This window comes from Chiloscyllium plagiosum, unplaced genomic scaffold (assembly GCF_037043375.1).
Source record: "Chiloscyllium plagiosum isolate Xiang-an unplaced genomic scaffold, Cpla_swu_hap1 HiC_scaffold_4, whole genome shotgun sequence".
NCBI lineage: Eukaryota > Metazoa > Chordata > Chondrichthyes > Orectolobiformes > Hemiscylliidae > Chiloscyllium > Chiloscyllium plagiosum.
The window spans coordinates 134659952-135236667 of NW_028270142.1; the positions used below are offsets into that span (position 1 = coordinate 134659952).

General features: G+C 41.1%; 4 protein-coding genes across 23 annotated transcripts; 1 reads left to right on the plus strand and 3 right to left on the minus strand.

The window, feature by feature from the left end:
• Positions 1-9772: 9772 nt before the first annotated feature.
• On the minus strand, positions 9773-70569 carry cep76 (centrosomal protein 76). 4 transcript variants are annotated; one of them, XM_043687722.2, is made up of 12 exons: positions 70377-70569; positions 58356-58511; positions 56265-56337; positions 55318-55542; positions 51324-51509; positions 48055-48152; positions 35688-35816; positions 29892-30080; positions 27328-27494; positions 19429-19762; positions 11810-12027; positions 9773-10146 (listed from the first exon to the last, which is right to left on the minus strand). In XM_043687722.2, the coding sequence occupies exons 1-12, from the start codon at positions 70476-70478 to the stop codon at positions 10008-10010; spliced, it is 2016 nt and encodes a 671-aa protein (XP_043543657.1). In that variant the 5' UTR covers positions 70479-70569; the 3' UTR covers positions 9773-10007. The 4 variants fall into 4 exon arrangements, with proteins under 4 accessions (XP_043543657.1, XP_043543656.2, XP_087842831.1 ...); XM_043687721.2 differs by lacking the exon at positions 70377-70569 and adding an exon at positions 69891-70022; XM_087986705.1 differs by lacking the exons at positions 58356-58511; positions 70377-70569 and adding an exon at positions 69891-70000.
• On the plus strand, positions 70568-95514 carry psmg2 (proteasome (prosome, macropain) assembly chaperone 2). The gene is made up of 7 exons (XM_043687725.2): positions 70568-70690; positions 72505-72676; positions 76239-76297; positions 78669-78787; positions 84358-84531; positions 87052-87172; positions 94597-95514. The coding sequence occupies exons 1-7, from the start codon at positions 70631-70633 to the stop codon at positions 94687-94689; spliced, it is 798 nt and encodes a 265-aa protein (XP_043543660.2). The 5' UTR covers positions 70568-70630; the 3' UTR covers positions 94690-95514.
• Positions 95515-99112: 3598 nt separating this feature from the next.
• On the minus strand, positions 99113-339614 carry ldlrad4a (low density lipoprotein receptor class A domain containing 4a). 12 transcript variants are annotated; one of them, XM_043687709.2, is made up of 8 exons: positions 339481-339498; positions 281081-281145; positions 280774-280981; positions 245596-245992; positions 221194-221334; positions 121960-122114; positions 107643-107696; positions 99113-104962 (listed from the first exon to the last, which is right to left on the minus strand). In XM_043687709.2, exons 4-8 carry the CDS (start codon positions 245633-245635, stop codon positions 104423-104425), a joined length of 930 nt encoding a protein of 309 aa, XP_043543644.2. In that variant the 5' UTR covers positions 245636-245992; positions 280774-280981; positions 281081-281145; positions 339481-339498; the 3' UTR covers positions 99113-104422. The 12 variants fall into 12 exon arrangements, with proteins under 12 accessions (XP_043543644.2, XP_087842833.1, XP_087842832.1 ...); XM_087986707.1 differs by lacking the exon at positions 281081-281145 and having other exon boundaries at positions 245596-245764; positions 339491-339614; XM_087986706.1 differs by lacking the exon at positions 281081-281145 and having other exon boundaries at positions 339491-339614.
• Positions 339615-372395: 32781 nt separating this feature from the next.
• Positions 372396-566010, minus strand: cep192 (centrosomal protein 192). Of its 6 annotated transcripts, none has more exons than XM_043687706.2 (47): positions 565886-566010; positions 545661-545849; positions 545103-545225; positions 541755-541927; positions 541132-541178; positions 538166-538313; positions 537324-537490; positions 531015-531158; positions 521269-521416; positions 515441-515730; positions 515165-515275; positions 506386-506695; positions 504664-504813; positions 504498-504562; positions 501419-501634; positions 501101-501224; positions 491436-491569; positions 485149-486364; positions 483425-483512; positions 480888-481002; positions 472328-473222; positions 466016-466164; positions 460647-460877; positions 459596-459721; positions 457292-457429; positions 454966-455029; positions 446838-446977; positions 445662-445754; positions 443878-443993; positions 439462-439644; positions 431526-431616; positions 428096-428275; positions 425608-425868; positions 422400-422521; positions 419836-419948; positions 410895-411051; positions 410394-410575; positions 409782-409905; positions 405818-405923; positions 402390-402588; positions 398688-398767; positions 397027-397122; positions 392780-392899; positions 390455-390567; positions 388646-388772; positions 374914-374972; positions 372397-373011 (listed from the first exon to the last, which is right to left on the minus strand). In XM_043687706.2, exons 2-47 carry the CDS (start codon positions 545825-545827, stop codon positions 372873-372875), a joined length of 8340 nt encoding a protein of 2779 aa, XP_043543641.2. In that variant the 5' UTR covers positions 545828-545849; positions 565886-566010; the 3' UTR covers positions 372397-372872. The 6 variants fall into 6 exon arrangements, with proteins under 6 accessions (XP_043543640.2, XP_043543641.2, XP_043543638.2 ...); XM_043687703.2 differs by having other exon boundaries at positions 491436-491566; positions 506290-506695; XM_043687704.2 differs by having other exon boundaries at positions 480888-480999; positions 506290-506695.
• Between the last annotated feature and the right edge of the window lie 10706 nt (positions 566011-576716).

Below are 576716 nucleotides of genomic sequence, written 5' to 3' on the forward strand. Positions count from 1 at the left end.
GTAGGAATATTGTAGAGCGTAATGCATGTGATGTGGTCTACAGAGAGTCATAGAGATTCATAGATATGTACAGCACAGAAACAGACCCTTTGGTCCAACTCATCCATGTTGACCAGATGTCCTAAATTAATCAAATTCCATTTGCCAGCATTTGACCCATATCACTCCATTATGGACCAGGCCAGACTCCCTCATAATATTTTAAGAAGGTAGCCAAGATCCTAATTTTTTTTAATTTTAAAAGTAAATGTGAAGTGGGTGGTCGAGGTGTGATGAGCTAGTCAAACCACTCGGCTTTAAGCAAAACAGAATGTATTTAAACACTATAGATAAAACACGAAAAAAGAAAGCAGAATTTAGAATAACTTAACTTTTGGAAAACGTAACCGAACACTCGATACAGTAACAACTAATTAACTGTTCTAATATAGTAACATCCCATAAGCACACTTCTTGGCTAAAAGATAAATTCACAACAGATTCTTACATGCAGGAAGGAACAATATCCAGAGAGATTTCAGAGAAAGTCAGTTCGGGATCATTTACTGAAGCTTATAACTCTTCTGGACTCAAACATCTTGTGACTGCTACAGCTAAATAAACCCAGAAAGCCTGGACTGGGAGAACTGACCAGTCTCCTTCCATTGTTAAACTGTTTAAAAAAAAACCGGAGGCCTCCTCTGATTGTTGACTTATGCGGTCTCTCATAGCTATTTCATCACCTCTGCCTTTACAACCTCTCTTGGAAAAAATCCCAGGACAAAATAACCTTCAAAACGCCTCACAGCGCCAGAGACCCGGGTTCAATTCCTGCCTCAGGCGACTGACTGTGTGGAGTTTGCACATTCTCCCCGTGTCTGCGTGGGTTTCCTCCGGGTACTCCAGTTTCCTCCCACAGTCCAAAAGTGTGTAGGTTAGGTGAATTGGCCATGTTAAATTGCCTGTAGTGTTAGGTGTAGGGGTAAATGTAGAGGAATGATCTGGGTGGATTGCGCTTCGGCGGGTCAGTGTGGACTTGTTAGGCCAAAGGGCCTGTTTCCACACTGTAAGTAATCTGTAAGTTTTTAAGGTGACAGCATCATCTCACCTCTAAAGCTTTCCTATTCATATACCCATCCAGATGCCTTTTAAATGTTGTAATTGTGCCAACCTCCACCACTTCCTCTGGCAGTTCATTCTATACACATACCATCCACTGCATGAAAAAGCTGCCCCTTGCATCCCTTTCAGATCTTCCCCTCTCACCTTAAACCTATCCCCTGTAGTTCTGGACTCCCCGACTCTGGGGAAAAGACCTAGGCAATTCACCCTATCCATGTCCCTCATGATATTATAAACACCAATAAAGTCATCCTTTCCCACCCTCCCGAAAAAATAGCCCCAGCCTATTCAGCCTCTCCCTATAGCTCAAACCTCCAACCCTAGCAACATTATTGTAAATCTTTATTGAACCCTTTCAAATTTAAGAACATCCTTCCTATAGCAGGGAGACCAGAATTGAATGCAGTATTCCAAAAGTAGCCTAACCAATGTTGCGTACAGCCACAACAGACCTCCCAACACCTATACTCGATGCACTGACCAATAAAGCAAGTGAACCAAATACTTTCTTCACTACCCTACCCTATCTGTGACTCCACTTTCAATGAAGTATGAACCTGCACTCCAAGGACCCCTTATTCGGTAACACTCCCCAGGACCTTACCATTAAATGTTTAAGTCCTGCCCTGATTTGCCCTATCAAAATGTACCACTTCACATTTATCTAGATTAAATTCCTTCTGCCACTGCTCAGCCCATTGACCCATCTGATCAAGATTCCATTGTACTCTAAGATAACCTTCTTCGCTGTCCATTGTTTGCTGTTTGTTGTGTATGTTAATGATCTGGACTTAAATATGGGTATGATCAAAAAAGGTGACAGATGACAAGAAAATTGGTAATGGATAAATACTGAGGAGGATCATGGAAAACTGCAGGAAGTTATCCATTGTCAGGTGGCAGAACAGTGACAAATGGAATTTAATCCAGAAAAGTGTGATGTAATACACTTGTGGAGGGCTAACAAACAAGGGATTACACTATGAGTGTAAGACCCTGGAAAGTATTGAATATCGAAGAAGACTTGATGTGCATACCCACAAATCCCTGAAGGTAGCAGGACAGGTAGATAAGGTGGTAAGAAGGCATATGGGATGTTTACCTTTATTAGCTGGCGCATAAAATACAGGCCCAGGGAGCTGAAACTGTAAAAAATGCTGATTATGTCACAACTGGAGAATTACTTGCTGTTGTGGTCACCAGATTGTAGAAGGATACGATTGCACTGTCGAGGGAGCAGAGGAGATTTACCAAGATGCTGCCTGGGCTGCAGGGGTCTGACCTATGAGGAAACATTGAAGAGGCTGGGGTTGTTATCCTTGAGCAACTACAGTTGAGAGAAGGCTTGATAGAGGTGAAAAGGATTATAAGGACCATAGAAAAGGTGGATAAGAAGACTGGTCAATTATAAAAAGACAAGTTTATTTTCCATAATGTATTTATTTGTCAAAAATAAACTTTTAGGTGAGGGGACAAGTCAGCCACTCCCCTACAAATTTAAAGTAAGATATTAGGGGTAATACATTTAAAACTTTCACATAGTATTTAATGGAAATGAATAGCTAGGAGAGTGGTGGGTACCTGTAACTCACAACCTAAAAAGATGATGGAGGCAGGAAACCTCAAAACACTTAAGAACTATTTAGAAAGCACTTGAGACACTATAACATATAAGACCACACGCTAAGAGCTAGAAAATAGGGTTTTTTTAAAATTCATTCACAGCATATGGATGTTGCTGGCTAGGTCAGCATTCATTTCCCATCCCTAATTACCCTAAGGGGAGTTGCGAGTCAACCAAATTACTGTGGGTCTGGAGTCACATGTGGTCCAGATCAGATAAGGATGACAGATTTGTTTCTCTAAAGGGCATTAATAACCTTAGATGGGTTTTTCCTGAAAATCTCACAGTTCGATGGCCATTATTAGACTCTTAATTCTGGATATTTTATTGAATTCCATCATTTGCCATGGCAGAATTTGAACTGAGGTCCCCGAGTCCCTCACTTAATAGTCTAGCGATAATACCACAAGGCCATCACCTGCCCAGGAGATTTACCCCATTATAATTTACTTGACGATTGACATAGACATGAAGGGCCTCTTTCTGTGCTACAAAAACTCTGACTCTGTGACTCCAATTGTAGTGATTTCACTTTGAAACTCAATGGGAAAATTCAGGGCTAGAATTGATACCCATTAGCTATGATCAGACAGGAATCTAGCACATAGATGTGGCAACAGATTTCTTCCTCTTCTTTGCTTGTCTGTAAATCAATATCAAACCTCGTGAAAACTAGACCGAACAGCAACAGAAATTAATTCATGGGAACATTATAATTTGACACCCAGTCACATAAGACAATAATCAGGCAAATGATCAAATGTATGGTCAAAGGTTTAAATTTTAAGAAGCGTCTTAAAGGAGAAAACAGAGGTAAATCACAGAGAATTAGAGCATAATTTCCAGGGTAGAGTGTTTAGATAGATGATTACATGGCTATTAATGGTCAAGCAATTAAGATTGGAGATATTCAAGAGACCAGTATTTGACAATGTAGATATCTCAAAGAGTTTATGGCTGAAGGAGATTACAGAGGTTGGGAGAGGTGATGCCACGGGAGGATTTGATAACTGGAATCACAGTTCTAAATTCGAGTCATAGAGCCAATGTTGCTCGGTGAGTACATGAGTAACACTGTTGGCTGTGATTAAATCTATACAGAATGAGTGAAATAAAAAAGCGATGCACACTGAGGAGGGAGCTGAATGCAATCTCTATTCTAGCATTGTAGGATAATCCACAAATTACAAAGACCTGGTTACTTATTTACACAAATCTACTTTTTGATTGGAATAATAATTGAATTCAGGACCTCCTGGTACTTTGCGATAAATAGACCAGTCATATGCACAACTATATCTACGTAAAATCAAAACTGCCACATGTTGATGGGAAGCCACTCAGTTGGTGACATTCACATTTTGGTAAAAACTAAAAACACATGAATTCAACATAGAAATGCAAGATAGCCCCCGGGAGACTTTTTAACCTAAATAATGTTCAAGAGACAGTGTCTTGTCAATTCTCTGATAACATTGGGGCATAACTTACAGGCAAGTTGGGAGAGCAACAAGGAGCGAGTAACTTTGGTCATCTAATTCTGCATTATACTAATGTGGTGACCATCATGAACTGCTCCCAGCGTTATGATATACATTCCATTTCATCCAATGGTGGTAACATTCTAAAGTAAATTTTCCTCTCAATGGTGATTCTGTAAGCCTGTTTTTATTTCCATAATATTGCAATCCAGAGCAGTTGTTAGGAGAGTTGCTATGGTTACAGTTCGCGTAAGGAGCCATCTGTCATGTTGTTTCATCATGTACACTTAATAAATTCAATTTTCTACACACATGGGAAAAAGGTGTCATGGACATCACAGGAGATAAAACTTCTGTTTTATTTACATTGATCTTAGATTAAATAAATTTCCCTGCAAAGCAGAACCTCGTAAAATCTGTATTTTTTTCATATCATGCTTTAGATAGCCAATACGCAGTAAATTAAAAACTGTATTTGAATGTATCTTTAAAAGGAGGTCTCTTATATTTGGAATTAGAAACCAATCAATAATCAAAACCTGCTGAGAATATCCACATAAATTGAATGAAGGGACAGATTATGATAAGGATCTTTAGAATTGCTCTCCTCCTCTCCCACTCCCCATTAGAGTATAGCAAGTTATTTTTAAGAAAAGATGTACTTGTTAATTAAAGGAGTGTTTAATTGTTTACATGCTGTGACTGTAAAAGACACAGAAAGATATATTTCCTTGCAAGTTTTTAAATTTTGAAGAGAATTGTATTTATTGTATCTCTCACTTTAAATAAAATGATTAAAACTCACCAACTTAAACTCATATATGTGCTTCAAGATTCATACAAATACACAAGTATTGGCTTCTTGCATGATTCCCCTCTTTTAGCTGACCAGTTATACAAGTATGATCATTGTTGATGGATTACAATGATTTACATAATTATTTTATCTCTGCATTAGTTCCCTTTTTAGCCAGAGTTCTTTGTCTGAGGTGATTACATCTAATGCTTGATTCCCACCTAGTTGAGTGCTTCTCATCCTCTTTTAGGTGCTTTTGGCGAGACAGCAAGATCTTCTTTAAAGAGATAAAATGGAAGGGGGAAGTCAAAGTGAACATATTTCCTGTGGAGAATGAGGCTGGGGAAATAATAAAGGGGAACCAGGAAATGGGAGAGAAGTTGTGTCAGTCTTCACAGTAAAAACCATTAATAACATGCCAACATTTTAAAATAGTTAATGGGCAAAAGGAGGAGTGGGAACAAATATAATAACCATCACTAGGGGAAAAAAAATGCGAGGGAAACTAATGAGACCAAAGACCTATAAGTCCCTCGAACCTGATGGGATGCATCCTGAGCTATTAAAGGAAGTAGTTACAGAGATAATAGATGCATTGGTAGTAATCTTCCAAGAGTTCTTAGATTCTGAAAAGTCCAACAGGATTGGAAAACTGCAAATGTAACATCTTTGTTTTAAAAAGGAAGGAGACAAAAACCTGGTGACAATAGGCCAGTTAGCTTAATATCTGTTTTTGGGGAAATGTTTGAATTTGTTATAAAGAGTACAACAGTAAAACATCTAGAAATGCATGATATGAGTAAGCAGACTCAGAATCATGCCTGACATATTTATTCACATTTTTTAAGGTAACAAGCAGCATAGATGAAAGGGAAGCAGTGGATATGGTTTTAATCAGGCATTGGTGAGGCTGCATCTGAAGTATTGTGTATCATGGGTTTTGGAAAATTAAAACCAACCCATCAACTATCTCACCCTCTTTTGCCTGATTAAAGAAGCATTACCTTCCTATTTGCACTAAATTTCTCTTACAATAGAATAACATTTTATTAACTTTCCTGATTACTTGCTGTACCTGCTTTTTAACCTTCTGTGATTTGTGCAACAGGACATCCAGATCCCTCTGCATCTTGGAGCTCTGCAAGCTCTCACCATTTAGAGGTGTTCTTGATTATTCTTTCATCCACATTCAAATTCTACATAATCTAGATCTATATTACTGCCAGGTTCTTACTGGAAACAAGGTGGTCTTCGTGGCTCAGTGGTTAGCACTGCTGCCTCACAGCACCAGGGACCTGGGTTCGATTCCCACCTGCCTGTGTGGGTTTCCTCCCACAATCCAAAGATGTGCAGGTCAGGTGAATTGGCCACGCTAAACTGCCCAGTGTTAGTTAGGGGTAAATATAGGGTAGGGGAATGGGTTTGGGTGGGTTATTCTTGGGAGGGGTGGTGTGGATTCGTTGGGCCGAAGGGCCTGTTTCCACACTGTAAAGAATCTAATCTTTAAAAAAAAAGACGTCGTTAAGGGAAAGAACAGAATTATAAAATGTAAAACTCTTCAGAAGCATAGGTAAAATATTCACCAGATAATGTCCTCATTCCGTTGTCTTTCCCTTATGGTACTTTCTCTGATGGTACAGAGAACACCGAACGGAGAATTCACCACAAAGGTATACAGGAAAGCCACATACGCAGACCATGTCCTAAACTATGAAAGCAACCACCCAAACACACACAAAAGAAGTTGCATCAAGACACTGTTCAAAAGGGCCACAACACACTGCAGCACACCAGAACTGCAAAAAGAGGAAGAAGAACACCTATACAATGTATTCGCCAAAAACAGATACCCCCACAATTTCATCAACAGAAGCCTAAGGGAAAGGCAAAGGAATGAGGACATGCCACAACCCAAAGGACTAGCCACACTACCATACATCAAAAACATTTCTGAACTGACAGCCTGACTACTGCGACCACTAGGACTCATAACAGCACATAAACCAACAGCCACTCTCAGACAACAACTCACCAGGACAAAGGACCTGATACCCAGCATGAGCAAAACCAATGTAGTGTACAAAATCCCATGCAAGGAGTGCACAAAACACTACATAGGACAAACAGGAAGACAGCTAACGGTCCGCATCCATGAACACCAACTAGCCACTAAACAACATGACCAGCTATCCTTAGTAGCCACACACTCAGATGACAAGCAACATGAGTTCGACTGGGACAACACTACTATTAAAGGACAAGCCAAACAGAGAACAGCCAGGGAATTCCTAGAGGCATGGCACTCATCCACAGATTCAATCAATAAGCACATCGACCTGGACCCAATATACCGGCCACTGCAGCGGACAGCTGGAACTGACAACCGGAAGCGGCAGGTACAAATCACTATAAATGCCGGATGAAACATCACAGAAGCGCTTCACAGGAGGCTCCCAAGCACTGAGGATGTCACCTAGACAGGGGACGAAACGTCTGCAACACAAATTCCCAGCTTGGCAAACAGAACCACAACAACGAGCACCCGCGCTACAAATCTTCTCCCAAACCTCGAGGGTAAAATATTAGCATGGATTCCATAGCTAACAGGAAACCGGATAATTGGTGGTTGACAAGATGTGATGGTGGAGTACCACAGGGATAGGTACTAGCACCTCAACTATTTACAATCTATATCAAAAACTTGGATGAAGAGATTAGAAGTATAATGACTAAATTTTCTGAGGACACAAAGATAGGTAGAAGATTAAATTGCAAAGACGACATAATGTATCCATTTTCTTTGCAAACTGCTTAATTGAGCATTTCACAGATGGAGCATATTGTGGAAAAACGTGGACTTGTCTACTTTGGCAGGACGACTAGAAAAGCAGAATAGTATTTAAGTCAAGATTGCAGTAGTGTGTTTTGGGTGAGTTGCTACGTGAATCATAAGAAAGTTAGTGTATAGCTGCAGCAAGCCGAACATTCATTTTTGCAAGGGGAATCAAATAGAATAGTAGAGGTTTTGCTACAGTTGTTCAGGATATTGGTGAAATCATATTATATATAACTGGTCTCCCTACTTAAGAAAGGACATTATTGTATTAGAAGCTGTTCATTGAAGGTTCACTCAACTAGGAACTTGGGATAAAATTATCTTATGTGGAAAAGTTAGACAGATTGTAATTGGAGTTCAAAAAAATGTTTAGTGAGTGGTTTAAGGGTGAGGTATGGGAGAGGCTGATGGAACAAAGAGGGTATGAGGAGATGTTTTGTTAGGAGGGTGCTTTATGCAGAGTTCCAAAACTGGACTGTTTCTGTGCATGAACAGAGGCCTTCTATTCTAATAGCTTCAGTATCTGTCCATCTCCATTGCTGCTGTTTGTGGCAGACTCGACTTCAGGCCATCCTCACTACCAAAGCTCCACCGATTGGCACCCTAGGTAGGAGGGAGTTGGTGACTCCAAACAATTTCCTGATGTTCGATTCCCATCTCAAAAATATGAACTTGGCCTCACCTCTCTTCCAGCTGAATGGCCTAGATAAAAGGGAATTTTGATTCTACACCATTCACACCAAACGTGCAACTTTTAACATGCTCTAAGGTGGTTATACTACAGAAACCCCCTCAAATATCAACCAACAATGGCAATATGACAATTTGCAGATGTCTAGGTCAATGGAGCATTGAGCTGTTTGGTCGTTAGGAGTCCCACAAAGGACAATGAAGTTACTTACAGCTTAAACATACCAAGTAATGAGTCTACTACTGGTAGGTTCTGGAAAACACTGCATGGAAGTTTGGGGCAATGATTTGTACACCCCACATTCCACTTTACTATATTGACACTTTGCAATTCCAAATGTATTATTGTCCAAACAAACAATAAATTGCTTTGAGAGGACTGAACTTCTTCTGTACCATACGATTCTACAGAGCACGGAGTCTGTACTACCAAAACTCTGCTAAATCTGCACCAGACCCACTTTCCAGAACTTGGCCCATAGCCTTGAACGTTATGACATTTCAAGTGCTCAAACACTTTTTAAAAAGCTGTGAGATTTCCAGCCTCAACTACCCTCTCAGACAGTGCATTCCAGATTCCCTCCAACTCTGGGGTGCTGCAGCGTGCTATGGTTTGTTTGAACAATGTTCTGATGCAGCTCAGTTTGTGGGTGTTGGGATGGTTGCTGTTATAGCTGAGTACTCTGTCTGTGTGGGTGGCCTTCCTGTATATGCTGGTATGGAGGGCGCCATTGGTTTTACATTCAACCATTACATTCAGGAAGGGGAATCTGTCGTAGTCTTCTTCCTTGGTGAAGTTCATGCCGGTAAGGACATTGTTTATGATTTGATGGGTTTCCTAACCAACACTTCACTGGAGGCGCACTGATGATGTCACTTAGAATAGTGACGAAACATCTGCAAACAAACTTAACAGCTCAGTGAGCAAGTCAACAACCTCATCTACAGCCCGAGCTACAAGCTTTCTCAAATACTCTGAATATGCATTTGAATATCCTTCCAAGATATTGACCCTCCTTTCTGCACAACTGACTCATTAAATGATGAAATACCTCCTCTCTTATACTGTTCCCTGTCATTCCTGAAGATCCTACACCCGGAATGATCAGTTGCAAGTCGTGCCCCTCCCTCAGCCACATCTCCAATGGCAACATTGCAATTCCACGTCAATCCATGTCCTTAATTCATCTGTCTTATCTATGATACTAGTATTGAAGTAGACTATGAATAAAACACTCTTACCTAAATTAACAAACTTTATTGTTTAGCAAAATATTTTATACATTTTGTAAAAAAAAACAATTTTTTACAATTTCCAGAGATTATTTTCTTCATTAAATAAACAGTGCACAAACAACAAGATGTATGATAGGTCTATAGCACATCATGTTCTTGGAACATTGAAAAGGTACAGTCCTGCAGGAAGGTCTTTGCGAAGACAGCAACAAGAAACAAGTATCATTTATACACTCAGTTGCATCACAGAACTGAACGGTATTTGCATGCAAACATAATCCACACTGCACAGGCAGATTCAGGGTATGGATACACTCGCACACGTACAGCCAGGCGTACCTGGTCCCCTCGACAGCAAACAATTTCCTCACAGAATGGAGACCTAAAATTTGAGAAGTAGGAAACAAATTAAAGCAAGTGTTGTCAGCTATGTCTGTGAGGCTTGCTGAGTCAGAAAGTCATGAGTTCAAGACCTGTTCCAAAGATGTGCACAAAATTAAGGTTGACACTACATTCATATAAATTAAATAAAATCTGGAATACAAACACTTCATGACCATAAATAAACCAAATCATTGTAAAAACACATCTAGCTCACCAATTATTTTTAAGGAGTGAAATCTGTCACTATTATTGATCTGGCCTACACGTGACTTTAGATGCACAGAAATGTGGTTCATATCAAATCTTTGAAATGGCCCTGCAAGCTGTTCAGTTGTATCATGGCAGCAGGTCACCACACGTTCAAGAGCAATTATGGATGGGAAATCAATTCTGGTTTTAACAGCAAAGCTCCATCCCATGAATTAGTTAAAAAGATAGTAGCATGGGAGGGCTGCATTGTCAGAGCTGCCATCTTTCAGATGAGCTGCTAAAATCAAGTCTCTGTCCTTTCACAAGAATATAAAGTATCCCAGACAAGACAATTACAGGAGTCATAGCCAATATGTACTCCCCAGTCAGCACCATTTATCTGAGATGAAATGGACATAATCTCAATAATGTTTGGAGGAGCTTAACTTACAAAAATTGATCATGAGTGCATAAATGAAAATGATTTTAAAAATCACTTCAGAGTGCAGCCCATCTAAACAACTCTGCTCAAAAATGTTTGTTTATTTACACTTGGTGCTGAAGATGTTCTTATCCCTTGTTCAAGTTTAGAATTTAAACCGCTTAAAATGTTCTGTTGGCATTGACCCCAGGCAGTGAAAGGATCTTTGGACAATGCTGCAACAGTTTGTAAACAGCCTGTGAATCAGAGGCTGTCAGGACAGGTTGACCGAAAAGCTCTGGCAATAATCATGGGAATTACCATCTTTGAAGGTGGGGTGATGAGCTGAGGGGGACAGTTAGATAAATCATGAATAAACCACTGATGCGCTACATCTACATTTGCCTTTTTATAGACTTACATTTTAAACAATAGACTGATTAAAACTTCTGAACTGTTCCAAGGTCAATCTTAGACAACAATTCCAAAACATTTTAAACAAAGACTTGATGCTAAAAAAAATCTGTCAAAGCTTCTCAACCGGGAGAAAGTGAACACTGCAGATACTGGAGATCAGAGTCGAAGAGTGTGCTGCTGGAAAGGCAGCATCTGAGGAGCAGAAGAATCAATGTTGAGGATAAGCTCTTCATCTGGAATTTTTTGACTCAGAGCTTCTCAACCATCAGGATATTTCACAAGAACACCAATTCAAATGGAAAGCTAACATTTATGTGGAGAATGCACCCATTCATGCTTATTGACAGCTAAGAACCTGACAGGTTTCTGGTCATTTGATGATTCTTCCAAGTCAATGGGTAAGCAGTTCCCTTTTATTGAAAAGGGCCAAAAGTTCCAGACTTTTAAATTTCACTGCCTTTTCATCTAACCTTTGTATTCTCATCCACTGTTACTGAAGTGAGGTTACAAAACCATAATGTATTACAATAGGGAGAGAGAGATTGTATGTACATACACGATGAGCTGTATAATCTCTCTTCCCTGCAGACAAAACAAAATCACTGTTGGAGGTGGGGCAGGACTATGTTTTTACCTTAAACATGTTGCAAATGCTCTCCTTGGATTTCGATGGACAAAGTGAATAGGGAAGCCTTTGAAGGTATGTCCATCTGGCACTGCTCTTTTGATAGCATCCTGGAATTCCTCATTACCTGCAGACACTCCTGTTGTGCGCTCAATCTCATATGCAGCCAGTGCTGGTGACAGCAGGTAAGACAGATGGTCATCCCACACAGTGTTCAGACCGAGATCCTATTGAGTTAGAAAGCGTTATGGTTATAGTAACATAGCACTTAGGAGCAGGACGGGGTCTTTAGGCCCTTCAATCCTATTTCAATTAATCAATAAGATAATGGTTGATTTGGTTGGGATCTCAATACTACCCTCCTGTCTGACGCCAATTCTCCTTGACTCCCTTTTCAATCAAATCTACCAACTCTACTTTGAATAAATTCGCTTACATCAGCCCGAAAATCATGAAATGTGTATATTTAATTAAACAATGATATCAAGACATTATGTTATCACAGCACTGAGGTAGTGTGTTTATACAGACAAAAAGCACAGTAATAGTTCAACAAATTATTCCATTAATCTTTCTGGATGCTGCAAATTGCACTTCAACGGTTTACAGCAATGTACAAGTGTAAAACAGCTAATGACAGCAAAATTAGGTGACTCAGGCCCCTGTCCAATGCAAATAAAAGGAGGTTTATCTTCTTTGTCACACCATATTTGCAGAATTTCTCCAATAAATTTCAATCTTTTCTTGATAGAAAAAAAAACAACTCAGCAGTCTGTGTATGCTAATGGAAACATAACTTCAGCCAGAGCATCTTCTAAGCTTACATTTAAAAAAATTTTGCCAACCAATATTCCAATTCCCTCATTTACAAATTGAAACATTACTCAGTTTCGGTAAAGCTCTTTAAAGTTCTATAGATCAATTTTTTTTTACAAAATTCTTCAGGCGGTGTGAAAAAACACTTCCATTATGAATATTAATAATGTTCTCAACTATTTACTTTGTACAACATATTTTAGAAAAATTCCCTGAAGAACACAAATTAGAGTTGGGGTTGAAAAGTAGTGTTTCATTGTTCAATACATTATCTTGATTAGATTAGATTTTCTACAGTGTGGAAACAGGCCCTTTGGCCCAACAAGTCCACACCGACCCTCCAAAGAGCAACCCACCCAGACCCTACATTAACCCCTGACTAATGCACCTAACACTATGGTCAATTTAGCATGGCCACTTCATCTAACCTGCACATCTTTGGACTGTGGGAGGAAACCGGAGCACCTGGAGGAAACCCATGCAGATATGAGGAGAATGTACAAACTCCACACAGACAGTTGCCTGAGGCAGGAATTGAACCCAGGTCCCTGGCACTGAGAGGCAGCAGTGCTAACCACTGAGCCATCATGCTGCCTTATGGAAAAAAAGTTCATCTTATCAGGTTCTTTATTTTGATAAAACACAAACATCAGTTTTGATTGCACTATGGATGTGGATATGGCCCTTACGAGAACAAGGGATTTTAAAACAGATTTGGTAGCGAATGACCTGACTGAGTTTGTTTAAGGGAGATCAAATGAATGGAAAATGAAACGGATCAAATGGAATGTATATGGCAAGCTGCTTGCTCGCTTATTTAATAAAGGGTTTTGGATTTCCTCATGGACTGGAGAAGGCTCGCATGAGGACAATATTTTAAAAATTCAAATGGGAAATTAAAAGCCTATTAGCATAATTCCTGATCAGAAAGTTGCCTGAATGAATCATAGACATTCAGATTGACAGAGGAAACTATCCACCTGAGTTTTAGAAAATAATGTCTCATCAACTCGATTATGTTTTTGAGAAAATTACTAAACTAATAGATGTAGATTGCATTGGGGAAATATAGGAATAATCAGATATATTGATGTGGTCGGATGAAGGATGGGAGGAGGCTCACCATAGATGTAAACATTGGCCTGAGCTTTCACTGTAAACACTTTGGAATACACCAGAAGATAGGTTACTTACTAAAATGGAATCCTGTGAAATCAGCAGCCAGATTTTAGTTGGGATAAGGAAATATTACAGTTTGCTAGAAAAGGTGGTAATTAATGACACTGATTATTAATGAGACCCACACAACAAAGGCATTGGGGAAATTGCCTGTCATGATTGTAACAAGGTCAGCCAGGTGGACCCCAGAATGAGTTCCCAGATTGGGGCTGTTATTCTGGTCTAATCAGGAAGCCCTGATTGATAGATAAACAGGAGTATCAGAGGTGGGCACCGCCGGGTGTGGAGTGTTTTATTTCCCTCTCCCATTCTATTTTGATTTTTTTGATCACTTAGGCAGTGCCCTTCTCAACAAAGGGCAATGCTTGTCACTGGCCACTTGGGTATTTCTGTTCTTCCTGGTGTAGGAATAGGAATAAAAATTTCTGCACTCATTGTTCTTCACTGTGTCCTTCACCTGCACACACATGACATGGGTGCTGGGGAACAGTAAGCACTGGTTGGTGGTATTGTGGGGACTTAGAAAAAGTAGTAAACAGGAGTGTCAGAGGTACTGTTCACAGAGCTGAATCAGAGGAAGCTGGATCAATGTCAAGGACTTTCTATCTGTAAATAAAGGGTGACTTGATGACGGGATACTAGACTCTGTTGAGTTATTTCAGTGGCGATGAGAAATAATGCAGCTCCTGAAGAAATTCACTTGCAACAGTCATCTTTGAGTCGGGGTAAGCATTTCTTGCCCCATGCAGTTATTTGGGAAGCTTGACTCATTCAATCCTGCCATCGAAGACTGAACCAGTATGTGGAAAGAATGTGTTTTTTTCCCCCTGGCAAATGACACTGAGGCAGATGAAAAGGAACAAGTAGTTCTCCCGTCAGCTTGTGGAGCCACAGCTTTTTTAAAATTATTAGGAGCCTAACTTTTCCTGAGGCACCCGATAATAAAATAATTCAAGAGTTAACGGACTTAGTTAAGGAATATACAACCCCATGCTTCCCCTAATTTGGAGACATTATCGGTTTTACTCCACAATTTGAGAACCAGGGGAATTGTACTGGAATTTGAATAGGTTAAGATGACTGGCAGAAACATGTGATTTTGGTTTAAACCTTACTTAGGAGCTGAGAGACTATTTGGTATGCAAGATTAATGATTTACCAATGCAAACGTGCTTACTAGCTCGAGTGCAACTGGATTTCAAACAGGCAATATGATTGACTTTGTCATTAAAAAAATGCAACATGGGAGTACAGGAGTCAGTCTGACTGAACTTGGGGAATACCACTTGATTGTAGTGAAAGGCTTGAGCCCAAGCTTGATGGCGCGAAATTGGTGAAGAAAGATTCACCCAGATTAGCTTAATATTTTGATTAGAAAATGGCTGCCTGAGTGAAGTCCTAATTAAATTCCCGGAAACTTTTCAGGAACGTCTTGGGACTACTTAAAGAAGCCAAGACTACCATGCATGTTGACCAGGAAGCAATTCCACAATTTGGAGAGGCCAACCTAGTGCCATTTGCCTTCTGGGCAAAAGTAGAGGCAGGAGGCAGAAGGCTGGAAAGTGAGGGAATCAAACCAATTCAGTTTGCGGAATGGGCAGCACCAATAGTACCATTGTGAAGCCAAACAGGTCGGTTTGCATTTGTGGGGATTTTAAACAAATGGTAAAGAACTTTTCACAGCTGGATATGTACACAATCCCTCACATAGAGGAATTTATACACAAAGCTGGTGGGGGTGGCTGTCCTTCACGAAACTGAGCACGAGCCAGGAGTACTTGCAATTGCAAATGGAGGAGAATTCCCAGACGAACGCCAAAATAATACCCATAAGGATTTGGACCAATATAAGAGACTACCATCTGGGGTATTGTCAGCCTGTGCAATTTTTCAGTGGGTGATGGAGGACATTTTACAAGGTTGCCATTTATTGAGATGATGCGCTAATAACAGGGAAGACCAATAAAGAGCATTTAGAGGATTGAGACATAGTTCTTAGATGTTTCTCAAGGTAGGTGTACACCTCAGGGACAAATGTGTGTTTCAGACACCCCCAAGTGACCTACTTGGGCTACAAGTTGACGAGATGGAATTACACCCATTGGAAGATAAAGGAAGGGTGATCAAAGGTGCTCTGATTCCCCAGACCATGAGCTTAGGTCTTTTCTTGGGATGGTGAACTATTACAGAAAGTTCATACGTAACCTGGCCTCCATCAATCTTTTCCATCAATGCTTAAAAAAGGGTTAACCTTTGAAACGGTCACAGAGCCAAGCCATAGCTTTCAGGGAAGTGAGTAAACAGCCATCATTCTCTAAAATATTGGCATGCTATGATCCCAAGTGAGATCTCATTAACATTTCTGTATGGCATTGGGGTAGTATTAGCTCATAGGTGGCCCATTGAGAGGCCCAATAGCATATGCATCCAGGACTTTGGCTAATGCAGAATGTAAATACACCCAGATAGAGAAGGAAAGTTTGGCGGTCATATCTGGAGTTGAAAAATGTGGTGCTGGAAAAACACAGCAGCCCAGGCAGCATCCGAGGAGCAGGAGAATCGGCATAAGCCCTTCTTCAGGAATGAGGCTGGTGTGCCAAGCGGGCTGAGATAAAGGGTAGGGGGTAGGGAATTTGGGGGAGGGGCCCTGGGAATACGATAGGTGGAAGGAGGTGAGGGTGAGGGTGATAGGCCAGAAAGGGGGTGGGGGTGGAGTGGTCGGGAAGATGATTGCAGATCAAGAGGGCGGTGCTGAATCCTGGGGTTGGGACTGAGATAAGGTGGGGGGGGGGAGGGGGAGGGGAAATGAGGAAGCTAGAGAAATATACATTCATCCCGTGTGGTTGGAGGGTTCCTAGACGGAAGATGAGGCGCTCTTCCTCCAGGCATTGTGTGGCCAGGGTCTGTCGATGGAGAAGGCCAAGGACCAAGGACCTGCATGTCCTTGGCAGAGTGGGAGGGGGAGTTAAAGTGTTCAGCCACGGGCCGGTTGGGTTGGTTGGTGCGGGTGTCCCAGAGGTGTTCCCTGAAACATTCCGCAAGTAGGCGGCCTGTGTCCCCAATGTAGAGGAGACCACATCGGGTGCAGTGGATACAGTAAATGATGTGTGTGGAGGTGCAGGTGAATTTGCGACAGATATGGAAGGATCCATTGGGGCCTTGGAGGGAGGTGAGGAGGAAGGTGTGGGCGCAAGTTTTGCACTTCTTGCAGTTGCAGGGGAAGGTGCCGGGAGTGGAGGTTGGGTTGGTGGGGGTGTGGACCTGACAAGGGAGTTGCGGAGGGAGGGGTCTCTCCGGAACACTGATAGGGGTGGGGAGGGAAATATACCTGGTGGTGGAGTCTGTTTGGAGGTGGCAGAAATGACGGAGGGTGATACGATGTATCTGGAGGTTGGTAGGATGGAAGGTGAGGATCAGTGGGGTTCTGTCCTGGTGGCGATTGGAGGGGCGGGGTTCAAGGGTGGAGGTGTGGGAAGTTGAGGAGATGTGGTGGAGAGCATCGTTGACCACGTTGGAGGGGAAATTGCGGTCTTTGAAGAAGGAGGCCATTTGGGTTGTTCGGTAGTGGAATTGGTCCTCCTGGGAGCAGATGTGGCGGAGGCTAAGGAATTGGGAATATGGGATGGCGTTTTCACAGGGGGCAGGGTGGGAGGAAGTGTAACCTAGGTAGCTATGGGAGTCGGTCGGTTTGTAGTAAATGTCTGTGTTGAGTCGGTTGCCCGAGATAGAAATGGAGAGGTCTAGGAAGGGGAGCGAGGAGTCTGAGACGGTCCGGGTAAATTTGAGGTCAGGGTAGAAGGTGTTAGTAAAGTGGATGAACTGTTCAACCTCCTCGGGGGAGCACGAGGTAGCGCCAATACAATCAACGATGTAGCGGAGGAAAAGGTGGGGGGTGGCTGCAGTGTAGCTGCAGAAGATGGACTGTTCCACATATCCGATGAAGAGGCAGGCATAGCTGGGCCCATGAGGGTGCCCATGGCTACTCCTTTGGTTTGGAGGAAGTTGGAGGATTGGAAGGAGAAGTTGTTAAGAGTGAGGACAGTTCAGTCAGTCAAAGGAGGGTGTCAGTGGAAGGGTACTGGTTGGGTCGGCGGGACAGGAAGAAGCAGAGGGCTTGGAGCCCTTCGTGATGGGGGATGGAAATGTATAGGGACTGGATGTCCATTGTGAAGATAAGGCGTTGGGGGCCGGGGAAGTGAAAATCATGAAGGAGGTCATATCCGGAGTCAGGAAGTTCCAGCAATACCTTTTACAGAAGTAAATTCATAACAATAATGGACCACGAGACTCCACTAAACAAGAGAGAAACAGTTTACTTCAGGGGATAAACATTGGTGTAGGAACCCAGGAACTGCACTGCATGGGTAAGAGGCATGGTCAATGCAAGGTCAGGTCCAGTGACATATAAAGTTTGACTAGGTGCTATGGTCCTGAACATATAAAAGCTGCAAACTTGCAAACTGTGCAGGAGCAAAACATGCCTAACTCCTTGACTGCCTTTCCAACTGTTTGCCTCTCTATCTAGCATTGAAGGTACTTTGGAATTTTAAGTTGACAAGGCAGATGCCTCCTCTGCTGCCTGAAGAGGAGAATGAATTTCTACCAAGATTCTGGGCAGAAAACGCAAACTACTGTCAGTGACATGCCACCCATATCATAGGCAGAGATGGAGGAACCTGAAACGGTGCACAAATGCCCCAGGATCAGCTACAAAACGAACTGGCCGATGTCCTTGGAGTCAGGTGGCAAGATATAGTGATTGCAATGTCAGTCAGGTGGACCTCAGAATAGGAGCTGCCTGATTGGGGCTGTTGGTTCTATCAAGGAGCCCTGGCTGACAGATATAAACAAGTGTCAGAAATTCTGTTCACTCACGAAACTGGATCGATATCAAAGACTCTTCACATGTAAAAAAAAAACAATGTCTTTGTGACAAGATACTGGCCTCTGTGGTGTTATTTCGTTGCCCACATATTTGCAATGGATAGAAAGATTTAAATAAGTGTTAGGACCTTGAATGAGAAAGTTAAATTATAGATGCAAATTGTAGATGCAAATGAGTAAATGAGTCAGTTTTGGAAAATAATTTAATTTACTTAATTATAGTTTTCTAGCTGTGGACAGCGAGCAATGTTAAACTGCATGTGTGATATTTTATAGCACTGCACCAGTGTGGGACAATATGTCAGCTTGTCTTTTCTTTTTGGTTTGAAGGCTTTCTATAGGTTTACCAACCTACTGAGCTGTTCTGGAGAACACTTAGCAATAGTGAGGCTACGATCAATTTCAGGGCTGCTTCTAACCTCAGAATGCTAAACAATGGGCTAAGATGTTACCCTGTGCTTATTTAAGGTATGATTTGTCTAGATAGCAAGCGATACAATATTTTTCACTATCTCGGTGTGTGACAATAATAAATCAAATTAAAGAAATCTACTTTCCTTTCTTCAATGAAATGAAGGACAGTAATTTTAATTAAAAAATACTTAAAGAAGGAAACTGAGTAAGTTTACATAAAGAATGTTGGTTTGATGATTTAATTTACTGGTTCCACCATATGTTGGAAACATTGACAGTATTTCTCATGTTGCTGGAACCCTACAAATACTCATCACTTCTGACAATACCCTTACCTTCCTATGCTCAGAAATCAGACTCCTCAAAACCAGCTCAATCTCATTGCTCGCAGCTGCACCATCAATTGTGGGAGCACACAAAGGCGGAAATGGCGGCAGTGAAATAGATGATCCAGGAGCGCATACAGATTTTATGGCCTCCATACTCATGGATTTCCACTTCGACTCATCATTTAGGTCAAAGTGACACAGTTCGACAGTGTCAGACGGCTGGCAGTTAGCATGAAAGTTCTGGTGATTGAAAATGCTGCCTATCGAACAATATGGATATGTCCTTTTTGGTTGGTCTACGAGTGGTGGGTCATCAGGATTAACAGGCCTGTGAACATATCTAAAGCAACAGAGACATCAACTTTAAATAGAGATTGCCAATAACATGTATATGATAGATATTTTCGAATCAACCTGCTCAAAGACTTTACTACACACACCAGATAGGACCTGAACCCAGCCTCCGAGGTAGGGACACCCTCTCCGAACCATAAGAGCCCTTAATAGTCATATTTACACAACAGATGCAACTTGATGGGCAGTGCTTTCAGTAGAGAGGGTAGCAAATCAGAGATATGTCAAAGTGAATGTCCTATGCCCAAAGAATCCTCAACAACCCATTGATAAATGTCAGGTAGCATCATCCAAACCCAGGACCACTTCCATCAAGGAGGAAAAGGGAACATCTGCAAGATTCCCTTCACCATCCTGATCTCAAAATATATCAGGTAAGATGGTGGCAGAGTAGGACCCTCCATCAGGAGCTCATCTGCCCCACCCTTCTTTTTTTCTCCCTCCTTCCTCCCTTCTCTCAGCCTCTGATGTGGGGTCGGCGGAGCCACCAGTGGCTGGAGGGGAGACACTGGCGACCAGAATGTCCAAGCAGGGATACTGGTGAAATGCAGCAGAGCATGGCAGTAGACAGTGGTCAGGCCACATGGAGATCCCCTGCACTGGTATGCTGCAGACAGCTTGGAGACAAACTGGGATGTTTGCCTTTTTAAACTTACTTAAGGTTAGGTTTAATTATGTATAGTTGTAATGTAACTTTATTTTCTTCATTTTTCTATTCTACCAGTAAGGATTGTGCCGAAGTACCTTTGTACCTAAGATGTTACTGTAAGAGGCAACTTATCAACCTTTCACTGTACTCCTTTGAGTACATGTAACAATAAAGCTAATTTAATTCAATTATCGCCACTTGTTCAGTATCTCGGTGATAAAATCCTGACACTCCTTCCTAACCAGTACAGACCTGCACCGAATGGACTGCAGTAGTTCTAGAAAGCAATTCACTAGCAACTCCTCAAGGGCAAGAAGAGACTGATTTAGAGATGCCGGTGTTGGACTGGGGTGTACAAAGTTAAAAATCGCAACACCAGGTTATACTCCAATAGGTTTAATTGGAAGCACTAGCTTTCGGAGCCGCTCCTTCATCAGGTGGTTGTGGAGAGAGTGGAAATCAATACTGACACAGCCAGAGGCCACATTTCATGAATGAATACAAATAAAAAAGGATATAGCTTAATGTAAGGGCTGAATGTAACATAGCTCACTCTGAAACTAAAGTCTTAAATATGGAGGAAAAGGAAACTGAGTGTATGAGGAGAACGTTGGCTATGGTAGATTGAGAAAATACACTAAGAGGTTTGATGGTAGCTAGTGTTTAAAGAAATACTGTAAGGTTGCCAACATACATACATTTCTCTAAGGCACAAAGACCCAAAGTGAAAGATAAATCACTCATGGTTAACAGTGTTAAAGATGGCATTAAATCAAGCAAGTGGCTTATAGGAATGCCAGAAATTGTGATATGCCTGAGAACCAGGAGTAAATTTAGGAGCCAGTAAAGAAAGGGCAAAAAAAAGAGAATGAATGCAATCCAAAGGGAAACAAAAGGTAGATTGTAAACGCTTCTATCGATATAGGAAAAAAAAAATTAGAAGGATAAATGTGGGCCCATTAGAAGTGGGATAGGACGATTTATAATGGAAAAGATATAACGTCAGAGAAAATAAAAAAATTACTTTGTGTCCATCTTCAAAGAAGATGGAGTAAATTTCCTGGTCCATAAATTACACTGTAATGTAATCTAATCTAATCTAAATACTAGGTAACCAAAGTGCAGTATTTGAAGAGCGAAAAGAAAATATTAGTAAAGAGGTAACACTTGATAAATAAGCAAGATTGAGGGTTGATCTATCTCCTGGACCAGATGGGCTCCATCCCAGAGTGCCAAAAGTAGAAGCGAGAGAGATAGTGGATGCTTTGGTGGCTATCTTTCGTAATTCTAAATACTCTCGAGGGGTTTCTGCTGACTAAAAGGTAGCAAATATAACCCCAGTATTTAAGAGGAGAGGAAGAGAGAGTGCAGATCAATAGGTCTGCTAGCTTGATATCTCATAGGGAAAATATTAGAATCTATTATAAAGGATATGATAATTGAACATTTTAAAAAAGAATACAAAAATTGGGCAGAGTCAACATGGACTTACAAATGTGAAGCTATATTTGACAAACATGTTGGGAGATTTTAAAGAGGGTGTTACTTGTACCACAGACAGAAAAGAACCAGTGGGTCTGGTATATTTGGTTTTTCAGAAGGTTTTTGATGAAGTCTCACAGGAAGTTAGCAAATAAAATTACAGCACATAGGGTTGGGAGGAACACACTAGAATGGATTGAGAACTGGTCAGTAGGCAAAGTAGAGAATAGGAATAAACCGATCATTCTGAGGAGTTGCTAATAGGACATCACCGGAACATCAATGTTAGGTCCACAAATGTTAAGCCTGGATGACCTGGATGTAGGGACCAATTGTAATATTTCCAAATTTACTGATGACTCCAATCTGGGTAGGAATGTATAAGTTGAGAATGGTACAAAGTGACTTTAAGAGGACTTAGAAAAGAGGAATGAATGGGGAATGGGCTAGAACAATGCAGAGGGAACATAATGGAGGAGAAAGTGAGGTCTGCAGATGCTGGAGATCAAAGTTGAAACTTTATTGCTGGAACAGCACAGCAGGTCAGGCAGCATCCAGGGAACAGGAGATTCGACGTTTCGGAAGAAGGGCCTGTGCCCGAAACGTCGAATCTCCTGTTCCCTGGATGCTGCCTGACCTGCTGTGCTGTTCCAGCAATAAAGTTTCAACCAAGAGGGAACATAATGTAAATAATTGAGAAGTTATTCACTTTGGTAGAAAGAACAGAGGTAGAATTTCTTCAATGTTGAGAGAAAAGGTAAACTGTCATTCTGACCAGTGTTGTTGATTCTGAACTCTCTCAGTAAACTAAATCAGCTCCATCAAAAACCACACCTAAGAACACTGGAGAGGTTCAAGATAGTGGCCAGCCACTACCTTCTCAGGAATGGGAATTTTTACCAGAGATACTCCCAGAGAATTGTGAAAACAATAGGGTAATAATAGGAGATTTCAACTTGCTCAATATTAACTGGGATAGACAAAGTGTGAAAGGCTGAGAAAGAGCAGAATTCTGAAATTATGTCTCGGAGTTTTACAAGCCAGCATGTCCCTTTCCAGCAGAAAGTCCAACAAGAGAGGGGCGATGTTACCTAATTTTAACAAACAAAGGTAGGCTATTGGTAGATATGGCGGTGGGGGAGCAATTCAGTGACAATGACGATCATTTAATAAGATTTAAGTCTATTATGAATAGGGAAAGTTGAATTGGAAATAAGGGCTCTAACTTTAGGAGGGGGTGGGATTTTACGGTGACTGGATCTGACCAAAGTGGACTGGCAGCAGCTACTTGTAAGAAAATCTACGGCAGCTGTGGGAAACTTTCAAAAGGATGAAGGGCAAACATGTTTCTGGTAAGGTGAAGTGTGGAACTAACATGTGACGAGACTTAGATGTCAAGGGGTATGCAAGATTGGAAGACACAGCTGAGGTTTTGAATGAATGCTTTGCATCTGTATTCACAATAAAGGATAATTTTGGCATAGAAATTGGGGTGGGTGACTGTGATATACTTGAATTAATTGGCATTGAGGGGGAGAAGCTATTAGTAGTTTTATCAGGTTTGTTAGAGGATAAATCCCAGTCCCAGATGCTATGTATCCCATGCTGCTTGTGGGAAGCAAAGGAGCAAACTGCAGGAACTCTAACATTAATTTTCAAATCCTCTCTAGCCACAGGAGTGGCAGGGATAAATCAAGAAACTACAGTGCAAACATCTGTGGTTAGGGAACATATTAAAAAATAAAATCTGAGGGGACAGAATTAGAGTCCACTTGGAGAAACATGGTTTTGTGCGAGATAAATAGTATCTCACAAATTTGATTGAATTTTTAAGTTACCAATAAGAATGACTGATGAGGGCAGAGCAGCAGATGTTCTCTACTTGGACTTTAGACAAGTTTCTGCACAGTAGATTAATTGGTCAAGTTAGGTCACATGGGATTCGGAGTGAGCTTACCAATTGTATAGGTAATTTGCTTAACAGCCGAAGACAGAGTGATGGTGGAGGGTTGCTTTTCAGTCTGAAAGCCTGTCACCAGTGGTGTTGCACTGGGATCAGTTCTGGGTCCTCTTTTGTCTGTTATTTATTTAAATAAAGTTTGCAGATGACATCAAAATTGATGGTATAGTAGACAGTGAAGAAGGTTTTCTAAGATTACAAAAGGATCTTGATCAAACAGGTCAACAGGCTGAAAACTGGCAGATGGAGTTCAATTTGGTTAAATGCGGGGTATTGCATTCTCGTACAATCAGTAAGGACAGGGCTTATACAATTAATGGCAGGGTCTTGGATAGTGTAGTAGAACAGAGGGATCTAGTGAATCAGGTACACAGAGTCATAGAGGTGTACAGCATGGATTCAGACCCTCGGTCCAACCCGTCCATGCTGACCAGATATCCCAACCCAATCTAGTCCCACCTGCCAGCACCTGGCCCATATCCCTCAAAACCCTTCCTTCATATACCCATCCAGATGCCTTTTAAATGTTGTAACTGTACCAGCCTCCACCACTTCCTCTGGCAGCTCATTCCATACACATACCACCCTCTGCATGAAAAAGTTGCCCCTCAGGTCTCTTTTGTATCTTTCCCCTCTCACCCTAAACCTATGTCCTCTAGTTCTGGATTCCCTCACCTCAGGGAAAAGACTTTGTCTCTTTATCCTTTCCATGCCCCTCAATTTTGTAAACCTCTATACAGTCACCCCTTACAAGGATGTTGCCAGGGTTGGAGGATTTGAGCTATAGGAAGACGCTGAACAGGGAATGCTTCAGGGAAAACAGTCCCAGCCTGTTCAGCGTCTTCCTATAGCTCAAATCCTCCAACCCTGGCAACATCCTTGTAAATCTTTTCTGAACTCTTTCAAGTTTGAAGTTTGCATCACATAGACAGGGTGGTTAAAAAGGCATTTGGCACGCTTGTCTTCATTGTTCAGTCCTTTGACTACAGGAGTTGGGATGTTATATAGAGATTGTACAGGACATTGGTAAGACCATAAGACGTAGGAGTGGAAGTAAGGCCATTCAGCCCATCAAGTCCACTCTGCTATTCATTTGTGGCTGATGGGCATTTCAACACCACTTGCCCATACTCTCCCTGTATCTCTTAATTCCTTGCGAGATTAAGAATTTATCAATCTCTGCCTTGAAGACATTTAACGTCCCAGCCTCCACTGCGCTCTGAAGTAATGAATTCCACAGGCCCACTACTCTCTGGCTGAAGAAAATGTCTCCTCATTTCAGTTTTAAATCAACCCCCTCTAATTCTAAGGCTGTTCCCACAGGTCCTAGTAGCCCCGCCTGATGGAAACAAATTCCCAGTGTCCACCCTTTCATTATCTTGCATTATCTTGGTGAGGCCTCTTCTGGAATATTGTATCCAGCTCTACCAGGACAGTAGAGCCAGTTATAGGAAGGATATTATTAAGCTGGAGGGGATTCAGAAGAGAGTTACCAGGATGTTGCCAGCCATGAAAGGTTTGAGTTATAAATAAAGGCCAGATAGACTAAGTTTTTTTTTCAGGTTGAGAGATGACATTACAGAAATTTATAAAATAATGAAGGGTATAGAGAGGAGTTAATGGTAGTTGCCTTTTCCCGAGGTAGGGGGATTTTAAAGTGAGAGGACAGATTTAAAAAAGCCATGAGGCAATTTGTTTTTTTTAAAAACACGAGGGTAGTTTGCGTGTGGAATGAATTTCCTAAGGAAGTGGTGAATGTGGATACAATTTCAATGTTTAAAAGACATTTGGATAAATACATGAATAGAAAAGGTTTGTAAGGAAATGGGTAGGAGCAGGTAGGTGGGACTAGTTTAATTTGGCATGGACTGGTTAGACCGAAGAGTGTTTCCATGCTGTATAACTCTACAATTCTACGTTGAATGGTAGGGCTCCAGGAGGTATGGAGGATCAGGGGAATCTTGCTCAGCATGTCAATAGAACCCTAAATGCAGCAGGACAGGTCAATATGGTGGTTAAGAAAGCAAATGGAATACTTCGCTTTATTAGTCCAGACAGTGACTACAAGAGCAAGGATGTTATGATGGTGCTGTTTGTAACACTAGTTTGACTACAGCTTGCACCATGTGCAGAATAACCACCACTGCATAGGAGGGATGTGATTGCACTGTAGAGGGGGCAGAGTAGATTCACCAGGATGTTGCCCAGCCTGGAACAATTTAGTTGTAAAGAGACAATAGATTGGCGACTTTTTCCTTCGAGCAGAGCTGAACGAGGTAACTGGTGTGTACGCAGAGTTTTGAGAGGGCAGATAAGGGAAACGTTTTTCACCCTAATAAATGGGCCAATAATCAGGGGTACAGTTTAAGGTAAGCAGGAGATTTAGAAGAGATTTGAGGAAATCTTTCTTATTCAAGCACAGGGTTGTAGGTATCTGATACGCATTGCTTAAAAGGCTAGTAAAGAAAGAAATGCTTAAGACATTTAACTGCTTAGATAAACACTTCAAACACTGCAGCATACAAGGCTACAGGCTAAGTGCTTGAAAATGGATTAGAATAGGAGTTTGTTTGATGACTAAAGCAGACACAAAGGGCCGAAGGGCCTCTTTCTGCATTGTAAACATTCTGACTCTACTCAAGCTCTGTGGAAATACTAAAAACGAGAAAAGACAGCTGGTGATATTAATTGAAATGCAAGATTCTAGGGAGTATAGATAAACTAATAAAAACGTTGAAAGAACTATAAATTCTGACAATAAAAGCCACATGCATGTACTCAAACAGAGGGTGGTAAATAAGACAGCACAGGTTCAACTACTTCACACAGAATGGTAAGCACATGCATCATCAACACGCAGAACACATCAGCAAATTAAGGGAAAAAAAGTGTTCATTCACAGGCTAAATGGAACTGAAATAAAATAGAATAGAATGAAGATGGCACTCTGAACTACAGATTACTTTTTTGTGCTCTCTACATTCCTAACTTTTTAATTCATGATGGGGGAAATGTCCCATCTCCAATTTTCATTAAAAAAAAAATGCACAGGTACCTGGACAACGTCAGCAGATCATATTCTTATACTAGAAAATAAAAATTGTATTAGCATTGGTAATTACACTGGTTATGTTCAGAAGCCTGAATTGAGGTGAGAGTCAGGAATTTCCCCATGTCTCAGAATGATTAGCTCACTTAGAGCTAGCACATTTCTTATCGTCTTTCTCAACAGACTTCGGCAATCCATGGATCAAAAAGCTGCAAATCCTCCAGTAGAAGGATCCTACAAGTAGGCTGTGTGTGCAATCATCCCCTCAGTCACAGAAAAGGTGTATTAACTGACTAGGAATAGAAAAACACACTGGGGCCGATACCCATTGGTTAAATTATAGAATTGTTGCGTTTAAGAGACTTGACTTATTAATAGATGGTTTTCAGAGCATAAGTACCCCAATTTCACCTGTGTCCAGTTAAACTCTCCCAGAAAACGACCGCTCCATCAGTTCCATAAGTCATCACCCAAGTGTGAGGGATCCTTTTTGCTTTCGTTCCAATGCACACATAGGCATCCAATCCAAAACCCAACAGCAAACTGCACAGTAAGTTGGCATGATCTTCACAGTCTCCCTACAGGTTACCAATAGTTACACTGATTATAGACAATAGAATGATTTTTCATTACATCACAACTATACAGATATATAGCCATGTGTATGACTTTATTTCCCAATCTTGTACGTTTCTGAATTCCACCCACCTCAACTGGTCAACTACTGAAATAATAGAACAATTCCTCAGCATAATGAAAGATGTCTTGCAAAATAAGTCATTAATTGGATGACAGGTGCTTTTATGCAACTTGAGAACATATCAGCTTCAATACAAATACAAGCACTTTTTTCAAAAAGTCTGAAGGAAGCACTGTCTGGAGAATTATTCAAGTATTTAACAGAGTAAGCTATCATCCAAAAATTCTTGATTGATGTTGAGTCAGGCGCACATTGTTGAGTAAAGACAGAACAGAGTTGGAGAAAGGAACACTAGCGTTAGAATTTTTTGAGGGAGGGATTAGGTTCAGAGACACTAAGTAGACAAGAGAGAACATTATATGCAAGAATTCTGTAAAGAACAAAGTAGGAAATTTGAACACCAGTCTAGGTAGGGGTAGGCACTTCAGTGTTCATTAATTAACCACTTAGGACCTCAACTGGCAGCTTGGACCTTTCCACCCAGAACTTAATTCAGGCAGAAGGTGACAGGCTTCGACAATGTCATCATCCAAAAAATTAAGTTACCTTCAATCTGAAGCAAGAGGGTTAAATTTGAATACAGGAAATTATGAAAGCATGAGGCACAAATTGGCTAAGCTGGACTGGGAAAATGCATTAAAACGCCAGATTGTGCATTGCCTACCTACAATCTTTAAGTATTACATGGCTTACAGCAATTTTACACTCCTTCAATAGAGGTCAGTAAATGTGACCGACAAAGCAAGTTAAAGGATTTTATAAGATTAAAGGAAAAGGCTAATAAAGTGGCCAGAAATTGTAATAAATCAGAAATTAGGATGTTTTAGAATATAGCAAAGGAAGCCCAAGAAAGTGATATGGAAAGGAAGAATAGAATATAAATGCAATCCAACAAACAATGATAAATGAAGATTTATGAAAAGATCCCCACATAAACTCAGTTAGCAAAATTCAAGGAAATACAGGAAGTAAGGTGCAGAAAACAGACAGAAAACAGTAGGAATAAATAGGTCATTCACACAATTTCAAACTGTAACTAATGGTGTATCACAAGAATCAATTCTCAGGCCCCAACTATTCAAAATACACATCGATGATTGGAATGAGTACCAAACCTAATATTTCCAGATTTAAAAATGATACAAAGCTAAGCAGGAATGTGTGTTGAGTGGCAGATTTAAAATGATTTCAGAGGATTCAGACGGGCTTGGTGATTGGGTAATGTAGCAGATGGAATAAAACAATGTGAGGTTACCCACTTTGGTAGGCAGAGCAGTTACGTAGAGCTTTTCTTAAATTGTGAAAAGTTGGAAAGTGTAAACATGCAAAGGGACATAGGTAGCCTTGTCAATAAGTCACTATAGGCTAACATGCAGGTACAGCAAGCTATTAGGAATGCAAATGGAATGTAAGGCTTTATTGCAAAAGGATGTGAAAACAGGAGAAGTGAAGTTAAACTTCAATTGTATAAGCGATTGGTTAGTGCGCACCTGGAATGTTGCATGCAGTTTTGGTTTCTTCATCTCGCAAAAGATATTATTGTATTGCCAAAAAGGGAGTTCAACAGAAGCTCACCAGACCAGTTCCTGGGATGGCAGGACTGTGCAATGAAACAAGATTGGGCAAACTGGGCTTGTATTCTCCAGTTTCTAAGAATGAGAAAGGATCTTGTTGAAACCTATTGAATAGTTAAAAGGGATAGACAGGGTAGATGCAGGTAAGATGCTTTTCCTGGCTGGGGAATCTACAATTAAGAAGCACTATTTAAAAATAAGGCCATGCCATTTAGGACTGGGATAAGGAGAAATGTTTTTACTCAAGAGGACTCGGGATGCTTATTGTTTGGGTATACTTGAAGTAGAGGTTGATAAATTTTTGATTATCAACAGCATAAAGAGTTATGGGGATACTGTGGTAAATATTTGATGAGCAATTAATGTATTAAATAGTAGTGCAGGTTTGACAGGCTGAATGAACTAATCCTGTTCCGATGTTCCCAAGAACTCATCTCTGGGCCCAGAAGATTCCAGCCCATGCACTGCTTTGGTGCCATTTGATTCTCAATCTTTCAAAGAACCAGAAGGAAGGATGGACATCTATGGGAATTCAGGTGCTGCAACATTGGGGTAAGGAGAACTAGGACACAGAAATCTGGAGTCAAGAAGCTGCACAAAGATGTTTGATTCAGAAGACATTTCTTAGCTTTGACCAATCACTTGCTGAGGACAGAATTCATTGTTGCCTTTGGAAATACAACTTATTATGAAAGGAATACCTTGCCTCTGCAGAGAAAAGGCAGCAGAGTACACCACTGCTCTTGCTTCGATCCACCTCCAACCCCGACTGCTCTTTCATAACCAAGTACATTGACAAATCGGGCTGCCTGTCTTGGTGTGTCCAGAAGCCTCCCGGCACGCAATGGTCTTACATAGGAGCAAACTGGACGGTTCACCCCATTCTCATCCTGAGGTGGAACAAAGAGAAGAGAAAAATAAAAAAAAGTTAGTTCATTCGGTGTAAAAATAGAATCCATTTATAACATTTCATTCACATGCAAATAAAAGTGAATCAGAATCAGAGGCTGTTAGAAAAAGTTATACATGAATAACTGAACCTACAAACAGTTTCACCTTTCAGGGAGGGTACCCATTCAACTTTATGGACATTATATTGAAACTTGAAGGAATAATCATTAAAAGGCTTTTGAAAGTCAAATGAAAATATTAAATAATTTTGTTAATTAGAGCTTGCACCAAATCTAATTAAATTTGTCTACTCACTGTTACAACAATATTTGCTGAAGGTGTTCCCACAATGAGAGATAATTAATCATAAAATAATACTTTACTAAATTTACAAGTTTAATAAAAGTAGCTCCTTCTGCTGTTTAGACAAAGACAATCACAGGATCAACTCCCGGGCTTTTCACTGAGCTGACTGTAGCTATAGGGTATCAATAGCAAAGGAAAGGTGGAGGAGGAATTCATCTTTGATGGCTTTACAAAAGGATGCAGGTTCCTGAGGACTATCCTGATGACATTGTTCATTAAAGGATGTCAGTAGTTTCAACAAACTGGATTTGTACCGCAATGCCACCTGTTCCCAGCTTAAAGGTTAGGGCTTCAGGCTAAGGGGTACATTACCACAATTCTGGTGGCAGTCCTACAGCAATTTAATGCTGGGTAAAATTTCACTTCAGAAAGCTGCCAGTCTAAATTGGTGGAAGGAGTTAAAAATTCATAACCTAGTGAACATTCCTTTCTTACATAAGAAATCCAAAATTGTTACAGTATTTCAGCTGTCATCAGACAAGCATCTTTTACAGTTTTAGCAAAACCTTCTGATGTTTATACTCTATTCTCTTTGAAATAAAGCCCAACATTCTAGGTGTCTTCTCCATTACCTGTTGAACTTGGATACTGCCCTTTTCTGATTCATTGGAGAGGACTCCCAAATCCCTGGTGAGGCTTTCTGCAACTTTTGTTTTCCTGCCTAAGTGCATAACCTCTCAGTCTCCTCTTTATATCCCTTTGCAGATTGTGTGTGTCATTCTCAGTACTTGCCTTCCCATCTATTTATCTGTGATCCATAAACTTGGGGATAACACAGCCACTTTGCTTACCAAAATCATTTATCGTAAATACTTGTGGCCCCAAAACTGATCCTTATAGCACTCCACCAGTTATGGGTTGCCATTCTGAAAACACCAATGTGTCTCCTATTATATACTACATATACTACATTGACTCTTATTGTGGCACATTATCAAATACCTTCTGAACATCCGAATATATTAGATTGACTGCTTCTCCTTTATTCACCCTGCTTGTTACCTCTTCTGTTTATACATATTATACATTTCTAAATGCTTTGTTACCCCATTCTTTCTAATAAACTAAGATTATCACAGGTGTAAGAACAATAGGGTAGTTATGGTAGGGGATTTTAACTTTCCAAACATAGACTGGGACTGCTATAGCGTTAAGGGTTTAGATGGAGTGGAATTTATTAAGTGTGGACAAGAAAATGTTCTGCTTCAGTATGTGAATGTACCTACTAGAGAAGGTGCAAAACCCGACCTGCTCTTGGGAAATAAGGCAGGGCAGGTGACTGAGGGATCAGTGGGGGAGTACTTTGGGGCCAGCGACCATAATTCTATTAGATTTAAAATAGTGATGGAATAGGATAGACCGGATCTAAAAGTTATAGTTCTAAATTGGAGGAAGGCCAATTTTGACAGTATTAGGCAAGAACTTTCAAAAGCTGATTGGGGGCAGATGTTCGCAGGTAAAAGGACAGCTAGAAAATGGGAAGCCTTCAGAAATGAGATAACGAGAGTCCAGAGACAGTATATTACTGATAGGGTGAAAGGAAAGGCTGGTAGGTGTAGGGAATGTTGGATGATGAGAGAAATTGAGGTTTTGGCTAAGAAAAAGAAGGAAGCATATATGTCAAGTATAGGCAGGAGAGATCAAGAGAATTCTTAGAAGAGTATAAAGGCAGTAGGAGTATACTTAAGAGGGAAATCAGGATGGCAAAAAGAGGATAAGAGATAGCTTTGGCAAGTAGGGTTAAGGAGGGTTTTTACAAATATATTAAAAGAAAAAAAAAAAAAGAGTAATTAGGGAGAGAATAGGGCCCCTCAAGATCAGCAAGGCAACCTATGTATGGAGCCGCAGGAAATGGGGGAAGATACTAAACAAATATTTTGCATCAGTGTTTGCTGTGGAGAACACCATAGAAGATATAGAATGTGGGGAAATAGACGGTGACATCTTGAAAAATGTCCATATTACAGAGGTGGTGGTGCTGGATGCCTTGAAATGCATTAAATTGTACAAATTCCCAGGACCTGATCAGGTGTACCTGAGAACTGTGTCGGAAGCTAGGAAAGCGATTGCTGGGCTCCTTGCTGAGATATTTACATTATCGATAGTCACAGGTGACGTGCCAGGAGGTTGGCTAGGGATCTACAGACTGGTGGGCCTGACATTGATGGTGGGCAAATTGTTGGAGGGAATCCTGAGCAACAGGATTTACATGTATTTGGAAAGGCAAGGACTGATTAGGGATCCAAAAGAGAAAATGCTGGAAAATCTCAGCACATCTGGCAGCATCTGTAAGGAGTGAAAAGAGCTGACGTTTAGAGTCTAACTGACCCTTTGTCAAAGCTAAAAAGACTTGGAACGTCAGCTCTTTTCTCTCCTTACAGATGCTGCCAGACCTGCTGAGATTTTCCAGCATTTTCTCTTTTGGTTTCAGATTCCAGCATCCGCAGTAATTTGCTTTTATCAACTGATTAGGGATAGTCAGCATGGCTTTGTGCATGGAAAATCATGTCTTACAAACTTGGAGGTTTTTTGAAAAAATAACAGAGGATTGACGAGGGCAGAGCAGTGGATGTGATCTACATGGACTTCAGTAAGGCATTCGATAAGGTTTCCCATGGGAGACTGGTTAGCAAAGTTAGATCTCATGGAATACAGGAAGAACTATCCATTTGGATACAGAATTGGCTTGAAGGTAGAAGACAGAGCGTGGTGGTGGAGGGTTGCTTTTCAGACAGGAAGCCAGTGGAATGCCACAAGGATCAGTGCTGGTCCACTACTTTTTGTCATTTATATAAATTATTTGGATGTGATCATAGAAGGTACAGTTAGTAACTTTGCAGATGACACCAAAATTGGAGATGTAGTGGACAGCGAAGGCAGTTACCTTAGATCCAATGGAATCTGGATCAGATGGGCCAATGGGCTGAGAAGTGGCAGATGGAGTTTAATTTAGATAAAAGCAAGTCATAACAGGACTTATGCACTTAATGGTAAGATCCCAGGGAGTGTTGCTGAACAAAGAGACCTTGGGGTGCAGATTCATAATTCCTTGAAAGTAGAGTCACGGGTAGATAACATAGTAAAGGAGACATTTGGTATGCTTTCCTTTATTGGTCAGAATATGGAGTATAGGAATTGAAGGTCATGTTGCAGCTGTATAGGACATTGGTCAGGCCACTGTTGGAATATTGCGTTCAATTCTGGCCTCCTTCCTATTGGAAGGATGTTGTGAAACTTGAAAGGTTTGAGAAAAGATTTACAAGGATGTTGCCAGGGTTGGAGGATTTGAGCTATCGGGAGAGGCTGAATAGGCTGGGGCTGTTTTCCCTGGAGCACTGGGAGGCTGAAGGGTAACCTTACAGAGGTTTATAAAATCATGATGGGCATGGATACGATAAATAGACAAAGTAGTTTTTGTTGAGATGGGGGGAGTCCAGAACTAGAGGTATAGGTTTAGGGTGAGAGGGGAAAGATATAAAAGTCACCTAAGGGGCAACTTTTTCATGCAGAGGGTGGTGCTTGTAAGGAATGAGCTACCAGAGGAAGTGGTGGAGGCTGGCACAATTGCACATTTAAAAGGCAAATGGATAGGAAGGTTTTGGAGGGATATGGGCTAGATGCTGGCAAATGGGACTAGATTAGGTTAGGATATCTGGTTGGCATGGACGAGTTGGACTGAAGGGTCTGTTTCAGTGCTGTACATCTCTATGACTCTACAACAGACATTAAGCTAACTGGTCTATAGTTACCTTTTTTGTTTCTTTTAAACAATGGTGTTAAATTATTGTTTTCCAATCCTCTGGAACTTTTCCAGAATATCAGGATTTCTGAAGATTCTATGCATTCACCATCTCTGTAGATACTTGAATTTCACAGGATGATTATTTCCACTCTTCTTTTGCCCTATGATTTAGCATTCAGTATATGTTATCTGATAGCCAATACAGCAACCTGACTGCAAGATGACAGGCAGTGGATCCAGGATATTGAGGGGCATAGGACTTCAATCAAAACAGGCAGCTAGACAAAGTTGGAAAGGCAATATTGTTAATCAAAGGTGGCATTAATGCTACAGTTAGAGATGACCTTGGTTCAGGAGACAGTGATGTAGAATTGGTTTTCGATGGAAATGGGGAATTGTTAGGGAAAGAAGTCACTAGTGGGAGTGATCGACAGGCTCCTTAATAGTAACCACAATGTAGAATAAAATACACAAGAAAAAATATTGGCTACTCATGATATAGGGACAATGATCATGGTGGATGGCAATCTCTATATAAAATGGAAAAATTAGAGTGGCAATTGTAACCTGGATAAAGAGTTCATAAGGTACTTCTTAAAGTAACACTTTCTGGAACCAGCCAGAGAACAGGTTATATTAAACGTGGTAATGTGATGGGATTTATTAAGAACCTCAGAGAAAAGGTACTTCAAGACATCAGCAATCATGATCTGATTGACTTTTACATCCAGTTTTATAGAGATGAGTGGGTCTAAGACTAACTTTTTAAACTGAAATCTGGGTAATTACGTGGGCATGAAATGAACTGGGATACTAGGTTAGAAGATGGTGCAATAGAGAAGCATTGACAGGGATGAAGAAAAATTCTAAGGGGAGGACCCACCATTTTTAGCTAATTAAAATAGTTTAGGAAAGCATCAAACTCAAGGTAAATCAATATAATTTGCAACAATGAGAGGCAGATCAGATGACTGGCCAGAATAGAAAGAAAAGGTAAAGAATAATTAAAAGATTAATGAACAGAAAGGGGGAAAAAAAAATGAAAAAGTGAGCAAACTAGAAAAATAAGAAAGATGACAAGAATTTCTATATGTAAATACAAGACATACAAGAACCAGAGAATTTTTTCTCCCCCTTCAATGTTTTTCCTTTCCCAAAGTGGTCATGGAGATGCCGATGTTGAATTGAGGTGGACAAAGTCAGAAATCACATGACAGCAGGTTATAGTTCAACAGGTTTATTTGAAATCACAGCTGTTGGAGCGTAGTCCCATCGTCAGGTGAAGTGAGAGGGACATACACAGAAGGCGGAATTTATTAGCAGAGAGATCAAGGGCATGGAGATCAAAAGACCATACAAATAGTATTCGACATTCCCCTCACACTAAGTCTCTGCAGGGGACCAAGGGTGTTAGACGGTGAGAGTAAAGTTGTTGACTACTTTAAAGCACCATCTGCAATATCAATTTACATACGCACCACACAAATTAGATACAAACCTGTGCAAAGATTTTCACAAGTCTGGTGTTGTGTGAAGGTCTGATCTGAAGGTACTCTCTCCACCATTGCTTGGCATATACAAGGAATAAGCGTTCCTTTTCTGCAGTCTTTTTACGCTCTAATGCTAGCTGCAAATTTAAAGTGAAATTAATTTTTAAAAATGTATTTTGGACAAAATGATGAAAGTTCTTACAAAGCACAGGTACCATGCTAGAATATGAAAAAGGGGTGGGTGTCACCAAAGTCTGTTTCTATTTGGCAGATACTAAACCTGACTGTATGGCAAGATCTTACAGAAAGGGATATTTCTTACAGAATGTTTTCCTTTTTCTGAAGGCAATGCTGGAGTAAGACTTCAAGAGGAGGAAATGTTTCTTCACAGAACTGTTAATCCTCTTGTGTTCTCTTAAAAAAATCATAATTTACAAGGGACCATTATATCTATCAAATACATGTCAACTCCCTGCAAAGTAATCCAATCAGATCCAGTCCTTTGTTTGGTCTCTGTAACCCAAGAATTTTATTCCTTTAAATGATTGTTTTAGTTTCAAGGGCTGGGAGTTACAGGTTTTTTTTTTAGATTAGATTACAGTGTGGAAACAGGCCTTTCGGCCCAACAAGTCCACACCGACCCGCCGAAGCGAAACCCACCCATACCCCTACATTTACCCCTTACCTAGCACTACGGGCAATTTAGTATGGCCAATTCACCTGACCCTGCACATCTTTGTGATGTGGGAGGAAACCCACGCAGACACGGGGAGAACGTGCAAACTCCACACAGTCAGTCGCCTGAGGCGGGAATTGAACCCGGGTCTCTGGCGCTGTGAGGCAGCAGTGCTAACCACTGTGCCACCGTGCCGCCCACCACGGTCATGACTACACTTAACCAAAACCTTAAATCTGTGTTTTGATGTCAAGCAGTTTACCTTGACTACTTGGTAGAAGTACACAAGATTATGACAAACTTCAAATCAAATCTTCACTCAATCGCTTTTTCTCAAAGGAGAACAAGTCCACTCTTTCCAATCGAATCCTGTAATTTAATTCTATCTATTCCTGGAAGTTCTTTTCTGTACCCTCTAAAGGATCTTGAGATTTGTCCTAAAGTGTGGCAACCAGAAGAGACAATACTCTAGTTGACACCAGCATTCCCTCTACTTTTCTTCACTATCTGCCCAGGCCTCAAAAGGTTCTTGCAACGACTTCTGGAATTGGAAGTCAATGCCACAAACAACATGCAGATGTTAATCGCTATGCATGGATTATGTAGTTCAGAGGAAATGTTGGTCGATACCTAACCAGAGCTTTATGTAGGTTTAGCATAACTTCCCCTATGGCTTTACTCATTACCTCTATATCAAGCCCAAGGTCTCAGCTACTTTGCTGATTGCTCCTTCATATGTCTTTGCATCTTGAAAGATCAATGCACATGTATTCCCAGGTCCTCCTTTTCCTCCACACTTTGGAATTGTGCCATTAAATCTATACTGTCCCTCTTCATCCATCCTTTCAAATTACAATCACTTCACATGTCCATCTGCCCATTCTGCTGACTTGCCTACATCCAGTCACGGGTAATTCATTTCATTCTCACTGTTCACTACTCCGCAAATTTGTTAAAATTGGCCAATATTGAAATTTTACACTATATTTCAAAATGCAAATCATTTATATACAGTAAGAAAGCGGTGTTCCTAGCAGCAACCTGTGGGGAATATCACTGACTATCCTCCACCTTGGAAAAAACATCCAGCTACCATGACTTGCTGCTTTTTATCATTAACTTAATTTTCTTTTTAATCCAATTGAAGATTCAGAGCTCCTTCTATTTCATGAATATTGTTAATTAATTAATGGAGGCTTATTTCATACTTTGTCAAGCACTTTAAATCCATCCAAGCAATATCTAACACATCTTCATACCTACATTATCAAATAACCAGGGGGAAGGTCAAGCACGATCTGCCTTTTACAAATCCAAACTGGCTCTCCTAAATTAACTTGAGCCTCTTTGAATGTCTGTTGATTCTTTTCCAAAACTTTTCCTACAGTTGATGTTAGACTAACTGATCCGTAATTCGTATGACTCACCTTGTACTTTTTATTTTGAAAAAAACAGTCATGTTTGCCACTTTCCAGTACTTTGGGACCTCCAACAAATCTATAGAAGCTTAAGATTATCTCAAGCCAGGATGCAAGCTATCTGGACCAACAAATCTAAGCATCACCAGCACTCCAGTAGCTTATTCCTCTCAAAACTCATCAAAATCATTTTCGCTGCTATTTCAATTTCTATTGATATTTTCTCAGATTCCTCCTCATGATGCCAAATAGGTAGTAGTGATAGACCAAATAGAGTGCAAGATACGTCGGGTGCTAGGTAAGTAAGATGGCAGCTAGGAAAGGGGTGGGTTTCAGAGGTAGGAAACCAGATGAGTATGGGTAGGGTGCCAAACAGGTAGAGGCTAAGGTGCCGAATGAGTAAAAGTCCGAGTGGATAGGGTGCTAGGTGACAAGGCAAGTGACGCAGTGATTGGGAATACTCAGGGCCAGCGTGGGTAGGTGTTGAGACTAGGGGGCTTGCGTTCGGGTCAGGGTGTGGGGTCAGGATGGTACTCGGAATCTGGGGAGGTGCAGTTGAGGACATAGAAGGTAAATATAGGATCTAATGAATGGTTACTCAGAAATTAGACTAAGTGTTTAATAGTGTAACTTGTCCTAAGCAATTATGTTATGTAATTTCACTGGAATCCAATGATGTATCTGAATAAAAATGGAGACTGTCAGAGGGTTCCAAACAGTCAATTTCTACAGCAGAAAACATGATTTCCTGTGTAATTCCTTCAGTGTGCTATGATGGGGATTCCATAGGGTCCCCCATGTACATCCCCCACCTACATCGGCATAACTGTTCAAGCGTGTAGATCCTTCTTCATCCAAGGGACTATGTTTGATTACCCTAACTTTCACCCTAGTTGGAATGTACCTAGTTTATATCTGAAGCATCTCTTTATTAACTACCACTAATTTTCTCACAATTTTTCCTCAGTCTGGTGTATTCTGACAAGTCCTGACAAAGCTATCCCAACAGTCACTGCATCAGAGGTCAGATCAGTTTTACTTAGTATGAACCCAAGGAAAGCGACGGGACCAGATGGAGTACCAGGCCGTGCACTCAGGGCACGCGCAGATCAACTGGCAGAGATCTTCTTGGACATCTTCAACCTCTCCCTGCAGCAGGCCCCTGTCCCTGCCTGTTCCAAGAGAGCCAACATCATCCCTGTGCCTAAAAGGCTCAAGCAGCATGTTTCAATGACTACTGCCCAGTGGCCCTAACTTCGGTGGTCATGAAGTGCTTTGAAAAGCTGGTCATGGCATTAATCAACTCCAGCCTCCCCACTACTCGTGACCCACTCCAATTTGCCTATCGAACCAACAGATCCACGTCAGATGCAATATCACTTGCCCTTCACTCCTCCCTAGAACATCTTGACACCAAGAACAGCTACTCAAGAATTCTACTCATTGATTACAGTTCAGCCTTCAACACTATTATCCCCTTGAGACAGATTACTAAACTTAGTGATGTCAGACTAAGGCCCACTCTGTGCAACTGGATCCTCAGTTTCCTGATCCACAGGCTACAATCAGTGGAGATTGGGGACAATATTTCATCCTCACTAACACTCAACACTGGAGCCCCCCAGGGGTGCGTACTCAGCCTCTACGGTAACTCACTGCATACCCATGACTGCGTCACTAAATACCAGACTAATGCCATTTACAAGTTCGCTGATGACACCACCATAGTCGGTCAAATCTCAGATGGTGAAGAAACAGACTACAGACGGGAGGTGGAAGACCTGGAAAAATGGTGCCCTCAGTACCAGCAAAACCAAGGAACTAGTTATTGACTTTTGGCAGGATGTTACTCATGCCCTCCTACACATTAGCAGCACAGAGGTGGAATGAGTGGAGAGTGTCAAGCTCCTGGGAGTGGTCATCCACAACAAGCCTTCTTGGTCTCATGTGGATGCACTGTCAAGGAGAGGCTGCCAGCATTCTCAAATGGCAAAGTTTTTCTACAACCTCAATCATTGGGGAAAAGGTACAGAAGCCTGAACACATGCACCAGCCAGTTTCAAAACAGTTTCTACCGTACTGTTGTTAGAATACTGAATGGACTCAAACTCTTAATAGTCGCCCCTACCTGTGTTTTTGTTTGCCACTGTTTACCTATTATTTACTGATCTATGCTACTTAACTCGATCTGCCTGCATTGCTCAAAAGACAAAGCTTTTCACTGTGCCTCAGCACACGTGACAATAAATTCAATTCAATTCAAATTTGTGTAGTAATCCAGGACTTGGTAAAAGATCCAGAGAGACCCATTCAACAAAATAAAACCATATTCAAAAGTATTAGTTAAATGTATTAGCTAAAAGTATTAGTAATGGCAGTCATGAAACCATCTAACTGTTGTTAAAAACTGACCAGCTTCATTAATGCGTTTGAATAGATAGGTAGATGGAATGCACTGTGGCCAAAGTGGAGAATCAGGAAAGAGGACTGGATATTTACAGCATAGAAAATACTGATGCCTCTAATTTTCGAAAAGGAAGGCATTAAGTCAGAAATTCTAGGATTCTGATGCAACCATCATGAAAGAATGGCAACAGATACCCAAGTCAAAATGGAGTGTGGTCAAGAGGAAAACTGGGAGGTGATAGCTTTGTCCTGTATGTTCCTGTCCCTTGAAATGCACTGTAGCCATGGTGGGAAGTCAGGAAGGAGGATCAGATTATGGATAGCAGTGGTTAGCACTTCTGCCTCACAGCGCTAGGGACCCAGGTTAGATTCCAATCTTGGTTGACAGGAGCAGCATCAGGCATACCTAAAAATGAAGTGTCAACCTGGTGAAGCTACCAAACAGGACTACTTGTGTACCAAATGGCATAAACAGTAAGTGATAGACAGAGCTAAGCAATCCCACAACCAACGGACCAGATCGAAGCTCTGCAGTCCTTCCACATCCAGTTGTGAATGGTGATGGACAATTAAACAACTCACTGGAGGAGGCGGCTCCACAAATACCCCCATCCTCAATGATGGAGGAGCCCAGCACATCAGTGCAAAAGATAAGGCTGATGCACTCGCAACAATGTTCAGTCAGAAGTGGCAAGTGGATGATCCATCTCTGGCTCCTCCAGTCGTCCGCAGCATCCCAGATACCACTCTCCAGCCAATTCGATTCACTCCACGTGATATCAAGGAATGGCTGGAGGCACTGGATACTGCAAAGGCAATCGGTCCTTATAATATTGCAGCAAGGTACTGAAGACATATGCTCTGGAACTTGCAGCTCCTCTAGCCAAGTTCTTCCAGTACAGTGACAATCCTGGTATCTACCTGACAATGTGGAAAACTGCTCAAGTATGTCCTGTACACAAAAAGCAGGACAAATCCAATCTGGCCAATTACCTCCCAATCAGTCCGCTCTCTATCATCAGTAAAGTGAAGGAAGGCATCATCAGCACAGCTATCAAGCAACACCTGCTCTCAAGCACCACACTCTCGACCCTGCTCTACAACAACCCTGCTTGGTGACACCCAGTTTAGGTTTTGCCAGGGTCACTCAGCTCCTGATCTCATTACAGCCTTGGTTCAAACATGTACAAAAGAGCTGAATTCCAGAGGTGAGATGAGAGTGACAGCTCTTAACATCAAGGCTGCAGTTGATCACGTATGGCATCAAGGAGCCCTGACAAAACTGGAAGCAATGGGTATCAGGGGGTAAATACTCCGCTGGTTAGAGTCAAACCTGGCACAAAAGAAAATGGTCGTAGTTGTAGAGGGTCAGTCATCTCTGCAGGAATCCCACAGGAGTCCTACAGAGTAGTGTCCTAGGCCCAACAATCTTCAGCTGCTTCATCACTGACCTTCCCTCTGTCATAAGGTCATAAGTGAGGATGTTCACCAATGACTACACAGTGATCAGCACCATTCGCAACTCCTCAGATACTGAAGCAGTCCGTTCTCAAATGCAATAAGATCTGGACAATATCCAGGCTTGGGCAGACAAGTGGCAAGTAACAATTGTACCACATAATGACCATCACCAGTAAGAGACACTCTAACCACGCCCCTTAACATTCAACGGTATTACCATCACTGAATCCCCCACTGTCAAAATCCTTGGGGTTACCATCGACCAGAAACTCGACAGGAGCAGGTCAGAGACTAGGGATATAGTGGCAAGTAACTCACCTCCTCACACCCTAAAGTCTATCCACTATCTACAAGGCACAAGACAGAGGTGTGATGGAATACTCCCCACTTGCCTGAATGGATGCAGCTCCAACAACACTCAAGAAGCTTGACACCATCCAGGACAAAGGAACCCACTTGACTGGCACCACATCTACCCTCCATCACCAGCACTCAGTAGCAGCAATGTGTACTTTCTACAAGATGCAGTGCACAAATTCACCAAAGATCCTTCGACAGCATCTTCCAAACCCAAGACCACTTCCATCTAGAAGGACAAGGGCAGCATGTACTTGGGAACACAACCCTGCAAGTTCCCCTCCAAGCCACTCACCACCCTGACTTGGAAATATACCGCCATTCCTTCACAATTGTTGGGACAAAATCCTGGAATTCCTTCGCTGCTGCCATTGTGGGCCAACCCACAGCAAGTGGACTGCAGCGATTCAAGAAAGCAGCTCACCACCATCTTCTCAATAGAGATTGGCGATCAATGCTGGCCAGCCAGCGACACCCAAGTCCTGCAAATCAATTTTTTAAAAAAAGTCTATGTGGAGTTTGCACTTTCTTTCTGTGTCTGTGTTAGTTTCTGCCACTGCTCTGTTTATATTCCCACAGTCCAAGTTAGATGGATTAGTCATGCTAAATTGCCCCCTCATGTGTCCAGGGATCTGCAGGTGGGTGGATTAGACATGCAAGATTATGGGGATTTGGGAGGGGGGGGGGCTAAGTGGGTCTGGGTGGGATGTTCTTCAGAGCGTTGGTGCAGGTTCAATGGGCCAGAAGGCCTCTTTCTGCACTGTAGGCATTTTATGAGTCTATGTTTCCAGGTTTACTATAGGAAGGGGATCAGTCAAAATTAGCACTTTAACTAGTTCAGCAAATAGTACTAATGTTAGAATTGAGAAATGGGTGAAGTCAGCCTCCCTCTCTCTCTCACTCAATGGAGAAAGAAGTCTATGCAATTCTGAGACAGCAAGAACCACAGTCTTGGTTTTTAATCTGCGAGGAGCCTGAGATATTCCAAGTGAAGCTATGAATCTAGGGGGCCATGAACATTGAGTTCAGACTATAATTGAAATGGGGTGGCCTGTTTTGCTGTTTGATGTGAGGAATGACAAGAAATAGAGGTAATTCACTAGAAAATTGCAGTCTATTCAATCACATGAAATACAAACCAATTAGTGGTTTACTATCAGCTGAGTTCATGAGAAAGCTACTGACTCCACCTTCAGGAAAAGTGGGAGAACATACAAGGTAACATTCCCCAGATTGCAATATCAAGTATATGTGACAACTGATTCATTGTCATGCCTTAGTCACGTAGTATATTTGGTAATTAAAAGTTGCTTACTATATCCTAGAGAACAATGACTTCCAGGGTTCACTACGGATCTGTGTGATTATACATCATTGGAGAAATGAACTGACCACATTAAAAGACACGGATAAAGTCAGAAAGAAAACTGAATTCACAGTTTGAACTTAAAGATAAGCATAACCAGGAGTTATGGTAAGTACCTGACAAGGTTGAGAAGCCATTTTATATTACACCTTATTCAGAATGAGTATATTTATCAGCTATTATGGGAGTGACGTTGAGCGAAATAAAAACCTATTGCAGCTATATGAATTTTTAAATAACTGGAAAGTGGAAGGATTTGGAGACCCCAGTGTTGGACTGGGGTGTACAAAGTTAAAAATTACAATACCAGGTTATAGTCCAACAGGTTTATTTGGAAGCACTAGCTTTAAGAGGGCTGCTCCTTCATCAGATAGTTCGCTATATATCGGGTGCACCACAACCACCTGAAGGAGTAGCACTCCGAAAGCTAGTGCTTCCAAATAAACCTGCTGGACTATAACCTGGCCTTGTGCGATTTTTAACCTTGGAAAGTGGAAACATCTGTTTGACCAAGTTAAGTAGAACCAAGAACAGCATTTTCAGTTGGGTCAAGTGACGCTTGTACTCAGGTAGAACTAGAAGTATATCAAAAGAGAACTAATGTCTCTGGCTGGGTGTACGAGTCTTGTATAGAGGTCTCATCATCCTTCAACAAAGCGATTTGTCCAAAACAATGAACGGTTTAGCACAATACCAACAACTTCCTAACTGCTCATTTAAAAAAAAATCACATGAGATTCAGGGAAAGCTTGCCAATTGGATACAAAATTGGCTTCACGACAGGAGACAGAGGGTGGTGGTGGAGGCCTGTGACCAGCAATGTTCTGCAAGGATCAGTGCTGGGTCCACTGTGGTTTGTCATTTATATAAATAATTTGGATGAGAATTTAATGAAGCATGGTTAGTAAATTTACAAATGACACCAAAATTGGTGAAGAAGGTTATCTAAGATTACAAAAGGATCTTGCTCAATTGGGCCAATGGGCTGAAGAGTTGCAGATGGACTTTAATTTAGATAAATGCCGGTATTGCATTTTGGTAAAATGAACAAGGGCAGGATTTATATAGTTAATGGTAAGGGCAGAAGTCAAGGTGTCGAACAGAGACCTGGTGGTTCAAGTACATAGTTCTTTGAAAGTTGCACCACAGGTAGACAAAAGGCATTTAACACGTTTCTCTTCATTACTCGTGGGCGGCACGGTGGCACAGTGGTTAGCACTGCTGCCTCACAGCGCCAGAGACCCGGGTTCAATTCCTGACTCAGGCGACTGACTGTGTGGAGTTTGCACGTTCTCCCCGTGTCTGCGTGGGTTTCCTCCGGGTGCTCCGGTTTCCTCCCACAATCCAAAAATGTGCGGGTCAGGTGAATTGGCCATGCTAAATTGCCCGTAGTGTTAGGTTAAAGGAGTAAATGTAGGGGTATGGGTGGGTTGCGCTTCGGCGGGTCGGTGTGGACTTGTTGGGCCGAAGGGCCTGTTTCCACACTAAGTAATCTAATCTAATCTAATCTAATCTAATCTAATCTAATCTAATCTAATCACTCAGACAATTGATTACAGGAATGGGGAGATTCAGGTTGTACAGGATGCTGGTGAAGCCACTTTTGGTCACCCTGCTCTGGGAAGGATATTATTAAATTGGAGAGGATTCAGAAAAGATTTACCAGGATGCTGTTGGGACTGGAGGATCTGAGTTTTAGGGAGACGCTGAATAGAGTCAGAGATGTACAACATGGAAACAGACTTCAGTCCAACCCGTTCATGCAGACCAGATATCCCAACCCAATCTAGTCTCACCTGCCAGCACCCGGCCCATATCCCTCCAAACCCTTCCTATTCATATACCCATCCAAATGTCTCTTAAATGTTGCAATTGTACCAGCCTCCACCACATCCTCTGGCAGCTCATTCCATACACGTACCACCCTCTGCGTGAAAAAGTTGCCCCTTCGGTCTCTTTTATATCTTTCCCCTCTCACCCTAAACCTATGCCCTGTAGTTCTGGACTCCTCAACCCCAGGGAAAAGACTTTGCCTATTTATCCTATCCATGCCCCTCATAATTTTGTAAACATCTATAAGGTCACCCCTCAGCCTCTGATGCTCCAAGGAAAACAGCCCCAGCCTGTTCAGTCTCTCCCTATAGCTCAGATCCTCCAACCCTGGCAACATCCTTGTAAATCTTTTCTGAACCCTTAAGTTTCACAACATCTTTCTGATAGGAAGGAGACCAGAATTGCACGCAATATTCCAACAGTGGCCTAACCAATGTCCTGTACAGCCGCAACATGACCGCCCAACTCCTGTACTCAGTACTCTAACCAATCAAGGAAAGCATACCAAACACCTTCTTCACTATCCTATCTACCTGCGACTCCATTTTCAAGGAGCTATGAACCTGCACTCCAAGGTCTCTTTGTTCAGCAACACTCCCTGGGACCTTACCATTAGGTGTATAAGTCCTGCTAAGATTTGCTTTCCCAAAATGCAGCACCTCGCATTTACCTGAATTAAACCATCTGCCATTTCTCAGCCCATTGGCCCATCTGGTCAAGATACTGTTGTAATCTGAAGTAACCCTCTTCGCAGTCCATTACACCTCCAATTTTGGTGTCATCTGCAAACTTACTAACTGTACCTCTTAGGCTTGCATCCAAATCATTTATGTAAATGACAAAAAGTAGAGGACCCAGCACCGATCCTTGTGGCACTCCACTGGTCATAGGCCTTCAGTCTGAAAAACAACCATCCATCACCACCCCGTGTCTTCTACCTTTGAGCCAGTTCTGTATCCAAAGGCTAGTTCTCCCTGTATTCTATGAGATCTAACCTTGCTAATCAGTCTCCCATGGGGAACCTTGTCAAACGCCTTACTGAAGTCCATATAGATCACATCTACTGCTCTGCCCTCATCAATCTTCTTTATCACTTCTTCAAAAAACTCAATCAAGTTTGTGAGACATGATTTCCCACACACAAAGCCATGTTGACTATCCCTAATCAGTCCTTGCCTTTCCAAATACATGTACATCCTGTCCCTCAGGTTCCCTCCAACAGCTTGCCCACCAGTGAGGTCAGGCTCACCGGTCTATAGTTTCCTGGCTGGTCCTTACCGCCCTTCTTAAACAGTGGCACCACGTTTGCCAACCTCCAGTCTTCCGGCACCTCACCTGCGATTATCGATGATACAAATATCTCAGCAAGAGGCCCAGCAATCACTTCTCTAGTTTCCGACAGAGTTCTCGGGTACACCTAATCAGGTCCTGGGGATTTATCCACCTTTAACCGTTTCAAGACATCCAGCACTTCCTCCTCTGGTTTCTGGACATTTTGCAAGGTGTCACCATCTATTTCCCTACAGTCTATATCTTCCATATCCTTTTCCACAGTAAATACTGATGCAAAATATTCATTTAGTATCTCCCCCATTTTCTGTGGCTTCACACAAAGGCTGCCTTGCTGATCTTTGAGGGGCCCTATTCTCTCTCCAGTTACCCTTTTGTCCTTAATATATTTGTAAAACCCCTTTGGATTCTCCTTAATTCTATTTGCCGAAGCTATCTCATGTCCCCGTTTTGCCCTCCTGATTCCCTCTTAAGTATACTCCTACTTTCTTTATACTCTAAGGATTCACTCGATCTATCCTGTCTGTACCTGACATATGCTTCCTTCTTTTTCTTAACCAAACACTCAATTTGTTTAGTCATCCAGCATTCCCTATAGTTACCAGCCTTCCCTTTCACCCTGACAGGAATATACTTTCTCTGGATTCTTGTTATCTCATTTCTGAAGGCGTCCCATTTTCCAGTCGTCCCTTTACCTGTGAACATCTGCCTCCAATCAGCTTTTGAAAGTTCTTGCCTAATACCGTCAAAATTGCCCTTTCTCCAATTTAGAACTTCAACTTTTAGATCTGGTCTATCCTTTTCCATCACTATTTTAAAACTAATAGAATTATGGTCACTAGCCCCAAAGTGCTCCCCCACTGACATCTCAGTCACCTGCCCTGCCTTATTTCCCAAGAGTCAGGTTTTGCACCTTCTCTAGTAGGTATATCCATATACTGAATCAGAAAATTGTCTTATACACACTTAAGAAATTCCTCTCCATCTAAACCTTTAACACTATGGCAGTCCCAGTTGATGTTTGGAAAGTTAAAATCCTCTACCATAACCACCCTGTTATTCTTACAGATAGCTGGAGCCTCAGAAGTTAAGGTTATAGAAGTTTATAAAATCTGAGGTGCATAAATAAACAGCAAAGGTCTTATCTTTAGGGGGCATTTTTTAATAGTGAGAGGCCCCTTTAAATTTGGGGGCAACTTTTCCCACACAGTGGTTCCTATGTGGAATGGACAACTAGAGGAAGTGGTAGATGTAGGTACAGTTACAACATTGAAGAGACATTTGGATAGGCACATGGATAGGAAAGGTTTAGAGGGATATGGGCCAAATGCTTTCAAGTGGGACCAACTTAGTCAGCATGGATGAGTTGGACTGAAGGGTCTATTTTCTGTGCTATATGCCTCTATGAAATATAGTTAGTAGGAATGTACAGAAATGGACATTAGTTTAATTCAACATGAATGGTATTGGAAACGGTTTTCTCTCATAATAATCATAATTCACTGATCTCTGTCTGTCAGTACAAAAAGAAAAACTGCCTCCATGACAATAAACTTGACATACTATACCTGAGTATTTACTATTTCTTGATTTAATGGTTGCACCAGCCGGGGATATATTTCAAGTTTTATATTCAAAATTCCAACAGGAACTTTAGACTCTGTGCCTGAAAGTAGAAGAATTTGTTTGAGCAAATGTTCAGTGTCAAGTGAATTCTAAAAAATATTACAATAAAAAAAATGAAATTGCTAGAAACACATAGCACGTTAGCTAGTGTGTGTAAATACAACAGCTTTTAACTTTTGAGTCATGCTAATTATTAAATCATTAAAAGACATATTTACCCTAATTTGTGGATTTTTGTTACAGCAGCTTAATTGATTACAGACATCTAGCATCTATACAAAGCCAGAACTGAGCTCTTTGTACAGTTGTTTGGTTATGCTGCTGGGGAGAGCAGTGTAAGAATATTAGAAAGGAATACCAGTGTGCTCAAAAATGCTGGGAGAGGTAGATAACTTCTTAAACTCTATTTTAATGGTAATAGGTGGAGTTGGGAGGAAGGGAAAATAAAAAAGGGAATACCCAGAATATAGTTACTAAAATTGCAAATTTATAAACACAGATTATCATGCAAAATTATGAGGAATGAGGGCACAACTGGCTGGGATTGGCAGGTCAAGAAGTTTAACAGAAAAAGTGGCTGAGGAACAATGGCAAACGTTGAAGAAAATGGCTCATGGCAAACAGCAACACGATATCCCAGCAAAAATAAAAAAGGAGAATTCTAGGAAGGGATATGCAAACTGTGGCTAGTTAGGTAAGTTAAGCATAGCATCAAATTGAAAAGGAAAAAAAGTGTTGCAAAGATTAGTGGTAGTTTTTGTTCAGAGTTTTAAAAACCAACAGAAGATTACCAAAAGAAAGGGAGAAGATAAACTTTGAGACTAAACTTACAAATAGTATCAAGACAGACAGCAAATGCTTCTTTAAAATGTATAAAAAAAGGTGACAGAAGTTAAAGTGAATGCAGCCTCCTTAGAGAATGAGGATGGCAAAATAATAATGCCAAAACTAGGAAATGGCAGAGGCAGTGAATAAATATTTTGCACCAGTCTTCACAGTAGAAAACATTATTAATGTATCAAGGGGCGGGGGAAAGAGAGGAGGGGGGTGGGGGGGGGGGGGGGGTGAAGAACAAAAAAAAGTGATGGTGAAACTAACAGAACTAAAGGCAGAGTAATCAGATGGACCTGATAATGCATCCTAGGATATTTATGGACATATCTACAGAAATAATGGATTCACTGGTAGTAATCCCCCAGGAATCCTTTGGTTCTGCAAAAGTCCTAGAGGATTGGAAAACTGCCAAATTAAAAAACTTTAAAAAAACTGAAAGTGACAAAAACAGTCCAATTAACCTAACATCTCTTATTGGGAAAATGTTACCATGAAGGATATAAATGGTAGAGCATTTAGAAATACGTATGATCAAGCATGGTTTAATGAAGGAGAAATCATGCCTGACAAAATTTACTAGAATTTTTTTTGCGGTGGTAATACTGGGTGAATATATTTTACAGTAACTCCAGAAAAAAATATTTGGTTCAGCGATGTTACTTGTCCTAATGGATTAAATGTTCTTCACATGGATCTCATTTTTGTCTCGTCTCTACTACAGTACAATCATACAGCAGAACAAAAACTCAATATGTTACTGTTTTGCACATAACAAAATTGCCTCATCACAGCCATTCACTGAAAATTGTTCTTCTTTTCAGATACTTTTGAATTGATGATGAATAATGAGTATAACCTTGTGGCTTGGTTAAAAATGGTGAGTAGCGAATAGCAGGATAAGTTATAACTCATTTAATATGCAAGTAAATTTTATGGCTGACTAACTTAACTGAGTTATAATTTATTTGCTACTCACCATTTTTAACCAAACCAGAAGGTCAATGCTTCTTTCAACACTACTAGTTTTAGAGTAAGATTGAGCTAGGAGACTAAATTCTAACGTAAATGGTGGTTGTTACCATGGAGGTTTGGAGAACTTTGCAGTAGGAGTGTAAAACTGATTTTATGGCCTTCTTGTTTAGACCTGAAAAATATATAATGTGCAAGTGTACCAAGAATGCTTGTTCTGTTTGTATGAAAATCAGTCCCCTATGTTTTCTTGATAATTATAATTTCCTGAATGAAAGATTTACAAGAATGTTGCCAGGGTTGGAGAGTTTGAGCTATAGAGAGAGGCTGAATAGGCTGGGGCTATCTTCCCCGGATCGTTGGAGGTTAAGGGGTGACCTTCTGGGGTTTATAAAACCATGAGGGGCAAAGGAAGGGTGAATAGACAAAACTGGAGGGCAAAGGTTTAAAAGGTGAGAGGGGAAAGATACCAAAGGGACCTAAGGGGCAACTTTTTCACACGGAGGGTGGTGTGTGTATATATGGAATGAGCTGCCAGAGGAAGTGATGGAGGCTGGTACAATTACAACATTTTAAAGGCATCAGCATGGGTGTATGAACAGGAAAGGATTAGAGAGATATGGGCCAAATGCTGGCAAAAGGTACTAGGAAATCTGGTCAGCATGGACAAGTTGGACCAAACATCTGTTTCTGAGCTGTACATCTGACTCTAATAAGATAGATGAAGGCAAAGCATTGGACTGAAAAGTAGCAAATAACATTCGCGCCACACAAATGCTAGGCGATGACCATCAATCTAACCACCACCAAATTCAATAACATTATGATCATTGAATACCCCACAGTCAACTTCCCATGGGCTAACATTGACCAGAAACTAGAGTGCACTTGCCACTGTTGTGGCTAAATCACCTGATGTTACTTTTAATTCGGCAACTTAAGAAAATTCTCAAAATCAAGTACTGAAACAACAATTTAAACTTTATTGCCTGTAGCAATCAAAATAAGACCCCTCAAGCAAGCAAATTAAGCCTCACAACTCAATTTGGAATTATCAACTTCAGAACTTTAATACCACATAATACAGTGGCTATAAGAGCAGGTCAGAGGTAGGAATACTGCAATGAGTAACTCACCTCCCAACTCCTCAAAACTGACCAACAGCTACAAGACAAGTCCATTGTGGCTGGATCAAAATTCTGGAATTCCCTCCCTAATGGCATTATGGGCGTACTTAAAGAACAGGTTTACAGTGGTTCAAGGTGACAGTTCACCTCCACCTTCGCAGGGGCAACTAGGGACAGGCAATAAATGCTGACTCAGCAGGCAATTTCATGCCCCATGAGTGAATATGAAACTAATCTCGAAATTGAAATGTTAGATTGAGATAATGCAATGGAATTCTTACCCACACCCAATAGCTCTAAAGACATGTTCATTTTTCCATCTGGTGAGCTCAGCAAAGACCGCCATTCCAAGTAGTGTGAAGCCATTAAAGTTGTTTCTCCAGATGTATCTGTTTTTATAAGAACCATGTGCACAGGATCACAGATTGATAATAAAGTTGTTGCATCAGCCATCTTACTGCCATCACCTATACATAACCAATTAAAAAAAATTAGCATCACATCACATGGCCTACAGGCCAATTTTTCATTAGCATAGTTATCCAGTAAGCAGCTCGGTGTTCGGATTGGATAATACTACATTTTGTGTCTATGTAGATAAAGAAGTCTACAGTTAGTTTTAATTCTTGCATGGGATCTGAACGTCGCTGGCAAATCAACCCAATGTTAATTGTCCTCGAACAGGAGATGGTGATATATCTCAACAATGTTCCCTTCTGTTTTTGATTAATCCTGTGATTATCTTCAGGCCATCTACAGGTTCACTGTAGAAATGCCCGTTATAAGACCATAAGACATAGGAGTAGAAGTAAGGCCATTCGGCACATCGAGTCCACTCCACCATTCAATCCACGATTGATGGGCATTTCAACACCACTTACTCGAACTCTCCCCAGATCCCTTAATTCCTTGTGAGATTAAGAATTTAATCAATCTCTGCCTTGAAGACATTTAACGTCCCGGCCTCCACTGCGCTCCATGTCAATGAATTCCACAGGCCCACCTCTCTCTGGCTGAAGAAATGCCTCATTTTCATTTTAAATTGACCCCCATCTAATTCTAAGGCTGTGCCCATGGTCCTGGTATCCCTACCTGGGAAATAAATTCCCAGCATCCATCCTTTCTAAGCCATGCATTATCTTGTAAGTTTCTATTAGATCTCCCCTCAACCTGCTAAACTCTAATGAATACAATCCCAGGATCCTCAGCCGTTCGTCGTATGTTAGGCCTACCATTCCAGGGGTCATCCGTGTGAATCTCTGCTGGACATGCTCCAGTGCCAGTATGCCCTTCCTGAGGCATGGGGCCCAAGACTGGACACAGTATTTCTAAATGGGACCTAACCAGAGCTTTATAAAGTCTCAGTAACACATCGCTGCTTTTATATTCCAACCCTAGAGATAAATGATAACACTATCTTTGCTTTCTTAACCTGCAAGTCAACCTGCAAGTCAACCTCAAGAGAATCCTGGACTAGCACTCCTAAATCCCTTTGTACTTTGGCTTTAGGAATTTTCTCACCATTTAGAAAATAGTCTGTCCCTGTATCTTTTTTCCAAAGTGCAAGACCTTGCATTTGCTCACATTGAATTTCATCAGCCATTTCTTGGACGACTCTCCTAAACTGTCTAAATTTTTCTGCAGCCTCCCCACCTCCTCAGAACTACTTACCTACCTGCCTGACTTTGTATCATTGCCAAACTTGGCCAAAATGTCCCCAGGCCCTTTATCCAGATCATTAATAAATAAGAAAAATGAGTGAACAGTTGCAAGCTCCAGTACTGAACTCTGCAGGACACCACTTGTCATTAGCTGCCATTCTGAAAAAGAACCTTTTATCCCAACTCTTTGCCTTCTGTCAGACAGCCAATCCTCAATCCATGCCAATAGCTCACCTCGAACACCATGGACCCTCACCTTACTCAGCAGCCTCCCGTGAGGCACCTTACTAAAGGCCTTTTGGAAGTCGAGGTAGATAAAATACACTGGGTTTGCCTCTTCAAAGAATTCAGGCACGACCTCCCTTTACTAAATCCATGCTGACTTGTTCTAATCCGACACTGCACTTGCAAGAATTTAGAAATCTCGTCCTTCATGTTGGATTCTAGAATTTTACCTATAACTGAGGTTAAGCTAATCCGCCTATAATTTTCCATCTTTTGTCTTGATCCTTTCTTGAACAAGGGGGTTACAACAGTAATTTTCCAATTATCTGGGACTTTCCCTGACTCCAGTGATTTTTGAAAGATTACAACCAACACCTCTGCTACTTCCTAAGCCACCTCCCTCAGAACTCTAGGATGTGGCCCATTGGGGCCAGGAGATTTGATCAACTTTTAGACCTTTCAGCTTTTCTAGCACTTTCTCTTTTGTAATGGCTACCATACTCAACTCTGTCCCTTTACTCTCCTTAACTTTTGGGATATTACTCATATCTTCCACTGTGAAGACTGACACAAAGTATTTATTAAGTTCAACAGCTATTTCCTTATCTCCCATCACTAGCCTTCCTGCATCAATTTGGAGCGTCCGATTTTCTACTTTTGTTTGTTTCTTATGAATTGAAAGAAACATTTACTATTATTATTTCTAATATTACTGGCTAGCTTACCTTCATATTTGATCCTCTACTTCCCTTTTTCTCTCTCGGTTATCCTCTGTTTGTTTTTGCAGTCTTCCCAATCTTCTGATTTCCCAGTGTTCTTGGCCACTTTATAGGCTCTCTTTTTCTAATGATACATTTCCCAATTTCCTTTGTCAGCCATGGCTGTCTACATTCCCCTCTTCCCCTCCCCCCCGATATGCTCTCTTTTTTTGGGGGGATGAACGTCTCTACTGTGTCCTCAATTACACCCAGAAACTCCTGCCATTGTTGCTCTACTGTCTTCCCCACTAGGCTCTGTTTCCAGTTGATTTTCGTCAGTTCCTCTCTCCTGCCCCTGTAATTACCTTTATTTAACTGGAACACCATTACATCCAATTTTGCCTTCTCTCTTTCAAACTGCAGTCTGAACTCGATCATATTTTGATCGCAACCACCAAGTGTTCCCTTATTGGGATATCCAAAGTTATGGTAGTGGAGTTTGAGAAATCTCAAGAAAAATCCCAGATTTGGTCACTGGACCTAATTTCAAGTTAAAAATGTTGTATTTATTCTAATTGAAAGTTGAAAGTTAGTGGATAGTATGATATGGGTTCTTGTGGATTTCCCATTTTAAATCTGTTTTTTGAGACAATCTCAGAAGTAGCAATGTAACTTTCTTTTGGCTGCTGCACCCCTAATTCATTCCCCTTCCCTCAATGATTTGCTTTCTTTCAAAAAAGATATTTTAAACATTGCATTCAGGTTGACTCATAACTCTGGGGTACAAACTTTATAAATCATTCATAAATATTACAACAAAGCTGAATCCCTTTATTTCCTGTAACCTTTCCTAGATCCTCCAGAGTATGATATGCTCTATGGCTCAAATATAGTTGGAGACATTTGAGCAAACAGATTAAAACCAGAGGGTAACCTCTCAAACTTTCCAAGTCCCTTTAGTCAATGCTTCTAAAGTCACTTATTATTCCTTGGAACTAAGAATCTAATACAATAGAGTATCCTGAAGCAAGATAATCTCTGGTAAATGTAGGAAAAACATATTTGATATTGAATTTCTCTTTATCCCTCCAAATATGGCCTCTTCATAGTGAGTGATGACTAAGGTTTCCTCGGTAGCTACAGTTCTCTAGTGTTGTGACTGAAGACTATAACTCACATTTTCCTCTCAACCAACATAGGCAACTGAAGCCATTTGTTTCCCAAACAATTGTAGCCATGATGTGGAGGTGCTGGTATTGGACTGGGGTGGATAAAGTCAGAAGTCATATGACAACAAGTCATAGGTCAACACGTTTATTTGAAATCACAAGCTTTTGGAGCATTGCTCCTTCATCAGGTGAAGTGGAAGGAAGCACACAGGCTATATTGTGCCTGTGCGCTTCCTTCCACTTCACCCGATGAAGGAGCAGTGCTCCGAAAGCTGGTGATTTCAAATAAGCGTGTTAGACTATAACCTGGTGTCATGTGACTTCTAACATTATCTCAGTTGACACCATTGTACTCTATACAGTCGCTGCATGGAGCCTAGCATGTTCAACGTATGAATGGTTCAGTACCATAGGAGCATTCACTTGTCAGTTAAGGCACTGCTTGAAGCCAGTTACCGCTTTTAAGATGGATTCAATGAGTTGACTTTACAAACAAATTTTATTACTTTGACCATTGCTCACCTAAACTGTCTTTGTGAACTTCCAGCAGAAACCCATCCTGCAGATCAGGCTCACAGGCACAAGGTACTGGCTTGGAGCGGAAGCGCTGATTTCGGAAATGTAAGAAGAGTGTAAACGTAGAGCATGTTTGCCCTGGTAATGGCTGTGGTTCCTGTAAATGCTCCAGAAAAGCTTTGCCGCCCAAAACCTGAAGGTATATGTTTCTTCTGGTGGGATCAATGCTTGCTGAAATGTGAATGGGAACACATGAATGGCCATACTTTACTAAAAGTTACCATTTATATAGCATCTTTCACAGCCTTTGAACCTAACTCTGTACAGCAAATGAATTACTCCTCAAGTGTAGACACAAATTTAATGCAGGAAACTGCAGCAACCAACTTGCCCATCCCAGGTTCCTTCATATGTGCAGTATTCTCAATTGGTTTAATCCTCATTGTTAGTAACAATTAAGAAAAATATTGTAATCAGCAGCTAAATAACTGATGGAAAATCTGCGCCTTCAACACAGATTCTTGATGGAATTACATTTAACCAATAAATGTTATCCTCAATATTTAGTCCACAGAGGCCGGTGGTGGTCACGGATTCCCTAACCTGAAAAGTAGCAGCTTGGTTCTAAAAGATCACTTGCTCCTTTGCCGTCCCAGTGGAGACCAATAAAGTGAAACCAGAATATGAATCAAATTAAGAACCGACAGTTACTACAAGATCTTCTTTATCTTTACCCAAGGGTCCAAGTGCCACACTGTATAAGTAGGAAACACTGTACGCTCACTACTTATCTTCATCAAGTGCTGCTGATGGATTATATGCAAATCTTCTGAACAATAATTCATTCAAGAAAACAAGACAAATACCAACAAAACACATTTTAAACAAGTAGAACTTACAGAAGCAAATAAAGTGTTAGTAGACTGAAATGAGCAAAACACCATAACACTCACTTTTCTTTAATTCAGCTGGCTCCTTGTCAATAAAGTGTGCGGCTGGTTTTGAACTGGATGTATCTTCTTTGACCTGCACTTCCCGGAAATGAAAAGCATCTTAATCCATTCTTTAAAAATGTAGGAAACAACACTGGTCACATGAAAATATAGAATCACAGTTTTCCAAAATGAAATATAACATTTCAATTGCAATAAATCTTTGCAATAATAAGCTGCTGATATATCTCATGTACAACTATCCTTAGTTTCCCCAATACTTAAGGTTTCTCTGTAATAGAGAGGCAAGGGTGTAGTGGTAATGTCACTGAATTCATAATCCAAACTCCTAAACTAATGCTCTGGCTAATGCTATGGATTTGAATCGCCATTCGTCAATCTGGAATTAGAGGTAGAATTAAAAGCTTAATAGCAACTACAAATAACTAATAAAGGGCTTTATGGTTACTACTGGTTATCTAAATAATTTTCATTTTATATTTTAGGTATAATATTTGAAGACATTAAAATGTATGCTCTGCACAGGGACATCATAAGTGTAATTGGCATCATTAGATCCTTCCTGAAGAAGGGCTTATGCCCTTTGATGCTGCCTGACCTGCTGCACTTTTCCAGCAGCATTTTTAAGCATCATTAGATCCAGGCAAGCGGTCACATGAGTGATAACTTGTTACAAGCTCTGGAAAAAGAAACTATGCAGACATCATGAACAATTTTGGAACTGTTCGTCTAGTAGCACTCCCTATACGAAATGGATTGCAGTGATTCAAGGAAGCCACTCACCACTTTTTCAAGAACACATTATTGCTGGCCCAGCCAGCCATGCACACATCCCAAGAATGAATAACAAAAAAACTTGGCTGAGTGACAGGAAAGAGCACACTGAATGCTTTTTTTTCCCCCCCAGAATGGAGGACCAGAGATTCTGCAATCTGAAGAATTGGTTTTGCAGAAGTCAATACTAGGAAAACGGTTTTTCTTCATTTACATTAATGACAAAGACTTGGCAACAATTTCAAAATTTGCAGATGACAAAACTTGTAAGCAATCCAAAACATTGTTGGAATAGACAGAAACATGGCAGATTAATTTTAATGCAGAAAATTGAGTGGTAACATTTCATAAGAACGGAAAGTGGCAATATAATCCAAGCTTCTGAGGGGGGGGGGGTGGTCCTAAGAACATACTTACACTGACTGAAGACAACAACAAGCAATATGGAGAAAACGCTTAACAAGGCATACAGAATGTTGGTCTTTATAAATACAGGAATGGAGTATAAAAGTAAGAAGGCTACAGTGAACTTTTATAAAACATTAGTTCACCCTAGTTTGGAATATTCTGTCCAACTCTGGACACCATACTTTAGGAAGGTTGTGAAGGCATTATAGAAGATGCAGTTAAGAGTCATATGAATGGTTCCACCTAAAAGCTTTACTGACATTGGTAAATTGAAGAAGTTGGGGCTCTTCTCCTTAGAAGTGAGAAAATCAGATAAAAGGTCCAAAATCACAAGGAATCTGAACTGAGTAGACAAACTATGCCCATTTGTGGAAAGAATAAGAACCAAAGGACATCAATTTAAGATGAACAGCAAACGAACAAAATGTGACATGAAAACAAACGTTATGGAGCAAATGGCCTGAATTTGGAATGTGTTGTCAGGGTGTGATGGAGACAGATTCAATTGTGGCTTTCAAAACAAAACTGGATAAATATCAGAAGACACCAAATTTTCTGGGCTACTGGGAGAAAGTGGGCTATTGGATTGGAGTTGCTATTTCACACAGCCAGCATGAACATGATGGCCCAAATGGACTCCTTATGTACGGTAACCATTCCAAGTTTCTCTAGTGCAACCTGTGCACAGAAGGGAACTTGGGGAACCTTGTTGGAACTTTGCACCTGCCTGCTTTCTAACCCGAAATGTGTATTTGTTTTAATGGAGCTACTGGGATTCATATTACTTTAGAACAACCTCGTCAGTAATTATTAAATATAAAAGCAATAACTCTTTATAAATGAGCTTTTGATGCTCTGATTTTAGAGAAATTTTAGGTAATATCCTATTCAATGCAATGAAAAACTTACTGTTAAAAATTTGAGTTCCTTCATGACATCATCCACAATGCCTCGTCGTTGTAATGCTTTTATGAGATCAGCCTCAGATAAAGTTTGTGAAGAAACCCCTAGTTCTTCCTGAACTGATTCTCCTAAGATTTCTCTGATCGTTTCATGGATGTTCATCTGTTCACAAATGATCAGCAAGTTATTAATGTTATCCAGGTGCAAATTTGCTTCACAAGTTTAAACTTTAAAAGGAACAGGCAAAATACACTTTGCATTTTCCAAAAGATCTGTTTTGATCTTGCCAGTCACTGGATTGTAAATTCAGAGACCCAGGCTAACATTGGCGACAGAGTTCAAATCCACCACTGCAGTTGATAGGATCCAAATTCAGTTAATAACCCTAACATTTACAGTTAGCTTCATGGTCATCATTACAAAAACTATCAGCAATTCTAAAATAATAAAATTAGATTTTCAAAACCAGCCAGGATATTGAACAATTACAAAGTTATTATACCGGTAAAAAACCTAGGTTATATCTCAATAAACGAGGTGAAAATTCTTAAAGGTTTTTCACAGCGAGATAAGTGAAATCTCAGCATTTCAACTGATTAGAGACTAGGGGAACCTCAATATTGGATGGTGGTAGCTTCACTGTCATTATAATCATTATCCTCAGATTCTTTGGGAAGCCAGGGAGGAGACTGGCGAGCCTTTGGCTTTGATCTTTAGGTCATCATTTTCAACAGGAGTTGTGCCAGAAGACTGGAGGATAGCAAATGTTGTTTCCTTGTTTAAGAAGGGGAGTCTGGACAGCCCGGGTAATTATAGGTCAACGAGCCTTACATCGGTTGTGAGTAAGGTGTTGGAAAAGGTTATAATATTTATAATCATCTGGAAAGGAATAATTTGATTAGGGATAGTCAACACAGTTTTGTGAAGGTAGGTAGTACCTCACTAACCTTATTGAGTTCTGAGAGAAGGTGACAAAACAAGTAGATGAAGATAAAACGGATGATGTGGTGTATATGGATTTCAGTAAGGCATTTGATCAGGCTCCACACAGCAGACTATTACACAAAATATGGAGTTTCGGGATTGAAGATGGTCTAGCGGTTTGGATCAGAAATTAGCTTGCTGAAAGAAGACAGAGGATGGTGATTGATGGGAAGTGTTCACCCTGGAGCTCAGTTACCAGTGGTGTGCTACAAGGATCTGTTTTGGGCCACTGCTGTTTGTCATTTTTATAAATTATCTGGAGGTGGATGTAGAAGGATGGGTTAATAAATTTGCAGATGACACTAAGGTAGGCAGAGTTGTGGATTGTGCCAGAGGATGTTGTGGGTTACAGAGGGACACAGATGCAGAGCTGGGATGAGAAGTAGAAATTGGAGTTTAATGCGGAAAAGCATGATGCACTTCACTTTGGAAGAAGTAACAAGAATGATAAAATTCTTGGCAGTGTAGATGAACTCTGTGTCCAGGTGCACAAATCCCTAAAGGTTGCCACCCAGAATGATAGGGTTATTAAGAAGGCATATGGTGTGTTGGCGTTTATTGGTAGGGGGATTGAGTTTCAGAACCACAAGGTTTTGTACAGCGGAAACATGACACCAGTAAGGCCATACCTGGAGTACTGCGTGCAGTCATGGTCACTGTTTTTAGGAAGGATGTGGAAGCTTTGGAAAGGGTGCAGAGGAGATTTACTAGGATGTTGCTGGTATGGAAGGAAGGTCTTACGAGGAAAGGCTGAGGGAACTGAGGTTGTTTTCATTAGAGAGAAGAAGATTGAGAGGTGACTTAATCAAGACCTGTAAGATAATCAGAGGGTTAGATAGGGTGGACAGTGAGAGCCTTTTTCCTCGGATGGCGAAGGCTAACATGAGGGGACATAGTTTTGAATTGAAGGGTGATGGGTATAGGACAGATATTGCGGTAGTTTCTTTACTCAGAAGTAGGGGGTGCCTGCAACAATAGTAGACTCGTAACATCAAGGACATTTAAATGGGCATTGGACATATGGATAATAATGGAATGGTGTAGGTTAGATGGCCATCAGATTAATTTCACAGGTTGGTGCAACATCGAAGGCCAAAAGGCCTGTACTACGCTGTAACATTCTATGTTCCAATTAACAGAAGAAATTCAGAGCAAAGAAAATAAGGCAGGAAATCTTAAACAAGTTACTGAAAATGACAACATTATGCTTTGAGATCACAAGTCTCATCTCCTTTTAATACAGCAACTTGAATCATTGATACCTTGCACTTGACCCTTTATTATTTTCTTCAACTGAGACATTCAGACTTTAGCATTACCTTACAGAATAAGTGACATTTGGCCCAGGAGACTTAATTGGATGAAAATGATTGAAATTGGATTCTGGTTATAGTCTTCTGAATTGCCATTAGGATTAGGTTTAAATTGCCTTTGACAGCATTCTTACATCTGAATCAGTGTCGTAGATTCAAGTCCCATTGAACAGATAATACAGATCCACTGACAACCCAGTCAGGGGGTGGTCCATGGTTGAAGGTGCTACCTTTCAGATGCAGCAACTGAGGGAAAGATCCTAAAGATATTTTTAAAAATCTGAAGTGCTGGCCAATATTTGCCACTCATCTAACATCACAAAAAAAACTTGTCATTTACTGTGGTTTGTGGGAGCTTGCTGTGGGCGATTTGGTTGCTGCAGCTTCCTCATTTATAACAGCAACTACACTTCAATAAGTGCTTCATTGGCTGTGAAGCGTTTGACACATCCTACAGTTACGAAATATAAATGCAAGCCCTTTCTTTCATATTTAATATAAATTGCATTTCATTTGTGCAGCAAGCAACCACAAACAGCAATGTGACAATGACAAGAAAGTCTGTTTTAGCGATCTTTATTAACTGGTACAAAAAAATGATTGGAACTCTGCTTTTCTTTGCAATAGTGCCTCTTGAGGGGCATCCAAAAAATGGTTCCTCCCACTGTGTGCCACTCCCTCAGCACTGCATAGCATGAGGAACACAAATATCTGCAGTACACAAACATTGTGACTGAAAGGCAATTATGTCACATCCAGATCTGGCACAACTGACAATACCAACCCCACCTTACCAGAGGTTCAAGTAAATAAAAATCCCTACAGCTGTAGTGAGATAAGAATCTTTGGTCTATTTTTATAGCCTGGATGAGTCAGTGTTTCATCATTATAAAAAACATGAGGTATTGCAGCTCACTCTATTTGAAGGAGGTTGCCGCTTTATTTCTGGCAGTGTTTTAGTCCCATGTTCCTGAGCTTTGTCTAGTCAATGTACAAGGAATCAGCAAGTTAGAAACTTCATGCTGCTCTGGTTTGTCAAAAGTGACCACTGACAAGTCTAGCAGAGCAGAATCTTTGCAGCTATCCAGATTTCTTCCACAGTTAAGACCACATTCAGGTTCCCAAGGAAGAAGAGACTCAGTGTCAGTTGTCTCTCAAGACTTTTCACAATCAATAGGCAGAGTGGACACAGAACAAAATCATAATTTTAAAAACAGACAATGTTGGAAATACTCAACAGGAATATCATGTATCAGTGGAAACAGAAACAAAGTTAACATTCCAGGTCAATGACCTTTTCTTTGCTCCAATTGAGCAAATTGTTTGAGCTGCATGCTGGCAAATACCTTGGTCCTGATTCACATCAGCCTAGAATCTAAAAAGTAGCCAGTGAAAAAAAAGTGATGTGTTAGTTTAGGTTGCCTGGCTTCAAAAGAGCATGCTTAGATTATAAAATATCAAATAAAACACAGTTATATGAAAATTTAGTGGGGGCACAGTGGCGTAGCTATCACTGCTGCCTCACAGCGCCAGAGACCTTAGCTCGATTCCAGCCTCGGGCAACTGCCTATGTGGAGTTTGCACATTCTCCCAGTGCCTGTGTTGGTTTCCTCTGGTGCTCCGGTTTCCTCCCACATTCCAAAAGACTTGCAGGTTAGGTGAATTGGCAGTGTTAAATTGCCCCTGGTGTTAGGTACATTAAGTCAGGAGTAAATTTAGGAGAATGGGTCTGGGTGGGTTACTCTTCGGAGGTTCAGTGTGGACTTGTTGGGCCGAAGGGCCTGTTTCCAAAAAGTGTACATAGAACATAGAAGAATACAGCGCAGTACAGGCCCTTCGGCCCTCGATGTTGCGCCGATCCAAGCCCACCTAACCTACACTAGCCCACTATCCTCCATATTCCTATCCAATGCCCGCTTAAATGCCCATGAGGGAGAGTCCACCACTGCTACTGGCAGGGCATTCCATGAATTCACGACTCACTGAGTAAAGAACCTACCCCTAACATCTGTCCTATACCTACCCCCCCTTAATTTAAAGCTATGCCCCCTTGTAATAGCTGACTCCATACGTGGAAAAAGATTCTCACTGTCGATCCTATCTAAACCCCTAATCATCTTATACACCTCTATCAAGTCACCCCTAAACCTTCTTTTCTCCAATGAAAACAACCCTAAGTGCCTCAGCCTTTCCTCATACAATCTTTCTACCATACCAGGCAACATCCTGGTAAACCTCCTCTGCACCCGTTCCAGTGCCTCCACATCCTTCCTATAGTATGACGACCAAATCTGCACACAATACTCCAGATGCGGCCGCACCAGAGTCTTATACAACTGCAACATGACCTCAGTACTCCGGAACTCAATTCCTCTACCAATAAAAGCCAGTACGCCATATGCCTTCTTCACCGCACTATTTACCTGGGTGGCAACTTTCAAAGATCTGTGTACATGGACACCAAGATCCCTCTGCTCATCCACACTACCAAGTATCCGACCATTAGCCCAGTACCCCATCTTTTTGTTACTCTTACCAAAGTGAATCACCTCACACTTAGCTACATTGAACTCCATTTGCCACCTTTCTGCCCAGTTCTGCAGCTTATCTATATCCCGCTGTAACCTGCCGCATCCTTCCTCACTGTCTACAACTCCTCCGACTTTCGTATCATCCGCAAACGTGCTCACCCAACCTTCTAACCCCTCCTCCAGGTCATTTATAAAAATGACAAACAGCAATGGTCCCAAAACAGATCCTTGTGGAACACCGCTAGTGACGGCACTCCAAGATGAACCTTTGCCACCAACTACTATCCTCCGTCTTCTTCCAGCCAGCCAACTCCTAATCCAAATCTCCAACTCACCCTCAATGCCATACCTCCGTATTTTTTGCAGTAGTCTACCATGGGGAACCTTATCAAACGCCTTACTAAAATCCATATACACCACATCTACCGCTTTCCCCTCGTCTACCTCCTTAGTCACCTTCTCAAAGAATTCAATAAGGTTTGTGAGGCACGACCTACCCTTCACAAAACCATGCCGACTATCCTTGATCACATTATTCCTATCCAGATGTTCATAAATCCTATCCCTTACAATTCTCTCTAAGATTTTGCCCACAACAGAAGTGAGACTCACCGGCCTATAGTTACTAGGGTTATCCCTACTCTCCTTCTTGAACAAGGGAACCACATTTGCTATCCTCCAATCTTCTGGCACTACTCCTGTAGACAATGAGGACATAAAAAATCAAGGCCAATGGCTCTGCAATCTCCTTCCTTGCTTCCCAGAGAATCCTAGGATAAATGCCATCAGGCCCAGGGGACTTATCTATTTTCACCCTTTCCAGAATTTCCAACACCTCTTCTCTACATACCTCAAAGCCATCCATTCTACTTAATTGTGACTCAGTATTCACATTAACAACAATGTCCTGTTCCTGATTGAATACTGACGAAAAGTATTCATTCAGTGTCTCCCCAATCTCTTCAGCCTCCACACTCAACTTCCCCCTACTATCCTTGACTGGACCTATTCCTACCCTAGTCATTCTTTTATTCCTGACATACCTATAGAAAGCCTTAGGGTTTTCCCTAATCCTACCAACTAAGGACCTTTCATGTCCCCTCCTTGCTGTTCTTAGCTCTCTCTTCAGGTCCTTCCTGGCTACCTTATAACTCTCAATCGCCCCAATTGAACCTTCACGCCTCATCTTTACATAGGCCGCCCTCTTCCATTTAACAAGGGATTCCAATTCCTTATTAAACCACGGCTCCCTCACACGACCCTTTCCTCCCTGCCTAACGGGTACATACTTATCAAGGACACTCAATAGTTGCTCCTTGAACAAGCTCCACATATCAATTACGCCCTTGCCTTGAAGCTTACTTTTCCAAGCCACACATCCTAAGTCATGCCTCACCGCATCATAATTTCCCTGCCCCCAGCTATAACTCTTGCCCTGTAGTGCACACTTATCCCTCTCCATCACTAGAGTGAAAGTCACCGAATTGTGGTTACTGTCCCCAAAGTGCTCACCTACCTCTAATTCTAACACCTGGCCTGGTTCATTACCCAGAACCAAATCCAGTGTAGGGAATCTAATCTTTAAAAAAGAGAGGGGAAGGAGACAAAGCAGGAAACTACATGTCAGTTAGTTTAACATCTGTCATAGGAAGCAGAAGCTAATTATTACAGCACAATAGGAGAGCACTAAGAAAAGGGCAAGGTAATCAGGCAGAATCAACATGATTTTGATTCACACTTAACTAAATTATTGGATTATTTGAGCAAGTAACATGCTTAGATAAAGGGGAACTGATCAATGTAAAGTGAATATAAATAGGTTAAGCGATTAGGCAAATGAATGATAAATTGGGAAAATGAGAAATTGTTTTAGCAGAAAGAATAAAAAAGAATTGCATCTAAATGACACGAGATTGCAGAGCTCTGGAATGCAGAGGCATCTGGGTGTTCTAGTTCATGAACTGCAAAAAGTTAGTAAGCAAGTATAATTATTAGGAAAGCCGATATAGAATATATATATATATATATATATATATTCTATCTTTGAAGCAAGAGGCATTGAAAAGTAGTGAGGTTATACTTCAATTATACAGGATATTGACAAAACCACATCTGGAGCATTGGTCTCCTTAATCAAGCAACCTGATTAAAACATATGAAGTGCAAGCCACTTCAAGCTTGCGCTACCATTCAAGATTATATTTGGATTTGATTTTAACTTCAACTCTATTTTCTTGCATACTCAAATAGTCTTTCAGCCCCGTGGTAATCAAGAAGCTATCTACCTATTTTTCAAAAGATATTTGAAGATTCTGTCGACTGCCATTTGAGGAATGAAATTTCAAAAGACTCCTCATCCTGATTTTTTCCTCCCCCGTCCCTCTGTGTCCCTAAATGGGCAATTCCTTATTTTTAAATTACGATCCCTAGTTCCAGATTCGCACATGAAAAAACATGCCTTAACAGCCACTGGTCAAGTTCCTTTAGGATCATATAAATTTCAATTCAAGTCCCACTTCTAAATTCAAGATACAGACTGAACTTGTCTAGCCTTTCCTCATAAAAGCAATTGGCTTATTCCAAGCACCGGTCTAGTCTGAACTGCTTCCAATGCATTATCATCCTTTCATATGAACTGTACACAGTTCTCCAGATATGGTTTCACCAATGTGCTGCATAACCTCTCTACTCTTACATACAATTCCCCTTGCAATAAAACAACATTCTATCAGCTTTCCTGATTACTTGCTGTACCTGCACATTGACCGCCTGAGAATCATGCACCACTCTCTACGTATCAGATATCTGCAACCTCTCACTATTTAGTGGATGTGCTTCTTTTATCTTTCTGCCAAAATTTCTCATACTGTATGCGAGAACAGAGGACTGATAAGTAGCTAATGTTGCTCCTCTGTTTAAGAAGGGAAATAGCGATAATCCAGAAAACTATAGACTGGTGAGTCTCATCAGCGGTTTGGAGGCTATTGGAGAGAATTCTTAGGGATAGGATTTACATGTATTTGGAAAAGCATAGCCTAATTAGGGACAGTCAGCATGGCTTTGTGTGGGTCAGGTTATAGCTTACTAACGTAATTGAATTTTTCAAGGTGACAACTGAAATGATTGATGAGGGTAGAGCATGGGAGTGAACTTCTTGGATTTTGTCAAGGTTCTTCTTGGGATTCATCCAGAAGGTTAAGATGAACGGAACCCAAGATGAATTGGCTTGCCCATAGAAGGCAGAGGGTAGTGACAGAAGGGTAATTTTCTGGCTGGAGGTCAGTGACTAGTGGTGTTCAACAGGGATCAGTTTATACATGACTTGGATCAAAATATAGATAGGTGGGTTATTAATTTTTCAGAATATACAAAGATCAGTGGAGTTATGGATAGTGTAAAAGATTGATTTATATCCTGCTGTATCCTTTGACAGTTACGGATATGGGCAGAGAAATGGTAGGTGAAGTTTAATCTAGGTTAAGTGTGACGTGCGGCATTTTGGAAGATTAAAGGTTAAGAAAAAGTATAGATAATAGCAGGACCCTGAACAGCATTGAGGTACAGAGACAACTTGGGGTTTAAGTCCATAGCTCCCTGAAAGTAGCCATGTAAGTAGATGGGCTCATTAACGCACCAAAAGGCATGCTTGACTTTATTGGTCAGGGAACGGAGTACAAGAGTCAAGAACGTCATGTTGCTGCTTTAAGACTTTGTACCCGTTGCACCCAGTGTGGTTTCCTCTACATCGGGGAGACAGGACGCCTTCTTGCAGATAATTTCAGAGAATATCTCTGGGACACCCGCATCCACCAACTTCACTGCTTGGTGACTGAACACTTCAACTCCCCCCTCAGTCAAGAACATGCAGGTCCTAGGCTGCCTCCACTACCAAACCGTTACCGCCCAACACCTGGAGGAGGAATGCCTCATATTCTGCCTTGGGACCCTGCAACCACACAGGATAGATGTGGATTTCAACAGCTTCCTCATTTCCCCCCCACCCGCCCCCAACATTATCCCAGTCCCAAGCCTCCAATCCGATACCACCCTCTGGACCTGTCCATCACCTTCCCCCCCACCCATCACCTTCTCCCTCACCTTCGTCCACCTATCGCTTTCTCAGCTACCTTCCCCAAACCCCACCCCCTCCTATTTATCTCTCAGCCCCAACACACAAGCCTCATCCTAAATGAAGGGCTTATGCCCGAAATATTGATTGCCCTGCCTGACCTGCTGTGCTTTTCCAGCACAACACTCTAGACTCTGATCTCCAGCATCTGTAGTCCTCACTTTCTCCTCCTTCCATGATGCAGAGACCATTTTCTCCGTGACTCCCTTGTTAGGTCTACGCTCCCCACCAACCCACATTCCGTACCCAGGGAGCCACCGCAAGAAGTGCAAAACCTGTGGCCACACCTCCCTCCCAACCGTCATCCAAGACCCCAAAGGATCTTTTTACATCCAGAGATTTACTTGTGCTTCCGCACACGTCATCTGCTGTGTCCATTGCTCTTGATGTGGTCTCCTCTACATTGGGAAGACAGGACACCAACTTGCAGAATGTTTCAGAGAACATCTCTGGGACACACACACCAATCAACCCGACTGCCCTGTGGCCAAAACTTCAACTCCCCCTCCCACTCTGCCAAGGACATGCAAGTCCTTGGCCTCCTCCACTGCTAAACTCTAGCCACCTGACACCTGGACGAAGAACATCCCATCTTCTGCCTTGGGACACTAACCACTTGAGATCAATGTTGATTTCACTAGTTTTGTCATTTCCCTTGCCCTTATCTTATCCCAGATCCAACCCTCTAACTCTGCACTGCCCTCTTGAACCGTTCAATCTGTCCATCTCCCTTCCCATCTATCCACTCCACCCTCCTCTCTGACCTATCACCATCATTCCCACCTTCATGTACCCATCGTGATCCCAGCTACCTTTCCCCCCCCAGCCCCACCCCCCGTCCCATTTATCTCTCAGCCCCCTTTGGCACCCCCTCATTCCCAATGAAGAGCTTATGCTTGAAACGTCAATTCTCCTGCTCCTCGGATATTGCCTGACCAGCTGCGCTTTTCCAGTACCACACATTTCAACTGATCTCCAGCATCTGCAGCCCTCACTTTCTCCCTTCCATGATAGTCTGAGCTGTGCACACCATGTTATGTTTCTTCCAGTCCTGAGCACAGCAGTTGCCATATCAGGCTGTTATGTACCAGACAGTGTGCTTTCAATGGTGCTTTTGTAGAAGTTGGTGAGAGTCCTTATGGACATGCAAGGTTTCCTGAGTTGCTGGAGGAAGAGAAGGCATTGTTGTGCCTTGTTGACCATCACATCTATGTGGGAAGTTTGTTATTGTCACTAAGGAACTTGATGCTGCCCACCCTCTCAACCTCAGTTCCATTCATGACGATGATAGAGTGTTCTCCTTTCTTTCTGAAGTCAATGATCAGTTTTTTTAGTTTTACCAACATTGAGAGAGACATTGTTCTCATTGCACCACATCACCAAGCCCTCTCTCTGCCTTCTGTATTTTGACTCATTGTTGTTAGATATCCATTCTACTACAGTTGTGTCAGTGAACTTGGAGATGGCATTCATTCAGGATTTGGCAACTATCATGGGTGCATAAGGAATACAGTCAGGGGCTGAGGTCACATCCGGGGGGAGCTCCAGTGTGGAGTGTTATTGTGGAGGAGGATTTGTTATCTATCTCCACTAATCATGGTCCATGGGTCAGAAAGCTGAGGATCTAGTTGCAGAGGGCAGGTAAAAAGGGATAATTTTACTTTAGCTTCATGTTCCACACAACATAATGGGGCAAAGGCCCTGTTCCTGTGGTATACTGTTCTACCTATTTCATTTGTCAGATGATATTATCCCATTCACTTAACCTATCTATATCCCTTTGAAGCTCTTAATATCTTAGTTACAACTCACTTTCCTACCAGCTCTGTCTTATCAGCAAATTTAGCTATCATACATAATGCTCAGGGCTCTTGAAATATCAGAGTCATAGATTTACAGCACAGAAACAGGCTCATCAGTCCATCATGTCTGTGCTGATTAAACAGCCATCTATTCTAGTCCCACTTTCCAGTACTTGACCCATAGACTTTGGATGTTTCAAGTATATGTGGAAACAATCTAGAACTAGAGATCACTATTTAAAAACACAGGGTTATCCATTTAAAACAGATAAGTAGAGACACTTTCTCACAGGGAGACATGAATCTGTAATATTGTCTTCATCATAAGGCAGTGGAAGCAGTCTCCTTGAATGTTTACAGGGCAGTGGTAGATCGATTCTTAACAAGAGAGAGAATAAGTCACAGAGGAGATTATTCCAAGTAATTGGAATAATCAGAGGAATCATGACCTTGTTGAAGCAGCCAGAACAGGCTCAAGGGCTGAATGGTCCACAACTGCTCATAGTTTGTATATTAAATTTTCAAAGAGAGTAACATTTAACTGTTTCTATGTTGACACAGATGTTGCCCCATTAAGTATTTCTCGCATTTTCTCTAATAGTTTCAGATTCAAATTATTACTAGACAGATTAAGTTGTACTATATCATGCAACCCGTAAAAATAGGTCAAGAGTTAAGGGCTAACGATCAACATGCTCACTGATTAAACAGAAATCAGAGCTCTGGGACTAGGGGTACGTGGATGTTAACCTCACACATCTTGGGCAACACTAGGAGCTCACCTGGGTCAGCTGGTTGCGAATGATTTGTTTGAGTTCCAGAGCCTTCTCGGGCGGCAGCGACATGACGCTTGGAATTACCAACATGCACAATCGAAATCCCAACACAGCAACATCACCCCTCTCCCCCCTTACCATTTGGCAGCCATCTCTCCGGTCAACCGCCACCAAATCCCGCCCGCCATCATCCTCCAATCAGCATCTAGCCCCGCCCTTATCTCCAGGAGCAACCACGGCCCGCCCCCAAACTTGTCTTCCATTGTCCAACAGCTGCAAGGCTCCACCCTCTTTTCTAACGAACGCCGAACCGCGCCCACCTCCAAATCCCACCTCGGACCCAGAGACGTCAAACGGCGCATGAGCCCACGTCAAACCCCCGCCCGCCCTCATCTGTCCCCGCCCCCACACCAGTTGCATTCAAGCCCGCCCCCTCACAGCCAACTTTGTTTGAAATTCAAGTCTCAAAATTAAGCGGGAATTTTCTCTCACATCTCTCCGTTTCAACCGATCAGCGCCAATTGGAAAATTCGTAACAGTTGGATTTGCTCGGTGACGTTTGCAAATTACCGCTGTGGTAGTTGTTTCTTTCATAAGTGCGGTTTTTAAGAAAAACAACGCAGGCGGACATGCGCCTCATAATTCTGCGACGCTGTCCGTGTGTGGCCCCAGGGTCGGGAGAGGTACACGTCATCAGAAGGCGCCAGGCAAGTGGCGGTTGAAGGAATTCAGACGGTGGAGTCGAGATGGTTTTCATCCCGAGTGGGGATGGCTCCGTAAGCCTGAAAGGCTACACTCTTATCATGGTTTGTACTATCATAAGAAATAGAAATAGAAACAGGAGTCTGCTCCGCGATTCGGTGGGGTCATCACTGATCTGCCATTTCTCCAGTCCGCTCTCCTGCCCTTGTCCCAGCTGATCTATCTATCTCTCTCAGCCTTAACTATACACAAAGACTCTTTCTTCCTCCTCCTCCCCCCCTCCCCCCCCCCCTCCCCCCCCCCCCCTCAACTCTCTGTGGCAAAGACTCTCAACCCACTGGGAAAATAAATCCCTCCTCATCTCAGTCTTACATTGGATCCCATTTATTCTGAGTGTGTGCTCTCTGATTTTAGACACCCCCACGAGGGTAAACATCCTCCAGGCATTTGCCCTTTGATCTGGTGGATGAGCGTCTAGCTGTCTTCCATGCCTTCTGCAGTTTTTCATTTTTTGATTCTTCCAGAGCCTATTAAAGACATGGCCATGGGCTGCGAGGAGCCGTTCACCAATATAACCAATTGGGCCAAATGGCCTGTTGCAATGCTGCTAAGTTCAATGATATGTTGTGGAGGAAATTATATAAAGATAAAGACAGAATTGGGGTAACAGTAGAGGTGATGTATATGTTGACACAGAAAACGTGGCGGCAATTCTCATTGAATATTTAGCCAAGACTTCACAATGGAAAAAGACCATGCAGATAATGACATAACGGTGGAGGTCTGTGTAATATTATATGAAACTAATATACACTTGTGATAGAGGTAGATATTGATGGGTTAAGTAGCCATAAACATGCGTAAATGCACAGACTCAGTGGATGTGAGGTGAGAGGCAAGGTAGAATCTATTGGGGGTCCTATGTCAGTCAATCTAACCTTGGTGATAGGTATGTTATTAAAGCATACTTTGTGGGGTGTGGAGTATATGTCTGTACTTGGACAGACAATGATCAATAGGGAATAATTGGCATTGAGGGATTAATACTAGAGAGCATAGATTTAAGGTAAGGAGTAGAACGCTAACAGGATATTTGATTAAACGGTATTCATTAAGATGGAGGTGGGTGTCTTGAACTAACTACCTGAAGGGATCGTTGAGTCCAAAACTTTTGTAACATTTAAGCAGTGTTTACATATTCACTGGTGTTACCATAGCTTCCAGGGCAATGGCCTGAAAGCTGGAAAATGGGAAAGTGGGATCAGATCTTTGTTGATTGTAGACATGATGGTGCCAAATATCTTCCTTGTGTCTGAGGCTGCAGACTGCTTGAGAGGGATAGGAAACAATTATGCAGTACAGTCGCAGATATATAATTTCTCTTTGTTACTTTGAAGATGTTCTGAATGTGTAGTTGGGAACTGACAACACTTTAGCAGATTAAAGGGATCTTGGAAGTTGGTATCTGCAAGGACAGAATGGCCAATGTAGATATTTGCTATTCAGCACAACTAGCACAGGATTATAGAATATAATCATAATGCAAATTATGCCTCACCTGTTCTCAATATCAAGTCTATTATCAGTCGATGAAAATGAGGGGAAAGATGCCATGAATACCAGATAGATATGTAACGTTTTGTATTCTAACACATGTAAAATAAGGTATGGCTAAGCTCTCACTGTTGCTGCCTTTGCGTCCATGTACATTATTATATTAGTAAATGCCTGTATATTGAACATACCTCCTCATGGCTGTAATGACTGTGTGTCATATGGTGACTATGAATGGATTTTGTCTAATAATGAGGAGTAATTGCAAAGTGAGGAATGCATATGGACCCATAAAGGATCAAGTTATGTGGCAGAACGCAATGAACGTACAATTTTCAATTAACTCAAATTTTCAATCTTCCAGCCAGTTGTGTCTGTGGGTAATGTTGGTCAGCTAACGGTGGACCTGATCATTTCTACCCTCGCTTTGCCTCGGGTTGGTTATATCCACAGCGACTGCCTACTTCCAGTGGTGGGGAACAATCCATATGCAACAACTTTGGAAAACTCAATGGACATGTGTGTCAGCTCTGAGGGTAAGTGGTAGGAGAACATGGGTGAAGAACTCTGACATAATATATTTAGAAATTTACATGTAGAAAACAAAAATCCAAGGTTCAATCTTCGAGGAATTCTGGTGATGCTGGGGGTTGTGTCCTAGATATGATTAGAAAAGTTCCACCGAACTAGGCAACGTCGTGGTCAGTTGCATGAAAGGCTGTAGGCTGCTTGAAGGATGACAAGGGATTGTACAATGTGATCATGAATATATAATTTGTCCTTTGCAACTTTGATGAAGTAATTTTAGTGCTGTGCAGGGGACGAAACCATGTACTATGAAGGACCTTTGAAGATTATGAAAGGGACAAATGAAACTAATTTGAGACAAATTGTTCAGTGTCAGAAGTTAAAACACTAGGTAATACAAGTTTAAATGAAATTAGTTCTTTACATAGCAAAATTGAACACGATATGTAATGGCACAAGTCTTTGAGAAGCAGTTGGATTTATTTGCAATTGCACATTAATGAATATGGTTGTCTACTGAAGATGTGTTGTATGATGAAAGATTACTTTTATTTTTAAAAAAATTCAATACCCTTCCGACTTTTGTTTAATATTGTTAATGTAATTTTATTTTCTTAACTATCTTTGAAGTCTGGCAAAGATCTTTTTCTATTTGCTTTTGGGATCTGAGTATCACTAGCAAGGCTAGCATTTATTTCTCATCCCACATTGTTCAAGACTAAATCATTTCAGAGCCAAGCACGTTGCTGTGGATGTAGAGTCATATGTAAGTCACATTGGATAAGGATGGCAGATTGTTTCACTGCAGGACATGGACATCAGACCCTCCTGGTTCAGTAACCTTGTAGTTTCAAGAGTATTATTAATGAGACTAATATTATCCTGGAGTTATTAATTGAATTTAAATTCTGGCTAACAATGATTTTACTACTATACCTTTGTCCCCCTTTTAAGTTCTTCTGCATGATGTGTCAGGTCTTTGATAATTATGTAGAGAAAATGAGGTCTGCAGATGCTGGAGATCAGAGATGGAAATGTGTTGCTGGAGAAGCGCAGCAGGTCAGGCAGCATCTACGTCAGGAGAATCGACGTTTCGGGCATTAGCCCTTCTTCAGGAATGAGGAAAGTTTGTCCAGCAGGTTAAGATAAAAGATAGGGAGGAGGGACTTGGGGGAGGGGCGTCGGAAATGTGATAGGTGGAAAAAGGTCAAGGTGAGGGTGATAGGACAGATTGGGGTGGGGGCGGAGAGGTCGGAAGAAGATTGCAGGTTAGGGAGGCGGTGCTGAATTTGATGGATTTGACAGACAGGCTGGGGGGAGGGGAAATGAGGAAACTGGTGAAATCCGAGTTCAACTGGTGAACTCTGATTTCACCAGTTTCCTCATTTCCCCTCCCCCCAGCCTGTCTCAGTCAAATCCATCAAATTCAGCACCGCCTCCCTAACCTGCAATCTTCTTCCCGACCTCTCCGCCCCCACCCCAATCTGTCCTATCACCCTCACCTTGACCTTTTTCCACCTATCACATTTCCGACGCCCCTCCCCCAAGTCCCTCCTCCCCATCTTTTATCTTAGCCTGCTGGACAAACTTTCCTCATTCCTGAAGAAGGGCTAATGCCCGAAACGTCGATTCTCCTGTTCCCTAGATGCTGCCTGACCTGCTGCGCTTCTCCAGCAACACATTTCCATCTTTGATAATTATGTACCAACTACAAGGAGGCTGATGATAGTAGTTTGTTATGAACCTGTACTTGAGGACTAGAATAGCTGAGTAATTTCATGAAGATTGATATCTGATGCTTTAATAGATATAAATTCTGAAACCCCTTAATAAACTTCACTATTTATTACATCTTTGCTGCTGTGGTTGGAAAATTCATTGAGGATTGAGATTTGAATTGATAGGCATTATGGGTCTGCTCCACAAGTTTAGCGCTATACTTTGAACTAAAATATTACCTGGTCAAATTATAATAGCAGGTTGCATTCATGCATTAGATTGCATTAACAGAGTGATTAATGGATGATATACAGTAACTGAAATCTTTGTTTCACTGAATTGATAGGGTAGATATTTAGGGCTACTGGGGTAAAATCAAGTCTCACTATTCCCAGAATCATCACAAAAGTTAAAGATTTTATCAAAGTCCTCAATATGCAACTGTCTTGTATTTTTATAACCAAATTATCATAAAGTAGAGACCAGATTTCTGTATTACTATTTATTACAAGCAAATATTTTCTAGTTACTGTCAAACAATTATGAACTGTCAACATACAACTCTACTAGTTACAATTTCCCCCTACAGACACACACACAGACGTTTAAAAAGAAAATAGCATTATGGGGAAGAGGAATAAACTGGGAAGGCAGTTCGATCGCCTCCTTTTGATAGCATTTGCTTAGATAATCCATTTTGCTTGCCATAAGTTATTGGTCTTCAGTCTGTCTTCTCCAAGCACTTTTCCCATTCTTTCAGGAGGCATTGAGTGACTGGGTTCACAATTTGCAAAGTCTTTTAGCTACTGGTTAAAAGCAGTAGCTTATAGCAACTGGTGAGGGAAAATAAACTGGTTTTCTAGGCTTTAAGTTTATTTTAAACTGCAGAAAGAGAGAAAGGCAACCTCCCCTTTTAGAGGTTCTGGCCATATTGTTCACACCTGCAAGCTGTTCGGCTACCTTGGAGCCAATCACATGGTTGTTGACAGGCAGAGTTTTTGGCATCAGTAAATGGGCTTCAGATTGATGACCAATCAGCTATGTGGTGCTGGTCATAACTCGATTTATATATAAGTTGAGTTGTGGCCAGCACCACATAGTAGACTGATGCTAGCCTGTCTGCATAAACCTCCCCCATCCCACTTTTGAAAAGTGCAGCAATCGGTTCCACAGTTCTAGATGTTAAAGCAGTCCTTTTCCAATTTCAGTCTTTTAAAACAAAAATGCAGAAAAAATAAATTTTTCAATAGAAAGAAATCCGTTCTTCTGCGGAGCGACCCAGAACAAGGGATGCAACCTTAAAATTAGAAGTTGTCGTCTCATGTGTGACACAAGCTACTCTCTCAAACGTTCATAGAAATTTCAAATTTTCTTTCTTTCCCTTGCTATAACAATAGCTGTTGCAACTAGATCAGTTAATGTTAAAACTGAGATTGTCTTGCAAAATTGTATCACTGTTATTCAAGGATATAGAATGAAAGTGGATGATGGAGTTAACCTACAGTTCAGCTGTGATCCAACTGACTGAATAGGCTCGCGTGGCTGACTGATTCTGTGGTCCTACTTCTATTCCTGTGCTCCTGTATAAATGCAAGTCTTTCTTTGTCTGTAGCCCTGCCTTCCTAACATTACTGTTTATATTAGCTGGCATTGGAAAACATACAATTAATTGGTATATAATAATTGTAATTCCTTCCGGTAAGAATTCTGTTTTTGTTATTATTCTGTTATTAAAATAAAAGTTGATATTCTGGTAAGATATTTTTCCTTCTTGAAGTAGTCTATTAATCGATTCATATAATAGCGAAACGTAAATGTGATAATCACTTTTGTGTTACGTATTTAATACAGTTTATGCATCAGCAGACCGGAAATTGGCAGTCCTGCAGATTAGATCTCCAATTGTTCAGGTATTCTATATAACAAAATCAGACAGTTTTGGCTATTATGAATTGTGTTATACATGCCATATATTGAGATGTAGAGTTTTTACAACATAGGAAAAGGCCCATTGAGTCCACATCAGTCATAAAACATCCATCTATTCTAATCCTGTTTTTCAACACTTAGTCCATAGTCCTATGGCTGTGATATTTCAAGCACTCTTCTAAATAGCTTTAAGTGTAGAGGGTTAGGTGGATTGGACATGCTGAACAAAATTGCCCTGTAATGTCCAGAAATGTCCATGTTTGGTCGGTGAGCCATGGTAACAACCCCATACTGGGATACGGATAGGGTCGGGACGTTCTTCAGAGGGTCATTGCAGACTCAGTGGGCTGAATGTCCTCTTTCTGCATTGTAGGGATTCTGTGGTTCTTGCTTTTACCATCTTTTTTGCAGCGAGTTCAAAATACCCACAACTTGCTGGGTGAAAAGGTTTTACCTTGGATCCCTTCTAACCTCCTAATCCTTACCTTAATATAGTTCCCTTCTGGTTCTTGACCCCTCTATTCCAAGGAAAAATTTCTCCGTATTTGCCCTCTCTGTGACCCTCAGCCTTCTTCTCTAAGGAAAACAACCCTATCATATCTAGTCTCTTCATGGCTGAATCATTCCAGCCCAAATGACATTCTGATAATTCTGTTCTGCACCCTCTCTTGCACAATTCTGTGGTGTGGTGACCAGAACTGCATGTAGTACTCCAGCTGTGGTTTAACTCATGTCTCATACAGCTCCATTCATAATCTTGTGGCTCTTTCAGTACCTTGACTAGCAAATGGAAGTATCCCATATGTTACCTTAACTACTTTATCTACCTTCCCTGTTACCTTCAAGGATCTGTGGACATGGGTCTGTCTGTTCCTCTATATTTCCTAGGGCGCTATTAATAAGCGTGTGATCCTTTGTCTTGTTAGTCCTCCCAAAATGAATTGTTTCTCTCTTTTCAGAATAAGTGACTGGGGACTGAGTTGTTTACAATGAGTTGATTAATAATTAATTCACAGGTGCTTTTAGTATGCACTGAATTTTGCGTTACACTGAGACATTCAGAATGTCTGAATGTCTTAGTCAACATCATTGCGGCTAACGTATGTTGATTAATGATATGGCTTTCTATGGTCTTTGAGCTGTTTAAAGTGCTGGAGAATTGTCTCCTGTTTTACTGCTAGAAATCTAAACTCTTATGTACAATATTGTATGGTGGAACTGCACAAACGTTTGTTTCATTCCGAAATCCTTCCACTTATCAAAAAGTGAAATATATCTTTAAGAAAAGTCTCATAATATCATACAGTACAGAAGAGGCCATTCAGCCCATCAAGTCTGTACTGCAAAAAAATACATTTGCACATTCACTAGTCCCACTTTCTGAGCTAGCCTCGTAACCTTGAATTTCTAGCATTTCGAGTGCTCATGTAAGTACTTTTTAATCATTGTGAGGTTTTCATTTCAACTATCTTTCCAAGGCCATGCATTCCAAACCCCCACCACTTTTTGGATGAACAAGTATTTCCTCCGATTTCCCCTCTCAACCTTTCACCTTAAAATGTTGTCTCTTTGTTAGTAACTCTTTGACTAAAGGGAATATTTTCTATTCATCTTATGCCCTCATAAGCTTTCCTCCCCCCTCCAAATCTCCCAAGATTAATTTTCTTTTCAAAGTTGTGGTACCTTTTTTTTTTATTTTAACAGATTTGCATTTGTGCCTTGCACATGAATAAGGAGGTATCTGGTTATTATCCAGTCAGTTCAGCAATTGGCTACGTATCAATTTTAGTATTGCTGAAAAAGACATTTTGTTGAAACTTTTTGTCATGCACTCTTCAGGATAATTTGTAAGAAAAACCAAGTCAAGGGGAAAACCAGCATCATACTGCATCAGTGGCGAGTGCTGATTAGTTGGCATGTAGATTTTGGTAGTGGTGTTACCATAAAGAATGCATGAAAAGATAATTGTCTTGTGACTTGTAACTTTGGTGGAGGGAAATTTCCATTTGATTTAGTTGAGCACCGGGCTGCTGTCTGTCTGCTTTGATTCAATTGAAATAGTCAGGGTGTTAAGTGCCCTGAAACCTCTCTGTCCAAAGAGAGCAAAGTCTGAATGTTAAACTTGCTGCCATGGGATATGGTTGACACAAGCAGGGTAGCTACATTTAAGAAAAGCTAATCAACATAGAACCTAGATAGAGATGGAAGGATTAGCCGACGAAGAGTGATGAAGTGGGGGGTAAGAAGGAAACGTGTATGGAACAGTAACATCAGCATTGACCCGTTGGGCTGAATTGTTTTTTTAGAGATTTAATTCTCTTCTAATAATTAGAATGTCATCCAACCATTTAGGGTAAACACCGCTCATTTCGACAACAGCTGCTTTCTTGGATTAAAGAAAGTGAATTCAGCAAAGTTGTGGTCCTGTCCAGCAGTTATGCCTATCATCGTGTTGACCAACAGCTCATTGGGTAGGTACAGTGTCACCATTATGATTAGCATTGAAAGATGGCTTGATGAGATTTTGCATGTTATGAGAGAGAACTTTTCAGTAATGGCCCATAGAAACCAGTTCTAACCTATACTCTGGCTGGGTTTTCTGATATTGTTGAGGGCTTGGGGGCCACTGCGACTGTCCTGTGTCCAGATTACGTAAGAGGAATTACTTCAACAATGATTCTGCTTCTAAACAAAAATAAAAACTGCTGGAGAAATTAGAGGTCTGGCTTCATCTGTGGAGAGAGAAACAGAGTTATACTGGACTTGAAATGTTCTCTCTGTTTCTCTATCCACAAGTACTGTTGGACCTGCTGAGATTTTCCAGCTTCAGATTTCCAGCATCTGCAGTATTTAGTTTTTATTTGAATGGTCCTGCTCTTGATATTTAGCTCTCAAGAGGCTAAATAAAAGGCTCAGTTATGATATTCCCATGGTTGAATTGTCTCCTGGCTCTTACTTAAACTCATCCGAAAAGCCACTTGGTGAGGTCCTGTAAAACTGCAGCTTGGCAAATGTCACTGTCTTCAGGAGAAGACAATGGCTCGGTACGTAATATCTTTGAACAAAGCTTTTCACAATTCTGAGAGATATCCAGCACTGGAATTCAAAAAGCCAAACAATCTCTAAAACCACAAGTTTCCGATTTTTAAAAAAATTGTCAAGGTTGTTTGTGTACTAACTGCTACTGAGGAGAAAGTGAGGTCTGCAGATGCTGGAGATCAGAGATGGAAATGTGTTGCTGGAAAAGCGCAGCAGGTCAGGCAGCATCTAGGGAACAGGAGAATCGACGTTTCGGGCATTAGCTGTTGTCATTCCTGAAGAAGGGCTAATGCCCGAAACGTCGATTCTCCTGTTCCCAAGATGCTGCCTGACCTGCTGCGCTTTTCCAGCAACACATTTCCATCTACTAACTGCTACTGAAAGCTGTGGAGGCCAGGTCATTGCGTATATTTAAGACCGAGATAGATAGGTTCTTGAGGATCATGGGTTACAGGGAGAAAGCAGAGAATGGGGTTGAGAAACTTATCAGCCATGGTGGAGCAGACTCGATGGGCTAAATGACCTAATTTCTGTTCCTATACACCAGATATGTATTAATGTGTGATGTGTAATGAAGCTGAAAAATGTGTTGTTGGAAAAGCGCAGCAGGTCAGGCAGCATCCAAGGAGCAGGAGAATGATGTGCAATGAAGCAGACTTGATTAGGGAGTTTAAGGTGAAGGAACCTGTAGGGAGCAGTAATCATAATATGATAGCATTCACTCAGCAGTTTGAGAGGGTGAAGTGTGAATCAGATATAACTATTATAATTTAGTAAAGGTAACTACAAAGACATGAGGGAGAAGTTGGCCAGAGGTGATTGGAAGGGAAGCCTAACAGGAAAGACAGTGGGGCAGCAATGGCAGGGGATTCTTGGAGTAATTTGGGAATTTATCCCGAGGGAGAAGAAGCTTATGAAGGAGAGGATGAGACTACCATGACTGACAAGGGAAGTTAGGGACCATATAAAAGCAAAAGGAAAAGCATAGAATGTGGTGAAGATTAGTGGGAAGCCAGAGGATTAGGAAGCCTTTTAAAAACCAGTAGGGATAACTAAAAAAGCAATAAGGAGGGGAGAAAATGAAATATGTGAGTAAGCCAATCAGTAATATAAAATAAGATATCTAAGTGGTAAGAAAAAGGCAAGTTTGGTGTGGACATTGGATACTAGAAAATGAGGCTGGAACAGTAGTAATGTTGTACAAAGAAGTAGCAGAGGAACTGAACAGTTACTTAGTAATAGAGTTATTCAGCACCCTTAGGTTCAACTTGTTCACGCCGAACAGGTATCCTAAACTGATCTAGTTCCATTTGTCAGCATTTCACCCATAATCCTCTTCCTATTCACGGACCATCTCGATGCCTTTTAAATGTTATAATTATACCCACCTCCAACCATCACATCTTGCAGCTTGTTCCGTACACACATCACCCTCTGTGTGAGAAAGTTGCCCCTCAGGTCCCTTTTAAATCTTTCCCCTTTCACCTTAAACCTTACCTCCTGCCGTTGGAAAATGGTCTTGGCTGTTCACCTTATCCATGCCCCTCATGATTTTATAAACCTCTATAAGGTCATAAGACCATAAAACATAGGAGCAGAAATTAGGCCATTTCACCCATCAAATCTGCTCCACCATTCAATCATGGCTGATACGTTTCTCAACCCCATTCTCGTGCTTTCTCCTCATAACCCTTGTTCCTCTTGATACTCAAGAACCTATCTATCTCTGTCTTAAATAAACTCGGTGACCTGGCCTCCACAGCCTTCAGTAGCAATGAATTCCATAGATTCACCACTCTGTGGCTGAAGAAGTTTCTCCATTTCTCTGTTCTAAAAGGTCTTACCTTTACTCTAAGATCACCCTTCAACATCTGACACTCCAGGGAAAAAAGCCCCAGCCTATTCAACATCTTGAATAGCTCAAGCCTTCCAATCCTAGCAGCATTCTTGTGAATCTGTTTAGCACTCTTTTCAAGTTTCAGAGTTGAATGCAGTGTTCTAAAAGTGGCCTCACCAATGTCCTGAACAGCTGTAACGTGACATCCCAACTCCTATACTCTCTGCACTGACCAATGACGGCAAGCGTACCAAACACCATCTTCAATACCCGTCTACCTTGCATCAGTTTTCACAGTGGAAGACACAAGCAGCCTACCAGACCTTGAAGAGAGTTGGGAGAAGAAATAAGTGTGGTGGCCATCACAAAGGAGAAGGTGCTGGGGGAAGCTGAAAAGTTTGAATATTAATAAATCATCCAGAATGGGTGGACTACAGCCCACTGTTCTGAAGCTGGGGAGATTGTAGAGGCATTGATTGTGATCTTTCAGGAATCACTGGAACCAAGAATGATCAGAGAGGATTGAAATGTGGCTAATATACCACCCCTGTTAAAGAAGGGCAGGAGGCAGAAGACACAAAACTGTCAGCTGGTTAGAGTGACCTTGGTCGTTTGTAAGATTTTAGAGCCCATCATTAAGGATAAGGTTGTAGAGTACTTAGAAGTACGTGGTGAATAGGACAGAGTCAGCATTGCTTCAGCAAGGAGAGTCAAGTCTGACCAATCTGTTAGAATTCTTTGAGGACGTAATGAGCAAGTTAGACAAAGGAGAGCCACTGGATGTGATCTAGTAATTTTGCAGATGACACAAAAATTGGGGTGGCGCAGTAAACAGAGAAGAAGGTTATCAAAGAGTACACGGGGATCTTGGTCAATTGGGCCAATGGACAGAGGTACTCTGTCCAAATGGAGTTTAATTTATCTGCAACATGTTGCATTTTGGGAAGACCAGCAAAGGCAGGACCTACACAGTTAATGGTTGGACTTTGGAGAATGTTGTAGAACAGAGGGACCTAGGGGTTCAGGTACATCATTCCTTGAAAGTTGTGTCACAGGTAGACAGGTTGGTTAAGAAGGCATTTGGCAACATGCCTTCATTACTTAGACCATAGGAGTTGAGATGTCATGTTGTGATTGTACAGGTGAAGCTGTGGAATACTGTGAACAGTTCTAGTTGCCCTACTGTAGGAAGGATATTATTAAATTGGAGGGCGTACAGAAATGATTTACAAAGATATCAATGTCAAAAGATTTACAAGGGGTGGCATGTTGACTCAGTGATTACCGCTGCTGCCTCACAGCACCATAGACCCTGGTTTTGATTCTACTCTTGGGCAACTGTATGCAGTTTGCACATTCTCTCTGTGTTTGCATGGGTTTCCTTCGGGTGCTCTGGTTCCCTCCCACAATCCAAAAATGTTCAGGTTTGGTGAATTGTCGATTCTAAACTGCCTTTAGTATTCAGGAATATGCAGGCTAGGTGGATTAGCCATTGGAAATGCAGGGTTACAGGAATAGTGTAGGGGTTGGGTCTGGATGGGATGCTCTTCGGAGGGTTGTGTGGACTTGATGGGCCAAATGGCCTGCTGCCATCACTGTAGGGATTCCATGATTCTATGTTACTGTGACTAGAGCATTTGAGTTATAAGGAGAAACTGGATAGGCAGGCACTTTCTTCACTGGAGTGTAGGAGGCTGAGAGATTACCTTATATAGGTTTATAAAATCGTGACGGGCATAGATAAGTTGATTAGCTAAGGTCTTTTCCTGAGGGTAGCAAAGTTCAAAACTAGAGGGCATATTTTTAAGGTGAGAGGAGAGAGTTTTAAAAGGGACCTGAGGGGCAATGTTTTCACACAGGGTGGTTCTTTTGCTGAATGAACTGCCAGAGGAAGTGGTAGATGCAGGTACAGTTACAACATTTAAAAGACATTTTACAGATACATGAATAGTAAAGGTTCAGAGTGAAATGGGCCAAACACAGCCAAATGGGACTCGTTTAGTTTGGGAAACTTGGTTGGCATGGATGAGTTGAACTGAAGAGTTTCAGTGCTGTATGACTCTGACTCTGCTGTACGGGAGGCTGTAAATATGATAAGAACCCATGATGTTAGGGGCAAGGTACTGGTATGGGTAGAGGATTGGCTGACTGCCAGAAGGCAGAGAGTAGGGATAAGGGGATCTTTATCAGGATGTTTGCTGGTAACTAGTGTAGTTCTGCAGAGGTCAGTTTTGGGACCACAACTATTCGTGTTATACATTGATGCTTTGGACGAAGGAACCGAGGCCATTGTTGCTAGGTTTGCAAATGACCTAAAGATAAGTGGAGGGACAAATAGTGTTGAGGAAGAGGGGTGGCTGCAGAAGGACTTGGACATGCTAGGTGAGTAGGTAAAGAAGTGGCAGATGTAATACAATGTAGCAAAGTGTGAGGTTAGACATTTTTGCAGGAAGAATTCAGGTGCAGACTATTTTCTAAATGGGGCAAGGTTTCAAATGTGAGGCACAAAAGGAGGTGGGATTCTAGTTCAGGCTTCTCTTAAGGTTAACATGCAGGTTTATTTGACAGTTAGGAAGGCAAATGCAATGTTTATTTCAAGAGAGCTAGAATCCAAGAGCTAAGGCTGTATAACTCTATGGTCAGACTGCGTTTAGAATATTGTGAGCAGTTTTGGGTCCTGTATCTAAGGGAAGATGTGCTGGCATTGGAGGAAGCTGACAGGAATGATCCGTGAGATGAAGGCCTGGTGGCTCTGACCTCGATAGAGTTTAGAAGGATAAGTGAGCGAGAAACCTTACATTTAACTGCTTATGGGTAGTTATTCTATGACACATTGGTTGCGTTCTTGTGCAACCCTGTCTTCTAGAAAAATCACACTTTAGAAACAGCACTTAAAGCATTGGCAATGTAATCACGTTACAGGTTACACGCATTTTAAAAGTTTGCCCATTAGGAACAGTGTCCCCAGTTCATCAGTCACATTACAATTAATTTGTGTTAATGAAACGTATGTTATAGCGGAACGACCTGTACTCTAACATTACTGTAAATTGAGAGAGCCCGCGACTTAATTACTTGTAAGCTTTCAATAAAGAAATATTTGCGTCGAAAACTAAATTTAGGTTATGGAACACAATTCCTAAAAAATCTTAACTATTATTACAGCACTCCACTGCGATTTTTGGCAACACCTGCTCTGCAAACCATTGTGGGAGACAAATTCCAGACCCTCAGATGGAAAGAACTTGAACGGGTAGCAGCGTTTCCTGGGATTAGTGAGGTGGAAGAGGAGATTTCCATCCCTGGAGGTGGCATCACAAAATCATTGTACCATAATAGGTACGAATTTTAGTATGTTTAATGTTAGACCTGGATCCTAGTAATGTGCTGAGACTGAGAATGACTTTACAGAGGACAAGTCAGCATAGGTTGTACTGAGCTCTCTGATTCCTGTGGAGTTGGAGAGACCGAATTCAATTGCAATTCAGTTCCAAACATGCTGCCTCATCAAAAGGGAAGTGTGCTGCAGAAGCACAACTAATCTGGCAGCTTCTGTGGAGAGAAAGTAGAGTTTTGAGTCCAGTGACCCTTCATTGGAACTGAAGGTATCTGGGGAAAGTTGGAATGTAGCTGATGATGGGATGGGGTTGAGGTTGAGGTGGGCGGAAAGACAAGAGAGAGTACATTGACATGATATCCAGACAGAAAAAAAGGATAGGCAAACAGATTGCTGATGATGAACTGAGAGAGAGGTGTAAAAACTAGGTGGTGCATAAATATTTGCAAATGGGTTGGTTGTGCTGTAACAGGATTTACAGGACTGTACATTGGGCTGTGGGTAGGAGGGTACAAGCAAGGGAGAGTATATTCATGTTCTGAAATTGTTAAATGTCATGTTGAGTCCTGAAGACCTAGGTGAAGATAAGGTGTTGTTCCTCTAGCTTGTATTGAATCTCACTCATTCATTTCCATACTGCACCTGCTCACTTCCAGTGATTAGTGTGCAAGAACATCCAGATCTCATTGCACATTGCCTATCCCAACCTGTCTCCCTCCAGATAATAATTTGCTTTTCTGACTGACTTCTGTCCTATTTAGCTACATTGTTATTTCATCCACCATACATTTCCCCACACACACAATCTGTCTCAATTACCTAGAAGCCTCTTTACATCCTCCTCACCACTCTCAATCCCATCTAGTTTAGTGTCATCAGCAAATTTGAAAATATTACACTTGCTTCCCTCATCCAAATCATTGATATGTATCGTGAATAACTGGGATCAAGCACTGTGGTATCCCAATTGTCACTGCTTTCCGTTTCAAAAAGTCCCATTCGTTCTTACAGTTTAACAAATTTTCAATCTTGTAGTATATTACCATCAATGTGATGTGCTTTGATTTTGGACATGAATCTCTTAGGTGGGACTTTATCAAACCCTTTCTGAAAATCCAAATACACTGGTTCTTCTTCCTCATTTAATGGACTAGTTACATTCTCAAAAAAAGCTGTATGCTTGTCAGTATGATTTCACTTTCATTAAACCATCTTAACTTTGTGTAAAGCAGTTGAAAATTTCCAACTGTCCTGTTATCACATCCTTTATCATCACATCACAACCCAGCACTTTTGCTACTACTAATGTTACGCTAGCCAGTTTAAAAGTTCCCATCTTTATTTAAGTGTTGGGGTTATATTTGCCATTCTTCATTATGTCAGTACTGGGTCGGTTAGCTCAATTGGTTGGATGGCTGGTTGCTGCCAACAATGTGGGTTGATTTACCGCACCAGCTGAGGTTACTGTGAAGGACTCTGCTCATGTGAGGTGTGATGATCCTCCAGTTAAAATATCGCTAGTCATCTCTAATGTGTGTGTGTGAGAGAGAGAGCAGTTCTGTGGTCTGACATAAATTTGGAAACTTTATCTTTACTGTACGGAAGTTTCGAAGATGAAAACCAACACATCCACTATTTCCATCTTATTTAGTTTCCTGGAATGTAGGTTACCAGGCCTTGGAGAATAGCTTCCAGTCTATTAATTTCTCCACATTTTTTAACTAATACTAATTTCCATCAATTCCTCCTTTCTAAAAGAGTTTGCATTTCGCATGCATTATTGGGAAGTTTTTTTGTATCTTTTATAAAGACTGAACAAAAGTAATTGATTGTTCTCCCATTTCATTGTTCCCCATTAATAATTCTCTTGTTGTAGTCTGTAAGGGCCCATATTTGTCTTCACTATTTTTTTTTGTGTGCTTGTAGAAGTGTGTTTTCTGTTCCTTGCAAATTTACTCATTCTGTTTTACTTCTCTTAGTCAACATCTTAAGTCTCCTTTGAGTTCTAAATTGCCAAACGTCGATGTGATACAATCCTTTTTGTTTGTTTCTACAAGTGTTAGGGTATCCCAACAATTACTCCTAGATATTTGGAATCTATATAAATGGAAAGAACTGGTGGATGCGGGTTCTGAGGAAGGGTCACTCGAGTTGAAGCGTTGACTGTGATTTCTCTCCACGGTGCCAGACCTCTTGAGCTTTTTTAGCAATTTCTGTTTTTCTATTTAGAATCTGTGTTGTGGTAGAGTTCTGATTGCACTCATCTGCCATTCTCAGATAAGCCACAAGAGGGGGCTGTTGTAGTAAAGCTGTATCAGTCAACTTCAAGTTATTTAAAAGCTGACTCAGTATAAGATAAAATACTAGAAAACATTTACTGGAGCTCTGGTCAAGAACTGCTTAACAAGTCAACAGTGATGGATTAAAGAACTTTTTTTTGCATAGATGCTCTTCAGTTTTATCAAAGAGAGAAATGTTACTGTATCTGTTTGTGTGCTAACTCCTGTACTAATTTTGTACAGTTGTACTGAAGGAATCCCATTGGCAGTGCTCCTCATTTTCTGTTCCGAAGGAGATAATATCCCTGATGCATTCAACCTTCTGAACTTCCTGAATGAGTGGATGGAGTTGAAAGAAAAGCCAGTAAGTTTACTCTTCAGTTCTTGTTTGCCCCTTCTCTTCTTGTGTGACTGCTTAGATTGTTTGTGCAAATCCAGCAGCAGTTTCAAAGATTGGCTGGATTTGCACCTACTTCACCATTTCCCTCTTTCGATCTCTGAGAACATTATAGCGCAGTACAAGCCCTTCGCCCCTCGATGTTGCACCGACCTGTCATACCAATCTGAAGCCCATCTAACCAACACTATTCCATGTATTTCCAGTCGTCCAATGACGAGTTAAATGTACTTAAACTTGGCGAATCTACTACCATTGCAGGCAAAGCATTCATACCCTTACTCTCTGAGTAAAGAAACTATCTCTCACATCTGTCCTATATCTATCACCCCTCAATTTAAAGCTATGCTTCTTTATGCTTGCCGTCACCACTTGCTCTCCCTGTCCACTTTATCTAACCCTCTGATTATCTTATATGTCTCTATTAAGTCACCTCTCAACCTTCTTCTCTCCAATGAAAACAGCCTTAAGTCCCTCAGCCTTTCATTGTAACACACCTTCCCTCCATACCAGACAACACCCTCGTAAATCTCCTCTGCACCCTTTCCAAAGCTTCCACATCCTCCTTATAATGCGGTGACCAGAACTGTACACAATACACCAAGTGCGGCCGCACCAGAGTTTTGTACACCTGCAGCATAACCTCATGGTTCCGGAACTTGATCCCTCTATTAATAAAAGCTAAAACACTGTATGCCTTCTTAGTAACCCTGTCAACCTGGGTGGCAACTTTCAAGGATCTGTGTACATGGACACCGAGATCTCTCTGCTCATCTACACTACCAAGAATCTTACCATTAGCCCAGTACTTTGCATTCCGGTTACTCTGACCAAAGTGAATCACCTCATACTTGTCCACATTAAACTCCATTTGACACCTCTCAGCCCAGCTCTGCAGCTTATCTATGTCTCTCTGTAACCTACAACATCCTTCGTCACTATCCACAATTCCACCGACCTTAGTGTCTGCAAACTTACTAACCCACCCTTCTACGCCCTCATCCAGGTGGTTTATAAAAGTGATAAACAGCAGTGGACCCAACACTGACCCTTATGGTACACTACTAGTAACTGGACTCCAGGATGAACATTTCCCATCAACCACCACCCTCTGTCTTCTTTCAGCAAGCCAATTACTGATCCAAACTGCTATATCTCCCACAATCCCATTTCTCCACATTTTGTACAATAGCCTACTGTGGGGAACCTTATTGAACGCCTTGCTGAAATCCATATACACCACATCAACCGGTTTACTCTCATCTATCTGTTTGGTCACCTTCTCAAAGAACTCAATAAGATTTGTGAGGCACGACCTACCCTTCACAAAACCGTGTTGACTATCCCTAATCAAATTATTCTTTTCTAGATGATTATAAATCCTATCTCTTATAACCTTTTCCAACACTTTCCCAACAACTGAAGTAAGGCTCACTGGTCTATAATTACCAGGGTTGTCTCTACTCCCCTTCTTGAACAGGGGAACCACATTTGCTATCCTCCAGTCTTCTGGCACTATTCCTGTAGACAATGACGATTTAAAGATCAATGCCAAAGGCTTTGCAGTCTGCTCCCTGGCTTCCCAGAGGATCCTAGGATAAATCCCATCTGGCCCAGTGGACTTATCTATTTTCACACTCTGCAGGATTTCTAATACCTCTTCCTTGTGAACCTCAAGTCTAATAGCCTCTTGAATTTAACTTCCTTGGTATTTTTAAGAACTTGCTGAATTTTCAGATTAATTACTCACCAAACATGCTATAGAAAGTTGGAGCGCAATTGATACAATATTTGTTAATTAAATGTCAAGCTGTTTCTTAAAAAGTAACTTACAGCACAGAAAGAGACTATTCAGCCTGTCAATTCACTGCTGGCTCTCCACTGAACAATCAAGTCAGACTATTCCCTGGCCTGTTCCCTAAAGCCCTGAAACTTAGTGTTTTTCAAATATCCATTATTTTCCTTTTGAAATCATTGTTTTTAACTCCTGTACCCTCGAAGGATATAGGTTCTCGGCCATTACTACTCACTCCATGAAAATATTTTTGCTCACATTCCTTCTACATCTCTCTTCCAAACTCTTCAATCTGTGTCCCCAATTCCTTGCATCATCAACGAATGAGAAGAGGGTTTATTTGTCTGTCTTACCTAAGCCTGTCAAAACCTTGATATATCTCAAGAAGGGCAACCCCAGACATTTCAAATTAACTTTGTCATTTAATTCTCTATCGACCTTCGCCCCCAGCCTTCTCAACATGACTGTCAATTAAAGGGTTCAGAGAAGAGTTAACATTCTCCCTCAACTGGGTTACAGTACCAGATATGATACTGTCGTTGAGATAACCAGGTTCAGCAAAACTCCCCCACTTCAGTACTGATTGCCTCTACTTATAAAGCCAAAGGTCCCATTTGTTTTGCTAATTGCTCTCTGAATACATCCTTCCACTTTCAAAGATCAAGCCACAGTAATCCCATACCCCTCCCTTCCTGCAGACTTCAGACTGTATGTCGTCTTTCCTTATTCCTTCTGCTAAGATGCTAGATCTTTCACTTCTCTATTGAATTCCATCTGCCTGGCTGCCTGTTTAGCCAACCTGTCTGTCGTAGGAAATTATCACTAGGCTGTCACCTCCCCTGAAGGATCACTCCGATCCAAACATTCCCCCTTTGACACTCGTCCACCTTATTTCTCAGCACCAGATTCAGCAATGTTTCCTTTCTAAATAAAAACTAAGTGCTGGAAGAACTCAGCAGGTCTGGCAGTGTCTATGTAGAGACAGCCGGTGTTAATATTTTAAGTGCAATGTGCTTCCTTTCTAGTTAGGCCAAGAACATCACGATCAAGGAAGTTCTCCTGAACACAGTTCATGAATTCAAATTAATCTTTCTCCTTTGCTCTAACATTATTGTAATCCAACTGATAGATGTGTAAACTATTAATACTCTGAAGTTGCAAATTCAAATCTCGCCTACTGGAATTTAAATTCAGTTTAAAAATATTTGCATTGGCAAGTCTACCATTGCATCTCATAAAAATCCAGATTTAATCCTTTTGGGATTAAATCTGACACCTTTACCTGCTCTAACCTACACGTGACTGTCTACAGCAATGTAGTTGACATCTAACTGTTTACAAGCCAGTGAGGAATGGGTGACGAATGTTGACTTTGCCTATGGAAGAATTTAAAGAAAAATAGAGACCCCAGAATCAGATTGATTTGCTGCTCTCTTTGTCTCACGCTCTTGCTGTCTCTCTCTCTCTCTCTCTTTTTACCCCCTCACTATTTGGCGGCCTACAGAAAACTACTGAAAGTATGTGACTTTGCTGTAACCAAATGGATTGTGCCCTTCCCTTTAGAAGATATCTCCTTTCCAACACTAGTGTCTTCCATAATGATTCTGGAATAGTGGTGCTGGAAGAGCACAGCAGTTCAGGCAGCATCCGAGGAGCAGTAAAATCGATGTTTCAGGCAAAAGCCTTTCATCAGGAATAAAGGCAGAGAGCCTGAAGGGTGGAGAGATAAGCTAGAGGAAGGTGGGGTTGGGGAGAAAGTAGTATGTACTACAATAGGTGAGTGGAGGAGGGGATGAAGGTGATAGGTCAGGGAGGAGGGTGGAGTGGATAGGTGGAAAAGAAGATAGGCAGTAGGACAAGTCATGGGGACGGTGCTGAGCTGGAAGTTTTGAACTAGGGTGAGGTGGGGGAAGGGGAAATGAAGAAACTGTTGAAGTCCACATTGATGCCCTGGGGTTGAAGTGTTCCAAGGCAGAAGATGAGGCGTTCTTCCTCCAGGCATCTGGTGGCGAGGGAGCAGCGGTGAAGGAGGCCCAGGACCTCCATGTCCTCGGCAGAGTGGGAGGGAGAGTTGAAATGTTGGGCCACATGGCGGTGGGGTTGATTGGTGCAGGTGTCCCAGAGATGTTCTCTAAAGCGCTCTGCTAGGAGGCGTCCAGTCTCCCCAATGTAGAGGAGACCGCATCGGGAGCAACAGATACAATAAATGATATTAGTGGATGTGCAGGTAAAACTTTGGATGTGGAAGGCTCCTTTAGGGCCTTGGATGGAGGTGAGGGAGGAGGTGTGGGCGCAGGTTTTGCAGTTCCTGTGGTGGCAGGGGAAGTTGCCAGGATGGGAGGATGGGTTGTAGGGGAGCGTGGACCTGACCAGGTAGTCACGGAGGGAACGGTCTTTGCGGAAGGTGGAAAGGGGTGGGGAGGGAAATATATCCCTGGTGGTGGGGTCTTTTTGGAGGTGGCGGAAATGTCAGCAGATGAATTGGTTTATGTGAAGGTTGGTAGGGTGGAAGGTGAGCACCAGGGGCGTTCTGTCCTTGTTACGGTTGGAGGGGTGGGGTCTGAGGGCAGAGGTGCAGGATGTGGGCGAGATGCGTTGGAGGGCATCTTTAACCACGTGGGAAGGGAAATTGTGGTCTCTAAAGAAGTAGGCCATCTGGTGTGTTCTGTGGTGGAACTGGTCCTCCTGGGAGCAGATACGGCGGAGGCGGAGGAATTGGGAATACGGGATGGCATTTTTGCAGGAGGTAGGGTGGTCACTCTACTTCCCCTTTTCTCTATCTTTTCTTAACACTTGATAGTTTTATACATTTAAGCACTTGGTGTTAAGAGCAATAGATTTAGGTTATAGGGGTGTGTTAGGAAAAGGGCTGAAAATGTGTTGCTGGAAAAGCACAGCAGGTCAGGCAGCATCCAAGGAGCAGGAGAATTGACGTTTCGGGCATGAGGTTTCTTGCTGCGATTCTAGTGGTCTGTATTGTTTGCATGCATTTTATTTACCAGTTCAAAGTGAGGAGTTAGAATTGAATAGTTCAGTGAATTAAAATTTGGAAGTGTTTTTAAAAAAGTGCCATTGGGGGGGATCCAGTGATAGAGAAAGACAGAACAATCCAGAGGTTAAGTTAGGTGCCAGAGAGTGGAGGCAAGTCTGCTGGACTGAGAGTTTGTGGTGTTTGCTTTGATGTTAAATACTTAGAAGTTTAATTTGCAGCTTGCTTTGGGTGTCTTGGGGAGAGATTCCAGCTGAAAAGAAAATGACATCTAGTGACTGCATAGAAATTTACCAAAAGGAAAACAATTGCAGAAGGCATTTAGCATCTTCATTACACAGACTTCTGAGGATAGGAGTTAGAAAGTCATGTTATACAGGGTGGTGGTGAGGCCATTTTTGGAGTGCGAAACTAGGGGCAGTTTTAAGGTGAGAGGAGAAAGTTTCAAAAAGATGATGGTGGGCAACTTCTTTTTGTATACTGTGTGATTAGTGTGTGGAATGAACTGCCAGAGAAAGTAATGGATGGAAGTATAGTTATAATATTTAGAAGATATTTTGATAAGTACATGAAGAGGAAAGATTTGGAAGGATATAGGTGAAATGCAGGCAAGTGGGACTGGTTTATTTTGTAAACATGGTTGGCATGGACTAGTTGGATGAAGGGCCTGTTTCCATGCTGTATGACGACTGATTCTTGTGAATGTGTTCGGTTATTGACCTGCATGGTTCTAGAACAAAGCAAAAGTGCACTTCGTGCATTTCTATACATACATCCTTTTAGTCTTTCCAGTCTGCTCCAATCTTGTAGTGCCTAGTACATTCATGTTAGATACCTTATTCTACTTCTATATGCTGATGGTGCCCATTTTCAAACACTCCCCAAATACACTAGCGAACCTTGCCAAGTGAACGTCAATCCTAGTCTTATTGAGGGACAATCTGTCCCATTTGAATAGGTGATTTCTGGTGGTCCCAATGCTTCAAGAATTTAAAGCCCTTTTTTCCTGGTCTTCAAGCCACACACCGATCCTCCTCATTTTCCAATTTCAACACTGACTAGTGTGTGGCATTGGCAGTCATCCACATTATTTTTCTTTTAAGGTGCTACCTTTTAACTTCCTCCCTAACTCCTGAAAGCCTGACTGTGGGGCTTCATTACTGCCCTCTGTTTGCACCATGTACTGAAACTTTTGACTCTCTTTCCCAGAAGTCTGCACTCATCGCAAAAAAAATTTAAACTGTTGGATTTAATTCCTGTAGATAGTTTCAAAGTTAAATTTGTTGAACTTTATTTGTTTTTTTTCTCTTTGTGTTTGTTTGTTGATCTGTACATGATTTGACTTGTTATGGACCAGGCCAGACCCCCTCAAAACATTTAGGAAGGTATCCCCGACCCTAATGTTTCTAGTTGTTTCAGATAAATGTAGGGTGGATATTCTGGGAGTGATGCAGCTGGTCAAACTACTTAGTTTCACGTAAAACAGAATTTATTTACACATCACCGAGAAAACACAACTAAAAGAAAACAGCATTTAGAATAACAAGATTTGAAAACCCAATTGATAGGGTATGCCCTGCAATTTAACAAAGAGCTGATCCGATTTCCTGCAATATCTTATAAATATACACCTTGGCAAAAAGGTAAATTCAAACACTGGTCCTAATAGGAGAGAGAGATGGCAAAGAGAATCGGCTAAGCAATCATTTGCTGAAGCATGGAACCTCTTTTCACTCCAGCAGCTTCTCTGGGTAGCCAGCTAAAACTAAACCTAACTAGAAAAAATCCCTAAATTGGGAGAACTGGCCACTTCGCTTTCATTATCTAATTTTTGAAAAGAACGGCCACAAGCAAAACCCCAAATTCCAGACACATTGGAACCTCTGTCTTTTACAACCCATTTTTAAAAAAATTAAGGACAACAAGCTTGTTAAAGGAGCAGCATCATCACAGACTAATTTGCCTTCTTTCCTGTTTCTTTCTCAATCCTTAATCTTATTATTAGGGGAGTTGCAACTACGTTTGTTGAAATCAAATCTTGGAATCCTTCTGGTAAATCCTTAGATTCTGTTAAATCCTGTGTTATGTCCCCTCCAAAACCAATTTCGCCTTCCATTTGGAATAGGGAAAGTCTCAACTTCCTTCAGCTGAGCTATTCAGCTCCTGTCAAAACATACATCCTGAGGCCATTTGTTTTGGCTGCTCATTGTACAGCTGAATCTCTGTGTTTTTCTTTATGCTGAGCTTCAAAGTTCTATCCTATCTAACACACTGCTGTTAATGCAGAAGTTTTCTGCTTGTCTGTTGTCACTCAATCTGGGATTTCTTTTTATGCAAAGAATTTTGTTCAATCTGCAAATGCTATTCAGTAATAGATTTGAAGATATGTCCAAGTATGATACGGTGTTTAAGGCAAGCACAGCAAATTGGGCTTCCCTACTAGTTGCTGTCATAGAGCTAACACGGAGTTCCTATTTCCAGCCATTTTCAAGTAAACTGAAACTTTCACAATTTTTGTTAGTTTGTCGGATTATGTTCTTTGAAATTAATCCTTTGAAAAATAATAGATGTGAACAGTTTGATTAATGAGATGTGTTTCCTTCTCAGAGTGATCAACATGGTGTAACACAAGCTCAGTGGAAGATCCCTAGTTCTTGGAGGTTACTGTTTGGCAGTGGCATTCCACCAGCTCTCTTCTAACTCAGTTGGTCCAAACTCATTTTACTTTACAGTAAATGGATTGAAGCTATGTTTACACTGTTGGTCACCCATGTAATGACATAGCTTTTTAAAAGAAATCAGTCTTGGAAGTCTAAATTATGTACTGTTACCTCACATCTGTTGAATTCATGTTGAATATCAATTCTTAAATCTCTAATGCAATGTTCACTTCCAGATAAGTGAGTAGTTAAATGTAAAGTGGCTTGAATAAGAACTCAATTGTAAAATTGTCCTCATGTTGGTGTGTTTACAAGGAGGAAGTGATATCTTTAAATTCTAAATTAGTGTATATGCAGTGACTGAAGTATGAACAGTTTTTGAGAAAGAGAATGTTTTGTGGGGCAGACCAATACCAAAAGACATCAATATAAGATAGTCAAGAAGAAATCTAATAGAGAATTTAGAAGAAATGTCTGCTTGAGTTTTGAGAATGTGAAACTTGCTGCTGTAAGGTGCGACTTAAGTGAGTAGTGTTACTGGATTGTGAAGAGAAGGTAGAGAACCACAAGAGGGAGAAGGGAATAGAGGGTTATGATGATAGATTAAAATTAAATGCAGGAATGGGCTAAAATGGAACATAAACACCAATTAGGTCGAATTACCTTTTTTTTTTATATTAATCCTAGGTGCTGTATATGGTTTTGTGGGAGAATCTTCATTTCAGAAGTATGCTGAGAAGCAGTGTATTGTATAAATCTGTTTTATTGTCTACTATATGGTCTAAAAATGTATTAAAGTTTCACTTGAACCAGATAAGTTTAATATTTGGTTACTTTTTTAAAAAAATAAAACATTTTCCCTATTTTTTGGCATCATGCTTTTTGTGTTTTAAGTGCTGTTTAGAATTATCCCTAGACACATCTGCCTCTACATCTGCTGTGCTATAGAGGCTGAGACCATACTCTGTTTAGATGTCTGCTCAAAAAGCTCACCTATGACCTAGTTCTAGGTTTTTGGAATTAGAATGTCACACTCCCTCGAAATCAGTTAAGTATTTAGAAGGACATAAGTGTATAAAATTCTAAATATATTTTCTACATTAGAGTATGTTGGCATGGGCTACAATTTGCTGTGCTGTGATGTCCTAAAAAGAGTGACATGTGATCTCAGCATTTCTGTACTCAAATATTTTGGCAATGATCTTTCTTTATAAATTTTTTGCTAATATCCAGCAGCATGTTAGGAACATATGAACAGGAGTAGGCTATTCACCCCCATCAAGATTGTTCATATACCTGCTTTTGGACATATCCCTTAATACATTTGCTTAACAAAACTGTATCTCAGACTGATCTAGTATCAACTGCCATTTGCAGAAGAGAAACCTCTGCCACCCTTTGTGCTTCCCAACATCTCTCTTGAATGGTCTAACCCTAATTTTTAGACTATGCTCCTTAGTTCTAGAATACCCCCGTACAGAACAAGAATATTCTACTTGAATTTGTTTCCTGTGTGAAATGAACTGTGCCATTCAATTAGTTTAATATTCAGTGCTGGTTAGACAGACAGCTAACGTGGATTAGATTAATGCCAACAGCACATGATTCAATTCTAATTCCAAATGTAGAAGACTTTCTACGCCTGCTTCCTTGATCTGCCTGGATTAAAGTATCAAACTTTGCCATGGTTAGATGAATAACCACATGACTATTCTTATCCCATTTCTTAGCACTTGGCCCACAGCTTTGTATGCCTTAGCATACTTAAAACATTGAAAGTTTCTGCCTCTATCCTCAGTGCGTTCCAGATTCCCACCACCCTCTGGGTGAAAAAATATTTTCCTCACTTCTCTCAACCTTTTGCCCTAACCTTAAATCTATTCTCTTTGATGGAGGAATCAATGACCAGGAGGCAAAGTTTCTTCCTTTCTATCTATGTCCCTCCATAATTTTATACACTTAATTCATGTCCCCACATAATCTCCTCTGATATATAAAACCAACCCAGTCTATCCAATCTTCCTTCACACCTAACTTTTCAGCCCACGCAACATCCTGGTAAATCACTGCACCCTCTTTAGTACAATCACATCCCTCCTACAATGTGCATTTCAGAACTGCACAGAATATTCTAGCTGTGACCTAACCAACATTCTACACAATTCCAGCATAGCCTCCCTGCTTTTTAACCTATATGCTTTGACTAATAAAGGCGTGCCCCATATACGTTCTTAACCATTTTATCTACCTATCCCATTATTTTAAGGGACTAGTGCTTTCCCAAGGTTTTATTCATGTATCCCTTTGCCTATTTATGCTGCTCAAGAACCTAACTTCATGTTTATCCAGATTGAATTGCATTTACTCCTGCTCAGCCCATTTATATCCTCTTGTATATTTACTATCCCACCAATTTTTGTATCATCTGTGAACTTACTGATCAAACCTCTGACATCCAAGTTGAAATCATTTGCATAAACCACAAACAGCAAGGGCCCGTCAGCCAATTGTGAATCCAATTTGCAAGATTTCTTTGGAACCCATGGGCCTTTTGTTAAATCCCATTCTGGAGATTTATAGCAAAGCTTTGCTGAAATCCAAGCAGACTACATCATTGCTCTCATCTACACACCTTGCCACCTCTTCAAAAAAACTTCAATCAAGTTGGTCAGACATACCTCTTTAACTCTGCAGGCACCCTGCCTCTATTCCTGATGAAGGGCTTTGGCCCGAAACGTCGATTTTCTTGCTCCTTGGATGCTGCCTGACCTGCTGTGCTTTTCCAGCCCCACTCTAATCTAGACTGTGGTTTCCAGCATCTGCAGTCCTTGTTTTTACCTATACCTCTTTTACAATACTATGCTCACTATTCTTGATTAATCCCTGCCCCTCCAACTGCAGATAAGTTCTGTCCCTCAGCATTGCTTCCAACAGATTCTCTACAACCAAAGTTAGACTGACAGCCTATAGTTTTTTATCCTTGCTCTCTTCTTGAATAATACATTGTTTGTCCTCCAAACTCTTCTGGCCACATAGAAACTGGAACTTTTTTGCAAGTTCCCCTGCTATTTTCTCCTTTGCCTCACACAACAATAGTTCTTCTCTCCTTAGAGATTTATCTACTTTTAAGACTGCCAAAGCATTCTCTATGTAAATTTTTTGAATTGTATCGTATATTTCTCTAATTTCTGTACCCATATCATCCCAATCATTAGTGAATACCAACTCAAGGGATGTTTTGAGTCCTTGTTATCTGCCATAAGCCTTTCTTTTGCTCGTAATCCAAATGCTGCATATCCCTTGATATCCAGCGATCATAGGATTTGATGATCCCATCCTTTTTCTTTATTGGAACATGCTGGCCCTGTACTCTTGATAGTTCCTTCTTGAATGCATCTCTCTGTTCTCAGACATCTTTACCTGAAAGTATCTGCTCCCAGTTCACTCTGGCCAAATCATTATCTGAACTTATTAAAATCAACCTTCCCCAGCCAGTTGAGAGCTTTGATTTCGGGTCCACCTCTTCATCTTTTCCATAATCTTGAGTAACAATCATAACAGACTTATTATTGCTATCTTCAAAATGTCTCCTCATCCCCAATGATGTTTCAATCATTTGCCTTGCCACATTACCTACAATTAAGTCCAGGACCACCCCAATTCTTTATGCCCTTCTACATACTGGTTTAAAAAGGCTCTTCTGGATGTATTTTAAGAATTTTTGCTTCTTCTTAACTTTTCGCACTATGACTGCCACAGTTAATGTTGGAGAAATTGAAATCACGCCCTATTACTTTTACACTTCCCTGAAATTTGTCTACATAGCTACTCTTCTATTTCTCTCAGACTGTTAGGGGGCCTGTGGTACATTCCCAGCAATGCAACTGCTCCTTTTTAGTTTATAAGTTCCTATACTAGATTTTACTGCTGATGATCTTAAACAGTCAAGTTGAAGGCTGAGCTGTTTTTGGAAGCTGAAGGCATACTGCTGGAGTACAGGGACTTTGAATTTTTCTTGTCCCGCCTTACCTGGGGAAAGTCAAAATATCAACTCAATTCTCCATCACTTGAAAGCTAAAGAAAATGATAAATGTTGTGGAAGAAATGTTCACGTTTGGAACAACAGTCACTGCTCTATCACTCTTTTTACAATTTGATTCAACTATTTCTCCACAGATGCTGCTAGACCAACTGAGGTTCTCCAGCATTTTCTGTGTTTATTCTAGCACGGACTGGTTGGGCTCAATGACCTGTTTGTGGTAGGTCAATATTACAAAACAGAAGTCCTCTTAAACATAAATAAGTTAGAACTATTAAAGCTACTATATAAATACAAGTTGTTGCTAGAATAAGTAATAAAATGTTCCAAAACACATTATTGGCATCCTTCTTATAAAACAAATCCTCAGCAAGATTATATTAAAGGTAAAGAATTAATAATTGAGCTTAGTTTGAAACAACACTCAAGCAGAAGCATTTTTATTTGAAAACATATTTTAAAAATGCAAAGGAAGCATCCAATTTCTATTTCAGGATTTGTTTAATTATTTTGCTATGGTCTGACCACAGCCAATTACAAGCATAAAATATATTTGACTACAACAGCACATAGCAACATCTTCTGTAAAGTATTGCAATAACCAGACCTTGGGTCTATAAACTATGACATCACCATTGCTTAATTAGAGGCAAATACACAAGTTTCATTTTTTTGTAGATAACTGTTATGGAAAATGCAAATACTGTTTAAAAAACCATAAAAGCAAATTTTGCCATATGTCACACTAATTTCTAATAATTTTATAAAGTTACATTGTACAGTTAACACTTCTGCCAGAATCAACTGTGATAACAGAACTCTAAATGCAAGGAACATTCAACTGTTTGATATTGCTGTACATAATTTGGTTTGGTAACAAAGTATAAATGCATTTATGCTTTGAAAGCTACAGCAAAATGTTCTGTAGCTGATAAAAAAAGACATGAAGGCTGTCAAAGACTAACAGCTAGAAAGTTTGTATTTGTAGGTTCTGATCTGTGCAGTACTGCTATGTCAAAAAAAGTCTTCAATGAAATGTACTTATCTACAAGGAGTGATAAAGGTAAATTGCAAACAGATTTGAGAGAACTATCTGTATTTGTAGTTCATTATTATACCTGATAAGCTAAGTATTTGATATGATTTTATTCATATAATTATTAACAGAATTTGCAAGGATTCTAGTATAAATTATAATAAATTGCTTTATTGCAGCAATAAAAATTCCTATTTTAATGTTAAATCGAATGTGCTTCTACTACTATTTTGTTTCAAATGTAAATGGCAGAGTTGTAAATTGCAAACATTTCTTACCCTTTCCCTCCTTTTGATAGGTCAATGTTGTTGGTCAAGTAGAGATTGGAAAGAGTCATAATTTATTCCCCTAGTTCAATCATGTAGATTGGGCAATTTTGTATACCAGATGTTAGCAAAATCTGAATGCCAATTATTCACAACTCTAAATTCACAATTATGATTACATTAATGTCAGCTGTGACTCAAATGACAATATCATTTTGGAAGCTGTTATTGTTGCTATGCTTTACAGCTGTGAAGTATTTGATCACCATCTTGTCTAAATGTGTTATGGGGCATACTAAACTTTGGCTCCCACCCCTGTCTTTTGGCAGCTCCATTCTATTATTCAGCAACTGAATCACAATAAAGTTATCATACATTTTTCCCAAATAAAATAAAAGTATGGAGGACCTTTATGATAATGTTAAAGTTGTTTTGAGAATTATCTTTTTTTAATTGTTATCTATATATTTAAATAGTTTAGACAAGTTACATTTTTTCCTGGATATTTTTACGTTTAAAATAGTCTGTAGATTCTTTCCTAAACTACATAATCAACTTTTCAATGTTTTTTTTTTAAAGTTTATAAATCTAAGTCAATCTTCGTTTAAACTAATACTGGTCCAAGTAAGTGACAACTGAATGACAGGCAATATAAATTGTGAATATTCTGCTGCAATTTTAATGGTGACTGACTAAATCTTCATCACCGTAAAGTTAATTTATAATTGAGAATTCTGTTACATACAAACAAACTGACTACCTCCTCAACTACGGAGGAAAGCCCAGTAATTTCACCTTCTAATTTCAGCATTGTAGGATAATATTTATTAGGAAAATAAAGTACATAGTTTTTTTTCTTTATGTATCACTCTGCAAACTTTGTTTACGAAAGGACAAAACACTTGGTAGGCATTCATAAATTCTATGCCAGTGTGTTAAAATTTTTCAATTGTACATTTATCATACATTATTAACAATGTTTTCTACCCATTGGGCAGGATATGTGCATAATATATTCAAGTTATATACAGCACCTTACAAGTAAACATAAGAGACAGACAACAAAAGAAGCACCATATTTAAGTGAGGCACAACAAAGGTGGGAGCTCAGAGTGCAAGGGGATTCCTATATCTGCCCAAACCTGAAAATGAGGCACCTTATCTGCTCACATACTAATAACATGCAAGCCTCTTCAAAAATATATATAGATCAATTTCTACCACAGCTTACAGAACAAGCTAACATAGTAAGCATAAAGAGGTTCCTTCACACACTAAGTGTCTTATGACATACCATTGACTATTATAAGCTGACCTACAAATTATTTAAAGCAATAGCAGCATTCGAAGCAGCAGCAACACCAGCAAATAACTGGCTGTCTTCGGAAATCATATACCTTAAACACAACAAAAAGGAAAGTTTCAGAAACAAATTACAATAATGACTAATATTTGTTTACCTTTAATTCAAGAGTACAAGATACTGCAATGCATGAATAAAGGTCATTTATGAAAAAAAATCTTTAAAAATAGTAGAAGTGCAATATTGCCTGGTGTTGAAAAAATACATCTGCAAAAGTGAAGATCCATTCAGTGTTAAGTATTTATTTTGTTCGAGCATGTTTAAAAACATATATCTTCTTTGAGGAGCAGTTCCTTGCCATTCCTCTTGCCATTCCCAGTTTGAGGTTATTTGTTATGAGAGAAGGCTAAAGTAGAAGGCAAGATTCTAAGAAGATCCTTCATAGCCCTTGAAAAAACAGACCTAAAGCTAATCTGAACATTATAAAAATTAGTCTGTCAGCTTCTTTTAATACGTGTGACTGGTGAATTATATATGTTCACATTAGTCTAAGAAGAAGGTGGTCTTTGAAGATACATTTTTAACCAATAGTATCCGTGGCATGAATATTAAAAAGGACATAAAACAGAAATCATGGAACAGTGGACAAATTGGTTGGATACCTTGCTGCTCATTTCTAAGCATTTATGATTCAAATCTACAGCAGTTATGACTAACAAATTAAATATTCTTTCATTGAAGAATCATCCTAACATTTAGGTTGCCTGTACTTTTTGCTTGTTACTAAGAAAGAGAATTTGCTGATAAAGTGAGAAATTGGATAAACAATGACAACAATACGTCAAAATGTATGCTTAGCCCATTTACTGTGCAATGTGCATCATTGGTACTGACATATTTGAATCTACCAAAGGCTTGTTTCAAAACATGAGTGTGTAATTTGTGGGACAAATCTAAATCTTCAATTTCCATGTTACACTTCCTGTATGAGAGCAAAAGGACGAGGGTGTGGTATCAGAAATGGGAAGATAAACATTTTATAATCATGCATTACAAACAAGAAAATAACTTTGCTACTTGTGGGTTACCATCTAAGATGGCCATATCATATAACTGAAAACATGACAGCTGCTGTATAAACGTATATGTCAAATAAGTTATCATAAAGGAACAAAATGAGTTGTTTTTCGTCTTTTGAATCTATTTCTGTCCATGCCCACTTTTAATAGCAAGAATGAAACATGGAAAATACTGAAGTATTATTAGTCAAACAGTGCTAACTTTTATCAGTACGCAGCCAAAGATTACTACCTTTCCACTGCAGTGACATATATCAGGTATATCTGAGCCCACAAAAGTGGGAAATATATAAGCATTAGTTGCTGAATATATATTCAACTACTGGACATTATATCTTGGTACTCAGTTACACAACTGTTTTTCAATAAAAAAGAACAGCCTCAACGATGTTTTTATTTCATAAAATTTCATTCTATGTTTTCCATAAGCTGGAAAAGTGCACAAAGGTGAAAAAAAGCAAGAGGTGAAAAATAATGGGAAATTTGGTAAATCACATCTACTTTGCATTTTTAACTGAGGTCAAAGGAAAAATTTACAAAAATTCAATACAGTTTCAAGTTTTCAGTTTACGGGTCATTTCAGAAAGTAGTTTGGAAATGCAAGGAATTAAACACAGTTTAACATGCTGTAATGAGGAATGCAGTCAGCACAGACTGTATTTGCCACTCCTGGACACCCTCAGCGCCTCTAATGTGTGTCCCTGACAATATTTTGTTCTAACTGCTACAGAGACACATTGAAACAATGGATGAACAAATTAAAATCAGCATAATCATGGCATGGCTTTTGCTTTTTTTGAAATATTTTGCACATGCTGAACCCCAGTTTGGACCAAAAGTATCGGGTATATGTTTGAAACTTTGCAAAAGCAACAGGCTGTATAATTTGTTTAGAAATATTTCTCTACGTTGTGAGCATTTTCAGTGAAATAGACTCATCAATAAATTCATTTGTAAATGTAATGTGAACCATAAAGTCACTGCATTTCATGATTGTGCTAGAACTAATCTATTATCTTTTTTTAATGAATTTGACCATAAGCTTTCAAGTTTAAGCATTCAAGTTTGTTTTCTACAGACTGAACGTATAACACACTGAACAGTTATTGAACAGTTTTAACATTTGCAAATGTAATTTGAGAGTACTTAAATGAAGACCTTATTGTGGTACCTTATAACATCCAATTTACATAACACATTTTCATTAATTTCAGTGAGACTAATGTTAAGGATGTGCAAATATGCTGTAATCTTTGAGCAGTTGAAATTATGCATCACTCTATATATTTTAAACAGCTACAAATTTGGAGCTTAAACCACCTTCCATCTTGTGAACTTCCAAGATTTAAATTCTCATCATATTGTTCCTAATAGTTATTGCAATGACAGTTAACAGTTTGTGTCCCTGTATTTTCCACTTCCTGTGTAAATAGGCATTAGGGTGCAACCAGAAATCTCTTTTCACAAACAACCTCCATGCATTGAAAACACTAACTAAATCACCTGCATCCTTAGAAAATCTCTTATTTTCACATATGTGGAACTAAGTAAAGACAGTTTTAAGTTTTCCACTAAAGCAATTCCCCTTTTTTCAAACAAGAAAATAGTGCAACATTTAATTTTTTCACAAACAAGTTAATTCATTGCATTTTTTTCTTCCACTCTATTGTCTTGGCACTGAAAAGGAATTTAAGTTTTTTCTGTTTGAAAATATCACAAAACTGGCCAAAAAGGTATAGTTATCATTAAACACCTTATGCATCCATCTCAGGCAATTCAGTTACTACAAAAAATATCTATAAGCTAACATCAGAAATTCTATGTTAAGAATTTTTAAAATGAAATAATCCAGATACAAAAACTGTTTGCCAAAAGCTGCTAGTTTGCCAAAGTGGAAGTTATATACTGTTAGAATCATTATATCATGCACTCCTCAAAGAAAGTTAACAACTTTGTTTGGTTTTACTAAATTGTAACAATTCCTACTGAATAACAGTGTGTCACAGGAGTGCAACTCAATGGTGCCACACCTGTTTAAGTTCACAGATAGTTAAACAATATTTCCTGCATTCAAGTCCTTCCCTCTAAGTGGGACAATTGTACTGTCTTCACTATCCTGCTGAAAATGGTGTTCACTGTCCCTGTGTGTTGAAGGAGGCACATTGTGCTGGTGATGGAAAAATGCTGACCCTGGGTAATGACCCATGACCTCACTGTAAGTGGGTGGTGGTCCTTCCATCCTTCCATTGCTGCTATAATTTGTTGCACTTATGCCTGAATTGTTGCTTGGTGGGCGTGGTCCTCCACTATACATAGAGACATTGATCAAGTCGCTATCAAATATGGTTCTGTTAGGTGGAGCCCTGACAGACTCACGATTGAGTTCCAATTGTTGTTCAGGATCTCGAAGTTGCAATGCACAAAGCCTCTGATATGGAGGAGGTTCCTCTCCATCTGACAGTGAAATAGTAGGAGGAAGATCAATCTCATGTTGCATGTAGGGGTACATGGGTTGAAAGCGGCTACAGCGTTCCCTCTGCATGAATGATGGGGCTGTAAATCTGTCCCTTGATCTTGGAGTAGACATCAGCTGAAAGCAAACAAGAAACATCTAAAATTGTATTTGGACTGAGATAATAGCATGATTCTTATATAAAATTTAATACACTAATAACTTGCTAGTCAAACTGAAATCAGGTTTAGATTACTCTTAATATTCTCACCAGGTGTAGCTGGTGCAAAGTCAATTCAAAGACTGCAAAGTCAGTCCAGAAAGCAAAAGCAAGTACTGTCTAATATCAAAATCTAGTAACCTGAGAGCAGCAGCCATTAAACAGATCTGGCTTAAACAGATGTCAATCTAAGATCGGTATCTGCAGTATTACAGCACCATAAGATAAAGGTGATCCTACAGTAAAAGGCAAGGGCATTAGATTAGATTACTTACAGTGTGGAAACAGGCTCTTCGGCCCAACAAGTCCACACCCACCCACCGAAGCACAACCCACCCTACATTTACCCCTTCACCTAACACTACGCCAATTCACCTGACCTGCACATCTTTGGACTGTGGGAGGAAACCGGAGCTCCCGGAGGAAACCCACACAGACACGGGGAGAATGTGCAAACTCCACACAGTCAGTTGCCCGAGGCGGGAATTGAACCCAGGTCTCTGGCGCTGTGAGGCAGCAGTGCTAACCACTGTGCCACCGTGCCACCCACACCTTTAAAGGCATCTTTATGAAATTCAAGTTTAAAGGCATTAGGATTAAGTAAAATAAACTACCTGTTAAGTACTTTAAAAACTAAAAGCTGGGAAACAGTGAACACCTTTAAAACTCTACTAAATTTAAAAAATGTAAATACTTGTCCATAAAAGATAAATGTGAGGTAAACAAGAATTGGTGTGAGTTTATCTCCAACAGAGTGTTTTACCTGAAGTGGCATTGTTCAGTTATGGCATACCATAATATTTGAAACTAAGCGCGAATATTGTGGTATTGAAAAATTCACAGGCATTTATTATCACTAACAATTTTTAAAATCTTAAAATTCTCAGGTACGTAAGTATTTGGGCTATTATTAAACTATTAGATTACAACAGAAGCATGTTTCCAGGAGAGTGACATGCATCAAGTGATCTTAAACAAGATGGATTATGAGACTTTATACCCTCCAGTAACAAGCTATATAGAATGATTATATAATGAGCAGTCTCTTAAAGGCACATTGACCTACGACCATAACATTGACCATAAGGCAACAAGCAATTCCCCAAATTAATACAAAAATAGGAATGGAAGTGAGGAGGAAAAAGCAATCTAAGCAACTTCAATAGAAACAAAAAGTACAATGGGAAACATTGGAAAATCTAAATACTAGAATAAAAAGGTAATTTGGAGGAAGTTAAAATTCTAAAAAATGAAAGTGGTGGTGAAAATAAAGTTTTGAAATATTAATTAAATAGCCCCACATTCACTAAAGAGCATATCAGCTTCCTTTCTGAACAGCAGAATATTTGAGGAAGTTGATAATGCTTTCGCAGAAATAATTGATAAACTAAAGAGTTTGGAATGAACTAACCCCTGCTCCATCTAGCTTTTCAAGAAATCATACAGCACAGAAGAGGCTTCTTGTCCCATGGCATCCGCATGAGTCAAAACTAAGCTCAGTCTACATTAATCCAACTTTCTAGCACTTGGTCCAATAATTTGGATGTTATGAGTGGCAATACTGTAATGGATGATAACTGGTAAGGGAAGGAAGGAAACCGAGTTTTATTTAAGTAGAGAAAGGCTACGGAAAACTACAATGCTGAGGACTTGGGAGTCATCATGCACAAATCTGAAAAAGCTAGGATACAAGTTCAGCAGGCAACAGGGAGGGAAAACAGAATTTTGTCCTTTACTTCAAAGGAATGGAGTATAAAAATACGAAAGTCTTGCTGAAAGTATACCAGGCACCAATCAGACCACAGCTGGAAAATAGTGAACAGGTTTGGGCCCCTTAACCAAGGAAAGATATACTAGCATTGAGGGCAATCCACTTGACTGATTGTGAATACGCAAGACTGTCTCATGAGGACAGGTTGAGGAGATTGAAATTACTTACTGAAGTTTAGAAAAATAAAAGCCACCTTTGTGAAACATACAAGTGGACTTGACAGATTAGATGTAGAAAGGTTGTTAATGTCAATGAATGACAAGAGCTGTGGTTAGCTTCTGTTTTGATAAAGATTGTTATTGCCTGGCACATGTCAAAACAAAGGGTTGCCCATTTTCTCTGGGGGAGTTGATCTGTGGAATTCTTTATCTCTCAGGATTGTTGAGGCTGAGTCATTGATTACATTCAAGGCTGAGATAAATAGATTTTTAATCAATCAGGGAATCAAGAATTATGGGGGGAAAGGCAAGAAAGTTACCTTGAGGATTATCAGATCAGCCATGATCTCATTGAATGGTGGAGCAGACTCAATGGACTGAATAGCCTGTTTCTGCTCCTACATCTTATGGTCTCCTCTTTGTGGGTTTGCGAGCATGCAAAACGGCAGGAGCCAATCCTTATTAGGCTTTGTGATGTCTTTTAAAATTCACTGTACAAACTAGCTTAGATTGGAGAACAAGCCTAGTATTACTGTTATGTATTTTGCATGATTCCATGAACACAATGTGGTTACTTTTCCACTTTTGATGGTTTATACATTTCATACTATATAATGAATGTTTCATAGTTTGAAAACAACTTTACATCATCATTTAATTGGAACGTACCTCTGAAGCACCATGATGAGATACTGTGCTATCTGTTGGGCATAGGCCCCCTTCCTATTTGAAAAGAAAACATATTATCAAATAAGTGGTACAATATTATACTTGATTATAACCATCCCCAAGCCAAAAGGGGGTTAAAATTTCTGCATTCATGGTTTAAAATTCACTGAATATACACTGACTGGCAGAAATCTGCACTTCAGGTGTCGGCATTGTATGTGGTTGTAATCAATACATTAAACTCTTACATTAAACAATTTGGGCCAGTACCAAGTGCAGTTAATAGTGTGACCAACATTGGTTATGTTTTATACCATTCTCTGTTGTTAGGGTTGTGTTTATTGCAATACCTCCTTGTTAAACCAATTAAAACCATAAATAACTCCTTGAACATCAGGATCACAGCAATGTAGTTGATTCTTAAATGAACTCTGAAATGGTTTAGCAAGCCAGTCAGTTATGTCAAACTGCTGAAAAGCTTAAAGGAAGAGAAGAAACTAGATAGACCACTAGTATTGGCCCAGGCACCAGAAATTAAAATGGCAAATTCAGCCCTCTTGACTGTACAAAAGTCCTCCTCACAAATATTTGAGGTTTATGCCAAAACTGGGAAAGCTGTCCCACAGATTGCCTGTATGGTATGTTTCCATGACATCATAAACACCATCCCTGGGTACCCAATTAGCAGGATAAACCAGAGGTGGCAGCACAATAGTATCCTATTCGGAAAGATTTGCCCTGGAAATGGCAAACATTGGCAAAGAAACCTGCTGATTACCACTGCCTTGGCTGATGATCAGTGCTTCTCCAAATTGAAGCATTGAGGGTGGAAAGGGCACATGATGCACTCCGGATGGATGACTTCAACGTCAATCATTAAGAATAGCTTAGCAGCACCACCACCAATTGAATTGGACCAGTCCTAAAGAGTATACCAGCCAGTTTGGGTTTGCAGCAGGTGATTGGGGAACCAACAAAGAGGAAAACTGACTTGACCTTGTCTTCATAACCTACCTATCACAGATGTGACAGTTCATGACAGTATTGGTAGGAGTGAATCACAGACTAGTCCAGTATTTACTGCTCATCCCTAATTGGATTCAAGAAAGTGATGGTGAGCTGCCTATTTGCCGACAGATGTAGGCACACATGTAATGCTGTTAGGTAGAGAGTTACAGGATTTTGACCCAGCAGCAGTAAGAGAACAGCAATATAGTTCCAAGTGAGGGGAACTTGCAGGTGCTGTGTTTACTGCCTTTGTTCTTCCTTGTGTGTGTCTGAATGTGTGTGTGTGAATGTGTGTGTGTGTGTGTGTGTTGGTTCTTGTTTGGAAGGTGATGTTGAGGAAGCTTGGGTGAGTTGTTGTTGCAAGTCTTACAGATGGCGTACAGTGCTGCCATCGCACATTATTAATGAATGGTGGATGAAGTGTCAATGAAACTTGCTGATTTGTCCTGGATAGTGTTGATCTACTTCTGTGCTTTTGGATTTATACCCACCAAGGTAAGTGGGGAGTATTTCATCACACTCTTGGTTTGTGGCTTGTAGATGGTAGACTTAGAGGAGAAAGTGAGGTCTGCAGATGCTGGAGATCAGAGATGGAAATGTGTTGCTGGAAAAGCGCAGCAGGTCAGGCAGCATCTAGGGAACAGGAGAATCGACGTTTCGGGCATTAGCCCTTTTTCAGGAATCATCGACGTTTCGGGCATTAGCCCTTCTTCAGATGGTAGACTTAGGTGAGTTACTCATGACAGAAATAAGTTTTTCCTCTGTCTAATATATTAGGGTGCCTGCTCAAGAAATTCAATTTGGTGTATTAGACATGACCTACCCTTCACAAATCTATGTTGACTCTGTTTAATCAGCTCAAGTATCTCTAAGTGCTCACTCTGTCCTTAATTACAGATTCAAATAACTTTCCTACAACTTTTAGATTGTTAACAGAGAACTAATAGCATTAACAAAATCAACATCCTGCAATACTGTCTCGTCAAAACAACATGGTTAATTGTAAGGCATGGAAATAAAATGCCAGACATTAAACGTAACAATTATCTGCAGAATCCCAGCCACAATGAGATTTGTAGCATTATGAAAAATTCTGCTGCTTCAAAGAATAAATAAATTGTCAACAGCAGCATCCTCACTATTAGGATCACAACTGACTTTAAAAGAAAGTTAAATGTAAATTATTGGAAAGAATTCTGAGGAATAGGATAAACCGTAACATTGAAAACCATGGATAAATCTAGAATAAATCAGCAAGGATTTGTCAGAGGAAGGCTGCATCTGACTATAACTTGATTGAATTTTTTGAAGAAGTAAAAAGAAGTGGTGGTAGTATATTGACATTGAAACCTATGTCAATTTTAGCAACATTTGTTATAAGGTTTTTCATATCACATTGGTCATGGAAGTAAAAGCACATGGGATGCAAGCAAGAGTGGCAAATTGAATCAAGAAATAGCTTCGTCACAGAGACCAAAAGGTAACAGTTAACAGTTTTTGTGACTGGAAGATTTAGCATTTCTAGATCTCAGCATTAAGTCCCTTGGCTGGGGTATGATTAGCAAATTTTCAGATGTTACAAAAATTGGATGTGATTGATAGTGAGGAAGAAAACTGAGGAGTAATTAAAAAAAACAAGAGCTGAGGATGCTGAGCATCAGAAACAAAAACAGAAATTGCTGGGAAAACACAGCAGGTCTTGCAGCTTTCTCACTGCTGCCAAACAAACTGATGAGTCATACCAGACTTGAAATGTTAACTCTGATTCTCCCTTCATAAATACTGCTATACATGCTGAGTTTCTCCAGCATGTTGTTTCTTGCAATTGTACAATGCTAAGTCTTGCTTAAATCAAAAAAAGATGCCAAGTGAAGCCCAGTTTCTTTAAAGGAATTGGAGATAATGGCAATTAACACCTGAATCTTATTCTTTCCTAACAGATGCAGTGTGGAACACATAAACCACTTTCTATAGTTACTAATATTCGAGCAGAATTATTTTCCACAGTTCTTCAAAATTTAGAAATTGATGACACAACATGACTCAAAATTTGACTAATGCCTCAATGCCAATATCATGTCACTTAGGTTATGAAACCTTTTGGAATACTCTGCTAGAAAGGAAGCTTTATATTTATGTATGTTTAAGGTAGAGATTGATAGGCTTCTGATTACCAATGACGTACAATATGGGGATGAGGCAGGTAAATAGCATTGAACTGTTTGCTCAGCCATGAATGCATTGATTGGAGGGGCAGGCAGGCTTGATGAGCTGAATGGTCCACTCCTGTTCCTCATTACCTATTACAAAAAAAATGATGAATTCCACTTTATAATCAGGTGATAAATAAATGGATTAATGGTAAATTTTCATTTGATATGCCAAATATTAATAATTATTGCAAAACACAATTTCACAGTAACTAAGTGATAAAAAAATCAAGAATGTACAAAAAGAGATTAGTAATCTCAATTTAACTAGATACAATTTCAGCTGCTCATCGGGAAGATGTAAGTAGAATCAAGAAAACAAAAACATATGATTCAGTCCTATTGTTTTCTGCTCACATTGAATTCCTTTTTCTTTACATATACTTCTTCCCATTCAATCCCCAAAACAGTGCAACTACATACATTTTTCAAATTTCTCCATTAGTGCTTTCTGATAAAGTGCTGGCAATAGGACTTTATTCCTGGAACAGGCTAAACCGATCAAAACATTTCAACAAGGTAGCCCAGACCCTAACTTTGCTAGTTGTTTTCAACAGATGTAATGTGGATATTCCAGGAGAAATGTTGTTGGTCAAACCAATTAGTTTTAAATAAAACATAATTTACATGACTACTGAATGAAACACAAACAAAAGAGAACAGAATACAGAATAACTTGACCTATCCAAAAATCCAGCAGATTAGACCAATTTAATGATGCTGTTCCAAATGCTTGCAACAATCTCCATATACACCCCTTTGCACAAAAGGTAAAATCAAACACAGGTTCCTACAGGATAGAACTCAGAGAGAATACCAGCCTGGACCTGCTTCTTTGGGCCCAGCAGCTGCATACACTACTGCTAAAAAACAAACCAAACCAGAATAAAGCTGAGCTGGGAGAACTGGCCATGCCCCTTTCATTGTGCAAGTGTTCTTTTTTAAAACTTGAAAGCCCTGTGCCTGAGACAAGTATCTATTGTCTATTATCAAATTGGCCCCAAAACCTTTAACCCCAAACTTTTCGCTGTTTACGGCCTCTCTGAAAAAAAACCCAAGGACAGCTAACCTTGTTAAAGGAGCAGCTTCATCGCAACTGATCCATGTAGTAGTTTGTTAAGTCATTTCAGTGGATAGTTAAGAATTGAATTCTGTGGATTGTTACCAATGACACACACCAAGATGAATATCAACTGGAAGCTCATCAACTTAGTCAAAGTCTCTCTTTGGTCTTCCTAAAAGTGTTTGGTCTTTCAGCATTTACTTTGACCAGGTGGTACAGAATGCCACATTTCAAAGTTCAGGATTACATTCTGAAATACATTAAAGCTTGGGGAAGATGCCACAAAGGCAGAACTGGGAAAGACCATCATTAACGCCATTAAACATAGCGGCTGAAAACTGAGTAAAAATGTATGTTGTACATGTCACATGTAATAAAACAATGTAAACATGAGCAGTAATCATAAATGTACTGAGTAACATACAACATGTGGAAGAAATTGATTTGAGAGGCAACATTACTGATTGAAACACTGGGGACTTGACAAGGTAGGTGTGAGTTTAGGAGCAGAAGGCATAATCTCAAAAATTAGGTGACGCACATTTAAGGCGGAGAAGAGGAGGAATTTCTTCTCTCAGAGGGTAATGAATCTGTGAATTTTTTTAAACCGCAGAGGGCTTTATTCATGGCTGAGATAGACAAAGTTTTACTCAGTAAGAAAATCAAGTGTTATTGAGTAAAGTCAGGAAAGTGGAGTCAAGGATTATCAATTCAACCATGATCTCAGTCAAAGGTAGAGCAGACTTAATGGGCTGAATAGCCTATTTCTGCATACAACTATTATGGATGCCATCTCAATGTCAGGTTTAACTCGTACCTTCTTTTATGCTTTTCGTAAGCAACATGGAAAGATTCTTGCTAGGCAGTGATGAGTTGCTAAATGACAGGAGTCACCTTTAGAAGCAGAAGACTTGCAGCACTGACAGCTGGGACTGTCCAGGACTGAAAATGCTACTGCCGCAACTCATCCCCGAGGAGACCAGACCAGCCCAGGCCCAAACTCCGACCTCATGGCGTCCCACCCCAGGGGAGGCCCAGCCCGACCACGACCGATTGACATAGCTCCTGAAACAGCAGACTCGCACTGCCAACCCCGGGACCATCCAGATGCAAGAAAACTACAGGGAACCCCGGGACCATCCAGATGCAAGAAAACTACAGGGAAATGGGGAAAATGTGCTGGCCTGCGGTGAGACTGAAACAATGCAGTTTCAAGTCCCTGCTCTCTAGCATACTCCCAGCAAATGTCCAAGTTATCGAAAACAAAATGGATGAACTCAGATCTGGACTTAACATCCAGGGAGATCTGAGACACTGCTGTGTACACGGTTTCACAGAGTTTTAGTTTACTCTTGCCATAATGACTGTGACTTGCAAGCTGAGGGGTGCATGGACTGCACGGCATCCTCAGGTAAGGCAAAGGGCAGAGGAGTACGTTTCCTAATCAACACCTCCTGGTGTTCAGATGTGGAGACCCTGGTGAGCCACTGCCCCTGGACCTAGAATGTCTTATAGGAAAATGCCGTAACTACTATCTGCTGTGCAAGTTCACCTCTGCCACCCTGACAGCAGTCTACTAACCACCCCATGTAGATGAAAAGAATACCCTGGAACAAATTTTCACCATCACAAACATTCTGGACATGAAATTCCCTAAGGCCTTATTCAGCGCCGGCCAGTGACCTCAACCAAGCCAACTTTAAGAGGGTGTTGCCAAAGTACCACCAACTCATCTCCTGCCCACCTAGAAGATGAAATATTCTGGACCACTGCTACACAACCAAAGATGCCTACCTCTCCAGCTCCCTTCCATGCTTCAGAAAATCAGATCAAAACGCTGTGTTCCTCCTCCCAGCTTATAAGCAGATGCTGAAATGGGAGAATCCTTCATAGAAAGAAATGCAATGCTAGTCTGAGGCAGTGGAAAAGCGTCTCCTTGGAACTGCTTGGAATTGGTGGACTGGACCAGATTTAAGAACTCAGCAGAAATCCTGGACTGGACTTCATTAACAAATGCGTGGAAGCCAAAGAAGTCAATCCAGGTATTCCCCAAATATGAACCAGGAAATCCACTCCCTACTGAAAACCAGGTGTGCAGCATTCAAGTCGGATGACCCAGACCCATACAGCAAAATCCAGATACGACCTTCGCAAAGTCATTGGAGGTGCCAAGAGGCAGTACCGGACCAAGTTAGAGGCCCAAACCAACCATACACACTCCCACGGCCTGTGGCAAAGCCTAAACAACATAATGGGATACAAAATGAAGCAGAGCAAGATTACAGACAAAGAGACATCCCTCTCTGACGCGCTCAATGCGTTCGATGTTCGCTTCAGGCAGAGTGCCAGAGGTCCGGTGTCACCTGCCCCAACAATCCCGGATGCACCTGTTCCCTCTGGCATGGCTGCAGATGGCAGATCAGTCTTCCTGGGAATCAATACAAGGAAAGCAATAGGTCCGGACAGAGTCCCGATCATGCATTTTGATCCTGTGTGGACCAGCTGGCAATGGCATTCACTGACATCTTCAACCTCTCCTTCCTACAAGCCAAAACCCCCATCTGCTTCAAGAAGACCATCATCATCCCAGAATATAAGAAAACATGTGAAATGTGCCTTAGTGACTACTGCCAGGTGGCTCTGACCTCCATAATCATGAAGTGCTTCGAGAGGCTGGTCATGGCCCACATCAACTGTAGTCCCACAGCCTGACATAACAGGTCCATAGCGTACACCATTTACCTAGCCCTCCACTCATCCCAGGAATACCTGGACAACAAGGACACCTACGGCAAACACCTGCTCCATTTGAACACCATTATCCCCTCCAGTCTCAAAACTCCAAAACCCAGGTCTCAGCTCCGCCAACTGGATCCTCAGTTTCCTGACCCATAGACAAATGCACCTCCTCTATGATAGCACTCAACACTGGAGCTCCCCAAGGGTCCATTCTCAGCCCTGTACTATACTCCCTGTACACCCATGACTGTGTTGCCAAGTTCCAAATGAAATGCCATCTACAACTTTACTGACGACACTACCATGGTAGGACAAATATCAAACAGCGACGTGGTACAATGATAACAACCTCTCTCTCAATGTCAGCAGAACTAAAGAACTGATCATTGACTTCAGAAAGAAAGGAAGAAAACACACCCCCAACCAAATCAATGGAGCGGAGATTAAGAGGGTTGAAAGTGTCAAGTTCCTAAGAGTGACAATAACCAACAACCTGTCCTGGACTACCCACATAGATGCAACGGTCAAGAACGCAGAACAATGCCTCTTCCTCCTCAGGTGGTCAGGAAGTTTGGGTAGTCCATAAGGACCCTGATCAACTTTTAAACATGCACCGCAGAAAGCATACTGTACGGATGCATAATAGCCAGGAGCGTAAGAAATTACAGAAGGTTGTGTGCACAGCCTAGACCATCATGAAAGCCAACCTCCCATCCATGGACTCCATTTGCACCCTTTGTTGCTACAGAAAGGCTGCCAACAAAATCAAAGACCCGTTCCACACTGGTAATTATCTCTTATAACCTCCTCCATCAGCTGGTCAGAGTCAGAAGCTCAGGGTGAGGAACTGAGTGACAGGCACTACACCATCTGACTTGACTCTTCCTGCCCTGTTGTGGGTTGTTTTCCTCCTGGAATGACAAAGAGATAAATAGAGAGAGAGAGAGCAAGAGAAAGGGGCAGGTATTATGGGAAATGAAAGTGGGTGGCACAGGTGGGGAGGTGTCCTGAGTGAGAGTACATAGTGCAGAGGCCATGTTGAGGATTGGTATGGGTAAGAATATGTAGAGATGATGTTGCAGGCAATAACAACAGCTTAAGTCTTGGTGGGAGATGGTGAAATTTATCCTGGTAGAATAGAGAAGGAAATAAATCTTCTTCCCACAGGCATTTTTCCAGCCAACAGAGGGTGCTTCATCTTGGGTGACGACCTGGGGGTGGCAGGGTCTGATATCATGGTCTCCTTTGCTGGCTCTTGTGAAGGAGGAAGTCACATGTTGGTATCATCCCATCCAGCAGGACTTCTAGGACATTGTTCACAAAGGGTACTGACTTTCCCCAGTCTACCATGTTTGAGGTAAATGACAGGAACTCTGCAGGGCAGCCTTAGACTGACAGTGCTCGTTTGGGTGCACAATGGTCTTGTAAAGACGGTACAGGTATAAAGGATATCTACTGAATGGACAGTTGTTGCAGAAACAGCGTGTGGTAAGATAGGATAGAAATTGGATGTGAGAGACACCTCAAGGTGGGGTAGGTAGTCAATGAGACAAATTTCTCACAGACTAGTCAAGAGCGGCCTGATGTAGTCATATGCAGGGATATGTCCTATCCCATTGAGGACCCAACAGAGGTGGCAACACATTGGTATACAGTCAGGAGGGAATAATATAGTCACAGAGTCATATAGCAGTGAAACAGGTCCAACCAGTCCTTACTGAACATAATCCCAAACTAAACTAGTTCCGTTTGCCTGCTCCTGGCCCATATCCCTTCAAACCTTTCCTGCATTCTTGCATTTAATAGGGTACTGCAGGGTTCAGTGCTGGGACTCCAGCTATTCATTATACATATTAATGATTTGGAAAAGGAATTGAATGCAATATCTCCAAATTTGCAGATGACACTGAGCTGAATGGCAGTGAGCGTTGTGAGGAGGAGCCTAAGATGCTGCAGGCTGGCTTGGACAGGCTGCCTCAGTGGGCAAATACTTGGTAAGTGCAATATGATGTGGATAGATGTGAGGTTATCTATCCACTTTGGTCACAAAAACAGGAAGGCAGATTATTATCTGAATGGTAGCAGTTTAGGAAAAGGGGAGGTGCAACAAGCTATGGTTATGCTTGCCTTCACAGCAAGAGGATTTGAGCATAGGAGTGGGGATGTCTTGGTGCAGTTATACAAGGCCTTGATGAGGCCACACCTTGAGTCCTGTGTACAGTCTTCTAGTCTGAGGAAGAATATTCTCGCTATTGAGGAGGTCCAGCAAAGGTTCACCATACTGATTCCCAGGATGGCAGGAGTGAAATATGAAGAAAGACTTGATTGACTGGGCTTGTACTGCCTGGAATTTATGAGTGAGTGAGTGAGAGAGAGAGAGAGAGAAAGAGAGAGAGAGAGAGAGACAGTGTGTGTGTGTTTTGTGGGGGGGGGGGGCGGTGATGGTGTGGGGCCTCCTAGAAACATTTTAAATCCAGGTGCAACTGGACAGGCTCCATGTGGGAAGAATATTCCTGATGTCGGAGAAGTCCAGAACCAGGGGTCACAGTCTAAAACTAAGGTATAGGCCGTTCAGGACTGAGATGAGGCAGAATTTTTTCACTCAGAGTTCGGAATCTGTGAAATTCTCTATTACAGGAAGCTGTTGGGGGCAGTTCATTAGATCTATTCAAGCAGAAGCTGGATGTAGCCCTTGCAGCTAAAGGGATCAAGGGTTTGGAGAGAAAGCAGTTATCGGATACTGAAATTGCGCCATCAGCCATGATCATATTGACTGGTAGTGCAGGCTTGAAGGGCTGAATGGCCTACTCCAGTACCTATTGTCTATGTTTCTATGTTTCTTCAGAACTGAAAAGTGTTGGAATTTATTTAATACTATTGACAGATTGTCCAAAGGCTCAGTGCAAAAGACCAAGGGGTTGTTAATATTGGTGAAAGAGAGAAAGAGATATAAAATGGTTATAAATTAAGATGTGAAAGGAAGAGTGAAATAACTCTTCAGAGACTGACACCCCATCACCAATAACCCTTTATTTAGAAATGCACAGCCTTTGACAACAGCACTACCCCTCATTGAGTCAGGCATATTAGAGGCAGCAATATCCCTGACATTAACCCTTTTATGTCAGCCAGGTCTCCCCAGTTGGACCAGATTGTTGACTCAAAAAGTTCCAGACCACACAAAATGTTTCATTAACCTCTTTATTTTAGCTTAGCCGTCGAAAGGTCTGGAGTCAACACCAGAGTAACAGTCAAGCTCCCACTAGCTAGTGTGCTTCCAATTAAACCTGTTGGACTATAACCTGGTGTTGTGTGATTTTTAACTTTGTACACCCCAATCCAACACCGGCATCTCCAAATCATATATAAGAAGTGTTAGAGCAGCACAAAATGGCCGACAACTGCACATGGTGAATGCAGCAGAACATGGCTGACAATAGTTATAGTACTTGGGAAAATACTTGCTTAATGCAGTCTTCACAAGTAGAACAATAGTAGCTCTGCATAATTCTGGTAACTGAATTGAGATAGAATGTTCAGCTGCAGTTGCTTACATAAAGAAGAAGTTTTCACACTAATTAGTTGATTAAATAATTCAAGAAAAACAATTTGTTACAATATAAGAGTAGGTTTTAGTGTCACTGTTGGAATATTGCATGCAATTCTGGTCTCCTTCCTATCAGAAAGATGTTATGAAACTTGAAAGGGCTCAGAAAAGATTTACAAGGATTTTGCCAGGGTTGGAGGATTTGAGCTATACGGAGAGGTAGAATAGGCTGGGGCTGTTTTCCCTGGAGCGTCGGAGGCTGAAGGGTGACCTTATCGAGGTTTACAAAATCATGAGGGGCATGGATAGGATAAATAGACAAACTCTCTTCCCTGTAGTGGGGGAGACAAGACCTAGAGAACATAGGTTTAGGGTGAGAGGGGAAAAATATAAAAGAGACCTAAGGGCAACTTTGTCATGCAGAGGGTGGTACGTGTATGGAATGAGCTGCCAGAGGAAGTGGTGGAGGCTAGTACAATTGCAACATTTAAAAGGCATTTGGATGGGTATATGAATAGGAAGAGTTTGGAGGGATATGGGCCGGGTGCTGGCAGGTGGGACTAGATTGGGTTGGAATATCTGGTCGGCATGGACAAGTTGGACCAAAGGGTCTGTTGCTGTGCTGTACACCTTTATGACTCTATATAGATTTTGAAGTAGTTACAGATACATATATATAAAAAAAGTCACTAAAAGCATTGAAAGAAAAGATTCACACCAGCCTCAGACATTTAAAGCAGCCCCTGTTCACTACAGAGAGGACTGAATACAGAGATCAGCAGGCATTGGAATGTTGATTGAATGAACACATTAAGACACAACTTGTTAGCTAAAGAATTCTAACATTAGGTGTAACGACATAACTTTGTTGGAACTGATCAAAAATCAATATTCTTTTATATATCCTCAAATGAGGAAGTTAAAAGGTCCTGAAGTCATAGGCAAGTATCTAATTAATTGGCAGTTAACATGGTGCAGCTAGTAAATGTTACTTGAATATGGTATCCATTATGAAAAGCCTCAAGAAGATAAGGGAGTCTGGGAAAACATTATGAAGTTCCAGGGGTGGACCACAAGTCTATCCATCCAGTGATATGATTAGCTTAACTGGAAATACACTGAAATTGCTCACACAAGCTTGAACTGTATAAGATGCTGTACCAGAGAGCTAACTACAAAGGGATAACTTGGCACCATTGACCAATGATAACCAAAGAGTGCGTGTGTGGTGGAGGGAGGGGAGGGGCACTGTGCACTGAGAAGTTAAGCTGTAAATCGTAATAAAAGTTACTTGACAGCTACCACTGGATTTGGACTTTCATTAGAAAATATGAGATCTAACACTAAGGTCGTGTTTGATAACCATTTCCAAAGATCCAAACTAATTGGCAACAAACGTATTAGGGAAATCCATTGGTAACCATAATCAGAGATCAGAAATTTATAATAATTGGTATACAGCCAGGAAAATGAGGAAAAATTATTTCCCACAGATGGTGGTTAAGATCATGAATTTACAACCTGAAAGATTCCAAAAAGCAATTGGACATGCATTTGCAAAGAAAAACTACATCAAAGAGGTTAGGTCAAATATTGAGTGTGGCATTAAAATGGACAGCTCTTTCATAGAACTGGCACAGAAACTTTGGGCCAAACGATATCCTTTTTTGCTGTAAAATTTTATAATTCTAGCTGTGGATTACTATCTTGACTGGCTTACAGCCAGCAAACAGTCATACACTGAACTGGACCATAACTATTCCTGTTATATATTAACTATCTGCGTGAGGGAACTAACAGCATTGTTGCTGAGTTTGCAGATGACACAAATATATGTGGAGGGATAGGTAGAGTTGAGGAAGCAGGGAGACTGTAGAAGGACTTGGACAGGCTAGAAGAGTCTACAAAGTGACAGATGGAATACAATGCGGGAAAGTATGACATTATGCACTTTGTTAGGAAGAATAGTGGTGTAGACTATTTATTAAATGGGGCAAGGTTTTGGAAATCTTATGAGTCCTAGTTAGGATTCACTTAAGTTTAACATGCAGGTCCAGTTGGCACTTTGTAAGGCAAATGCAATGTTAGTATTCATTTCAAGAGAGCTAGAATACAAGAGCAGAGATGTACTGCTCAATCTGTATAAGGCTCTAGTCAAATCGCATTTGGAATATTGTGAGAAATGTTGGGTCCCTTGTCAAGAGAAGGATGTGTTGGTAAAGGAGGAGGTCCAGAGGAGGTTTGCAAGAATGATCCCAGGGTTAAACAACTTGTCATGATGAGCAGTTGAGAACTCTGGACCTGTACTTGAAGGAGTTTATAAGGATGAGGGGGGAATCTCATTGAAACTTACAGTAAAATGGCAGGCCTGGATAGGGTGGGTGTGGAGAAGATGTTTCCACTAGTAGAAAAGACTAGAACCTGAGAACATAGCCTCAGAGTGAAGAGACAACCTTTTAGAATTGAGATGAGGAGGAATTTCATTAGCTCGAGGGTGATGAATCTGTCGAATTCATTGCTGCAGAAGGCTGTAAAGGCCAAGTCTTTGACTATCTTTAAGACAGAGGTAGATAGGTTCTTGATTAGTTAGGGGATCAAGGAATACAAAATGTAGGAGAATGGAGTTGAGAAACATATCAAGATCAAATGGCAGAGGAAACTCAATGGGCCAAAAGGTCTAATTCTGCTCATATACCTTATGATCTTATAAACCATCTGCTGTTAACGTGCACATGGAAATATCACAACCAGTGACAGTACTAGGCAGCTGCAGCCATACATTTTTCCTGACCTCCTTCAAAGCATTGCAGAATGTGGATTTATCTGGATGGTGCTGTAGAATAGGGTAGAACACAGACTTTTTTTTAACACAAGCACTACCTTCACTTCAGTAACTAGCAACTGGGAATGTTGAATGCTTGATCAATCTTTTAAGACTTATACCTACACATAAGTTTTGTTCCTCCTCATTTGCTTGACACTGCTTAAGTCCCTGTTCTTTCAGCCTTGACAAAGACTGCTAAAGGATAAAAAGCTTCTTCGTCCTTTCTAAAAAAAAAGATGGTATAAGTTTTGCCGCCCAATTGTAAAGCTTGTCGCTTATTACCATCTTCGAGAGCAAATGAAAAATTGGCAACAAATCCTAGTCTTTCCACCACTGCCCAAATTCTATGAAAGATAAAATATCTTACAACTACATCCATTTCTATTGCAAATTATATATATTCCCAATGGTCTTAAATTCCTCTTTAATCACTTCAGAAAATAATTATGTAAATTATACTCTTTAAACACTTTGGTTTCTTTAGGTTACGAACCAATGATATTTATAAAGTATTAATCATGGATGTTTCTAAGCAAACCTAACAAGCTTTGTGAACCTTTTAGGTAGAAAATTTGAAACTCCTCATCTTTAAACGTTTCTGTCTATTCAAATTTAATAGCTTTTTCATTACATGTATGTTCAGAATTGTCTGTGGAAATTTAACAGATATCCATTTAGCAAAAATGGAGCAATATGGGTTGAAAGATATTTTAATTTTAGCACATTCATTAATATGAGAACAAGTCAAGTTTACATAAAATTAGCAATGTGTTAAATTACAGTAGAATGAGGCAGTTTAGAAACAAAAATAGCATATATTTAAAAGTTCCTTTGGAATAGTATGTTATATATATTTTTATATACACACCTACAATGTTATTTTGTAAATCTAGATTCAATTTTAACAAGTGCTATATGAAACTTACAGGCTGTAAAGCTTCCTCTTGCCTCCTGGCCTGACTTTGCCGGTTTATGAAAGACCTTGTTAAATGCTTGTAGTGGTTCAGCAAGCAAATGATCACGACCACCATTACTGTCATTGCCACAACAATGACAATTATCTTGACAAATTCTTGTTCAGCTGAAATGACAAACAAAATAAAACTAATTTTCTTAAACTTGTTAGGCTAGATCATACTTAAAACAAATACAGATAGTTCTGATTAGCAGTCATTCCTTAAAATACCCTCTTTGACAGCATTTCAACATTATTCAGCATTATAGAGTCATGGGGATGTACAGCATCTTTACAGACCCTTCCGTCCAACCTGTCCATGCTGACCAGATATCCCAACCCAATCTAGTCCCACCTGCCAGCACCCAGCCCATATCCCTCCAAACCCTTCCTATTTGTCCATTAAAGTTTGATAAATTCCTGTTTGTACTTAGTTGATATTTATTTAAATAAATTATTTTCTACTGAATTTAAAATACATCATGAAAGAAGATTTAAAAAGAGCTACCTTTTTCCCAAATCCATTCATTTGACTGTGTTACCTTCACATTGGTGACATTCACCTCATCATTCTGCATAATCAAGATGTGGATTTCAGCAATACACATGCAGCTGCACTTAAACATGCTACATTAGTAGAATGAGGCAGACTTCAGAGGCAGTACGAAGTTCACAATGTCTGCATGCACTGTCGATATTGCAATACTCAGGTGTTAGACTTAAACACTGTGGCAGAGACTGTGATGACCACAAATTAACTGAAATGAATGGATGAAACACACAGTGTGGCAGGATGTTCTTATGCTGTGGAAACAGCTTATACGGCATTTGGCCTTGCCTCTTCTGCTTGGCAAAGGAGTTTTTCTGCTAGTTGTTTACTAAATTTAAATATACAGGAAAAGAACTAGACATTTCAACTTCTGGGTTCTTCAGCCAGCTCACCACAAAGGAAACTAGAACAGTACATGAGAGTATGCAAAGTCCAACGGACGGATGAGACAACACCCTGACTACAGTGGATTTTTGCTACATGCCTTGTAATCTTGATATTGAAAAGCACAACTTATGCTTTATCTTTCATTTTTTTGCAACAAACATTATTGTCAATTTCTACTGAAAGGGAATAATTTTGTCTGACTCTGAAATGAACATAGTTAGGACAACTGTGTATTCAAAGCTCTTATATTTTCAAATAAAACATTGTGTAGTGCCACTATTCTATTTTCCAGTGTTTAAGATTTAGCAGTCTAGTTGTCAAAAATTTTAAATGTGCATGATGGGCATGAGGAGACGAGCAGTATTTCTTCTTTTACTAAAAGACAGACAATGCCTTCAATCTTTAACAAGCTTAGCACAATTTTGAGTGTTTAGAAGTAATCTGCCCTGAGAGTGAACTTCCCATCTTCAATACCTGTAAGTGGTCATTAAAAAGTTTTAATTTCGTGCTGGGCACACGAACAAAAATAAGCAGACTAAGGGACAGAGTCTACATCGAAAAGCATGGATATTTAACACTAACATAAAATCAGTTTAATGAGGCTTTGGAGGCCATCTAATTTCTACGTAACCTTCATCTTCAGCTCCATAATTAAAAAGCAAACAGTTGTACATCATAATACTTCAAAAACATAGCTATTACAATGATCCACAGAATAACAATTTTTGAAGGAAACTACACAAATTTTGTGATTTGTTTACACCAGTTTTTATAAGACCATGTGATGTAGAAGTAGGCCATTAACCCATTAAGTACGCTCTGCCCTTCAATGAGACAATGGCTGATCTAATAAGCCTCAACTCTGCTTTCTTGCCTTTTCCCCATTTACCTCAATTTTGTGACTGATTAAAAAATCTCACTATCACAAACTTGAATTTTTTTAATTCATTCATGGGATGTGGGTATCACTGGCTCGGCCTGCATTTATTGCCTAGGAGAAAGTGAGGACTGCAGATGCAGGAGTTCAGAGTCAAGAAAAGCACAGCAGATCAGGCAGCATCCGAGGAGCAGGAGAATCAATGTTTCAGGCAAGAGACCTTCATCAGGAGCATTTATTGCCATTCTCAAATTGCCCAGAGGATAGTTAAGAGTCAACCACATTGCTGAGGTCTGGAATCACATGTAGACCAGACCAGGTAAAGATAGCACTTGCGTTCCCTAAAGGACATTAGTGAACCATAAGGGTTTTTCCAACAATTGGCATTTGATTCATGGTCATCATTAGACTCTTAATTCCAGATTTTTATTCAATTCAAACTCTCTCATCTGCCATGGCAGGATTCGAACCCAGGTCCCCAGATTAACAGTCCAGCGATAATATCACTAGGCCATTGCCTTCCTTGATAACTCAATATACTTAATAACTCATATGCTTAATAAGTAACATACTCAATAACTCAACCTCCATAGAGCTGTATGGTAAAGAATTCCACAGATTTACTACTTTCTGAGAGAAGAACTCATTCTCATCTCTGTCTTAAATGGACATTTGTTCTGAGATTATTGTCTTCTGTCCTAGATTCTCATACAAGGGCCAATAAACTTTCCACATCTATTCTGTTAAGTTCTGTATGCTTCAATAAAGTCACCTCTCATTCTCTCTTCCATGAGTACAGGTTCAAACTACTCAACCTTTCCTCATTACACAGTCCCTCATACATGGAATCAATGAGGGACAATTGTCAATGCCCGTATATCTTTCCTTAGATAAGGGAAAAAAACTATTCAGAATATTCCAGCCGTGGTCTGAATATTGCAAAACATCTGTACTTTTATACTCCATTTCCTCTGAAATAAAGCAAACATTTTATTTCTTTTCCCTATTATTTGCTGAATTTGGATGACAAGGTGTGTTTTCTGTGATTCATGGGCGAAAACCTCCAAATCCCTCTGTTCCGCAGCTTTCCGTAGCCTATTTCCCTCTAATTGATAAATTTCCTTAGCACTAAAGGGGGAGGTGTCAATGCAAATTTGTTGCTTTGACTCTCTTTCAAAGAATCAAGGAATCACCAAAAGATACATGAGTCATAATGATGTTTACTGCCAATTAGCTAGGAGTGCTCGCCTGCATGTAAAATGCTTCTTTGTTTCTCATTTATTTACTTTTCATACATTGGAGTTTAGTTAACTCTTCCACTACATTTACATGTTGAATCTGTTTTGCATTTGTTATGAACCAGAGCAAACCTCCTCAAAACATGTCAAGGAGATCGGCTAGACCCTAACGTTTTCTTACTTTAAAGATATTGCATTCCAGATTCAATTTGATTGGTCAAACTCTCAGGGTTAAAACAAAGCACACTTTATTCAAACACTATAGTTAAAATACAGACACATTTAAAAAAAAATTTGGCTTAACTGCAACTATCAAAATATTTAACATAATAATGAACCACTCATTAACTGTTCTAATATTGTTATATTCCATAAGCACACCCTTGGCAAAGGCAAATTCAGTAACATAGATTGCCTCACATGAAATTCTAGCAGCAGGAAGAGAACTTACGCTTTTAGCTGTGGCAAAGACAGAGAGAGCAGCTTTCACAGCCCCAACAGCTACCAAAAACTAAGACTAAAATCCTGGTTCTGTGGGAGCCTGACCCCACTCATTCAGGCTGCTTCCATTGTTAAAACTTTTAAAAGAAAAACCCTAAGGCTTCACAAGCTGTTTACTTTATTGGCTTGAAGTAGTCCACTCATCGCCTCTGTCTCAACCTCTCTTCGTAATAAAATATACCTCTTAAAAACTGTAGTATTGTCACATATTAATGGAGCAATGTTTATTCACATTATTCAACAAGATTACTTAAACTATAATCAGGAATGTACCCCAAATAATCCAGTAAATCAATATGTCTTAAGTTCACATGATTATTTCATGAAACTAAACAATAAAAATATGCAATGTCACAGAGTCACTAAATTTGATGTGCCTAGGGTATTGCGGGTCAATTAGCTCAGCTGGCTAGACAACTTGTTTGTGATGGGTAGCGATGCAAACAGTTGGAGTTCAATTCCTGCACTGGTTGAGGTTACCATGAAGATCTCACCTTCTCAAACTTGTTCCTCACTTGGGGCATGGTAACCCTCAGATTAAACGTAGTTCTCTCCTATGGGACTATGGCGGCTTTACCTTAAATTATTCAGGGATGAAAAATGAAGACTCCGTAACAATGATAATTTTTCACACTGCATGTTTTACACCCACTGCCATTGATTTTCTAAATATATAAAATGATGTGTTCTTTGTTCAGTTGATTAAATTACGTTCTCAGGAACTATAAATTGCAAAATTGCAATGGTATCATCCAGTCCCTTGACTCCCTCAATCCACAGATTCCTTGTACTCAGCTTCCTAGGCAATCTTTGCTATCAAATCAGCTAGTTCCCTAAGAAATGACATAAACAAGGATGGTTTCAGTAGGAGCAACAGAGGTGATAAAGGCTAATACACAAATGGTTATTGCATTATCTAGTTCACCTGACACATTTACCCTAAAAGCTATTACTGGACAAAATTAATCAATCTTATATTTAACTAAAATGCTTTTGTGGCCCCGGATTTCCCCTGTTTCTAGTATATACATTAGAGTATTGCACTAGATATTTGCATTTTATTTATCCTGGTTTTTGGTTCACCTGCCAAAATGGTGCTACTACACATCAGAAAAAAAAGCAGGCTGAAATGGTTTACTGTAAAAGTGTCAAAGTGGCACTTCTTATGAGTAGCACCCATTAAATATATTCTCAGCACAGATATATGATGTAAGCATGGACAGCCCACTTAATACTGAGCAATTTTGTCACAGGAAAGGAACAGTGAACTCCCATGCCTGAGACAATTTTGTGTCAGGAAGCACTAATGAAATCTGTGGTTCAGAGATAAAAATAATTACGTTCTGGACTTTGGCATTATCTGCATGGATTTGCAAGCCTGACTGAAGACTGAATCTTTATGAGGGTGAGCACTGTCTTTTTGCATTCTGGGTATCAGGCGCTGGTGGCTTGTGGGTGGGGTAGTTTGCCACTACCAATCTTCCTTTCTAATTATTTTTAATCAATCATGTTTGACATGTTATGTGAAATGAAATATGCTTTGTTATACCTCTGTAGCATGTAGGATTTGTACTCAGATCCTCTGGACAAGAAGAAGGGAAACTACCACTCAGCTCTTCGAGTCCATCCCAACACCTCCAAAGAGTATCCCACCCAGACCTGCCCCCTTACCACATTCCTGTAATTTTGCATTTTTCCATGGCTAATCTACCTAGCCTACACATCCCTGGACACTATGGGCAATTGAGCATGGCCAATCTACCTAACTCGCACATCTTTGGATGGTGGGAGAAAACCCACACAGAAACAGAGAGAATATGCAAACTCCACAAAGATAGTCACCCAAGGGTGGAATCGAACAAGAGTCCCTAGTGCTGTGAGGCAGTAGTGCTAACCACTGAGCCACCATTCCACCCACTGTAGCACAGGGGTCTTTAATTATGTTGGTTACTTTCCTGAGGCAGTGGGAAGCATAGATGGAGTCAATGGACAAAAGACTAGTTTGCAGGATGGACTGGGCTGTGCTCACACCTCTTTGTAGTTTCTTGTGGTCTTGATAAAAGCAGTTGCCATACCACACCGTGATGCATCCAGAAAGGATACTTTTTATGGTACATCTATAAAAATTGCTGTCAAAATGTCTTTTAAATGTTGTAATTATAATCGCCTCTACCAGTTCCTCTTGCAGCTCGTTCCATGTATGCACCACCATCTCTGTGAAAAAGTTGCCCCTCAGGTCCTTTTTAAATTTTTTACTCTTCGGAGGGTTGGTGTGGATTGGTTGGGCCAAAAGCCTGTTTCCATACTGTAGGGAATCTAATCTAATCTAATCTTTCCCCTTTCACCTTATACCTAAGCCCTCTAGTTTTGGACTCCTGTACCCTGGGAAAAGACTTTGCTATACATCTTATCTATGCACCTTGTGATTTTATAAACCTCTATAAAGTCACCCCAACCTTCTACACTCCAGGGAAAGAAGTCCCAACCTATCCAGCCTCTCCTTATAACTCAAACATTCGAGTCTCGGTAACATCCTTATAAGTCTTTTTTGCACACTTTCCAATTTAATAACATTCTTTCTATAACAGGGTAACCAGAATTGTATGTAGTTCTCCAAATGTGGTCTTACCAATATCTTGTACAGTTGTAACATGACATCCCAACTCCTATATTCAATGCTCTAATTAATGATGGCAACCGTGCCAAACACCTTCACCGCCCTGTCTACTTGTGATGTGACTTTCAAAGAACTACGTACCTGCACCCCTAGGTCTCTCTGTTCGACAGGCCCTTACTGTTAACAGTGTAAGTCCTGTCTTGTTTGGCTTACTAAAATGCACATTTATCTGAACATTTATCTGAATTAAACTACATCTGCCATTCCTTGGTCCACTGGCAGTCCAGAGAAGGTTTGATATCATATGTGGAGGGATTGTCTTATGAGGACAGATTGAGTAGATTCAGCCTGTAATCACTGGAATTTAGAAGAGTGATAGGCAAACTTATTGAAACATTAGAATTCAAATTTAGTTTTATTGTCACATGAACTCAAGTACAGAGATATACGAGTACAGTGAAAAGTGTATAAAGTCACCATTCCTGGCAGCATCTTAGGTACAAAGGTGCCTAGGCACAAAATCTTAAATAGATAAATTAGAAAACTGAAAAAAATGTTAAAAGTTCATAATTACTAAAGCAGAGAAAGAGAGAGAAAGAAAAGTGGATGGAGTAGATGAGTCCATGCTGGGCTTCATCGTGGATCCGTGCTGGACTTCACCTCAAGGCCGGGAGTCCACGCGGGGCTGTGAGTCCAGGTTGGGCTTCACCTTGAGGCTAGGAGTCCCTCATGGTGATTCTTGGGGGACTTAACAGGGTAGATGTGGAATGGTTATTTTTCTTTATGGGCAAGTTTACGACCAGATGGCACAATCTCAAAACAAGGGGTCACACACTTAAGATTGAGCTGACAAGGAATTTCTTCTCTTGGAAGATTGAATTATTGGAATTCTTTACCACAGAGAGGTATCGCAGCTAGGTTGTTAAGTATATTCAAGGCTGAGATAGATTGATTTTTAATCAATGAGGTAATCAAGGTTTACGAGTCATAGTGAAAGGGAAAAAACGTGAAGTTGGAGATTATCAGATTAGCTATGATTGCATTGAATGGAGGAGCATATTTGATAGGCTGAATGGGCTGCTCCTTCATTTTATGGACTTCTGAAAAGGGTGGTTGAGTCAGAAACTCTCGAAACATTGGGCAGTATTTAGATGATAATGGTATTATCATAGATTCATGCTGGCTGTTTATAAATGTTCACCATTTTCCATGTGACTGCTAATACCAGCTGAATGATTCTTTATAGAAGTTTCCCAACTGAAGTTAAACTGATTGTGAAATAACTGCACAGAGGCCGGAATCCCGTCACCAAGTCCCCCTTTATTTACATATGGAGACTCCATGACACTGATCCAACTTTCTCAGAGCCAGTTCTCAGAGTGAACAATCCTTCCAACACTCCTGTTTATATCTCAGCCAAGGCTCCCTGACAGGACCAGATTAACAACCCAAACTAGGGAACTCATATCCTATGAGATCCACCTGGTAAACCTCATCACAATCACTACAGGTTAGTTTGTTATTGCTCAGCTTAGCCTTACAACCTTTTTCGAGTAAGGTAATAATATTTGTGATTCCCCAGTTCACTGGTAACCCCTGCCTCACTCCAAAAGAAAAATAATATATTACGCTAAGTACAATTTACAGTCTTAATTCATTCAATAACCTTGGATGCATCTCATCCTGTCAGAATGCCTTGTCAAGTTCAAATATCAAGTTCAAAATTCCTCTGCCTCCGTCGTATCTGCTCCCAGGAGGACCTATTCCACCATAGAACATCCCAGATGGCCTCCTTCTTCAAGAAGCAATTCCCCCTCCCACATGGTCAACGATGGTCTCCAGTACATCTCCTCCACTGCCTGCACCTCCACACTTGAACCTCACCCCTCCAATCGCCATAAGTGCAGAGCCTCCTGGTCCTCTCTTTCTACCCTACCAATCTCCGGATAAAATGCATCATCCTCCACCACCTACAAAAAGACCCACCACCACAGATATATTTCCATCACCACCCCTATCCGTGTTCCACAGAGACGATTCCCTCCGCGACACCCTTGTTAGGTCCATGCCCCCCAACAAACCACCCTCCACTCCCGGCACGCTCTCTTGCCACTGCAAGAGGTGTGCCCACACCTCTCCCTTCACTTTCATTCAAGGCCCCAAAGAATCCATCCACATCTGGCAGAGATTTTCCTGCACCTCCACATACGTTATCTAATGTGTCCGTTGCTCCCAATGTGGTCTCCACTACATTGGGGAGACAGACGCCAACATGAGGAACATTTCAGAGTACATGTCTGGGACAAACATACTAAATAACCCCACCAATCTATGGCTGAACACTTCAACTCCCGCCAAGTCTTGGGCTTCTATCACCGTCAGATTCCAGCCACTTGTCTCCCGGAGGAAGAATATCTCATTTTCTGCTTTACGACCCTCCAACTACACAGGATCAATGTTGATTTCACCAGTTTCCTTACCTCCCTTCCCCCCCACCTTATCCCAGAGCCAACCCTCCAACTTGGCACCACCCTTTTGAACAGTCCTACCTATCCATCTTGTGTCCTACCTATCCACTCCACTCTCTGCTCTGACCTATCACTATCACTCCCCACCTTCATTTACCTATTGCATTCCTAGCTACCTTCCCCCCAGCCCCATCCCCCTGCCATTTATTTCTCAGCTCCCTTGGGCCTCCCGCACTTTCCTGATGAAGAGCTAATGCTCGAAGCATCGACTCTTCTGCTCCTCAGAAGCTGTCTCATCAGCTGTGCTTTTCCAGCACCACACATTTTGACTCAAATATCAATAGCGTATCCAACACTTTGAAGCCTTTGAGAGACAATTTTGTTCTCTGTCACCATGGCCATTGTAGAATCCACCTCTTCGCTAAAGACAAAGTATGCATTTAACAACTCAGCTCTCCCTTGCCTGCATACACTTGTTTGGTCCCTAATGAACTCGGAAGGTTGTGTGCATACTGCCAGCCTGTTTATTTAAATGTTCTTCTCATCCCAAGCATACTATATGAGAGGGCAGGGAATTCCGCCCAATAAATCCAGTATTTTTGCAAGTTGGCAGCAGAAACACCACTGTAAAAGTTATTAGACTGATTCATAATATCTTTCAGAAAGAGAACATACAAAATAATTGCTCAAGGTGATCATTTTTTCTTTTAGTGGCAATAAAAATGGCTTGTATTCCATGGCCGAAATTAAAAGTATTACATTGCTTTAATGCAAACCAGAACACAAGGCACAATGTTTGAAATTAGCATTCAGAACAGGTATTAAGCATTTCTTCATGCAAAAAGTCAACAACTGAAAAAGTCTCCCAGTTGTATAAAAATGCTTTGACTTCAAGATATAGTTTGATGAAATGATGAGGGAAATGTAAGCTTTATTTTTAAAAAATTGAGTGATAAGTCAAGCTACCTTCAACTAAACTCACTTATGAGCATGATCAAAATTAGCATCTTAAAACTGTTCAAACACAAATCTATTAAAACAATACTTGATATAGTCCCATTTTTAGTGTCTCAAACCGAAATAACTAAATTAAGATCTTTTGTGCCTGCAATATAGGGAAAACATTTAATCTGAGATGCACTTGGTTTCAGACCCTGAGGTCAAAAGACAGCGTGCTAACCTGGTGCATCATCCAATCATACTATGTAGCTTAATTTAAAAAGCAATTTTTGCCAACAGATTATATCAAGAAAACAACATTAACTCTTAGCAGTTGATCAAATAAATGGAATTCAGCAAAGAAAAAATAACGTGCAGCACTCCAACAAATTTGCTTAGGGATGAAAAAGACATGTTTTAAATGCTTGCTCTTAATTAAAAATGCATTTAGGAGTATTCAGTGCTTTGACTTTACATTATAAATATCAAACCTGATATTTTGAATTGGAAAACAAAATGATTACAAGTACAAAAAGAGAATACATTTCACTACATTAAAGGAACACCATAGCAACAATATGCTCAAACTAATAACATGCTTAAATGAAGTTATTCATCTCACACAAACAAAAAATGTGGTTGCTCAATCAAATGAGCATTCATATGTTTTTGTAGTAATTATCTAATTTCAAAAGCTGAAACTCATGGGAAAATGCAGTTATATTTGATATTTCACTGTATGCAAATAAATAACCAAGAGATATAATAAACAGAAATATTTATTTACTCTGAAAATGGAGATGCAGTGGGAGGATCTCTTTAGTTTTATTTAGGCTGTGCTACTATAATATGTGCAGCCCCAGAAGGCTGATGCATTGGCTAGACAATCAGGTATTAGCTATTCAAGATGTCTGGAAAATCTAATTGTGTTAGTCACTATTATGTGCCAAGGCATTGCAAGGCTCATTTTTATTCCACCCACAAGGCTGTGCTTGTATTAGTCTTCAAGTGGCTGGCATATTTATCATCTCAATGTGCCTAAGATAAGCAATTCCACTTTATCTATAGCATTTCAACAGGGAGTGCAATGACAGGATAAACATAACCCTAACAGCTCATGCAGGCATGAAATCTTGAAATCTATCAGCTCTGCATAAAACATAGTTTCACTCGACTTCTGAGAAGCTGCTGCTGGGCTGATTTTTTTTCAGTATCTAAGGATTCTTGATTAAAAGGATGCTGATATTAACCTATTTGCACTATTACATGTTACTAACTAGATTGAAATATCCAATCAAATACAATTAAAATGACAAAACTGAGTGAGCCATAATTTAAATAGACATGTAATAACAAGGTGCCTGTCACCTGAGTTGATGGACAATGCTGAATTGCTTTAAATGTATTATTCCTTTAAAATTGAGACAGCAGTGGATTTTAGAAGAAGCAGGGCCATTTATTTACTGCACTAGATCGTTGGATGAAACAAAATCTCAATTTGAGTAAATAGTTACAACATATTGTTCCAGTTCCTTTTGGTAATAATTTCAATGTGCTAAAATACAATTTATAACAAACTGTGAATTGTAAAAAGTTTTCCAAACAGCTTAAAAAGAATGATACTTGCATAATTTGTGTGCCATTAATAAAGCTTTTCAATCAGACCTTTGTGAGTAACAGAAAGATAACTATTGAACTGTAATCAAAAGATTATGTGGCAAAATAGCCTTCATAACAATCAGAACAATATGCCCACAAGTCTTTTAATCATAGTATTATTAAAAGCAGAAGGAGACCATTTAACTCATCAGGCTGAATTTCTCCAGTCCCTGAATGATAAGGCAATTGCAAGTTAGTTGGAAAAATTATATCTTCAACACTTAGATGTGAAACTTGCTGATAAGCGGACTACAGTTTTTGCATGCACTCACAGTTTATTAGCACTTAAACACGCTCTACTTATATACAGTTTGCTATTCCCCCACATCTTGGAGAGAAACAGACAGCAAAAATTCCTGACCTGAAAGTTTGAGCAGGAAACCTGGTGGTTCCAGCTTGCCACTCGACCCAGCCTTCATCTTGGCTAGCAGTCCCCAACATCTCAAGGTACACTGCATGGAAAGTGACCACCTGCATTCCAACTCCCTTCTGGCCCATACAAGTTGGCAATGGTTTCACAATAGCCCCACCAGATCATTATTACACATTTTTGACAATCTTGGAATATAGTTCACCACTTCAATACTAGACAATGTAAGGCAACACCTTACATTGCAATGCTGCATAGGGACAGACACCATCTCATACACTGGAACAAGGTGCATCTCAGGGCTCTTAGTTTTCTGTCTTAGTGCTCATTCACTCACTCTCTGTCTACATGGATAATCACAGCATCTCTGCCTTGCCTTGTCTTCACATGCATTGCTGCCTCATTCAGAACTTACATCATACCCCTCTTTTGCCTTGCTTCTTAACACAGACACAAAGTAGGGCAGCTTATCATGTTTGCTAGCAGTGATTGGTCAATGGCGTGGACTTACAGTTTTATGACAGAGACCTGTAAAGATGATCCCATTTGACATCTTCAAAAAATTAACTGCAAAAACCATCATCTATGTTGTGGAACAATGCATAATAAAACAATAAGTAATCTGGTCAGTTTTGTAATTTTCTTTTATTTATCCTCAACTGCATTTGTTTGGCTCTCTGTATTTCTTTTGTGTGAAAAGGACTGAAAACAGCATTTTACTCTGCTAAAGTTATTGTACTTTCAATAAATTGCCAAGTCTTTTGTTTAAGATACAAACTAGTGCCTGGAACTATTTGCAGAGTTTGGGATTGGTTATTCAAAATATGGTTAGGAAACGTAAGGGTTCATTTTGAGGGTCTTTGAGGGTTTTAATTTTATTGTGTTGCAAATACAAAGATAGAAAGACTGATTTGGTTTGCTCTCTGTCTCTGTGTCATTACATAATTGGGGCTGCAAATCCTGGATCTTGAAACACAACAATGTAGGTTTAGAATTGGATGTTGGTGTTTAGAGTGGTTAACCAGATGCTAGGTTTGTATTCTGTCTTAAGATGGCACTGGAAATGGTTAAACGCTTTTTGAAAGTGTCAGAAGTTTCCCTGTATGGTTGTAGTGTACGACTAAAGGAAACTAGCAGAGTCAGCCAGCAGACCGGAAATAAATTTGTCAGAGCAAGCTAAGAAGGCAGACCTTATTGCTTTAATAATGAAACAGTTAGGTTTAATGAAAATAAAGAGGACAGCTCATGCAGGCAGTACATTGGAGGTATCAGTGAACCTTGAGTTGCAGTTCCGGCAAATGGAAAAGAAAAAAAAATGGAATTCCAGAGAGAATTAGAGCTTAAAAAAACTGGAATTCAAAAAGAGCAGAAAGAAAAAAAAAGAGGAAAAAGAGAAAGACGGAGTAGAAAGAAGGGAGGAAAAAGAGAGAGAGCAAGAATTTAAATAAGAAATGATGCAGCTTAGGCAAATCAAACTGAAGGTTTGGGAAAACTTGGAAAACAAAACTGCTAGACATTTAGGGTTGTGCAGGCTTACCAAAATTTGAAGAGAAGGATGTGTTTTTTTTTGAGAAGATAGCAATACACATGAAGTTCTCTGCAATGTGCATATTTTATCAAAATGTTTTACATAATCTTAGGTCAATAACCTTTGATTAATTTGTGAAGAAAGCAAACCAAGATAGTATGGTCTGCAGAATGTCAGGCAGCTTTTGAAAGACTAAAAGCAATTTTAACAAATTAACCTGTATTATAGTACCTAACTTTAACAAATCATTTAAATTAACAGTGAATGGAAGTGTTTTCGGGACCGGAACAGTTCTCTGACACGATGACGAGGCTGAAATAGAGAAGTTTGTGGCTTACTTTTGAAAAAATTGAACCAAAATCAGAAATAGTACTTGACTATCAAAGCACTGGTGATATTAGCAGCACTTCAACATTCTAAATTTATGTTCAACAATTTTAAACTGCAGTTTTCCTGCTCATAATACCTTGGTTTTCATTAATAAACTTAAAAATAAGACTCCAAGATTGTTCAGATGGAGTTTAGATCTGTTTAACAGAAAGATTGTAGATATTTCTGGAAAGGAAAATCTAATTGCTGATGCCTAATCCTGAATGTACACAGTTGTGAATTTAAGAACATGACCAAACTAGTTGAATAGTGATTAAGAATCTGGTGGGACGAAGCTTTAATACTGAGTTTTGTGTTTTGTTTGTTGTTAAAGTGTTGCTAATATTGTCATTAAATGTATTTTTTAAAAATGGTGTTTCATCCTTTGAGGGTAAAAGTATGTTAGAGTCCTCATTGATTTTTCATTATTTTTGTTTTTATTCTTCAATCAAATTATGGTTTGGAGTTGTGAACTGAGAAACAGTTGGATCAAGTCTGAGGGTCTTTGAAGGTGTTAATTTTACTGTGTTGCAAGTACAGAGGTAGAAAGGCTGATTTGGTTTGGCTGTCTATCTTGTGTCATAACAACATAAATGAGTCAGGTTTGGTCACTCATCAGTCAGGGCTGTCCTTTCAAGTGAGTCAGGGGATTGTATCATGGTCAATCTTGAAAAGCGACAAGATTTTATTCTATCCTGGATATCAGGAAAAGTGTAGCATTCCCTCAGATAGGTTAAACATAGTGTGGCCCTTGATTCTTGTAGCTACAGTTACAAAATTAATCAACCAGATAGGTGATGATATAAAGTGGCAATCGATTAATGAATGTGAGCTTCTATTTGCAATGATGTATCATCAGTGCTACCTCTCAGAACCCTTTCTACCGTGACGAGCTATTCATGGCTCATGTGATTGATCTGGTACCAAGATAAGGGAGTTTAGCTATGTACAAATGTTGAAGGAGTTGGGATTGCTCACTTTAGAGAGGAGCCAAAGTTATAGGGGCTTTGATAAAGCAAGTAGAGAAAAAGTGATTTGACTGGTAAATGGGATAATTTAAATAATTGACAAAAGAATGAGAGGGAAATGTTTTTAAAAAATTAATATTTGAAGGACACTTTTTGAAGGAAAGGTAATATCAGACTGGCTTTAACTTCTAAAAGACAATTGGATATGTACTTGAAGAGAACTATCGTGCAGGGTTTTGGGAAAAAGCATGAGTGTAGATCTAAGTTCTTCAGAATGCCAACATAGGACTAGCACATTGAATGGATTTGTGCTCTGCTCTAAGATACTATGCTTCTGATAAGGACTGCTGGAGTAACTGATAAAACAATTTTAAAAAATGAGTCATCAACGTTCAATATTAACTCTGTTTCTTGCCACAGAAACAGAGTTAATATTGAAGGTTGATGACTCATGTGTGCTGTGCTATTCCAGTACTTTGTATCTTTATTTAAGGATTCCAGCATCACAAGTATTTTGTTTTCACTTCAAAAGTATTGAATTGGTTATAGAGCACTTCGGGATTTCCTAGGTCTTGATAGATGGCCCTTCAGCCCATCAAGTCTGGACTGCCAAAGCCAAATCACCTTCTAGCACTTGGCCCATTGTGACATTTCAACTGCTCCTCCAAGTACTTTTAAAAGATTGAGATTTCCTACCTCAACTGCCATCCCAGGCAGTGCATTCCAGAGCTTTACTACTCTCTGGGTGAAAAGAATTTTCCTAAGCTTCCCTGTAAATCTCCTGTTTTTCACTTCAAAATTATGCTACCTTGTTCTTGACCCTTTGACTAAGGAAAACAGCTGCTTTCTTTTACCCTGTTCATGTCTCTCACAATCTTATACATATCTACTACGTCCTCCCTCAACCTTCTCTGCACCAAAGAAAATAACCTGAGATTATCAAGCCTCTCTTCAGAGCTGAAATGCCCTATCCCAGACAACACACGGTAACTCTTAGACATATGTGCAAGTTATTTCTTTTACTGTTTAGTAGATTTGTTTGGCAATGTAATTAGTTGAATAAAGGACGAGATTTTTGAATAGCAAATCTGTGAAAAAAGATGATATAACATGAGTAAGCTAAAGTGCAATGCTGAGGATTCTCTAGAGATTATCTCAAGATTGAGTGAGCAAAGACATACTGAGATCAACAGTGTGATCAATTACCTGTAAGAATTTCCTTAGTAAGTTGAAACTGAGAAAAATATACCAAGTATAAACATATGACTTTTCCAAAAGTTTGTAAGTAAGCATATGGCAAGTGCTTTTCTCCTAACTATGTCAGTGCATACTGAGATAAGGAACATGGAATGAGGGAATGAGCTTCTGTTTTCTTACAAATTACATCTACACCAAATTATTGTTATTCATAAAGGCACAGACTTTCAGCAGATAACAAAAAGCTTGGATATCACTCATTTATGACTCTCCTATGTATCATGAAGGACCATGTAATCAGACAAGTTAATGAGAAAGAAAAGTTTGGGTCTGGGGTGAACATCATTAGTGTGTGGATCTGCAGTTGCAAATCAGCTGATAGCAAGGTGCAAATTTATGATATATGATCAGTCAGAAATGGCCATGACCTGATATCTCTGACCTTATAAGGTGAAGAGGCAAGGTCTTTTCCCAGGATAGGGAAGTCCAAAACTAAAGGGCACAAGTTTAAGGTGTGAGGAGAAAGATTTAGAAGCAACCTCAGGGGTAACATTTTCACACAGTGTGTGATGTATGTATGCAACAAGCTATCAGAGAAAGTGGTAGAGGAAGATACAATTACAACATTTAGCTTACATTTGTACAGGTACATGATAGACAAGGTTTGAAGGGATATAGGCCAAATGCAGGCAAATGGGACTGGTTTATAGCAGGTCTTGAGAAGATTTATAGCTCAGGTTGAGGTTCTGGATGTAGATTTGCTCGCTGAGCTGGAAGGTTTATTTCCAGATTTTTCGTCATCCTCCTAGGTAACACCTTCAGTGGGCCTCCAGGCAAAGCACTGCTGATAATTCCTGCTTTCTATTTATATGTTTGGATTTCTTTGGGTTGGTGATGTTATTTCTTGTGGTGATGTCATTTCCAGTGGTGAAGTCACTTCCTGTTATTTTTCTCAGGGGGTGGTAGATGGGGTCTAACTCGATGTGCTTGTTGATAGAGATCTGGTTGGAATGTTATCTTCTAGGAATTCTCGTGCGTGTCTTAGGATGAATATGTTGTCCTTCCTTATCTGTATGTAAGGATACTAGTGAGAGAGGGTCATTTCGTTTTGTGGCTAGTTGGTGTTCATGTATCCTGGTGGATAGTTTTCTGCCTGTGCAGTGTTTGTTACAGTCCTTGCATGATATTTTGTAAATGAGATTAGTTTTGCTCATTGTCTGTATAGGGTCTTTCACATTCATTAGCTGCTGTTTTAGTGTGTTGGTGGGTTTGTAGGCTACCATGATGCAAAGGGGTCTGAATAGTCTGGCAGTCATTTCCGAGATATCTTTGATGTAGGGGAGAGTGGTTAGGGTTTCTGGACATGTTTGTCTGCTTGTTTGGGTGTGTTGCTGAGAAATCAGCAGACTGTGTTCATTAAGTACCCATTCTTTTTGAATACACAATATAGGTGATTTTCCTCTTCTCTGCGTAGTTCTTCTGTGCTGCAGTGAGTGTTGGCTCATTGAAATAATGTTCTGATGCAGCTTCATTTGTGGAAGCAGGGATGATTGCTTCTGTAGTTCAATATTTGGTCCATATGTGTTGTTTTCCTGTAGATGCTGATTTGAAGTTCCCCATTAGCTGTTCACTCTACTGTGACATCTAGGAATGGCAGTTTGTTGTTGTTTTCTTCCTCTTTAGTGAATTTTATGCCAGTAAGGGTATTATTGATGGTTTTGAAGGTTTCCTCTGATTTGTTTCATTTAGTGATAACAAAGGTGTCATCCACATAGCGGACCCAAAGTTTGGGTTGGATGGTTGGCAGAGCTGTTCGTTCGAGTATCTGCATTACTGCTCAGAACCCTGATATCGCAGATCCCACGGATGTTCCATTGGTTTGTCTGTAGGTTTTGTTGTTGAACAAACTTTGGGTCCGCTATGTGGATGACATCTTTGTCACCACTAAACAAAACAAATTAGAGGAAACTTTCAAGACCATCAATAATACCCTTACTGGCATAAAATTCACTAAAGAGGAGGAAATCAACAACAAACTGCCATTCCTGGATGTCACGTAGAGTGAACAGCTAATGGGGAATTTCAAACCAGCGTCTACAGGAAAACAACACATACGGTCAAATATTGAACTACAGAAGCAATCATCCCTGCTTCCACAAATGAAGCTGCATCAGAACATTATTTCAATGACCCAACACACACTGCAGCACAGAAGAACTACGCAGAGAAGAGGAAATTCACCTATACTGTGTATTCAAAAAGAATGGGTACCCAATGAACACTGTCTGTCGATTTCTCAGCAACAAACCCAAACAAGCAGACAAAGCACATCTAGAAACCCTACCACTCTCCCCTACATCAAAGACATCTCGGAAATGACTGCCAGACTATTCAGACCCCTTTGCATCATGGCAGCCCACAAACCCACCAACACACTAAAACAGCAGCTAATGAACGTGAAAGACCCTATACAGACAATGAGCAAAATTAATCTCATTTACAAAATACCATGCAAGGACTGTAACAAACACTGCATTGGACAAACACACAGAAAACTAGCCACCAGGATACATGAACACTAACTAGCCACAAAATGACATGACCTTCTCTCACTAGTATATACAGTTAAGGAAGGACACCACTTCGGGTGGGACAACACATCCATCCTAGAACAAGCCAAACAAAGACACACAGGAGAATTCCTAGAAGCATGGCATTCCAACCGGAACTCTTATCAACTAACACATTGAGTTAGACCCCATCTATCACCCCTTGAGAAAAATAACAGGAAATGACTTCACCACAAGAAATGACATCACCAACCCAAAGAAACCCAAACATATAAATAGAAAGCAGGAATTATCAGCAGTGCTTTGCCTGGAGGCCCACTGAAGATGTTACCTAGTAGGGTGACGAAACATCTAGAAATGAACCTTCCAGCTCAGCGAGCAAACCTACATCCGGGATTATTTCAATTTAGGAACTCCAGTCGGCACGGATGAGTTGGGCCAAAGGATCTATTTGCCTCTATGACTCTAAACAACCCCTTGAGTTTGCTGAGACATTCAATATCATTACTTTTTTTAAACTCAATCATGTGATATGAATGTGCTGGTGGGCCAGCATTTATCACCCATTCTTAGTTGGCCTTGAGAAAGGGATGGCAAGCTGTCATCTTCAATTGCTGCAGTCCATGTGCTGTAGGTAGACACACAATGCCCTTAGAGAGGAAATTTCATGATTTAAATCTAGCAACAATGAAGGAACAGATATATATATTTCCAAGTCAGGATGGTAATTGGCAGATTGTGGTGTTCCTATGGATCCTATGCTTTTGTCCTTCTAGATGAAAGTGGCCGTGGGCTTGGAAGGTGCTGTTTAAGGATCTTTGGTGAATTTCTGCAGTGTATGTTGTCAGCACTGTTGCTACTGAGCATTGGTGGTGGAAGGAATGGATGCTAGTCAATGAACTGCCTTTCCCTGGATGTTGTGAAACTTGAGTATTGTTGGAGCTACATTCAAATGGGGAGTATACCATTGTACCCCTGACTTTTCTTTGTAAATGGTGAACAGGCTTTGTGGAACCAGGATGTGTTTTTCTACCCTCTGACCTGCTCTTGTAGCCACTGAATGTATCCAATTGAGTTTCTGGTCAATGGTAACCTCAAGGATGTTTATGGTAGGGCATTCAGTGATGCTAATAACATTGAATGTTAGAGTTAGATGGTCTTTGTCTGGCATTTGTGTGGGGCAAATTTTACTTGTGGGCGGCACGGTGGCACAGTGGTTACCACTGCTGCCTCACAGCGCCGGAGACCCGGGTTCAGTTCCCGCCTCAGGCGACTGACTGTGTGGAGTTTGCACGTTCTCCCCGTGTTTGCGTGGGTTTCCTCCGGGTGCACCGGTTTCCTCCCACAGTCCAAAGATGTGCAGGTCAGGTGAATTGGTCATGCTAAATTGTCCGTAGTGTTAGGTAAGGCGTAAATGTAGGGGTATGGGTGGGTTGCGCTTCGGCGGGGCGGTGTGGACTTGTTAGGCCGAAGGGCCTGTTTCCACACTGTAAGTAATCTAATCTAAACTTGTCAGTCCAGGGCTGGATATTGTCCAGTTCTTGTTGCATTTAAACATGTTTCAGTTTCTGAGGAGTTGTAAATGGTGCCGAATATTCTGTAACTATTGGTGAACATCCCAAGTTCTGACCTTATGATGGAGGGAAGGCCATTGATGAAGCAGCTGATGATGGCTGGGCCGAGGTCACTACTGTGAGGAATACTTGCAGAACTGTCCTGGAGCTGGGATGACTGACCTCCAACAATCATAGCATCTTCCTATGCGTCAGCAAAACGTTTGCCCTCTGATTCGCATTAATTACAGTTTTCCTACTTGATTCCATACTTAGTGAAATGTGAAATTGATGTCAAGGACTGTCACTCACATTTGGATTTCAGGTCTTTTGTCTGTGTCTGAGTCAATGCTGTAATGAAGAGCTCTGGTGGAACCCAAACTGGGCAACAGTGAGGAGGTCATTGCTAACCAGGTGCTGCTTGATAACACTGTTAATAATACCTTCCATCACATTACTGATTATCAGGAGTATAATATTGATATGATAGTTGGCTGAGTTGGATTTGACCTGCATTTTGTATACAGGTATACCTCAGCAATTTTCCACATTGCCAGGTAGAAGGCCGTACTGTCACTGTACTGGAAGAGCTTGGCAAGGCATGAGGCAAGTTCTGGAGGACAAATCTCAGTACTATTGTGCAATGTTCTCAGGGCCCATAGCCTTTCCAGTATTTAGTGTCACCAATAGTTAGATGCAATCAAATTGGCTGAAGATGTGATGCTGGGTGTAGTTACTTTAGCGAGGTCAGTCAGTTGGACTGCATAGAATATGAGTTCCCTGACTGGGGCTGTTAATCTGGGAGACATGACTGACATAAAAGGGTGAATGTCAGGGATATTGGACCACTTGAATGCTGTGAGAGGCACTGCTATCGCCCAAGGTAATGCATTTGTAAATGAAGGGTGATTGGTGATGGCCTCTTAAGAGTTATTTCGGTGTTGAAGATCCTGAAGAAACCCACTTGCAGCAATCATTTTGAAGTTGGGGGTAATCAGAATCTTACATCATGCCTCTCTTTGGGAAGTCTGACTCATACGATCCTGCATCAAGGATTGGTCCCAGTGTGTGGAAAGAATGTGTTGTTTTTCTGAGCAAACAATATTGTGACATTTGAAAAATGTAGAGCTGTAGGTTTTTCTGTCATTGGGAGCCTAACTTTTCCTGAGGCACCAGATACTAAAACCTTTCAAGAATTGATTGATGTGGGTAAGGAATATTATGACCAGATACCTCCTTTAATTCTGAGACACTATTGTTTTTACTTGGCAATTCAGAACTAGGGGAATCAATATGGGGGGTTTTGACTAAGTTTAGAGGATTGGAAGAGTTTGTGACTTTGATTTAACCTTTAATGAGACTGTTGGAGACTGTCAAGTATGCAGGCTTAAATGATGTGACTATGCAAAAATGCCTTCTGGTTGAAGCTCAACTGGACTTCAAACTGGCACTGCAACTGGCTTTATCATTGAAAAATGCGGCAAATGAAGCATGTGAATTGCAAGGTATTCCAATAGGAGCGGCCACCCTCACCAGTCCGCCTGGCCTTGGGAACATTACTTGTGTGTAGGCAATTGCATAGCCTCACTCTGGAAACATTCTGATAAGAGTAATTCTAGGTCTGCTCACAGTAAAACCCAAAAACAAAGCCGAGTCTCGGCCAAACAATTACAATTTTCTTTAGAATCCTGCCAGTTAAGACTTTGTAATTGTTGTCGATTTACAGATTGAGGATAGCAACAGAGACCTAGTGGACTTCAATGGAGTAAGTTAACTCGTAGGCTGGTATCCAGGGGAAGTGTCCAGGTGTGGCCGTATCAATGCTCACAGTACCACTTTTTACTAAATTTTACTCTGGACTCCGGCCCTTACATTTGTGCAAGGCTTCAGCTAGACTGAGAATCAATACCAGGGAACCTTTGCAGATTAAGGGTACTACCTCTGTTCTGAAGAGAAAATGAGGTCTGCAGATGCTGGAGATCAGAGATGGAAATGTGTTGCTGGAGAAGCGCAGCATGTCAGGCAGCATCTAGGGAACAGGAGAATCGACGTTTCGGGCATTAGCCCTTCTTCAGGAATAGGCCCTGAAGAAGGGCTAATGCCCGAAACGTCGATTCTCCTGTTCCCTAGATGCTGCCTGACCTGCTGCGCTTCTCCAGCAACACATTTCCATCTACTACCTCTGTTCTGGTCTGTTATGATAGACAGTTAGTTTGGTTATCAGGATTGCAGTAGAAAGATCAGGCCCAAGCTCAATGGGGCAAAATTGATTGCAAGAGATTCATCCAGATTGGCCCAACATTTTTTGATTAGAAAATGACGGCCTGATTGAAGTCCTAATTATATACCCAGAACTGTTCCAGGAAGGTCTAAGGACTATCAGAGAACACAGATTTAAAATAATTGTCAAAGTGACTAGGAGGAAATGAGGAGAACCTTTCCATGTCAAAGATAGTTTAAATGAAGAACATTATCCAAATGGAAACTTGAAGCAAATTCATAAAAAAATTTTAAAAAGCAATTGGACATGTACTAGAAGAAGACAAATGTGCAGGATTGTGAGAGAAAAAACACTGCTTTTTGGGATAAATTGGCTAACAATTTCAAAGAGCTGGAAAAGGCATGGAGGACTCCTTATGTGTTGAATGATTCTGTTTGTTAATTTCATGTCACTAAACTTCTTTTGTGATCTTGTTCTGATATTGCTTAGATTTGACTAAAATATTTGCTTTAAATTGAACAGCATGAACTATAATCACAAAAGATACCCTCATGACACTGAAACAATATCATAAAGTTTAATGTTGTCACTGGGAATCTTTAGTAAGCCAACAATCACTAGGATTTATACAGATATATAAGGACAACTTGTATGTGTCAGAAGCTTTTTAGACATGTCAGAAATAGCATGAAACGTAAAGATATTTCAATATTTAGATTTATGTCATCCCACACTTTTAACAGTCACAAATGCACATTATCTCACATTTTTATATATTCAGAAATGCAGATTAATATTTAACATTTAGAATAAAATGCAATAGATTTATTGAGAATTCAATTAATGAATGAGGATAATATAACATCTCATTTTTGTTTCTAGATCACTAAAAACTATATCTTTATATTGTTCAAATAATTGTTTAAGTACACAAATTAATATTTGGCCTGAAGAAAATTCTCCTTTGCAAATTCAATCCTACCTCATAATACCACTGTCTTGAATTACCTGTTTCCAAGCACTCTTTAATCCCCAACAAAGCCTGAGAATTACAGCTATTCAGACATGTCTAGACTCCTTCTCTTTCCAATTTTGAGGTCAATTATTCAACACAAATGTAGTTAGGCTGTCAAAACAAGATCAGACCAGCTTAGGCTGAAACAGAAACTAAAGAAATACTCACATCTTTGAATTAAGCTGCTTCAAACTGAATTATAGCTGTTTATGGACAAGAATGACAATGCATTTTCTTATGGACCAGACTAAACCCCCGAAAATATATTAGGAGGATAGCCTAGACCCTAACGTTTTCTTTATTTTAAAGCCAAGTGCCAGACGCTGCGTTCTGGATGCACTTCAAATGGTCAAACTACCAACCTTTTTATTCATACATTATAGTTAAAATACAACAAAAGAAAGAAGAAATTAGATTAGCTTAACTCCATTTGGAAACAGAATTATATGATATTTAACTACTAAACAATAACTATTTCAATATATTAACATTCTATAAATCCACCCTCGGCAAAGGCAAATTCAGTAAAATAGATTGTCTCATATACAATTCTCCAATCCAGGGTGAAAACTTTCAAGAGAAAACCCCAAGGCCTCACAAACTGTTTACTTTGTTGGCAGTGAGTTGAGCTATAGGCGCGTCTGTCTCAACCTTCCTTCCTGGAAGAAACTAGGTCAAAATACACCTCTTAAAGCCATAGCATTGCCACAATTCAAACAGGGCAATGACTCAACTTGGGAGAGTGGAAGTCATTTGGAAAGTCATATTTCCCATGTGCACCTGTGACAAACTCCATTCATTATTTTATTCCCAGCAGTTTAATTCTCTGAAGCTGCAGTATTTTGCAAATAATTTACTTTTACAACTTCACTTTAATTTTATATTGCAAAAGCAAACAGAATACACTTTTGTGGTTTCCTGGTGACTGAATAACAGTGGCAAGAAAATTAATATAATAGTGCCTAAATTTTAAAAAGTCTTAGTAGGTATAATTGGAAATGTAAATACTGTAGATATACAATATATCCATTAGACAAATTAAATTATTCAAGTGACCTGTAAATTGCATTACAAAATCAATAAGAAAATATCTACTGTACTCAATATAACTTTGGATGCCCTTAGTACCCCATTTCATCTGCAACTGACCTTTAGTACATCAACCACTCCCCAGGTAGCTAATAACTGCTCAGCTACATGTTTTAAGTACCTGGAACAGAACACTACGTTATCCTGCCAAGTTGTGTCTACAACACACTGTACTCCACATTTACAATTTGTATCAACATTTCACAGTGTCAAATTCCCTACCAATCGTTTTCCCTGCTACACAAACCAACTGTTCATGCCAAATATGTTCATGAAAGCTGAATTAATTTTGGAGAAGATTTTTGCAAAAGTAAACTAAAAATAACACACAAAACACTTAGATTACAATTTTATCCTATCAAAGTAATCTGGAGTAGAAATTTAGCAACCAAATGTTTAAGATAAAATCTTTTGCTACTTCAAACTTTAACTAACTGAAAAACCTGATTTACTAAAGTGTTCCCCAACCAATAAGCTAGCAGCTGTGGTGACTGTAATGACACCATTCAGGTGGACATCACAGAACCTGAGTTTCCTGAATGGGCTATTAATCTAAAGGAAGTCAAGGGGTATATATTCTATGATTAACCTGTGCCAGTTCGAAAGTCCTGGAGGGCCCTCAGCTACCCAATGGACGAGGATATTTTTCCTTGCACAGAAAGAGAGAACGGAGAATAGTTTCCTCCCATGCAAATCCAGGGAGGGCAGATTTGAAAAGCCCAGGAGAAGAGACACTGGATCCAATCAAATCTCTGTTCCCAGGATTTCTGTCAGAGCATTCGTTACTCTGTCCCAATATTTGCGGATCTTGTGACATGTCCATAAACAGTGCGTGAGAGTGGTCACTTCTATTTTACATTTCGGACACACTGGGGATGTTCTTACTCTAAATGTTGCCAGTTGTTCCGGTGCTATATGAGCCCCATGGAGTATCTTTAATTGAATAGCTTGAGTTCTATTACAAATAGAGATCTTTCTGGCATTTTCCCAGATATCCTCCCACATTTCTGAAGGGATTTCTAACCCCAATTCCTGGTTCCATGTTCTAAACAGTCATTCCATGTCTTTCGATACCTCGTTATGTAATGAGTAATAAAGAGTACTGACCGAGGGTGGACCCATTGGCCATAGCACTCTTCTCTCCCTATCCGATTTGTAGGGATTGTCTGATAATGTGGTCTTCTGTATATAATCTCGTATTTGGAAATACTGAAAAAGGTCTCCATTAGGCAGTCTGAACTTCTGGTGCAGTTGCTCAAAAGACATCATAACCTCCCCATCGAACAGGTCCCCTATGCAAGAGACACCTCTGGACCTCCAGGTTTTAAGTGTTGCATCTGTCAGCCCTCTGAAAACCCCATGCTCCCACTATAGGAGTATAAGGAGAGGTTTTTTGTAAATTACCCTCATCTTGCCACATTTTCCTCCAGGCTTTAATTGTATTTAATACAATAGGGTTTTTACAATAGTCCATAATAGCTCTCATCTTATCTAAAAATAAAAGATTGATGAGGGTCATTTTGCTTGGGAGGTCTCGATGTCAAACCAAATTGATTGTGGGTCACAAGAGACCCAATCAACTACATAGCCTAATAGAGAGCTCAACTGATACCTCCTAAAGTCTGGAAAATCCAAACCTCCCCCTGCTTGTGGAAGCTGCAGCTTCTCTAATTTGATAAGGGGATGTCTATGATTCCAAATAAAGGAACTAAGCTAGCCGTGTAGTTTATGTAACATCAGTCTCGGCAACATCAAAGGGAGCATTCTCATTGGATATAAGAGACGAGGCAGAAAATTCAGTTTAACTAGAGCTACTCTACCTAATCAGGATACTGGGAGATCTCCGCAACGTTGAAGGTCCTGCCTTATTTTCTCTAGTAGGTGTACAAAATTGGCTTTATACAGCTGACCAAATACTGGGGTGATAAAAATACCTAAATATAGAAAACCCTCCAGTGACCACCGAAAGGGAAAACAAGCTCCGTCCGATAAACTGGATATACTGGCGAGACCACCCAACGGCATGGCCTCCGATTTCGTAAAATTGATTTTGTAGCCTGAGAACATACTAAATAGATTAATTACTTGAATTAAGCGGGGTACGGATATCAGAGGATTACTTAAGAACAGGAGGACATCATCTGCATAGAGATGTTTACCTGAACCCTCGGAGCCACTATGTTAGAGTCGGTTCGCATAGCTTCCGCTAGTGGTTCAATTATTAGGGTGAATAATAACGGTGAGAGAGGACATCCCTGACAACAGACCCTACCCACACTGAAGCTTTCTGAACCTAAACCATTGGTAATCACGGCTGCTTTGGGGTCATTGTATAATATTGAGACCCATTTAGAAAATACCTCTCCAACACCAAACCTTTCCAGTGTGTAAAAAAGATATGAACATTCAACCCGGTCAAATGCTTTTTCTGCATCCAAGGAGACAACTATCCCCGGTAATTTTTCCTGTTGACAGGCTTGTATCATATTTAAGACCCTTCTAATGTTGTTAGATGATCTACAGCTCTTGATAAACCCCATCTGATCTTCTTTTATGATATATGGTAAGACCCTCTCCAATCTTAATGCTAACATTTTAGAAAGGATTTTAAAATCTACATTTAGCAAGGATATTGGTCTATATGATGAGCAATCTTCTGGGGCATTTCCTTTTTTAAGAATGAGAGAAATATTTGCTTCTCTCAACGAAGGCGGGAGGCAGCCCTGACTATGTGAGTAATTACACATGTCTATAAGTGGACCAGCCAGTTCCCCTATGAATTCTTTATAAAATTCAACCTGGAATCCATCTGGTCCAGGAGCTTTGCCACTCTGAAGCTGTCTAATTGCGTTGAGTACTTCCTGGGTTACCAGGGGAGCATTCAGGATCGACACCTGCTCCATCTTCTTAGTTCTATCCTCACAGTCCTGCGATTTATACAAAATAGAACTTTCTAAAGGCTGTATTGATCCTTTTATGATCACAAGTCAGAGTACCAGCACTTTCCCTAATGGACATGATTGCTTGAGGAGCCTTTTTTTCCCTAGCAAGATATGCTAGGTATCTGCCAGGCTTGTCGCCATATTTATATAGTCTTTGATTTGCAAATAATATTTCCCTCTTTGCTGTTAGTGTAAGTGCTGTATTCAAGGCTGTCCTAAGGGCTGTGATCCTTTGTAGCTTAGTAATAGAGGGCCTATCAACATACGCTGTCTCAGCTGCCTTCAAGGGTGCCTCGAGTAGGCACTGTTGTTCTCCCTTTTGTCTTTTCTGGGTCACAGAATATGAGATGATCAAACCTCGCGCATAAGCCTTAATGGTCTCCCACATCATTGACAGGTTACTTGACCGTACCTGAATTAATTTCCAAAAAGGTTTTGAATTTTTGAGAAAAATATTTTATAAATTTGCTATCCTTTATTAAAAAGGAATCCATACATCAATGTCGGGGGCCTGTCCCATTGTCCCTAGTCTTTACTTCCATGATCAGAGATTGCTATGTTACCTATTTTGCAGGACAATATGGAGTTCAAAAGGGTCGAGGGAGCAAAAATCATATCAATTCTAGTATGAAACTTGTGTGGGTTAGAGTAGAAAGTAAAGTCTCTGCCCTGAGGGTGAAGACACCTCAACACATCTATTAGCCCTAGCTCCTTACTCAGATCCGCCAATTGTCTGGATCTACGAGATATACCCATAGTACTCTTGGGTATCCTATCTGTCTCTGAGTCCATAATACAATTAAAATCTCCTCCTATAATTGTATGGCGGGCCCCAAAAGCCATCAACTTGGAGAATGCTTCTGTTACAAATTTGAAGGAGTGCCGGGGGGCAATAAAGATTCAAAATCCCATACTCCTCTCCATTTATTAGGGCTTAGATCAGTATATACCATCCAGATTATTCTTTTATCTGGCTTAAGACTTTAAAAGGAAGATTTTTCTGAATGAGAATGACTACTCCCCTACATTTTGAACTAAAAGATGAGAAAAAGGCCTGGTCATATCCACCCTGTTGTAATTTTAAGTGCTCTTTGTCAAGTAGATGTGTCTCCTGTAAAAGAGCTATATCAACCCTTTCTTTTTTAAGGATTGATAGTATCTTCTTCCTTTTGATTGGTGAATTACTCCCCTTGACATTCCAGGTGCACCACCTAAGCGAATAACTAGCCATGATCGTCCAGGCAAGCCCGAGATCCCCCAGGAGGAAGAACACCACCCAAAAGACCATGGAAAATTCACAAAAGCAAAGATTCTTTAAGAGATTTACACCAATACAATTAAAAATTATTCCTAAGTAAAAAAAATACAAAACACATTTGAAAGGAGATTTTCCCCCTTGCTCCCAGGGGTCGTAACTACCTATCAATAACCCCACCATAACCTCTCCTAACTAGTGCCCCGCCCTCGACCCAGTCATTACAAAATGGAGTAGACAAATTCAAGTGTTCTTTAAAACCAAAGTTAAAAGTGATTGACCCCCACCCCCCCTGACAATAACACCGAGGTGCGTTTAGCAAGCATAATACAAAATATAAATAGATAAAACTACAAAGTTACAATCCTAACAATTGTCAGAAAACTAAGTAAGATGACAGAAGAAGAGAACCCCGCTCTAAAAACAAAGGTAGGATAAAACAAACCCCTCTCCCACATAAATCAAATAAGCCCGGCCTGTTAAAAAAAATCACATAGTAAATAACAAATAAGGCCCCCTCCCTGCCCCCTGGAGAAAGTAATGAACAAAAAAAGAGATGAAGAAGGAAAGAAGGGGTAAACCGGGGGAGGCACAAAGCAAAATCATTATCCATATGGTTTGAATCTTACAGTCTATTTAAGAGAGTCCAAAAAGTCTTTAGCCTTTTCCAGTGATCCAAAGTTGTATACGGATCCTTCGTGGCTGAAGCGCAGCATTGCTGGGTAACGCAAGGAATATTGGATATTTAAGTCTCTTAGGCACTTCTTCGCCTCATCAAATGCCCTCCTCTTGCGGACCACAGCTGGAGAAAAGTCTTGGAATAACATAATCCTGGAACCCTTGTACATCATGGCCTGGGGATCCTTCCCCACGACTCTGGAGGCTTCCAGGAGCATCTGTTTCTCTTTATAGCATTGGAGCCAGAACAGAACCGGGCAGGGGTGCTGGTCCGGCCCGGGCCTGTGTATAGCAACCCGGTGGGCCCACTCTACCCGCACCTGGCCTGATCCGGATTCCAACTTTAATATTTGAGGGATCCGTTGCTCCAAAAAACTTGCAAGCTGGCCTTCCTCTTCCTGTTCAGGAAGGCCCAGCAACCAAATATTTTTTGATGTCATTGATGTGCTCTTCCAAGGTCCGGACACGCTGCTTGAGAGCCCAGACCCGGCCAACAGCCGACTTGGCAGTAGCTTTTCAGAGGTTGCAGCCTTTTGCTCCACCCCTCCAACGCGTTGTTTGAGTTTTTCAATTTCTCAGTCGTGCTTCTGCAGCACGACCAACAACGACTCCCACCTGGTCCTGGATTCTTCGATGAAGGCGTCGATCCTCTCCTGCAGCTTGTTGATCATGGAGATCAGGCTCACCTCTGCAGGTAAGTCCCCCGAGGTGGCCGTGGATGTCTCTGCTGCTGCTGGAGAGGGTGGGGGAGGGGTCCCTGCCTGTTGCGAACTTCAGGAATTTTTGCCCTTAGTCATTTTAAGAATAACAGAAAACTGTTCAAGTTTGATGCAAAATGACTAAGTATGCTGGGGAAAACCTATTTTAAATGAATTAAAAGGTGTGATGAAGGCGGGTGCCCTACTTTTCCCAAGTCTTAGGCAGAGCACTACAGACTCAGACTTGCTGGGTCTTGAATCTCCATCTTGAATCTCCCAGCAACAGTCTTAAAGGGACCACAATCAGTGCAACTGCAGTTTTAATTCACTGACACAACATTACAATTTATGATTTAGGCATGGAGTGACACCTTTACTGAAATTGAAATGTTCAATCGACATACGCAATTGTCTTTTACTGATCAAGCAACAAATGACCCTGAGCAAGAAGGTCTGATAATCTTGCTTGTCATTGGGTTTCTACAAGTCCCATTGGCTGATTATCTCTAAATTGGCTGGCAGCATAAACATGATGGGGGAGGGAAATTACAAACAGAGAATTTCTGTGTTACTGAGAGCACTTTGAACTTGTTGCATATATATGTATGAGGCAGCATTTTCCAGCAATCAGAAAGGGGAAGATAGTTAGAACTACTGACTTACACGTACTTGTGTTTTTGGAATAGCAATCCATGATTCCATCTGTGCCCACTCGACTCAAGAATTCAAATGAAATACAGCCTATATACTGCATATTAAAGAGTTAGTATTTTCCAAAACTAGAACCACTGTAATGTTAAAAGATTAAATAGGACTATCTCTCTGGACATTAATGTAATATTAAAGGTTAAACTGCACTGTCTTTGGGTGGGGATGAAAGCCATGAAAGAATGCGGATGTCTATCCATTGTAATTTACATTTCATTTTGACATTACTCCCCTGCTATTGTCAAGTTTACCTATCAATTCAATCTCTTCCATTCAGAAATGTTTTCTGGCCAGAGGTATGTCACACCTGTATTGTCTTGGAGAAAGCACTGAGTCAGAAAATCATCTGCATAACAATTCCCTGGGCTTAGGGCATTAGCATGTACATTATCTCCGAGGAGTTGTACATCCCGCTGTTGTACCCTGGGGTTACATATGACTGTCAGTAACTGGGGTTGTCTTGAGTGGCATGACTGTGGAGGAGTGACCGGAGCATCTGTAAGCATTGCAACTGATCTGTATAAAGGGGATGTGTTTTCTTTGTTGGGTTCCTCACTTTGAAACAACTTCGCATGTCTGTGAGGGGGGAGTGGGTTCAGAGGGGGTCACCTTACTTGTATAAGCTTTAATAAACTCTAACCATTTCCTTTATTCAGAGAGCTTTTTGCCACGACCCCATAAGCTCTGAGAGGTGTGTTAAAGATTCCTCCAGAAAGCCTGTACGGTACTGTGTTTAATAAATTTGGTTGCTTGTTCACAGAAGTTGGTGTGTTGCCGTTGCATCAAGTGTGTAAGAACCTCAGGAGTAAAAGAACTTACACCACTAGCTAACAATACCCAAATAGAATAAGTTATGTTTTAATTATCTGGGATTTTACGTTTTATCAATATTTTATAAATATCATTCCGTAATTCCATTTTTTTTTTCTCATTTAACAAAAACCTTAAACCAATGGCCTTGGTTTTAATTTTCAAAAATTAACAGATATTTATAAATCACATTTAATCCAATCATTTCAGGTGTGGAATAACATTTGTGCCACACAATGGCGAGGTAATTGCCATTTCCAATAAGAGAGAATTTAACTAGTGTTACCATCTCTGATTTCCATATTGTCAACATCTTGTGAGTTACCATTGACAGAAACTTAACTGGACTAGCCATTTAAATACAGTGATGACAAGTTCAGGTCAAAGGCTAGAACTTCTGCAGCGAGGAACTCACCCCCTTACACCCGAAAGCTTCTCCACCATCTACAAGGCACAAGGCAGGAGTGGGATGGATACTCCCCAATTGCCTGGATGAGTGCAGCTCCAACAACACACAAGCTTGACATCATTAAGAACAGAGCAGTCCACTTGACTGGCACCAATTCCACAAACATCTACTTCTTTCATTTCTGACACATACTGCAGCAGTGTGTACCATCTACAATATGCCCTATAGAAATTCCCAATTTTCCTTAGACAGTACTTTCCTCTCCATTGACAGCACTTTTTCAAACCCATGATCACTTCCATCTCCAAGAACAAGACCAGCAGATACATGAAAACACTACCACATGCAAATTCTCGCCCTCCATAAATCAATAAAAAGTTTTACTGAAATCAATGTCAAAGTTTATATCCAAATATTGGCCATTGATAACTATGTGATCATCTAGGGTATCATAACATGTCTGAACAGGTTGATTCAAAACATCCACATGCGAAACAGCAATGGTGTCCATATTACGTTAGAATTTGAAACTGAGTTAGAAATTGACCTTGTTAATTATGGTCAAATCTAGATAAAACAAACTATATGAGCTCCAAAGGGAGAGAGTGAGTACTACAGATGCTGGAGAGTCAGGATCGAAAAGTGTGCCACTGAAAAAGTACAGCAGGTCAGGCAGCATCCGAGAAGCAGGAGAATCGACATTTCGGGCATAAGCCCTTCATCAGGAATGGGTGGAGCGGAGGGATGAGGAAGGGGGAATGAGAAATAAATAGGGTGGGGATGGGGCTAGGGATGAGGTAGCTGAGAAGACCATAGGTGGATGCAGGTGGGGATGATTGTGATAGATTGGTAGGGAGGATTGAGTGGATAGGTGGAAAAGAACATGGGAAGGTGGGACAGGTCAAGAGGGCAGTGCCAAATTGGCGGTTTGGATCTGGGATGAGATGGGGGAGATTTGGAAATTAGTAAAGTCGATACTAATGTCATGTGACTGAAGGGGCCCTAGGCAGAAGGTAAGATGTTCTTCCCCCAGTCGTTGGGTGGCTTGGATTTGGTGGTTGAAGAGGCCCAGGACTTGCCCAGGAGACAGAATGCCAACTCGTGGAGCATTTCAGGGAACATCTCTGTGACACACACACACCCAACATCCCATGTCCTGTGTTCGATCAATTCACCTCCCCCTCCCACTCCACCAGAGACATGTGAGTCCTGGGCTTCCTCCACTGCCAAATCTAAGCCACCTGATGACAGGAGAAAGAACTCCTCATCTTCCACCTTGGGATGTTTCAACCACACGGCATCAATGTCGAGTTTACTAGTTTTCAAATCTCCCCTCTCTCTGCCTCATCTCAGATCCAAACCTGCAACTTGGCATCTGTCCCACCTATCCATCTTCCTTCCCACCTATCTGCTCCACCCGCCCCAGCGACCTATCACAATCACCCCCACCTGTGTCCACCTATTGCCTTCCCAGTTACCTCCCCCCAGCCCCATTCTCCTACTTATCTCTTAACATCCCCCTGCAACCCCACCTATTTCTCTCTAAGATCCCCCACTCCTGCCCCACCGTTGCTGATGATGGGCATATGCTCAAAATGTCGACTCTCCTGCTTCTCGGATGGTGCCTGACCTGCTATACTTTATCAGTGCCACATTTTTTGACTTCATATGAGCACCAAGTTCACTAAGGTAGATTAGGGAGCAACATTGAAAGATATGATGGTAAATTACAAGTGGGCTAGCATTTAAAGAATTTACACATGATTTGAATCAAATATAAATGCCATTATGGAGTAAAAATGTCACGGATAAAGTGATCTTATCATGGCTAACAAGAGGTGTTAGCAGTAGTATCAGATCAAAGAATAATCCTACTGCAAAACCACATTGATTCTGCCTAACAGCATTCACCTTCAACATGGACCACAATAATCTCTTTAATAATGAATTCTATCAAGTCTTAGTTTTTAATCTACCCAAGCTAGTGCCTTTTCAACTCACTAAAATGTGCCCTTGCCCACTTTAACCTTTTCACCACTGGAACCTGCTCTAAATCTAAGAACATGATTATGGCAATTTTGTGCATTCTAGATCACAAATTGCTATAGTTAATCATTATCACCATTAAGAGGTACCATTTTTATGAAGTGTTTTTGCGCATATACAGTAACTGCCACCTACGGGCCCAGGAGTGTGCTAGTTGATCAAACTTTCCAGTTGAGCAAGAGGTCCATGTAATCAATATAAAAACACATACTAAGTACAGTAATAGGTCAGAAATATGGTTTCAAGATCATAAGAGTGCACCAGCAAGCAGGACGGTGGTTTAAAGTGTGTTTACTTCAAGGCCAGGAGTATCTGGAATAAGGTGGGTGAACTTGCAGCATGGTACTTGGGCCTTCGATGTTGTGGCCATTTCAGAGACATGGATAGAGCAGGGACAGGAATGGTTGTTGCAGGTTCCGGGATTCAGATGTTTCAGTAAGAACAGAGAAGGTGGTAAAAGAGGGGAAGGTGTGGCATTGTTAGTCAAGGACAGTGTTACGGTGGCAGAAGGGATGTTTGAGGACTCGTCTACTGAGGTAGTATGACCTGAGGTTAAAAACAGGAAAAGAGAGTTACCCCTGTTGGGAGTTTTCTTGAAGCCTCTGAATAGTTCCAGAGATGTAGAGGAAAGGACAGTAAAGATGATTCTGGATAGGAGTAAGAGTAACAGGGTAGTTGTTTTGGGAGACTTTAACTTTCAAAATATTGACTGGAAATACTTTAATTCGAGTACTTTAGATGGGTCAATTTTTGTCCAATGTATGCAGGAGGGTTTCCTGACACAGTATGGCCAATGAGGAGCGAGGCCACATTGGATTTGGTACTGGGTAATGAACCTAGCCAGGTATTAGATTTGGAGGTAGGTGAGCACTTTGGTGATAGTGACCACAATTTGGTTATATTCACTTTAGCGATGGAAAGGGATAAATATATACCATAGGGTAAGAGTTATAGCTGGGGGAAAGGCAATTATAATGTGATCAGGCAAGATTTAGAATATATAGGATGGGGAAGGAAACTGCAGGGGATGGGCACAATTGAAATGTGGAACCCATTCAAAGAACCACTACTCCATGTCCTTGATAAGTATGTACCTGTCAGGTAGGCAGGAAGTGATCGAGCAAGACAGCCATGGTTGACTAAAGAAGTTGAATCTCTTGTCAAGAGGAAGAAGACGCCTTATGTTAGGATGAGACGTAAAGACTCAGTTAGGGCACTTGAGGTTACAAGTTAGCCAGGAAAGACTTAAAGAGAGAATTAAGATGAGCCAGGAGGGGACATGAGAAGTTGTTGCCAGATAGGGTCAAGGAAAACCCTAAAGTCTTCTGTAGGCATATCAGGAATAAAAGAATGACAAGATTAAGATGTGGGGTAATCAAAGACAGTAGTGGATAGTTGTGCATGGAGTCCAAGGGAACAGGAGAAGTGCTAAATGAGTACTTTTTGGCAGTATTCACGCTGGAAAAAGACAATGTTGTTGAAGAAAATACTGAGATGCAGACTATTAGACTAAACGGGATTGAGGTTCACAAGGAGGTGGTGTTAGCAATTCTGGAAAGTGTGAAAAAAGATAACTTCCCTGGGCAGGATGGGGTTGATGATTAGATTCCTTTGTGTGGAAACAGGCCCTTCAGCCCAAGAAGTCCACACTGACCCTCCGAAGAGCAACCCACCCAGACCCATTCCCCTACATTTACCCCTTCATCTAACACTACGGGCAATTTAGCATGGCCAATTCACCTAACCTGCACATTTTTTGGGCAGTGGGAAGAAACTGGAGCACCTGGAGGAAACCCACGCAGACACGGGGAGAATGTGCAAACTCCACACAGACAGTTGCCCAAGGCAGGAATTGAACCTGGGTCCCCAGCGCTGTGAGGCAGCAGTGCTAACCACCGTGCCGCCTAGGGTTTATCCTAGGATTCTCTGGGAAGCCAAGGAGGAGATTGCAGAGTCTTTGGCTTTGATCATTATGTCGTCATTGTCTACAGGAATGATGCCAGAAGACTGGAAGATAGCACCTGTTGCCCCCTTATTCAAGAAGGGGAGTAGAGACAACCTCAGTAATTATAGACCAGTGAGTCTTACTTCGGTTGTGGGTAAAGTGTTAGAAAAGGTTATAAAAGATAGGATTCATAATCATTTAGAAAGGAATAAGTTGATTAGGTATAGTCAACACAGTTTTGTGAAGGGTAGATTGTGCCTCACAAACCTTATTGAGTTCTTTGAGAAGGTGACCAAACAGGTGGATTAGAGTAAAATATGATGTATATGGATTTCAGTAAGGCATTTGATAAGGTTCACCATGGCAGGTTATTGCACAAAATACAGAGGCATGGGATTGAGGGTGATTTAACTATTTGGATCAGAAATTGGCTAGCTGAAAGAAGACAGAGTGTGGTAATTGATGGGAAATGTTCATCCTTGAGTTCAGTTACTAGTGGTGTACCGCAAGGATCTGTTTTGGGTACATTGCTGTCTGTCATTTTATAAATGACCTGGATGAGGGCGTAGAAGCATGGGTTAGAATTTTGCAGATGACACTAAGGTCATTGGAGTTGTGGATAGTGCTGAAGGATGTTCAGGTTACAGAAGGACATAGATAAGCTGCAGAGCTGGGCTTAAGAAGTGGCAAATGGAGTTTAATGGGAAAAGTGTGAGGTGATTCACTTTGGAAGGAGCAACAGGAATAAAGAGTATCTTAACGGTAAGATTCTTGGCAGTGTAGATGATCTGAGAGATCTCGGAGTCCATGTAATACAACATCCTTGTAAATCTTTTCTGAACCCTTTCAAGTTTCACAACATCCTTCCGTTAGAATTCCATGCAGTATTCCAAAAGCAGCCCAACCAATGTCCTGTACAGCTGCAACATGACCTCCCAACTCCTATACTCAATGGTCTGACCAATAAAGGAAAGTATATTAAATGCCTTCTTCACTATCCTATCTATCTGCAACTCCACTTTCAAGGAACTATGAACCTGCACTCCAAGGTCTTTGTTCAGCAACACTCCCATGGACCTTACCATGAAGTGTATAAGTCTGCTATGATTTGCTTTTCCAAATGCAGCACCTCACATTCATCTAAATTAAACTCCATTTGCCATTCCTTAGCCCATTGGCCCATCTGATCAAAATCCCGTTGTAATTTAAGGTAACTGTCTTTGTTGTCCACTACATCTCCAATTTTGGTGTCATCTGCAAGCTTACTAACTATAACTCCTACGTTCACATCCAAATCATTTATATGAATGACAAAAAGCAGTGGACCCAGCACCGATCCTTGTGGTACACCACTGGTCACAGGACTCCAATCTGAAAAGCAACCCTCCACCATCACCCTCTGTCTTCTACTTTCGAGCCAGTTATCTATCCAAAAGGCAAGTTCTCCCTGTATTCCATGAGATCTAACCTTGCTAACCAAAGTCCTATGAGGAACCTTGTCAAACGCCTTACAGTGCTCCATATTGATCACGTCTACTGCTCTGCCCTCATCAATCCGCTTTGTTACTTCTTCAAAAGACTCAATCAAGTTTGTGAGACATAACCTCCCACGCACATAGCCAAGTTGACTATCCTTAATCAGTCCTTGTCTTTTAAAATACATGTAAATCCTGTCCCTTGGGATTCTCTCCAACAACTTGCCCAACACCGACATCTAGCTCACCGGTCTATAGTTCCCTGGCTTTTCCTTACTACCATTCTTAAATAATGACACTACATTAGCTACCCTCCATTCTTCCAGCACGGTGGAACGGTGGGTGGCACGGTGGCACAGTGGTTAGCACTGCTGCCTCACAGCGCCAGAGACCCGGGTTCAATTCCCGACTCAGGCGACTGACTGTGTGGAGTTTGCACGTTCTCCCCGTGTCTGCGTGGGTTTCCTCCGGGTGCTCCCGTTTCCTCCCACAGTCCAAAGATGTGCGGGTCAGGTGAATTGGCCATGCTAAATTGCCCGTAGTGTTAGGTTAAAGGGGTAAATGTAGGGGTATGGGTAGGTTGCGCTTCGGCAGGTCGGTGTGGACTTGTTGGGCCGAAGGGCCTGTTTCCACACTGTAAGTAATCTAATCTAATCACCTCACCTGTCACTATCGATGATACACATATCTCAGCAATCACTTCCCTAGGCTTCCCACAGCATTCTAGGGTACACCTGATCAGGTCCTGGGGATTTATACACTTTTATGTGCTCTGCACAATCTCCACAGGGGAGCCATCGATGTCCAGCAGAGCATGGTCGCTCCATGCCTTCCTGAAGTCAACAACCATCTATTTCATTTTGTCCACCTTCAGAGATAGGTTGTTGGCTCTGCACTGGTCTGTTAGCCACTGCACCTCCTCTCTGTATGCTGACTGGTCATTCCTGATGATGAAATCCAATACAGTCGTGTCATCAGTGATCTTGATGATGTGATTTGACCTGTGCATCGCTGCACAATCGTGCGTCAGTAGGGTGAACAGTAGTGGACTGAGCACACAGCTCTGGGAGCGCCCTGTGCTCAGTGTGATGGTGTTGGAGATGCTGTTCTCAATCTGGACTGACTAAGGTCTCCCAGTTAGGAAGTCCAGGATCCAGTTACAACGGGAGGTATTTAGACCCAGCAGACTCAGCTTTCCAACTAGGTGCTGAGGAATGATAGTGTTAAATGCAGAACTGAAGTCTATGAATAGTAATTTGACGTAGGTGTCCTTCTTCTCCAGGTGGGTAAGGGCCAGATGGAGGATGGTGGAAATGGCATCATCAGCTGATCTGTTGGGATGATATGCGAAGTGCAGGGTGTTAAGTCAGGGGGAAGCAGGGTCTTGATAGGCCTAACCATGAACCTTGATGATGGGTGTTTGTGCAATGAGGCAGTAGTCATTGAGACAGGATGCTGAAGACTTCTTCAGCACTGGGACAATGGTAACAGCCTTGAAGTATGTTGGCATTTTGCTCAGTTTAGTGAGAATATTTGCCAGTACGTCACAGCATCCTCTGAGAACTCTGCTAGGGATGTTATCTGGTCCAGCAGCCTTATATGGGTTGACTCTGAATAGGGTTTTCATCACATTTTGCATTGCTATATAGGCTGGGTTTCTTCAGCTTTCTGGTATGGGGAGTTCTGAAGGTTCACTGCTCTCGTGAGTAAAAATAAATTTTGTCTTGATCCTTAACGGTAACAGAGGGTCAGGCAGCATCAGAAAAGCACCACAGTCAACCTTTCAGGCAGGATCCTTCATCAGCGTCATACTTGATCTACACTGACTCTCCAGCATCTGCAATCCTCACTATCTCCTTAATGGTAACACTATATTTTTCATTTGTGTGGTTTAGACACGGCAACCAGTGGAAACATCTTACCTTTACCTACCCTGCTTATATCTTTCACCTATAAGTTAAGTTATTCTAAATTTGTTTCCTTTTGTTCTGGTTTCATCTGTGGTGTTTAAATGAATTCTGTTTTGCTTAAAATCAAGTGGTTTGACCAGTTGCATCACACCTGGACCACCCATTTCACATCTGCCTTTAAAATAAGAAAAAGTTAGGGTCTGGTCTACCTTCTTAAAATACTTTGAGGTGGTCTGGCCTGATCCATAATAGAAGATATAAAAGTTTGAATACATGTATGAACAGATTCAAGAAGAGCTTCTTTCCTGCTATTATCAGACTTTTGAACGGACCTCTCAAATGTCGATCTCTCTCTCTGCACCTTCTCTGCTCCTGTAACACTGTATTCTGCACTATATTCTGCTGGTCTGATACACTTTGCATTGTACAATCTGCCTGTAACATGCAAAACAACACTTTTCACTGTATCTCAGTACGTGACAACAATAAATCAAACAAACTCAAACTCAAAGCTCTTCAAAATGCAGCTCTAAAGAAGCAACCCTAAGACACTCCAGAAACTTGTCCTCCACAGCTTTAATACTCAGCTAGATTTCCCAAACTATACGCAGACCAAAGTCATCCATACTTCAAAAGCTACAAGCTTCTCCCATGTCCTGATTTATACCCTGCCCCACTCCACCATTTGCTGGCCGATAAATAATTCCACCAAAATCTGCTCCCAGTTGGTGTTTATTAGCTCCATCCAAATTGATTCCACGCATTGTTTTTCTGACCTGAAATACTTAGTTACTAATGTACAGATCCCATCTCGTATTATCAGTGCAATGCCCCCTCCCTCCTTTTTCTTCGTTTATCTGCAAATACCCTTGAATATTCAGTTGCCAGTTCTTGTTACGTGTATCTATGTTTTGGTAATGGCAATTACATCATAAACATCTGCCTCTATTTGCAGTTTTAGATCACCTATCCCATTGTGAATGCTGCTTACATTCAGGCGGAACTCCTTAGTTTTGTCTTTTATGAAACCATAATGTGACATTTTACAACTCAAAATTTTGGAAAAGAATACTCACTGTCATACCAGGGAGGTATGGTGTCTCAGTGGTTAGTATTGCTGCCTTACAGTGCCACAGACCTGGGATCAATTTCAGCTTTGGGCGACTACCTATCTGTGTGGAGTTTGCACATTCGCCCATGCCTGCTTGGGTTTCCTTCAGGTCTTCCGGTTTCCTCCCATAGTCCAAAGATGTGCAGGTTAAGTGGATTGGCCATGCTAAATTGCCCAGTGTGTCCAGGGATGTACAGGCTGGGTGGACTAACTATGGGAAATGCTGGGTTACAAGGGTAGAGTAAGGGGTGGATCTGGATAGAATTTTCTTTGGAGGGTCAGTGCAGTCCAAATGGCGTGCGTCCACACTGTAGGGATTCTATGATTCTATACGAGTTAAGTACCAATTAACTAATATAGTACAAGGTTGTAGCTGAAAATGTGTTGCTGGAAAAGCGCAGCAGGTCAGGCAGCATCCAGGGAACAGGAGAATCGACGTTTCGGGCATAAGCCCTTCTTCAGGAAGGTGCAAGGTTGTATGCAAATTCAATTCCAAAGTGTTAACTACAAGTTGTTTTTAGTTGCAGAAGCCAGCAAATTCTGTGAAATATGAGAATAAATCATACTGCATATTCATGTCGAGGAAGAGCATGTTAAAAATATCACAGAGCCCCTTTTAATCCTTCAATCAGAATACTGTATCCAGTCAATCCTTACGACCACTCAGTTTAATCAACGTAATTTCAATTGAAATGAACAAAATCACTAGATATATTCTCAACAACCTTTTTAGAGATGTTATTACACACTTTTGGAGAAGGTAGGTCATGAACCCAAGGTAGGGACACTACCACTGCACCACAAGAGCTCCCTCAAACACAAAATCGCCAACATTGTCTGAAGTACATTTTCAATTTTAAAAACTTTTAAATTTAGGCAATATTCAAAAGCTTGCTTCTTTCATTTCCCGTTCCACCATCCAAAACATCTTAATTAAAAATACAACAAAATGATGAGTCAACACAGACTTTTTCTTCTTCTTTGGCAGTCTCTCAGGATTGAGGATGACTTGCTTCCAGTCTGGGGGCAGGGTTTTGTGGTGGCTGAATAGTCTAATCCTCATAGTTTAGCCTCTGCCATCGATGGTGTTTGACATGAGTGTGTGCAGCACTCTGGATCCTTTCCGCTTCTTGTGCTTAGCCTCCAAGTGCTCCACATGGTGCAGCACAAAATGATTATGAGCCTCTGCGGATGCTTTTTCTCTAGTTTGCGCATTCTAGGGTAAGCGATTTCAATGTCTTGGTGGGTGTATTGTATTTGTCTAGTGAGGCTTTCAGAGTGTGTTTGCAGCAGTTCCTTTGCCCTCCTTACCAATGTGGAGCTCAGAATAGAGCACTTTTTTAAGGAATCTTGTGTTGGGCATACAGACAATGAGACCTGCCTGTCACAGCTGGCCATATGTGCCTAGTGCCTCAATACTGAGGATGTTGGTCTTGGAGAGGATGCTTTCACTGGTACTTCTTTCTTGCCAGTGTGCTTCCAAGGTTTTGTGAAGGCAGTATTGGTGATAAAGCTCTAGGGTTTTGAAGTGTCTGTTGTGTATGGTCCATGTTTCTGATATACACAGGAGGGTGGGGACCATGTCTGCTCTGTAGATCGTGAGCTCGTTGCTGGGTTGGAGGTTTTGGACTTTGGTCACTGTTCCTCAGATGTCCAAAGATTGCACTGGCACACTGGAGTTGGATATTGGATTGCATTGTCAATGTCATCGTGTAGTGGATTTTGATAGTCAGGGTGTGGTGGGTGGGTAGTATTGTGTGGCAGGAGTGGTTGGTAGAGAACCTTTGTTTCCTGAGTCATCCTTGTACTACAGCTTAATGACAGAAGTTCAGGAGGTCTTGGTTTTGAGCTGGAGATGAAGGTTGAACAGTTCTGTAGGTTAGCTCCTACTTTGACAGGGAGATTCAAAAAGATGGAGCCTCATGGCAAGCTGAAGCAATGGTAAGATGTTTCTTAAATAAAGTTAATGTTTCCTTACCTCATCTAGCACAACAAAATAAGAATATTATACAAAAAGGATTGCACCAGTCATGATACTAGGATTAACAATCAGCAGAACGGCAACAGTTCAAGTCCATCATAAATTTGTAGTGTTAGTAACTGTGCTTCATCATTTGAAGAGAAGAAAACAAATGGTTAGGTAGGCAGCTTCTATAGTCCAATTATACCTTCAAATATAATGTTAATAGTGAATCCTATTTTTATTTCAAATATAATCATACAAAATTGCAAGCTACAAAGTATAAAAACATCTTATTACTGGAGGGTCACATTGCTCACACTGCAGGCAACAAGCCAAAAGATTCCTCTTGCCACTAAAGCATTTGAGTCAACATTCACATTCTGTATGCCCAGGAACTGTCTTAACTGGTACATATGCACAGACTAAACAGAGCAGAAATTTCCAGACATACTTGTCAACTGAACCTAAATGTCTGCTTGCATGAAATCGTAATGTTACTTTGTTCTATGTTTGTTGATTGAACACTGCAATTATGTTGAGCAAACAAAAGGAAGTGATTCAGAAATACAGACCAGTTCAGTGAAGTTGTGGATAGAATGTTACTTAACATGTATAAAATTATTTATTCTAACAAGAGAGAGAAATTCAGATATCTATCAATCTATTTAATGGGATGCATGTTTCAAGAATACATTACATACAAAGCTTGCCTCCAAGTGTAAACCTATTATATAGTTGCTAATACTTTAGATGATTCCATACGAATGTTCAGCGTTAAGGGTGCCGAAGTCTGGGTTTTATTAACAATCTAAGAGACTCATTAAATAAATATAATAAAATTCACCTGCTGGATTCTGCTTTCTCCTGACAGACCTTATTTACTCCTAATAAACTTAGTTTACGATTTGTTTTCCCTCCTCAAGTAAACATTCTATTCCATTTAAACTACCTGTACACCCCAGAGGTCCTCGTATTTCTGCGCTCTTCCAATTCTGTTCTCTCCAACTCCCTCCAGCCTGTGTAATTTTGAACTTTACTACCCGGCCCACTGGCTATGGTTGCCATACGGGAAGCACTTCCTCTTTTGCCGAGTATTGTTACAGCTTTATCTGCTGGCCTTTGAGCCTCCAACTATATCCTTGGACCTTGGTCAGTAAACCAGACAGATTTGCATTACAGTGAGGTTCATTTAGGAATAACATCAGCTGGAATCATGATAGCATTACTGAAATTAACTTTCAATTAAAGATGTATTCATTAACTCAATTTAAATTTCACAAACTGGCATGCTGATATTGAGGCTATTATAAAACAAAGAACTGTGGATGCTGGAGATCTGAAACAAACAAACACACGAACTGCAGTTCTAAGAAGGATCACAGGACTTGAAATGTTAACTGTTTTCTCTCCACAGGCACTGCCAGATCTGTTGAGTATCTCCAGCAATTTATTTTCTATTTTTGTTTGTATTAGCTTTTTAGCACCATTATTATCTCCTTAGCAGTGTACTTGAAAGTTTGTTTGGGAAAATGTTATAATCCATTGTTAAGGATAAAGTTAAAAATCACACAACACCAGATTATAGTCCAACAAGTCTATTTGCAAGTACAGGCTTTTGGAGTGCTGCTCCTTTGTCAGGTAGCTAGTGGTGCAGGATCGTTGGGCACAGAATTTATAGTAAAAGATCAAAGTGTCATACAATTGATGCAATGTATTGCACAAATCTAGATTGCTGTTAAGTCTTTAATCACTTAGAATGGATTGCAGGTTTTGATTCATTAATATGCAAAGCCTAGAACTACTTCCAAGTCACACTCCCGAGATAACTTAAGGTTTTATAATAAAAAAGTGACATCTCAGCTCAAACAATGTATGAAAGGTGTGAAGTTAGAGTCTGTCTGTATTCCAACCCAACTCAGACTGGTTCTATTTCCGAAGCAGGAATTTATAAAATGTCACATGCACTAATTCCCAAAGATTGTTTGCTTTTTGAACAAAATAGAATGTATCTCCAAATGCACATTCATCCCACTTATATGTGTTCGTGTGAGGGACAGAGAGAGTGCATGTGTGTGTGTGTGCGTGTGTTTGGGACAAAGGGAAAGTATGTGAGAGTCTGTGTGCACGCAAGTGTGACAGAGTATGTGCCTGTGAGAATATGTGGACGTGAGAGTGTGGGGTGTGCGCGTGAGAGAGACGGTCTGCATGACTGTGAGTGTGATCGTGTGTAAGAATGAGTATGTGTGTGTGAATAATGTAGTGGGGTCACTTGTAGTTTGAAATGAAGCCAAGATCCCAGTTGAGGCCATCTTCATGGGTACCAAACTAGGCTATCAGCCTCTCCTTGGAGACTCTGTGTTGCTGCAGATCCTGAAGTACGCCTTGGAGGATGGTCACCAGAAGATCCAAGGTTGAATGTCCTTGACCACTGAAGTGTTCCCTGACTGGTAGAGAACATTCCTGAATGGCAATTGTTGCGCGGTGTCCATTCATCTGTAGTCATAGCATCTGTTTGGTCTCGCTAATGTACTGTGCCTCGAAGGATCCTTGCCTGCAGCATAAGAGATAGACTACGAGTACCTGCCACGCATGTGGTGGGTGGTACCAGGTTTGCTGACAATGAAAAGCCAGGTTGGAAAGTAAATGGGGAGGAAAACTTAAAGAGACTGCAAAGGATATAGATTGGTTAAGTGATTGAGTTGAAAAGTGTGGTGCTGGAAAAGCACATCCGGTCAGGCAGCATTCGAGAAGCAGGAGAGTCGACGTTTTGAGCATGAGCTCTTCATCAGGAATGGGGCTGGGGGTGGGGGGTGGGGGCAAGGGGGCTGAGAGATAAATAGGAGGAGTTTGGGGCTGGGGGGAATAGCTGGGAATGCAATAGGTAGATGAAGGTGAGGGGTGATAGTGATAGGTCAGAGAAGACGGTGGAGCAGATAGGTGGGAAAGAAGAGGGACAGGTCGGACAGGTGATGCTACAGCAAAGGTATACATGCATGCAGCATACCATAATCAGATTTCAACCTTAAGTATCTACTAAACCAGTGGACAATTGAATAACAAAGGGGTCAGATCACAAATATTTCCAATGATGGAGAACATAAGAACGTTACCATTAATGTGTATAACTGAAGCATAGCATTCTTGCTTCCATGTTCACTTCCTCTCACAATATAGAGCATCCCACAAGCCTTCTTGATTACCTCCTTTGAGAGGGAGATCAACTAGGACACTTAAATCCTTATGCACCTCAGAATTTTGCAGTCATTCCCTGTTTAAGTAATACCCTGCTTTCTTTTATGCTTCCTGCATTTATGCCTGACTTTTGAATCCAAAAATGACATTCAGAAAACGTTCGATTATAAGTCATAAAGCAGGGAAACAGACCCTTTGGCCCAATCAGTCCATGTCAACCATAGTCCCAAACTAAACTAGTTCCACCTGCCTATGTTTGGCTCGCATCCGTCCAAAGTTTTCATGTACTTATCAAAATGTATTTGGAACTGTACCCCAAACCATCATTTCCTCTGGAAGTCCATCCCACGCACGAACCATTCTCTGTGTAAAAAGGTTGTCCCTTATGTCCTTTTAAAACCTTTCTCCTCTCATTTTAAAAATATATTTCCTCGTCTTGAAATCCCCCAGCACAGAGAAAAGTCTGTGAAGTCCTAACTACATCTTGAAAGTTGAAAGATAATTATTTTGGGAAATATGATGCCTGGGTTAGCTGTCACTTTGATATCTTGAAGTACCATTAGGAAAAATGGAGTTAGAAAAGCAAATGGTCCTCTTCTGGTCTATTAGACTGCTGTGTCCAGAATATTAGGTTTCAGCATCAGTGCCACCAGGACTGGACCAATGAAAACAATACTGACATATGTGCAGTTCTAGAACAAAAAATGTCTTCATTGACTGGCAGAACAACCCAAGGTCCCAAGTAAAGAATCACCATTCCAATAGCTCCAGGCAGAAGCTCAAAGACAAATTTGGAACATAATGGACACATGGTGGTGTCGTCCCATTCCACTCCTTAGTCAAAACAAAACGCTCAGTGTCACAGTATGGTTTTACCTCCTTCATCTTTATTCTGGGCCCTGGAGGGAGACAGAATGATCGCCCATGTGCACTGGCACATGAGTTCACGGTCCTCTCTGGGATAGCGGTTTCTCAATGAACTACGTAGTCATTTTACAGGGAGGAGCATCCAGATACGGCAGCATACATATTGATTGGGTGACCGTTACAATCAGCGAGTGTCAATAGTAAAGATTAAGCCATATGCTGTTACACAATGAATGACTGACTTCACGTAATGAATACTTTTCACCTTGTTAAGTGACATTGCATACTGAATGCTACCTCATCTTGTTAAATGGTTCTACAAAATGAATGCTTTTCAACCTTGTTAACCTATTACCCTTGCCTCCAGCACCCCATTGTTAACTGTAAGTCCTTATCTGATCTGAGTCATGTTCAGCTGAACCTCTTGATTCTCAAAACTCAGAACTTAACTCTTTCCCTGCCTGCTTACACCCTATACACATTGTCATTCCCTCCTTTTATCATTTCATGATAACCACTGAGATGGCACTCCTAGGTTTCATGAGACTTTGACAGCCAGTATTTAAGGAAGTTATTGACACAGCATACAATGATTATAACAACAAAAATTACTAATCCGTTACAGTAAATAGAGTTTGAAGAATCCTCCCATGTGGAAAATAATTCACCAGTAAAGTTCTTAAATCCACAGTCTTTCGTGATCACTCCATCCCCTCCAAGTCGAATGGAAACAAGCCAGTTCTCCAAAATCCCTTTTAGTAAAGTCCAACCTGAAAACAATATTCAGTCAGTCCTTGTGCATCACTCCTCTGAGAAATCTGAATTCTTGGATAAGAGCAGTTAAATACTTAACAAAACTGATGAGACTTCCATCCTTCTGTAGATGCTTCAGATGGAGGATACCAGCACATCTGAGTGCGCAGTGCAGTAGCAGGCCTGGTGAACGCAACATTCTTTGCTGCTTCTGCTCCCGCCCCGCTGTTAAATGTAACAAAGCCAACTGGCTGTTGTGATGTTAGCTTGATCAGTGAACCTTCATATCCCTTAAATGTTCGAAAGACAAGGTAAAGCTCACGTGGTTTAATGTCTGTAGCATACCGACCTCTTCTTCATTGTTGTTAACCTCTTCACTTTTCGTGCTCATGACTAGGGAACTGATTGAATCCGTTGGATCAGGTTGTGGAGGGGTGGGTGGTGGTCTGAAGGCATGATTTACTTGTTAATGAAGAAACTCTAGAGAAGATGTTAGCTGCTGAAAGTATCTTTGCATTTCCTCTCTCATTCCCTCCCTGCCAAGGTGGTTATCAGCCTGAAGACAGTCACACATTCAATTACACTAAATTGTGCCTGCCTATTTCAACATTCTTTGAATCCTTGAAGTCTATTACTCTGTTCACTATTTATGGTACTATCAAGTTTTATATAATTCATAAACTTCTAAATTGTAATGCCTAAACAATTTAGTCAATTAGTCAATTATAAACAATGATCAATGGTCCTAAAATCAAAACATTTGGTACCTCATTCAGGTTATTCAAAACTTACTTTCCTTTAACAAATTGATACTTGGCTAATGTGAAAGTTGTCAGGAAAAGTATTTCAAAAGTCTGGAACGGCAAGAAAACAACAAAATGTTTCCTGTGCTCTCGCAATTGAAGAGGCAGTTCCTGTTTAGATTTAAATCTCAAATATTTGTGGGAAACAAATACTGAATATTTTAAAATATGTTCTCTAAATGAAACTTCCCAAATAAAATAGTCAAAATTACAGTGGCAACTTTGGTAAAGATCAACATTCTCTGAATTTGCAATTTTCAATTTTGTTTAAATTTTCCAGTACACACTGGGACTGTCATCTAGTCATATACACAGGTGCTTGTAAGCTCTCTGTTCAGAACAGCATTCACTCTCTCTTAAAGGTACAGTACAAACTTTCAACTTCATAATACACACTGCTGCCACTCTGCATCACTGAAAGGAGTGAATGTTGAAGGTGATGGGTGGAGTTCTAATCAAGAAGGTTGTTTTGGCCTGGATGGTGTTAAGCCTCTTGAGTGTCGTTGGAGCTGCATTCTTCCCAGCAGTGAAGAGTATTCCAATAACTTGTGCCTTTTGGATGGTGGACAGGCATTTGCTAGATGAATTATTCATTGCATAATTCTTAGTCTTTGATTTGCTCTTGTAGCCACAGTATTCATGTAATTGATCCATAACTGGTTCATGGTGGAAGAATTCAGCAATGGTAATGCTGCTTCTTTATTCTTTCATGGTGACTGGTTGTTACTGATAACATTAATTGTCCTTAATTGCCTCTGAACTTAACGGCTTGCTCGGCCATTTCAGAGTCCAAAGGTGTGGTGCTGGGAAAAAAACACAGCAGGTCAGGCTGCATCCAAGGAGCAGAAGAGTTGACGTTTCAGACAAAAGCCCACATTCCTGATGCTGCCTATCCGCTCTGTTTTTTCCAGTGTCACATTTTTTTACTCTGACTCTCCAGCATCTGCAGTCCTCACTTCATCTTACTGGCCATTTCAGAGGACAGTTAAGAGTCAACTACATTGCTGTGAGCCTGAAGTGACATGTAGAAAAAGTAAGCTTGGTAGATTTTGATATAAATCCATGGTAGTCCTATGGCACTGTTCTGGAGCTATGCTTCATATTCCCCATTAATTAATCGTACTTTAAATTCCACCTGCTGCCAAGTGCAATCTGAACCCACGTCCACAGACTATTTGGCTCAGTCTTTGGATTTCTAGTCCACTGACATTATTACTACAACATCACTTCCTAAGCTTTGAATGTCAAGGAGAGATGGTTAGGTTCATTTGTTTGTGATAATCATTGTCTGGCACTTGTGCAGTGCAAATATTACCTGTCATTTATCAGTCCATGCCTGGATATTATCCAAATCTTGCTACATATAGACACATATGGCTACTGCAGGACAATCAAGTTATTAATGGATCATTGACTGTAGACAGCACCACTGCAAGTTTGGTCTGGTTCAAATTTGCTGCATTTTGTCCTGATTGTGCTCTTTTGTTTAAATGCCATTTCTTTTGGCTCTTTTAAGCTCACATCAGCTGAAATTCATTGTACAAAACATGATTCGTTCACTCTGCTTGAAATCACTAGTCATTATCTGATATACAGATGCAAAGACATTTGGGAATTTATATGCTTCGAATTAGGTGTGACCTCCCTCTCATCAAAGTATGTTGTTAATAGGTTGACAGTTAATAATACTAAGTCCATCCAAGGTCGTTTAACAGTTAATTAGATCAAAGCCATCCAAGTAATTTAAATAAATTAATTACATTAGTTAAAAGTGGTAATTTATTCACACATTTCAACTTGCAGAAGAACCTCCCCTGGTATATCAATAATATTGTTCCCTTATTGGAACTGCCATTTCATGTCCAAAAATTTTCTTATTTAAGTGTTTCATGATACCTTTCAGACCACAAACGTAAACAAGTAAAACCCCCAGTACCACAGTTTGACCAAAAATTAAATATTCAGATAACATGCTATGCCACAGATTATAATCCAACTCTCACTATGTAGGTTGAATTTATTGATCAGTTGTCCAGAAACACATATAGGCTCATCTTAGAGCAGCTATTACTCTCATTCTGGATTAGTGGTGCTGGAAGAGCACAGCAGTTCAGGCAGCATCCGAGGAGCAGTAAAATCGACGTTTCGGGCAAAAGCCCTAAGTCGATTCCTGATTTTCTGTAATATTTCATACTAATAGACAGTGGCGTAACACCTACTCATTCTGGCTCCCACTGAACAATTGATTTCAGCATAGCAACTTTTAAAAACACAACAAGCATTATACAAATTTATAATGCATTCGGCAGAGGAGATTGTCCCCGAGTTACTGAAGTATAAAATTAAATCCACTGCAAATCCACAGAGAAAATAAAGGCAAAGTCACTATAGTAATTCTAGGCTGGTTTCTCATTAGAGACACAGCTAGTGGTGGTTGAACATGAGGATCACCATGCCTCAGGTGAGGGAAGACGTTGAGAAGGGGGGTCCTTCATGGTAACCTCAATAAATTGCTAAAATCCAGAAATGCCGAATGAATATATATCAGGTAATGAATAGCAGAATGTAAAAAAGCAAAATGCAGTACAGACTGACATAGGAAGTTCTAAACAGGAGTGATATTGGACTTGAAACATTCACTCTGTTTTTGTCTCCACAGATGCTACCAGACCTGTTGAGATTCTCTTTCAGTTTCTGATTTTATTTTAGATTTCTAGCATCTGCAATATTTATTTTTATTATATGAAGTACTTGTTTGGTAGTACAGAATTTGTTTATTACTGAAGTAATACACATAATATCAAATATTTTTGTCTTGCACTCATCAGGACAATTTGCAAGAAATATCAAAGCAAAACTATATTAGGCGAGTGTGCTAATTTGTAGGCAGATATATTCTGACTGGAAAAGGCATTGCCATGGAGAATGCATGAATAAATGATGAATGACAATTATGCCTTTTTGGGTCTCATTTCAGCAATGTAGGAAATGGAATATAGGTATAGTATGAATTGTTATTCATGGGGAAATATAAAAAAAAATTCTGGTGTGATTAATATGTTTAACTTCAGGTTGCTGTACATCAGGAACAAGTTTAACCTCTGATTATCAAAATGAATACTGAAAAACTAGAAGGGTTTAGTGTTCTTTAAAAAGAATTGAATAGATAAAAATGCAGGGTTTTTAGCTCTATCAAGTGCACTAGTGAAGCTAAGGAAGATATCTTGTATTATATCAAAAGTTCATAACTGTTCTAAATAAATACTCCCGCTATTATAAAATTTCTTATATAACCTCATCCATCTCCTCTCATTTGTGGTTTGTGCCCTTCAAATACTAAATTCCTTTAATAAATTATTCTGTAATCTTTTAATGAATACAGTCACCAGTAAAAATGTTTGTGCCCAATTTACTGCACCATCATTTGTAGCATCACAGTTTTGAAAACCTGTTTCACTGGACAGAGTACACAAGAATCAGATCAAACTATAATAATTAGTATTTTGGGTTGAATAAAATTTTCATGGTTGTCCACACAAACCTATGATATCAATTGTCTTATCAACAGAGATTCTTAGAATTGGCTCAGTATTTTGAATGGGGAAAAAAAATATTATGGAGAGCCAGATGAATTTGCAAACCTTATACTGCTCTTGAACAGTATTGACAAATATTGTGGAAGAGCAACTGTTTTGCCAATCTCTTGCATTTAATGCCATGTCTATAACAACTTTTTCACTAGCAACAGTTTGTTTCAGTCTACCATGCCCTATCTTTTCATGGTTGCAGAAATATCAATCTTATTGTCTTATAATCAGCAATCTTCTGATAGCCTTTGATACTAACTTCCACATTTTACCTATTTCACCACGTCATCAATATCTTTTTACAGCTTTTTTTGGACTTCATAGATTACATTTGCCTCACATTTTTGTATTTTATACAAGCTTTTGTCCAATTTTTTGTCAAAAAGCTGAACACACAACTTCCCTCTGTATGTGTGTATTCTAGCACACTGCTGCCTTATTTATTGTAGGTAGTAGACAGACTTTGTGGAAATAGAAGACAAATTATCTACTTCAGAATTCCCAGTCTCTGTGACCTGCTTTTTCAGCCACAGTACTTACATGGCTGGTCCAATTTCAGTTTCAATGATGAACATCAGAATATTGATAGTTGGGATTAAATGAATGCAATTCCATGGAATGTCAAGGGGAGATGGTTATTGCCCAGCATACTTATTGTACCTGTCACTTTTAGACCCAAGCCTGAATGTTGTCCAGAATGTGATGAATATTTACATGGACTGCTTCAGTACTTGATTTGTTAGGAATTGTACAGAATTTTGTGCAAACATCACTTCTGACCCCTGGCAGAAGTAAGTGGAATTGATAAAGTAGCTGAAAATAATTGGGCCTAGGATACTACATTGAGAAATCCTGCAGCAATGTCCTTGGTAATTTATCTCCAACAACCACAACTGTTTTCAACTGTGCTTGGGATATCTCCATCTAGTGAAGAGTTCTCCCTGATTCCCAGTGACTCCACCTACACCTCATCTCTTTAGCTCAGCTTTTTGTCCATGTTTGGATTCAGCTTAATTGAGGTCAGTTGAGTGGTCCTGGCGAAAACCAAACTGAGAGACAATGTTACTATGTAAGCACTGCTTGTTAGCATTTATGGGTCTATGTGAGTAAGTGAGATAGACAGGCTGGATTTGCCTTGCTTTTCTCCACATTGTTGGGTGAATGACAGTACTAAAATTTGGCTAGGAGTGCAGCTAGTTCTGGAGTTCAATGCTTCAGTGCAACTGCTGAATTCAGATCCTATGTCTTTTGCAGTACCCTAGGACTTTAGTCAATTTCTCGATAGGAGATGGAGTGATCTACTTGGCTGAAGGCTGACATTGATAATGCTGGGGATCTCAGGAAGCAGAGATAGATCATTCACTCAGCATTTCTGGCTGAAGACGGTTGAAAATATTTATTTTGCACAGATCGATGATCAAGCCTCTTTCTCTGGCTAGTTGTTTGATTATCTATTCCCATTCATTACGTTGTGGCAGGAACACAGAGCTTATGTCTGATCCATCCATTAGTTATAGGATTGCTCACTTCTACCTATCAGAGACAAAAAAACTGCAGATATGGGAATCCAAAGTAGGCAAGCAGGAGACTGGAAGAACACGGCAAGCCAGCCAGCATCAGGAGGTGGAGAAGTTGTAACCCTTCTTCTGGACTGGGGAGCTTCAGATAAAGGGGGTGGCGGGGTGAAGTGAGGACCAATAGAGGGTATGACCTGGTTGATCAATGGGAGGAATGAATCCGGTAGATGACTGGGAAGAGTGGAAGGGAGGGACAGGGGCTGGGAAGGGAGTCAGGGTATGGGAAGGGAGGGTATTTGAATTTGGAGAACTCAACGTTGAGCCCTGTGGGCTGTAGGCTGCCCAGGTGGAAGATAAAGTGTTGTTCCTCCAATTTGCGGTTTGGTTCGTTGTGGTAATGGAGGAGGCCAAGAATGGTCATGTCGGAAAGGGAGTGGGAAGGGGAATTAAAATGGATGGTGACTGGGAGATCCAGTTGGCCCCTGCGGGCCCGGCTGAGAACCGTTCCCTAAGATTACGTTTGGTATCCCCGATGTAGCAAAGACCACATTGGGAACAGCTGATGCAGTAACTAGGTAGGAAGAGAGGCAGGTGAACCGCTGTCTCACCTGGGAGGAGTGTTTGGGGCCCTGGATAGAGGTGAGGGGGTGGTGTGCCTGCAGGTTTTGCATCTTTTTCGGTTGCGGGGGAAGGCACCTGGGAGTTCGGGGGTGGTTGGTGAGGAGGGTGGCACAAACCAAGGACTGGCAGAGGGAACAGTCCTTATGGACGGCAGAGAGGGGTGGGGAGGGGAAGGTGTTCTTGGAGTCTAATCGGAGTTGGCGGAAGTTTTTAAAGGTGATGCGTTGGATGCAGAGATTGGTGGGATGGTTGGCGAGGATAAGGAGGACTCTGTCTTTATTGCGTTTGGAGGGGGGGGATGGGGTTTAGGGCAGTGGAACGGGGAATGGAGGTGGTGCCATGGAGGGCTGTCTGGATGACAAGCACGTTGTTCGAAATAGGTGGACATTGACAGATCAGGTCATACCCTCTACCAGTCTTCACCTATCACTACTTCACTACCCTGCCCCTCCACCCTCTTTTATCTGCAGCTCCCCTTACACTCATTCCCAGTCCTGAAGAAGGGTTACACCCAAAACGTCGACTTCACCTCCTGGCCTACTGTGTTCTTCCAGCCTCCTACTTGTTCACGTCTATCTATTATGCACTCCCTCTGATATGTGGCATGCAAATAGTCATGTATTGTAACTTCACCAGGTTGACACTGTGTGTTTATGTGCTGTTTCTTGGTGCCCTCCCGCACTCTTTTTTTTAAACCAGGATTAATAGTGGTAATGAGGACTAAGGGAATATTAGGATAACTGTGAAGTTACAGATTATTGTTGAATACAATTTTACTGCTGCTGATGGCCAGCGGCACCTCATGGCTGCCCTGTTTTGAGTTGCTGTACCTGTTCAAAATTTATCCCACTTCTTGGATTCTAATCCAAAAAAAATTGTGACACTTTGAAATTATTTTCTTCCAATTATCTTGCTAATCAGGATTTAAAAATCAGTAAATTTGCCAGCCCACAAACATTTCCAAAGCAAAGCTCAAAGACAAAGACAATACAGGTGGCAACAGTGATACACCTTGCAGAGTGTGCTGGGAATAAATCTTTTATACCAGTTTCTGTGGTTTTACAGCAAATCATGGAAGTATTTAGCTATTTACTCCTGCAGACCTGCTTAGCATAGAAGCATAATGTCTGCCCAGGAAAATGAGGTAATGTCTAGGTTATAATCTGTGGCACTGGTAAGGCACTACTTCTAACATTCTCCGACAGATAGCAATTAAATTTGCTTCAACAAATATTCAATCTTATATTTATTTATAATCCACTGTTAGGGTTTCCTGATTTCTGCCCTGACCATCATTATACTAATTTGCAAAGAATCATTTCACATTTGTTTTTAAGCCACACCTGCGCCAAAATTTTATTCCCTTTCAAACACAAGAGAAACATTGCAAATAATGAACTGAAATACAATAGTCATCATTTTTATTTAAATATAACTTTTCATTTTTTATATAATTCTCCTATTCTCTTATAAAACTGTAACATGTAGCAGCTGCATTGATGTCATCAAACCATTTCATTTAACTTCATTTAACCAAGCAATGATGCCGTGTGAATGCTGACCCAAGAATCATGAAGCTGTATATGCATGGATGTCATCATACCTGTGATCCATACAGAAGTACATAGTTGACAATATGGGTCACTGAACAATGGGGGATAAAAGTCAGAAACCACATGACACCAGGTTATAGTCCAACAGGTTTATTTGAAATCACAAGTTTTCAGAGCATAGCCCCTTTGGAAACGCTATGCTCTGAAAGCTTGTGATTTGAAATAAACCTGTTGGACTATTATCTGGTGTCATGTGATTTCTGACTTTGTCCACTCCAGTCCAACACCAGCACATCCACGCCAGTGAAAAGAAAGGGCAAAAGTCCAGACATATTTTTCACCTGTCCAGTCCAGAAGTACAAGTTTCGGGAGGACAAAAAGGGGACATGGGATAGTTTTGGCAAATAGGGTTAAGGAGAATCCAAAGAGATTCTACAAATACATTAAGCACAACAGAGTAACTAGAGAGAGAATAGGGTCCCTTAAAGATCAGGAAGGCAGCCTATATTTGGAATCATAGGATATGAAGAAGATACTAAAGTATTTTGCATCTATGTTTACTGTGGAGAAGGATATGGAAGATACATGATGTGGAAAATAAATACTGACACTTGGAAAAATATCGATATTACAAAGGAGGTGATACCGGATATCTTAAAATGCATAAAGGTGGATAAATCCCTGATATCTAATCAGATATACCCTAGAACTCTGTGGGAAGCTAGGGAAGTGATTGCTAGGCCCTTTGCTGAGATAGTTATTTCATCAGTAAAGTGTTAGAAGACTGGAGGTTAGCTAACATGGTGCCATTATTTAAGAAAGATGGTAAGCAAAAGCCAGGGAACTGTAGACCAGTGAGCCTGATATCAGTGGTGAGACAGTTGTTGGAGGGAATCCTGAGGGACAGGATTTAGATGTATTTGAAAAGGCAAGGAGTGATTAGGGATAGTCAACATGGCTTTGAACATGGGAAATTATGTTCCACTAACTGGATTGAGAGGATGATGCATATATGGAATGAACTGCCAGAGGAAGCTCATAGAGTCCTACCAGCCCTTTGGACAAAACTGGTCTTGTATTCTACTAAACCTTTCCTATCCATGTATTTGTCCAAATGTCTTTTAAATGTTAATGTACCCACCTCAACCACTTCTGCTGGCAGCTCATTCCATATGCATGATACCATCTGTATATGGAATGAGCTGACAGAGGAAATGGCGGAGGCTATTACAATTGCAACATTAAAAAGCATCGGATGGGTATATGAATTGGAAGGGTTTGGAGGGATGTGGGCTAGGTGCTGGCAAGTGGGGCTATATTGGCATATGTTGGCATATCTGGTCGGCATGGGCAAGTTGGACCAAAGGGTCTGTTTCTGTGCTGTGCATCTCTATGACTCTATGTATAGGAGTAGGCCATGTGACCTTCTAGCTGCTCTGCCATTCATTTTGAGTATGGCTAATTGTCCAACTCAATAGTCTGTTCCCACTTTTCTCAATATCCTTTGATCCATCAAATTCCTTCTTGAAATCATACAACTTTCTGGCCTCAACTGCCTTCTGTGACAGCGAATTCAACAGGTTTACCACACTCTGTGTGAAGAAATTTTTCCACTTTTCAGTCTGAAATGGTATACTCTGTAAGCTTAGGTTGCCACTTCTGGTTCTGTATTACCCCATCAACGGGAACATCCTTCCTGCAACTATCCTGTCTTGTCTTGTTAGAATTTGTAGATTTATAGAAGTGCCTCCCTCTTGTTCCTCTGAACCTCCAGTAATTATAATCCTAGCTAATTCAATCTTTTCTCATATGTTAGTCCTGCCAGCCCAGGAATCAATGTGGTAAGACTTCACTGAACTTCCTCTGTAGCAAAAACTTATTTCCTCAGATAAGGAAACCAAAACTGAATACATTATCCCAGGTGTGGTCTCACCAAGGCCTTGTATAATTGCAACAAGACATCCCTGTCTCCCTGCTCATGCAAGCAAATCTCTTGCTATGAAGGCCTACATATCATTTGCCTTCTTTACTGCCAGCAGTAATTGCATGCTAATCCTCAACAACTGGTGGATGAGGACACCAAGGTCTCATTGCTCATTTGCCTCTCTTTATTTGTAGCCAGATAAAAATCTGCCTTCTTGTTTTTGCTAACAAAGTGAATACCATATATGCTTGAGTAAAAGTCAATCTCATGTAAAGGTCAACCCCTTATTTTTGGCCAAGGTATCTTGTATTTTCCATATAACTCATGTAAAAGTCGGTCCTACTTAATCACATCATAAATTTCTTACAAAGGAAACTACATGTTCCCAATTATCCACTTAAACAAAATCACATTCATTCATTCATAATGGTAACTCTATTCTTGTTTGCTTACTATTTTGCATCTCTATTCATTCATTCATTCATTCACTCCTCTACTTAGCTCACTTGGTTTACTACAGTATGTTTTGATTCAGACCGGTACTGAGCCTATCAGTACTTATCGCACTTTCATTCATTCAGACCGGTACTGAGCCTATCAGTACTTATCGCACTTTGTTCACTACACATCCAAAAGTTAATATTGTTAAAAAGTTAGTCATTTTAATTGTACCATTATATCTTAATAAAAATGAGATATATCAGCTACATAAAGCTTCAATTCTTTGACAAATTTGTTAATGCTGCTGAGGTTCATAACATATGATAGTAAATGGGAGGAAAACAGAAGAATACGGCAGGAAAGTTCAAGATGCTTACACGTTCAGAATTTAATAAATGTTTCATTTTAAGTGTGCCATTAAACCAGGCCATGATGATGTTAATCAGAGCGATTTTGCAGGATTTTAATGAATCTTTGACATGTTAAATTTTCGTACCAGTATGTATAAATAAAATTTATTACCAGTAATTCATTCTTGTTTCTCTTGCTTTTATCTGGTAATTACCTTTTACGTAATACATTGTGTTTTTCTTCTTTACCTGGGATTAGTTGTGCGATCAGATTGATTTCTGCTAATAATTCGGTATTTCAAACTGCAGCATGGATTTCAGCCCCTCAAAACTAGCACCCATGTATTAGTCGGCCCTATAAACTGAACCTTTAAAAATAGTCTAAAAAATTCAACTTTTACACAATAGTATACAGTAGGACACCTGGACCTCCTCCACCCATGCAGGTCCTCCGTCTCTTCCACTGCCAAACTGTTACCACCCAAGGCCTAGAGGAAGAACGCCTCATATTCCGCCTAGGGACCCTGCAAACACATGGAATACATGTGGATTTCAACAGCTGCCTCATTTCCTCTCCCCCCACATTATCCCAGTCCCAAGCCTCCACCTTGGCACCACCTTCAGGACCTGTCCATCACTCCCCTCCCAATCTATCACCTTCTCCCTTACCTTCATCCACCTATCGCTTTCTCAGCTACTTTCCCTCCCAACCCCACTGCCCTCCCATTTATCTCTCAGCCCCAGACCACTAGCCTCATTCCAGATGAAGGGCTTATGCTTGAAACGTCGATTCTCCTGTTCCTCAGATGCTGCCTGACCTGCTGTGCTTTCCCAGCAACACACTCTCAAGTTTCATCTTTATCCAAATTGGACTGCATTTACCATGCATTCACCCTCTCACTCAGCTTGTCCAAATCATCCTGAAGTATCTCTGCATCCTCCTCACAGCTCACCCATCCAACCAGCTTTGTGTCATCTACAAATTTAGAAATATTACATTTAGTTTCCTCATATTAATCATTAACATATTTGTGATTTGCTGGGGTCTTAGCACTGATCCATGTGATACCCCATCAGTCACTGAAAAACAACCAGTTTATTCCTACCCTTTGTTTCCTGTCTGCCAACCAGTTTCTATCTATCTCAATACACAACCACTCCAATCCCAAGTGCGTTAATTTTACATGCTAATGTCTTATGTGGGCATTTGTTAAAAGCCTTCTCAAAATCCAAGTAAACTACATCCGCTGGCTCTCCCTCACCAATTCCATTAGTTACATAGTGAGGAATTCCTGTAGATATGTCAAGCATGATTTATCTTTCATAAATTGATACAACTCTGTCCAATCTTGCCATTGTTTTCCAAATGCTCAGCCATCAATTCTTTCATATTGCACTCTAGCATTTTTACCACCACTAACATCAGGCTGACTTGTCTATAATTCCTGATTTTCTCTCTCTGCCTCACTTCTTAAATAGAGGAATGACATAAGCAACCCTCCAAACAGTAGGAATTGTTCCAGAGTCTATAGATTCTTGGAAGTTGACCACCGACTAAAAATGACAATCCACTTTTTCAAGAATCACTTCCTTAAGTACTCTAGGATACAGATTATTAGGGCTTGACCATTTATTAGTCTTCAATTCCATCATTTTCCAACACCATTTCCCTACTAATACTGATTTCCTTCAGTTTCTTCCTCTCAAATAACATACCAAAATGTTTGAGGGAGTACAATGTTTACACTGTACTCCCTCTAACATTTGTGATGTTATTTGCACCCTTCTTTGTGAAAACAGAACCAAAGCATGTATTTCTTTGTTCCCCATTATAAATTCCCGTCTTTCTGACTGTAAGAAGATTCAGGTTTAAAGAGTGGATTAAATTATGTAGCAAGGTGAGAGGCTAGCCAAGACAGCTCTTAAATAGCTTGTCTAGAAACAATAAAGACGGTTTCAGCAACTGAGGCAACGGTAAAATCAGGAAAAGTCATGGAGATGGAAGATGGTGCGAGCGGATATATGGTCATAAACTCATTTTAGAATCAAACGCAATTTGTGGGCGGCACGGTGGCACAGTGGTTAGCACTGCTGCCTCATAGTGCCAAGAGACCCGGGTTCAATTCCCGCCTCAGGCGACTGACTGTGTGGAGTTTGCATGTTCTCCCCGTGTCTGCGTGGGTTTCCTCCGGGTGCTCTGGTTTCCTCCCACAGTCCAAAGATGTGCAGGTCAGGTGAATTGGCCATGCTAAATTGCCCGTAGTGTTAGGTAAGGGGTACATGTAGGGGTATGGGTGGGTTGCGCTTCGGCGGGGCGGTGTGGACTTGTTGGGCCGAAGGGCCTGTTTCCACACTGTAAGTAATCTAATCTAATCTAATCTAATCCATGTTGTAAACTGTCTGGTTACCAAACAGTAGGATGGTGCTAATAGCCAGAGAATATAATTTTGATGGGAACCAAAGTAAATGCCTTCAAACTTTCCAATATTTTGTTGGACAAGCAGTATGACAATTTAGAGTCAAGGGAAAGATATCTGATATATTTATTAGAATTCTTTGAAGAGATAACAACGATGGAGAAACAGTCGATGCAATATATTTGAATTTTCAGATGGTATTTGGGAGGCCTAGTGCATAAATCATAAAGTTGGAATACATATAGGGAAGGCGAATGAACTGTGGACCTTTATTTCAAAGTAAATAAAGTATAAAATAGGGAAGGAGCAAATTACTGCAGATGCTGGAATCTGTACTGAAAACATTAAATGCGGGAGATCACAGCAGGTCAGGCAGCATCCATGGAGAGACAGCAACCTAACATTTTGACTGTTCATCAGAGCTGACGTGAAATGTAGAGGGACAGCATTTATGCTATAGTGAGGGGGGAGGAGCAATATGGAGTATAGGGTGCTGAGGGAGAAAGGATGTTGATAGTTAAGATTAAGTGATCTGACTTAGAAGACTGTGAACACTTTTAGTCCCCTTATCTAAGCAAAAATACACTGGAATCATTGGAGGCAACCAAAGAAGATTACACTTGATTATGAAATGATTTTCTTGTGAGGAGGGATGAATTAGGTTTGGCTTGTATTCATCAGAGTTTAGAAGAATGTCAGGGAACCTTATTGAATGTAAGATTCTTAGGAGGCTTGTCAAGTAAATATAGTGAGGTTGTTTCCCGTTTTAGGAAAGTCCAGGAACAAAGGGCATAATGTCAGAAAAAGAGGTTACCCAGATAATACAGAGATGAGGAGAAATTTACTCTCTCAGAGAGTAGTGAATCTGTCAAATTCTTTACTGCATAGGCTACAGAGGCTGTATTGTTAAGTATTTACAAAGTTTAGATAGATAGATTTGTAATCAATAAGGCTTATCAGGAAAGTGGAGTGGAAGGTTATCATATAAGCCATGACCTAATTGCATAGCAGAGCAAACCTAATGAGCCAAATGGACTACTTCTGCACCTACATCTTACAGTCATAAGTTAGAGAAGGGCAATGTCGTGTGTGTGTGTGTGTGTGTGTGTGTGGAAATCAACTTTGTGTGTTCAAATGTTGCCAAGGGGCAGCATACTGAGAGAAGTAGAAGGCCAATGCCAGATCTTTGGGGAACACCTGAGCTAATGATTTAGAAGCATTGTCACTGTGGCTGGGTTAAAATCTTGGAAATTTCTCCCTAACGGCATTGTCTACCTACAATACGTGGACTATATTGGTTCTAGAAGGCACCTTCTCAAGAACAGCTAGGGACGGGCAATAAATACTGGCTCAGTCAGTGATGTCCATAAACAATGGATGAATAAGTAAAAAAAGGCAATTCTCTAATTATTGGACAGACAAAAATGGAAATGAAATGAAAGTACTGAAGAAATCTGAAATAAAAACAGAAAATGAAGGGTACACTCAGCAGATCTGTTAATATCTGTCAAGGTCTGATGAAAGGTTACAGACTTGAAATGTTTACTCTGTTCCTCTCCACAGATGCTGGCAGACGTGCTTCCATCACTTTCTAAAGATAAATACAGAACCAGGCAATAGTAGTTCCACTCAGCCAGCAGATAGAGGTGAGGTGCAGGGGTAGGATGGTGTGGGCAGTTGTGTCAAAGACTACAGAAAGGTAGATAACTATAAGGAGAAATAATTTACTGTAGTCCCAATCACAGCAGATGTTGGTGTGATAAAGCTTTGATAAGGCTCACTATTGTGGCAAGGGAAATGTGATTGGAAAGATTCAAGAATATAAATCTGGAAACAGATATTCCAGCTCTCCCTCAAATAGTTTAACATTTCATCTAATAAATAAAGAGTACATTCATTTCAACCTAGATTGTGTCCATGTCTCTGCTGTGAGCAAAAACTCCACAAATGTCTGACTCAAAAGTAAAAGTGCAAGTCATCAATTAAGGCTGATACTTCCTACAGAGTGAAACAAAGAAACATGAATGGATTTATTTCCTATTCTGCAAGATTTAAAAATGAAATACCAGGATGATCTAGACCTGAATAAATTAAGAAACAAAAGTTCAAAATAACCCTATGATTGCACTTCAAAATTTCTATTGTACGCAGCTCAGTAACAATTCAAAACAAATCTACCAATAGGTGTAATTTCAAAAAAGCTATCTGACTTGTTGTATTTTCTAGTTTCTAACAGCATATAAATCTGGGTGTTAAATTTAATAAGCAATCAATCTGCTAAGTGATATTATAAAGGACAGTAATTTACTTCAAATAATGCAAGTCATTGATCTCTTAATACAAGTCACTGAAGTAATAGGTATTGAAAGCCTTTCAAGATTTCTAAGAATGTTACTAATAAAACCTTAATGTCATAGTAAAAGGAACATCTAGAGGTTCCCAATGCATCAAAGGTAGAGAAACAACAATGACTTGGCTACCAAGCAGGGAAATAAAGCAACTTTACAGGAGATTATGATCACATCTGTAAAATTTATGTTGCCCAAATGCTCATCAATTTAATTTTGTCATGACATTTGGCACATTACGTTTTCTGGTAATACGAAACATTACAGATAATGTATCTTCTCTCAATAATATCACAAACATACAAACAAGAAACAAAAGTAGGTCACTAGGCCCTTTGAGCATGTTCTCCATTAAATAACATCATGGATGATATGACTTTAACCTCAATTTTATATTCCTGCAAACCAATAATTTTTCATCTCCTTGGTAATCAAGAAATTATCTACCACTGCCTTAAAAATGTAAAGGTTCTGCAACCACTGCCTTTTGAAGGCAGGATTACAAAGGAATACAACCCTCAGAAGAAATTATCTTCCTCATCTGCCTGAAATTGACGACCCCTTATTTTTAAACAATGATCTCTCGTTTACATTCTAGATGCCAGGACAAGAAACATTGTTGTTTTCATCTGATTGACAGCAATTACCACTTCGTTGAGTGTTAGATTACTGTCTGATTTCATGTTATCCAAAACTAAAGGGCATATTTTAAGGTGAGAGTAGAAAGATTTAAAAGGGACCTGAGGGGCAACTTTTTCAACTGGAGGTTTGTGTGTGGAATGACCTGCCAGAAGAAGTGGTAAATGCAGTTACAGTTACAACATTTAAAAGATAGTTGGATAGATACATGAATAGGAAAGACTTGGAGCAATATGGGATAAGCACAGACAAATGGAACTAGTTTAGTTTAGGAAACTTGATCAGCATGGACAAGTTGGAGCCAAGGATCAGTTTCCATGCTGTATGAGTCTATGACTTCAGATGCACTTCCATCTTGGAATCTTCATTCTCCAGCTGTACAAGGTATTGTTTCCAGCAGATGTCAATAGTATCTGTGTCTTGGAGGATAAACTTGCCATCTTTGGATCTTACCAGTGTTAGTTCACAGATCTCTTTGGTCACCTTAAAAGACAAATGTGTGAACAAGGATTTCAATTTTTTCTTGATGAGTCTTAGTGCAGTTCACAAGTTTCATTGTTGAAATTCCTTGAGCTTTTTAATTTGAGCTTAAACTTACTTAGTATTGATGCAACTGTTCATTTAAGGGGCTACCTCAAGCACCACTAACAAGCAAAGCTGTCGTTGGTCTTTCCAGTCACTGCCAAAGCACATATAACATGCATGTCTTTTTGAACCCTGATTTATTAAGCGCTAGCGCTTCAATGTTCAATGTTGCCATGAAATTTTTTTTGGTGGAAAAACATATCAATGGCCAGAAATTTAAGTTCAGCACACAGGATAAGGAGGTACATGTGTATTGAAAGGTGTATGATCTACAGTATTTTAAGATTTGATTTTAGAATAGAGGCAGATGGATGTAAGTCAGTTCTGTGAAAGTAATTTTATTTTAAAACAGGTCAGGGAGCATTTTGTGCAATATACTTATGTTCTGTCATTAAAGATCATCAGTAGCATTATGTGCATATATTGCAGTGATTAACCATCATGGTTACTAATTGCAAAATTTAAAAATATGATCTAACAAGTCAGGTTTTATTCTAGCATCTGACTTGTTCAGCATTGCTGTCATTACTGTTAAGATAAAAACAAATACCACTGTAATTACGTTGTCTAACTGCATGCTTTCTATCAAAATTCCACCAAAAGGCATTGTTGTTTCCTGCCCTTGCACTGAAATCTCCAAGACATATGATCTTTTTCTCTGACTTGGCACAGTATCATCCATTCTCTCACTGTTGCTGGGTGAAAACTCCACTTCTAACAGCATTCTGGAAGATACAACTCAAGAATTGCAGCAGGTCAAGTCCATTCACCACTACCTTTTCAAAACGCATCACATATGGGAAATAAATGTGGTCTTAGCCAGTGATACCCAGGTCCCGTGAATGAATTAAGAAAACTGCATTAATTATGCGAGGTAGATTTAGAGCTGAAATTTTCAAGTGTAAGTGAACTTTATCATCAAACTAAGTCTTAATTACTACCAAATATCCTCATTCATACTGAAATCTCCAGTGGAATTGCAATTTTGAGTATCATTTGTTTCACTTTAAGATCATAAGATGTAGGAGCAAAAGTAGATCATTCAGCCCATTAAGTTACTCCACCAACACAACAGATCATGGCTGATCTGATAATCCTCAGCTCTACTTTCTTACCATTTCCCTATAAGCCTTCATATCATTATGGATTAAAAATCTACGTATCACAGCCTTGAATATAGTTACAGATCCAGCCTTAACAAATTCAATATTCTCCCAAAGAAGAAATTCTTCCTCATTGGTTAGACTGTGTTCACCTTTGGTCTCCCTGCTATAGGAAAGATGTTGGGAAAATTGAAAGGGTTCAGAAAAGATCTGCAAGGATGTTGCCAGGGTTGGAGAATCTGAGCTATAGGGAGAGGCTGAATACACTGGGGCTGTTTTCTTGGAGCATCGGAGGCTGAGGGGTGACCTTATAGAGGTTTATAAGGTGTATAAGATAACTTCAAAACCATCAATAATACCCTTACTGGCACAAAATTCATTAAAGAGGAGGAAAACAACAACAAGCTGCCATTCCTAGATGTCACAATAGAGCGAACAGCTAATGGGGAATTTCAAACCAGCATCTACAGGAAAACAATACTTATGGAGCAAATATTGAACTATAGAAGCAATCATCCCAACACCCACTAATGAAGATGCATCAGAACATTATTTTAATGAGCCAACACACACCGCAGCACAAAGGAACTACAGAGCAGAGGAAAATCACCTATATTGTGTATTCAAAAAGAATGGGTACCCAATGAACACAGTCCACCAATTTCTCAGCAAAAAACCCAAACAAGCAGACAAAACACGTCCAGAAACCCTAGCCACTCTCCCCTACATCAAAGACATCTTGGAAATGACTGCCAGACTACTCAGGCCCCTTGGCATCATAGTAGCCCACAAACCCACCAACACACTAAAACAGCAGCTAATGAACTTGAAAGACCCTATACAGACACCAAGCAAAATCAATGTCATTTACAAAATACTGTGCAAGGACTGTAACAAACACTATATTGGACAAACAGGGAGAAAACTAGCCACCAGGATACATGAACACCAATTAGCCACAAAACGACATGACCCTCTCTCACTAGTATTCTCACATACGGATGAGGAAGGACACCACTTCAACTGGGACAACACATTCATCCTAGGACAAGCCAAACAAAGTCACGCACAAGAATTCCTAGAAGCATGGCATTCCAATCAGAACTTTATCATCAACACATCAAGTTAGACCCCATCTACCACCCCCTGAGAAAAGGAACAGGAAGTGACTTCACCCCAGGAAATAACATCACCACAGGAAATTACATCACCAACCCAAAGAAACCCATACATATAAATAGAAAGCAGGCATTTTCAGCATTGCTTTGCCTGAGGCCCACTGAAGATGTTACCTAGTAGAGTAACGAAACATCTGGAAATAAACCTTGCAGCTCAGCAAGCAAACCTACATCCAAAACCTCAACGTGAGCTACAAATCTTCTCAAAACTCGCTAAGAGGTTTATAAAATCAGGAGGGGAATGGATAGAGTAATTAGAGGTCTTTTCCCTGGCGTAGGAGAGTCCAGAGTGAGAGGGCATAGGTTTAGGGTGGGCGGGGTAAGATTTAAAAGGGACCTAAGAGGCAACGTTTTCATGCAGAGGGTGGTGCATGTATGCAATAAACTGCCAGAGAAAGGGGTGGAGGTTGATACAATTGCAACATTTAAAAGGCATCTGGATAGGTATATGAATAAGAATGGTTTAGAGGGATATGGGCCAAATGCTGGCAAATGGGACTAGATTAATTTAGGATATCTGGTTGGCATGGACGAGTTGGACCAAAAGGTCTGTTTCCGTGTACATCTCTATGACTCTATAAATGTGTGTCGCTTTATTCTAAGATTATGCCTTCTAGTCCTAGTGCTTCCTACAAGGGGAAACAACTATTCCACATCTACTCTATCAAGCCTCCTAAGAATCTTGGATGTTTCAATAAGGTTGTCTCTCATTCTTCTATTTTCAAACAATTATAGGTCCAATCTACTCATTTTCTTCAACCTTCTCAGTATATCTTTCCTTACATAAGGAGGCTGTTCATAGTATTTACTTGTGGTCTGACTAATTTCTTGTATAGTTTTAGCAAGACCTCCCTACTTTTCTCTTCCATTCCCTTTGAAAGAAAGGCATACATTTCATTTGCTTTTTCTATTATCTGCAGAACTTGGATGCTATGAGTACTCCTGAGTCCCTCTCTTTTATAGCTTTTTGCAGTCTTTCTCCACTTAAATAGTATTTGTCTCTTCTGTTCTTCCTAACTATTCTTGCTAACCTTACATTTCCCCACATTATATTCCATCTGCCAAGTTTTTGCTTACTCATTTGACCTATTTATAGCTCCCTGCAGAGTCTTTTTGTCATCCTCACCTTTCTACTTATTTTGGTGACATCCATAAACTTGGCTATCGTACACTCACTTTCCTCATCCAATCATTGATAAATTAATAATTTATTTATTAATGCACCAGCATTGATCCCTGTGCACACAAATTGTTACAGGTTGCCCTTATCCTAATGTTGTCCTCTATCATTCCAATATTACTTAACATCTTATCTTATTAAGTAGTATCAAGTATGTACCTTCAAACATCTTCTGAAATTCAAATATTCCATCTCCTGCTTCCCTTTTATTTATCCTATGTTAATTCTCTACATTTGGATGATTCTCACAATCTTCTCTGTCTGTGCCGCTCATAAATTTTGTACACCTCAATCAGATACCCCACAGCCTCTTCTGCGCCAAGGATGTTTCATCCCAGGCAATATTCTGGTGAACCTTCCCTGCACCCCCTCTACTGCAATCATGTCCTTCTAATTGTGTGGCGAACAGACTGCACACAGTACTCCAAGTATGGCCAACCAATGTTTTGTAAAGTTTCTTGCTCCAATATTCTATGTCTGGCTTATGATGACGAGCATTCCCTTTGCCTCTTCACTGCCCTCTCTTCCTATGCTACATCTTTAGGGATCTATGAATTTAAACACCAAGGTTCATTTTTACCTCAGTTCAAATTGGATGTTGAATCCTCACCCAAGGGGCAGCACAGTGGCGCAGTGGTTAGCACTGCTGCCTCACAGCACCAGGGTCCCAGGTTCGATTTCGGCCTCGGGCAACTGTCTGTGTGGAGTTTGCACATTCTCCCCGTGTCTGCGTGGGTTTCCTCCGGGTGCTCCGGTTTCCTCCCACAGTCACAAAGATGTGCATGTCAGGTGAATTGGCCATGCTAAATTACCCATAGTGTTAGGTGCATTAGTCAGGGATAAATGTAGGGGAATGGGTCTGGGTGGGCTGCTCTTCGGAGGGTCAGTGTGGACTTGTTGGGCCGAAGGGCCTGTTTTCACACTGTAGGGAATCGAATCGAATCTAATCTAATACTGTCTAAGTTGTGTATAACCTTTCCTTATTAGATCTCCAGAACGCATCATCTCACATTTATTTTATAATATGAAATAATATCAGGATTAAATTCCATTCTGCCACCATTCTGCCCAATCTACCATTTGATCAATATCACACCATCCTCCTCAGTATCAACAACACAAATTTTCATCTCATCTGAAAACTTACTAGTTATAACTGTCACCCTCTCCCTCCAATCACAACATGGTCACTGTAACTTTACTGTTTTCAGAATTTAGCCCTGATCATGCTGGCCCCAGATCTTCTGCAGAGAGTTTAACACTAGATTACCGTACAAAAGTTCATAAAATGTTTATGCACAGCTCTGAGAATAATGAACGGCAAGTACCCTTTGTCAATTGACAATCACATTGTTACAACTATTATTAGAGTAAAACTGAAGCAAACTATTCTTAGTTTTTTCTAGCATTTGCTAACATTGTCATTAACATTAACATTCATAAGTACTATTACAAATCCATAGTATTGCATAAAGAGTTATAATGAACAGAAAAATGCCAATAATTCCATTGTAGACTATGAATGAATTACAAATTTATTTCAATTCTTAAAATCTTATCTAATTTTTGGTCAAGGTTCAAATCTGTTTTAAGAACAACCAGCCAATGTGTTGTGCACACCCACATACAGCTTAAACTAATTTCCTACTATCTAAACTAAATATCATGCTGTATTGTTTGTTGAGTTACATTGTATTCAAGAATAATTCATCCCTGCAATAATGATTATACAAGCTCCAAGTTCAGCAAATTTGAATGGCTTTATCTACATTTGGCAAACTCCCCTACAGCTGCATTAACAGTCATCTTGCTATAATCTTTAACTCCTCTCAAATCTAAGAAAAACAAGAACAAACAACAAATGACTAATCTTGGCAGTCAGCACCAGCTCTACCAGTTGTCTCCTTTAATCAAGTGATACAATCAAAATTAATGTCTGGCCAAATTATTGGTGTTAACAGTGTATGTGCAGTACACAAAATAATCTTCATGTATCTGAATAAAAGCTATATGTACACACTCACGTAGTTGTTGCTATTTAATATTGAGAACAGAAAAATTGTGCATCCAAATTGCTTAAAATCCTTTCTGTTCCAATTTCAAAATTAAACTTTGTCTATTCCCTTTGTTGAAACATTATAGATTTCAGTTACCATGAGAAAACAATGGAAAACAATTACGACTTCATAATAACAGATACCTCAATTTAATTCATTTTAGTTTCTTTGAATATCCTTCTAAATTTTAACGGTGTTAAGGACCACCCAAAAGTTATCCCAAAATGCTAGTCTTGGATTTGGCATTTTTATTCAGAACAGTTAGAGCAGAATTCAGATTGTGCAGTCAGAACACACGCAAGAGCACAGAACAAGAGAAAAGGAGGAATATGATGAGAACAAGGAAAGTGGCAGGGACATGGGAGGGTTAAAGAGAATTTTTACATTATAACTGGGTCCCCAAACACTCACTGTTAGGAAAAGCAAGGGTTAGAGAGGTAATGGCAAGTTAAGGAGTTGTCTGACAATGGATTGAAGCAATCATGAGAAGCCAGGTTCAATGATTAGGGGCCATTGAATGAGGTGGCCATTGAGTGAGGTACTGAGTAAGTTAAGAGGCAGGGGATGTTATGGACCATCAAATTATTAGGAAGGGAAGTAGTAAGGATCACATTTCACACTTGACTCCAGCCTAAAAGTGGCCTGGTGACTCTTTATACGCAAACTGAGAAGCACAAAAGAGACCAAATCGACAGAAAGAAGCATCAGAGAAGATGACAAACAGATAAAGAAGAGATTAAGATAAATTACACAACATCAGACACAACAATTTAGTGTAGAATATTAATTTGTTCAGCTGTTGGATGACAGCAAATCATGAACATTCCCATTTAGATGATCAGAAATTGCCAATTCTTGTTTCTTTAATTTCATCTGATTACACAAAGCTCCAATATGCTGGTTAAATAAACATTACAATATCAGTATTGAATTTATGAGTGAAATAATAAGGTGGAATGCAATAGAAATGAATTGCGTGTAGCAATGTAATAGCTCCTTAGCCACACTGAACTATATTTTTTATTAGTAATGATCTGCAACAACTCTTGTCTTAATTCTGTCCTACGATGCCTATATGGTTTAAGATGGCCAGTAGACTAAGCTTTAAGCAAAACTAAGAACAAAGCCTTTATTTAAAATATTTTAATGAACTTTGCAAAATCAATATGGAGTCATAGAGATGTACAGCACGGAAACAGACCCTTCGGTCCAACTCGTCCATGTCAACCAGATATCCCAACCCAATCTAGTCCCACCTGCCAGCACCCGGCCCATATCTCTCCAAATCCTTTCTATTCATGTACCCATCCAGATGCCTTTAAACGTTGCAATCGTTCTAGCCTCCACCACTTCCTCTGGCATAAAATACAGCACACTTATTTGGTTAGAAAGCACAGGAAAACAGGAAATCACTCTTCAGTGTCTGTAATTTGATACAGCAAGAAATCAAATATGATCAATCAAGTTATCTTTTCTGTACCAATCACTGTTAAATTCTGAAAACTGTAAGATTGTAGTGATCACATTCTAATTGGTGCTAGAGTTGAAGATTTCTCAAATCAGCTATAGAACATTCTGGAGGGAGAATGTGACAGCCAATGGTTATTTGATTTGATTTGATTTGAATGTCATGTGTACCCAAGTACAAAATTACTGGAGTATAGTGAAAAGTGTGTGTTGTCACCACAAAGGTGCCATCTTAGGTACAAATACCTAGGTACAGAATCTTAAGAACAAGGTAAAAAGAAAGAACAGAGCAGTGAACAGTTAAACATTGCGGTAATCATAGTATTGCAGTAATTAAAGTATTTCATAAAACATATGAAATAACTAAGTTACACATGGCAGACCTTTTTAGTCTTAAGCAGAAAATAAAGAAATAAAGCTTAAAATTCAAACATGACAATCTATACATTGGTACTAATGGCAGATATTAAAAAGAAATGAGGTTCAAAAAGTGGAATACAGAGGAACCTCAATTATCCGAAGGACACGACCAGGAAGTATTTCGTTTGGTTAATCGAATTCCAGATAATCAAATGCCAGATAACATTGTTTAGCCAAGCATTGGACCTTGTGATCTTGCCAGATAATCCATTATTCGGATAATCAAATGCCGGATAATTGAGGTTCCTCTGTATAGGGAGCAAGGAAATATGTTAAAAAGTAAGACCTCAAAGGTCAGGATAACTACCAGTGATACAATAGACAATAGGTGCAGGAGTAGGCCATTCTGCCCTTTGAGCCAGCACCACCATTCATTATGATCATGGCTGATCATCCTCAATCAGTATCCTGTTCCTGCCTTATCCCAATAACCCTTGATTCCAACATCCTTAAGAGCTCTATCCAACTCTTTCTTGAAAGTATCCAGAGACTTGGCCTCCACAGCCTTCTGGGGCAGAGCATTCCACACACTCACCACTCTCTGGGTGAAGAAGTGTCTCCTCAACTCTGTTCTAAATGGCCTACCCCTTATTTTTAAATATACTAGAAAGAGTAAAATTAGCAATATGACAGGTGAGGAGATGGTGCAATGAGAATGTTTCAGATTCCTGGGGTATTGAAACCTGTTCTAGTGGAGTTGGGACCCGTACACACTGGATGGGTTACACATGGGTAGGATGGGATTGTAAGGGAAGTATTTGATAGAGTAGTTGAGAAACACTATAAATTAAAATGGCAAGACAATGGAAACTTATGCAAGGAGTCAGGGGAAGGGGAATCAAGGACATGAACAAAAGGCAAGAAGAGGAATAAAAAACATGTGACAGAATGAGAAATCAAGGGCCAGGATCAAACAGGGCCACAGTGGCCACAGTAATGATAAAACATTTGCATGGGTCATTCACAATAAAGTGGGCAAAATAATCACACAAATATATAAAAATAGGTATGATATAGTCATGATTATGGAAACATGGCTGCAGGGTGCCCAGGTATGAGAACTGAGCATTCAGCGTACTCAGTATTTAGGGACGAGAACAAAAAGAAAAAGGTGACAGAGCTGCACTGCTGGTTGAAGAGGAAATTAATGCAATAATGAGGAAGGATATCAATGAGACAATCTAACCACTGTCCCTCGACATTCAATGGAGTTACCATCGACAAATACCCCACTTTCAAAATCCTTGGGATTACCACTGGCTAGAAACTCAACTGGACTCATCACATAAACACAGTGGGTACAAGAGCAGGTCAATAGCTTGGAATACTTCAATGAGTAACTCACCTCCTGACTCCTCACAGCTAACCTACTATCTCCAAGACACAAGTTAGGAGTGTGACAGAATACCCGTTGACTGGATGGGTGCAGCTCCAACAACACTCAAAAAGCTTGACACCATCCAGGATAAAACAGCCTGTTTTATTAGCACCAGATCCACAAGCATCCACTCCATCCATCACTGACATTCAATAGTAGAAGAGTGTACTATCTACAAGATGCAGAGATTTACCAAGGATCCTCAGATAGCATCTTCCAAACTCATGACACTTACATCCAGAAGAGCAAGGGCAGCAGATACAGGGGAAGACTACCACTTTAAAGTTCCCCTCCACGCCACACACCATGCTGACTTGAAAATACATCACAGTTCCTTTACTGTCACTGGGTTAAAATCGTGGCATTCACTCCATAGCACATGGACTGCAGTGGTTTGAGAAGGAGGCTCACCTCCACATTCTCAAAGGCAACTAGGGACAGGCAATAAATGCTGGCCAGCCAGCGACATCCATGTCCCCCGAGTGAATACAAAAACACTCCAACATAAAAGTTGAAAGGGCAAAGCTGAGAAACACTAAGGGGCAAAAAAGAAATGAGTGAGGTAAACACAAAGAAATTCATATGCTGAAAATCTGAAATAAAAACAGACAGTGCTGGAGAAATATGCAAGTCTGGCAGCATCTGTAGAGAGAGAACAAGGTTGATTTTTCAAGTCTAGTGATCCCTATCAGAACTGTCCATCAGAACTGATGAACGGTCACTGGACTCAAGACATTAACTCTGTTTTCTCTCTACAGATGTTGCCAAACATTATTGAAGGTTATATATGGATCCCCAAACTGGAGATGTGATGCTCCCTTGCATTAAAGAGGAAATTAGAGATGTATGCAAAGAACCACTTGTAATTATGGGTGACTTTAATCTGCATATAGATTGGGCAAATCAAATTAATAACGATACAATAGAGGAGGAATTCCTAGAGTGTATACAGGATGGTTTTTCATGACCAATAAGTTCAGGAACCAACTTGAGAACAGGCCATCCTAAACCCTGGTATTGTGTAATGTGAAAGGAATAATTGGCAACCTAGTTGTGCAAGACCCCTTGGGGTGAGCAACCACAATATGGTAGCATCCTTCAACAAGATGGAGAGTGACATGATTGATTCTGAGACTAGGGTCCTCAATCTAAATAGAGGAAACAACAATGGTATGAGGCACAAGTTGGCTATGAAGGATTGGAGAAGGTTACTTAAAGGGATGATGGTGGAAAGCCAATAGCAGACATTCAAAGCGCATGGGTGAACTACAGAAATTGGTCATTCCTATCTGGAGCAAATGTAAAATGAGAAAAGTGACCAAACCATGGCTTATAAAGGAGGTTCAATCCAAAGAAGAAGCATACAAATTGACCAGAAAAAAAAAAGACCTGAGGAATTGGAGCAGTTTAGAATTCAACAAAGGGAAGTCAAAGGGACTGATTATGAAAGGGAAAATACACTAAAAGAATAAGCTTGTATGCAACATAAAAACTAATTGTAAAAGTTTCTATAGATATGTGGAGAGAAAAGGATTGCTGAAGTCAAATGTAGGTTCCTTACAGTCAGAAACAGGGGAATTTATAATAGGTAACAAAGAAACAGCTGACCAACAAAATACATAACTGGTTCTGAGTTCACAAAAGAGGACACAAATAACATAGCAGAAATGTTGGGGACAGGGTTTATGAAGAGGGAGGAATTGAAAGATATCGGTATTAGTAGAGAAATGGTGTTGGAGAAGCTGATGGGATTGAAGACTGAAAATCTCCAAGTACTTAAGGAAGTAGACCTTAAAATAATGGATGCAATAGTGGTCACCTTCCAAGAGACTATTGACTGAAACAATTCTTAAAGTTCAGAAGGTGGTTAATGTCATTCATAGGCAAACAGAAAACACGGAAATTTCAGATCAGTCAACCTGATAAGGTAGGGAGAAAAATACAAGAACCCATTATAAAAGAATTAATAGTAGAGCACTTGAGAAACAGTGGCAGAATTAAATAGAGTCAGCATGGATTTATGAAAGGAAAATCATGCTGAACAAATGTACTGGAATTCTTTGAGGATGTAACAAGTAGAGTTGATGAGTGAGGGTCAGTGATATGATTTACTTGGACTTGAAGAAGACTTTTGACAAAGTCCCACATAAGAGATTAGTATCTGAAATTAAAGTACATGGGACTGGGGGTAGTGTATTGAGATGGATAGAAAACTGGTTGGCAGACAGGAAACACATAGGAATTAACAGATCTTTTTTCAAAAGGCAGGTAATCGCTAGTGGAGAAAATTCAATGCTATGACCTAAGCTATTCACGTCATATATTAATGATTTAGATTAGGGAACAAAATGTAATATCTCCAAATTTGCAGATGACACAAAGTTGGGTTGGAGGATGAGTGTGAAGAGGATGCAGGGATACATCAGTCTGATTTGGACAAGATGCTTGACAAATGCATGGAAAATGTAGTATAATATGGATAAATGTGAGATTATCCACTTTGGTAGCAAACACAAAAAGGCAGATTATTATCTGAACAGCTATAAATTGAGAGAGAGGAATGTGTAACAAAACCTGGGTGTCCTCATCCACCAGTTGCTAAAGTATGCACGTGCAGCAGGCAGTTAAAAAAAGACAAACTAAATGTTGGCCTTCATAGCAAAAGTATTTGAACACAGAAGCAGTGATTTCTTGTTGCAATTATGCAGCAACTTGGTGAGACCATATCTGGAATACTGTGTAGTTTTGGTTTCCTTATCTGTAGAAGGATGTTATTGCTGTAGAGGTAGGTTATAGATCAGTGCAGGGTTTCGCGGATTAAGTCCTGGGATTGCAGGACTGACAAATGAGGAAAGGTTGAATCAGTTAGGGTATTAGCTGGAGCTCAGAAGAATATGGGGGATCCCATGAAAAGCTATAAAATTCTAACAGAACTAGATAGAGAAGATGTAGATAGGATGTTTGCAACAGATGGGGAGTCTAGAACCAAGGATACTTGGCAAACAATTGGGACTGAAATTCGGAAAATGTCTTCATCCGGAGAGTGGAGAGCCTGTGAAATTCACTATCACAGAAAGCAGTTGAGGCCAATACATGTTTTCAAGAGTGGATACACTTGGGTCTAAAGGGTTCAAAGGACATGAGGTAAAGTGGGAATAGACTAATGAGTTTATCAGCTATGATCATAATGAATGGCAGAGCAGGCTCAAAGGTCTAATTGCCTTCCCTGCTTCTATTTTCTATGTTTCTAATACTCTTGAATGCAGGCCATCAGGTCCTAGCAAATTGTCATTCATCCTATTAGTTTGCCAAATACTTTGTCCCTCATGATAAACACTGTTACAGGAGCTTTTCTCCCATAGCCTCTTTTTTACCAATTAGCTTTGGAATGCATTTTTTGCTGTGAAAACTGATGCAAAATACTTGTTTAAATTATCTGCCACTTTCCTGTTCCCTGTTATTAATCCTGTAGTTACATCTTCTAAGCATGTTGTGGTTCTGTTCGCCGAGCTGGGAATTTGTGTTGCAGACGTTTCATCCCTTGTCTGAGTGACATCTCAGTGCTTGGGAGCCTCCTGTGAAGCCCTTCTGTGATGTTTCCTCCGGCATTTATAGTGATTTGTATCTGCCTTTCCGGTTGTCAGTTCCAGCTGTCCGCTGCAGTGGCCGGTATATTGGGTCCAGGTCGATGTGTTTATTGATTGAAACTGTGGATGAATGCCATGCCTCTAGGAATTCCCTGGCTGTTCTCTGTTTGGCTTGTCCTATAATAGTAGTGTTGTCCCAGTCAAACTCATGTTGCTTGTCATCTGAGTGTGTGGCTACTAAGGATAGCTGGTCGTGTCGTTTTGTGGCTAATTGGTGTTCATGGATGCGGATCGTTAGCTGTCTTCCTGTTTGTCCTATGTAGTGTTTTGTGCAGTCCTTGCATGGGACTTTGTACACTACATTGGTTTTGCTCATGCTGGGTATCGGGTCCTTCGTCCTGGTGAGTTGTTGTCTAAGAGTGGCTGTTGGTTTGTGTGCTATTATGAGTCCTAGTGGTCGCAGTAGTCTGGTAGGAAATGCTCTTTATGTATGGTAGTGTGGCTAGTCCTTTGGGTTGCGGCATGTCCTCATTCCGTTGTCTTTCCCTTAGGCATCTGTTGATGAAATTGCGCGGGTATCCGTTTTTGGCGAATACATTGTATAGGTGTTCTTCTTCCTCTTTTTGCAGTTCTGGTGTGCTGCAGTGTGTTGTGGCCCTTTTGAATAGTGTCTTGATGCAACTTCTTTTGTGTGTGTTGGGGTGGTTGCTTTCGTAGTTCAGGACTTGGTCTGTGTGTGTGGCTTTCCTGTATACCTTTGTGGTGAATTCTCCGTTCGTAACCTTTGTAATCATTAAAAACACAGAAATAGAGAACACTCACCGGATCATCAACACCACACTCACAGGAATCCGATTCACTAGAGAGGAAGAAAAGGACAACCAACTCCCATTCCTAGACGTGATGGTACAGATAACACCGAACGGAGAATTCACCACAAAGGCAAGAACCTCGTATTTACTGGACAAGAGCACAGGGCTCAGTCTCCTCCAAAGCTAAATTCTGGAATACTTCACTGACAGTTACACCCTTGCCACCTTTGCCACTGACTAAATTTGATATAATTAATCTAAGGGATGAGACTTGTTCAGAAATAGTGTTCTGATACCTTTACCCCTCTCTGATATGTTGCAATTAGCACAGCTCAGGATCCATCTCATCAACGCTGAAGTTCTCAAGCAGCCAAGACTTGCTGATTTTTCCATTCCACCAGCATCTACATCCACAGGATCATAAGCCACCATTTCCATCACCTCCTGTGGGATGCCTCCACAAGGCATGTACCCCTCCCCTCCCTTTATGAAGCTAACATCCCCCACTCTCATTTTTTGAGAAGCTGCTGAACCCACTCTTGCTCTCCTGCCCTTTACACTGCTGTAGTCACTGCACTCTCTCAAGCTTTTTATGAAGCTGCTGTTCCCATAGACTCATCTTGTTTCAAAAGCACAGAGCCAGCCTCCCTTTCACTTTTTTAGTGCTGGTGACTGCATCCAGGTCTTCCTCCCATTGTATTAAGTGTTGGTGACCATCTCTAGAACCTCTTCTCTCCCACCTGTGATACTGAGGTATGTAAAGTTAAACTTTTTATTTGTTCATGGGATTTGGACATATTTGTCGCCATGGATCATACTGACATCCACTTACTGCAACAAATCATCTGCCCAACCATCACAATTCCATTTAACTAATTAATTTGGATGAAATAATTTAAAAGGCAAATTTCTTAATCACACTTGTCAGCTTCAACCATGCCCCTGATTGTAGAAACAGTGTTCTGATACCTTAACCCCTCTCTGATATGTTGCAATTAGCACAGCTCGGGATCCATCTCATCAACGTTGAAATTCTTATTGTATTTGGTCAATCAAAAAAGACATGGAAGAAATACTCACTAATCATCTAACAATTTTCTTGTGATAAAACCAAGATTTGCTGAAGTTGGAATTCTGAAACAAAAGCAGAAATTGCTGGAGAAACTCAGCAGGTCAGGCAGTATCTATGCAGAAAAAGGACAGTTAACATTTCAAGGCCAGTGACCTCTTCTTCAGAGCTAAGAAAGAGATGTTGGTTATATTGAAGATAGGGGGTGAGGAAGAGGGGAGAAAGCAGTGAGATGATAGATGAAAATGAGAGAAACAACAGTTAGGGAGACAACAGGATGAATAATAGGAGAAAGAAAAGCTGATATTGGGGACTTACAAGAAGGTAAAAATGAGTTGGCTGTGCTGAAATGTCATGACAAGGCCTAGGGTGTGAGGGCTGGGTAAAGGACATGGAAGAAGGTGTTCCAGTTCTAAAATGACTGCACTTGAACATTATTCAAATTATTATTCCTTTCCTCCCTTTATGAAGCTGATGTCCCCCACTCTCACTATTTCAGAAGCTACTGAATCCACTCTTTTTCTCCTGCTTTTTACAAAGCTGGTGCCTCTGCTCTCTCTCATGCTCTTTATGATGCTGCTGTCCCCACACTTTTACATTGTTTCATAAACACATTGAGTTATCCTTTCTTTCACTCTTTTAGGTGATTATATCCAGGTCTTCATCTGACTTGCTTTTTTAAGTGCAGGTAACTGTCTCTGGAACCTCTTTCTTCTATCAGTGATACTAAGGTATGTAAAATTAATTTTTTTATTTATTCAGTGAACATCACTAGCTAGAGTAGCAAATATTGCCCTCCTCAAATTGCTCTAGAGATTTAGTAAGCTACCTTCTTGAACCACTGCAAACTGGTGTAAGGTACCCACAGTGCCAACAGGGAGGGAATTCCAGAATTTTGACCCAAAGATACAGAACAAACAGCAATATAATTCTGAATCAAGATGGCATTGTGGCATGGAGGAAAACTTGTAGGTTGTGGTGATATTCTATGTGGTGGAAGCTGTGGGTTTGCAAGGTGCTGAAGGAGCCTCGGTGACCTACTGCAGTGAATTTATAAAAGTACTCACTACAATCACTGTTCCTCCGTGGTGATGGTGGTTGATAGACTGCCAATCAAAGAAGATGTTTTAGAATTATAGAATCATACAGAACAGAAGAGATCCTTCAGCCCAAAATATCTATAATGCCAAAACAACATTAAATCTATACTAGACCCACTTTCCAGTACTAGACCTGTAGTCTTGAATGGTATGACATTTCAAGTGCTCATCCAAGTTTTGTTTTACAGTGTGTGAGGTTACCCAACTCTACTTCTCTCAGGTAGTGCATTCCAGAACTCCACCATCATCTGGTGAAAAAAGATTTCCTCAAATCCCTGCTAAACTTACTGCTTTTCACCTTAAAATTATGCCACTTTGTTATTGACTCTTCATTGAGGGAAACAGCTGCTTTATATTCAGCATGGCCATGCCCCTCATAGTGTTATATACCTCAATTAGATGCCACTCAACCATCCCTGCTCCAAAGAAAACAGCCCAAATTTATCCAGTCACTCTTTATAGGTAAAATACTCCATCCCAGGTCTTGCCCTGATGGAGTTGACGATGAGTGGTTTTGGAGTTGATCCATCCAGGCAAGTGGAGAGTATTTTATCACAGTACTGACTTGTGCCTTGTTGATGGCAGACACACACTGAGGAACAATTACCACAATGGAAAAGATAAATCCAGATTCTTGTTCAAAATTAAATTGCTAGCGGCATTATTGATCTACTTTGAAATGGAAAAATTAGAACTAATTAAAATCTATGCATGTAATTAATTTCCAGGTAGTACAATGAATGCTAAAATCCAGATCCATTTAAAGAACTGAATGCTGCAATTAGGAGCTTTTTCTGTTTGTTATTGGGACATGAGCTTGTTCAACCCTAATTGTCTTTGACAATGTAATGGTAAGCATCTACTGAACAGCTGTAGTCCATGTGAAGTAGGTACACACACAATTCTGTTATTTAAAAGGGAGACATGTTGCCCAATCATTTCATTTTGCACACATCAGGGCAATCGCATGAATGCCAAATGTCAAACGATTATGCAAAATGTCTATAGTTAGATATGTTACTGTGACTGGGCAACACTTACTGAGCATTCCTGAGTGCATTAATAGTTATGATAATAACCAATAAAAGATTACCAGTTGAGCTGTTAATGTGGCTGATTTAAACTTGCTCAGCGCAATATACTTTCAGATGCAAGGACTCATTTTCTGGGAAAAAATTCAAGTCTTGCATCTTTTATGAATTATCCAGAAACTTGAGGAGCTTGTTGTTTTCTCCACAGCAAAGACTCTGCTAAGTAGAGTCTATGAGCCAACCAACTAGCAAAGGTTTTTCTCCTCTAATAAATTATTGTGATCATTTGAAATTTGGCATTCGTACATTTGTCCTGATGAGTGCAAGGTGTAAAGCTCATGCAACATGTCTCTCCTTTCATTGTTATTAAAGCTTTATACTACTAAGTATCAATGTTATTAGGAAGGGATTTTCAGAATTCTGACCCATCAACAATGAAAAAACAGCGATACAGTTGCAACAGCATGTATTCATGTGTGTCACTTGGAGGAGAAATTGCATATGGTGATGCTCCCATGCTCTGCAGAAGTGTAAATTTCCTTCCCTAAAGGGTATCACTAAACAAAATGTATTTTAAGACATCAAACAACTTTGTGGTCACTTTGTTGAATTGAATTTAAATTCAACCAGTTGATATGGTGAGATTTGAACCATCATTCCCAGAGATTTCATCTGGACGTCTTGATTACCAGGTGAGTGACTTCAATGGTTATCCACAAGAGTGGCTCAAGTGCACTGCCACTGACTGAGTTAACCGAAGTCTGGCCTTCACCAATACACCTTTCACAGTTTTTATTTTGTCTGTAGTAGCCTTGGTAGTGACCATTGGACAGTCCTTCTGGAGACAAAGTTCAGTTTCCTCATTGAGGGTAGGTGTTCATTGTGTTCTGTAGGACTACCACTGTGTTAATCAATTGTGGGATAAATTCAGAACAATCTGGATATCCAGGAGGAGTTGTGGTCCGTTAGCATTAGCACATTTGCATTCAATCAGCACCTGGAATTTCACAGCCTGGCATATTCTTCAGGAAAACACACCAGGAACAGCTAAAAATGCCACCTTGACAAAACCTGACCTAAAACTTAGCAGAGTACAGAGCACAGCAGACAAAGTTAAGCAATTCAGAATCCAATAGATCTGATGAAACTTCTGCAGTCCTTCCACAATCAAGCATGAATACCAATGGACAATTAACCAACTAGATGCAGGAGAAGGTTCCAAAAATATCCTATCTTAAATTATGAAGGAACCCTGCATATAAATGCAAATGCTTCACCCAACTTCAGGCAGAAGTTCCAAGTGAATGCCCTAATTCAGCTTCTTCCTGAGGTCAGCAGCACCACAGATCCAAATCTTCAACCAATTTTATTCACTGCACATGGGTGAAGTGGGTTGCATTCTGGTATCGTCACTTGATTAGCAAGCCAGAAATTCAGGGCAATGGTCTGAATACCCCACCACAGCAGATGATTAAATATTAATTTGACTTTTAAAATCTGGAATTATAAGCTAGTCAAATGACCAACATGGAATTGGTATTAGTTGCAGTAAAACCCCAGCTGCTGTCCTACCTGGTCTGATAGATTCCATGATCCACAGTAATGATGTAGACTGTTAACTGTTCTCTGAAATGGTAAAGTAAGCCTGGCATATTCTTCAGGAAAACACACCATGAACAGTTAAAAAAGAGTTGATTGGCACCACTTCCACAATAATTCCACTCCCTCTACAAACATCCACTCCCTCCAGCACGGACGCTCAGTAGAAGCAGAGTGTAGTATGTACAAGATGCACTACAGAAATTCACCAAAGATCCTTAGACTGCATCTTTCAAACCCACAACCACTTCCATCTAGGAGGAAAAGGGCAACAGATACATGGGAACATCACCACCTGCAAGTTCCCCTCCAGGCCACTCACCATCCTGACTTGGAAATATAAAGCTATTCCTTTACTGTCACTGGATCAAACTCATAGAACTCCAATGCCATTGAGGGCCAAGCCACAGAAGGTGGACTGCAGCTGTTCAAGAAGGCAGCTCACTACCACCTTCTTATGGGCAACTAGGGACAGACAATAATTGTAGGCCAGCCAGCGACACCCACATCCCACTAGTGAATAAAAACAAACCTGCCTGACAATATAGAACATTGGCTCAGCTATGTCCTGTCAAATCCAATACAGCCAATGAACGTACTATCAGTCTACTCTGTAGGTAATCAGTAAGGTGATGAAAGATTTTGTTAACAGTGCTAACAAGCTGCATTTACAGAGCAATAACTCACAGGTCTTAGTTTGAAATCCGCAACAACCACTTCGCTCCTGACCTCATTACAGCCAGTAATGGACAAAAACAGAAGTGGATTCTAGAGTTATGGTACGAATCGTGATATCAGCATTTGACTGAGTATAGGATCAAGAAACCCCAGCAGAATTGAAGAGAAATAGGAATCAGTGAGAAGTTCTCCAATGTTTCAAGTCACACCAAACACAAAGGAAGATGGTTGAGGTTTTGGAGGTCAATCATCTCAACACCAGTAGATCGCTGCAAGGATTCCTCAGGAGAACATCCCAACCTGAGTCACCTTCAACTACTTCATCATTTACCTTCACCGCAGCATATGGTCAGAAGTGGAAATGTACACTGATAATTGCAGGATATTCAAAACCAGTTGTGATTCCTCAGCAACTGATGCAGACAATGTAAGTGCAAAATGACCTAGATAACATTCAGACATGGATTGACAGGCAGTAAGTCACATTTGTGCCACCCAAGTACCAGGCAAAGACCATTTCCAACAAAAAAACGATTGAACCATCTCTAGCCTCTGTCCTGCTCTTATTACCACAATATTTATATGGCTGGTACAGTTCAGTTACTGGTCAATTGTAACCTTTAATGATACTGATACTACTAGATTCAGTGATGGCAATATAATTGAACGCTAAGGGCCAATTGGTAGATTCTCTCATCTTGAAAGCTAGTCATTACCTGGCACATGTATGCTGCAAATCTAATCTAATATCCCCTTCTGCAGCTCATATTCTGTTTTATAATGCACCTGTGAAACACCTTGGAATTTTCCATTACCTTAAAGGCATTATATAGATTGTTGTCATTTTCACAGCTGAGCCATGAAAGAAAGCACCTTGATTCACCAAGGGAATCAGGATAAAGATGGGACACATACATGGCATATTCATGATCTAAAACATGGAAGGAAAGGCCCATGGATGTTTCCTGGAATTCAGCAAAAACACTCTTGCTGCTCTCAGTCCAGAATAAACTGAAACAAAACCTCATGTTCAGGTCTTGTTCTGGAAGCTCTCTGTTTGTCACTAGGTTTCACGGGGTGGGGGGGTACATTCCTGAATAGCCACAATCAGCATTGTTACCAGAAAAAACTTGATCAATTTGTAGATTACACAAATTACAGTCAAAGTCAATAAAGTTATCACGCTTATATCTTTACCCCAGAACTAAATAATACAGAATTTCAAACTGCAATGACTATTGACTTCTTTTATGAAACAGAGGGCATTTTCTCGAGTCTAAATATCTACATTGATTGGTATTTGATTATAAAACAAAATGTCCTTACTTTTCCAGTTATCTCAACCAACATATGCCCTCAGAGACCACCATTTCACAAGGGCACAGTCTGTCTAGACAGTATTCATGATCCTTTTGCCTTGTTCAGTCAGGATGATGACAAAACACTATTAGAATTCAAAGGCTTTTGGTGTTCCAGTCAGTAATCCCACGCTGAAAATTACTATCATTGTTAAAGCTCTTGAAAAAGCATCATCTATTTCATTAACATCCACACTAGGCTACTAAATATTTAATGAAGTTGATAAATTTCAGCTATATTGAAGCAGAATGCAACTGAACTTATTCAGCTATCTCTTCCAGCTTTAAAAAATGTCCTATCACAGTATTGAAAGTGAAATAAGCAACTGAGAAAATATTAAATATATTCTTTAATATGAAATAAAGAAAGAAATAGCTTGTGTTTCTAGTTTAGGTTTGAACCAAGGCTGTGATGATGTTAAGGAGTACCCTGGTAGTATGCAAACTAGGCATCAGTTGCTAAATAGATGCTGCTGGATAGCACAGCTGATGGCATCTTTCATCACGTTACTGATGATTGACAGTAGACTAATGGTTTGGTAATTTCTTGGATTGAATTTGACCTGTTCATGGAATGACATTTGGGAAAATGCTAGAAGAATTACCATCTGTAACAGAACTCAAGCTATCCAGCTGAAGATACTTCATAGGGCCCATATAGCACTGGATCGATTGGCAAAATTTAAGGCAGGAGCATCTCCAATGTGTCCCAAATGTAAAATAGAGGTGGGCACTCTTGTACATTGCCAATGGATCTGTCATAAGATCCATAGATATTGGACTAAAGTAGCAAGTACCCTGACAGAAATTCTAGGAACAGAAATTAAAGTGGACCCTGTATCTCTTGGGCTTTTCGAACTTTCCCTCCCTGGACATGTACGGGAAGAGACTATTTTCTATTCTCTCTTTCTGTGCAAGGAAAAATATTTTGGTAAACTGGGTGGCTGAGGGCCCCCTGGACTTTCAAATTGGCACAGATTAATTATGGAATGTGTTCCCCTTGACTTCCTTACAAATATAGTGCACCGAAAGACCGAATTATTTTATAAAATATGGCAGCCCTTCTTGAATTACATAAATACAGATATTTCGGCTATCCTAACAAGGGCTTTTATTTAATTGAGATTACGAACCTGGTTGGTCTGGGGCCCCTTAGGAGAGGAATCCCGCACGAATACGAGTTTTGTTACATTTGATGTTAACACATTCTGAGCATGTATCTCACTACCCAATTTCTATGTTATCTGTTGTTTTTCTCTCTCTCTTATTTGAATAATGTAAGAGATTTAAATATACACTCTGGTTAGTTGTAGGTTAGATTAGTAGTTAGTTGAGTTTTGTTTTTTTTTCTTTCTCGGTATTTTTTTCTTTTGTTAAATTTTGGCTATTGTATATTTAAGATTTAATTGTATATCAATGTTTGTACTTGAGAGTTTTGTTTATTTTTGTAAACTTGTAAAAATGTTAAATTTCTAATAAAACTATCTATATAAAAAAAAAGAATTTGACCTGTTTTTGTGTACAGAATATACCAGGGTAATTGTCAGGTTGATGTCATTGTTGTGCCCTTTTATTAAATGAGGAATAAATATTGATCAGGACACGGAGGGAAATATCCCCTGTTCTTCTTCAAAATATTTAAAGAGATCTATTACCTTCCCAAGTGAGCAGAGGAGACTTCAGTTTAACATCTCATTGTTCAACAGTTCAAGTGTCCTTCTGGAGTGCTAACATTCGACAAACTATTGGAAATGGGCTTGAACCCTCAACCTTCTAGTGAATTTATCAAGAATTAAACAAACAAAACCTAGTTTCTACACCAAGCCTTACAATAAATCATGCCATGGACAACATTGTCTGGAATTTGTTTGGAGTACGCAGACAATTTGTTGAAATTTGTGGGGTCCCTTCATTTTTTTTTAATACAGCCATGGCATACTTGATAAAATACAGGAAGGGACTTGTCCATGGCTTGCACAAAAGCTTTTGTATCAATTTTAAGCAAATGAAATGAAGATTAAATGAAACGTTGCTTAAGAGGATTTGTTACACAGCACAATTGAGAAAATGTGCTTATACATTTACTATTTTGTGGTCAATTGGATGCCTGGTTAATAGGAAACAGTGTCACAATGCTATAACAGCAGCAAGTGCAAACTGAAACTATCTGGAATGATTTTTAAACTGATTATTTCAAGGCATACAGACATTGCTGGCTCAGCCAGCTTTGAAGGCACATCTCTAATTGCCATTGGGAAGGTGTTGGTATGGCAGTGTTCTTCAACTGCTGCAGTTTGAGTAGCCTAAGTACAACCAGAAGTGCTGTTAGGAAAGGAGTTACAGGACTTTGACCCAGTGATGGTGATGTTGTTCCAAGTCAGGGTGGTGTATTGGCTTGGAGGGAGATTTGCAAGTATTCCTCCTCACAGCAAAGTCTCCAAACATTTTAAGCACAAGAACACTATTTGAATTTAAGTGCAACCCAGGATTCACTCCTAAGAAAATGTAGAACAGTTTATTTTCAGCGCTATATAAATCTAAGTCTAAGTGCATGTAATTATTCATTGCATCCCCTACTCACAGAGTATCAGTGTGAGCCCTAAGACTTCACATTACATCGAATATTGAACAGTACAGCATAGGAACAAGTCCTTTGGCCCACCATGTCTTTGCTGACCATGATGTCATTCTAAATTATCCTCATCAATTGAGCATTTTTCATATCCCTCTATTTCCTGCCTGTTTAATGTGCCTGTCTAAATGCTGCTTAAAAGTTTCTAATGTATCTACCTTTAATTATCTGTCAATCTCTGTTGTACTTGGAGACTGCTAGCCGTATACAGTCCTACAAATGGATAAGATCTTAGTATAGAGAAGCAGAAGTAGGCCATTCAGCCCATTGTTTATTGAATGGTGGAGCAGATTCAATGTCTGATAATCTTCAACTGCATATTTCTGCCATTTCCCCATGGCCCTTGACTCCCTTATTTATTAAAAATCTATCTCAGCCTTCAAGCCCTCTGTAATAAAGATTTTGACAATGTCACAAACCTCAGAGAAGAAATTCATCCTCATCTGTCTTAAATTTGGAACCCTGTTATGAAACTATGCCACCTGGTACAACACTCACACAAAGGGAAACAACCTATCCCCATTTACCTTGTCAAGTGCTCTAAGAATCTTCTACATTTTCAATAAGGTCAACTATCATTCTTCCATATTCCAATGGATACAGGCCTAATATATTCAAACTCTCCTCCAAACCTGGTTGAGTGAACTTTCTATGGACCGGCTCCAATGTCAGTATATTTTTCCTTAGATAAGGGACCCTAAATTGTTCCCGTTATTCTAGGTGCAGTTTGACTAATGGCTTATCGTTTTATATTCAATTCCTTTTGATATAAAGGCCAACATTCCACTTGTCATCCCTAATATCCACTGACCTTGGATGCTAGCTTTCTGTGAATCATGGGTGAGGACTCTGAAATCTCTCTCTTCTGTAGTTTTCCACAGTCTTTCAGATCCTCTATTCTTCCTGCCAAAGTGCATGATCTGACATTATTATTCCATCTACTGAGGTTTGCCCACTCATATAATCTGTACCTATTCCTCTGCAGACTCTTTGTGTCACCACTTACCTTCACATCTATTTTGTAATATCCACAAACTTGGCTATAGCACATGCAATTTTCTCATCCAAGTCACTTATATATTTTGTAAATTACTATAGCCTAGCAATGATGCCTAGTTATTGGTTGCCGTCCTGAAAATGCCATTTATCCCATCTCTATCTTCTATTCCTCGCTAAAAGGTAACATATACAACCTCCAACACCATAGGCTTTTCTCTTATTAAGTAGCCTAATATCTGGCACCTTGTCAAACACTTTGTGAAAATCCAAATATATTACATCCAAATGTATTATCTATCCTGCTTGTTACATCTTTAGAGAATTCTAATATATCAGTCAGGCATTATATCAATGAAGCCATGATACTGTTTAATCATATTATGCATGTTATTACATCCTTTACAATATACTCTAGCATTTTCTCAATAAGAGATGTTAAGCTAACTGGTCTAGAGTTACATTTTGTTTGTAAATTTCCCTTTTCAAATAAAGGTGCTACATTAGCAATTTTCTAATCCTCTGGGACTTTCAAGAATCTCAGGATTCCTGGAAAACATCTCTACCATTGCATCCACTATCTCTGTGGCTACTTCTTTTAATATCATAGGATGTGCCCCATCAGGTCCTGGGGAATTCATCCTTGGTATGTTTCCTCCAGTGATAGTTATTGTATTTATTTTGCCACCTCCTTTTGCCTGTCAAATATTTAACAATTTTAGAATGCTATTTGTGCCTTCTACTATGACGTCTGATGCTAAGTTTTTCTTCAACTCCTCTGTCATTTTCTTGTTCCCCATTTTTATTTCCTCACCCTCATTCTCTCAGGGGCCTATGTTCACTTAGGCTTCGTTCTTTTCATATCTTGAAAGATGATCTTGCTGTCCGCCTTGGTATTACTTGTAAGTATACCGTCAAATACGGTGTTCAAGGGAAATCTATTCTTGAATTTACTGTGCATAATTGTGCAGTTTGTTGTGCCAAATTTCCCTTTTTACTTATTTACATACTTGGGTGATAAATAAGTAAAACTTTTACAGTTTTGAACAGAAACGTGTTTTCCTATTTTGCATGGAAGCGGTACATTTTTGATTTCTGTTTGATCACTAGTGAGGGATGTATTTTTAGCTAAAAAGAAATTAAGGTAGCACTAATTATTCATTCACAACTGAGAGGGGTTAGAGCAGTAAATTACAAATGATAAACAACTTCATGTAAAGGCTTTTGTTAACAAGATTTAAAACTGGTTGAACTCAAATATAAATTCTGCACTTGCAACCAAATGTGAGTTTTAAATGCTGCCTTCCCCTGCACTCATTTTGCTTTGTGGTTTGTGACATCAGTCTGCCAATAGTCATGCTGCAAGTGAACCCCTGGATCTACAAATCCTGATCATCTAGAATGTTATTGGCTGCTTTTGATTTTGGAGGCAGGGGAAGTCACTTCTGTGATTGAGGTTTGTTTCTGGAGATCTGGGTCTGCTTCCATTGCTCAGATACTGGATGTGGGGCATAACTGCTTTCTCCATTATTTTTCCTCACCTCAATGCATAGCACTGGCTTCCTTAACTGGAAGTTTTGCAGTGGCATGACAATGTAAGAATGCAGGCAGTGTTTGATTAATTGAGACTGCGATTGACTGTCAGAAACTTTGTAGTTGAACAGTTGATCACAATCTACAGGAGGGAGATCACAGTTCAGGTGGGTTGCAGATTTGGAAGATGCTGTTAAAAGACATTACAGGAATATAACAGCATGTGTAGGCCTTTCAGCCCCTCAAACCTGTAAGTAGATTTCATTCAATAAGATCATGGCTGCTCTGTAGCCTAACTCCATAAATCTGCTTTAGCCCATATCCCTTTATTTAACAAAAAATTATCTATCTCAGATTTAAAATTAACAACTGATCCTGTATCTACTACCATTTGTGGAAGCGGATTCCAAACGTCTACTATCCTTTGTGTGCAGACATGCTTCCGAACATCTCTGCTGAATGGTCTGAACCCAATTTTTAAATAATAGCCCTAGTTCTCAAATCTTCAACCAATGGAAATATTTTAACTTTTCTACCCTTTCATTTCCTGTAATTACCTTGAAGACGTCCATAAGTCAATGAAATATAAAAGCAGAAATTAGACCAATCAGATCATCGAATCTGCTCTGCCATTCAATTATGGCTGATAAGTTTCTCAACCCCTTTCTCCTGCTTTCTCCCTGTAACCCTTGATCCCCTTGACAATCAACAACCTATCTATCTCAGTCCTAAATATTCTCAATGGCCTGCCCTCCACAGCCTTCTGTGGCAGTGAATTCCATAGCTTCACCACCTATGTTAAACTCTCTCCTATGCCAATATATCCTTCAAAAGAGATGGTACCTAAATCTGTTCACATATATAGAGTCTCATTAGGGTTTTGGATATCTGCAGTGTAACGTCTGCGTCCTTGTACTCCAGTCCTCTAAAAGCCAGCATTCCATTCACCATAATTTTGTCCATTCATCTAGTCTGTCGGTATCCCTTTGTAATTTTATGTTATCATTGCACACTGCTGTCACTATTGGTCAAATTTCCAGCTTCTAAACTGTTCTTGTAGCCACAATACATATATAAGGCTGGTCAAATTCAATTTATAGTCAATGATAAGCCTTAGGATGATAATATTGTGAGCTTTTCATGATGCGGTTCTCACATCTTTTGGTTTTAATGGTCAGTCTAGAGATCTAAGTATACTATCACTTTCATATATTGCTGGGAAACACTTGGCTCCACAATGAAAGTGGTAGGATAAGGCAGTATACGATACTCATACTGGAGCAGAGAGATTAGATTAGATTAGATTAGATTACTTACAGTGTGGAAACAGGCCCTTCGGCCCAACAAGTCCACACCGACCCGCCGAAGCGTAACCCACCCAGACCTATTCTCCTACATTTACCCCTTCACCTAACACTACGGGCAATTTAGCGTGGCCAATTCACCTAACCTGCACATTTTTGGATTGTGGGAGGAAACCGGAGCACCCGGAGGAAACCCACGCAGACACGGGGAGAATGTGCAAACTCCACACAGAGAGTCGCCTGAGGCGGGAATTGAACCCGGGTCTCTGGCGCTGTGAAGCAGCAGTGCTAACCACTGTGCTACCGTGCCGCCAATTGATGAATGGCATACCCATTCATCCTTCTTAACTGAATCAGAAAATGTAGATACAATTTGGCAACTAAATTGTTGGAGTTGCTTCTATTATAATTAGATGTTTTGTAAAGCTTGCAAGCAGGCTTCAGGAAGGTTGAAATCATTCTGGTGCAAAGAAACTCTTGAGACTAAAATGATTGCTTTTAGAAGATTCTACTTGGAAGTTAGGTGTGCAAAGATACAAATACATATATTTGTTATGCATTTATCTAGTATATTTGATACTGCAAAACATCCAACAGCAGTTTACAAGAGCAGTATCGAAGATTTGGCAAAAGGGCCGAAAGGCGTTATTAAGGCAAGCATTCAACACTTGGTTTTATGGAGAATCCTAAAGAACACAAGAGGTGCACAGAATCTTAAGGGAGGGAATTAGAGTAGATTAGAATCACGGTGAAGAATGTTCAAGAGACCACAACTGGAGGAATGCATACATATACAGGCATTGGAACTGGCAGAAGTTAGATTAATACAAAACCATAGAGGAATTCAAACATAAGACTGAATTCTTTAAAATTTAGATATTGCAAATTGGGATCCAATATAGAAGAATAGAATACAAAAGTCTTTACTATCACATATACTGAATAAGTATAATAAAAGATTTACACGTTGCCAATTACAGTGCCGACTTAGATTCAAAAGTACCTAGGGACAGCTTATTTAGTTAAAAGATCTAGATAACAGAGAAATAAAATGTCCAGCATTACAGAAATAAAAGTTCAGTACAACAGACTATGCTGCGACCTAGCTTCCAGTCCACACCGGGCCCTGGCTACACACTGCACTGGTGACATGTCACGCCAGGAGACTAATATAGAAGGCCGGAAGGTCAACACGCTACGTTGGGAGGCGGTTGCAGGAGGCCAGGAGTTTGCCATACTGGGACGTTGCTACATCAGGCCGGGAACCCGCCGTGCAACATTGGGAATCGTCACTCACTGGAGGCTGGGAATTGTCGCACTCCGGACGCCAAGACTCGAAAAGAGGTAAAGAAAGGAGGAGAAGGAAAAATGCACCAAGAGGAACAAAAAGGGAAGAAAAAGCAGAAAAGAGGAGGAAGAACAGGGTGGAGTAGGGCTGGTGTGTCCTCCTCCATCACCATCTTGCACTAGGAGAATATAGGCCAGCAAGTACAAAGGTAATAGGTGAACAAAGCTTGGTTTGAATGATGGTTCGGAATGAGCTGAGGCAGGAGTGAAGTCAGGTTATTTTTACTATTCGTTCAAGGGATGAGGGTGTTGCTGTCTGGGCCAGCATTTATTGCCCATCCCTAATTGCCCAGAGGGCAGTTAAGAGTCAACCACATTGGTGTGGGTCTGGAGTCACACGTAGACCAGACCTGGTAAGGATGGCAGTTTCCTTCCCTAAAGGGCATTAAGTTCACTAAGTGAACCAGATAGGTTTTTCTGACAACCAATAAAGCATTGATGGTCATCATTAGAATCTTAATTTTGGATTTGTTTTTTATTGAATTCAAATTTCACCGTCTACTGCAATGGAATTTGAACCTGGGTCCTCAGAACATTACCTGGCTCTCTGGATTAGTAGTCTAGTGATAATACCACTAGGGAAATGCCTCCCACTTTGTCACAGAAATGGAAAGAGATGATCGTAGTGATTACACAGGGATAAGGAATGGCGAGGGGGGGTGCAGATTTAAACCAAAACAGAAAACAATGGCTCCTGATATTCAATTTCATCCAGTACTGCAGGTCAGGTAAACAGTGTCATAATTTAGCAATGCAGAAATCAAGAGAAATAATATTGTGGAAAAACTGTTTTTTTTTATCCGTGTACATGTGAAAACTTCTGTTCTTGTTGATGATGTGGTCAAGGAACAGCATGTAATCAGATTTAGGAGGGGACCAAGGATAGATCCTTGTGGAATGGTGTGGGAATGGGAAGAACCATTCCAAATGATTCTCAAATATCCAATAAAAGTGGGCCATGATTTTGTTTTATTCATTCATGGGATGTGAGTATGAATGGTTAGTTCAGCACTTATTGTCCATTCCTAATTGCCCAGAAGTCAGTTAAGAGCTAACCACATTGCTGTGGGTCTAGAGCCACGTAGGCCAGAACAGGATGGCAGATTTCCTTTCCTGAAGGAATCAAATGGGTTTTTCCCCAAAAATTGACAATGGTTTTATGGACATAATTAGACTCTTAATTACAGATTTTTCTTGAATTCAAATTTTACCAGCTGCCCTAATTGGATTTGTATTCAGGTTCCCAGAATATTGCCTCTAATGTCTCTCCAATTCATACTCAGAACAAAATGAATCAAATATATATAGCAATTTTCACAGATTACAGGATCTTCATAAATGTTTTCTAGCTCATAAACATAGTTTTGAAGTCTGGAAACCCAGGCTTGCACACATGACAGTCCCACAAATGGCAATATTTAGATGATCTGTTTTAGTAATGTTGCTCAAAGTTCAAATGCTAGTCCATCCCATTTAGAAGCAAGGGTAGAAGTTTAGAGGTGGGGGGGGGGCATTGGTTATAATCTTTCAGTCTTCCCTGAACCCGGTAAGATACCAGAAGAATGGAGAACTACAAACATCATGACATTATTCAAGCAAAGCTGTAAGGGCAATTCCAGCAATTATAAACTAATGAGTTTAACTTTGGTGTGGGGAAGCTTATCAAAACAAAATTTGGGATTGAATTAGTAGTCATATGGAAAAACAGTAGTTGATTAGGAAGAGTCAGCATAGATTTCGAAAGGGGAAATCATGTTCCATAAACTTCCTAGAGTTTTTTTTTTAATGAAGAAGTGATTGAAAGGCTCAATGAGGTTAATGCTGTCAATATGGTCTATGTGGATTTCCTGGAGGCATTTGATACAGTGTCACAGAACAGATTTGAGGAAAGTTATAGTGCACGCTATAAAAGTGACAGTAACAACATGAATACAAAATTGGCTGAGAATTAGGAAACAGAACATAATGGTCAATTAATATTTTTTGGCAGGAGGAAGGCTTCAAGTGGAGTTCTCCATGGGTCGATCTTGGCACCCTTGTGTTTCTTGATATACATCAATGAGCTGGATTTTAGTACGCAGGGGACAATTTCAAAATTTGCAGATGACAAGAAATTTGGAAGAATTGTAAACTATGAAGGGGACAATGTAGAAGTTCAAAAGGAAACTGACAAGTTGGTGGAGTGGGCATAATGGTGACTGCTGAGGTTCAATGCAGAGATCTAGGAGATTTTGGTGAGAAGAACATTGAAATAAACATAAAATAGGGGTACATTTCTAACTGGAGTGCAGGAGGGACCCAGATGTATACATGTACAGATCATTGATCATTGATGGAGGCAGGACAGGTGGAGAGAGCAGTTAATAAAGCATACAATGCCCTTGCTTTTATTAATGGGGCATAAAGTACAAGAGCAAAGAATTGATGTTGGACTTGTTAGATATCAGCTGGAGTATTCCACACAATTGTAGGTGCCACGTTACAACAAAGATGTGAATGCACCGGGGAAAGAGTGCAGAAGCGATTTACAAGAATGGCTGCAGGAATGAGAAATTTCAGCTATGAGAATAAATTGAAACATTTGGGATTGTTTTCCTTGGAGAGAAGACAGAGAAGAAATCACATGAGGGCTAGATAGAGTACTTAAGGAAAAGCTGTTTCCACCCATGAAAGGAACAAAAATGAGAAAGCATAGATTTAAAGTGCATACAAATGAAGCAAGGGTGACATGAGAAAAAATAAACTTTTTCATTCAGTTAGTTATTAGAGTATGAAATGCACTACCTGGAAGTATGATGGAGGCAGGTTCAGTTGCGGCATTCGAAATGGCATTGATGATTATCTGGATAGAAATGGTGTGCAAGGATATGGGGAAAAGCAGGAAATTGGGACTAGGTAATGATGCTTGCAGGCAATGTTTTACATTTTAAAAACTGCTTTGCTCAAAACAGTAGTTTTTGCAACTGAACATTAATACAGCACCTAATAAAGTATGTACAATTACCATGCATATTAACATTAAAAAAGCCCCTTTTTCCATTAGAAGTGAAGTTGACTGGAAAGGTGTAATCCTCCCCAAGTTTGTCTCTATAGCAAAAATTCCTCCAAAAACAGTTAATTTTTAATATATTCCTGTGGTTATTTGGTTCATGTCCTCCAGCTCTGTTGTGCTGATTGCTTCTTCTTAACAGTTCGGGTTTCAAATGACTTATACGCACCCACAGTGTGGAAGCATCACAGCATGATTTCACTTGGTCACAACATATAGCAGTGTAAAAACTGTTTACAAAGAATTCCTTTGATCAATATTACTAATGAGATTAAACTTACTCTTTAACTTAGCCTTGCTAGGTATAGAGAAGACAAAATATTCATGAGCACATATACAATGTTGCTACTCACAATGATAAAAAAATCTGAAACAGGAAGACAAAATTATCAACAGAAGCTAGGACTGTTATCAGGAAGTGTCACCATTAAAAGTGACAGCGCAGGTGATAAAAATGCAATAAACAAAATGAAATGGAATTGAAATACATATTTGTGGATATCAGTTGACAGAAGCTGATGAATTTCTGGTGACACAAGTTTTATCCAACTGAATATAAAATTGGCTTAACGGCAAGAGATGGAGAGTGATGGTGGGTAGTAGATTAGATTAGATTCCCTACAGTGCTGTAGAACAGAGAGACCTAAGGTCTCAGGTACATAAATCTTTGAAGTTTGCATCACAAGTAGATAGGGTGGTTGTGAAGACATTTAAGCATGCTCCTTCATTGCTTAGACTTTTGAGTGTAGGAGTTGGGTTGTTATAATGAGGTTGTACAGGATATTGGTCAGGCCTCTTCTGGAGTAATGTGTCCCGTTCTGGTCTCCCTACTCTAAGAAGGATATTATTAATCTGGAGAGGGTTGAGAAGATATTTACTGGGATGTTGCTGGGAGTGGAGGATTTGAGTCATAAGGCGAGGCTGGATAGACTGGGACTTGTTTCACTGGAGGTTGAGAAGTGACCTTATAATGGTTTGTAAAATCATGAGGGATATAGATAAGATGAATGGCAGAGTTTTTTCCCTAGGATGGGAGATTTCAAGAATAGAGGGCATATATTAAGTGAGAAGAGAAAGATTTAAAAAAGACATGAGGAGTAATTTTCTTTTACACAGAGTGTGGTTCATGTGTGGACTGAACTTTCGGAGGAATTGATGGATGTTGGTACAATTATAACATTTAAAAGACATTTGGATAAGTACATGAATAAGAAATGTTTGAAGGGAAATGGGCCAAGAGCAGGCAGGTGAGACTATTTTAGTCCAGGATTATGGTTGACATGGACTGGTTGAACCAAAGGGTCTGTTTCCTTGCTGTATGACTCTAACTTGTCCTTGTTCTGTGCATGTGAAGGTTGTATGCTTTCCTGATATGCAAGAAGTGGAACAAGAATACCATATTATTAAAGTGCATGCTCTTAAAAGAGCATCAAATTTAATGCTGCAAAATCCTGATTTCTGATCTAACCAAGATGATGCCCTTGATTTCTAAAGTGCAAGCAAAATCCTTAGATAAATTAAACATGTTGGATAAATAAAACTAACTGAACAAGAGTATAAAATGCACTTGAGTCAAAATGTGCATTCTCCTAAAAAGATTATGCAGAGGTCAGAATGCAATGGGTTTATTTTTCTCTAAAAGGTGCTACAGCCATTTAAGTGTAGATCTATTCCATTTAAGGGGCGGCACAGCAGCTCAGTCGCTAGTGCTGCTGCCTCATAGAGCCAAGGATCTGGGTTCAATTCCAGCCATCGGCGACTGTCTGTATGGAATTTGCACATTCTCTCCATGTTTGTGTGTGTTTCTGTCAGGTTCTCCGGTTTCCTACCACTGTCCAAAAGATGTGCAGCATAGGTGAATTGGCCATGCTAAATTGTTCTGTAGTGTCAAGGATGTTTAGGCTAGGTAGACTAGCAATGAAAAACTGGGGTTTGGGAATGGGGTGGATGGACTGGGTCTAGAATGGGATGCTTTTTGGTTGGTTAGTGCAGACTCGATGGGCTGAATGGCCTCTTTCTGCAGTGTAGGAATTCTATGAAATTCAATCGATTCTTTGACATTTAATAAACTAAGTTAACTTATGACCAAAATATAAATAACCTCTTAGTGCGGCACTTTTAGGCAGGAACTGCAAAGCAGGGATTAATGCAAACCTCATCCCAGCTGGATATTCATTGAATGTCAAGTTAGAATGAATGCCTAACTGAAAAAAATATTTTTCTAAGTAGGAATCCTGTTCATTCTACTCTTTGAACACAGAGAGGTAAATTGTTCCACTTGAATTTGGGATTCACGATCAATACTTATAACAAAAATGTATTAGCTCTCCCCAAATGTTGCCAAATTTTCCCCAAAATATTCATTTATGCCCAAAGAAGCAGTAGAGACAGCTTCATTAAATATATTCAAGATACAGTTGGATGGGTTTTTGCATGACAGAAGAATTAAGGGTTATGGGGATAATGCTGGTAGGAGGAACTGAGACAATGGATAGATCAGCCATGATCTTAATGAATGGCAGAGCAGGCTCGATGGGCCAAATAGCCTACTCCTGCTTCTATTACTATGAAACTATTATTGTTGTGCTATCTGCATAAAGTAATGGAACATCTACATATTCCTGTCACATAATTTCATTACTGGCTTTAGATGGTTACAATTATGGAGAGAGAGACTTAGGATAAAGAGTTTTTTTTTAAACTGAAGTGCAGAACTCGCCTGATAAAGCTCTTTAAGGAAATTTACAGCTATGACAGAATGAATAGTGTCATAAGATTTTCATTCGGTTGACAGGACGTGAAAATGAGGGTTCATATATAAAGATCACAAAATGATTTGAGAGAAAGGAGTAGTCAAGAAATTAATGAAATGCTGGCTTTTATATCTGAGGACTGGAATATAAGACTTCAGAGGTTATGTGGTAGTTACACAAAACTATGGTTAGACCCCATTTGGAGTAATGACAGCATATCTGGGCAACAAACCTTAGGAAGGGCATATTGGCCCTGAAGACAGAACAACATAAGTTTACAAGAATGATACTTGGATTTAATTTATGAGGAGAGATAATATAAATTAGGCACGTTTTTTCTGAATTTTAGAAAGTTAAAGGTGAGCTGATCAAAGTCTTCAAGATATTAATAAAGAAAAGTGAGGATAGATAAAGATAAACTATTTCCACTGATTGGAGATTCTAGAATTGGTGGCTTAGTCTAAAAATTGGGGCCAGACCATTCAGGAGCATTATTAGAAAATACCTTCACACACGAAGGGTGGTAGGCATTTGGAATGCTTCCAGAAAGGGCAGTGGATGTTTTAGTCAATTTTAATTCTGAGATAAACAAATTTTTGTTAAGCAAAATGATCAAGGTATATGGGCCAAAATCAAGTACGGAGACGTAGGCCACAAATCAGCCATAATATCATAGAATGGCACAACGGGCTTTAGGGGTTTAATGCCTACTCTTGTTCCTATGACACATGATTAATTAGAATACACAGTAGTGATTGTAATGAGATCAGCTAGGTGGACCTCATAGAATATGATGGCAAACCAACCTCTGTGAAGTTATTTCAGAAACAATTAACAAAGCATTACCAATCATAAATGTTCTGGGTTTAGGCATTTGCTTTCAACCCATTTGGAACATTTAACTCTGATGAACCAAGTGGGAGAGTGACAAGAGAAAGGTCATGGAGAGCATGTTGGGCAATATGGTCTACCTCTTTGCTGCATGACTATATTGCAGTAAATATATTATAATATCTTTTGCACACAATATTCAGCATGCATGTTTTTGCTTTTGAGCATTATGCTCTTTAACCACACATGAGTATCTCTATCAAACTTTTTCTAGTGATGTGGAAGTGCTGATATTGGACTGGGTTGATCAAGGTCAAAAATCACACAACACTAGGTTATAGTCCAACAGGTTTATTTGAAAACACGAGCTTTCTAAGCACCTGTTGGCATGGCAATCATCTGTGGAATCTTGCAGAGGCTGCATGATCAAGTGACTGATGGAGCAAGAGGGTCAGTGCTCCAGGATGGGCAGCTTGTGTGCTAGCACTTGAAGAAGGAGCAAAGCTCCAAAAGCCTGCGTTTTCAAATAAACTTATTGGACTGGTGTTGTGTGATTGCAAGCTTTCTCTCATCATGCCGCATGTTTATAAGCAGAAAATCATTTTCCAAAACTCTATATAAAGATTTAAATCAGGAAAGTTGCTTCAAATTAGGTCATTATCTAGGTTAAATTCTTTTGAATTTTAACCAGATAAATTGCAGTTGTCAACTTCAATATCATATGAATTTCAAGAACAAAAAGAGTTGAGAGTAATTCATATTTCCATCAGCAAAAATGCACTTTTTGCCACTGTCAAGATCAGGAACAAGCTTATTTGACTGCCCAAATGACAATTCAAATTTAATTGTTATTTCCAGCATTTCAAAAACACTACACTTAATTCAAAGCACCAATGTAATATTCACAAATACAGCCAATGTACAAATCTCAAAATAAATTCATTAAAAGCCTCAGGTAATATTGCATACCTTTTGCCATCTTCTAGCAAAGTAATATCAGTGGTAGTAAAAACAAAATCCACTCTTAGTCTGCAAGAATTATGGTGGTAATATACAAAAGGAGCGAAATTCAACACTTACAGTTAAAGATTGTTGGAGGTGGATGCTCAGTTACTAGTGGGCAGTTTTCTTCATCATTATTATCTCCACAATCATTTAGTTGGTTACAAATCAAGTTTCCAAATTTCGAACAGTTGCCATTGGTGCAGGGAAATTTGCACTCTGTAATAGAGCATGCCATTATCTATTAACATATGTCATCAATTCTTAACATACAGCATTAAAAAGCATTTGCTAAAAATTTACAGAATTATAGAAGTTGACTTTTTCAACGAGCAATTACAGTTACAATAGTTAGCATCCTTCTGTTCATTTTGAAATAGTTTGGATTACAAAGGTAATCAGGAAAGTAGTGGTCAGTCTGACATGAGTTTCTTCTTTCTCTTCCTCACCTAGGAGTTGTGGGTAAGGGGGTGGGGGGTTGGGGGAGGTTTTGGCAGGCAGAACTCATTCCTACTTTTGCCACCTCAGGAGGATTTCACCTGTAAAATGTTTATTTTTGTCTGATTTTGGCCTTTCACATTCTTCTCACTGAGCCGGATCTTTTACTTAAAACACAACCCCCTTACATCCCTCCCCAACACACAGCCATCATTCATCTCCCCTATCAATTAAGTGAAATGTTAACCCCCAACATCCTACCACCATTGAACTAGACTTCAACCCTTACCACATTACTGCATAGTTAATTTTCACAGTTTTTTGGCTGCCAGATTCATTCTTCTTCACCAAACTTTGTTCCACTTCATTTCCCTTTCAGAATAACTCCTTACTTAATTGCAATTCTCATTCTCTCTAAACCTCTAAATTGAATATAATATGGGAAAATGTGAGTTTCTGCACTTTGGCAAGAAGAATAGAAAACTGAACATAATTTAAATGGGTAAGACTGCAGAAAACAGAGGCACAGAGGGACTTGGGAGTTCTTGTGCAAATCACAAAATGTCTAACTTACACATTAAGCAAGTAATATGAAAGACAAGGTAGTAAAAAAAGGGAAGTTTTGCTAAAACCTTCTAAAATACCAGTCAGATCACACCTAGAATATTGTGATAGTTTTGGTTCACTTATCTAAGAAAAGGTGCACTGGCATTGGAGGCAGAGCTGAGAAGGTTCACTAGGCTGGGTCTCTACTCATTGGAGTTTCGAAGAATGAGAGAAAATCTAGTTAAAACATACTGAACTCTTATGGAGCTTGATAGTTACAGAGAGGTAGTTTCCCTTGTGGTAGAGTCTAAGATTAGAGGGCATCATCACACAACAAGGGTTCATCCATTTTAGACAGAGATAAAGAGGAATTCATTCTGTAGTGAATCTGTGGAATTCTTAATGGCAGAATACTGTAGAGGCTGGGTCATTAAGAATGCCAAAGGTTGACATAGAAAGATTTTTATTCAGTTGGGGGAATCGCGAGTTATGGAGAAAAGACAGGAAACTAGTGTTCAGGATTATTACATCAGCCATGATCTCATTGAATGACAGAACAGACATGACGGCCTTCTGCTGCTCTTATGCAGTGTGCCAAACAATCCTATCATGTCGTGCTCCACAAAACTGGAGCACATAAAGAGGAAATACGACAGATATGGAAAAGCTGGAGTGCAACAGCAGTTTTCTAAGCAGGAAGATGAGAACATGGAGCAGGAGAAATATGATCTGCAGTACGATGGAGCAATGCAGCAATAGTTGTAACAAGTCAGATAGGACTTAGAACATAGAACATAGAACATAGAAAAATACAGCGCAGTACAGGCCCTTTGGCCCTCGATGTTGCGCCAATCCAAGCCCACCTAACCTACACTAGCCCACTATCCTCCATATTCTGGATCAGTGGTGCTGGAAGAGCACAGCAATTTAGGCAGCATCCGACGAGCAGCAAAATTGACGTTTCAGGCAAAAGCCCTTCATCAGGAATGGCTTTTGCCCGAAACGTCGATTTTGCTGCTCGTCGGATGCTGCCTGAATTGCTGTGCTCTTCCAGCACCACTGATCCAGAATCTGGTTTCCAGCATCTGCAGTCATTGTTTTTACCACTATCCTCCATATGCCTATCCAATGCCCGTTTAAAAGCCCATAAAGAGGGAGAGTCCACCACTGCTTCTGGCAGGGCATTTCATGAACTCACGACTCGCTGAGTAAAGAATCTACCCCTAACTCTGTCCTATACCTACCACCCCTTAGTTTAAAGCTATGCCCCCTCGTAATAGCTGACTCCATATGTGGAAAAAGGTTCTCATGGTCAATCCTATCTAAATCCCTAATCACTTTGTACACCTCTATTAAGTCACCCCTAAACCTTCTTTTCTCCAATGAAAACAGCCCCAAGTGCCTCAGCCTTTCCTCATACGATCTTCCTACCATACCAGGCAACATCCTGATAAACCTCCTCTGCACCCGTTCCAGTGCCTCCACATCCTTCCTATAGTATGGCGACCAAAACTGCACACAATACTCCAGATGCGGCCACACCAGAGTCTTATACAACTGCAACATGACCTCAGGACTCCGGAACTCAATTCCTCTACCAATAAAAGCCAGTACGCCATATGCCTTCTTCACCGTACTATTTACCTGGGTGGCAACTGTCAGAGATCTGTGTACATGGACACCAAGATCCCTCTGCTCATCCACACTACCAAGTATCCGACCATTAGCCTAGTACCCCATCTTTTTGTTACTCATACCAAAGTGAATCACCTCACACTAACCCACATTGAACTCCATTTGCCACCTTTCTGCCCAGCTCTGCAGCTTATCTATATCCCGCTGTAACCTGACACATCCTTCCTCACTGTCAACAACGCCACCAACTTTCGTATCATCTGCAAACTTGCTCACCCAACCTTCTAGCCCCTCCTCCAGGTCATTTATAAAAGTGACAAACAGCAATGGTCCCAAAACAGATCCTTGTGGAACACCGCTAGTAACTGCACTCCAAGATGAACCTTTACCATCAACTACTACCCTCTGTCCTCTTCCAGCCAGCCAATTCCTAATCCAAACCTCCAACTCACCCTCAATGCCATACCTCCGTATTTTTTGCAGTAGCCTACCATGGGGAACCTTATCAAACGCCTTACTAAAATCCATATACACCACATCTACCGCTTTACCCTCGTCCACCTCCTTAGTCACCTTCTCAAAGAATTCAATAAGGTTTGTGAGGCACGACCTGCCCTTCACAAAACCATGCTGACTATCCTTGATCACATTATTCCTATCCAGATGTTCATAAATCCTATCCCTTACAATTCTCTCTAAGACTTTGCCCACAACAGAAGTGAGACTCACCGGCCTATAGTTACTAGGGTTATCCCTACTCCCCCTCTTGAACAAGGGAACCACATTTGCTATCCTCCAGTCTTCTGGCACTATTCCTGTAGACAACGAGGACATAAAAATCAAGGCCAATGGCTCTGCAATCTCCTCCCTTGCTTCCCAGAGAATCCCAGGATAAATACCATCAGGCCCAGGGGACTTATCTATTTTCACCCTTTCCAGAATTTCCAACACCTCTTCCCTACATACCTCAAAGCCGTCCATTCTAATTAATTGTGACTCAGTATTCACATCGGCAACAATGTCCTGTTCCTGAGTGAATACAGACGAAATGTATTCATTCAGTGTCTCCCCAATCTCTTCAGCCTCCACACGCAACTTCCCACTACTATCCTTGACTGGACCTATTCCTACCCTAGTCATTCTTTTATTCCTGACATACCTATAAGAAAGCCTTTGGGTTTTCCCTAATCCTACCAACTAAGGACCTTTCATGTCCCCTCCTTGCTGCTCTTAGCTCTCTCTTCAGATCCTTCCTGGCTACCTTATAACTCTCAATCGCCCCAATTGAACCTTCACGCCTCATCTTTACATAGGCCGCCCTCTTCCCTTTAACAAGGGATTCCAATTCCTTATTAAACCACAGCTCCCTCACACGACCCTTTCCTCCCTCCCTGACAGGTACATACTTATCAAGGACACTCAATAGTTGCTCCTTGAACAAGCTCCACATATCAATTGTGCCCTTGCCTTGAAGCCTACTTTTCCAAGCCACGCATCCTAAGTCGTGCCTCACCGCATCATAATTTCCCTGCCCCCAGCTATAACTCTTGCCCTGCAGTGCACACTTATCCCTCTCCATCACTAGAGTAAAAGTCACCAAATTGTGGTCACTGTCCCCAAAGTGCTCACCTACCTCCAATTCTAACACCTGGCCTGGTTCGTTACCCAGAACCAAATCCAGTATGGCCTCACCTCTTGTTGGCCTGTCTACATAATTGACACATAACTACATAACTGTCTACTTAATTGACATTCTCTTCAAAAAGATGAGTTCTATATTCATTCATTGACTACAAATTTGTTGCTACTCAAAAAGAAAGCAGTTCGTTTGTTCCCAGCAGCAAATGCAGAATTCTTGTTTGTTAATTCTTTGCTTCTCCTGTTGTGCAATAAAAGTTAACATTTTCAACCACATGAAGGCTTTCCTGCATGTGATGCATCAATGTTCAAGAATGAGATGATTTCAGGCTATGCTGGACATTAGAAAAAGTGTAGCAGTCCCTTAGATAGGGCTCTAATATAGTATGATTCGAAGGCTGATAAAGTGTATTTTGATTCTTATTGCTACCATTACAATGACAGTTGATCAAAAAGACAAAGTAAATCAGCAATCCATTTCTGACTATAAGCTTACATTTGCAATGAAGTGTCACCCATGCTACTTTGCTGCCCTCAGAAGCTTTTTTTTTCCACTCTCCTCCTACTATGAACACTGTGAAGGACAGTTCCTGACTGACACTGCTTGACCTGTGCACAGCTGAGATTTCCCAGGATCCCATTAGTTATAGAATTATACAGCACGGAAACAGACACTTTGGTCCAACCAGTCCATGCCGAACATAATCCCAAACTAGACCAGTCTCACCTGCCTGTTCCTGGCCAATAACCTTCCAAACCTTTCCTATTCATGTACTTATCCAAATGTCTTTTAAACGTTGTAACTGTATCCACATTCACCAGTTCAGGTAGTTCCACACATGAACCACCCTCCATATAAAATATTTGCCCTTCATGACCTTTTTTAAGATCTATCTTCTCACCTTAAAAATGTGCCCCCTAGTCTTGAAATCGCCCATCCTAGGGAAAAGACAACTACAATTAACTCTATTTATACCCCTCATTATTTCAAAAACTTCTGTAAGGCCATCTCTCAACCTTCTATGCTCCAGTTAAAAAAGTCCCAGAATTTCTTTATAACTCAAACCTTCCATACAAGGCAACATCTTGGTAAATCTCTTTTGAACCCTCTCCAGCTTAATAGTATCCTTCGTATAACTGGGTGATGAGAAACTGGTCATACTGTTTCAGAAGAGGCCTCACCAATGTCCTGTACAACTTCAACATGACTTTTCAACTCATATACTCAAGGACTGAGCAATGAAGCAAGTGAGCCAAATGTCTTTTTTAAACAACCTGTCTATATATGACACAAATTTCAAAGAATTATCTGCATGGCATTCATCCATGAGTACTTTTTAAAAGTGGTTTCATCGGATTTTGCATTGCTGCTGGATCAGCATTTGTTGACCCTCCCATATCACCTTTGAAATGAATGGCTTGCTAGGCCATTTCAAAGGGCTATTAAGAATCAATCGCATTGTGATGACAGAGGTAGCATGGTCACAGTTTGACCAATTTTTATTTAACCAGATTTTTATTGAATTCAAATTTCACCATCTGCCATTATGACATTTGAACCCATGATCCCAGAACATTAGTCAGGGATGCTCCGTTATTTATCCAGTAACAATATCACTTAGACAACACCTCTCCTATTTCTACACTCCCCTACTTCTGCTGTTAATGAGTGCATGATAGCACAAGTGGAGCCCATGGAGGTGTGGTGCATACTTAATGCGGTAAGCAGATACATGATATTGAAATAACTCCACAGAGGCTGGTATCTCATCACCAAGTCACCCTTTATTTACATATGAACAGTCTTTGACTTTAGCACTGCCTCATTCAGAATCAGGTATCAGGGTGTCAGTATCTCTGATACTTAGCCTTTTCATTTTTTTATTAACCAGTTCAAATTATAACCAAATAGTAAACATGAACAGCCGTATTCAAGAAACAAAAATTTACAGGTGAAAGGGGCGGCAAAGCCAGACTCCAAACCCCACCATACAAACAGTTCGCAGGGAAATGGGGACAAACCTCACCTTACATTATCAAGAAGAAACGGTGAACGCGATCATATACATACAGTCCGATAAACCAAACAATAAAACAGTGCAAAAAACACAGACACCCCGGCAACCCAGGAAACCACCCGTCCCTCTCACCTACTCAGCTTTTGTTTTTTGTCAGCCAGGGCTCTCTGACTGGACCAAATTAAAAGGGCTTGTGCCCGAAACATCGATTCTCCTGCTCCTCGAATGCTATCTGGCCTGCTGTGTTTTTCCAGCACCACATTTTTCAACTCTGGACCAAATTAACATCCCCAATCAGTGAATTCATATTCTATGAGGTTCAGCTGGCTGACCTTGTTACAATCTTTATAATCCTCCTTCTTTGGGTTCATAGACAGAGACCAGCCCTTTCTCTTTGAGAGCTTTCTATGGTGTTTTAGCAACAGCTCAGGTTCCTCTGACTTGATGTCTGATAAGCACAGTGTGTAATGCAAAGGGCTCACCTCCTGTGCCAGGATTACAACGGCAGAATTGTACTCTCTTCTTCCGTCAGCAAAGAAGTCAAGGTGACTACCTCCATCATGTCCACCTCTAATTCAGAGGACTCGATGACACTTGACGGAGAAGGTGAATCCACGAGTTCCGACAGCATTTCTCACTGTTCTGAGGGGCAGAGTACATTTTGCTCCCAAACTGTTTGCAAATTCGCAGCTTACCTATGATTCACATACTTGTTCAAGACATTGCACCTTCCTGAACTTTATAAATCACTGGTCCTGACCTCATATCAACCATGCCTCTTACCCATGTGAGGCCATTTCGTCCAATGTATCAAACTGTTTCTTGCTTGGCAAAATCTTATATCGGGCAATGGATTCCTGATACAGGTTCATCCTTACCTCCAGAAAGGTCAGAGTGAATCTTGTGTGCAGCCTCGGAGATGACGATATAAAAATTGTGCACATCTTTTGCAATACATAGTCTTCCGGAAATGTTGGTCACGGATAACGGGCCATTGTTTACCAGCAGGGAATTTGAATATTTCCAGCTCAAATGGGATTCGACATACGAGGACAGCTCCATCCCACCCATCACCCAATGTCGTGGCAGAAACAGCAGTCTAAATTTTGAAGGCTGGCTGAAGAAACAGTCCTGCTAGATACCAAGCTGTCACGGTTCTTATTTGATTATAGGACCACCCCACTTGTAACTACAGGGAATCATTCCTGAAGAAGGGCTTATGCCCGAAACGTCGATTCTCCTGTTCCCTGGATGCTGCCTGACCTGCTGCGCTTTTCCAGCAACACATTTTCAGCTCCCATTAAAATATATCATTCTAGTTGTGCCAGACCATTGGTATCCCCCATTTAATAACAGTTGTTTCAGTTTAAAAGGACTGGATCATTGTGTCCAAAGTCTAATATTGTCAGCTGTGACTGGGAGCACGTCCAGAAAATTTAATACCATTACAGACTCTTCCATTGCGAATACCGCCAGCTAATGAAAGGCATTCGTCACTTGGCCTCCAGATGGGTGTTTTAATTTATAATTAAATTATAAACTCTTCGTATCAGAGCCTACCGCTGAATTTGGCCCAAAGCTGAGTGGCACTGTCTTGTCCTCTTTAAGGACCAAGTAGGGGTTTGTGGTCCGTGATTATTACAAATTTTCATCCAAGGTATAGTTGGAACTTTATTGCTGGAACAGCACAGCAGGTCAGGCAGCATCCAGGGAACAGGAGATTCGACGTTTCGGGCACAGGCCCTTCTTCAGGAATGAGCAGAGAGTGTTATGACCTGGGGTGTGCAGTGAGAGAGGGACTCACTGAAATCTTTGTAGAGAGAGGCAGAGAGCTTCTTCAAGGAAGGCATCCTTGTAAGAGGATTCGCAGTAGGTTGAAATCTTCTAGGAGAAAGTGAGGTCTGCAGATGCTGGAGATCAAAGTTGAAACTTTATTGCTGGAACAGCACAGCAGGTCAGGCAGCATCCAGGGAACAGGAGATTCGACGTTTCGGGCACAGGCCCTTCTTCAGGAATGAGCAGAGAGTGTTATGACCTGGGGTGTGCAGTGAGAGAGGGACTCACTGAAATCTTTGTAGAGAGAGGCAGAGAGCTTCTTCAAGGAAGGCATCCTTGTAAGAGGATTCGCAGTAGGTTGAAATCTTCTAGGAGAAAGTGAGGTCTGCAGATGCTGGAGATCAAAGTTGAAACTTTATTGCTGGAACAGCACAGCAGGTCAGGCAGCATCCAGGGAACAGGAGATTCGACGTTTCGGGCACAGGCCCTTCTTCAGGAATGAGCAGAGAGTGTTATGACCTGGGGTGTGCAGTGAGAGAGGGACTCACTGAAATCTTTGTAGAGAGAGGCAGAGAGCTTCTTCAAGGAAGGCATCCTTGTAAGAGGATTCGCAGTAGGTTGAAATCTTCTAGGAGAAAGTGAGGTCTGCAGATGCTGGAGATCAAAGTTGAAACTTTATTGCTGGAACAGCACAGCAGGTCAGGCAGCATCCAGGGAACAGGAGATTCGACGTTTCGGGCACAGGCCCTTCTTCAGGAATGAGCAGAGAGTGTTATGACCTGGGGTGTGCAGTGAGAGAGGGACTCACTGAAATCTTTGTAGAGAGAGGCAGAGAGCTTCTTCAAGGAAGGCATCCTTGTAAGAGGATTCGCAGTAGGTTGAAATCTTCTAGGAGAAAGTGAGGTCTGCAGATGCTGGAGATCAAAGTTGAAACTTTATTGCTGGAACAGCACAGCAGGTCAGGCAGCATCCAGGGAACAGGAGATTCGACGTTTCGGGCACAGGCCCTTCTTCAGGAATGAGCAGAGAGTGTTATGACCTGGGGTGTGCAGTGAGAGAGGGACTCACTGAAATCTTTGTAGAGAGAGGCAGAGAGCTTCTTCAAGGAAGGCATCCTTGTAAGAGGATTCGCAGTAGGTTGAAATCTTCTAGGAGAAAGTGAGGTCTGCAGATGCTGGAGATCAAAGTTTCAACTTTGATCTCCAGCATCTGCAGACCTCACTTTCTCCTAGAAGATTTCAACCTACTGCGAATCCTCTTACAAGGATGCCTTCCTTGAAGAAGCTCTCTGCCTCTCTCTACAAAGATTTCAGTGAGTCCCTCTCTCACTGCACACCCCAGGTCATAACACTCTCTGCTCATTCCTGAAGAAGGGCCTGTGCCCGAAACGTCGAATCTCCTGTTCCCTGGATGCTGCCTGACCTGCTGTGCTGTTCCAGCAATAAAGTTTCAACTTTGATCTCCAGCATCTGCAGACCTCACTTTCTCCTAGAAGATTTCAACCTACTGCGAATCCTCTTACAAGGATGCCTTCCTTGAAGAAGCTCTCTGCCTCTCTCTACAAAGATTTCAGTGAGTCCCTCTCTCACTGCACACCCCAGGTCATAACACTCTCTGCTCATTCCTGAAGAAGGGCCTGTGCCCGAAACGTCGAATCTCCTGTTCCCTGGATGCTGCCTGACCTGCTGTGCTGTTCCAGCAATAAAGTTTCAACTTTGATCTCCAGCATCTGCAGACCTCACTTTCTCCTAGAAGATTTCAACCTACTGCGAATCCTCTTACAAGGATGCCTTCCTTGAAGAAGCTCTCTGCCTCTCTCTACAAAGATTTCAGTGAGTCCCTCTCTCACTGCACACCCCAGGTCATAACACTCTCTGCTCATTCCTGAAGAAGGGCCTGTGCCCGAAACGTCGAATCTCCTGTTCCCTGGATGCTGCCTGACCTGCTGTGCTGTTCCAGCAATAAAGTTTCAACTTTGATCTCCAGCATCTGCAGACCTCACTTTCTCCTAGAAGATTTCAACCTACTGCGAATCCTCTTACAAGGATGCCTTCCTTGAAGAAGCTCTCTGCCTCTCTCTACAAAGATTTCAGTGAGTCCCTCTCTCACTGCACACCCCAGGTCATAACACTCTCTGCTCATTCCTGAAGAAGGGCCTGTGCCCGAAACGTCGAATCTCCTGTTCCCTGGATGCTGCCTGACCTGCTGTGCTGTTCCAGCAATAAAGTTTCAACTTTGATCTCCAGCATCTGCAGACCTCACTTTCTCCTAGAAGATTTCAACCTACTGCGAATCCTCTTACAAGGATGCCTTCCTTGAAGAAGCTCTCTGCCTCTCTCTACAAAGATTTCAGTGAGTCCCTCTCTCACTGCACACCCCAGGTCATAACACTCTCTGCTCATTCCTGAAGAAGGGCCTGTGCCCGAAACGTCGAATCTCCTGTTCCCTGGATGCTGCCTGACCTGCTGTGCTGTTCCAGCAATAAAGTTTCAACTTTGATCTCCAGCATCTGCAGACCTCACTTTCTCATAGTTGGAACTTCCTGACTCCAAATGTGCCTGTCAATTCTGCATTTTCTATCTGAGTGTACATATGCTTTGTATTAGTCAAAGTCCTGGATGCATAAACTATTGGGTGTTCCTCTCCATTGGGCCACCAATGAGCTAATACCACCTGATACCATATGGGAAGGCACTGCAGGTAAATATAGCTTTCTTGGCATTATAGTGTGTCGGCACCTACGAGGATGAGTGTTGTCTCTTAATTGAAAGCTACAGCTTGTTTATATGACCATTTACAAAGCTGACCCTTTTTAAGGAGTTGTTGCAAGGTGCCAGGATGGATACCAGCTTATGTATGAACTTTCCATAATAATTTACCAGCCCAAGAAAGGACCTCAGTGCCTGGTCAGACATGGGAGCTCAGGCATCTATGATCACCCTCACTTTATCTTCCAACGCATATAACCCAGTGTTGTTGACTACGTAACCCAAATAAGTCATTTTGGAGGCCTGGAACACATATTTTTGCATTTTCAGGCATATGCTTGCCTTGGAAAAATGGGATTTAGGACTATATCCAAGTTTTATAAGTGTTCGTTATTAGTTTTCCCTGTTATCAGTACATTACTATAAATGCAAGGTGCTGCATTTTGGGAAAGCAAATCTTAGCAGGACTTACACATTTAATGGTAAGGTCCTAGGGAGTGTTGCTGAACAATGAGACCTTGGAGTGCCGGTTCATAGCTCCTTGAAAGTGGAGTTGCAGGTAGAAAGGATAGTGAAGAAGGCGTTTGGTATGCTCTCCTTTATTGGTCAGAGTATTGAGTACAGGAGTTGGGCGGTCATGTTGCGGCGGTACAGGACATTGGTTAGGCCACTGTTGGAATATTGTGTGCAATTCTGGTCTCCTTCCTATCAGAAAGATGTTGTGAAACTTGAAAGGGTTCAGAAAAGATTTACAAGGATGTTGCCAGGGTTGGAGGATCTGAGCTACAGGGAGAGGCTGAACAGGCTGGGGCTGTTTTCCCTGGAGCGTCGGAGGCTGAGGGGTGACCTTTTGAGGTTTACAAAATTATGAGGGGCATGGATAGGATAAATAGGCAAAGTCTTTTCCCTGGGGTCGGGGAGTCCAGAACTAGAGGGCATAGGTTTAGGGTGAGAGGGGAAAGATATAAAAGAGACCTAAGGGGCAACTTTTTCACGCAGAGGGTGGTATGTGTATGGAATGAGCTGCCAGAGGATGTGGTGGAGGCTGGTACAATTGCAACATTTAAGAGGCATTTGGATGGGTATATGAATAGGAAGGGTTTGGAGGAATATGGACTGGGTGCTGGCAGGTGGGACTAGATTGGGTTGGGATATCTGGTTGGCATGGACGGGTCTGTTTCCATGCTGTACATCTCTATGACTAGGTAAATGACAACCTGAGGTAGACCTTGCAAAATGTTCTCTATTGTCTGCTGAAAAATTGAACAAGTTGATGATACCTCGTATGGCAGTTTCTTATATTAGTACAAGCCCTCATGGATACTAATTGTAGCATACTTCTGGGAACCCTAGTCTAAACACAATTGCATGTAAGTGTTGCTCATGGCCAGCTTCGTGAAAGGCAGGCCCCCTGCTAGCTTTGTACATAAATCCCAAAGGGATTGGGTATTTATCCAGCTGCTAAAAATGGTTTGTATAAAATTCCTGATGAAGGGCTTTTGCCCAAAATGTCGATTTTCCCGCCCCTCAGATGCTGCCTGACCTGCTGTGTTTTTCCAGCACCACTCCAATCTTGATTCAAAATCAGTACAACTAATGCAGCCCATTCTGCGAATTAGAGTGGTTTGATGATTCCCTCACTTTCCAGCCTTCTGATTTCTGCCTCTACTTTTGCCCATAATGCAAATGGCACTGGGCAGACTGTTGTAGAATTGTGGAAATGCTTCCTTATCAACATGCAAGATAGTCTTGACACCTCAAATAGTCCCTAGACCTTCCTGAAAAATGTATGGGTATTTACTTAAGACTTTACTCAGGCTGCTATTGTCCAATTGAAAAGTGTTGAGCCAATCTTTCTCAACCAATTTTGCCCTATCAAACTTGGACACAAGCCTTTACTACAATCAGTGGTAACTGAACCAGCTGCTTTGCCTAAGAGACCAAAACTGAGGTTGTACCCTTAAACTGTAAAGGTTGCCTGGGTATAGGTTCTCAGCCTAGCTGAGATCTTGTGCAAAGTTAGGGGCTGGAACCCAGTGCGAATTTTATTAGAAACTGGTTCTGCAATCACCGATAGTGCTGCACCAGTAATGACCTCCATTACAATTGCATAACCATTTAACCAGACGGTTATCTTGATTGGTTCTGATTTTGATGTTACTAAGCGATTCAACTGTTCCAAACCACATATAGGCGGAATTTCCAAGGTATGAACTATCCTGGATACCAGCCTGTTCTTAATTTAGTTTTAGTAGGACTCCTGCTGTCTCGATGCCACAAACCGGCAACAACTACAATGGCTTGCTGGCCAGGATCCTGACTTTTAACCATTTGGCCAAGGTTTGGCTTTGTTTTGGGGTTTTGCTGTGAGTGAACCTAGAGTCCCTCTGTTTAGGGTAAGTCCAGAGTGAGGCTATCACTTGCATTCAAGTGGTGTTCCGCAAGCTCAGTTGGACGAGTGAGAACATAGAATGTTACAGTGCAGTACAGACCCTTTGGCCCTCAATGTTGCGTTGACCTGTGAAACCAATCTAAAGCCCATCCAACCTACACTATTTCATTATCATGCGTATGTTTATCCAATGACCATTTAAATTCCCTTAACGTTGGCAAGTCCACTACTGTTGCAGGCAGGGCATTCCACGCCCCTACTACTCTTTGAGTAAAGAACATACCTCTGATACCTATCCTATAGCTTTAAATTGAGGGGTGATATATATTTCCCCTCCTGCTAGCCATCACCATCTGAGGAAAAAGGTTCTCACTGTCCACCCCATCTGACCCTCTGATCATCTTGTATGCCTCTATTAAGTGACCTCTCAACCTTCTTCCCTCAAGTCCCTCAGCTTTTCCTCATAAGACCTTCCCTCCATACCAGGCAACATCCTAGTAAATCACTTCTGAACTCTTTCCAAAGCTTCCACATTCTTCCTATAATGTAGTGACCAGAACTGTATGCAATACTCCAAATACGGCCACACCAGAGTTTTGTACAGCTGCAGCATGATCTCATGACTCTGAAGCTCAATCCCTCTATCAGTAAAAGCTAATACGACATTTGCCTTCTTAACAACCCTATCAACCTGGATGGCAACTTACGGAGATCTTTCTGGATACAGAAATCTCTCTGCTCATCCATACTGCCAAGAATCTTATCATTAGCCCAGTACCCAAATTCCTGTTGCTCCTTCCAAAGTGAATCACCTCACACATTTCTGCGTTAAACTCCATTTACCACCCCTTAGCCCAGCTCTGCAGCTTATCTATGTCCCTCTGTAACCTGCAACATCCTTCCACACCGTCTACAACTCCACCGACTTTAGTGTCATCCTCAAATTTACTAACTCATCATTCTACACCCTCAGCCAGGTCAGTTATAAAAATGATGAAGTGGACCCAAAACAGATCCTTGCAGTGCACGACTAGTAACTGAACTCCAGGATAAACATTCCCCATCAACCACCACCTTCTGTCTTCTTACAGCTAGCCAATTTCTGATTCAAACCACTAAATCACCCTCAATCCCATGGCTCCATACTTCTGCAAAAGCCTACTGTGGGGAATCTTTTCAAACATTTTAATGAAATCCATATACACCACAGCAATTTCTTTACCCTGATCCACTCTGTTTGGTCACCTTCTCAACGAACTCAATCATGTTTTTGAGGCATGACCTACCCTTCATAAAACTGTGTTGACTATCCCTAATCAAATTATTTATTTTCACACTTTCCAGAATTGCTAACACCTCCTCCTTATGAACCCTAATCCCGTCTGGTCTAATAGCGTATATCTCAGTATTCTCCTCGACAGCATTGTCTTTTCCCTGTGTGAATACTGATGGAAAATATTCATCTAGCTCCTCTCCTGTCTCTTCGGACTCCACGCACAACTTCCCACTACTGTCTTTGACTGGCCCTAATCTTACCCTAGTCATTCTTTTACTCCTGACATACCAATAGAAAGCTATAGGGGTTTCCTTGATTCTACCTGCCAAAGACTTCTTATGTCCCCTCGTGGCTCTTCTTAGCTCTTTCTTTAGATCTTTTTGGCTAACTTGTAACTCTCATGTGCCCTAACCTCCTTCTTCCTCTTGACAAGAAATTCAACTTCTTTAGTAAACAGGTGAGGGTGTCCACTCCCATTGGAAAATGCTGCAACTCATACACTCCACTTGCTGCATTTTCCAATGATAAAGCCAGTTGTAATGTCTGTTTGAAGTCCAGCTTGGCTTCAGCGAGAAAGTGTTTTTGCATAGTTACATCATAGGTAGTTCTTCTATAATACGAAGGTTGCATTGTTGTGCAACCCCACTACTCATTGGGGTAGTATGGTGGCTCAGTGGTTAACACTGCTGCCTCACAGCACCAGGGACCCAGGTTTAATTCCAGATTGCAGTTTCTTCCCATGTCTGCATAGGTTTGCTCCCAAAGTCCAAAGATGTGCAGGTTAGGTCAATTAGCCAAGCTAAGTTGCTTGTAGTGTCCAAGGATGTGTAGGTTGGGTGGATTGGCCATGGGAAATCTGGGTGGGATGCTCTTCAGAGTCGGTGTGGGCTAGTTGGGCTGAATGGCCTGTTCCACACTATCGGGATTCTATGATGATTAACCACATTCATAGGCTTCTGCCAGTCGTCTTAATCTATTTAAAAATCTCGATATGAATTTCCCTGGTTCTTGAATTGCCAAGAAAATGCGATAGCATCTCAAAATTAAAGGCGGTTTAGGATTGTAATATTCCTTAACTATGTCCATCAATTCTTGAAAGGTTTTAATATCTTGTACCTCAGGGAAAGTTAGGCTCCTAATGACAGAAAAAGCTGCAGCTCCACAGGCTGTCAGAAGAATTACTCATTGATTTTCTTTTTTCAAAATGTTATTTGCCAGGAAAAAATGACACATTTTTCCATATACTAAGCCCCATCCTCAACAGCAGGATTGTACAACTCAAACTTCCCTAACAAACACCAAACAGTGTAAGAAATGCTTTTCAGCAACTCAATGACGATTGTTGCAAGCAAGTTTCTTCAGGATCATGCTTTACTCTAGTTGTTACTGAAATAACTCCCGAGGCCAGTATCCCATCACCCTTTATTTACATATGAATAGTCCTTGACGTTAGTACTGCCTCATTCAGAGTCAAGTACAAGAGTGTCAGCATCTCTCGCACTCACCCTTTTCTTTTATTTTTCTTAATTTCCTGTTTATTCTTCTATTATTAAACAATACAGTTTACAAAACAATTAACAGGAAAACAGCAATTTTACAAGGGAGAGGAGCAGCAAAGCCAGGTCCCACACCCTACCATTCAACCAATTTTTAGGGAAATGAGAACAAACTTCAAACCCCAGTTTACTCATCTTTTTTCTATGCCAGCCAGGGTTCTCTGATTGGACCAGGTTAACAACCCTAATCAGAGAATTTATATTCTATGAGGTCCAGCTCTCTGACCTCATTGCAATCACTACAGACATAACTTGCAGGTCACAGAAAGAAATTCTCCATGATACTCTTCAAAGTTGACAATTCGCCATTTTTTTTGTTCACTTGTGAGACTTGGGCATCGGTGGCTGGCCAACATTTATTGTCTGTACCTAGTTGCCCTGGAGAAGATGCGGGTGAGCTGACTTCTTGAACTGCTGAAGATAGACCCACAATGCCATTAGGGAGAGAATTCAGGACAAAATTCAGATAATTATTCTGTCTAATATGAGATAAACAACATAAGCAACATATGAGATGCACAAAGAAAAATGTACAAATTTGAAAAAATGTCTTAACAGAGTCTAAGCTTTGATTGAAGTTGAAGTCAAGTGTTAGTAAGCTTCACATGGTCAGGAGAGAGATCACATCCGAGTGAGGCGCCATCCGAATGAATGCGTATTTCAGGAATTGTCGAGCAGCATAGGAATTCATTGTAAGGGTTTTTTGTTCATAGTTTGTAAAGCTTGTAAGGTTTGTAACAGGTCAAATTGGAGCCCAAGATCAGGGGCCCAACACACAGCAAAGAATTAAATTACAGGAAAACCACAATGCAAACTCACTGGGAAGTGGAGTCTCAGAAGAGCCTGTGAGAGAGACAAGAGAGAGTGAGAGAAAGTGAGTGAGTGAGAGAGTGAGTGAGAGAGGGAGAGTGAGAGTGAGTGAGAGTGAGAGAGAGAGTGGGAGAGAGAGAGAGTGGGAGAGAGAGTGGGGGAGAGAGAGTGGGGGAGAGAGAGAGTGGGAGAGAGAGAGTGAGAGACAGAGAGTGAGAGACAGAGAGTGAGAGACAGAGAGTGAGAGTGAGTGAGAGAGAGGGAGGGAGAGTGAGTGAGTGAGAGGGAGAGAGTGGGGGAGAGAGAGTGGGGGAAGAGAGAGTGGGGGAGAGAGAGAGTGAGAGAGAGAAAGTGGGAGAGACAGAGTGGGAGAGAGAGAGACGGAGAGAGAGAAACGGAGAGAGAGAGAAAGAAATCTGATTTGGTGAGTATTGGATAACGTTAAGGTGAGTAATTTATTCCTAGCTTCTCCTTTATAGTTGTTAAGGATCACAAATTGCAGGAAACCTGGACATCATGAATGCTCCTCCTGCAAATGTGGAAAATTAAAAAAATTTCCAGAGCTAAGGTTGGCCACATATGCAGGAAGTTTATTTAGCTCCAGTCCTTGATTGATCACATAGAGATGTACAGCTCAGAAGCAGGCCCTTTGGTCCAACTCAACCTTGCTGACCAGGTCTCCCAAACTTAACTAGTCCCATTTGCCTGTGCCTGGTCCATATCCCACCAAATCTTTCCTATTCATGTGCCTGTCCAAATGTCTTTTAAATATTGTAACTGTACCTGCATCTACCACTTCAGCTGGTAAATCATTCTATAGGAAGATTGCCCCTCAGGTCTCTTCTGAATCTTTCCGCTCTCACCGTAAAAGTATGCCTTCTATTTCTCTACCCTAGGGAAAATACCTTTGCTATTTACCTTATCCATGTCTCTCATGATTTTATAAACCTCTGTAAGGTCATCTCTCAACCTCCTTTGCTCCAGGGAAAGAAGTTCCACCCCATCCAACCTCTCCTTATAACTCAAACCTTCTAGTCCCAGTAACGTCCTTGTAAATCTTTTCTGCACTCTTACCAATTTAATAATATCCTTCCTGTAGCAGCACAACCAGAATTGCAGACAGTATTCCAAAAGTCGCTTCACCAATGTCCTGTACAGCCTCAAGATGATATCCCAACTCCTGTACTCAATACTCTGACCAATGAAGGCAAGCATGCCAAATGCCTTCCTCACCACCCTGTGATGCTATTTTCAAGGAACTATATACCGAACTCTTAGGTCTCTTTGTTTGACCACACTCCCCAGGGCTCTACCATTAATTGTGCTAGTCCTGCCCTGATTTCTCTTACCAAAATGCAACACTTTGCATTTATCTAAATTAAACTCTACCTGCCACTCCTCAGTCCAGCTGATCAAAATCCCATGGTGTCATCTGCAAACTTATGAACTATTCTTCCTATATTCTCATCCAAATCATTTATATAAATGACAAGTAACAGTGATCCTAGCACTGCTAGTCACAGACCTCCTGTCCAAAAAACAACACTTGACCACCAACTTCTGTCTCCTACTATCAAGCCAATTTTGTAACCAATTCGCTAGCTCTCCCTGGATCTCATTCATCTAATTCTACTAACTAATCTAGGGAACCTTGTCCTAGGCCTTGCTAAAACTTCTACCACTCTGCCCTCATCTACCTTCTTCGTTACGCCCTCAAAAAGATCTCAATCAAGTTTGTGTGACATGATTTTCCATGCACAAAGCCCATATTGACTATCCCTAATGAGTCCTTGCCTCTCCCATATGCATGTAAACCCTGTCTCTCAGAAACCCCTCCAATAATTACCCACATCAGACGCACCAGTCTATAATTTCTGGGCTTTTCCTTGCAGCCTTTCTTAAATAAAGGCACAACATTAGCAACTCTCCAGTCTTCCAGCACCTCACCAGTGGCTACAGATGATACAAATATCTCTGCTGGTGGCCTGCAATTTCTTCCTTAACTTCCCACAATTTCCTGGGATACACATGATTTGGTCTCAGGAATCTATCCACCTTTATGTGTTTTAAGATCGACAGTACCTCCTCTTTTATAATGTGGACTATTTTCAAGACATTACAATTTAATTCCCCAAATTGCCTAGCTTGCACATCTTGCGCCACCATAAAAACCAATGTGAAATATTTATTTAGTTGCTCACCCATTTCCTGAGGTTCCACACAGGCATGGCCTCATTGATCTTTAAGGGGCCCTAATCTTTCTCTAGTTACACTTTTGACCTTAATATATTCGTAGAATCTCTTTGGATTCTCTTTAACCTCATTTGCAAAGGCAATCTCAATTTTTGCCCTTCTGATTTCCCTCTCAAGTGTGTTCCTACTCCCCTTGTACTCAAGGAATTCACATGATCCTAGCTGTTTATACCTGGTATAGGCCTCCTTCTTTTCCTTGGCGAGAACCTCACACTGGAGCATCGGTGATGTTGAGGACATCACAAATACTACGTTTACCAAACTGAGCACGCCACTAATAAGGGATATACAGGCAGAAAAGCATTCGGGGATGACCACCAGGTAGACTAGTAAGCATAAGCAGGTAGAGCAAGGCTTCCCTGTGGTCCCTCCTCTCAAGCAGATATACTGGGTTGGGGGGGGGGGGGTGTTGACCTCTCATGGAAAACCAGCAGCAGCCAAGTTTGTGGCTCTATCGTTGGCTCTGCTGCATAGCAGGGGATATGGGACTCGATGTGCAGTTCTGTCTGCAAACAAGACTTTTAAATGTATATTGCCTCCCTGGTGTTAGGATCAGAGATGTCTCAGAATGTCTGCTAGACTCAGAATATGGCAAAAGGAAGATAGGTGAACGCGTGGCTCAGGAGATGGTGTAGGAAGAAGAGCTTTAGATTTTTGGATCATTGGACACTTTCTGGGGAAGGTGGGACTGGTGCAAGCTGGATAGATCACACCTGAGCCAGAATAAGTCCAACATCTTTGCTGGGAGGTTTGTTTGTACAGTTGGAGAGGTTTTAAACTAACTTAGCAGGGGATGGGGCACAGAGTAGATGTAAAATCAAGAACAAGGTTCAGTCAGATACAGAAGGAATACTAGGATAGTCGAACAGGCAGAGAAGACATGGGCATGAACAGGCATAAAGGAGAACTGGAAAGCTAAATTATATTTATTTTAATGCAAAGAGCCTGACTGGTAAGGTGGATGCACTTAGAGCATTATCAACACATGGGAATTTGATATAATTGTGATCACTGAGACATGGTTAAAGAAAGAGCAGGACTGGCAGCTCAACATTCCAGGGTAGAGATGAGGGCATGGGAGAATGACATAGAAGGCTCTTCAAATGAGGTCATCTAAGTAGATGTTTTAAAATAGAAAAGCTATCATTTTGCTGGATATTTACTACAGCATTCCAACAGTCAGAGGGAGATAAAGGAGCAAATATGTAGATAAATCACAAAAGGATGAGAGAGGAGTAGGCTTGTAGGAGGAGAAATTTCAACTTTAGTCTCATGAATTAAGATCACCTTAGTCTGAAAGGATTAGGCAGAGTGGAATTTTTCCACTGCACTCAGGAGAGTTTTCCGTGCCTATAAGATCATCCTACAAGAGATGGGGAATTCTAGGGAGTGAAGCCAGTCAAGTGGTTGTCAGTGGGAAAACACTTTGGGGATAGTGACCATAACTGGAAGTTTCAAAGTCATTATGGAAATGGTTAAGAATAGTTCTAGAAATTAAGTGTCTAAATTGAGGGAAGGCCAATTTCAATATCATTGACAGAATCTGGCAAACATAGATTGGGAGCAGCTACTTACAGGCAAGTCTACATTTAGAAAGTGAGGGTCTTTTAGAAGTAGAATATTGAGAGCTCAGGGCCAGCTTGCACATCTAAGTCTAAAGGGCAAGGGTAGCAAGGCTAGGGAACCTTAGATGTCAAGGTATATCAAGAGTTTGATACAGAAAATGAAGAAAGCATTTGTTAGGTGTGCAGCATTAAAAACAGAAGAGGTCTTTCAGAAGTATACTCTTTAGGGTGCTGAAAAAAGAAATTAGGAGAATAAAGAGGGATTGCAAAATATCTTTTACAGGTAGAATTAGGTCTATTGCCACATGAGTGCAATGGAAAGGTTTACAAAGTCGCCACTTACAGCGCCATCTTAGCTATAAAGGTATCCAGGTACAATACCTTAGGAATAGATTAGAAAAAAAATCAAAGAAATAAAAAGATCAGCATTACAGTCCTTCGAGCAGACTGTGCTGGACCTTGCCTCCAGCCCAAGTCGAATTCAATCTGATTCTATACAATGGATGCAGCCCACTCCGGGCTCCAAGCTCCACCGCAAACAATGACCCATTGAGCACTGAGCACAGTCGCAGCCAATAACCCATATGTCTGACTGTGGGCCCACCGCAGACGCACTCCAGTCACCAAGCTCCACTGTAGCTGACAGCCCATTGAGATCCCATGTGAGTCTACCGCAACCCCACTCTGGAGACCAAACTGCGTGCAGCTGAGGGCCCACCAAGCTCCCAGGTCCAGGCTCCAGGCCTACCGAAGCCAAGATTTCTTGATCCGGGTATAGTCACCGCTCCTGCTAACAACCCTCTGACACCGCTCCGGCTTCCGCATGTCAAGAGATGAGAGAAAATAAAAGATAAAGAAAAAAACAGAAAAGAGGAGAGAGAAGGAAGGGTTAGGCCAGCCTGGAGCATATGCGTTTAGGAACCTTAATATTCCCTCTACCATGCCAGTGTCACCATCTTGAAGTAATTATGCGTACAGTGTAGCTCCTGACAGCTGGAAGTTGGCAGTGAGATGCTGACTGAGAAGGGCTGCCTTCTGAAACATTTAAGGCCTTTGATGTTGAATCTTCAATGACTCTTAGCCTGGATTTCAGTAGGCATGAACTGATATATCTCAGAGATTGCAACATGAAAGTCGGTAAGAGCATGAAACTCTGGAAGGGTTTGATAGACAAACAAGGAATGCAAACTCCATTGGAGTCCTCTTCCAGATGAAATTTCACAGAAAACCCCAAAGCATTTTATAAGTATATTAAGAGCAAGGGGATGATCAGGGCAAGAATGGGGTCTAATAGACACCAAAGAGGCAATTTGTGTGTGGAGTCAGAGGATATTGGTGAGGTATAAAATGAATATTTATCATTTGTATTCACAAAGGAGAAAATTATAGCTGGATATTTCAGTTGGCATGATAAGGTTCTACAGCATGTTAAGATTAATAAAGAGGAGATAAAAGATATGTCCAGCAGGCATAAAGGTGCATAAATCCCCTGGGCGTGATGAGATGTATCCCAGGCTGTTGTGAGAGGCAAGGTAGAAGATTGCTAGGACCCTGGCAGAGATACTTAATACTTTGCTGGCCACAGGTAAAGTGCCAGATGGTTAGAGGACAACTCATGTGGTTCCTTTGTTTAAGAAGGGCAGCAAGGTTAGGCTGAGTAATTATAGACCACTTAGTCTGATGTCAGGGAAATTATTTGAAAAAAATGTGAGGGATGGGATTAACCAACACCTGGAAATGCAGGGATTGATCAGGGAGAGTCAGCACAGATTTGTTGGATGGAGATTCAATCTGAACTAATGTAAATGAGTTTTTCTTTGCAAAGGTGACTAAATATATTGATGAGGGTAGTGCAGTTGATTTGGTTTACATGGACTTCGATAAGGACTTTAACAAAGTCCCACATGGAAGGTTGGTCCAAAAGGCAATAGCCAATGGGATTCAAGGCAAATTGTCAACCTGGATTCAAAATTGGCTTGCAAATAGAAAGCAAAGACTGATGGTGGAGGTTTCTTTTTGTGATTGGAAACATGTGACTAGTGGTGTGCCACAAGGTTTGGTGCCAAGATCCTTGCTGTTTGTTCAGTATGTTAACAACTTGCATGTGAATATACAAAGTACATTTAGTCGGTTTGCAGATGACATAAAAATTGGTAATATTATTGACTATAGTCTCAGGCTACAGTTTCATGTTGACCTGCTGGTAAACTGGGCAGAGCAATAGTAGATGGAATTTGATCCTGATAAGTGTGAGGTGATGCATTTTGAGAGGTCTAATAAGGGAAGAATGTACACAATGAATGGTAGATCTCTAGGGAGTACTTGGGAATAAAGAGACCTTGGGGTACAATTCCACAGGCACCTGAAGGTGTCAGCACAAGCAGACAGAGCGGTGATAAAGGTAAATAGGATGCTTGCCATCATTAGCCAGAATATAGAATACAGGAGTAATGTAGTTGAAATAAGTCCACAAAGGCTAGTATTCCATCACTAATCACCCTTTATTTACACGTGGAGAGTCCTTGACACTGATCCAGCTCCCTTATAGTCAACTCTCAGCAAACAGGATGTCTGACACTCCTGTTTATATCTGCCAGCCGGGGCTCCCTGACTGAACCAAATTTATAGCCTTAATCAGTGAACTCATTCTATGAGGTCCATCTGGCTGACCTCATTATAATCACTACAAAGGTCTTGTCGCAATTTTATAAAGTTTTGGTTAGGAAACAATACCGTGTGCATTTCTGGCTGCCACATGGTCATAACGACGTTGTTGCACTGGATAGGGTACAGAGGAGATTCACAAGGATGTTGCCTAGGATGGAATGTCTCAGTTATGTGGAGTGACTGGATATCCAGTCTGACTAATGTAATTTAGTTTTTGTTTTGAAAAGGCAACTAATTATATTGATAAGGGTAGTGCAGTTGATTTAGTTTACATGGACTTTGTTAAAGACTTTGACAAAGTCCCACATGGAAGGCTGGTCCAAAAGGTAATAGCCTATGGGATTTATGGCAATTGACAAAATTGGCTTGCAAATAGAAAGCAAAGACTGATGGTGGACATTTTGTTTTCACTGGAGCAGAGGAGGCAGAGCATGAATCTGATTGAGGTATATAAAATTATGAGAGGCATAGATAGTGTAGATCATGAGAATCTTCTTCCCATGGCAGTCGTGTCAAAGACCAGACAATATTGGTTTAGGGGTGATCAGAGGAAAAATGTTTTCACCCAGAGGGTGGTAGAAATATGGAACGCACTGCCTAAAAGGATGTAGAGACAAATACTCTCAACATTTAAAAAGCATCTGGATGAGCACTTAAAATGCCAGGGTTTAGTAGACTACAGACCAGGTTCAGTTAAGTGGGATTAGTACAGTTTGATGTTCATTGATCAACACAGACATGTTGGGCTATAATGCGTGTTTTTATGCTGTATGACTCTCTGACAAGCAGAGATCTATCAACTCTCATACTTATGAATGTGATCTCATACAGAGGTATTATTTTAATTACAAACATTTCAAGTACTTACAAATGGCTACTTTTTACTATCCCGCATGGTTTTCCAACTTGCAAACTACTCAACTTGCAAACCCATTTGCAATCTGAGAAGGGCTGTACATATTCTAAAAGTTATTATGCAATCAGTTGCTACCACCTTTTTGGTCATAACATTCCATCTCAAAGCAATGTGCTGCTGAAAAAAGTTCTCATCTTCATTCTGCTCATCAGCCAATTACCTTAATCCATGTTTGTTGGTTATTGATCCACTTGTCGTGGCAATTTTCTCTTAATTTGCTCAAACATATTTTTGTAGAGTTTCTATGAGTAATCTCTACTGTAATAGACATTATCAAAACACTTACCTTTTAAAGCATTTGTGGATTGAAGATCAGCTTCCTGCATACTGTTTTCCAAGCAAAGCTTGCAATGTCAACTTCAACTTAACCTCACTGAGCGATTTCGAACAGAAAGTAGCCAGGACATCTCCATTGCTGATCTTGACAGTCCATTTCTAATTGCGGTGCATTTCATCTGCGGATAAACAATCTCTAAAAGCAGTTGTGCAAACAAAATTTGATGTTCCAAACCGACAAAGTATTAGCCACCAAGCCACAAAACTGTTGCCATTGTAAACTTGAAGGTAACAGCAGAAAGAGGAACCAACTCCACTGTTGTCTTTTTGAAAATGTAGTTATAATCTTCTCCGGGATTTAGTCACAAACATTTTCAATTCCCATTCTATGGCACTTCATGCATGTTCTGAAACATTAAAAACCAGAGAAAATTATGTTTTTATGAGCTACAGTTATTATGTTAGTAGGTTTGACTAAGAGGGACATGCTTCAAGGAAAGCTAGTTCATATTGAAAGTATTCAAATATAAAATGAAAAAAATTCAACAATTCTCAAAACAAAGTTGTTCTGTTGACTTTGAAATGCAAAAAAAAATTAAATTTCATAAACATGTATCATTGAAAAAAAAATGAGATTCATGCCTTAACAATCATGTTTACCAAGTATTTTCCAGTTTAGAGCTTTTGGTAAAAAAAATGCAATATGGAAATCCAATTTGCATCACAAAATAAAGAATGTTTTAATTTACCACCTAAATTACTACGAAGGTGAAAGTGCTAGGAACGGCTTCTGTAGCAAGACGTTTGCACCAAAACAGAAGCAACGAGAAAGATAGTCATTTAACAGAGATAGTTATTTAAAGGAGAGTAAAAGTTTTGTAAATCTATCAGTCTAGATGTGGTGAAATTATACATAACATACATAAATAAAAGATGTTTACCCATAGTATTGGTTACTAAACTAGACAGCTCAATTAGGTCATTTGTAGACAACAGAAAGTGAATGCAGTCACAAAGACTGATTCATAATCTATCCTAGGCTAGAAGAGTACATTGATAGAGCTGGTACTGCATCATTCTTATCCAAAATTGATCTGTTAAAAGGATATTTGCAAGTACCATTGACAATAAGGTCTAAGGAAATTTCCACTTTTGACATACCTAATAGGTTGTACCAATGGCGGGTTACACCATTTGGATTTAAGAATGTATCAGGCACATTTCAATGATTAATGAGTAGAGTTATAGCTAAAAAAGCTAATTATGTTGTTTATTTGGATGGCATTGTAGTACATAGCACAATACGGACAGAACACAGTTAGAAAACTTGTTTTCTCAATTACAGTCAGCCAGATTAGTGTTAAACCTAATAAAAAGTGAATCTTCAAAAGTCAAGGTGAGGTACTTAGGACATGTCAAAGGATAAGGTCAAGTGTCACCCAGAACAGTAAAAGCTTTAATTGATTTCCCCATTCACGGAACAAAGCGAGAGATAACAAGGATCTTGGGAATATATAGATTTTATTGAAAACTTGTATCTAACATTAATACCATACCATTGATTAATTTGCTGTGTACAGAGACAAAGATGGTGCAGTCAATAGAATGCCAGGTAACCTTTGAAAAGCTAAAAGCAATTTTAATGAATGGACATGTATTAACTGCACCTAACTTTAGCAAACCATTTAAATTGGCAGTAGACACTAGCAATTTGGGGATTAGAGTAGTTCTCTTACAGAGGCTAGAAGGGAGAAGCCCCAACTTATTTCTCCAAGTTGAACCAACATCAAAGGAAATATTCAGCAATAGAAGAGAAGGCATTGGTGGTGTCAGAAGTTCTCTGACTCTTTGAAGTTTATGTTTGACATTGAAACTGTGAAGCCTTGTTTTTTACTGACAGGAATATGTTAACTTTTCTATAAAAGTTAAGAACTCAGGTTCCAAAATTATTCAGATTGAGCTTAGATCTTTAGCTATTTAACAAAAAATTTACATATTTCCACAAAAGAAAATGTAATTACTGATGTGTTAGCCCAAATATAAACTGCTGTGAATTTAAGAACATGACCAAGTTGAAACGTGATTAAGAATCCGGTGGGAGGAAGATGAATGTCTGTGTGTTTTGTTTGTCGTTTAAGTCTTTCTAACCTTATCACTTTCTAAAATGACATTTCATGTTCTGAGAGTGGAGGCACATTAGAACCTCCAGTCATTTTTCTATTTTGTTTTTGGTTTGGAGCTGTGAACTGACTGTTGAGAGCTGAAAAGTGAACTTTGGACTGTAAGCTTTTGTTTGCTCTGTTCTTTTGAAATAAGCAGCAGCATACAGTCCAAAGATCACTTTTGTTTTTTTGTTTGAGAGGCAAGGTGTGAAATTAATTGCAGATTCGTTCTTAATAAAAGAGCTCCATAAACACTCCAGACAGGCCTTACGTTCAAATAGATGGCAGATATTTATTTGAATGATAACAGGACATCATAGAAAGATGATCACTCTAGCAAGGAGAATCCAAAGTTTGAACTGTTTTTTGGACTGTGCGTTTGGGGAATAATATGAATGCTACAACATGAAGATTTGCCTAACATCCCACCATCAGCTATTAGAAGTTCAGAGAATAGAAACTAAGTAACTGAATCTTCATTCAAATTGAAGATGATGATATAATAGCCATTACTGAGAAGTGGCTGCAGGATGGTTGGGATTGAGAACTAAATAAATTAGGTTGTAAGGTTTACAGGATGGACAGGAAAAAGGCAGAGGAGGTGAAGTACCCTTATTGATTAGAAACAAAATTATTTCAATGGCAAGGAAACATATAATGAGGGGAAAGCATTCAGTGGAGACTGCATGGGGGCAGGGAGAACTGAGGAATAGTGAAGGCCCTAAAACTGTAATAAATGTTATGTACAGACACCCTGGTAGCAGCTCTGAAATGCTTGATTGAATAAATGTACCAATTAGGCAGGTGTGTAGCAAAACCAGAGTCATATTAATTTGGGGCTTTTAACTTTTTTTAATAGACTTTTTATTGAAAATTTAACATATTTTTACAAGTTTACAAATAAAAAAAACCCCAAGTATAAACACTGATATACAATTAAATCTTAAATAAATAATAACCAAAATCTATCAAACAGAAAAAAAGAGATACCGAGGAAAAAAACAAAACTCAACTAACTACTAATCTAACCTACAACTAACCAGAGTGTATAATTAAGTCTCTTACATTATTCAGGGAAAAACATCGACGGATAACACAAACATTGAGTAGTGAGATACATGCTCGGAATGTGTTAACATCAATTCATAACAAAACCCTTATTCCTGCGTGATTCCTCTCTCAAGGGGCCCTGGACTAGACAGGTTCGCCATCTCAGTTAAAGAAAAGCCCTTGTTAGGATGACCGAAATATCTGTATTTGTGTAATTCAAGAAGGGCTGCCATATTTTACAGAATAATTCGGTCTTTTGGTGCGCCATATTTGTAAGGAAGTCAAGGGGAATATGTTCCATGATTATTCTGTGCCAATTCGAAAGTCCAGGGGGGCCCTCAGCCAGTTTACCAAAATATTTTTCCTTGCACAGAAAGAGAGAATAGAAAATAATCTCTTCCCATGCATAAACAGGGAGGGTAAATTCGAAAAGCCCAAAAGGAGAGATACTGGATCCACTCTAATTTCCGTTCCTAAGATTTCTGTAAGAGCACTTGCTACTTTAGTCCAATATCTACGGATCTTATGATAGGTCCATAAGCAATGTACAAGAGTACCCACCTCTATTTTACATTTGGGACACATTGGAGATGCTCCTGCCTTAAATTTTGCCAATCGATCCGGTGCTATATGGGCCCTATGAAGTATCTTCAACTGAATGGCCGGAGTTCTGTTGCAGATGGAGATTTTTCTGGCATTTTCCCAAATGTCATTCCACATTTCTATAGAGATTTCCAGTCCTAAATCCTGATCCCATGTTTTAAGCAGATTGTCCATATCTCCCGATACTTCATCATGTAATAAATGATAAATAGTGCTGACCGAAGATACCCCCATTGGCCATAACATTCTACGTTCTCTATCTGATTTATAAAGACTATCTAATAGCGTAGTCTTCTTCTGTATGTAATCTCGAATTTGGAAGTATCGAAAGAGATCACCATTAGGTAATCCAAATTTCTGATGCAGCTATACAAAATACATCAGGACCCCTTCTTTAAACACATCCCCTAAACAGGAGATACCCCTGGATCTCCAGAATTAGGAAGGGATGAGACTGAAGACAAGATGACCCAGGAAAATACAGAGGAAAATCTACAGAGGAGAATCGACAAAGCTGGCTGGCTTTGAAGCGTTTTTTCTGTAAATCTTAAATCATGTTTTTTTTAAATCAGACCAGTATTGTAAAGGGGGAGGTAAAAGATAGGTTTAAGAGAAAGGAGTTGTAACTAGCTGTTCTTTTAATGTTCTGTGTTGGACTTAAAGAATAAAACTGTTAATTTTTACTTCACATAGAATATTACAGTGCAGTATAGGCCCTTCGGCCCTCAACATTGTGCCGACCCGTGAAACCAATCTGAAGCCCATCTAAACTACACTATTCCATTCTCGTCCATATGCCTATTCAATGACCATTTAAATGCCCTTAAAGTTGGCAAGTCTATGACCGTTGCAGACAGTGCATTCCATGCCCCTTCTACTCTGAGTAAACAAACTGCCTCTGACATCTGTTCTATATCTATCACCCCTCAATTTAAAGCTATGTTCCTTCGTGCTAGCCACCACCATCTGAGGAAAAAGACACTCACTGTCCAACCTATCTAACCCTCTGATTATCTTATGTCTCAGTTCAGTCAACTCTCAATCTTCGTCTCTCTAACGAAAACAGCCTCAAGTCCCTCAGCCTTTTCTTGTAAGACCTTCCCTCCATACCAGGCAATTACCATCCTAGTAAATCTCCTCTGAACCCTTTCCAAAGCTTCCACATCCTTCCTATAATACGGTGGCCAAAACTGTACGCAATACTCCAGGTGTGGCCACACCAGAGCTTTGTACAGCTGCAGCATGACCTCATAGTTCCGAAACTCAATCCCTCTACCAATAAAAGCTATCACATTGTATGCCTTCTTAACAGCCGTATCAACCTGGGTGGCATCTTTCAAGGATCTAGTACCTGGATACTGAGATCTCTCTGCTCATCTACACTACCAAGCACAGTTTTGAGATTCACGTGATTGAAATCTGTTGCAACAATAAACAGGGCGAAAGTGAGGATTGCAGATGCTAGAGATTAGAGTCGAATGTGTGCTGCTGGAAAAGCACAGCAGGTCAGGCAGCATTCGAGGAGCAGGAAAATCGACATTTCGGGCAAAACCCCTTCATCAGAGATTCCCGATGAAGGGGTTTTTCCCAAAATGTCAATTGTCCTGTTCCTGGGATGCTGCCTGACCTGCTGTGCTTTTCCAGCAGCACACACTCGACTCTAATCTCCAGCATCTGCAATCCTCACTTTCGCCCTGTTTATTTTGCAACAGATTTCAATCAGGTGAATCTCAAAACTGTGCTCCCTAAATTACATCAGTATGTGGACTTTGCAAGGAGAGGGGAGAACATGCTGGTTCTGGTTTATACAAACATCCTCAACGCATGTAGGGCAGAGTTCCGCCCCCACCGAGGAGCAGGAAAATCGACATTTCGGGCAAAACCCCTTCATCAGAGATTCCCAATGAAGGGCTTTTGCCCAAAATGTCAATTGTCCTGCTCCTGGGATGCTGCCTGACCTGCTATGCTTTTCCAGCACCACATTCTCGACAGTAACAATAAACAGTCCATCAGGGGGTGTGTTCTACAGTCTGCTAATAGCCCCATAAGTTCACAGAGTGCCTCCTTAGCATTAGTACTGGGAAGAATATACACGCTAAGGACAGCGGTGAATTCCCGTGGCAAATAAAATGGTCTGCATCGAACAGTCAGAAACTTCACCAGTGATGAGCAGTAACTGGAGACTAGCATGGAGTCTTTCTACCATTTCGTGTTGACGTAGACGCACAGACACCCACCCTGAACCTTACTGCACAGAGTTGTATTTCCATTGACACAAAATAAGGCGAGCCTGTCTGGCTGGATGGCGGTGTCTGGAATTCTGTCACTAAGCCATGTTTCCAAGAAATCAAGGGTGCAGCAGTCTCAGAACTCACGCTGAGATGCCTGCCATAGTCGGATGCAGTTCAGTTTATTCTCCAGGGAGCAGACATTGGAAAGCAGAATGGACAGTAGAGCTAGCTGGCTATGGTTATTTTTTAGCCTGGCACGAGCTCCTAAAGGTGAAAGGTTAGAAAACTGAAACTAAAATCAATGGATGGTTCAAAGTTTGTGCGAAGATTTGTAGCTCGGGTGCTCGTTGTTGTGGTTCTGTTCGCCGAGCTGAAAGTTTTTGTTGCAAACGTTTCGTCCCCTGGCTAGGCGACATCATCAGTGCTTGGGAGCCTCCTGCGAAGCGCTTCTTTGATGTTTCCTCCAGTGTTTATAGTGGTCTGTCCCTGCCGCTTCCGGTTGTCAGTTTCAGCTGTCCGCTGTAGTGGTTGGTATATTGGGTCCAGGTCGATGTGTTTGTTGATGGAGTTTGTGGATGAATGCCACGCCTCTAGGAATTCCCTGGCTGTTCTCTGTCTGGCTTGCCCTATGATAGTAGTGTTGTCCCAGTCGAATTCATGTTGCTTGTTGTCTGCGTGTGTGGCTACTAAGGATAGCTGGTCGTGTCGTTTCGTGGCTAGTTGATGTTCATGTATGCGGATTGTTAGCTGTCTTCCTGTTTGTCCTATATAGTGTTTTGTGCAGTCCTTGCATGGTATTTTGTACACTACATTCGTTTTGCTCATGTTGGGTATCGGGTCCTTCGTTCTGGTGAGTTGTTGTCTGAGCGTGACTGTTGGTTTGTGTGCCGTTATGAGTCCTAGGGGTCGCAGTAGTCTGGCTGTCAGTTCTGAGATGCTCCTGATGTGTGGTAGTGTGGCTAGTCCTTTTGGTTGTGGTATGCCCTCGTTCTGTGGTCTTTCTCTTAGGCATCTGTTGATGAAGTTGTGCAGGTATCGTTTTTGGCGAATACCTTGTATAGGTGTTCCTCTTCTTCTTTTTGCAGTTCTGATGTACTGTAGTGTGTTGTGGCCCTTCTGAATAGTGTCCTGATGCAGCTTCGTTTGTGTGTGTTGGGGTGGTTACTTTCATAGTTTAGGACTTGGTCTGTGTGTGTGGCTTTCCTGTATACCCTTGTAATGAATTCTCCGTTTGGTGTTCTCTGTACCACCACGTCTAGGAATGGGAGTTGGTTATCCTTTTCTTCTTCTCTCGTGAATCGGGATCACCAATCTCGGGACTCATAGCAGAGGCAGTTATGCAAAGGTTAGAACAAACAGTCCTACCACAAATTCAACCCAAACTCTGGGTCAGATATGTCGATGACACGTTTGTAATCATTAAAAACACGGAAATAGAAAAAACACACCGGATCATCAACGCCATACTCACAGGAATCCGATTCACGAGAGAAGAAGAGGCATGGCATTCATCCACAAACTCCATCAACAAACACATCGACCTGGACCCAATTTCCAACCACTACAGCGGACAGCTGAAACTGACAACCGGAAGCAGCAGGGACAGACCACTATAAACACCGGAGGAAACATCAAAGAAGCGCTTCGCAGGAGGCTCCCAAGCACTGATGATGTCGCCTAGGCAGGGGACGAAACGTGTGCAACAAAAACTTCCAGCTCGGCGAACAGAACCACATCAATGGATGGTCTAAATTTCTTATATATTGGTAACGTTGAATGTTTTATTTCTAATAAAAATCTTCAAACTTATTTTCCTGCTACATATATTTAAGTCAGTTCTGAAAGATTTCATGTTAAAATATTGAGTTGCAAAAGCAAAAGTAGTTTCCGCTGAATTCAATTAATTATTTTTTTAAAACTGCTAATTAAACTGCCAATGGATCAAATCTCATTTCTATTTCCTAATATTCAATAAGTACCATGCAATAATCTTTCTATAATTGCTTTGATTTGCTATCTCTCCAGTATCAACTATATGAAATACATTGTGGGAAGCTAGAGAAAAAATGTGGGACCTCTAAAAGAGGTATTTGTGTCATTGATAACCATGGTTCTGGAAGACTGAAAGGTGGCTAATGTTGTGCCATTATTTAAGAAAGGCTATAAGGAAAACCCCAAGAACTACAGACCAGTAAGCCTGATGTCAGTGGTGGGCAAGTTGTTGCAGGGGATTTTGAGAGACAGCATCTACATGCATATAGAAAGGCAAGGACTGATTTGGGATAGTCAGCATGCATTGTGCATGGGAAAGCATGTCTCACAAATGTGAGACATTTGAAGAGGTGACCAGGAACATAGATGAAGGCAGATCAGTAGACATTACATGGATTTTAGCAAGGCCTTTGACAAAGTTCCACATCATAGAATAGTTAATAAGGTTTGATCAATGGGATCCAGGGAGAGCTAGCCAATTGGATACAAAATTAGCTTGACGGTAGGAGACAGATAGTGATGGCAGTGGATTGTTGTTCAGACTGTTGTGAGCAGCAATGTGCCGAGCGGATTGGTGCTTGGTTCACTGTTGATTGCACTTATATAAATAATTTAGATGAGAATGTAGGATGTGTTATAAAGAAGTGAGTGTACTGTACCTTTAAGAGAGTTAAAAGCAACTAAACTACCTGACAGAACCAAGTGTTCTGAAAAGAAATATAATGCAACATTTGGTCGAACAACCTGATTAGCTGGTTGCCTGGAAATGACAAAACAGATTCGAGTTAGGCCAATCAGTTTAAATTATGCTCCAAAAAATATCAAACTCGAATCAAGTTTGAATTTAGTATATTGATAATCTTAAAAGCCAATGGCATAATCCAATGCTTTGGAGGTATAAGATCAGGGAAACTTGAACAGTTGAGAGGAAAACTGCCAAGCCCCAGGAAGTAAAAAGACAGCCCAAAAAAATAGCTCTCTTAAAAGGTAGCTTTATCGATCAGTTACCTGTGAAGCAGAAATCCCTAAGAAGTAAAGAAGACTGGAATTCAGAGAAAGCAAAAGCTGCCTAGTTTTGAGATAAGAAGTTTTGTTTTGTAAATCACAAACGGGAGTTTTATCAGACTAGCATTATAGAAGGGAAGGTAACAGATAGGTTAGACTAAGGAATTTTAAATAGTTGTTAGTTAATTATTCTGTTATACTTTAAGAAATAAAGTTGTTAATTTTTACTTTAACTAGTTTTTGGCTTATCGAATTTTCACAGATTACTGCACAGGATAAACTTTTCTGGGTTGCTGGTTAAGCAGGGGAATTTACCCTGTGTCGTAACAGGATGCATGGTAGTAAGTTTGCCGAAGAAACCAAAATTGGTGGTATAGTGGACAGTGAAGAAGGTTATCTAACAGTACAACAGGATCTTGATAAACTTGGCCAGTGGGCTGAGGAATGGCAGATAGAGTTTAATTTAGGTAAATGTGAGGTGTTGCATTTTGGTAAGACAAACCAGAGCAGGAATTATACACTTAACGGTGGGGCCCTGTGAAGCATTGTCAAACAGAGACATCTAGGGACGCAGGTACATGTTTCCTGAAAGTGGTGTCACAGGTAGACAGGTTGGTAAAGAAGGCATTTGGCACACTTGCCTTCATCGGTCAGAGCACTGAGTACAGCAGTTGTAACAGCTGTACAAGATATTGATAAAGCCACTTTTGGGTTACTGCATACAATTCTGGTGGCCATCCTGTAGGAAGGATGGTATTAAATTGGAAAGGGTTCAAAAAGGATTTACTCTTTTGGATGTTACTGAGACTGGAGTGTTTAAGTTTTCAGGAGAGGACGATAAGCTTGGATTTTTTATTCCTGGAGCATAGGAGGTTGCGGGGTCACCTTACAAAGGCTTATAAAAATCATGAGTGACATTTATAAGGTGAATAGCCAAGTTCTTTACCCCCAGGGTAGGGGGGTCCAAAGCCAGAGGGCATAGATTTAGGTTGAGAGAAGAAAGATTTAAAAGGGACGTGAAGGGCAACCTTTTCACACAGAGCGTGGTGCGTACATGGAATGAGCTGACAGAGGAAATAGTCGAAGCGAGCACAATTACGACACTTAAAAGACATTTGGACAGGAAATGGATAGGAATGATTTAGGAGGGATATAGACTAAATACAGACAAAAGGGACTAGTTCAGTTCAGGAAATCTGGTTGGCATGGACAAGTTGGGCTAAAGGATGGATTTCCATGCTGTAGGATTCTATGACTAGGTCAACATATGTCATGAATCATACCAACAAGAAAAACCAAAGTGAAAAGAAACTTGCCAACTCTACTGAAAACATTTTAAAAATATAATCGAAGACCATAATCTTTTCTTAATGTGTAGTCATAATCCGACTACGAAGTATATGTTTATGCCTGTTTCTATGGTTAGATTTCTCACTCACTCTATCAACTGTTTGACTAATCCCATACTACAAGCAGAGAGTAAAGTATCAACCTAGCAGCTGCTGTCTCCAGAAAAAAAAGAAACCGCCAACATTTTTAATACCTCGGTACAAAAATAGCTAAACTCTTAGTGGATTGGCAAGCATAAACTTTTAAAAATAACATGCTACAGTCAAAAAAGGAATGGAAAAGAAAGAAGCCATCATATTCCTCCTCACATGAATGAAATAGAAGGATCAACAGAGTGATAATCTGTTTGGTCATATTAAAAATACACCTTCTGCGGCTTTCAAGTCCTGGACTGGAACGCATATCTGCTTTCTGGCTCAGAGGTAAGGACGTAATCAATACCAGATTAGATTAGATTAGATTCCCTACAGTATGGAAACAAGCCCTTCGGCCCAACAAGTTCACACCGACCCTCCAAAGAGTGACCCACCCCCTATATTTACCCCTGACTATGGGTAATTTAGCATCGCTAATTCACCTAATCTGCATATCTTTGGATTGTGGAAGGAAACCGGAGCACCTGGAGGAAACTCACGCAGACATGGGGAGAATGTGCAAACTCCACAGTCGCCTGAGGCTGGAATCTAACCCGGGTCCTGGCACTGTGAGGCAGCAGTGCTAACTGCTGAGCCACCGTACCACCCCTCATCATGTCAGATTAAAATTAATGTCCAATTAATGTTCAAATTAATGTTCCGTAACTATTCACTTGTGCATTACTGTCTGCGCTTTAACCTCGTCACAATATGGTCTTGAACTCAAAGTGCATTACTCTTGCTAATTTAAGGGTTCAAATTTTAAAAATGCCTCCAACCCACTTTCACCTTGCTCATATCCTTTCCTTCAGTATGAAATGTATGGAAGTAAAAATAAAACAGATTTCAGGAAGGGTATATTTTTGAACTGGTTAGAGACACACACAATTATTTTAATGCATCATAGCACAGCAGGATACTTCCTGTAATTTTCATAGACTACTGATACAGAGATATGTGTGATGGATTGGTTATCTCAGTTGGCTAGACAGCTGGTGTGTGATGCAGAGTGATGCCAATAGTGTGGGATCAATTCCTGAACGAGCAGAGGTTACCATGAAGGACTTTCCTTCTCAACCCTCCCCTAACTGGAGGCATGGTGAACTTCAGATTAAACCACCACTGGTCATCTCTGTCTAATGAGAGATCAGTCCTATGATCCAGTAGGACTACAATGACTTTACCTTTCACAAATGTCATATTCCTAGTCTGTATATCTTAGTGGAATATTCTTAAAATTTTTTTTTGACACTTTTAATAAGTCCACCACATATATAACATGAAATGAGATTCCTCACCTATCAGTAATTTGCAAGTGTCATCTGGAAAGCATTCTGTTTTAGAACTTCTTTTTTACAACATCAATAATACCAGTACTAATAAAATCAGTAATAATATCAGAGAAAAATACCAATCTAAATACCAATGATAAAATTAGAAACATAGAAAGTAGGAGTTGGAGTACACCATTCAGCCCTTTGAGCTTGCTCTACCATTCAGTAACATAATGGCTAACCATCCAATTCAGTAAAAAAATCACGCAATGCCAGGTTATAGTCCAACAGGTTTATTTGGAAGCATTAGCTTTCAGAGCTATATCAATATATCATTTCAGTTGCATGACACTATAATCTTTTGCTATAAATCCTGTGTCTTATGATGCTATTCCACAGCTACCTGAAGGAGGAGCAGTGCTTCGAAAGCTTGTGCTTCTAAATAAACCTGTTGGACTATAACCTGGTGATATGTGATTTTTAACTTTGTCCAACCCAGTCCAACACTGGCTCCTCTACATCATGGCATCTAATTCAGAACTCTGTTCCCACTTTCTGTCCACAGCCTTTGATTCCTTTAGCTCTAAGACCTTATATCCAACCCCTTCCTGAAAACATTCAATGTTTGGTCTCAACTGCTTTTCATGGCAATGAATTCCATAGTGAAGAAATTTCTACTTAACTCAATTCTGAATCCTTAAACTGTTATTTCTGATTCTGGGATTTGTAATGATCTTCCAGGTTTTATGGGAAAGATCATCCTCAATGGAATCAATTGACACCATGCAGAGTATAATTGCAGTGCACTGTCAAGCCAGAAAAAAAATGCTCCTTTGTTTCTTATGGCCACTGTTGAAATACTGCAGGGTGAATTTTTTTCAGAAAATCAAATCATTTGTCAAAGTAGACCTCTATGCTTGCATAGAAACATGCACATAAGATATTTCTTGGTGCACAGAGATACAAGATTGAGCAAAAATCACTAATATTAAAATATATGGACAAAATCCTGGATTTCGGGCAGAGTCCTGGACTTTCAAAACTTTTAAAAACAAAAATTAAAGCTGGAATGAGTCCATGGAAAATATACAACCAGCAGGCCTAGGAAGGGAGATTGCTGTTTGGCAATACTGTTCAACCTGGAATCCCAATTTCCACTTCTTCTCTAAAAGAACAACTGACCAAAACCAACAAACCCTAAATTGAGACAGTTTTTACATCTCATGTTACACAGCACAGACAGCATGGGGCCTACAGAGATACTGGGCGAAAGGGAGGACTGCAGACCCTGGAGATTAGAGTCGAGAGTGTGGTGCGGGAAAAGCACAGCAGGTCGTGCAGCATCCAAGGAGCAGGAGAATCGATATTTCGGGCAAAAGCCCTTCATCAGGAATGAGGCTGTGAGCCAAGAGGGTGGTGAGGTCAATGGGAGGGGAGTGGGGGGGCGGATATAGCTAAGAGTGCGATAGGTGGGGGTGATGGTGACAGGTCAGAATATAGGTGGGAAGGAAGATGGACAGGTAGGGACAGGTCATGCAGGCAGTGTTGAGTTGGAAGGTTGGAACTAGGATAAGGTGGGGGGGAGGGAGGGAGTCGGGGAAATGAAGAAACTGGTGAAATCCAATTGATGCTGTAGGGTTGGAGGATCCCAAGATGGAAGATGAGGCATTGGATGGTTAGGGAGTGGCGATGGAGGAGGCCCAGGATCTGCATGTCCTTCTCAGATTGGGAGGGGGAGTTGAAGTGTTCGGCCACAGGGCAGTGGGGTTGGTTGGTGCAGATGTCCCAAAGATGTTCTCTGAAGCACTCTGCAAGTAGGCATCCTGTCTCCCCAATGTAGAGAAGACCACATTGGGAGCAACGGATACAGTAAATGACGTGTGCAAGTGCAGGTGAAACTCTGATGGATGTGGAAGGCTCCTTTGGGGCCTTGGACGGAGGTGAGGAGGGAGGTGTGGGCACAGGTTTTGCAATTCCTGCTGTGACAGGGGAAGGTGCCAGGAGGGGAGGGTGGATTGATGGGGGACGCAAACAGGTTTATTTGGAAGCACTAGTTTTCAGAGCACTGCTCCTTCATCGGGTAGCTATGAAACAGGATCATAAGATTAGAGTGTCACGCAACTGAAATGATATATTGAAAAAACCTAGATGGCTGTAAGTCTTTCATCTTTTAGAATGGGTTAGAGGTTTCATTAATATGTGAATCCCAGAACTTCTTCTAAGTCCCATTCTCGAGTCAACCTAAGGTTTTATAAAAAAAGGGATACAGACAGGCTCTAACCTCACACCTTTAATGCATTGTCTGTGACTTAAAAGTAGTTCTGGGATTCACATATTAATGAACCAAAACCTGCAAACCATTCTAAAAGACAAAAGACTTATTAGCAATCTAGGTTTGTTCAATGTATCATTTTAGCTGCCTGACACTGTAATCTTTTACTATAAATGCTGTGTCTTATGATCCTGTTTCATAGCTACCTGATGAAGGAGCAGCACTCCAAAAGCTAGTGCTTCCAAATAAACCTGTTGGACTATAACCTGGTGTTGTGTGACTTTTAAATCAGAACAAAAGACATCCACGAGGGGAAAGCCAACTGAGTGATCCGAACAAGAGTTTCTGAACACAGGCCTTTCTGAACCAAGAACACCGACGGCAAAAAAGCTAAACAGCCAAACACAACCATCCAAACCAGTCATCGACAAAACCTAACCAATCACTGACTCCACCGAAGCCACATGTTCTCAGACACAACCAGAGGTGAAAAACTGAACAGCCAAGCGAACTTCAAAATCACATCCTGTGTGATGAGCATAAACTCCAAGACCCCAAAGCTCTAAAACAATTAGCAGTGAGAGGACGGTGATATCAGAGCATTGTGACTTTACAAATAGGAATTCTCGTTAACAGTTCAAATGAACGTAAAAGGGAAGCACCACATTTAAAGACACCATTGAGGGGAAATAACTTTTTAGGCGATATGAACATAAGAAATAGGAGACTGTTGAACTTAATCTGTCATTCAATAATGTGTATTCTAATTGTAGCCTCCATCTTCCTGCCTGTCCTCTCGTAAATTTTAAGTTGAGAGTGTGGTGCTAGAAAAGCATCTGAGTAGCAGGAAAATCAACATTTCAGGCAAAAGCCCTTCATCAGGAAGAAAACGTCTATTCTCCTGATGCTCAGATGCTGCCTGACCTGCTGTGCTTTTCCAACACTACATTCTCGACTCTAATCTCCAGCATCTGTAGTCCTTACTTTCACCTCATTAAGTTTAACCTTTTGCAGATTAAAAGTCTACCTAACTTTGAAGATATTTAATGACCCAGCTTCCAATGCTTTTCAAATACATAAAAAGTAAGAGGGAAGCCAAAGTCAACATCAGCTCTTTGGGCATGGAGGCTGGGAAACAATAATGGAGAAATGGTAGAGGAGTTGAACAGTCTTTATGGTTGCACTTAAAATTCTGCAACTGTTATTTTCAGGTTTTAACCAAAATAATTCAAAACACTCAAATTTACAGCTGTTAATGTTTGCAAACTTTAACTGAACTACCAATATGCTTTACTGATAACTTCTAATTTAAATCTAAATTTGTCACAGACATGGCTAAATGTTTGACTTGCCAGTTGTGTGCATTCATAGTCAGCTATAGACTCCTTAATTCATTGTAACCTGTTTGACTTTAATCCTTTAACTAACTGTTAATCAGAATTGTATCAGACTTGGTTCAGCCAGTTACCTCCAGTAGGAGTGAATCAAGGTGTCCCAGAGGGAATGGTCCCTGCGGAGGCTGACAAGGGATGGGAGGGTAATGTGTCTAGTGGTAGCATTCTGCTGGAACTGGTGGAAATGGCAGCTGATAAGCCTTTGGGTATGGATGCTGATGGGTGGTAAATGAGGATCAGAGAGACACTGTTGTGGGACGGAAGAGAAGGGAGATGTGTCAGACATGGCTGGTCTCCCTGCTATCGAGAAGATGTTGTTAAACTTGAAAAAGTGCAGGAAAGATTTACAAGAATATTGCTGAGGTTGGAGGGTTTGAGCTATAAAGAGAGGTTGAATAGGCTGGGGCTATTTTCCCTGGAGCATCAGAAGCTGAGGAATGGTAAAATAATGAGGGGCATGAATAGTGTGAATGCCCCCCCAGGATAGGGAAGTTCAAAAATAGAGGTCATATTTTAAGGTGAGAGGGGAAAGATATAACATGGACCTAAGGGGCAACTTTTTCAAGCAGAGGGTGGTGCATGTATGGAATGAACTGCCAAAGGGAGTGGTAGAGGCTGGTACAATTACAACATTTAAAAGGCATTTTGTATGGGGAGATGAATAGGAAGGGTTTAGAGGGATATGGCCAGAAGCCAGCAAATGGAACTAGATTAAACTAGGCTATCTGGTTGACATGGACAAATTCGACCAAAGAGTCTGTTTCCATGCTGTACAGCTCTATGATTCTATCTGCAAGGTTCAGATGAAAGGTCATTGACCTATAACATTAATGTATTGAATTATAGGATGGTTAAAGGACATCAGGAGGTCATTTATCCCATCATGCTTGCTTTGTAAATAAGCAATTCAACTAATGCCACTTCCCTGGCTTCTGCATTCGTCTGTCGTAATTCACAAATTTATTTCTCTGCTGATCAAACAGAACAAAAACTGTGTAGCGAGGATGGAAGCTTAGAGCTAGGACAAACAGAGTTGTTGTCTCTGGTTTGTTGCTCGTGCCACGTGCTAGTGAGGCAAGGAATAGGGAGAGAGAGGAGTTGAACACGTGGCTACAGGGATGGTGCAGAAGGGAGGGTTTTGGATTCTTGGATAATTGGGGCTTTTTCTGGGGTAAGTGGGACCTCTACAAGCAGGATGGTCTTCATCTGAACCAGAGGGGTACTAATATCCTGGGGGGGGAAATTCGCTAAGGCTATTGGGACGGGTTTAAACTAATCCAGCAGGGGGATGGGAACCAAAATTGTAGTATGAGTATAGAAAAGGTTGAGAGTAGGGAGGTCCGAAATCAAGTTTGAGGAACGCAAGATAGCACCAGCAAGCAAGAAGTTGGTTTGAAGTGTGTCTACTTCAATGCCAGGAGCATCCGGAAAAAGGTGGATGAACTTGCAGCATGGGTTGGTACCTGGGTCTTCAATGTTGTGGCCATTTTGGAGACATGGATTTAGCAGGGACAGGAATGGTTGTTGCAGGTTCCATGATTTAGATGTTTCAGTAAGAACAGAGAAGATGGTAAAAGAGGGTGGGAGGTGGCATTGTTGGTCAAGGACAGTATTACAGTTGCAGAAAGGATGTTTGGGGACTCGTCAACTGAGGTAGTATGGGCTGAGGTTAGAAACAGGAAATGAGAGGTCACCCTGTTGGGAGTTTTCTATAGGCCTCTGAATAGTTCCAGAGATGTAGAGGAAAGGATAGCAAAGATGATTCTCGATAGGAGTGAGAGAGACAGGGTAGTTGTCATGGGGGACTTCAACTTTCCAAATATTGACTGGGAACACTATAGTATGAGTACTATAGATGGATCAGTTTTTGTCCAGTGTGTGCAGGTGACACAGTATGTGGACAGGCCAACAAGGGGCAAAGACACATTAGATTTGGTACTGGGTAATGAGCCCGGCCAGGTGTTAGACTTGGAAGTTGGTGAGCACTTTGGTGATAGCGATCACAATTCTGTTATGTTTACTTTAGTGATAGAAAGAGATAGGTGTATACCACTGGGCAAGAGTTACAGCTGGGGGAAAGGCAATTACGATGCGATTAGGCAAGATTTAGGAAGCATAGGATGGGGAAGGAAACTGCAGGGGTTGGGCACATTAGAAATGTGGAGCTTATTCAAGGAAAAGCTACTGTGTGTCCTAGATAAGTATGTACCTATCAGGCAGGGAGGAAGCTGTACAGCACGGGAGCCGTGGTTTACGAAGGAAATGGAATCTCTAGTCAAGAGGAAGAAGGCGGCTTATGTTAGGATGAGATGTGAAGGCTTAGTTAGGGCGCTTGAGGGTTACAAGGTAGCCAGGAAAGACCTAAAGAGAGAGTTTAGAAGAGCCAGGAGGAGACATGAGAAGTTGTTGGCGGATAGGATCAGGGTAAACCCTAAGGCTTTCTATAGGTATAAAAGGCTTTAAGGAATAAAAGAATGACGAGAGTAAGATTAGGGCCAATCAAGGATAGTAGTGGAAAGTTGTGTGTGGAGTCAGAGGAGATAGGGGAAGCACTAAATGAATATTATTCAACAGTATTCACTCTAACAAACGGCAATGTTGTCGAGGAGAATACTGAGATACAGGCTACTAGACTAGGTGTGATTGAGGTTCACAAGGAAGAGGTATTAGAAATCCTGCAGAGTGTGAAAATAGATAGGTCCCCTGGGCCGGATGGGATTTATCCTAGGATCTCTGAGGTAACAGTGGCTGAAGGACCGGAACTGAAGGGAATTGGTGTTGGAGAGACTGTTAGGTTTGAAGGTTGATGTCCCCGGGGCCTGATGGTCTACATCCCAGGTCTAATGAAGGAGGTGGCTCAAGAAATCGTGGATGTGTTGGTGATTATTTTCCAGAGTTCGATAGATTCGGGATCAGTTCCTGCGGTTTGGAGGGTGGCTAATGTTGTACCACTTTTTAAGAAAGGTGGGAGAGAGAAAGCAGGAAATTATAGACCAGTTAGTCTGACCTCAGTGGTGGGAAAGATGCTGGAGTCTATTATAAAGGATGAAATTACGACACATCTGGATAGTAGTAACAGGATAGGTCAGCGTCAGCATGGATTTATGAAGGGGGAATCATGCTAGACTAATCTTCTGGAATTTTTTTGAGGATGTAACTCTGAAGATGGACGGTAGATGTAGTGTACCTGGACTTTCAGAAAGCCTTTGATAAAGTCCCACATAGGAGGTTAGTGAGCAAATTTAGGGCGCAGGGTATTGGGGGCAAAGTACTAACTTGGATTGAAAGTTGGTTGGCTGACAGGAAACAAAGAGTAGTGATAAACAGCTCCATTTCGGAATGGCAGGCAGTGACCAGTGGGGTACCACAGGGATCAGTGCTGGGACCCAGTTTTTTACAATATATATTAATGATATAGAAGATGGTATTAGTAATAACATTAGGAAATTTGCTGATGATACAACGCTGGGTGGCAGGGTGAAATCTGAGGAGGATGTTAGGAGATTACAGGGTGACCTGGACAGGTTAGGTGAGTGGTCAGATGCAGTTTAATGTAGATAAACGTATGGTTATCCACTTTGGTGGCAAGAACAGGAAGACCGATTACTACCTAAATGGAATCAATTTAGGTAAAGGGGCAGTATAAAGAGATCTGGGTGTTCTTGTACGCCAGTCAATGAAGCTAAGCATGCAGGAACAGAAGGAAGAAGGCTAATAGCATGCTGGCCTTCATAACAAGAGGGATTGAGTACAGAAGCAAAGAGGTTCTTCTGAGCTGTACAAGGCCCTGGTGAGACCACACCTGGAGTATTGTGTGCAGTTCTGGTCTCCAACTTTGAGGAAAGACATTCTGGCTATTGAGGGAGTGCAGCGTAAGTTCATGAGGTCAATTCCTGGAATGGCGGGACTACCTTACACTGAAAGACTGGAGCGGCTGGGCTTGTATATACTTGAGTTTAGAAGACTAAGAGGGGATCTGATTGAGACATATAAGATTATTAAAGGATTGGACACTCTGGAGGCAGGAAACATATTTCTGCTGATGGGTGAGTGCCGAACCAGAGGACATAGCTTAAAAATACGGTGTAGACCATTTAGGACAGAGATGAGGAGAAACTTCTTCACCCAGAGAGTGGTGGCCGTGTGGAATGCTCTGCCCCAGAGGGCAGTGGAGGCCCAGTCTCTGGATTCATTTAAGAAAGAGTTGGATAGAGCTCTCAAGGATAGTGGAATCAAGGGTTATGGAGATAAGGCAGGAACAGGATACTGATTAAGGATGATCAGCCATGAATGGTGGTGCAGGCTCGGAGGGCAGAATGGCCTACTCCTGCACCTATTGTCTATTGTCTATTGTCTATCCTCTGGGAAGCCAGAGAGGAGACTGCAAAGCTTTTGGCATTGATCTTTAAATCGTCATTGTCTACAGGAATAGTGCCAGAAGACTGGAGGATAGCAAATGTGGTTCCCTGTTCAAGAAGGGGAGTAGAGACAACCCTGGTAATTATAGACCAGTGAGCCTTACTTCAGTTGTTGGGAAAGTGTTGGAAAAGGTTATAAGAGATAGGACTTATAATCATCTGGAAAAGAATAATTTGATTAGGGATAGTCAGCATGGTTTTGTGAAGGGTAGGTCGTGCCTCACAAACCTTACTAAGTTCTTTGAGAAGGTGACCAAACAGGTAGATGAGAGTAAACCTATTGATGTGGTGTATATGGATTTCAGCAAGGCGTTCGATAAGGTTCCCCACAGTACGCTATTGTACGAAATGCGGAAGAATGGGATTGTGGGAGATATAGCAGTTTGGATCAATAATTGGCTTCCTGAAAGAAGACAGAGGGTGTTGGTTGATGGGAAATGTTCATCCTGGAGTCCAGTTACCAGTGGTGTACTGCAAGGATCGGTGTTGGGTCCACTGCTGTTCGTCATTTTTATAAACGAACTGGATGAGGGCGTAGAAGGGTGGGTTAGTAAATTTGCAGACGACACTAAGGTCGGTGGAGTTGTGGATAGTGACGAAAGATGTTGTAGGTTACAGAGCGACATAGGTAAGTTGCAGAGCTGGGCTGAGAGGTGGCAAATGGAGTTTAATGCGGACAAGTGTGAGGTGATTCACTTTGGTCGGAGTAACCGGAATGCAAAGTACTGGGCTAATGGTAAGATTCTTGGTAGTGTAGATAAGCAGAGAGATCTCGGTGTCCAGGTACACAGATCCTTGAAAGTTGCCACCCAGGTTGACAGGGTTGTTAAGAAGGCATACAGTGTTTTAGCTTTTATTAATAGAGGGATCAAGTTCCAGAACCATGAGGTTATCCTGAAGAAGGGCTTATGCCCGAAACGTCGATTCTCCTGTTCCCTGGATGCTGTCTGACCTGCTGCGCTTTTCCAGCAACACATTTCCAGCTCTGATCTCCAGCATCTGCAGACCTCACTTTCTCCATGAGGTTATCCTACAGCTGTACAAAACTCTGGTGCGGCCGCACTTGGAATATTGTGTACAGTTACCGTCACCGCATTATAAGAAGGATGTGGAAGCTTTTGAAAGGGTGCAGAGCAGATTTACTAGGATGTTGCCTGGTATGGAGGGAAGGTCTTACAAGGAAAGGCTGAGGGACTTGAGGCTGTTTTTATTGGAGAGAAGAAGGTTGAGAGGTGACTTAATCGAGACATATAAGATCTAACATATAAGAGGGTTAGATAGGGTAGACAGGGAGAGCCTTTTTCCAAGTATGGTGACGGACAGCACGAGGGGGCACAGTTTTCAATTGAGGGGTGATAGATATAGAACAGATGTCAGAGGTAGTTTCTTTACTCAGAGAGTAGTAAGGGTATGGAATGCTTTGCCTACAATGGTAGTAGATTCGCAACTTTAAGTACATTTAAGTCTTCATTGGACAAGCATATGGAAGTACATGGAATAGTGTAGGTTAGATGGGCTTCAGATTGGTATGACAGATCGGCGCAACAACGAGGGCCGAAGGGCCTTTACTGCGCTGTAATGTTCCATGTTCATTCATCGATTTTTAAGGAAGCCTGAAACTTGATCTGAAAAATTGACTTCCTTTGCCCACTTGAAAAATGAAACACATCCCTTTCATCTTAGAAACGTAAGATCAGTTTACAACTGCTTACTCCTCAATACATAACATTTTTGGGACTTTGAGAAACTCAGAATCCTGTTATTGTAAACATAGAAACTCATGCCATTGTTTTCAAGCACAAATGCCTTTCACCTTCTTCCCAGTAAAACAACTAAAATCTCTTAACAAACAAACCACCTAGTCATATTGGTAAAAACAATGACTGCAGATGCTGGAAACCAGATTCTGGATTAGTGGTGCTGGAAGAGCACAGCAATTCAGGCAGCATCCGAGGACAGGCAAAATTGACATTTCAGGCAAAAGCCCTTCATCAGGATGAAGGGCTTTTGCCCGAAACGTCGATTTTGCCTGTCCTCGGATGCTGCCTGAATTGCTGTGCTCTTCCAGCACCACTAATCCAGCACCTAGTCATATTGTCAGGCAGACTTCAGAACTGCTTTGTTTTATTTACTTTACATTTAAAGGTATTGTTAAGATCACAGCTGATGGTAATGCCGGACAAGTCAAATTCCAAAGTGAAACCTTGCTTCAGAGACCATCAGTTCTATTTTTGCAATTTGATTCTAGAAGACCATAAGATAATTAGGCCATTTGCCTCATCAAGTCTGCTCTGCCATTCCATCAAGGCTGGTATGTTGCTCAACCCCCATTCTCCTGCCTTCTCCCTGTAACTTTTCATATTCTTACTGATCAAGATCCTATCTCTATCTGTCTTAAATACACTCAATGACTTGGTCTCCAAAGCCTTCTGCAGCAACAATTTCCACAAAATCACCACTCTCTGGTTGAAGAAATTCCTATTCATCTGTGTTCTAAAAGGATCATTCCTTCATTCTGAGGCTGTGCCCTCAGGTCCTAGTCTCTCCTACTCGTGGAAACTTCTCCATGCCCTCTTTGTCCAGGCTTCTCAGTATATAGTTAGTTTAAATGAGATCGCCCTCATCCTTCTAAACTCAATCAAGGAGTACAGACACAGAGTCCTCAACTGCTTCTCCTCTGACAAGCTCTTCAAACCCCAAAATCATTCTTGTAAATCTCTTCTTGCATCTCGCTCCAAGGCTAGCATATCGTTGCTTAAATACGGGGCACAAAACTGCGCACAATATTCCAAATGCAGTTCGACCAAAGACTTATACAACCTCAGAAATACATCCCTACTCTTGCTTTCTAGCTCTCTTGAAATGAATAGTAACGTTGCATTTGCCTTCATAACTGCAAACTAATATGGCAGTCAGTCACTGAAAATATTCTTAAGAGGCTGCCGATGTACTCCGAACAAAGTTACATTAAATTTTATTCCAAACAGAAGAAAAGATTATTTCATTCTATATAAGAATTATTTGAAACAGTTTAAGTAAATCTTTCAGCAATAAAGATTCAACTTTGCTCCCTTACCAAGACCTCCCTTTCTCCCTTAACAACAACCTTACAACAATGGTACACTGTGTTTCTACTTTAAAGTTCCTTTATCATTTGGCACAGATGTACTATGGGTTCTTTCCATAACCTTTCTGCATTCACTTGATACTAACTTTAGTCATTCTGTATTTATGAAATCTATAAACCCCTTACCAATTTGTTAACGTAAGTTCCTTAAGCTCCTCTTCTATGGGTTTCTGATTCTGATACTTCTCAGGACTTCTTTCTCCTACCCTGTCTGGTCCAGAGATTACTAGACTGCATTATTATTGGTACAGGCAGTTTCTCTCTAAATAAAACAATCACACTCAGTGAATTCCTTTGGTTATCTCTGTTTCAAGGGAAACTGTTCCTGTCTCTGTCCCAGTATTATAGGACACCTTGTTGCTAGGCAATAGTCCAATTCATTTTCCTCAAGGTTTCTTTTAAGCCTTATCTAAATTCTTGTGAACAATTTTCAGACAACCCATTCTCAGAACTCAAACTAAACTAAAACATCAGTGTTAACACAAAATATAGAAGACAAACAAAAATACAACAAACTTAAGCTATACATGATTCTGTCCACTTCAAAACCCAGGCTTCCAAATAATAACATATCATGAACCTTCACCACAACGCAGTCCCAAGATTTATTTTACGATTATCTAACTCTTAATTAGTGTGTTTTAGTGTATAATTTTAGCTTTGCAAATTAAAGTCTTGACTATCAAAAATGGATTAAATATAATTAAAGGCAATTTGTAGTCTATTAAACTGAAAATATTAGGACCATATTGTTCTAAAAGGTTAACAGCTAGAAAGGCAAGACCTATAACACAGCAGGTAGGCTTACTTAGCTAAAAAGCTGCAGATACAATGCCCTCAACATTTATAAGAAATGCAGTCCAGAGATTTTTGTTTAGGGAAGGAAAGCTAAATCAATTTAAAGGCATTCGGTAAACCCTGACATGTCATGACATTAATTTGCTTCACTGTATCAAAGAACAACTTGTAAATTAGGGATAAATCATCTGAAGGTCTGTTTAAGTTCAACCAAGAGCATGCTACATCACTGTGGAAATAGGTGAAATTTAAGAAAGTTAAATTCTGCTTTTATTCGGGTGTGTGCTGGCAAAGTTACTTGCAGATTGGGACTGATAAGGTTTGTAGCACACAGATAAAATAGCCAAAGTAAATGACAATTAGATAGATCTGCCCAATAAACAAAGTAAAAGATCAATTTCATCATTGCCCATGTAGAAGGCAGATGAGGCTAAATCTCAACTTGAACATTGTAGGGAACAGAAGCTGTAAGATTGCCAAGTTGGAGAATTTAGTGGGTTGTGCAGTTAAGAAAGAAATCAGTTGAATTAGTTTCAAAGTAATCATAAGTAACCAGCACAAGTTTCTGAGTATCCACAATCAAGAAACAGTGAATTGAAGCTTTAGCTAAAACTAGTTTGAGCTGAGGCAGGATCTCAAGGGCACTTTGACATACTTATGAATGGTTTCTCCAGGAGTAAAAAAAAATTATAAGATTGATCTGTCTTTAAAGAGAATCCTTTGAGGTAATAAGAAATAAACATGACAGCATACATAATTAGAAATTATACAGTTAATAGTAAATGCATTACTTAAGCCTTCAAAAACAACAGAGATTGTAATTTTTAGAAAAGTGAATACTTGACATAGCTGCATCAATTAAAGGTATTCAGATTTCTGTTCAATTGTTAATTGTTCCTAATCTGATCATAGCATATTATAATCTTGTAAACAATTGCAACATGACTAAATCTGAGTTGTTTATTGAATGATTATGAAATTAATAATAAAACAAACCTGAGAGACATAACTGTATCAACTGAATATTCCATTAAAATACGAATATCTTAAATCACCAAGGCTGTCATCAGATTAATTGCTTAACTGTTCACTTGCTAACTTTAAATTTGCACCTACATCTTCCAAGGTGGCGCAGCATCAAGTTAATTGATAGATAATAGACAACTAGCCAGGTAATGGAGATAAGAAATTGTTTCCTGTGCTAATCTGCCACTGCCTTTCTGAAATTTGACTGGGAGGGTCTGTTGATATTTGTAGGAAGTCACACATAGACCTCAAAAGTAAGGCATCAATTGATTTGCAATCTGAAAACTATCCCATTAAAGGGATTGGCATAGCTTTACTCAGAGTCAGAGATTAGACAGCTGACTGACAGAGGATCTAAGAAGGTGGCGGTATTTGGTTGGGAGGTTAAGCTAAGTGCTGGATTTTAAAATTTTAAACATTAGTTTTTTTTTCTCTCTTTTGCATGCTTAAAATTAAAACCTATGGGTAAGGAAAGTTTTCTTTTAAAAAAAGGATTGTCTTTTAGGACTTCTTCTGTTAGGCCTTTGTGGGCGGCATGGTGGCACAGTGGTTAGCACTGCTGCCTCACAGCGCCGGAGACCCGGGTTCAATTCCCGACTCAGGCGACTGACTGTGTGGAGTTTGCACGTTCTCCCCGTGTCTGCGTGGGTTTCCTCCGGGTGCTCCGGTTTCCTCCCACAGTCCAAAGATGTGCAGGTTAGGTGAATTGGCCATGCTAAATTGCCCGTAGTGTTAAGTAAGGGGTAAATGTAGGGGTATGGGTGGGTTGTGCTTCGGCGGGTCGGTGTGGACTTGTTGGGCCGAAGGGCCTGTTTCCACACTGTAATGTAATCTAATCTAATCTAAAAAAAAACATTTAAATCCTCCCAGCATATTGTTTTACCAACAATTAATCTAGACACTGGATTTGAGAAAAGTGGTGGTTGTTTTTAGGCAAACGTATGTGAACAACTTTTCAAGGCCAATTACAGCAGTCATTGGAGTGATATGCTCCTCCTATTGGATGTGGGAAATTAGAGAACATTTGACTGTCCCTGGACACTATGTTTGCCAGAGCTGTGTTTGGATCCGTCTCATATCAGACCGTTTGGATTGGCTGGAGAGGCAGTTAGAGTCACTGGGGAGCATACAGGAGACAGAATATGGTGGTTAGTTGAGTTAGAGAGGTAACTACACTGCAGGTTCAGTTAGATAGATGGGTGGCTTTCAGGAGAGATAGGAAGGTAGTTCTGGTATCTCCTCTGGCTATTCTTCTCTCAAACAGATATATCGTTATAGGTACTCTTGAGGGTGATAGTCTTTCAGAGGAAAACAGAAGTGGCAGCAAGATCTTGGGCACCAAGAATCAATCTTCTGTTAAGTGCAGTTTGTCAAGTTTCAAATGACTAATTGTTATAGGGCACACTCCTGGCAGGGGAACAGACAGAAAACTCTGCAGCTGGAGTTGAGAATTCAGGATGGTATGTTGCCTCCCTGGTACCAAGTCAAGGACATCTCAAAGCAGTGGCAGCACTTTGAGGGAGAGGGAGTGGGAGTTACAATCCTATTAGGCAGGAAGTGGGCACCTAAATTGGGAACAGATGTTTTCAGGGAAATGCATGACAGAAATGTGCAGATTGTTTAGGAAACACTTGCTGATAGTGCTGGACAGGTTTGTCCCATTGAGGCAAGGATGGGTGGTAGGTTGAAAGAACCTTGGGCGACAAGGGATATGGAACATCTCGTTAAGAAGAAGAAGGAAGCTTACTTTAGGTTGAAGATTTAGGTTTAGGACAGGACTTGAGGGATACAAGGTAGCCAGGAAAGAACTGAAAAATGGACTGGGGAGAGCTAGAACGGGGCATTTAGAAGGTAGGATTAAGGAAAACCCTAAGGTGTTCTACACTAATGTGAGGAACAAGAGGATGACCTGAGTGAGGATAGGGCCGACTAGGGATAGTGGAGGGAACTTGTGCCTGGAGTCGGAGGAAGTAGGATAGGTCCTTAATGAATACTTTTTGCTTCAGTATTCACTACTGAGAAGGACCTTGACGTGGCTGAGGACAGCATGAAACAGATTTACTATAATAAGTTGATATTAGGAAGGAGGATGTTCTTAAAATTTTGAAAAGTATAAAGATAGATAAATCCCCTGGGCCAGGATAGATCGAATGAATCCTTAGAAGAGTATAAAGGCAGTAGGACTATAGTTAAGAGGGAAATCAGGAGGGCAAAAAGGGGACATGAGATAACATTGGCAAATAGAATTAAGGAGAATCCAAAGGGTTTTTACAAGGACATTAAGGACAGAAGGCTAACGAGTAGAGAATAGGATACCTCAAAGATCAGCAAGGCAGCCTTTGTGTGGAGCCGCAGAAAATGGGGGAGATACTAAATGAATATTTTGCATGAGTATTTACTGTGGAAAAGGATATGGAAGATAGAGACTGAAGGGAAGTAGATGGTGACACCTTGCAAAATGTCCTTATTACAGAGGAGGAAGTGCTGGATGTCTTGAAACGCATAAAGATGGATAATTCTCCAAGACCTAATCAGGCGTACCCTAGAACTTTGCGGGAAGCTAGAGAAGTGATTGCTGGGCCTCTCACTAAGATATTTGTATCATCGATAGTCACAGGCGAGGTGCCGGAAGATTGGAGGTTGGCTAACGTGGTGCCACTGTTTAAGAAGGGTGGCAAGGACAAGCCAGGGAACTATAGACCAGTGAGCCTGACGTCAGTGGTGGGCAAGTTGTTGGAGGGAATCCTGAGGGACAGGATGTACATGTATTTGGAAAAGCAAGGACTGATTAGGGATAGTCAGCATGGCTTTGTGCGTGGGAAATCATGTCTCACAAAATTGATTGAGTTTTTGAAGAAGTAACAAAGAGGATTGATGAGGGCAGAGCGGTAGATGTGATCTATATGGACTTCAGTAAGGCATTCGACAAGGTTCCCCATGGGAGACTGGTTAGCAAGGTTAGATCTCGTGGAATATAGGGAGAATTTGCCATCGGATACTCAAAGGTAGAAGACAGAGGGTAGTGGTGGAGGGTTGTTTTAAGACTGGAGGCCTGTGACCAGTGGAGTGCCACAAGGATCGGTGCCTGGTCCTCTATCATTTACATAATCATTTACATAAATGATTTGGATGCGAGCATAAGAGGTACAGTTAGTAAGGTTGCAGATGACACCTTACTAACCTTACAAAATTGGAGGTGTAGTGGACAGCGAAGGTTACCTCCGATTACAACAGGATCTTGACCAGATGGGCCAATGGGCCGAGAAGTGACAGATGGAGTTTAATTCAGATAAATGCGAGGTGCTGCATTTTGGGAAAGTAAATCTTAGCAGGATTTATACACTTAATGGTAAGGTCCTAGGGAGTGTTGCTGAACAAAGAGACCTTGGAGTGCAGGTTCATAGCTCCTTGAAAGTGGAGTCGCAGGTAGATAGGATAGTGAAGAAGGCGTTTGGTATGCTTTCTTTTATTGGTCAGAGTACTGAGTACAGGAGTTGGGTGGTCATGTTGCGGTGGTACAGGACATTGGTTAGGCCACTGTTGGAATATTGCGTGCAATTCTGGTCTCCTTCCTATCAGAAAGATGTTGTGAAACTTGAAAGGGTTCAGAAGAGATTTACAAGGATGTTTCCAGTGTTGGAGGATTTGAGCTATAGGGAGAGGCTGAACAGGCTGGGGCTGTTTTCCCTGGAGTGTTGGAGGTTGAGGAGTGATCTTATAGAGATTTATAAAATCATGAGGGGCATGGTTAGGATAAATAGACAAAAGTCTTTTCCCTGGGGTGGGGGAGTACAGAACTGGAAGGTATAGATTTAGGATGAGAGGGGAAAGATATAAAATAGACCTAAGGGGCAACTTTTTCACACAGAGGGTGGTACCAGAGGAAGTGATGGAGGCTGGTACAATTGTAACATTTAAAAGGCATTTGGATGAGTATATGAAAAGGAAAGGTTTGGAGGGATATGGGCCGGGTGCTGGCAGGTGAGACTAGATTGGGTTGGGATATCTGGTTGGCATGGACAGGTTGGACCGAAAGGTCTGTTGCCATGCTGTACATCTCTATGACTCTACTACAGGAAGCGAGGGAAGGGATTGCTCCGCCTTTGGCGATGGTCTTTGCATCTTCACTGTCCACTGGAGTAGAGCCAGATGATTGGAGGGTGGCTAGTTATTCACTAGTTCAAGAAAGAAAATAGAGATAATCCTGTGAATTACAGACCAGTCAGTCTTACGTCAGTGGTGGGCAAAGTACTAGAGGGAATTTTGAGAGACAGGATTTATGATTACTTGGAAATCCATAGTTTGATTAGAGATAGTCAGCATAGCTTTGTGAAGGGCAGGTCATGATTCACAAACCTTATTGAATTCTTTGAGGATGTGACAAAACACATTGATGAAGGTAGAGCAGGGATGTGGTGTACATGGATTTCAGCATGGTGTTCGATAAGGTTCCCTGTGGTAGGCTTATTCAGAAAGTAAGGAGGCATGGGATACAGGGAAATCTGGCTGTCAGGATACAGAATTGGCTGGCCCATAGAAGACAGGGGTATGGTGGTAGATGGAAATTATTCACCCCGGACCTCGGTACCAGTGGTATTCTGCAGGGATCAGTTCTGGAACCTCTGCTCTTTGTGAGTTTTATAAATGACTCGGATGAGGAAGTGAAAGGGTGGGTTAGTAAGTTTGCCGATGACACAAAGGTTGGTGGAGTTGTGGATACTGTGGAGGGCTGTTGTAGGTTGTAACAGAACATTGACAGGATGCAGAACTGGGCTGATAAGTGGCAGATGGAGTTCAACCTGGAAAAGTGTGAAGTGATTCACTTTTGGAAGGTCAAATTCAGATGCAGAATACGGGGTTAAAGGCAGGATTCTTCCAGTGTGGAGGAACAGTGGGATCTTAAGGTCCACGTCCATAGGTCTCTCAATGTTGCCATCCAGGTTGATAGCGTCATTAAAAAGGCATATGGTATGTTGGCTTTCATCAGCAGGGGGATTGAGTTTAAGAGCCCCGGGGTTATGTTGCACTCTATAGAGCCCTGATTAAACCATACTTGGAGTGTTGTGTTCAGTTCTGGTCTCCTCATTATAGGAAAGATATCAAAGCTTTAGAGAGGATGCAGAGGAGATTTACCAGGATGCTGCCTGGACTGGAGGGCACATCTTATGAAGAAATGCTGAGGGAGCTAGGGCTTTTCTCATTGGAGCGAAGAAGGTGACTTGATAAAGGTATACAAGATGTTAAGAGACATAGATAGAGTGGATAGCCAGAGACTTTTTCCAATGGCAGAAATGTCTATCAAAGGGGGCATAATTTTAAGGTAATTAGAGGATGGTTTAGAATAGCTGTCAGACGCAGGTTCTTTACACAGAATGGTGGGTGCGTGGAATACACTGCCAGGAGTGTATTAGAGTCAGATACATTCAGGACATTTAAACGACTCTTGGATAGGCACATGAAACATAGTACAATGAAGGATATGTAGGTTAGTCTGATCTTAGAGTAGGATAAAAGGCCAACACAATATGGAGGGAACCAAAGCAGATACCTGGAGGGAACCAAAGCAGATACTAGCAGAACATGCAAACTCCACACAGTTACCCGAGCATGGAATCAAATCCTAGTGCTGTGAGACAGCAGCGACCCTCTGAGCCACAGTGCCGCAATGTAAGGCAGATGAACCCAGTACATGTATGGGACTGGGACATAATAGGTTTACAGAAACATGGCTGAGGGAGGGGCAGGACTGGCAATTCAATGCTCTAACATTCTCTAAGAAGGATAAAAAAGGGGAGGGGGTGAAGGGGGAGTGGCATTTTTGATTAAGGAAAAGATTACTTCTCTAGTTGGAGAGGATATTTCTGAGGGATCGTCCAGTGAAGCTATATGGGTGAAACTCAGAAATAAGAAGGGCATTATCACCTTGATAGAATTGCACTATAGGCACCCCAATAGTCAGCAGGAAATTGAGTACCAAATATATAGAGAGATCTTAGATCTACATAAGAACAATATGGTTGAAATAGTAGAGGATTTTAATTTTCTAAACACAGATTGGAGTGCTATAGTGTTAAGGGCTTAGAGAGTGAGGAATTTGTTTAATGTGTTCAGGAATAATTTCTTAATAGTTACATAGGTATATCTACTAGAGTAGGAACAAAACTATTTTCTCCCTAGTTGCTCTTTTGCTCTTAATGCAAGGCAGGGCGGGACTGAAATTTTCATGGGGGAGCACAGCAACTCAACAAGGCACCTTAGACAGCACCATGACCTCGAACACTGCCCTTGAACACTGTAGTAGGTAGAGACATAGAGCCATACAGCAGGGAAACAGACCCTTTGATCCAACTTGTCCATGCCAACCAGATATCCTAAATTAATCCAGTCCCATTTACCAGCACTTGGCTCATAACCCTCTAAACCCTTTGTATTCATATAGCATGTCTTTTAAATGTTGTAATTGTAATAACCTCCACCACTTACTCTGGCAGATCATTCCAATTTAGATGAATCTGAAGTGCTGCATTTTGGTAGGGAAAATCAGGGCAGGATTTATACACTTATGGGAAGGTCCTGGGGAGTGTTGCTGAACAAAGTGACCTTGGTCGCTTTCATAGTTCTTTGAAAGTGGTGTCACAGATAGACAGGATGGTGAAGAAGGCATTTGGTGCGCTTGCCTTTATTGGGCAGTGCATTTAGTATAGGAATTGGGAGGTCATGTACTGGACAGGACAATGGCTGGGCTACTTTGGATTGTCTGATGAATGAGCAGTGCTCCAAAAGCTTGTGATTTCAAATAAACCTGTTGGATTATAGCCTGGTGTTGTGTGACTTCAAATACTGTTTTGGTTTAGCTTTGGCCTGCTTCCACAGATGATTCTATGATATGAGATAGCATTGGCAGATAAAGGTTAAGATAATCCAAAGAGATTTTACAAGTACATTAACAGCAAAACAGCAACAAGGGAGAGAATAGGGTGGTGTATAGATCAAAGAGGTCAACTATGTCTGGTACCACAGGAGATGTGAGAGATACTAAACAAATATTTTGTGACAGATTTTACTTTGAAGGAAGAAATGGAGATTAGGGAACTTAGGGAAATAAACACATGTCTTGAAACAGTGCACATTAAAGAGAAGGTAGTGCTGGAGGAAAACATAAAAGTGGATAACTCTCTGGAACCTGATCAAGTATATCCCAGGATGTTGCAGGAAGTTAGGGATGAAATTTGAGGCCTCTATCAAAGGTATTTGTAGGCCATAGGCGTGGTGCTGGAGGACTGGGGAGTGGCTAATGCCGTGTCTTTATTTTACAAAAGGCTGTAAGGTGAAGTCTGGGAACTAAAGATGGGTGAGTCTGACATCAGTGGGGTAAGTGGGTAAATTGTTGGAGGGGATTCTGAGAGATAGGATTTACATGCATTTGTAGAGGCAAGGACTGATTAGGGATATTCAGCATGGCTTTGTGCATGGGCAATCATGACTTTTCTGAATTGTCAGTGTTTCTTACCACAAGCAATGGCTAACTATTTACAAACAGCTTCTAACCAGCTAACGTAATTCCCATTTTTAGATCTTTAACCTACAGGTACCAGGAATAGTGGTACTAAAAGGACAGGCAAAGTTAAACACACATATGTGTTGTGAGAATATTACAGCAGTGCTATAGAATTTCAGATTGCACTGATCTTCAGTGCAAATGCAGCATTTCCAGACTAAACATTGAAAAATGTCCATATTACAGAGGAGGAAGTGCTGGATGTCTTGAAACGCAAAAATCCCTAGGACCTGATCAGTGTACCCTAGAACTCTGTGGGAAACGAGGGAAGTGATTGCTGGGCCCCTTGCTGAGATATTGTATCAATCGATAGTCACAGATGAGGTGCCAGAAGACTGGAGGTTGGCTGACATGGTACCACTATTTCAGAAATGCAGTAAGGACAGGCCCAGGAACTATAGACCAGTGAGCCTGACGTCGATGGGGGGCAAGTTGTTGGAAGGAATCCTAAGGGACAGGATTTACACATATTTGGAAATATGTGAAAGCCTTCCTGAAGAAGGCTTGCTTATGCCCGAAACGTCGATTCTACTGCTCAACGGATGCTGCCTGGCCTGCTGTGTTTTTCCAGCACCACATTTTTCAACTCTGGTCTCCAGCATCTGCAGTCCTCACTTTCTCCTCCGTGTGGAAAATCATGTCTCACAAACTTGATTGAGTTTTTTGAAGAAGTAATAAAGAGGATTGATGAGGGCAGAGCGGTAGATGTGATCTATATGGAGTTCAGTAAGGCGTTCAACAAGGTTTCCCATGGGAGACTGGTTAGCAAGGTTAGATCTCATGGAATACAAGGAGAATTAGCCATTTGGATACAGAACTGGCTCAAAGGTAGAAGACAGAGGGTGTTTGTGGAAGGTTGTTTTCAGACTGGATGCCTATGACCAGTGTGTGCCGCAAGGATCGGTGCTGGGTCCACTACTTTTCGTCATTTATATAACGATTTAGATGTGAACATAGGGAGGTATAGTTAGTAGGTTTGCAGATGACACCAAAATTGGAATTATAGGGGACAGCGAAGAAGGTTACCTCAGATTACAACAGGATCGTGATCAGATGGGTCAATGGGCTGAAGTGTGGCAGATGGAGTTTAATTTAGGTAAATGTGAGATGTTGCATTTTAGGAAAGCAAATCTTACTGGACTTATACGCTTAAATAATAAGGTCCTAGGGAGTGTTGCTGAACAAAGAGACCTTGGCATGCAGTTTCATAGCTCCTTGAAAGTAGAGTCATAGGTGAATAGGATAGTGAAGGTGGCGTTTGGTATGCTTTACTTTATTGGTCAGAGTATTGAGTATAGGAGTTGGGAGGTCATGTTGTGGCTGTACAGGATGTTAGTTAGGCCACTGTTGGAATATTGCGTGTAATTCTGGTTTCCTTCTTATCAGAAGGATGCTGTGAAACTTGTAAGGGTTCAGAAAAGATATACAAAGATGTTGCCAAGGTTAGAGGATTTGAGCTATCAGGAGAGGTTGAATAGGCTGGGACTGCTTTCCCTGGAGCGTCGGAGGCTGAAGGGTGACCTTCTAGCGGTTTATAAAATTATGAAGGGCATGGATAGGATAAATAGACAGTCTTTTCCCTGGGGTGGGGAGAGTTCAGAACTAGAGAACATAGGTTTAGGGTGAGAGGGGCAAGATATAAAATGGGACCTAAGGGGAAACTTTCTCATGCATAGGGTGGAATGGGCGTGTATGGAATGAGCTGCCAGAGGGAGTGGTGGAGGCTGGTTCAATTGCAACATTTAAAAGGTGTCTGGATGGGTATATGAATAGGAAGGGTTTGGAGGGATATGGGCCGGGTTTTGGCAAGTGGGACTAGATTAGGTTGGGATATCTGGTCAGCATGATCGAGTTGGACCGAAGGGTCTGTTTCAGGGTATGACTCCATGACTATATTCATTTGTAGTTGTGAATGCAAACATTTTATATATTTGTTTTTGCCCTGATCGCAATTTACAACAGAGATAGAAAGTTTTGTGTTTAGTGAGGGGATCAAGGTAGAAGGCAGGAAATTGGAGTTGAGAAACATATCATCTATGATTGAATGGTCCAGTAATCTCGATGTGCCGAATGGTCTAATTCTCCTCCTATATCCTATTGTCTTATGTTTCACTTCAACAATTCAGTATCATGATAGAAAGCACAGAGCCGAGCAATGTAGCCTGAACCAGTCTAGGAAGTGTCCCTCTGAGCACAAAGTGTCCTTTACTTTAATAGTTACCAGGGTAACCTGAGGTGCATTACTGAAATGCACATTCACACCATGCAACCATGAGTGATTTAACGAGGCAGCTCATTCAATATTGTCCAGTTCCAAGCTAAACCACAGTAGCCAATGTAAACGTTTCCCTTCTCACAGCCATAGGTCAGAACAGGCAGGACTGGTTGTTGACTTACTTACACAACTGGAATTTTGAATCATTTGATTTTATTATAACTGTAACACAATATTTGTAAAACTGTGCTAATCTTGGGAGATCAGCATGCTTCACCCAGGAGGATATCCAAGGCACAGATTCATAACTTGCAACGTATATTCTTAATAATCTGCTTCATGCAAATTGCTAATTTTCACTTGATGCATATAAATTGGATTGCAAGGGCAACAATGAAATTTATAATCTCATGCATCCAGTAATAATTCATTGTTAAAGCTTCCTAAACTGTGCACAATATTTTACATTTTCAAATTTAAAAGTCTGCAAGCAAAATATCCAATAGAAATGACAGGTCAAATGCAGCCCCCACTTCATGATTCACTTTGAAATTCTTAACTTTAAAATTATATAGTTACCTTAGATACATATTATGTGGCCTCCCACTAAAGGAATGGACGTAGCCATCATGCTTCTTCTTAAATATCTACAGTGTAGCTTATTTCTTCCATTAGTGGTTCTACAAGGCCTGTTTCTCCCTCGTACTTTTTCTTCCATGTGAATGATCTTTTCCATTCTTCTTATTCACTCTTCTGATTCTTGGGGATTTACATCTTTATACATTTACTGTGACAAAAATCAAACAGTTTTGTCAAAAGTTTAGTTAACATCAAGGTTTTCAATTCTGTCACACAACATAAAGAACTAAAAATTATCTTCACTCACAGAGGTTAGATCCCAACTGAACTCGCTATATTGGTTTAATAATTATTCAGTTTGTCTGATGACAGCTGTCAAGGGAAGCAAAAGTGAACCATTCAAACACAGTCTAACTTCTTCAATAAATCCACAAAGTACATCGGGAATAATTTCCTAGACCAATACATCAACATGAAGATAACCAGGGAGCAGGCTATCCTGCATCTGGTAATGGGTAATAAAAGGCAAGTCTAATAAATTACCTCAGAGTAGAAGATCCCCTAGAAAGTAATGATCATAACATGTTAAAATTAAAATTCAGTTCAAGAGTGAGCAACTTGGGTCAGAAACAAACCATTTTAACTTAAATAAAGGGAATTAAAATGAAATGAAGATAGAGCTAGATAAAGTGGACTGGGCCAATGTTAGCAGAAATGTCAGGGAGCACACAGTCACAGACATTTAAAGGAGGTAATTCAGAACTCTCAGCAAAATTAATTCCCAGTGAGGAGGAAAGATTACAAGAGGGGGATAAACCAACATGGCTAGCCAAGGAAGTTAAAGAGAGTATTGAAAGAAAAAGCACATAAAGAAGGCCAAAGTCAATGACTCAAATTCAGAATCCAGCAAAGGAGGACCAAAAAGATAATTGAGCAAGAGAAAATAAACTACGAAGGCAAATTAGTGCTCTCTCTCAAACCAAATTTGCAATTCTATCGTGTTATGATTGCTATATCCAAAAGGTCTTTAACTACATGATATCTCAAAAATCCTATTTCATTACACATAATTAGATGTAAAATAGCTTGTACCCAGGTAGGTTGTGAAACATACTGCTCTAACAATCCCCTATGCACTCTACAAATTGTCCTCCGTTATCCTTGCCCACCGGATTTGCTTTGTCAATATGCAGATTAAGGTCACCCATGATAATGGTATTGTCTGCCTAACATGGTTCCATTGTTTCCTGATATATACTTTCTTCTACAGAGAAGCAACTCTTCCGGAGTCTAACAGATTTAGATTTAGATTTAGATTAGATTACAGTGTGGAAACAGGCCCTTCGGCCCAACAAGTCCACACCGACCCGCCGAAGCGAAACCCACCCATACCCCTACATTTACCCCTTACCTAACACTACAGGCAATTTAGCATGGCCAATTCACCTGACCCTGCACATCTTTGGATGGTGGGAGGAAACCGGAGCACCCGGAGGAAACCCACGCAGACACGGGGATAACTCCCACATGATTTTTCCCTTGCTATTCCTTATTTCCACAATAGGATCAATTTGCATTTATATCACTAATCACCACAGCATTGACACCATCCTTCATCAACAATGCTATGCATCTGCTTTTCCTTTTGCCAGAATATCGAATACCCCTAAATATGCAGTAGTCAGTCATGATAACCCTGAAACAACAGGCCTATAATAGCAATTAAGTCACACCTATTTATTTCTATTTGTACCATCAATTCATCTATCTTGACATAAATGCTGCCTGCATTCAGATAAAGAGCCTTTGGATTTGCCTTTGACTTTCTACCATTATTACTTGCTCCAGTTCTAATTTCTGCTGTGCTCTTCTGCGTACATTTTCTGCCCCTTCTTGTCAAACTTTGATTAATCATTCACTGCTTCACTATCATGCATTTCTGACGCTTTTCTTATCAATTTTAAACTCACCTTCAATTGATCCTCACCACCCCACCCAATTAGTTTAAAACCCATCTACCTCTATAGTTATATGCTTCACTACAACATTGATCCCAGCTTGGTTCAAACAATGCCAATCCCAACAGGTCTCCCTTTCACAATATTGGTACTAGCACTCTATAATTCAAAACCCATTTCTCCCACACTACTCAGTAATCTTATTTTTCCTAAGCTATTTTGCACATGGATCAGGTTAAAAAACATATTATTACCTTTATCAGCTTTTCCTGATGGTAAGGGAGTCTAAAACTGGATAGCATAGGTGTCTGTCTAGATACATCTTAAATGACGTTATCGTTCCTGACCTTACCACCTCCACCGGCAATGCATTCCAGACACCCACTGAATAAGAATAAAGAACAAAGAAACTTTACAGCCCAGAAACAAGCCCTTTGACCCTCCAAGCCTGTGCCAATCCAAATCCACTGCCTAAATCCATTGCCCATTCCTAAGGATCTGTATCCCTCTGCTCCCCACCTACTCATGCATTTTTCCAGCGACACACCTTCAATGAATCTACCGTGCCTGCCTCTATTACCTTTGCTGGCAATGAGTTCCATGCACCTACTGCCCTCTGTGTAAAATATTTTCCACATGTCTCCCCATTAAACTTTTCTCCACTCACCTTGAACACGTGACCTCTCATTATTGAATCTCTCACCCTGGGAAAAAGCTCATCTCTATCCACCCTGTCTATACCCTTCATGATTTTGTAGACCTCAATCAGGTCCCCCCTCAATCTCCTTTTTTCTAATGAAAACAATCCTAACCTACTTAACCTCTCTTCATAGCTAGCACCCTCCATACCAGGTAACGTCCTCGTAAACGTTCTCTGCAAAGTGTCCACATCCTTTTGGTACTGTCATGATCAGAACTGTACACAGTATTCTAAATGCGGCTGAACCAAAGTCTTGTACAATTTTAACATGACCTGCCATTTCTTAGACTCAATACCCCGCCCAATGAAGGCAAGCATACCATATGCATTCTTGACCACTCTATCACTGAATCAGTGGATGAGTGTGCGGATCATTAGCTGTCTTCCTGTTTGTCCTATGTAGTGTTTTGTGCAGTCCTTGCATGGGATTTTGTACACTACATTGGATTTGCTTATGCTGGGTATTGGGTCCTTCGTCCTGGTGAGTTGTTGTCTGAGAGTGGCTGTTGGTTTGTGTGCTGTTATGAGTCCTAGTGGTTGCAATAGCACTATCCACTGATTCAATCAACAAGCACATCGACCTGGACCCAATATACCGGCCACTGCAGTGGACAGCTGGAAATGACAACCGGAAGCGGCAGATACAAATCACTATAAATGCCGGAGGAAACATCATAGAAGCGCTTCACAGGAGGCTCCCAAGCACTGAGGGTGTCACCTAGACAGGGGACGAAACGTCTGCAGCACAAATTCCCAGCTCGGCGAAAAGAACCACAACACCACTGGTCACCTTTCTCCATTTTGAGAAATTCCCTTCAATTACTACTCTGTCTCCTGTTGCTCAACCAGTTCTTTATCCACCTAGCTAGAACACCCTGCTCACCATGTGGCTTCACTTTCTCCATTAGTTTACCATGGGGAACCCTATCAAATGCCTTGCTAAAGTCCATGTATATGATATTTACAGCCCTTCCTTCATCTATCAACTTGGTCACTTCCTCAAAAGAACTCTATTAAGTTGATAAGGCACAATCTCCCCTGCACAAAACCATGTTGCCTATCACTGATAAGCCCATTCTTTTCCAAATATAAATAGATCCTATCCCTCAGTACCTTCTCCAACAACTTTCCCACCACTGACATCAGGCTCACTGGTCTGTAGTTACTTGGAATATCTCTACTACCCTTCTTGAACAGGAGAGCAACATTAGCAACTATCCAGTCCTCCAGCACTTCACCTGTGTTTAAGGATGCTACAATGATATCTGTCAGGGCCCCAGCTATTTCTTCTCTTGCCTCCCCCAGCAACCTGGGATAGATCCCATCCAGTCCTGGGGATTCGTCCACGTTAATATCCTTTAGCATACCCAAAACACCCTCCTTATATCAAAGTGATCTAGAATAAACAAACTTCTATACACTGAGAATGTGTATAGGGTATAAGCAGGCAGCAAAAGAGTTAAGTTCTGAATTTTGTAGAGGCCTGTGGAGTGCCACAAGGATTGGTGCTGGGTCCTCTACTTTTTGTCATCTACATAAATGATTTGGATGCGAGCATAAGAGGTACAGTTAGTAAGTTTGCAGATGACACCAACATTGGAGGTGTGGCGGACAGTGAGGAAGGTTACCTCAGATTACAACAGGATCTTGATCAGATGGGCCAATGGGCCGAGAAGTGGCAGATGGAGTTTAATTCAGATAAATGCGAGGTGCTGCATTTTGGGAAAGCAAATCTTAGCAGGACTTATACACTTAATGGTAAGCTCCTAGGGAATGTTGCTGAACAAAGAGACCTTGGAGTGCAGGTTCATAGCTCCTTGAAAGTGGAGTCGCGTGTAGATAGGATAGTTAAGGCGGCGTTTGGTATGCTTTCTTTTATTGGTCAGAGTGTTGAGTACAGGAGTTGGGAGGTCATGCTGCGGCTGTACAGGACATTGGTTAGGCTACTTTTGGAATATTGCGTGCAATTCTGGTCTCCTTCCTATCAGAAAAATGTTGTGAAACTTGAAAGAGTTCAGAAAAGTTTACAAGGATTTTGCCAGGGTTGGAAGATTTGAGCTATGAGGAGAGGCTGAACAGGCTGGGGCTGTTTTCCCTTACCGAAGGGTCTGTTTCCATGCTGTACATCTCTATGACTCTATAACTTCTCCTCATAACTAGAACCCTCCAAACCAGGTACATCCTGGTGAATCTCCTCTGCACCCTCTCCAGAGCATCCACATCATGTTGCTAATGCGGTGACCAGAACTGTATGCAGTATTCCAAATGTGGCCAAACCAAAGTCTTATACAATTGTAACATGACTTGCCAACTCTTGTACTCAATACTCTGTCCAATGAAAGAAGCATGCCGTATGCCTTCTTGACCACTCTGCTGACCTGCATTGCCACCTTCAGGGAACAATGGATCTGAACACGCAGATCTCTCTATACATCCATTTTCCCCAAGACTTTTGCATTTACTGTATAGTTCACTCTGGAATTGCATCTTCCAAAATGCATCACCTCGCATTTGTCCAGATTGAATTCCATCTGCCATTTCTCTGCCCAACTCTCCATTCTATCTATATTCTGCTGTATTCTCTGACAGTCCACTTCACTATCTGCTCCTCCACCAATCTTAGTGTAATCTGCAAATTAGTTATTGCGGCAATCTACACCTTCCTCCAAATCATTTATGTATATTTCAAACAACAGTGGTCCCAGCACAGATCCCTGTGGGATACCACTGGTCACAAGTCTCAATTTTGAGAAGCTTCATTCCTCTATTACCCTGTCGCCTGTTGCCCAAGCAGTTCGCTATCCATCTAATTAGAACACCCCGGACCCCATGCAACTAAACCTTCCTCATCAGCCTGACATGGGGAACCTTATCGAATGGCTCGCTAAAGTCCATGTATATGACATCTTCATTCCTTCCATCATCAATCAACTTTGTCACCTCTTCAAAGAATTCTATTATGTTTGTAAGACATGACCTTTCCTATACAAAACCATGCTGCCTATCACTGATAAAGCCATTTTCTTCCAAATGGGTATACATCCTATCCCTTAGTATGTTTGCCAGTAGCTTCCCTACCATTGACGTCAGGCTCACAGGTCTGTCATAAACTGGATTATCCCTGCTACCCTTCTTAAACAAAGGGACAACATTAGCAATTCTCCAGTCCTCTGGGACCTCCCCCATTTTCAAGGATACGGCAATGGTATCTGTTAAAGCCCCAGCTATTTCATCTCTCGCTTCCCTCAGTAACCTGGGATAGATCCCATCCAGTCCTGGGGACGAGTTCACCTTAACACCTTTTAAAATACACAACACTCCCTCCTTATTTTGACTTGACCGAGAGGAATCAAAGATATCCCTAACATCAACGTCCGTCATGTCCTTCTCCTCAGTGAATACTGATGCAAAGTACTCATTAATAATTTCACCCATTTTCTGACTCCACGCATATCTTTCTTCCTTTATCCTTGAGTGGGCCAACCCTTTCCCTCATTACCCTCTTGCTCCTTACATATGAATGGGGTTTGGGGTTTTCCTTAACCCTGCTCGCTAAGGATATCTCATGACCGCTTTCAGTCCTCTTAATTCCTTGTTTCAGATTGGTCCTACATTCCCAAAATTCTTCCAAAGCTTAGTGTCACTTCAGTCACTTAGACTTTATGTACACATCCTTTTTACTCTTCGTTAGTCTCTCAATTTTCCAGGAGAAAGTGAGGTCTGCAGATGCTGGAGATCAGAGCTGAAAATGTGTTGCTGGAAAAGCGCAGCAGGTCAGGCAGCATCTAGGGAACAGGAGAATCGACATTTCAGGCATAAGCCCTTCTTCAGGAATGAGGAAAGTTTGTCCAGCAGGCTAAGATAAAAGGTAGGGAGGAGGGACTTGGGGGAGGGGCGTCGGAAATGCGATAGGTGGAAAGAGGTCAAGGTGAGGGTGATAGGTCAGACTGGGGTGGGGGCGGAGAGGTCAGGAAGAAGATTGCAGGTTAAGAAGGCGGTGCTGAGTTCGATGGATTTGACTGAGACAAGGTGGGGGGAGGGGAAATGAGGAAACTGGTGAAATCCGAGTTCATCCCTTGTGGTTGGAGGGTTACTAGGCGGAAGATGAGGCGCTCTTCCTCCAACCGTTGTGTTGTTGTGGTCTGGCGATGGAGGAGTCCAAAGACCTGCATATCCTTGGTGTAGTGGGAGGGGGAGTTGAAGTGTTGAGCCACAGAGTGGTTGGGTTGGTTGGTCCGGGTGTCCCAGAGGTGTTCTCTGAAACGCTCCGCAAGTAGGCGGCCTGTCTCCCCAATATAGAGGAGGCCACATCGGGTGCAGAGGATGCAATAGATGATGTGTGTGGAGGTGCAGGTGAATCTGTGGCGGATATGGAAGTTTCCTTTGTGGCCTTGGAGGGAGGTGAGGGGGGAGGTGTGGGCGCAAGTCTTGCACCTCCTGCGGTTGCAGGGGAAGGTGCCGGGAGTGGAGGTTGGGTTGGTGGGGGGGTGTGGATCTGACCAGGGAGTCACGGAGGGACTCCTTCTCCTACTGCCCCCTTGACCATGACCCCAACCCCCACCACCAAACCATCATCTCCCAGACCATCCATAACCTCATTACCTCGGGGGATCTCCCAACCTCATAGTCCCACAACCCTACACTGCCCGCTTCTACCTCCTGCCCAAAATCCACAAACCTGACTGCCCCAGCTGACCCATTGTCTCCGCTTGCTCCTGCCCCACCGAACTGATCTCCGCATACCTCGACACGGTCCTGTCCCCCTTAGTCCAAGAACTCCCCACCTATGTTCGGGACACCACCATGCCCTCCACCTCCTCCATGATTTTCGCTTCCCCGGTCCCCAACGCCTTATCTTCACCATGGACATCCAGTCCCTGTACACCTCCATCCCCCATCACGAAGGACTCAAAGCCCTCCGCTTCTTCCTTTCCCGCCGTACCAACCAGTACCCTTCCACTGACACCCTCCTTCGACTGACTGAACTGGTCCTCACCCTGAACAACTTCTCTTTCCAATCCTCCCACTTCCTCCAAACCAAAGGAGTAGCCATGGGCACCCGCATGGGCCCCAGCTATGCCTGCCTCTACGTAGGATATGTGGAACAGTCCATCTTCCGCAACTACACTGGCCCCACCCCCCACCTTTTCCTCCGCTACATCGATGACTGTATCGGCGCCGCCTCATGCTCCCAAGAGGAGGTTGAACAGTTCATCCACTTCACCAATACCTTCCACCCCGACCTCAAATTCACCTGGACAGTCTCAGATTCCTCCCTCCCCTTCCTCGACCTTTCTATTTCTATCTCAGGCGACCGAATCAACACGGACATCTACTACAAACCGACCGACTCCCACAGCTACCTGGACTACACCACCTCCCACCCTGCCCCCTGTAAAAACGCCATCCCATTCTCCCAATTCCTTCGTCTCCGCCGCATCTGCTCCCAGGAGGACCAGTTCCAAAAACGTACAACCCAGATGGCCTCCTTCTTCAAGGACCGCAATTTCCCCCCCCCGACATGGTCGACAATGCCCTCCTCCGCATGTCTTCCACTTCCCGCTCCTCTGCCCTTGAGCCCCGCCCCTCCAACCGCCACTGGTCCTCACCTACCACCCACCATCTCCATGTACAGCGCATCATCCGCCGTCATTTCCGCCACCTCCAAACGGACCCCACCACCAAGGATATATTTCCCTCCCCTCCCCTTTCAGCATTCCGTAAAGACCACTCCCTCTGTGACTCCCTCGTCAGATCCACACCTCCCACCAACCCAACCTCCACTCCCGGCACCTTCCCCTGCAACCGCAGGAGGTGCAAGACTTGCGCCCACACCTCCCCCCTCACCTCCCTCCAAGGCCCCAAAGGAAACTTCCATATCCGCCACAGATTCACCTGCACCTCCACACACATCATCTATTGCATCCTCTGCAACCGATGTGGCCTCCTCTATATTGGGGAGACAGGCCGCCTACTTGCGGAGCGTTTCAGAGAACACCTCTGGGACACCCGGACCAACCAACCCAACCACTCTGTGGCTCAAAACTTCAACTCCCCCTCCCACTCCACCAAGGATATGCAGGTCTTTGGACTCCTCCATCGCCAGACCACAACAACACGATGGTTGGAGGAAGAGCGCCTCATCTTCCGCCTAGTAACCCTCCAACCACAAGGGATGAACTCGGATTTCACCAGTTTCCTCATTTCCCCTCCCCCCATCTTGTCTCAGTCAAATCCATCGAAATCAGCACCGCCTTCTTAACCTGCAATCTTCTTCCTGACCTCTCCACCCCCACCCCAGTCTGACCTATCACCCTCACCTTGACCTCTTTCCACCTATCGCATTTCTGACGCCCCTCCCCCAAGTCCCTCCTCCCTACCTTTTATCTTAGCCTGCTGGACAAACTTTCCTCATTCCTGAAGAAGGGCTTATGCCCAAAACGTCGATTCTCCTGTTCCCTGGATGCTGCCTGACCTGCTGCGCTTTTCTAGCAACACATTTTCAGCTCTCAATTTTCCAGGTCATCCATGATTCCCTAATCATTTCTATCCCTCATTTGCACAGGAACACATTTCTACTGAAGTCTAAACCTCTCTTTAAAAGCCTCCCACATATTGAATGTGGATTTATCTTCAAACAGCTGTGCCCAATCTACATTCTCCAGCTTCTGCTGAATTTTGGTACAGTTGGTTTTCCCCAATTTAGCACACTTCCTTCAGGACCACTCTCGCCTTTGTCCATGAGTATCCTAAAGTTTATGGAATTGTGATCCCAAAGTAATCCCCCACTGAAACTTCAACCATCTGGCCAGACTCATTTCATAACACCAGGTCCAGTATGGCCTATTCCAGAGTTGGACTACTTACATACTGCTCCAGAAAACCCTCCTGGGTGCTCCTTACAAATTCTGCTCCATCCAATCCTGAATGCCAGTCAATGTTGGGAAAATTAAAATCTCTTTCACCACCACCCTGTTGCTCCTACATCTTTCTACGATCTCTCCACATATTTGTACCTCCATCTCACGTTCGCTGTTGGGAAGCCTGTAGTACAGCCCCAACATTGTTTCCACACTCTCCCTATTTCTGAGCTCTGCTCATATTGCCTCACTGCTCGTGTCTATAGTGCCCTCCTGTGATACCTTCTTTGAACAGTAATGCAACTCCTCCACCACTTTTCCTCCCTCTCTATCCCGCCTGAAGCATTGATATCCTGGGACATTTAGTTGCCAATCATGCCCTTCCCTCAACCAAGTCTCAGTAATAGCAATTAACATCATACTCCCAGGTACTAATTCAAGCCTGAAGTTTAGATTAGATTAGATTAGATTACAGTGTGGAAACAGGCCCTTCGGCCCAACAAGTCCACACCGACCCGCTGAAGCGAAACCCACCCATACCCCTACATTTACCCCTTACCTAACACTACGGGCAATTTAATATGGCCAATTCATCTGACCCTGCACATCATTGGACTGTGGGAGGAAACCGGAGCACCCGGAGGAAACCCACGCAGACACGGGGAGAACGTGCAAACTCCACACAGTCAGTCGCCTGAGTCATCTACCTTACCTCCTATACTTCTTGCATTAAAACAAATGCACCTCAGACCACCAGTCCCTATGTTCATCCGCTGCTTCCTGCATGTTCTTCCTCTTAATCACGCTGACTTCGTTATCTAGTTCCTTACAGGCTTTAGTTACTACCTCCTTCCTGTCTGCTAACCTCTTTATTTGGGTTCCATCCCCCTGCCACATAGTGTAAACCCTCCCCAACAGCGTTAGCAAAAGCACCCCCAAGGACATTGGTTCCAATCTGGTTCAGGTGTAGACCATCTCCAACTTGTAATAGTCCCACCTCCTCCAGAACTGGTCCCAAAGTTCCAAAAATCTGAACCCCTCCCTCCTGCACCATCTCTCAAGCCATGCATTCATCCTGAATATTCTATCATTCCAACTCTAACACGTGCCACTGGTAGCAATCCTTAGATTACTATCTCTAAGGTCCTACTACTTAACTTGGTTCCTAACTCCCTTAATTCGTCATGTAGAACCTCATCCTGTTATTTTTTACCTATATCATTGGTGCCTACATGCACTACGAAACTGGCTGTTCACCCTCCCCTTGGCAATTTTCTGCAGTCAATATGAGACATCCCTGACCCATGCACCTGGAAGGCAACATACCATTCAGGAGTATCATTTTCAACCACAGAAACACCTATCTACTCCCCTTACAACTGAATCCCTTATGATTTTCGCCCTTCCACTCTTTTTCCCACCCTTCTGTACAGCAGAACCAGCCTTTCCTCAGTGAGCCATCTCCCCCAATAGTATTCAAAATGGTATACCTTTTTTGGAGGGAGATGACTATAGGGGATACCTGCACTGCCTCCCTGCTCTTTCTCTGCTTTTTGGTCATCCATTCCCTTTCTCCCTCAGCAATCCTGATTTGCAGTGTGACCAATTCACTAAATGTGCTATTCACGACCCCCTCAGCATTGCGTATGCTCCAAAGTGAGTTCATCCACAGCTCCAGAGCAATCATGCTGTCTAATAAGTGCTGCAACTGGACACGCTTCTTGTACGTGAAGAAGCCAGGGATATCAGCTGTGTCCCTGAACTCCCACTTTGAGCAAGAGGAACATAACACGGTCTGAGATCTCCTGCCATTTTTAATCTTAACTTTACCAAAATTGAGACTAAAGTTATAAAAAAGGAAAGAGAAGGTTTTTTTAATTGAATTGAATTTATTGTCCCGTGTACCGAAGCACAGTGAAAAGCTTTGTCTTGAGAGCAATACAGGCAGATCACAGAGTCAAGTAGCATCGATAAGTAAATAATAAGTAAACAGCAGCAAAAACAAAAGCACAGGTACAGGCGAACGTTAAGAGTTTGAGAGTCTATTCAGTATTCCAACAACAGTAGGGTAGAAACTGTTTTGAAACCGCTGATGCATGTGTTCAGACTTCTCTACCTTCTCCCAGATGGTAGAGGTTGTAGAAAAACATTGCCAGGGTGGGATGGATCTTTCAAAATGTTGGCAGCCTTTCCTTGACAGCGGGTAGATGGATTCTATAGATAGGAGGCTGGCCTTTGTGATTGTCTGGGCCAAGTTCACCACTCCCTGTAATCGTTTCCAAATCTTGAATGGTACAGTTGCCATACCAGATAGTGATACATGCAGACAGAATGCTTTCGATGGCACAGCTATAAAAATTGGCAAGGGTAATCGCCGTCATGCCAAATTTCCTCAGCTGCCTGAGGAAGAGATGTCGTTTGGCCTTTGTAACCAGGGCCTTTGTGTCGACATAAAGTGTCCAAGAATGCTTGTTGTGGATTACCACTCCCAGGCGCTTGACACTCTCCACTCGTTCCACCTCTGTGCTGTTAATGTGTAGGGGACATGAGTAACATCCCACCGAAAGTCAATAATGAGTTCCTTGGTTTTGCCAGCATTGAGAGCTCAGATGCTCTCAATACACAATTTTTCCAGGTATTCCACCTCCTGTCTGTAGTCTGTTTCGTTGCCATCTGAGATTTGACCGACTATGGTGGTGTCATCAGCGAACTTGTAAATGGCATTAGTCTGGCATTTGGCGACACAGTTGTGGGTATATAGTGAGTACAGTAGGGGGGCTGAGTATGCACTCATGGGGGGACTCCAGTGTTGAATGTTAGTAAGGATGAAATATTGTCCCCAGTCTTCACTGATTATGGCCTGTGGGTCAGGAAAACAAAGATCCAGTTGCACAGAGTGGAGCTTAAAATTATCCTTTAACTGTATCAGTCTGCCAGTGTGAGTGAGTGATCAAAAAAGATTGTAGATATCAATTAGATGGCTATTTAGTTCTTATTTGTTTTCCTAAAGCTGCGCTATTAATAATAAATTATTAATTTTGGTTTCAGTTTTAAACTTGGTGTCCAAGATCAGTTCTTTGTAGAGTCTAGTTAGGAACAGTTGAGCAACTTTGAGGGTCAAATATTTGGATTTCACGGTGTTGGCGAATCTGATTTGGTCTGGTCTGCTCTCCTTGTGTCATAATAACTAATTAGATCAGACTAATTATTCATGGGTCCAACCTTGGATTCAAATCTCAACAAAACTGGCTTCAAAAAGCACACAAGTGTTTGTTCAAAGGTCCTGTCATTGGATCTGCAGGAGAAGGCTAATTCATTTTCATTTTCTCAGTAGCCTTCTATTTGTTAGTTTATAATGGGTGATAATCCAACATCATGACTTTAACATTATCATCATTTTCAGATCCTTCTACAGCCTTACCTGTCTCAGTCATCGTAACTTCCTCCAAACCCAATGCAAGTTCATCAACTATGACTTCTAAAATATACATTTTCTAACTGCCTCAGCATTGTCAATCTTGTCTTAAGCTATTTAGATCTTAAAAATGTGTTGTTGGAAAAGTGCAGCAGGTCAGGCAGCATCAAAGGAACAGGAGAATCAACGTTTCGGGAATAACATCGATTCTCCTGTTCCTTTGATGCTGCCAGACCTACTGCGCTTTTCCAGCAACACATTTTTAAGCTCTGATCTCCAGCATCTGCAGTCCTCACTTTCTCCTTAAGCTATTTAGATGCTTGTTAATGTACTCTTCTTTTATCTGCTGCTCAACATTCTCCCTTATGAACCTTCCTAATATTTCCTTGAGAAGGTGTCAAATGTTTTGTGCATGCTTCCACAAAGTACTTTGGAACACTATTATATGTAACAGAATATACAAATTCAAGTTGCTCATAGTACATCTTCAATAACTTTTTATTTAGAGGGTGTGTGTTTTTCTCAGCATAATATAGTATTTCACTTGGAGATAATGTACTCTGTCATTTCCTTTGTTCCCTCTGACATGTCATGCATGGCTAGCTCCCTGGGCAGCAGTAGGTGTATGGCAGTCTGGGTCTCCCGGCAGCTGATGATACTGCACTCGTTGAAACGGGTCAGGTAGGAAGCTTCCCCCCATGATGCACTTAAAAATATTGTTGATGAACAAAGTCATGAAGCTCATGACATTGGAGAAGATGCCAGTGTCAGGGTGAACCTGCATCATCACTTTGTAGATGGAGTAATTTTCTTTCCTGGACTTTCTTACCTGGGACAGCACAGTGGTTAGCACTGCTGTCTCACAGCACCTGGAACCCAGGTCTGATTCCAGACTTGGGTGACTATCTACATGGAGTTTGCACGTTCTTCACACTGTTTGCTCCAGGTTTCCTCCGGTGCTCTGGTTTCCTATCACAGTCGAAAGATGTGCAGACTAGATGGATTGGCCATGTTAAATTGTCCATAGCGTCCATGGATGTGCAGGCTAGGTGAGTTAGTCATAGTAAATGCAGGTTTCATGGACAAGGTACAGGCTGGAACTGGGTGGGATGTTCTTCGGATGGTCAGTGTGGACTCTACATACCAAATGGCCTCTTTCCACAATGTCGGGATTCTATGATTCTCCTCTTATTTCCACTTTTCACTGGTGTCTTCTTGATTTTCTTTGTGCCCTTCTTGGTGGTTTATTGCATTTCTTTCTCATCAGCTGTAGTGATGATCAACTTAGGGAATGTACTATATAGTGTACAGGCACCACTGCATTTTTGATATGCTGAAAACAAGGAACATCCTTCTGAAAAGTACAAGAAAAGGTACCTAACAGCAGCCATTACTTACGGTGGATGATTACCTAGGTCCAGCCATTAAATGTCCTTAAAATGCTATTGTTGTATCTTAAAATAAGGTTGTGTTGGTGACTTAAACAGTGACAACAATAATGAATGGTTCATTCACAATTTCCACTGAAGACATGTGCTCTTGTGATTAAAATTGAGAAGTTACAAGTCCAGCAACAGAGTCAAAAAGCCAGGTAAGAGGGTTAAAAACTATAAAGACAGGGACAGTGAAGACATGAAAGCAGTCTGCAAGAATTATCATTTTAAGATTATAAAGGTCTGGAAGGTTCCATTAGTGTGGGGCATTAGCGAGCTGAAGAATAAGGACTGGTTACAGATAGCAGATATTTGGATGAGCTGACGTTTAGAGAATAAAAATGGAGATTGCAGAGTAGGATATGTAGCTACAAAAGTCTAAGTAAATATTCTGTAAAATAAATAATTTATTTCTGTTATCCACTGTGTGGTTTAAATGTTTCTGCATGTTAATACAGTTCGAATTTAGTCACCATTCTTGAGATACAGAGAAGTTGCTTCACTCAGAGTGGGACTGAAGAATTGAGGTTGAGGTCAAAACATTGAATGTCTTGAAGGAGGAGTAAGATATTGTTCTTAGAGCTAAAGGTATCGAAGGCTATGGGAAGAAAGCAGGTACAGGTTATTGACTTGGATGTTTAGCCATGATCAGATTGAAAAGCAAAGCAGGGTCAAAGGGTCAAACTGTCCACTCTTATTCTATTTTCTGTTTTATGTTTCTAATAGATGACCCATTTCACACATGAAGTCTCAGACAGTTTTATGAGAAGAAGAGTATTTCACTAAATAATACAAAATACATTTACTGAAGTAGAGCTCTGAGGCTCTTTGATTTGGAAAGGCAATGTCATAAGTACAACTATCTTTAACTGTTGTGAACCTGTGCACGTTTAATAATTTTAAAATTCCAGCTCAAAAGGAGCTAGTGACTGTCCTTCTCTTTTCCTGTTTTTATTGAAATGATTACCTTTAAAAAAAACTGTTACTTTTAACTAATTCTATACATGCTGGTGGCACAGCAAATCAGAGGAATTGTTTTGTCTCAAGACTGGAAGGTTGTGCCACATTAAACACCAAGGGTTGAATTTCCACTAATTATATCAATGCAGGAGAATCACACGAGCCAGAACATTTTAGACATCACTGCGCCACATGGAAAGTAATTTGCACTCATATTTTCCACAATCTTTTTGTCAAGTTTCAATTTGTTTGAGTCAGGTCCACCTTAGGTGAAGGTTGCAAGATTCCTGTTTCATCTATTTGGCAAAGTAGCTCAATTGGTAGATCAACATTGTACGTACGCTTAAAAGGAAATTAATTTGATATGGAGAAACAAAAAATGACTTATGTACACTATTAAGTAGTTTGGGATAGTTTTTTTGTAAAATGTTATTTTAGATTATTTCAGATCAGGTTACTCAAGTGGATGGACTAGACAGCACTTTAAAAACATTTTGGTGATAAATCTATGGATGTAAGTTTGCTCACTGATTATCTTACCTAGCATGGTGACGAAACATCAGAAAACGAACCTTCCAGCTCAGCGAGCAAACTTACATCCAGAACCTCAACCTGAACTACAAGTCTCAAAACTCGCTGATAAATCTATTTTCAGGTTGAATGAAACAGCACCAGTTTAACATTCTTAAATGCATTAAAGAATACGCTACTGAAGTTCAAGTAAAGAGTCGTAAAACCATAAAATCAAACTGAATTAAACAGATGTGCATTTGCAATGCCAAAGCATATAAGGTCCAAACAATGCATGCAGCCACCCCGACAAATAAATTAATACACTAAAGGATGTTATGGACAAACCCTTTTTGTCCTTAATGGACTAAGAGAATAGGGCCCTTTTAAAATCAAGATGGCCACCTATATGTGGAACCACAGGAGATGGGTGAGATACTAAACGAGTATTTTAAATAATTGTTTACTGCTGAGAAGGATATGGAAGCTACAGATACTAAACAAATACTAACCTCTTGAAAAGTGTCCATTTTATAGAAGAGGAGGTGCTGGACATCTTAAAATGCATAATGGTGGATAAATCCCCATGACCTGACCTGGAACTTTGTGGTAAGCTAGGGAAGTGATTGCTGGGCACCCTGCTGAGATATTCGTATCATCCATAGTCACAGGTGACGAGCCAGAAGATGGGAGATTGGTTAACGTCATGTTATTATTTATGAAAGGTGGTAAAGAAAAGCCAGGAAATTATAGGCCATTGAGCCTGACGTCAGTGGTGGGTAATTTGTTGGAGGGGATTCCGAGGAACAAAATTTACATGGAAAGGCAAGGGCTGATTAGGGATAGTCAACATGGCTTTGTGTTTGGGAAATAGTGTCTCACTACCTTGATTGAGTTTTTCAAGGAAGTGACGAAGACGACTGATGAAGGTAGAGTGATGAACATTGTCTATATGGACTTCAGAAAGGCATTTGATAAGGTTCTGCATGTGATTAGATCACATGGAATACAGGGAGAACTAACTACTTGGATACAAAATTGACTCAAAGAGGGTGGTGGTGGAGGGTTGCTTTTTGGATTGGAAGCCTGTGACCAGAGGTGTGCCACAAGGATCGGTGCTGGCTCCACTGTCTTTTATCATTTCCTTAAAGATTTGCATGTGATTATAGGAGATATTGTTAGTAAGTTTGCAGGTGACAACAAAATTGGTGGTATCGTGGACAGTGAAAAAGATTATTTCAGAGTACAATGGGACCTTGATTAGATGGGCAAATGGGCTGAGGAGTGGCAGATGGAGTTTAATTTAGATAAATGAGAAGTGCTGCATTTTGGTAGGGCAAGTTGGGGCAGGTCTTATACACTTATGGTTGGGCCCTGGGAAGTGGTGTCAACAAAAAGACCTAGGGATGCAGGTGCATAGTTCCTTGAAAGTGGAGAGATAGGTAAACAGGGTGGTGAACTCGACATTTGGTACACTTGTCTTCATTGGTCAGTCCATTCAGTATATGGGTTGGAAGGTCATGTGACAGTACAGGACATTGGTTAGGCCACTTTTAGAATACTGCATTCAATTCTGGTCTCACTGCTTTAGAAACTTGAAAGGGGTCAGAAAATATTTACAATGATGATGCCAGGGTTGGAGAATTGAGCTTTTGGGAGAGGCTGAAAAGGCTAAGTCTATTTTCCCTCGAAGATGAGGGGTGACCTTATAAAAGTTTATAAAATCATGAAGGGCATAGATAGGGTGATAGCCAAGGTCTTTTCCTCAGAATAGGGGAGTCCAAAACTAGAGGGCATAGGTTTAAGTTACAAGGGGAATGATTTAAAAAGGGACATAAAGGCATAAACGGGCAACATTTTCATGCAGAGGGTGGTGTGTGCATGGAATGAGCTGCAAGAGGAGATGGTGGAGGCCAGTACAATTACACCATTTAAAAGGCATCAGCGTGGGAATATGTAGGAAGGGTTGAAAGAGATATGGGCCAAACCCTGGCAAATGGGACTAGATTTAGTTAGGAAATCCGGTTGGTATAGACAAGTTGGACTGAAGGGTCTGTTTCCGTGCTGTACATCTCTGTGACTCAAAGTGGACCTGTAAGGGAGGATATATGTTCTTGAATGTATTTCAAATTTGGCAAGACTTTTTTTTTTGTTAGGAAAGAATTGGATAAAGCAACACAGTAGGAGAAAGAACAGAAAAAAGATCATAAGAAAATTTGTGGACTGGGATGTACTTGAGGCTTTAAAAGACTCTGAGCAGACCACATTTAGAGTACTGCGTGTAGCTTTGGGTCCCATATCTTAATGATGTACTGGACCTGCAGCAGGTTCAGAGAAGGTTCATGAGAATGGTCCCAAGAATGAAAAGCTTAACATCAGTCGACCATTTGAGGTCTCTGGGTCTATACTTGATGAAGTTTAGAAGGATGAAAGGGATTCTAACTGAAACTTACAGAATACTGAATGGCCTGGTCAGAGTGGATGTTGGGAAGAGGTTTCCATTGTTAGGAGAGGCTAGGACCCATGGGCACAGCCTTAGGAGTAAAGGGAAGACCTTTTGGAAAGGAGATGAGAAACTTCTTCAGCCAGAGGATGGTGAATCTATGGAATTCACTGCCACAAAAGGCTGTAGATACTAGGTCATTGGCTTTATTGAAGATGGAGATAGGTAAGTTCTTAATTGTCAAAGGGGGATCAAGGTTTTTTTTGATTAGATTAGATTACTTACAGTGTGGAAACAGGTCCTACGGCCCAACAAGTCCACACCGACCCTCTGAAGAGCAACCCACCCAGACCCATTCCCCTACATTTACCCCTTTACTTAACACAATGGGCAATTTAACATGGCCAATTCACCTAACCTGCACATTTTTTTTTGGACTGTGGGAGGAAACCGGAGCACCCGGGGGAACCCCACGCAAACACGGGGAGAATGTGCAAACTCCTCACAGACAGTTGCCTGAGGTGGAAATTGAACCCGGGTCTCTGGAACTGTGAGGCAGCAGTGCTAACCACTGTGCCACCATGGGGAGAAAGCAGTTGAGAAATTTATCAACCATGATTGAATGGCAGAGCAGACTCTATGGGCTGAAACGCCTAATTTCTGCTCCTTGGCCCTTGTTTCAAACTAGCTCCAGCTGCTTTGTCATATTTTACTTAAGCTTTCCCTACATTTTAGTCAGATGGCTCTATTATCATTTTCTTTCCAGCCTGATATTCCAATGTCCTTTCAAACTTAACAGGCTAGGTTTCTGATGTCTCTCTCTTTGGACACATTTCTAATCCAAATATTTATTTGCAAAGCAGGCTAAAGAAAATCATCAGTTTTATCTTAAATGGTACTTCTTTACAACGTCAGTTGCAAAGGCCTTTCCTAAAAATCATTGGAGGCAGCAATACTCTATACCCAGGCAAGTGATTTCTTAAAAGAGAAAATCAATACCTTTAACAGGTAAAGAAAGAATTACACCCACAGTAACAAAACTAGTAATGATGTCACATTTTAAATTAATGTTGTATAAAGGAACAGATTAATAATTTCCATCAATACCCGAAATTAATTATTATTCAGCTAATTTTCTGGAAAGTGCTTCATTGTCACCTCCCACTAATGACAACATTACTCCTATATCTCTAAGGAATGCAGCAAACTTTACTTTCTCAAATAATTTTAAAAAACTGGAATCATGCTTAAATAATAAACGTTCTATAGCTTTCCACACTGATTTACTCCAATTGTAAATGCAACAGAGCTTATATGTCATAACTTTTACTCTTTGAGACATTGTACAACCACACAACATTCAGGCTTTATGTTGCCTTTTCTGAGAAAAATGTAGCATGTCAATCCACTTGAACTAAACCAGGCTTCTGAATTTTCAAATGAACAGAGTATTTTAGAGTAGGAACACACCATTCAATCCCTTGAGCTACTTTTACTAACTTGAGAAATACCTGGGTCTCCATATCTTCCACCATTCTTAGCAGACGTTGATTTCTCCTCATAAATATTCTTCTCATTATAGTTTCTCTGGAAGGTTTCAAAGTGGAGCCAACATCTTACAAACTGTTTATCTTTTTAAAAATGTATTAATGGGATGTGGGCTTCACTGGCTAGGAAAGTCGAGAGTCAACCACACTGCTGAGTGCCTGGCATCACATGTAGGTCAGGCCAGATAAGGACGATAGATTTCTTTCTTTAAAGGATATTAGTTAACTATCTTTTTCTTTTAATGATAATCAACTGTGGTTGGATTATTGGATTCAAATTTCACCATTTGCCACGGTGGGATGCAAGTCAGAGTCCCTGGAACATTAGCTTTCGATTCTAGATTACCATTACATCCGTCTTCCCCCTTTACAAAAAGGGCTTTCCTTGTTTTATGAATTTCATAGTCATTCAGGTGAAACTTTAGCCCCAAAGGGAGAACTTTTATTTTAATTCCTCTAATGACATCCCCTCCCTAAGATGATCAAAGATCTTCAACCTTCAACAACCGACACCGCCTATCCAATGCCATTTCCTTTTCCCTTACAAGATCTACATAGGTCTGGCACATTCTCTTCTACGAATTCAAAATTTCTGCCTGCAACCCTCTGGCACCAACTCAGAAGTGGTGAAAATGGCATACTTCCTCATAGATCACATGTTGCTGCTGCTGTAGATGAATATGCCTCCAAAGCCTTCTCTAACAGTACAACTTTCCCCGATTCAGTTTTCCTTTATTTTTATTGTTACTGCTCTTTTACTTGCACAGCATTGTTTTAAGAACTACAACCCTCTTGTCAAAAATTACATGCATGTAGTTGCAGGTATCAGCCGCTAGATGGTATTTGCCTGAAATAAGGAGTAATGATGTTATGCAGGCTAACCTCTAATTTGGAGAAAGTGAAGACTGCAGGTGCTGGAGATCAGAGTTGAGTGTGTAGTGCTGGAAAAGCACAGCAGGTCAGGCAGCATCAGAGGAGCGGGAGAATCAACGTTTCGTGCATAAGCCCTTCATCAAACATAGATTAACCTGCTCCTCTGATGCTGCCTGATCTGTGGTGCTTTTCCAGCACTACACTCTTGACTCTACCCTCTAATTTGGCATTAATGTGAAGGAACAAAATGGCAAAATGAACTGACCTTTTGAGACAGGAAATCCTTCTTAAATGTTAAAAAAAAGATTTTTTAAGCTTCTTAATCTTGAAAGTTTTGTAGCTGTGCTGTCAGGAGCATTTGACTGCTGTATTTATTAAAATCAGAAATGACAGTTTCTTTTTTTAAAAAACAAAGAAAGCTCTTCTATTGGAAGAGAAAATATATTTTAATCAGAAAGATCTAGTCCTGTTTTCTGTCTGGTCAATGTCTTATCTAGAACATTGTGCTCTCAGGAGTTGAAGCTGCTTATTATCTTAAATCTTTGACATGCAAACTACTGTTCAGATGACAACATCGCCACTTCCTCAGGGGACTAAGGAAATTCAGCATGTTTACAAGAACTCTTATTTATTTTTATAAATGCACCATAGAAAGCATCCTACCTGGATGCACAGCGTGGTAGAGCAACTGTTCTTGCCAATAGTGCAAGAAACTACGAAGAGTTGTGAACACACCCCAGTCCGTCTCGCAAACCAGTCTTCCATTCATTGTCTCCATCTATATTTCCGGCTGCATTGGGAAAGCCACCAACATAATCAATGACCCCTCCCACACAAATTTAATCTCTTCCATTGGGCAGAAGATATAAAAGTTTGAATACACATACAAACAGATTCAAGGAAAGCTTCTTTCTCCTGCTACAAACTTTTGAATGGACCTCTGAACTGTTAATTCTGATCTCTCTCTCTGCACCATTTCTGTGGCTGTAACCCTGTATTCTGCACTCTGTTCTGCTACTCTGATGCAATTTGTATGGTACAACCTGCCTGTATAGCACACAAAAACAACACCTTTTACTGTATCTTGTTAGATGTGACAACAGTAAATCAAATTCAATTAGATTTCTAAATACCTACCACCAAAACCTTGGAGACATTTCTTTATAGATGGTTATCACCACCAACTATGTTTTGCATTTTTGTCTCCAGCAGGAGATAATTACCTGACATGGCAATGCTTATGTTATACTTTATAATGTTCCAGCTTCTGACATGGGTAATTCAATAGATGTTTATTGCACTCACTAAATATACAAATATTACATTCACAGGAACTCTTGTACCTGGGCTAACAATAAGCTATTCAGTTATAAAGGATAGCATGCTCTTAACATGTAATGCTTCAAGTTTTTTTTAAATTTATTCATTTCTGGGACATTGATATTGCTAGTGGCACATCATTGTTTCCCATTGCTCAAGAAGGTGACGGTGAGCTGCCTTCGTGAACCATTGCATTACACGTACTGTAGGTTGACCCACAATGACCTTGAGGAGGGAATTCCAGGAGTTGACCAATGACAGCAAAGGAATGACAATATACTTCCAAATCAAGTTGGCGAATGGCTTCGCAGGTGGTGCTTTTCTCATGCACTTTCAGTACTTGTACTTCTAAATAGAAGCGGTCAAATGCTTAGAAGGTGCTGACTAAGGATCTTTGGAGAATTTCTGCTGTCCATCTTGCAGATATTTCACACTGCTGGTACTGAGCTTCGGTGGTAGAGGTAGTGAATGCTTCTGGATGTGGTGCCAAGAAAGTAGCCCACTTTGTCCTGGACAGTGTCAAGCATCTTGAGCGTTGTTGGAACTGCACACATTCAGGCAAGTGAGGAGTATTCCATCTCACTTCTAACTTGTGCATTGTAGGTAGTGGACAGGATTTGGGGAGTCAGAAGATGAGTTACTCACCATAGTATTCCTAACCTCTGACATGCTCTTGTAGCCAAGTATAGTCAAGTGACCCAAGTAAGATAGTATCTGAGTTGTTTGCACTCTCAGGTCACTGCTACTATATAGTATCATCTTGAAAGGTATAGTGACATACGAATAATGAAACATAACACAGGTTATACGTTAAACTATCAATTTAACTTCATAATATAATGGAGTTGGCAGTTGAGTAAAGATAACTAGCATTTCTACTTTGATATATGGCTCGGGGGATTACTTTCACAGTCGATCTCCGCTATAGTATTAGAATCCCCTCTCATTGTAGGTTTACAGGTTTCCTAATGCCAATCTGTGAGAATCTGAGATACAATAGAGAGCTAGAAAGCTGGAAGCAACAAGCTTCTATTGTTCATTCAGATTGGAGAGCTCAATTTTGAGGGGATTAAAACAAGGCTAAAAAGATTTGTCTAGCTTTGGCTCAAGAACAGAATCTCCAGGGTAACCCTCGTTGTGAAATTCCATCTGAGGAATTAGATGTTATCTGGTTAGAAAAGGAAAACAAAAGCAAACCATTGGGAGCTGAACAGTTTTCTACTGGTTTCCAGAGCGTCCACTTAAGGGATAAAGTGGTGTTACTCCAGTAGGTGATTTTTAACCATTCATTTTAATGGTTAAAAGGGAACCTCTTCTGCAGCTTAAAATGTAAATTGCCTTGAATTTGGTTATTACTGTAAATACTTTAAAAACTTTAAATCTTGTTCTGTGAACCTAACAGCTAACCACTGGAAATTCAAATTTCTTTATCAGTCTACAAGGATCATAAAAAATGTTATTTTCCCAATAAAATATCACAAAAGCAAATCTGAAATCATGGTTGTGTAAATTTTGGATGTGTTCCAGATCACCTGCTTCAGTCTCTGATGTACAATCCTACAAAATGTCACAACTTGGGTATAATTCCAATGGGGAACCCAATACTAAGCAAAGCAAAACTTAACAAACAATCCCCAAATTAAGAAATATTCAAAAAATGATTTCACATTTTGTTACTTCTTCTTAAAGATGAATCAAATCAACATAAATTAAACATAAGATAACAGGCAAATCAAAGTCAATGTGAACTATAAATAACCCAAGGATAGCAAATACTGCAGACTACCTCGTGGAGTTTCTACAGGCCACATTTCACCAGTATGGCCAATATTTTCAACTAACAAGTTCTTCCAAGTTTGGATCTTCTAAGGGCTGAATCCCAGGCTTCTTGTTTCAAAAAAAGGCTTAGCTGATTCCATGCAGGCACTGGGGCCACATAAATAGGGTCTGCCATTGTAATTTCCCACACAACAACACATTTCTTTCTGGAACCTTTACAACACTCATCTGCATAAGTCCCGCTATTGTGGACATACCAGAAATACACTTCCCATTTCTCTCTGCATTGGGCACAGTTTTGTATTTTAACGTCCTTTTTGTCAATCCTCCTTCTCAGATGACACCAGATCACATGAATAGCTATCCAAAATTATTGTTGACCCATTTAGAGATTGGCCATGATCCTGATGAATGGCGGAGTAGACTTGAGGGGCTGAATGGCCCTGCTCCTGTTCCTATTTCTTCTAGTTTTATAGAAGTAAACCAAAAATACTTAGAAGTTTCTTTAAAACATTTGTAAAAACAATCACAGATTCTCCAAACATTTTAATTACAAAGTTTTTCTTGTTGTTATTGTTTCTGCATCAAAGGCCATAGAAATATTTGAAGCTTTTGTAATTCAGATAAAACTTGACATAAGGCCTTATGAGCAAATATTACATCTGGGACAGGATAATAGAGAGGCAAAGATATTTGAAAATTCCACAATTTTGTGCCTAGAAAGCCAAAAATATGGTGTTGACTCCTACCTGTAACCTCAAAAAAAATTAATATAAGAGAAAGGGTCTTCTGTTTCCAGAGCTTAAGTTGTCAGAGAGGAAGACAAGCTACATAGCATTGAATGCATGAGTTTAAGGAATATATGCTTAGGATTAACTGAGCTAGGTTAGAATTTGTTTAAAGGTCTCATGATGAAATATTAACTAAAGAAGCTAGCATTGAGTGAATATATAGGTTTGGTGGAAAGAAACCAAGCATAGCTATGCCAACTGACAGGGATCTTGAAAGTAAAAGCAAGGAGAAAGGACTCGATGAATAATGAACTACCCAAATGTTTCCTGAGTTACTGAAATGAGTTTTCATTACTGACTTCCAGATGATAATTAAATGCTATTCTCATTGGATAAATCACAGACCTGCATCAAATAAACTAAAGCTCTTGCAATTTCATACTGCAATTCTAGAATCAGAAAATACAAGGAAAAGTAGGCCATTTGGCCCTTTGAATTGTTGCACCATTCAATTTGATCATGGCTGAAAATCCAAAGCAGTACCATTTTTATGGTTTTTCCCCATTCCCTTCGATACCTGCAGCCCTAAGAACGGTATCAAACTCCTTCACAGCAATGATTTAGCCTCAACCACTTTCTGTGAAAGAGAATTAGTTTCTCTACTGTCTGGGAGAAGAAATTTCCCCCCTTATCAGTCATGAATGACCTATCCCATATCCTTACACTGTTACCCATGGTTCTGGACTATCTGGTCACCTTCCAAGATTCTTTAGACTTGGAACAACTCCTGCAGACTGGAGGGCATTAATGTAACCCTATTATTTAAAAAGGGAGTTAGAGAGAAAACAGGGAAATGTAGACCTCAGTCTGACGTTGATAGTGGGGAAGATGCTAGAGTCCAGTGTCAAGGATTTTGGAGCAGAGCATTTCAAAAGCATGGTGGAATCAGACACATTTACAAAAGGAAATCATGCTTGACAAGTCTAATTCTTCTAGGATGTATCTAGAAGAGTTGATTGGGACAGCTAGTGGATGTGGTTCATATGGGGTGTGTGAATGTGAAACGTGTTAAAAAAAAAAGTGCATGGGAATAGTGTATAAACATGAATAGAAAACTGGTTGGCAGACAAAAATAAACAGCAGAAATAATTCTGATTAGCAAGCTGCAACTGGAGATGTACTGCACAGATTGGTACTAGGATGCCAGCTATTCTAATATATGTCAATGATTTAGATGAGGGAAGTAAATGTAATACACAAAATTTGCAGATGATACAAAGCTAGGTGGAAGGGTGAGCTGTGAGGAGTTGCAGAGATGTTGCAGTGTAATCTAAACAAGCTGAGTGACTGGGTAAATGCATGGCAACTGCAGCATAATGTGAATAACCGTGAGGTTATCCATTTTGGTAGCAAAAGTGGGAAAGCAGATTATTAGTTGAAAGTCTGTAAATTGAGAGAGGGAATGTTCAATGACACCTGGATGTCACTGCTGACCAGTTACTGAAAGTAAGCATGCAGTTGCAACAAGCAGTAAAGAGACAAACTGTATCCTGGCCTTTATAACGAGAGGATTTGAGGACAGGAGCAGGGAATCTTCTTACAATTACAGAACACCAGATTATAGTCCAACAGGTTTATTTGGAAATACAAGTTTTTGGAGTGCTGTGCCTTCATCAGGTAACTCGTAGACAGGATCATAGAACACAATTTATACTAAATTGCTGTTTGTTCAAAATTTTGCATCAGTTGTGTGACACTTTGATCTTTTAGTATAAATTCACTAGACTAGTTCCAGCAGACTGGAAAACAGCAAATGTGATGTCGCTGTTTAAAAAGGGAGATAGAGAAAAGGTGGTGAATTACAGACCGATTAGCTTAACTTCTGTAGGAAAGATGCTGGAATCTATTAGCAAGGAAGAAATAGCAAGGCATCTAGATAGAAATTGTCCCATTGGGCAGAGGCAGCATGGGTTCATGAAGGGCAGGTCATGCTTAACTAATCTTTTGGATTTCTATGAAGACATTATGAGCACAGTGGACAATGGTGACCAAGCAGAGGTGGTGTACCTAGACTTCCAAAAGACCTTCCACAAGGTGCCGCACAAGAAGCTGCTATATTAGATAAAGATGCATAGCAATATGGATAAAATATTAGCATGGATAGAGGATTGGTTGATGAACAGGAAGCAAATAGAGTGGGGACAAATGGGTGCTATTCTGATTGGCAATCAGTAACAAGTGGTGTGCCTCAGGCATCAGTGTTGGGATTACAATTATTTACAATTTATGTAGATGATTTGGAGTTGGGGACCACCTGTAGTGTGTCAAAGTTTGCAGATGACACTAAGATGAGTGGAACAGCAGAGCGAAGTGTGCAGAGAACTGTGAAACTTTGCAGAGGAACATACATACTTTGAGTGGGCAAAGGTCTGGCAGATGGAACACAACGTTAATAAACGTGAAGTCATCTATTTTGGTAGGAGTAACAGTAAAAAGGATTATTACTTGAATGATAAAAGGTTGCAGCATGCTATTATGCAGAGGGACTTAGGTGCCCTTGTGTACGAATCAGAGAAGGTTGGTCTGCTGGTGGCAACAGATAATTAAGAAGGCAAATGGAATTTTGTTCTTCGTTGCTAAAGGGATTGAGATTAAAAGCAAGGAGGTTTTGTTGGAGCTATATAGGGTGCTGGTGAGGCAACACCTGGAGTACTGTGTGTGGTTTTGGTCTCCTTACTTGAGAAAGGGTGCACTGGCACTGGAGGGGGTACAGAAGTTGATTCCTAAGATGAGGGAGTTAGCTTATGATGAGAGACTGAGTAGACAAGGATTACATTCATTGGAATTTAGAAGAATTGGGGTGGGGGGTGGGGAGAGATCTTATACAAACATAAAATTATGAAGTGAACAGATAAGATAGACGTAGAGAGGATGGGATGTTTTCACTGGCAGGTGAAACTAGGACAAGACGGCATAACCTCAAAATTAGGGGAGCAGAAAGTGAGGACTGCAGATGCTGGAGATCAGAGTCGAGAGTGTGGTGCTGGAAAAGCACAGCAGGTCAGGCAGCATCCGAGGAGCAGGAGAATCAATGTTTTGGGCATAAGCCCTTCATCAAAACAAAGAAAGAACAAAAAACCTTTACAGCCCAGGAACAGGTCCTTTGGCCCTCCAAGCCTGAGCTGACAGGAAGGGCTTACGCCAAAAACGTCGATTCTCCTGCTCCTCGGACGCTGCCTGACCTGCTGTGCTTTTCCAGCACCACATTCTCGATGGGGAGCAGATTTAGGACTGAATTGAGAAAGAACATCTCTATGGAATTCCCTACCTGGTAAAGTAGTTGACGCTAGTTCAGTCAATGTTTTTAAAACTAAGACTTTTTTTTGAACAATGAGGGAATTAAGGGTTAGGTTAAGAGGGAGGGTAAATGGAGCTGAGGTCATGAATAGATCAGCCATGATCTTATTGAATGGCGGAGTAGACTCAAAGGGCCAGATCCCTATTTCTACTCCTAGTTCTTACGTTCTAATATTCTATGTTGTGGCTAGAGGGATCATTGATTATCGGAGGAGGTGGTGGTGGGAAGGGCGGGATTAGGGCATTGAGCTCAATGATCAGTCAAGATCATAAGGAATGGTGGAGCAGGCTTGAGTTAAAGTCTGCTCCTGCTCCAATCTATTTTTGTGTTAATATATATTGTGAATAGTTGGTGGACCAATCCCCGCAGTACCCCACTGGCTAAGAAAAAGACCCATTTATTCTTATCCTGTTTCCTGTCTGTCAACCAGTTCTCTATCAATGTCAGTACACCACCCCCAAATCCCATGCACTTTAATTCTACATTCTAATCCCTTACATGGGATCAAAATCCTTCCAAAAGTCCAAGTATACCACATCCATTGGCTCCCATTTGACTCCACCAGTCACACCCTCAAATATACCAGTAGATTTCATAAATACATATGACCTTTGTCCAATCCTGTCACTATTTTCCAAGTGGCTAGGAGAAAATGAGGACTGCAGATGTTGGAGATCAGAGTCAAAATGTATGGCAATGGACAAGCACAGTAGGTCAGACAGCATCGCAGGAGCAGGAGAGTCAATGTTTCAGGCATAAGCCCATCGTCAGGAATGATCAGAAACATTGACTCTCCTATTTCTCAGATGCTACCTGACCTGCTGTGTTTTTCTAGCACCACATTCTCACCATTTTCTAAGTGCCCTGTTATTAATTTTATTTTATAAATGGACTCTCACATTGTCCTACCACCAACATCAAATTGAGAAACAGAAATTGCTGGAAAAACACAGCAGGTCTAGAAACATCAATTGAGAGAAAGCAGAATTAACATTTTGAGTCCAGTGACCCCTCTTTAAACAAAAGGCAAAAAACAGTTCTACTGATGTCAAGCTAACTTGTTTATAACTTTTCCTCCTTTATATAATAAAAAAAAGTGGGGTTACATTAGCTACACTCCAATCGATAGAAACTATTTCATAATCTACAGAATCTTGAAAGATGACCACCAATACATCCACTATTTGTGGGGCAGTTCCTTAAGTACTGTAGGATGTAGATTATTATGAAGGACTAGGGATTGGTTAACTTTCGGTCCCATCAATTTTAGCTACGCCATTTCTCTAGTAACACTGATTACCTTCAAATCCTTCCTCTCACTTGACTGTGGTTCCTAAAATATTTGGGACATTATTTCAGTTTTCTTTTGTGAGGATAGAACCAAAATGCATATTTAATTGGTCAGTCACCTCTTTGTTGCCCATTATACCTTCCCCTGTTTCTGACTGTATGGGACTTACATTTGTCTTCACTCATCTTTTTCTCTTCACATACCTATAGAAGTTTTTGCATCCAGTTTGTATGTTTCCTGCAGGTTTACTCTCCCCTTCTTGAATAAATCCTTTTGTCCTTCTCTGTTGACATCGAAACTGCATGCAGTCACTGGGTCTGCAGCTTTTTTTGACCAATTTCTATTTCCTTTCCTTGGATCTAACACTATCTCTAATTTCCCTTCTCAGCCTGCTCAAGCAGACCACCTTTCCCACTTATATTTTTGTGCCAGATACCTTAACCAGCAATGCTACCCCACCACTTCCTCTTTTTCTGTCCTTCCTAAAAACTGAATACTCAAATATTCAGTTTTCATCCCTGGTCACCTTGCAGCCATGTTTCTGTAATTCTAAACTTATCATACCTATTTGTGTTTATGCAATTAATTCATCCATTCTATTGCAAAGCACTGGGTATTAAAACACAAGGCCAAAGACTTGTCATTTTAACATCCCATTCACATTATTTGTACTGTGGCCCTGTTTGATTCTTGCCCTTGAATTCTCTATTACATTTCTTAATTCCCATTCTGTTATTTATTTTCATTTCAGACTGTTTCACTCAAATGGCATGCAGAACATTCTTCCCACATAACTTCATAGTGCAGTGGACTTTGTAAACCTCTTCGCCACAATGCTGACTGCGGATCACTTCTGATTTTTTTAATATATTGAATAAATATACTCTGTATTCACAGAAAATCTTTATGAAGATACACAATTACTGAAATAGTTCTGTACAGTCTTTGCACATGAAGAACAAACAAACACTAGAATTTGGCATTCATTGCAGTTTCTTAATAATGCAGGACATTTCTTAATAAGGCATTTCTTAATAATGCAGGACAATATATACATACATTTGAATCGGTGAAAGGGCCTGATAACTGAACTGACTTCATTGTACTTCAGCAGAAAAACCTTAAGGTATTCTTTCCCCACTAAGCCTCAGCAGCATCTGCTCCAAGCTTAACTGTGTCCTTTAGCATGCAGTCCTGGACTATGGATTGTGCCTGTCTGCAACACTCAGTTGAGGTTAACTCTTTACAATGGCCAACAAGGTGCTGCCCGCATGAGCGTCTTTCACCGATTTGATGGTCTTCCAGGTGTGGTCAATGTTTATCTTGGTGAGAGTCTGGAGAAAAGGCTATAGAGCAGAAAGTCCTGCATCACAGAGCTGTTTGCAATGAACTTGACAAAAACCACTGTATTTTTCTCCACACCTTCTTCGCGTAGACCCATTTCAGAAGATGTATGACAGTCTCTTCATCTCCTGCAAACATTTTGAAGAGCAACAATGTGGTGGCAGAGAGAATCCAGGCATACATAAAGGATCTCACAGGTCCTGACCTTTTCACAACTAGCTAGCGACATCTTGGTGCTTCTTGAAAGTGCTGGTAATAAAATATTGCCAAGTCTGCTCAGGAAACCACCTGACAAGACCAAACCTTTCCTTTTCACACAGACTCTTGACCAGTACCTGTTAGACTTATGGTCAAAAGGTATTTTCCTTTACAAATATTTTCATCAGGGACAGGTGATAAGGAACGGTCCAACGAGGGCAGCATTTGGTATGCTCTTCTCCTCCTTATCTAGAGCTTCATACATGGTGGACCATGTCTGTAGGGATATCTTTGACCTCCAGATGAAGTGGAAAATTGTTCAGGTGACTGCAGTGGTGGAGGCTCAGGGATAGTTCAAACCTGTGTCACATACAATAACACCGAGGAGTACCTCACATATAATAACCAGATTTTTTACCTGCAATGGAGAGGGACCAATGGTCCTAACTGCCCAGTTTCTAACTCACCTTGGTGATATGCTCTTCCCAAGTTTTGATGCAGACCCCAGCCCCTCCAAACCACCTACCCAGCACCTTTATAAGAATCTAGTCTAACAGTGAAGGGTCTAAAGAATTGGTAGGCACAGATCTCAAAGAATATGGCCTCACTCTTGCCTCAGTTTTTCTACACTCCTGAGGCCAGTTTGTACTGGTAACAGATGCTCATGAGACAACACACTGACAGCAGATCCAAGCAGAAAATGGCAATATTATCCATGAACAGGGAGGCTTGGACCTGCAGCCTCCGCTACCTGGAATATTCACTGCTCTCAAGCTTCCTCTCAAGCATCAGTATTCTTCCTGATGGATTCAGCAAAGGGCTCTAGGCAGCACACAAACAAGGCCTGTCGGCAGATCTGATCAGGAAGATTTCTAATTCCCACCAATTGATTGAGAATGCACTACTGGTGTTGATGGATCCCATTGCAGATTCCCTCCCCAAAGCCCATTTTGGACAGCACATCCCATATGTAGGTGTGCAATATTCTGTCAAAAGCCTTCTCCTGGTCCAGGCTCATGTGGCAGCTGTCCACCTCCCCTGTCCTGCATGTAGGCAATCATATCCCTGAGGAGCACAAGGCAGTCAGAAGAAATCTTCCTGTCAGGTACAGCTTAGGCTTGGTGTGGGTAAATCACTAATTTCAGAGCAAACCTGATCCAGTTGGCAATAACCTCAGACAGGATTTCATAATCCACATTCAACAGTCAGATGGGCCACCTACTTCTAATTTACTCCCTTCTTCCTTCCATTAGTAGGTGAGGAATGGATTTGCATATTTTATCTCCAGTAGGTCCTCGCCAATCAAGTCCCAGAAACCTGTACACAACGCAGTCTGTAAGCTATTGATTTGGGGAGTTTTTTTGTTTCAAAGGACTCAAGGGTTCTTGGTCAGCTCATCCAGAGATAACGGCTGGTCCAGCTTCTCCCAACTGTTATTATGTAAGACCTCCATGATAAAGGACACAATTGACAGGCCATGTTGGTTGTGGGCTTTAGGTTATACAGTCTGGCATAAAAACATAGGCTGACCCTCAGGATGTCAACATGGAATCATGATTCGGAGATGCCGGTGTTGGACTGAGGTGTACAAAGTTAAAAATCACACAACACCAGGTTATAGTCCAACAGGTTTAATTGGAAGCACACTAGCTTTCGAAGTGACGCTCCTTCATCAGGTGATTGTGGAGGGCTCGATCGTAACACAGAATTTATAGCAAAAATTTGCAGTGTGATGTAACTGAAATTATATATTGAAGAATTGATTGTCTGTTAAGCCTTTCATCTGTTAGAATACAGTGATAGTTTCACTTCTTTCATGTGTAAATCACAAAACCCTTTTTTTTAAAGTTGCATTCTCGGGTTAGCTGTTAACAATGGTGATAGCTAGACAATATGTTGAAGGTGTTAGCCCCCTGTGTTCTCTGTCTATGACCTGATGTTTAGATTGATTCTAATCTAAAAAGTGAGATAACAGAGTTTTACATAAATTCATGCAGGTTTTGAGCTCAGAGTTCTACATGAATGTATGCAGTTTTTGAGCAAAGTGCAATGTAATTCTGCAAGTACAAAAAAATTCACCACACAAAATATGTGTGTGCATGTGGGTCTTTGTCTGTCTGTGTGTGTGTCTGTCTGGGGTGGGGGTTGTGAGTGTGAGAATGTGTGTGTGTGTAGTGAGTGTAGAGTGTCTTAAGTCTGTGAGGGGGTGCATGTGTGAGAGTGTGTGTGTCTATAAGGGTGTGTGTGTGGGTGTCTGTGTGCGTGTCTGTGGACTTCGGGATAGGCAGAAGAGGAAAGTGGCCGAGCAGAGGCTGATAGCTAAGTTCGGTACCCATAGGGAGGGCCTCAACCGGGACCTTGGGTTCATGTCACATTACAGGTGATCACCATTGCACTACACACACACACACACACACACTTATAGACACACACACTCCCACACATGCACCCCCTCACAGACTTAAGACACTCTGCACTCACTACACACACACACACACACACACACACACACACTTTCTCACACTCACAACCCCCACCCCAGACAGACACACACACAGACAAAGACCCACATGCACACATATTTTGTGGGGTGAATTTTTTTGTACTTGCAGAGTTACATTGCACTTTGCTCAAAAACTGAATAATACATTCATGTAGAACTCTGAGCTCAAAACCTGCATGAATTTATGTAAAACTCTGTTATCTCACTTTTTAGATTAGAATCAATCTAAACATCAGGTCATAGACAGAGAACACAGGGGGCTAACACCTTCAACATATTGTCTAGCTATCACCATTGTTAACAGCTAACCCGAGAATGCAACTTTAAAAAAAAGGGTTTTGTGATTTACACATGAAAGAAGTGAAACTATCACTGTATTCTAACAGATAAAAGGCTTAACAGACCATCAATTCTTCAATGTATAATTTCAGTTACAACACACTGCAAATTTTTGCTATAAATTCTGTGTTACGATCGAGCCCTCCACAATCACCTGATGAAGGAGCGTCACTCCTAAAGCTAGCGGCGTCCAATTAAACCTGTTGGACTATAACCTGGTGTTGTGAGATTTTTAACATGGAATGGTGGTACTGAGCTATCTTCTTCCTTCAGGCTGCAGATCAGAGCTCTCCCTGTGCACATTCTGGAAGAAGAAACATGAACATGACTCATCCAGCTCTACAGAGCAGACTTTGAACCAGAACACTATCTTGAAGGCCTCCTAGGCAAAGAGTGAGGTTTTCTGGCTCTTAATTTAGAGGGCTTCCTAGACATCAACCCCTATCATTCGCATTAGGAGTATGGTTCTGCATGATTTTATGGGATTTTAACAATTTTACCCATCTTTGTCTCACCTTCTGAACATTTTTGAAAATGAAGAACTTCTTGATGTTCCTCTTGACTATTTCCCACCGGTCTGCAGGATAGTCAAAGAGGGACTTCGCAGTTCTCCAACCTGTGTAATCCCTTTTGAGGCTCTCAATGTGTTCTGGAATCAACAATTTCACATTCAATTCCCAAATTCCCTTGCCCGCCCACTGTTCATCTTGTAGGTGATAGTTGGCCAACAGGAGGCAGTAATCAGAGAAAAACACCAGCTGGATGTCAGTGGATGTGACTGAGACACCTCAGGACACAAACAGGATATCTAGCCTTGAGCGACTAGACCTATTTGGCCACAATCAAATATATCGACACTGCTCTCCTTCTGTAGGGGTGCTGAAGACATCATGCAGCTTGGTGTCTTTAACTGTTTCAATCAGTAATCTGTACATGTTTACTGTCCAGTTTGCTGTCAATCCCTCCAGAGCGTCCAGTCACATCAATGATACAGGTGAAGTCTCCAGCCAAAATGACCAGTCTGGACTTTGCCAGTAGTAGTAACAGCTGTTACAGGATGGCTAACCGCTTACTCTTTACCTGGAGGGCATACATGTTCATTAGTCTCAGGGGAACATTTCTGTACATAACACCTGCTCAGGAGGTGCCCACCCATCATCTCCTTAACTTTGGTGATGGTGAAGTTGCCTCCTGTCAGAATACTTAGGCTAGAGGAACGGTTATTGTTGCCGCACGACCAAATTGAAGACCCATGGGCCCACAGACTTGATCACTTCCTGAGATTGGTTAGGCGTGGTATTTACACTCCTGCGAAAACAGGAGGTCCACTTTGATGCTGGCCAGGTAAGCCAACGTGTAAACACAGTTGTTGTAGTTCTGTTCGCCGAGCTGGAAGTTTTTGTTGCAAACGTTTCGTCCCCTGGCTAGGCGACATCATCAGTGCTTGGGAGCCTCCTGCGAAGCGCTTCTTTGATGTTTCCTCTGGTGTTTATAGTGGTCTGTCCTTGCCGCTTCCGGTTGTCAGTTTCAGCTGTCCGCCGTAGTGGTTGGTATATTGGGTCCAGGTCGATGTGTTTGTTGATGGAGTTTGTGGATGAATGCCATGCCTCTAGGAATTCCCTGACTGGTCTCTGTCTGGCTTGCCCTATGATAGTAGTGTTGTCCCAGTCAAATTCATGTTGCTTGTTGTCTGCGTGTGTGGCTACTAAGGATAGCTGGTCGTGTCGTTTCGTGGCTAGTTGATGTTCATGTATGCGGATTGTTAGCTGTCTTCCTGTTTGTCCTATATAGTGTTTTGTGCAGTCCTTGCATGGTACTTTGTACATTACATTCGTTTTGCTCATGTTGGGTATCGGGTCCTTCGTTCTGGTGAGTTGTTGTCTGAGCGTGGCTGTTGGTTTGTGTGCCGTTATGAGTCCTAGGGGTCGCAGTAGTCTGGCTGTCAGTTCCGAGATGCTCCTGATGTATGGTAGTGTGGCTAGTCCTTTTGGTTGTGGTATGTCCTCGTTCTGTGGTCTTTCTCTTAGGCATCTGTTGATGAAGTTGCGCGGGTATCCGTTTTTGGTAAATACCTTGTATAGGTGTTCCTCTTCTTCTTTTTGCAGTTCTGGTGTACTGCAGTGTGTTGTGGCCCTTCTGAATAGTGTCCTGATGCAGCTTCGTTTGTGTGTGTTGGGGTGGTTACTTTCATAGTTTAGGACTTGGTCTGTGTGTGTGGCTTTCCTGTATACCCTTGTAGTGAATTCTCCGTTCGGTGTTCTCTGTACCATCACGTCTAGGAATGGGAGTTGGCTATCCTCTTCTTCTTCTCTCGTGAATCGGATTCCTGTGAGTGTGGCGTTGATGATCCGGTGTGTTTTTTATATTTCCGTGTTTTTAATGATTACAAACGTGTCATCGACATATCTGACCCAGAGTTTGGGTTGAATTTGTGGTAGGACTGTTTGTTCTAACCTTTGCATAACTGCCTCTACTATGAGTCCCGAGATTGGTGATCCCATGGGTGTTCCGTTGATTTGTTCGTATATCTGGTTGTTGAATGTGAAGTGTGTTGTGAGGCACAAGTCCAGTAGTTTAAGTATGCTGTCTTTGTTGATAGGTTCAGCGTCCTGTTTTCTGTTCTGTATGTCCAGTAGGTTGGCTATTGTTTCTCTGGCTAGGGTTTTGTCAATCGAAGTGAACAGTGCCGTCACGTCGAATGATATCATGGTTTCTTCTTTGTCTATGTGTATATTTCTGATGATGTCCAAGAATTCCTGTGTTGATTGTATAGAGTGTTTGGATCCGCTGACCAGGTGTTTCAGTTTCTGTTGTAGTTCTTTGGCCAGTTTGTATGATGGTGTCCCTGGCAGTGATACTATGGGTCTGAGTGGGATGTCTGGTTTGTGTACTTTAGGTAATCCATAGAATCTGGGGGTGTTGTTGCTTTCCGGTTTCATTCTTTGTAGGTCAGCTCTGGTTATCTGTCCGTTTTTTTGTAGATTCCTTAGTGTGTTATTTATCCTATTGGTGAGTTGTGGTGTGGGGTCGCCAAAAACGATACCTGCACAACTTCATCAACAGATGCCTAAGAGAAAGACCACAGAACGAGGACATACCACAACCAAAAGGACTAGCCACACTACCATACATCAGGAGCATCTCGGAACTGACAGCCAGACTACTGCGACCCCTAGGACTCATAACGGCACACAAACCAACAGCCACGCTCAGACAACAACTCACCAGAACGAAGGACCCGATACCCAACATGAGCAAAACGAATGTAGTGTACAAAGTACCATGCAAGGACTGCACAAAACACTATATAGGACAAACAGGAAGACAGCTAACAATCCGCATACATGAACATCAACTAGCCACGAAACGACACGACCAGCTATCCTTAGTAGCCACACAGTTGAAACTTTATTGCTGGAACAGCACAGCAGGTCAGGCAGCATCCAGGGAACAGGAGATTCGACGTTTCGGGCACAGGCCCTTCTTCGGCCTGTGCCCGAAACGTCGAATCTCCTGTTCCCTGGATGCTGCCTGACCTGCTGTGCTGTTCCAGCAATAAAGTTTCAACTTTGATCTCCAGCATCTGCAGACTCACTTTCTCCTCCTTAGTAGCCACACACGCAGACAACAAGCAACATGAATTCGACTGGGACAACACTACTATCATAGGGCAAGCCAGACAGAGAACAGCCAGGGAATTCCTAGAGGCATGGCATTCATCCACAAACTCCATCAACAAATATGGACCCAATATACCAACCACTACAGCGGACAGCTGAAACTGACAACCAGAAGCGGCAGGGACAGACCACTATAAACACCGGAGGAAACATCAAAGAAGCGCTTCGCAGGAGGCTCCCAAGCACTGATGATGTCGCCTAGCCAGGGGACGAAACGTTTGCAACAAAAACTTCCAGCTCGGCGAACAGAACCACAACAACGAGCACCCGAGCTACAAATCTTCGTGTAAACACAGTGTTGTGAATTTAACACTAAGCATGTTAACGTTGGCAATTTTTAAACCCATTTAAGATTATTTTAGATTACAAGTGTCCAATATCCATTCACCCATGCTCCTGTCATTGGGCAAGATCCCTCTGTTTTGGACAAACTATTGTACCCTTGCGGGCTGAGGTAGCTACCCTGTTCCTCTCTGTGGTCACTGCGGCAAGGACAAAACCAGGCAGGTCTGGTTCTGAATTGGACAGAGTTGCTGTCATGTTCTGCTCCTGGTTTGGAGCTTCTCAGGTGGAGGTCAAGTTGGTAGTTACATACTGCTTCATTGCATTGCTGACTGTGGGATGCTTTACCCAACATGTTTCAATGCGATGCTATTGCAGGATACTCTTTCCAGATTGCTTTACTGCTACAGGACACTTTTCCCTACAGTATGACTGAACTGTGTACCATGTCCTTAAATACATTTAGATAATAAAAATCTATCAATGTCAAATTTCAAATGAATCATTGATCCAGCATGAATTCCTGTTTGTGTAACAAAGTTCTGAACTTCTACTACCCATTATATGTGGAAGTGCTTCCCAATTTCACTGCTGAAATGCCTGGCTGTAAAATGTAGAGTACAACCCTTAGTCCTAGAATCCTCAATCAGAAGAGATATCCTCATGGAAAATGCTGGAGAAACTCAGTACGTCTGGCAGCATCTGTGGAAGAAAAACAGAGTTAACATTGGGTCCATTATGACTATTCTTCATTCTTATTCTCTACATAGCTCTTTATGTTATCTGCAAACTTGGATTTGAGAAAGAGTGCAAGAGATTGTGTTATTGTCAAATTTCAATTTACACACAACTGCAAGAGGACATGCCAGAACCAGCACCAGGCACATCAAAAAATAGGGTGTCTACTTGGTGAAGCTACATCAACAGCAAAAGCAAGCAATTCCTCAACCTGAATATCAAATCAAAGCTCTGCAGTCTTGCAACATCCAGTCATATGTAGTGATGGACAATTAGGGCAAAGAAGAGGTTCCACAAATGTCCCATTCCCAATGAAGGAAGGAGCCCAGCAAAAAAAAAAAATCACAATGCAGAATGATGCCATTAAGCCCATTGTATCCACACTGGCTGTCCAAGTATTCAAATTAAAGCATTTGAAACAATCAGCCAAAAGTGGAAGGAGTCATCAGTAGTGCTATCAAGCAGCACTTGTTTCACAGTGCCTTACTAACTAATGCTCAATTTGAGTTCCCCCATAGACAAAAAAGTTGAACTCCAAAGGTGAGGTGAGTGTAACTGCCCTTGACATCAAGCCTCCTTTGATGAGATGTGGCATCATGAAGCTCCAGTGAACGAAACCAGAGTCAATGTGAATTGGGAAAATACTTTCCGCTGTTTGGAATCAGACCTAACATAAAAGAAAACGATTATGAGGTATTCAGGATTAATAGTCCCCACTCCATGATATCAATGCAGGATTTCCTCGGTACTATCCAACTCAGAGATGCTATCAGTTTTACTCAGCAATTCAAGAACCAGGGGAATCCACATTGGGATTTTTAACTAGGTTAAGATGATTTTAGTTTAACCCTTAATGAGATGCTGAGACACCATTTGATATGTGGGATTAATGATGTAACCACGAAAAAAATGCCTACTAAAGCCCAACAGGACTTCAAACAGGTACTACAACTGACTTTATCATTAGAAAATCCGGCAAGGAGAGCATATGAGTTGCAAGATATTCCGATGGAAGCGGACACCCTTGCCAGCCCAACTGAACTTGGGGAATACCACTTGAGTGAAGGCAATTGCATAGCCTCGTTCAGGACACATCTTGAACAGAGGGAATCTAGGTCAACCTACAGAAAAACCCCAAAGCAAAGCCAAGCCTCAGCCAAATGGTTAAAATTTTCTTCAGGATCCAGGCCAGCAGCAAAAGAGTCCTATTAGATATAAATTGAGTAAGGGAACTCATAGGCCAGTATCCAGAAGAATGCACATCCTGGAAAGTCCACCACTGTTTTGGAACAGTTAAACTGCTTAGCAACACTCAAGTCAGAACCAATCAATCAAAATAAATATCTGGTTAAATGGTCACTCAGTTCTAATGGAGGTTGATACTGGCATAGGTGTTTCAGTGATCGCAGAACCAGTCGTTAACAAAATTTTCTCTGGACTCCAATCCTTAAGCTTGCATAAGATCTCGGCTAGACTGAGAACCTACATTGAGGAACCTTTACAGATTAAGGGTACAATTTCGGTTCCAGTCTCTTATGAGAAGCAGCTGGTTCAGTTACCATTGATTGTAGTAAACGGCTCAGGCCCAAGCTTGATGGGGTGAAATCAGTGGACAAAGATTCACCTAGATTGGGTAAACATTTTTTGAGTATAAAATGGCTACCTGAGTGAAGTCCTAATTAAATACCCAGAAATGTTTCGGGAAGGTCGAGGGACTATCAGAGGAACTAAGGCTACCTTTTATGTTGACCAGGAAATAATTCCACGATTCTGCAAGGCCCACCCGCTGCCATTTGCTTAACAGGCAAAAATAGAAGCAGGAATCAGAAGGCATCAAATCACCAGAGTTTGTGAAATGGACAGCACCAATCATACTGATTGTGAAGCCCAACAGCTCAGTTCACCTTTGTGGCTATTTAAACAAATGGTAAAACACTTTTTGCAGCTGGATAAATGGAGGATTTATATGCAAGGTTAGTGGGGGGGGGGGGGGCTGTCCTTCACAAAGCTGGACATTAGCCATGCATACTTGCAATTGCAATTAGGTGAGGATTCCCAGAAGTATGCTAGAATTAATATCTATATACCTATGTACAAAACTGCCATTTGACGTATCTTCAGCCTGAGCAATTTTTCAATGGAAAATGGAGAACATTTTATAAGGTCTACCTCAGGTCACTATTTATCTAGATGATGTGCTAATAACAGGGAAGACCAATAAAGAGCATTTAGAGAACTTGGTATAAGTTCTTAGGCATTTCTGCCAAGCAGGCTTAGAAGGGAAAAATGTGTGTTCCAGGCACCCCAAGTGACCTTCTTGATATACAGAGTTGACAAGACCAGGTTATATCTATTGGAAGATAAAGTGAGATTGATCAAAGGTTCCCCAGCTCACATATCTGTGCTACAGCGTAAGTCTTGGACTCATGAATTATTATAGAAAATTCATACATAACCTGGCCTCCATCCTAGCATCTTTGCATCAACTCTTTAAAAAATAAGAGTTAGCCTTGGAAATGGCTAAGTCACCAAGCTAAAGCTTTCAAGGAAGTGAATAAGCAACTAACATTCTCTATAATCCAATGTGAAAACTGGTATTGACATGCGATGCCTCACCGTACAGCATCAGAGTAATATTAGCTTATAGGTGGCCCAATAGAGAGGAATGCCCAATAGTATATGCATCTAGGACTTTGGCTAATGCAGAGCCTAAGTATGCCCAGATAGAGAAGGAAGGTTTGGCACTCTTATTTGGAGTCAGGAAGTGCTACCAACACCTTTATACACATACATTTGTAACAATAATGGGCCACAAAGCCCAGCTAGGTCTACTAAAAGAGGATAATGCAGTGTCACCCATAGCTTCAGGCTGAATTCAGTGGTGGTCTCTCACACTATATGCATGCAATTACAAAGTTGGAACACCATCTGAAAGGTCAAGTAGCAAATGAGGATGCACTGAGCTGCGTCCCGCTTTGCAGATACACCACTGGTAGTACCGTCACGTAGTACCGTCACTGGAAGAGTCGTGATAGTTTTACAATTTTCAGCGTACATTTCCAGTTATATGTGGCAATATCAGACTTTGGACACAAAGATATGGTCCTGGCAAAACTGAAACAGCTGATGATGGGGAAACCAAAGGGCCGTCACAACCAGTGCTGAAACCTTTCTGGATCCAGAGAGACCAGCTCACAGTAGAGGACAGCATATAATTATGGGGAGCAAGAGTTATGGCCCCAAGCAAAGGTCACCACCCGATATTGGCTGAACTTCACCAGGATCATTAAAACATTTCCAAAATGAAGAGGTTGGCGAGAGGTTATGTCTCGTGGCAAGGACTGGATACAGATCTGGGTGGCCCACTGCCCACAAGGACAAAAATTACCGCCAGCAGCTCTCCCACATTCGTGGTAATGGCCAAGTAAACCCTGGACTTGGTAACACATCGACTATGCAGGTCTTTTCATGGGTTCAGTATTCTTAGTCATTGTGGATGCCCACTCAAAGTGGCAGTACGTGCATAGAGCTTATTTGTCAAACACAGGGACAAAGGTAGGGAAACTGCACATCGTTTGAAATACACAGACTCTCTGAAGTCTGGTCACAGATAAAGGGCCAAAGTTTACCAACAGGGAATTTGAATGCTTCCTAAAGTTGAAAGATATTTAACATGTAAGGACATCTCCATACATGGAGGTGGGGATGGGGGTGGAGGAGGGGCAAGGTGTAAAACAACATCAGGAATGCCAAATGCAGGGTACAGGTGAGAAAGAGAGTTTATTTCAGGGACAAAGTTTAGTGTAGCAACCACAGGAACAGCCCTGTATGGGTAAGAGGCGAAAGTGAGTTCTGCAGATGCTGGAGACTACAGTCACAAGTGTGGTGCTGGAAAAGCACAGCAGATCAGGCAGCATCTGAGGAGCAGGAAAATCAGCGTTTTGGGCAAAAGCCCTTCATCAAGAATGTTGATGAAACATCAATTTTCCTGCTCCTCGGATGCTGCCTCACCTGCTTTGCTTTTCCAGCACCACACTCTTGACTGTATGAGTAAGAGGCATAATCAACGTGAGATCACGTCCAGTAACATACAAATTTCGGGTTGGCGTGACAGTCCTGAACAAGCACGCGGACCATATGAAAGTTTCAAAGGTGCATAGGGGCAGGCTGAGATCTGGAAGGCTTGTGGGCTAACCTGCACACTGTCGTCCCAGGGAAGGGGACGGGCTGTCCTAGAGGTGGCCGGAAGGTGTGCCAGGATAGCCCACTGGCCGGATGGCGCATCGGGGTAGGTGAGAGCCCAATGATACGTAGGGGCAGACAGAGAGCCAGAAGGCGGGTAGCCGTCCTCAGTGCTGTCACCCCGGGCAGGTACTGGGGCGGGCTGTCCTAGAGTGGTCAAAAGGTGTGTTAGGGCGGACCGAGAACTGGAAGGGGCATGGGATGGACCGAGAGCCAGGTGGTATGTAGGGGCGGGCTGCCTTAGATTGGCCGGAAGGTGGGAGGGACAGGGGCTTGCTGGGTCTGTATTGTATGCACTTTTGTACGTAACAGTATTGTCTCATGTACAAATGTCATTGTCACTGTCTTTTCATATGTGGAACTGGGATTTGAGGTTTGTCCTCATCTCCCTGTAAACTGGTTGAACAGTAGGGTTTGGGGCCTGGCTTTGCTCCTCTCCCTTGTAAAATTGCTGTTGTATACAGCTGTAAATGTTAAGTTTTTTTTCCTTTTTGTAAACTGTTTCGTAATTTTGATTTAAAAAAAAACAGGATAAAAAAATACAGGAGATTCAGAGTCTCCTCAGTTTAGGGGACTGACTCTGTGCTGACTGGGCCACAGTCAGTGTGTTACAGTTATTGATGGTTTCTACTTCCCTTTTTTTGGAGTAGGAAACCTGATTCCTGAACTGGCTGAATTTTTTTTTTTTTTTTTTTTTTCAATTTCCACCACCAGGAAAATTGGCTGAATTTATTCAGCCAGTTTGTTAAGTGGCATTCCTTTAGTGAGGACTGATCACTAAACTCCTGATGCACACAATGTGTTTCAGGTGTAACTCAGTTCTCATTAGGGGATTGTTGTTTCACTGGCTGGTTACAGCCTGTGTCACTCTTTTCTCTTTGTCCTTTTGAGAAAAGGACAATGTGGATTTTATGGTAGGGCTTAGCCCTTGGACTCTAGTTTTCTTTTTTTTTTGTATGTGTCTTCACTTTTTTTGGTGTTTGGACTTAGCCCTTGTGGAAGACATACATTTTACCAGAGGAGCTGTTCCTGTGAGGAGGCCTAGCCCTGGGACTGGGCATCTGAAGATTGAACAACTGTGTGTGCTGGGAGGTGAGCACTTGCTGTATCCTGGAGTTTGAGAGAAGCCCTTTCCTTCAGGAGTGGACCAAACCCCTGTGAGTTAACTGCACCTTTACAATATACTATGTTCCTGTGAGTGGCCCTGGCTCTCCAAGGATGTGCCATGACTCCTTGGAGACTGAACACCTGTGTGCTGCGGTGTGTGCATTTACTGCCTTTGGGAGTGGACTCCACCCTCGTTTGTGGACTTTGTTTTTAGCAACGGACTCTGCAGTTTGGAGGGGACTCTATTCCTGTCAATGCACTTTGTATACTGGAGTGGACTCCGTTCCTGGGAATGGACTCTATGTACCAGGAAAGGACTCTGTTTGTTGGTAACAAATCATGTGGTTTGTTGGGGTTATCACCTGCATTGTCTTGAGTGTCCCTGGGTCTGGCAGGCCTTACTGTGAGCTGGGAGACTCCTAGGTCGTCCTGAAAGCTGTCACCCTGATAACTGGAGGGTGGGTAGGCCATCCTGTGAACCTAAAGGTTGGTAGGCTTTCCTGAAAGCTGGAGGGTGGGTAGGCCACCCCGATGCCAGTCGCCCCGAGAGCCAGAAGGTGGGTAGGCTTTTCTGACCGCTGTCATCCCAAGAAGGGGTAATTAGGACGGGCTGTCCTAGAGGTGGTCGAAAGGTATATCAGAGTGGCAGAGAGCCAGAAAGCGCGTAGGGGCAGGCTGAGATCTGGAAGGCTTGTGGGCTGCCCTGTACGCTGTCGTCCCTGGGGAAGGGGACGGGCTGTCCTAGAGGTGGCCGGAAGGTGTGTCAGGGTCGTCCACTGGCTAGACAACGGATTAGGGTGGGTGAGAGCCCAAAGGTACGTAGGGGCAGACCGAGAGCCAGAAGGCGGGTAGCAGTCCTCAGCGCTGTCACCCCAGGCGACTATCAGGACAGGCTGTCCTAGAGGTGGTCGAAAGGTATGTCAGGGCTGACTGAGAACTGGAAGGGACTTGGGGTGGACCGAGAGCTGGAAGGTATGTAGGGGCGGGCTGCCTTAGAGTGGCCGGATGGTGGGAGGGACGAGGGCTTGTTGGGTCTGTATTGTATGCACTGTTTTTCTTTTATGTAACTGGATTGTCTTTTTATATAAAAATGTCATTGTTACTGACCTGTCATGTTTGAAATTGGGATTTGTCCTCATTTCCCTGTAAACTGGTTGAACGGTAAGGTTTGGAGCCTGGCTTTGCTGCTCTCCATTGTAAAATTGCTGTTTCTTCGTATACAGCTATAAATGTTAGCTGTTTTTTCGTAAACTTATGTAAACTGTTTTTATAATTGTTTTAATAAAATATAAACAGGAGATTCAAAGTCTCCTCAGTTTAGGGGACTGACTCTGTGCTGGCTGGTGCTACAGTCAGTGTGTTATTTTTAGTTTCTGATTCCTGAACTGGCTGAATTATTTAGCCAGTGTTAACTGACATTCTTTTTGATGCACACAATCAGTCCTCACTAAAGAGTTTAACTGTGTTTCAGGTGTAACTCAGTTCTCATTAGGGGATTGTTGTTTCACTGGCTCGTTACAGCCTGTGTGTTACTCTTTTGTTTACTTTTGAGAAAAGGAACAATGTTAATTTTGTGGTAGGGCTTAGCCCTTGGGCTCTAGTGTTTTTTTTGTAAGTGTATTTGTAAAATACACCCATTGCCACCCTCACCCTGGTTTTGGTGTTTGGACTGAGTCCTTGTGGAAGACATACATTTTACCAGAGGAGCTGTTCCGGGGGGAGGCCTAGCCCTGGAATTAGGCTTCTGAAGATTGAACACCTATGTGTGTGCTGGGAGATGAGCATTTACTGTATCCTGGAGTTTGGGTGAAGACCTTACCTTCAGGAGTGGATCAAACCCCTGTGAGTTAACTGCACCTGTACTGTGTTCCTGTGAGTGGGCCTGGTTTTCCAAGGCTGGGCCAGGACTCCATGGAGACTGAACACCTGCGTGCTGTGGGGTGTGCATTTGCTGCCTTCAGGAGTGGACTCTGCAGTTTGGAATGGACTCTATTTTGGACAATGCACCTCAAAAACTGGAGTGGACTCCATTCCTGAGAATGGACTCTATATTTTTGAAGACTCTATTTGGATTGTGTACTTGAAAGGACTTTTTTTGGTAATTAACTATATTGTGTTGTTATTGGGTCTATCATCTGCCTGTCTTGTGTGTCCCTAGGTCTCACAGGCCTTAATGTGAGCTGGGAGGCTAACGGGATGTCCTAAAAGCTGTCACCCCGAGAGCCGGAGGGTGGGTTCACCAACCAGGTCAGGTCTGCTCTGGGGTCGGTGATTCACCCTGACCAAACCTGTGTTGTACCGGGCAGGAAGATCACTGAATGTCTTGCACTCCTCAGGGATACGATCGCCTACATGCAGGACAGAGGGTTGGACACCTGCCTCATCAGCCTGGACCAGGAGAAAGCCTTCGACAGGATATCACACACGTATATGGGCTTTGGAGAGGGAATCTGCAATTGGATCAGACTGCTCTACACCAACATTGTCAGTGCAGTCTCAATTAATGGGTGGGAATCAGATAGCTTTCCAGTCAGAGCTGGAGTCAGGCAGGGCTACCCTCCCTCTCCTGCCTTTTTTGTGTGCAGCATAGAGCCATTTGCTGAGTCCATCAGGCAGGATGCGAGCCTGAGAAGGGTGACTATTCCTGGTAGCGGGGGCCTACAAGTCAAGGCTTCCCTGTACATGGATGATGTCACCATTTTCTGCTCCGATCCGCTGTCTGTGCACAAACGCATGTGCATATGTGACCAGTTCGAACGGGCCGCAGGGGCCAAGGTAAACCAAGGCAAGAGCGAGGCCATGCTCTTCGGGAACTGGGCTGACCAATCCTCGATCCCCTTCACTGTCAGGAACGACCACCTGAAGGTGCTGGGTATTTGGTTCGGGGGGGGCTGGGGCATGTGCCAAGGCTTGGGAGAATGTATCAGCAAAGTGAGGCAGAAACTGGGCAGATGGAAGCTATGGTCGCTCTCCATCACGGGGAAAAAAACCTAGTCATCAGGTGTGAGGCACTGTCATTGCTGTTACATGTGGCAGAGGTATGGATTTCCCAAAACCTGTGCCACAGCAGTCACCCAGGCTATCCTCCAATTTATATGGAGATCAAAGATGGACCGGGTCCGAAGGGACTCTATGTATAAAGATCTGGGCAATGGGGGAAAAAATACACCCAATGCCACCCTCACCCTGATGGCCACCTTTGTGTGTGGCTGCATCAAGCTGTGTGTGGATCCCCGATACGCAAACACCAAGTGTCACTGAGGTTCTACCTGTCCGCGGTGTTGCGAAGGATGGGCCTGGCCTCGTTGCCGTGGAACGCTCCAAGTAATTGGACCGTTCTGTATCACCTGACCTTTGTAGAGAAGTTTATGAAGAAAAACACCTTTGACCACAGGTCCATCAGGAAGTGGTCAGCACGTAGTGTCCTTGAGACCCTTCGGGAAAAGGACAGGGCGGTTCCCTGAGCAGACTGTCAAAGTCATTTGGCAGAATGCCTCATCGCCAGAACTTTCCAACAAGCACCAAGACATCGCTTGGCTGGTGGTGAGAAGGGCTCTGCCTGTGAGATCCTTTATGCACGCCCAGACTCTCAGCTGCACTGCACGTTGCCCTCTAAGTGGCTGCGGAGGGGAACGAGACTGTCACACACCTCCTTCTGGAATGTGCCTCTGCAGAAGTCTGGAGAAGAATGCAGTGGTGTTTGTCAAGGTTCGATGTGGGACTCCATACTCTAAGGCCTGTTCCCCAGGACGCACACAGAGACTAACATCAATTGTGCCTGGAGGATCACCAACTTGGTGAAGGACACTCTCTGGGTGGTCCGAAACCCCTGTTGATCTTCCAGCTGAAGGAGTTAACCCCGACTGAGTGTTGCAGACTGGCACATTCCAAGGTCCAGGACTACGTGTTGAGGGACACGCTGAAGTTTGGGGCAGCTGCCGCCAAGGCGCACTAGGGAAAGACCACCGTGTAACATCTGCCTGCCTAAGAAGAACAGGGGGCCCACGCAGTCATTTGGGCTCTGCTGACGCCTCAGCTGGATATATGATTGACAAATGTACAGACCTGTATATATGAATGATAAATTCTGATCTCTGTATGTAAATGTTTACGTATGTACTGCATGACCAACTGTACAGACCGTCAAATTATTTTCTGAATAAAGTATATTTTTGGAAAAAAAAGTGGGTAGGCCATCCTGTGAACCTGAAGGTTGGTAGGCTGTTCTGAAAGCCGGAGGGTGGGTAGGCCACCCTGATGCCAGTCGCCCCAAGAGCCAGATGGTGGGTAGGCTGTTTTGAGCGCTGTTGTCCTGCAAAGGAGTGATCGGGACGGGCTGTTCTAGAGGTGATCGGAAGGTGTGTCAGAGCAGCCGAGAGCCAGAAGGCGCTAGGGGCAGGCTGAGATCCGGAAGGCTAGTGGGCTACCCTGCACGCTGTCGTCCCAGGGAAGGGGATGGGCTGTCCTAGAGGTGGCCGGAAGGTGTGTCAGGGTAGCCCACTGGCCGGATGGCGCATCTGTGTGGGTGAGAGCCCAATGGTACGTAGGAACAGACCTAGAGCCAGAAGGCGGGTAGCTGTCCTCGGCGCTGTCACCCCAGGTGGTCGAAAGGTGTGTCAGGGCGGACCGAGAACTGGAAGGGGCATGAGGTGGACCGAGAGCCGGAAGTAGGGTGGGCTGCCTTAGAGTGGCCGGAAGGTAGGAGGGACGGGGCTTGCTGGGTCTGTATTGTATGCACTGCTTTTTATGTAACTGGATTGGCTTTTTATGTACAAATGTCATTGTCACTGTCTTGTCATATGTGAAACTGGGATTTGAGATTTGTCCTCATCTCTCTGTAAACTGGTTGAATGATAGGGTTTGGGGCCTGGCTTTGCTGCTCCTCTCTCTTGTAAAATTGCTGTTGTATACAGCTGTAAATGTTAACTTTTTTGTAAACTGTTTTATAATTGTCTAATAAAATAAAAAATATATATAAACAGGAGATTGAGGTCTTCTCAGTTTAGGAGACTGACTCTGTGCTGGCTGGGTCACAGTCAGTGTGTTACTGTTGGTTTCTGCCTTTTTTTTAAAAAAAAAGGAGGGGGAAACCTGAATCCCGAACTGGCTGAATTATTTAGCCAGTTTGTTAAGTGGCGTTCCTTTAGTGAGGACTGATTACTAAACTCTTGATGCACACAATGTGTTTCAGGCGTAACTCAGTTCTCATTAGGGGGTTGTTGTTTCACTGGCTGGTTACAGCCTGTGTTATTTTTTTTCTCCTCCTACTTTTGAGAAAAGGACAATGTGGATTTTATGGTAAGGCTTCGCCCTTGGATTCTAATTTTCTTTGTTTTTTGTATGTATCTTCACTTTTTTTTGATGTTTGGACTGACCCCTTGTGGAAGACATACATTTTACGAGATGGACCCAAAACCCCTGTGAGTTAACTGCACCTTTACAGTATACTGTGTACCTGTGAGTGGGCCTAGTTATCCAAGGATGGGCCAGGACTCCATGGAGATTGAATACCTTTTGTGCTGTGGGTCATGCATTTGCTGCCTTTGGGAGTGAACTCTGCCCTCTATTCCTGACAATGCACTTTTTATACTGGAGTGCACTCCCCTGTATAGAGTTTTTTTTTGTGAACTGCTATTTTGTTTATTGTCAATTTTGTTTTTTGTATTGTTTTAAAAAAAAAAATAGGAGTGTCACAGACACAAGTCGAGGACTCTCGTGTGTGTGTGTGTATATATGGTGACTTGATGATGGCATACTGGCCTCTGTTCAATTATTTCAGGAACCCATGAAATTTGTCAAAAATGACATAGCTGATTTCTAGTATGTATTTTTCAGATCCATGTGTCATTACAGGGGATACATTGTATTTCATGAACAGGTTTTAGTAAATCTGGCTATTGGCTAATTATGTGACAATATTGATGAGTAATAAGTTGTAATGGTGTCCAGAAAAAATTCACAAATGTACTGCCTAGGATAGTTTGTATCATCTGGTAATTCATTAACTTGAGCCCATAATATCTACTGTCAATGGCAAGAGGAAAAAAAAACAGGAGTGTCAGATATTCTGTTCACTCAGAGCTGGCTATAAGGGAGCTGGAGCAATGTCGAGGACTCCACGTGTAAATAAAGGGTGACTTGGTAATGGCATACCGGTCTCTGTGGAGTTATTTGATGTCTGCCCACCTGACCAATCCATTTATATTCTCCTGTAACCTAACAATATCCTCCTCACTGTCAACCACCTGGTCAATCTTTGTTACATCCACAATATTACTTAACAACCCCAACATTCTCATATGTCGATTATAAATATCACAAGCAATTAGGGACACATGGATTGATCCTGATTCCATGTTGCTACACACTGGACGCCAGTCACGCAAACAGCCTTCTACACCAGCCTCTATTTCCTGTTACTAGCCAATTTTGGGTCCAACTTGTCAAGTTACCCTTGATCCCATGAGCTTGGGGTCAGAGCTCCTTGTCTCCTCCTTTATCTCTCAGTCTAGGATACAACTCACTCAGACCTGAGGGTTTGTCCACTTTAAGCTTGCCAAAACCTCCATTACCATCCTCAGTCTTCTCAAGAACCCCAGTCTTTCTTCTCGAATTCAATATTTTCATCCTTCTTCTCCCAAGTAAAGACCGATGCAAAGTACTCATTTAACACTCCGTGATGTCCTCCAGCACCACACACAGATTGCACCCTTGTCCCTAATAGGTCCTACTCTTTCCCGGTTTCTCTTCCCCTGGATATTGTAGGATACTCCAGGAATCTCCCTAATCTTGCCCACCAGCATTTTCTCAAGCCCCCTCTTTGCTTTTCTAATTGCTTTGAGGTTTCCCCCTTGCACTTTGCTCCCTTGCAACCATTTAAACATCTCTCCTCCTTCTTACCCAGTCCTAGCTATCCCTAGATATCCAGGGTTCACTGGGCGTGTTCTCTTTTAAGGTGGAACGTAGGAGCATGTCAGCCCTGCTCCCCGGTACCTTTTTTATTGCCTCTCACTGTTCTGCTGTAGACTTTCCCTCGAGTATCTGATGGCAGTCTATTATAGCTAATTCCTGTCTTATTTCAATAAAATCTGCATTTCATCAATCCAAATCTTTTTGCAGACTATTCTTCTGCTTTTTCATAACAAACTTTTAATATACAGTGTTGTGGATGCTATCACTAAAATTCTTCCCCATTGTCACCTCAAACATCTGTCTGGCTTCATTCCCCAGAATTAGGTCCAGCATTGCATCATCCCTTGTAGGGCCATCGACAAATTGACATAAAAAGCTCCACCATGCACATTTCAAGAAATCTGCCCCCTCTAAACTCTTTGTACAACGATTATCCCAAACACTACATTGGACAAACAGGCAGAAAACAAGCCACCAGGATACATGACCATTAACTAGCCACAAAATGACATGATCCTCTCTCACTGGTATCCTTACATACAGATAAGGAAGGACACCACTTCGACTGGGACAACACATCCATCCAAGGACAAGCCAAACAGAGAGACGCACGAGAATTCCTAGAAGCATAGCATTCCAAGCAGAACTCAATCAACAAACAGATGTTTAATTGGAAGCACACTAGCCAATTAAACCTGTTGGACTATAAACTGGTGTTGTGACTTTTAACTTTGTACACCCCAGTCCAACACCAGCATCTCCAAATCATCAAACACATGGATCCCGCTTACCATCCTGTGAGAAAAAGAACTGGGAAATCAGGTCTCACAAACTTGGTTAAGTTTTTTGAGGAAGTAATAGAGGATTGATGAGGGCAGAGTGGTAGGTGTGATCTATATGGACTTGAGTAAGGCAATCGACAAGGCACCCCATGGGAGACTGATTAGCATGTTCGATCTCGTGGAAAACAGGGAGAACTAGCCATTTGGATATAGAACTGGCTCAAAGGTAGAAGACAGGGGGTGGTGATGGATGGTTGTTTTTCAGACTGAAGGCCTATGACCAGTGGAGTGCCACAAGGATCAGTGCTTGGTCCTCTACTTTTTGTCAATTACATAAATGATTTGGATGCAAGCATAAGAGGTACAGTTAGTAAGTTTGCAGATGACACCAAATTGGAGGTGTAGTGGACAATGAAGAGGGTTACCTCAGATTACAATGGGCTGAGAAGTGGCAGATGGAGTTTAATTCAGATAAATGCAAGGTGCTGCATTTTGGGAAGGCAAATCTTAGCAGTACTTATACATTTAATGGTAAGGTCCCAGGGAGTGTTGCTGAACAAAGAGACCTTGGAGTGCAGGTTCATAGCTCCTTGAAAGTGGAGTCGCGGGTAGATAGGATAGTGAAGGCAGCATTTGGTATGCTTTCCTTTATTGGTCAGAGTATTGAGCACAGGGGTTGGGAGGTCATATTGAGGCTGTACAGGACATTGGTTAGGCCACTGTTGGAATATTGCGTGCAATTCTGGTCTCCCTCCTATTGGAAAGATGTTGTGAAACCTGAAAGGGTTCAGAAAAGATTTACTAGGATGTTGCCAGGGTTAAGGATTTGAGCTTTTGGGAGAGGCTGAACAGGCTGGGGTGGTTTTCCCTGGAGTGTCGGAGGCTGAGGGGTGACCTTATAGAGGTTTACAAAATTATGAAGGGCATGGATAGGGTAAATAGGTAAAGTCTTTTCCCTGGGGTTGGGTAGTCCAGAACTAGAGGGCATATATTTAGGGTGAGAGGGGAAAAATATAAAAGAGACCTACGGGGCAACTTTTCACAGAGGGTGGTACGTGTATGGAATGAGCTACCACAGGAAGTGGTGGAGGCTGGTACAATTGCAACATTTTAAAAGACGTTTGGAGGGATATGGGCCGGGTGCTGGCAGGTGGGACTAGATTGGATTGGGATATCTGGTCGGCATGGACAGGTTGGACCGAAGGGTCTGTTTCCATGCTGTACACCTCTATGACTCACCATCAGAAATGACATCAACACAAGGAAACCCAAACATACAAACAGAAAGCAGGAAACACCAGCAGTGCTTTGTCTGGAGGCTCACTGAAGATGTTATCTAGTATGGTGACAAAATGTCTGAAAATTTTGGGATAATTGAAATCCCCTATAATTACTCTCCTGATATTTTTATACTACATATCTGCTCCTCAATTGCACCCTAACTGTGTGACTGCCCCTTTTTATTCCTAAGTTCTATCTACAATGCTTTATTTGACAATCTTTCCAAGATATCATTCCTCCCTACTGTAGTGATTGACTCCATAATTAATAACATGTCACCATCTTCACTTTTACACCCTCCCCGAAAACCCTATACCCTAGAATGTTACATTGCCAGACCAGACTAGATCTTTGCCCCACCAAAATATTTTAAGTAGTAACTTAGACCCTAACTTTTATTATTTGTTTAAAGTTTAGTTTAATGTGCTGAGTTCCAGATGTGTCCACCACTAGGCTTTAATCAAAATAGGCTTCATTCTAATGACAGTTAAAATACAAAAAAAAACGACATAACTTTAACTCCACTGAAATACTTAAGATGATAATGTATTACTTAACCACTAATAATAAGTGTTCCAATACAGGCAGCACCCCACAAACACACCCTTGGCAAAAATGCAATTCAGCAAAACATGTATTATCATCACGTGTCTTTTCACTTTAGCAGCAGAAAGAGGGCTCTAGCATTAGTTCAGGCAACCAGCTAGCAGAAATGTTCGCAATAACTGAAAGCAAAACTAAAAGCCTTCCTGGGTCTAAGAGCCCTAACCCACCCACTCAGTTCTTTTATTTCATTTAAGAAAAACACCCAGGGAGAACTCCAAAGCTGTTTTCTAGCCTCAGCACCATCACATCTCCCTTCTTCAACCACACTTCTGTAAAGGCTACAAGATCGCCTTAAGGGTGGCATGGTGGCTCAGTGGTTAGCAGTGCTGCCTCACAGCACCAGGGTCCCAGGTTCAACTCCAGCCTCGGGTGACTGTCTGGGTGGAGTTTGCACATTCTCCCTGTGTCTGTGTGGATTTTCTCCGGATGCTCCGGTTTCCCCCCACACTCAAGATGTGCAGGTTAGGTGAATTGGCCATGCTAAATTGCCCATAGTGGTAGGTGCATTAGTCAGAGGGAAATGGGTCTGGGTGGGTTACTCTTTTATGGGCGGCACGGTGGCACAGTGGTTAGCACTGCTGCCTCACAGCGCCAGAGACTCGGGTTCATTTCCCGCCTCAGGCGACTGACTGTGTGGAGTTTGCACATTCTCCCCGTGTCTGCGTGGGTTTTCTCCGGGTGCTCCGGTTTCCTCCCACAATCCAAAAATGTGCAGGTTAGGTGAATTGACCATGCTAAATTGTCCGTAGTGTTAGGTGAAGGGGTAAATGTAGGAGTATGGGTCTGGGTGGTAGACGCTTCGGCGGGTCGGTGTGGACTTGTTGGGCCGAAGGGCCTGTTTCCACACTAAGTAATCTAATCTAATCTAATCTAATCGCAGTTAATGTGTCAATCCGACCCTTAACTCATCTGTTTTACCTATAATACTCCTGGCATTAAAGTAGAGGTAATTTAACCTTGCCTTACTCCCTTGAGATACAACATGGCTGAACTCACTTGGTTCCTTTTCTGAGTTATGCCGTGTTGCTACTGAACTAAAACACCGTGTTTCATGTCCCTGCTGAACTAGTTTAAACTCCTTCTAGCAGCACTAATTAAACTGTCCTCCAGCTGAATCAGTATTGGGGATCTACTTTCCCCAGAAACTGTCTCAGTGACCCAGGTATCTGAAACCATCCCTTCTCCATTAATGTTTACATTCATCCAACTATTCTCCTACTTTGGTCGATAGCATGTAGCACTGGGAGTAATCCTGCACATCCACCAATATCATTTATTGTATCCGTTGCTCCCGACGCGGTCTCCTCTACATTGGGGAGATTGGATGTCTCTTAGCAGAGCGCTTTAGGGAACATCTCTGGGGACACCCGCACCAATCAACCACACCGCCCTGTGGCCCAACATTTCAACTCCCCTTCCCACTCTGCCGAGGACATGCAGGTCCTGGGCCTCCTCTACCGTCGCTCCCTCACCACCCGAAGCCTGGAGGAAGAATGCCTCATCTTCTGCCTCGGAACACTTCAACCCCATGGCATTAATGTGGATTTCACCAGTTTCCTCATTTCTCATTTCCCCTTCCCCCACCTCACCCCAGCTCCAACCTTCCAGCTCAGCACTGCCCTCATGATCTGTCCTACCTGCCTATCTTGCTTTTCACCTCTCCACTCCACCCTCCTCTCTGACCTATCACCTCCATTCATCTATTGTACTAGATTAGATTACTTAGTGTGGAAACAGGTCCTTTGGCCCAAGTCCACACCGACCCACCAAAGCGCAACCCACCCATTCCTCTATATTTACCCCTTTTCCTAACACTACGGGCAATTTAGCATGGCCAATTCACCTGACCTGCACATCTTTGGACTGTGGGAGGAAACCGGAGCACCCGGAGGAAACCCACGCAGACACGGGGAGAATGTGCAAACTCCACACAGTCAGTCACCTGAGTCGGGAATTGAACCCGGGTCTCCGGCGCTGTGAGGCAACAGTGCTAACCACTGTGCCACCCACACTCTATGCTACTTTCTCCCCACCCCCCTCTCATTTATCTCTCCACTCTGCAGGCACCCTGCCTCTATTCCTGATGAAGTGCTTTTGCCCGAAACGTTGATTTTCCTGCTCCTCAGATGCTGCCTGATCTGCTGTACTTTTCCAGCACCACTCTAATCTAGACAGTAATCCTGAGATGATAACCTTAAAGATCCTCCTTCTTGATGCAGGATCTCATCCCTCTTTGTACCTATATGATTGGTACCAATGTACACCACAACCTCTGTCTTAGCACCCTCTCCCTTCAGGGTTCCCTATGCTGTTCATTCCTGACCCTAGCGGCAAGGAGGCAACACGCCATCCTGGAGTCCCGTCTGTGGCTGTAGAAACACCTTTTTGTTCTCCTAAGTAATGAATGCCCTATAACTATCTTTCCTGCATTCTTCTTTCTCCCCTCCTGTATAATCAGGCCACTTGTGGTGCCAGAAGCTGGTTTGGACTACACACTCCAGTACCAGCACCACACTCTGTTTTCTGATCAGAAAACAGACTTGTGAACAGAATAGTAGGGGCCTCCTTCACTACTTGCCTTTTTCTCCTTGACTACCTGATTGGTCACCCATATTTTCTTTCATCTTGGCCCTACAGCTGTGACATTCTTTAAATATGCTATCCACTTACACGAAGATATACAGGTGAGGAATAAATTGAAATAAAGGAAATATAACTGGTCAGTCAATTAAGCAGTTTCCACGATGCATAGTAACACAAGCATATGGGATTGTATTTCTGAAGACATCAGTCAATGTAAATAGCTTCCAGTAGGTTCTGATAAATAGTAATTTATAATCTTATAACAGATTCCACTTTCTGAATTTTTCAAAGTTGATGAGATGCAATCAAATCTCCATTATGTAGTTTTGGCAGCCACAATCCTTCTGACTCAAACACAGTTCAAAACCAGTTTAAACTTCGGTTTCCCTTTGTTAGACTGGTTACATCTGAGTTCACTGCTTATTTTCAAACAACAGAGCATAAAGCATCTCCAGAAACGTCTAGAATGTTCTTTGAACAAGAGTCAATTAACTTTGAGGCGAGGAAAACAAGCAAGCTGGTATTTGTTTAAGAAAACAACCTGGTGATCATAGCTCAAAGGTCAGCTTCAGCTCTCAGCTCAGAGGTTGAAACCAAAAATAATTAAAAATAAAACAAAGGTCTCAACAACAGTATTTTAAAGTCAAATCTATGTTCTTGCACAAGGTACCTGAGATGGCAAACAAAAATGACCAACATTCAACTATTGTAGGGTGTGGGGGTAGGTGTAGCAGCAGACTTGACACCCCATTCATTCCCAAAGAACTACCTTCCCATTCTGTTGGATCCAACACCCTTTGGATCTAGCAGTACTGCTGCTCGACCTGATCACCCCCACACACCCACTTACGCGCTTCATGCCCCTCTCCTTTTTCCCTCTCACCCCCTCATATTTGGAAAGTTGGCAATACTGCAGCTGAAGGGACGACAGGAAAGAGGTATAAGGCTCGGCAAATACTTGTCAATGAAGACAATATAGGAGAATAAGCATTGTCAGAGCCGAGATGTCACATTACAGTTGTATAGGATGTTGGTGAGGCCACATTTGGAGTACTGTGTACAGTTCTGGTCGCCCTACTATAGGAAGGATATTGTTAAATTGGAAAGGGTTCAGAAAAGATTTACAAGGATGTTGCTGGGAATGGAGGTTTGAGTTAAAGGGAGAGGCCAGGACTATTTTCACTTGAGCATAGGTTACCTTATAGAGTTTTATAAAATCATGAGCGGCTTATAAGGTGAGTAGGAAAGGTAATTTCCCTAGGGCGGGAAGTTCGAAATTCGAGGGCATAGGTTTAAGGTGAAGAGGATAAGGATTTAAAAGGAACCTTTCGGGGCAATGTTTTCAAAGAAGGTGGTTCATATGTGGAATGAACTCCCAGAGGAAGTGGTAAATGCAGGTACAGATACAACATTAAAAGACACTTCAACAAGTACATGAATAGGAAAGGTTTAGAGGGTTATGGACCAAATGCAGGCAAGTGGAACTTCGTGGGAAAGTTGGCATGGTGTCCCAGTGGTTAGCACTGTTGTCTCACAGCACCTGAGTCCTGGATTCGATTTCAGCTTCAGGCAACTGTGTGGAGTTTGCACATTCCTCATTTGTCCACATGGGTTTTCTCCAGTGCTCCAGTTTCCTCCCACATACCAAAGATGTGTAAAGATGTGTTGGTTAGGTGGATTGGCCATGGGAAAATGCAGGGTTACAGAGACAGGTTAGGAGGGTGGATGCTTTTCAGAGGATTGGTGTGGACTCAATATGCCAAATGGCCTGCTTCCACACTGGAGGATTCTATGATGCTACCGTTGGCATGGACAGGCGAGACCAAAGGGTCTGTTTCCATGCTGTATGACTCTATGTTACTTGCAGATAAAACATATGATATTAAATGAATAAATGTTTCTTTTGTAATCATGATAACATTACAACCATAGATGCTACACCTTGCACTGATGGGGCATTGATTGATAACAATGATCCTTTACACCAGAAACTACAAAATCCAATAACAGAAATCTTTGCAGCATAATTCGTTCAAGTGCCTCAAAACATCAGGAAGGCTCCGCTGTAGTACATTTTTTCATCTGCCCAAAACACAAGGGGAACAGTGTCAAAATGACTATATTTCAAACTTTGCATTGCAAGTATGTAAAAATGAAGAACTTCATACATTGTCCATGTAGATAGGGATGCTGTGTACAACAATAGGTATCCTGGATCTGCTTTAACAAAGCTTATAAACTAAATGAAAAAAAACTCCAGGGTATAGGGTAGGCGGTGCAGATTAACGTTTGATATTACTGGCTTGGAGTTTATTATTCTTGATTACTCAACAGTCCAAAAGCAACTCGGATACCACCTTGAAACTCTTAATTATTCTCTACTTGCCCTCAAACTTTAAAACACACACAAATGAGACCTTCCTGCCCTTGGTGCATTAAGCACCTGAGAATTATTGGCCTTATTTAGCAACCAGAGAACAAACGAATAAGCGATTCTCCAGTATTTATTAAAAGTGCATCAATTAAAAAAAATTAAGGTACCTTCAGCTGCAGTGCTGTAACTACTTGACGTATAAGTTCTGTAGGTATGTGCTGTACTGTAGTTTCAATGTTTTTTTTTAATTTCGCTGTCACGAAGTGTTTTTGCTGATGCTGGGTGTGCTGTTGACTTTAAACTTGGGCCTGTCTGGCTAATCACAGAGACACAGCTTTCTGTATGACTGCCCCAGTCTGGCTCTAACTCTCCTCCCTGTCTGGCTTCTATAGGAACACAACACACCACCACAAACAACCATTTTACAACACCGAAATCGCCCGAGTGCCGGGATTTTTTTATGAAGAAATATAAATTGTGCTTGAAAATAAAAACTTAATCTCTCTCCCCTCCCTCCAAAAAAAAATCACAGATAAATGCAATGATAGCAGTACTCACTCATACTCACTCTAGCTCGCGCTCGCGCGCTCTCTCTCTCTCTCTCTCTTTCTCTTTCTCACACAGTCAAGTCAATCAGTCAGCCACCCCGCGGCTCTCGTCGGGCCTCTTTATTGCCGTCTCACTGACTGAACGGCGCTCGAGCTCCTCCTCCACCTCCTCGCACTGCTGCCCGCCCCTCCACCTCCTCCCAACCAACCGTCCTAACTGTCTCTCAGCCGCCGCGCGACCACCCACCTCCCCAACCCCCACCCCTGCCAGCCGCGTGTCGTCGCTCCACCTCTCACTACTTCGCTCGAGCTCCATCCATTCAGACAGAGAGAGGAAAGCAGTAGGATGTGGGGGTTGGGAGGGACGCGGCAAGTTCAAGGAGGCCGGGGGGAGGTAAAACACAAAAGCCCCTTGCATTCCGCCCGCCGCCAACCGCTCTCTTCTCCTCTGCTCTCAGTTCGCCGGCATCGCGCCATCTGCAGGCAAGAGGGTGAAACGGCGCAGTGTGAACCACCTCGTCTGTTATTTTCCCCGTGTGTTGGGCGGTTACATGGAGGAAGTCTGTGTTTGTCTGTCTGTATGGGTCAGTGCTGGGTCAGAGGAACCTCCTTGGGGAAAAGGTACCGAAGAGTCTGAGGAAAATGATATCCTCACATCATGCTAAATCTTCATCTTAAAAAGCTGCTCAGAGAAAAAAAAATACACCGAGTTTCTATTTCCCGAAAGGAGTCTTTTCCACATTACGTATGTTATTAATTACAAAAGATTGTTTAGTATTTCTCTTCATGAAAGAATGTCCTAATTGTATGGTCTTGGCAACATTTCTCAATTTCCTCTGAGTGACGTATAGTTGACAATAGCTGATAGTTGATTTAAAATATATTTTAAAATTCTTATTTAATATTAAGAAAACCTCATGATCCTGTGAAGTAACAACATAATAGGGGCAGGATTAGACCATCTGGCCCCTCGAATCTGCTCCACCATTCAGTAAAAACATAAGTTGATCTTTCTGTTAGATGTCACACTGTACCAGGTTATAGTTGGACAGGTTTACTTCAAATCACAAGCTCTTGGAGAGCTACTTCTTCCTCAGGTGGACTCAGCTCCATTTACCCACCTGCTGACCATAACCGTTAATTCTCTTACTGTTCAAAAATCTACTTACATTTAACTCAAACACATTCAGCAAGGCAGCCTCAACTGCTTCACTGGCCAGGGAATTTCACAGATTAACCCAGAGAAGTAACACCTATTCCAACAAGTCCTGATGAACCTATCCCAACAGTTTTCCTTCATGCGAATCCAAGGAAAGCGATGGGACCAGACAGAACACCAGGCTGTGCACTCACAGCATGCGCAGATCAACTGGCAGAGATCTTCTCATACATCTTCAACGTCTCCCTGCCTGTTTCAAGAGGGCCAACATCATCCCTGTACCTAAGAACGCTCAAGCAGCATGTCTCAATGACTACCAGCCATTGGCCCTACCTTTGGTGGTCATGAAGTGCTTTGAAAGGCTGATCATGGCATTAATCAACTCCAGCCTCCCAGCTACTCTTGACCCACTCCAATTTGCCTATCGGACCAACAGATCCACGTCAGATGCAATATCACTTGCCCTTCACTCCTACCTAGAACATCTTGACACCAAGAACAGCTACGTAACAATTCTACTCATTGACTTCAACACTATTATCCCCTCGAGACTGATTACTATACTTAGTGATCTCGGATTAAGCCCCACTCTGTGCATCTGCATCCTCGGTTTCCTAACACACAGGCCACAATCAGTGAAAGTTAGGGACAATATTTCATCCTCAACACTGGAGCGCCCCAGGATTGCGTACTCAGCCCCCTACTGTACTCACATTTATACCCATGACTGCGTCGCCAAATACCAGACTAATGCCATTTACACGTTCACTGATGATAGTCGGTCGAATCTCAGATGGCAACGAAACAGATTACAGGCTACAGTGGAAGACCTGGAAAAATGGTGCACTGAGAACAACCTAGCTCTCAATGCTGGCAAAACCAAGGAACTCATTATTGATTTTATTGATGTTACTTATGCCCCCCTACACATTAACAGAACAGAGGTGGAATGAGTGGAGAGTGTCAAGCTCCTGGGAGTGGTCATCCACAACAAGCTTTCTTGGACGCTTGAAGTGGACGCACTGGTTACAAAGCCCCAACAATGTCTCCTCTTCCTCAGGCAGCTGAGGAAATTTGGCATGACAGCGAATACCCTTGCCAACTTTTATAGGTGTGCCATCAAGAGCATTCTGTCTGGATGTATCATTACCTGGTCCGGCTTCTGTACCATTCTAGATCAGAGACGGTTACAGAGAGTGGTGAACTCAGCCCATTCAATCACAAAAGCCAACCTCCCAACTATAGAATCTATCTACCAGGCCTGCTGTCAAGGAAAGGCTGTCAGCATTCTCAAAGATCCATCCCACCCTGGCAATGCTTTTCTACAACCTCTACCACTGAGGAGAAAGTTTAGAAGCCTGAACACATGCACTAGCCGGTTTCAAAACAGTTTCTAGTTGAAACTTTATTGCTGGAACAGCACAGCAGGTCAGGCAGCATCCAGGGAACAGGAGATTCGACGTTTCGGGCACAGGCCCTTCTTCAGGAATGAGCAGAGAGTGTTCAGCAGGAGAAGATAAAAGGTAGGGAGGAGGGACTTGGAGGAGGGGCGTTGGAAATGTGATAGGTGGAAAGAGGTCAAGGTGAGGGTGATAGGTCGGAGTAGGATGGAGGCGGAGAGGTCAAGAAGAAGACTGCAGGTCAGGAAGGACCTGCAGTCGTCTTCTTGACCTCTCCGCCTCCATCCTACTCCGACCTATCACCCTCACCTTGACCTCTTTCCACCTATCACATTTCCAACGCCCCTCCTCCAAGTCCCTCCTCCCTACCTTTTATCTTCTCCTGCTGAACACTCTCTGCTCATTCCTGAAGAAGGGCCTGTGCCTGAAACGTCGAATCTCCTGTTCCCTGGATGCTGCCTGACCTGCTGTGCTGTTCCAGCAATAAAGTTTCAACTTTGATCTCCAGCATCTGCAGACCTCACTTTCTCCTCAAAACAGTTTCTACCCTACTGTTGTTAGAATACTGAATAGACTCACAAATTCTTAACATTCGCCTGTACCTGTGTTTTTGTTTTTGTCGCTGTTTACCTGTTATTTACCTATCTATGCTACTTAACTCTGTGATCTGCCTGTATTGCTTGCAAGACAAAGCTTTTCACTGTGCTTCGGTACACGTGACAATAAATTCAATTCAGTTCAAGAGACTTGTCTAATTCAGTTCAAGAGACTTGTCTATCTTTAGCTCCAACACTACTACTTTAGTGATAATGATCATTTCTAGGTCCTCACCTGCTGTTGCCTCGTGTTTCCAAATCCTCAAGCATGCATTAGTCCATACAGTGTGCCAGTTAGTCCCAGTTAAGATCCTGGATTTTTCTTATCTTGAGCCACAGTAGATTTAAACAAGATAGTAATTTTAAAAAAAAAACTGCAGATGCTAGAAATCAGAAACAAAAACAGAAATTTCTTGAAAGTATTTCAGCTGGTCTGGCAGTATCCGTGGAAAGAAATCAGAGTTAATGTTTCTGGTCCAGTAACCCTTCTTCAGAACTGATGGTAGCTAGGAAAAAGTTGGTTTTTATGTAGATGACAGGATGGTGGCGGGGGGGCGGAGGGGAGTAAGGAGTAAACACTAGGTGGAGATAGAGCCCAAAGAAAGAGAAGAACAGTTGGACAGACAAAGGAGTGGATAACTACCAGTCAAGGAAAATGAATGGCTGCAAATGGAGACTGTTAGTGGGTAACAACAGATAGTGTGTAAAATAGCAGACCATATGATAACAAGGCAAGATGTGTGAGTTTGGGGTAAGGCCATGGGAGCAGGTCCCTCAAGCCATAAAATTGTTGAACTTGATATTGAGCCCAGAAGGTTGTAGAGTTCCCAAGCGGAAAATAATGTGCTGTTCTTCCAGCTTGCGCTGATTTTGCAGGAGCACTGCATCAAGTCTGAGACAGATGTTGGAGTGGGAACAGGGTGGTGTGTTGAGTCTTTTTTACAGACAAACGTAGTGAAGTTCTGTGAAGTGGTGGAGGCTGGTACAGTTGCAACATTTAAGAGGCATTTGGATGGGTATATGAATAGGAAGGGTTTGGAGGGATATGAGCCAGCTGCTGGCAGGTAGGACTAGATTGGGTTGGGATATCTGTTGAGCATGGACGGGTTGGACTGAAGGGTCTGTTTCCATGCTGTACATCTCTATGACTCTAAGTGGTCACTCAATCTATGCTTTATTTCCCCAATATAGAGGAGACTACATTGTGAGCAGCAAATGCAGTAGACTAGATTGAGTGAGGTGCAGGTAAAGCACTGCTCCACCTGGAATGTGTGTTTGGGCCTTTGGATACTGAGGAGGGAAGAAGTAAACATACAGATGTTACACTTTCTGCTGTTGCAAGGGAAGGTGCTGTGGGGCATTGGGGATGTGTTCGGAATGAAGGAGGAGTGGACCAGGATGTCCCAGAGGGAACGGTCCTAAAACTCATTTCCACAGCCACATCACATTCCCCAGTGACTCCCTCTAGCTCAGACTCACCCCACGTGGATTTCAACTCAAGGTTTAACCTTCGTGTTTTGAATCCACCCAGGATCAAAGGTATTTCCGTTATGTTCAACATTCCGCTAACACCCTGAGATCCACACTGCCATGTATTGTCATATGCAAGCTCTTGACCTCTCCTTCTGACAGCAATGCTTCACACTGGCTCAGAGCTGTGCAACACCCCAGTTCCATTTCATTGTCTGGCTCATTTGACATGCTAACAAGAAACTTTTTCTTTTCAGGCATCAAGGAACACAGGATGCAACAACTCAGAGATTTTGTCGTGCATTTACTATCTCTTCTGACCTTCCGCGCTCTGATGTTGAGCTTTCTCAGTTTTATCCCACTGCAACCCCACCTTAATGAATTTCAGACGTGATTTGACGTTCAATTGTTCTTCTGTCGCCTTCCAGTCCATGCCCATTTCTTTGGTCAAGGGTCCTGTCCCTCAGACTTCTTCACTCACCTCCAAAACTCTCCCTTCATTTGGACCCCTCTTTCTGGCCTTTTACCTGCACACGACCTCTTCATTGAGAACTGCCAGTGTGACATAGGTCACCTCAATTTCTCTGCCTCACTCACCCACTCCAACCTAACTCCCCAAGAACTGACTGGACTCCGTGTTGTCAGATTCAAATCTGACTGTAATTAAGTCTGTTGACAAGGGTGGTGCTGTTGTTGTCTGGCAAATTGATCTCTACATTGCAAAAGCTGTGCGCCAGCTCTTACATTCCTCTTCCTACCTTCCACTGGACCATGACCACACCATGGAAGTTCAGGCTGTTGTGTTCACAGTGGTCATTAAACTCATTTCATCTGGTGATCTCATCCCCCCCACCCCACTGCCTCCAAGCTCATTGTCTCCCAATCCCGCACAGCTCACATCTATCTCCTTCCCAATTTTCACAAACAGGAGTTCCTTTGCACACTCATTGTTGCTGGCTGTTCCTGCGCCACCGGACTCACTTCTTCCTACCTCAAGTCGCTCTCTTTCCCACCTTGTCCAGTCCTTTCCCACTTACATGCACAATTCCTCTGACATTTTACATCAGTTTCAAAATTTCCAGTTTGTGGGGTCCAGCAGTCCCCTTTTTACCATGGAGATGCAATCCCTTTACACATCCTTCCCCCCATCAGTATGGCCTCAGGCTGCTCTGCTTCTTCCTGGAAAAAAGACCTGAAACCCCCATCAACCACCATCCTCCTCTGCCTGGCCTAGCTCATCCTCACTCTGAACAACTTCTCTTTTAATTCCTCTCACTACTTCAGGTCAAAAGGGTGGCGATGGTACCAATTTGGGACCCAGTTATGCCTGTCTTTTTTTGGGGGGGTAACTGGAACATGACTTGATCCAGTCCTATTCTGCCCATACCCACAACTCCTTCTCCAGTATATCACTAATATTGGTGATGCTTTCCTCTCTCATCCAGAATTGGAAAAGTTTATCACTTCCAATTTCTACACTGCTCTCATCTTCACCTGGTCCATCTCTGACTCCTCCCTTCTCTTCCTCAACTTCTCTGTTTCCATTTCTGGAGATAGGCTGGTCCCAAATATCCAATACAAACTAACCAACTCCTATCGTTACCTTGACTATACCTCCTGACACCCCGCTTCCTGTAAAGACTCTATTCCATTCTCCCAGTTTCTCTGTACCTGTTCACATGATGCCAACTTGAGACAATGGGGTTTCCAAAATGTCCACTTTCTTCCTCAACCAAGATTCCCCAGGACTGTAATAGACAGGGTCCTCAGCCACATCAAACACAACTCCTGCACTTCAGCCTTCAACCTCTTTCTTACCTTGACCCTACCTACCATCCCACCAGCATCCATATCAAGAGGATCATTAGTTGCATTTCCACCACCTTCAGAAGGATGCAACCTCAAAATCCCCTTCCCTTCTCTCTCAGGTATCTGCAAGGATTGTTCCCTGCAGGACACTCTGATCCACTCCTCCTTCACTCCAAGCACTCTCCCACAGCCACATGTCACCTTCCCCTGCAACTGCAGAATGTGTAACATCTTCCTCTTTTACTTCCTCCCTCCTCGGTATCCAAGAGCGCAAACACACTTTCCACATGAAACCGTGCTTTACCTGCACTTCACTCAATCTAGTCTACTGTATTCGCTGTTCACAATGTGGTCTCCTCAACTTTGGAGAAATGAAGCATATATTGGGTGACTACTTTGCAAAACACTAATGTTCTGTATACAAAAAAGTTCCAGAGTATTTATCCACTCCCTATAACTCAAATCTTCCAGTCCCAGCAACATGCTTATACATTTTTTCTGTACCCTTTCTCCCTTTCTGCATTTACTGTGTCAAATGCCCTTTGAGTCTTGTATATTTCAATAAGATACATTTAATTATCCTAAAGTTTAATGAATACAGATCCAACTGACTTAAGCTCTGCTCATAATACAGTTCCCCCCCGCCATACTTGGAAACAGCCAAGGGAACCTTCTCTGGACTACCTCAAATGCTTCCTTAGTACATCCTTCCTTAGATAAGGGAGCCAAACCTGTTCACAGTGTTCCAGCAGTAGTCTGACTAGTGCCTTATGTAGTTTTAGCAAAACCTCCTAACCTTCCTGCTCCACTCCTTATGAAATAAAGACCAACATTCCATTTGCTGTTTCTATTACCCATAGAACTTGGATTTTTGTATTTTGTGATTCATACACAAGGACTCCCAAATACTTCTGCTCTATAACTTGCTGCAGTCTTTCTCCATGTAAATAGTATTCAGTTCCTCTATTGTACTTGCCAAAATGTGTAAGTTTGCATTTTCCCACATGGTATTCCATCGGCTAAAGTTTTACCCAAATACTTAACCTGTCTCCATTCTCACCGCTTGCCTTTCAGCCTAATTTTGTGCATTTGAAAACTTGGCTAATGTACATTCACTTTTCTCATTCAAGTCATAGAGTCATAGAGATATACAGCAAAGAATAGACCCTTCAGTTCAACTCATCCACGCTGACCAAATGTCCTAAACTTATCTAGTCCCATTTGGCCCATATCCCTCTAAATCCTTCCTATTCATGTACTTACCCACCTCCTCTAGCAGCCGTTCCATATATGCACAACCGTCTGCATGAAAAAGTTGCTCCTCAGGTCCCTTTTAATACTTTCCTCTCTCACCTTAAACCTATGCCCTCTAGTTTCAGACTCCCCTACCCTGGAAAAAGACTTTGGCTATTCATCATAACTATGACCCTCATGATTTTATAAGCCTCTATAAGATGACCCCCTCAACCTCCCATGCTCTAGGGAAAGAAGCTCCAGCCTGTTCAGCCTCTTCCTATAGTTCAAACCTTCAATCCCGGCAACATCCTTGTAAATGATTTCCGAACCCTTTCAAGTTTCAGAACATCGTTTCTACTGCAGGGGAGACCAGAACTGAATGCAGTACTCTAAAGTGGCCTCACCAATGTCCTGTACAGCTACAACATGACATCCAAATTCCTATACTCAGTGCACTGACCAATGAAGGCAAGCGTGCCAAACGTCTTCTTCATCATCCTGTTTACCTGTGACTCCACTTTCAAGGAACTATGCATCTGCATCACTAAGTTTCTTTGTTCGCTAGCACTCCCCAAGGTTCTATAACTATACAAGTCCTGCCCTGGTTTGCCTTACCAAAATGCAACACCTCGTATTTATCTAAATTAAATTACTATCTAAATTAAACTCCAAATGTCATTAATATCTTGTAAGTAATTGTGGCCCCAGCACTGATCCTTGTGACACTCCACTTGTTACAGGTTGCCATTCTGAAAATCTCTCCTCTATCCCATGTTACCCCAACTCTGTCTTCTGTTCATGAGCTAATCCTTTATCCATGCTAATTTACTACCTCCAACACTCTTATTAAATAGCCTAGTTTTATCAAATGCTATTTTGTCTAGCCATTCATCATTTACTTTCTAATCCTCTTCAATTATCAGGTTACTACAGGATGTCCATGGAATTGACACAGAAAAAGATAAAACATGATGATAAGATGGACAGTAGAACTTGTCCAAAGTTCAACGTGAATTTGGCTTACAACAGTTATGATAGAAAGATAAAGTATAAGAGCAGGAGTAGGTCATTCAGCCCTTTGGACCTGCTCTGCCATTTAACATGATTATGGAGGCTGAAAGAACACAGCAATCCAGGCAGCATCAGGAGGTGGAGATGTCGACGTTTCAGGTATAGCTGTTCTTCAGGAATGGGGTTAGGGGTAGGGGGAGCTGCAGGTAAAGAATGGGGGCAAGGGTTATTGGTGGGGAGGGGGCAGAGTGGTGAGATAGTGATAGGTGAGTACAGGTGGTGGGTACAACCTGGTTGGACTATAGGAGGAATGAATTGGTAGCTGAAAGGAAGGGTTGATTGGAGTGGAGGAGGTGGGCATGGAATGGGAGTCGGATGGGTGAGGAGGTTATTTGAAATTGGAGAATTCAATGTACTCAACTCCAGCTGTAGGCTGCCCAGGTGGAAAGTGAGGTGTTGTTCCTCCAATTTATGGTCTGATTCATTGTGGCAATGAAGAAGACTGAGGATGACCATGTCGAAGAAGGTGTGGGAAGGGAATGGAAATGGGCAGTGACCAGGAGGTCAGGCTGGCCCTTACAGGCATGGACTGGATGGCACAAACCAAGTAGTGGTGAAGGGAATGGACCTTGCAGAAGGCAGAGAGGGGTGGGAAGAAGAAGATTTCTTGGTGGTGGGGTCTAGTTGGGTTGGCGGAAGTGTGTAACCTCCTGATGCTGCCTGGCTTTCTGTGTTCTTCCAGCCTCCTGCTTGTCTACTTTGGATTCCAGCATCTGCAATTTTTTTTGTCTCTATTCAACATGATCATGGCTGATCCTCCTACTAAGTGCTGTTTCTGTTTTCTCCCCATATCCCTTAATCCCTTTAATCTGAAGAGCTATATCTAACTCTGTCTAAAAAGTCTTCAATGTTTTGGCCTCACCACTCTCTGGATGAACATATTTCTCCTCACCTCTTATCCTTAGACTGTGACTGCTGGTTTTGGCCATCAAGAACAATTTTCCTACATCTATTCTGTCTAATCCTGTTAGAATTGAGTAGGTTCTATGAGATCTCCTGTTATTCTTCTAAATTCTAGTGAATGCAATCCTAACCAATCAAGTCTCTCTATATACATCACCCCGGCCATCGCAAGAATTGTTCTGGTGGACCATCTTCGAAAATCTAATTAATTCATAGAAAATAAAACCATAATTAGATTCAAAGTGGTAGTTGAAGGCAGAGGTGCTGCAGAGTGACAGGCTGGGAGAAAGTGAGGACTGCAGATGCTGGAGATCAGAGTCAAGAGTGGTGCTGGAAAAGCACAGCTGGTAAGGCAGCATCCCAGGAGCGGGAGAATCATTGTTTCAAGCATAGGTTCTTCATCAGAAAAGAAACTGTAAAAGTGACAGGCTCTAAAGACTTAATAACATTGGCTAGGAATATCAGCTATCAGAGCAGATTCTGAACTGCTTGCCTCAGCCTCCCTCTGAAGCTGCAGGGATTGCACCACAGAAGAGTGGTCAGAAAAATAATAACGCATTCTGAGGAGTATGCACACAGATGTGTAACTGTCATAGAAATTAAATCGACTCAACTCAACTGTTAGCAAGAGCAAAGAAAAGAGCTAATTTCAAATTCTGCAGAATTGACCCAATACCTGTCACTTTTACAGCTTCTTTCCAGTTGAAGAACCTATGCTCGAAACAATGATTCACCTGCTCCTCGGATGCCTCATGTAAGGGGCACTTGAGCATAATTCAGATACTCTACTTATACCATTCTTATCACACTCTCAAGGGCAAAGACTGGGAAAACTCAAGTTGTTTATTTTCTCATCCCCTGGTCGTGGACATAACTGTTCTTATGCTTTCGCTGAATTCGACTGTCGCAAGGTCAAATTGAATTCAAACAAAGCCAAGCTGTCTCCTAGCTGCAGAACTCAGCAAAGTATTGTTTGCAAAGCTCAGCACAGCATTAAATTTAGAAAGGCATTCTCTTTCAGATTTCACAGTAAATGTTAAATTTATTAATTTTCCATTACAGTAACAAATTGTGATATTTTAATAATAAGTCCTTTAGTTGAATCACATCAAATGATTATTTTACAACACATTTGCCTGTTTGATTGTTGGCTGGCATTGCACCTTCTCAGTTGTATGATTATGAATTGGAAGGCAGGACCTGATAGGGAATATGTAATATATGGTTGTTTGGTAGCGGGGTCCTTTGCATCAATGGGAATGCAGGAGGTGAATGTTGTGATACAAATACATGTACCGTTAAGGGTGCATATCTTAAACTGCTGTCAGTCACTACCACCAACATGGAATGTTTTGTAGAAATTTTGTGATTCTGAACTCAGTATATAGCAATATTAGTTCAAGGTCAGATGGGTGTATGTAGTTTCCCAGTTAACGGTGTGTGCATATAGTTTAGTCTTCTAATAAAGAGCCCACATTATTATTTTACGAATGTGCATCATACGATCAGTACGTTACATCAAAAAGTCACAATGGTGGAAGTGTGGTTTTGAATGGGTGACCAAACGACAGAAAACGAGTAGGAAGGCAGTGCAGGTGTCCCCTGCAGTCATCTCCCTCCAAAACAGGTATTCTGTTTTAGATACATTTGGGGGACATGGCTCACCAGGGGAGGGCAGCAATTGCCAGGATCATGGCACCATGGCAGGCACTGCTGTTCAGAAGGGCGGGAAAAAGACTCGTAGGACCATAGTTATAGGGGATTCTATTGTGAGGGAAGTAGATAGGCAGTTCTGTGGCTGAACACAGGACTCCTGGATGGTATATTGCCTCCCAGGTGCTCAGGTCAGGGATGTCACCAATCGGCTGCAGAGCATTCTATAAGGGGAGGGTGAACAGCCAGTTGTCTTGGTGCATAGAGGCATCAACGATATAAGGAGAAAACGAGATGAGGTCCTGAAAGAAGAATTCAGGGAGCTAGGAGAGAAGTTAAAGAGGAGGACCTCAAAGATAGTGATCTCGGGATTACTACCAGTGCCACGTGCTAGCCATCGTAGAAATGAAAAAATAGGCAGGATGAACACGTGGTTTGAGAGATGGTGTAGGAGGGAGGGGTTCAGATTTGATGGACATTGGGACCGGTTCTGGGGAAGGTGGGACAATTACAAAATGGACGGTCTACATCTGAACCAGACCAGAACCAACGTCCTTGGGGGAGTTTTTGCTTCTGCTGTTGGAGAGGTTTTAAACTAATGTGGCAGGGTGTTGGAGGTAGTAGTGGGCACCGAAGAGAAAACAAGTAGGCAGTGAGGTGGAAACTGGAGACTCTAAGAATTATGACGACAGCATTAATAAAGGGAAGAGTAGGCAGAGAGCAGATGAGCGCAAATAAACTGGTGGCCTGAAATGCATCTACTTTAATGCAAGGAGTATAGTGTGCAAGGCAGATTAACTTAGGGCTTGGATTGATGCCTGGGAGTATGACGTTATTGCAATCACTGAGATTTAGTTGAAGGAAGGGCATGATGATTGGAAATTAAATGTTCCAGATATAGACGCTTCAGACTGGGCAGGGAGGGAAGTAAAAGTGGCGGGGGTGGAGTTCCATTGCTGGTCAAGGACAATATCACGGTTGTGCTAAAGGAGCACACTATGGAGGTCTTGGGTAGTGAGGCATTATGGGTGGAGCTGAGAAATAAGAAGGGTGCAGTTACACTGTTGGGCCTGTATTACAGGCCTCCCAACAGTGAGTGTGAGGTAGAAGAACAAATAGGTAAACAGATTATAGAAAGATGTTGAGGCAATAGGGTAGTGGTGATGGGAGATTTTAATTTTCCCAACATTGACTGGGATACACTTAACGTCAGAGGTCTGGATGGGGTAGAATTTGTAAGAAGCGTCCAGGAGAGTTTTCTAGAGCAGTATGTCAATAGTCCGACGAGGGAAGGGGCAATATTGGACCTGGTACTGGGGAACGAGCCAGGCCAGGTGATAGAAGTTGCGGTGGGGGATTTCTTTGGGAACAGTGACCACAATTCTGTAAGTCTTACAATATTCGTAGATAAAGAAGAGAGTGGTTCTAAGGGAAGAGTACTTAACTGGGCCAAGGCCAATTGTATCAAAATTAGGCAGGAGCTCAGAAATGTGGATTGGACACAGCTATTTGAAGGGAAGTCCACATTTGAGATGTGGGAGGCTTTCAAAGATAGGTTAAAGATAGTGCAGGGTAGGCATGTTCCGTTGAAGGCAAAGGATAGGAAGGGTAAGACTCGTGAACCGTGGATGACGGGAGAAATAGTACAACTAGCCAAGAGGAAAAGGGGAGCATACATAAGGTCTAGGCAGCTAAGAACAGCACGGGCCCTGGAAGAATATTGGAAGAGTAGGACAAGTCTTAAACGAGGAATCAAGCAGCTAAATGGGGTCATGGAATAGCTTTAGTGAGCAGAATTAAGGAGAATCCCAAAGCATTTTATTCTTATATAAGAAGCAAGCGGGTAACTAGAAAAAGGATTGGTCCACTAAAGGTTAACGAAGGAAGGCTGTGTGCCGAACCTGAGTGAATGGGTGAGATTCTGAATGATTACTTTGCATCAGTGTTCACTGAGGAGAGGAACATGATGAATGTTGAGATTAGAGATAGAAGTTTGATTAGTCTGGATCATGTTGACATAAGTAGGGAAGATGTGTTGGGTAGGCTAGAGATTATTAAGGTGGACAAATCCCCAGGACTGGATGGGATCTATCCCAGGTTGCTGAGGGAGGCGAGAGAGGAAATAGCTGGGGCCCTGACAGATATCTTTGTGGCATCCTTAATTACAGGTGAGGTGCCAGAGGACTGGAGGGTTGCTCATGTTGACCCCCTGTACAAGAAGGGTAGTAGGGATATTCCGCGTAACTACAGACCAGTGAGCCTGACGTCAGTGGTGGGAAAGTTGCTGGAGTAGGTACTGAGGGATAAGATCTATTTATATTTAGAAAAGAATGGGTTTATCAGTGATAGGCAACATGGTTTTGTGCAGGGGAGATCATGCCATACCAACTTAATAGAGTTCTTTGAGGAAGTGACCAAGTTGATAGATGAAGGAAGGGCCGTTGATGTCATATACATGGACTTTAGTAAGGCGTTTGAGAAGGTTCCCCATGGTAGACTAGTGGAGAAAGTGAAGTCACATGGTGTGGAGGATGTTCTAGCTAGGTGGATAAAGAACTGGTTGAGCAACAGGAGACAGAGAGTAGTAGTTGAAGGGACTTTCTTGAAATGGAGAAAAGTGACTAGTGGTGTTCAACAGGGGTCAGTGTTGGGGTCACTGTTGTTTGCAATATACATAAATGATTTGGAAGAGGGCACTGTTGGTATGATCAGCAAGTTTGCAGGTGACACGAAGATTGGTGGAGTAGCAGAAAGCATAAGTGACTGTCAGAGAATACAGGAGTATATAGATAGACTGGATAGTCAGCACGGTTTTGTGAAGGGTAGGCCTTGCCTCACAAACCTTATTGAGTTCTTTGAGAAAGTGACCCAACAGGTAGATGAGAGTAAACCGGTTGATGTGGTGTGTATGGATTTCAGCAAGGCGTTCAATAAGGTTCCCCACAGTAGGCAAAATGCAGAGGAATGGGATTGTGGGAGATATAGCAGTTTGGATCAGTAATTGGCTTATTGAAAGAAGACAGAGGGTGGTGGTTGATGGGAAATGTTCATCGTGGAGTCCAGTTACTAATGGTTTACCGCAAAGGTCGGTGTTGGGTCCACTGCTGTTCGTCATTTTTATAAATGACCTGGTTGAGGGCGTAGAAGGGTGGATTAGTAAATTTGCAGACGACACTAAGGTCAGTGGAGTTGTGGATAGTGATGAAGGATGTTGTAGGTTACAGAGAGACATAGATAAGCTGCAGAGCTGGGCTGAGAGGTGGCAAATGGAGTTCAATGTGGACAAGTGTGAGGTGATTCATTTTGGTTGGAGTAACCGGAATGCAAAGTACTGGGCTAATGTAAGATTCTTGGTAGTGTAGATGAGCAGAGAGAGATCTCGGTGTCCATGTACACAGATCCTTGAAAGTTGCCACCCAGGTTGACAGGGTTGTTAAGAAGGCATACGGTGTTTTAGCTTTTATTAATAGGGGGATCGAGTTCCGGAACCATTAAGTTATGCTGCAGCTGTACAAAACTCTGGTGCGGCCGCACTTGGAGTATTGTATACAGTTCTGGTCACCGCATTATAAGAAAGATGTGGAAGCTATGGAAAGGGTGCAGAGGAGATTTACTAGGACATTGCCTAGTATGGAGGGAAGGTCTTATGAGGAAAGGCTGAGGGACTTGAGGCTGTTTTTGTTAGAGAGAAGAAGGTTGAGAGGTGACTTAATAGAGACATATAAGATAATCAGAAGGTTAGATAGGGTGGGCAGTGAGAGCCTTTTTCCAAGTATGGTGACGGCGAGCATGAGGGGCATAGCTTTAAATTGAGGGGTGATAGATATAGGTGATAGATATAGGACAGATGTCAGAGGAAGTTTCTTTACCATGAGAGTAGTAAGGGTATGGAATGCTTTGCCTGCAATGGTAGTAGATTCACCAACTTTAAGTACATTTAAGTCGTCATTGGACAAGCATATGGACGTACATGGAATAGTATAGGTTAGATGGGTTTCAGATTGGTATGACAGGTCAGCGCAACATCGAGGGCCGAAGGGCCTGTACTATGCTGTAATGTTCTATGTTCTATGGAGAGTTGGGCAGAAAAGTGGCAGATGGTTTTCAATCCAGAAAAATGTGAGGCGATGCATTTAGGCAAGTCTAATTCTAGAGTGAATTATACAATGAAGGGAAGAGCCTTGGGAAAAGTTGATAGGCAGAGAGATCTGGGAGTGCAGGTCCATTGTACCCTGAAGGTTGCTGCACAGGTAGATAGAGTGGTCAAGAAGGCATATAGTATGCTTGCTTTCGTTGGACAGGGTATTGAGAATAAGAGCTGGCAAGTCATGTTAAAATTGTACAAGATATTGGTTCAGCTGCATTTAGAATACTGTGTACAGTTCTGGTTGCCACATTAGTAAAAGGATGTGGAAGCTTTGGAGAGGGTGCAGAAAAGGTTTACAAGGATGTTGCCTGGTATGGAAGGTGCTAGCTATGAAGAAAGGTTGAGTAGGTTAGGTTTATTTTCATTAGAAAAAAGGAGATTGAAGGGGGACCTGATTGAGGTTTACAAAATCATGAAGGGTATAGACAGGGTGGATAGAGACAAGCTTTTTCCCAGGGTGAAGGATTCAATATCGAGAGGTCATGGTTTCAAGGTAAGAGGTTGAAAGTTTAAGGGGGATACACACGGTAAGTACTTCACACAAAGGGTGGTGGGCGTTTGGAACGCATTGCCAGCAGAGGTGGTAGAGGCAGGCATTCATTTAAAATGCATCTGGACAAATGCACGAGTAGGTGGGGAGCAGAGGGATACAGATGCTTAGGAATTGACCGACAGATTTAGACAGTACATTTGGATCGGCTCAGGCTTGGAGGGCCGTAGAGCCTGTCCCTGGGCTGTAAATTTTCTTCTTCTTGGAAGATTTGACTGAAAAGTATGTAAATTTCAACTCTGTCAATACAGCAAAAATCAAGTCAGTAACAATTACTAACAGTTCCTAACATCTAAAATTTATCCGAGGAAAAACCGTTTCTTTCCAGTCTATAATTTGATCCTTCAAGCTGACAAACTGCTTCATGGGCAGAACTCTTGAAGTCTGGGTAAAACTGATCAACATAACAGCAACTCCATTGTAGTCAACAACAACCAACCAACAACTATGACCAGCTAAGATGGTAGGCAATGAAATGAGCAAATAGCCAACCCACTTCAGAAGATAATAATAAGCCTGCAAAAACCAAAGGATGGCCAGAAGGCAACAAACCTTTATAATGTTTATAATGTTCTGAAACTTGTTCACTTGTGTTTGTTGAAACAAAGAAGTAAACATGCAAGATATTAAAATTTAAATTGTGATAGACAGTGAAGGCCTTCACTGAAAATATCAAGTATGCCTGACGATAATCCTAAAAATCCAGAAATAAAATTGGTCAATACTCAAAGATCAATAATGTGTAAATTTTGACTTTGGAATATACTTTCCAGGATTCATACCTTTTACTCAACAATCTGGCAGAGCCAAGGGGTACGGTTGCGATTTTACAGGAGCAGTGCTCACTGACAGAATAATTGAGCTCATATTAGCAGATACACCATTAGAAGTGTTACAAAAGAGCTCTCTGACTAAAGGTTACAGAATGGAAGCACAGTGGAAAAGTGTACACAAGTATGAAGCGTACATCTCGGTGCACAGAGTCTTCAGGCTACAAATAATTAATTCACCACTACGCCTGACATCAGTGATGGACAGGATGTTGGAGGAGATCCTGAGAGACAGGATTTACATGTATTTGGAAAGACAATAACTGATTACAGATAGTCAACATGGCTTTGTATGTGAGAAATCTTGACTCACTAACTTGAGTTTTGTGATGAAGTAACGATGAAGGCAGAGCAGTGGATGTGGTCTATATGGATTTCAGTAAGGCTTTTGACAAGGTTCCACGTGGTAGACTGGGTAGCAAGGTTAAATCACCCCGAATACAGGGAGAACAAGCCATTTCAATACAGAACTGCCTCGAAGTTGGGAGCAGAGGGTAGTGGTGGTGGAGGTTGCCTTTCAGACTGGAGGCCTGTGACAGGCAGTGTGCCACAAGGATCGGTGCTGGGTCCACAACTTTTAATCGTTTAATGATTTGTATATCAACATAGGAGATATAGTTAGTAAGTTTGCAGATGACACCAAAATTGGTGCTGTAGTGGACAACTAGGAAAGTTACCTCAGAGTATAACGGGACCAACGTGACCTTGATCAGATGGGCTGATGGGCCAAAGAATGGCAGATGGAGTTTAATTTAGATATATGTGCTGCATTTTGGAAAGGCAAATCAGGGCAGGACTTATACACTTAATGGTAAGGTCCTGGGGAGTGTTGCTGAACAAAGAGACCTTGGAGTGCAGGTTCATAGTTCCATGAAAGTGGAGTCACAGTTAGAAAGGAAAGTGAATAAGGCATTTGATATGTTTGCCTTTATTGGTCAGAGCATTGAGTAGAGGTGTTGGGAGGTCATGTTGTGGCTGTACAGGACATTGATTAGGCCACTTCTAGAATACTGCATTTAATGCTGGTCTCTCTGCTATAGGAAGGATGTTGTTAAATTCAGACGAGTTCAGAAAAGATTCACAAGGATATTGCCAGGGTTGGAGGGTATGAACTACAGGGAGAAGCTGAATAGACTGGGGCTATTTTCTCTGGAGCATTTGAGGCTGAGGGGTGACCTTATAGAAGTTTATAAAATCATGAGGAACTTGAATAGGGTAAATAGCCAAGTTCTTTTCCCAAGGTGGCAGAATCCAAAACTGCATTGGTTTAAGGTGAGTGGGGAAATATTTAGAAGAGACTTAAGGGGCAACATTTTCACACAGAGGGTTGTGTGTGTATGGAATAAGCTGCCAGAGGAAGTAGTGGAAACTGGTACAATTACAACATTTAAATGGCGTCTTGATGGATACATGAATAGGAAGAGTTTAAAAGGATATAGTCCAAATGCTGGCAAATGGGACTAGATTCATCTGGGTAATCTGATCAGCATGAATGAGTTGAACCAAAGGATATGTTTCCATGCTGTATAACTGCATGACTCTATGAAAAACAACATAGTGAGAGGGAGGAACTGAAGGAAATCAGTATTAGTAGGGAAAGGGTGTAGGGGCAATTGTTGGAATTAAAGGCTGATAAACCCATCCCAGAGTAATTAAGGAAGTAGTTCTAGAAATAGTGGATGCATCGGTGATCATCTTTCAAGATTCTGTAGACTCTGGAATAGTTCCTACAGATTGGATGGTTGCTAATGTAACCACACTATTTAAACAAGGAGATAGAGAGAAAAGCAGAAATTATAGACCAGCTAGTTTGTCATCAGTTCTGGGGAAAATGCTACAGTTCATCAGAAAAAAAATTAATAGTGTAGCACTTGGAAAATGGTGTCAGGATAAGACAGTCAGTGAGGAATTATGAAAGGGAAATTACGCTTGACAAACCACTGGAATTTTTCAAGAATGTAGCTAGTAGACTTGGTAAGAGGTAGCTAATGGATAAGATTTATTTGGACTTTCAGAAGGCATTTTAATAAGGACCCAAATAATAGAGAAGCATATAAAATTAAATGTACAAGATTGAGTGTAGTGTATTAACATGGATTGAGAACTGTTGAGAAACAGGAAACAAAGAGTAGGAATAAATTGGTCTTTTTCCAAAATGTTTCAACTAGTGGGAGAATCTCAAGTAGGGGATATAGTTATAGAACAATGGGGCATTCATTTAAAATTGTGATGCGAAAGATTTTATTCTCCAAGAGGATACTGAATACCTGGATTTATCTACCCAGGAGAGTTGTGGAGCCTGGATCACTGAAAGTATTTAAAAAGAAGGCATTTTTAATATATCAGGAAATTGAGAGTTATGATGGGTGAACTGCCCTATAGTTTCCTGCTTTTTGCCTCCCTCTTCTGGCTCTGGAAAGACTGACCTATTTAAATAATAAACCCCTCCACAAAAATAGACTAAACACCCATTGTTTGGAGACAATCACACACATATACTGAAGAGTATTGATTATGGTACAATTAATATTCATGGACGTGTGCAACTTTTGTTAAAAATCACACAATACCAGATAACATCCAATTTACTTGTACTTTCAAATAAACCTGTTGGATTATAACCTGGTGTTATATGATTTTTAACTTTTTCCAACCAGTCCAATGCCGGCATCTTCACATCAGTACAACTTTTGATCCAACTTATTGTCTCTGACAAACCTGCCTACTGCTTGCACCTGTGCATTTGCACAAACTTATTAATGGCTGACATCCATATCATCTGCTTGGGGCCAAACAAGTGCCTGGTCTCTAAAAGTCTTCTGTTCCCAGTGAGTCTGTAGGAAGCACAGGCTAGGAAGGGTTAGTAGAAGGAGGTGGGTGAAAGCTTTGTGTGTTATGATCCCAGCTGATGTTATTCCTGGACAAGTTAGATCTGAGACTGAAGTCTGACTTGATGAATGTGAACAGCAGAAGGTCATGGCAGCAGCAAACGCTCAAGTGTTTGTTATTTAAAATAATGATGGAAAAAGATACACCAGATCTAAAAGTTGAAGTTCTAAATTGGAGAAAGGCCAATTTTGACGGTATTAGGCAAGAACTTTCGAAAGCTGACTGGGAGCAGATGTTCGCAGGTAAAGGGATGGCTGGAAAATGGGAAGCCTTCAGAAATGAGATAACGAGAATGCAGAAAAAGTATATTCCTGTCAGGGTGAAAGGAAAGGCTGTTAGGTATAGGGAATGATGGATGACTAAAGGAATTGAGGGATTGGTTCAGAAAAAAAAGGAAGCATATGTAAGGTATAGACAGGATAGATTGAGTGAATCCTTAGAAGAGTATAAAGGAAGTAGGAGTTTACTAGAGGGAAATCAGGAGGGCAAAAGGGGATATGAGATAGCTTTGGCAAATAGAATTAAGGAGAATCCAAAGAGTTTTTACAAATACATTAAGGACAAAAGGGTAACTAGGGAGAGAATAGAGCCCGAAAAAATGTGTTGCTGGAAAAGCGCAGCAGGTCAGGCAGCATCCAAGGAGCAGGAGAATCGACGTTTCTGAAGAATCCTGAAGAAGGGCTTATGCCAAAAACATCAGTTCTCCTGCTCCTTGGATGCTGCCTGACCTGCTGCGCTTTTCCAGCAACACAGTTTTCAGCTCTGATCTCCAGCATCTGCAGTCCTCGCTTTCTCCTAGAGAATAGAGCCCCTCAAAGATCAGCAAGGCAGCCTTTGTGTGGCGCTGCAGAAAATGGGGGAGATACTAAATGAGTATTTTGCATCAGTATTTACTGTGGAAAAGGATATGGAAGATATAGACTGTAGGGAAATAGATGGTGACGTCTTGCAAAATGTTCATATAACAGAGGAGGAAGTGCTGGATGTCTTGAAACGCATAAAAGTGGATAAATCCCCAGGATCTGATCAGGTGTTCCTGATAACTCTGTGGGAAGCTAGAGAAGTGATTGCTGGGCCTCTTGCTGAGATATTTGTATCATCGATAGTCACAGGTAAGGTGCCAGGAGACCGGAGGTTGGCAAACGTAGTGCCACTGTTTAAGAAGGGTGGTAAGGACAAGCCAGGGAACTATAGACCAGTGAGCTTGATCTTGGTGGTGGGCAAGTTGCTAGAGGGAATCCTGAGGGACAGGATGTACATGTATTTGGAAAGGCAAGGACTGATTAGGGATAGTCAACATTGCTTTGTGCGTGGGAAGTCATGTCTCACAAACTTGATTGAGTTTTTTGAAGAAGTAACAAAGAGGATTGATGAGGGCAGAGCGGTAGATGTGATCTATATGGACTTCAGTAAGGCATTCGACAAGATTTCCCATGGGAGACTGGTTAGCAAGGTTAGATCTCATGGAATACAGGGAGAACTAGCCATTTGGATACAGAACTGGCTCAAAGGTAGAAGACAGAGGGTGGTGGTGGAGGGTTGTTTTTCAGACTGGAGGCCTGTGACCAGTGGAGTGCCACAAGGATCGGTGCTGGGTCCTCTACTTTTTGTCATTTACATAAATGGTTTGGATGCAAGCATAAGAGGTACAGTTAGTAAGTTTGCAGATGACACCAAAATTGGAGGTGTAGTGGACAGCGAAGAGGGTTACCTCAGATTACAACAGGATCTTGACCAAATGGGCCTATAGGCTGAGAAGTGGCAGATGGAGTTTAATTCAGATAAATGTGAGGTGCTGCATTTTGGGAAAACAAATCTTAGCAGGACTTATACACTTAATGGTAAGGTCCCAGGGAGTGTTGCTGAACAAAGAGACCTTGGAGTGCAAATTCATAGCTCCTTGAAAGTGGAGTCGCAGGTAGATAGTATAGTGAAGGCAGCGTTTAGTAGGCTTTCCTTTATTGGTTAGAGTATTGAGTACAGGAGTTGGGAGGTCAGGTTGTAGCTGTACAGGACATTGGTTAGGCCATTGTTGGAATATTGTGTGCAATTCTGGTCTCCTTCCTATCGGAAAGATGTTGTGAAACTTGAAAGGGTTCAGAAAAGATTTACAAGGGTGTTGCCAGGGTTGGAGGATTTGAGCTATAAGGAGAGGCTGAACAGGCTGGGGCTGTTTTCCCTGGAGTGTTGGAGGCTAAGGGGTGACCTTATAGAGGTTTACAAAATTATGACAGGCATAGCTAGGCAAAGTCTTCCCTGGGGTCGGTGAGTCCAGAACTAGAGGGCATAGGTTTAAGGTGAGAGGGGAAAGATATAAAAGAGACCCAAGGGGCAATGTTTTCACGCAGAGGGTGGTACGGGTATGGAATGAGCTGCCAGAGGAAGTGGTGGAGGCTGGTATAATTGCAACATTTAAGAGGCATTTGGATGGGTATATGAATAGGAAGGGTTTGGATGGATATGGGTCGGGTGCTGGCAGGTGGGACTAGATTGGGTTGGGATATCTGGTCGGCATGGACGGGTTGGACCGAAGGGTCTGTTTCCATGCTGTACATCTCTATGACTCTATGACTAATTGAACAGGATGGTGCCATGAACCCCAGATGCATAATTATTGAGATGAACTGTGGCTGATTGATTGCATGAAAGAAGTCACCATGAGCCATGGCAAGAAACCTTCTGGGATCCAACCAGAAATAGCGCAGGAACAGTTGGGAAAGTTCAGCTCAATGTTATTTTCTTTTGCAGTTATGGAGTTTAATTCTTTAAATGTAAACTTATATGTATATATGTTAATTTTATATTATATGATATGATCATAGAAATCATAGAATCCCTAGTGTGTGGAAGCAGGCCATCAAATCCGCAACAACGCTCCAATAAAGCATCCCACCCAGACCCACACCCCTACATACCCTATCCCTGTAGCCCTCCACTTCCCATGGCTAATCCATCTAGCCTGCACATCCCTGGACACTATGGGCAACTTAGCATGGCCAATCCACAGATTTTTGGACTGTGGAAGGAAACTGGGGCACCCAGAAGAAACCCATGCAGACACGGGGAGAATGTGCAAATTCCTGAGGGCGGAATTTAAACTGGGTGTCTGATGCTTTGAGGTAGCAGTGCTAACCACAGAACCACCCCAAATTGTTATATAATGTATATGTATCTTTAAAGATGTGCATCTTGAGCTGTTGTCAATTATTCTCATTACACAGGATGTGATGTAATAATCTCACAAATCTGAACTGAATCTATTTACAGATATTAGAGTCAGTTTGTATGCAAAATTTCATAGTTATGTTGTATGTATATAGTCTTATTGGTAAAACAATACATAGGTAACCTATGTGTGCATTGGTAGGTTCATGTTGAATCGACTATAGCTTAGTTGATGAGACTGGTTGTTGCATGTAACTGTTACATAGATCAGTTGTGGTAATAACTGAATATAACACCTCTATATGGATCCTTTGCATCTTGAGCAGCAATGTGAATGCTGTTAGATGCGTTGCTATTTGTCTTCCTTTCCCAATCTTGCTCACAGCACCTACTTATTTTGTCTGGTACCTTCACAGATGAAGTCAACATAATAAGCACTCACAATGAGGCAGCACAGTGGCTCAGTGGAGACCCAGGTTCGATTCCAGCCTCGGGCAACTGTCTGTGTGGAGTTTGCACATTCTCCCCGTGTCTGCATGGATTTCCTCCGTGTGCTCTGGTTTCCTCCCACAGTCCAAAGATGTGAGGGTCAGGTGAATTGGCCATGCTAAATAGGTGCATTAGTCAGAGGGAAATGAGTCTGGGTGGATTACTCTTCAGAGAGTTAGTGTGGATTTGTTAGGCTGAAGGGCCTGTTTCCACACTGTAGGGAATCTAATCTAATCTAATCAATGTCTCAGCTATGACTTACAATCAGCTGTCAGATACTTGATGTGTCAGTGGATGCATTCTAGATAGACCTAGAGACAAAATGTTGAGGATAGTGATCACTTTTCTTTCATTCCAAGAAACCCAGCTGGAGAAGAACAGAACCAGAATTTATGCATTGCTGTAAACTGCAATTTACAGGGATATGTAAAATATTAATCATACCTAATTCTAAATGTAGTTACTGAGCAACATACAAAAGGAACTATATTGTAGAGATGTTAAAATATATGTAATTGGGATCGGTGTCTGCAGGTGTGTCCTCAGACTGCACCTTCTAAAGAGTTGCACTTAATAAAGCCAGTTAATGTTCACTCCTAAGAGTGTAGACCTTCCATTACTACATGGTAGCAACAATGACCAGACCCATCGAACTGGATACAAACAGCACTGAATGCCTGAAGTGAAATCCACCATTAAAGATACACAAGGCCATTCATTTTTAGAAGAGGAGAAATAGCTGAAGAGAAGCTCAGCAGCAACAAGAAATCCCCCCTCCTCCCCAACAAGTGATAAACTTCAATGCTATCTTGGACTTTATGGGCTTCAATCCCATATTCACTCCTGAATATGATTAAATTTATTTTTAATACATCATTAACAACTTTTAAAGCCATTTGTAAAATGTAGTCACCAGGGAGGCAAAAGTGAGGATTGCAGATGCTGGAAATCAGAGTCTAGATTAGAGTGGTGCTGGAAAAGCACAGCCAGTCAGGCAGCATGGTTGCTCAGTGGTTAGCAGTGCTGCCTCACAGCACCAAGGTCCCAGGTTCGATTACAGCCTTGGGTGACTGTCTGTGTGGAGTTTGCACATTCTCCCCATGTCTGTGTGGGTTTCCTCCGGGTGCTCCGGTTTCCTCCCACAGTCCAAAGATGTGCAAGTCAGGTGAATTGGCTATGCTAAATTACCTGTACTGTTAGGTGCATTAGTTGGAGGGGAATGGGTCTGGGTGGGTTACTCTTCGGAGGGTAGGTGTGGACTAGTTGAGCCGAAGGGCCTGCTTCCACACTGTAGGGAATCTAATCTAAGTCCTCCTCGGATGCTGCTTGACCAGCTGTGCTTTTCCAGCACCACTCTAATCCAGTAGTCACCAGGCAGCCAGTTTTCTAGGAGGCTGAAGAGACAAATTCAGTTTCCAATGGTAGTAATTTAATCACTCTGGTCTAAATGCCAGTTTAAAAGAAAACAGGAAACCCATATACACACTATTAAATTTGAAAGGCAATGAAATAATTTGGGTATTATATTTGCAACTTTCCCTTTGAATTTACAAATAACAGGCAGCAAACTTCAACTTTTCAATAAAATTAACCCACTCAGCAAAGCTAAGCTCAGTTAGCTCACATGCTGTTCACTCCCTGTCTCTCCAGGTGATGTCCCTCAAGATGAAATGAAGAATGAGCCAAAGACAGACTGAGGATACTCCAGGGGAAGGAAAATAAGCCATTAGTAGAAATGCTCTGGCTATAAAAGTGACAGTGCAATTTAAGTGAAAGCAATTGAAAACATACAACGCAGGAGAAGCTTTGCCTATGAGCAAAGATGGTGAGAAGTAACTTGTGTTCTAGAACTTATTTGAGGAAGGAAACTCAATCTCTTTCTAAAAATCTGATTTTGTATTTAACATTTAACTGAAATTTGCTGCTTAAATTTTCATTACATCCAAGTTTAAACAGGGATAGAGAAGGTCTTTATTTAAGAGCAAATTTAGTTAGTCATAGAGCTGTACAGAATGGAAACAGACCCTTTGCCGACCAGATATCCTAAATTAAATCTTGTCCCGTTTGGCCCATATCCCTCTCAACCCTTCTTATTCATATACCCATGCCTTTTAAATGTTGTAATTGTACCAGCCTTCACCACTTCCTCTGGCAGCTCATTCCATACACACGCTACCCTCCTTAAGTCCTTTTCAAATCTTTCCCCTCTCACCTTAAACCTAGGCCCTGTAGTTTTAGACTTTCCCACACTAGGGGAAAAAAACCTGGTTACTCTCCCATTCCTTGCTACTCATGATTTTATAAATTTCTATAAGGTCACCCCCCTAGCCTCTGATGCTCCAGGGAAAATAGCCCCAGACTATTCAGCTTCTCCCTATAGCTCAAACCCTCCAACCCTTGTAAATCTTTTCTGAACCCTTTTAAGTTTAACAGCATCTTTCCTATAGCAGGGAGATCAGAACTGAATGCAATATTCCAGAAGTGGCCTAGCCAATGTTCTATACAGCTGCAATATGACCTCCCAACTCTGATACTCAATGTTAGTTAGTTTGAGCCAAGTTTCCTTAATTGTGTTTTTCTTTACTTGGGTAAGTTAACTCAAAATACAAACATTGCAATATGACTTAGCAATGAATGTGGGGGTTGGGTGAGTAAAAAGAGTGAGGGAAAATGGGGAGATTCTTCGTTGCATTTTCTTGTTACTAATCTTGTAGGAATTGGTTCTTATTTTACTATAGTGGAAGAAACTTGCTGTTTGGCAAGCAATTGGATACTTGATAAAGTCTATTCTATTCCAAAGGTTCAAAATAGTATAGAAACTTACAGAAGCTTTTGCTATCTGTTTTTATATTTTGCATTAGTTTTCTTCATAATTTAGAACATAGAACAGTACAACACAGTACAAATCCTTTAGCCCTTGATATTGTGCTGTCCTTTTATCCTACTCTAAGATCAGACTAACCTATATACGCTTCATTGTACGGTCTTCCATGTGCCATCCAAGAGTCGCTTAAATGTCCCTAACATATCTGACTCTACTACCACTTCTGACAGTGCATTCCTAACACCCATTACTCCTTGTGTAAAGAACCTACCTCTGACATCTCCCTTAAACCTTCCTCCAATTACCTTAAAATTATGCTCCCACATGGTAGACAATTCCACCATGGGAAAATGACTGGCTATGCACTCTATCTATGCCTCTCAACATCTCGTACACCTCTATCAAGTCACCTCTTATCCTTTTTCACTGCAATGAGAAAAGCCCTAACTTCCTCAACATTTCTTTATAAGGCATACCCTCCAGTCAAGGCAGCATTCTGGTAAATCTCTCTGCACCGTCTCTAAAGCTTCTACATCTTTCCTATAATGAGGTGACCAGAACAGAACACAATAGTTTAAGTTGGTCTAAACAGGGCTGTATAGAGCTGCAGCATAACTCAATCCCCCGGCTAATGAAAGACAATACAACATACACCTTTGTAACAACCCTATCTATTGGCGTGGACCCCAAGATTCCTCTTCCTCCACACTGCCAAGAATCCTGCCTTTAACCCTGTATTCTGCTTTCAAATTTGACCTTCCAAAGTGAATCACTTCACTTTTCCAGGTTGAACTCCATCTGCCACTTATCAGCTCAGTTCTGCATCCTGTCAATGTTCTGTTACAACCGACAACAGCCCTGCACTATCCACAACTCTACCAACCTTTGTGTCATTAGCAAATATACTAACCCACCCTTCCACTTCCTCATCCAAGTCATTTATAAAAATCACAAAGAGCAGAGGTCCCAGAACCAATCCCTGAAGAACACCACGGGTCACAGAGGTCCAGGCTGAATACTTTCTATCTACCACCACACCCTTGTCTTCTATGGGCCAGCCAATTCTGTATCCAGACAGCCAGATTTCCCTGTAATTTCCCTACTTTCTGAATAAGCCTACCATGTGGAATCTTATCAAACGCCTTGCTAAAATCCATGTATGCCACATCCACTGCTCTACCTTCATCAACTTATTTTGTCAGATCTTTAAAGAAATCAATAAGGTTTGTGAGGCATGACCTGCCCTTCACAAAGCTATGCTGACTATAGTTTTCTAAGTAGTCATAAATCCTTTCTCTCCGAATTCTCTCCAATACTTTGCCCACCACTGAAATAAAACTGACTAGTCTGTAATTCTCAGGATTATCCCTATTCCCTTTCCTGGACAAGAAAATAACATTTGCCCCTTTCAATCATCTGGCACTACTCCAGTGGACAGTGAGGACGCAAAGATCACCAAAGGTACAGCAATCATGTCCCTCATTTCCTGTAGTAACCTAGGCTATATCCTGTCTGACCCAGGGGATTTACCTATCGTTATGTTTTTCAAAATTTTCAGTACATTGCCTTTCCTAATATCAATCTGTTCTGGCATATCAGTTTATTTCGTGCTGTCCTCAGATATGTCTCTGTAGTGAATACTGAATTAAAGTCTTCATTAAGGACCTCCCTTACTTCCTCCCACTCCAGGTGCAAGTTCCCTCCACTACCCCTGATCAGACCTACCCTCACTCTGGTCATCCTCGTTCCTCACATCAGTGTAGAATATCTTAGGGTTTCCCTTAATCCTACCCGATAAAGCTTTTTCATGCTCCCTTCTAGCTCTCCTAAGTCCATTTTTCACTTCCTTCCTGGCTATCTTGAAACCCTCAAACAATTTACCATTGCTTTTGTTTTAGTAGTCCTTTGTTGATCTTTAAGCGTTCTCTAAACTTCAAGCCTGCTGCTGGTCTTTGCAATAGGTGCTATTCCTTAGTTTGTGTTTTTATGTTATCTTTAATTTCCTTGCTCAGCCATGGATGTTTTTCCTCTATACCCTTTTCCCTCTTGGAATATATTTCAATTCCTGTGAAAACAATAGAAGAGTTTGGATAACAGAAATGCAATAACTGAGGATGACAAACTAAATAATATGACTCTAAATTAAGATTCATAAATTGAGCTGCATAGGTTATTACAGGAAACAAATATTGAGAAAGTGGTAGTTTTGCACAAATGAGAAATAATCCAAATATAAAAAGTTCCAACTATATTCTATTAAAATTGGCTCTCTGAACTGTGTAACATAGCTAACTGTCTCAGGAAACCACAACCTTTCTTTTATAATGAATATTTAATGAGTTAGATGTGGTAAAACGTGCCACTTAATTTAGATAATGACTTGTGACATAGTCTACTCTACACTACTTAAATACAAAATTGAATTGCATGCATTTTTAATGTCAACTAGAACAGTTTGCTTTGAACTAAGAGCATTAAAACATTTGACAGTCAATCCTGATTAAACAAATCACTCATGTTCAAGATTCAGTTTGGACCCCAGTGGTGATCCTGAAAGGTGGTGATTCCAGTGTGGGGAAGATGGAAAATGTTTCAAGGAATTGAAGAGTTTGACAATTAATACAGCATTCAAGTTGAGGACTGATAAATTGAGTTGCTCATCAACTTAATTCCTGAAGATTCAAATGATGGCAATCTGATAAGGGGAGGGAAGCCTTGGCACAAAATTCAAGAAGCTATTTTATGTTTTGCCATTTTTCCATCTTCGTAATAAGACAGGCAAGTAAACTGCTTCCCAGGCCAAAAAATGTTACAATTAATCTGGTTCACAGAGCAATTCAGTGACTACTTCTTCCCCACATGATTCTAATAGATCAAACTACAACTGCTTTTAAAATCAAAAAAGAATTGGGATCTCCCATGACACCTATCAGGAAATGAGAGCATCTTATAACTGTAAGAAGAACTGTTGCATTGAATGCTAGATGGTAACCTGAAATTAAGCTCAAGAAATGAAAATGTCCTCAATTATTGATTAATTCTGTAAAGGTAGAGGCAGGTGACCTGATTTTTTTGCATTTGCGAGAAACTGAAAGGAACAGATCGAGATGTGAGAAGCCAAGCCTATTGTTAGAGATTTGCATCGAAGACAATGAGTCACAATAAGTAGGAGCTAATTACTGCAGATGTTGGAAACTTACTAAAAGCAAAAAAGGATTCTGGAGATCACAGCAGCCTAAGGAGGGCTGGACTTCAGAGGCATAGCTCCTGACTGGATGAGAAAAAAAGTCTTGATTGAAGTACCAAACAACATTCGGAAAATGTGAAAAGGATCTTTTCAAACCCTCTGTAGGGAGGGGAAGTAAACCACAGTACACGGAGAAAGTTTTTTGAAACATACTAGGGACATGATCTAATGTTACATTTCAGGCCACGTTGAGGTGGATTGCACTTGGAATAGGCATATTTCACTAACCTTAGTGAAGAGGTCCTGAAGCTCAAAGCTGAGTAGATCTACCTACCCGCATGGGCCCAGCTTTGCCTATCTCTTTATCGGCTACATCTTCCGTAGTTACACTGACACCACTTTTCCTCCGCTACATTGATGAGTCCATCAGCGCCACCTCGTGCTCCCATGAGGAGGTTGAGTAGTTCATCAATTTCACCAACACATTTCATCCCGATCTTAAATTCACATGTACACCATCTCTAGACACCTCCGTTCCCTTCCTTGACCTCTTCATTTCCACCAATGATGACCGATTCAATACCAACATTTTTTAATCAATCCACCAACTCCCACGGCTACCTGGATTACACCTCCTCCCACCCGACCTCCTGCAAAAATGCTATCCTGTATTCCCATCTCCAATTCCTCCATCTCCACCGTATCTTCTCCCAGGAGGATCAATTCCACCACAGAGCACACCAGATGGCCTCCTTCTTTAAAGATCGTAATTTCCCCTTCCACCTTCCACATGGTCGAAGATGCCCTCCAACACATCTCATCTGCGTCCCACACCTCCGCCCTCAAAACCCACCCCTCCAAACGCAACAAAGACAGAACCCCCAGTTCTCACTTTCCACCCCACCAATCTCCGCATTAATTGCCACCACCTACAAACCGACCACACCACCAGGGATATATTTCCCTCTCCACCCCATCCACTTTCCACAAAGATAGTTCCCTCTGTGACGACCTGGTCAGGTCCACATCCCCCAACAATCCACCCTCCCCTCCTGGCACCTTCCTCTGCCACCGCAGGAATTGCAAATCCTGCGCCCACACCTCCCCCCCCCTTACCTCCATCCAAGGCCCCAAAGGAACCTTCCACATCCATCAAAGTTTCACCTGCACTCCCACTAATGTCATGTATTGTATCAGTTGCTCCAGAGACTGGGCGGCTTGACAGTATAACCAATGACTTTCTGCTAGGTAGGTGAAAGTGAGGACTGCGAATGCTGGAGCTTAGATTCAAGATGAGAGTGGTGCTTGAAAAACACAGCAGGCGCCTTCTTGCAGAGCGCCTCTCCACCCCATCCACATTGTGTTCCCTCTGTGACTACCTGGTCAGGTCCACGTCCTCCAACAATCCACCCTCCCCTGCCACCGCAGGAATTGCAAATCCTGCGCCCACACCTTCTTGCAGAGCGCTTTAGGGAACATCTCCGTGACACCTGCACTAATCATCCCCACAGAAAATGTGTTGCTGGAAAAGCGCAGCAGGTCAAGCAGCATCCAAGGAACAGGAGAATCGATGTTTCGGGCATAAGCCCTTCTTCAGCCCTTCCTGAAGGGCTTATGCCCGAAACGTCGATTCTCCTGTTCCTTGGATGCTGCCTGACCTGCTGCGCTTTTCCAGCAACACATTTTCAGTTCTGATCTCCAGCATCTGCAGTCCTCACTTTCTCCCCAATCATCCCCACTGCCCTGTGACCGAACATTTTAACACCCCCACCCAATCTGCTGAGAGCAAGCAGGTCCTGGGTCTCCTCCACAGCCACTCCCCCCACCTGACACCCGGATGAATAACACCTCATCTTCTGCTTCAGAACTCTTCAACCCCAGGACATCAATGTGGACTTCACCAGTTTCCTCATTTCCCCTCTCCCCCACCTTACCCCAGTTCCAAACTTCCAGCTCAGCGCCATCCTTAAGACCTGTCAATCTACCTTCTTACCTATCCACTCCACCCTCTCCAACTTATCACTTTTACCCCTTCCTCTATTCACCTATTGCACTCTCAACTACCTTCTCCCCAGCCCCACTCCCTCCCATTTATCTCTCCACCCCCGAGGTTTACAGCCTCATTGCCGACGAAGGACTCCTGCCCGAAACATTGATATTTCTGCTCCTCGGATGCTGCCTGACCTGCTGTGTTTTTCCAGCACCACTCTCATCTTGAATCTAATCTCCAGCATTCGCAGTCCTCACTTTCACCTACCTACCAGAAAGTCATTGGTTATACTAAGAGAATGAATACTAAGAATTGAGCCTCTTCAAAATCTGCCAATATCAGAAAATCAAACTAGTGCATTACTGCAGAAACAATATTCCATTTAAAAATTGCTCATAATTGGACAGTGCAATCGCAGGCCGAAAGATAGGTATAGAGCCCCATACCTTCAATAAAATATAGAAAAATACTTCAACTTGTCTACTTTTAGTAGTGTTGAAGGTCATCTTGCAGTTATCAGAAATTAGGATGCAAAGATTTGAAAAATTGGATACCAATTTAAACAGCATGAAAAAAGGGTGCTGATTGATTGGGTCTTCATTTGCATGGTGATGCAACAGCAACAGTTAATCATCAATCTTAATTCCACTGCCTGGTCTGAAAACGGATTGGTCAAGGTGTTGCCATGGGAATACAGCTGATTGCCAGTCTCCACAAGCCTTTTTTTGAAACTTCCCAATGAAAAAGATGCAGTGTATGTGCAAATTTCTGCACCTACATAAAACAAGGTGCAGTATTAATGTAGGTAGTTGCCAGCACACATGATATTGCAAACCCAAATATAACCTTAAACGGATACCAAAGTTTATTTAATACATCATGTCCAAAAGCTGAATCATACCTAATGCTCTGATAGTTGGATGCTCAGGTTGGTTGAACACGATCAGCATACAGCCCATTGCAAATGATCTAGGAGGCAGTGTTTGATAGTCTTCCAGTCATTGGGACCTATGGCTTAAATAGCTGGCATCACCCCAATACTGAAATTTGCCAAAATACTCGTGTGTTGTATGCAAAATACCTTTTTGATTCCAAGGCAGCATCCTGTTAGTGGAGTAAACAATTTGTATTATTGCGAGGTAGCAGTGAGACACAGCTGGCTTCACACGTAGTTCAAATGTTTGAGATGTCTTCCCTTCCAGGGTAGTCTAAAGCTACACTGGCTGTTGTTCAGAAGTGGTAAGCATTGACTGTTTCACACATCTGTGCAATATACACGGAGTGATGATTTGATGCTCCTTTTTCCAAGTCTGCATCTTAGTCTTCAGTGCAAGACAAAAAAAAACTTTGCTTCTTTCTCCTTTTGTAATGTGCAAGTTCTGTGTGACTAAGCAATTAATTCTTAGTTTCAAAGAGTTATATCAGACTTAAAACTTTGTTTCACTCGCCACAAATGTAGACATGTTTGTTTAAATTTCTCCAGCACTTTGCTTTTACATTAATAGGAAGAAACTTTTTAGTTTTTAGCTCCATTTTATTGACTGCTTCAAGTACAGCAATAAAATCCTTTAAGTTACGTCACCTGCAGTATGTGGATTTAAGAAAAACATGAGATATCTTGATAAATTAATTGCCCATACTAACTTTATTTCAAATATACAGCAAGAACTATTTCAAATGTACATAAAACAGCCACAAAAATGAAGCTTGTGCAAAATATTTCAAATTATACAATAATGAAGGAAGAGGCAGAAACTTTTACAGCTCCTTGCCGCAGTAAATTGGTATTGTTATTTTGTATACTACAAATGCGTACTAAAATACTTTCCCTCTTTACGAATGACATTATGCTGATGTTAAATGGCACCAGTGCCTAAATATCTTCATTTATAAAATGCATAATTTGCAAATTTGTACATGAAAGATACATTTACTATACAATTTTACATAATGCTGTTTCCTGTGGAACAGTTTCTTCTTGAAGACAGATCTCAAGTACAACCAGACATTTAATTTAACAAAATTGATTTTCATTTACTCCTTTCTAATAGCATCACCAATAAGTCGAATAGGGAGACTTCCACATGTATCGGTTTGTATCACGAGCAGTGCCTCGAATCTGCCGTCTGACTCTGGTTTGAACCGGACAGGTAGATTGATGTAGTGTTGAGCACTAAACAAAAAAAATAAATTCATGAAGTAAAAGCAATATGAACAAAACTTGAAATCAACTTCCCCCTCACCAAAAGATGCGGTACTTGTCCATTCCCAAGTTTCACATGGAAATGGTATCTTTCAAGAAAAGGAAATACCAGTATCATTTACATTTGGGACTGAAAGTTGGGGGGTGGGGGGAGGTGAAACAATAACCAGATGAACGGCGTCCATTTTGAAGGTTCAAGTTTAAATTTAGAACTCTTGATTTGTACAATGTAGGAAGAACCCATTTGGCTCAGTGAATCTAAGAATAAACTGTACAGCAGAAGTTATATCAAAACTTTGATTAGTCCCATTTCAGAATACAGCACTTAATTGTCTGCATCACATCCCAGTAAAGATATGACCTCACGTAGGTGATTTGGTGATAGGCAGATTAGAATGATACTAAGAGTGAAAGCAACAAATTATAAAGCTCAATGCAGAGAAAAGGCATGTATTCCCTCAATTAGAAGGTGGTGGAATGGAGGTAAGAGGAGAGGTCCAGTATAAGGGAGCAATAACATTCAAATTCAAGCTGAGTCATGCAGGGATGGTGTCAGAAGGACCTCATACAAAAGAGTAACTGAAATCCAGAATTTTCATATCAAAGAAGTGCTGAAGTTGAGGATGAAATGAATTGGTCAAAACTGAAGTTGATAGAACTTTGTTGGACATAGAATAAACACACAGATCAGGTATGTGCCAAACAGATTTGAGGGGCTTTATGGCCGCCTCTTGTTCTTATATTCCTGTCCTTAACATTCTGTATTATTCTTCTACTTCTCCAAATGTTAGTGTTCCAGGTAAATTTGTTTCACCAGATGAAGCACGTTAAAAGGAAGCACAGAAGAAACTGAAGCATCACTGATCACAATTACCACATTATTCAATAATGGAGGAAACAAGCTTTGCCAAGAGAAAGAAATTAGGACTGGGCAAGTATTTACTGATTAGATATAATAACTTTCCAAAGTACAGCACAATCAGAAAATTTCTGAAAATCTAAATTTAAGATTGAGAGAAGATGCAATTAATTTTCTGGGCCATAGATTATTGATGTTTGAAGATGGAAAGAATAAACTGGGTTTCCATTGTGCACCTTACAAGCCCTCAAGTTATCCTAATCAATTCAAATCCAATGTTCATCACATTTGAAGCATAATGTTCTTTTATAAGCAGACAGGGAGGATCACACCTGATTCCTAGTCAGTACCATTTGCAAATCTTAACTAGTGAATTGCTAAGGTAGGCTTCAGTATGCTAATGAAAGAAATCACTTAGACATGTTTGATCATTTAATGCCTACAAAGGTTACTGTGTGTAGATTGGAATGCGGAATTTCAAACAAGCAAATACTCAAGGGGACAAACTGTCCACTCCTGCTCCTACTTCATATGTTTGTATATTCCAGAACTGAAAATCAATTCTACATACCTTTCTTGCACAATTTTAGTACAATATATATTTCCTTTAGTTCTATGCAGTATGATTTTTGGTAGTGATCAGGATTGTGAAATCAAATTAAAGATATTTAGCAAAGCTACAGTATTTTAAGTCTGTCTTTATGTTCCACATTGATACACTCAATCTTGCACTTCACTTTCTCAATAGCTTTCATTAAAACATACATGAATGAAGAGAATTACCACATATGAATATATTCTTTTTATTATCCAAGTGTAAAGAATCTATATTTTTTTCCTTACAGCGAATTCCAGCAGGATGAATATTTAGCATAATCACAAGAGAAAGGAACAAATTTAAGGATTCAAATCCCTTGTATAATGCTGCAATCGTGATGTTTATAAGATCACGCACTAATTCCATTCTCAAGATATTGCCTCCTTGTTGCTTAAGATTTTTATTGATCACTCACCGCAATGAATAATTGGAATGCTTGATATAAAATGGCTCCCTGGGATTTACAAACTTCAGCTGCAAATCAACACCAAGAGCATTAGTACAGCAACAAGCAACACAAACACGGGCTTATGACAAAATATTTCATTTTAAAATATTACAGTTTATATCCAGCAGCTCAAATCAGCTATTAATCCAAACATGTTTGAATAAGTGTTGATCACTATTTTAATTTACAGCATAAAGCAAGAGAATATTCATTAGAGACATGCATCACTGCAAATCATCTCAAATAATCAGCATGATTGAATGATTTTTACCTTTTCGTCTTACTGTAAGAAAAAAATCTCAGCCCATAAGTATGGCAAGTATGCAGCAGTGGTGGTGGTGGGGTGGGTGGAGCTGGGGCTTGTGGCTTTCAACAATCTTTAACTAGTGCCAACAATTTATGCACTATGTGCAGGAGAATAATTGTGCAAAAATTACTGTACATTCACATGTATATATATATACATACACAAATTATTCGCAAACAAGTGGATACAGGATCCTGTTTCTTTACTGTTAAATCAATGACAAGTGCTGACCAAAGAATCACTGTATTGTGACAATACAAAAAAGGCAGCTATTTGGACTGGCTCTCCAAATGAACAAGTGCCATTCCTGCCTCTAACCTATAAACCCTGTAAGTATATTTATCCACTCTGTCCAAATTCTTTGTTAATGCTTGAATTGATCCTACCTCCACTATACTCCCAAGCAATGCACCTCAACCATTTGCACAAGCCTCTAAATCATTTGTCTCTTTTGCTAATTAGTTCAAATCTGTGCCCTCTTGCTCTTGATGCCATTATAAGTGGGCACAATTTCTCCCTATCTAAGCTTTTGGTTTCAAATAAATCTGTTGGACTATAACCCAGTGTTGTGTGTGTTTTTTTAAACTTTGTACACTCCACTCTAACACTGGCACGACATCATAATCTTTCCAAACCACCATTTTGAAAATATCTATCAATCTCCCCTCTCAGTCTTCTCCTCTCCAAAAAAAATATTCCTTACTTCTCCAATCCATTTTTAGAATGGAAGTCTTTCATCCCTGCAATCATTTTAACAAAATCTACATTAGAGCACGAGCAGATAACTTAATTGGTCAACAATTGTGCATAAAATCGGGTTAATCTCCTGACTGTGTCAACTCTATTTCATCCACTTGATCCTTAAACAATGATCAGGTGTAGGCTGTTTGGCCTCTCAAGCCTGCTTCGCCATTCAATAGGATCATGGTTGATCAAACATTACTCATGTACACTTTCCAGCCCTTTCCCCGTAACACTTACTTATTTTTCTCAGTCTTAGATGTACATGAGGACGCTGTCCCCAAAGTTTGTGGCAAGGATTTCTAAAGACTCAAACCTCAAGAAATTCCTCCTTCGTGCAGTCTTAAATTTGTGTCCCTTTATTCTGAGACAGTGCCCTCTGATCCTAGGCTCTCCCACAAGGCGAAACATCCTTTCACCCTGTCAAGCCCCCTAAGAATCCTATATGTTTCAATGATATCACCTCTACTCACTGGCATTTAGAATAATGAGTCCCAACCCTTGTTTTGCCTTAACACTCATTCAACAATCCCTCCATACCAGGGAACATTCAAGTGAACCTTCGCTGAACTGATTTCCATGAAATAATATCTTTCCTGAGGTGGATTTTTATCAACCCCTTTACAAGTATGTTATAGTATACAGGTGAGATAGTGAAAACATTCAAAGATGGTGCCAGCGTGTGGCACTATTTTGTGAGCTGTCTACAGCAAATATTATTCTTACATAACTTGTAATTGTTCTGCTCTTCTCAACCTCAATTCTATGTCCACGTCTATCAGAATTAATAATAATGTTCTCTTAAACCTACTATCAGATTTAAAGATTGAATGACAGACGAGGCTTGAATTACTGATGCCAGAGGGCCTGTTTCCACACTATAATGTAATGTAATGTAATCTAATCTAAACCAAGGGTCTATGGGTTTCCTGCAAGCCTGACCACCTCATGGAAACCCAGAACCAAGGCCCGAACAGTTGAACCAGCTGGAAGAAGATCTGACCCCACGGTGACCCAATATTGAGGAGGCCTGACCAGACCGACTACAAGACACCCCAGAGCCCAGGGCCACCTCAGGAACACATTAAAGGATGCTAAAACTGCAAGCCAGGAGGTTTTCCTAACTCTGAGGTTTGATGTCAGTAACGTCGTGGAAACCCAAATCAAACCAAGGCCTGACTAGCGCAGGAACAAGAAACACCATAATGTGGCATCAAAGAGGCCCAACTAAGATCCTTCCAGAATGCTCAAGGCTGTGACTGGTGCCCAGAACCCCATCAGGATCACACATTTGCCTTCCAGAGTTCCTTCACCGACACCCAGGATCGAATAAGAGCAGCCATCTACCCAGAAAACGAGAGAGATATATTGGACGTCAGCTGAGACAGACTTCAGGATTTCCAGACAAACATCCAGACAATTGGGGACAAAATAGATGAACCTAAAGCTAGTCTCATCTTCCAAAAGGGAACCAAGGGGCTACTATTTGCTCAGTTTTTACAGAGACATGGCTCACTCCTGCTACACCCGTCATACGACTGGAAGGTTTCTCAGTTCATAGAATAGACCATTCGGCATCCTCTAGCAAGGCAAGAGGCAGTGGTGTCTGCCTCCTAGCACTCAGACTTGGAAACCCCAGTGGGTTACTGCGTTCCGGACCTAGAATATCTTAAGTTGTGGTTCTGTTCGCCGAGCTGGGAATTTGTGTTGCAGACGTTTCGTCCCCTGTCTAGGTGACATCCTCAGTGCTTGGAGCCTCCTGTAAAGCGCTTCTGTGATCTTTCCTCCGGCATTTGTAGTGGTTTGAATCTGCCGCTTCCGGTTGTCAGTTCCAGCTGTCCGCTGCAGTGGTCAGTATATTGGGTCCAGGTCGATATGCTTATTGATTGAATCGGTGGATGAGTGCCATGCCTCTAGGAATTCCCTGGCTGTTCTCTGTTTGGCCTGTCCTATAATAGTAGTGTTGTCCCAGTCGAATTCACGTTGCTTGTCATCTGAGTGTGTGGCTACTAAGGATAGCTGGTCGTGTTGTTTCGTGGCTAGTTGGTGTTCATGGATGCGGATCGTTAGCTGTCTTCCTGTTTGTCCTATGTAGTGTTTGTGCAGTCCTTGCATGGGATTTTGTACACTACATTAGTTTTGCTCATGCTGGGTATCGGGTCCTTCGTGCTGGTGAGTTGGTGTCGGAGAGTGGCTGTTGGTTTGTGTGCTGTTATGAGTCCTAGTAGTCGCAGTAGTCTGGCTGTCAGTTTGGAAATGCTCTTGATGTATGGTAGTATGGCTAGTCCTTTGGGTTGTGGCATGTCTTTCCCTTAGGCATCTGTTGATGAAATTGCGCAGGTATCCGTTTTTGGCGAATACATTGTATAGGTGTTCTTCTTCCTCTTTTTGCAGTTCTGATGTACTGCAATGTGTTGTGGCCCTTTTGAATAGTGTCTTGATGCAACTTCTTGTGTTGGGGTGGTTGCTTTCGTAGTTAAGGATTGGTCTGTATGTGTGGCTTTCCTGTATACCTTTGTGGTGAATTCTCCATTCGGTGTTCTCTGTACCATCACGTCCAGGAATGGGAGTTGGTTGTCATTTTCTTCCTCTCTAGTGAATCGGATTCCTGTGAGTGTGACGTTGATGATCCGGTGTGTGTTTTCTATTTGTGTTTTTTTAAATGATTACAAAAGGTGTCATCCACATATCTGACCCAGAGTTTGGGTTGAATTTGCGGTAAGACTGTTTGTTCTAATCTCTGCATTACCGCTTCTGCTGTGAGTCCAGAGATGGGTGAGCCCATCGGTGTGCCGTTGATTTGTTCATATATTCGGTTGTTGAATGTGAAGTGTGTTGTGAGGCACAGGTCCAGTAGTTTGAGTATGCCGTCTTTGTTGATAGGTTCAATGTCCTGTTGTCTGTTCTGTATGTCCAGCAGGTTGGCTATTGTTTCTCTGGCTAGGGTTTTGTCGATAGAGGTGAACAGTGCCGTTACATCGAATGAGACCATGGTTTCTTCCTTGTCTATGTGTATATTTCTGATGATGTCCAAGAATTCCTGTGTTGATTGTCGTGTGTGTCTGGATCCGCTGATCAGGTGTTTCAGTTTCTGCCGTAGCTCTTTAGCCAGTTTGTGCGATGGTGTCCCTGGTAGTGATACTGTGGATCTGAGTGGGATGTCTGGTTTGTGTACTTTAGGTAGTCCATAGAATCTGGGGGTGTTGTTGCTTTCAGGTTTCATTCTTTGTAGGTCAGCTCTGGTTATCTGTCCGTTTTTTTGTAGGTTCCTCAGTGTGTTGTTTATCCTATTGGTGAGCTGTGGGGTGGGGTCAAACTCCCTCTTTTGGTAGGTGTTGGTATCTGCAAGTAGTTGTTGCGTTTTTTGGATGTAGTCTGCTTTGTCCAGGATGACCATCATTCTGCCTTGGTCTGCTAGTAGTATGATTATGTTCTTATCGTTTTAGTGATTTTAGTGCTTCCCTCTCCTTGGTGTTGAGGTTGTGTGTTTGTCTTTTCCTTGTTATCAGAGGTACGATACTTTGTCTCACTGTTTGTTGCGTCTCTTCTGTCAGTCCATTGTCCCGGAGAGTGCATTGTAGTGCTGCTAGGAAGTCTGCTGTCTTGTGGTTTTAGTTGAGTCCCTTGGCCAGTATCGTTCTTTCCGTGTCTGTGAGCTGTCTGTGGGAGAGGTTTCTAACCCAGGTGTGTGTGTTGTGGTGTTCTCTCTGTTGTGTGTTAGTTTGGCCATTTTTTCTTTTAGTACCGTTTTTTTGCGGTGTGTGGTCTGTCCTGTCCTATGGTGACGGCCTGTTCCATAATCCGGGTCCATTCCTGATTGGTGGTTTTTGAAATTAACGATATTTGGCGCGCAATTTGTCTGTATTTGTGAAGTCTGTTGTGAGCGTCTGTAGTCATTACCTGGATCATCCTGAATCCGTTCTGCCTGGCTGTGTCCCTGGCTTGTGGGTTATTGACTGGTGGTCTGTATCGGACACGTGGTGGAAGGATTCGATTCTTTCGGCATTCATGCAGGAACTGGAGTTGTTCGTATGTGGCGCTTAGGCGGTTGGCACAGGATTCCCATTTCCTGGCTTGTCTTAGCGTCTCTCGCCCGTAGGTGTTCAAAGTCGGTGTGAAGATTTGTAGCTCGGGTGCACATTGTTTGAATTCAAACCACTACAAATGCCGGAGGAAAGATCACAGAAGCGCTTCACAGGAGGCTCCCAAGCACTGAGGATGTCACCTAGATAGGGGACGAAACGTCTGCAACACAAATTCGCAGCTCAGCGAACAGAACCACAACAACGAGCACCCGAGCTACAAATCTTCTCACAGACTTTGAATATCTTAAGTGCCATCCCTACCACCTGCTGCGCAAGTTCACCTCATCTATCCTGACAGTGGCTTACACATCACCCTGCACAGAAGTGAAGAGTGCACTTGATTAAATACACAATGCTACCAAGTTTTGGGACAGAATACCCGGAGGCCTTGTTCATCGTAGCTGGTGACTTCATCCAGTCCAACTTCAAGAACACACTACCAAAATACAACCAACACATCATCTGGCCTGGACATTCTTGACCATTGCTATACAACTATCAAAGATCCTAGCACTCCATCCCCCACATCTGTGATCTGATTTTCCAAAATGCAATGATGTGCTCCTCCTTCTGGCTTACAAGCATAAGTTGAAGCATGAGGGCCCTCCGTACATAAAATAGTGCAGCACTGCTCTGAAGCAATGGAAAGGCTTCTGAGGGACTGCTTGGCATCAGTGGACTGGGCCACATTCAAGAACTCAGTGGCCAACCTAAACGAGTATGTCACAGACTTCATGAGTAAATGGGTAGACAAAGTTAAAACGAACACTCCCCAACTGGATAAACCAGGAGATCCATTCCTTACTGAAGTACAGGTCCAAGGTGTACAAGTCAGACAACCCTGACCTATACAGGAAATCCAGGTATCATCTTTGTAAAGCCATCGGAGAAAACAAGAAGCAATACCAAGCTAAGTTTGAGATCCATACTAACTATCAGTTGTTTGTGGGAAGCTTATCTCCCGTTACATGCTACAGTGAGATTGAACAGTATTGTGGGCAACAGTATATCCCGACAGAATGAGGTCAATGCATTCTACACTTGCTTTGAACAGTGAAATACTATCACCGATCCAAACAGGCTCAAATCCACCTGTACCCACAGTCTGCCACAGATGTTCGATCGACCTTCTTGAGCATAAACCTATGGAAAGCTACTGGCCTGGATAGTGTTCCCGGCTGTGAAATCAGATCTTGTGTGGACCAGATGGAGGAAGTATTCACAGACATGCTTAACCTCTCATTATTAAGATCTGAAGTCTTCACCTGCTTCAAGACCACCATCATCCTGGTGCCAAAGGAAAATCATGGAGTATGCCTCAATGGCTACCACCCAATGGCTCGGTCTTTCATAACCATGAAGTGCTTTGAGAGGGGAGTCATGGCTCACAACTCCAGCCTACCAAATTGCCTTGATCCTTTACAATTGATCTACTAGTTCAACAGATGCTTTCTCCCTAGACCATCTCGATCACTAAACTGAGACGGTGATCTAGGTCTCAGTTTAGAGATGAGTTTGTCTGGTGTTGAAGGCAATCCTGCAATCAATAAGTCGGGGTCTGATGTAGGCTATCCATTATACATCTATCATGTATGATGGATAACCTACATCAGACCCCTACTTATTGACTACAGGATTGCCTTCAACACCAAACAAACTCATCTCGAAACAGACCTAGACCACAGCTCCCACTTCCTGACTCAGACTGCAATCAAGAATCGGCAACACCTCCTCCACCATAATCCTCAACATCAGTGCCTGGCAAGGATGCATCCTCAGCTCTCTACTATACTCTGCATGCACTCTAGACTATGTGGCCAAATTCCACCCCAACTCCATTTACAAGTTTGCTGAAAACATCACCATTGCAGGTTGGATCTACAATGACAAGACAGAATACAGGAAAGTGAGTGATTAGCGGCATGGTGTAAAGATATAAATTCTCCATGAACGTCAGCAAAACGAAGGAGCTAGTCATTGGCTTCAGGAAGGAGAGTGGAGAGCACGCTACTATCTGCATCAATCGTGCTGAGGTGGAGATGTTCAAATGTCAAGTTCCTGGGAGTAATGATCACCAATCTCTCCTGGTCTACCCACATCAATGAAACAGTCAAGAAAGCACATCAACATCTCTACTTTCTCAGGAGGCTAAGGAAATTCAGCATGTCTGCAATAACTCTGATCAATTTTTATAGATGTACCACAGAAAACATCCTATCTGGATGCATCACAACATAGTATAGCAACTGCTCTTCTGAAGACTGCAAGAAACTACAGGGAGTCATGAACACAGCTCAGTCCATCATGCAAACCAGGATCCGTCCACTGACTCAGTTCAACACTTTCCGCTGCCTTGGGAAAGCAACCAATATAATTAAAGACCCCTCCCACTCTGGTTTGCTCCCTTCCATTGGCAGAGGGTAAAAAAAGTTTGAATATACATACAAACAGATTCAAGAACAGCTTCTTCCTCGCTGTTATCAGACTTGTGAAAAGACCTCTCAAATGTTAATTCTGATTTCTCTCTGAATTTTCTCTGCTGTAACACTATTCTGCTCTGTTGTGCTACTTTGTATGGTACAACCTGTGTAGAACTCTCCAGTCCCAGTAACATCCTTGTAAATCTTTTCGCACACTTTCCAATTTAATAATATCCTTCCTATAACAGGGCAACCAGAACTGTAGGCAGTACTCCAAAAGTGGCCTCGCTAATGTCCTATGCAGCTGCAACATGACATCCCAACTCCTATATTCAATACTCTGACCAATGAAGGCAAGGGCACTGGGCACCAAACACCTTCAACACTACCCTATCTGTGACACCAATTTCAAAAGAACTATATACTTTAATTCCTTGGTTTCTCTGTTCAACAAACACCTCAAGGTACAACAATGCAAGAATGCAAGCTCAAACAATGAACAATTCACTTCAAATTTTGCAAACTGGTGTTGAACTACCTTAAAAAGGATAATGGGTACTTGTCATCACACATACATAAATCATAATGAAGGAAATTGCTGGAATTGAAAATGGAACAGATGCTGCAGACAATGATGACCTGAGAAAACATGTTTAATACATAAAGATACTGGTCAGCCTCAAAGTCAGAAAATCTGATAGAAAAATGTTATAGCCCAAAAACAACAATTCAAGTGTGCTGCTTAAAAACAGTTCTGATCTGGCTACCAAGATCACTGGCTCAAGATCACTGATCAAGTAAAAGACCTTCTCAGGAGGTTTAATTTAAACTGATTCCACTTAGTAAATTGCTGTCTTTTATTATCGACATTCCTTTGTGCAATATGGATATTGGGCTGGGCAATAAATACTGGCCTAGCTAACTAAGTGGCCTGGAGAAGATGCATTCTTGAACTATTACCCTGGAACACAGGGACACACTGGTTCCAAGTCAGGATGCTGAGAGACTTAGAGGGAAACTTGCAGGTGATGATGTTGTTCTCATGTATCTGCTGCTCGTCCTTCTAGGTGGTGTGGAAAGTGAAGCCTTGGTGAGTTACTACAGTGTATATTGCAGGTGGGGTGCCAATTAAATGGGCTGTTTGGCCTTGGATGGCATGAAGCTACTTGAGTGATGCTGGAGCAGAACTCAACAGGCAAGTGAAAAGTATTTTGATCACACTTTGGTCTGTGCTTTGTAAATGACGGACAGTATTTGGCAGACAGGTATCAAGTTACTCACTAGCCGTAGTACATATATAGTTGATTCAGTTTAGTTTCTGATCAATGGTATCTCCCAGGTTGTTGATATGAAGAGAATTCAACAACAGTAACACCACTGACTAAGGGGACAATGATTAGATTCTCTCTTGTTGGAGGTGATCATTTCCTGATGGCTACGTGGCAACAACTCATCAGTCAACCCAGATGTTTTCTGGGTCCCAATGCATATGGATGCAGTCTGCTTCAGTAAACGGAGGCATCATAACTAAACACTGTAGTGAACATGGAGAAAGTGAGGACTGCAGATGCTGGAGGTCAGAGCTTAAAAAGGTGTTGCTGGAAAAGCGCAGCAGGTCAGGCAGCAAAGGAACAGGAGAATCGACGTTTTGGGCATAAGCCCTTCTTCAGGAACGAGGGGGGTGAAAGGCTTATGCCTGAAATGTCGATTCTCCTGTTCCTTTGATGCTGCCTGACCTGCTGCGCTTTTCCAGCAACACATTTTTAAGCACTGTAGTGAACATGCTCACTTCTGACCTTCTGATGGAGGGAAGATCATTGGTGAAGAAGCGGAGAATGATTGGGACTAGGACACTCTCAGGAAACCCTGCAGTGATGACCTGAGGCTAAGATGATTACAGATTGGATTTGTGCCTAGCACAAAGTAAGATAGCTAAGGGTGTTGGCGGTCAGAGAGCTCCTCCATTCCCAATTCCCATTGATTCCAGTTTTGATGGATGTTCCTGATGCCACACAGTGTCACATATGTCCTTAGAATGAAAGAGTCACTCACCTCCCCTCAGCTCTTTTGTCTACATTTGGACTAAGGCTATAATGAGGGCATGAGCAGAAGCCAAATGAAGCAGTCAGCAACTATCATGCAATTTCTACTTGATAGCACTGTCAATTACACCTTCCATCACTTTGCATGATGTGCTCAGCTACCCAATCATTGAGAATTCAGATATTTGTGGATTCTCTCCTCCAGCAAGTTGTTCATATGCCATTATTCATGATTGGAATGCAGATTTGAAGAGTTTATACTGGGGGCTGTGGGATCATTTGACTGTTGCATGCCACTTCTGCTGTTTGACTTTCAAGTAGTCTTGTGTTGTAAAATTGAGGTGTCAACTTGATGACAAATGATAGAGTCGGGAAAATGCTGGCTCATGAGGTTGCAAATACTGGTTGAGGTCTGATGGCCCATAGCACCTCAAAAATGCTCTATTTTGAATGCTAGATCTGTTCAATGTCTGACACAGGTAGCACAGTTGTTGCCACACAACATATGATTACCTTGAATGTGAAGTCAGAGTTTAATCACCAAGACTGGGCAGTGGACACTTCTGCTGATAGTGTCATGAATGAATTCCACCTCTGACAGGTGGATTGCCAAGGATGAGACTTTTCCATCTTGTTCGTTCCTTAACACTTGCCTCAGACCCAGTCTAGCAGCAATAACCTGCAGAGCCTGGTAACAGTAATTGTGCTCTCCTTCGCCTGCATTGCACATCTCATGTCTGAATTTAAAAAATACCAACATCAGGTAAGGATGGCAATTTCATTCATAAAAAAAGGACAATGGTGAACCAGAAGGGTTTTTAAAAACAATAATCAAAAACGGTTCCCATTACACACACTTATAATTCCAGATATTTATTTATTGAATTCAATTTTCGCCATCTCACACGGTGGAATTTGAAACCATGTCCTGAAAGGATTAGCTCATAATCCTACTATTGGCCCAGTAACATTACCACAAAGCCAGTTCACTCCCCCCAGAGCCATTTATATCTGGTCTTCATGGAGACACATGAAAATCATAGATGTGCTCCCCATCTGATGATGACTTGTTAAGTGGGCCTTGTAAGTTCATAGTTCCTTAAAGAAACAGCAGGCAAGATTAGGAGCTTTAAGGCAAACTTGTCCGACACATCAGCTTGGCCTTGTTTGGATACTATTTTTGCACAATAATGATGGTTCAACCCATTCAGCAAGTTAAAGAAACCTGCAGCCAACAGCAAAACGCAAGATTATATTTAGTAGTAGCTTGGGTCAAGTTAAAAACAACACACAACCTCATGAATGCAGTTATCTAAGTTTTTTGCTCTCAAAGCAGTCAATGGTTTGAAATAACTACAGCAGCTGCATCCATCAAACCATGCTTTCTGCTGTATAACACACATGTAACATGCATAGATTCCAAGATATTCCAACTACAGAATCATAAAATGTGACTCTGGCTCAAAACATTTGAGCATTCAATATAGTGACAGCTTGGTACCTAGTATTACTCAATTCTTCTGAGGTGCAGTGGGCTTTTAAAAAGAGAAATCATCCATGGGATGTTGACATCAGTGACAAGGCATGTGTTGCACATCCCAAATTGCCCTTTAAAGGTTAGCGATGAGCTATCTTCTTGATCCACTGCAGGTATACAAATTGTGTTTAGGTGAAAATAGTGGAACGCCCTAACCACTAAAGGAACAGTAATACAGTTCCAAGTTAGATGGTATGGGGTTTGGAAGGGAACTTGCAGATAGTGTCCCTATGGACCTATTGCTCTGTCCTTCTAGGTTGTGAAGACCACTGGTTTGGAAGGTGCTGTCTGAGGAATCTTAGTAAGTTGTTGCAGTGTATCTTGTAGATGGTACACATTTCTGCCAATGTATGACAACAGGGGTGGTGAATGATGAACAGGCCAAATTGACATATCAAGCATGCTGCCTTTCGTTGGATGTATTAAGTTTCTTTAGTGTTGGAGCGACACTCATCCAGGCAAGTATAGAGTATTTCAACATACTCCTGACTGGTGTCTTGTAGATAGTGAACAGGCTTTGGGGAGTCAGGAAGCAAGTTAGTCACTGTAGAATTCCCAAACTCTGGCCTGCTCTTGCAGCGATAGTATTTGTGTAGTTGGTCCAGTAAATTTCTGGTCAATGGAAACCCTTGAAATGTTAATAGTGAGACTTAAGTGCTGGTAACACTACTGAAAGTCAAGAGATGATGGTTGGATCTTCTTGTTAGAGATGGTCTTTTACATTTACTACTGTCGGCCCAGGCCCGGAAGTTGTTTAGAGGTTTTGCTTTTGGACATGGACTGGTTCAATATCTGAAGAGTGGTGAATGGTGCTGGACACTGTACAATCAGCAGCAAACATTCTTGCCCTGACCACCTATGAAGGACAAGCAGTCATTGATGAAGATGCTTTAGATGGTTGAACCTAGGATCCTGAGGAAATTTTGCAGTTATGTTCTTTCAATGAGATGACAGACAATCATCTTCCTTTGTGGTGTGCTGTGTTTTGTTCACTACCTTTAAAGAGGTGCCATATTGTTACAAATTGTTGCTCCATCTGCTGTGTCTGGTGTGATAAAGTAAACAAACCCTCCTTGAGGACTTTTGTTTTATTAAAACACAAGCATTACTGGAAGTTAGAATAGTTTTTAAGACAGAGAATTCCTCTATCATCTTGCTACTTTTATGCCTAGCCTTTCCCAGAATGGATAATTAAATGGTTGAAATAATAGCTCAGTATCAGTTATCTTTGTTGACCATACAAATATGTTCAATACAATGTCACCATGCAAACTCAACCACAAAACTTCACTCAACAGCAATAATTCATCATTTTAAATATTACCTTTAACCTTGTAGAAAATTCAAGGGATCTCACAGGGTCGTATCAAAAATTGATAAAAGTCAGAGTGACAACATCCACATAGGTGACCAAAGCTTTCTCCTTGTACTCTTCAACAGCCGCCCCCCACCCCCCACCCCACCTTACAAAAATCTTTGAAGAGGAGGATGAAGAAAATATTGAATATTGTAGGATTAAAGTTGCTAAGAAATGGAGACATGAAAACAAATTGCTTTAAAAACTGAATGAGAACTTCCAAATTGAAACAAGTGTGTAGAAAGCACAGGACTTTTTGCAAGTTAGCAAAGGGGCCTGGGAAGAAAAGTTGGGTGGTAACAATTTTGTCTGAATAGGGCAGAGTCAGGTGGTGGCAAGTCATATGGTCTAGATGGCGAAGGTACAGAAACTGGAGCAAGATGAGCTTAGTTTGGAAAATTTGGCTAGTGTGAAAATGAAAGGGAGGAAGGCAGCTGATTCATAATGAAAAGAAAAACCACACATTTCTTACAGTTCTAATTGGAAGCAGGGGTGATGAGTGCAACTGAGGGGGAATTTAAAGAGAAGGTAGCAATGGAGAAGACAACAAAAGTATAACTACTTTATAGCAAACTGAAAAACAGGAGAAGTTTTGAAATGTTGGGTTTAGTGACTTGCATGAAATTTTTCCTGGAGTCAGAGTTAAAGGAGAATTGTAGACGATTTTGAGGAAACCCAGTTACCAAGAATAGCTTGTACACAAAGTAAAGAATGGCACTGAGACCTGACATGTCAACATTATCTGGCCTCTTACAGCATACAAGATACAGAAAAAATAAGTACAAGAGTTGGCAAATTTGGAAAGCTTTTCTAAAAAAAAACCCATCACTACCATTGCAAAGGATCAGATTCACTGTCAAGTTTTGGAAGTTAAATCTAAAAAGGAAAATACATTTTGTTTTCATGTAACCCATACTTCAGGAACAATCCAAGAAGCTAAATTATTTCAGCTGCATATCTAGATTTGTTGAAAAGAAACTTGGAAATCCAGGAAATGTGCTTCAGTATTGGGTTTCTAAACAACTGCTATTAGACAATAATCAAAGATAAAAGAAAAATAGTTTGTAAAGCCTTGTGTGAGGATTCTTTTGATTTTGTAGGTCATAATGCTGTTCTGTAATAAGTGTAAATAATACATTAATTTTTGGAATGAAAATTTTAGAAATTGGCTCAATATAATCTTTAAACTTGTTGAGCAGAAGGAACTTACCATGTGCGCAACCGATGAACTATTACGCAAATTAATCTTTAATGTGCTTGATTCTCCAACAGGCGTAGCCTGAAAGGTGTATAAATCCTCAGGAGCAAATACACCTTTGAAAGGTGGCTGTTCTTGTCTGAAAACAACAAACTTAATTTTAGATTGGCTGAAAGATCAATTTGCAAGCCAGGTTATTAGTTTCAACAATCACAAAATAGGTATCTAGACAAACATAGCAGCTGTATTCACAATCACAACCTAGCTTTTCTTCCTCATCAGATGAGTATGAAATGGATAGTTTAATCTTGCATAATCCTTACCAACTCCAGATCAGGCCAAGACTATGTCCATTACTGTCTACAGAGGGACACATGGATTAGCTCGGCCTTTACTCAAGTATAATTTTCTCTGGAACAGCCATAGTTGCTACAAACAATAATAGGAACCTCACGTTAACACGCAATCACAGAAAATCAAAGATTGCGGCAGCTTCTCTTGGTCTGCACTAAGAAATTATTTGAGAACATACATATGAATTGGAAGTAGTGGTATGCCAGTTGGCTGCTTGAACGTGCTCTACCATTCAATAAGACTCTGGCTGATCAGTTTGCTACTTAAATTGCACATTGCCATCACTACTCAATAATATTTCATTCTCTTGTCCAACAAAAATTGACTTCTGCCTAAAAAATATTGAAAGACCCCACTTTCATTGCCTTATGAGGCAAAGTTCCAAAGTTGCACAATGTTGTGAGAGAAAAATATTCACCTAATCCCAGTTTAAAAAGTAAGGAGTTGCATTTTCAGGAAAGTAGTCTGAGCCTGCTTGAGGGGTTTATGTCCACCTTGTCAGATCATTTGGAATCTTAGATACTTCAGTCACTCTCCACTCTAAATTCCAGTGGAAACAAAATTAGAATCTAGGAACTTTTTAATACCAAAATGAAAACATGCATTCTTGAGGCCTTGGGCCATCAGCCTATTAACCCAAAATTTAATACAAAATTATCAGCGATCACTTTACATATTGGTTCGTTCTTTCAAACTAGAATGGTTAATGTTGTTTTGATCCTGTCAATTTGGAAATTGGATCAACAAAGTTTTCAAGATCAATCAAGCTATTTCAATGGTCTGCAATGCAAAAGTTTATAGATCTCTAGTAATACCAGTGATGTTTAATTCAACTCAAAGGATGGTGTGGAAGAGGGAAGTGTGGCGATATGAAAAGTGTGGTCAGGTAAGGACAATATCAGAATTGGCTGTAATGTCAATATATAATCTCTCACACTGTCAAGCATACTTGTGGTTTAAGCAACTGTAACTCAGCAAGGTTTCAACACCTTTGACTGCAGGAAAGAATAGGAAGTTCGTAACACAACAGGAAAAAAAGTTGCAAGTGCCCAAGGCAGTTCTTCACAGATTTAAGGGACTGGACTAGATAGTGATAATTTTCCCTGCTAGCTGAAGAATCTAGAATCTGACAGGAGTGTTTTAGGAGAAGGTGCCAATCATTTTGGAATGAGATGAAAATTAATTTCTTCAGTTAAAGGGTTGAGAATTCGTGAAATTGTATACCCAAAAAGGCTGTAGATAATAAACTGTTTCATATATATATATTTAAGGCTGAGATTGACAGGCCTTTGGTCTCTCGTGGAATCAAGATGATATTGGGAGCAAGAGAAAAAGTAGTGAATTTAAGGCCAATGATCAGCCATGATCATAGTGAATGGTAGAGTAGGCTTGAAGGGCTATCTGGTCCACTCCTGCTTCTCGTTCTTGAAATTCATTACTTGTTTATTTATTTATTTTTTTACTAACCCAGTTCTGGCCAATCTTCCTGATACAGACTTCCTCGTTTTCATCGCTGTTTCAGTTTTTATCAGTTTTGTGGCTGAATCGGTTTCCTTGGAGCTCCCCTCAGCTTTTGTGCCCTAAAGAGATGATGATTTGCGTTAATTACTTTTCAATGAAACTAACAAAAATACACTCTGGGGCTGCCATCTAGTCATATCAGAGGTGCTTGTAATCTCAGTTCAGAACAGCATTCACTTTCTTAAAAGGTACAATACACACCTTACCTTCATAACAGTGCATATCATGGTTACAATGCATTGGTGGCAGAGGGACTGAACATTAAAAAGGTGGTGGATAGTGTGCTAATAAAGTCAACTTTTATTTGCCAAATGGCTTCAAGCTTAGTGTATTGTTGGAGCTATATTATCCAAGAAAGTGAAAAGCATTCCATCACTTGACTTAGGCCTGTAGATAGCAGACTGATTTCGGTGAATCAGGTGCCACAGAATTTCCAGTCTCTGACCAGCTCTTGTCGCCGCACACTATTTATATGGCAAGTCCAGTTCAGTTTCTTGTCGACATTGAGCACAGGACGTTGCTGATGGGATATTTAGTGGTGGCAATGTCAAGGATAGATTGTAGGATTTCTTTTGTTGGGAGATGATTATTGCCTGGCTCTTGTTTGGCATAGCTGTTACATGCCCTTGATTTTGCCACTTTCAGAAATGGTCTGCTCCAGTATCTAAAGAAATATGAATGGAACTGAACACCAAAGAACTCCTCCAGTGATTTCCTGGAGCCAAGATGGTTAGTTTCTTTGGTGCTGGTAAAGTCTCTCAGCAGAGAAATTTTACCCTGATTTCCATTTACTTAAATTTCACCAAGACTCCTTATATGGCAGTTGCTGGAGATTAGAGTCCCAAGATTAGAGTAGTGCAGGAAAAGCACAGCAAGTCAAGCAGCATCCAAGGAGCAGGAAAATTGGTGTTTTGGGCAGGAACCCTTCATCAGGAAATCACAAAAGAGCAGTCACACTCACCTCTGGAATTCAGCTCATGTCATATTTGCATCAAGTTCATGAAATCTGAAGCAAAGTGGACCCTTTGTCATTGAGATCAAGTGATATTTGTATCACCAAAGTCCCTCTTTCGATGATTTAAAGTATATCAATGCTAAGTTAGTGGTTGGACTTTTGTCCTGCTTTGTAGGAACAGGTTACAAAAGGGCAACTTCCACAAAATGTTATAAATGCCAGTGTTGTAGTTGCACTGGAGCAGTTTGACTAGAGATTCAGCTAGTTCTGGAATACAAATTTTCATCCAGGGTGCTGCCCTGGATGTGATATTTAAATAGTTTCTTTCTGCAATAGTTCTTAAAACATAAATAAATTCAACAAATATATTTTCTTGGCACCATCTAGTACACCTCAGTTTGACACACTAACTATATATCTTCGCCCACTTGGCACACTTTCCTCATTCCTGAAGAAGAGCTCATGCTCCTGCTCCTTGGATGCTGCCTGACCTGCTGTGCTTTTCCAGCAACACATTTTTCAGCTCTGATCTTCAGCATCTGCAGTCCTCACTTTCTTTTACACTAACTATAATCTCTCAGACAGCTCATTACACTAGGCTGACCATTCTATATAGGACCGAGGGCAGGTGGAAATAGTATGAAATTGAAACACTTCCAAATAACCAAAAACAAAGTAATGAACATACAATAATTTAAAAAGAATGTATAATGAATGTATGGTCATCACCTCCAATATGTTGCATGTCCTAACAGTAGGGTGATAACCAAGAATGCAGTCTTGATATTTGAGAAGACAAATGATTGATGTCCCATGACGCTGACTCTACTTTCGTGAGATTCTCATCAATTTTCACATTCTCAACATATAACCATTTAGTCAGTCAATCTTACAAATGCATTTTTGCCATAGCATTTATTGCTTAGCAGATGTTGGGTCTGTATTCAAAATGTACCTAATTTATAAGGCCACAAATCTATTTGTTTCATAACTTTTTTTGGCTGTAGTCCTGCTTTTCAAAGATTACGCATCCATCCATTGTGTAATATAGTGCAAACAAAAACCCAATGTTAGGAAGAAAGGATACATGCCCATTCTCTATTCATTTCCTTAGAACAGTGGAACATGTTCATCTTGGTTAAATTTTAAGCTTTACATAACTGCCTAAACTTAACACATACTCATGGTACTCTCCCATTCAAAAATTGGAAGTGGGAACATTAACTCAAAGAGGTGATTCAACTGCTCAATGTTAAGATTTTAAACAAGGAAAATGAAGATTGCAAAATGAAGTTGAAACTATTGTCAACACTCACCGCTCCATGAAGTTGAAACTGAATCTTGTGTTTCCTGTGTGGTTGAGCAGCCAGACGACATTCCAAATCCCAGAACTGAGAATAATCACCTTTATCTCGAGGCATAAACATAATTGGCAACTTCAAGAGATCAGAAGTTATTCCATTTAAATATGTGGTATAAGGACTACACATTTCATTTCAAATATAAACTGGACTGTGCTGTTGCAGAGATGTACTCATTTTATTTTAAATAAAATTAAAGCAAAAAAGTGGAAATATGGAGGTTCTGCACATTAGTTACACAAGCATGTGCCTTTAGCCAAAAATATTCTTGATACTTGAGAGAGGTGCTGACACCCAGGTTTTCATGGGTGGAAAACAAAGGAACCACCCAGTAAGCTTTGGATTAGTTTTGCATAAGTTTTTGGTACAGAATTGAGAGCAACTGGCTCTCAGATCTCCAAAAAAGACTGCAAGCCAGATGGTGTGTTCTCATTCATTGAGAAGGAAGTAACACTCAAAAGACCTTACAAAAGAAAACTTACAATTTAACCCAAGACCAAGGTCCAACTAACTGCCGACTGAAATTGTTGTGGTCAATATGATGCAGAGCTGAAAATGTGTTGCTAGAAAAGCGCAGCAGGTCAGGCAGCATCCAGGGAACAGGAGAAATCGACATTTTGGGCATAAGCCCTCTTCAGGAATGCCCTTCAGGAATGTCCTGAAGAAGGGCTTATGCCCGAAACTTCGATTTCTCCTGTTCCCTGGATGCTGCCTGACCTGCTGCGCTTTTCCAGTAACACATTTTCAGCTCTGATCTCCAGCATCTGCAGACCTCACTTTCTCATCAATATGATGCATTCAACCAAACTGAAATTTCACCTAATTTTCCTCTTTGATTTTGGCTCTTGGTCTACCTTAGTTCCTTTCTACCAATATTTTCTATCCACGATATTCCTGGAAAAACTTATTTATCTTATTCTTCCCATTACGGAACATTTAGTCCCCTAAGACAGTTTAATTTGGCACATTATTATAGGAAAGTTATCCTTGTGGCAAAATAGATCATTAATAAATAAGTTTTGTTTTCTTGATCATTGGTAAACCTGGCAGTAGTTTCTTTTACGTTAGATACATCATAGTCACACATCAAAACCATCCAAGTGATTAAGTCAGTCATATTTCTTGTTTGTGACAACTCATGGAATATTGGGGCTCCATTTCGAAAGCACTTCTCCCATCAGAAAAAATGACAACCTGAAACACCACTGAATCTTTCTTCATATCTGACCTTCAGATGCTGTAATATCCATCCAATAACAATTTATTATTGTAGAAACCAATCCAATTGCATTCTACAATCAAAGAAAGTTGTTCATCCTTTCACGTTCACATTTGTCTAGCAACAATACATAGAGAAAAGTGTAGATGAAATCTCTAATCTCTTATGAACTGTATAGAAACTGATCAAGGAAAACACCTTCTTTCCTTAAAGAGTAATTTGGAACATTTCAATTATTCATAAAAAGCCTACTCAGACATTGGAATGATTAGTGCAATGCAATAGACATAGCATATTGTGAGAAGGTGGATAGACTACAAGCAAGGATGGTGAAACACTATCATGGCTTTTATTGTTCATCAGAATAACCAGGCCAAAACATTTTGTACAATTGCTGCTCACAGAAGCAACATATTTGAAATTTTTAAATATCAAATATATATTCAAGAAATAAATAATCATAGCAATTTTGCATCCATTGTTGCAATGAGAAGGTAGGGAATTGGTGCTGGACCTTCATCATTCTTTGCTGTGTTAGTGCTCAGGTACATTCGCCATAGTATTGCCAGACCGCAAGGCTGCTCTCAGAGACCTGACTGGTGGTGGTTTAACCAGAAGGTCACCAAACCTGAGCCAGGGGAGAGGTTGAGAAGGAGAATCCTTCATGGTAACATCAATCACCGTGGGAATTAGAGTCAGAGTCCGACAGCACAGAAACAGACCCTTTAGCCCAAAATGGTCCATGCCGACCAAAATGTCCACCAACACCAACCTCATTTCCCTACACTTGTTCAATATCCTTCAAAACCTTCCCTATCCAGGTATTTGTTTTTTCTTTTAAATGTTGTGAATGTACCCGCATCAACTACTTCTGCTGGCAGCTCATTCCATAGGTGTTACAACCTCTAAAAAGTTGCCCCTCTGGTTCCCTTCCAATCTTCCGCCCTTACCTTAAAACGGATACCCTCTAGTCCTTGATTCCCCACCCTAGGAAAAAGACAGTGCATTCACCCTGCCCCTCAATTTATACATTTCTATAAGATGACCCCTCAGTCTCCTACACTCAAACTCCTAGCTTGTCCAACCTCTCCATATACCTCAGTCTGTTGAGTCCTGGCAACAACCTTGGAAATTTCTTCTGCACTCCTTCCAGTTCAATAACATCCTTCCTGTAGCAAGGTGACTAAAACTGAACACAATACTCTAAGTGCTGCCTCACCAACATTCTATACAACTGCAACATAACTTCTCAATTTATATACTCAATGCCCCGACTGATGAAAGCCAGTGTGCCAAACGCCTTCTTCATTTCCCTCTCTACCTGTGAATCCACTTTCAGAGAACAGAGCACCTAATCTCCAAGGTCCCTCTGTTCCACTACACTCCTTAAGGACTGATCATTCACCATGAAACTTCTGCTTTGATTTGACTTTCCAAAATGCAAGACCTTAAACTTACTTATATTAAACTCCATCTGCCATTTCCCAACCCACTTCATCAGCTGATCAAGGTCCTGCAGCAATTTCTGATAAACTTCCTCACTGTCCACGATACCTCCTATTTTAGTGTCATCTACAAACTTGCTAATCATGCCTTGTACATTCTCATCTAAATCACTGATAATCACCAGCACTGACCATTGAGGCACTCCACTAGTCTCAGGCCTCCAATCCAATAATCATCCTTCCACTATTACCTTCTGCTTCCTACCATTAAGCCAATTGTGTATCCAATTTGCTAGATCACCCTGGATTGCATGCAATCTAACCTTCCAGAGCAGCCTGTGTGGAACCTTACCAAAGGCCTTCTGAAATCCATATAGACTACATCCAACACCCTGCCCACTTCAAAAGAACTCTAACAAATTTGTAAGGAATGATCTCCCACGCGCAAAGCCATGCTGACTAATCCTAATCAAATCTGGTCTTTTCAAATGCAGGTATATCTTATCTCAATCTTGAGTAACTTATCTACCATAGACTTACTCATCTATAGTTCCCAGATTTCTGTTTGGAGCCCTCGTTAAATAAAAGCACAACATTTGCTCCCCTTCAATCCTCCAGGACCTCACCCATCATTAATCATGATGCAATTGAACCCACGCTGTTCTAAGAATAGAGAACAGTACAGCACAGAACAGGTCCTTCAGCCAACCTGTCTGCGCGATCATGATGCCATTCTAAATTAATCCCAGTTCTCTGAAAATGATCTGTATTCCTTTATTCCCTGCTTGTCTAAATGCCTCTTAAACATTACTATTGCACCTGTTTCTACTATCTCCCCTAACAGCACATTCTAGGCACTTACCATCCTTTGTTTAAAAAAAAACTTTCCTCACACATCTCCTTTACAACATGCAATCTGATTGAAACAGAACATCCCCCAGGGGTCTTGACAGGGGAGATGCTGCGAGGTGGCGTTTTCTTTTGGGGAGAATCTCAAACTGGGGAGGGTTACTGTTTTTAAAAAGAAAAATCAATAGCTATCCATGTGAAACACAAATGAAGTGAATTTTTTTTTTTGAGGTTCACGAATCTTTGAAACTCTTGCTCAAGATATTAGAAGCACAGTTTTTGAATATTTTTGAGGCAGAGATAGTTAACCTTTTCATCCCCTTGTTTACAAAAAAAAATTCAGGATTATCAGGAATGCTAAATTGAGGTTAAATTAGATCAATCATGACTTTATTAAATAGCAAAGCAGGTTTGAGGGTATGAACGGCCTACTCCCTGCTCCTGATTTGGACATTTATGGGAATTATGGTAGCTTAGACATCTCCCTTTTCTAAAAAAACTGTCTGCAGACTGAAATCTGTGGGCTGCCACTCATGCTCCAATAACAGACTTCCTTGTGGTGACAAAATAAGAGGGAGAAAGTAGAAAAAAGAGAAGGCATATTAAGTTTGCCTACTGTAATACAGCACACTACCAAATACAGGCATCATTAAAAAGATTGTATTTTTGGTTCTTGTATTGGATTGTACCTTCTCTTTACTGAGTCCTTGCAGTGTTCCAGACAATCTAGAGCACCTAAAAACGGTGTAGGTTGCTCTGTAAATGTCTCCGCTCTCATCCACCCACTGTTGGATATAAAAAATATTTAAGTTTTACAAATTTATCATCAGGCACTCATTTGGCAAAAAAATATACATTCAATGTTGTGCAACAAAACAATTACAGCATGATGCATGGCAACACTACTGGTAGCAATCATTCACTAAAGTGTATTTTCATGTTCCCTTAAGCTTAACAATAGCTTTTAAAAAGGTAGCCAGATTTGTTCTTTTTGTAAAACAAATGCAGCAATACCCATGAGTACAGGTAAAGTTGTACTTGAGTGCCATTCAACAGTATTGTACCTTGAGCCATAAATTTAACATCCCAGGAATTGGGTGGGAAGTAAGGGGTGGAGTCTGAGCTGATGTTTAATTTAGCAAGAAGGTGCAAGCAGAACCACCCTCCTGACTCCCCAACTCAACCTCAAGATCACTCCCCTGTATTAAATCAGGGGAAGGGAGGGTAAGGACAGCTTCTCACCAAGAACTGAAGTCCTCAAATGATATCTCCCCTTATGGTAAGCCTAGCTGAAGACTGGCTGTGTATTGCAGGAAAGGCACTGTGCCCATGGCAACATAGGCAGAAACAACCTGCCTGACAAACCAACATCCTCTTCCAAACCAATGCTTGCCTGACAGGCTGCACATATTGCCCCTCTGGACCTCCTGACATGTCATAAGTGGTCACTTTCCAGGCACTGGATTGATCAACAGTGCTTTGAGACAGATCTTGATTTTTCAAAGCCATGGGGGCTACAACAATAGTTACTAAGTACCTGTCTGTGATTTAATCTGATTGGAGCTCCTGAAAGTGGTCAGGTAAGGGGTGTATGAATTTTTTTTTCCCAGACAGTGAACGGAACTCCTTCTGTGGCTGTTAAGTTCAACCCTATATCTGGCAATTAGATGCAATGACTTGGTGGGTCAGTACAATACATAATGCAACACTAAGTCAGAAAAACAAGGTCCCAAGTTTCTCATTGGTCTAGTGTCAATTGATCTCAGTTGATGTTTGTAAGCAGGAGCATAAGCAAGCAGTCTAAGCTTGTATTTCAAATTCTACATTGGAAAAATCAGTGTAATATAAAGTGAAAAGCTGCTGCCCAAATTAGGCGATTGCAATGGCAATGAACCCGACTGCAGATTTTGGAGTTTGCAGAGGTCCAGTTACATTCAAAAATCCAGCAACTGCCACACTTCCCCATAGATTGTGTGCTGTCAAGTTGTCCTGCACTGCAATCAAGTAGGAATCACTGATGAAAGACTGCCATTTACGTCTTTTGGCCTTGGTGGAAAAACTCAAAGAAATTTACAACTGATAGCATTGATCAACAGTAAATTAGGATGTAGTTGAAAAGCTAGTTTTATACTCATGGACAACTGAGCATGTGATTCAAGATTTACACTGACTGGCATTCAAGGTGAATAAACATTGTTCTTTAAAATCCCTCAAGTTTTATCAACAATAAGGAAGACAATTATAACTAAAATTTTGTTCATGAAGATATTTGTCCCACTGATCATAAATAGTTAAGAAAATAAGCAAAGCCTTCTTTATATGTCTGAGAAGCTGTGATTATGCCACTCACCTTTACATATGGAGGTGCAAACGAGGATAAAAACCACTGCACAGTATCTTCCCCACCATTTTCAATTTCCAACAATGATTCTGTGTTTATATTAACAAAAAAATGATATTATTTCTAAACAAAATTTAGCATTTGTTATGATCCTAATAATATGGAACAGATTCTGGAGTGAGATCTAGCTTTAAGTGAGTGTCATTTTTCTTTTTGTTTACGGAGGTGGTCAGCCACTTGAACATATTCACAAGAGACTACCAATATACGTGGTAAAAGGACAGAAGGTTATTACACAAAAGAAAAAAAAACTAAGAACTATTTGATATGGCATCATCATGTATCCGAAAGATTAAAATGTTTTGCCCCAACCTCAGTGAAGGGTCTGCTCTGTCTTTGTGCTAAAGCTGCTTGTTCAGTGAGTACTGCAAGTTTCTGCATTCAACAAATGCTATTTCATATAGTTAATGTCTCTTCCTGAGACCATTAAACAAGTCCACTGAGCTCAATTAGTACTCAACATGGGTTCTATAACTGCGTGGCTCCAATATCTTGGTAGGACGTCTTTCTCTGACAACTCCAGAGTCAGAACTGCAAGGCTTTCTTCAAAACAATGTTTTCTCTAACCCTGCATGAACAGCTTAAAAGAGTACATCTGCTGTTAAAGACCTCTCCTCTGCATCAACCTGCTTCTATCTAAACATACTTGCTTCTAGGCACCCTTCTCCCTCTTAAGTTAGCAACGATTGGGGCAAATCAACTACTTCAGGGACTTGCTGTTCTTCTAAAAATGATTTAGAGTAAGCAGTCAACAGCACAGAAAAAAGGCCCTTCAGTCTAGCGAGTCTGTGTCAGTCAGAAACAACCACCAAGATACTCTAATCTCATTTTCCAGCACTTGGCCCATAGCCAATGCTTTGGTATCACAACTGCACATCCAAATACTTATTAAAATGTTCCGAGTACTGCTGCCTCTTTCATCCTTCCACCACCCTCTAGGTCAAGCCTCTCCTTTACCTTAAATCTTTGGGCCCTGGTCATTGATCTCTCCAAAAGAAGTAAAGTCTCTTCCTGTCTACTGACTATGCCCCTCAATTCATACATCTCAATCATGTCCCTTCTCAATCTCCTCTGCTCTAAGAAAAGCCCAGTCTATCCAATCTTTCTTCATAAATGGAACTCTCCAGTTCATGTAACATTCTAGCAAATTTCCACTGCAATCACATCCCTCCTACAATTTAGATTCCTTTCCACAGATTACCACTTTCCTTTGGTAAAAAGTCTTGAATACTCTGTTGATCCTGAGAGCAGTCAGGGTTCTTGAGTCCTGGCAGGACTACCCGTAACAGTAAAGGTCAGAGTGGAAGAACCAGACAAAACACAATTCAAAATAAGCCCACAAAACAATCTAGGCAAAATATACTTATGTGATGACAATAGGTGCAGTGACAGATGACGACTGCAGTGGTACAGAGATCCCCAGTCATTGGTGTTCCTTGCCACTGAATCTAGGTCTACTTTCTGCCAAGAACTGTCTGCTAATGTGCAACAGCACTCATGTTAAGATGTCTCACACAGTGAGTTTTGAGAAGATTTGTAGCTCAGATTGAGGCTTTGGATGTAGGTTTGCTCACTAAGCAGGAAGTTCAGTTCCAGATGTTTCGTTACCCTGCTAGGTAACATATTCAGTGGGCCTCAGGAGAAGCAATGCTGAAAATTTCTGCTTTCTATTTATATGTTTGGGTTTCTTTGGCTTGGTGATGTCATTTCCTGTGGTGATGTTATTTCCTGTGAAATCATTTCCTGTTCCTTTTCTCAGGGGGAGGTTGATGGGGTCTTACTCGATGTGTTTGTTGATAGAGTTCCTGTTGGAATGCCATGCTTCTAGGAATTCTCGTGCATGTCTTTGTTTGGCTTGTCCTGGGATGAACGTGATGTCCCAGTCAAAGTGATGTCCTTCCTCATCTGTATGTGAGGATACTAGTGCGAGGGTCATGTCTTTTTCTGGCTAGTTGGTGTTCATGTATCCTGGTGGCTAGTTTTCTGCCTGTTTGTCCAATGTAGTGTTTGTTACAGTCCTTGCAAGGTATTTTTTAACTAACAGACAGACGCACTTCACCACAGGAAATAACATCACCAACCCAAAGAAACTCAAACATATAAATAGAAAGCAGAAATTTTCAGCATTGCTTCGCCTGAGCCCCACTGAAGATGTTACCTAATAGGTTAACGAAACGTCTGGAAATGAACCTTCCAGCTCAGCAAACAAACCTACATCCATGTCCCACACAATTCCTGCAGCAATCAGCAATAGGACAGGATTGAGAGATCAGAGAGTGCCTAGCTTCAAACGGATACATTGCAGCAGAGTTTGACTCAACCGTTTCACTCTTGGAATAGGAAAAGAAGTGCGTTTCAGCAGCTTTCTTCACAACTGAGCAGCCCTCTTCATGATCCACTCTGCTTACACTACATGGGGAAGAGGCTGGTTCAAACCCCATTGCGGACTTGAACATTAAATTGAGGCTGCCATTATAGTTCAGTGCTGGAGAGGTGAGATGCTCTCTTTAAGGAATTGTTATTCAGAAGTGATGCTTATTGGGAGCCCCAACCTCTCCTCTCACTAGGACAAAGTATCCAGTGCCATGATTCAAACATTAACAGGGGAGCACACTTACTTCCCTGGCTGACATTTCTTTCAACCAATGCCAAAAACAGGTGATCTGGAGACATCTCCCACTGCACAGTGGGAGCTTATTCCACATAAATGGCAGTTGCACTTCCCACATTACAATAGTAACTATACTTCAGAGAATATTTAATTTATTCTAAGTGCACCCATGTGCTGAGGTTGTGAACAACAGTATACTGAGCTGAAAATGTGTTGCTGGAAAAGTGCAGCAGGTCAGGCAGCATCCAGGGAACAGGAGAATCGACGTTTCGGGCATAAGCCCTTCTTCTTCCATTCCTGAAGAAGGGCTTATGCCCAAAACGTCGATTCTCCTGTTCCCTGGATGCTGCCTGACCTGCTGCGCTTTTCCAGCAACACATTTTCAGCTCTGATCTCCAGCATCGGCAGACCTCAATTTCTCCAACAACAGCATACTAGCATTTTCCTGGTTTTTCTCCAATAGGATGCTGTCTGATTCAGTAGGAAAGGTGAATAATATATAAAGAAATGCCCTAATCCATTTGAGATGAAACAAACAAGCATCCCAATCTCAGTTTTCTTTTAACAAGGTGATGCACTGCACATTAAACTGTAATTCATCACTGTCACAACTGGCAAATTATACACAGAAGCAGACTAATACAGGGGAAATAGTCAATAAGAGCAGCTATACTGTCGTTAGAAGTTTATAAGCCATCAAAGCTCAGGAGATGTTTTGACTGTTTAGAAGCCAGAGAGATTCAGATAGAGGAGGATGGTTGCACAAGTGTTAAAGAGAAGATTATTCTACAGGTCATTTAAGATATAAATTCATTAGAATGAAGTCAAAAAGTGAGCTAGAATCATAGAATCCCTACTGCACAGAGGCCATTCAGCCCATCAGGTCTACATTGACGCTAAGGGCATCGCAACCTCTGCACCACATGATTAATAACCAATACTATGATTCTATACAAAAGATCTTCTGGTGTTAGTTGGTAGCTTATTTGGAACCGCACATAAAATCAACAGCAGCAGCATACATATAGTTGATTTTTTACCTGAGGTAGACCCAGCTGTTGTTAAGGGAAAGTGCACAGTTCTGTTCTTTATCTTCAGTTTGGTAGGAGGAGATTTTAATAGAGGTTTTGCTAAATTAAGGTTAGGTGTCCAAAGTTCCGTATCTAGCACAGCAGATGGGCTTAATACAGATGCGGAAGTATCCATTATAACATCTTCACGGATTTGTACTTTAATTAACTAAAGAAACAGAAAATGTATTATCACTATGCAATGGCTAAGGTATAGCAGATAATGCGATAATAAATAAAAAAATCTTGGTTTCTATTAACTCATTTGAAGAATGATTAATGCAATTTAGTATTGATTATGAATGTGGTAACTCCTCCTACAATGATTTCTGCATTTCAAAACTGAGCAAAGTTTGTTGTTTGTCTGTTTTTTGAGAGAGAGAGACAAAGTAACATATAGCCATTCCATGAGGACATTCATTGCCTATTAAACAAACAAAAAAGTACTGGATATCATCACAGGCAGACTCATACCACTCATAATCGTATGGTGATGTTGGCTTTTTGGGGTTATCAAATTCTTTATGATTGGAGTCTTACTGAAAAAAAAAGTTAGATTTTTATTGAAGCTTTTCATCTTGCACACATCAGCACATTTCACTAAGGTGGCAAACTGAAGGGGGATAAAAGATCCAATGCCAGAGTGTTGATGGATTGTCTAGTGCACTGATTGGTAGAGGTGTGCAGTTGTGAATGCATCTATTAATGCCAAAGGATAGTTAACAACTAGGCTTTGTCTGAATTTTAAACGGAATTTTATTGGTCAGCACAATGCCCTGACCAAAACAGCTGTCACCCATTTGTTGACTTGAAACAGATGCAGTGCGAATAAATGTTCTGACTGACTATCTGAAAAGAACAGAACCCTGTGTATTAATACATGCAGTTTCCAGAAGGTGTAAGCATACCACACCACAAGCCCAAGTGACAATCCCAAAATGATAGCCAATGTAATTTTTTGCATGTCCAATACATGTCCAATATACTTGGTATTACACTGACATTGAAATTTATATACCATATTGTTCATTTGTTTGACAGAACATCTTTTTTGGCTTGATGGCAGCATGCTCTAAGTAACTGCATAGTAGTACTGTGAAAGTGTGCAACAAATGAAGTACTGACAGTACCCAACCAGCCTGCGCTTTCAAAGCTTTAATTAACATTAGATGCGATTGTACAACTGAACATTAGCTGGACAATCTTTAATGCACAAAGTATTACACTGACAACCAAGGATGAGAATTCTGAACTGTTGCAGAGTCAGAGTCATAAAGCCCAGAAACAGACCCTTCGGTCCAATCAGTCTATGCTGACCATAGTCTCAAACTAGACCCACCTGCTTGCATTTGGCCCATATCCCTCCAAATATCTCAATCATGTACTTATCCAAATGTCTTTTAAGTGTTTAACTGTAACCACAGCCACCAATTCCACTGGAAGTTCATCCCACACACAAACTACTTTGTGTCAAAGAAATTACCCCCTCATGTCTTTAAATCTTTCTCTTCTCACCTTAAAAGTATGTCCCCTAGTTGTGATATCCCCAACTCTAGGAAAAAGAACTTACCATTCACCTAATTTATGCTGTTCATGATTTTATAAACCTCCAAGTCACCTCACAACCTCCTACTTTGAAGTGAAAAAAAGTCAGAGCCTATCCATTCAACTCAAACCCTGCATTCCTGGTAACATACTGGACCCTCTCCAATTTATAATATCGTACCTATAACTGGACGAATAGAACTAGACAGAGTATTCCAGAAAAGGCCTCACTAATTCCTGTATGCCCGAAAACATCGATTCTCCTGCTCCTCGCATACTGCCTGACCGACTGTGCTTTTCCAGCACTACACAACTCTGATCTTCAGCATCTGCAGTCCTCACTGCCTCCTCACCAATGTCCTGTACAACCTCAACATAATGTCCCAATTCCTATATTCAAAGGTCTGAACAATAAAGGCAAGCATACTAAATGTCTCATTAATCATTGTGTGATGTAGACTTCAAAGAGTTATGTTCCTGAACACCTAGGTGTCTCTGTTCTACAACACTGCTCAAGGCCTTACCTTTTAATTGTACAAGTGTTGTCTTGGTTTGTTTTACCAAAATGTAATACCTTGCAATTAATCAAATTAAAATCCATTTGCCACTCTTCAACCCAATGACCCAATTGATCAAGATCTCTTGGTAATTCTGGATAACCTTCACTGTCCACAATATCACTAATCTTGGTGTCACCTGCAAACTTTATAACAATGCTTGCTATATTTTCATTCAAATTATTTATGTAAAATGACAAACATGACATGGATTCAGCATTGAAATAAATGTGGTTTAATTCTTCAGAATTACTTCGTTCTCGGACTGGCTTTTGTCTGTCTTTTCTAATTAACTTGCACTAGAAGTTGCTATAAAAAGAGTTGATAACACAAGGGGAACCTAATACACGATATTGTAAGGGTAGCATGTGTTAATAGTGCTGGGTGAAGTTGTGACTGAATCCCAAGTTAAGAAAATTGCCAATAAATGTTGCTTCGGTTGCAGATCGGTTAAGGTAGGGCAAGGAAAAAAAGCAATCTGAAGGAACAAATGAGGCCAAAAACTTAGAATAATAGCAGCAATCTCTTTTTTTATTTAACCATAAACCTAATTCTACCTCAAATCAATGGTTTAGACTGGAAGAGATGGCAGAATGCACACTGAAGGTATAGAGTTCAGAATTAAGACTGCAAGCACACCAATATTTAACTGCTTTATTTTTGAAACAAAATGCTCCTAGTTGCAAGAAAATTTTAGTTTACCTGAACTCACCAATTAGTTATTTTACTGAAGAATTCTTGTACAGGCACACAATTCTTTATCTGAAATTCCAAATTCTGGAAGGCTCCAAAATCTTTTTCGTGGAGTGTGGGGCGTCATTTTGGCATGCAAACAGTAGATCCAACTCCATACCCATTCAAACCATGTAACATGGCTGCATGGTCCAGCACTGGCAGGCATCAATTGTGTCTCAGCGCTTGTACTATTTCAAACGCATGTTCTGCTGTTAGGTAATTTTTATTTCACTGTGAAAACGTCATTTGTTCCGAAATCTGAAAAATTCAGAAATCCGAAAAACCACCAGCCCCAAGGATTTTGAATAAAGGATTGTGTACCTGTTTCCAATTTTATTCGCTGCGACACAAAGTAGAGGTAAAAAGAAAGTTTAAAATCTATTGCATGCAATTAATTAATGGATTTGAGTCGTACTCGAGACTGTTTCTCTACTGGTCAACCTATTTGGGAAGGAACCTTAACCTGAGCAAAAATGATTCTTCAGGATAAAGTATTTCCTGTAAAATTAATCCAAAATAAAAAAAGCCGAATAACTGCAAACTAAATTATATATTTCTTACCTGCTGTATGTTGTCACATTGCACATAGATCTTACCACTCCATGGTACAGCAGAAGGCTTAGCAATGAGAGAAGGATTTGGACTCACAAGAATTAATAAATGGCTCCTGATTAAAATAAAGACAAACATCATTTTCCATTATAGCTAGCAAAATAAGAAGTTTATAAATTCTGTATTTACAGTGATAGTGGTGCTATTTAAATACAAGAAGCAATATCAAACAACCAATTACCACTGATATGCCTCTGCTCAGTCTTCAAATTTTAAGCATCATTGAGTACTCTTATCTAAGTAAATAATTTGTCAACAGACAGTCTGAATGCATCTGTGTTTTAGGAGTTGGACACTATGTAGGAGTCTTTAGTAGCCTTGTATTTCTCCAACATTCTTCCAAAAGCATTATAGATAATTCTGAACTACACTGTAAAAGTTAAATATTTATTCCAAGTTGAAGTGAACATATTGTTAATTAACAATATTCAAGAAACTTTCCTTGTAAGCAAAAAAAAGTCAGTAGCTGCTGAAATCTCTCAATGCAGACAAATGGCACTGGACGAGATACAATAGACTGATTAAATAGGAGGATAATACAAATAAGTTCATCCTAACTACCCTTAGAAAAGGCAACACCTATTGAAAACATTGTTCAGAACAAAACTACACAAAGCAGGAAGTGAAGATGAACTGACCAGCCTTGTGCTAAGGAGGATGGATAGATGCTGCTCATCACAGTAAAAACAACTGAGTTTAGTTCAGGGACAACATAATGCAACAACTGGTTAGAATTTAGATAGCACCTATCAGATCTAGAATCAGATATGGGCCAGACCAAATCCCCCTCAAAATATATTAAGATGATAGCCGAAACCCCAAGAACATTTCTTGTCTTTTAAAAGACAAGTGTAAGTTGTTGTATTCTGGATGCAATTTAATTAGCCTGATTACCAGGCTTGAAGCAAAATACACTTTATTCTTTCACTATAGTTAAAAGACAAACAAAAGAACTAAGAATTTGAATAACACTGCTGGAAAACTGAAATAATCTATTATTCTGTTAACTACTAAACAGCAACTGTTCTAATACAGTAACATCCCATAAACACACCCTTGGAAAAAGGCAAATTCAGCAAAATAGACTGTCTCACACGCAACATTTCTCCAATCCAGGAGGAAAGAACATCAGGAGAAAATTCTAGAGAGAACAAGTGTTTTGCTGTAGTGTGAAGAGATGTCTCACAGCTTCCAAATCTCAACAGCTACTGAAAGTTAAACTAAAATCCCAGCACTGTGGGAGCTTGACCCCACCCTTTCATGCTGCTTTTATCATCGACTTTTTAAAAATAAACAAAGCTAGCTACATTGATGGGATCAGAGCAAAGTTAAAAATCACAACGCCTGGCGTCGTGACTTTAATTTTGTCCACCCCAGTCCAACAACGGCAATTTCACGTCAGGGTTCAGAGCAGACCGTGCAACTTCAAGTTTAAAACACTTGCTTTCAAAAGTCATGATAGGACAAAATGTTTCTTAAAAAGGCACATCTTGCAACAGATCAGAGTCCCAAACTTGGTTCTGGTTGCAGAAGGAATCCCAAAATATTGTTATGATCCAGTATTTACTTGGAGAATATAGTTACAAGGTTCCACAACTTTTAAAAAACAGAATAAATTTTAATGTTAAAAAGCAGCAAATAATCTTCAATCTCCATTCTCCACGCCAATGGACAGAATTAAGTGAGATGGATGACTTAACAGAATTACCAGCGAAGCATACCTGCAACTACAGTTTAAATAGTAGGTAGAGTTGAGATCGTTCTTACAAATTTCTCAGCAACTCACCCTAACAAGTGGATTAAAAGTGACCACTGAGCACAAAGTTTTAAAAAACGAATTCCTTGCTCAAAGATCTTACCTCCACTTCCCTCAAAAGGCAGCTCTAAAAAACTCTAACTGCCTCTTGTCCTGAAAACATGCCTACTGAATTCATAACCTTCCAAAAGGACTGTACCCTGCTCCTACAGCAGATCAAATACATCACCTCTTAGAATACTGATTTTATGCTACAATCTCCGTTCAACTGGCTGCTTCTCTCCAAAAGTTTTAGCTTCCAGAACTAAGGAAAAAAATTCATTATGAATCAATGTAAAAATAGATCCAACAGCACTTTTAAAAGGGGAAATGGAAAACAAAATGCAGAAGTTTACATCTGGTGAGGAAGAACAGAAATAACTGGATGGCTTTTTTTAAGACAGCTAATATAAATGCAATGGGCCAGATGACCCCTTTCTTTCCTGTATTATGACACCATCTAAACAGCATCAAAAGTAATGTTTTAAATACATTGCCCCCTTACCCATATAATGGCAAGAGTTCTTTTTATAAGCAATTGAAATAACCAAAGAAAAGGGCATATTGTTCAGTATCTTAAATGCAAGGACTTCCAGTGAAAATTCAAGCTCTTTATCAGTAGAAGGACAACGGATTATGTGTGGTTAAGCACTTTCTAATAGTCTGTCTTCATTTTAGTACAATTTGTAAATTAGGAGCAACGTCTCCATTCATATTACACTATAAAAAACTGTACATGCTCAGCTTTTTAAGAAAGGAAATGCCACTTCATTAACACACTTGGGTTACCCCATCCTCACAGCTCCCCTTTGTGAACAATGGTTTGGGAGAAAGCTAGGTGGCACATTGGCAAGGAATTAACAAATCGATATTTTAGCCAGTTTTAGGAAAGCCAGCAACTTTTAATTAGATCTTTCCAGGCAGTGACAATGTTCAGGGAGGGTTGGGTCTTCTGGTTAAGTGGTTCTGGTCAAGTAGATCATTCCGTTTAATGATCTAACTTGGAAATCATTTACTTATTTTGTGTGAATTAACTTCACAATCAGTTATCAAAATAAAATATTACAACTATTTGATTTCTTTTCATAGTCTATGATATCCCAAAGAGAACAAATGACATCAAGATATTCTATGCAAATCTGAAAACTAATTCTTTTTCTCTCCTTACCTTCTGGAGGGAGCTCAGTGATGGAGGCAGCAGCACAGATAGCATCAGTTGGGGGCCGAGAGCAGGGGTTTTAGCGGCTGGGGCCCAGAGCAGCACCAGAGTGACACTCTGCTGGGCTGTGGCAAGGCGGTTATTGAGTACGGATGGCAGTCAGCAGCAAGATAGCAATGAGATTGAGAGATGGAGCCCAATGCAGGGCAGGGGGGGGGGGGGGATGGCAGTTAGCAGTGAGACAGCAGTGCAACGATGCAGGTGTCAAGCCTAGTGTGCAGTGTGCATGAGTGTATTCGGGGGAGCATGAGTGAGAGCACGAGAGAAAATATGGTGATCAGTTGAGAGACAGCAGTGTGGAAATTGAGCCCTTATGGTAAAGCCCAGCATGGAGTGACTGCAGGCCCATGGCTAAAATACTATACAGGTTATTCTGCTATAACGTGCATTTCATTAATCTGAATTCACCATAACGCGATAGGCAAATTGGGGACACGGTTTCTGAAGTGCAAACGTTTAATGCATGTGTTGGTTATAATGCAATTCTGACCCCATTAATTTTAATGGTGCTGCTATTATGTGATTTTCCTATAACACGGGATTGCACAAGTACAGAACTATTGCATTATAGCAGAACAGGCTATCATGTTGAACTTTTATGCTTATTTCTTTATTTTTATACTTTTAACCAAAGATTCTGCATCTCAGTACCTTGCACCCTAAAATGGCACCGTGAACAGCTACATTATAAACATTTCACTGTACTCCTGTATCTCTCTACAGGAGTACACATGACAATAAATCCTAATTCTATTTCATTTATAGTTATTAATTAAAAATTCAAAAGGTTAGTGAAGTTAAAATGAAAGCCATATGAATTCAGTTCTGAATCAAAAAGTAACAATTTAAGTATACCCAATTGAAAGAATCATAAACTATTAATACAAGTTTATACATACTCTGGATCAACAACTCCATGTTGGGGTGTTACTGTTAAGGAGTGCGCTGGCCAAGACATCTCAAAAGGCAAAGACCTAGGGGAATGATTTATAATCTGTACACGTCCAGTTTGCGCTGATCCATCTATAAATCGTGCAAACAAAATTAGAACATTACCAATCATGATCATGAAAATCAAATTCCAAAGCTTTCACTGCTAACACCCGATAGCCACTCCCAGTAGCAGACATATATGGGTCTCTGTTGTGGCTTCACCTTGCATGGGGAGTTATCTTACTGATTTGCTAGATTCTGTCCATGCTCCTACAAACATCAGTCTGTGGCACAAGTCAACCACATCAGTTCCCACTGACAATTTAAAGTGAAGTGATATTTTAGTTAACACTCAAGTGGAGCACAAAAGGATGGATAAAGAAAATCAGCATATCAGGTGTTTCATCTGTTTTCTGCTTGTCTAAGAGTACAAATATTTGCAGTATTTTGCTTTTGTCAAGGAGTTTTATGGTGCTTTTCCATTCGCAATTTATCTAGAGGAAAGCATGTCCGAACATATCTAGTTCTTCTCATTTCCTACATCAACATAATAGAAATTGCAATGCAATGCTACTCACCAGCTGATGGCACAGTAAGAATTAAATATTCAGGCCGAATACTCCATGACAATTTTTGTTTAGGTGACTCCTTCAACATTTGATTAGAAGCATTCAAAGATAATGGAGAACCATGTGGACCTCTCACTGGAAGAACATCTAATGATGTATTTGATGGATTCCTTTCTGCGCTTCCGAGTACGCTACAAATGTTATTAGACAAATGTTATTCTAAGGTTTTTTCCTTAAACTTGCCATCTGTTTCTTCTAAATAAAAAAATTCAACATACTTTCTAGATAAAACATTTAAGTATATTCAAACATAAATCAAAAAGTTATTTCCCTCAGAATAAGACGACTAAATCATACAATCCCTCGAGTCTGTTCTGCCATTCAAGTTAATCATTGATCTTTGAGTTCAACTTTTAACTCATTATGAATGATTAGAATTTCAGTTTCATAAATAATGAAACTCATACATTAAAATCAAATTTAAATTTGTAAAATAATACTTATAAATACCTTTCTGATTCAACACTCATACTATGAGATGATGAAAATGAATCCAAAGCTTCTGAAGTGATTTCAGTTGTAGAGCTTCCAGTAACAGAGAGTGTCACTTTTTTCAGATTTGCATAGAATATCTTGATGTCATTTGTTCTCTTTGGGATATCATAGACTATGAAAAGAAATCAAATAGTTGTAATATTTTATTTTGATAACTGATTGTGAAGTTAGTTCACACAAAATAAGTAAATGATTTCCAAGTTAGATCATTAAACGGAATCTTTGCATTAGTGTTGACTATACTAAGAACATTCGGATAGAAGTATGCCAAGGTCTAAACAACCATCACAAATTGAAAAAGAAAAAGAGGAAAGGTGTTCTGATCAAACAACTCATATCCATTCCAGTGTTTTCTCATCAGTGCCCATGCTGACATGAGCCAACAGACCTTTTAGACCAGATTTAAATTAACTAAGGTACTAGAAGTGTAGGTTTAGTTTTGAGGTATATTGGTTGTGAGGGGTTGAAGAGTGGCCCTGCAGCCGACAGAACAGATTCAAGAACCAGCTCAGCCGTAAAGGATATAATGGAGATTAGTTTAGCAGCAGGTGGTGAGAAAACCAACATGTCAACCTGTCTCATGTCTATGACTATATTGGTCGTACTGACTATCAGTAGAAATTCCTTCACACGGAGAATACCGTCCAATGGTGTGTGTGGCACTACCAATTTATATATGGGATAAAAAGGAAGTTGGCGGCATAGTGGTAATGCATCAGTTTTCATCTCCTTACTTGAAGGGGATATACAGTACTGGAGGGAGTCCAGAGGTGGTTCACTAGGTTCATTCCACAATCGAGAGGGTTGACTTATGAAGAGAGATTCAGTAGACAGGCACTATACTCATTGGAATTTAGAAGAACGGAGAGGGAACGGATAGAAAGATATAAAGTTATGAAGGGAATAGATAAGATAGAAGCACAGATGCTGTTTCCACTGGCGGGTGAACTAGAACTACGGGGCATACCCTCAAAATAAGGAGGAGCAGATTTCGGATTGAGTTGAGGAGATGCTTCTTCACCCAAAGGGTGGTGAATCTGTGGAATTCCCTGCCCAGTGAAGCAGTTGAGGTTGCCTCATTGTATACTTTTAAGGCAAAGACAGATTTCTGAACAGTAGAGGAATTAACAGCTATGGTCAGTAGGTTGTAAAGCAGAGCTTAGTCAGCCATGAAATGATCAGCCATGATCTTCTTGAATGGCAGATCAAGCTCAACGGGCCAGATAAACCAACTCCTCCTCCTATTTCTTATGAACTAGTAATGCAGAATCCCAAGCTAATTTTTTTGGGAATCTGGGCTTCATTTCCAAGGCAGATGGTGAAATGTGATTTACCATAAGCTGGGACAAAAAGCTGATCTAATAGCAACCATGTAACAACTGTGAAATGTTGTCAAAGAAATGCCTGAATTATTAATATTAGTGAAAGGAATTTTTTATCCTGACCTGATCTGGTCTAGTGGTACTCCAGATCCAAATCAATGTGGATGACTTTTCACTACCCTCTGAAAAAAGATCCAGCAAGCCACTCAGTTCAAGGGCAATGAGGGATGGTAATAAAGGCGGAGCCAGCAATACGCACATCTTATGGATAATGAAAAAAAATTCAAACTGAACTGGAAACTCAAAAGTGGGCATCTACATGACACTCTGGGACATCAGTTTCAGTAGAATTATATTCGACCACAATTTGTAAAGTCATGAGTGAAGGAAGGCATCTTATGAACTGCACCAGCCATACCTAGAAATTAGATGTCAATGTGTGAAGCTATGACACTGGATTATTTACATATCAAACTGCAAGTTTAGGGAAACAACCACCAACCTGAACTCAGCTCAGTCCTGCCACATTCAGCTGTGAATGGTGGTGTGCAATTAAACAAGGTACTGACACAATGTAAACTTCACAACTTCAAGTTCATAGATTCAAAGAATCAGCAACAATCTTTTTTCCCTGGAATAAATGTTTTTTGGAAATGAAATGGTCAAGGAGAAACTGCTATAAAAAGGGAATTAAAAGCAACATGATCCCTGGGGAAAAAAAGTCGAAAGAACACAAACAAGCCATTTCCTGGGAGAGAGGGGTGATAACACTGCTGCCGAGTGACAAATGGGCAATTAAGACAGCCTACAGAGAGACTATATCCTGAAGGGAATAATTGCAGATCAAGCTGTTTTAAAACAGACAGCTAACACTGAACAATAACAACGAACAGAGGAGCTACTTCTGATAAGGCAAGTACAGAGACAGTCTTGTAATCAATATTGGGGATGAAAGAATCTAGAGGAAATCATAATGTCACACTGTGGACATGAAACAGAGAAACTGTACAAAATCCAACAATAACTCAGTAGCAGAATATCAAAGAACACGGCACAAGGATCAAACCCTGGATACTTCCAGAGACACTCACTGTTGGTGAGATTGTTGCCAAGTTCCACCATTAATCAGGTAATAGTCAAGCTGAGTTATGGCTTAACGTGCTTACTGGAGGGTTGTTACTTTGGTTGCTACATGCAAAACATTTAAGCATTGCTTCAGTTCTTGATTACCTGAGAGATTTCTGAAAAAGCAGCAGAAGTAAAAGGTAACTTGTGATCTATCCACAATAGTACAATGGAAAACCATGAGATCCTGGAGCACAAGTAGCCAAAAAATCTCTGCTCTGTCCATCAATGAGATCATTGGCCGAGTTGATACCCCTCAACTCCACCTTCCTGCCTTTAATCCTGATGCCCTTGCTGAATAAAACTATGAGAAAGTGAGGACTACAGATGCTGGAGATCAGAGTCAAAATGTGGGGTGCTGGAAAAGCACAGCCGATCAGGCAGCATTCAAAGAGCAGGAGAGTCAATGTTGCAAGCATTAGCTCTTCATCAGGATGCTGCCCGACTGGCTGTGCCTTTGCAGCACCACACTTTTTGATTCTGAATAAAACGGTCAGTCTCAGCCTGGAATATACATAACCAGCTTGGACAGCCCACTCTTGTAAAATTCCATGACCACCTGTTCAGGGAAAAAAAATTCCTCATCAAATTTAAATGGGTGACCCCTTAATCTGGGATTATGCCGTCTGGTCCTAATCTCTTGCATAAGGGACTACAATCTTTCCATATCTGTGCGGAGCTTCATTTTTTTTTTCTAAACTTCATTGAGTATAGATGCATTCTACTCAACTTCTCATATTAAAAATTCCTCCATGCCTAGAATCAACCGAGTGAACCTTCTCTGTATTGTTTCCAATGCCACTACATCTTTCCTGAGATAAAGGGTCCAAAACGAGTCACAGCATTCTGGCTGTGGTCGATTGCTTTGTATAGTTTTAGGAGCACTTCCCTATTTTAACAGTCCTTGGTCTTTGGAATAAAGGCCAATGTTCTATTTGCCCTCCCTATTACCCTCTTTATCCCAACTTTAGAACATAGAACGTAGAACAGAAGAGGCCCTTCAGCCTTTGATGTTATGCCAGCCTTTGATCCTACTCTAAGATCAGACTAACCCACATACCCTTCATTGTACGATTTTCCAAGTGCCTATCCAAGGGTCACTTAAATGTCCCTAATGTATTGGACTCAACTACCAGCCTGGCAGTGCATTCCATGCACCCACCACTCTCTGCGTAAAGAACGTACCTCTGACATCTCCCCTGAACTCCTCCAATAAGTAGACGAGTATGGATAGAGGATTGGGAGAAAGTATGGGCTGCAGATGGAGATCAGAGTTGAGAGTGTGTTGCTGGAAAAGCATAGCAGGTCAGGCAGCATCCGAGGAGCAGGAGAAGCGACGTTTCGGCCATAAGCCCTTCATCAGGTACGAGGCTTGTGGGCTGGGCACTAAGAGATAAATGAGGTGGGCGGGGGGGTGGCTTAGAACATAAGAGCTGAGAATGCATCTACCTATTGCATTTTCAGTTACCAACCCCCTCCCATTTATCTCAGCACCTTTGGCCCACAAGCCTCATTCCTGACAAAGGGTTTATGCCCAAAACGCCGATTCTCCTGCTTCTTGTATGCTGCCTGACCTGTTGTGCTTTTCCAGCAACACACTCTACTCTGGATAGAGGATTGGCCAATTAATACAAGAAAATTACTATTGCCAAATCTGTAAGGTTTTAATATTTAAAGAGTAACACTAACTGTGGTGCAGATCACTCTTTGGTTTGCCCAGGGTTAGAACGCAACTCTTGTCATTCACTCAGCAGGATAATGTACTGCCCACAAAACCATGGTTTCTTATCTTAAGTATGCTTATCAAATGTCTCTAGGAAACGCAAACATTAAATCTACTTGTTTCCCATTATCTATCTCAAAACAGCAACAGTAAATTTGTCGAACAAGATTTCCTTTTGATGAAGCCATGATTTGGCTTGATTTTATTATACATTTCAAAATGTTCTGCTGTTACATCATATATCATAGACACTACATAGTCCTGATGACAGACATCAAGCTAACTGACCTCTAGTTACCCACTTTCTGATTCCCTCCCCTTTTTGTATAAGGGCGCAACATCGGTAGCTTTCCAACCTCCCAAGACCTTTCTCAAATACAAGGCTTATTAGTAGATTACGACTAGTGCATCCACCAACTCTGTAGCTAATAATTTTAAAATCCTATTTTGCAACCAGTCTGCTCCAGGGAAATTGTCAGTCTTTAGAGGAAAAAGTACTCTGGAAATAAGACTAATGATGATTGTGCTTAATCTTTCTGCCCTACCCCATCAAATTGATTATTTAGTATGTATGCTCTCTGCCTGTTGTACATAATTTGTGTACAATTTTTTGGCTTTTAGAATTCTCCCAATTCTCTGGTTTCCTACTAATCTTTGCCATTTTGTATATTTTGCTTTCAATTTGGTACTATCCTCAACTTCCTTAGTTAACCATTGTCAGTTTATTCCCCTCCTACAATAATATTGTTCATGGGGATGTTTCTTTGCTGTGAGTCATGCACAATTAAGCATCTCTGGATGGACACCATCCAGGACAAAGCAGCACAAGCATGTACTCCAATCACGGATGCTCAGTAGCAGCAGTGTGCACTATGTGCAAGGTGCACTGCAGAAATTCAAAGATCCTTAGTCAGCACCTTCCAAACCCACAACCACTTCCAGCTGGAAGGACAAGGGCAGCAGATACATGAGGACATGCAAGTTCCCTTCCAAACCACTCATCATCTGAAAAGGATGGCGTTGGATAAGCACAGCATATCAGGAAGCATCCAAAAAGGAGAGTCGACATTTCATAAGCCCTTCATCAGTATGCTGCCTGACCTGCTGTGCTTTTCCCAGTGGCACCCTTTTCGACTCCAATTCTCTAGCATCTGCAGTGCTTCCTTTCTCCTCCTTGCTAGGTGGGTCAACCTACAACATGTGGACTACAGTGGTTCAAGGTGGTAGCTCACCATCACCTTCTCAAGAGCAACTAGGGATGGGCAATAATAGCTGACAAGTTAGCCATGCCCATGTCCCACAAGTGAATACAAAAACTGAATAAGAGTGCGTTCAAATTTTTATTATCTTGGTGGGTAGTATGGTTGATTACATTAGGGCCTTTGGCCCAACAAGTCCACACCGATCCTCCGAAGTGCACCCACCCAGACCCATTCCCCTACATTTACCCCTGCACCTAACTCTACAGGCAATTTAGCACGGCCAATTCGCCTAACCTGCACATTTTTGGACTGTGGGAGGAAACCAGAGCACCCGGAGGAAACCCACGCAGACACGGGGAGAATGTGCAAACTCCACACAGTCAGTCGCCTGAGGCAGGAATTGAACCCGGGTCTCTGGCGCTGTGAGGCAGCAGTGCTAACCACTGTGCCACCGTGCCGCCCACTAATGATGCCGATAGAGGATGGAATTTCTCCTTCGAATGAGGGAATGCCAAGAGTTACGTTCTAACCCTGAGCAAACCATGGAGTGATCTGTATCACAGTCACTGTTACACTTAAAATATTAAAACCGCAGGGATTTGGCAATAGGTAACTTATAAACTTGAAATATACTTCAACAGAGTCCACGTGGATTTGTGGAGAGGAAATTGAACTTGGCAAATCAGTTAATGGTTTTAGAGGTTATACGTTGAGGTAGCCTCTTTGAATTTTCAAAAACATTTGATAAGTTTATCAAAAACATTTTGATAAGACATAAACAGGCAGTATTATCCATATTAAAGACCTAGTGTTCAGAGCTTAAATTCAATAAACCTTGGAAGTACCATGAACTGTAGGAACAGCAGTGCTCAACTTCAAAAGGACACACATCCCCACTGGAATGGATGTACACTTAGTATATGGAACTAATTGCGGGGTGAGTGTTTAAAGTGATAGACTTAGGAGGTTGAGAAGGAGCAATAGAAAAGATAAAATTGCAAAAGGGGTAAAGGAGTAGGTAGACCTAATCAAATCACTAAAGGGTAACACAGGTTGAGAAAGTCATCAAGGTACATAGAATCCTGGGTATTAGAGGCATATAGTATGGAAGCAAGGAAGTTATGGCGAATCTTTAGGAAATAATGATTTGGACCCAAATGATTAGATTAGATCTTAGAATGGATTCCAGTCTGAAAAGCTTCAGTTATGTGGATAAATAACTCAAACCTGGGTGTGTCTCCTTGCAAAGGAAAAAAGGTAACAGATTTAATAAAATTGCTGAAAGCCTTGAGGGATCGGAACAGAACAGCTGGTGTTACAGAACTGTTCACATTGTTGGAAAGGGTAAGAACCTTGGAACTTTTTCAAGGTTCAATGGCAAGAGGAATCATAGAATCCCTACAGTGTGGAAGCAAGCCATTCAACCCAAGGAATCCACACGGATCCTCTGACAGCATCCCAGCAAGACCCACCCCTGTATTCCTGCATTTCTCATGGCCAACTCACCTAACCTGAATATTCCTGGACACTATGGGCAATTTAGCATAACCAATCTACCTAACTGCACATCTTTGGTCTCTGGGATGAAACTGAAGCATCCAGAGGAAATCCACACAGACACAGGAAGAACATGTAAACTCCACACACAGTCACCCAAGGCTGGAATCGAACCGGCTCCCTGATGCTGAGGCAGCAGTGCAGCCACAGCTGTGCTGCACTAAATCAGAGGTGACGAGAAACTTTTCTAAGCAAATATGATCATGACTTGGAATACAATGCCTGAAAATGGGACCGATGCAGATTCAATCATGGCTTTTAGAGCGGAATTGGATAATTATCAGAGGACAAAAGAAATTGCAAGAGCATAAACTAAAGATAGAGGAGTGGGACAAGCTTAGGTGTAATTGCAGACAGCCAGGGACAGAACAATACACAGTATTGTATGAAGTAACTACTAAACCTAATTAGGAGACATGGGATCGGGGTATGGTATTTGCACGATTTGAGGACTAAATTTACAAAAAGGAACATGAATGTTAAGTGTTGGAGAAACTCAGCAGATCTGGAAACATCTGAGGTGAGGGGAAGAGTAAACATTCAACTCTGATAATGGATCTTCAAAGAATCTATTGCCATTGAATATATTTCTTTAGCACTTTGATTTTATTTTAGATCTTTGGCATCCAGAATAATTTGTTGTTAAACGATTGGAACAAATAGAATTTGTGTTGGCAGAAATTTCCAATCCTGCAAGGCACAGTACTCATCTATTTATAATCTGATTGATTTAAGAGCAGGGATCAACTGCCTGATTGAATCAATAGATCTGGATATAGTACAAACATGATCGAGTGGGGAGAGAGGGAGAAGGAATTTGTTAGGAACCTTCAAACAGACAGACAGGTTTGGTGAATCATATATATTAAGAAATTTGACATTATTCACTTTGATAAGAGAAATATAAATGCAGAATAATTTTAAAAAGCTACAGACTGGTACTATGTTCAGAGGGACCTGAATGTCCTGATCAATGAACTGCAGCAAGTTAACATGCAAGTGCAGCAAGCACTTAAGAAAGCAAATAACATTTACAGCTTTTCTTACAAGGGTTTTTATACTAGAATATTCCAGAATCTTTTTTTCTTTACCCCCATCCACCCCTTTATAGTCAGGTGTTGGAAAAGCTACACTTGCCTAAGTAGGTTAAGTAGGTTTGGTCTCCTTAACGAAAGGAAAAAAGTATATATGTCGGCAAAGGCCAGCAGCAAAGCTTAAATCAGACTGATTTCTGGGATGGGAATTCATCCAATGAGAGAGAGGAGACCAAGCCTGAACACTGAGAACAATGAGATGTAGGCTTTGCACCCAATATTTATTGCTTATATCTAACTGTGCTTGGGAAGATGATGGTATTAAATGAGAGAAAATTGACAATGGATGCTGGGATCAAAGTTTTTTTGACTCTATAATTTAGAATGACAGTCACAGGGTAAGGGGTTAGTGATTCAGGAATGGACGTAGTAAAACCTTGGAATTCTCAACACCCAAGGGAAGAACATGCTCCGGTGTTGAAATACTCGAGATAAAAGTGGACAGTATATTTTTCCCTGAATATTAAGTGCCAAGGAATATTGGCATTTAATGAGAAAGAGTCTAAGTACAAGTTCAACCAATAACTTACTCAATGGCAGAGTAGGCTCAAAAAGAGGCATCAGGCCCATTTCTGCTCCTCTGTCTCAATCTTACTTACTGAAGTCTTCAACATGGTCTGAAAAGATTTGGGTCTAGCAGGATTCATCAGGATCCCTAGCATTCCTTGGCTCTGCTACATACCTCAACCAATGTCTGGTGTAAAAATTTGTTGCAACTGACAATATTTATTTTTATGGAACCCAATATTGTCTGAGCTCGAAGTTCCTTTCAAATGTTATCACGTAGTCAAGACAGTACAGTATTTAGGACAGTACAGTCCACTAGCTTGAAAAATCTGCATATTAAATAATTAATAAACAAGCAATTAATACCTTTCTCTAATATCAACTCTTCACCAGGAAATGTTTGATTGAAATTCATCTTTCGAAGTGGACTGTCATTGCAAACTAGATGCTCATGGGCATGTCGATTCCGGCTAAGAGCCCTAAGGTAATGAATTAGAGAGGGGTAGAAAAGAAAAGACAAAAGGGAAGTCATTTAGGTTCATAATCAAAATAACAAATATCTGCAAGACAATTGTCCTAATTTTGTATGTTTGCATTTTAAGTTTAAAATTGCTATTAAATTATTTTTACATTAAGGATACTATTGAACAAAGCACATTGTTAGGGGAGCAAAACACTTCCAAGAAATACAGTTAATAAATGAAGTTGTCTTCAGTTTGCTGTAACTTCAAACTCAAAACAACCTGGTCTCACACACAAACAATCTAGGGTACAAGTAGACCGTGGTCCCTCAAATACCATTATTAAATGGCAGAGTGTATGATGATTTCTCACGATCCCCAATAACCTTTATCCATTGCTTCCAAAAATTAGCCACCTTCATCTGTAAAATGTTCAAACATATCCTTCCTCAAAAAAGCAATGGAAGCAGAGTTCCAGAGACTTGCCCCGTTGAAGAAGGAAGATTTTACCTTATAAGTGCCTTCAATTTGTAAAGCTTTCATTAAAGTGGCTTCCATGTCCAGATATTCCGACAAGATAAAGCATCCTCATCACCTTTACCCAGTGAGGAATGCTCAGTATCTTACATTTTTCAATGAAGTCTCCAGGACAATAAAGTCCAGCAGTTAAAAGACCAAGCCTATCCAACCCTGCCTCATAAGAATCTGTCCATTCCAGTATTAGTCCAGTAAAACATTCTCTGAACTGCTTCCAACACAATTTACATCCTTCCTTACATGACCTTAGATGTGGTCTCACCAAGGCTCCAAATAATGGAGCACAGTTTTTTATTCAATTCTCATTGCCATAAATTATAACACTGTATTAACTTCCCTATTATTTGCTGTACCCATAGACTAGCCTTTTGTAATTCATACATTAGCAAATCCAGATCCCTGTGCATTTAGATAAAAAGCTTCTTTTAAAAAAAAAAAGCTTCCTTCCAAGATGGGCAAATTTCACATTTTCCCACACATTCCATTTTCTGGAATCCTGTCTACTCACTTAACCAAGTTATTTTTCTTTGTAGGCACATTATGTCCTCTTCACAACTCACTTTCTTACCTAGTTTTGTCTCATCAGCAAACTTAGGAACTGCACCTTAGCTCCTTAAGAAGCACATTCTAAAAGGTTGAAGCTCAGCACTGATCCCATGGCATACTACCTGTTACCACTTGGCAGCCAGAAGACCCATTTAAATCCTTGTTTCCTTTTAGATGACCTGAGGTCAGGCTCTGCGGTGCAGTAGACAGTATATTGGATTCCATCTATGCCAGCAAGCTACCTTCTCTACCATGAGTATTTTCCACAATATTGTGCAATCAATCCTTCCAAATGAACATTGCGAGGGGCTTGAGGAAATCCTGCAGGTTGTGGTATGCTGATGCATCTGCTGCCCTTGCACTGAGGTAGAGGTCACATTTTGGAAGATGATCTCAAATGGACCTAGATGAGCTGCAGCAATACACAGCATAGATGACATTCACTGCCACCACTGCACATAGGTGGGGAAGGAAGTGAATGCTGAAGGTGGTGGACTGGGTACCAATCAAGTAGACTACTACATCCTGTACAGTGTTGAGCTACTGTGTTGCTCGAGGGCCATCTAGCCAGCTAAGTCAAGAGTATTCCATCACATTCCTGAGTTGTTTTGCAGATGGGAGACAGGAGGCAAGATATTAACTGTAGAATACCTAGACTCTGACATGTCCTCATAACAACAATTCCTGTGGTACCACTTCTCTGGTGATTCTAATTTTCCTGAGCTCCTCCCTCCTTTCATATACAGTTATTTGTGGGATGTTATTTATATTCCCTTTGGTGAAGTCTTAAATTTTTAAAAAACTACTCAATTCATCCATTATTGCCTTGGTTTCCATTAATTCTTCCAGGACCAACGTGCTCTTCAACTTCCTAAAATACTTGGAAAATTATACACTGAAACGCTTACTATCGAAACAAAGAAAACTGGCTGACTCTGTCTGTACTCTAAGCCCAAAATCCATTGTATATCAGTGGACACAATAGAATCCTAGCTGAAACTTCTTGATTGTAGGTCAGATTCACAAATACCAAATATCATTGGAACTACTATCACAGACTTTTTCTAACCTGTGCTGAAAATGTGTTGCTGGAACAGCGCACAGGTCAGGCAGCATCCAGGGAACAGGAGAATCGACGTTTCGGGCATGAGCCCTTAGGAGGTTCATGCCCGAAACGTCGATTCTCCTGTTCCCTGGATGTTGCCTGACCTGCTGCGCTATTCCAGCAACACATTTTCAGCTCTGATCTCCAGCATCTGCAGACCTCACTTTCTCCTTTTTCTAACCTGTCACAAGCATAAGGAAACAACCAACTAAATATACTGCTTAAATTGAAAAAACATTTAGACATGTATAGGTATATTGAAATTGTAAAATCTCACATACCTTCTTAGTTGCTGCCTTGCCACCTCATCTCCCCAAAAGAAACAAACTCTACAAAGCAATGTTGGATCCGTTTTACAGTCTAGGTATTCTCTTAAATTGGAGTGGCAGGTCACAGTAATTGTCTGAAGAAAAAAAAATTACATACAGGCACATCAAAACCAAAAGATATGCAACATTAATAAAAAAAATAATTTCCTTCATATTGGCAACATATGATTAAACCTAGAATTACTGACCAGTTCATGCATCATCTGTGGAAAGAGACCATAGTTAATGCTTCAAGTTAAAGTCTTAAAACTGCAATAATTTGTTTTTAGTTTGCCCATGGAATATGGACATTGCCCATATGCAGCTAACTATTGTCTAATTGCCCAGAGAGCAGCTAAGTCTTAACCACTGTGGATCTGGAATAATTTGTAGTCTTGGCCAGGTAAGGATGCCAAATTTCATTCTTGGATTTAAAAAAAAAGACATTAGTGAACCAGATGGATTTTTTAAAAAACATTTTCAGTAGTTACATGGTCACCACTAGTTTTCGTTTTTCCAGATTTTTATTAAAATTTCACCATCTACCATGGGATTCAAATTCACACCCTCTGAATATTAGCCTGAGATTCTGGATTACTAGTCCATTGACATTACCACTATTTCGGTTGGTTACTTAAAAATAGGAAGAGTTGGTAGCAGAGGAAAGAACAAAAAAAAAAAGAGTAGTTGCTGACAAGGGTGGTGCTGCCTTTGTCTGCCAAATTAATCTCCATTTGTAGAGAAAATGCAACTCTAGTACTTTAAGTCAACCTGGACCAGCCCAGATCAATAAACAGGACACCTACCAACAAACAAAGTGCCATCCACTCTAAGCCAGTTACTGACATTTCCTTTGGAGATTTTACTCTCTACTACTAACCTCCTCTCATTCCATTCCCACCTTTGAGGTCCATTTACAGGACTTTCCATGCTAATCCCACTATTTGAGCTATTCCTGCACTCCAGGACCAACTCTCTTGTTTGTTTCCCCCCCCATACGACTGCATACCACTTCTCCCAAATAATCATCCAATGGTTTCTTGAACTCTTACAAGTGAACTTGCTTTTGCCACATTGTTAAGCATTGCATTCACTGGGATTACCTACATCCTTGCTTTGTTTGCACATCACTTTAAATCAGTACCTCTTGTTCTGGGATTGTCCAGAGAATCTTTTTTGACCAAGGCTATATGTTGGGAGTTCCAGTGTTTAGGCACCTCCTCCTACTCCAGGGAAGACTGAAAAATTATGGCAGGTGCCCTCACAATTTCATTTTTCTTAAATGCACCTCATCTGGTTTCAGCGCCTTGTCAACTGTGTCAACTATCTAAAGACTTCATCCTTATTAATTTTAGCTCCCTCTCAATGACAGTTTCCTCCTCTGAAATCCATGCTATGGACAACATCTTCCTATTTGGTAAAGACAGATGCAAAATATTCATTTAACACTTCAGTCATGCCCCAGCTCTATGTAGAAAATTTCTTTTTTGGCCTCTGATCAGCCCCAATCCTCCTATAACCACTCTTACTATTTATATGCCTACGGATGACGACTTTGGGATTGCCTTTTATGTTAACTGCTAGTCTTTTCTGTTTCTCTTTGCTGCTATTATTTGCATTTCTCACCTACCTCTAAACTGTCTGTATTTTTGTTAGTTTTCAATTGTATTTTCCATCTTAATCCTGGCATAAGCACACCTTTCCTTCCTAATGCTAATTCCTACCTCCTTCAGCATTCATGGAACGGTGGATTCATTCTGTCCAACCTTTTCCATTAGAGGGAATGTATCTTGACTGTACACAAACCATTTGCACCTTGAAGGTGACCGATTGTACAGATCAATTTTTCGCAACATTATCTTCTTATTCCAAATCAATCCTGTTTAGCTCTGCTTTTGCCCCATTAATCAAACTTATTTCTAAGTCCAAATTAATTCTTGAGATTATAGCAAGTATGGTGCATATTAGCCTAATAAATCACTATTTATATAGCATTTCACAAGATAAACTTGACTAAGACATGTAAACTGTCTTTATTTGTCTGTATAATCTTAACCATATATGAGAGTACTCAATACTTTTCTGGCCATTACTGTCTTCATTGCTTTCCTTTAGTTATGTTATGCCTTCAGCAGGAAACAATGCTCTGAATGAGCTGACCGAAAAAAGTATTAGCTATGCAGAAAAATTACTAACTTCATCCAAGAAGATTGAAGCTCAGACCTTTCTGCAGTCAAATGTGAACAGTCAAGTCCTTGCATGGAGGCCATCTTATGGTCTCCAAAGCAGCCAAAATTCAAGTAATAAGACAGAATACAGCTAAAACTATTTCAGTAAAGTTTTAAGGGCTAAGATTGAAGGTTGAACTTTAAAAAGCACGCACAGCTGTTAGATAATGTTTACAGAATGAAAGAAAATTTCCCTCTTTCAGCTAGTTGTACATTCATATACAAAGGGAACTACTTCTATCCACAATGTAAATTCCTCAAAAACAGGCTGCTTCTAATTTTGATAATGAAGTCAAGCAATCCTCTTTCAATGATGATGCTTGTGACAGTTCAAAATCATCAAAATATAAAATGTGAAAAATAAAGTATTGGATAAAAAAAAAGAGTTCCAAAATAAAAGCCTTAAATCACAATTAGGATTGTGTGTTACAGTCTGAGAGAGCCTGCATTTTTAGGGTAACTTGGCATCTGCAATGCTACAGTTACCTGCCCAAATAGCTAAAAGAAAACAATTATACTGAAAATCATTGCAACTATCTGGGATAGTCAACAGTTAACCAAACTCATTATTATTAGATATATTCTCAACTGTAATTTGATCCTAAGTTCAAAAGCTCAAATAAATTTGAAGAGCTATCCCCTGAAGTTTTGAAAAAAAATTTGAAAAACAATTACGATCCCCCTTCAAGTACTGAATGGATGAATTCCAGTGGTATGCCTTACATTTATCACACTCTGAAAAAGTCACTGGACTCAACATCACCTCCGCTTTCTCTCCAGATACTCCTGGAAATTTGTTTGTTTCAGATTTTCAGCACCCGTAGTTAGTTTTATTTATTTGGTCTCTAGATTTATTTAAAATGGTTTTTGTGAAAACTCTGCAATGACCTCATTAGTTACATGAATTACAACTTATAGTAAAGAACAACCTTCTTAATTCATAACTATCTTACCTCTTGAGTCCGTTCCTTGAGAACAAATTGTGCTGGAGAAACATGTACAGCATTGGTGGTCATAAAAGTCGTCATGTGAAAATCTGAGAAACAAGCTGCCTGAACATACGCAGCCCGAGAGCCTGTATTTCTCATACGGAAAGTTAGTTGGGTCACTCTGTCAGGTGTGATACCATTTAAATTCATTACATAACCATCTGATTGTTTATCAACATCTTCCAATATAATGTTACTTGTTCCTCCATAGCCTGAAAGCGGAATCTGGAAAACAGTTTTAAAAATATTATAATATTTTAGATAGCTTGGATACAAAGCACAATCAAATTTCAACTTATCACTTACTGAATCAACTGTACAATTGCAACGTTGTCCTTTTTGGGCCACATGATATAATGCAGACAATAGTTATGATTCAAAAGGTCATTTACTAAGCTCAAGTTACAATTAGGTAATTCAAATCAGCTTAGCGAACTGTTACAACGATTGCTTTGTTCACATATGCTAACATACTTATTTCTAGTTCATGCTGCTTCTTTTAAAATCCTCAGCAAAAGGAGTTCAGAAATGGATTAAGTAGAATTGCTAAAGAGGTGACCAAGATTACGGTCAATACCACTCACTAGAGGATCGAACTGATGATGAAAATAAATTCATAGTTACAGTTTTAAGAACTCTAGTCAGAATAAATCAAAATGATATACCATGGGAAGAGAGCTGGGATCAAAGTTTTTGAAAAGTTAACAACTATTAAACTATTCCTCCGCTACATTGATGACTGCATCGGCTCCATCTCATGCTCCAGCAAGGAGGTTGAACAGTTCATCAACTTCACCAACACATTCCATCCCGACCTTAAATTCACCTGAACCATCTCTGACACCTCCCTCCACTTTCTGGACCTTTCCACCTCCATTAATGACAACTGACTTGACACTGACTTTTTTTTTAAAACAAACCCACCAACTCCCATAGTGACCTGGATTACACCTCTTCCCACCCTACCTCCTGCAAAAATGCCACCCCCGTGTTCCTAATTCCTCCACCGTATCTGCTCCCAGGAGGACTAGCTCCACCACAGAACACACCAGATGGCCTCCTTCTTTAGAGACCGCAATTTCCCTTCCCACGTGGTTGAAGATGCCCTTCAACGCATCTCATCCACATCCCGCACCTCCGCCCTCAAACTTCACCCCTAGAACCATAACAAGGGCAGAACCCCTGGTCCTCACTTACCACCCTATAAACCTTCACAAACTGCATCATCCAACGACATTTGCACAACCTCCAAACAGACCCCACCAAAGAGATATATTTCCCTCCCCACCGCTTTCCGCAAAAACCATTCCCTCCCCCGACTACCTGGTCAGGTCCATGCCTCCAACAACCCATCCACCCGTCCTGGCACCGTCCCCTGCCAATGCAAGAATTGCAAAACCTGTGCCCACACCACCTCCCTCACCTCCCTCCAAGGCCCCAAAGATGCCTTCCACAGCCAAAGTTTCAACTGCACATCCACCAACGTCATTTATTGTATCCATTGCTCCTGATGCTCTTCTCTACATTGTGGAGACCAGCCGCCTCCTCGCAGAGCGCTTTAGGGAACATGTCCGGGACACCCGCACCAATCAACCCCACTGCCCCACGGCCCAATATTTCAACTCCCTTCAGAGGGCCTTCAGGTCCTGCGCCTCACCGACACTCCCTCACCACCCGACACCTGGAGGAAGAACGCCTCATCTTCTGCTTCGGAACACCAACCCCAGGGCATCAGCAGTTTCCTCATTTCCCCTCTCCCCACCTTACCCCAGTTCCTAACTTCCAGCTCAGCACAGTCTTCATGACCTGTCCTACCTGCCAATCTCTCTACCCACCTATCCACTCCCCCCAACCTCTGACCTATCACCTTCATCCTCACCTCCATCCACCCATTGTACTCTTTGCAACCTTCTCCCCAGCCCCAGCACCCTGGAGGCTCCCTGCCTCCATTCCTGATAAATGTCTGAAATGTCGATTTTCTTGCTCCCTGGATGCTGCGTGACCTACTGTCCTTTTCCAGCACCACTCTAATCTAAACCATTAAATAGAACTCAACAATATTGCATTAACATCTCACTTATAGGGAAAGGTCTCTACAGCCTCTCTGCCTGATCATTCAAAAAGAAAAACATTTTGAGAGGTCACTTTGCAGCTTGTAGGTAAAATACAGTAAGATAACACCTTAGAGGTATTGTATGCTATGCCATTTAAAAGATTAAGGAAATGTCTCTAGTTTTACTGTGTTGAGCAGTATTTTCACCTCTTTCAAGGTCAAGATCTTGTGGGGGTTTGACAGCTTGCCACATGCAGTTTTCAATGACCTTGAAGAGAAACTAATTAAAAGGCAACATGCACCTTTCAAATGGAAAGGCCAAATTTAAGTGGCAGAACAGATCTGTTTTACAACATTAATTACAATTTATTTCAAGCAAACTAACAATCATATACATACAGTGAATTTTACTCCTGGTTGACCCGAATGCATTCCAGATTGCTTAATTTCAAGCCTTGCCAACATGCAAGCAACCCGTGTAGGTGCAAACAAAAGATGAACACAGACATCTTCTTTCGGGCAAATCATCAACTCCCGACTACCACTTCGTCTTTCTTCAGGACCAAAAGTGCTCTGTAACTATAAAGGTTAGTTATTAAAATTTTGATTTCAAAAATTAGAGAATGCCTTGACTAATAGCAAGTTTTGAGAAGATTTTTAGTTCAGGTTGAAGTTCTGGATGCAGGTTTGCTAGCTGAGCTAGGAGGTTCATTTTCAAACATTTGTCACTAGGTAACATCTTCAGTGAGCCTCAGAATGAAACACTGGTGGCGTAGCCCGCTTTCTATTTATAGGTTTGAGTTTCCTTGGGTTGACGATGTCATTTCCTTTTCTTTTTCTCAGGGGTGGTAAATGGGATCCAAATCAACGGGTTTGTTGATAGAGTTCCAGTTGGAATGCCATGCTTCTAGGCATTCTCGCACGCATCTCTATTTGGCTTGTTCTAGGATGGATGTGTTGTCCCAGAAGTGGTGTCCTTCCTCATCTGTATGTAAGAATACTAGGGAGAGTGGGTCATGTCTTTTTGTGGCTAGTTGATGTTCATGCATCCTGGTGGCTAGTTTTCTGCCTGTCCAATGTAGTATTTGTTACCAGTTCTTGCAAGTTATTTTGCGAGTGACATTAGTATAATTCCTATATACCTATGCAATGTATTCAATGTACCCAATGAACACAGTCTGCCAATTTCTGAGCAACAAACCTGAACAAGCAGACAAAACACATCCAGAAACCCTAGCCACTCTCCCCTACAAAGGCATCTTGGAAATGACCTGCCAGACTATTCAGACCCCTTGGCATCATGGTAGCTCACAAACCCACCAACACAAACAGCAGCTAATGAACTTGAAAGACCCTATACAGACTACAAGCAAAACTAATGTCATCTACAAAATACCTTGCAAGAACTGTGACAAACACTGCATTGGGCAAACAGGCAGAAAGCTAGCCACCAGGATACATGAACATCAACTAGCCACAAAATGACATGACCCTCTCTCACTAATATCCTTACATACAGATAATGAAGGACACTACTTCGACTAACAACACATCCATCCTAGGACAAACCAAACAGAGAGAAACACGAGAATTCCTAGAAGCATGGCATTCCAACTGGAACTCTTATCAACGTTCAGTGACTTGGATCACATTTATCCCTCCCGGAGGGAAAGGACAGGAAATGGCATCACCACAGGAAATGACATCACCAACCCAAGAAAAAACAAACATATAAATAGAAAGCGGGCGACACCACCAGTGCTTCATTTGGAGACTCACTTAAAGATGTCACCTAGTATGGTGATGAAACATCTGAAAACGAACATTCCAGCTCAGCAAGCAAACCTACATCTAGTGCCTTGACTAATATTTTCTAAATTACAGGACGACTGCTGTATCTGTGGAATAGTTTTCTATCATGTCAATTACCCACAATTTACTGCAGCTCGAACATATTACAGGGAATGTTCCAAAACCAGGGGGCTGCCCAGAAGGTAAATTTCCCATTTAAATGAATAGGTTTACTCCTAAGGTCTCAGGCTTTCACGGTAGGTCTTGGAACATATCCACTACGGGGACAGGGGAACTACTGTACAAACAAATCAAAAATATGTCAGGATTAAGTCACTTAAGTCACAAAATATACCTTTTAAAAATCATTGCAAAATCAAATGTTCAAATGTTAAGAAACTAGGCTGCTTTTATAGCAACATCGATTGCTTGCTCCAACATATTTATTCATAAAACCAAACCAACGGAGAACACCTAAACTGTGAGGCAGTCTTTGATCAGCCTGCATTAATTTCAGAAATTTCGGATAATAAATTGCAATTGTACCAGTCATTGCTTCCATTCTGCAAATGGGTAAACTTTTAAAAGCAAAGATCAGTGTTGCACTGGGAAGGTGATGACATAACTGAAAACAGGCATAGCGCAGTGATTCAGAAACTCAGACTAAACGTCCTGAAGACATGAATTCAAATCCCTTTGAAACAACTGGTGGAATTTAAATCTGATTAAAAAGTCTGGAATATAAAGTTAGTCTTGATAACGGTAACCACAATAGCTATTGTTGATAAAAAGTGAAGGCCTTTAATGAAGTAATCTGCTAGCCTTAGTCAGTACAGCTTACATGTGACTACAGTCCCACAGCCACCAAGTTTGGGGTGGGCAACAAATACTGCCCTTGCCTGTGAGACCCATGAGTATAAAATAACCTTGTTCACTTTCATCGTTAACAGACAATCCAAAGCACATAGACAGATGTACTAACAGGTCATTAAAATCAACTTTAAATAAAGATGGGCTACAGTATGACCAAAAACAACCTACTCTCTTGGAGCAAAGGCCAAGATACACAAGAGCAAAGAATTAAGAACAAAAGCATGGGAGCAGAGGTAGTCTATAAAACCATTGAGTCTGCTTCAATGAGAATATGACCAGTCTGATAATACTCAACTCTGCTTTCCCCATAATCCCAGATTCATTTTTGTGATTACTTCATTTACTTATTCAAGAATGAAAAGAATCCCACAAGTTCACTACCCCAGAAGAAATTCCTCCTTCCAGTTATTCCATGATTATGCTATCTTGTCATCAACACCCAACAAGGGGGAGAAAAAAAGCAATCTTTCTGCATTTATCTTTTCAAGTCCTTCAACAAACTTTTATATTTCAGTATGGTTATCACTCATAACTCTAAACTCAGACGAGTATCAGTCCAAACTACTCAATCTTTCGTCATAGGTCTGCCCATATCCAAAATCACGACTGACCTTCTCAGGACTGCCTCCAAAGCAATTAAATTTACTGTGATAAGGAGCCCAAAATTGTTCACATATTCTAGATACAGTCTGACAAGTGTCTTGCATAGTTTGAGGATGATAACCATATTTTAATACTCCATTCCCTTTGAAATAAAGGTTAACATGCCATTTGCTTTCTCTGTTACGTAATGGATTTGGACGTCGGCTTTTGTGATTCACGGTCAAGGAATTCCAAATCCCTCTGTTCTGTACTTTTCTGCTGTCCGTCTATTTAAACAACATTCAACTCCTCGATTCTTTCTGCCAAAGTATAAGCTTACATTTCCCCACAATATAATCCACCTGCCAATTTATTCCCAATTGCTTAACTCATCTCTATCCCTCTGCAGACTGTATTGTGTCAACTGCCAATGTGGCTGTAGTACTTATACTTTCCTCATCCATGTCTGTGACATATTATGGAAGCAAAAACCAAGTTGTGAAGCCATTAGAAATTCTTCTTGCTGGAACAAAAATTCCTGGAGGTGTCCATATGCAGGTCACATGTTAATGCAATATTTTACCTGAAAGCAGTCTTGATCTTGACCTTTGATCAACAGTCGTAACTGTTGTACAACAGATGAAGAATTATTTCTGAGAATTAGCTTCTGTTGACTGTAAGACAAAAAGAAAAGCGTAAATATTTTAAGTTGGTTGGAATATTTTATGAATAAACCGTTAAGGGATAAGTACAAGCTGGTACACAGAAACTTCACAATTAGCCATGCGTTGGAGATGTAGGAGTTTTAAAAAAAAAAAAATCCATTTTGTCGTGGGACGTGGGCATCACTAGCTGGCCAACAGTCAGAGTTACATGAACAAAACAGTTTAATGCAATGGTTGACAAAACAGCTGCCTTATGCCACAAGGACAAATGATTGCCTTGCAGAAGAATTTCACAAGTTAACTGCTGTGTCTTCAAACAGACAGTCAATGCAAAATGTGACAAGGAACACGGAAGCTACTTTTGATAAGGCAGTAAGCGACAAACTTGATAGCTCCAGTGTAGGACTCGATAGTTTGATGAAAGAATCTAAATAATAATCAATGATGTCACATCAAAAACATGAAAGAGAGAACAGTGTATAAGAATTCAACTCCAGAAATCTTCAAAGGCAGAACTCTGGAGAAGAACACTGCACAAAGAACAAACCATAGCCATCCAGAGATATACACTGATAGAATTAAGCTAAATTTACAGCTACCATTAATTGAATAAAAACCAAGTTGGACTGTGAGTCCTACCTTGCTGGAGGGGCTTAATTTTGGTTGCTACATGCAATGAAGTTTAAATTATCAGTTTATTATTTTAATGTTTGAGACTTCTTAATGAATAGCTGAATTAAAACTAGCTTGTGGAAAATGTACCCACAAGACAGTGGGTGGAAAAAAGAGCAAGGCATTTAGTATCAAATTTATCATGTTGATTTCTTCCTAATGAGTGTACTCTGGAGGAGCAACTGACATCAACATTTCAGCTAAAGAGATGAAGGTAACAGAGTCAGAGTCATATACTATGGAAACTAACGCAGGTTCCGATTTGTAATGAATAGTGTATCTTATGGCAAGCAGCAAATAAATGTACTCTCTATTTACTGAAACTATTAAAGCCATGTCCATTTACAGACCCTACTTTTAAAACGTGTGTTCCCTTTTGCTGCAGTTTGGAGACATGTGTAACTGAAACTACTACACTTTATTGCCTGTGAAAGATAGTGAAGTCCAAATCAGTTGCAGAACTGACAGGTGGCAGGATTACCAATCATCTCTATTCTGGTCAGGAAGAGTGGTGTTATTGTGGACTGTCTACAAGGTATGTAGGTATTGCTACCATGATAAATATTTATTGTCCATTCCTAAAAGTATCAAAAAGAAATGTGGTCAAGAGCCAACCTTGTGAGCCAATGAGTTGCAGTTTGGTGTTCAGTCAGGTTGCTGTTGTTTCTATCTTTTCCTCAGCTTAGATGTAACAGCTGCAACTTTTGGATTGCAGTAATTGATTTCAGCATTAAGTGACAGATTGCAGTTGCTGATAGAGACTAGACATATGAACTTAAAACAACCTCAAGCGTCATATTGTCAACACTGATAGCAATATAGCAACATCAATGCAGCATGACATTTGTTTTAGCCATCAATATTAGGAGGACAAAACTACTTACAGGTATGAAGTCAATTAATTTAGAAACAAGGTTATGTTCTGCAAGTCTTTTTGGCAGATTCACTTTTCTGTCACTTTAGATTATCTAATAGAACATATCCACTTTGATACCAGAACTGAGCCTTACTTTCAATGATTTCCAAGTCAAATAGTGCGTGAAGTCCTCAGGCTTGTTGACAATGTCACACTAAAAAAGATTTTATACCAAGAAAAACCTGTAATGGGAAATGGACAGATGTTCTCTGGTTTATAAAGAGTTTGGTTTTATCATCTGGATCACAGTAACAAATTGAAGGGCCTGTGCTGTTCCTTTCTATGTTCTATATGCTGCCATTCCACAACTGCAGAATTAATTATAGACAAGAAATGTCTTTTCCAGTAATTTCAGGATTGAAGTATGTATCATGGTAATTTACAGCTAACGTATTTGCTATGTCCAATGCGGCAAATAAATTGAACTACCATATAACAGCTGCTACCAGACAGCAGCCACACTAGCATGGGAACTTATGACTAATGAAAGAGTATCAAAAATACTTAAATTTAACAGGCAGAAATAGATTTATGGTTTAGTATTTCTTTGACAAAATCAGTTCGTCAAAACTTTATACATCTTGTACTTGTCAGGACAGAAATGCACAATTAAGAAAATCTTTGGAAACAAAGCAACAATTTGTACAGCATAAAAAGGTGGTAGTGGTGATGGCTCAAAGACAGTTGTCATGGAGATGTAGCAGGGAATGTTAGCTGTCTGATAGATTCAAACTAGGTAGGTCGACTCCAATTAAGGGTTGGCTGCAGGATGCAGAGATTGTCCGTCTTTGCTGCATTTGTTTTCCACTGGAGAAACAGCTACATGTGGACATATTCCTCTTGCCTACAAAGAACAGAGGCCTATGCGTGGATAAACACTGTGCCTAACTGATACTTAATTAGTTCCAGTGCAATTCTTTTGTCGCAAAGCTAGTCCCTTTTTTTTCTATAAGCTGTTACTTGGCTCAAGGAGACTCTGTCCTTGATTTTTTTTCAGTGGGGTAATAAACCAGGCCAGGCTCCAATCAGTCTTGTTTGGTACCGAGACGGATAGGATTTTGAGAGGTCTTTTGTTTATATGTAAGCAGATGACATTTCAGGCCAAAGTGGTCACATTTTAGAAGTGACCTGTATAATGAAAGGGGATCGATCCGCTCTGTAGCTGAGCAGTTTAGTTCAGTCCAGAACTGGTTGGGAGTTCAACAGTGAGTTTGTGGAAACAAAGTCTCTTTCTCTCTCTCCCCTTTTAACTTCAACCTGTAAGCACCTGTTTCATTCATTTATACTGGTTTTTAAGGAGGTTTGCTCGTTAAAACTGATGTGTGTATTCAGAACGGCATAATTAAGTCTAGTTTGGATAGACCGGAGTTCTCTCGGGATTCTTCACTTCTGTTCTTAGTGTAATTTTTTGTCTGTTTTAAAATCTAGTGGTCAACCTACCTAACTTACTCCAGGCAATTTTCACTGTACACTTACTGAAACAAATTGCAAAGTTATGGTCTGGCTTAATCCATAACACTTTAGTTAGGATTATGTACAAAATGATACCCAACAGCTGAACCACATCTAAGAGGGGGTAGGGCCACTTAAAGATCAACAAGGTCATCTTTGCATTGAACCCCAAGAGGTAAGAGAGATACTAAGTGAATAGTTTGCAAGAAATAAACTTGCAACTGTTCATTTACAATTGGTAGTAGTTCAGGAGGTCGTCTTAGAGAATATAAAAGATGGATAAATCTCTAGGACCTGATCTAATGTATTCCAGAATGTTGTGGGAAGAACGAGAAGAAATTATGAGAACCCTTGCAGAAAGATTTGCATCATCTATAATTATGCGTGCCGTGCCTGATGACTGAAGGGTAGTTAATTTTATACCTTTGTTTAAGAGAGGGTGTACGGAGAAATCGGGGAAGTCAAGACTAGAGTCTGACTTCGGCTGTAGGTAAATTGTTCGAGGTGATCATAAAAGACAGGATTTGTGGACATTAAGAGGCAAAAATTGATTAAAGATAGTCAGCATGGTTTTGTGCGAGGTAAATAGAGTCTCTTAAAATTAAGTTTTTTGAGGAAGTTACCAAAAATATTGATGACGCAGAGCAGCATAACTTTGGATATTTGGATTTTAAAAGCCTTCGACAAGGTTCCGCATGGTAGACTAATTTAGTAAAGTGAAGTCACATGGAACTCGGGGTGACCTTGCCAATTGGATATATAATTGACGTAAGGGTAAGAGACAGAGTAATGATGATGGGCTGCTTATTGTACTAGAGCCCTGTAACCAGCTGTGTTCCACAGGGATTGGTTCATGGTCCTCTTTTGTCTGTCATTTATATGAATGATTTGAATGAGAATAGAATACATGATCAGCAAGTTTGCAGATGACATCAAAATTGGTGGCACAGCAGACAGTGAAAAAGGTTTTCTAAGATTACCAAGGGATCTTGATCAAATGGGTTAATGGGCAGAAAAACGCAGATGGAGTTCAATTTGGATAAGTGTGGGATATTGCATTTTGGTACAAAACAATGGTAGGGCTTATACAATACCACCTTGGGTAGTGTTGTAGGAAAAACGGACCCCAGGATGCTGATGCACAATTATTTGAAGTTTGTATTACTGTAGACAGGGTGATTAAAAAGGCGTTTGATATGCTTGCCTTTATTGCTCTGCCCTTTGACTAAAAGGAGTTGGGAAGTCATGTTGAAGTTGTACAGGACATGGTGAGGCATCTTCTGGAATACGATGTCCTGTTCAGGTGGCCCAGTATAGAAAGGATATTACCAACATTGAGAAGGTTCAGAAGAGTTATAAAGGAAAGGCTGGATTGGCCGGGACCTTTTTCATTGGAGTGTAGGAGGTAGAGAAGTGATCTGAAAGTACCTTATTAAATAATGAGGGGTATGGATAGAGTTAATGGTAGCTGTCTTTTCCCTAGGTGGGGAACTTCAAAACTAGGGGACATTTTTAAAAAGGAGAGAGGAAAGAGATTTAAAAAACACATTGCAAAATTCTTTTTACAGCGGGTGGTTCACATGTGGTAAGGACTTCCTGAGAAAGTGGCTAATGTGGATACAATTATGACATTTAAAAGACATTTGGATAGGTACAGGAATAGGAAAGGTTTGGAGGGTGCATGCTAGGACAGGCAGGTGGGACTAATTCAGTTTGGGATTATGTTTGGTATGGATTGGTTGGACCAAAGGGCTATATTACTCCATAATACATCCTATGTAACTATGCAGTCCAACAAGAAAGGATGCACTATTGGACTTTGTTCTTCGAAATGAGATGGACTACCATATAGACAAGTGTAAAGGTCAACACCTTATTTTTGGCCAAAAGTCTTATTTTCCATATATCTCGTGTAAAAGTCGACCCTACTATAACTTAACATTATAAACCTCCTACAAAAGGAAACTGCATGTTCCCATCAACCTACTTAAAATCACATTCATTCATTCATACCAGTAACTACTCATCACTCTTTGTTTACTACAGAATCTCTACTCATTCATAACTCTACTTAGCCTGCTAGGTTTAGATTCATTCATGCATTCAGACCAGTACTAAGTCTAAGTCTATCAGTACTTATCGCACTTTGTTCACTATACGTCCAAAAGTTAATACCGTTGAAAAGTTAATCATATATAATGGCCCAATTAAAGAGAGATATATTAGCTACATAATTCTTTGACAAATTTGTTAATGTTGCTGAGGTTCATAACAAAAGGGAGTAAATGGGAGGAAAATGCAAGAATGTGGCGGAAAAGTTCAAGACACTTACACATTCAGAATTTAATAAAATGTTTCATTTTATGTGTGCCATTATACCAGACCATGATGATGTTGAGCAGTGTGATTTTGCAGGATTTCAATGAACCTTTGACATGTTAAAATTTTCATGCCTGTATGAATGAATAAATTTTACTACCAGTAATTAATTCCGGTTTCTCTTGCTTTTATCTGGTAATTACCTTTACCGAAAATCATTGTTTTTCTTCTTTACTTGGGATTAGTCATGAGATCAAATTGATTTCTGCTAATACAGTATTTTGAACTGCAACATGAATTTCAGACCCTCAAAACTCGTACCAGTGTATTAGTCAGCCCTATAAATTACACTTTTAAAAATAGTCTAAAAAATTTGACTTTTACACAAGCGATGTGAGGTAAAAGAACACATTATTCTGATCTGGAATATACTACTTGGAAATGTAGTTGAATTGACACATTCAAATGGGCATTATTTCTATTTAAATAGTCACCAAGGTGCAAGGAAAAAAGTTGGACAAATGGTACTAAATTGTAATGCTCATCACAATAGCCAGTTTAGACACAATAGGGCAAATGGCCTCCTGCTGTGTCTTAACCCTTGTGATTTTGGAGATTGCTAATTATCCTGAAAAATCCCTTCCTTAGCCTCTTATCAGCATATGACACAGTCAACCACATCACTGTTCTCTGGATCAGAAGGCCTATCTTTGTTTAGTTCCACAATGATTTATCCAAACAAGCTAAATCCCATGTTCCAAAGCATATTTTAATCATGTTAAGCACTTTGCAGTCGCCTCACTGTTAGCAGGAAGCAAAACATTGCTCTGGTTTATTCAAGTTTAGTCAATTAAGTAAGGGCAATAACAATGACTCCCCTCTTTTCCCACTTTTGGTCTCATCACAATTTTTTTATGTAAAAGTAGCTTGCTAATCTGAGAACATTGGATTGTTTATTGCAGTATTATTCCTTCCAGAACCCTCCAGTATGCTAATGAACCAAAGGTCAAAATGAAACTACCTGACCGACCACCATTTTTAGTCCAGCAGAAACCAGCTAGAAGCAGGCTGCATTCTTTATTACCTGCAAGTTCTAGACTGTTAATTAAACTGATGAGACTGTCAAATAAACTGAATCAGGCAAAAGTGAGGACTGCAGATGCTAGAGGTTAGAGTCAAGAGTGTGGTGCTGGAAAAGCACAGCAGGTCAGGCAGCATCCAAGGAGCTGGAAAATAGACGTTTCGGGCAAAATAAACTGAAATCACACTACTTAATTTGTGTTACTTACCTATAAACACAAGCAAAATGACATTTACATCTATGACTAGAAAATCCACAGAAACCTTGGGGTGCATTTTTTAAATACAGCAAAGAGCAGTATTTATTGTGTTTAACACTATCTAGATACAAATAATAACACTCTCTGCCCCCCACACAGCATTCAAGATTTCTCTCTCTCACGCACACTGGTAAAAGGGTTAGTTTATATTGGTTTGGCAGATTGAAACCATCCAAAAAGAATCAAACTGGACTCCAGGATCTTCCTAGGCTCAGCAAGATGGTGAATGGAAGATCTTAATGAGCATCGTTATTTGGTTTCCTGGAGTCAGCAGCTGCTGGGTTGATTGAGATTTACTAATGGACAGAACATGTAGCTCAAGTTTGCAGTATGGATGGATAGAGAGCGCAAGAGCAAATCCCTCAGGAACATTCAGCATTTTCCTGGAGAAAAGAATTTCTCACAATCAAAGAAGTGTTTGGTGGCTCATCAAATGGATCCGCTCACCAAATTAGCAGTTACTCAAACATGGTCATAGCAAGCTGACTCCAGGTCCAAAAAATTAGACTTGATAATTATGGATGAAAAAGTTCCTTTCTCAACTATGCACTATTAACAAGGTTGACTGCATCAAATGGCTTATCCCACACCCAGCTAAATATGCAAGGTGCCTGGAATTTGACAGAATGTGTCCCAAGATGGGGTCATTCATATTCCTGCAAAGTGATCATCTGATGCTTTATTTTAGATTGTCCATTTCTGGTTTTTAATAGATTTGGAATTTGTAGAACACTAAATGCAAATGTTCAGCCAACTGAGAAGCTGTTATTCAAATAATTAGTTTAAAAATGCTGTTGTCTTTTCAAACTCAATCAATAGAGCTTTTGTCCATTAAATAAAAGGCTTTCAATATCAAGCATGGTTTTATAACAAAGTGTGCTTAACAGTTGTTTTGACATTTTATGCTGTTTATATTTGTATTTTTTTGTTATGCTACTTCCTTAAATACATGAATTATATAAATGGACCATTCTCAATGGTTCAGCTAAAAAAATTAACAGATTTTATTCTGAAAGAACTAGTTTTTCGTGAATAATTATAAACAAATCAAGTTAAAAAAGAAGATACTCAAGTGCCAGTAGTCCCATTCTTCATGGAATTCAATATTAACAGCATCTTAGAATAATTTTAGTTGCCAATGGCAACTGTACTTACACAGCCCTTCCAAGAGAAACTCCGCCCCATGACATGAATTGCTTGTTGGAGAGAATTGGTGGCACTCCAATTGAAGAATTTGAAGATGAAGTGATAGATTGGACTGATTCAGGTTTCCCAAGCAATCCTTTTAAAGCAACTTGATACTGAGGACCAAATGGCTGGACGAGGATAGTCAGGTGGCTAGAAACAGGAAGATAATTCATTGGAACGACTTAGTATTAAAAAGATACCCTTCACATCATCAATAGCTGCAATTCGCTCATTAACGACTAAAAGTAAAAATTTCTTGAAAACATTTTCAAAAAAGCCTCTATTTTAAAAAAAAGTGAAGGAATGACTGAGACACATTTGACATCTCTGCAGTATCTGCCTCTCAAGGAAATATCAGAACAGATAACCAAGGGCTTCGATAAAGATGTCAATAGTGTAGTGCTGGAAAAGCACGCAGGTCATGCAGCATCACAGTAGCAGGAGAATTAATGTTTCAGGCCTAAGCCCTTCATCAGGGATGAGGCTTGGTGGCCGGAGAGATAAGTGGGAGGGGGATGGGGTTGAGCAGAAGGAAGCTGAGAATGAGATCGGTAAATGAAGGTGGAGGGGAAGGTGAAGAGTCAGAGAGGAGGGAAAGCAGATCGATGGGAGAGGTGATGGACAGGTCTAGAGGGCGGTGCCAAGGTGGAGGCTTGGGACTGGGATAAGGTGGGGGGGGGGGCACGAGGGCAAGAAACTGGTGAACTGGTGAAATCCACATTGATCCCATGTGGTTGCAGAGTCCGAACGCGGAATACGAGGTATTCTTCCTCCAAAGGTTTGGCGATAGAGGCGGCGCAGGTCCTGCATGTCCTTGGCAGCGTGGGAGGGGGAATTGAAGTGTTTGGCAACGGGGCAGTGGGACTGGTTGGCGTAGTTGTCCCAGAGATGTTCTCCGAAATGGTCTGCAAGTTGGCATCCTGTCTCCACGATGTAGAGGAGACTGCATCGGGTGCAATAGATAGAGAAGATCCCATTGGTGGAGGTGGAAGTGTGTGTGCGCACGCGTGTACAACTATTGCATTTCCTGCAGTGGCAGGGGAAGGTACTGGGAATGGATCTGACGAGGGAGTCGAGGGGGGAAGGATCTCTCTGGAATGCTGATAGGAGTGGAGGTGGCGCAAGTGTCACAGGATGAGGTGTTGTATACATCAGCCTACGTATATACGTATATACTGCATCACCCTCTGCCCCTTCTGCCACCTACAAACAGACCCCACCACCAGAGCGATATTTCCCTCCCCTCCCCTATCAGCATTCCGGACAGACCATTCCATTCAAAACTCCCTCATCAGATCTATTCCCCCCACTCCCAGCACCTTCCCCTGCCACTGCAGGAAGTGCAAAATTTCCACCCATACCACCCCCCCTCACCTCCACCTTAAGCCCCCAAGGATCCTTCCACATCCAACAGAAATTTTCCTGTACCTCCACCAATATCATCTACTGTATCCGTTGCACCCAATGGAGAGGAGGCCATAGCGGGGAGACAGGATGCCAACTTGCGGATTGTTTCAGAGAACATCTCTGGGTCAACTGCACCAACCAACCCTAGCGCCCTGTGGTTGAACATTTCAACTCCCTCTCCCACTCCACCAAGGACATGCAGGGCTTGGGCTTTGCCAAACCCTTACCACCTGACGCCTGGAGGAAGAACACCTTATACTCTGCCTTGGGACCCTCCAACCTCTCAGGATCAATGTGGATTTCACCAGTTTCCTCATTTCCCCTCCCCCCCACATTATCCCAGTCCCAAGCCTCTTCCAACTTGGCACCGGTCTCTTCACCTGCCCATCACCTTTCCCATCTATCCACTCCACCCTCCTCTCCGATCTATCACCTTCTTCCCCACCATCTACCAATCGCATTATCAGCTACTTTCCACCCAACCCCATGCCCCTCCCATTTATCTCATCTCCACAGCCCACAAGCCTCATTCCTGATGAAGGGCTTATGCCCGAAACGTCGATTCTCCTGCTCCTCGGATGCTGCCTGACCTGCTGTGTTTTTCTAGCACTGCACATTGAACTCTGATCTCCAGCATCTACAGTCCTCACTTTCTCCTTAGATAGAAGTGTGTGGAAAAGAAGATGGTAGACAGGTCAGGAAATAGAAGGAGACATTGCAAAAGGTGAGGGCAGGGAAGACATCTGGAGGCACAGTCACCAACAATAGAGCAAATACAGTTGGGAGTACACAAAAAAGGAACAGAATAGCAGAGCTTAGAAAGCTGAGAAGATTGTGTTACTGGAGGCAATTAAAAATGTTGAGGGGAACCCCAAGAATAAATTTGAAAATAAGGATGATTTAAACAGAAACGATAACAATTTTTAATTGAAGGCTTTGTTGACCAGGAACCAATATGGATCAGCAAGCATCTACAACATTAATCCAATCATGAAAATTAAACTCTCAAAATGATTACTAGTTTATTTCTTAACATCTGTTATTTAGATCATAAGATAAGATGATAAGTAGTAAGCAATTCAGCCCTTGACAGCTGACCTGATAATTGTCAACTCCACTTTCCTGTCTTTTCCCTATTGGGGGAATTCAGTGATGGTTACACATCATTATTTCTCTACCTTCAATCTCCAGGGACTTGTGTTTACACTGGTCTCTCTCTTCCCTTTTCTATATTTGAAAAAGCTTGAACCATCTAGTGTTGTATTCTTGCTAATTTACCCTAAGTTTTTTTTCCTGCTTCAGTATTTTTGACCATCTTTCGATTTTTTTTTTAAATTTCCAATCCTCTGGCTTACTACTAAATCTTTCCACAGTATCAAATTGGAAAAAAAAAGCTTTAGTTAACCATGGTCCCTTGCTAGAATCCTCCCTCAATAGGCTGGATCTCTGTTAGCAGTCACAAACTACATTCTTAAATGTCTGCCATTGTTCACTGGACATCTTTGCTGTTCAACCCCTTTCCCCAGTCTATTCCACCCAACACAGCCAATGAGGAATTTGGCACCAAATCTATAAACAGAACCTCACAAACATAATAATCTGATCACTTGAGCAATCTGCAAATTGGCAAAGCAAAAACAAGGTTTGAGAGACGAATATATGGCTTAAATACAGGTGCCAGAAAAATGGATTCCAGTTCGTGGGGCACTGGAACCAATACTGGGAAAATGGGATCTGTACAGGTGGAAAAGTCTACACCTGAACTTGTGGAGATCACAGATCAGACAGCATCCACGGACAGAAAGCAAGCTAACATTTTGAATCTAGATGACTCTTATATAGACACACACACACAGGTAGTTCTGGGATAACATTCGTTTTGATAGTGTGATTTGGCTATAACATAGTTGAAAGATGAAGGAACAGTATTTGGAGAACGCTTACCTCCGTTGGTAAAAAAAAGTGACTCCAGCAAGGAATGGTTCATTCGCTGCCATTCTGCGCATGCACGCAAGTCTATGTGCTGTTCTGCACATGCGCTGATTTCAGCAGCTGACAGTGCAGCTTTCTTACATTTAAATGTACTGTGTTAAATTTACTTTTATTTTGTTAATAAATGATGTCATTTTTCATTCGGGCTGTGTACGTTAGCTTTAGAATTTTGGGTGATTTTTGAGTGATCGTGATTTTTTTTTTGCTGGTTTGCCCCAACCCCACTTTTCCCATAGACCCCATTGAAACATTAACCATAAATCTTACTTACAGTGAAGGTAGTTTAAGGGCCCTATAGTTTATTAATTTATGTTTTATTCTTGGCCGTGTTAACAAGAACAATACTGCAAAATATAGCAATCATTGCTGGGCAAGGGATTTGTTAAAAACTAATTATTACAGTGCCTTTGAAATAAAGGGACATCAAGGTATTTCAAAGATGGCAATAAGGCAAAAGGATACTGAACCACTAAGGTTAGGAGGGTGACCTTAGTTTGAAGGGGTATCTGATGATCTGGATTTTTGATAGCTTAAGATAGGGAGCCAGTGAAATTAAGTTTGACAGTTCTTGCATAGGATTTAGAAAGGTGAAGATTGTAAAACAAAGACAAAGACTTTAAGATGAAGACAAGAATAAATTTCATGAGTAGTGGGAAAATGAGGGCAGGAGTAGGAGTGATAACTGAGCACAACTTATACCATGGCATTGTCAAGTAATAGAATTATGAACAAGTTGGAGCCTAACGGTGAGAGGAAGAAAATAATAATCTGCTGATAACTTAGACATACACAAGGGATCATCAATAACAAATCAGAGGTAAATAGTTGCACAGGTGGAAAAAGAGAGTCAGTTTCAATGGAAAATGTACTGGAAACAAATGTTGACCACATTAGTAAGGTAGTGCTCAGCGAAAGGCAGTGTCCAAGGAAGGACATTAGTGTTGTAGGTATTGCAAAACTGAAAGGGTAACATTAACATTATACCTTTGTATCACATTTTGGGTATCGAGTGGAGGAATAAATGAAACCACAACTTCCAGTTCTTCTCCAGGTCGAATTAAAAGATTTTCTGGCTTTGCCAAAAAACATGATTCTGCAGTCTAAAATAAATTTTGAATTGGAAATTCAACATTAGGTATCCATTAACTAAGCAAATGAAAAGCTCCAAATTCAATAGTGAACTATACACAAATTTGAAGATAAAACAGTTAATATTAAAAAGGAAACAACTGTTGTCTGCTTGGTTGATACAAAGAATAAAAACATTTTTTAAAAAATCAACATTATGACATCTCCACACAGTGGCAGTACAGTAGCTCAGTGGTTAGCAGTACTGCCTCACAGCAGCAGAGATCTGGGTTCAATTCCAGCCTCAGGCAAGTGACTATGTGAAGTTGGCACATTCGCCCGGTGTCTGCGTGGGTTTCCTTCGGGTGCTCCAGTTTCTTTCCACAGTTGCAGGTTATATGGATTAGCCATGCTAAATTGCCCACAGTTCAGGGATGTGAACATTATGTGCATTGACCATGGGAAATGCAGGGTTGCAGGGATAGGGTAGGATGCTCTTTGGAGAATCAATATGGACTTGCTGGGCCGAATGCCCTGTTTCCATACTGTAGAGATTATTTGATCCTATGATAAGTGAGTCTTCAACTCAGGTTTTCTGGAACAGAGATAGCTACACTAACAATGCACCATAAGACTCAAGTACTGTGAATGGACCGAGTTGAAACTGCTCAAAACGTTCCCAAAAAGAAAGGTAATTCAGAACAAAACCGTTAAGGCAAACAATGCAAGGCAAATTTCCTTCTAGTTATGGGTCAATTTATATTTATATGAAAGTAGTTTGCTTTCCAACAAAATCATTAACTTTTAATTTCAATCAAGAGCTGCTAGACATGTATTGCAACATTACTTCATTCAGTGATTACAAAACAAATTAGCAAAATTAAAACTAAAATCAACAAACCAAACAGTGCCCCAGGAAAATGAGTTTCTACATCCAAAAAAATGGTCAAGTCTATTTTCTAAGTGCATTCAGTCGAGCAAGTAAATTTTGTGGCAGTTCTCGGAAAAGTCATCTTAAATCTGAAGTGTAACTGAATCCTTAGTACTTACTTGGATCTCTGCTGATAAAAACACACCACAATCCAGGAGAGAGCAGTTTACCCAAATCAGCACCTGACCACGAGACTCAACATCTAAACCTCTATCACCCAGCCCAAACTACCACTGAGCCCCTACAGGTGCAAAAGGATACACAACAGCATCTCTCGACCTAACACACTCAATGCAGAGAAAGACAAAGCAATAATGCTAGAAGAGCACAATTGGTCTGTGTCAAGTAACAATATCCTGACATAAACATCTATTTGCTCCTTCTTTCTCACTGAGTCACCAATCAATCTGGAGTCCATCACAGAAAACTCAGTACCATAAGGGCTGCAATGGTGCAAAGGGGCCCACACCACATCATTCCAACTAGGACTGGACAACAAATGACAATGTCCAACATTTCTCACATCCAGAGACCAAAATGAACAATGCCAGTTTAATAATCCCCACGCAGTATTTTTAAAAAGTAAAGTGTGCCTTGCATGACATTGTAAGCCAAGTTCATAATAGGCCCTCTTTTCACTTTTTGCCATTGTATTTGCTACTGAAATGATTACTGGAAAAAAGAACATTTCACAATAATAGATTTATATAATAAAACTTAAGAACAAAATTATGTTCAATATAGATAACTCAAAGTTTTTAAAACATACCTGAATCTGGAGTTGTGCATCGATATTTCCTGCATTTTTGAGGGGTAGAATTTGCTTAGCCATCATTCCAGGCTGAGCACACATTACGAGCATCTAAATGTAAAATATAATGACAAAGCTCAAAGCACATGCAACAGACACTTATTTCAATGCATATCATGTGATTAATGTCTTCCATTGTTCATAAGTTTCAATACTTTCACAAAATATTGAGTTTAAACACAGACATGCACAAAAAACTTAAACCTTTTTTTGCTGACTCTTTATATACAGCAGATGCTGATAACATCCATTTAAGCTGTGTCAACTGCTGGTTACCCAACTTCAATTCTCAGCCATTGTTTGAACATCTAAACTTATGAATTAGGAGCAGAAGTAGACAAAATTATTTCCACCTTGAAAATATTTGAAGACGTCATATGTGGCTTTGAGACCGAAGAATTCCAGGTTACACAACCCTAAAAAAAAACTCACCTGTCCCAAAAGGATGACCCTAAAATATTACAAAAGAGGAACCATTCTAGCCAGTCACCTTGTCAACAGCATTAAGGATCTTCTTTACTTCAATCAAAGCACCCGTTTCTCTAAACTCCTGCAGAATCAAATTCATCTTGGCAAATTCGTGCACAAGAGATCTTCGCACCTCAAAATTCAGTTTTGTTACTTTTCACAAAAGTGAGAAACCTAATTTCCCCCATATTGTACACAATCTTGCAGTTTTTTGCACAAGCTATATCTTTTTGTAAACTCTCCGTCATCTCCACATCATACTTTCCTAACCAGAGTCAACTGCAAGTTCGCTTAGCATGCCATCACTCCCCTCATCTAAAATATCTATATAAATTGTAAAAAAGAGAAGCATCACAGAACTGAACCCTACACAAAAGTTCTTCACAATACATCAGTGTTTCATTTGATAGTGCAGAAAATTACTTCATTATTCAGCATACAAAAATTAATGCTATTATTAAAATTTCACAGTTGGATTTTCTTCTCCCCTCAAGAATCAACAATCTGTAGTGGTGTACAAACAGTGATGGTGGAATTGGAAAATCAAACCAAACAGGAGTTGACCCTTTTCTTTGCCAGGCTCCATTATGCATTATTTCCAGCCACAAATTTGTTTGGAAACACAGAATAAATTGTGTGTGTCTTCAAGTGCTTGTGATAACCTACCTGAAGGTCTTTGGGAGCATGTATTCTGGCAATTCCAACTCTTGCGCAGAGTGGAAGACTGTTAATAACAGTACAGGGGCCAGGGGTGTCAACCTCTATGTCAACTCTTGCAAAGTAGTCCTCAGCTGCACCTAAAGGGTCTAAAGATCATAGCATTGAAGTTCATAACAGTTTATAGTTCAAGATTTCTGTGATGAAACAGAGATACTAGATTTTACAGGGGATGAAAATGGACCTGCGCTAGCTACCTGAAATTTAATTCCTTTCCCACCACTAACATTCATAAGCATTGGTGATCATTCCATTTATTCTATTAATTCTCCAATGGTGCCTGCAGATTTGAAAATTGCTAAAGTAACACCACAGTTTAAGAAAGATAGGAGGGAGAAAACAAGGAACAGACCATTAGCTCAATGTCAACTATTACAAAAGAGGTGATCACTGACTATTTAGAAAATTGTCAGATTTGACAGAGTCAACATGGATAAATGAATGGGAAATCATGCTCAACAAACCTGACAAGTTTTTCTCAAAAAGTTAATACTCAAATCAATAAAGGTGCAAAGCATTTGTACTTCTAGAAGGTTTTCAAGCAAGTTCTTCATAAATTAGTGAACAAAATTTAAAGCATATGAGCTTATCTGTTCGCACAGATTGATAATAGATTAACAGACAGAAAACAAAGTATAGGAATAAATGGGTAATTCCCAGGTTGGTAGGCCATGACCACTGGGGTACCACAAAAATCAATGCTTATTGGCCAACTATTAACAATTTAGATTATTGATTTGTATGTGGGGGTCAACTGCAAGATTTAAGTTTGCAAACATTACTAAACCTGCAGGGAATGCAAATTGGTGAGAAGGATGAAAAAGCCTCTATCAGTAGGAACAGCACAACAGGTGGAATGTAATATGATTCAATGGGGTCATTTCACTTGGGTTACAGGAAGGTAGCTGTAGACTATTCCCTAAACGGTGAAAGACTGGCAAGTGTTAACACCGAAAGGAACCAAGTGTCCTCGAATCTAAAACAATGAGCACTAGCATAAAGTCTAAGACGAAGAAGCAGACGTGAATTCTTCAACCCACAAAGTCTGCTCTGCCATTCAATGACACAATAATCCTCAATTCCACTTTGCCACCTTATCGTATAATGATTCAAAATCTATCTCAAGCTTGGATGTATTTAATGGCCCAACCTCAACAGATCTCTGTGGTAAAGAACTTCAGATTCACTATCCTCAAAGTTCTTCCTTGCCTGTCTTAAATGAATGATTTCTTAGTCTGAGATCATACCCACTGGTCCAGCACTATTCCTTAAAGAAAAACATTCCCACATCTACCCTAAGAATTTTACATGTTTCAAAAAGTTTCTTCTCATTCTAAATTCCAACAAGTACAAGTCCAACCTATTTCACCTCTCCTCATAAGACAGTCGCTCCGTACCTGGTATCAGCCTAGTTAATCTTCTATAGGCTAAGGAAGGACATACTGGCACGGGATATAAAAGGGCACAAAGTATTCATATTTCAGCTTAGTCTGACCTCTGCCCTTTGGGAAAGCTTATTTTTACGCTCTATTCTTCGAAACAAAACGCCAACATTCCATTTGCCTTCACTACAAGAGGTGAGGCCATACTGGATTTGGTTTTGGGTAACGAAACAGGCCAGGTGTTAGAATTGGAGGTAGGTGAGCACTTTGGGGATAGTGACCAAAATTCGGTGACTTTTACTCTAGTGATGGAGAGGGATAAGTGTGCACTGCAGAGCAAGAGTTATAGCTGGGGGCAGGGAAATTATGATGCGGTGAGGCATGACTTAGGATGCGTGGCTTGGAAAAGTAGGCTTCAAGACAAGGGCGCAATTGATATGTGGAGCTTGTTCAAGGAGCAACTATTGAGTGTCCTTGATAAGTCTGTACCTGTCAGGCAGGGAGGAAAGGGTCGTGTGAGGGAGCCGTGGTTTAATAAGGAATTGGAATCCCTTGTTAAAGGGAAGAGGGCAGCCTTTGTAAAGATGAGGCGTGAAGGTTCCACTGGGGTGATTGAGAGTTATAAGGTAGCCAGGAAGGACCTGAAGAGAGAACTAAGAGCAGCAAGGAGGGGACATGAAAGGTCCTTAGTTGGTAGGATTAGGGAAAACCCAAAGGCTTTCTACAGGTATGTCAGGATAAAAGAAAGACTAGGGTAGGAATCGGTCCAGTCAAGGATAGTAGTGGGAAGTTGCGTGTGAAGGCTGAAGAGATTGGGGAGACACTGAATGAATACTTTTCGTCAGTATTCACTCAGGAACAGGACATTGTTGCCGATGTGAATACTGAGTCACAATTAATTAGAATGGACAGCTTTGAGGTATGCAGGGAAGAGGTGTTGGAAATTCTGGAAAGGGTGAAAATAGATAAGTCCCCTGGGCCTGATGGCATTTATCCTAGGATTCTCTGGGAAGCAAGGGAGGAGATTGCAGAGCCATTGGCCTTGATTTTTATGTCCTCGTTGTCTACAGGAATAGTGCCAGAAGACTGGAGGATAGCAAATGTGGTTCCCTTGTTCAAGAAGGGGAGTAGGGATAACCCTAGTAACTATAGGCCGGTGAGTCTCACTTCTGTTGTGGGCAAAGTCTTAGAGAGAATTGTAAGGGATAGGATTTATGAACATCTGGATAGGAATAATGTGATCAAGGATAGTCAACATGGTTTTGTGAAGGGCAGGTTGTGCCTCACAAATCTTATTGAATTCTTTGAGAAGGTGACTGAGGAGGTGGATGAGGGTAAAGCAGTAGATGTGGTGTATATGGATTTTAGTAAAGCGTTTGATAAGGTTCCCCATGGTAGGCTACTGCAAATAATATGGAGGTATGGCATTGAGGGTGAGTTGGAGGTTTGGATTAGGAATTGGCTGGCTGGAGGAAGACAGAGGGTAGTCGTTGATGGTAAAGGTTCATCTTGGAGTGCAGTTACTAGCAGTGTTCCGCAAGGATTTGTTTTGGGACCATTGCTGTTTGTCATTTTTATAAATGACCTGGAGGAGGGTCTAGAAGGTTGAGTGAGCAAGTTTGCGGATGATACGAAAGTCGGAGGAGTTGTTGACAGTGAGGAAGGACGTGTCAGGTTACAGCGGGATATAGATAAGCTGCAGAACTGGGCAGAAAGGTGGCAAATGGAGTTCAATGTGGGTAAGTGTGAGGTGATTCACTTTGGTAAGAGTAACAAAAAGATGGGGTACTGGGCTAGTGGTCGGATACTTGGTAGTGTGGATGAGCAGAGGGATCTTGGCGCCCATGCACACAGATCTCTGAAAGTTGCCACCCAGGTAAATAGTGCGGTGAAGGCGGCATATGGCGTACTGGCTTTTATTGGTAGAGGAATTGAGTTCCGGAGTCCTGAGGTCATGTTGCAGTTGTATAAGACTCTGGTGCGGCCGCATCTGGAGTATTGTGTGCAGTTTTGGTCGTCATACTATAGGAAGGATGTGGAGGCACTGGAACGGGTGCAGAGGTGGTTTACCAGGATGTTGCCTGGTGTGGTAGGAAGATCGTACGAGGAAAGGCTGAGGCACTTGGGGCTGTTTTCATTGGAGAAAAGAAGGTTTAGGGGTGACTTGATAAAGGTGTACAAGATGATGATTAGGGGTTTAGATAGGGTTGACCATGAGAACCTTTTTCCACATATGGAGTCAGCTATTACGAGGGGGCATAGCTTTAAATTAAGGAGTGGTAGGTATAGGATAGATGTTAGGGGTAGATTCGTTACTCAGCGAGTCGTGAGTTCATGGAATGACCTGCCAGTAGCAGTGGTGGACTCACCCTCATTATGGGCATTTAAACAGGCATTGGATAGGCATATGGAGGATAGTGGCTAGTGTAGGTTAGGTGGGCTTGGATCGGCACAACATCGAGGGCCAAAGGGCCTGTACTGCGCTGTATTTTTCTATGCTCTCAACTTAAATGCCAGCTTTTTGTAATTCATGCACGAGGACCCCAAAAACCCTCTGTCTTGCATCTTTCTCTATTTAAATAATATTCACCTCCTGTATACATTCCTCTGGAGTACATAGCATATTATGGGGAAAAAAGAGAGGCTATCTGCCAATGTTCTGACCACTTGCCTAACCCACCAAAATCCTCTGTATACTCTATCATCCTCATCATTTCCCTTCCCTTAAGGGACAGACATTCAGTTTCCTCATCCAAGTCATTAAGATAAGTTGTAGCCCCAGCACTAATCTCTGTGGCACACCACTAATTAGAGACTGCCATCCTGAAAATGTCATCCATATCCCAACTAAGTCTATTAGTTCACAAATCCTCTACCCACGCCAATACATTAGGCTACTTAAGAGCCCATGGTGCTCGACATAACGTGTGGTACATGAGCAAACATATTCTGAAAACCCAAATACATGACATTCACAAATTCCTTTGTCCTGTTAGTTATCCCCTCAAAGTATTTGAGTAAACTTTGTCATCGGGTATAATTTCCCCTTCATGGAGCCTTGTTGAGTCTGTGTGGTCACACTATCTATTTCATGATACTCTGTTATTATATCTTTTGAAGTATATTCTAGCATTTTCCCAAAATCAGACATTAAACTAACTGGTCCATAGTTCACAGTGCTTTTTTTTTTTTACATCCTTCACTTTTTAAGCAAGGGTGTTACATTGGCAACTTTACAATCCTCTGGGACTTCTAAGAATCCTTAAATTCTGAGAAGTGCAATACCAGCACATCCACAATCTAATTCTTCCTTTAATATCCAATGTATCCCATTCGGTCCAGGAGATTGGAGGGTCTTGAGCCCCATTAGTTTTCTTTGCACTTTCATAAGTGATAGACAAGGAAGTTATTTCCTGTCCTCTATTTGTTGCTTGATTATTTAGTAATTTTAGTACTATATTCTACTGTGAAGATTAATGTAAAGTAGTTATTCAACTCATCTATCACTTCCTGGCTCCCCATTATTCTTCTCTTAAGGGACTTATGTTCACTTTTGCTTCTCTCTTCCTTTCTCAACATTCAAAGAGGCTCTTGCTGTCCATCTTGATATTACTTGCAAGTATATCTTCAACTTACTTTCTTCCTCATCATTTTTTGTCGTCATCTGCTAGTTTTTAAAACCTGCCAATCCTCTGGCTTACTAATAATCTTTACCCTTAACTTTTGTGGTTAAAGATAGGTGGCTTATCCTCTTCCCTCAATGGAATACAAAGCTACTGTGAGCAATGAACTATTCTCTTGAACATCTGTCATTGTTCCTCAACTATCTATGCTGCTGAACCTTTCATTGTTCACTCTAGCTCGCGCTGCCTTCATTCCTTAGAAATTCAAGCTTTGCAGTTATTTCTGCCCCAGTTCCCCAAACTCAAATGTTACATTCTACCATGCTATGGTTATTGTGTCAGAAGGGATCTGTTGTCATGGCAATGACTATTTTGGCAGTGTGCACCAGCCCACAGGTGGCCTTGCCAATTTCCAATCTTGTCAGTTCATTATTTCCAGATGAGATGATTGGCAGCTAGGACCTTAATATCATGTTTGTAACCATCTACAGTATCCTACAAGTATATTGCAGCAGGACAAAACCATGAAATGTGACAGCCCTCAGCAGACCTCACACTTGTTAGAACTCTTACAGGGGTAAATTTGTTGGTCCATAAGACCATAAGGCACAGGTGCAGAAATTAGACTATATGGCCTATTGAGTCTGCTCCACCATTAAAATCATGGCTAATAGGTTTTTCAACCAGGGCAGCATGGTGCCTCATGGTGGCACCAGGGACCGAGGTTCAATTCCAGCCTAGGGCGACTGTCTGTGTGAAGTTTGTACATTGTCCTAATGTCTGCGTGTGTTTCCTCCGGCTGCTTGGTTTCCTCCCACATTCCAAAGATGTGCAGGTCAGGTGAACTGGCTATTCTAAATTGCCCATAGTGTTAGGTGCATTAGTCAGAGGGAAATGGGTCTGGGTGGATTACTCTTCGGAGGGTCAGTGTGGACTTGATGGGCCAAAGGGCCTGTTTCCACACTAGGGAATCTAATCTCATCTAAACCCCATCTCCCACTTTCTCTCCATAACCTTCGACCCCCTCAGCAATCAAGAACTCATCTATCTCTGTCTTAAATATACTCAATGACCCAGCCTCCACAGTCTTCTGTGGCAATGAATTCCATAAATTCACCACTCTCTGGCTAAAGAGGTTTCGCCTTAACTCCATTCTAAGGATTTTCCCTTTACTCGAAGGCTGTGCCCTTGCGTACTCATCTCTCCTAATGTAAACATCTTCTCAGTGTCTACTCTGTCCAGTCCATTCAGCATTCTTAAAGTTTCAATCATCCTTGTACACTCCAAGTATAAACCCAGAGTCCTCAAACATTCTTCATATGTTAAACCTTTCATTGCTGTGATCATTCTTGTGAACCTCCTCCGAACCCACTCGAGGGCTAATACATCTTTCCTGAGGTATGGGGCCCAAAATTGCTTAAATACTCTAAATGTAGTCTGACCAGATCATTATAAAGCTTCAGAAGTGAATCCCTGCTTTTGTATTCTCGTCTTCAAGATTAATGACAACATTGCTAGTGCCTTCTAACTACTCAGTTTGCAAGTTTACCTTAAGAGAAACGTGGACGAGAACTCCCAAGTTCCTTCCCATTTAGATTTCAGAATTTTCTCCAATTTAGAAAATGGCTCATGCCTCTATTCATCCTCCCAAAGTGCATGACTTCACACTTTCCCCACGTTGTATTTCATCTGCCACTTCTTTGCCTGCTCTCCTAGCCAGTCTAAACTTTTCTGCAGTCTCCCCACCTCAATACTACCTGCCCCTCCACCTATTTTTGTATCATCTACAAACCTAGCCAAAATGCCCTCAGTTCCTTTATCATCAGGATTATTAATGCATAAATAAATTAATGAATAATTGTGGTCACAACATAGACCCTTACGGAACACTAGTCACCAGCCTCCATCCTGAGAAGGACCCTTTTATTCCCACATGCTATCTTCTGCCAAACAGCCAGTCTTCTATCCATGCTGGTATCCGCCCTCTGGCACCATGGGCCCTTCTGTTACGCAGCAGCCTCCTGCATGGTACCTTATCAAGGGCATTCTGGAAGTCCAGACAGACAATATCCAATGGCTCTTCTTGGTCTAACCTGCTCGTTACCACTTCAAAAATATTCTAACAGATTTATCAAGCATGACCTCTCCTTCAAACCATGCTTTGCTTAGGTGACCTTAATGAAGGAGGCATTCGTCAAAATAAAACTAGACTACTTCAGTACTCCATTCTGCTTGCAACCCAGGCCAACATTTATAATTATTTGTTACTCTTAAAATGTACCTTAAATGGTAAATTTAATTGCAATAAAAAGCGAGGATTGCAGATGTTGGAGGTCAGAGTTGAGAGTGTGTCGCTGGAAAAACACTGCAGGTCAGGCAGCAGCCAACGAGCAGGAGAACAGACAAAGTTTGTGCGAAGATTTGTAGCTCGGGTGCTCGTTGCTGTGGTTCTGTTCGCCGAGCTGGAAGTTTTTGTTGCAAACGTTTCGTCCCCTGGCTAGGCGACATCATCAGTGCTTGGGAGCCTCCTGCGAAGCGCTTCTTTGATGTTTCCACCGGTGTTTATAATGGTCTGTCCCTGCCGCTTCCGGTTGTCAGTTTCAGCTGTCCGCTGTAGTGGTTGGTATATTGGGTCCAGGTCGATGTGTTTGTTGATGGAGAACAGACGTTTGGGGCATAAGCCCTACATCAGGAATGGTGACCTTCCTGACCTGCTGTGCTTTTCCAGCACCACACACTCTATGCTACAACTGTAGCACACCTAGATTCCTCATACCATAGCATTCTGCAATCGCTCTTCACTTAACAATGTTCTGCTTTTCTAATCTTCCTCTCAAAGTGGATAACGTCAAATTTTCATTTTAAACACCATCTGCATATAACGCCCACCCACTTCACCTGTCTATATCCTTTGCATCCTCCCTCAAATTTTCTTTTACCATTTATCTTTCAATAATCAACAAATGAATCTTTCCCTTCAACCCAAGTCATTGCTATAGATAATTAATTGAAGGAAAAAGATCTGGAATTTAGCTAGTTAAAACATGTCCAACTGCAAAAAGATATAAATACCTGCATTGCGGATGTATTTTTGTGGTGCATGAAAATGAACCCACAAAATAAAACTTTCGGGATCCTGTTTAAAAAACAAAGGGACAAATTTAACATTTGTAATATTGTACAAGGCACACTGGAAAATAAACCAAAGGGGGGAAAAATAAATTATCACTAACACACCTGTAATCACTTCAGAGAATATTTATATTGCTTGATGTGGGGAAAATATCCATCTGTCTGTTTGAGGCCCAACAATAGGTTGTCACGTTTGAGGTTTGGTGCAGAGTTCCTCTACAACTTTCATGCTTAGTGTCACGCCCCACATTAACATGTTTGTAATTCTGGTTATGGAAGGATTATGACTGAATGCAAATTGGGCTCCAGTTAAGTGGGCAAATGCAAAAGGAAATTCTAAAAACATTGTATGGATCTTGGTTCCTTCACAGGTTTGTGTACCCAAGGAAACCATATGAGGCCCAGCAATAGCAGAACTGGATCCAATGTACTAATGACATTTAGTGCAGAGAGCTGTACATACACACTTGCAAGGAAGTGGTTTATTCAGGACACATCTCATCCAGTTTTGCAGGCAACCTGGTCCCTCAAACTTAGTTTCAAACACTGATACAGTTTTCCAATCGAAGTGAATCAACAGCCAGCTCATTTTGAGAGTCAATTAGCCAGTAGTAAGACCACTATTGCTGTTATTAATGAAGCCAACAAGGCCGGCAACAACAGCAGTTCTAAGACTGTGACTAGCAAAGCATGGGCGGCACAGTGGCTCAAATGGTTAGCATTGCTGTCTCTCAGCGCCAGAGACCTGGATTCAATTCCCCCCTCAGGCGACCATGTATGGAGTTTGTACATTCTCCCAGTGTCTGCGCGGGTTTCCTCCAGGTACTCTGGTTTCCTTCCAAAATCCAAAGATGTGCAGGTCAGGTGTACTGGCCATACTAAATTGCCCATAGTGGTAGGTGCATTAGTCGGGGGTAAGTATAGCATAGGGGAATAGGTCTGGGTGGGTTACTCTTCGGTGGGTTCGTGTGGACTTGTTGGGCCAAAGGGCCTGTTTCCATACTGTAGGGAATCTTTTAAAAAAAAAAAAGACTGTAATAGCAAAATGTGCAAAACTGGAGGTAATGAACTTGCTTCTCTTACAAGACCGAGTTAAAGTCATAGTTACTCCCACCTCGAAATAGTAAGTGGCACTCAGTGAAGACAGTAGTCATGACAGTTTTGGTTGACTAGAATCTGCAATTTTAATAGTTCCTGGTCAGCTTTTTTCAAAAAAGCATACCGGGGATCAGAGTCATCACTTCAGTGCTTCTTGCAGATTGTGGGTATCATCCATGGGCAGACAGAACATTCCATTTAATATCCACAAGAGACAATAACATTCTAACAGAAACATAAAAGCAATTGCTGTTGTATGATCATTGTTGCAGGCATTCTGCAGCACACTTTTCATAGTTCATCTAAATTATAATCTTGACAGTTTGGATTGAAGTGCCACTAATGCCATTCAATGGTTATGTAAAAGTATCTATGGCAACGTGAACTATTTGTTTTGTAGCAAGCAACAGTATATCTCGCCACAGTAATACAATTTTGCTTTGTGGTTCGACATATGTCTATTTTATAACAACCAACAGATTCAACACCAAGATCAAGTTGGAGTAACTGAAAAGGTCTCCAAACATGGCTTCTAATTACGCAGAGAGTTGATCATTGAACAATTTATAAAATTATAAATATATTTAAATTTCCTTACACTTAGTTACAGTGCATACTTCCAAATTATGGTGACAGGAATAAAAACTACAAATGCAGTCATAGAGATGTTCAACACAGAAGCAGACCCTTCGTTCCAACTTATACATGCCAACCAGATCCTAAACTGATCAGTCCCATTGGGGTCATATCCCTCTAAACCTTTTCTATTCATGCACCCATCCAGATGCCACCACCACCACCTCTGGCAGCTCATTTAATACACAGACCACTGTTTGATAAAGTTGCCCCTAACATTCCTTTTACATCTTTCCCCTCTCACTTTAAACATCTGCTGTCTAGTTTTGTACTCACCCATCACAGGGGAAAAAACCTTGGTTATTCACCTATCTCTGTTCCTCATCATCTAAGGTCAACCTTCAGCCTCCAGGGAAAACAGCTCCAGCCTCTTCCTATAGCTCAAACTCACTTTCAAGGAACTATGAACCTGCACTGCAAGGTCTCTTTGTTCAGCAACATTCCCTATGATTTTATTAAATGTCTAAGTCCTGCCCTGATTTAAAAACAACATAACAGAACACATTCAACCGAGAACACAATTTCTCATTACCTCTCCTTCATAGCTGGCTGGCATCACATGATTCATGACTGATGGGGCCACTAATGGTGAGGTACTTTCAGTCCGCAGTGCAGTTTCTGCTAATGCGTCAGGCTTGCAAAATGTAAAACATCTCCATGCAGCAGCATTCTGTGTACAAGAAAAATATATTCATAATCATTGCATACCAAAACAATAAAGTAACTTAAGTAAAATGGAATTAAAAAGATTGTCTATACATCTAGGGGGCACCAGATGGTGTACTGCAGTGCCACAGGGATCAGTGCTGGCAGCACAATTATTTACAATATGTATTAATGATTTGGGTGATGGAAGTAAACATGCTATTACTAAGATTCCAGATGATGAAAATAAACTGGAAGGTGCAGATGACACCAAGATGCTGCAGAGAGATATGGGGTCAAATGAGTGAACACTAACTTGGCAAAGGAATATAGTTGGGGGTGCGGGGGGGAAAAAAGAGATGGAGCGGCGAAGCGAATGGAGGTTATACACTTGAGAGAAGCGGATTATTTAAATGGAAAAAGCCTGCAGCACTCTGATTTGGGAGTCCTCAAGCATAAGAATCACAAAAAAAATCATCCAAGTTCAGCGAGTAATAGGAAAGGCTTTTATTTCAAAGGGAATGAAGTATAAGAGTTTGGAGGGGCTTGCTGAAATTGCACAAGGCACTAGTCAGATACAACTGCAATAATGTCAACAGTTTTACACCCTTTGAGGGAAGATATTTTGGAGGTCGTCAATTGAATATTCATTCTGTTTATCCCAGATATGGAGTTTACAAGGATTGATTGAGTAGATTGGACCTGCACTCAATGAAGTTTAGAACAATGAGACACAATCTTATTGAAACATAGAAGATCCTTGGGGGGTTTGACAGAATAGTCATACACAGCGTACACCCTTCAGTCTAACTAGTCCATGCCAATCATTTTTTCCAAATTAAGCTCAGCCCACTTGCCTGTGTTTGGCCCATATCCCTCCAAACCTTTCCTATCTACTTATCCAAATGTCTTTTAAATGTTGTAACTGTACCTGCATCTAGCACTTCCTCTGGCAATTCATCCCACACAAACTATTCTGTCTGAATAAGTTGTCCCTCAGGTCTAGGTAAGGAAAGGTTGCTTCCCCTTGTAGGAGGGGCTTGGAGGGCATAATCTCAGAATAAGAAGTCATCAAGCAGGTAATGAATCTATGGAATGCTTTACCACAATGGACTATAGAGTCTGAGTGAAGTATATGCAAGGCTGAGATAAGACTTTTAAATCAGTGAAGGAATAAGGTTTGTGGGGACAAGGCAAGAACATGGATTGGAGGATAATCAAATCAACCAATTATCTCAACAAATGGCAGAGCAGATTTGAAGGCCAAATGCCTGACTGTGCTCCAACAGGTTCTCATTCCATTCATGGCAGAAGACACTTTTAGGATTTTAATTAACAAGATATTTTGGAAGATAGTTTAAGCACCTTACAAGAACTAAAACTATAAACTGCCATTGGTTAGAGTCCTATTTAACTTTAAGGCTATGGCTACTTAAGGCTTCAATCTCAATCTCATGAAATCACTGCAGTGTCAACTGCTTCAACAATGACTTTCCCTTCAACCCAAGGTTAGAAATAAGGATATTTGTTCATAATTGCATATCATGCAGTACCACTTGGAATTTCTCAGATATTAGCAAGGCACAAATCAGGAGTGTAATGGAATAAGCTCCACTTAATTACCTCCAACAACACAAGTAGTTTGACTTCATGCAGGACAAAATAGCTTGCATGGGTGGTATCCCCTCCACCGTTTTTGAGCATTCAAACCTTAATCAATGTTACCAAGTCCTCCTTTATCGTACTCAAACAATAGATTTACACCATTTAGAAGGGCAGCAGGGAACACTGCAATCTCCAAATTTCCCTCCGAGTCACATCACATCTTGGAACAAAATAGATGTTCTTTCCTCATCACAAGATTGAAAACCCATAACTTCCTCCTTAACAGCACTGTGGGTGGGCATAGATCATAAAGACTGCAGTGACTCACCACCAGATTAAAGGACAATTAGAAATACAAAGATTTCTGGTCTTCCTAGCTGTGCCCGCACTTTGTGGAAAAACAAATTTTAAAAACTTTATATGTTCATTTTGTAAAGGTGCAAGGAGGTACTTGAAGTCAACACTTTGCAACATGAATAAATACTTGGTCTCATGGTATTGAGAAAGAGTGCAATGTGATTGATTGAAAGACTGATAAATGATTACAATTTGCTCAAGTAATCACTCAAGATAAATGAAAACTTACTGCACTGATGACAAGTCGAATCGGAACAGTGGCGTGAGTCCTGTTGATTAGTTTGAGAGATAGCACTTTGTCACTGCCAGGCACCAAGTCACCGAAGTCCAAGCTTCTGTTTTTCCCTGCCAAAACCTAGAAGTAGACAGAATATACAACAAATAGGAGTTCACCATGTATCCTGATCAGCTGGCTTCAACATTCAATCCTGGGCTCAACTAACATTTGAACCAGAGAAATCTCCCATTCAAGGCTTCTTGAAGGCTGAATTTAACTTATACACTTACAACACTATCCACTCAGTACACAATATTTTGTGTACAAGATATTGAAGTATATGTCACAACTTACTAAGCATTACACATTAGAATTAAGAAAAGCACAATGTCAGATCATTGGAATTTACATCACAAGAACCATGACAAATGAAAGTCCATTATTCATTATAACGAGTTTGACTTACTGACAGATTAAATTTACTTCAAAAGGGCACGAGCCTTTTTATTGGGAAAACTGAATGCTTACCATAAGCAACATTATCGTTTACGCCAAGCCAAAATTGCAATGTACATATTGGTCGAAGTCTGTAGCCATGAACAATGGTGGCAAAGGCTCCAATCATCTTTCTATCATATGGCTAAGAAACCTCTCCTACTGTTACCACTGGCTTGGCATACTTTAGAAGGATTGCAGGTGAATGTGGCTGCGTTATGAACGCATCTAGCTATTAGGCAGAACTCTAATTTGGAGCTTCTCATTCAGAGACAAATAAACTGTCCACTATTCCACATTATACAGTACTATAAAACCTGAGATTAAATATGATTGAATGATTGAGAGTCACTGTTGTCTATCCTCCCCTTAAGCTAAATCTCCAGAAAAGCTAGTCAGTCAAAAATAACGCAATGAGCTAAATATTACATCTAGAGATACTCTGTTTCTTCACACTACAAAATTAAATGTACTGAGTTATGAATGAATAAGATTTAACAACAGATGATCAACAGGGCCTTAAATGATGCATGGATATATTACACAACTTGGGTGGGGAGTCATTTACCTCAATCAATGGGTCTTCGGCCACAGCTGTAATAACTACTCTCCTAGCAAGTGCTTCTGCTCTGACAATTGTATTGACATCTGATGAGAATGGATAGGAGGAGACACAAATGATGCACTGAAAAATTCCCGAGTGCCGTGGAAGGAACATCAGTTTTAAATCTTCAGTAACATGGGGGCCAATGATGGTTTTGTTCTTGAATATCCAGCACTGGTGAGCAAATGCATCCATCTGAAAGATGGAAGTGATTAAAATATGAAGTAACAAAATTAAAATATTGAGCCTTGGTTGAACTATTTGCGATTATATTGAAATTAGAGCGTTCATTCAATTTTAATGGTACAAATGATGTCTACTTAACCAACAAATCTGCTTTTACTTTGTGGACAAGTCATCTACTTATTTTGAATATCAAACTTGCATGAAGTACCCAACTAACAGCATCATGGATTTGGTTTCCAAACCTATTTCTGATTAAGATATTAATTTTCTAACATCTGAGTAAAGAATAAAGTCTCGTAATCTCTTTGTAACATTGTGTGGTGTTATGAACATATCATCTCAAGTTACTTACACAGTCAGTCGAAATAGTTTTTCTTTATTTACCCAATTTCATTCTGCAAGGACTAGAGATTTGATTTGGATTATAATGAGGTAAATGGAAGTTTGGACACTGCTGTGTTACAGAGAACAAATCAGTTGATTTCTTTTCTTTTACAACTTAAAAAGGTTGAAAGCAAAACTGTATTGTGTTCACTGACACATTTGACTTTTGGAGGAACTGGATGTTATTTTCGTGGGACAAGTAGGCATCAAGCAGCTTTGGCTTGAAAAACTACCTAACAGCAGCTTTTGGACAGTTAGGTTGCAGCCGGTTAGAAGAAAGAGGGGCATATGCAGTCAGACCTTTAAAAGTATGCAACTGAAGATAGGTCTCTTTCATCCTGAATAGGAAAAATAAATCAAAGTTTCTGAAAAGAGGAATTTCTCAACTAAGCAAAGAATTGGGTCTAACTGATTGGCTATCAAATTGATGTATCTTCTCCAGTTGACAATATATCGTCAAAAACCAAGAAATGAGAAAGTCACCTCATTCTACCTTGATTATTGACAGAAACAAAAATCAAACTGCTGGGGCAGCACGGCAGCACAGTGGCTCAGTGGTTAGCACTGCTGCCTCAGAGCTCCAGGGAACTGAGTTCGATTCCAGCTTCTTGATGTCACAAGGAATTAAGGGCTACAGGGAGAATGCGGGTAAGTGGAGTTGAAATGCCCATCAGCCATGATTGAATGGCGGAGTGGACTCGATGGGCCGAATGGCCTTACTTCCGCTCCTATGTCTTATGGTCTTATGGAAAAACTCAGCAGGTCTGGCAGTATCTGTGGAAAGAAAGCAAAGTTAACATTTTGCATCCAGTAACCTTTCAGATTTCCGATTTCAACATTCGCAGTCCTTTGGTTTTTCAGTTTGGTGATTAACGGATTTTGTTCATTTTTGCCATTTGCAATATCTATGCAGAACTGTCTATGTTGTCCATCTTAATTTGCGAAGGAGTGGGGCATAAAATGCATGTACTTGAAGTTTGTATTGCAATGAATAATCTTTTTATGCATTGTTAAAGGGCAATTATGTTTAGGCAAGAAAAAAGCAATGCTCATGAAACCCAGCAACTGTGCCCTAGATAGCAGTAATAAAACAAGCAAATTAGCCATCTTAGTGTTTCAATTGGTCATTTTAAATTATAATTGCTCTCAAAACAGTGGGACCACATTATTAATGCACTCTTCCTATCAAGATTGTGATCAAATCCCAATTTCTTTAAATCATTCTTGACAAAGTTACCTCATTATGTCAGCATATTTCTTCTTTGGTCCTTCTAAATTAAGATGTACCTAAATTGATGCAATATCCCAAATGTAGCCTCAGCCAAGATTTATATAGATTTAGCATTATTCCTTTCTACATGCACAACGTTCCCAATTTAAAATAGCAAGTATCTTTTTACTGAAAGCAACAAGCACTGGTGTTCACAGCAGATCAGGCAGCATTCACTGAGAGACAGAAAGCCAATGTTGAGTCAAGATGACTTGTCCGGACTTGTCCGACCTGCCTAGCTCCTTTTCCACCTATCCACTCCACCCTCTCCTCCCTGACCTATCACCTTCATCTCCTCCCCCACTCACCCATTGTACTCTATGCTACTCTCTCCCACCCCCACCCTCCCCTAGCTTATCTCTCCACGCTTCAGACTCACTGCCTTTACTCCTGATGAAGGGCTTTTGCCAGAAACGTCGATTTCGCTGCTCATTGGATGCTGCCTGAACTGCTGTGCTCTTCCAGCACCACTGATCCAGAATCTAGATGACTCTTCACAGCTGAAGTGTGGAGGAGGCAACATTTATACTGTAGTTGGGTGGGGTGGGGCGGGGGGGGGGGAAGAGAATGGAATGGGGTGTAGAGTGCTGGTTGAGAAAAGATGTTGATTGTTCAGATAAGTGATCACAATGTGAGAATGGCAGAACAATGAAATTTCAAAATCGACGTTTCGGGCAAAAGCCCTTCATCAGGAATAAAGGCAGTGAGCCTGAAGCGTGGAGAGATAAGCTAGAGGATGGTGGGGGTGGGGAGAAAGGGAGAAAGTAGCATAGAGTACAATGGGTGAGCGGAGGAGGGGATGAAGGTGATAGGTCAGGGAGGAGAGGGTGGAGTGGATAGGTGGAAAAGGAGATAGGCAGGTAGGACAAGTCCGGACAAGTCATGAGGACAGTGCTGAGCGGGAAGTTTGGAACTAGGGTGAGGTGGGGTAAGGGGAAAAGAGGAAACTGTTGAAGTCCACATTGATGCCCTGGGGTTAAAATGTTCCGAGGCGGAAGATGAAGCGTTCTTCCTCCAGGCATCTGGTGGTGAGGGAGCGGTGGCGAAGGAGGCCCAGGACTTCCATGTCCTCGGCAGAGTGGGAGGGGGAGTTGAAATGTTGGGCCACGGGGCGGTGTGGTTGATTGGTGCGGGTGTCCCGGAGATGTTCCCTAAAGCGCTCTGCTAGGAGGCTCCCAGTCTCCCCAATGTAGAGGTGACCGCATCGGGAGCAACGGATACAATAAATGATATTATTTGGGTGCAACTGAGAAATAAGAAAGGGATGATCACCTTATTGGGATTGTATTAAAGACCCCCTAATAGTCAGAGGGAAATTGAGAAACAAACTTGTAAGGAGATCGCAGTGATCTGTCAGAATAATAGGGTGGTTATGGTATGGATTTTAACTTTCCAAACATGGACTGGAACTACCAATGTTAAGGGTTTAGATGGAGAGGAATTTGTTAAGTGTGTGAAAAGAAAATTTTCTGATTCAATATGTGAATGTACCTACTTGAGAAGGTGCAAAACTTGACCTACGCTTGGGAAATAAGGCAGGGAAGGTGACGGAGGTGTCAGTCGGGGAGCACTTTGGGGCCAGTGACCATAATTCTGTTAGTTTTATAATATGGATGGAAAAGGACAGACAGGATCTAAAAGTTGAAGGTCTAAATTGGAGGAAGGCCAATTTTGACGGTATTTGGCAAGAATTTTAAAAAGTTGATTGGGGACAGATTGGGGCAGACGGAAAATGGGATGCCTTCAAAAATGAGAGTACACAGACATTATGTTCCTGTTAGAGTGAAAGGAAAGGCTGATAGGTGTAGGGATTGCTGGATGACTAGAGAAATTGAGATTTGGTTAAGAAAAAGGAGAAAGCAAATTGAAGGTACAGAGATCACGTGAATCCTTACAAGAGTATAAAGGCAGTAGGAGTATACTAGAGAAGGAAATCAGGAGGGCAAAAAAAAAGGGACATGAAATAGCTTTAGCAAATAGAGCTAAGGAGAATCCAACAGGTTTTTATAAATATATGTTGAGGACAAATGGGTAACTTGGGAGAGAATAGGGCCTGTCAAAGATCAGGCTGCCTTGCTGTTTGTGGAACCACAGGAGATGGGGGAAGATATTAAACAAGTATATTGTATCAATGTTTACTGTGGAGAAAGATATGAAAGTACAGAATGTGGGGAAATAAATGGTGACATCTTGGAAAAAAAGGTCCATGTCTTAAAAGGCATAAAAAGATGGATAAATCCCCAGGGCCTAATAAGGTGTACCCTTGAACTCCGTGGGAAGCTAGGGATGCGATTGCTGGGCCCTTTGCTGAGATATTTCGATCATAGATAGTCATAGGTGAGGTGCCTGAAGACTAGAAGTTGGCTGATGTGGTGCCACTATTTAAGAAAAGATAGTAATGAAAAGCCAGGGAACTATAGACCAGTGAACTTGATATCAGTGGTGGGCAAGTTGGAGGGAATCTTGAACAGGATTTACATGTATTTAGAAAGACAAGGACTGATTAGAGATAGTCAGCATGGCTTTGTGCATGGGAAAATCAAATCTCTAATTTGAGTTTTTTGAAGAAGCAACAAAGAGGATTGATGAGGGCAGAGCAGTGGATGTGACCTATGTGGACTTCAGTAAGACATTCAATGGTGTTCCTTATGGTAGAATGGTTAGCAAGGTTAGATCTCATGGAATACATGGAGAACTAGTTATTTGGGTTCAGAACTGGCTCAAAAGGTAGAAGACAGAGGGTGGTGGTGGAGGGTTGCTTTTCAGACTGGAAGCCTGTGACTAGTGGTGTGCCACAAGGATCAGTGCTGGATCCACTACTTTTCGTCATAATTTGGATGTGAGCATTAGAGGTATAGTTAGTAAGTTTGCAGATGACACTAAAATTGGAGGTGTAGTGGACAACAAAAAAGGTTACTTCAGTACAATAGGATCTTGATCAGATGGGCCAATGGGCTGAGGAGTGGCAGATGGAGTTTAATTTAGATAAATGTGAGGCGCTATATTTTGAAAAGGCAAATTAGGGCAGGACATATACACTTAATGGTAAGCTGAACAAAAGAGACCTTGGAGTGCAGGTTCATAGTTCCTTGAAAGTGGAGTCTCAGGGAGATAGGATAGTGAAGGCGGCGTTTCATATGCTTTCCTTTATTGGACAGAGGATGAAGTATAGGAGTTGGAAGGTCATGTTGCGGCTGTACAGGACATGGTTGAGGTCACTTTTAGAATACAGTGTTCAGTTATGGTCTCCCTTCTATTGGAAGGATGTTGTGAAACTTGAAAGGTATCAGAAAAGACACAAGAACGTCGGCAGGGTTGGACAGTTTGAGCTAAAAGGAAGAGGTGGAATAAGCTGGAGGGTTGGCGACTGAGGGGTGATCTTATAGAAGTTAAAAAATCATGAGGGGCATGGATAGGGTGAATAGCCAAGGTCTCTTCTCAAAGCCTCAGGGTTTGACTCCAGCTTTGAATGCAATGTTTAAATAATACAAACCTTCTCTCCATTCACCAAAACACTAACAATTCCAATAGAGACTTGCATCCATCGTTCAGTTGGATTAAACATACTGAGAGATGTTTGTGATGCTATTCCAACACAACAGGAGTTTGGAAACTTCAATTCCTCTGGGATCAGCACTTGACCTAACAAAAGATTTTTTTAAAAATAAAAATCAAAGAACAACACTGTGTTAAGAAATAAAAAGCACAAACTGTACAAAAATAAATACATACTTCATAAAAGTACTGAAATAACCTGTAAAACAGAAGAGAAATAATCTGGCTGATTTCATATAGCTACCCTTCAAGAGGAAACAATATAGTGGGACCTTTGAATACATCATATCAAACTATTATTTCTCCTCCTTGCTCTAACTTACTAAAAAGTGATGCCTTGATCCAATCCAGTCAAATCATTGATTATGTTGTTGAGCCAACATATCATGAATCGAGTTCTTATTTCTCAGCATTTTGTCCAAATATGCAGCTGGAAAACCCATAAGTTTGTGGGCAAGCTATGGAACTTCTAAACTCACAAATGAAACTCCCAGCTATGGGTCAACAGCCACATCACCTTGTGAATAATTCTGGAGGTGGCCAGTGTAAGATTGAGCGTGCAAATCCTGCCAAAAACAAAATCTGAACTCAACCATCACTTTTTCAGCAATCTCCAGACTAAGAGTTGAAAAGTGTGGTGCTGGAAAAACACAGTAGGCCAGGCAGCATTCTGGAAAAACACAGCAAAAATTGCCTGGCCTGCTGTGTTTTTTCCAGCACCAAACCTTTCAACTCATCTCCAGTATCTGCAGTCCTCACTTTCTCCTAATCTCCAGACTAGGTCAACTAAACAAATAGTGGTGCTTGGCATTCCTTTGGATCAGGCAAGTCAAAGAAATTAGACTGGGCAGCTGTTTGAGGAAAAAAAAAGTCTACAGCTGACATGTGGAACTTTTTTTTTTAAAAAAAGGCCAGCTGATTGGAGTTCAGGGCCAGCATGCTCCTGTGAACATGAAAGGGAAGAATGGCAAGAATTGAGAACCCTAGATAGCATGAGATATTGAAAAAGTTTTAGTCAAATAAAAAGTAAAAGCAACATATGTTTGAAACCAGAAATCAGACAAGGCCCTTGAGAAATACAAAGGAAGCAGGAAAGAACTTAAAAACAAAGTGATTTGGATGGCTAAAAAGGGCCATGAAATATTCTTAATGAAAATTGAAAGGAGAATCCCAAAGCTTATGTTTATTATATGGAACAGGAGGGTAGCTAAACAAAGAGTAGGTCCATTCAAGGACAAAAGGAGGAAATTGTAAGCAGAGCCAGATAAAGATGGTGAGGTCCTGAATGAGCATTCATTGAGCAGAAATACATGGATGTGTAACACAAGGGTAATGTTGATATTCGGGACATGTTGTTGGACGTCTTGAAAAATATTAAGATTCTCTGGGCCTGATGGAATGTCTCTCAGGCAAAAGGGAGGCAGGTGAGGAGATTGTGGACCTTGATGAAGATCCTTGTATTCTCTTTGGACACAGGCAGTGTCCCAGAAGGCTAGAGAAAAGCCAATGCTTTCTTTCAAGGGAGACAAAGAAACTCCAGAAAATTACAGGCCAGTGAGCCTTACATCAGGGAAATTATTGGATTTGGTTCTTACAGACAGAATTTAATTACATTTGGAAAAGAATAGACTTATTAGGAATAGTCAGCATGGACTTAGGTGGAGATGGTCTTGGCTCAAAGTGGATTGAGTTTTTTGAAGACATGATAAAGGTGATTGATCAGGATATTTCAGTAGGTGCTGTCTCCATGGACTAAGGTATTTGACAAGGTTAGGCGGCTCCAGAAGATTAAAGGCACATTGGGTCTGTGGTAAGTTGTTAAGTTCGCAAATTAGATACAAAATTGGCTTGGTTACCAGAAGAGTGGAGAGATGCTTTTCTAACTGGAAATCTGACCAATGGTGTTCCGTAAGGATCAGTGCTGGGACCATGTGTTTAATACATATTTCATTGACAATTTCAGTGGCTTGATTTGTCATCTGCAAACTTACTAAAATTAGATTTGTGAATAAGGAGGAAGGTCAAAAGGATAGAGCAGGACATAGACCAGTTGGAAAGTTGGCAGACAGAGTTTAATCCAGACATTAGGTGATGCATTTTGGGAGGGCAAACGCAAGAGCAACGTATACAATAAATGGCAGGACCCTTTAGGAGCATTGATATAGAGAGATTTGGGGTATAAGTCCCCAAATACGAAGTGATGCATTTTGGAAGATCGAACTTGATTGCTGAATATAGGATTAAAGACAGTATTCTTGGCAGTGTGGAGGAACAGATGGATCTTGGTGTTCAAGTACATAGATCCCTCAAAGTTGCCACCCAAGTGGATAGGATTGTTAATAAAGCATATGGTGTTTTGGCTTTCATTAACAGGGGGATGGAGTTTAAGAGCCACGAGGTTTTACTGCAGCTCTACAAGACCCTGGTGAGACCACACTTGGAATATTGTGTCCAGTTCTGGTTGCCCTATTATAAGTTAGATAGGAAGGCTTTGGAGAGGGTGCAAAGAAAGTTTACCAGGATGGTGCCTGGACTGGAAGGCTAGTCTTTCAAAGAGAGGTTGACTAAGCTCAGACTTTTCTCGCTGGAGAGAAGGAGGAAGAGAGGTGACCTGACAGGTGGTATTCAAGGTAATGAGTGCCTTGGATAGAGTCAATAGCCAGAGACCTTTTCGCAGGGCAGGATTGACTGGCACGAGGGGTCATAGTTTTAAGATACTAATGGAAAGTATAGAGGAGGTCAGAGGTAGGTTCTTTATGCAGAGAGTTAAGAATGCATGGAAATCATTGCCAGCAGTGGTGGTGGAAGCAGATTCAGTAGGGTCTTTCAAGCGACTACTGGACATAGGCATGGACAGCAGTGAATTGAGGGGTGCGTAGGTTAGGTTATTTTAAATTGGGAATAATCTTCAGCACAACATCATGCTGTTTTGTGCTGTACTTTTCTATGTTCTATGTTCTAACTCAACAGCTCCCTGTTAGTGGCAACACAAGTGAATCTAGTGGTAAAGAAGCTATGTGCCTTCATTTGGTTAAGTCACTGAATATAAAAGTTGACAAGTCATGTTGCTAGTTGTATAAGACTTCAGTTTGGCCACATTTGCAGTATTGTGTGCAGTTCTGGTTGCCCCAGTATAGGAAGGTTGTGGAGGTTTTGTAGAGAGATTTACAAAAATGTTGCCGAGATTGGTGTGTATTACCTCTTTTAAAAAAAAGAGAGAGAATGGACAAACCTGGATTACTTTTCACTAAAAGCTGTGGGGCAACCTGACAGAAGTATATAAAATTATCAGATGTGTTGATAGGGTGGACATGGTAAGGAATATTATTTCCAGGGTGGAAATGTCAAATGCTACAGGACATAGGTGAGAGGAGAAAGACGTACAAGAAATCTGAGCAAAGATTTAGTTTTACTTTTGCAGAAGATGATTGGTGCCTGGAACACGGTGCTGGGGAAGTGGTAGAAGCAGCTATGTTCGTCAAGTTTGAGAGACATTTAGACAGACATGATCAACCAGTTAATAGAGGGCTATGGATTATGGGCAGAGAGATGGGATTAGTTTAGAATGCCATTTTGGTTGGCACAGACTTGGTAGGCTAATAGGCCTGTTACTGTGCGGTTCTGTTCTACATTCACTGAATGCAGAGTTGACCATCAAGGCAGAAAACCACTGATTTGTAAGGCAGGTGACTGCCACAGTCAATATTTGCCACTTAAAATAATTTTTCATTGAGGTAACATGGTATCATGAAAGTTGCCACCCAGGTTGACAGGGTTTTTTTTTTAAATTAGAATAGATTACTTACAGTGTGGAAACAGGCCCTTTCGGCCCAACAAGTCCACACCGCCCCGCCGAAGCGCAACCCACCCATACCCCTACATTTACTCCTTACCTAACACTACGGGCAATTTAGCTTGGCCAATTCACCTGACCTGCACATCTTTGGACTGTGGGAGGAAACCGAAGCACCCGGAGGAAACCCATGCAGACACGGGGAGAACGTGCAAACTCCCCACACAGTCAGTCGCCTGAGGCGGGAATTGAGCCCGGGTCTCTGGCGCTGAGAGGCAGCAGTGCTAACCACTGTGCCACCGTGCCGCCCACACGGTGTTAAGGCAGCATATGGTGTATTAGCTTTTATTATTGGAGGGATTGAGTTTCGGAGCCAAGAGGTCATGCTGCAACTGTACAAAATTCTGGTGTGGCCGCATTTGGAGTATTGCGTCCAGTTCTGGTCATTGCATTATAGTACAGTTGTGGAGGCACTGGAAAGGGTGTAGAGGACATTTACCAGGATGTTGCCTGGGTTGGAGGGAAGGTCTTATGAGGAAAGGCTGAGGGACTTGAGGCCGTTTTTGTTAGAAAGAAGGTTAAGAGGTAACTGAGAGGCATTCAAGATGCTCAGAGGATTAGATAGGGTGGATAGTTAGAACCTTTTTCATCAGATGGTGATGGCTAGCACAAGGGGGCATTGCTGTAAAATGAGGGGTGATAGATATAGGACAGATGCAGAGGTACATTTTTTACTCAGAATAGTAGGGGTGTAGAATGCCCTGCCTGCAAAAGTAGTGGACTCATCACCATTACAGGCATTTAAATGGTCATTGGAAAAACATATGGATGAAAATGGAATAGTGTAGGTTAAACAGGCTTTAGATTGATCTGTGAAACCAGCGCAATATTGAGGGCCGAAGGGCCTGTACTGCACTGTAACGTTCTATGTTCTATATTTGAATTACACCGAAGACCAGCATGGGAAATGCCTAGCAAATGCAATTAAAGTTTGAACGTTGAAAGCTAATGTTAAAGCTCAATTAATGATACTAAGCTGGGGGGCAAGGTGAAATGTGATGAGGATGTTAGGAGATTACAGGGTGACCTGGACAAGTTAGGCGAGTGGTCAGATGCATGGCAGATGCAGTTTAATATGGATAAATGTATGGTTATTCACTTTGGTGGCAAGAACAGGAAGGCAGATTACGATCGAAATGGAATCAATTTAGGTAAAGGGGCAGTACAGAGAGATCTGGGTGTTCTTGTGCACCAGTCAATGAAGGTAAGCATGCAGGTACAACACGTAGTGAAGAAGGTTAATAGCATGCTGGCCTTCATAACAAGAGGGATTGAGGAGAGAAGCAAAGAGGTTCCTCTGCAGCTGTACAGGGCCCTGGTGAGACCACACCTGGAGTACTGTGTGCAGTTCTGGTCTCCAAATTTGAGGAAAGACATTCTGGCTATTGAGGGAGTGCAGCGTAGGTTCACGAGGTCAATTCCTGGAATGGTGGGACTACCTTACACTGAAAGACTGGAGCGACTGGGCTTGTATACCCTTGAGTTTAGAAGACTGAGAGGGGATCTGATTGAGACATATAAGATTAAAAGGTTTGGACACTCTGGCAGCAGGAAACATGTTTCCGCTGATGGGTGAGTGCCGAACCAGAGGACACAGCTTAAAAATACGGTGTAGACCATTTAGGATAGAGATGAGGAGAAACTTCTTCACCCAGAGAGAGTGGTGGCTGTATGGAATGCTCTGCCCCAGAGGGCAGTGGAGGCCCAGTCTCTAGATTCATTTAAGAGTTGGATGGAGCTCTCAAGGATAGTGGAATCAAAGGTTATGGAGATAAGGCAGGAACAGGATACTGATTAAGGATGATCAGCCATGATCATATTGAATGGTGGTGCAGGCTCGAAGGGCAGAATGGCCTACTCCTGCACCTATTGTCTATTATCTAATTATTTCTTCTGTTTAAATTTGCTTGCCACATGATATAATAGAAAAATACAGCCAAATATTTCGTTCTCAAAATTTACCAACCTATGCAAATACCTTGACCTTCACGAAAATTGAAGAATGAAAACTTCTATATTGTCTCCGTTTGGAATCTTAATACTATATCATTTCATGTAGAGCTAGGGACACAGACTCCAGTTTGGCAACAGGTAATAGATGAGCAAAATCTATAGTTAAAGAAAATGGACCACAAATGTTGTAGATTTTGTACCATACAAAATCTGCATGTAATGTATTGCACTTAACATAATGAGGTAACATAACATTTTCCTGTTGATAGTAAGCATGTGGTTCCTGAGAATATAAACCAATGGCAAATGGAAGTGTGAATGTAGCTACTTTTCTACAGCGTGTGAAGATCTGAATTCTAAATGTTATTATGCTTTTCTTTTTCAAGACAACACATATGAAGGTTTAGCAGTTTCATCTCAACAGCATTGGAACAAATTACTTACCAATATCTTTCAGATGAAGTCCACCTGACCACTGATCAAACATGCCTATTCTAGAAGGTTGGTAACTAACAGGCTGCGTTATGAAATTAGAATCCAAGGGTACAGTATGTGCACTGTAAAACTGCGCCGAGTTAAGCATTCTTGTCCCTAATTTGGGATCAAGTGGAGTTCCAAATGCACGAATGTTCTCCATGAGTACACGAGCACCAGGTAAACCAGCTGCAAGACTATGCATATTAGACGACAAAGTGTTGCCCAAGTAGCATGAAGTCAAAGGCACATTTAAACAATTGGCAGTGGAAGTCAGTGCTCCCAGATACTGCTGGGCCAATGAATGCCCAGTAAGTAATGCTGAACCTGCCATGGGCACCTCTGAAGATGTTGCTGGAGGTTTAAAGCTCGAAATAGGTGAATATCTATAATCAGTAGTTAATGGTGGGAGAACGCTTAATCCACTACTAGTCACAGAGGGAGCATTCAATGAGTCTGCACAATGTATTCTGTTAATCTTGTCCTGCCAAGATAGACAAACATGATCAGCTTTTTGTAGTGTAGATGGATTTTCAGATGCCATTGGCTTGTTTGATGCTGAAAGGAAAACATCCAACTGCTGCTTACTTGGTTGAATCTTTGCCTTCTCAGATTGTGGAGAAGTTAGGTTATCAGTTGTTTGCGAACCACGTGCTTTTCCATCTTGACTCTCAGGACTTTTGGTCTGATCGCTTGGCTGTTTATCGTAATCCAACTTTCTTTCTTGCAAATCTTGCTCACAACTTTTAGGTCCTTCCAGTGAGCTTGAAAATGTCAAATCACTTGAATTAACAATAGTTTGATCTGGTGTTGGTGTGGGACTGGATCGAATTATTGTTGTGCTTAGCTCAATGGTTTTGTCATTCTGTGGAAAAAAAAATTACATTTACACCACAACAAATTAAATTGCAAAGTATTGGCAGAACAGTTTTTTTGTAAAGATTGCTCAGAAGACTATATTAGTGTACAAATACAATACACAATAGAACAAGATAGATTGTGCCTAGGTTTCAGGAGCCAGCAGTCTACTGTTGAGAGATTTCACTACCCATTGTGTGAAGCGGTTACAGGCCCAGAAAGCCTGGATCCAATTTTCAGCCATTCTGCCTGGTTTCAGATTCCCCTACCGTAGGAAATAATTTATCTACCTGAAACGTCTCAGTCTGATGAATTATTAATACTCTAAAATCAAGGAAATACATTAGCCAACTCTGAATAGGTAGTTCACATCAATAAAGGGTTGAACTAATCTGCAGTTTAAAAAAATACATTCTTTCATGGGATGTGGGCACTGCTGGATGAGCCAGTAATTTTTGTTTTGTTTGTTTTTCCCTTCAGATGATGGTGACAAGCTGTCTTCTTGAATAGATGCATTTCATGTGCTCTAGGTACACCCTCAATTCCACAAGGGAGGGAGTTTCAGGATTTTGACCAAGCAACATTGAAGGAAAGGTAATATGTTTCCAAGTCAAGATGGTGAGCAGATCAGTAGATGCTCCCACATAGCTACTGCCCTTGTCCTTGATGATACACTGCTGAGAGTCAGTGATGGATGAAGTGAATGGTTGTGGATCAAGCAGGCTATTTTTGAGAAGGCTGTCAAGCTTAGGGTGCTGCTTGAATGTTACTACATTTCCTTCCAGAACCAGTATATTCAGCCTGATGTACCACATTGAAAACAAACTGCAATATCACCTTCAGAATTATATTGGTATTTTTTCAAGTGATAAACAATTTCCATCTTACAAGGTAAAGATTAAGTCCATTGGCCTTGTTAAATTGTTTATTGTACCAGACCAACGGCCGTTAACAATCCACATTTGGAAGACTAAATCTGAGATAATCAGTAATATTTGCTAAATGATTAGCAAAGTGTCATGATCTTGCTTGGGTTAAAACGATCTGAACGCTAAACATTAAATTGCACTGACCACAGTTTTCTGACTAACTTAGTCTACCAACGTCCCCGTTTGAAATTTCAGTTCCTATCAACACTATTTGTTATACCACTGAAGTTTAACGAACAAAACTTCAACAGTAAGAAGTTAATCTGTTATCTGGAATTCAGATCTTCCTACTGAACTGAAGGGTCTGTTTCCATGCTATACATCTCTATGACTCTAAGTGGGCCATATTAGTGTTCCAAGATTAATGCCATCAGTTCATGGCTTTCTTTTATCGTTATAAATAGGATGTGGGAGTCATCCCTTACTACATTGGAGGTAGTGGTGAGCTACCTTCTTCCACCCACTGCAGTTACTGGCATGAAGGAATATATGTACCACTTGCAGAAGATGATGATGCTGCGACAGTGAAAGAAAGACAAACAAAATCTCTAAGTTAGAATGGTTTGCGGCTTGGAAAGAACATGTAGGTGTGTTCCTGTGCAGCTGCCATCCTCATCTTTAGGTAGGAAAATCCAAGTAGCCTTTGTGCAGTGAATTTTACACTACCACCACACATCATAGCGAGCACGAGGTGGTGAATGGGGTGCTCATCAAGCAGTCTGCTTTGCAGCAAGTGGTGGCAACATTCTGGGAGTGTTGTTGGAACGGAATACATCTAAACAAGAGATCGTTCCAAAATACTGATTTACACTTTGCAGATGGTGTGCAGGCATTGGGAAGACAGGAATAACTCAGCAGAATTCGTAGCTTCTGACTTGCACTTTTTAAGCATAATATTTGTTTGGCTAACCCAGTACAGTTTCTGGTTAATGGCGATCCCAAGAGATTAATGGTCAGGGATTCAGACATGGTAATGTTGTTCGATGTCAGAGACAAATGGTTAAATACCTGCTTGAAGATGATCACTGCCTGGAAATTTTGTGGCACAAAGCCAAACCTGGATGTTGTCCAGGTATGCATCAGAATGGCAAATTGTGAATATTTTACTGTCGTCAACAAAAATCCCCACTTCTCACTTCATGGAGGGAAGAGCATTGAAGACGGTTGGGCCAAGGGTACTGCTGATGAATTCCTCAAAAACATTTTGTCCACATCCATTCTATCCAGGCCTGTTTGTATTCTCTAAGTTTTAATGAGATTACCCTTTCTATCCTTCTCAACTTCATCAGGTACAGACCCAGAGTCCTCAACCACTCCTCATTGGATAAGCACTTCACCCCCAAAGAGCATTGTCCTCTAGACCACTTCTAAGGCCAGTACATCCTTCCTTAGTTACTGGGCCAAAGCTTTATGCAGCCTCAGCAGTACATCATTGTTGTTATAGACCTCTTGAAATGAATGTTAACATTGCATTTGCTTTCCTAACTAGATAAAAACAAGGACTGCAGATGCTGGAAATCAGATTCTAGATTAGAGTGGGGCTGGAAAAGCACAACAGTTCAGGCAGCATCCGAGGAGCAGGAAAATTGACATTTTTCCTGCTCCTCAGATGCTGCCTGAACTGTTATGCTTTCCCAGCACCACTCCAATCTAGAATTTACTTTCCTAACTGCCAAACAAACCTGGATGTTTGATTAGATTACTTAGTGTGGAAACAGGCCCTTTGGCCCAACAAGTTCACACCTACCCTCCGAAGAGCAACCCACCCAGACCCATCCTCCTCCATTTACCCTTTCACCTAACACTACAGGCAATTTAGCATGGCCAATTCACCTAACCTGCACATTTTTGGACTGTGGGAGGAAACCGGAGCACCCAGAGGAAACTCACGCAGACACGGGGAGAATGTGCAAACTCCACACAGTTGCCTGAGGCGGGAATTGAACCCGGGTCTCTGGCGCTGTGAGGCAGCAGTGCTAACCACGGTGCAGCCCAAATGTTAACCTAAATGAATCCTGAACTTTGATTAAACCTCTCCACTTTAGACTTCAGAAGTCTTACCCCATTCAGAAAATAGTTAATATGTCTATTCTCCCTACCAAAGTGCATAATCTCAATTTCCTACATTGTGTCCCAACTGTCACTTCTTTGCCCACTTTCCGAGCCTGTCCAACTCTTTCTGCAGCCTTCCAGCTTTCTACAGCACTACATGTCCCTCCATCTTTGTGTGATCTACAAAATTGAAATTGAATAATTGTGGTCTCAACACTGACGACTGCAGATGTCCTCAAGTCAGTAGTCAGCATCCTAAAAATGACAATTTATCCCCACACTGCCCTCTGCCAGTCCAGCAATTCTCTATCTATGCTAGTACCTTGCCCCTAACACCATGGGCTCTTATCTTATTTAGCAGCATCCTGTACAGCACTTGTCAAAGGCCTTCTGGAAATCCAAACAGACCACATCCACTCTCTCTCCTTAGTCTAACTTGCATGACACTAATCTTTTGCTATTAATTCTGTGTCGTATGATCCTGTTCCACAGCTACCTGATGAAGGAACAGTGCTCTGAAAGCTTGTACTTTCAAATAAACCTGTTGAATGATAATCTGGTGTTGATATTTTTAACTTTAAATCAGCAACAGTCTACCCAATATTTCCTTAACAAGACATCCTTGGAAAGATGTGGCTGACTATCACCAACCACCATCTTCCTTTAAGCTAGGTATGACACCAACTATTGAAGGCTTCAGCCCCATCCAGATTCCAGTTTTGACAAAGTTCCCTGACACCATATTTCAATAAAATATAGTTTTGATATAAAGGGTTAACCTTAACCTCTGGGAGCTTGGCTTTATTTATTTATATTTGAATCAAGACTGGAATGAAGTCAGAACCTGAAATGACTATGGTGAAACCTAAACAGAATCAGTAAGTTATTGCAAAGCAAGTACTGCTCGATAACGGCCAACGATTATTTCCATCGCTTTCAAAAACCAGTGTAATTGACCAGTTTAGAAGCAAACCTTTGACAGAACAAACCTGGGCCATTTTTCACATTGACAGGCAAATGCCAGGCAAGTCCTGGAGCACACAATTTTTCAATACTAATGGTGGGTTGACGTCAGGATGCAAATTCTGTTTAAGTTAATGGTTCTGAAAGAGTTAGTTTCAAGCTGTACCCAAATCAGAGGACATCTCAGTTCTTGGATGGAGAAAATGATAAGTCTTTCACTAGATCCTGATACAATATAGCTGGCATCTGCCTGGTGATTTGGACTGAGCAAAAAAAAACACAACTAAGTAACACAAGTTTACTTTACTTTTCAGATACTATTTCATTGACTGTTTATTCCCAAGTTATTTTTCCTCCATTGCAGTCAGGTTTTGCAACAAATTTGCTCATTGTTTCTACAAGCGAATGACTATAATTGAATGTGCGTGTCACGATCAGGAGTTGAGACCTCCAGATTCTTGGCTTGTGAAATGTCTTCGACAACAGCCACCTGTAATAAGTACAAGTAGCGCTTCTATGTTAGGCGAAGTTCACTTGTAACCCTAAGATGCCCTCTCCACCTTGCCTCAGACCTTCTCCGGCTGAAATACTCATTCCTGTACCTCTGTATCCCTAAATGGAATTCTTCTAATGCTTACCTGGCCTGTCTTCTACTTGGTACTCTTGATGAACCCAAGCTCACCCAAAATTGTTACCCATGTGCTAACTCACACCCATTTGTCAATCACAGCATATTCACAAACCTGCCCTTGGAAAGAGAGTTATAAAATCAAGGCATTGCGTGATCAAAAATTTCAGCATTTTTTTTTCTAAGAAGAATACAGCGCAGTACAGGCCCTTTGGCCCTCGATGTTGCACCGATCCAAGCCCACCTAACCTACACTAGCCCACTATCCTCCATATGCCTATCCAATGCCCGCTTAAATGCCCATAATGAGGGAGAGTCCACCACTGCTACTGGCAGGGCATTCCATGAACTCACGACTCGCTGAGTAAAGAACCTACCCCTAACATCTGCCCTATACCTACCACCCCTTAAATTAAAGCTATGCCTCCTCGTAATAGCTGACTCCATACATGGAAAAAGGTTCTCACAGTCAACCCCATCTAAACCCCTAATCATCTTGTACACCTCTATCAAGTCACCCCTAAACCTTCTTTTCTCCAATGAAAACAACCCCAAGTGCCTCAGCCTTTCCTCATACAATCTTCCTACCATACCAGGCAACATCCTGGTAAACCTCCTCTGCACCCGTTCCAGTGCCTCCACATCCTTCCTATAGTATGGCGACCAAAACTGCACACAATACTCCAGGTGCGGCCACACCAGAGTCTTATACAACTGCAACATGATCTCAGGACTCCGGAACTCAAATCCTCTACCAATAAAAGCCAGTACGCCATATGCCTTCTTCACCACACTATTTACCTGGGTGGCAACTTTCAAAGATCTGTGTACATGGACACCAAGATCCCTCTGCTCATCCACACTACCACCGTGGGCGGCACGGTGGTACAGTGGTTAGCACTGCTGCCTCGCAGCGCCTGAGACCCGGGTTCAATTCCCGCCTCAGGCGACTGACTGTGTGGAGTTTGCACGTTCTCCCAGTGTCTGCGTGGGTTTCCTCCGGGTGCTCCGGTTTTCTCCCACTGTCCAAAGATGTGCAGGTCAGGTGAATTGGCCATGCTAAGTTGCCCGTAGTGTAAGGTAAGGGGTAAATGTAGGGGTATGGGTGGGTTACACTTCGGCGGGTCGGTGTGGACTTGTTGGGCCGAAGGGCCTGTTTCCACACTGTAAGTAATCTAATCTAATCTAAACTACCAAGTATCCGACCATTAGCCCAGTACCCCATCTTTTTGTTACTCTTACCAAAGTGAATCACCTCACACTTAGCTACATTGAACTCCATTTGCCACCTTTCTGCCCAGTTCTGCAACTTATCTATATCCCGCTGTAACCTGCCACATCCTTCCTCACTGTCAACAACTCCTCAGACTTTCGTATCATCCGCAAACTTGCTCACCCAACCTTCTAGACCCTCCTCCAGGTCATTTATAAAAATGACAAATAGCAATGGTCCCAAAACAGATCCTTGCGGAACACCGCTAGTAACGGCACTCCAAGATGAACCTTTACCATCAACTACTACCCTCTGTCTTCTTCCAGCCAGCCAATTCCTAATCCAAACCTCCAACTCACCCTCAATGCCATACCTCCGTATTTTTTGAAGTAGCCTACCATGGGGAACCTTATCAAATGCCTGACTAAAATCCATATACACCACATCTACCGCTTTCCTCCTCGTCCACCTCCTTAGTCACCTTCTCAAAGAATTCAATAAGGTTTGTGAGGCACGACCTGCCCTTCACAAAACCATGCTGACTATCCTTGATCACATTATTCCTATCCAGATGTTCATAAATCCTATCCCTTACAATTCTCTCTAAGACTTTGCCCACAACAGAAGTGAGACTCACCGGCCTAAAGTTACTAGGGTTATCCCTACTCCCCTTCTTGAACAAGGGAACCACATTGGCTATCCTCCAGTCTTCTGGCACTATTCCTGTAGACAACGAGGACATAAACATCAAGGCCAATGGCTCTGCAATCTCCTCCCTTGCTTCCCAGAGAATCCTAGGATAAATGCCATCAGGCCCAGGGGACTTATCTATTTTCACCCTTTCCAGAATTTCCAACACCTCTTCTCTACATACCTCAAAGCCATTCATTCTACTTAATTGTGACTCAGTATTCACATCGGCAACAATGTCCTGTTCCTGAGTGAATACAGACGAAACGTATTCATTCAGTGTCTCCCCAATCTCTTCAGCCTCCACACGCAACTTCCCACTACTATCCTTGACTGGACCTATTCCTACCCTAGTCATTCTTTTATTCCTGACATACCTATAGAAAGCCTTAGGATTTTCCCTAATCCTGCCAACTAAGGACCTTTCATGTCCCCTCCTTGCTGCTCTTAGTTCTCTCTTCAGGTCTTTCCTGGCTACCTTATAACTCTCAATTGCCCCAATTGAACCTTCACGCCTCATCTTTACATAGGCTGCCCTCTTCCCTTTAACAAGGGATTCCAATTCCTTATTAAACCACGGCTCCCTCACACGACCCTTTCCTCCCTCCCTGACAGGTACATACTTATCAAGGACACTCAATAGTTGCTCCTTGAACAAGGTCCACATATCAATTACACCCTTGTCTTGAAGCCTACTTTTCCAAGTCATGCATCCTAAGTCATGCCTCACCGCATCATAATTTCCCTGCCCCCAGTTATAACTCTTGCCCTGCAGTGCACACTTATCCCTCTCCATCACTGGAGTAAAAGTCACCGAATTGTGGTCACTGTCCCCAAAGTGCTCATTTCATCTAGTTTTTTTTTAAAAAAAGACTCCAGTCATCCCAACTTTTGCCCAAATACATGCACATTCCCAATTGACTTTGCGTGCATTTCAATTTTCATTTTTTTCAGGATTTGCAAAATGCCTCTCCAGCCTCTATTTTCCAAGATCTGAAACTTGCCCCCCTGGAAACTTCACCAATTTTGGGCAGCTCTCATCAAATCTCATGGCTCAGTGTCAATTTTGTTTGCAGTATTATTCCTGTAAAGTATCCAGAGATATTTTACTAAGTTAAAATTGTTTATATAAAAATAAAGGTACTATTTCAGTTGAGACAAATGTGTTAAATGGAAGTTTATGCAACTTTCTCCTACCTCTGAATTCACTGGACTTCCGATGGCGGTGCTGTTTTGTAGTGTTGCATCAATTCCAGAAATATAGCTCAACCTAGTAAGGTTTGCACTGGAGTGTGTCAATGAGGAGGAACTGCTGGAAAAGGCAAGATTTATTTTATATAAATAGAAAATCAACTATACAGTCAGCACTTTAAGATACCAAACAGATATTAGAAGAATTATGATACTTGGTTCCCCTCATATTTCTTCTTTGTCCTTTCCCAAGGGCCCCAAGATCTATGGTTCCTTCAATTCTGAAAGACCTCCAGTACTCTCACTATTTTCTTTTCTTCAGAACCTTGGTAAAGAACATGCGTAGACAATGTATTGTAACCTACATCAGTATAGTCAACACCTTGGCAGGCAATTACCAGATGCACATCAGTTGCTGACCCAGAGGAGATCAGATTTCAGATCATAAATTAAGTAGGGCCACTGCTCTCTAAGACTTGAATTCTCTAGTGTTTTCATGGTCAAACCATTAAGGGAGCAAACATTCAACAGACTGCATAAAATTTACCTTCTAGTTACTTCTCAGGCTATTATGATGAGCAACTGATTTTGCACAAGATAGAAATACGTGGTAGATTCAGGAGTAGGCAATGAGTTTGTGACTCATCTACTTCAGCACAATTTTTCTATTCTCCCCACAAATTATTGCTTTTTAAACTTTAAAGATGACAGCAACTATCAATCTCAGCCTTGAATATACCTGAATCAATGAAATTCCACAGCCCTCTAAAAAGGTAGAAGTTTGCAAAAGATTCCTCAGAGCAAAAAAAAAAGCCTTCATATCTCAGTCCTGCCTTTACCCTAAGAATGGGTCCCTGGCTTGAGACACTCCCAGTCAAGTGAAATTTCCTTCCAACATTTAGCATGTCAACCCAGTAAAGGATTTTCTATGTTTGATTGAGTTAAGGAGGATGAGAAACAAAAGGCTCAGGCGGTTTTAAAATATTTCCTTATAGCACAACTTTTCTGTCCCAGGAGCAGCTTGGGGAAGCTTTGTTGCGCTCCCTCTGAAGTATAATACTCTTTGGACAAGGGAACCAACACTATACACAACAATCTTGGTAGGATCTAACCAAGACACTATATAATTGCACCAAGATATCTTACCTGGTGCAAATAGTCTTGTAATAAGGTCACATAGCATTTGCCTGAAATATTCACAAGGCTCAATTCTAATTAATTAGAAAAATACAATTGTAGGTATTCTTGATTTTTTTCATGGGATATGGGCCAGCAGTTATTGTCATGAAGAATGAGGTGGTGAGTTGGCTTCTTGAACTGCAGTCTTTGGGGTGTAGGTACACCAATGCTGTTAAGAGAGTTCCAGTATTGGCCCAATGAAAGATTGACAATACAGTTCCATGTCCAGTTAGTGTGTAACTTGGAGGGGAACCAGCAAAGTCACGGTGATGCTGTGCATCTGCTACCACCGATTGTAGATGGGGAGGTCTCGGATTTGGAAAGTGCAATTGAAGGTGTTGGAGCATTAACTTGACAAGTTAGCATAATGTTTGAATCATTGGTTGTACTACTTGAAAGACAATTTTGAGAGAATCTGACACCTTTCTGCTCACAGCGAGTTTTGAGAAGATTTGTCACTCAGGTTGAGGTTTAGGATGGAGGTTTGCACACTGAGCTGCAAGGTTCATTTCCAGAAGTTTTGTTACCCTACTAGGTAACATCTTCAGTAGGCCTCAGGCGAAGCAATGCTGAAAATTCTTGCTTTCTATTTATATGTTTGGGTTTCTTTGGGTTGGTGATGTTATTTCCTGTGGAGATGTCACTTCCTGTTCTTTTTGTCAGGGAGGTGGTAGATGGGGTCTAACTTAATGTGTTTGTTGATAAGAATTCCGGTTGGAATGCCATGCTTCTAGGAATCCTCATGCGTGTCTTTGTTTGGCTTGTCCTAGGATGGATGTGTTGTCCCAGTCGATGTGGTGTCCTTCCTCATCCATATGTGAGGATACGAGTGAGAGAGGGTCATGTCTTTTTGTGGCTATTTGGTGTTCATGTATCCTGGTGGCTAGTTTTCTGCCTGTTTGTCCAGTGTAATGTTTGTTACAGTCCTTGCATGGTATTTTGTAAATGACGCTAGTTTTGCTCACTGTCTGTTTAGGGTCTTTCAAGTTTATTAGCTGCTGACCCACTCTCACTAGTACCCTCACATGCAGAGGAGGAAGGACACCACTTCTGACTGGGACAAAATTCATGAAAATTACACTGGGACTTCGTTTCTCTTCATTCTTACATGTGATGCAGCAAGGCCAGTATTTGATACACTCCCCAATTGTCACTGATTGGCATATGTAGCAACTTCAGAAGGCGGTTAACAGTTAACTACATCGGTGGATCAGGAGTCACATGCAAGCCAGAAGAGCAGGTAAAAGATGACAGATTTTCTTCCCTTTAGGACATCTCTGAATCAGATGGGTTCTTAAACAACAATTGACAAATGTTAGGCAGCCACGATTGCACTCGCTGTGTGAGAAACAGGAAATATTTACCTTGTGGGAGTTGGGAAATCTGATACTTGGCCTGGTGATAAGTGAGTTAATGGCCTCAAATTTAGTTGATCTGCTGCACAGGTGTGATCTGTGATGAAGAGAAAATTATGAATTTCAGTTTAAAGAGTTATATATTTAATACATTCAAATACTTATAATACTGGGACTAAAAAGCACCAATGCACTGAACTGAAAGAGATAAATTGGTGTATTATTTGTCGCTCCCAATGAATTCAGAAGTAATTAAATTTACAAAGTTTCTTATATTTTGCTAAATATGTTGCTCACTGTGATTATTTACAGAAAGAAACTTACTTGAAAGTATTTTTAGTCTTAAGAACTTGCATGGTCAGAAAATTTCTGAACTCCTAAAAATATCTATATTGGTCACACATCACAACACACTTGATATTATGTTAAAACTAGACACGAGATCATCACTGGCAATTTGGATTTTGAAATTGAAGTAAGAGATGCGGTTTCAGTTCAGAGAGCCCTTTTTTAAATCTGAAGGTTCAGAAACTAGTTTGGTACAGTGAACTATAGACATGATTTTCAACTAGATGCAGCACTTGAATTAAATCACATCAAAATATATCAGTGCTGTTAGTTGATGAACTAGTTATAAAGTTACAGTTTTATGGCAAACAAAAACAGAACAGGGTCACTCTGTTTCAGTTCAGTTCAAGAGAAACATTTCACCCTAGCAGAAAGATGTTAGCTCGTGAAGTTTCCAAGCTGAAAGTGTTGATTTAAATATTTTCAAGCAGTCAGATCTGGAAAGAGATTTATATCCTAAGGAGACTCTCGTCTATCAAATCTGCAAAGTCTCAGTTAAGAAAGAAATTAAGAGTTAAGATAGCAGTAACATTCCTTTGGGATCGAATATCTGTTAAAACAAAGTTAATTCAAACTTGGCTTTCTTGTTTATATTAAGATCTTTCTAAATATCACAGAGCCTTTACATCTTTATTTTCTGTAATAAACTTGCACTTTTTTAAAACTCCTTAAAAACATTGACACCTGTGAGAACATGTTCAATGACTAACCACCACAGTAATGAACTACAAAAAATTTTTAAACTTATCTATCTGATCAGGTTTCACTCTGGGATCTTGCCCAGTCTTAAATCATCAGGCTGGGATCATACACTATTGTAAATTATACTCCCAAGCAATTTAACCAATTTCAATTTATATAACATCTTTTATCATTTTCAGCAAGATTATAAGAACGATAGCCACTTATCAAGATACAGATTAACAATAACTGTCAGAAAGGCAAGTTTTAAAAGACCATCACAAAGTCAGGAAAGAAAGTCTATACTCAAGCTTGAAGCCCAAACAATTGAAGGCATGGCCAATGTTGGACTGGTAAATTTGGGTATTCACAAGACGTCAAAATCAGAAGATCACAACATGTTGCAGCATGCAGGAGACTGTAGAAATTAGGAGGAACATGACCATGGAGGAATTTGAAAGCAAGATTGGGAACTTTAACGTGACTATCGGTAAGAACTCTGCATTGGTAGACATAAGGTTACTAAAGCAAATACGACTTTGTGAATAAGACTTGATAGGATCTAGGTTCATCTAAATTCTACACTTTCCAAATACATAGTTTTTAAAAGGCAGCCCAAAAAACAGATCACTTTTTAAAAAAAACAAAGCAATAGTAGTATCATTTAAAAGGAAAGAACATTGCATTGTTAAGTGATTGCTTACCAGCAGTGCTGTTTTTTGGTGCAACTGGTGCCTGATGATATTGTTGAAAGTTGACACACACTTCCTGATTATTGAAATTGGAGCTCTCTTGTTCATCTCTCTCTCCTTGCAGCTTTGAAATTACTTCCATCTCTTTGTTGTCTTCACTTACGGATTCTGTAAACGTTTGCTCCACTGGTTCAATGGTCTGCAATTTTGGATGATGCAAACTGGAATTACTCATCGTCACACCATGAACAGCAGTGAGTTCTGGAGAAACAGGCATTTTCAAGTCTTGATGTTCTATTCTTAACACTCTCTCATAAGACATTTCTGAAAACATCTTTTTAACATCTTTTTGTTTCATCTCTGACACACTTTCAGCCTTTGCTTTATGAAGAGATTTATCCAAGTAAGCTCCAACCTCTCTCTTCTGCACAGAAAGTTTCTCCGAAATAGCTGAAGGAGATTCTTCATGTTTCTCTACCACAGAAACAGTACAGTTTATATTTGGCACCTCAGTCATTGCATTTCCACTTGAAAAAGCTCTGTTGTTCACAAATCCCTCTTTTGTCATCCACTTTGCATTGGTGAACTGGCTATAGCCACCTTTGTGACCTTGAAATCTACTTGATTCAGGTGTACAGGTTTCTGTGCTATCATTTTGACCATGTGGTCGGTTCCTATCCTTAACTGATTGGCAAGTATTTTTTGATGTGCAATAGCTACTGTCATTCTTTGGATTGTTTTGGCACAACTCTTCATTTAAAAGCATGGCTTTCTTACTTTCTTCCTTACTGGTGCTACTTAAGGAAGATTTTTCTGAAAATGAATTTGACATGCTGGGAGGATTCCTGGAATTTTCAGAAGAACCAACAGAATCTGAACTACAAGTAGAAACAGATTCAGACGTTTGTTTAAATTCAGATTTTAGGACTTGACTTTCATTGGTCTCAGATCTTTCACAAATCTTCTCCACCATAACACCCAAATCCTTCATATTACTTTTCTGGTCCTGCAATTCCGCATTTGGTTTTGTGCTTATAGCTGCAAGCTCACTTTTCTTCCTGTTCTTATTAGAAAGTTCCAAAATCATTGCAGCTAACTGAGATGGATCGGCACTCACAGAAGCATCAGCTATGGCAGAAGCAATTGTACTTATACTTAAAACAGAATCTGTGCCATTGCACGCTCTGGGTTCTTCAACTTTCACAGGTGAACTCATATATTGCATATTCTACAAAAAGAAGGAAACAATTTGAGTTACGTTAACTGTACAATTTAAAAGGAAATACTTAAATGTTGTTCTGCCTGCAAGCCTTTACTCAGCAGGTCATAGGAACATGGAAGTATAAATACTCGAACTAGGAGTAGGAAGGAGTAGACCATTCAATGCCAGGAGGAAGGTGTGCCAAGCAGGCTAAGATAAAAGGTAGGGAGGAGGGACTTGGGGGAGGGGCGTTGGGAATGCGATAGGTGGAAGGAGGTTAAGGTGAGGGTGAAAGACCAGAGAGGGGGTGGGAGCGGAGAGGTCGGGAAGATGATTGCAGGTCAAGAAGACGGTGCTGAGTCCGAGGGTCGGGACTGAGATAAGGTGGGGGGAGGGGGGGAAAATGAGGAAGCTGGAGAAATCTGCATTCAGCCCTTGTGGTTGGACCTCGACACGGTCCTGTTCCCCCTTAGTCCAAGGACTCCCCACTTACGTTTGGGACACCACCCACGCCCTCCACCTCCTCCATGATTTGCGCTTCCCCGGCCCCCAATGCCTTATCTTAACCATGGACATCCAGTCCCTACACACCTCCATCCCCCATCACGAAGGCCTCAAAGCCCTCCGCTTCTTTCTTTCCCGCCGAACCCAACCAGTACCCTCCCACTGACACCCTCCTTCGGCTGACTGAATTGGTCCTCACTCTGAACAACTTCTCTTTCCAATCCTCCCACTTCCTCAAAACCAAAGGAGTAGCCATGGGCACCCGCATGGGCCCCAGCTATGCCTGCTTCTTTGTCGGATACATGGAACAGTCCACCTTCCACAGCTACGCTGGCCCCACCCCCCACCTTTTCCTCCGCTACATCGATGACTGTATCGGCGCTACCTCGTGCTCCCACGAGGAGATTGAACAGTTCATCCACTTTACTAACATCTTCCACCCTGACCTCAAATTTACCTGGACCGTCTCAGACTCCTCCCTCCCCTTCCTAGACCTCTCCATTTCTATTTCGGGCGACCGACTCAACACAGACATTTACTATAAACCGACTGACTCCCACAGCTTACCTAGATTACTACACCTCCCACCCTGCGCCCTGTAAAAATGCCATCCCATATTCCCAATTCCTTCACCTCCGCCGCATCTGCTCCCAGGAGGACCAATTCCAATACCGAACAACCCAGATGACCTCCTTCTTCAAAGTCCGCAATTTCCCCTCAGACATGGTTGACAATGTTCTCCACCGCATCTCCTCCACTTCCTGCTCCTCCGCCCTTGAACCCTGCCTCTCCAATCGCCACCAGGGCAAAACCCCACTGGTCCTCACCTACCACCCCACCAACCTCCAGATACATCATATCATCCTTCGTCAATTCCGCCACCTCCAAACAGACCCCACCACCAAGGATATATTTCCCTCCCCTATCAGCATTCCAGAAAGACCACTCCCTCCGTGACTCCCTCGTCAGGTCCACACCCCCCCCACCAACCCAACCTCCACTCCTGGCACCTTCCCCTACAACCGCAAGAAATGCAAAACTTGCGCCCACACTCCTCCCCTCCCCTCCCCCTACACTTCCCTCCAAGGCCCCAAGGGATCCTTCCATATCCGTCACAAATTCACCTGAAACTCCCACACACATCATTTGCTGCACTCTATATGGCCTCTTCTACATTGGGGAGACAGGCCACCTACTTGCGGAACGTTTCAGAGAACACCTCTGGGACACCCACACCAACCAACCCAACCGCCCCGTGGTTGAACACTAACTCCCCCTCCTACTCTGCCAAGGACATGCAGGCCCTTGGCCTCCTCCATCGCCAGACCATGGCAACATGACGCCTGGGGGAAAGAGTGCCTCATCTTCCGCCTAGGAACCCTCCAACCACAAGGGATGAATGCAGATTTCTCCAGCTTCCTCATTTCCCCTGCCCCTACCTTATCTCAGTCCCAACCCTCAGACTCAGTGCCTTCTTGACCTGCAATCTTCTTCCTGACCTCTCCGCCCCATCACCCTCACCTTAACCTCCTTCCGCCTATCGCATTCCCAGTGCCCCTCCCCCAAGTCCCTCCTCCCTACCTTTTATCTTAGCCTGCTTGGCACACCTTCCTCATTCCTGAAGAAGGGCTTATGCCCGAAACGTCGATTCTCCTGCTCCTTGGATGCTGCCTGACCTGCTGCGCTTTTTCAGCAACACATTTTTCAGCTCTGATCTCCAGTATCTGCAGTCCTCACTTTCTCCCATTCAATGCCATGCCCATTCCACTATTCATCGTGATTATAGCTGATCATCCAATTCTCTCCTGCTCTCTCCTTCATAAACTTTCATTCTTATAAATCCAACTCCTTCCTGAAATCATAAAATATTTTGGCCTCAAATGCAAAGACTCGTGGTAGCAAATTCCACATGCTCACCACTCTGTGTGAAGAGGGGAACGCAGCGAGCCTTTGGGAATTTCTTCTGGTTTCAATCCTAAATGGGCTATAGTGTCTGGTCCTGGTTCTGGACTGCCCTCATCATTGGGAACATTCTTCCTGCATCTATTTGGTCGACTCCTGTAGAATTTGAGATTTCCATGGGATCGCCCCCATTTTATTCTGAACTCTGACTAGAAATCTAACTGATCCAGTCAATCTTTATAAGTCAGTCTTGCTATTCCAGGATTCAGTCTGGTTAACCTTCTTTGCACTTTCTCCATAACCAGAACACCTTTCTCAGCTAAGAGTCCCAAAACTGCACACAAACTTCTAGGTTTGATCTCACTAGAGGGCTGTACAATTGCAGTGAGACATCCCTGCTCTTGCACTCTAATCTACTTAATACAGAGGCCAACATACAATTTGCCTTCTTACCAGCCAGCTGCTGCTGCATGCTTATTTGTAATAATGGTGTAAGAGACCAGGTCTCATTGCACATCCTCCTCTCAATCTATGACCAGATGATAATCTGCCTTCCTGCTCTTTTATTGCCAAATAAATAACCTCATTTATTCACATTATACTGCATCTGCCATACATTTGCCCAAACACCCAACTTGTCCAAATCTCACTGAAATATCTTTGCAATCTCCCGACAGCTCACTCTCCCACCCAGTTTTAAGCCATCTGTAAGCTTGGAGATACATGACATTTCATCCCTTCATAAAATCTTGAATGGATGTTGTGAATAGCTGTGGTCCTAGTATTGCTTCCTCTTATACCTCACTGGTCATTGGCTGTTCAGAAAGAGATCAGTTTATTCCCAAAGTTTCCTTCTGCCAACTAGTCCTTAATCCACCTCAACATGCTACCCACAATCCCACACATTTTAAATTTTACACATTCATCTCTTATAAAGGACTTGGTCGAAAGCCTTATCAGTCCAAATAAATTTCACCCATTGGTTCCCCACATCAATTGGCCAGATGCATCCTCAAAAGAATTACACTACATTTGAAGATCAAAATTTCTTTGTAAATTCATGTTACAAGTGACAAGATTGGACACAGTTAAGTGCTCTGCTTTTTTCTAATATAACGGACACTAACATTTTCCCCACCACCATCTTCAGGTGAACTAATCGATAATTCCCAATTTCTCTCTGCCTCCCTTCTTCAATATGGAGATCATATTAACTACCCTCCAATCTGTAATAAGTCTTCCAGTCTACTGAATCTTGGAAGATGACCAACAATTTCTAGGGCTACTTAGTACTCTTGGATGTATATTATCAGGTCTTGGGGATTTCAATCTCAACAATTTCTCCAACCATTGCCCCATTAATAATTATGATTTTTCTTCAGTTTCTCCTTCTCACTAATCAGGGTTGTCAACATTTCTAGCATCTTACTTGTGTCCTCTTTTGTGAATTTAAACTGAAGTGTACATTTGGTTCGCCAGTACTTTTTCTGACTGGAAGGAACTTACATTTGTCTACAATCTCACAGTTACATAAACGATCTGAAACTTTCCACGTTGCCCACAAGCTTACTCTTGTACTCTATTTTCCCCTTCTGTGAATCAATCCTCTTGTCCTCATTGGCTGAATTCTAAATCCATTACACCCAGTGTGGTCTCCTTTACATCGGGGAGACAGGTCGCCTTCTTGTGCATCATTTCAGAGAACATCTCTGGGACACCCGCACCCAAGCCCACCGCCCCGTGGCTGAACACTTCAACTCCCTCTCAGTCAAGAACATGCAGGTCCTGGGTCTCCTCCACCACCAAACTGTTACCACCCAACGCCTGGAGGAGGAACACCTCATATTCCGCCTTGGGACCCTGTAACCACACGGGATAAATGTGGACTTCAACAGCTTCCTCATTTTCCTTCTCCTCCCCCCCCCCCCCCCATTATCGCAGTCCCACGCTTCCAACTCAGCACTGCCTTCCAGACCTGTCCATCACTCCGCCCTCTGACCAATCACATTCTCCCTCACCTTCATCCACCTATCGCTCTCTCAGCTACCTCCACCCCACCCCACCCACCCCAAACCCCACCCCCTCCCATTGATCTCTCAGCCCCGACCCACAAGCCTCATTCCTGATGAAGGGCTTATGCCCAAAACGTTGATTCTTCCTCAAATGCTGCCTGACCTACTGTGCTTTTCTAGCACCACACTCAACTGATACTCCAGCATCTGCAGTCCTCACTTTCTCCCGAATTCTAAATTACTCCTACTCTAGCCAATTTGTATCCCATATCTTTCCTTGGGACTAATACTTTCTCTCTAATTTCCCATATAGGCCAGGACTTGACCATCTTTTCTATTTTACTTCTGTACCAGATAGAAATGAACATTTGTTACAGTTCATCCTTGTGCTCTTTGAATGTCTGCACTGCCTTTCCATCATCATCATCCCTTCAAAGATTGGGGAACATTACTATCATAGCCAACTCACCTCAAACTATTTATGTTTCCTCTTAGCAGATTCAGGATCCAAGTCTCAGAATAAACAATGTCACACTCCATCTCTAAGAAGAGTTCTGTGATATTATGGTCACTAATAACCAGCATAACTAGCTTAATGAGTTTAATTGGCAATGAGCAAAACTTGAAAATTTAAATCTCATTCATTTAACATATGAGTCAAATAATAAAAATGTACTGACCCCGCTTTCATTCATGTGAATTCCTGAAGTTGGTTCCTTGTCAATTTGAAATTTGTCATTTCCAGTTTGCTCATCAGTTGGAAACATAGTTGTAATTTCTGCAATAGTCTCTTGATCTGTGCATCTCAGTTCTGCTGTGCATAAACAAACTCCTTGATATTTTATAATTTAAATTTAATCGTAGAGGAAAGGACTCAAAAGCGTCGCAGTGTACAAGTAAACTTAAGCTTAAGCCTGCATAAACATTTCAGTTTATACCATTCTTTTTCCTTTACCCCATAACTCTGAACATTTACTTTCAAATAAACTGTTAACTTCTGTTTCAATGTCTTTACACATTCTGGTCAGTATGTTCCTCCACCTAATCATGCATTGTACGAAAAAGATTTCCCTCACCTCATGAGCCCAGCGGACGTTGTCAGTGGACAAGTCAGATTTCAGAATGAAACCAACTTGGTAGATCATACTTCACTTTTTGGTTTTTAACAAGGTAGTCTCACTGACAAGCACACAATGCTGCAGAGTTTGTTTTAACAGTGAAACAGAATAAATCAAATTATTTGCATTAATATGCTTGAAGACTTCAAATCATGGTAAAAACCCAATGCCAAAAGTATCCTATTCCAGTATCGAACACCAGAGAGAACATCCTTCACTATCCCACATGGGGTTTGACTTAACGGTGGCTTCAATTCTTAGTAGTGACAACCTCAGTTATAAAGAATCAAGGAACAGGCAGACTCATTCAGGGAACTCCTTCACGGTTTGAAGTAAACACTTCTGGTCTGGAGTATCACTAAACTTAGACACCAAAGTAACCTATTTTTAAACAGTTTTAAAACTGTCGCCTGCCTCTCTCAGAAACAACTACTTGACAGATCTATCTTCAGTTACAACCCAGCAGTACTGACAAAACTAAAAACGAACAGGTTAGTTTTTCCAAGCCATGGGTGTTTCTCAGTTAGAGAAAACAGATATGCTACCAAGTTCAAAATGTTGAATAAACAAGTAACAATCAAGTAATTATGAATTGAATTTACCCTAAACAAGAATTTTTTGGCTATATAGACCATTGGTCAGACTGATATACAATTTTGGTCTCTAAAGGAAAGCCTGAAACATAATTCAAGCACCTCAGAGGAGGTTCACTTGACTGATACCAGTGTTGAAGGAGTTAAGCTTACAAGGAAAGATCGGTCAGGACGGGTCTGAATCCACTGGAATTTAGGTGATGTCACTGAAACATATAGTGTCATGGAGTCCTACAGCAGAGTCAGATCCTTTGGCCGAAACTAGTCCATGCTGACCAAAGTGTCCATCAACGCTCATCCCATTTCCCTGCACTTGGTCCATATCCTTCTAATTCTTTAGAATCCATGTATTTGCCCAAATGTCTTTTAAATGTTGTTCATGTACCTGTCTCAACCACTTCCACAAGCGACTCATTCCAGGTGTATCACTCTCTGCATAAGCAAGTTGCCCCTCAGGCTCTCCCGTATTTTTTTTCCCCTCTAACCTTAAACTGATGCTGTCTAGTCCACAATTCCCATCCCTGGGAGAAAAAAAAACAGTGCATTCACCCTATCCATTCCTCTCATGATCTTAAATATTCCTAAAGATAACCACCTCAGTCTCCTACACTCCAAAGAAAGAAGAGAGCTTGTCCAACCTCTCCATGTAACTCAGTCTGTTGAGTTCTAGTAACACCTTGGAAATTTCTTTTGCACTCTTTCCATCTTAAAAACATTCTTCTTGTAGAAAGGTGGTCAAAACTGAACACATTACTTCAAGTGTGGCCTCAACAACATCCTATACAACTGCAACATAACTTCCCAACCTCTATACTCAATACCCTGACCAATAAAGGCCAGTGTGCCAACAGCCACCTTCATTGCGCTGGCTAGCAGAAACTCCACTTTCAGAGAACAGTGCACCTGAACTCCAAGGTCCCTCTGTTCCACTACACTCAAGGTCCTACCATTCACCATGAATTCTTGAGGGAAATCGGGATGATGCATTCTGAAAGGATGCTTCCTTTTGAGGGAGACCAGAACAGTTTTGGAGCATTCAGAATGGAGACAAATCAGATTAGCCATATAAAAGCAAAAGACTGCAGATGCTGGAGATTTAAAATAAAGTGTGGGAGAAACTCAACACTTCGGGCAACATCTGTGGGACAACAGAATGGAGGTAATAATTCAAGTCCAGTAACTCTCCTTTGAAGTTCCAAAGACCAATGAAACGGTAAATCTGTTTGTCTATCCACAAAGTCTGCTGGACCTGCCAGTGTTCTAACACGGTTTTCAAATTAGATCAGCCATGATCTCACTGAACAGCAGAGACAACTCTCAGGGTGGTGGGTGGGGAAAGCAGAATGGTCAATCGTGCTCCTAATTCTGGTGTTTGGAAATTTTAATTCTGCAGGCACCCTAATCATTCAGGAATGATCAACTTTCAGGCAACTTAATGGAGGTCTCTAAAGTCGAGCTATTAACCAAAACAACAATCAAATACATAAGAAATGGGAGCAGAAGGAGGCCATTTGGCCCCCGAAACCAACCCAGATATTCAGCAAAATTCTGGCTAATTGCTCCTAGACTTCAACTCCTGGTGTCCACGCAAATGGAGAGGTCTAACCAAAATTGATACAGCTGCAACACAACTTTCACTTTGTATTTTAGCCTGCCCACCCCTTCAGATAAAGGCTTACACAAAAACATAAATCTGTGAACCACTGAATTGGCACACTTCCAGTGCCACAAAGAACAACTTTGTATAACTTTGCCAATTTTCTGTACATATTTATATATACAAGCGAGAGACACCACAGAGTCCCATCCTGATGCATTTTAAATGATGTAATCATACCTCCACTACTTCCTCTGGCAGCTCATTCCATATATGCACTACCATCTGTACCAAAAGGTTGTCTCTTCCTTGACCCCTTTAAAACCTTTTCCCTCTCACCTTAAACCTGTGCCCCTAGTATTTGACTCTCCAAACCCACCTGTGCCCCTAGTATTTGACTCTCCAAACCCCAAAGAAAAGACTATCTATTTACCCAAACTATCTATGCCCCTCATGACTTTTTAAGCCTCTATATAAAAGGTCACCCCCCCAGCCTTCCATGCTCCAGGGAGGATAGCCCCAGCCTATTAACCTCTCACTATATTTCAAACCCCCCCCCCAACCCTGGCAACATCCTTGTAAATCTCTTCTGAACCCTTTCAAGTTTCACAACATCCTTCCTATAGCAGGGAGACCAGAATTGATTGTAGTATTCCCAAAGCGACTCAACCAATGCCCTGTAGAGCTGCAATAGGAAATCCCAACTCCTGTACTTAATATACTGACCAATAAAGACAAGCATATCAAATGCTTTCTTGACTACCTTATTGACCTGCAACTCCCACTTTCAAGGAACTACTGGAAATCGGAAACAAAAAAGTTTGTGAAAACTCAGCATGTCTGGCAGCATCTATGGAGAGAATGCAGAGTTAATGTTTCATATCCAGTGACACTTGTTCAGGACTGATTGCAGCCAAGAAAAGGTTTGCATCTATGCTGAAGAGTCGGACGGTGGGGAGGGAGAGAATGGAAGTATAAGCAATGGATGGAAATGAAGCCCAAAGAAGTCTCACGCAAGAGTGAAAACAGCAGTTGGACAAACGAATGCACGGTCAGCCTGGGGAGTCAATAGCTGCTGACTGGAACCATTAGTCACTGACAATGGGGTGGCTATGATAGCAACCTGTGTGATGACAAGATCTGGTGTTGGATGGGCTGGGATAAGGACACAGGAGAAGATACTTAGGCCTGAAAATTGTCGAATTTAATACCAAGTCCCCGAAGGCTTCAGAGTCGCCAACTGGAAAATGAGACGTTGTTCTTCCAGCTTGAACAAAGCTTCACTTTAGCACTGCAGCAAGCCCAAGAGAGATGGTGGCCAAGGAACATTGTGGTGCATTGAAATGATAGGCAACAGGAAGTTCAGGGTTATTTTTATGGACAAAAAAACTTGGATCTTCTGCAAAGCAGTTACCTTGTCTGCATTTTGTCTCCAATGTTAAAGGGGTGAATACAGTAGGCCAGACTGAGTGACTTGCAAGTAAAATCACTGCTTGAACTGGTAGGTTTGTCTGGGGCCTTTGCTACTGAAGAGGGAGGAAATAAACGGACAGATGTTACACCTTGTATGATTGCATGGAAAAGGTGCCATAGGAATGTGAAAAGGTATTGGGAATGAAGAGGAGTGCAGCAGGCCCAAAACAGACCATTACCTGTGGAAAGCTGACAAGGGAGGGAAAGATGTCTGATGGTAGCATCCCACTGGAGGTGGCAGAAATGACAGCTAATGATCCTTTGGAGGTGGCTACTGGTGGAGCAGTGAGTGAATACCAAGGGGACCCTACTACCGGTGTGGGAAGGAAAAGTGGGGGTGAATATGTTTGTCCCATTTACCACAATGGAGAACCCTGTTGACTATAGTGCTGGGAAATCCTTGATCGAGGAAGAAGGTGAGCATATCGGAGATTCCCTTGTGAACAGATGTGATGGAGACAGAAAAGCTGAGAGAACAGAACAGAGTGCTTAAAGGAAGAAGGGTATGAGGATGCTTGGTCAAAGTAACTGTGGGGATCAGTAGGTTTATAGTGGATATTGGTGGCCAGCCTATCCCCTGAATTGGAAACAGACGTTGAGGAAGACAAGGGAAGTCAATGTTGGACCAGATCAAGGAGTGACCAGAATAAGATCAGCCATGATCATGTTAAATGGCAGACTGGGCTGAATTGACTACTTCCTCTCCCACTTCCTATGTTCTTGAGAGGGCAGAGTGGAAATTGGAAGCGCAATAGACAAAAACTTTGCCAGTTTTGGATGAGAGAAGGAAGCAGCACCAATGTGCTTATCAGTGTGCTAGTGGAAAAAAAATGTTGTGGTAGGGCCAAAGCAGGACTGGAACAAGGAATTTTCCAATTACCCAATAAAGAGACAGGCATAATTAGGGTCCATTCAGGTACCCATACCCATTCTGCTCCTTTCTTTCAGGTCAAAGGAGTTAATAGAGATGTTGTTCAAAGTGAGGACGAGCTCAGCTAAGCAAAAGAGGGTAATAGTAGAGGGTGATGATTCAGGACTTTCTCTAGGAAGAAACAGAGAGCACTGAGGCCATCTGATAGGGAATGAACACGCACAATGGACATTGTACGTCTATGGTGAAGAGGTGGTGGTTAGAGTCTGCTGCTGTGATTACCAGCGTTTGTTTTCAGAAGAAATGCAGATCTACGTGGGAAGAGAGAAAAAGTTGAGTCAAGGAAGAAAAATTAGTTCTGTGGGACAGGAGTAGGCAGAAACAAACTATATCCTATTTGTGGATTTTTGGGAAGGAAGTTGAGATGGCCACTGGAGGATTTAGGTACTATGACCTTGGAGGTAGACATCACCAGATGAAAAGGAGATTATCAGATACAATTGCCTGGTATTTGATGGTGGGGTCATGTTCTGGACAAGATAGGAGGTGGTTCCAGACAGCTGATGCTTTGCCTGTGCAACATAGAGGTCAGTATGCCAGACAATACCACCTTTGCTAGCATGCTTGATTGCAAAGTTAGGATGGGATCTGAGCTGAGTGCAGTCAGTTCAGAGGGAGATAGATTGGAATGGGTAAGGTAGGGGCATTGGTAGTTAGGCAGAGAAATTACAGATAATCAATGTCACAAACAACCTAAGTAGGTTTTGCTGAAACTAGGCAGATCGTAGTTCGAATACTGTGAATCATGATTGAACCTCTTATCTAAAGGAAAGGTATACAGGCATTGGTGGCAATCTAGAGAAGGCTCGTTATGCTGATACCAGTATTGGTGGGACCATCTTGAGGAAAGACTGAATAGTTTGGGGCTTGAAAAGAATGAGAGATGAGCTTATTTGAACATACAAGATTCTTAGGGGACTTCTGTTTGTCATTTATGTAAGGGATTTGGATGAGAATATAAAAAGCATCGCTTGCAAGTTTGCAGACTACACCAAAATTGGTGGCATAGTAGACAGTGAAGAAGGTTTTTTAAGCTTACAAAGATATCTTCATCAAATAGGTCAATGGGCTGAAAAATGGCAGACAGAATCAGTCTGGATAAATGCAAAGTATTGTTTGTTGTACCAAAATGCAAAAGTAAAGTTTACATAATTAATGGTAGGGCCTTGAGTGGTGCTTTTGAACAGAGGGGCCTAGTGGTGCAGGTACATAATTCTTTGAGGTTTGAATCACATATGGACAGGCTGTTTAAAAAATGTATTTAGCATGCTTGACTCTATTGCTCAGTTCTTGGAGTATAGGAAGTTGGGAAGTCATGTTGAGGTTGTACAGGACATTGGTGAAGCCTCTTCTGGAATACTGTGCCCAGTTATATGAAGGATATTATTAAGCTTGAGGGTTCAGAATAGATTTACTGGGATGTTGCTGGGTATAGAAGGTTTGAGTTATAAAGAAAGGCTGGGACCTTGTTCACTGAAGCGTAGGAGGTTGAGAGCAATCTGAAAGAAGTCCATAAAATAAGGAGGGGTGTAAACATGGAGTTAATGGAAGTTGTCTTTTCCCTTGGATGGGGGAGCTTCAAGACTAGGGGGCACATTTTTAAAAGGTGAGGGGAGAGAGATTAAGATGCAAGAGACAAATTTCTTGTACACAGAGGATGGTTAATATGTAGAATAAACTTCATGAGGAATTGATGGATGTGGGTACAACTATGACATTTAAAAGACATTTGGTTAAGTGCAAGAATAGGAAAGGTTTGGAGGGATATGGGCCAGGAGCAGGCAGATGGGACTGGTTTAGTTTGGGATTATATTTGACATGGACGAAGGGTCTGTTTTTGTGCTATATAACGCTTTGACAGGGTTGATGAGGAAAGTTTGTTTTGCCTTCTGGGAGAATCTGTGACCAGATCTCAGAATAAGGGGTCACACATTTAAGACAAGGAATCTGAAATTCTTAACCACATAAGTGTATTGACACTGGAATATGAAGTGTATTCAAGTCTGAGACAGAGTTTCAAATCAGTAAAGGGAATCAAAGGTTTATTGGGGGGAGGGGGAGGGGGTGGGGGAAGAGAGATAAAAGTCAGGAAAACAGGTCAAGGATTATGAAACCATTGCTGATCTCATCGAATGGCAGAGTAGACTTAATGGGCTGAATGGCCCACTTCTGCCCCTATATTAAAGGTTTTATCACTGTGACGATGCTGTCACTTGAAGAAAGGTATTTTGTCCTGGGTTTTTTGTAGGGAGGGTGTAAAGGCAGGAGGTTCTGAAGAGTCTAGGAAGCTGGGTTTTTCTTGAAAATAAACAAACAGTTCAACAATGGAAGGGGTGTGGCCAGTTCAGGTTTCAAAATTTTGTTTTAAGCTGAACAGTCACAAGATATGCAAGTACCAGAAGAGTTGCAAACCTCTAAGAGGATTCCTAACTTGCTCTAAAATCTCTCGTTTTGTTTCCTCCTGGATTGGAACCCTGCCTGGAAGAATCAGTGTCTGAATTTTCCTTTTTGACAAGGGTGCGTTTATGGGATGTTTCTATATTGGAACAGTTAATTAGTTAAGTTACAACATCAAGTATTCGGTTAAGTTTTCCAATATATAAGTATTTCTAAATTCTACTTTTTTTTGTTCATGTTTTAACTGAAGAGTTAAATTAAATGGTGTTTTGCTTAAAGCGGAGTGGTTTGACCAGTTGAATCACACCTGGAACACCCACTTTACATGTACCTTTAAGAAAAAGTTAGAGTCTCTGCTCCCTTCTCAAAATATTTTGAGGGAGGTCTGGCCTGGTCCATAACATCTAACAACTATACATTAGCAACCAAATGTCTGTGTATGTTACAGATATCACCATCATAGAATTGATATGGCACAGGACGCCACTAATCAGCCCATCATGCTTGCACAGACTCTTCAAATGAGCATCATTACCTACTGCCTTCCTTCCTGTATCCATGCATAATACTTCTGTCCAAATAATCTTCCAATGACCAATAATGCCACAATGGATCCTGCCCTCAACACATTTCCAGACAGTATATTCCATACCTTAACTACCCGCTGTCTTAACATGTTTTTCTTGCATTCTTACTACTCTGGCATATCACTAAGTGTGTACCCTCATTGTTGCTCCTTTTACAACTGAGAAAAACATCTCCTTATCTATTCCACTTGCCATTTTACAAACCTTCTTTAAATCTCCTCTCAGCCTTCTCTCCCACAGGAAAAGTAATTCCTGCACTCCAATGCATTTACGACCTTACTAAAGAGGTGGCACCCACAACTGTACACAATACTCTCACAGCTGACTGCCTTACACAGTTCAATATCATCTCCTTGCTCCTGTATACAGAGGAACCTCGATTATCCGAATATCGGATTATCCGAAGGGAATCTCAAGGTTCTGATAGAAACATTACGTCGTAGAGCTATTTCAACCCTGATCGCGTCTTTTGTTTACAGATACAATGATTAAAAATGAACTCAGCTCACCGAAATACTGCAGAGATCAGTCCTGGACAGTCCAGGCACAATTTCCAAATGACTGACCTCCTACCCCCCCCCTCTCTCTCTCCCCCCCCCCCACCCCCCGATATTTTCCCTGGACTTTTACACAGGGGTGAACCCTAAGCCCTCCCCACCCCCCCTTCCCCAGGTAATCTCTCCAACATTGCCCTGTCCAGGGCAAAGGTGGAATCTGTCAAAAAAGTTGTCTGTCTGACTGTGCGCACACATGTGCCATTTGGAGACTTACCCCACAAGGCAGCAGCAGTCTTACTGTTGGTGTACAGTCTGGCTGCCAAAGCATTTTGGGTGGGGGGGGGGGGGGAGAGAATAGGGGTACGGGGGCAAATGGGGTTGGGGGCAGTATTGGTGGCGGTCTGAGGTTTGGTTGGGGGGGGGGGGGGGTTAAAAGAGACAGGATCTCATACGCAGTGTGCTTTTGCCTAGTCTCCTGAACGGGGAGCAGACTTCATAGAAAACTGAGCCCCAGAGTAAATCAATTAACAGAATAATCAATTATCCAAATGAAATAGTGCCGGCCCATCTCGTTCAGATAATCAAGGTTCCTCGTAATGTGCCCCTATCAATAAAGCTCCCCATTTTCCATGTGATTTATTTTGTTCCAAATAACTTCTTTAAGCTTCCATACCACTGAAGTTCAACTGACCGATCTGTAATTTTAGGAATAAACCATAATTTTTGCAATTCTTCAGTCTTATGTCACCTCCCCTGGTTCCAGGGAAGAGTGAAAGATTAAAATAATGACCAAATTATTCCACTGTTCCCATTTCCATTCTGCGAAAAAAATCCATATCCAATTACTCTCAGTCTGCTGCTCTTTGCCTATAATCCTAGGAAGGTTTCCTTTTGAAATATGCTTCCAATTCCTTTTTGAAGGAAGTTTTCAATCTTGTTCAACATCTCGAGCAGTACATTCCAGATTATAAAAGCAAAACATATCCTGATCTTCCTGGTTGGGGGGTTTGTTAACTCAAGGACAAAATTTAATATAATTGCAAAACAAAGTCTCTTTCATCAAATTTGCAAAACACTTATTTTGGTCACATTCACATTTATTAAGGAATAGTTAATTTTGATGCAAATAAACAAGTTTAGGTTTTAGTTTACCTGAATGAAGTGCATTGTCATTGCAAAGCTCAGAGGTTTCACTGTGGTCTTTCGAAACATCAGCTTCAAATAAAACAACAGGTGCTCTGCGTTCTGGTGATGTTATGGAATATCCAAATGAAGGCTAACAGATTTAGGAATAGTCTGTATTAATACCAATGTAAAATTTTACAGAAAAGTGAAATTTATTGTACACTAATTTTTAAATCCTCACTTTGGAGGATCTGAGTTACTCAAAAGATTCAGATTCTCAACTAATGCACTGGTTTAAAAAAGTGTTTAAGAAATTAAATATATCTTCTTCAATCTTCAACTAACCCGTTTTATGCCACTGTTTTGTTCTCCAAGACATCCAAGAGCCTCTGATCTTTCACTGAAGAATTCTCCCAGAGTGAGACGGAGATAACTCTGACTGCCTTGCATAAAATCAGATCCTGCCTGTGATGCTCTCAACATCAAGTAGCTATTAGCTGGCAGCTGCCAGGAATCATTTCCAAGCGATCCATCCATAAGGGTGGCATCCATTTTATCGTCCTATATAAAATAAGTGCTGGCATTTCTATTTGATAACTTTGAGCGATGAGTAGAATGTCAAATGTAAATGTAAATTTAAAATTGAGGCAGCAACTATTAATTAAAAAAGCAAAACATTTAGCAAGTCACTTATTTCACAATGCAGTTTCATTGATATTTCTATTTGCTGGTAGACTACAAGTCATTATAGTTGAAATTATTGTTCCAAGAATTGAGATGGTGATGCTGAATAAAAACAGACTTTTAAAAACACCGTAAATAACTCAATCTGGAAAGATATTTATAGATCCACATTCTATGGGCATTTAAACGGGCATTGGATAGGCATATGGAGGATAGTGGGCTGGTGTAGGTTAGGTGGGCTTGGATCGGCGCAATATCGAGGGCCAAAGGGCCTGTACTGCGCTGTAGTTTTCTATGTTCTATTCAATGCAGTTAGCAAAAGTACACCACGTTATCTAAACTGCATAATTTTTCCACTCACACTTTATGAAAATCAATTTGCTTAACAGCAAACAATGCACTTGGCTACTTCAAGTTATTTCAAAATTCATCTTCAGGAGCTTAGTTTAACCCATTTGTATGTGACAAGTACTTAATGCATCTGGGATGGTCAGAAGGCTAACTTAAAAATCGGTAACATTCTGATTTTTCCCAGCATTAGCAATAGAAACGAACTGGTGATGAAGACAGCTCAACGTCACCTCTTCACTAGAGGGGTGGTGGACCTCAGGTTAAATTCTGTCGTCAGTCGGTCGGGCAGTCGGTCAGTCATCGCTCTTTTTTTGAAAGCAGCGTATGGTCCTGTGGGACTACAATGACATCCACTGCGCTAAAAATCAAAAAGTGTGTATTACTTGTGAATGACCTGAATGATAAATCATTAACAAAAAAACGTGGTATGGCCTGGTTTTTACTAACTCGTCTCACAACATAGTCATTACCTCAGGCATGATTCTTATCTTGTTTGGCTCAAAAGTTTTAACAAAGTCAAGGCAAACTAAAGGCAAGAACAATCTTCTTTTCATTGTTTAGTTATTACAGTAGCAAAAGACTTCAAAATTCATTATAACTGATTCACAAATTAAGACATACCAATGAGGGCAGGTAAATGGAGAATTATAAATGTGACATTTCTGTCTAACATTTGGTTGTTAGTGACTTCAAATCCATTATTGTATATAAAGGGGCTTTAAACAGTAGTCTTTAAAAAACAAAACTATGCTTCAATTTGATTCAAAAACTTGTAATTATCCATTTGACACTAGTCAGTCAATTATTTTGGAGAAAAGTCCCTTTGGTCAAAAACAAAAAAAGGTGATTCAGAAAAAAATAAATTTACAAATTATGGGTAATAGGCATTCGGCTCCCGAAACCAGCTCACCACTTAATAAGAAAACGGCTAAGTGGATGATGCTGTCATACTTTGCTGTCTATCCCAATTGCCTTGAACTCTCTCAAGATCTGCATGTTTTTGAAACCAAGTTATGGGGCAATGACCTAACCTCCAGCACATAAATATGCACTATCCAATGAAGTTTTGTCAATTTAACAGTTACTTATATTCTCCACTTGACTCCTATTTTTCCAGATTATTCTTATTCCCAATCACTGTTTTCAATCATTTTCAATGGGTCCCTACAAAATCCTAACTTTTCCTGACACCTCCAAACCTTCTGAAATTATCCTTCACCCACCTCTAATAAGCCTACTAATTTTGGAGGTAAAAGCAGCATTTTTTTTTATCCAACCCACAACATCTGGCAATTTTTGGAATAATGTCAAGGTGACAAGACAAGACATCCACATACAAAAAAAATCACTCGTTTTGTTGCTTAAAAGAAAAAAGGATGAGATTACTGATGACCTGCTCATGCAGTCATTCTTGAAATTTGAATGAGGAAAGTACAATTGAGTGCCAACAGGATTGGCAGTATCATAACATGATACATGATTTCATTAAATGTGAACTACTATTGTATGGACTTGCTGAAAATTGCATTGAGTAGTGCCGATGTATTGTATGTTTGACAATTAAACAGTAAAACTAGTGAATTAATAAAGTTGCCTATTGTGCCAAATGGCCCAGAGAATAAAGTCTTGTTCATTGCTAGATATGTAAATGAGCTAATAAAGTGTTTCAAAAAAAAAAATCAGTTATCAACTAGATTCTGTGCTTCGAATTCTCAGATGGGCAACATGGTGGTTCAGTGGTTAGCATCCGGCCTCACAGAGACAGGGACCCAGGTTCGATTCCAGCCTCCGTCTGTGTGGAGTTTGCACATTCTCCCAGTGTCTGCATGGGTTTCCTCCAGGTGCTCCAATTTCCTCCCACAATCCAAAGATGTGCAGGTTAGGTTAGGTGAATTGGCCAAGCTAAATTGCCGATTATGTTCAGGAACGTGTCAGTTTGGTGCACTAGTCAGGGCTCAATGTAGAGTAATAGGGTTGGGGAACTGGTCTGGGTGAGTTACTCTTCAGAGGGTCAGTGTGGATTTGTTGAGCCAAAGGACCTGTTCCCACACTGTAGGGATTCAATGAATGCAGAAACATCATGAATCCTCTAATCACTGCAGTCTAAAACTGTCTTGTGTTCAAGTCTGAGACAATTGGTGCAAATAATATTTTTGCAATGTTAAACAAAATAGATTTAACTATGAAAACTAAAAGTGAAATTCAATTTTACTTCACAAATTTTAAAATTTTATGTACAAGAAATAAATGCAGTATCTTATGTTCTACAACAAATTTCAAGCTTTTTTTTGGAATGAACACCTTCAAAAACAAAATACAGTCACTTTCATATCAAGATCTCTTTTCATTAAAAAAGTACACTAGGACAGACAACAAAATTTTCTCAGACCTTAATGAACTTATTTTCTTCCTCAAACTCCTCTTGATCTTCTTCAATCAATGCAATAGCTTTGTCTGCAAAGTTTCATGTAAAAACCATTAAAAACAATGAAATTTTCTTCAGTCAAGCAAACTTCAAACTATTTCTTTAAAATATTGAGTAACTAAAATCTTACTGCCAGTTATGAAAGTTTCTTCTTGAATACTATCGACTAAATCAGTTGGTAGGCTGAAGTGATCCTGTTCTTTATCCAGTGAATAATAATAAGCCAGATCGGTCACCCAGTTCCCTTCTTCATTTTGATAAACCACACTTTGTCTCTGCCCTGCAAAAATGGAAAAAAAAAATATACACTCAACAGGAGTCTTCATTCCAGTTTTCTTCCCATCTTCTTTCTTGAAGGTACCATGCAAATATTTATATTTACTGGACACATTTGACATTTGCAATTTATAGAAAAGAGATTTTTGATACTCAGTGTCAGGAGCTGAAGTCAAGAATGTAATATATACTTGTTAATCCAACATATTTTAAGTAAAACTGGAGTCCTGAGAAAAGCTCCAAAAACAAAAACAAAAAAAGAGATTGCAGGAATGACCTCAAGTCTGGGCTGTCAACTTAATCCACAGGTCAAATGGAAAAAGCAAGGAGGAGCAAAAAAAAAAAGCATTGTGCACCTACTTGATTTAATTATTGTCACATGTACCAAGACGGAATGAAAAGTATTGCTTTTGCATACTAACCAGACAAATCAGACCTTGACCCAAGTACATCAGGGTAATGGAACAGAATGCAGAATATATAGCGTTTCAGCTACAGAAAGATTAATTCTCTCTATTTAAATGACACACCTTCTCCCTGACCAAAGTTTGCAATTTCACATTTCCTACATTACATACCATTGCCAGATTCTTGCTACTGAAATCACTTTCCTCCTTATTTTTATCAGCAAATTTAGCACTCTTGCCTTTATTCCCTTCATTCAAGTCATTTATAGAAATTGGAAAACATTGTAGATCCAGAACTGATCCCTGGGGTATACGACCAGAAAAGGACATATTCATCCCAGGTTTCCTGTTTGCTGGACAATTTTCTATCCATGGCAATGTTACCCATTACACGCCAAGCTTAAACTTTCCACTACTATCCTTGCTGCACACCTCATTAAATACCATCTAAATCTAAGCACAGAACACCCACCAGCACTTTGTAATCATCATCACTGTTATCTTCTCAAAGTCTTCCAATAAACTAGTTTCATGTGAATTCCCTTTCACACAACCATGTTGCCGCTACCAAACTGAACTTGTAAATGCTCTTTTATAGCACCTCCAATAAATAGTTTCAACATCTGGATGTAGATTTGCTCAGAGCTGGAAGGTTCGTCACCATACTCGGTAACATGATCTGTTCTTTTTCTCATAGGAAATGACATCACCAACCCAAAGATACCAAAACATATAAATAGAAAGCAGGAATCATCAGCAGTGCTTCATCCAGAGGCTCACTGAAGATGTTACCTAGTATGGTGATGAAACATCTTTCAGCTCAGCGAGCAAACTTACATGCAGAACCTCAACCTGAGCTACAAATCTTCAAAACTCACTAGTTTCAACGTCTTTTTACTAAACCAACCAATAGTGATATTAAACTAACTGGCCTGTCGCTTCTTGCCTTCAGTCTCCTTCCTTAGCCAGACGTTACCTTTTAGATTAGAAAATCAGCTGCAGAACAACTGTAGACTGAGCTATCACACAATACATGACTAAGTACTCCTGAATTCGCAACTTTACAGAGGTACCTTTCTCATTATCCCATTGAGAACACCCAGTGCTCCAATCAGCTTTCTGCTGCTTATGAAAAGGAGAGCTTTTTGAAGAGTCACGCCACATCTCACTTGCACTTCCAACTGGATACACAGGTGATAAGTAGGCAGCAGCAAGAGGTGGACCCAAATCAGCACTGAATGACTCATCAGCATCACCACTTCCTCGAGCTGCTGTGTGGCCCATTATGTCACCACAAGGTCCATCTCGCAAATCCGTAATGCCATTTCCAGAAGGTGTGCAGGCAATGTGTGAAAGCCGGAAGGGTGTGCCTTCGACAGTAGAAAGTAACTGGTCATCTGTGGTGACATTACCACTCACAGCACGAAAATACACAGAATCCAGCTTCATTTCATTACGTACAGTGGTATTCACAGCTTCCTGTGGAACCAAAACAGAAAATTAGACCACCTACGGCTCAATATCTCAGATTTTTAAAAAGGAAACCATTATAATGGCAGTTATCTTTTAGCCAAATAAAATTAGTTACATATGAAACATTTCTCTAAATTAAAAGCAATCTAATATTTCCATAACATCTGCATCAATGCTTATCATTCAGTACAGGATAAGCATTGACGTAGATGCTTATCATTCAGTACATCAATTATACTAAATTGAGGGTTTCCTGCGAGCAATTTAACAGAACTGAGCAGCAGTAATTTTAACCCATTGCACTTGTGCTTCTCCTAGTTTAGTTCAATCTACCCAGACTTTGTGGTCAGTGCCACTTTTCCAAGTATCCTTGGTGAAATTATGTCAGACTTAGTTCCAAGGCTTTCAAATTTTGCAGCATACTAATTCATTACTGATCTTAAAAGGGAATGTGCTTTAAGTAGTTGAGGTCATGGCACAACATAAAGACTAACTTAGAGATATGTAAACATATGGTATTGGGCCTCAAGAAAGAGACTTTGTGGAGTGCCTCAGAGATGGATTCTTAGAACAGCTGGTGCTGGAGCCGACCAGGGAGAAGGCAATTCTGGATCTGGTATTGTGTAACGAACCAGAATTGGTCAGAGACCTCGAAATGAAGGAGCCATTGGGAAGTAGTGACCATAATACAATAAGCTTCAATCTGCAATTTGAGAGGGAGAGGGTACAGTCGGAAGTGACAGCACTTCTGTTGAATAAAGGGAACTATGGAGCTATGAGGGAGGAGCTGGCCAAAGTTCAATGGTGCAATACCTTAGCAGGGATGACAGAGGAGGAACAATGGCGGATATTTCTGTGTATAATGCAGAAGTTGCAGGATCAGTTCATTCCTAAAAGGAAGAAAGATCCCAGGAGGAGGCATGGGCGGCCGTGGCTGACGAGGGAAGTAAAGAAACATATAAAGTCAAAAGTATAACATAGCTAAGATAAGTGGGAAAACTGAGGACTGGGAAGCTTTTAAAGAGCAACAGAGGATTACTAAGAAGGAAATACGCAGAGGAAAAATGAGGTACAAAGGTAAACTGGCAAGAATATTAAGGAGGATAGTAAAAGCTTTTTTAGGTATGTGCAAGGCAAAAAAATGGTTAGGACAAAAATTGGGCCCTTGAAGACAGAAACAGGGGAATATATTACTAGGAACAAAGAAATGGCAGAGGAATTAAATGGGTACTTCAGATCTGTGTTCACTTGGGAAGACACAAGCAATCTCCCTGAGGTAACAGTGGCTGAAGGACCTGAACTTAAGGGAATTTATATTTGCCAGGATTTGGTGTTGGAGAAGCTGTTAGGTCTGAAGGTTGATAAGTCTCCGGGGCCTGATGGTCTGCATCCCAAGGTACTAAAGGAGGTGGCTCAGGAAATCGTGGATGCGTTGGTGATTACTTTCCAGAGTTCAATAGATTCGGGGTCGGTTCCTGAGGATTGGAGGGTGGCTAATGTTATACCACTTTTTAAAGAATGTTGGGCCAGAGAAAGCAGGAAATTATAGACCAGTTAGTCTGACCTCAGTGGTGGGAAAGATGCTGGAGTCTATTATAAAGGATGAAATTACTGCACATCTGGATAGTAGTAACAGGATAGGACAGAGTCAGCATGGATTTATGAAGGGGAAATCATGCTTGACTAATCTTTGTGAATTTTGAGCATGTAACGATGAAGTTGGACGAGGGAAATCCATTAGATGTGGTGTACCTGGACTTTCAGAAAGCTTTTGATAAAAGTCCCACACAGGAGGTTAGTGAGTAAAATTAGGGTGCATGGTATTGGGGGCAAAGTACTAGATTGGATTGAAAATTGGTTGGCTAATAGGAAACAAAGGGTAGTGATAAACGGCTCCATTTCGGAATGGCAGGCAGTGACCAGTGGGGTACCGCAGCTTTTTACAATATATGTTAATGATATAGAAGATGGTATCAGCAATAACATTAGCAAATTTGCTGATGATACAAAGCTGGGTGGCAGAGTGAAATGTGATGAGGATGTTAGGAGATTACAGGGTGACCTGGACAAGTTAGGCGAGTGGGCAGATGCATGGCAGATGCAGTTTAATGTGGATAAATGTATGGTTATCCACTTTGGTAGCAAGAACAGGAAGGCAGATTACTACCTCAATGGAATCAATTTATGTAAAGGGGCAGTACAGAGAGATCTGGGTGTTCTTGTACACCAGTCAATGAAGGCAAGCATGCAAGTACAGCAGGTAGTGAAGAAGGCTAATAGCATGCTGGCCTTCATAACAAGAGGAATTGAGTATAGAAGCAAAGAGGTGCTTCTGCAGCTGTACAGGGCCCTGGTGAGACCACACCTGGAGTACTGTGTGCAGTTCTGGTCTCCAAATTTGAGAAAAGACATTCTGGCTATTGAGGGAGTGCAGCGTAGGTTCATGAGGTCAATTCCTGGAATGGCAGGATTACCTTACACTGAAAGACTGAAGCGACTGGGCTTGTATACCCTTGAGTTTCGAAGATTGAGAGGGGATCTGATTGAGACGTATAAGATTATGAAAGGATTGGACACTCTGGCAGTAGGAAACATATTTCCACTGATGGGTGAGTGCCGAACCAGAGGACACAGCTTAAAAATACGGGATAGACCATTTAGGACAGAGCTCAGGAGAAACTTCTTCACCCAGAGAGTGGTGGCTGTGTGGAATGCTCTGCCCCAGAGGGCAGTGAAGGCCCACTCTCTGGATTCATTTAAGAAAGAGTTGGATAGAGCTCTCAAAGATAGTGGAATCAAGCGTTATGGAGATAAAGCAGGAACAGGATACTGATTAGGAATGATCAGCCATGATTATACTGAATGGCGGTGCAGGCTCGAAGGGCTGAATGGCCTTCTCTTGCACCTATTGTCTAACATTGTTAGAACCCTCACTGAGCTTTCATCATTTTTGCTAAGGAGCTGTAAACAGAGAACTGAGAGCTGAAGATGACATTTGGACTGTCCGCAGCAGCTTGTGTTAAACGAAACAGAAAAATCAAGCTGTTGTGAAATCGTGTAATGATCACCAATTCTAAAAATCACCTGCTCAGGGGAATTTTAATCCTGTAAAATAAACAAAATCCATGTTTCAATTTAAAGCCAACTCATTACCACATGTATTTGCCTTGCCCCACCCATCACAAACACTTCCCCTCAATGCTAATACTATTCTCACCATACAAGAGACATCCGGACTGATTTCTCAAGCAACCTTCCCGATATTCATCTGCCCATTTTCCACAGCTCAAAGCAAGCTTCAGCTAAGTCCCTCTCAAACTTCAACCACTTCCTTTCTATCCCTCTTCCTCAGACAAGAGTCAGATACTATAGTGAAGGAAATTGACTAACGGTTGTGCAGAGTAATATTGTAGCAATAGTGATGTACACAAGTACAGTCAAACAACTTTAAGTACATGATCAAAAAATTCAAGCCCACATGACATTTGGAAGAGTTTCTGACATTTGGTTTGAGAAATGAACCAATGAATTTTATCATATGATCAATTAAGTGTTTTAGAACATAGAACATAGAACATAGAAGAATACAGCGCAGTACAGGCCCTTGGGCCCTCGATGTTGCGCCGATCCAAGCCCACCTAAACTACACTAACCCACTATCCTCCATGTACCTATCCAATGCCCTCTTAAATGCCCATAAAGAGGGAGAGTCCACCACTGTTACTGGCAGGGCATTCCATGAACTAACGACTCGCTGAGTGAAGAACCTACCCCTAACATCAGTCCTATATCTACCCCCCCTTAATTTAAAGCTATGCCCCCTTGTAATACCCGACTCAATACGCGGGAAAAGGTTCATACTGTCGACCCTATCTAACCCCCTAATCATCTTGTACACCTCAATCAAGTCACCCCTAAACCTTCTTTTCTCTAGTGAAAACAGCCCCAAGTGCCTCAGTCTTTCCTCATACGATTTTCCTTTCATACCAGGCAACATCCTGGTAAACCTCCTCTGCACCCGTTCCAATGCCTCCACATCCTTCCTATAGTATGGCGACCAAAACTGCACACAATATTCCAGATGCGGCCGTACCAGAGTCTTATACAACTGCATCATGACCTCAGGACTCCGGAACTCAATTCCTCTACCAATAAAAGCCAGTACGCCATATGCCTTCCTCACCGCACTATTTACCTGGGTGGCAACTTTCAGAGATCTGTGTACATGGACACCAAGATCCCTCTGCTCATCCACACTACCAAGTATCCGACCATTAGCCCAGTACCCCATCTTTTTGTTATTCTTCCCAAAGTGAATCACCTCGCACTTAGCTACATTGAATTCCATCTGCCACCTTTCTGCCCAGCTCTGCAGCTTCTCTATATCCTGCTGTAACCTGCCACATGCTTCCTCACTGTCAACAACTCCTCCGACTTTCGTGTCATCCGCAAACTTGCTCACCCAACCTTCTAACCCCTCTTCCAGGTCATTTATAAAAATGACAAACAGCAATGGTCCCAAAACAGATCCTTGCGGAACACCGCTAGTGACGGCACTCCATGAAGAAACTTTGCCATCAACTACTACCCTCTGTCTTCTTCCATCCAGCCAATTCCTAATCCAAACCTCCAACTCACCCTCAATGCCATATCTCCGTATTTTCTGCAGTAGCCTACCATGGGGAACCTTATCGAACGCCTTACTAAAATCCATATATACCACATCTACCGCTTTCCCCTCATCAACCTCCTTCGTCACCTTTTCAAAGAATTCAATAAGGTTTGTGAGGCACGACTTGCCCTTCACAAAACCATGCTGACTATCCTTGATCACATTATTCCTATCTAGATGTGCATAAATCCTATCCCTTACAATTCTCTCTAAGACTTTGCCCACAACAGAAGTGAGACTCACCGGCCTATAGTTACTAGGGCTATCCCTACTCCCCTTTTTGAACAAGGGAACCACATTTGCTATCCTCCAGTCTTCTGGGACTACTCCTGTAGACAAAGAGGACATAAAAATCAAGGCCAATGGCTCTGCAATCTCCTCCCTTGCTTCCCAGAGAATCCTAGGATAAATGCCATCAGGCCCAGGGGACTTATCTATTTTCACATTTTCCAGGATTTCCAACACCTCTTCTCTACATACCTCAAAGCCATCCATTCTACTTATTTGTGCCTCAGTATTCTCATCGACAACAATGCCCTGTTCCTGAGTGAATACTGAAGAAAAGTATTCATTCAGTGTCTCCCCAATCTCTTCCGCCTCCACACGCAACTTCCCACTACTATCCTTGACTGGACCTATTCCTACCCTAGTCATTCTTTTATTCCTAACATACCTATAGAAAGCCTTAGGGTTTTCCCTAATCCTATCTACTAAGGACCTTTCGTGTCCCCTCCTTGCTGCTTTTAGCTCTCTCTTCAGGTCCTTCCTGGCTACCCTATAACTCTCAATCGCCCCAATTGAACCTTCACGTCTCATCTTGAGATAGGCCGCCCTCTTCCATTTAACAAGGGATTCCAATTCCTTATTAAACCACGGCTCCCTCGCACGACCCTTTCCTACCTGCCTGACAGGTACATAATTATCAAGGACACTCAATAGTTGCCCCTTGAACAAGTTCCACATATCATTTACACTCTTGCCTTGGAGTCTACTTTTCCAAGCCACACATCCTAAGTCATGCCTCACCGCATCATAATTTCCCTTACCCCAGCTATAATTCTTGCCCTGTAGTACACACTTATCCCTCTCCATCACGAGTGTAAAAATCACCGAATTATGGTCACTATCCCCAAAGTGCTCACCTACCTCTAATTCTAACACCTGGCCTGGTTCGTTACCCAGAACCAAATCCAGTATGGCCTCACCTCTTGTTGGCCTGTCTACATATTGTGTCAGGAAACTCTCCTGCACACATTGAACAAACACTGACCCATCTAACGAACTTGAGCTATAGCTTTCCCAATCAATATCAGGAAAGTTAAAGTCCCCCATAACAACCACCCTATTACTGTCACTCATCTCCTGAATCACCTTCCCAATCCTTTCTTCAATGATTCTAGGACTATTAGGAGGCCTGTAAAAGACTCCCAACAGGGTGACCTCACCTTTCCTATTCCTAACCTCAGCCCAAACTACCTCAGATGGCAAGTCCTCATCCATCGTCCTTTCCACCGCTGTAATACTGTCTTTGACAAGCAATGCCACACCTCCCCCTCTTTTACCCCCACCTCTAAACCTACTAAAACATTTAAATCCCGGAACCTGCAACAGCCAATCCTGTCCCTGTTCTAGCCATGTCTCCGTAATAGCCACAACATCGAAGTCCCAGGTACCAACCCACGCTGCAAGTTCACCTACCTTATTTCGTATACTTCTTGCATTGAAGTATACACACTTCAAACAACTTCCCTGTTTACAGGCACCCTCCTTGGAAATTGATGCCATGTTCCTCACCTCCCTACATTCCAGGCCCTGCACCCTGAAGCTACAATCTGGGTTCCCATGCCCCTGCCGAGTTAGTTTAAACCCCCCCCAAGAGCACTAGCAAACCTCCCCCCAAGGATACTGGTTCCCCTCAGGTTCAGGTGTAGACCATCCTGTTTATAGAGGTCCCACCGTCCCCAGAAAGAACCCCAGTTATCCAAAAACTGGAACCCCTCCCTCCTGCACCATCCCTGAAGCCACGCATTTAATTGTTCTCTCTCCCTATTCCTCGAATCTCTATCACGTGGCACGGGTAACAAACCAGAGACAACAACTCTGTTTGTTCTAACTCCAAGCTTCCAACCTAGCTCCCTGAAAGCCTGTCTAACATCCTCAGCACTCCTCCTACCTATGTCGTTGGTGCCAATGTGGACCACGACTTCGGGTTGCTCCCCCTCCCCCTCCAGGACCCGGAAAACACGATCAGAGACATCACGTACCCTTGCACCTGGGAGGCAACATACCAAACGTGAGTCTCTCTCGTTCCCACAAAACCGCCTATCTGTGCCACGAACTATCGAGTCCCCAATTACTACTGCTCTGCTCTTCTTCACCCTTCCCTTCTGAGTAACGGGGACAGGCTCCGTGCCAGAGACCTGAGCCCCGTTACTTACCCCTGGTAAGTCATCCCCCCCACAAGTATCCAAAACGGTATACTTGTTCTTGAGGGGAATGGCCGCAGGGGGTCCCTGCACTGGCTGCTTCCTCCCAGTCCCCCTCACTGTAACCCATCTATCTGCCATCTTTGGAGTTACTACTTCCCTATAACTCTGATCTATGACCCCCTCTGCCTCCCGAATGATCCGAAGTTCATCCAACTCCAGCTCCAGTTCCCTAACACGGTCTTGGAGGAGCTGGAGATGGGTGCACTTCCTGCAAGTGTAATCGGCAGGAAGTTACTGCTTCTGGAATAAAACTGGTTACTTAATGAAAAATGAATTTTAAATGAGATTTGCTGATAGAATAAAGAATTGAAACAAAACTCTAGTCTTTTTTGTTATTTTTAAACTATACTAAAATGGAGACAGTGGCTTTTCACTGTAAAATACATAAGAAAATTCATTCAGAAATGATCAGATTATAACAATGGGAAGTCAGAACTTGGAAGATAATCTGGTAGAAGAAGAATAAAAACAAAAGGAAATTGTATTATAAACTTCAAACTGAACTTTAGATTAACAAGAAAGAACAAAACGGAGTGCTTTTCTTGGAATGCTAGAAGTTTTAGCAAAAAGTGCTCAAACTGAAAGCATGCGTACTAGAAAAAACCTTAATTTATGCAATAATGAAGCTGGACATCCATTGATTGTTCAGGAAGAATATGGAGTACAAGATATAGCTTTTGTTTTTGCAAGCGTCACTAAGCAGTGCAATTTCCTGTAAAAAGTGTGCAACTAATTCCACTATCATCCTAACTACAGAATAGACGAATATTTACAGCATACTAAGTATAAAGCTCCATAAGCACCTGCTTATTCCTCTGTCGCCAGCTGATTGAAAACAGAAGAAGCAGAAGCACCAAATAATAACAATCTTCAACTAGCCTGCAGTAACAATCCTATTCTTCCGTGCTCAAGGATTTCCTCAATCAGCTGAGCTAGGGGCTGCAGAAGGACTTCTGCTGTACAGCTTTTCATGTACTGCTTATATTAAAAATTCAACATCCCAAACTGACCTAATCAAGTTTTATTTTAGTTCTTTACATAACTCGTCTATGACAAGCAAAGAAAAGGCTTCGAGTCTCTCTTTTACTGCAAGAGACACCAGCAGCCCAGATACCCCACCCCCACAACTATTCCACTGTCTTGCATAAATTCTCTCTGGCTCAAGGTGTATCTAAAAGAGTGGCCATGAGTTATCACCCCCTACCCCTTGTTGTCAAATATTGATATTATTTCAGGTAGGTAGCAATTCCAAAATGAAAAAAAAGTGATTTAAAAATTTGAACCATCATTTTTTTTTAAAGGAAGTTCACTTACTAAAGTTTCCTGGTGATGAGTTGAACTTCTTCTAGAAGGTAAATTAAGAGGTATTCCAGGGACTGCAGTGATGACTTTTCCATTGCCTACAGGGTCCAACCGACCCTCTGTCTAAAAGACAAGATAACTCCAATATTCAAAGTAGCATGTAAATGAAAAGCATTCTGAAATTCTGGTAACATAATTAATGCAACTCAAATCCATAGATGCAGTATAAGAGTGCAAATAATTCAAAAGCAGATCAAAAACTAAGTTTGTCTTATTTTGCTTTCTTACCTCATTTTGATCAGCAAATTCCCTATCTCCTTGTGATGGTAGCACAGTGTGTGATTCATCTTGCCCAGCAACATTCCTGTCCATCATTCTGAGGCCTTGCAAATTTTCAACTGTTGCAGTATTAGACAGAACAGTCACTGTACCATCATGGCTACCTTCTTCACCAGCTACATTTCTATCCACCATTTTACATCCCCATCGATCACCATAGGTTGTAGAATTAGAAAGACTAGCTGATGCACCAATATTTCCATCTTCTTCATTGCCACTACTCCCATCCCCTCCACCACCTGAAACAGAGTTACATAGTTGTACTTAGTACAAAATTCATGATGCAAACAATGTGTACAAAGAAGATCTGCAACGGATCTGACTATTAAGCTATAATTGTCCAAGATTGCACTCATTACATGGCATTTGTATACATTTTAAAACAATTAAAGTGTATTTGAAAATTTGTCTGTTCATGTATCCATCACTATTTGTACATGGAAAGCACCATAATCAAAATCCAATCTGAGTAGCACTTTGATAGAGGGACAAAGTTTCAGCAAGTTTTCCTGCTGCAACTATGGATGCGAAAGAGCGCTGACATCTGTGACTGGTTCAGATTGAACCAACTACTCACCCTTCCCAACTATGATGGCATCAGAACCTTTCCTTTTGGAACATACAACAGCAAGTTACTTTGGAAGGACAGAGCATTTGTGGAGTCTGCTTCATCCCACTTTCTCCTCAAACCCTTTCATGCCTGGAGCCTTAAAAGAATATGTCTAACTCCACCTAGCCACTATCAAGTACTCGCCAATTTATTATAACCAGCACATACCTGGATTATCATCAGTTTCCTTTTTAATCTTCAGGACTCTAGAGTCTACATCAACTACATGACTCACTATCATAACAAAGAATTTGATCATATGACCACTCTTTCCCAAAGGGTCTTGCACAACTAGATTGCCAATTATTCCTTTCTCAACACAATATCCAGTCGAGGATGTCCGGTTCTCTAATTGATTCCTCAACTTAGAGATTCAGAAAATCATCCCAGACACTTTGGGAATTAATCCTCAAAAGAATATTGTTATCAATTTGAATTATTCAATTTGCAGGTTAACATTGCCCATAATAACAGCTGTACCCTTATTGCTACTGTTACAACTTTTCTGCTTAATGCTTCCTCCAACATTATTACTACAGAAGGAGTCATTAGAAGTGACTCCAATAAAGTGACACCAATAAAAAAAAGTTGGGACCAAATTTTCTCAGCCCTGTTTCAACCAATATGGAATGTGAACCTCTGAAGGACAGCATTTGAAAATGGAAGATTTAAAATTTATGACCTAAACCAACTTTCTGTAGGTGCCCAGCAAAACAAACTTAATCATTGGACTGGTACCTCAATACGTGGAGGCAAAGAATATGGCATGAACATTTAAGCACTATAAATCAGAATCAATTGGATTTTATTTGCCCAAGCTAAAACACAAAATCAGAGCCCAATTAACTAGAGTCAGAGTCATATAATGCGGAAACAGGCCATACGGCCTAACTCATCCATGCCAACCAAGTTTCCCAAACTGCATTAGCCACATTTCCCTGCGTTTGGTCCAAATGCCTTTATACCTTTCCTACATTTGGGTACAGCTTTGAATATTGAAGTACTTGTCTTTTAAATGTTACAACTGTACCTGAATGTAATACTTCCCTTGACAGTTCATTCCACAAACGAACTAACCGGTGTGCCAAAACACTGCCCCTCACATCCCTTTTAAATCTTTTCCCTCTCACCTTAACACTACTTTTGGAATCTCCTACCCTGGGTACAGACCTTCACTATTCACCTTATCTATGCCTCTCATGGATTTCTAAACCTCTATGAATATCACTCCTCAGCCTCTTTTGCTGTGGAGGAAAAAAATGTTAGTCTATCCAGCCTCTTCCTGTACGTGAAACCATCCAGTCTTGTTAACATTCGTATGAATATTTTCTGCAGCCTTTCCAATTAATAACATGTTGCCTTGAGCAGGGCTATCAAAACTGTATGCATCATGCCAAATGCAGCCTTATCAATGTCTGGTACAACTTTAACATAACACCCCAGCTCAATGCCGACTGATGGTAGTAAATGTGCCAGGCTAATTCAAGCGAAATAAAAATGGCGGCCAGCTGGCAGTGTCACTAGGCAAGTAATGCAGGGGGCTAGACTACTTGATTGTGTGTGTGGGGAAGGAAGGAAGGACAGAAGGAAGGACAGAAGGAAGGACAGAAGGAAGGACAGAAGGAAGGACAGAAGGAAGGACAGAAGGAAGGACAGAAGGAAGGACAGAAGGAAGGACAGAAGGAAGGACAGAAGGAAGGACGTGGAAGAAGGAAGAAGAAAAAGGAGGAAGAAAAAAGAAAAAAGATTAAGAAAAAAAGAGGAAAAATAGAAAAAGAAAAAAGAAAATGAAGAAAAAATGAAGAAAAAAAGGCGAAGTAAAAGAAAAAGACGAAGAAAAAAGAAAAAAATTAAAAAGAAAAAGAAAAAAGAAAAGGAAAGAAGAAAAAAGATGAAAATGAAGAAAAAGAAAAAAGAAAAAGAAAAAGAAAAAAGAAAAAGAAAAATGAAGAAAAAGAAGAAAGAAAAAAGAAAACGAAAATAAAGAAAAATGGAGGAGAAGCAGTAATCATAAAAGCCCTGATTCACTAATGCCCTTCAGGGAGGGAGAAAAGGAAATCCGCTGTCCTCACCCAGTCTGGCCTACACACGACTCCAGATCCACTGCTGTTGAGTCTTAACTGCCCTCTGAAATGGCCAAGCATGCCTCTCAGCTCCAGAAGGGTGAGTAGGGATGGTCAACAATGCAGGGTTGGCCATGGAACAAGTTAGGGTGGGGGAAGAAACAAAAAAAAAAAGAGGGCTGAATGCCCTCATCCCATTCCTTTTGTACACCTGAGTTATGTATGGAAGGTGCTCCAGTGTAAACTGGGAGGGATGGTAAAGATTACCTCAGCTCTGGGCAGCAAGGTGACTCAGTTGCTACTACTTGCCCCACATTGGAAGAAAGCCAGGTTTGACCCCAGCCTCAGGCAACTACATGTGGAGTTCTGTGTGTAAATGGGTTTTCGTCAGGCACTGCAGTTTCTTCTCAGATAAGCTGGTCAAACGGACACGCCATGCTAAATTGTTTTGTAGTGTCCAAGAATGTGCAGGCCAATTGGTTCAGCACTAAAAAATAAAGGGCTGCAGAGATATGATGGATCTGAATGGGAGGGTTGTTGGAGACTTGAGTGGCCAAAAATGGCCAGTCCCTGGTGCTGAGAATAGCCACCAACCATTGGGTGAGGGGGGTGGCGAGACTGTTGTTTGGAAACCGGTGATAAATGTCTTCAACCAGAGTGGGATCAACTTCTCATCCTTCCTCATCTCAATCCCATGTGTAAGATAGGCCCAGTCCCCTAACTCTCTAGACAATCCCATCTTCTCAAAGAATACTCTGATGAGCCTTCAACACACAGAGTTCAGGGGGCATAGTACGTTACTGCTGTCTAATCCCAAACCAATATACAATTACAAACTTAACTCCTGGACTCAAGTTCCCTTCAAAACCAGAGACTCAAAACTTCCTATTTTGGAGACAGTAGTATTTGATATGGTCTAAGACACAGAAAAAGGCCATTCAGCCTTTCGAGTCTGAACTCCAAAACAAGCCCCTAACTATTGTTAAGCCCATTCAAACAATTCTAAGTTCCAGGTCCAAATATTTATTAATTGCCTACACTTCCACAAACAACTTCACACTTGGGTGCTGTCAGATGACTGTCATCATTGCGACATTAAGATAAGCAGTGATTTTGTATTGTGATATGAACCTGCTCAAAATTGCAGGATCTGCTCCTGCCCAGCGATTCAACAACTCAAGGGCAGCTCAATGCCCTGCTTCAGGATTGCCAAATGTTGCAGGAAGGCCAAGTCCATTGAGCCCCAAGCCTGAGGGAATTGGGACATGCCAAGTCTGAGAATAGAGCTTGTCATAATATTTAAAATCATGGGACAGATCAGTGAACAATGCCAAAGCTAGAACAAGTGGTAAGACCTCTTTATACTAACTTTCCACATGAAGCACAACTTGAACACAAGAAAACGCTAAAGAATAAACATTTGCATCTCAAATTTATCCAGAAATAGAAGAGCCCTTTGATCAACTGGAGGCAAAAAGGTTTTCAAGCATGAAATTTAGTTCAACAGAACATGCCAAGTCTCATTTAACTATGCATCAGGCTTTTAAAAGGCATCTTGAATAAAATGTTCAAGTGTTCATTAACAAGGTTAGATTGCTCGAATACAGGGAGAACTAGCCATTTGCATACAGAATTGGCTTGAAGGTAGAAGACGGAGGGTAATGGTGGTGGGGGGTTGCCTTTCAGACTAAAGGCCTGTGACAAGCAGCGTGCCACAAGGATCGGTATTGGGTCCACTTGTGTTTTATCATTTATACAAATGATTTGGATATTAACATAAAAGAGATATGGTCACCAAGCTTGCGGATGACACCAAAATTGGAGGTGCAGTGGACAGCGAAGGTTACCTCAGAGTCCAAAGGGAGCTTGATCAGATGGGCCAAGGAGTGGCAGATGGAGTTTAAATTTAGGTAAATGCGAGGTGCTGCATTTTGGAAAGGTAAATATTAGCAGGACTTATACACTTAATGGTAAGGTCCTAGGGTGTGACACTGAACAAAGATCTTGGAGTGCATGCTCACAGTTCCTTGAAAGTGGAGTCACAGTTAGGTAGGATAGTGAAGGTGGTGTTTTGTCCGCTTTCCTTTATTGGTCAGAGCATTGAATATCGGAGTTGAGAGGTCATGTTGCTGGACAGGACATTGGTTAGGCCACAATTGAAAAACTACATGCAGTTCTCGTCTCCCTCCTATAGGAAGCATGTTGTGAAACATGAAAAAAGGTTCAGAAAATATTTACAAGGATGTTGGCAAGGTTGGAAACTTTGAGCGATAGATTAGATTGCCCTTCGGCCCAACAAGTCCACACCGACCCTCCAAAAAAGCAACCCACCCAGACCCATTCCCCTACATTTACCCCTTCACCTAACACCAATTTAGCATGGCCAATTCACCTAACCTGCACATTTTTTGGACTGTTGGAGGTTACCAGAGCACACTGAGGAAATCAAAGCAGACAGGGAGAGGCTGTACAGGCTTGGGCTATTTTTCTTGGAGCTTCAGAGGCAGAGAGGTAAACAAAACCATGAGGGGCATGAACAGGGTGAATTGACAAGATCTTTACACTGGAATGGAGAGAGGAGTCCAAACCTAGAAGGCATAGGTTTAAGGTGAAAGGGAAAAGATTTTAAAAGGGGACCCAACGAGCAATTTTGTCATGCAGAGCGTGGGGTGAGTATTTGGAAAGAGCTGGCAGAGGAAGTGGCGGAGGTTAGTCCATTTACAACATTTAAAAAGCATTTGGATAGTATATGAATAGGAAGGGTTCAACAGGTATACAGCCAAATGGCAAATCGGACTGGATTAATTTAGGATACCTTGTCAGCAAGGACGAGTTGGACCAAAGGATCTGTTGCCATTCTGTACAGCTCTGACTCAAGGTTCTGCTTTGCTAGTGAATCATGAAGTTAAGATTTTCAGTGCAAGAAATATTTCTCAAGCGAAAATTCTTTTTTGAACAAAATATTAGGCAAACAAGTGTTGCAGAAACAAGTTTTTAAAAATAAAAAATGACAGCCAGCACAAAGCTCCCACAGTTTTGGCTGGGTATCATCTGTTTGAAAATTAGTTACATTGCAATCTTTCATATGATAATACAGTACTTACCCCCAACTGGTGAGTTTATGACCTGACCCTCTGCTCCTCTTCGAAATTCAAATCCAATGTCATTTAATTCATCAAGTGGTCCAATGGACTCATCAGAACTGCCGCCTTCCAATCCTGGTCTAAAGCTGGGATGATTGCTCTCTCCAAGCTGCATTGTAAATTAAAGATAACTTGATAATGCATATTGAAAATTCTTAGATTGTTCATTCCTTCTGTAATGTATAGTATGCAATTAAAAAAAAAATGAAGTCCAATCTTGGTTGTGTTAAAGCAACTTACCTTAATTAAGACAGTAAGTTTGCAAATATTTGGTTTATAGCTCATTAATTTTAGAATACAATTTAAAAATACCTAAGTTTTTTTGGGATTGTAACTTACAGTCAGAACAGAGCAACAGCTATTAAACAGCGGGCAAGTTGACCTGGCTGAAAAACTGACAAGGTCATGCCTGCACTCCATGCAGTAACAGCAGTTCAAAGAAATGTTTGTTCAATTTGAGGTTAGCCCATAACAGACTACATGGTCATGGTGACAAGTGGAACTTAGGAAACACCAGAGAATTTTCCTAAGGGGTTAAAAGAAAAAGGTTTTTAAATAACAATTTAGAACTAGTGTGGTTTGCGTTTCAGAGAAATATCAAACACAATAAACAAATTACTTCAGACCCATGTTGTGAGCACAGCAAACCATTTGGTGTACCATTAACAATGCAAAAAAAAAAACAGGTGAAACTTACATTTGAGTGTGAATCAGAGGAATCAGAAGCTGAAAAAAAAAGGTTGCCTAGGTTGAAGCTGGTGGAAAATCTATTGTGTTCCTTGTAGCAGCTTTATGCAAAATCAACTGAATCCGGTTGTGAGTGGTCAGTAAAAACGAGAGAGAGAGAGAGATGAGGCTCCACAATTATCCCCACTCACGTATGGAGAAAGGCATGCACATCATGGTAAAATAAAAAAACTTGAAGTCACACGACACCAGGTTATAGTCCAAGAGGTTTATTTAAAGAAAATCACAATCTTTCGAAGCACAGTGAAATACTTTACCTGAAAAAGGAGCAGCAGTCTGAAGAGCTTATGATTTTTAACTAACGTGTTGGACTACAACTTGGTAGTGTTGTGAGACTTAAGACTTTGATTGCCCCAGTCCAACACCAGCATCTCAACATCAATATGAAAGACATAATTGAAACATTAACATCCTTCTTCACCCAAGTGCTAAGTGGATTATCTATCTTCTCCTCATACAGCTTCTCAGATGCCAGTTTTCAACCAGTTTCACTCCCTGTGATATTAAGAAATGGCTGAAGGTCCTGTCATCTTTTAGTACTGAAGACTTGCGTGCCAGAACTAGTCGAGCCCGAAGCCAACCTATTCCAGTACAGTTAAAATACAAACAAACATCTACCCAACCATGGGAATTGCCCTAGTTTGTCCTGTATGCAAAAAGCAGGATGAATGCACCTCAGCTAATTACGACCTCATCCTGCTCTTGTTCAAAAGTGACAAAACAGCTTGCCAACCTCACTATCAAAAGGACACTGTTCACTGACAATCTCTGGATTCCAGCAGGGCAACTCAGCTCCTGAGCTCAAACAGTGGGTTCAAAGAAAAACAAACCAAAAAGGACAAAACAATTGAACCCCATGGGCGAGGGAGATCACTGCACTGGATATCAAGGCAGCTTTCAAACTGGTCAAGTCATCCTGTCGAAATGGAGTCAATGGAATCAAGGGAAATGCTCCACTGGGTGAAGTCATTCCTGGCACAGAATGCAAGATGGTTGTGGTTGGAAGTTTATCACTTTGCTTCAGGGGTATCATTCCCAGCCCAAACAAATTTAGGCCTCTGAGCCCAGTGCGCGATGCAACATGACCAATGCTGATCCTCAATACCATGTTCCTGCTCTTTGTCCATATCCTTGGATGCATTTAGAAATCTATTTCTTTCTTAAAACAGTGACCACATTTCTATTTCATTGTGAGAAAATTCCACAGTGTAGCCATCCTCAAAGGGAACTTCTACTCATCTCAGTCAGTCATAGAGATGTACTGCACAGAAACAGACAGTGCGATCCAACTCGTCCATGCCGACCAGACATCTCAACCCAATCTAGTCCTACCTGCCAGCACCTGGCCCATATCCCTCCTAATCCTTCCCAATCATATACCCATCCAAATGCCTCTTAAGTGCTGCAAATTGTACCAGCCTCCACCACTTCCTCTGGCAGCTCATTCCATACACATACCACCCTGTGTGAAAAGGGTGCCCCTTAGGTCCCTTTTACACCTTTCCCCTCTCACCCTAAACCTATGCCCTCTAGTTCTGGACTCCACCACCTCAGGGAAGAGACTTTGTCTATTTATGCTATCCATGCCCCTCACGATTTGAGAAACCTCAATTACGGTCACCCCTCAGCCTCCAACACTCTAGGGAAAACAGCCCCAGCCTATTCAACCTCTTCCTATAGCTCAAATCCTCTAACCCTGGCAACATCCTTGTAAATCTTTTCGGAACCCTTTCAACATCTTTCCGATAGGAAGGAGACTAGAACTGCACACAGTATTCCAACAGTGGCCTAACGAATGTCCTGTACAGCCGCAACATGACCTCCCAACTCCTATACTCAATACTCTGACCAATAAAGGAAAGCATACCAAACGCCTTCACTATACTATCTACCTTTCAAGGAGCTATGAACCTGCACTCCAAGGTCTCTTTGTTCAGCAACACTCCCTAGGACCTTACCATTAAGTGTATACGTTCTGCTAAGATTTGCCTTCCCAAAATGCAGCACCTCCCATTTATTGGAATTAAACTCCATCTGCCACTTCTCAGCCTATAGGCCCATCTGGTCAAGATCCCGTTGTAATCTGAGGTAACCTTCTTCGCTGCCCACACCTACAATTTTGGTATCATCTGCAAACTCACTAACTGTACCTCTTATGCTCACATCTAAATCATTTATATAAATGACAAAAAGTACTGGTCCCAGCACCGATCCTTGTGGCACTCCACTGGTCACAGGCCTCCAGTCTGAAAAACAACCCTCCACCACCACCCTCTGTCTTCTACCTTTGAGCCAGTTCTGCATCCAAATGGCTAGTTCTCCATGTATTCCATGAGATCTACCTTGCTCACCAGTCTCCCATGGGGAACCTTGTCGAACACCTCACTGAAGTCCATATAGATCACATCTACTGCTCTGCCCTCAAGCCTCTTTGTTACTTCTTCAAAAAACTCAATCAAGTTTGTGAGACATGATTTCCCATGTCTAAAGCCATGTTGACTATCCCTAATCAGTTGGTTGCGAAAGCACTGAGGAGGCAGATGTGGCTGTGGTAGGGAGTCTGTGATGAAGGGTTTTTGCCCAAAACGTTGATTTTCCTGCTCCTCCGATGCTGCCTCCCCTGGGCTTTTCCAGCACCACTCTAATCTTGACCCTATCCCTAATCAGTCCTTGCCTCTCCAAATACATGTACATCCTGTCCCCCAGGATTCTCTCCAACAACTTGCCCACCACTGACATTAGGCTCACTGGTCTATAATTCCCTGGCTTGTCCTTACCGCCCTTCTTAAAAAGAATGGCGCATTAGCCAACCTCCAGTCTTCCGGCACCTCACCTGTGACTATTGATGACACAAATATCTCAGCAAGAGGCCCAGCAATCACTTCCCGAGCTTCCCACAGAGTTCTAGGTATACCTGATCAGGTTCTGGGGATTTATCCACCTTTATGCATTTCACTTCCTCCTCTGTAATATGGACATTTTTCAAGATGTCACCATCTAATTCCCTACATATATTTATCTTCCATGACCTTTTTCCACAGTAAATACTCGTTTAGTACCTCCCCATTTTGTGCGGCTCCACACAAAGGACGCCTTGCTGATCTTGGAGGGGAGAAAGTGAGGTCTGCAGATGCTGGAGATCAGAGCTGAAAAGGTGTTGCTGGAAAAGTGCAGCAGGTCAGGCAGCATCCAGGGAACAGGAGAATCGACGTTTCGGGCATAAGCCCTTCTTCAGGAATCATGAGGGGCCCTATTCTCTCCCTAGTTACCCTTTTGTCCTTAGTATATTTGTAAAAACCCTTTGGAATTTCCTTCATTCTATTTGCCAAAGCTATCTCATGTCCTCTTTTCACCCTCCTGATTTCCCTCTTAAGTATACTCCTACTTCCTTTATACTCTAAGGGTTCACTCGATCTATCCTGTCTATACCTGACAAATACTTCCTTTTTTTAAAACAAAACCCTCAATTTCTTTAGTCATCCAGCATTCCCTATACCTACCCGCCTTTCCTTTCACCCCGACAGGGTGATACTTTCTCTGGATACTAGTTATCTCATTTCTGAAGGTTTTCCATATTCCAGCTGTCCCTTTACCTGCAAACATCTGCCTCCAGTCAGCTTTTGAAATTCTTGCCTAAATACCATTAAAATTAGCCTTTTAACTTTTAGATCTGGTCTAATCTTTTCCATCACTATTTTAAAACAATTAGAATTATGGTTGCTGGCCCCAAAATGCTCCTCACTGATATCACAGTCACTTGCCCTGCCATATTTCCCAAGAGTAGGTCAAGTTTTGCAACTTCTCTAGTAGGTACATCCATATACTGAATCAGAAAATTGTCTTGTACACACTTAACAAATTCCTCTCCATCTAAACCTTTAACACTATGGCAGTCCCAGTTGATGTTTGGAAAGTTAAAATCCCCTACCATAACCGCTCTGTTATTCTTACAGATAGTTGAGATCTCCTTACAAGTTTGTTTCTCAATCTCCCTCTGACTAAGGGGGGGGTCTATAATACAATCTCAATAAGGTGATCAACCCTTTCTTATTTCTCAGTTCCACCCAAATAACTTCCCTGGATGTACTTCCAGGAAAATCCTCCCTCAGCACAGCTATAATGCTGTCCCTTATCAAAAGCGCCACTCCCCCTCCTCTCTTGCCTCCCTTTTTTTCCTCCCTGTAGCATTTGTATTCTGGAACTTAAACTGCCAGTCCTGTCCATCCCTGAGCCATGTTTCTGTAATTGCTATGATATCCCAGACCCATGTTCCTAACCATGCCCTGAGTTCAGCTGCCTTCCCTGGTAGGCCCCTTGTATTGAAATAAATATATATAAGACCATAAGACCATAAGACATAGGAGTGGAAGCAAGGCCATTCGGCCCATCAAGTCCACTCCGCCATTCAATCATGGCTGATGCGCATTTCAGCTCCACTTACCAGCGTTCTCCCCGTAGCCCTTAATTCCTCGAGACAACAAGAATCTATCAATCTCGGCCTTGAAGACATTTAGCGTCCCGGCTTCCACTGCACTCCGTGGCAATGAATTCCACAGGCCCACCACTCTCTGGCTGAAGAAATGCCTCCGCATTTCTGTTCTGAAATGACCCCCTCTAATTCTAAGGCTGTGTCCACGGGTCCTAGTCTCCTCGTTTAACTGAAACAATTTCCTAGCATCCACCTTTTCCAAGCCATGTATTATTTTGTAAGTCTCTATTAAGTCTCCCCTTAATCTTCTAAACTCCAACGAATACAATCCCAGTATCCTCAAAAATGTTCCAGCAGGAATGCATTTATAACGGAGTCAGTAGGATCAGAACCTACGTGGGGATACGCCAAAGGATTTCCAATCCATCGCCTTAACCACCCGGCCATGACAACAGTTTAATTTATCAGCACTAACTTGTTCTCTGCATTGTCACTGCCTGCCCTGACTGTATGACTTGCCTTTGTTCTCAATAGTACCAGTCTCAGATTGAAATCTCTCCTCACTGTCTCCCTGGGTCCCACCCCTTCACCTTACTAGTTTAAATCCTCCCGACCAGTTCTAGGAAATCTCCCTGCCAGTATATTAGTCCCCTTCCAATTTAGGTGCAATCCCTCCTTCTTCTACACAGATCACTTCTACCCAAAAGGGAGATTCCAATGATCCAAAAACTTGAATCCTTCTCCTGTACACCAGCGCCTCAGCCAGGCATTCATCTACTCAACCCTCCTATTCCTGCCCTCACTAGCTCGTAGCACTGGGAGTAATCCAAATATTACTACCCTTGAGGACCTCCTTTTTAATTTTCTGCCTAACTTCCTGTAATCTCCCTTCAGAATCTCAACCTTTTCCCTTCTTACGTTATTGGTTCCAATGTGGACAATGACCTCCTGCTGGCACCTTTCCCCCTCGAGAGCATTCTGAACCCTCGCTGAGACATCCTTGATCCTGGCACCAGAGAAGCAACACGCCATTCTGATTTTTCGCTGCTGGCTACAGAAACGTCTGTCTGTACCTTGGCCTAGAGAGAGTCCCCTAACACAATTGATCGCCTGGAACCCAACGTACCTCTCATTGCATTAGAGCCAGTCTCAATACCAGAAACTTGGCTGCTTGTGCTACGTTCGCCTGAGAATCCATCACCCCCTACATTGAGCAAAACAGCACACTTATTTAAAATAGGGATAGCCATAGAAGACTCCTGCATCACCTGCCTACCTCTCTTACCTTTCCTGGAGTAAGCCCATCTATGTGACTGTATCTGAGACTCCCACCCCTCCCCCCGCCCCATAACTGCCATCTATCCCATCCTCTTGCTCTTGTAAATTCCGCATTGCCTCTAACTGCCTCTCCAACTAATCCATTCGACCAGTTAGGATTTGCAACCATCGGAATTTATTGCAGATATAATCCTCAGTAACCCGTAAACTCTCCCTAAACTCGCACACTCTAGTAAAGGCCATTTTTGGTTCTTTCAGTCTCCAGACGCAGAAAACTGTCTGATTCCTCTAATAAACACTGCTCCAAGTTAAATTAATACTTACAGCTTATATTTTAAGTTCTACTTATAGCCACTTATCTGCTTCTGTGCTGTGACCTCTCCCAGACAGGTTCCTCCAAGATCAGTTGTTAATTTCCACTGTTTTTTTTTATTTTCCCAGATGCACTCCAATGTCCAGGGATACATGAATTCGACACCAAAGGCAGTAACTGTTAATTCTGTCAGTTAGCGATGTGGGTTTCTTTTGCTTTCCCTCTCCTGCACTGACCTCACATGCACTTCCTTTGTCTGTCCCTCTCCCTTTTAAAAAACTGCTATTGTTTACTTTTTTCCTCCAAAGTTCCAGAACAATGCAACAGCATATAAAACAGTAATTGCTGCTCCTGGGATTCGAGAAAAACCACCTCCAACACTTAAAATACCTCAAAAAAAAAAAGCAACAAATCAAAAGAGCAGTTGTTACAGCCAGAACATTTTCCCGTCCTCCATCTTGGATTACCCAGAATCTGAAGAAGGGCCTGTGCCCGAAACGTCGAATCTCCTGTTCCCTGGATGCTGCCTGACCTGCTGTGCTGTTCCAGCAAGAAAGTTTCAACCTTACCCAGAATCTGATCTACTACATATTGCAAAACCAGTTGTGCTGGATAGTTTGGTAAGCAGAAACAACATCTTTGACAGGGCTGGACACAATACTCTCAGTTTTATGTTTCAATGAGATCTTCTACCATTCTTGTAAACTCCAGTGAATACAGACCCAGTAGACACAACTACCTTCAGGAGGAACCTGCCATCGCAGGAATCAGTCGGTGAACATTGGCTCAATTCCCTCTACAGAAACTATACCTTTTCTTTGGTGAGACCACAGCCTCGTCTATGTCCTGTACAGGTGCATTAAGACTTCACTACTTCTGTACTCAAACCATTTTGCATTGAAGGCCAACATTTCATTTGGGCCAATACTCTTGATGAAGGGCTTATGCCTGAAACATCAAAACTGTTGCTCCTCGGATACTGCCTGATATACCATGCTTTTCCAGTGCCATATCTTCCGACTCATTTCCAGCATCTGCAGTTGTCACTTTTTCCTAGTTGCTACAACATATCATTTGCTTTCCTAACTGCCTGAAGCACCCACATGCTTGCATTCAATAATCAGTGCATAGGGACACCCACATCTTTTGGGAAAAGTTGATATACAAACTCGTGAAATAAAGCTACGGCATTCAGTTTTTCCTGGGCAAGTAAATAAGTTCACATGAAGACATAGGAGTGGAAACAAGACCATTTGGCCCATCAAGTCCCCTCCGCCATTTAATCATGGCCGATAGGCGTTTCAATTCCACTTACCCGCAATCTCCCCATAGCCCTTTAGTTCTTGATCTCACAAGGAATTATCAATCAATCTTGAAGACACCCAATGTCCCGGCCTCCACTGCGCTCCGTAGCAATGAATTCCACAGGCCCACCACTCTGGTTGAAGAAATGTCTCATTTCCATTCTAAATTTACCCCCTCTAATTTTAAGGCTGTGCCCATGGGTCCTAGTCTCACCGCCTAACAGAAACAACTTCCCAGCTTCCACCCTTTCTAAGCCATAATTCATGCACTTTGCTCAACAATCTTCTCTTGAAAGTAAGTGAGATACAAACACCAACAGGCTTTTACAAAGACCAGGGTCCAGATGGTTCTCAGTGTCACATATGCCTCATTCCACTAAGTACTAGAGAACATTCACAGTTGGGAAACTCAGGTAATATGATGCTAATTGTAGCATTTTACGTGTGCGGAGCTGAAATAGCCTAGATTTCAGATCAAAACCAGGTTATTCCTGAACTGTAATTCTTTGCTGGTAAAGTTGAGAAACCAATGGCATTTATTCAATGGATTTTGAGTCAGATGTACAGCACAGAAACAATCCCTTCAGTCCAACTCATCCATGCCGACCAAATATCCTAATCTGATCTAGTCCTCTGTTCCTCTAAACTCTGCATAGTCCTAAAACCCATCCAGATGCCTTTTAAATGTTGCAATTGTACCAGCCTCCACCACTTCCTCTGGCAGCGCATTCCATACACGCATCACCCTCTGCGTAAAAAAGGTGCCCCTTAGGTCTCTTTTATATCTCTCTTCTCTCACCCTGAACCTACACCCTCTAGTTCTGGACTCCCCCACACCAGGGAAAAGACCTTGTCTATTTATCCTATCCATGCCCCTCATGATTTTATAAACCTTTATAAAAATGTCACCCTTCAGCCTGGCACTCCAGGGAAAATAGTCTCAGCATATTCAGCCTCTCCCCTTATAGCTCAAATAGGGAAACACTACAACAAAAATCACATGCAACTCACTATAGTGCATTTCATTTTTATGCTACAGGTAAAGATAAAGTCAGTCTTTCGATCATTATTGTACACTTCAACATAAACACCAGAACAGAGTTGAGATTGTGCCAACTTTCACCTTTGTCCTATATACTGGTTACATTTTTCATCAACTTCAATATACTAACCACAATATTATGGAATTGTTACCTCATTAAAATGGGATTACTATTGCAAACAACCCCTACACAGTGTGGAAAAAAGCCATTTTCACCCCCCACAAATGGAGCACCCAGGGAGAAAACCCACGGACACAGCAAAGACAATAAACTTCACACAGTCACCCAATGGTAAAATCAAACCTGGCTCCCTGGTACTGTGAGGCAGCAGTGCTGACCACTGAGCCACCAGACAGAACCCAAAAGATTTGCAAAAGCTATATCTGACTTTAAAAAAGGGTATCTAAAAAAGGGTGGACTAGTATTGTTATATCAAAGTCCTGTGGATAAATTGACAAAATTCAGTGGCTGTTGACTTGTGAAAGTCAATGTAATAAAAGATTGGACAAGTTCATAGATATTGCACATTTTTTAAAAAAGTTTGCAAACACTTAAATAATTTTCCTTCTCTGTAATAAGTACAATATACATACCAATTGCCTTGTTGATCGAGACAAGTGTACTTGCAAAGCACTCTGTTGGGCAGCCTCCAACTCATCTTCTGTATCTGGACCACTTGATGGTGCTGAATCCATTCCAGTAGCTTCTTGTCGAACAGGAGGCATTTGAAAATTACCCTAGAACATGACCAATAAACCTTCAAAAGTATCATTTTAAACCAAAAATGGTTTTACAATTACGTTCAGCAATATAGTTCATTCTGTAATGGACCAGGCCAGATCAACTCAAAACATTTGAGGAAATTAGCCCAGAACCTAACTTCGCTAGTTATTTTAAGCAGGTGTAACAGGGATACTCCAGGAGGGACGCAGCTGGTCAAATTACTTCGTTCTAAACAAAACAGAATTTACTTACAAGATTACTGAATGAAACACCAACTCAATAACTTAAGCTATCCAAAACCCAACTTAACGATGCTGTTCCAAAGACTTGCGATAGCCCCAAAAACACCCCTTGACACAAAACCTAAAATTAAATACCGGGTCTTACGGGGACAGAGGGACCAAGCCATCCATGCAACTGTTTCTTGAATTAGCAGCCAAAAAAGACTGCTTGCAAACCAAAACAAACTAGAGAAAAGTAGAGCAGGGAGAACTAACCACTGTTTTCATTGTTTAAAAGGTGTTTTTTTTTATATTTGAAAGCCTTTCGGCTAAGGCAGTATCTGTTAGGTACAATCAAATCAAACTAGCCCTAAAACCTTTCGAACTCAGATTTTAAGGCATTCTGAACAAAAAAAAAACCCAAGAACAACATAACCTAGTTAAAAAGGAGCAGCATCATCACAATTTTCACTCACAAACCATAAAGTTCGAAGACTTTGAACTAAATGACACATTACTGGAACACCAAGCAACATGGCCAAAAGGTAACGATAGCATGACCGAAGTGGAACTCAACAGGAATCAGAATAAGGTTTTTCTAGTCTACAGGCTACTGGTGACTTGAATAGTAGCCAGACAGAGAGGAATAGAGTGAATGATATCAGAGATTTGCCATAAAAGCCTGAAGGCAAGGCCCAGAGAAATCTCAACAGCAGTTAAATCGCAACAGGAAACAGGTCAGACCTGAACAAACTTATAAAAGTGACATTAGCATGAAGCAGTAAACTAATTAGTAGCAAGTGAGCAAGTTAAAGCAGAATGTGTTGCACAGCCTGCGAACCAGTGACTCCAGCAGTCTGGCCGACCACATCTCCAGGTTCAGGAGCATTCACACCTTATTGTTTCCACAAGGCTGTGTTATACTGGTAGTACACGATTAGATCTCTTGGTGCTATAATTTAAAACGTGTAGTCGGGAAGCAGTGAGTGACTGTTAGTCACAATAAAGGGGGGTCACGGAGTCAGGAAAATCCCGGAGTGCATCACACTCCAGTACAGATTTTGTTTTACATTGAAAAATGCTCAGTGAAAGTTCCTCTGAAGCATGCGGTCAGAACTCAGCAACACAAGGGGAGATTAGACAAAAGGAACAGCTATATTTGTAGGACACTCCATAGCAAAGTGCCCAGACAGGGGTTTCTGATGTAACTCCACAATACTATGTCCCCCTGAGGCCAGGGCCAAGATGTTTCTGAACTGTTGCAAGGCATTCAAAAGGATGAGGTGGGGATAATATTCAGAGGGAAAAAAAAGTGAGGACTGCAGAGGTCATACCACTAATGACAGACAGAAGGAGGTGGTTTTACATCAAGAATTTAGATTGAAAACTAAAATCAAAAAAGGTAGTCATCTTTGGATTATTCCCAATGCCACATGCTAGACAGCATAGGAAGACAGGTAGAGTAGATGAACGCATAGCTGGTGCAGGAGGGCTTGAGGTTACTAATTCACAAGGTCAGTCCCTGAATCACAATAGTTTATGGTTTTTAGGGGGACGTTTCAGTCAACTTGCGCTGTTGGTGGGGTTTTAAATTTGTTTGCCAGCTGAAATGAAATAGAACAGACATACAAGAGTGGGTGATGCATAGACAAATGTAGAAGAAAAATAAAGTTAGTCTGGCAGCAAAGCATATTAGAGAGTTCTGAGAAGATTTGTAGCTCAGGTCGAGGTTCTGGATGTAGAATCACAAACCCAGGGAAACCTAAACACAAATGAAAAGCAGGCCATACCACCAGTGCTTCACCAGAGACTCACTGATCATGTTACCTAGTATGGTGACTAAATGTCTGAAAACAAACCTTTCAGCTCAGCGAGCAAACTTAGAGCAAAGCATATGTAATCAAGACATAAATATTATCCTTCCTGGCTAAACTGTTGTTATGTCAAAATAAAGGGAGTCTTGAGAATAAGAAAATGTATTGAGAGTATTGATTAACACACTGACATATCATAGAATCCCTACAGCGTGGAAACAGGCCCTTCGGCCCAACAAGTCCACACTGACCCTCCAAAAAATAACTCACCCAGACCCATTCCCACACATTTAGTCCCGATGAATGAACCTCATCTACACAACCCTGAACACAATGGGCAATTTAGTTTGGCCAATTCACCTAACCTGCACACCCTTGGACTGTGGGGAGGAAACCGGAGCACATGGAGGAAACCCACGCAGACATGGAGAGAACGTCTGTGTGGAGTTTGCACAGTCACCAGACACAGTGGCTCCCGGTGCTGTGAGGCAGAGTGCTAACCACTGAGCTATTGTGCTGCTTCAATCCAGGATAGATGGTTGAGGGAGCGACAGGACTCTTCAATATTCGCTTCAAGTGAGAGAGGGAGGGTGTCATTAATAACTACAATAAAGAAAGGATAGTGTCTTAGCAGGCTCCTCAGTTGAGGCCATTAGGTAGAACTTACCAACAAAAAAAAACTTGAGGGCAAAATTGTTGGGAACATACAATAGACCCCCAAACAGGGAGACACAGAAGAGCAGATATATAGCCACATTTCTGAAGTGTGAAAGTAATGGGGTAATAACAGTAGAAGATTTTAACTTTCCCAATATCGATTAAGTGTGAATGGCTTAAAAGGGAGTAGAAATATTCGATGTATCCAACCTGCAGAAAGTCCAAGTAGTGGGGCAGTGCTAATTTTACACAAATTAAAAAGGTCAGTGACAGAGCATTTCAGTGATAGTGACCATAACAGAACAAGATTTTAAAAAAGGTAGGTTATGGAAATGGTCAAAGATGGACTAGAGGGAAAAAAAAAGTTTGATTTGGGGTCAAGTTGATTTCAAAACTGAAAATAGGATCTGGCCAAAAGTGGAGAAGGAGCAGGTATTGGGAGACTTTCAAAAAAGGAAATAATGAAAGTGGAGGGCCAAATGCTCTTCTAAAAGAAGAAAAGTGGGACAAAGATTCCAGAGAACTCCAGACAGAGGGACGTATAGGACTGAGGAGGTAAAATAAAGGAAAGCTTTTTGCAGATTGAGGACTCAAAACACCAGAAGCCCTCAAGGCACATACAAAGTACAGGAGTTTACAAAAATCAGCAAACAGAGAGTACAGAACAAAATACACTGCCAAGTTAAAAAAAAATCAAAAAGCATATAGAAGATAGCAAAACAAAGAGTGGGGGGCAAAGTTGAATCTTTAAAAATTAATAGTTCACATAACAGTTTAGGTATAAGAATCAGGGAAGAGCATGAAAATATACTTGGACAAATTATAATTGAGAGGTATGAGGTATTAGCAGTTTAAATTGGGTCCTTAACTGGTTAAGTCCCCATGCCCAAATGCAATGAAGCACAGGCTGTTGTGGGAGGCAAGAAGAGAGACTTCAGGAGTCTCTAACATTCATTTCCAACTTTTAGATAAAAAGGGAATGGAGTGCAGCTGACCTGGCACCATTCAAGAAGGATGGTAAAAATAAACGAGAGAACTAGAGGCCAGTAGGTGTAACATTAGCTTTAGAAAGACTATTGGGAAAACGTTCTGATGGACAGAAGCAACTGCCTCAGAGAGGCACGAATTAATCAAAATAATCGACATGGTTTTATCAGGGGATGATGTCAGACATAATAGTTTCCAAAGTTTTGAGAGGTGTCTAAAATGTGTGGGTGAGTGTAGTGCATCAGATGCAGACTATAGGGACTTTAGTAAGGCTTTTAACAAGGTCTCGTGGGAGATCCAAGAAGTTAAAACCCCATGGGATCCAAGGCAATTTGGCAAACCAATTCCAAAATTGGCTTGGCGGCAGGAGATATTTTTGTTTGTGTCATTAAAAAAGGGAGATTACAAAGAAGAAACAATGTTTTTTTTTTAAAACAGGAATCACCAAGATGGATACATAATTGTACAGCAAGGAATTAAATATCTATTGTGAACTACTTTCGTGGCTATGAGTTACTGCAACATGCAGTTAATCAGGAGTACAGGGCTTGCTTAGTCAGCAGGGTGAAACTGGAATCATGTTAGAGACAGAGAAAGACAATTGTGTACAGTGCTGATGTTCTCAAAAGGTTGGCCATTCTCTGCAGTAAAAACAAATCAAATTTAAAAATTTTGAAGAAAACCAGCTACCTTTTGTGCAGCAGTTGCTGAGAGTTGTGATTTCTCAACTCATAAATCAGAGACATTTCCTCAGTACAAAAGGCACTATGCACTTCTTATAAATCATTAGAAACTTCCACAGAAAGACAACTGAACAGCTAGGGTTCAGTGAGCCAGAAAAAGAATCTTATCATGGAGCCATGAAGCAAAAACCATTGAACCGATTTCCCAGTTTTCTCTACCTCCATCAATAATCTATTTTCCCTGTTTGTTTGTTCATGAGATGGAGTTTGAGAGATTAATTTTAGTTAGGAGATTCATATGCCAATGGTTATAGCTCTTTACTTATACTTCGTTAGGACAGAATTCTGGTCAGTGTTTTATTAATCTTGGTCTGAAAGTCAGATAAACTGGAGTACCATAGGTACCTTAAGAAAACTAACATTTGTCATGACTCCAGGAATAACAATACCTTCATAAATAGACTGCTACCCCTGTGGGTCACAATACTGCCTGAAAAGCTGGCAGAGGCAGTAACTAAAACATTTAAATATATAGATCACTTGAAATTCTGTAGAATTCAACTTTAAAGAAAAAGATACCAGAAAGGTGTTTGATAGCTGGCACAGATACAATAGGCCAAAGGACCTTTCTATACTTTAAGATTCAGATGTAGAGGCCATGTTAAGCAGTGCTAGTTTTAGCAATGCTACTGGCAAGAAAACTGAATATTGGTTCTGACGAAGGGATTTGAGAAGTCAAGAGTAGTTAGATTGCTGTATGCTATTAGAGCTCAGAAACTAGTTCCAGGTATTAAGAGAACCAAGTGTTGTTGTCAGGGCTCAAGATAAGTTCTGGAGGCTTTGGGGGCTCAGAATTGCACTAAGTTTGATCTACCTTTCTGAGAGAACCATAGAATCCCATGGGTCCACACTGATGCTCCCAATAGTATTCCACCCAGACCCACTTTCAGTTTCCTGAATACCACACATCATCTGCTTTCAAAAAAAACCAAAACAAAAAAGGTATTCTCCAGAATCAGACTGAAACAGATATGTGCAGTCTTGTACAGGATCCTAACTAGTGCAAATGTACATGCAATTCAATTGTGGCATTAGCAATAGTCCACCAACATGATAGTATACCCCACGAGGTTTAATCTCAAAAGCAAAATACAAGATTTTATTAGTTAACTGTAATGCATTAGTAGTATTTAAAAACAATATTTCATTAAGGATAGCCCAGTAAACTTAGATGCACCAAGCAATTCATTCCCTAATGCAGTGAAAAAAAGTTTCAAATTGCATATGGGATTTCTATTCAAGATGTTGTACCCTATGCAATACAGAAGTTATTCCACTTAGCTACGTGATTGATCATGCGCTATTGTAGGACCGATTATGCATCTTATCACAGCTAAGCTCAAGTAGTTACTTAGAAATCCATACATTTTAGCTCACTATTTAAAAGACTAAACACAGGCAATTGTGCTGCAAGGTTGGATTATTAAGAATCCTTATGTGCACAGAACGCAACTTAGCAACATAACCAATACATCGTATGCACCCAAATGTTTACAGAACCAGTACATTGAAGAGTGCAACGATGTACTGTCACTATGTCAAAAACACCAGTGTGGAAGCATGACAGAGTAAAGACTGATGCGATTGCTGATAAAAACCACAGTTGTTTAGAGGCAAGTGTTTCTATTGATTCATAGAAGCCTAAATAGAAAAGGGTGCGGTCTTACTGCATCATGAAAATTAGCCTTTTATTTGTATTGTAATAATCAAACCTTAGGAGACTAAATGTGCAATACACTGACAGGACTTGAAATTACCTGGTGCCATCTGGTTGGATTATTACTGGTTACTTGAAATGCAGCATGGACTTCAGGGAGCTCTTGTCCTTCAGTGTGACCCCTCTGTGTTCCTGGTGGGACCAACTGTTTGAAATAAGCTTCCAGCCTCTCATCACCAAATGCTTCAGCAGCAAACTCATCATCATCTGTTAGAATTGAGGTATTATTAATTTTTGGAACTATGTTTATACAGCATCTTTAATGTAATGAAAGATTATAAAACATGAATATTTAAATCAGCAGGCAGAACAAGAATCATGAATAGTTGCGATGAATTACAGTCAAACTGTTACCATTGACAAAAGGGTCACTATCTTGGGGGTCATTAAATTTAAAATAATTAGCGAAAGAGCCAAAGTGATGAGAAAGAGCCTTGTAGTCATGCAATGAGTTATTATGACCTACAAAATGCTTCCACCATATTTTAAGGTAATATGTTCAAACAAACAGGAACTGTATTCACGCATAGAGAAAAAAACCATCATTGCAAAGCTACTTACGTAAATAGGACTAAACAAAACAAAAATTTTTCATCAAGTACTGGATGTCTGATAGGCCAATTGGATATCTTGCCTTTTGCAAGATTCCACAGCATTTTACTTTAGGTAAAAAAGGAATTTATTTAAATACAATGAAAGTAAAGTCAAAAAAACTTCCTGGTGCAGTGAACAAAAATTACTTTGGACACGACAAACTTAAAAACGCAGGAGTAAACACTAGGCTCATGTGCTTTTTTGTTAATGATCCATACTTTTTACAGTGTAGTTTAAGTACAAGATGAACATTGCCACAGGAAATCAGGAAACCACTTAACACTGTACCTGAGGACTGGTCTTCTAAACTAGCCAGTGACAACAGCCTTTCATCTTCCAACAAACTAGCTAGACTGTCGCTGTATCGTCTTATTCCCAAATCATCATCCATTTGTTTTGTAGCAGGGGTGGTTCCAGGGTCCTTTGTGCCATCAACCTAATGACATAAAGGTCAACTATTACAAATTCAGGATAACATACCAGTGTGAAATGTTGCACAATTTGCTCTGACAAGCTGGCTATCTTGCTCATTGAAAATTGATAAGATAAATGAACGAAGGTATCCATGCAAACCCATGTTTCAAATAGCCAAATTAGATGCACGTAAAGCCATTAACATTTCATCAAGTATACTGTTATTATTGACCCAGCTAGTCAGATTAAAGCTGGGTTTCAATGCTGCATAGTGAGGGAAAAAAACACTTACTCTATTTGTTTACTATGCTGGTCAGTCATTGAACATATTCCATACAAGATTGCCATTGTACTACCAAAGGATCAATGAAGTTTATTACACAAAGAGTGTATAAAACTATTTTACACTACACAACTATTTTCTTATAAGTGTCAGAAATAGATACTGAGCTCTTGCCCTCGATAAAATTTAGAAATACAAAAAACCTCAATGGAAGTTGCATCCAACTTCCACTAGTGTTCTATATATAATAGGCACACTTCACCTTTCTGGCAAACTTCTGCATTCACTCAATGCTATTTTTGGTTAATGTCTCATCTCAAAACCCTTTAAAATGTTTATCAACTTACTCGCTCCTGAGCTTTGATTACTTTGGAGAATGCTAACTGCACTATTCTTACAAGCCTTTTCACTCTGACCCGGTTCTTCCTTGGAAAGAAACCTGTGCTTATCAATCTTATGACTTTCTGAAGGCGGCATTTTCTTTTCCCTGTTTGTCTCGCTGTATCATATAACACATTGTTGATGGGCCACAGACCATTACTTTCCCCTCTTCCTAGCCCTAAAGCGCAGAACTGTTGCTCGTGTGGTTTTATTTGCAATCACAAAATGTAAACAGCTTTCCAGACAACCTAATACCACTCAAAATAAAAAGAAACTAAAATTATGTCCTTCTCTTAGTTTTCAACATAGAAATACAAAATCCAGGCTATGCAAGGATCTGATGAATTGAAATAAAACAATGACATACGAAAAGGACAATAAGAGAAAACAAATGCTAAAACATGATAACCATTCTCTCAGTATTCTTGATCAAGTTCTGTATCAACTTCAAGTACAGCCGGTTTAACTAATAAAAAAGTTCTCTATCAATGTTCAGCCAGTCCCAAGTCTTTATTGGTAGTTACACTTGGAAACATTAATTGAATCTCTGGTCACCATACATAAATTCCCAATTTGAAAGTCTGACACCTACACTCGTGAGATATCATTTCCTCCAGTTAAATACTGTAAAGACTGTAACTTTGAGGTTATTTTGTCAGTTTTATTTTGGAGAGAGCTTTTAAAGCAGAGGTGGCAAGCAGTCCATCAGAACCACTAGAGTAAAGTAAACAACTTGGAGGTCTTAGGATATTTTTAAAAAACAAACAAAGAGTTGGAACCACAGAAGGATGCCTGTGTGGAAACTAATCTCTATTATTTATAATCACAAATCGAAGCTTTTGGGTTTAATTAAAATAGGCATCAACTACTTCTCACATTTGCTTTGCTTCAAGTTTTTAAATAAGGAGATTATGCTTTAGTTATGAAAGGGCACTGATGACACCACATCACAGAAATACATACATTCATACAGCATAGGCAATGGTCCAACGAATCTACACCAATAAAGGTGTGCTAATCACAATTTCTTGCACTTGTCCCATATCCTTGATTATTATGACATTTGATGTACTCGCCCAAATATATTTGTCAAAAAAAAAGGTTCCAAAGTGTCCGGCCTCACCACCTTCTCAGACAGTGCATTCCAGATTCCCACCACTCACTGAGTGAAATCAGTTTTATTCCCCAAAATCCCCACTGACTCTCCTGCCTCTTATCCTAAAGATATGTCTTCCTGTGATTTGACCCCTCAACCATTGGGCATAATTGTTCTCTATTCATCTTAACCATTGCCTCAATCTTACTTGTTCAGCCTTCTCTGCTCTAAAGAGAGCAATCCTAGCCTATCTTGTCTCTCCTTTTTACTCAATTGTTCCATTCCAGGCAACTGCTTGGTGAACCTCCTCTGTACTCCAGGAGTCAAAAAGTATCCTTACAGTATTGGTCATCATATTTTAAAGGAAGCATGTAAATGCATTAGAAGTAGCTCAGAGAATGTTTATGAGACTAATACCTGGAATGAATGAACTCTTACGATTAAAGATTGTGCGGTGTAGGTTTATATCTACTGAAGGTTAACAGTAAGCAGCACTTTTCTGATAGGCCTGTTTCCCCAAAACAAGTTCAAGTGCCCAAAGAACTCCTGCATTAAAATCAGCTCCACCCTCCTATTTCTTTCAGAGTTATTGCACTGGAATGTCAAAGGTTGACATTATAGGAAGTTTATAAAATCATGCAGGACATAGATAAGGTGAATAGCAAAAGATATTTTCCCTAAGTTAGGAGAGTTCAAAACTAGAGGCACTAATTTTTTTGGAAAGGAGAGAGGAGAAAGATTTAAAAGGGAGCTGAGGGGAGCAACTTTTTCCACAGAGAGTGGTTCATATGTGGAATAAACTGCCAGAAGTAATGTTGGATGCAGGTACAGTTACAACATTTAAAAGACATTTGGATTGGTACAGAGGGATATGGGCCAAACACAGGCAAATGGAACTAGTTTAGTTTGGGAAACCTAGTCAGCATGGACAATTTGGATTGAAGGGTCTGTTTCTGTGCTGTATGACTGATTGGTGGGGCCCTAGACAAACTTGGAAATTATTACCTGCAAGACACATATCAACTTCGGTTTGAATTAAGTTTAGCTGAACAAAACATTCAATTTTTTGATTGCAAATACCTTATTTGTTTTCTCATTATCAGTCAAACAATCCAAAGGAGATCTCTCTGCGAAAAAAAAAGGAAGCAGCTCATTTAAAAGAAAAAAATGCTTAACAAATAACCAGTATTTTGAATCAGCTGGCAACAATGGTTTGCAACAGTTGTCTCCACTTGCTCCAAGAGATAGCAGTGAATCATCATCTTTAGGTGCTTGCAACCTGTCTAGCAGTGTTTCACAATGCCAATAGCTACTGAAGCACTTTTGTACAACTGTACCTTAGTTAGTACAGGTAACTTCGCAGGCCACTTCAACTAACAGTTATATTGGCAATTGTGTTGGTGGGGAAAATCACCTACAATGACAACAGATTTCCTTTGATAAAGACATTGGTGAAGCAATTTTTATTCTCTACTTCCTGACTTTAATCTCAACATTTTTAAAAATGATTTGAAATTGACCAAAATACATTTCTCATTTAATCCAGATCCAAAACTATTACAGTGGCACAGCCAACTTCAACTAATTTTTTGATCATTTAAATCCAATACTTATTTTCAAGAGAACTGTATGCACTTATTAGTTTGTCAAACCAAAATCTGATGGCTAACTTTGAAATATTCAGAATTCGTGCACATTCATACCATCCAGCTTGCCAACAGAAAACGTTTCCAATTTGCTATCTTGTCCATTGTTATACTGCCCTGGTAACGCATGTTGCAGATTTCCTTTTGAAGGCAAAGAACCAAATTCATCCAAGAGCTTTTCCATCACATCAGGAATACAGTGAGCATCAAGGAAGTCATCAACATGCTCCCTGCAAAAATAGATTTTTTTTAAAAAGTATGTTTTTATTGAAATACAAATATTACAAATACAAAGAAAGAACAAAAAAAGTAAAAAACCCAAACCCACCAGACGGAAATATAATAATAAAAAACCTAACTAACTATTTAACTAAATAAATAATAACCAACAAACTAATAGACAGTCATAACTCAACTCAGCCAAACAAAACGTTCACGCATTCACAGTTCCGCCTCAAATACCTGTGTCCAGGTATTCCAAAAAAAAGGACTACCAAATCTTAAACAAATTTTCAGTTTGTGGTGTACCATACTTGTGAGAAGTTTTTTTCTTCTTATGTGCACCTGCAGGGAACACACCGGGCAAGCTGAGAGGAGGAGAGATCGGGTCCTTCTCTACCCTTAGAGCCAAAATCCTTTCCATTGCACCCACCACAGCACTACTGTATATTTGAAGCCTACCACAGGACCAGAGACAATAGATAAAAGTGCCAGTACAAACCTTGCATTTGGGACATTTTGAAGATACCCCGGCTTAAATTTTAACAAACAGTCCAGAGCCAAGTGGACCCTGTGGAGAACCTTCAAGCTGTAAAGCATGGGTCCTACTGCAAATTGAGATCTTTGTGTTTTCCCAAATATCTTCCCACGCCTGAGACTTCAACACCCAGCTCACTACCCCAACACCCTGCAGAGTCAATCTAACTTGTCTGAGGGGGCACCCCCCAAATGATGAGATAAAGTACTGACTGAAAGTGTACTCTTAGCACGGAGCTCCCTCCTCTGTCAGATTTGTAGGGTTTAGTCAAATTTTAGTCTTTTTCGAATAAACTCCCTAACTTGAAAAAAAAGCGAATAAAGTCCCTGTTAGATAGCTCTTATTTCCGTGCTAACTGATCAAAGAACATCATTGTGTCACCCTCAAGTAAATCATCCATGCAAGACACACCCCTAGTGCCCAATGTTTGAATCCTGAATTTATCATCCCCGGTTGAAAACTCAGCATACCCATTGTAGGTGTAAGAGAAGATTTTACCAATATTGCCTTCCCTCTGCTGAATTGCCTTCCATGCTTCAATAGTATTGATAACTATTAGGTTATAATCTTCTAGAACAAAGTGAGGACTGCAGATGCTGGAGATCAGAGTTTAAAAAGGTGTTGCTGGAAAAGCGCAGGTCAGGCAGCATCCAAGGAGCAGGAGAATCGCCCGAAATGTCGATTCTCCTGCTCCTTGGATGCTGCCTGACCTGCTGCGCTTTTCCAGCAACGCATTTTCAACTATTAGGTTATGGCAATATTCCCTAACTGTCCTCATTTTGTCCAAAAACAGCAAGCTAGTAAGGGGGCACTTTGTCTGGGAGGTTTTGATATCTAATCATATTGAAAGGAGGGTTCCCACAAGCCCAAATCACTCACGTATGATAGAAGTGAGCTTAGTTGGTAGCTTTTAATGTCTGGGAGATCCACTTCCCCCAGTCTGAGAGGCATTTGCAGTTTAGCTAATTTAATGACGGGGATGCTGACAATGCCAAATAAAAGAGCTAAACCAGCCAGCCATTCAATCTCCTGAATGTTTGCTTATTGAAAATCAGGGGGAGCATCAATATAGGGTATAACAAAAAAGGGAGAGAATATTAATCTTAATAAGCGCTATCCAATCCAACCACTGGACCAGAAATGCCTCCCATCTTTGAAGGTCTTGTTTAATTTTGTGAATTAATTGAAAAAAAATTAACTTTGAACAGCAAATCCAGAACTGCAGTATAAATATGCCCAAATGCACAAACCCCACTGTGACCACTTAAATGGGAATCAATATTCACCATCAAGACCTAGCACCTTCATAAGACCACCCATAGGCATAGCCTCTTATACCCCGAAAAAAGGTGCCAGATGCATTGTATCAGGCAAGACACCGAAACTGCTGGATTTGACAAAAAAGAGAGATTAGGATATCATCCACGTAATCTTAGATAATTTTGACCCCACTTCTGGAGCCAATATATTGGGATCCCGATGAATGGCCTCCACCAAAGGTTCAATCACCAATGTAAAAAAGTAGCGAAAGGGGACAGCTCTGCTGGCTGTCCCTAAAACGCAAGTGTTAAAATTGCTGGATCGCACCCCATTGGTGATAACCACAGTGAGAGGTTCACTGTAGAGAACCTTTACCCACCTCAAAGACTTGACCCAAGCCAAACCACTCCAGAGTATAGAAAAAGTATGGCCAGTCAACTCTGTCAAATGCCTTCTCTGTATCTAGAGAAATCACCAATCCCTATATTGACATGCTTGAATTACATTAAGCAGCCTCCTTACATTATTGGAGGATCTAAGGCCCTTTATGAAGCCCATCTGATCCTCTAACAATAGAAGGTAACAGTCTCCAACCTTAACGCGAGAGGATTTTAAAATACACATTTAAGAGCGAAATGGGCCTGTATGAAACACAGACCTCCGGGACCTTCCCTTTAAGAATAAGGGAAATATTGGCCTCTCTCAGAGTTGGCAGGAGACAATCATACCTGTATGAGTCATTAAGCATGTTGAGAAAAAAAAAAAGACAGAACTTTAACAGAAAATGCAGTAGTTGAGGTTCCAGCATTCCAGTTATTCAAATTTGCCAAATTAAAATAATCAAAACATCTTGAATTCATCTCCTGTCAGTCAATTCATTCTAACATGTAACTACCAAAACAATTTAAAAAGTTACTACGCAAGATAAGTTAATGTACACCTTATTGACGGAATGAATTTTCAAAATACACCACCTCTATTTTGGTCCCCTTTATTCACCATGCATGCTATATCCTCAAAAAGAAAAGAGGACTAACAACTTTTTGATGTTCCTTTCAATAATAATTTTTTTTTTTTTTAAATTACTGACTCTACTTGATTAAGAGATTTTCTAAAGGGCTTGCTAATACACCCTCAATGTCATTTGGAAATTTTCCAGCAACTGACGTTCCCCACTTTCCATCACTCCTATCTTGCAATGTTAGATTTCAATCCACCAGATCCTTTAAACATTTAAAATATGCTCCAAGCTCTGGCATCCCATTACTAAACATCTCTACTCTCATTTTAAGATAGCCCTTAAAAACCTAACTGTTTCTCTACCATCAACACATCATCATCTTCTACAGTTAATGTTTCCCAAAACCAGAAAATTACTAAATACTTACAACTCATCTTTAAAACTAAGTGCAAACTTCTGACAGGTTTCAGAGTTCGAAACATTAGATGGATGTGCATCTACTGTAGAAAACCTTCCTTCTTCCAAGTATGAAGATTGAACATCTGGTGGTCTACAAAATAAAAATTAAATTTGCTTAAACTGCTATTCCACAATCTCAAAAAAGGTAAAAAGTTAAGTTAATCGGAATCACACATGCAGCATTTAATTCCCAAAAAAGCTGTTGCCATCCTGTGCATTATTTCACATAGCATTGACTCAAAAGACTAAGGTGCCACTGTGTCAACTCAATACTTGGTACCCTCAGCCTTGACCTCAGGACAAGTTCTACCAAGAAATATGGCTCTCCTACAAATCTTAAGCATCTTCTTGAATGTGCTGCAATCCACTTTGTGTGAAATGATAGTCAAAGATTCATCAATGACAAGACTCAAAAGTTCCCAAATCTTCCGAAATGTCATGAGCATTTTTAATGGAGCGTTGTAAGCTCTTCGATTAGAATTCTCTGATAGAAGAAAAAATAAATGCACAAAGTTATGTAGCTCACCTCTTCCCGGAATCAGATTTATCTTTAGCAACTGTTGAAGCAGCCATAGGCAGTCCAAAATTTGATGAGACAGTGACATTTTCTAGCATTTCGCTGCTATTGCCCCTCTCAGATTGCAACAGAAAGCTTGGAAATGTTTCATCCTCCAGATTTCTGACACTTTCCATTTTACAAGTGTTTGATCTATAGCTACAAAAAAGATTTAAGTAAATAAATTTTAGTAAAACAAGCAACTTGAATACATCATGACTATTCCTGTTCAAACTTGGTTCTGCCACAAAATACATATTCAAGTTGGAACATCATTGATTCAAGCTCTGCTATATGTATTTCTTTAGAATTGCCATACTATTTGATGTGAAAATGTGTTGCTGGAAAAGCGCAGCATTCAGGGAACAGGAGAATCGACGTTTCGGGCATAAGCCCTTCATTCCTGTTCCCTGGATGCTGCCTGACCTGCTGCGCAGCAGGTCAGGCAGCATCCAGGGAACAGGAATGAAGGGCTTATGCCCGAAACGTCGATTCTCCTGTTCCCTGAATGCTGCGCTTTTCCAGCAACACATTCTCAGCTCTGATCTCCAGCATCTGCAGACCTCACTTTCTCCCCATAACTATTTGATGTGCCATTTTTCAGATAAATTGTTACAGTTAAAAAAAAAGGCTTTAGATTAAAAGAGGAAAAAAATGTCATATTCAAAATATGAACAATACCAACACAAATTCCTTTTAGGATTGAAGCACAGATCATCTTGAGTACACATTTGGTAATACATGGATAAGTCATTACAGTACAACAAATTTGATTTATTGCTAGAAAAAAATTTGACAAAGCTTTTGTTGCACTCATTAAGGAGAAAAACCAACATTTATGTTACATGGAGAAAGTGCGCTGATTGGTTGGCAAGTAGATTCTAATTGGTAGAGAGGCTGATGGAGAATGGACCAGATAATCATGAATGACCATTAACAATTAACCTACCTGCTATAAAAATTTAAAACCAGGCTTATTGGGCTCGTAGGGAAATGATAGAGATAGCCGTTCAGGCCAGGAAGCCTGGGCTCAAGTCCTACCTACTTCAAAAGTTGGGAAGCAGCAGTTCTGAACAAGTTGATTAGGAAAATATTAATATCAAGCAGGTTAACTCTGGGTCATATCTCCGCTAAATGCCTGGACCACTGTATAGCTGTCATTGCCAGGAATATAAAAGAAAATTGCAAGGCTTTTCCAAAACAAATTATATATAAAGTAAAAGAGCAGGAAGAGGGGATATTGGACTGGTGGAAAATGAGACTGGAGAAGTAGTAAATGAGGAACAAAGAAGCAGAAGAACTGAATAGATACTTGGCATTAGAATTCACAGGGAAGACACCAGAACTTCATGACAATAGAGCGGCAGAGGACCATCACTAAGGAGAAGGTACTGGGGAAGCGGAAAGGTCAGGTGGGTACATCACTTGAACCAGATGGATGACACTCCAGGAGTTCTGAAGAAGATTGTAGAGGATTTGGTGCTAAACTTTCAGGAATCAAAAAGGGTGCCAGCAACTGGAGAATGGCGAATGCAATCTACGGGAGGGAGACAGAGACATAGTTGATAAGCCTGACCTCAGCCATTACTAAGATTTGAGAATCCATTACAATGGATTATATTGCAAAGTATGACCATTCTAGTCTGACCTTGGAAGCTAAGCACACTCTCGCCTGGTTAGTAGTTGGATGGGAGTGCGCCTAGGAATACCAGGTGCATAGGCTAGAAGGCCCTTCTTGTCCCTAACCCTGACATATGTTCAAGTCCTGTCTACTTCAGTGGTGTCAATAACATCTCTGAACATATTGATTGTTTTTATTTACTTTTTTTTGTCAAACAAAAAAAAAGAGAGTTTACTCGAAAGTGCATGGTAAATAGGGCAGAGTCAGAAGGTTTCACCAAGACGAGGTCATGTCTGACAAATCTGTTAGAATTCTTTGAGGTAAAAAACTACATAGATAATGGTGAGCAAGTGTACATGATCTATTTGGGCTTCCAGAAGACCTTTGACAGGTTTCCACACAAGAACACTGAAATTCATATGCCCATATTACCCAGTGTGTTTGGTTTAAAGGCTGCATCAAGTACGTGACAAACACCAATCGTATTGTAACTGCACAGCAACAGCATAATAAGTTCATAAAATGTGGAGCATAATAAAAAGCAGAACAACTTTTTAAGTTACAAATATTGAATGACCTAAATACATTGCCTAAAACAGGTGGAAGGAGAAGAGAATGCATTATTTCAAAAGGAAACTGGATGTGCACATGAGATGTAAACCTAAGGGGCTACAAGATAGAGTGGAGATTGGAACAGATTAGATTAGTCAACAGAACACCATCTTGGATTCGTTGAGCCAAACTACCATCTTCTGTGCAAGGACTCTAAAATGTCAATGATATACCAGGTATCTTAGAGATATTGACAGACGAGATACTGAAAAGCTGGTTGCCTAATGGAAAGATTTGAACTAGGGTTCAAGTTTTAGGATAACGCAAACTGGTAAGTTAAGACATATTCCTTCACTCAAAGGGTTGCAAATCTTCAGACTTCTTTATTCAGAGCTGCAAATGTTCAGTGGTGGGTACCCACTGAACATTTGCATATTACCCAGTGGTAATATGCAAGTAATACTCAAAAAAGCCAAGATTAAAAACTCTTCAAATTCCCTGAGGGGCCAAAAAAAAAAAAAGAGGAATAGAATGAGAAATCGGGGTGAAATAAGTGGCCAGCCATGATCTTGTTGAATGACTGAGCAAGCCAGAGGCCGAAATGAGTGACTCAACTTCAAATTAAGTTTTTGTTTTGTTTTAAAATGAAATGAAGCAAGTTGGACCCCTGGTCAATCACAATCAAGGTTCAAAAGACTAGGCTGAAACTTTATTGCTGGAACAGCACAGCAGGTCAGGCAGCATCCAGGGAACAGGAGATTCGACGTTTCGGGCACAGGCCCTTCTTCAGGTGCCTTTCCTGAAGAAGGGCCTGTGCCCGAAACGTCGAATCTCCTGTTCCCTGGATGCTGCCTGACCTGCTGTGCTGTTCCAGCAATAAAGTTTCAACTTTGATCTCCAGCATCTGCAGACCTCACTTTCTCCTCAAAAGACTAGGCAACAAGAATAACTTCGTATTGTTGTGTTCAGTTATTCCATACAAACTTTCAAAAACTCTGACTGCAAGAATCAAAGTCACAGCATTGTACTTGGCAAAATAACCTCAAAGAAGTGGTTGCATTTTATACAAATGCTGGAATAATCCACTCAAAATTAAAAAAAAAAGAGGATCAATCATTCTTTTGCTACCTGCACTAATTAATTACAGCACTTTATATTAATTGCCTTTCATCAAGTATCTGCTGTAAACCTTGATACATTCATTATAGTATTTTTAGGGAATTAGTTTTTGTTTAAAAAAAATCCTCTGGCAACATGTGCCTCTGTCTTCATCATCTTGTCTTTTCCCCTCATTGCAACAACTTAATCCATCCAGAGGAATATCATTCCTACTTTAAATGTAAATTCAAACATTTATAACTCAAAAGCAGTCCATTCAACCTCATTATGTCTAGACTGACAAAGATCTGACTTATACTAAATCCCATTTTTGAGCTCATGGTCTGCAGTCTTAGAGGCTAAGGTGACTATCTGAATACCATGAGAGAGATTCTAACTCAACCATCCTTTTCGGCAAGGAGTTCCAGACTTTCACCACCCTCATTGACTGAATGTCTCCTCAATTGTCCTCTTAGCCTTCCTTAACCTTAAAATTTATACTCTCTGGCTACTGACCCCTCGACTAATGCAAAAGGTAACGTGCCTTTTTTTTAAATCCACCTTAAGCCCCTCAATCTTGTGCACCTCTCCCAGGTGCCTTCACAAACTTTACAGCTCCAAAGAGGAAAACACCACCAGCTATCCGATCTTCCCTCAGCACAGACTCAGTCTAGGTGCATTCTGGTAATCTCTGCACCCTCTCTCATGCAATCTCATCCTTCCTACAATGTCGTGGTCAGAACAGCATGCAGAACTCCAGTTACAGCCCAAGGCAGTTTTTTCAGTTTTAACATAACCACCATGCCCTTGTACTCTATGCCTCAGTGAAAAGGCAATTACCTCTTGACTTCTGAACAAGCTTATTTACCACTCTGGTAGCTTCATGGGTCTGTATATATGTACAAAGTCGTTTTGATTTTCAGTACTTTGTTAGGTATATCATTCAATATAATCCTTTGCCTTGTTAGACTTCCCCAAGTTCATACTTCATTTCTCAAGGATGGATTATATTTGCCACTGCTCTGCCCAAATGACAAGTTAATTGATATCCTCTGCTGCTATTAACTATCCTCCCACACTACCAACTGGTGTGTCATTATTGATCATAAATGCAGAGGTTAAGTCCAAATCATTAATGATCAATCATAAACAAGCAACAAGCCCTGCTCCACCCCACTGGAAATAGACTTCTAAGTCTAAGAAAAATCCCTCTACCAACTTCCTACCTCATCTAATTTCGGATCCAACCAGGCACACTACCTTGAATCCCATGGGTTCTTTCTTGACTGGTCTGCATAAAGAACCTTATGAAAAGCCTTGCTGAAGTCTACATACACGAGAAATGCTGATTAACATTCTTGGTTACTTTTTCAAAAAAGCTGACAATTTGTCAAACAGGACTCCCTTAAATCGATACTAACTATGCCCGATTAATATGTTTTTTTCCAAGAGCACATGTATACTATTCAACAGACTTCCTTTTGTAACTTACCCACCACCAAGACTGACTGGCCTGCAATTTCCTCACTGACCCCTTACTCCCTTTCTATTTAAAATAATAGGACAAAATTCACAGCCCTCTGCCAACTCACCTGTGGCCAGAGAGGATTTGAAAATTACTGCCAGGGCCCCTACATCACCTCCACTGCTTCCCTGTACAGCATGGGATACATTTAGCAGGAGCCTACTTATCTACTTGAGGCATATATCAGCTAGTACTTCCAGAGTGTTGATTTCTAATATTGCACAGTCCTCCACCCTGATGTCTATACCGATGTCAGTTTTCATTGTGAAAACTGATGCAAAACTTAGTGTGCACATAAAAGATTACCTCTATGACCTTTAAAGGTTCCTAATCATTCTCTTGCACTTTATGGAATTCAAAAAACATCCCTTCAGGTTTCCCTTCATTCTAACTGCCAATGCTTCATTTTTGCTTTCCTAATTTTTGCAAGCTCCCCCTACAGTATAAGAACTTTTCAGATTCTACTAGGCCTTCTACCTGCCATAGGCTTCCCTTTTCTTAATGCCAACTTTTCAGCCTCTTGACATCCTGGAGTCTTCAGCCTATGCCCTTTGTCTTTATAGGAAAGAGCACTGCCCGGCATGCTCACTATTTGCTCCTTGAATGTCTCCCACTACTGACAGTTTTTAGTGTACAAGTAGCTATTCGCAGTCCACTTGAGCCAAATCATATCATTTTGGTAAAATTAGCCTTCCCCTGTTCAGAAATTTATATACATAACCCCCATATTACACCTTTCCATAATAATCCTAAATCTCACTAAGTTTAGTCACCATCTCCAAAGACTTCTGAGATGTTCAGGGCTAATTTGATCTGCTGACCTGCAGGAAATTGGATGTCCTGAGGCTGGGTGGAAAGTCTCTGTCTTACAGGTAGATTAGATTAGATTAGATTACTTACAGTGTGGAAACAGGCCCTTCGGCCCAACAAGTCCACACCGACCCGCCGAAGCGTAACCCACCCAGACCCATTCTCCTACATTTACCCCTACACCTAACACTACGGGCAATTTAGCATGGCCAATTCACCTAACCCCTGCACATTTTTTTTTGGATTGTGGGAGGAAACCGGAGCACCCGGAGGAAACCCACGCAGACACGGGGAGAATGTGCAAACTCCACACAGAGTCGCCTGAGGCGGGAAATGAACCCGGGTCTCTGGCGCTGTGAAGCAGCAGTGCTAACCACTGTGCCGCCCACGCGGTAGAATGAGGAATTTACATTCCCACCTCTTGCTAGTCAGAGCCAGTTGCACAGCCATTTCCTAGTTATTCAGAGTGAATTTACATTGAATAGGAGATGATGACAAAAAAAATCAAAACATTGCAGTTGGAATTTTGATTACTCCCTGTAATTAAAAAAACGATTCACAAGAGATTTGACCATTAAGGGATGACTTAAATTACATTGTTTCTGGAGATAATTAGGTCACTACATTGAGTGGCATGTGACTGTGGGGGAATGGTTGGGGGTTATCTTGTGGGCATTACTGACTGCGATGTAAAGATTTTGTAGAAGGACGGACTGTTTCCTTTGTTCAGAAAAATCCCTTGATATGGCTTCGCAAGCATTATGAAGTCTATTAAAGGACTTCTCCAGAAAGCTTGCACTGAACTTGTCTAATAAAATTTTGGTTGTTCACAGAAGTTGGCGTGTTGCAGTTGCTTCAAGTATGTAAGGATCTCAAGCACCAGTCTACCACCGGCCTAGGCCTATTGCTGAGTATTAGGCCGTAACCACCCTCTCATTTATTGGGTTTTCTACATATTGGCTAAAATAAAAGTTCTCGGTTAAAATTTAAAGAATGTTGTTCCCTCTCTACCTTGTAGACAAGCTATTCCTGTTAACATCTGGACTGTGAAAAGCCACTGTCTCATTATTCTTATTCTTTCCAGTCTGTAAACTGATGACATATTTGATTCTCACTGATGCGCAGGGATCCATAGTACAGATCAGCAGCATTTCATAGAATCCCAACTGTGTGGAAACTCGCCATTTGGCCCAATGAGTCCACATCAACCCTCCAAAGAGTAACCCACTCAGACCCATTCCCCTAATACTCTACATTTTCCCTAATGCACCTAGCCTACACATCCCTGACCACTATGGACAATTTGGCACTGAGTCGAGTGTGGGGTGCTGGAAAAGCACAGCAGGTCAAGCAGCACCGGAGGAGCAGGAAATCAGTGTTTCAGGCAAACGCCCTTCATCAGCAATGAGGCTGGGAGCTTCGGGGTAAAGAGATAAATGGGAGGAGGGCGGTGAAGGTAGCTGAGGGAGCAATGGGTGGATGAAGGTGGGGGTAACGACGATAGGTCAGAGGGGAGGGTGGAGCGAATAGGTCGAAAGGAAGACAGGCAAGTAGGTCAGGTCATGAAGGCGGTGCTGAGCTGGAAGTTTGGAACTGGGGATAAGGTCGGGGAGGGAAAATGAGGAAACTGGTGAAAACCACATTGATGCCAGGGCATTGGAGGGTCGAGGCAGAAAATAAGGCATTCTTCCTCCAGGTGTCGGGTGGTTAGTGAGTGGCGATGGAGGAGACCCAGGACCTGCGTGTCCTTGGCGTAGTAGGAGGGGGAAATTGAAGTGTTCAACCACATGATGGTGCGGTTGGTTGGTGTGGGTGTCCCGGAGATGTTCTCTGAAGCGCTCCGTGAGTAAGCAATTTAGCACAGCCAATTCACCTAACATTTGGACTGTGGGAGGAAACCAGAGCACGCAGAGGAAACACCCACACACACACAGGGAGTATGCGCAAACTCCATATAGAGTTGCCTGAGGCTGGAATTGAACCTGGGTCTGTGGCACTGAGAGGCGGTGCTAACCATTAAGCCACTGTGCCACCACAGTGTTTTCTACTCCTTCCCACATGATCTCTTATCAGTTTTCCTCTTTCAGCTGCTGAAACGACCAGAGCCTTTCCAGTTCTGACGACTTGAACATCTCTTACACAAACTCTCATCACATGGACACTTCATTTCAGTCTAGCAGATCGGTTAAATTTTGCTCTCCTAGACTGAAATCCTTATTTTTCCTGCTGAAAAGAAAACTGGATTCTTCTGAAATGAATTCAAACTGGATTACCAGTGATGTATCACTTGTTTTTCTGTTATAAACTCAACGTAAAACACTTCAATAAACACCAGAGGTATAGGACTAGGCACGTTTTCAGAAAGTGATGTATTTCAGTCACTTTTCCAAATTATTTGCTGACCTCAAAAATTTAACCTTTACAGAACTGAAGCCAAACTCCAGCTGACACCATTTAGAAAATCCAAATTCCCTAACGATAACATAAACTATACACCTTTGTTATACGAGTCTCCAACTCTCAAACTTCAGACTTTAATGATGCAACAAGTGCCACATGCCGTTATGGCCGGTCCAACATTCACAAGAAAGAAATCAATTCCAAGACAGAAAAAGATCAATTTCCCATACAATACAAAACAAATTCAGCATAATAGAACATATTACACACAATGCAGATTATTGAAGCAAATAGTTTTGAGGAGGTTGATTTCTCATTTATTTCCCTCCCATTTCCCAAAAATGCAGGCTTGTACTTAAAATTTCATTTATCTTCCCCATTTCTAGAAACACAACCTTCTATCTTCCTCACATCCCATCAGTAGTTGTGCTGCCTGAAAACCTAAATGTGGAATACAACTGAAATACTTCATACAGACAGACACTCTGCAAGTGCAGGTTACCAATAGGAGAAGAAAGATACAACAAACATTACAATAGCCACATACAGCATGCATTATACCTCACTCACGATAGGTTCATGACTTTAACCAGCCAAAATTATTCTCATGCTTTAAGTAATTACTTAAAGTTCATTTGCTTCCCAAGATACGTTAAATGACCTGAATATTACAACAATCTTATGAAGACAGCATGCTGCTCACAAATTGCATGCCTACAACTAAACTTCAGTCAGTCATTCATTGGCTGTAATATAATGAGGCATCTACATAAATGCCACACTTCATTTTTTCAACATTCCCACTTCCAAGACCTTGGTTAATACCAATATTTTTAGAATAGTCTTTTGGGGAGTCTTACCTTGTTGTGGGAATGTGTATAGTGTATGAGCAGGTAGGGAAAGAGTTAAGTTTGAGTTTTGTGAAATAAGAGGTTCTGCTGAGCATGACTCAGATCAGATAAGAACTTGCAGTTAACAATGGGGTGCTGGAGGAAAGGGTAATGGGTTAACAAGGTGAAAAGTATTCATTATGTGAAGCCAATTATTCATTGTGTAACAACAGATGGCTTAATCTTTACTAATGACACTCGCTGATTGTAATGGTTACCCAATCAACATTTATGTTGCCTTATCTGAATGCTCCTCCTTGTAAAATGACGATATAATTAATTAAGAAACTGCTGCTTGAGAGAGAAGACAGAGAACTCATGGACAATTGTTCTCCCTCCCTCCAGGGCCTGTAATAAAGATGCAGTAGGTAAAGCGATACGGTGTCTCTGAGCATTTTGCTTCGACTGAGGCGGGAAACGGGACGACAATATCTACGCCAATGTTGTCACCCCATTTCCCGCCTCAGTTGAAACAAAACACAAGGAATAACTTGTGACAGCATCATGTTGAAGAGTTTACACAGTTTTTTTCCTAATACAAATACAGCCTATTCTAGGAAAGCGACAAGGACAGAAGGAGCTCATGCCAAGTTTCAAGGGAGTAAAGGGAGGCTGGATGGCCTTAAGATAAAAGGTGCAAGGCATTACGGGCAACATATTAGCATGGATAGAGAATTGCTTTCTGTTGGTTAACAGAAGAGTGGAAATAAATGGTGGACAGCAATCGCATTCTGGTTGGCAGCAACTAGCGGTGTGCCTCAGGGATCAGTGATGGGACCACAATTATTCATAATTTACATAAATGATTTGGAGTTGGGGGAAACCACATGTAGTGTGTCAAAGTTTGCCAATGACACTAAGACGAGTGGCAGGGCAAATTGTGCAGAGGACTGAAACTTTGAACAGATACTTTAAGGGAGTGGGTAAAGGTCTGGCAAATGGAGTACAATGTTAATAAATGTGAAGTCATCCATTTTAGTAGGAGTAACAGTAAAAAGGACATGACTTAAATGGTAAGAAATTGGAGCATGTTGCTGTGCAGAGGGACCTGGATGCCCTTACATATGAATCACAGAAGGTTGGTTTGCAGGTACAACATGTAATTAAGAAAGCATATGGAATTTTGACCTTCATTGCTGAAGGGATTGAGTTTAAAAGCAGAGAAATTTATGTTGCAGCTGTGGACTGCTGGTGAAGCCATACCTGGAGTAGCGTGTGCAGGTTTGGTCTCCTTGAGAAAGGATGTACTGCCACTAGAAGGAATGCAGAGGAGGTGGACTAGATTGATTCTGGGAGTTGAGGGAGTTGGCTTATGAGGAGAGACCGAATACACTAGGATTATATTCATGGGAATTTAGAATCAGGGCGGAGGGGGGGGATTTTTTAGAAACATAAAATTATGAAGGGAATAGATTATCCTTTCTACTTCTACATAAAACTAGAAGAGGGCACAGCCTCAAGATTAGGGGGAGCAGATTTAGGATGAATTGAGAAGGAATGTCTTCACCTAGAAGACTGCGACTTGATGGAATTCCCTGCTCAGTGAAGTGGTTAAGGCTTCCTCAGTAAATGTTTTTAAAGCCAAAATAATTCCTTTTACTGTTCAAAAAATTAAGGGTTATGGTGAAAGGGCAGGTAAGTGGAGCTGAGGCCATGAAAAGGTCAGCCATGATCTTACCGAATGGCAGAGCAGGCTCGAAGGGCCAGACGGCCTACTCCTGTTCCTCGTTCTTAAGTTCTTAGTATCAACACTAGGAGTATTATATGAAAGACAGATTAGTTAAGGATGTGGAATTGTGGTGGCATTGCCATCACAGACTTAGTTGAGGGAGAAGAGCTGACGACTCAACATTTCAGGATATAGGATCTTCAAGCAGAACAGGGTAGGGTATAAATGAGGTAGTGTCACATTATCAGTGAGTCAGCTATTGTAGTAAGGAGGGATGATAATTTTGGAAGGGTTTTCAATTGAGACTGAGGGTACAATTTAAAACTTTTTTTAAAAAAGGGTTCAGTCACACTGCTTGACATGCATTTTAGCCCCACTTAGCCAGCAATAGAGGAACAGATATGCAATTTAGTGAGATATGTAAAAACAATAATAGTGTAATTATGTTCAGGATTTCAACTTCCCCAACGTTAATTGGGATATCCATAGCATCAAGGGTTTACAGGGGGCCTATTGCTTGAAATGTATTTGGGAGAGCTTTTACATCAACATGGAAAAGGTTAACAAGGGACAATTCAATGCTAACGTGAATTCCAGAGAACAAGGTCAGAAAAGTGTTCAAGGCGGTAGTGGGACAGCATTTTAATACAAGCTACTTCAACATCGTACATTTTAAAAGGTTGTTTAAAAAAAAGAAGGATGTTTTGCATTTGGTGGTAGGACATTTAAGACTGCATTAAAATAAAGCAGAATCTGACCAAATTAGACTGGGAACAGCCACTTCGGATACATCTACAGCTGATGGCTGAGGCATTCAAAATTGAATTGGCAAGAGGATGAAATATCGTTGTCACTAGCCCAGAGGACCCTGACTATCTATAAATATTCAGGATGGGAAAAATTTCTGGCTGTAACAGCTGCTCCTTTTTTGAAGTATTTTAGGTGCTGGAGGGGATTTCCTCGAATTCCAGGAGCAGCAATTACTGTTTTATATGCTATTGCATTGTTTTGGAACTTTGGAGAAAAAGAGTCAAAACAACAGCAGTTTTAAAAGGGACAAGAACAGACAAAGGAAGCACATGATGAGGTCAGTGCAGGAGAGAAAGAGGGAAAGAAACTGACACTGCCTTTGCTGTTTCATGTATCGCTGGACATCAGAGTGCGTCTGGGAAAATTAAACAGTGAAATTCCGAATTGATCTTGGAGGAACTATTGGGTGAAGTTCACAGCACAGAAGCAGCTAAGTTAATTGTTATTTTAAGTGTGATCTGCAGAAAGTCTGCAGTAGTGAGTAGAGTGGGTTCTTTCTTGATTATATATTTTTGGAGATATGTCACTTGATTAAACTTACAATATAAGCCATAATTATTAATTTCACCTGAGGCAGAGCTTGTAGAGGAATAAGATGGTGTTATTTTCTGGGTCTGAAGATTGTGAAGAAGCAAACATGGCCTTTCGTAGAGTGATATCTACTTCTTGTCAGATGTGGGAGTTTAAAAGAGAGTTTAAGGATTATAGCGGATTATATCTGCCATAAATGCTGTTGGTTAAGAATCTTATCAGATCGAATGGATCGGTTGGGCAGACAGTTGGAAGTAATGAGGAATTGACAACAACAACAGTATGTGATGGATGGCAAGTATAGGAAGGAGGAAAGTCTCAGATACAGTCATATAGATAGGTTAACTCCAGGAAAGGTAAGAGAGCTAGTGCAGGAGCCTTCTGTGGCTATACCCATTTCAAACAAGTATGCTGTTTTAGAAAATGCAAGGGGTGATGGATTCTAAGGGAATGTAGCACGAACAGCCAAGTTTCTGGTATTGAGATTGGCTCTAATGCAACGAGGGGTACGTCGGGTTCCAAGAGATCAATTGTGTTAGGAGATTCTCTAGTCCGAGGAATAGACAGACGTTTGTGGCCAGCAGCGAAAAATTAGAATGGTGTTGCTTCCCTGGTGCCAGGATCAAGGATGTCTCAGAGAGGGTGCAGAATGTTCTCACAGGGGAAGAGGGACCAACAAGATGTCATTGTCCACACTGGAACCAATGACATAGGAAGGGAAAAGGTCGAGTGTCCAAAGGGAGATTCGAGAGTTAGGCAGGAATTTAAAAAGGGAGGTCCTCGAGAGTAGTTATATCTGGAATTCTCCTGGTGCTACTAGCTAGTGAGGGCAGGAAGAGGAGGATAGAGCAGATGAATGCACTGCTGAGGAGCTGGTGTATGGGAAAGGATTCACATTTTTGGATCTTTGGAATTTCTTTTGGGGTAGAAGTGACTTCTATAAGGAGGATGGTTAGCACCTAAATTGGAAGGGGACTAATATACTGGCAGGGAAATTTGCTAGAGCTGTTTGGGAGGATTTTAACCAGTAAGGTGGGGGGATGGGACCCAGAGAGATAGTGAGGAAAGAGGTCAATCTGAGACTGATACAGTTGAGAACAGAAGAGAGTCAAGCAGTCAGGGAACACAGGGACAAGGTAGGACTAATAAATTAAACTGCATTTATTTCAATGCAAGGGGCCTAACAGGGAAGGCAGATGAACTCAGGGCATGGTTAGGAACATGGGACTAGGATATCATAGCAATTACAGAGACATGACTCAGGGATGGACAGGACTGGCAGCTTAATGTTCCAGAATACAAATGCTACAGGGAGGATAGAAAGGGAGGCAAGAGAGGAGTGGGGGGGGGGGGCATTTTTGATAAGGGATAGCATTACAGATGTGCTGAGGGAAGATAATCCTGGAAATACATCCAGGGAAGTTATTTGGGTGGAACTGAGAAATAAGAAAGGGATGATCACCTTATTAGGATTGTATTATAGACCTCCTAATAGTCAGAGGGAAATTGAGAAACAAACTTGTAAGGAGATCTCAGCTATCTATAAGAATAATAGGTGATTACGGTAGGGGGATTTTAACTTTCCAAACATAGACTGGAACTGCCATTGTGTTAAGGGTTTAGATGGGGAGGAATTTGTTAAGTGTGTACAAGAACATTTTCTGATTCAGTATATGGATGTACCTACGAGAGAAAATGCAAAACTTGACCTACTCTTGGGAAATAAGGCAGGGCAGGTGACTGAGGTGTCAGTGGGGAAGCACTTTGGGGGCCAGCGACAATAATTCTACTGGATTTAAAATAGTGATGGAAAAGAATAGACCAGATCTAAAAGCTAAAGTTCTATTTGGAGAAACACCAATTTTGAAAGTATTAGGCAAGAACTTGCAAAAGCTGATTGGAGGCAGATGTTCGCAGGTAATGAGACAGCTGGAAATGGGAAGCCTTCAGAAATTAGATAACAAGAATCCACAGAAAGTATATTCCTGTCAGGGTGAAAGGAAAGGCTGGTCGGTATAGGGAATGCTGGATGACTAAAGAAATTGAGGGTTTGGTTAAGGAAAAGAAGGAAGCATAAGTCAGGTATAGACAGGATAGATCAAGTGAACCCTTAGAAGAGTATAAAGGCAGTAGGAGTACAGTTAAGAGGGAAATAAGGAGGGCAAAAAGGGGACAAGAGATAACTTTGGCAAATAGAACTAAGGAGAATCCAAAAGGTTTTTACAAATATATTAAGGACAAAAGGGTAACTATGGAGAGAATAGGACCCCTCAAAGATCAGCAAGGTGGCCTTTGTGTGGAGCCGCAGAAAATGGGGGAGACACTAAACTAGTATTTTGCATCAGTATTTATTGTGGAAAAGGATATGGAAGATATACACTGTAGGGAAATAGATAGCGACACCTTGCAAAATGTCCTAATTACAGATGAGAAGTGCTGGATGTCTTGAAACACAAAGGTGGATAAATCCCCAGGACCTGATCAGGTGTACCCGAGAACTCTGTGGGAAGCTAGAGAAGTGATTGCTGGGCCTCTTGCTGAGGTATTTGTATCATCAATAGTCACAGGTGAGGTGCCAGAAGATTGGAGGTTGGCTAATGTGGTGCCACTATTTAACAAGTGGTAAGGACATGCCAGGGAACTATAGACTAGTGAGCCTGACCTCAGTGGTGGGCAAGTTGTTGGAGGGAATCCTGAGGGACAGGATGTACATGTATTTGGAAAGGCAAGGACTGATTTGGGATAGTCAACATGGCTTTGTGCATGGGTAATCATGTCTCACAAACTTGACTGAGTTTTTTGAGGAAGTAACAAAGAGGATTGATTAGGGCAGAGTAGATGTGATCTATATGGACTTCAGTAAGGCATTCGACAAGGTTCCCGATGGGAGGCTAATTAGCAAGGTTAGATCTCACGGAATACAGGGAGAACTAGCCATTTGGATACAGAACTGGCTCAAAGGTAGAAGACAGAGGGTGGTGTTGAAGAGTTGTTTTTCAGACTGCAAGCCTGTGACCAGTGGAGTGCCACAAGGATCGGTACTGGGTCCACTACTTTTTGTCATTTACATACATGATTTGGATGCAAGCATAAGAGGTGCAGTTAGTAAGCTTGCAGATGATACCAAAATTGGAGGTGTAGTGGACAGCGAATGGGCTGAGAAGTGGCAGATGGAGTTTAATTCAGATAAATGTGAGGTGGTGCATTTTGGGAAAACAAATCTTAGCAGGACGTATACACTTAATGGTAAGGTCCTCGGGAGTGTTGCTGAACAGAGACCTTGGCGTGCAGGTTCATAGCTCCTTGAAAGTGTCCTCTACACCTCCAATTTTGGTGTCATCTGCAAACTTACTAACTGTAGATAGGATAGTGAAGAAGGCATTTGGTATGCTTTCCTTTATTGGTCAAAGTATTGAGTACAGGAGTTGGGAGGTCATATTGCGGCTGTACAGGACATTGGTTAGGCCACTGTTGGAATACTGCGTGCAATTCTGGTCTCCTTCCTATCGGAAAGATGTTATGATACTTGAAAGGGCTCAGTAAAGATTTACAAGGATGTTGCCAGGATTGGAGGATTGGAGCTATAGGAAGAGGCTGAACAGGCTTTTTTTTTTAAAAAAAAGATTACATTCCCTACAGTGTGGAAACAGGTCCTTCGGCCCAACAAGTCCTCACCAACCCTCCGAAGAGCAACCCACCCAGACCCATTCCCTAAACTATATTTACCCCTGACTAATGCAGAGCTGAAAATGGGTTGCTGAAAAAGCGCAGCAGGTCAGGCAGCCTCCAAGGAGCAGGAGAATCGACGTTTCAGGCATGAGCCATTCTTCAGGAATGCTGCCTTTCTTCAGTATTTACGAATGAGAGGAACCGTATTGTTGAAGAGGAGAGTGTGAAACGGACTGGTAAGCTAGAGGAGACACATGTTAGGAAGGAAGATGTGTTGGACATTTTGAACAACTTGAGGATAGACAAGTCCCCCGGGCCTGATGGGATATATCCTAGGTTATTATGTGGGAAGCAAGAGAGGAAATTGCAGTACCGTTGGCAATGATCTTTTCATCTTCACTGTCAACGGGGGTGGTACCAGGGGACTGGAGAGTGGCCAATGTTGTGCCCCTGTTCAAAAAAGGGAATAGGGATAACCCTGGGAATTACAGGCCAGTTAGTCTTACTTCGGTGGTAGGTAAAGTAATGGAAAGGGTACTGAGGGATAGGATTTATGAGTATCTGGGAAGGCACTGCTTGATTAGGGACAGCCAGCACGGATTTGTGAAGGGTAGGTCTTGCCTTACAAGTCTGATTGAATTCTTTGAGGAGGTGACCAAGCATGTGGATGAGGGTAGAGCAGTGGATGTAGTATACGTGGATTTTAGTAAGGCATTTGATAAGGTTCCCCATGGTAGGCTTATGCGGAAAGTCAGGAGGCATGGGATAGAGGGAAATATTGCCAATTGGATAGAAAACTGGCTAACCGGTCGAAGTCAGAGAGTGGTGGTAGATGGTAAATATTCAGCCTGGAGCCCAGTTACAAGTGGAGTTCCGCAGGGATCAGTTCTGGGTCCTCTGCTGTTTGTAATTTTTATTAATGACTTGGAAGAGGGAGTCGAAGGGTGGGTCAGTAAATTTGCAGATGATACGAAGGTCGGTGGAGTTGTGGATAGTGAGGAGGGCTCTTGTCGGCTGCAAAGGGACTTGGATATGATGCAGAGCTGGGCTGAGGAGTGGCAGATGGAGTTCAACCCTGCCAAGTGTGAGGTTATCCATTTTGGAAAGACAAATAAGAACGCGGAATACGGGGTTAACGGTAGGGTTCTTAGTGAGGTGGAGGAACAGAGGGATCTTGGGGTCTATGTTCATAGGTCCTTGAAAGTTGCCACTCAGGTGGATAGAGCTTGTAAGAAGGCCTGTGGTGTATTAGCGTTCATTAGCAGAGGGATTGAATTCAAGAGTCGTGAAGTGATGTTGCAACTGTACAGGACTTTGGTTAGGCCACATTTGGAGTACTGTGTGCAGTTCTGGTCGCCTCACTTTAGGAAAGATGTGGAAGATTTGGAGAGGGTGCAGAGAAGATTTACCAGGATGTTGCCTGGAATGGAGAATAGGTCGTACGAGGATAGGTTGAGAGTGCTAGGCCTTTTCTCGTTGGAACGGCGAAGGATGAGGTGACTTGATAGAGGCTTATAAGATGATCAGAGGAATAGATAGAGTAGACAGTCAGAAACTTTTTCCCCGGGTACAACAGAGCGTTACAAGGGGACATAAATTTAAGGTGAAGGGTGGAAGGTATAGGGGAGATGTCAGGGGTGGGTTCTTTACCCAGAGAGTGGTTGGGGCATGGAATGCGCTGCCTGTGTGAGCGGTAGAGTCAGAATCATTGGCGACCTTTAAGCGGCAATTGGATAGGTACATGAATGGGTGCTTAAGCTAGGACAAATGGTCGGCACAACATCGTGGGCCGAAGGGCCTGTTCTGTGCTGTATTATTCTATGTTCTATGTTCATCTGCAGTCCTTTCTCCCTGACTAATGCACCCAACACTATGGGTAATTTATCACAGCCAATTCAACTAACCTGCACGTCTTTGGACTGTGGGGAGAAAATCGGAACACTCGGATGAAACCCACGCAGACACCGGGAGAATGTGCAAACTCCACGCAGACAGTTGCCCAAGGCGGGAATTGAACCCGGGTCCTTGGTGCTGTAAGGCAGCAGTACTAACCACAGAGCCACCGTGCCACCCCCGTGGGGCTGTTTTCCCTGGAGCATCGGAGGTTGAGGCGTGACCTTATAGGGGTTTACAAAATTATGAGGGGCATGGATAGGATAAATAGACAAAGTCTTTTCCCTGGGGTCAGGGAGTCCAGAACTAGAGGACATAGGTTTAGGGTGAGAGGGAAAAGATATAAAAGAGACCGAAGGGGCAACATTTTCACACAGGGTGGTACGTGTATGGAATGAGCTGCCAGAGGAAATGGTGGAGGCTGGTACAATTGCAACATTTAAGAGGCATTTGGATGGGTATATGAATAGGAGAGATTTGGAGGGATACGGGCCGGGTGCTGGCAGGTGAGACTAGATTGGGTTGGACCGAAGGGTCTGTTTCCATGCTGTACATCTCTATGACTGAACAAGAAGGGAAGAGACTTAACAGCACAAAGGTAGCAAATCAAAAGGCACTAGTGCTGCATAGAATGCATAGGGAGGGGGAGAGAAACTAATTCAGAAAGCATGAAAAAACATTGATAACAATATCTTGGGATTCTCCCTAAACTTTCTATTGGTAGATTAAGGGAAAGTGGATAAGCAGAGAAAGAGGGCGGCTGATTAGGGACCAAAGGAGCAATCAGTTTGTGGAGCAAGAAGACACTGGTAGAGTGTTAGAGGAGTAGTTCACATCAGGCTTTATTCAGGAGAATTAGAATGTTGGTACAAAATTCAAGATTAAGAATTGAGAGGTTTGGAGCAGTCTGACATAAGAAGCAAAACGTTATTGGAGGTTATGGTAGGTTTAAAGACAGACAAATACCAGGTTATATCTCATGCTGCTGAGAGAGACGAGGGAAGAAATTACAGCAGCCCTGACCCAGATTTTTAATTAGTCTCCTGCCACAGAGGAGGTACCAGAGGACTGGAAGGTAGCTCATGAGGTTCCACTTTTCATGAGCGATGTTTGAGATAAGCCAGGGAATTACAGAGCAGTTAGTCTCACAGTAGAAGAAAAACTATTCGAGAAAATTCTGAAGGGGAGAACTAATCTCTATTTAAACAGGTATAGTTTGATCAGAGTTAGCCAGTACTGTAACTACTTTGAGGGAGGGAGGTCATGCCCAACAAATGAGGTAACATTTTGAGGAGGTGAACAGGTGAGAAGCTGAGAATAAGACAACTGATATTGAAGCTGTTAATGTGACTGAGGACCAGCATCCAGTGGGACCACAGGGACCTATGGTACAAACAATGTGAGACCAAGCATATGTAAGAAGAAAAAATAACATTAAAGAAAAACATAGGGAGATAAGTTAGTTTGTGAATGACATGAAAATTAACCTGGTGGTTAACAGTTAAGAAGGTGGTCTCAGGTTACAGGACAGAAGGCAGATGGAATTTAACCCTGATGAATGTGAAGTGATGCACTTTGTAAACAGTAACATGACATGGGATTATGGAATGAATGGTAGGACATTTGGAAGCTCAGAGGTATCATGAGTGCTTGTCCACAGGTCCCCCAGAAGCCAACAAGGTAGTATAATCGAGTAGTTAAGAGCTGCTTATAGGACACTCTTAGATATCTTTAGTTAGGTCACATCTCAAGTACCGAGTGCAGTTCTGCTCACCACACTACAGGAAGGATGTGATTGCACTAGAGGAGCTTTAGAGATTCACCAGGACATGTCTAGAATAGTGTAGTTTAGCAACAAGAGAGGTGCTGGATCAGCTCAGCTTGAGGCAAAATCTTTTCACCCAGAATACGGTAGGAATGTGAAACACACTGTCTGGGAGAGTAGTTGTGGCAAGAAATTTCACAACAGTTAAAAGTACTTGGTTGAAAACTTGAAATGCCATAACATTCAAGACTACAAGCCAAGTGCTGGGAAGTGAAACATGTAGATTCTTACAATAATTTTTGTTGGTGAAAATTAAGTATTCTGAGGGTTCTCCTCAGTACTATCTAATTCTATAAAAAGGCAACATATTTTGCATGGTGTAGTTAAGAGTAATGTGTTGATGGAATTTTACACCAGAGATTGAAACCATACATCCTACTGCTTAAAAACTATTAGGGAGTTTAAATATTAAAAAGTAATATTTGAATCATGCAGCATTACTTTCACAATTAAGGATTCATCAACGAACACAACTTTTATATATTCCTTCAATTTCAGCATGTCTACTGCACGCCATATACTGTAAATAGAATTGCGAGGAGCAAGTTCAGTGACACTATGCTGCTCTTTGTAAGAGGAATGCAGTCAGTCCCCAGCCCATTCCCCCTCTCTCTCTCTCCACAATGTTTGTCTCCTCTCAAGAATTCAGAATCCCTTTTGAAGATTCGTACTGAATGTATTTATCCAACACAACGTGCACTCCAGATCCTAAACGTGAATATGAAAAGTTTCTACAAACTGCAAATGCAGTTACTTTTGCCATCTAATGCGCAACTTCAGAAACAAGAGGATGTAACGCAAAACTTTTTCATCAGATTGACTGAGGTGGAATAAAGCAGGTTAATACATCGAGTGCCAGTGAAACTCGATCAAAAACTTGAAGCAGCACGGGGAATACTCACCCTACATTGAAAACGTAGATACGTGCAGCAATAATGAGTCTCTAAATAACGGACTGGATTCTACCGGCCAGCCGCTTTTTACGGTTTAGGCCCAGTCCAACAACGTCCGCGGGTACTCAACATCCAAAGCCCAGAGGGGGCGGGGTTTTAATCCACGCGCTTGCGCCGCCACCCCAATTCTGCCCCTCCCCCCCGTCCCAGAGCAACAGGATGTTCCCGCCCCCCCTTCCTCGATCAAAGGGATTTTTTTTCCCACCGCCCGCCGTGAAGGCGCGAGAATCCTTCCAGCGGGCCGTCTCTGGTTGGTTGCTCGGGCTGGAGACGGTTTGAATTCGAACGAGGGCGGCCGTTATTGGCGCGCGCGGCCGCCTAACCGCCAAAACAGTCGGCCCACACGTGGAATAGCCTTCGTCATCAGGCACCAGAACCGCCGCTGAAAATGTTTAACAAAAGTGTTTTTTCGTGGAGTTGAACATGTTCGCAGCTGCGACTGAACCCATTCAAGGGAGTAGGGGGCTGAAGTTAATGGCGAAAGGCCTCAGGTCCGAAATGCTAACTTTTTCTGTCCTAGATGCTGTCTCACCTGTTGAAGTTTTTCACAATTTTCTATTATTTTATATTTAGGAATAAGCGCAGTGTTTTGGTCACTGTACACTTAAATATAATCACGATAAATCGTTTAAAGGTTAAAACTTTCAGCTTTGAGGGCCGGCTTGTTACGCGATGCGCGGTGAGGCCAATGGCTGACGCACGGGAAAAGAATAAATGGACGTGTTGGGTGACAATGGAAATTTGTGGCCAGATGAGGTGGACGTTAAGTGTCAGTTCAAGTTTGGTTCCCATTGCCCCCCAACCAATTACTATAAACCAGTATATTCCTGTGAAAACATAACGTCAAACTCGAACACTAATGATGAATTTCTAAAACATGATCTCATACCTTTATCCCCAGCCTAAACGTAAAACCTAAATCTCAACAACGTACGCATTTAATTTATTGACGAGGGAAATCAGGAACATTTATTTTGACAACTTCAAAAGGACAAATCAGGATCTTACTCTAAAAAGCTTCGTTAAAGAATCTTAAAGAACAACTTTAGGAAGGAAATAGAGCTGCAACCATAAGTTATTGCCCACGGGAGGCTAGGAACCCCGGGTTCCCCAATAAGTACATCTTGTCTCGTTGTTACTATTGATGTTTTTATTTTGCTTTTTTGATGGTTGCATTAAACTTTTAACAACACTCGGTATCGTGATTGTGGTGTATTCAATCTGAAGACAGCTTACACTTGTACCAGTACTGGAACGTTTTTATGCTCTTCAATGTAAATTCGTAAGTATGGCACTTGTACAAACATTAACCTCTCGTTAGTTCACATTATTGCAGTGTATTGTAGCATTGATGGTACTGAGTGTGGTGCTTATACAAAATCAAGACAGTCAATTAATTTGAGCCTTGATATCTAAACTTAATTTACACGTAGATCCTTGTCCCCTTCTGTAGTTTTGCATGGTAGAATTAAGAATCAGTCTCTGTGAATTCAGAGATACAGAAAAAGATGAGACATCTTGAGGTCTCCGCCAAAATTTTTAAAATATCTATGGACCTGACACTGGAATAGGTAGTGAATTGTTGTCCCATTGTATCATGCAACGCCATATATGCATGAGCATTGCACACTTCAATGCAGTTGATAATTTGCCTCCAGTACGGTTTGTAGGCTAAGGGTGCCCACTTCTTAGAGCTGGCAACTATCCTCTAAGCTTTAACCATGAACAGGTTCCATGTTGACATTAACCTTTAAGATCTCAGCCTTGCCATTGTCATCTGGAAATGTTGCATTGATGTCACATTTAAGCAAGTGAGCCGATCAGTAAGCATTTTCCCAATAACTAATTTCCCGTTAGAAAAAGACCACCAAAACATGGCTAAAGCTTTTTAAGATAGTTGTTATTCTTGGATGATGATGACAACATTAATAGTGTTGTAGACGCTTGGGTGAAAGGAATGAGGAATCTGCTGATATTGTATTGGAATTAGCTGTACTCATTGTACAAACCCATTAGTCACCCTATTCAGATGCATTCTTCAAGCATCATACTATTTAGGTCCCTGTTGACAGTGAGACACTGGCATCATTATTTGTGCTTCTACAGCTATGAAACTTGTCTCAGTCAAGAGCTCAACCCAGTCTGCTTATCAGATTTATGGTTTGGTGTCTTCACATGAGTTTGATGAAACAAACGCACCTTTTTATCCAGAGACCACCACAGCCTTGCAGTTGAAGGCCTGTTAGTAGGCAGCCTGACTTGCAGGCACTTTGTCTGGGAAACCAATGATGTCAATTCAATTAGACAAACACATCATGTTTGTCGGTGACTCCATCAATCTCACCCTGAGTGAGAAAATCTAATGTTCTTCTCACTGTCTCAAGGTCAACCGCAATTTTGGCCAGGAGAATTAATCAAGTTGACTCAACAGGATGATGTTATAGACCTCAAAACATTTGCAGTTGAACCATTCTCTCTTCCTTCAGAACCGAAGTATTGAAGTTGCACTCAATCAGGCAAGTGCGGAGAATTGCATCACACGTCTGGCTTGTGCCTTATAAATGATATTGGGCTTTAGGACATGAGAAGGTGAGCTACTTACCTCATGTCTGACCTCCTGTTGTGGCCACACTACTTAGGTGGCTAGTCCAGTTCAGTTTCTGATCAGTGGGAACCCCCAAAATATTGATAGTTGTTGAAAATGTGGGTTCTCTTTAAACATGGGTATTCCTAGTATTTAATTATTAGCATTTCATATGTGGCATGAGATCTCAATTAACTGTGTTACTGTAGTAACTAGTGTGTATCACATAAATAAAAGATTTGTTGGGTACCATACTATTTTGAGTACAATGTTTTTGAAAATAATGTTTTGTTCTGAGAACGAATGAAACTAACCTCAAATGAAGGTGGCCAAGCAGACAACATGACATCTGACATCATGAGTAGCTATTCCATTGTCTTTGACAAAATTGATTCAGAGAATAGATTGATATATTGTCAGCTACCTGCCCTTGGAAATGTTGGATATCAACAAATGCTTAGGGGCAGAGGATAGTCCTCATCAAGTGGCCCTCATTGAGCATCTTCATCAAGCAGTCTTCAGAAAGTCGTCTTCTCCAGATGGAACATGGTCCAGAAAAAAGTTCCTAAAGCTTCAGGTAAAAAGCAGGAAGTTGCCTTCACAACTTAACAAGATCAACTCATTCCATGACTTTGGCCTGTTTGTTCTCTGGCATCAGTGAGCCATCCCAACTGTTACACTTTTTTAAAATTAATTTTGCTGATTAATTTATTATATCTGAACTTCTGCTTCTTAACAAACTTAATAATTATCAGATAATGGTAACAAATTTTCAACTGCCTCTATTGGGTGACTGTGATCATGACTCCTCCCCTCCCCCCAAAAGTCAACAGTGGTGCCAGAAGCAAGATATCATGGAAGTTGAAGTTTAATTGGCCTTATGTTGAAAGCTGGAAAGAAGCAATCTTAAATATGTTTTGTCACTGTGGCACTGGAATATTTTAGAATGTGACTTATGAATGAATAAGTTAGGATCGTAGGTGGTGGGAGCTATACTGGAAATTGTAGAAATATACATTGGTATGATGAGTGTATCATTGTTATGCTTCTGAAAAAGGTTATGAAAGGAGAAACTGAGCCAGAAATAACCTGAAATCAGTTAGCCAATAGAGCCCATAGCGTCCCAAATGTGTGGCATGATCTCGGGATGCTGGTGTAAATGTGCAGCGGTGATTGTTACATCTGAAATAATAAACATGGGTGAATATGGGATGAAAATGCACTGAAGAAAGGTTTCAGACATGTACATATACTTGACAAAATGGTTATTGAGGCCGGAAGAGCAAGAAAATACTTTGAATGATAAGGTGCCGACACATATTCAATCCAGAAACTCACTTTAAAACAAAGTGGTTAAAAACAACTAAAAGAATATGAATTTTGGGTTGAGACAAGTGAAGGCTAACCATGGATAATACTTATTAAGAAATACCAGAAGATGGGTACAGGTGAAGGGAGAGCTGAAGAATCGAGTCCATGCATCGTCGGTTGCTGTAACTGAATGTGCCATAACCAGCTAAGGATGAGCCAAAATCCACAAAAGATCATAAGACATAAGAGCAGAAAGTAGGCCGTTAATTCCATTAAGTCTGCTCTGCCATTCAATCATGGCTGATAAGTTTCTCAATCCCATTCTCCTGCTTTCTCCCCATAACTGTTGATACTCAAGAATCTATCTATCGCAGTCTTAAATATACACAAATGACCTGGCCTTGTTAAAGTACCAATTCGAGACGTCTCAGGGAATCCCTGATGGACCCAAACTGTCAGCCTCTCTTGGTTCGTCCCGGAGATCATACTCTGTGGTAGTCTGGAATACAAATTATTACCTTTATTTACCAATGACGTCAATGTTACACTATAACATAGATACCAATAAGCCAGGCTTGAACTAAGGTTCTAAAACCATTAGCAGGTTAGCTCTTACCCCTAAGAGCTCTCTCTCTCAGGCTACTCCTTATTGCTGCAAACAAGCTGTCTTTATACAGAATTTGGTATTATAATTTTAAAATGTCCATAATCAGATAAGCAGCAATAAATGGTAAAAGTTTGCAGAGGAAGAGAAACTCATTGACAGATCTGACTATGCTTAACTAATTAAGCTGCATTCTGGATTAGTGGTGCTGGTGGAAGAGCACAGCAGTTCAGGCAGCATCCAAGGACCAGCTTGGATGCTGCCTGAACTGCTGTGCTCTTCCAGCACCACTAATCTAGAATCTGGTTTCCAGCATCTGCAGTCATTGTTTTTACCTAATTAAGCTGCATGCACATCAAAATGCAAAATCTTGATCAAGCCAGGCTAAATGGTCAATTAGAGCTGTGCTTTTCCAGCACCACTCTAATCTAGACTCTGGTTTCCAGCATCTACAGTCATTATTTTACCCAAATGGTCAATTACTTTGGCTAGTGCATCATAACAGAAGACTAGTCTAAACTATGTGGAAAAGGTCATGAGGTAACCTTGCTCAGCCAACATGACCAGTACCATTGTCCTACAAAATGACCTTTTATTTAAAATTCATCTTGGATTCCCAGAATGCAAATTAAATTCATTTCATTTCCAGATTTTGAGCTCGAGGGAACAACACATAAATATTCAATCCCTGACAAGTCAGTGTTCATTCAAATCAGATCGCAAAGAGTTAATCTTTCCACCAGTTTCTGTCCTGTCTTTCTCTCTCTTTCAATGTCCCTTGAGCCCTTCAGTCAGTGAATGTAATTTACAGAAGAATGTTTTCTCCCTCTCACACATAACATCTTCCAACTTTCTTAGATGTCAGTTTCAGCCTTCGTGTTTTCCTAGCTTGTATTGGTAATGAGATATTCACGTTCCAGAACAGTCAAGATTAGGGACCTGAGCTTCATAAATTAAAATCTGCTTAGTATGGTATACATGAAAATGTATCAGGATTGTTCTATTATGTGAATATTCCACTTAGCTTATTAATTTACAAGTTCTTTTCCTATTGAGTATGAGTTTTGTTTAGAGTTTTCAATATTAGCCAGAAATTTAGTTATCTGACATCCAACTGTGAAATATGCACGCCTCCAGCCCCCAAGGTGAGAAGGAAGTACTGCCACACATTCCACAAGTGAACAAATGTTATCACTTTATTTACACTGATTCATTGACACTAAGAACAGACGTCCTTAATTCTTCTGAAGAAGAATTCTGACCCCCCTGCCGTGGTCAAGTGCTTTTCCGCATCTCTTAGCAGATGTGTAAGGCTACCAGCTTTTTCATTCCCTCCTTTTATCATTTCACAATAACAATACAGCGTATACATGTACAATTAGTCCATTCAATCCATTTATATTTTTAAGAAGTCAAGCGCCCCTTCTGGTGAGTCATCGTCCGGAGGAGCAGAGTTGGATAGATATCTGATTTAGACATAAAAGTTCAAACATGGAGGTACGGAGTGAACAAAGATCGATTAACAAGATTCTTCTTTGGCTTAGGCTAAAAGCAATGCACAGTCCATTTCATGTATAAGCGGACAACAATGTATATTCCTCGGATGAGACAGAGGATTAAAATGCATTCCACATGAACCATCTGCACAGTGACCATAGCCAGCAGATAGGACTCCCTCCACGAGTCGGACGATGGTGGGGCAGGTATCCGCCCTGTATCAGTTAATGATACCTGTGTCATATATACAATAACTTTAGAGAAGTCATCTATGTAAGTGCAACATTGTAGACCAATGACAGAACAAGCACCTCCTTCTTTAACAAGGTCAAAATCTAGCACTAATTGATTCTAAAGCGTCATCATCTGGGTCTCCTGGAGTTCTTTGTTCATTAGTTTCAATGCGTTGGCAGTTGAGTTGGGAAGGTTTTCAACGTCGTACGCAAGGTCACCTATCTGATCTAGGACCATCTCAACATCCCAGCCAGGAATAAGGCTTCCCATCAGCCTGGACCACCAGGTTTGTTGATGAAAGAAGTCATGCAAGTCTCATTTTGTTTTTCCTCTAATTTTTGTCCCATAGCGATTCACATATTGGTGGGCTTTCCATTCCATACCTTAGGTATTTTATGGTGGAGGGTAAAAAGCACTAAAGTACAAAGTCCATACCAGTCATTGGGTAAATATGGGTCAGCCTTGTTTTTGCATTGCCAATGAAGGCTGAGGGTGCACATCTGTGAGTGAATGATGAGTCCACTCAGAGCAAGGGTGAATCTTGTAAACAGTGGGTGTTATCAAAAATTAGGTTATCCAAGTGTATTAGCAGTTGGAGAGTAGGAGTACAACCAGTGTCTTTTATAACATTTTTACAAAGTACATGCTTCACTTGCCCCATGTCGTTGGTACCGGAAGTTCTTATAATGCACCATTCTAACAGTGGGACAACATTAAAGTTGAATCCTTTAGGTTTGTTAGTGCACTTCACATAGAGACACGCTTCTACCAAATGGGTTTTGTCATCGCAGGTGAGGAGTTGCATAAGTGAGTGAGTCTTATTCATACATTGTATATCAGAATGATGGAAGAGTGAGCAGACAACACATCGATCGGGGTGTTTAGCTTGAATAAAGAAACCATTGGCAACAGAAGGGGGATTGGGGGTGCATAGTACTTTTGGTCTTTTTTCACCTTTCCAGCTTGTCTTGTTAACTACAGTAGCTACTGATTGCAGAACATGTACAAAAAGTATTTCTGCCAGTAGTGATAGTTCGGATAGGAGAATGTTCCATTGAGAAGATATAGGTTGACAGTTTCAGATCAATAGATGCTGCAGGGTTCTGTGATTTTGATACTGTGTGTTCAATACTGCAATTCGTATGGTTCATTTTGGGAGAGGAACAGACAAACATTTCAAAATAACAATTTTCAGTTGATGGAATGGATGAAGTTATGGAATCATGCCATCTCATGACAACTGGCATAGATATGTTGTGAGGGTGACAATAAAGTCAAAAGTGATGTTTGGAGGTGCAATATGAATAGCTTAAACGAGTTTCAGCTAAGCAGCTGCATTCATAGCTTCCAACAGTATTGGTACAAATTTCATGGAGCTGACAAATTCTATCTTCAGGAGAAGCAGTGGGGAAAATAATACAATCATCGTCATTGGAGCATCCCGAAGCACAAATGCCGTTGCCAGTGTAGCTGTGATTACATTGGCATTCTACACCTAAATTGTTGGTTTTGTTTCTGCAAGTGGCATTGGGGTTACAAGTGGAACACGTTAGTGTTCTCACGGTATCCGGTTAGTGTTCAGAATCACAGTAGAGGTAGCAAAATGGGTAGTGGTTAGCAGAGTGAGTGTTGTTAATTTCTGCTGTTTCGTGATCATTGGGGTTGTCTTGTCATGAGAGGTAGTACCAACGTCAATGATAGTGATGGTGGTAGGTGATGATATTGTCATCGGTATAGGGGGAAGAGTCATTGATGGCATTTTAACGGTCTCATTCTTTCAGCATGTGGCATCCTCCAAAGTAGCATTTAGATTGTTAAAATTAATTCCTGTGACATTGTTCATACCAACAAATGTACATACCACCTTCGTCACTTCTCCATTTGATTCATTAGCATTGACACAAATTCCGTCTATACAATCACATTGGAGGTTTAGCCAGTCAGTAATATTACAGATGGGCAGATTACGTCTGGGCGCATGTACTTGGATTGGGTTTTCATCGGATGATTGCACTCATACTAATACCAGGGTGATACAAGCTTGCAATGTCCTTTGTAGACCCATATTGAACGTCCTTCTACTTTTACTGCAGTCTAAGTTGTCGGAAGAACTTGGTAAAGACCTTTCCAGCAAGGGCCCAATTTTTCCGAATTAAAGTCTTTCAATAGTATGTATTCATCAGGGTTGATGTCTTTAAACATTGGAGCTCTTTCTTCTTCATTCCCTGGTACCCAATAGGCTTCTTTGACCTGGTGATGATAAGACTGCAATGCTTTGGCTAATCAGGTACCTGTGCATTTGTTCTGCCATGACATGCACGTCAATAGAATGTTGGACCATCAATGGTGCGGACCAGGGAGTCCTTAGGAGCTTCCCATATACTAGTTCAGCCACTGATAATCCCGTCTATTTCTGGATCATGGTTGTCATATTAAAAAGGGCAATTGGGAGTACTTGCAGCCAATTAAGGCCCGTTTCCTCTACCAACTTGCTTAGCTGGCTTTTTAAAAGTACCATTGGCTCTATCTTCAATTCCCACTGCTTGGGGACAGTTGGCACAATTGGAATCTCTGATTCATACTCCGACTCTACGTAGTTCTTTGTTTAGCTCCGCACAGAAGTAGGGGCTTATTGGAAGAGACCATTACTGGTATGCCAAACCCGGGTATCATTTCCCTTAGTAGAACTTTACAGGTAGTTTTTGCAGTACAGGGATAAGCTTCAATCCATCTCCTAAATACATCAATTATCACTAAGCAATACTTATAACAATGGTATCAAAAGGTGCACTTGGCAAGGGAGTTTCATCAGGTGGACACTTTACTCCTTTCCTGGGATTATGCTTTTGACAAATTAGGCAATTCGCAGCTGCTTGTTTTGCTTTTTTTTTGCGGGAGGATTTCACCAAGTTTGGAGAATTCTGTTCACCATTCCCTCCATACCTACATACACGTGTATGAATATATAATCAACTAGAATAGGCAAAAGTGAATCCAGCAGACATGTCTGTCCTACCAGCGTAATCCAAAATTCAGTAAAACTACTTACATAACAATGTTGTTCATCCATCTTGTTTTCCCTCATTAGAATCATCCCCCTGATGGGTCCATATTTGCGCTAGGTCAGGCATGGTTGGGGTATCAGAAAAGGAAAAAGGAGGATCTTCCTTTGGTTTCCTGTTCATCATTTGAGTGACCATATCTCTTTGTTCAAAAGCTGCCTTCTTAACAGCCGTGTCAGTGGCATGGTTGCCTTTCATGACATCAGAAGCATCGGAGGAGTGAGCGGAACATTTCATAATTGCCAATTGAGAGGGAAGTTGAATAGCGCAGAGGAGGTTAGCAATGTAGGTAGCATTGAGGATAGAGGTTCCTGATGAGGTAAGAAAGCTGCACTGTTGCCAGAGTTGACCAAAATCATGGGCACATCCAAAGGTGTAGTGAGAGTCAGTGTAGATATTAGCTGACTTCCCTTCAGCAAGTATACAGGCATGGGTGAGAGCAAGGAGCTCGGCTTGTTGGGCAGAACAGGGTGGAGCTATGTAATAAGCTTCTATCATTTGAGACAAAGTGATAATCGCACATCCTGACTTGCATTTGCCCTCTGGAGAGACAGAAGAAGAGCCATCAACAAAAAGCATAAAATTTAGGTTAACAAGAGCCTGATCTGTAAGATCAGGATGTGGCCAAGTAACAAGGTCATTTATAACAACACAGTCATAGGGAGGATTGGGGAATTCAAGAGGTCCCTTCTGCAAGAATGAGGCAGGGTTAACTTTAGAGCAATATTTAAAAGAGAGAAGCAGATTCTGAAGCAATGAGATCTCATTGTGACTGAGACGGGCCACAGCGACGTGTTGAGTATGTTCAGAGGTAAGCAAAGATACCGCAGAATGGGAGGTACAGACTTCCACAGTTTGATGTAAAGTTACATTGGAGACAGAGTCAAGAGTGTGGTGTTGGAAAAGCAAAGCAGGTCAGGCAGCATCCAAGGAGCAAGAGAATCGACGTTTCAGGCATAAGCCCTTCATCAGGATTATGCCCGAAACGTCAATTCTCCTGCTGCTTAGATGCTGCCTGACCTGCTGTGCTTTTCCAGCACCACACTCTCGACTCTGATCTTCAACATCTGCAGTCCTTATATTGGAGGCAGCCAATACTATAGTATGGATGGCTGGGAGAACCTGGGTGCAAAAAGACATACCTTGAGCAACAGGGTCAAGTTTGGTGGAACAATAGGCAACAGGAGCCATGGTGCTGGTTGCGAACAGCTGTAGCACTGTTTTCAAAGATAGCAACATAAAGGAGGAAGTGACGATCATTCAAAGGTTGGCCGAAAGCAGAAGCTGAAGAGAGGATATTTTAAGTTCTGTAAGTTGTTCAGGAGTGAGGTCATATTGTTGAGGGGAATTAGACGAGGACAAGGGAGACAATTTCCAAGTTAGAAGGGCACAATTGGGAATCCATTGTCGGCAATAATTGACAAGACCTAAAAACAACCTCGTGTTTGGGAGTGGTTGGAGGAGCAATACAAAGAATAGGATAAATAC

What these genes read in the sequence shown, in the direction of transcription:
- cep76 (XM_043687722.2), bottom strand. Translation starts at nt 70,478, where the DNA reads ATGAAAGAAACAACTACCACAGCGGTAATTTGCAAACGTCACCGAGCA. An exon ending in GCCAGCTGAATTAAAGAAAA is followed by an intron (nt 55,543 to 56,264) that starts GTGAGTGTTATG and finishes TTCACATTTCAG; the next exon opens with CAAGCATTGATCCCACCAGA. An exon ending in GAGAGTTTAACTGGACACAG is followed by an intron (nt 19,763 to 27,327) that starts GTGAAATTGGGG and finishes CTGTTGCTTTAG; the next exon opens with ATATGTTCACAGGCCTGTTA.
- psmg2 (XM_043687725.2), top strand. Translation starts at nt 70,631, where the DNA reads ATGGTTTTCATCCCGAGTGGGGATGGCTCCGTAAGCCTGAAAGGCTAC. An exon ending in AAATCATTGTACCATAATAG is followed by an intron (nt 84,532 to 87,051) that starts GTACGAATTTTA and finishes AATTTTGTACAG; the next exon opens with TTGTACTGAAGGAATCCCAT. An exon ending in TGGAGTTGAAAGAAAAGCCA is followed by an intron (nt 87,173 to 94,596) that starts GTAAGTTTACTC and finishes TTTCCTTCTCAG; the next exon opens with AGTGATCAACATGGTGTAAC.
- ldlrad4a (XM_087986707.1), bottom strand. Translation starts at nt 245,635, where the DNA reads ATGCAGGAAGCTGATCTTCAATCCACAAATGCTTTAAAAG. An exon ending in AAGAGGAAGCTTTACAGCCT is followed by an intron (nt 107,697 to 121,959) that starts GTAAGTTTCATA and finishes CTTTTCAAATAG; the next exon opens with GAAGGGGGCCTATGCCCAAC. An exon ending in CTCATCATGGTGCTTCAGAG is followed by an intron (nt 104,963 to 107,642) that starts GTACGTTCCAAT and finishes GTTTGCTTTCAG; the next exon opens with CTGATGTCTACTCCAAGATC.
- cep192 (XM_043687702.2), bottom strand. Translation starts at nt 545,827, where the DNA reads ATGGAAAGTGTCAGAAATCTGGAGGATGAAACATTTCCAAGCTTTCTG. An exon ending in GAAGTCCAGTGAATTCAGAG is followed by an intron (nt 473,223 to 480,887) that starts GTAGGAGAAAGT and finishes TTTTTTCCACAG; the next exon opens with AATGACAAAACCATTGAGCT. An exon ending in CATGGAGTTGTTGATCCAGA is followed by an intron (nt 405,924 to 409,781) that starts GTATGTATAAAC and finishes TATTTTAATCAG; the next exon opens with GAGCCATTTATTAATTCTTG.